This window comes from Ambystoma mexicanum, chromosome 2q (assembly GCF_040938575.1).
Source record: "Ambystoma mexicanum isolate Mex_15411 chromosome 2q, UKY_AmexF1_1, whole genome shotgun sequence".
Taxonomy (NCBI): Eukaryota; Metazoa; Chordata; class Amphibia; order Caudata; family Ambystomatidae; genus Ambystoma; species Ambystoma mexicanum.
Genome location: NC_090924.1, coordinates 498,302,050 through 498,878,765, shown reverse-complemented (window position 1 = coordinate 498,878,765; position 576,716 = coordinate 498,302,050). Strand labels below are relative to the sequence as shown.

The 576,716-nt window shown below is 46.3% G+C and overlaps 3 protein-coding genes across 5 annotated transcripts in view; 1 reads left to right on the top strand and 2 right to left on the bottom strand.

Moving 5' to 3' along the window:
- MAD1L1 (mitotic arrest deficient 1 like 1) overlaps nucleotides 1-107,150 on the bottom strand; it is a 3,106,940-nt gene extending 2,999,790 nt beyond the window's left edge. Inside the window, exons 1-5 of one of the 3 annotated variants that reach the window (XM_069647622.1) lie at nucleotides 106,857-107,150; nucleotides 87,511-87,682; nucleotides 61,322-61,462; nucleotides 54,445-54,624; nucleotides 5,186-5,310 (exon numbers count right to left, since the gene is read on the bottom strand). In XM_069647622.1, the coding sequence (XP_069503723.1) occupies nucleotides 5,186-5,310; nucleotides 54,445-54,624; nucleotides 61,322-61,462; nucleotides 87,511-87,660 (596 nt within the window). In that variant the 5' untranslated portion in view covers nucleotides 87,661-87,682; nucleotides 106,857-107,150. The remainder of the gene's footprint in view (nucleotides 1-5,185; nucleotides 5,311-54,444; nucleotides 54,625-61,321; nucleotides 61,463-87,510; nucleotides 87,683-106,856) is intronic. The other 2 variants (XM_069647623.1, XM_069647624.1) reach the window with 2 other exon arrangements.
- A 138,217-nt stretch (nucleotides 107,151-245,367) lies between these two features.
- MRM2 (mitochondrial rRNA methyltransferase 2) lies at nucleotides 245,368-386,814 on the bottom strand. The gene is made up of 3 exons (XM_069647620.1): nucleotides 386,619-386,814; nucleotides 356,783-357,072; nucleotides 245,368-245,977 (listed from the first exon to the last, which is right to left on the bottom strand). Exons 1-3 carry the CDS (start codon nucleotides 386,639-386,641, stop codon nucleotides 245,535-245,537), a joined length of 756 nt encoding a protein of 251 aa, XP_069503721.1. The 5' UTR covers nucleotides 386,642-386,814; the 3' UTR covers nucleotides 245,368-245,534.
- Nucleotides 386,815-386,847: 33 nt separating this feature from the next.
- On the top strand, nucleotides 386,848-546,838 carry NUDT1 (nudix hydrolase 1). The gene is made up of 4 exons (XM_069647621.1): nucleotides 386,848-386,989; nucleotides 444,246-444,411; nucleotides 449,570-449,715; nucleotides 546,075-546,838. Exons 2-4 carry the CDS (start codon nucleotides 444,254-444,256, stop codon nucleotides 546,266-546,268), a joined length of 498 nt encoding a protein of 165 aa, XP_069503722.1. The 5' UTR covers nucleotides 386,848-386,989; nucleotides 444,246-444,253; the 3' UTR covers nucleotides 546,269-546,838.
- Nucleotides 546,839-576,716: the final 29,878 nt, after the last annotated feature.

Below are 576,716 nucleotides of genomic sequence, written 5' to 3'. Positions count from 1 at the left end.
AGTAGAGAATATTTATGGGCTTGCTTAATGCAGCATGGACAGCAATTGCCAAAAATTGGAACAAGCGTGACCCACCACTAATCTTCACATGGCTCCAGAAGGTATGGTCTCAAATGGCAATGGAAAAGCTAACGCACACAATTCAAGGCGCAGGCGGATCATTCACAAAGGAATGGGCCAAGACTACCTGCAGTCAGACTACATGGAGCAATGGTGCCCCCACAAAATCAAAATTTCAGAAATCTTCAGTGCATAATGTTCCCTCTTACAGAAAGACTCCTAGATCCTTCCGGGACAGGGGGGTGTGGGGGATATGGAGTTGGGGTCGGGTTTGTTTGATGTTGAGTATCCTGTCTACATTTGAAAAATGTATTTAAAAAAAATAAAAAAAAAAAAGTATAAGAATGAGGTGCTCCCCCCGCTGCTAGCAATGTTGAACGAGGCGTTCGAAATGGGTATGCTACCACAATCCCTGAGGGAGGAGATTATTATCCCACTCCCTAAACCTAACAAACCAGGCGTGGAGTGCGGATCATATAGACCACTGTTGATGCTAAATCAAGACAGCAAAATACTGACTGCGGTGCTGGCCAACAGAATGAAGCGAGTCATTGGCAGCATGATACATCCCGACCAAACGGGTTATGTCCCGAACAGGAGCATATCAGACAACTTGAGACGGCTCCACCGGGTCTTGGAACACACGAAAGGAGATCTGAGAGAGATTGCTATTGTATCACTTGATGCAGTCAAAGTCTTTGACTCCATCAGCTGGCCCTGGCTGATGGCGTCCCTGAGCAAATACGGGATGGGACAAGGATACCTTAGATGGGTGAAATTACTATATAGCACGCCGTTGGCCAGGGTCAAGACGGGGGTGTGTATCTCGGAGAAATGGAAACTCGGCAGGGGCACCAGGCAGGGATGCCCATGGTCGCCAATGCTGTACATACCAGCATTGGAGCCACTGGCGATATATCGAAGAAAACAATACGGAATAATTGTGATCCACACAAACGGGAAACCGCACCTAATCTCATATGCAGACGATATGCTGCTGTACCTGCAATACCGGGAGGAAAACCTCCAATACATAATGGAAATCATGGAGCGATTTGCCTCATTATCAGGCATCGCTGTTAACCCTAAGAAATCATGTATATTCCCATTGGGGAGGTACATAGTGGTCCCAAAGGAACAAATGCCAGTCCTGCAAATACCATGGGAGACCGACACATTCAGATATTTGGGGATAGACTTATCACGCGGTGGAGAAGGAACAAAGGCATAATACTGAGAAAGCGGTAGTAAGCATAGAAAATAGTATGAAATTCTGGACGAAAATACCCCTGGCTATAATGGGAAGGGGGGCATTACTGAAAATGGTCATACTGCCTAGGTTGTTGCATTATTTCGGGAACATACCGTACATGATACCAAAACGTTTTTTTGCCAAACTTCAGACCATATGTAGGGGGTTCCTCTGGCATGGCACTAGGAATGGAATTGCCCTGTGGAAATGGCAAAACATGTACGACAGAGGGGGTATTAAGCTGCCAAATTTTGAGACCTATTACCTAGCAAGCCAATTGAAACATGTGGTAAAATGGTTATCTGAGGACCCTACGGCAGGGTCCAGACTGTTGAGCTCAGAGTGTGGCCCGTAATTCCTCAAAGAGATTATATGGCTCCCTAAGCCGGAGTTGAAAGTGTGTCCGGGGATGCTGTAGTTGGGATGGAAGATATGGGGTAAAGCATGCCAGATTATGAAGAGCCCAACCCCATGCTCTCCGTAAGTGCCGTTAGTGGCACCCACTGAAGGGGACGAACAACTGAGGAGCATGATCTGTGGGAGATGGGAATCAGTGGGGGTAGCAACAGTCGGAGACATGTGGCAAGAGGGGAAGATAAAAAGTTTGGGGTGCTGGTGAAGGAAACTGGCCTACATGTGGGGCAATACATCACTTACACTATAATGGTAAGGCGGATCAAAAAGACATGGTCAGAAATAACGCTAGAAGAACAACCTAATGAAGCCATAGAAATGATGCAGGACATGGCTGATGGGGGACATGATATTTTCAGAATCTACGAGCTCTTAATGTCCAAGATTGGGGAAGAAGTGACCCAATTAAGACTAGATTGGGAAGAAGAGGCTGGGGAACTTATGAGTGATGGTCAATGGGAAAGAGCCCAAGGGTACCACAAAAAGGTGTCCAGAAACGCAAGACTGCAGCAAGCACAACTATATGTAACCCACAGGGCATACGAGACTCCCCAACGGATAGCTAGATTCGAGAAAGCTGAACGACAAACATGCCCTAGATGCAGAGAAATTAATGCTGGAATGATACGTATGTTTTGGGCATGTCCGGAAGTTGCGAAGTTCTGGGGAGAGATAGCTCATCGGTTAAAGGAGAAAGGGATAAAAATAAATGTGGAATCAGTATGGATATGCATGTTAGGGGGGTTCCCTAGACCGCATCAACTGAGACATGTAAGTAAGCTGAAGGACCTGACATACATACTTGCCAAATGGAGAATATTGCCATGGGATGGAAGGCAAGCTACAGACCCAGAGTAGAGGCATGGTGGAGGGACCTACAGAAATGGACAGAAGCTGAAACAGCGGTGTGGCAAGAGGCGAGCAACAGGGGGGAGGGAGGGAGGGAGGAGGAGGAAGCAGGATCCATGATGGCATGGAGACAACTGACAGCTACATTATATGAGCCCACCCAGGATAGTCCCAATGAGAATGAACTTGTTGAGGAGGAGGTTGCAGGAATGCCGCGAAATGAAGGACTGGCATAAAGCGAGGTGGAGTAGGCTCGAGTTGCCGGGTGAAAGGAGGGGGTGGGGGATGAGTAAACAGCAGAGCCTAAATGTAAAATAACAGATGTTGTAGACTCATGATGTATACTGCTGGTTTGTTGAATGATTATAGTTTGTGAAAATCAATAAAAATTGTTTTAAAATAAATTGAGATACAGAATTTGTCTAGATCATTAACCTCTTAAGTGCCATTGAGGTTCCCCCCCCCAGTGCCAATGTTTTTTTTTTTTTAAATCGCGGTATTCACCGCCCAAACCCGCCAACATTTCCCCCTTAAGTGCCACCGACGAGCCGGCTCGTCGGTGGCAACCTGGAACGGTTTTTACCGACGAGCCGGCTCGTCGCTGGCATTTAAAGGGTTAAGCTGCATGTGTTTATCAATATAGTACTTCATACAAATCAATGTTCCATCCTTTTAGAAACAGAGTGTGTGATTCATCAACACATGAAACTGGACCTTGTCGGCACATGGTTGACAAGAGTTCATATTCTAGCAATTTAGACTAGAATTCATACCACACACCTACTTAGGAGATTGTTTGGAGGGATTTGCTCACACAGACAGGATTCAGTTAATTGGCTTTAATTCCTAATTCCTTTTCCTGTTGGGACACACCTTTACTTGTTATTTTTCCCAGTCCCAGACAGAGTAGGGAATCTCCCTTCAGTTTATTTATCCAGAAACTGCCCTGTACAGCCTTCACTGGTCTCCTGCCTTGCCAATCCACAGCATCACAATTGTGGATATGATTTTTATGTTTTACTGGACCACACACATTGATTGATTTTAGGTAGTGTTACCCTTTTATATGTGAATATAAGAGTAGGCTACTTTATTGTTAATATTAGGAACTATATATTGTTGGACTATTCTGTTTTTAACGCTCATATATCATAAACCAATGCTAAACAAGATTGAGAGCATTCCTAATGTGTTTCTATTCAGGAGTAAAAAGGACACTATATTAGAAGTACAAATACTTGTTGGTTTAGTGATAAAACTGTAGGGAAGATATTGATAGCATGTCATGTTTATCATACACACAAAGGTAATACATATTGATATATATTCCCCCAAAAGATAGACCCATGACAATATTGCTGTCTAATAATAAACCAGTCAGGTGCTCAGCGGCAGTACGTTTTTTCTTTTCACTAAAGCCCAACACAACTTTCTCCACAGCCTTGCATAGGATACATCACTATTCTCTGCCATAAAACATATATCATAGCCCCAACTCGGCATTTAGACCACCTTTAGGCTAGAGATTAGGCTCAGACATGCAGGGTTTGATGTAAGTCATGGCCGAAACATGGTGGCTTTATGCTCTAAGGTCTCAGCCCTGAGCAAATGTCAAGCACTGGATCCCCTCTCAGTAGAACTCCAAAATGGTGAATTCATCAATAATGGTGTACCCTCTCATTTATCTCCAGAGTCAGTCTTCTGCACTGGACACTTCCAACCAAGTGCTTTACATAATAGACTATTCAGTTTATATGTTTTAAAAAGACACACACCTAATACAATGTCCCGCCTTCTGTCGGCAGGCCACCTTCCACATCCGTGGGATGATGGCAAACCTTTTTTTAGCGCTTTAATCTGAAGAACTTTACATAGGACATATTTACATACATTACTATTATTACTCATTTATGGACCTCGGAAGGATGAAAGGCTGAGTAGGGCTTGCTGGGATTTAAACATGCGACCGGCAGATCAAAGCCATGAGCGTTTAAAAGGACATACTGCAGCAAATCATTTAGGCATACACCAATCGACTTATCCCAGCGAAATGCACATACCTGTAGTTCAACATTCACCATCATTCTCAGAGCTGCAAACAGGTCCACAAAGTGACTTCGCGATTCGCAACAAAGACTATAGCACTGACTTACACTGAAAGCGACTCTAAAGCCTGTGAGGTATTTAACATGGCCTGCTAGTAGAACAAATGCCTCTTGGTAGCTGGTGCAAGCCAATGACACAGCCAGCAGTTGACATGAGGATGTCAGTCAGCCAGCCCTTTGCCTCCAACATTAAATGTATAGTCTCCAGAATTCCAGATCCTGGCAAGCTATTTTTAGTAAATTTGCACATGCTGGTTGCACATCCTGTGGCATAAGAAATATTGCACTTTATGCAGGCTTTTTCGCCCCCATCCTTAATTTTATAAAGCATTACAAATAGCTGCATTCCATTTACGGCTTATGGATTTCGACTTACTATTTGATAATCCGCAAGAGAGAGTGAAGACCTAATAAGTCAGTAGAATGTCTGGGATCTGCCAAACAAGACTTTTCCTCTCAGCTCCCTTCTACTCTCCACATTGGAGTGCACTTCAACAAGACTCACCTATGAAGCATGTTCAGCTGCTCCTTTAGCTCCTGCTTCTCGGTCTCTGAGGTCTTGGTTTGCATTACCTGGCTCATGCTCTTCCATTCCAGAGCAGACATTTTATCCCGTAACTCGATGAACATCTGGAGTTTTGGGGGAAGAGAGAAAGGTTTTAGCAGAGAAGATACTTGTGGAACGTCCAGCAGATGGTGGTGGATAGTCATGTAATATTAAAGCAGGGCGAATGTCAAAAGATCAGACCAGTTGACTAGCCTCCTCTGCAGCACAAGGAACCTCTTTGAGAGCATTAAAAAAAATAAAAAAGGAAACAGCTGTGCACCTTTAAGATTTCAGTCAATTTTACTGCGCCTTAGAAAATAACTGAAGAGAGGAGCGAAAAACGAGAGGGGAAGAGAAACAAGAGGGTAGAGGGAGAGAAGGGAGACACCTAGATTCTTGGCTTTAAAGAAAGCCAACAAAAGGTGTTAGAAAGCACCAACTGCAACACTTCAGGACCCTTCTGACAGTGACCAGAATTAGCACAACTAAAATCATTCCCAGATGAGGATTTTTGATCAAACCCTACCTGAGGTGCATTTCACCTGGATGTGAAAACCTTGGAAACAATGCACCAAATTGCCCAGGTTTACAATTCACTTGTTTCTCCATGAATTCAAAGACACCATGTCATTCCAAAAGGTTCAAGGAATAGAAATATGCATGGCTTTTAAATCCCATAATGCAGGTAACAAAACAATACAATAAAAAATGTAATTTATTTAATGTCTTCCAGTTTACAAATGTAAACATTTCACATGGTTACACAAGAACAGATCCAACTTGATTTAAATAATTTAAATTAAACAGTACTTGATTGAAAACCCATCAACAACTGCAAAATCCATTCTTCTTGTAGTTTTAGTACGCACCTTGATAAAACAATTTTAAAAAGTCAGCAAAATAGATCTATAAATAAATAAAGTTCCACCTATTCAAATAGTATTATCTCGTGCCTACCAGAAGAGCGGCTAAGAGTGAGGCTTGGCAGGACGGAGTGTGACCCTGGAGGTGATCGAGGGACTCTTCAACCCCCCCACCCCCAAACAACATCACTTAAGCATGGCCCTTCCTCAATTTGGCGCAGGACCACCCCCATCAGGAGAAACTAGGGTATCTACATCTGGGAGACGGTGTATTATAAGCTGCTTGACACTCCACACCTTGCCCCACAGGAAATAAGGGCCCATATCCCTTGGCATCAGCCCAAGATGTTCGCTTAAGCAAGCCCTACCCGTGTCATTGTGCGAATCCAGATCACCCCCCAAAGACTCATGGGGTATCCCAATTCCTTGTGGAAGGCTTGCTTGACAGAGGAGGGAGACTAGGACAGACCAATCCACAAAAGCATTCAAGGGATAGCCTTCCTCAGGTGGAGTAGTCCCTCCACCTCAGATAAAAGTCTCAGGCTCCCTATGAGTTGGTCATCCACACTCCAAAAGTACCAATACAGATCCAAAGTCAAACGGGCACAAGTACCCCCGCCCCTCACTTTGCCCCCGATCATGGAGGAATCTCAATCCATGAACAAAAACATTGCAGCATTACTTGAGGAAATAAGGGGTTTCAGAGCAGACATCAGAAAAAGGCTTGATAAGAAAGTGGACGACACGGATGACATGATGATTCAGGGCTTGGAGGCAAATCAATCCTCGACTGACTTTTAGAAACCTAAATTGACATGAGAATTTCAGAGCTGGAAATGAGGGAAGAGTGCATGGACGATTTTGAGAAGCGCGAATGCTGTTGTAACTTAAGAATCTTCGGTTTTCCAGAAAGAGATGGTGAAATGCAAAGTGACAATTAAATCAATAAACGACGCGATTAGACAATACGACCGTGACCACCATCCACAGAGCACACAGAGCGTGAGGGGGGTCCAGAGGTCCACAGTCAGTGCTTGCTAAACTCCACTACTACAATGTTTGTTTATTTATTTGTATAGCGCTCCTGACCCAGGGGTATATGGGCGCTTAAGCATCTGGTTACAGGCAAGGTAAGGAACATTAGTATAGTTGTACAGCATATGTAAAGGTGGCAAAAAAGCAGTCATTACAGATATAGTAGCAAGCAGACATAATAAAGGATACATTCATATATTAGGCATACATACATAGCTGGTTATTTATTGAGTAACCAAGTGATAACCTTAGTTCTGAATGGTTGGAAGGTGGGGGTGCATTTGATAACGAGTGGAATGTTGTTCTATAGTTGAGAGGCTTGAACTGGGAAGCTGGATTCACCGGCTCTTTTAAAGGGAATATTTGGGCACCGTCAGTTGTAATGTATTAGAGGATCTAGTGGTTCTAGTAGTCTGTCTAAATGTGAATTTATTTGTTAGATAAGGTGGGGCTAGGTGGTTGAGAGCTTTGTAGGTGAGGCAGATGGTTTTTAGGTCTATTTTTTGTTGGATGGAGAGCAATTTGCATGAAATTCTTGTGGCCGATGTATGTTCTCTTCTGGGAATATTTAGGGCGGCACGGAGTGCATTGTTTTGTAGAACTTGCAATTTATTGATTACCGTTTTGTTGGCACCTACATGAAGGCGGTTACAGTAATCCAGTTTGGATTGAATAAGTGCTCTGGCTAGAGTGAGGCAGTTGTTGGGGGAGATCAGAGGTCTGCAGGCCCTAATTAATTAGCCCGTGTAGGCAGTGGCTGAGGCGGTCATATTAATTTGTTTGGCGAGGTTGGTATTCGTGTCTAGGTAGAAGCCAAGGGTTTTTACACTTTTGACGATGGGAATAGTGTTCCCGTCGATGGTGACGCCAAGTTTCCGGATGGCATTAGGTGAGCCGACAATGAGTAGTTCGGTCTTGTCATCATTCAGGCAGAGGCCATGTGTGGTTATCCAAGCCTGAATGATGGAGAAGACAATTGATCCTGTTGGCGTCCACGTTGTAATTACCGGATAAGGTGAGGAGTATCTGAGTGTCATTTGCGTAATTAGTGTAGGTGACAACGAGATGGTCCAGTTTGTCAAATAAGGGCTTTGTAAATATATTATACAAAGTGCGTGAGACACAAGAACCTTGTGGGACACCGCAAGTAATGGGATAGGGTCGGCCGCTGGTAGGAGTGAGAAGACCTGCATGGTCCTATTGTCCAGGAAGGATTGGATCCATGTGACCGCAGAGTGGGAGAAGTGTGCTGCCGATGACAAGTGGTTGCACAGAATTTTGTGGTGAACCCAGTCAACGGCAGCGGATAGGTCGAGAAGAAGAAGAATGGCAGCCCTACCTTTGTCTTTGAGTTCGTCTATCTGGCATTTGAGATCAACAAGGGCCGTTTCTGTCCCATGTTGAGGGCGAAATCCAGATTGGTGAGATCCTAGTAATTGGTAACTCTCAAGGTAATCCTGAATTTGTAAATAGGCCACTCTGTCAAGTATTTTTAGTAAAAATGGGACAGTGGTAATGGGTCTATAGTTCGTGGGTATATCTGGGTCAAGAGTTTGTTTTTTTAGCAGTGGTAGGACGCAGGATTGTTTCAGATTACTTGGGACCGTATTATTGGCGAATGACAGGTTTATTAATTTGGTAATGAAGGGGGAAAGATCCCTGGCTGCATCTTTTATGATCTGTGCGGGGCAACTGTCCCCCTTACAGTTCGAGGGTTTCAAAGATGCTATGATTTTTTGTACTTCAGGTATGGTTACTTTTTTTGAAGGCGAAGCCCGAGCTAGTGGCGGTAGGTGAGGGAAGGGAGGAGCTGGAGGTAGGACCATGAGTGAGCTGTTGTCATTTGTTTTTAATTTTAGTTTGGAGCCCGGAACTTTTATTAGCAAGGGCATTCTGGATCTCTGTGCACCATGGTTTATCCTTAGTGCATGCGTCTGTGGGAGGAATCGGTTTTGTAACTCCTTTAGGATGTTGAAGAGCTTCTTAGTAGAGAGTTGAGATATTGGTAAGGTTAGTTCTGTTAACTACTGAGGGCACTGATTTCCATAGCGATTCAAGTGTACTTTTTTGTTGTCAGAGAAGTTTGAACTCTGGGGTGTCCATGGTATTCAGGTGCACTTTTGTTTCCCTTTGCGCATTTTTAGTGGGGCAATGATGTCAATGGCTTTAGCCATGGAATCATTGTAGACGTTGACCAGCAGGTTCAAAACATTGACAAAAAGAAAATATTAGACATGGCAAGAAGAAGGGACCCATGGAATGGGAATCATCCCAATCGCAATATACCAAAACTTTATCAGCTTTTTCCCTAACCAGAAGGAGGCTCTGTGGCCCCCTGACAAAATGCCTCAACTCCAAGGGAGTGAGATATAGAATGGGTTTTCCCTTCTCGCTGGCCTTCAAATTTGACGGGTACAAATATAGACTTATAACGGAAGACGACATTAACAGTTACACTGGAGATTCTTGGGGAGGTGGCTTCAGGGCACTCGCAGAGCACCCATGAGGAAACTGAGCAGAACTTTGAAGATCAAAGATCTGGGGCAGATAGACGCAGAGTCACAGGTCTACACAAATTCAAGAAACTGTATCCGGAATCCCCCCCCCGTCCCCCCAAGTAATCAGGAGGGGAAAAGAGTTGTCACTGCCAGCACAGTCAAGCGGTACTGGGACGTGCTTGCCTGTCCGATTTGGTGTGCAGCAAAGGTCTTGGTCACTTCTTGCAGCAAGAGCCAAATATGGCCCTATTGGTTACATAAGGTGGAGGGGTCGCTCCGGCCTCTTACGTGTGATTGGTTCTTTTTTTATTGTTTTTTGTTTTGCCTATGGGCAACACAAAATAAGTTGGATGCTTATGTTACCCTGTGCAAACAACAGGGGGGGTTGGGGGGTCAATGGATCAAGGGGGCCCATGGGGCTTGGCAAGGCGGGAGCTCAGCAGTCTCCTTATGAACGGAAGCTCGGTGGGGAGTTGGTGGTTTGGCCCAGCAATGTTTCTAATGTCACCAGGAGTCCAGACGCCTGGGTGTGGAGGGTACGGGGAGGTATTGGGAGTTGTGGGATGTTTATCCAGCGAGTACAGGTTTCTTCATATGACATTGGCAGAGGGGAACCAACTCTGAAGGCGAGGCCGATTGATAAGGTATACTTTGCTTCAAACCCCTCAAAAAACAAGGTGTGGCAACCCTAATGGCTAGTAAATAGAATTATGTGTTTGAGGCTGAGAGAGTAGAGCCTGGAGGACAGTTTGTGATGTTAAAAGAGTCAATCAAGGGGAATATGATAAAGTTGGTTTTGGTGTATTGCCCTAATGAGGGTCAGGAACGATTCTGGGATGGAGTGAAGAGTCCGATTCACGTTTTTGTAGAGGGTCCCTTGTTCATAGGGGGAGATTTTAAACATATGTTTTTAGATCGGGATTGGGACAGGCAAAGAATGCCCCCTCCCCATAAGGTGTCCCAAGGGGAATGCAAGAGGGCTCTCAGTTGTCAACAAACCAATATGGAACTAGGTGTGTTGGACTCATTCACAATGGTTCAGGGTTGTGATGACCCGTTTATCTACTACGAGAGTTCATGTCAGGACCACTACCCTTCACCATAGCAGTCAGGCCACGGTGTCTCATGGCCCCAAGGGCCCAGTCAAGTCCCGAAAGACTCTCTTGGAGTCACTCCTGGCGCCTTTGGCGCCAGATTCATATGGCAGAAAGGGGAGCTGGAGCTCTCAATGGCAATGCCACAACATGGATGCCCCCACATGGTTCAGTTCCAGAACTGAACCATGCGGTCTAGCATTTTAGGGTGTGGTCTGGCCTGGAGGCACCTGTGATACCTGCAGGCTATTTAAGACACGCCCAAGCTGAAGGAAACGATCCACGTTGCTCTGCTCTCGCAGCGTGGCATTCACCACGACCTGTCAGGTCTTCTTCAGCATTCCGGGCCGACACCTGCAAGAAGATCATCAGTAGTACTCTTACCCGTTAGCGAGCCAGCTCCTGTCATCCGCTCCAATGTCCAGAACATCCTGCTTCTCGGCGAACGCTAGCTCTCTTCCTTGGAAGCCGCAACCTGGGAAAATAGAAAAGCAGCATTAGTAAGCATTTATTCTTCACATTTACCAGTTGAACTTGCTTCTGGTTCAAGACCACGTCGGTCTTCCGTCTACCTGCAAGAGAAAAGGCAAGACTGATAACACGCATAAATACCCCCGAGGGATTTCGAACAACATCTACCTCACCGCTCCGCATCTTCAGCAGCCATCATCCGGAACATCACAGCGGCCTACAAGAAAGGGACAACACAGGTCAGCACACAGAAAGAAAAGCTTTCAAATTAACAGACTTACCTGAGAAAACGAGTTGCAGCAGGACTGGACTCACAGGGCCTGCACCAGTGAAGCAACTCGGTTGCAGCACGCCCATTCCGACGCACCCCTGCACAGAACAGCAGGACGGAGAGCGCATCATATCGAAAACCAAGGTGAGGAAAACACTAAGGGGGTCATTGGGTCCACAAGGGAGGTGGGCTTAAGGGAAGAGAGAGCAAGCTAAAATCAGTACTCCGTATTCCAGACAAGGTGCTCGGCAAAACAAGAACCTGAGGGAGTGGGTCCAGGCCGGAAGCAGTCCAGCCAGATCGGGTGGCGTCCCTGTGGATAGCAGGTGAGCGTTACAGTTCATGATGCTTTTTTAAGAATAGACCATCTCTTCATTGAAAGTCACTTAAGTGTAGAGTCCACCACGCTAGCTGTGCCGCGGTTAGACCATGACCGGGTAGTAGTTCAACTAGAAGACTGGTTCACGGAAAATAATAAGAGTAATAATAAGAGTAGATGGTCCTGTAATGACCCATTGTTGAAAGACAAGGAACCTGTTTTAACTCTGCTGGGGTCAATCAGAGAATTCTTTCAACTGAATGATTACGGCGAAGTTGGGTACCTGACCAATTGGGAAGCCTTCAAGGCAACGGGTCTTAGTAGGAATGGGAACCGGAAGGAAAAGAAGAGCAGGGACCAAGAGTCGGAACTCGGGGGTAGAATAGAATTCCTTCAAATGGGGAAGTAAGGGGGGAGGAATTGAAGACCCATATGTTTGCAGGGAACCTAGAAAAACTCTGGAAATACAAAGCAGACTAAAGGTCCTTCTGATTCACTAAACTGATTCACTAAACAGGGAAAACTAGCCTTTCGAAAAACAAAATTATATGGAGAAGGGAGAGAAAGCAGATTCTAGCCTAGAGACTGAGGGAACAGGAACTCTAGAATAGTAGCGATTCACCCGACGGGAGGAATTAAACAATTTGATGATGCTCGGATAGCAGATCTCTGAAGGAAAGAGGTCTCATATTGAGGAGTTCCTGAACTCGCTCCCAGTCCTGCATATTTCCCATGATAAAAATTGAGGTTGTTCTGGAGGCCCCTTCACTGTAGATGAAATATATGCCACGATTGGTAAGCCAATCATACTGCCCTATTTCTCTGTTAAATACTGCTGTTAAGATCTTGGCGAAAGTGTTCACCAATAGACTCCATCCGCTGATGCCCTCCTTAATTCACGGAGATCAGGTGGGAATTATCCCTGCCACCAAGGTTCTGATAACATAAGAAAAATGATTGACTTAATGCAAGAGGCAAAACACCAGGGCCTGAATGCATACCTGGTTTCCATAGACTACGAGAAAGCATCCGACCGGTGGAGTGGGCATATATGGGCAGGGTGTTGCAAAAGATGGGGTTGGGACAATTTCAGGAAATGGATCTCTGCCCTGTATAATGGACCAATGGCGAGGGTTGCAGTGAATGGGGTAGTCTCGGCTCCTTTTCATCTCTCTAGAGGAACAAGGCAGGGTTGTCCAAACCCCCCCCCATCCTATAGACAATGACGATGGAACCGCTGGCTATCACAATTAGGGAAAATTCAGCGATTATGGGAATCCAATGTGGGGTCATCAATTTCAAACTCTCCCCATTTGCGGATGACATACTATTCTACTTAACAGACGTGGAAAAATCCCTACCAGAGTTTCTTATACAAATTAAGGTGTTTGGTCATTTCTCAGGTCTGAAAATAAATGTATTGAAATCAAACTTAATGCTGATTGTGGGGCGGGGGGCAGCTGGGAACCCAGATGTAAGAGCCACTTCTGTGGGATAAGAGTTGAGAACCCACCCACAGCGTACTTCGGAGTACCCTGCCCAGAAATCTTTCGAAGTTGGTGGAGATGAACTTCAACCCCATGGTGGAGAGAATTATTGCAGACCTCTTAAGATGGGCCCCCTTAAAACTCTCGTGGTTTGGACGAATGGTGTTAGTGAAAATGAATCAGCTTCCACAGTTACTTTACTTATTCACAGCTCTCCCTATTGCTCTCCCAGAAGGGTGATGGGTCAGAGCCAAAATGGCACACAAAAGTCTTGCATCCCTTTACCCCTATTTGAACAAGTTATTACGGAGCTGCCACTAGAAAGGGAGTGCTTTCTAAGTTATAGAAGGTGATGGGAATGTCAGACTTTGAGGGGCAACAGCCTCAGAGAGCAGCAGACAGGCAACATCTGGGTTAGATACCAATAGGTCTGGTAGCGTCCACTGGACAGCTCACAACTCCTTACCCAGTGTCCCTTCACCACCCGGGTCCAGGGCCCAAATCTGGCCCATGCTTTCTCATGTGGGGAGGGATGTGATTCTGGGGTAGTGGGCGACTGAGTCTTGGTGCTTAGCTTCAAGCAAGGACACCTTGCTCTATGCGCCAAGCCCACTCCCTAACTTTGTAAGACTGCTCACACAAGGAAGTATCAAAGTCTTCAATGTGGTGTTCAATGGCATCCACTCGCTTTTCGGTCCCTGCATTTTTACCCAACATCTCCACCAGGCTGCCCTGGATATCAGACTTCATTTTTGTCAGCCACGACTGAAGGGCTGTTTTCGTGGCACACTGACACTGTGGGCGAGAGATTTTCACTGTGGACCTGCGCAACAGTGGTCTGGTCCTTTTTCCCCTGTGTGCAGAAGTGAGGCGATGTCCCCCAGCTTCTGCCACGTCCCTCATTTTGCCATGTCGAGGGTATGATGAGCAGGGGCCACTAGATGTGTGCACTTATTTTTATTTATTTTATTGTGCATTTGTAAAGCGCTTATACATAAAGTACATTTTGGTTGAAAGCGCCAACAGGGCAACAGGGAGGGGGCATGGGGGTGAACAACAAATACAACAATGAAAGATAGAGGGGGACCTACTAGGCCTTGTGAGTATTCAGAACGTGCAAGTGCAGAAAGAAGGTATGAGGGAGTGAGGGGGGTGGCAAGTGCTAGGTATATCAAGACCTAGGGAGTAAGCAGCTTTAAGTGCCTAGGTGAAATGGTCAACCGCCAATACAGCAAGTGCAGGCCAGTGGGTGCCAAGGCAAAGTGCTGGTGGGTGGTGGTGGATGTTGGCGATTGTGTATGGGAGTCCAGGACCCGGGAGGACACATAAGGGCCCTGGTCACCAATTACAGCAACTGTAGGATTTAACAGAGGGAGGTGTGGGTTGGGGGGTAGAGAGAGGTGAAAAGGAAACGTCCTGCAGAGCTTCCGGAATTTGAGGAGATCCGGCTCCAGAGTGGTATCAGCCACCAGGTCACTATTTAGCCAAGCACTTAACACAGAGTTGGTAACGGAGGACCAAAGATCTGGAGGGAGAGTATTTAGTGAGAGCTACTTGTATATAGAGTGGTCCCTGGCCCCACATAGCACTGTGGATGATGCATAGGGATTTGAATGTGATCCTTGCTGCAACCGGGAGCCAGTGGAAAATGTTTAGGGCTGGAGAGATGCGGTCCCTGGGCTTAAAGCCACAGATAAATCTTGCAGCCCTAGTCTGGATTAGCTGGAGGGGTCGTAGAGAAGAAGAGGGTAGATTAAGGAAAAGGCTATTGCAGTAGTCTAGCCTAGAGAGAACCAGAGCTCTAGAGAAAAATGAGGAAAGGAAGAATTCCTTTGAGGAGGTGTAGTTGAAAGTGGGACTTCTTGTGAAGGTCTTGAATGTGAGGGATGAAGGAAAGGAGTCAAAGAGGACTCCAAGGTTTTTGGCTTCAGGTGAGGGAGAAGGGGGAGCTCATAGAACCTGGCAAGAGTGCAGAACAGAAAGAGCAGGAGTCCAAAAAGGAAGGATCACAGTCTTGTTGGTGTGGAGGCAGAGGTCATTGAAGTACACCAGAACTGGATGGCAGATGGGCAATCGGGAATGATGGTGGAAGTGACAGAAGGATCAGAGGAAAGTTTGAAGAGCTGTGGATCATCTGCATAACACTGGAAGTTTGGGGAGAAAGTGGAAATGAGGTGTGCAAGCGGAGCAAAGTAGTAGTTAAAGAGCCAGAGAGAAAGGACAGCCACTGAGGAAGGAGGTCAGGAAGTCCAGTGCCCGCTCCGAGACACATAGGGTATTGTGTAGTTGTTTTATGAGGATGGAGTAGTTGACCATATCAAATGCAAGAGCGAGTTCAAGTAGAATGAGAACAGCTGGAGAGTTGGAATCAAGAGAGGAGAGTAGTTCCTCACGGGTGTTCAGAAGAGTAGTTTCCGTGCCTCTGGATGCACGGAATCCAGACTGATGGTCGTGGAGGCAACCAACAAGTTCAGTGTACTGGGTCAATTGGGGGAAGACCAGCTTCTTCAGGAGTTTCCCCAAGGAAGAGGGTGATGGATATGAGGTGGTAGTTGGCTGGACAAGTCAGGTCTGCAGAAAGTTTTTTCAGGAGGGGGCACACAAGGAAGTGCTTGAGGGAGGAAGGGACGATACAGTAGCAAAAGATTACTTGCAGAAATCAGCGAGTGGAGGGGCAAGGGTCCCAATATTGTCCTTAATGGTTCGGGAGGAACAGGGGAAAACCTGTTTTGAGAGGACCTTCATGGAGCGGACAACTCTGGTGACCTCATCAGGTCTGATAGGAGAGAAGGAGGAGAGAAAGGCAGGAGGATGAAGTGTGTGGCTAGTGCGTTGCAGAGGACCTGGGAGGGAAGAGGAGAATGGAAGGGTTGGCTAGTAGTTCCCAGCAGATTTTAAAGAGTTCAGCCGTGTTGTTCGATGCACTAGAGACACAGGCCTGGATGTGGGTCCTTTTCTTGGTGCGGATGGAGTGTATGTATTGCCTTTGGAGTAGACGACAGGCCAGTTTGTCAGAGAATGAGCCTGAGATCTGCCACTTCCGTTCCGTAGCTCTGCACTTGCGTTTTAGGGCTGCAAGTTCAGAGTCGTACAGAGGCATGTTTCCGGCAGATCCCAGATCCCTGCTTAACCTCAAAGCGGACTCCAGAAGTGGCACACCCTCACTGGGTAATGCAGAGTTCAGTGAAAGCAAATGACTGTGCGGCAGGGGAGGGGGAGGCGCAAAGGATCCACCGCTATCCCAGGCTCTGAGGTCCTCTTCTGATGTCAGAGCTTGGCAAGAGTCCAGGTCTAGGGAGCCCAGACCCTTCGGTGCAGGTCCTGCCGTATAGCTCGCTGGGCTCCCGCAGATGCACGATCCTTGTTGCAAACCTCTTTTGGGCAGAACCCCCGCCATGCGGGTAAGGACACAGGAGCAGGGAAGACGCCACCAAACTACGTGGCAAGGTACTAGGGATTCTCACTAAGGGTCCGCAATGGGACCATCAATGTTGCTATCAAAATGGGCTTCTGGCCCCAGGCAGGCCTACAAAGGTCTGGGAACTGCATCACTCACCACAGGCTCCAGGTTTTGCTTGCTATAGGGGCCCAGCAGGGTGCTCAGAATATGTGCATTCCACCTCAGGCTCCATTAATGCTCAACAATGCACCCCCCTCTACGGTGAGAGCCACATACATCCAGGTCCACAGGGTGTAGTTCCAACCAAGTAACCCAGTAATGGTGGCTGGTAGGGAGGAGCTCCTCTTCAAGGCCTCCTCGGCTGATAGTTACAATTGCAGTGCAGGCCGGTAGGGAGCACTCCGTGAGCCAGCCGCATCATGCCTCCAATATTCGCGATGGTAACATGAATTGAAGGCAGACGCAGTGAGAAACACTCAATCAAAGCCTATACGCTTCGACAAATACAAACGCACAAGAGCAGGGGGTTCCAGCTTCCCAGTCACTGCAGTCAAGCTATGAACTCCCTGCCGCTCACCCTTCGCACTGACCCCCCCTTATTGGACCTTCTGAAAACATGTTAAAATGTGGCTACTTATCTAAGCAATCTGTCATTTTTTGTCACTTGACCTTCCTCATCTTGACCATGCATGTCTATTGTAACCGGCACCTAGATGCCCATGGGTTCAGCACACTATTTATAAATCCAAAAATAAAAAACATTTTAACCATGTAACGAATAAGCTATAACGTCGGGCAAAAACATGCCTTATGATTTTCACAAATACAACCAGTTTTAAAACTTACTGGTTATAAAATAATAAGAACAGCGTCAATGTTTTATGCAGCTCAGGATGCAATGCTTACTGGGGAGACAGTAGGAAGCATCAGCTCATGAAAGAAAACCCATTGAGATTCATAATGTTTTCGCTCCAGAAAAGACACATTGAAGAAAGAAAACTGACATGCTTGCTTAAAGTGTACTTTAGGATTCTTCATACAGGGTCTGTACTAGGATTCCTTTCCGAGACTAAAGTACAAAAGTATATCTAGTCTGGAATAAACTGGGGACATTCGAACACCATCCGTGGTGAACTGGATGCAGTACAAGTTGTGAATTAAGCCTGTACTTCACAGATGAGATGGCTGATGCAATATACAAAAGAACAAAGGATGTTGTGTGGGCTGCTTACAATGAAGATGGAGAAAAAAAAACGAGAAAAAAAAACCCACAAACAGGGCATGTATTAGGGACAAAACAGAAAATGTATATGTATACAAGAAAACCGGTGAATTACAAAAGGGAGCAAGTGCTTTAAACTACAGGAGCAGTAGTATAAAAATATACATAATTACATTAAGCATCACTGAAGGGAGTGGTGGGGTCAGATAGAGCGACAAAAGACAGCAGGGTGAACTCTATCTTTAGTAATTTAGAGACGTTTAAGCAGAGCTTTAAACAGATCCACAGAACAGATGGCCTGGCTTTGATTGGGATGGGTAGTAGGTTCCATTAGAACCAGTTGAGTAGGGAGAAAGGAAGCAAGGAGGCGGCACACAGAGGGCATGGGACTGAGATTGATCGCAAAGGAGGATCGGAGGAAACAAGATGGTGAGTAAACAGATACAATCTGACAGGGACAGGGGAGTAAAACCATGGACAGCTTTGTAGAAAAGGAGAACGAACTTGAATACCTGTGGTTGTAGAGCCAACCAGCATGTGGCCAGTGAGAAGTGGAGGAGGGTGGGTTATAGAAAGTGCGGGTAGCAAAGTTGAGGACTTGTCTAGTTGGAGAAAGCAGTAGAGATGAAGGTCAAGGAGTAGGCTTGAGCAGCAGTGAACTTAGCAGAGCACGAGAAGATTAGCATATTTGTATAGTGGTCAATAAGAAAATTACACATTTTCAGAATGTTGAGGTTTATACGAACAGCAGATTCAGTGATGAATTGCTGCATTTAGGGAGTGGGGGGGGGGGTGTTAGAGCAGGGACGTCATTTCACCAAAATGCCAAGGGTAGCGGTAGTGACATCACACGACCCTTGGCCCCCGATGTCATCACAGGAAGTGATATCATTTGACCCCACCCCGAAGTGATATCCCGTGAAGAGATGGAACACGACCTTTCACCCGTTGACAAAACAGAAAGTGCCATCACATAGCATTGTACACTACGAAAAATATGGTTACGATATCACTTAATGTGATGTACATTTCATACAAGAATGGATCGCCATATGGATCGTTAAGATCAGTGTGTATAGACCCATATTACCAAATTACTGTGAATGCAAGCAGACGTCCATGACCAAATGATAATGATGTGGTGTTATATAGCACTAACGCTTAAGCGCTTTATATAGAAAAAAAATAGACACCCAATATCACCCAATCTGTGTTGTTACTCATTTATCGACCTCAGAAGGATGAGAGGCTGAGTTGAGGTGTTTAAGAACAGACTAAATCAGTGACTCTCCCCCTGAAGTGTGCCTGAAATAAACCTTTAATGAGTCTAGCAATAATGGCATAGAATTCCAGAAAGGCACATCATTTGGTGTTCCTATTTGGGGTCAGTGCTGAAAGTGTTAGACTTGTGCCATGTTTCTTCTTTTTTTTTTTTAAGGGGCCTGAAAAAGAAGATCAGCCACGCCAGAAGTAAAGAGCCACATGGTGCTGGTCACAGCCTAGGAGCTTGCATAAAAAAATAAAAACATTTTTTAAAAAGTTCTTTTTTTTTTTTTTTTTTTAGAGGTCACAAGAGAGTCCACAGAGGTCGCAAGGGAGACCTCAGAGGTCGCAGTTGCGACCTCTGGCGACCCCCAAATGACATCCCTGTGTTAGAGGACATGAAGGTAGAGTGGGAAAGATTGCATTGGAAGACAGGAGAAAGAACTTGTTTTTGAAGAGTTCAGCATGACACAGCAGAGAACCATCCAGTGACAAATTTCAGTGAGACAGTTCATAATCTGTTCCAAGATGGCTTGGGAGAAGGAGGGAAAGAAGAGAAAGATTGGAGTGTCAGCAGCAAAAAGGTGATTGTGAAAGCCAAAGGACGAGATAAGTCTTCTTAGGGCAGAGGGAGAACAGTGGAGTTCAAAGAACTGACCTTTGTGAGAGACCACCACGAATAGCAGTGGGGTCAGATGTTTGTTAGTTCAAGCAGATTTTAAAGGATTGACCTTCCAGGTAGGAGGCGACCCAGGTGAGAGCAAATGGGTCACAGAAATGCACAACTCAAATATTTATCATTACCCCTAGAATCCAATTTATTTCTCCAGAACCTCAGTAGGTGTAAGAAGCTTCCCACTTCTCAGACACAAACTTGCCTGAAGCTTGCAGACTGCATAAAGCAGCTCATTCCGGGGTCTCAAGACAGAATATTTCCCTTGAGAAGCTCGCTGATTGACTCACAATTTACCTTATTTCAGGGTAGTGGTGGGCAACTTGCAGTCCTCAAGATGTTTTAGCCGACAACTATAATCCGCTCTAGCCAACAGAGTCAATTGTGGGCGATCACAAGACCCGTTGGTCAAACATATGGAGGGTCACAAGTTGCCCTCTGCTGCCCTAAATGATCATCCAGCAATTTATCTGAACCCGACGTTTATATGTGAAAACGTCCACAAGAAAATGTAGTTCGCTAAAAGTCGTTAAAAAAAATGTAAAGGAGCTTGTCTGGCATTACAGCAGGCTGCCGGGACTTCTACTGCACTTAGCAAAGAGAAGGGCAGCAATGGTCTGGGGTCAGCCTCCAGACCTTGAACAGTGGAAAACAGACAGATTCTTCATTGCCATGATACTGAAGTTGAATATTGCACCACCCTGCACCCTAGTGCAAGACCCCAGAACATTTGGCCTCCTTACAAACCATGCTTATTATCAAAGGCACGAGAGGGTTAACGCTGTCTGAGGACCATATTTAGTAATTTGACTAAAGGTGGGCTATGTGCTTTATGTTTACATGCTGTTGTGAGTAGAACACAGTTTTATTTTTGTGTTCTGTAAAAGAAGAGAATTATATTTTCTTTTTTAAAGTAGTCATTCAATACAAGCAATGCAAAGTGTGAAAAAGTTGCCAGTAATAAGATAACATAAAAAACTATTTTTAAATACACTAAAGTACAAGGCTGCAACCCTAAATATGTCCCAAACCTCTAACAAAACCTCCAAAATCACCCGAACGCCATGCCTAAACCTTCTCCTAACTTGATTACAAATCTTACAGAATACTAACCCTTCATCGCTTAAGCATTTTATTTGCGTGAGGCCCAATACAAAATAAATAAAAAATGAACAGTGAACCGATCTCCAACCCCATCACCAGCTCGCCATAAAAGTACATAGCCCTTGCCTTAATCCAAACCCTCACACTGATACCAATCGTAGCCTTACCCCAACTGCAACTCTACCACTTACCCCAATGCTTACTTTACCCAATCCACTAGGTTTAGCCTAACTGCTATCCTACGCCAACATCACTAGCCTTCTCCAACCTCCCTACCTTTAACTTTTATCCAAACCATTACTTTATTAGCCCTATCCTTACAACAACCCCTACCCTAACACGAAGTCACTTAATCTACCCTAATGACTAACCAAACGAGAACCTTTTACTCCAACCCCTCTCATTATCCTAACCCCTTTCCTAGGGCTAAAGCAGGCAATCAAACCCACTAAACCCTCCTTAACCCCAACGATTACCCTAGCAGAACTAAATATTTGGCTACTTTTTAGCTGCATTTTAACCACAACATTTTCACAGACTACATCTTTGTTGGCTACATTTTCACTGGCTACCAACCAAACATGCATTCTCAGAACATTTGCATTCCTGTTCAGAAATGGCCACCAACTCAAGTACACCCATTGCCCACTGATATAGCCACCCACTGCCTCGTGTAAGCGTAGGAATCCCAACACTGTCTGCTACTGAGAAAGCTCCAAAGCTAATCTAGAAGAGGTGGTATGCAGACTGATGTGGCACAGGAGGTGGAGGAAAGACCTTGAGGAAAGGCTGCCTCCCACGACTTTCAGTACAACAAGTGTGTAGAAGCACCCTGCCAATCACAGCAACTGGCATTCAGCTCCCTTTTCCTTGAAATGAGACAAGAAGCCCAGACAGTCAGATCTGAAAAACAACAACTCGGAAATCTACTTTGGCAGGTCCATAATTCAACTGACAATGTGGAGCACACATTGCAGTTTGGGTCAACACATTCACAAAGGGCATTATTAATTCAAAGAATACTTAGCGACTATCCTTACAACTGTTGCATAGCACATAAAGATCACGTGCCGGTCACCACAGAACAAGAATAGGAACCAGTGCAGGTATATATTTTTCTGGGTCTCAGTTTGAATGTTTAAAGCAAGGCACCCTACGGCAAACAGTGAGAGTGCTCACATTGGAAGCTTTGGCCACAAGTTTGGTAAACTGGTACTTTGAGGTATTAAATCAGCCTATTACGTTTGTAGATTTAGGCTCGCTGTGCCATACTCCCTTATTGTAACTGTGGGGGCATCAATTGAGTGGGTCTCTCTCCGGCACGGGTGTCATCTGTGTCTGTTCCGTAATGAGTAGGTGGTTTAAGTGCCTTTTCCTCCGGATCGGTGCGATTTTACCGAACCCAAAAGGTTCAACTCCCAAAAGTTTGTTTTTTTAAAAATGTCTTTTATTTTCCACAAATTTATAACTGAGGGGAGACCCCCCCACGTGTGTCCCCCACCTTACCCCTATACATTCTATATACACTTTACCCCCCACATATATGTATGTACGAAAAAATTGGGGGGGGTCTGACTTTTGGGAGTCAAACTTTTGGTATTCTGTCCTTTTGTGCAATACCCTTTCTTCCATAATTGCTGAGAGTATTTTACCTTCTACCTCGGTACACTGTTGTGCGCCTCTTGACTCCATTGTGCCCAGAAATGTAAAGGCCCATTGAAATGCAATACATGTTTCCAAAACCTCAAAGCTAAAGTCCACAAGTGGAGCCCAGGTCAACAAAGGACTAAGGCTCAAACTGCACAGCAGCTCAGTAATGGTTTATTATGCTGACTTGTTGCCATAATTTTGGTTTCAGCAGCTAAATAACTATCTTTATTTTGATTAATTGCAGCAATCACTCATTACCCAGGTTCTTAATAAATGGTCAGAACAGCTAGTTAATTAGGTCATCATTAGCTTGGTGACTAAAGCATGAATTGATTGTAGCCGTTAATTAGTTGGTCTCTTATGCCCATCAACTGTCCCATCGTAAAGCATTTCAAGATGCTCATTAACTAAAGATCGCTTTTTTATTTTCAATAAAATATTCACCATTATTTTTCAAGCAGCTCTAAACGATGGCAAAGGCATGTACTCCAGTAATTGGAGGCTGCTACTATAAAACCTGCTACAAGAACCAGGAAGCGAGTGAGCAGCCAGGGTCACAGCCATCCTTCAATTAACTCTCACATTTGTTGTGGGAATGCATCAGAGAGCTAACCCTTTTCTGAATGCTACTCTTGCAATTGGATACAGGTTCTCCAATGAAATCTGGCAGGGCCATCACAGCAAAATCAGCCATTGGGCACAAGCTGTGCCAGTCAACACGGATATGGCCTCGCAGGTAAAAGTGTGAGGTTGTGTGGGTCTACCTGTGGGCATTGCCATCAGGCATGGGCAAACAAGCCCTGGTGCTGTAGTTCTGTGGCCATGGAAGGTGTTTGGGACTACATATCCCATGATCCCCTACGGCCCAATGCATTATGCAGGTGCCGTCGAGTCTTGAAAAGCATTGCACCCGCCTGTGCTCAATGCAGATTGTTTTGGCTATTGGAGGCACAGGCAAGGTGTGATATGCGGAGCAGGGAAGCCAGCATTACGGTAGTATGAGAAGCGGCTGAGGAAAAGCCTACATCCGGTGTAGCAGTGGTGAAGTGCTCCTTCTGTTCTTTGCGGTTTTCGTCACTTTCCCCCTACCCATCCACCACCTCTCCCTAAGCCTCTTCCAACACCCACCCCCATTGGCTGCTGCGTGGTAATCTGTATTGTAAACATCAGGGACCTTTGCCAACCAAGGTGGGTGGGGAAGGGGTCGTACTCCCTTCAGCTTCCGTGGTTAGGGAGGGGATGCAGATACTCTTCTGGGTGTGACAAAAAGGTGGGCTAAGGGAGTCACTCAATCTTCGACAAAGTCTTGAAGGGGAGATGTTTATGCAGCCATCCGCTGCTGTTCGTGCTCCCCCCGAGTGATGTAGCTACAAAGGTAAAACTGCTACTGCCAATTGCTGGAAGATTGTCCTTTTGGTTCAGAGATGGGGTATGTGCTTTCCCACCTCAGAGCTCCCAGGCTCCTGTGCCAAATTCACCACCACCAAGCACTGCAGTACCATGTTTGGTAGCTAATGGTACTAAAAGTAACTGCACATTAAACCATGCTTCGGTTGGGTGCCAGGGCACTTCCCGGTTCACCCCTCTTCCCACTAAAATCATCTTAAACATGCTCTACTACATAGACTGTGCTCTTTTAAAGACATTTTAATGCACACACTGATGTGTCTTCAAAGGCTTTGCTTTAAGGGAAGGAGTAGGCTGCATCAGCGGACACTTAAGGCGTACCTCATGGCAATATTTTAAATGTACTAGAGGGGCCAAGTGTAAGGATTAAGATGTATGTAGCACACAGTTACAAACTTAAGCCACTAGATGTGTCACAGTGTTCTCCAACAAGACTTATTTTCAAAGTTTTAAGAGATTACCACAAGACACCCTTTCCCTAAAAGAAACTCCTAAATCGTATACTACAGTATAAATCTCCTTAAATACAGAGAAGCATTGCAGGATGTGTTATCTTAACAAGGGGGATGAACTTGAAGTGGGCATCCCATGTTAGGAGGTGCCTTGGGTCTCGGTTATTGGAGTGACCCACATTTTATTACCACCGATTCTAAAACTAGGGTTAAAACCGCTACTTTAGCTAAGATACAGCAGGATTTATTGGTCAAAGCCTTATTATCTGAGTCCTTAGCATGTTATTTTGCCATCAAGAACAAGGGGGGTTAGTTGGATTATATTAACCCCAAGTTTGAACGGTCCCTGTATGTACAATTTCGAATTGGGATTTTGCCTACAGCAGCGCTGATGCATAGTTGGGACAACAATGTTTCACCAAATGCATGTTATGTAGGAATGTAACAGAGGATCTGATAATGTCCTGCTCCGTGGCATTGCCCCTGAGGAGGCGTTACTTAAAACCTTGTTTTCCCGGGAGCGTCGATGTAGACCCATGGGTGGGGCGATGGCAATCTGCTCAAATTCAGCCGACACGCCGGTAGTGTTTGCGATTAGTCAATACCTGAAGTGGGTCTGGAGAATATGCATGAGAAAACAGTATGGAATGCATTAATAACCAATTCTGAATTTGACTTTGTATCTTATTCTCATTATGATGTTCTTTGGGCCTCATTACGAGTTTGGAGGTAGCCATGGTGCGGGTAGTCGGCATGGGGACTTACCGGGTCATTCCTACCTTGGAGGACCCGGTAAATCCCCATTCTGAAAACCATTCCCATTTGAGCCCCCACAGGGCTCAATGGGAATGGGGAAGGAGCTAATAACGGGCCCGGAAATAGCAGGCCCGATATTAGCGCCCTTGTCCCTTAGCGGCTCCCGCTAAGGGATCTCGGAATGTGGCAGTAGGGGGGTTAACGGCACCGCCATCCTTACCGGTGCCGTTAACCCCCTACTGCTGTACTCTTAATGAGGCCCTATGTCTTAAGTATTTTATGATGTGTGTAGGTATGTACACTTTTATGACATGCCTGTCGAATTTTTTTTTAATATATATATTATATATATGTATATATATATATATATATATATATATATATATAGTGAAAAAATGTGTTAAAAAGGGACGTTATGGTTACAAGTAAAACCGAAAAACCACTGAAATTTGCTAGGTATGCTAAGCTAAGCAACCATAACTCGCCCCACGATTGTGCAAAGCTAATACTAACACCCAGAACATCAAAGATGACATCACAAATGTCATTGATGACATAACATGTGCATTTACTTTTCATGAAGTCTGTACAAGGGATTCTTATTGTAATGTTGATAAAGTGTCAAGGATCATTGGAATAAATGTCATGAGGTACGTAGTGCACTAAGCAATGCATTGATACAAATAGCATTCTATTATGAAGTTCTTTCCAGTATACTAAGCTACTCATGTAGAAACGTAGGCACTGTGTGCAGCATACATGGAGGTGCAATATTAATAATCTTGCCATGTTGAATAGTAAAATGATAAATGCTTTATTAGAGTTTTGCGTACTGTGAAACATTTAATAAGTATATAATAAAACCCAATTAATACATAATTGCATTATTGCAAACAAAACACAGACAACACCACATACAAATATGAGCATATACAGGGAGAATGAAGTAAACATCAAAACATCAGTATTACCAGACCATCTTCATTACCCAACTGATTATCTTCATGCACCTAAATTATTGTGTGCTTCAAAGCTACTACTTCCCTATGTATAACTATCACATAATGTGACTAGACCCTAAGGAAAGTAGTGCGAGTACAATGTATACAAATATGAGCATATCCAGGGAAAGTATAGTAATCAAAAAACAGCAGAACTATTAAAAAAAAAAAAAGTGTTCATAAACTTATTGATCATCTCCATACATAGAAAGCATTGCTGTCTTCCAAGTCTGTGGTTTCCCCTATGTATATGTTTCATATGCTATGCGTGAACTCTAAGTGAATTACTGTAAGAACATATTTGATGTATAAGTCTATAAATATAGTACTTTTTGAATTTTTAGTTCCCGACTGTTACTGGCCTACATATGTGAGTAAAGGAAAAAAAGAGGGAGCCAGACGTGATGTCATCAATGACATTTGTGATGTCATCTTGGATGTCCTGGGTGTTAGTATTAGCAGTGCACAGTGGTGGCGCGAGTTACGGTTGCTTAGCTTACTATAACTGGCGAATTTCATGGGGTTTTCGGTTTTACTTGTAACCATAACGTCCCTTTAACAAAGTTGTTTCACTGAATTTCATAGGTTTTTAGTAGCACAACTTAACCATAACGTTCCTGTAACAACGTTTTTTCACTGAATATACTTATATAGATAATGTAAATTTAATAAATGTTTACTAGGATGCCCTTAGTTTATATACATATAACATACAACATACTGAACCCCCTACCTGCGCTAGTGGGTCTGATGTCTGGGGACCATGCACCTGTTCGCGGACGGACTCGGACAACATCAACACTATACAAACACTCAGGGGGTATCTTACATTGTTCTATTATCCACAAAAAAAAAAACACACGAAACATGTTCAAAAACCAGCACATAAATTACATTCAATGATAAATAAGAAGTGAAACTGTGTATATAAGACAGTAACAGTCCAATTACATAGCATATGCAACATAGTGGAATATAAGAACACACAATAAATATGCCTCCAACAGAAGTAGCTCAAAGAAATTCCACAGCACAAATCAACAAGACACCTACGCAGCAGTAACAGCAAAATTTAGCAAGAAACTAGTGAGTACACTATATTTATTGTATACATTTATGAACTTTCTGTATTATCACGTACACTATTTTTTTTAACACAGAAATGTCTAGTACGTTGGAATGGCTGGAAGAAAATTTCTCGGGAGGAAATCAGTGAAGACAGTGATACTAATGGTAGACACTACATTTCTCTATATAAGCCAATTAATAACCATTACTTTGTGTACTTAACACTTTAACAGACCATACAGACATTAAACTTAATATACCAAGAGAGACATTAGAAGATCCTCTGAAACGAACAGAGCTAAAAATGGATCTGTTAATGAAAAATGTCATTATTGTAAAACACTGTGGAAGATTGTATAAGAGAAAAAATTCAATATCACTGTCCCACATGTACCCCCTCTCCATGTCCCATGGGGTAAAAAAATTAAGTGCATTAGTATATTCCTCTGTGTCAGTTAAGCTATCCGCAGACAGCGTCACTGTCTGGCATGTACTTTATTAACCAAAATGGGGGTGTCCTCAATCAAGATGGAAGTGTCAGCAGAACACTAAAGCAGTCCGCATGTTTTTAGCTATGCAAAATAAAATGTGTCCTAAGAACATTCCCCCTGTTCGTTCTGGTATTAAACAATGCAAATATGTCCATAGAACACAGCCCGTCCGCAAAGTTGTGATGCACCTTTGTTTTCTTTGGGTACCTGAACACTGTCCGTAGAACACCAGCGTCCATGCGTAGCACACCCTTGCCCCTACGAACATCGTGCCTGACCGCTGCACGTGTGTCGCATTTTTTATTAGTTCAGGGACTGGAACACTGTTCGTAGAGCACCCGCACATTTGGTGTCCTACGGACAGCCGTCACATTCGCCAACGTGTCCTCGACGTCATGTGACCACACCCTGTCATGGCCACAGGCCCCAGACCACAAACCACACGATCTAGTGATGGGGGCAATGGGTCACTTGACTCACTTATGTCCCTTTGGGACCTATAAACACAAGGGCCCTAGCTGGACTCAGTCCTGGCGCCTTTGGCGCCAGGCTCATATAGAGATGTGAGTAGGAACACTTTATTTCAGTGCAGGAGTGCTTTTATTTTACAAGAACTTTGCAGGAGCTGAAAGCCTTTATTCCAGAGAACATCCTCATGTGGAGGCAGCCTGAACCTAGTGGGCCTGACTTCAGAAGCTCAGCTATATAAGCTGCTCCATCCTTAAGCCCGGTGCTTCGCGTTACTGTGCACTCACGTGCAACGTGACGCTCACCGCCGCTTGGACCAGTTTATACTTACCTTTCAAACCAGGCATTCTCCTGCATACTCAACTCCAGGAAACCGGTGCTTCATCTGAAGACTCATTCCTGAGATTCAGTGATCTTGATCCCGACGCCGCAGCACCACACTCCGCATCCACGAACTCGGACCCTGTGAAGAAGAAGAAAGACAAGGTCAGAATATCTGTCCTAGGGCCGCGCGCCACTAGTTAACAATTTACCAGCTACTGCACCATTGCAGCTTCGTTCCTCATTCCCTCCGGCTGTCACCTCGAGCTCTGCAGCTTCTACCGGGCGGGCAACATCACCTGCAAGGGAAGAAAGCAAAAAAGCAAACATCAAAAGTGGAACGGAAAGCAATACAAGACAACGAACTTTACAATACAACAAAAACGGACGAGGAAATAAAGGCAAACAGGAACACTTACCTGACATATAGTGGCTTAGTCGCAGCAGGATTGGACTACCACGTGCAAGGGACCAGATCATACAAGCGCCCTCTCCATGAAGCAGCAGGACGGAGTGCTCGACAAAACTAACCAACAGGTGAGCTTTCCAGGGACAGCGCATTCCACGGGTACCACGGTTTGGGAGAAGGGGTCTGGAAGAGGATCCGGCGCAAAAGCTGGCATACTCACGCTCCCTATTGTCCACGCAGGAGCAGTCCCGAGCAGCATCACCTATTTCCACCAGTCACCACATAAGCGCAGAGGACAAAGTCGGACCCCGAGCGACCTCACCCCCGGGAGGGCTGCAACCGTGCCCCAATGCCTCCGCAGAGACCAGGTGAGCGCAACACACCCACGCTAAGTGTAACAAACACTGTCCGGGCCCCCGGACACTAAAGTGTTTTTTCAGCAATCCGAGGCATTTTCCTGGGAAAGTTCACCCTTGCAAATGTCCCACACTATGTCCCTGGAGATCTGCATACTTTATGGAATTTTTTGAGCCCTTTCTTGGTGTTCGAAGTTTCCTGGGACAGCGTGGGTGTCCGCAGACATCAAAAAATTCTGAGCGTGGGGAATGAAAATTTAAATGGTGTGCCCCATTTCCCCTTTGAGGTTGGCTCTGAAAAGAGCCTTTTTGGGGGGTTTCTGCAGATGCTTCAGAAACAACTTTTTTTGGGGGGGGGTTCTTCCTTATTTTCCTCCAAAAATCTTCACATTAGCTTCTCCAAAGAAACCTTTAGGCTCCAAAACAGCATGGCATTTCCCAAAAAAGATAACGAATGCCATCTTCCTTAAAGTAATCAACATTACCAGAGTCAATGTCATTGTTGCAAAAGAACATCCCAGCTCTAGTCATGAAAGCAAACATGCCTCGGTTGATTAAGCACCTAGCAACATTTTGCTGAGGACAGAAAAATGAACTATTGTCCCATATGCCCTAGGTATCAATCAAACCAGAATAAATAACCTTGGCATTTGGAAGTAGTTTCATGACTGCATGAACCAAGTTTTCCAGATCTTGCAACAAAGTAGGGGGACTGACGTAGGCCAAACGCAAAGCACCACAGTGTAGGACAACTACATGTGGACTATTAAACCTAGCCATATCCTGACAAACTACTAGAATTGCCTGCAAATTCAAATCAGGCACAGTGCTCCACAGCACCTCCACTCCTTTTACGTCAAAATTGTTAGCCACATTCCTAGATTTAGCATACTGCTCCAAACCATTCACAAACATATCTCCAAGCACCACCACCCTCACTTTCTCCACCTCTGCCATCTTCACTACACACAGCCTCTCTCAATACAATGCAGAACCAACACACAATTGTATTTCGAGGATTAGCCACTCCCATTTCATACTCAGAAGCCCTGGATGTGGCATGTCCTGTCAGCGAACAGCCGCTCTGTCCGCAGAGCGCGTAAGTAACACTAGGGCAGCCCTTCTACCCTTTCCACTTCACACACTGCACCATTCCCTCATTGGATACTGTTAAGCAGTCACACAACCATCCACCAATCGCATGCAAGACCGCTACATCCAATTCCATCATCACAATTCAGCACTTTAGATGTACTGTTGATCACTCTAAGTACAACTGCGCTGTGACTGCAAAGCACCTACTAGTAAATCCAACATTTCTACTTGCAGATTCATGCACATCCATGAACACAAAGTGCAGGTATGAATATTTTTTGCACAGTACATCATACATGCCAACATTCCGACCCACCTGGGAGGGACATTTCTACCGAAAAATCGGGAGACATTTGTGTCATAAGAATGCATTGGTCAAAGGTGTATTTTCGGCAAGAGAAAGTGAAAAATAATATTTTTCATGGAAAAACCGGGAGTCACCCACCGAAATCTAGAGGATTGGCATGTATGGTACATGTACATCTCTTGTATAAATGCATGTTAACAGAGTAACTACCACTTACCCCGTGTTGCCTGTAAAACAAGCTTACTGTCATTTCTCCCATCTGCTATGATCAAGTGTCACTTACAAAGTTGTCTGCTCTCCAATTTTTTATTTCAATGGGCAAACTGTTATTTTCTTCTTTCATTCTATTTCTAAAACCACTTAACCACATTTCAACCATGATAGCATTTAATGCATCATAGTGCACAAGATGTACATACAATTTCCTTCGATTACATTCTGCATATTTCACATACATTCTATCATTTGAACTTCCTTTACAAGTGACTATTAGTAATCAGACAACACACAACTATCTAACAAAGTGTGATGATATGTTAAAAGATGGGAGAAATAACAGTATAATTATAGAAAAAGGCTTTCTAGTGGGTTATAAAATTACTTGCAGCCAGGATGAGTACATGCATCTTTATTTATGCACACACATTGCCAATATCATTTGAAAGGCTCCAGCCTGAAACACCACCACTGCCTCTACAACTGTTCTTCCAATCTACACCGCTCTCTCATTCCAGCTGGTTGCCCATTCTGTTCTAGATTTCACAACAGCATTCAACTATGCACAGATGCAGTCATAGCTATCACATCATCTACAACTATGTACAGTGTTGTAAAGCAAGACAGAGAACACCCCCCCTTCCCTTCAGTCTGCAACACAAGCACCAGGTCCTTCCTTGCAACCCTTACTTTATTTCAGACTCTCCCATCTCCAAGCACCACAGAATCACAGAGTACTTCGTAATCACCTACTGAGTAATAAGCTGCTGACCCCATCAAATCCTTCCGATCTATTTCCCACACCTTCCCAAATACATACATTGCATTCTTTTCCATACAGTTCCTGCCATTTTCCCTGTAAAAATAGCAAACAAAGCATACGATTATTTCTTCTATCTCCTAACATCCAATAACACTGCATTACAAAGCCAAGTGTGCTCTATGCACTTACTATTGTACTCATTTCTAAAGCACATTCAACTAAAAGATTCTAAATAAAATATACAGAATGCACATAGGCAAAGAAACGTGCATGTACATGCTATGCGCAGTTATCAGAAAACGCTACTACTGCAAACATAGAAATCTATGTCTACATTAACACGCATAATTTACTAACTTCTTTCTTTCACAATTGCAGTGAAGACCACTCTCCTGAAGAGCAGCAGCGTCTGAAGTACGAACGAGAACTCAGAAGAAACCTACTGTTTCCATCCAAAAAAAGTAAGTGCAATACTGCCATAATATTCTGTCACTCCAACACTGTATAATTCTAGAACAAACAATTGTATTAACCCTGCAACATTAGATTCAGTATTAGTGCTTCCCCTCACCAGCTCCATACTTTCTATTGCAATCTGAACACCAGTATAGTAACACACCAATGGGCTCATGGGTACATGGTAACGAACAGATATGCAGGGAATTGTTCAAACCAACTTGTGATAGATATTCTGTTTAGACAAAGTCTAGTTTTAATAGCCTTACGGAAGGCTAGGTGTGATTCAATCAGTCTTAGGTGAGGTGGCAGGGCGTTCCAGTTCGTGGCTGCTTGGGTGGGGAAGCTGGAGCCTACAGCGCGCACCTTTCGTGAAGTGGGTGTGACAATCGTGTTGGCATAGCGTGATTTTAGGGGTCTGGTGGCCGTGTGCCTGATTCTGTCGGTCAGGTAAGGAGGAGGCATTTGTGGGTGAGGGCAAGTGTTTTAAAGACTATTCTCTCTTTGACAGGGAGCTAGTGGGCTTGCCTTCTGATTTCAGAGACGTGGTCTCTTCTGGTGGTACCTGTGGCTGCCCTGAGCGCCTTGTTTTGAGCTAGCTGCAATTTGGCAACGTTTTTGCTGGAGGTCCCAGCGAGGAGGGCATTGCAATAGTCTAGCCTTGACCCGATAATTGCCCTGGCAATGGTGAGGCAATTGTGGCGGGCCAGGAAGGGCCTAGCAGCTGTGAGGATTATAGAGTAATAGGCTGAGGAGGTGGCGATAGCATTGACCCGTCTGTCCATGGAGAGGTCGGAGTCAAGGTAGACTCAGAGGGTCTTAACATGGTTTGAGACCTTGATAAGAATGTTATCGATGGTGAAAGACGAGTACTGGTCTCCAAGGTTGCCCAATGTGAACGGTGATCCTATGAGGAGTTGTTCAGTTTTTTCACTATTGAGGCAGAGCCAGTTTTCTGCCATCCAGGATTGGATGGTGGAGTAGATAGTGGTGAGGGTGTTGGTGTCTGCTTGGTAGTCGCCCGAGAGTGGGATGAGTACCTGTGTGTCATCCGCGTAATTGGTGTAGGATATGCCAAGGGAATCCAAGATGCTGAACAGGGGCCTTGTGAAAAGGTTGTGGAGCGTAGGTGCTATACAGGACCCCTGGGGAACACCGCAGGTGAGGAGGCTCGGGGTGGCGGATGCAGACTCCGAGAAGACTTTCATGGCCCTTTCTTGGAGGAAGGAGGTGATCCATTGACAGGCTTTCGGGGAGAAGTTGGCTTGGGTGGCTAGATGGTGGCACAAGGTGTTGTGGTCCACGAGATCAAAGGCCGAGGATAGATCAAGGAGCAGTAGGAGAGCAGGTTTGCCTGCATCTCTAAGATCGTCTATTTGATTCTTAAGGTCTAGGAGGGCCATCTCGGTGCCGTGGGCGGAATCCAGATTGCCGCAGGCCTAGGAGCCGGTTATCCTCTAAAAACATCTGGACTTGCAGGTAAGCTGCTTTGTACACAACTTTGAGCAGGAAGGGTACAGTGGTAATAGGTCTGTAATTACCAGGGACTGTGCGGTCAAGTGAGGGTTTAAGGAGTGGGCGCACCCAAGCTTCCTTGAGTCCGGACAGGACAAGGCCCGACTAGAAGGAGGAGTTGATAAAAGCTGTAAGGAAGGGGGCTAGGATGGGTGCTGAGTCTTTAATGAGGCTAGCTGGGCAGGCGTCACCCTTGCAATTGGAGGGTTTGATGGAGTTGAGCAGGGTGATGACTTCTCGCTCAGTGACATCTTTGAATTTAAATAAAGGGGAGGCGCTGGTCTTGATGGGTGGCTCAGCATGCAATTTGGCTATGATGAGAGGGCTTTTTGGTGGCCGCAGATTTTGGTTTGGGGGGTGTTGAGCTTGTCGAGCATGGCCGACTGAATGCTATTACACTGCTTGTCATCTTTGATGATAGATGGAGGTGGGGGGGGCAGATGGTTTTTCCAGTTCCCTAAAGATGGTGAATAGTTCCTTGGACCCTGACTTGGCTTCAGCGATCCTGGTGTTAAAGGAGGCAGCCTTTGCTAAGGTAACGTTAGACTTGTAGGATTTGCAGATTGTTTTGAACTTCAATTTGGTGGCCTCAGAGGGGCTGGCTTTCCAGGCAGAGAGGGCCGTCCTTTTTTGAGCACGTTGTTCAAGAAGTTCTTTGGAGAACCATGAGTTGGCATGTTTGGCTTTTTTTGCGTTTTTTAGGGTCAATGGAGCAATGTCGTCAACGGCTGACGTGATATCCTTAAAGGTGTCAGCTAAGCTTTTGGGGTTGTTAGAGGAGGGGGCCTGGAGGGCAGGGTTGAGGAGGTAGCGTGCTAGATTCTCAACGGTGAGAAGACGAGAGCTCCTGCAGTAGGTTGCTGGGCACGGTGGGGGAGGATGGGGTGTGCGAGGGCCATTATCTTGGTTCCGAGGGTGAATTGGATGTAGTGGTGGTCCGACCAAGGGATGGGGATGTTAGCAGTGATGTGAAGGGAGCAGTTGTGATGACTGATCCAGTCGAGGGTGCGCCCTTTTATATGAGTGGGCTCGGAGATGGAGTGTGTGAAGCCGAGGTTGGACAGGGCTTTGAGGGATTTCGCAGGGGGGGTCCTTGGGGTCGTTCAGCCCTAGGTTGAGGTCACCCAGAAGTAAGACCTGTGATGGGTTTTTTTATGTTGTTGGACAGTGCGTGGATAAGGGTGTCATGGAAGTCAGAGGATGAGCCTGGGGGTCTATATACAATGTGCAAGGTTATGGTGCAGTTGGGAGAAATGTCAATTTTTAGAGGGAGGTAGTCGCTGTTGGTGTCAAGCAGGCCTTCAACTTCTCTAATGGCAATGGCTTCCCTGGCGATGAGAGCAACGCCTCCACCTTTCTGCGAGGTGCGGTCTTTCCTAAGTATGGAATACCCAGGTGGGATGGCAAGGGATAGGGCTAGGCCTGACGTTACATTGAGCCAAGTTTCAGTAAGGATGAGGCGGTCGAGGTCGTCCTTGATGAGCAGGTCGTTGACGTCAAGGGCGTGTGTCGGTATTGATCAGTGCACACCTGAGTGTGTAGGCAGAGAGAGGTGTGGAGGTGGGCGGGTTAGCCGGAGTGGAGAGTGGCTCGGAAATAAAGAGTGGGGTGGAGTCAAGGGTGGCCATGGGGGCAGCATCAGCATGGGCAGTAGGCATAGGAATAGCATTAGGCAACATAGTACAATGATTGGCCATGGGGGCGGCATCAGCATGGGCAGTAGGCACAGCATTAGGCAACATAGTACAGTGATTGCCCACGGGGGCGGCATCAGCATGGGCAGTAGGCATAGCATTAGGAAACATAGTACAGCGATTGCCCATGAGGGTGGCATCAGCATGGGCAGTGGGCATGGGAGAGCCAGTAGGTTTGGGCAATAGCGGAGGTGCAAAGTAAATGTTAATAGAGGTACTTTTGTTTGTGGCAGCCATGAGGTCTTGTTTGGTGGTATGGACAATGAAAGTCTGTCGTAGCGTTGCCACTGAATGAGTGGCATTAAAAGGGCTGGGGTTGTTCTTAGTGAAGCAGCGCGAGATGCTTGGAGGCTGGCTTCTCACGCCAACCCTTGCATTCCGGTACCCTATATTGGGTGTGTAAGTGAGGGGAATAGTAGGCAGGGTGCGTGACCGTAGTCGTGCATTCCTGTAGGGACAATGCGTGGTGCGCATGGCAGTGACCTGGGTAAGTACACGCAAGGGGTGTGACTGGTAGGCGAGGAGACTGGAGGCCTTGCCTTGTGTGAGCTTGAGCGAGCGTGTAGGCGCCGTCGAGCAGCGGAGAGCTGCAGAGAGTGAGCTTGGCCTTTTCTCCTGGCCTTCGCTCCTCTGCGGCTTCGCCTGCCGGTGAGCCCCCCCTTCCATTAGAGGCAGGAGGGGAGCACGAGCAGGAGCAGGGGACCAATTGCGGGCCTCGGCGGAGGCTTGGCGATTGCTTGTTTTGGCAACCACGGCGGCGGCCATCTTGGCCTCTCCGTGTATCTCGTGGCCTGTTGTGGCCGTGCGGGGCATAATTAAGCACTCTGGTGCTGCGGCGGCATGATTACCAGCTGATGCTGATGTCGAACGTTGCTGCAAGACTGGCAGCATTTCTGGGCACTCCTGTGCGACGGCTGCACACGACACGGTCATCCTCCTGGAATCAGCTGATGGATGGGGGGAGGAAATCACCTGGAGGATCACTCGCAGCCACAAATACAAGAATAGCCTTCCCAACCTGATGTAGCAGCCCATTGCACAATCACACCTCCACATACATCCTTATCATTCTGAGATACTCGTCCACAAAGCACACACACTGCACAAGATCCCAACCCACACTTTTTTCTCCAACAGACCCCAAATAATGCCTACAAAAAAGCAACTCTGTAGAAAGCATTGCAAAAGTAAACGAAATCAAACTAGCTCTCTCCAAAATAAGCATCCACCTCTAGCATAATTTGTACAAAAATTTCAAACAAAACAGCTAATACAGTCATTAAGCGAAACAAAACAAGATTCCAGTAGAGAAACTTTGCCTCCTCTTTCAAAACGTAAAACGAAACAGAAAGTGTTTAACAAGACTGCAGCTGCCACTAGTGCCAACAATGCACCTATAAATCTTGATGTACAGGCAAGTAAGCATACCAAATAAAATCTTTTACAAAATGTTTTCCGCCACAGAGTCCTTCAGAACCTTATAAAAACAGAACAGAAATCACACACAACCCTTAAAACCTACCGTAGATAACGAATCCTAGAAGCTCTCAGACAGTGCAATCCTTCTCAAAAGGAAATTATTTATTTTAGTTTTAAACAGAATGAAATCACTAACAAAACTAAGTACTAAACTACAAAAAAGACTTCTCAATAAACGGAATATCAACAAAGATATCTTCACAAACATCTGCAGGTGAATGGATTCACACCACGAGCACAGAACCATATTTCAATGAAGCATACAAATAAAAGCAAATGAACTCAATTGCCATACATAGCAGTGGACGAGATTATGAAAAACTAACATTATGGAACAAGAAACGCTGCTCACACAAATATCCCCAGCCAACTCAGTAACACCTCTCCATTCCACTGAACCAATACGTCCAGTCTACAATGGCCGTGCACATCAATGTGTAACATTGCCAAAAAATCTTTCAAATCTTTACACCAGTTCCTCAATCAGTATGTGAAAGGCAAAGACAAATTCAAAATGAAAACTACCACAAAATATGGACCCCTGTCCAGTAAGCAAATACACAAGGACATTCATTAGGCTGCATTTCTGGACCTATCTGCAAAAGCACCTTCCACCACATCAAAATGATATTAACACACCATACAACTATAAGAAATCTGGTCCATAAACTGTACTATGCCAAACGTCCTGCTTTAGCACTATCCAATTTACATAATCTTCGACATGGTACAGCCAAACTACTACTCGAAGAAGAGCATATCCAGAGAAAATAGTTTGGAATTGGAAGCCACTTAAAAAATGCAATAGATTTACAACAGACTACCAACAACTGTACAGATGGCAACCTTCGATTACACACATACAAAAAAGAAATACTAATGTTTAAAAGTACATATGCTGAAGTACCCAACCATTTGTGTGTATGTTGCTGCAGTACTTTTTATAAAAATAGCACAAATACTGTAGACACAACGTACAAAATAGAAGACAATGAAAATCCCAAATGGTTCCAATTAGTTCTCCATTTTATAGCAGAAAACAAATACGAAATTACTGACCCCTTAACACTTTGCAGTTACTGCACTGCAAAACTTGACAACCACCAAACACCATCATGTGCTATTGTCATGATCTCTGCTTCCAAAAGGTCAGGGTTTTCCCAACTCCCTTGGAAGCAGATCCATAACCCAGGTTCCGAGTGCCAACCAGTCCCAATTGGGACCTTTTGGACCCAGTCCTGGCGCCAGTGGCACCAGGCTCATAAATATGCCCAGTCCCAGCGCTGGAAGCGCCGGGCTCATAATGCTTGGGTGGACTTACCTGCAGCAGACCATGCTGCTTACTTGCCTGCCAGTTGAGCCTCTGATCCTCTTCTGTTTGGAACTACTTTTCCTGTTGGGTGGGGCAGGAGCCACTCCCTAGATTCAGAACACTGGAACTCTTCTGGAAAGCAGGAACTCTTTTCTTACCTAGGCGTGGCTGTGGAAGGAGACACCTAAGCACTACAGGAGGCTATTTAAACCACACCCGATGGATGAATCTTGCTTTGCGTTATTCTGCATCCTCTGCAGCAGAACGCTCATCGTGTCTTCTGCATCTGATCCTGGGCCTAAGGAAAAAGGCTTACCATCCTGAATCCAGTCTTCAGCAACACCTATAAAGACAAGAAAGAACACGTTAGCATTACGGTCTTCAGTGACAGCTCTTCACTTACCTGGTCCATCGGCTGTCACCAACGCCTCGCGCTGCATTCCGGCATCTGAAAGACAAAGGCTTACCTACTCTTCGTGCGCTCCGGAGGTCTTCACACTGCATTCCGGCATCTGAAAGACAAAAGCTTACCAACTCTTCGCACGCTCCGGAGGCCTTCGGCGCTGCATCCCGCATCTGAAAGACAAAACAAGGTGCGTTTAAAGACATTGGGGAACTTTAATACTCACGTGCCATTACTCCTTTCCACATCTAACCCAGTGGGTATTCCGGCACCCTGCAGCCGCTCCGAACTTGTACCTGCAAAATAAAAAGACAGTTAGAGCGCATCGTGAAGCAGGCAACAAGCGCTTACTTACGTGCTTCCAGGCGCTTCTATTCATCACACGGGCTCCATCTTCAACTCACTTCAGCCCGTCATCCGCCATCGCCGGAACCCTGCAAAACAAGAAACATCATTACTAAAGACTTTAAAGACATTAGAATTACTCGAAACTTACCGTTCGTGCAGTAAACGACGGACAGCAGTCCTCTGAAGTCAAGAGGCCTGCTCCCCTTATCCAGTGAAGAAACTGGTTACAGCACCCTGCCCCGAGGCAGATGGAGAGCACAGCGTTCACTTACCTAAGGTGAGAGCTTTAACCTTTGGGCTTCTACAGGAGAAGAGAAAGGGAAGAAGAGAGAGACATTCAATAACCCAGTTCCATAATCCCATATTTTCTATCTGCGGACATCTTACCCTTCAAGTCAGACATACAGTGCACAGAGGTCCAGCCCAAAGAGCCAGCCGTGTGTTACACATCACCTTTGCAGATACGGTATACGCCCAGTCAAGACCGGCGCCTCTACGGGAATCAGGTGAGCGTTACAGCTATCACAAATAACTTGGAATTATTCTCATTACCAAAACCCTTGCAACAACTCAACTTATATGAGAGCATCCTAATTCAAACATTGCACCCATTTCAAGCAAAAATACGCCTTCAACCAAAAACAGCAAAACTACCTCCCTCTGAATTAGTGAAAGGCATTCGTGGCAAAGTAGTTTAGTTGCCATTAGATCTCAAAGAAAATGTACACACTCTGGGAGTGCAACGTTCAATAGATCAATCTTTATCTTCGTAAATGGCGTACCTACAAAAAGACAAAAGAATTTGGCAACAACTCGTGACTTGCATAACGTTAGACAAGCCCTGCAATATCTAAAAGACAATTAATACTACAGTGAAATTAATATTGAAGAAAACCTGAGGAAATCCACTAAAAAAATAATTCAAGAGTCATCAGAAACTGGTCAATTTGAACTTCTAGATCCTGCTACAGAATCCAATATTTTAGACCATTATACAATTCACCCATTACACTCTAAAGACGCCATAGATGATGCACTGGAAACGTACCAAATGTGACAAGCCAAAGGATCTCCAATCAGCATATGGGAAAAATGTATAGAAGCACCTGCCTTTCCTCTACTCTCTCCTACTGGCAAAGGAGGAAGGTACGATGATAGACCCACACAAATAGCATCATAATACAGCTCTTTACGAATGTACTCCAAAGACCCCAGATTCTGACAAAACATGCAATACATATTCCACCTTCTCTTTGAAAGTGAACTAGCAACTCTATGCTACGAGCAACTCTATGCTACGAGTTGCACACACATTTTCAAAATATGTCAGCTACGGAATTACTACAAAAACTGCAAGAAAAAGATCAGATTTTACAGTCAATTATTACAAATTTTTTAGCAAACATGCGTGGTACAAACAAATACTGGTTCCGAAGTCACAGAGATGTATGTTGTATCATAAGAAACCTTGGCCCCACCCACTTGGTTTGTGACATTAAGTTGTGCACAATATGCATGGGAAGATTTACACGATTTCCTACGCATAGCAAACAAAAACAAACGGATATAAAAACACCAGGAGAACTCTGCTCTCTAGATCCTGTGAATGTATCGAGATATTTCCATCATTGCTATGCTACACTTAATTTCAAATAAAACTGTTCATCCACTCAGAGAAGTGCAACATTTCTTTTGGAGAAAAGAATACCAAGCCAGAGGAGCACCACACATCCACATGCTCTTGTGGATTAAAGATGCTCATAAATTTGGTCAGGACAGTGATGCCACTGTTTTGCAGTTCATCCAAAAATATGTCACTTGTGAAATCCCTTCACAAACACACAGTGACATTCATGCACAAATTTTACAATTTCAAAGACACACAAGTGGGAAATATTGTTGAAAATATAAAAACAAAAAGGGAAATACTACACCAAATGCCGCTTTGGTTTCCCTAGACCAGTTGCAACAACAGGTCAAGTAAACAACTTCATGTCTTCAGTTAGACATACTGTCAAAGGTAAATCACCTAAAAATACATATTACATAAAAAAGAACAGAAGAATCAAAATACATCAATGATTACAATGCAATCATTGCCCTCCTATGGAATGCAAACATAGAAGTGCAGTACATTGCAGACAATTGCACGATATGTCACAGCCTACTTAAACAAAGCAGAGAAAACAGAGCTTCAAGACCTCTGGGATGACATATCTGACAAAACACTAACAGAAATTGTACAGCTTAGGCATAAAAATGCCATCTCGGAGAATGTGGCTGCTATGAAGCTGCAGACCGTTTAACCGATACTGCCTTGTATGGGAAATCTGACAATATAATGTGGCTAAGTCTTGGTCCTGCTAAATCTAGAAAAAGTTCTCAAATCATATGAGGACATAGAAACAATTGCCAAAAATGATCCCAACAGCAAAGACATTTTGAAAAACAATTTACTAGGCACATACTACCCAAACAGGAGTACCACTTTGGAAATCATGGGTCTATACCACGTAGCCCAAAACTTCACATACAACAATAATATTAAACCAGATGAAAAGAATGGTAGACACAGGAGTAAATTGTGAAGGCAGCTTAGTGAAACTTACCAAATGCCCTATCCAACTAGGGCTTCGCGCAATCTATATCTGACCCTACTCACCTTAAAGGGCGCACCCTCGCACATCACAATTGTTCCCTACTCATCATCGCCAACACCCCCATCCCTTGGTCTAACCACCACTACATCCAATTCAACCTTAGCACCAAGAAAGGGGCCCTTTCACCTCCGCCTCCCCCGTGCCCGGCCACCTTCGTTAGGAGCTCACGCCTACTCACAGTTGAGAACTTAGCACCCTGCCTTCTCAACCCAGCCCTGCAGGCCCCGTCCTCCAACAACCCTGAAACTTTAGCTAAGACCTTCAAGGATGTCATCACCTCAGCTGTGGATGCCATCGCTCCACTGACCCTTAAAAAAGCCAAGGCGGCATGGGTTCGCCAAAGAACTTCTTGACCAACGTGCGCAAAAGAGGATTGCCCTCTCCGCATGGAAAGCCAACCCATGTGAAGCCACCAAAAAGTTGTTCAAAGCCATCTCCAAATCTTACAAAACCAACATCACCATAGCCAAAGCTGCCTCCTTCAAAACTAGGATTAATGACGCCAAATCTGGGTCTAAGGCGCTATTCACCATCTTTAGCGAATTAGAAAAACCATCTGCTTTCTCCCCCTCCATCATCAAAGATGACAAGTGGTGTAATAGTATTCAATCTGCCATGCTAGAACACTCTCCAAACCAAAATTTGCGGCCACCAAAAAGCCCTCTCCAACCTTAGATCTAACCTGGACGCTGAACCACCCCCAAGACCATCTCCTCCCCACTATTTGACTTCAAAGATATCACTGAGCTAGCGGTCATCGCCCTGCTCAACTCCATCAAACCCTCTAACTGTAAGGGTGATGCCTGCCCAGCTAGCCTCATCAAAGACTCAGCACCTATCCTAGCCCCCCTTCCTAACAGCATTTATTAACTTCTTCCAGTCAGGCCATGTTCCGACTGGACTCAAGGAGGCATGGTACGCCTACTCCTCAAAAAACCCTTCCTTGACCCAACGGTCCCGGGGAACTATAGGCCCATCACCACTGTACCATTCCTGCTCAAAATCTTGGAAAAAGCAGCCTACCTGCAAGTCCAAAAGTTCCTGGAAGAAAACCGTCTCCTCGCCTGCGGCAATCTGGCTTCCGCTCACGACACGGCATCAAAACGGCTCTCCTAGACTTAAAGAACCAAATGGACGATCTTGGAGACCAGGCAAACCTGCTCTCCTATTGCTCCTGGATATATCCACTGCCTTTGACTTGGTTGACCACAACACCCTGTGTCAGCACGTAGCCACCCGAGCCAACTTCTCCACCAAAACCTGTCAATGGATCACTTCCTTTCTCCAAAAAAGGGCCATGAAAGTCTTTTCTGACTCAGCCTGCGCCACATCACCTGCAGTGTTCCACACAGGGCTCCTGTATCGCGCCCATGCTTTACAACCGCTTCACGAGGCCCCTGTTCAGCTCGATTCCCTGGGCATCTCATATACAAACTATGCGGATGACACACAGGTACTCATCCCACTTACGGGTGATTACCTAGTAGATACCAAAACCCTCACCACAATCTACTCCACTATCCAATCATGGATGGCAGAGAACTGACTCTGCCTCAACAGTGAAAAAACTGAACTCCTCCTCATAGGGTCATCCTGCACACTGGGTAACCTCGTAGATCAGTGCGCCTCCTTCACTATTGACAACATTCCCATAAATGTCTCCAATCACGTGAACACACCGAGTCTGCTTGGACTCCCGACTTGTCCATGGACAGACAGGTCAATGCTATCGCCGCCTCCTCACCTTAAACTCCTCAAAGCCGCCAGGCACTTCCTGTCGCACCAAAACTGCCTCACCATTGCCAGGGCAATAAATCGGGTCAAGGCTAGACTACTGCAATGCCCTTCTCATTGGAACCTCCAACAAAAACATTGCCAAATTGCAACTAGTCCAAAATAACGCACTGAGGGCAACCACAGGTACCGCAAGAAGAGACCATATCTCCGAAATCAGAAGACAGGCACACTGGCTCTCTGTCAAAGAGAGAATTGTCTTCAAAACACTCGCCCTCACCCACAAATGCCTACATGAACTTGCTCCTCCCTATCTGACACATAGAATCACCAAGCACACTGCCACAAGACCCTTAAGAACGTGCTACGCCAACATGATTGTCACGCCCAAAACGCAAAAGGTGCATGCTGGTGGCTCCAGCTTCCCCGCCTAGGCAGCCACACACTGCCACCTCACTTGATTCATCGAGTCACACCACGCCTTCCGCAAAGCTATCAAAACCAGGCTCTTTGGTATAAATTGCATCTCACATCACTACAAATCTGTACAAGTCATTTCTTGCATATCTGCCTGTATCTGTGTAACCATGAGACCTCTGGTCACCTGTATATAAATCATAAATCCATCATCTTCTTGCAACAGCGCCTCGATGCCTTGTGGACTACAAGTGTGCTATACGAATGCAAATAAATAAAATAAAATTAATGAATCATATCAAATGGCCATTAAAAACTCCTCAACATAAAGAACTGTATTACAAGTCCCTGCTACAACTTTTTAAACCATGGAGAAAAGAAGAAGAGTTACTAGATACGTAGGACTCCTATGAAGACACTTTCAAAGCAAATGAAAGCAGTATAACAGACGTAAACTTTACATATTACCAAACAATGTTGCACAATGAACAGCAACACAAAGAACTACTCCAGGCCCAACTAGATGTGGAAACTCTTGACAGTAGTCAACCTTCTGTAACAGGAAGCCAAGAAACACGTGGACAGCCACTAATAGCAAATGAGGCAGAATTAACCATGACAGAAGTAGAAAACACCTTGTGTCAGTATGAGCAATCTACAGAAAACTTTGCTGTACTGAAATCACAACTAAACAATGTGCAGCATAGCATTTTCCAAGAAGTAACAAAACAAATTGGACATGATGTGCAACATGAAAATAAAAACTACCTGCCAAGATTACAAACCTATACTGCTATACGCGAGTGGTAAAGCTGGTTCAGGCAAAACATTCAAAACATTCTTAATCAAAATCATCAGCAAGTTCCTCCAACAATTGACAAACACCAAACTGTCAGCTGTTGTAACTGCCCCCACAGGTTTAGCTGCCTACAACATAGGTGGTGTCACTTTACACCAATTACTACTCCTTCCATTAGAACATCAAAACAAATTAGATTACAAACTTTCTACAGAAGCTGCAATGGAACTACACAGAGTTTTCAAACAAATGAAAATGCTGCCAATAGTGTTGAGCATGGTCTCCAACCTAATGTTGGCTTTGATTCACCTCAGACTACAAGAGGTCCTCAAAACAGACTACAAAGAGCTCTTTGGAAGAAAAAGCATTGTTTTTGGAGATCATCTTCAATTAACACCAGTGAAAGCTGAACCTATTTTTAAAACCTTAGGACACAAACTGTGCCGTAAAACTCTTGGCAGCATAGGAAATGTCAACCTCAGAGAATTAACTGAAAATATGCGTCAGTCTGCAGACCTCGCATACACCAATATTTTAAAAAGTATTAGCGTTGGTGTACTATCGAAAAGAAGCACAATCTATATTATAAACCAGGCACATCCATGCACTCTATGGCAATACCTCATTTGCTACTAATGTCATGGAACAATTAGCACACAAAAATGTCAATTTTATGTCCTTGATGCTAACTCTTGCAAGTTGTTAAAAAATGAATGAAACCATGTTAAAAAAAGAAACGCAACCAATAGTTCAAATTGCCTCCACAGAAAAACTGGATGTACATGGTATGACACTACCCACGAGTCAACAAGGCTACACACCTTGGAAAACTCCATCTCTAACACAGCTGGTTTGGAGAAAATATTAATATTATCTTTAAACTGTAGAGTAATGCTCAAACCTAACTTTGACTTGGAGCAAGGACTAGTTAATGGAGCACTTGGTACATTTGCTGGCTTTGAAACATGCCCACGTAACATTCAGTTTGTCAATATTCTCTTTGACAAACTATCCGAAGCTAAAAGGATAGGACGCTCAACAGCCCGCTTCCTTCTTTTCAGAGCCATGTATGTACGCAGAGAACAATTTTCTCTAGCTCTAGCATACGCAGTCACCATTCACAAATCACAAGGTCTTAACCTAGATAAAGCATTGATAGATATTGGTAGCACAGTGTTTAAAGAAGGCATGAGCTATGTAGCACTATCACACTTACATACACTTGACAGACTATTTCTAATCAACTTTGATGCAAGTAAACTATATTTATATGATATTTCTTGCATTCTAGAATACAATAGACTGTGTTCACTCTATACCCCCCCCACCTAAAAATCTATCCTGTTCCGCAAAAAGCAAAATGTTGTAAAGAAAATTACTTCAGACTCAATCTATGCAGGATATCCTAGCAATTCCTCCAAAGAAAGTAAAAGAAGCTAATACTTCATCAAGGACCACAACCAAAGAAGAATCTACTGCTCAAAATAACTCAACTACCTCTTCAAAGAAGCAACGCACACTGCCAACAAATGATTTGGACAGAACTGTCAAGTCCATTCAAATTTTCAAATATAACTGCGTGAATTGCTACCCAAATGTAGCAATACATTTTCTATTCCAATTGTCACCAATTATTGACATTTACTTACACGGTACAGACCAATTGTTTTTGCAAATGTTAGTCCTTCATAGAAATGCAACCAACAATCCTGACAACAGTTAGTGTTTCTGGAATAAGGCAGGAATTGGACTACTGTGCTGGAATGGTCAAATTCACTATAAACTTACAAGAGGATCCACAAGAATGTACTGGCTACAAGACCTAGCAAACAAAAACATACCTATAAATGAAATCTTCCAGATTTCATACATGGGGAAACATGCATGCAATCTTTGCAGGCATGTAGTACAAGACGACGTTCCTAATGAACGCTTTGTGTATGTATCCATACCTAACTGTGAATCCATTCCATTTCAGCAACTTGTACAAAATGCAAACCATGGCAGATTATGTACTACCTGCAATTCCAATAATCGTTCTACCTTACAAATACAGACACATAGTAAATGCGTAATAGTAATGCTTTTACATTATAATGCAGATGGTACCAAAAACAACTGCAAGCTGACTGGATTCACACATGGACAAGTATCACTTGGTAAGAAAACCTTCACAATAGGTATAATCTACCACGCAGGAGCCACAACCAATGCAGGTCACTACAGTGCATATATAAAAAAAGAATTGTGGATGGTTCGACTATAATGATACTACCATTACTCTAAAACAGATTACCAGCAAATCTTGTAAACGCTTACTTAATATTCTTAAAACCAAAATGTAATAACTAATCTGTGTATGAACAAACAAAACTTGAACTTCAAAACTATAACCAGTTAGAATACGCCAACAGGTATCTAACTGCCCCAAGATTCTGCAACAAACAGATAAATTAATACCACTAAAATGGAAAAAGAAATAAACAAATAAAATACACCAACTGTTATCTAATTGCAACAGTACTACCACCACTTCCAAATCAAAAACCATACACCTATTCAATTCCTCCTATAGAAATCAATGAAATAATAAATATGTTGTACCACAACGTAGAAAGTTTTTTTTTTTTTTTTTATCCAGCATGGATTTTTTTCCCACAGACCCAATGATTTAATGAACACAGAGGAACTGAGCAAATTGCACAGTAGACTGGTTTGAACTATAGTACTTCTAAAATACTAACTATGAGGGTCGACAAAATACAGAGATGTCTACTATGCAATGCAATACTTTTTATAAACTATCTACACTAACATGTGATTTTTTTTCTTTCATCAGTGATTGAAAAAGAATGTCTGCTCCAACTACACATGTCATGAAAAAAATGCATACAACCACAAAAAGTCAAACAGTAAGTATGTAACGATTGAACTCACAAACACCACAGCATAACACACCCATTCAAGCAAACACCGGACCATAAACCACTTTCCAAAAGGTTTGCTTCCATGGGTATCATATGCTGCCCCGCTTGTTGCCAAACACTACAATCTGGACTGCATGGCCTGGCAAAAACTCTTCATACAGCCTCAACAAAGGAAACACCAAGTATAAATTAAACTCACAAACACCACAACATAGCACAGCCATGCAAACGAAAACCTCACCAATAAATAAAACCCAAAATGCCTAGTCTGCAATACCAACAATTTGAACACAATCCAAACACACACATCTCGCTATCCTATAAACACTATTACACTACTACCAATCAGCATATTCCCTAAGCAGCCCACATACCACAATCAAAATGTTTGGTAGCATTGTAGAGTTACGCTGCAGTGGTTGTGGCCAGGGCCTAGCGTCTCGGGAGCATGGCCTACATTTTGGTTGTTTAAAGCTACTGGACGGATTTACACCGAATTAACAAAAGCACGCTTTCGGGACCAAGCCGCCGCAAATAAATCTGGTGAAAATTGGTCCGCGGTTTGGGCTGTAGGCGCGACAGACATTTTTTCCCCCCATTAGGTCTATGGGGAAAAAAATAAATTTTAGGACCCCCTCTAGACCAAACCTCACTTTGCAAAAATGTTCAGAGTGGGCCATATACTTTTTTTGCAAAGTTTGGTGAGGATTCGTCCAGGGTGAGCGAAGTTATAAAACGCCCAAAAAGTGCTCTTCCTATGGGTTTAGCAACTTAAGCATAACTACATGGCCGCTACCGCAGGCCGTAAAATAAAAATATATATATATATATATATGTAGAAAAAAGGACTGGAAACCAATCCGGGTTACATCGGCACTCCGGCTGTGATCAAAGCGAAAGGCTGGATGTCGTCAATAAATCCACACACAGACTTGTATTCCGTGCAGTCAGAGTGTCCTTTATTGTTTAAGATACATGGACAAAGGAGGCAGCAACGGTCTTAGGTGCAAGAAAGGAACGACACGTTTCACCCTACTCGGGCTTCGTCAGGTAAGTGACATAGAGAGAGGACTGTGGTATTATATAGACAAGTGTATGAGTCCTTTTTCAATGTTTTGCACTAAAATAAGGTAACAAGTGGTAGGCAAAAATGCAGCCATGTTGGAACCTACATAACACATTTCAGTGCATTTATAAGAGACACGGCATTTTCATAGACAGTGTAGCGGTTCGAAACATGTTTGTTTGATCAAACCAAATGTCCCAGGTGGGTAAGGGATGGACAGAAAGCCGGAGATTACTGATATTGAATCACTGATATTAAATCATGTGGTTTCATCTTGGTATTTGCCAATGTCAATAAAATTAGGTAAGACGATCATACACCGTTTTCTATTGTGCTGGGTATGTTGAATTCGGCCCAAGTGGGCCGACACATTGTCTCAACATGGACTGAAGTGTGCTCTCAAAAAATTGTTTTACAACATATATGTTGCAGGCATCAAAATTGAGATATGCAGGTGTTTTATAGGTAATAAAGTGCTGCATGCTTTGTAAACATTGAAAAACGGTTGTTTGATAAAGTGCTGAGTGCTATCAATAAAGTGCATAGTATAAAGTGCATATTGCAAAATCGCAAGTGATTGGGAATTAAATCTAGAGGCGGTACTTAACCCTTGCGGGTGCCTCTAATATGTATCCCATCCCACTCAGATCTCTGTATATCATAAGTTTCAAAAATGTTGATATTAATGGGCAGTGTGTTACCCTCGCGGGCGCCCAGATGCTGTGACATGAGGCTGTATATGACCCTTGCGGGTGCCTCACATATTGATCGATTCCACTATGCATAACTATACTTAGAAGAGACATACGATCCATGATATATATTATGAATATTCATAATAAAACATATAGGTGGTCTAATATGTACACATAGGCAGTGTGTTACCCTTGCGGGCGCCTATATATTGTGACTGTACCAACCTGTATATTTAGCACGGTAGTAAAAAGTATTTAATGCAAATGCAAGAATAAATATTGCCTTCTAAAATTGTTGTACGGACATATGAAAAAAAAAAAATTTAAAAAGAGTTAAGTTGCTTGATGTTATATGTTGAAATTACTCCTTACAATTCAAGTGCAAACGATTTAAGGTGCATAGTGCTGGATGTCACATTCATGTGTTGGTGTTTTATGCTAGAAAGTTTTTATAGTGGATATGGGGCATGAGGCATAATATTTTTAACATTTAAATTATTGCCTTCTCCCATACTTCAAATCCATCGTTTACATTTAAAACAATTCTGCGGTTAATGCACATTGTTTTGAGGGAACTTGCAATACATTTGACAACTAAATGATAAAGGCACTTTACATATTGATAAAAACAGCACTAGATAGAGCTAAAGATAAAACATCCTCTCCCTAAACTAAGTTGCTAATTTAAAATGATTGGTGATATAAAACAACACACAATCAAAATGAAAAACTGCTTGCATGAAAAACCGTGTAGGGATGCATAGGCGTCCAAATTAGACTCAATTTTCTAAAAACCTTACTTCATTGTACATATCCACCAAATAGACAAGATATACAAAAAATGCAAATAATATATATAGAATTTTCAGAAATGCAGAAAAATTGGAAAAATTCCGAAGGGCTCAGGTCTATGAATGATTGAGATTTGAAGTCTATAAATGTTTAGGATCCCAAAAATGCATATAGTTCTTCGTCACGATTGTGACCTCCTGGATACTTGGTGTTAAAATCTACTATATATCTGGATTCCATTTGTCTGAGTGTTCGTAGTCTGTCCCCTCCTCTTGGGTGAATTGTGGCTGAGTCAATAATGAAATACTTGAAAGAACTGGTGTCATTTTGATGTACTTCTTTAAAATGTTTAGCAAGTGGGTAAGACATATCATGATTTTTGATTGCACGTAGATGTTGCATTATTCTTAGCCTAGCTTCTAGTTTGGTGCTACCTACATACCATAAATTGCAGGAACAAATAATCACATAGATGGCAAATTGTGTAAAACATCTCAGATCTTGTTTGATTTTAACTTCTTTCTTGGTCCGAGGATGTAGGAATATTTTCATGTTTATTCCATGACGACATGCTTTACATTTAGCACAAGTAAAAAAAAAACGATATTTCGGTGGGTAGCCAGGTGTTAGTACTTTGTTTGGGCGATCGGAACATACTCGGTGATAGTTTACTTTGTATCGAAGGTGGTTTTCTGTAGGTCATAGTGGCATGTGTTGGCAAGTATGGAGTAATGTCCTGGTCTCTTTTCAAGAGATGCCAGTGTTTCTTTAAGATTTGTTTGATTTCTTTTGCTCCAGAATTGAAAGTATCATATATATATTCCATCATCCCAGGCTGCTCATAATAAGCAGAGTTCAAAATATACACAACTTGCAATCTTCACTAGGGCCTCAGTCTCGCTTTTTCAATGGAAGATACTGAAGATCCCATGGATATTCTAAGAAAGCTCAAAACATGAATTGTTCTAGATTTGCCATTTGGGAATAGGGATCTCCAGGTTTCCCTAGGTAAATTAGGATTAATTTGGGAGATCCCGCCTGATCCATTAATAAAGGTAAGTCCTGACTAAAGAAACTTAAGACAACGCAAGAAAAGGCAGAGTAAAGAGCAGGACAAGCTGCTGCAGAGTACAGCCAGCACCGTAGAGAAGATAAGGGCTGCAGGGAGCCTGCAGCATTGAAGAGACAAGACAGGGCAGCAGTGGTGCCTGCAGCAGAAAACGTAACCGGCTCGGTAAAAGAGCCGGAGTGGAGACAGCCCAGCTCAGAGTCCTGTGCGCTCGTGAGCACTGGAGGCGAAAAAGCAAGAAAAAACAGAGTAAAGAGCTGAACAAGCTGTTACAGCAGACAGTCGGCGCCGGAGAGAAGACAAAGACTGGGGGGAGCCTGCAGTGCCGAAGAGACAGTGTGGATGCGGACGTGCCTGCAGCAGACAACAGTGCAAGCCTGCTGAAAGTGAAGCCGGAGCAGAGGCAACCTATTTCGCCTCCCCCGTGCGCGAGAACACTGGAGGTGGGGCACCGCAGCGAATGGTGAGGCGTCTCTTCCAATTTCTTCTTCGGATTCCTTCATCCAATGGTTGACTCTGCCTTTCAAGCCAAAAAGCCTCGCCTTTTACACAGGTTTCTCCCATTCATTCCAGCCTAGCTGTCAATCCCACAGCAGGGTGGCTGTCCTCCCAGGACAGCAAGCCAGCCAATCACCTTCGGGTGCATTCCTGTAACCAAGGGGATTAAGCACAGGGAGTTTTGGGCCCCTCCCTCACATCCTGCCCCTGCCCCTGCCAGACATAGTGGAGCCAGAGGCGGGCTTCACTCGTGAATCCCACCAAAGACAAAATGAACAAAGAGACCAAACCTGGATTGGCGCGCAGAGTAAATCTCAAGGACCTTTCCATCAAGAAATGGCGAAAAAAAAAGACGGGCCATTTTCACAAAATGGGCAGCCATGGGTGCCTTGCTGTAGGTGTGAACGCAGCCCGTGGTAAAGACACACAATGGTAGTAAAATGTAAACAACTCCCAGCAGCCATTATTTGTAGAAAGGGTATCATAAAAAAATGTTACATGAGAAACTAGACAAAGGGGATACTAAGTAACGCCGCCAGCATCCTATTGTAAGAGAAGGGTGTGCTGGGTCTAGAAAGTTACAAAATGTAAGTAAATTCAATTTCACTCGACTGCTCTTGGAAACAGTAGTTTCACCAAGAAAAGGTATTTAAACCTTTGGGAAATCCAAGAGACTTCCCTGTGCCACTGCACTGAAGGTGCTGTATGTCAATGTAAAGATGATGCCTATGGAGTTTGTCAGACTCTAAAATCAAAAGAAACAGAGTCCAAATCACAGAAAAATACATGAGTGGGAAAAAAGGCCTCACTCTCTCCAGGTTAGAAATGATAAGTCCTAAAGTCCAGCAAAAGAGGTTGGGGTCTCTAAGGCAGAAGGGAATTAGCACATTTCTGAGACTTCTCCCCAACAAGGTGGGAGAAGTGTTTTTGATAGATTGCAGGGTGAAAAAACAATCTGAACCCTAAAAATGCTGCTTTGTCAAACTCTGATGTACAAGAGCCTAACAGGAAGACATGCCACATGTGGTGACTTAAATTCAGTGAAGTCAACACTCAAACATGAACATCCACCTCAGGTTGCTGTTGGCCTCTGATGTGTGTTATTTATATAGCACCTTCGCCCATGAACAGTACATAAACAAATTAACAGACAATTATCATTCAACAGAAGTAGGTACTCATTTATCAACCTCAGAAGGATGAAAGGCTGAGTTGTCCTTGCCAAGAATCTAACCTGTGACCTGCAGATCTCACACAGATAGCGAGTGCTAACCCACTGAGCTATTGTCCCAGTAATAAACATTCTAAAACTTGCAGCAAATTCTTAGTGGAGATTATCGAGGAACCCAAGCTATGCATAGAATATATAAGGTTCCCCGGCTCGAGACAGCTTTAGGCAAAGGCGCTCTAAGCCACATGGAAGAAAATGTAGGAGTAGATGACCACAACTTGTGAAAGGGAAGTACATGCACTGTGCTGAAGATAATTCCGATTCCTTGAGAAAACACAAGATGGCAAGGGAATCCTTCAGGCATCTATGACGATTTCTTAAGCTATGTTATTAGGCATTTACCATGGCTCTCAGCGTTTACCAGAATATAATACGAAAGATGCCTGGCTCAAAAAAATGCTTCAGCATGCAAAGGAGCAAAACAAGGCTTGTAGTGGTGTGGCGTGCAGAATTGGCAACGTTACATTAGGACTGTATTAATGGTACACACGAAGAGGTAGAGACAATTCTATTTCTTTATGCCATGCAAGCCACAGAAAGGGAGTCTTAATTTGTGCCTACTTCAAAAAACATTAACAATAGATATTTCTAGGAGTTTGCTCCTGCATTTAAAGTCTTCTCTTGATCAGAGCGTGCTGATACTCAGTCGTGGAAATGTAAAATACCATACTGTAAAGAATTCACTGCAGCAACTAAAGACAACCTTTGGCAATTGCCAAGTTGATCTGCGCAGAACGAAAATTGCAGAGGTTTTCTAACCAACAGACAAGCTCGGAAAAGGTTATTGCCTACAAAAAGTGCCCTTGCACTGCGATAAAGAAAGTAAACTACCAGGTCCTGATCTGGAACCAAGTTGACCAATCAGGGCCATGATGTTACATCTGCCATTGGAAATAGATGAAACATGAATGTCAGAGAAACGGCTTCAGTTTTCTGTTAAAAGCCATGTGCTCTAGACTTTGCAGTAGTTAAGATGTTCTTGTGTGAAGAAAAGATGCAGTCATTCATGTAAATGTTTAGCAAACAACGTATGTGATAACTATCACCACACTGGACCATCCTGACAGTTAAGTAGATTTCAGAAAAGAGTATTATGATCACAACTGGTGACCTAGTAAAGGAAGCTAAATGTGTTATCTAAGGGTTACTAAGTTCCAGAGTCTATGAAAAGAATGATATATTTCACAAACTAAAATGAAGTAGCAATTTATCAAAATTCATATGGATAGATTTTATTTCTGGTGGAACATGCAATTAAAATTACAGGCGAGGTTTCAGAATAGGATCATGGACCTTATTAGACACCGCAAATCTCATGGTAATTTGACAGGACCACTTTTTTAGTCCTCAAAATCTTTTTCAAATGAGACAATATAAAATTTTAAATATGTCTTTCAAAAACAGAAATATTGAAGATTATGAATTTGATATGCAGCCATTTTAATGATGTTATCAATCATACCCAACAGATACCAAATACACATATCGTGGGCATGGTTAATCCATTGGTACTTTCTGAAAACCAATCAGTCCCCCACCTTCTCCTTCACTCAAACTGCCCCTAACCTCTGAATGCTCTTACTTTGGAACGCAGAGCTAAAACCACCAAACAAGCACTCTAGAAAGCTGAATTGAACATATGCACCAGTTAAGAAGCTTTACCTTATTTGCCTCAGACAATTTTTTCTCTTTCTCAGCCAGCTTCTTGCTCTGAGCTTCCATGCTCTGTTTAAAGGTTTTGTTCAGCTCAATCTCCTCCGCCAACTTAGTTTTGACTTCAGTCTCCCTATCCTGAAGTTGCTTTATGCGATTAAGGAGATCTTGGTTACGGTCAGCCTCTCGCTGAAAAGAACAAACAAAAAAAGAAAACTAAGTCGGTATGAAGCTTCACACTGGGATCAAAAATCAAACTGCCTTCAGATCCCAATCTGGCAACAGGGCGCATCTTTGGGTGGTCACACAACAAGTTTTCATGCTATTTATTTAAATTGGGTGTGGAGAAGTGGAGATGGGGGAGGAAGGTGAAGCCTTGCCCTTACTTTTTAGAAGCTGAAGCAGTTCCGAAGGGAGACTGCCACGATCAGAAAAAAGTCCAGCATGACAGCGCGTCACCCAATTGTATCCCAATGTAATCGTCATCTAAAATGAACCCATTACCAATGTATTGGTCTCCTGGTGCAAAGGCACGTCTTCGAGGACAGGGCACATTCGTGCAAAGGAGGTAGTTGCTGAAGTATACGCCAGAAAGGGTACATCAGGTTCGAGTGGGTGATAGTAGTGGTCTGTGTGGTGTTTGGGTATCCATGTAAGAGTTAGGGGAGGTTGACCCTGGGCATTGTTTGCCTATGCAATGTATTGATGGCAGCCATGCAGCTGGTGATTTATGTAAAATTAGTGTGGAGAAGGGGACTTTTTCGAACAGCTATAATGGTCTAAACAGTATTATATAAAATGGGACACATTTTTATATATGAGGAGAAAAACAAAAACAAAATAAAGGGAAGGGGCAATTTTGTAGAAATGCATTACAGTGAAAATCATCATTTTTTTTATCTTTGCTAATTTGAAGGGAACATGTTATACTGCCTGCTTAAAGCAGGACTACATATTCATTGGGGAAGAGACATAGCATCATTGCAAACAAAAAAAAAAAAACTGCTAGATATTCCACAAACCAACTGGACAATGAGAATGGCTATGAAAAGCAGCATGCAATTGAACTTCAAAGAGGGAGTGCACTTGTAGCCTGTTTTGGAGTTCGATTACAATCTAAAATGGTGAGAGTTTGGGATTCCACTACGTCCACAAGTGCTGCTACTTTGTTGTACCGTGGAATCCATCTGATCAAATATTGTTGAAGACTTAGTTTTATTCAACCTGTTGCTATAAACATGCCCTTCCAGGTCTCCTACAAGTTATGAAGAAAAAGAACCAATGCAAAAGTACTTTTCTACATAATCCTTAAAATGTATAACAATCAACCAGAGAATCCCCACACATCTCTTGGTCATAATTCAATGTAATTGGCTGAAGCAAACACAATTATGCTCTTACTATGAACACATACATTGCCAGTCACTTTGCAACTTTGCTATTTAGCATGTGTTAATTGCTAAGATTGAGAAGTATTCTTGAATAAAAAAAATAGAGATGCTTATAGGACATCTTACACTGTATGTTATATTTTAATCTTATCTATGCGTCAATAGCACCTACACTACAGACCATTTCCCACTGTCTGGCCTTAAGCTTGTGGACCATTTTACGAAGTGTAGAATCCCTTCAAATCTAAGCACCACACCCTTTGTCTTAACTTGGTCTCGGGTGGATAGCTCAGGGGCAACGTGCTCATCTTGGAAGCAAAGCGAAGCGGAGCAATGCAAGTTCGATCCCCAGGTCCGCGGTTAGAAACCTCTGGGTATCAAGCACATTATAAATAACACATTACAATTACATTACAACTTATCCAGATTCTCTTACCCTTTTAAGACTGTTATGCCTTGACCAATCACCTTCCTACTGCAGTGCAAAGATGTGGATGGTAGGGTCTTTGATGTTAAATTCATCCCTAGCCATTGCACAGCGTTTATCGCTACGCACCTCCAGACAAGGATCTAGCCTTTCACCAAGTACATCACCATTCCGATGAAAGGGAAAACGGATGGGAGGTTAGTAAGGCCATGTGCTTTGTTCTACTGACTTAATTGCCTGTGTAAAGCGCGATTCCTGCCCCGACCCTACACCGCAGTTGAGGCTGTGTGAAGTGGGCATGGAAAAAGAAGTCCTATTTTATGATAAGGGGTGCCCCAGGAGGTCAGCCTACGCTTGAGACAATTTTCCTGAGTGTTCCAGCCCCTTGACATTATTAACAAAAATACAGCCAGGAAATTGTGTGAAGTTCTTTTGGACTCAAGAGGCACCGTTCTGAAGCATTACTCAGAAATATGAAGCCGACACGGAGGATAGCAGGTTAATACATTTTTAATATCGCAGCTATATCCTACAAGCTCTAATTTGCATTGCACAAGCTATAACAAATACAACTATAACATAGCATATTACCATACATATGAAAAGAAATAGTGTATGCTAGGATCATGGTTTACATTGATAGAGAAAAGAACAAGTCATCATTTTAGTTCAGCAGCTTTGAGTGTCATGGGATTTATAGTATCCTGATCTATGCTAGGGTATGTTATGGTGTAACATACTGATCTGTAACATACCAAACGCCTGTAGTCTCAAGATACATACAGCAAGACTTCCCATTCAACTCACGCGTTACAGCACGATGTGCAGCACACGTCCAGAACACGGCTTCCTGTCCATTGGGTCTGCTCTCGCCAATGCTCTGGGACCGGCAATGGATGCATCTTCCAAGCTCCCACGGCTCAAATTCTCCTGGTTGCGCTGCGAACCACGACCCCTTCTGCCCAGTCAGCCTGTGCTTTTTATATTAAGACGGAACTTGGTCTGCCTATCATGTGTGCGTCATTTCTGCCACCTGGAAGGTTAACCTAGAGCTTAAGACTGTTACTTCGCTTTGTTTTGAACACACGATATACCTATACGCAAACTCAAGAGACAGGCATTGTCCGTCTCTACCATAGTAATTGGGCTTCCGTTTATTGACAAGGCAAAGCATGTGAATTGCTTCCACACTGCTTCAACTCCATTATACTAAGTGGGCTTCTGCAGAGGTAAAGCACATCACTTGCCTCCACACAACTGTCCGCGTGTAATTTTGGTGTCACGCTTCCCGTCCTTGGCTTCTCATCAGATATGACTGGTGCGAAACGCATCTCTTGAATTTGCTACAAACCCAAAGTGGCCACTTGTGGTTGGGTTTCCATGCTAGAAAGGGAAGCTGATCATCTTTCGCTGAAACCAGATGGCAAGTGTCTGTGTGTGTTTCTGTTTTACAAGCGCGTACATTCATCTAGTCAAGGAACTTATATTATCAGAGGCTAGTGTGTTTTTGATCCTTGTAAAAAAGCTGTACATTGGCCAGTATGTGCATTTTTATCAAGCAGTATGTGTAGCACTCTTTCCTCTGCAAAGTGAAAAGGCGCCTGATGGGAGCCAAATCGTCTTCCCAGACTCATGCATTATTCTTCCACTAGCACTTCTTGACTATTTCACAAGAAATGACGTCTCCTGCCCATACGATTTGTCTCCGTTCACAATCTCTGCTGCCCCTACCATGTCCTTTTGGCTGTTCTAACCATGCTGGTTTTCCTTATAATGCTCGTATTCCTATTTGTTCTATCGCTCAAGTGAAGATTTTGGTCGGCACCCAAACTTCGCTCGTCATTGGGGCAAAAACTTTCCTGTCTTGGAGTTATGGTTTAGTGATTTCTAGCTCTAACTCTTGCAGATTTTGGGTGAAGCACATCATGGGCCAGTGCTCATTTTTCTACTCCTACATCGAGATCAGAGCTTACCCACCAATCTGTCACTTGCAACTAGGTTAGAGATGAGTCCCCACAGTTGCAAGATGCTTTGCGTTAAAAATTATTTTTTGTTCCACTCCTAGATCAGTGTATATGTTCTTCCCTGACAAGGTTACATATTGATTAGACCTGGCATTTGTTCAACAACACTCTCACGGAAGAGAACCCTAGACAAGGTTGGTCACTGGCTCCTACACACCTGGTATGCCCTAGGTGGGAGAGTTTACCCCCTGTAATCATTAATGTTATAATCTATTTAAGTCTACCTTCACCACCGCTTTCTCTGAACTTAAAAACAACCCACCCAAATGAATTAATGCTCCACCCAGTACAGAACTCATGGCAACAATAAAGACAGACACAAGTGATCACAGTTCAAGGGTGTTTATTAACTGAATGCTGGTTGAAAAAACACCTCATCTAAACTTAAATCTAAGACGAGTGCAAGCGTGGACCATCAAATGAAAATAAGGCAGTCCTAGTGGTGTCATGTCAAATAAAAACAGGCTATACTAAGAAACCTATTGCCAAACCAAACAACTAATAGAAATAGGGGTGTAGGATAGTTTTCAAGAAAAGAAAGAAGTGTTCACAAATAATAAGTCAGGATACGGCAGCTTGGGTCTCCCCCACATTTTGAGCACGGGACAAGGTGGAATCCTGGAGCACAGTACACTCTCAAGATTCCCCAGCACGTGACAGCAGTTCCACTTGCTGCTATCGGGGCCTTCGATGGCCAACTCTCGTTTCTCTTGAAAGTATCTTGCCTTCAAAGACCTTACGTATTCAAATAAGAAAAACAAAAGTTCCTTAAACAAAAATGAAAGTTTGTTTCCAGGTTGAGGATTCTTGGCCCCTGGATCCCCCTCTTACGGGTGCTGACACCCCCCCTAACCCCTGGCTCCTTTTCACCAGGTTCACTATGGCTTTTCCTTCCTTCACAAATCTAAATGTCTTTTTAAACAGTTCCAGCGTACATCCCTCTTCCGGGCTCACACTTGTTTTCAATGCTTGCAGAATTCACTTACCTTGTTTTCTCACAGTTCTTAGGTCAAAGGCTTTCAACTGTACCGGGATTTTGCTTGACCGCCTGTATGACCACTTTGAACTATCTTGGCGGCTCTCCTATGGCCTTCTGGTATCTGTAAATTCATTCAGGTAGGGATTAACCAGAGTTCCAAGGAGCAGCACCAGCGTGGTGCCGGCCCTCATTTGCAGCTGGTCTCCCCTTTACAAGGTTACAGTTCTTTAAGCTTTTCTCACTTGGCCACTCATTTACCACAGCCCGGTTCTTATCGGCTGTGATGAACCACTTGGCATTCCTCCCAACTGAAGTCAAGGCCGGTACCACGGAAGCAGGAGTCTCCCTGGCTCCGGCTCGTCAGCGTGGATACGCTCCTTGTACCGTTGACATCTGCTGCAGCACACTTGGGCTATTGTCTTTCGGCCTTACGATTCTTTCAGCCGAGGGTTCGCAGGGTTTTGTCGACGGGGGCAAGGTTGTGTCTCTCCTCGTCAGCCTCTCTAGGTTTGCCACCTTTCTCCTCTTGAACTTGCAGGTCTAGATAGCCGTCACGTGGTGTGGTCTGCCTTGCGCGTATTGTGCTCTCTTGCTCCACCTTTTATCCCGGGGGGGAGGGTTAGGGTTGGAGGGCCGTCAGGTGTGTGGGATTCTTATCAATTGCCGGTCTTTGCCTGACCGTTGTATTGGGACATGTCGGGTAAACGGCTCTGGCGTTCGTCCCTTCTCTGGTGTGTCATGCAAAAGTGTTTGTGTCGGAAAGGGGAGGGGGGGGGGGGGCAGCAGTGGTTTTGAATGTCCTATGTGGTAGGATGGGGAAAAGGTGTTGAACGAAGTGAGATACCGCATCTCACCCGTCAGTATCCCACTCCCATGAGGACCCCCCACACCATCCAGGTGATCCTCACTGTTCCACCCCCAGGAACTGGATCCAATAGTGATGGCCGTGTCCTGGCCACCTGGATGACAGACACCTTCAGGTTTCTCACAATCCCCATCCTCTGCGATTCCTTTGGAATTTCCATCCACCTGTTTTCACTATGCTGCAAATTCTCCCTTTGGGTCCCAGAATATGTTGCTTATAAACTCTGCATTCAAAAACCAACCGGATAGAAGAAACAGGGGTATTTGAAGTTTGGCAGAGCAGTTTTTCCAATAAATGCAGGGAGCCTGCAAAAAATGTTTCCTTGTTCCTTAAGGCAACAATAATAAGATTGTTTAAACAAGTCGACCATTTGACGAAAACATCCTTAATCCAATAGATGCTCTTTTTCCAAGACCATTAGTTGGGAAAACTATTCAATCCCAGAGAGTAGAACAATAAAGCAGCGGCTCCCTTTGAATATATAGGGAGAGTAATTTAGTAAACATTTCCTCTTTACTTTCAGGCATTGTGCTTGGGGGTGGAGAGGTGGGGAGTGACTAGAGGCAGTGGTACAAAAGGAGTGGCAAAACTAAAGGGACACTCGAACGAAGGAACTATGGCTGTAGTGGTCTGCAACCAAGTTAGGGGAATAGGAGCTACACAAACAGCACTCCTGGCTACTTCCGTCAGGTCCTCCATAAGTCCTAGGACTTGTGCTGGCCTCGATGGAAGATGAAGGATTGTAGATTACAGCTAAAAGTGACATTTCCACAAAACGCACTCTGGTGGCAGGACTTGGCCCAGATGTGGCTCCAGGGTTTACTGTGCCTGTAGTCCCAAGTCACATGTTACTCATTATGCCTAGTGAGAACAAAACTTGTCAGGGGTTGCTTGGGTTCTTGTGCCAAAGCGCGGTGAACTAGCAGCTCATGCTGAGCAGTCGCCCTTTTGGGGGTGGGACCAATCTGGATATGCATATACTTTATCCCCTTCTCCGATGGCATAGTAGGCTGAAATGCAATTGACTGGAAGGCTGCCTTTTATCATACATACTTTTACTTACAAAAATACAATAAAACAAAATAAATCCATGCATAACAGATCGAGTGGTCATGCCCGTTTTCAGAGAAGAATGATTAGAAATACAGAAGAAAGGTCCAGAATGAGTCTGCTGTTGCATATCTGCGCATATGCACTTACCTCATAATCACGGGCACTGCTGGTAGCAGCCTTCTCAAGCTCAATACGTGCACGTTTGTGGCTTAGTTCCATCTGCAGCTTCTCTCTTTCAACTTGTAAAAGAGAAGACCGGGAACGGATCTGCTCAGCTTGCTCCTCCAGCTAGATCAGAGTGATGCACAGGGGAAAGTAGGAGTACAGAAAATAAGTCAAACATTAGCATCGTAAAAGGCATCACAAATCTCACAAAAACCTGCTGCAGGGAACCAGAAGGATCATTACATCCTGGCACAGTCCTTCAAACTTAAAAAAGCACTTTATGGGACACATGCCAAAGCACACCCTCCCATCAAAATTAAAAGAGGTCTTTAGCAGCACAAGGGCACATTATAGGATTGAAAGGCATGCACCCACTTACAACTTTAACTGACAGGTTTACAGCCACACAGCTGTCTGCAGTGGAGTAACGTTGCTGAAAATGTTGAGGGGGGGTGGGGGGGGAAGATGCACGTCATCTGAAAAAAAATGCCCCATTCAAATGAATGGGGTCAAAATTGTGTGCCAAGAAAGATGGGGGGTGGGACAAACACCCCTGTCCCCCCCTAAAATTACACCCATGGCTGTCTGGAACAAAGACACACACCAAGGCCATAGATTTAAGTTCACGCTAGTTTAATGGAGCAGGAATAAGAAAAGGAGCAGAAAAACACAGGATCTTCCCAAATACAAACCGTCAGAATGGTTCTTCTCCTTGCGTTAGGGAGTTTCGCAAAAGTCCACCTTAGATAGGACTTTAGAAGATTCCCACTTGGGACACCCAACTCTTAACATAGGCCTGAACCACACAAGTATGTTGGTAGCTAGTAATGGGTGAGCAGCCAGGCTTACCTCAGGAGGGAGTACGTGCTGTAGGAGGTGCACAGAACCTAGAGCATACAAATAGACCAAAGAAACACTGACACACTAAATGTTACAAACAAATAATGGTTTCTTGTACATATACACTAAGGTAAATGAAATTCTTTAGAAAGGTTAAGTACTATAAACACACAAATAATTTAGAAAAACCAATGCAAAAGTCAAAGTAAATCACTTGTGTACTACTTGTAGAATGGCAGTATGCAATTCAAAAAGTAACACTTTGGTAACAACTTTCACAATATCTTTTTCAGGTAAAAACGAGAAGAAAAGAAAAAAATAAATAAAATAAAAAAATAAAAGCAGGGAAATACTTGTAAGGATTTCACAGAGTCCTGTCTCAAGAGTCAGACTGGACAGCAAAACGGTTAAGGCACAAGCTGTAGAAAGTGCAAAGGTTTCAGAGCAAGTCTTCAGAAGCAAGTACGTAAACTGTGCTGGGGAAAAAGAGTCGGACTTCGGTGAAGGATCCATGTACGCACACAGATCTTCAGCTTGGACGAATTTGTATGGGCGAACTCCCAAACACATGAATCAGCACTCCAGCAACACAGGAGCAGCAAACCAACTCCATGTATGTTTTGCCAAGAGTCTCACAGTACCTTGGACATGAAGAGGATGCAGCACGATGCCCCCACAATACAGCAGCAGACCCAGTCACCAGATTCTCGGTCAGGAAGAGAGAGAAGTGACACTGGAATCCATGTCACAGTAGCAGTCGAGTGAAGAGGCTCTCAGCAAAGGATTCTCAGTGGTTGTGATTTTGGCCCCCTTTTCAAAGCACCATTGAAGAATGGTTACCCCCTGGTCGATTCATCTCACTTTCTCGGTACAGCACTGCGTTTTGAGGGGACTCCAAGGACTGGAATCCTGCCCCTGGAGGCCCGGAAGGAGTCCATCAAAGTTTTGGTAGGATTCAATCTTCAGAAGGCGATGCACTGCACAATGGCCACAGGTTCCAGGGTATTGCGGTTTGCAGTACATGAAGTTCACAGTTCGTCATGGGATGGCTCGAATTGCAGGTTGTCCGAAGTCGGATTGGTCTCACCAGTTTAAAAGGAGAGAGTCCTCCGAGTTCTCCTGATGCTTTGAAGGAGCGGGGAGTTTGGAGGGGGGGGGGGGGAAATTGTTAGGAGGGAAGGGGGAGAGTCAATCAGCAGCGATTAGACCGAAGGATCTGCGGTAGACTGAAAGGGCTGCAGAGGTGCCTCTTCATCGTTTCTTCAGTTCCAGTGGTCAGCTTTCCTTCAACCTCAAAATCCATGCCTCTTATGCAGGAGGCCAGCCAATCAGCACCCATGCACCATTCAAACCCTGGGTGGTGGCTGGTTTTGGGAAGGCACAGCAGAATTCAAAGAACAGCAAAGTTAGGTAGCCCTCACACTCACAAGAGTCAAACGAGGACCTCCCCCATCCTGCATGGCAGAAGGACCAGGAAGGAACAAGGTATCTTAAAATGGCAAAAAAAAAAGAACATCCTCCAGTTTCTTCCTCTAATCCTTGCTGGCCAACTCTCGGTTTTCCTCCAATCCCTTGCTTGGTCCTGCCTAGGACCAACATGGCCTCCAAGACCCTTTATCTCCTCCACAGTCCTACCTCTGTCAACTGACAGCCCCACATGCTCTTCTTCGGAGGTTACCGGTTCCTCCTCTTGTTCCCCTCCTTCACCACCAGATATTAACACCCCAAACCTATCACCTAGCGTTACCACCCGGCATTACCACCTCAGGGCTACCAAATTATTTTGTTATGTTATCAGCTCCAGATTACTACCTGCTGTTATGATATGAAATGATATATGATAAGTCATTTATAACGCACCTGTACACAAGTGTTTCTAGGCACAACAAGACAAACTATCTTACTAAGCCTTGTGTCATTCAAATCGTGCGAGAGCGAGAAGTGCAAGGGAAAAGGGGTGGGGGAGGGAAAACAGGGCAACAATGCTCAGAATAAGTGCAAGGAGAACAACGGACTGTAGGGTTAAAGTTACACTCCCCAAGTGTGTGGTAGGCCCGGAGGCAGTGCAAGGGTGACTATGTCACGCCTCTTAGGAAGCGCTGGTCCCTCTGGCATCGGTGGACTCAATGCTATGCAGCTTCCATTTTTTTCTCCCAAGATGGCGGCTCGGTCTGCGTGCAGAGGTCTAGATGTTCGACTCACGAAATGCAGGATCTCACGGCCTGGGAGAGGAGTTCCAGGGGGATTCCTATAGCATCGGTTCTCCGACAACTCTGACACAGACGCCTCTTGGAATCCACTCCGAAGGGGAGTTCTTGAAAAAAGGTCCAATCCCTGCCATTTCTTTATATTGTTAAGAGCCAAAACTATCGAATTTGTTACAGACTGATCAAGAAAGGAGAGGGAGAGGGAAAGGGAGAGGGATTTTGCAGGATTTGTTTTGGCAGTAAGGATGAGAAGAGTGACAATCAATGGAGCGGAAGCTGCTCAATCAATGGTATGTTTGGGAGTGGGGAGGTTTTGCCCGATATGTACTCTGAAGTTGTAGTCCATGAGAAGTTGGATTCCACAGCAGATGATGGTTTGGAAGGTATGGGTGGTGGTTTGGAGAGGGATTTGACAAGGTTGACTAGTTTGTGCACAATTGGTGGCAGATTTTAGTTCTTGGAGGCGCGGTTTTGTATTGGTTATAGCACTGTTTGACTGGTGTTCTGTTTGAGGGGCATGGTTCTTTTGGCAGGCGCTTTCTATATATGACCCTCAAACAGAACACCAGTCAAACAGTGCTATAACAAATACAAAACCGCGCCTCCAAGAACTAAAATCTGCCACCAATTGTACACAAACTAGTCAAAAAAATAATATATATATATATATATATATATATATATATACACACACAAAATTGCAAAGAGGTTTGCCAATTACACCCACATTAGATTTTCCAGTCATGATTTTTGCTAGAAATCAAAAGATCCATGGTGTTTCCAGCTGGGTGTGTGGGGTAGACTAATTGTATGTTGTCAGAGGGATGGAGTGGAATCAGGATAGTATAGGATGGCTGTCTTGATGGGAAGTAACTTGTTTGAAGTCGCCAAGCTAGATCTTGATGTAGGGGGAGCGGTGCGTTTTAGTTGAGACGTCAGTCTAGTCAGTGTGGAAGTTGGGATTGTGTGTTGGCAGTGTTAAATGAGGTGCATAAAGGAGGGGAGGAAGTGAGAGAGGGCATCAAAAAATGTGGTATTTGGGGTTGGGGGGGAGAAGGGGGAGTGGGAGATTGCTGAGTGCAACTACTATATAGGAGCAAGGCCACCACATTGCTTGTGTGGGTGTCCCTATGGTGTATGAGATAGTGTGGAGGGGAGCATGTCTGGGATAATAGGTGGGTGGTGGGGTTTAAACCATTTTTCTGGAGTATGCAGTAATGATTTCATGTGTGTGAGCCGGTGCGAGTGGCAGTTGAGCAGAATGCAGGTATATGCAATTAGTAGTTTCATTTGAGTGGTCTGGTGCCTCCTTAGAACTGGAGCATTCTTTGTTTTCCTGGATTGCTGCAATTTCTGGTCCTTACTGGTCAAAACGAAAGAAGACCCATCTACTGTCTCAAACCGTTTGCATGAAGTAGAATTCTCCCATAAGAATCTCTTGATGGCTCCCAGAGAGGGCTTAGGTTTGTGAATCTTTTTTTAAAAATGGGAATGCTACCGCATAGGTAGTGCACAACATATAAACACTCCCTCATCTCCAGATGTTTCCCCATCTATGGCCGATCTGAAGGTTCATTTATTTCACCTAAATTTTATCGATGCCATTTTTTTTGTTTTATTTTCTTTTAATATCACCTTCGCCTTAAATTAAGCTGTGAACTGGAATAATTAAGGATCAAATTATAAAAAAAATAAAAGAAGACATCCTCCAATACAATGGCTATTCAACAAATGACTGGGCTGGTCTCCAAGTCGGCCTTCATGAAAAAGAAATTCCTACTGCCATTAACTACACATTCTGGTGGTAACTAACCGAACAGGTACAAGGACTAGACTAGCATTCCATTTTTCTTTCTAGCAAGACTGATTGAACAATAGCAAAAAACATGAATGTATATTGTTAAATGTCACCAATTTAAGTTGTATGCGTTTCTATACTCCCAAAACATTTTACCAAGGATGAAGGCAGTAAAGAGAGTGAGACCAGGGTAGTAAACCTGAGTATTTTGTGCATTCAGGGGCAATCTTGGCAAACTGAACACAAAACTTAGTTACATTGAAAAACAGTATGCCACCACAAAGAGCTTGCCAAATATGTATGGTGGCTGTCGCATTAGACAGTAAACCCCATACTAAATAAAAAAGGTATTGCGAACCCAGGGGAAACATGGAAACTAAGGTATTCATTAGTTGCTACACAGAAAAGGAGGCAGAAATGAACCGATCACAGATACATACAATCCAACTATATCAATTGAGCCTTGTTCGGGATGAAGTAAAACATGATTTGCCTAAATGCAAATAGTGTCTCTGGTGCAGATTGACTATCTTTAGCTAATTACACCACAGAGTTCTTTACTTTCAATTAAATAAGATACCAGCACGTATTACTAGACCATGAGCCAGAGTAATTTATTAGTAGTTGGCCTTGTGCAGCGCCTCGTGCCTGCGAATATGTTTGAGGAGTGAGGCATGTGTCCCATCTGTGTTTGTTGATAATGAAGAAGTCTTCCATAATGGGTCATGTGCCACGAGATTGCGTTTTGAATCCTTACACCCTGTATTTATTCTGATTTTAGCTAAAATGAGTGCAAGTGTTAGGGGTCCTTTTACCACTGGGGACACTTAATTATGGGGTGGTCTTAGGTTTCTGATCACTCACAATGGTCCGTTGTAATCTTACAAACTTTAGACACGGAGTATTCTTATGTCCTAGGAACTACTAACTCATGCCTTTTCTGCAGCGTTCTGACACTCCCCAATTTCTCAGTAACCTTGGCTCAGATTACAAGCTACTATGGTGTGGCTTCCATTTTGGAAAATATGGCTGCCCATTACTGTTTTGTTTCTATGTGAGTGAGCTATATTCGCATGTTGTTCATGTTGCTTTCAGCTTATACAATCGCTTATGTTAGTATTCTTCATATCTTTATGGATGCCATGTTAATATTCTTCATGCATAAATGCATATATTTGACCTAGTATGCAGTTTCTTCATGGTGCGTGCAAATTTGTTTTGTATCCAATGCATGCACATGTAATGTTGAAAGTTAGCTTGGTTTTGCTTGTGCCACTTTCCAATGTAAATGTGTCCATCTCCTGCTATACCTGCCTGGGATATGGACGGTATGGTTGGTTTATGAACGCTTCTCACCTGTGGGATATTGGGCCGGGAGAAGGGCAGCAGCTATGGACGATGTGTTCATCTGCCTCTAACTTTGGTGTTAATATGAAGGGGCCTGGGACGCCCAGCTGCCCAGAACAAGGAACCATGTAATCAGAGTTTGGAACTGCAACTTAGTCAGACCCAATTCACACGACAAAAACTACCACTGCACCCACGACTACTGGGGTAAGTTAATGGATCAATGATAGGCATTGGCCCAGCAAATGTAGGAGCACTAGGGGTGGTTGCTAGTGGAATTAGAGCAACAAAGACAAGCCTGCATAGCCGTTTCCACCACCCTCTTCTGCCATGACTGGTCGTTAACCATGAATTACTGGCCAAGGATCCCCCCCCCCACAAACCCCCCCTGGCATAACCTAGAGGTGGGACTGGGAGTGGACCACTGATATTTTGTGGTTACTTTTGTTCTTTCAACGGTAAAACATGTCACTCAGTTAGCTTTGCAACTACTCGTTCGTTTCTACACTTCTAAAGGCTCCAGACTTCCTTAAAGTTCAGTTTCCTTCTTGGGACTCTTAACGGCACTAGGCCTACTCACCCTCGCAATGAAGGATGTTTGAAGTACTAGGGGCCTTACTTTTGTCAATATATGTGTATTGCGTGTTCTTTTTTATTTTTAATAACACCTCCATATTAGTAATGTTGTAGTTCCCTAGACAGGCTAGGTTGGAAATAGCGACATGGATATAAATAGGTGTAATGGAGACCATCTAGTGTTTGATTCTTGCAAAGTGTAGGGTTTTTTGCTTTTAAGTGCTATTGTGTCTTGCATGTTGTTCATAGACAGAATCCATTAGTATTTGATATCTTTGCCTTTCCATGGAGACCTGAAACATTGAGGAACTAGAGGAAAGAATTCAGTATAGTTTTCATTTAGGAAATTATCCTAGATTACGGAACAATCATGACTTTTATTGTGGATGTTTAGCATACAGTGTTCTAGATGGAATATATAGGAGAGGGCTTCAGCTCATGTAGAGACTTAGCGCCACTTCATTAACAGCAATGCCAATTAAGGAGGGGTTACTGCTAACAGGAAGGGGCCAGGGGGTAGGGGACTTCCTGGTCAGTACCCCTGCAGAGCCCGAAGAAAGGTGTGACATTTTCCACTGATGAAGAGGGAGGTTCTATGATTAAAATATAATCTACGATCAACACCCAGGGGGCGCAGAGATGTGCTAGCACATCTGCATCATTCCCCTCTAGAGCAAGGCATTAACAGGAAGTAGAGCTCCCCCCCACCCATCAAGTTGCCCACAGAATGTTGTGCCAACCCCCTGACCCCCGACCTAGCCAAGGTCCAGAACACCATGGGGTAAAAGAACAGACTATGCAACCACGGATTAGCTGAGAAAAGCCACCGTAAAGAGGAGGCAGTGACAACAGTTCCGAGCCGCCCTGCGGCTCCTGCCGATTTCGACGAAAGCCCGAGGAGTGCAGGCAGCGCCAAAGGAGGTGAAACACACTAAGCCAGTCTCCGCACCCCAGAGGAAGGCACACGACAGGCTGGCCGGAAACCCCCAACCCGGAGTAGTCAGCAAGCACGAGGGAAGCAGAGGAGAGGGCACCCAGGACCCACATCGCCGGTGAAAGGGGTGAGCACAACTCCCCCTGCCAATAACGCATTGGTGCAGCCAAAGGCGCGGAGCATGGCTTAGATAGCCTGCGTCCCACACACCCGCTCAGAGATCTAGGCGGGCTGAGACGGGGGATAATTAAGTGCAGCACCCAGCGGTCCGCGCCCCCGGACACTTGGTGGGGAGGCCAACACTGCCCGCCCCACACCACCTTCTACGCAGACCGGAGGCCCCAGCCAAAGGAGGACACCTGTACCTTGCCCTAGGTGGGGCCGGACCATATTGGGAGCCAGAGGGCATTCCCAGGAGGAGAGCACAAGGCTGCCCCCCCCCATCCCCTATGAAGGTACAGCTAAGCAGCAAATCTCCGGGTGGGCATCGGCCCTAACCAGAGAGTGCAGAGAAGGCCCAGGATGGTGAAGAGGCCCGCATAGGGTACAACCACCTCACTGTGGCACCCGTGATATATATGGCATTTATAAAGTGCCTATACACAATTCGGACTCCAGCAGCAGAACGGTAGACCCCAACGAGGGAGAGCGGTAGTGTTCCCCAACACCCCAAACTCATCCAAGGATAAGAGGACCTAGAAGAGGAGAAGTCCACGGGGACCGAGATTGTATGCTCAGTAGATCAGCCAACAGCCAGCTAACCCAGAGGAAAATATCTTCACATACATGAGCTGGGTGGCAATTCAACTATAAGAACAGCCGCCCGCCAAATCCAGCTATGGCAGATGATGCAACATCTATGAGCAAAGATATGGCAGCGATCTTGGAGGAACTGAAAGGTTTTAGATCCGACAACACACCTGGACTAGTCAAAAAAGTGGTTGATATGGATGACTGATGAAGGACTAGAGTCCAACCAATCGTCAGTAGATGTCCTGGAAATCCGAGTTGGAAAGAAGGGAAGAGTAATGTGCCCTAAAAATTGATGATTTTGAGAGCAGGGAGCGGTGAAACAATCTCTGCTTTTTTTTGGGTTTCATGAAAAAGAAGAGGTAGCGCAAAGAGACATCGTCCAGGCAATTAATGGCACCATCAAAAAGTTGTTTAACAATGAAAACACCATGGAACCCACCTTTGACAGAGCTCAGAGCAGGAGGAGGTACCCAAAACCCCTGTTCCATACTGGCGAGGTTTCATCACTACTTAGAGAAAACAAATTCTAGAAAAGGCCAAGGCGGTTGGCCCAATACAATGGGGAGAATATAGGGTCAGCATTCACCCGGACCTGCCTTCCTTCACTGTGCCCAGGCAACATCTCTGTGGCCCCTTGACGAAATGGCTCAATGCAAAAGGAACCCGTTACAGATGGGGATTTCCCTTCTCCCTAAACTTCGAAGGGTTACAAATACAATTTGATAACCGAAGATGACATTGGCAGGTTTTCAAAGGAACTACTGGGACAATCCCATCAGAACGAGAATTCCTTGGAAGCGAGGGAGATACAGGGGAAACACCCAAGGACTGGGAAATCCAACGACAGATGACGAATCAGGGGATACCGTAAAATCAAGAACTTTAATCCACCTTCCTTAACACAGACCTGAAACGGAATCTGAGAAACCAAAATAAGTCGGCCCTGTGGGAGTCCTGCTACACACAGATCCAATCAATTCAAGGTGGCAGGGGACTATACACAGACTCCTAGATCGTTCCACCTCCCTGAGTGAGAGGCTGGATCCTGAGGGAGATGACTGAGATCTGACACAATAAGCCTCAGTCAGTCGCTCGGGGGAGAAGGGGGTGTGTAAAAGGCAAAAGTTCTATGAGCTAGTTTTGAGGGCTGGGGCTGAAAGGAACGATAGTGGGAAAAAGCATGCCTGGAGAAGGAGGGGAGTCCGATGGTCTGGACCATTGATGGCGTACATCTCATCCGTGGCTCAGACGTGATAAAAAAAAAAATAATAAAATAAATAAATAAAAAGAGGGGGTGGAGGGGGAGTTTAAGTTTTGGGGGTTGTTCGCGTGGGGGTTTGGGAGGGGTGCACAAGTAACGCAACACAGGGAGTGCACCAAATACAAATATCAGGAATAGGGAAAATACCAGGTGGTTCAGCATACAGGAACCCACAGGGCCAGAGATTTATACAGAGACTCTACGGCATACCGCATGCATGACCCGATCTCCGAGAGGTCTTTAGGCTTGCTGAACATTAGGGGTCTTAACTCCCCAATGAAGAGATCCATAGCGATCTGGGAATTTAACCATTTGAAGCTGGATGTTATGTTCGTACAATAGACCCATTGGAAGAGGGGACAGGAACCAGCCATGAAAGCAAGGGTCATTGAAAAATATGTATCAGGCCTCATGTGAATCCAAAAAGAGGGGTAGCGGTGGGAATTGCGAATAGACTGGGCTTCACAGAACTCTCCACTCTTAGAGACCCAGAAGGACGCTATATATTAGTCAAGGGGCTCCTTAATTTCAACCTATAGCCCAAATAAAGGCACTAAAACCTAAGGGAATGCTAAAATCACAAATATCCCCTGATAACTTGGCAAAAGTACAAAAATACAGAACACAGTGAAGGATCTCTTGCTGTATCAAACAGAGAAAACTAGCCTTTCTCAAGCAAATATATATGGAAAAGGGAGACCGCGCAGTCAAAATACTAGACTGGAAACTGCGTGCTCAGAGAAAGACCAAGAGAATATGTTCCATCCACCAAACAGTCTCAAAAAGGTTATATAAAAGACCAACAAATAGAGGAGTTCTGTAAATACTAGGAGACCTATTCGACTGAATACATGGGGGAAGGAGCTTGGATAGAGAAATTCCTCAAAGCTCTCCAGATACCTGGCTTCCCCCTAGAACAGGCAGACACACTAGAGGCCCCATTCATAGCCGACGGAATTAGCTCGTCCATAGGGAAGATGACATCAGGAGCTTCTCCAGGGCAGGATAGCTTCTCGGTCTGTTTCTTCAAGACATTGGGCTCCGCTCTAGCACCCTTCCTGGCTAAACTGATGAACAAGGTACTGGAATGAGGGTTCTTTCTAGACTCCCTATTAAGGGCTCGGATAGTGGTTCTCCCCAAAGAAAGTAGGGACCCAACTTAATGGCAATCATACAGGCCTAGCTCCCCGTTAAATGCAGGTGCAAACATTTTTGCAAAAACATTAAGTGTCACACTGGAATCGCTCATGCCCTCGTTAGTCCATGGAGACCAACTCTGCTTTATTATGGGATGGCAGGGCGCAGATAATATCCGTAAAACAATTGATTTAATGCACCTTGCTCAAGAGCAGAATCTGGACGGATTCCTGGTCTCGACTCTGAAAAAGCTTTCGATAAGGTGTAGTGGGGGTATATGTGGATCACCACACTATACACAGATCTGGCGTTAATGGTACAATATCACAACCCCTTCTCTTAACCAGGGGGGGGAACTAGACAGGGATATCCTTTGTCCCCCCCTCTTATATGCTCTCTCCACAGAACCCCTGGCAATAGGGATTAGGAACAATCCAGACATCAGATGGATAGGGTGCAGCATAGCAGACAATATCCTATGCTACCTATCGAATGTGCATCAATTCCTCCCCAACCTACTAGACCAAATTAACACCTTTGGGGCATTCTAGGGCCTAGAAATTAATAACAAAGTCTAGTGTCATGCCACTATAGCTGGCACACACTCAACGGATAGCCCAGGAAACACTAAGAGGGATGAGGCTGGAAAACAAAGAAATAAGATACCTAGGAATATGTCTACCCTGCGACCTGACTCGCCTGATTGAACTACCACCGCCCTGACCCAATTTGGTGCAGACCTTTCTCGCTGGGCCCCCTTGACTCTTTCATGGTATGGCAGGACGACCAATCAAAATTACAATCCTCCCGCGACTACTATATTTATTCATAGCGATCCCCACTCACCTCCCAGACACGGTTTGAGAGACTTAACTCTATGATCTCCTGATTCATATGGTAATGAAAGAGACCCAGAATCAAACAAACCACCCTTACCCTCCCCAGAGACTGGAGGCTTTGCCTTGCCGGACTTCTACTACAAAGCAGTTCAACTGCGCATTTTCCTAGAACACACAAGGGATGAGATGGGCACTTCTTGTCTTATCCGGAGGACAGGTATGCATCCCACAGGAAAGTTAGAGACCTGCTGTGGACCAGGACCAAGTCAGCACAAATGAGCCTCAGAGAGCACAGAGTGCTAGAGGTAATATGGACATTGTGGAAGAATGTGGCCCTTTCCTCCTGGCTTTGCCCTGCAAGCTCAATATGGTGTCCACCAACAGAGTTAGAAAAAAGAGGATTTAAAAATGCTCATATGTGGTCAGACAAGGGTCTGCAGAGGGCAGGACAACTTTTCCAAGAGGGATGGTCCAACAACCTTGAGATGCGGAGGCTGGTGTTGGGGGAAGAGGGGGTGTCAGTGTGCGATTATTTAAGGCTGAAGGGCATTTGTATAGACCCTAGGGTCGTACCAAAACTCTCCAGTCCATTAATAGTCTTTGAACGAGTCATCAGTGAGACTACCACCACGAGGGGGGAATTGTGTCCAAACAATATAGAGTACTGGTTACAGCAAGCCTGGAAGGGAGACAACATTTCAAGCGTGGGAGGTGAAGACTGGGAGGGGAAATAGCCGAAGAAACGTGGAACCAGGTATATCGAATTATGTTCTACAGGCATCTGTTCACGCCGACAATGGAGCATAACTTACATGGCTGGCACCTAGCCCCCAGGAAATTTCTAAAATGTTCGCCGGGGTCTAACCCCTCTCCCACAGGGAATGTGGACAGCGGGGCACATCATATCACATGTGGTGGACATGTCCCAAAATCCAGGTATAAGGGACTGAAGTCCTTAGTTGGATGAAAGAGGTGGCAGGCATAGCCTTCACCCTTGACCCACGGCAAATGCTACTGGGGTAGCAGAGAGGGCCAGAGACAAAAGCAGGCTTCCACAAATATGTGAGGCAATGCTGAGAGCGGCCCGGGTAGCAATAGTGCAAAAGTGGAAGAGCTCAGCCACCCCCTCTAAAGAGAACTGGTCCCTTAAACTCCAGGACATATTAGTTTGGAAAAACTCACTGCAATGGTAAACAATAAGATGGAATCTCACATGTAGTGGGGAATGCTCATACCGCATTGGGGTAACATCAGTCCATGTCATCATAACCATCCACAAGGCTCGATTGGCCACTCAGGTTGAGAACAATGAGCACATGCCCAGGATCTCGCAGGGGCGAGTCTCCCCTTAAGAACGCAAGGGGAACTTAGAGAGCCTAAATGACTGCACAATTAAGGTGCCCTGAATTCCTGCTTTAATGCCGTAAGAAAGGTCAACTTGAAGAAGCATATGTTGTAACAGAGTGTTGTTTAAGTTGGTTTGCAGGGGGCGTGAGGCAGGGGAGGGGAAGGGAGGTTATGGGAACAAAATGCTATACCGACAACATGCTTATTATTGTAACTGTTCCTCATGCAATAAGTTCAATAAATACAAAGTTTAAAATATATAGTCTACTTATCAACTGCCAGAAAGGGGCACCACTGAGACTCCAGCATTTTTAACAGAAATGGCAATCTAAGTCCTCCTCGTCTTCACGCGTTATGAGCCCTTGTGCAATGTTGGTACTGGAACTATTAATCAATGTTTGCATAGTAACCTGGTGATGTCAGAGGGAAAGGTGTCCTTTAACAAGCCAGATTTAACCAGTTTAAGTCAAGGGGTTATGGGCAACAAAAGTTGATAGACATGCTAGAATTCAAGGAAATATTTTACAGTCTTGATTTATGAGAAAAATTGGGGCCATCATTTGATACTAATATAGGGACTTTGTTTAGGAGTAACAATGGTCACAGCATCTCCAAGGATGCCAGTAATTTAAACAGTTTGTTATGTGGTGGAAAGGTTAATTGGGGGAGGGGGGGTTAAGAATCTTGGAACGTAGCTTAAATTCTGCGGCAATGCCATTACGCCCTGGTTCTTTGCACAATTGAATTTAGTGGATAGCATTTGGAGTTCATTTAACTAGATTGGGCATCTATGAAGAGAGATGCTTTTTCACTGTGTGGGGAGATTCAAACTTTGAGAGCTTGAAATTGCGAAGTATTTTTTTCTATTTTGTTCAGGTGTTGATCGGCCCTATAAAGATTTAGAAAAATCTAGGAAACCCTTTACACTCAGGTTTAATGGTGGTTGGTCTCCTACTATTCTCTTCATTACTTGGATTTGTACTTTGTCGGCCTTTGTTTTAAAAGTTACCCAGTAAATGTTTTGCCCACCTTTTTCATTTCCACATTTCATTTTGCATTGCGATCTCGGACCACAATATCTGCTTTTCTAGTGTGTTATGTTCATCTTTAAATTTGTTGATATACTAATTTTAGAGTTTATAAATAGGTGCTCTGTCATGGTAATCTCTTTGAGAAGTTGTAATTATGCATTTGTTTAATTGATTAAGAAGGTGAGAGAGGGTTATCAAATCCAGGCATTAAATCCATTCCAATTATTATTGAGCGAGTGGTCTACCGGATTGTTAAGATAGAAAAAATTAGAGATTGCTTCTGTACAGTGTAAGGCTTTCTTGAACTAGTACAAGCAAAGTATAGAGGCACCATAAGCAATTCTTAGTGACTGTCAGCTGCAGTAAAGATCAGTGAAATGGCTGCTTGAACTGAGATGCACCCTGATAGTTAATATGTTTAACCAAATTCCTGGAGATTAAATAATCAAGTCTAGATTGTAAGCTATGTAGGGAGGAGTGAAGGGTGAATTCTTTGTTAGCAGGGATCGAAAATTCTCAGTGAATCACATTTTGTCAAGTTTAAAAAAAGCTCGATAGGTTGCGTTCAAAATATAGCGACAGAGTGTCTTAATTTAAAGCGAGATAGCCAGTCCAGAAGAGGGCCAACTATGATGTTTAGGTCTGCCCCAAGGATAATCTTTTTCCCCACCCAATTATTATGCTCCTGGCTTTAAATTCTTCCCGAGAGTAAAGTTACCTGCAGTGGGGACATACGTGGACTAAAAAGGTTTATTTGCAAGCCCAGCAGGTTTACTTTTACATTGGCAACTCTTCCTTGGTTCTAATGAGATAAATTGAGGTCTACTGTATTGCAAACCTTTTAAATTTTACATTTCCATCAAAGGGTCATAAAATACATTACAAATCAACACTTGGCCCAAGCAGGACAATACTACAAACTTCTCCAAATTGCAGCATTCAATTACATTTAACCCTTAAATATGTATTACACACATTTTATAACTGCAAGGACCAAACTTAATTTATCTCCAATTAAAAGCATATCCCACCACTCGTGGGCAGACAGGGTCTGCTTCACAAAAAAATCTAAATAGCGTGTACTGACCTCTGTTAAAGCTCTACAAACAACCACAAAATGATTGAATGATTCAGTAACGCCCTTTTCTCCACAATATCTGCAGTTAGAGTCCATCTCGGATATCTGGCCCCAAGAGAGTTGTACCTCTCTGGTTCGTAAAGCTATTTAGCCGGAATCTCAAGAACAGATCACGGTAATGAGCCGACACATTTTTGTTTGAGAAGAGGCCAATTGATGAATCGCTCTCCTTTCTTGAACAAACCTTGACAACTTGTATTTACTTCTTGACTCCTGTGTGGCAATCCAATCTAGGACCTGCAATCTTACCTTGGCCCTCACTGGGTTAGCAATTAGCATATCAGTTGTTATATCGCAGGACTCTAGATAGCCCACACATTTCCTTTCCCAAGTATCCAACACCCAGTCTGATTTATTCGAGTCAAAAGGAGGTACATTGTCAGATACAATACATTTTCAAAAACATTTTTTTTTAAATAAATGTTTTCCACACTACAATTGACTCCGTAGACTGCAGGCCCAGTTCATATCTAATGGAGGAGACTGGCAATGAATTGGGCAGCCTCAAATTTCTTTGCCAAAAATAACCCTCCAAGATCACTTCCATGTTCTCTAGGATAAGTCCAGCATCGATTCTGCCACATGTGTCAGTTTCTGGACCACTTTTTGCTTGTAAAAGGATGTAATGGGTAATGTTGTATTACTATTGAGGGCTGTCCCGTTGGACTCCAGCCTCTTCGACTTTGATCGGAACATCATGTAACAAGCCCCTTCGTCCAAATTCTTATTCACCAGTAGTCCCAAATAGGTAATTGTGTCAACCATTGCCAGTATTTCCTGTCCCACAACCCAAGAGTATACCCCCTTGTGCTTCCTAGATGCTGATGACAGGGTGAGAACTTTGGACTTTTTAGCATTCACTTGCAGGTAATTGTTAGAGATAGGCAAGAAAATGATTCAACCTACGTTGAAGTCCCACCGAAGTTTGGCCTATAATCACCAAATCATCAGCATATAGGATCCATGGTATATGAAATTCATAGACGTGGGGGGGTGGAAGAGCCTCACACCGTCTTCCTTTGTTTTCATGAGAAAAATAGAAACATTTTGTATTTAACATTTTTGCAAGACGTATATTATTACCATTCTTCCGGCTTATAGCCGGCGAGGTCAGTTTAACATCAATCCACTTGGCCTGGAGTCTAGTAATATCATGTGCGCCAAAATGGGTCTATTGAAATAAAATAATGCGTGTGTTGTGCCTCTTACAATAATCTACTTTTTCTAGGCGTCTGTGGATATTTGCATTTAAGGAGCCAATCCCAAGATCTTTTTTGGAGTTCATGGCCAATGCATGTGATAGTGTGGGAGAGAAAGAGGTGAAAGTGAGTTAGGGTTAGTTTATGGCTACTACTGCCATCGGTGTGGCTTGTGATTGGCTTGCAATCAGCTTTACTGCCCATGCTTAGTGAGACAGTTTTCTCAAGTTGGTGGTGCGCGGGATGAGCAAGAGACTTACCAACTGAAATTGAAAACAAAGGAGAGTGATGTCAAATAAATTGAGGATATCAATAACATTGAACGGGAGACAGTGACTAGGAGCCGATAGTATGATCAAAGGTCCTTGATTCTCCCGCACCGGGGCTAGGTCACGTAGTTGGCTATGAAACCACATTCAAATTTTGCAGGGAGTTGGTCCTTACTATGCTTCTGAATTAGAAGAACATGGTTCTAAAGGAGGTGGTCCGATGTTTGTTAACAGATCAGATTAACAGACATAAGAAGAAAAAAGGGTTTACAGCTGCAATGGGATCTAGATTAGCCAGCCATCCAATATCAATGTAATAATCCAAACAGTGGCGGCAGGTCTAACACCTGTGACTTCCTGGCAGAGAGGAAGTGATCACGACTATGTTTCTCATTAAGGTTTGTATCAGGAGTGCTTTATATTGAGTAAGACTGAGCCATCATTGTGTCCCAACTGCCCATTGAGTAGTAACACATGCTGGCAGTAATGTGAATGCAAAGAGTAATAGTCAGCATTATATAGTAATGAGTGGCAGGGATTAAAACATGCCTAAATATGATTTAGAGAATTATGAGAAAACAGCGATGCATTAAATATATAGCAAAGACTCCAGCCTCATTACAAGTATGATCATGAACTAGTTCTGATTAACAGAACATAACTGAGAGGTCATCACACTTTTGCGGTCGTGCCGATTTCTGTGCAGGTGGGGCTGAATCAATGAGATGACTAGAAACATGGCAGTCCTATTCATCATGCCAGTCACAATCATTGTGTTACACATGTGAAAAGTTGGGACGATGTGGGACAGTCAAAAGCAGACCAACCATATTTACAATATAAAAGTATAGTTAGCATTAATCATAGATTACTGTATTAACAATTACCTTTAGAGGACGTTGTGAACATTAAGATAAACTGTGCACATATCGAAAGCCAATAAACAGAAACAATCTAACATTTTATATAGCATCAAACTGTATAAAAGTAATTGGCAAAAAGATTCAACATTGTTATTTGGTTGGAGAAATCAACTTCTACCCCAGGGCTGTACTGTTGTGCAAAATATTTCTGATGATGGGGGAGGAAGTCTGCTTAGGCATGAAAAGTGAATACCAATTAGGGGGAACAGATCCAAGTGTGGTTTACAGGCCTGGTCACTCTGTTCCTAGTAGTTGTTTCGTTTGGGGGAGGAGGCTATTGTGAATGGTGCGACTGACCCTTGATAGACTTGCAATGAGGTGGGTGCATGTAGCGGGTTTGTAATAAAATACAATATGGTAGTTAATGTTGCACAATGGAAGGCGAGGTGTGGGCCTAAATGCTGTGGATGGGACAGTTTATCTATGAAGATCTGAATACATAATTCCGGAGCAATCGTTTACCAAACATGTCTTGGGATTTTAAAACTTCCAAGCTAGACTAGGTCATGTCAAACTTGGTGATGTCAGACCATGCTTAATTGATGGGGTTCTTGAAGACAATCAAGAAATAAGAGGTTACTTTGAGTGAGGTTAGCGCGGTGGTGGGACTTCGTGTATTGCAGGTGCATCTCTTCTAAATAGCTACACTGCCTTGCAGGGGTGTTGAAGAATCGTGAGGTGTCTTGAACAAGAAACTTGAAGATCGGAGGGTCCAGTCTGTGTTTCAAGATGAGGTGAGGGCGTATGTTCAGGAATAACATATACATCTTAAACAGTTCCCTTCACAAAATTCTGTTAATAAAGACTTTAGAGCCATTTGTTATTTGGGGATTTCTATGAGCACTTTTCTAAGTGGAAAAAGACGATTGTATTGGAGAACGTTAAAAATAATGTGTTAGGTGGCTTGGATAGAATTTGGGTAATGATGGAATTCTATGTGACTTGTCCACCTCAAAAAGCTGGCAGGAATGGTATCTTTAATTTGGGGTGATGTGTGGTCTGCAGTCCGTTGCCTCCTATCCTGTTAAATAGATGCAGGTTGCATTTTTCCAGTTTGGCAAGTGCCACCTCTGGAGTAACGGTCTGTAGCCCTCTCTGCATATGTTAATTTCCACATCAGTTGCCCGTAAGCATAAGTGTGATAATTCCTTACTTAGGGCAGAAGCATCAGCTTGAATTGATTCAGTATTCATTCAGGTGGTCTAGACATCCTCAAAGAGTACATCGTAGACTGACTTCCATCACAGTCACTTTGGTTTTTGCAGGTGGCGGCCTTTCTTTTTTTTTGTTTTTTTTTTTTAATTTGTTTTTTTTTTTTGCTCATGGATTTGATTATTTTGCTGTGGTCATTGTAGTCCTGGTAAAGATTGATCTAAGCAATGGTGACAGTTTTCCTCTGTATAATGTTTAAAACAATGTAATTAACTGTTGAGTTTGCAATTTAACTAGATATCAATATTAACAGGTAATTTAGCGCTAAATGTATGTATGCATGTATGTATGCATGTATGTATGTATGTAAAGGTGCCGGGCAAGCCAATAAGACTACTATTCGTCAACAATTGATGCAGTGAATCAATGCTATACGGATCAGTTCTGGTGAGTTTCCTACACATATAGGCATAGAAATGGCAAAGTCGACAGCGAAGTTCAGTTCAGCTGTCACAGTTTGCGGCTCACATAGTGTTAGGTTGCTGTGTGTGGGCAGCTGCTGACTATGGGAGCAAAGCAAAGGACGGTTACAGTCCAAGACATCATATTATCCACACTGTTACAATTGTTAGCAATAGCACATTAAATGACTTCTCAGCCTGCTACTCCTTTCTAGAATTTCCTTTTTCTAAAGTCCTCTACTGGGGAGTATTCACTTAACCTTACTTATAGTCTCCACACTTGCTCTGTAATATGTTCAGTCTAGCACTATTCTAAGCAGTACTTCTGTAAACACATTGATGCAAACGTAGTAAAAATGTACTTATTCGGAATAAAAAAAAAACATGAACATGTGCAAAGTTAAAATCCATAACAAAAACAGTAAAATTAAAACAGCATAAACAGTCAAAATATATAACATTAGTCCAGCAGTGCTACATCCAAACAAGTCATTTTCAGACAATTGCCTTTGCAATTTAAGAGCATTGTCAACGTAAAAATAAGCACATTGCGCAGCAAACTGATCTTGAACTGATAAGAAACCTAATAGCTGTTTGTACATGTGTTACTCCATGAGCCTTCAATAAAAGGTAGGATTTTCTTCCTTAAAGTCATAAAGGCAGAACAAAAGAGCATAAACTGTTGTAAATCATCTACCTTATTCCTTGAACATAAACATATCTTCTTTTCCACACTATTACCCCCCACTGTAATTTACAAATAATACGTTTGTTCTAAAGCAAAGAACAATTGCTCTCTTCCTTGGCACTGTGAACCAATGTGCTTAACACGTTATATTGGCGATGCCAGTGACATTTATGTGGTCAAATTGAACACTTCGCTTTTTAAGGAGAAGTGGATGGGTTGACAAAACCTTGTTCGTTGGTGGCGCTGGCAAGGGGTTGGTAGTTATTTCACAATTCAGTCCTTAGTTTAGGTTGTGCAGTGAAATTTATTGATTCAAGTGCAACATGACACATCAGGCACAATGTACCAGGTCGGTGAACTGCAAAAACACAGCCGACACGCGTTTCAACCAAAGTCTTTCTCAAGGCAATTAGGTTGGGGTGTGGGCTCACGATAGAGCATGTAGAGAAGAACCCTGTATAGGGTACTGGCCGGTTGCTGGATAGCTGATCTGAAGAGGAGGTCCGTATGCTTCCGAGTGGTCCCAGTTTTTGTTTTTGTGGTTCAGCAACCTGGTACATTGTGCCTCATGTGTCATGTTGCACTTGAATCAAATCTCACTGCACAACCTAAATTCAGGACTGAATTGTGAAATAACTACCAACAGTACTGGAGCACCAACCCCTTGCCAGCGCCACCAACGAACAAGGTTTTGTCAACCCATCCACTTCTCCTTAAAACCTTTCCGGGAACCATGGAGTTTGGTTCCCTGACAAAACCATGTGCTAGGCTGCAGGCTTAACCTTGAACACAGACGATCAGTTGCATAGGGGACCTTGCTGTCCAGACACCAAACTCCTCACCCCTTGCAATCACTTTGCTTTTTACCCTCTATTACGACCGGATGTATGCCCTTGGTTTCAGAAAGTCGCTCACCAGCTTCCCTCTTTCAAAATTGCCAACCACTAGTTCTTTACTGAGGAGTTGGTTGTAGCCAAGTGTATGCAGAGCTCAATTAATCTAATTTAACCATAAGGATGAACACTTGAATACAACAAATCCTCCACCAAGCTTTTTGTGAGCAGCAAATGGGGATCTCCCCACAAACAGCCAATATATTAATGGTTGCACAGCTATAGCATCTTCAATATGGGTCATGCACATTCCTCATGCAACAAATACGTGGTGGACACCCGTAGTTTTCAGTAACCTGGGCCACATTCGTGTCTTTGCACCACCATATGCAGCTCCATACTTTGGAACGGCTGCTGATTTAGCAGAATAAATCTTCCGAATATGGTCCAATGGTAGGCCACCTAGATTCCCGCCATATCTAAAAATGGAACCATTAATTTGGGAAGCCTTTACTGTTGGCTGTTGCGTGTGTGACCCACTGTAAGTCGTTAGATGTTCACCCACGCCAATCTTTCCTCGTTAACTATTATATTCCCTAATGATTTACTATTGCCATCACTTTTGACTTCCCAATGTTCATTTTCAGATCTTTTTGTTCCATGCAATCTTTGAATCCAGTTACTAGTATTTGAAGAGCATGCTTTGTTTTGGCTAACAAGACTGCGTCATCGGCAAATAAAAAGGTATATACGTCTTTTGGCCTGCCATTTTAGAGACGTCACTTGTCAGAGCAGCTAATGTAGTTGGCAGAGAATTAATATAGAGGTTTAAGAGTAGCAGTGCTATTACGCACCCCTGCCTTGCTTGAGAAATCTGGAATGCTTGTACAATTTTACCTTGCTTCCCCCATCCTTACTCTGGACAATAATTTTGAGTGCAATTCGACTAGCATCTGTAGGATCTCACTTGGCATGCCCAGCCCATGTAGAGTTTCCCCAAAGCTTCCTGTGGTTAATGTATGTCTATAAACCCCAAATATACAGTGGTTTAGTAATCACAGACAGGTTTGTCTAGGACTAGGCTTCGGTTTAACAGCTGGTCTGTGGTGCCCATTCCTTCCAGGAAACCATATTGATATTTTGTAAGAATCGGATTTCCCAGTTACCAATCCATAATCTTTCTACAGAGCACCCGTCCAAAGAATTTAGTAGTAGTATCAATTAAGGAGATTGGGTGGTAAGCTGTGGGGTCCCCTTTTAAAAATGGTAACTATAATTGCCTCTTTCAATGTGGCCAGTACTGCCTTTTGGTATAAGATCACATTACATATTAAGGTTACTATATGTACCCACACCACCATCTCAGGTTTCAAAAACTCAATTGAGTTTGGTCCCGCTGATTTACCATTTGCCATCCCCATTAGGGCTTTAAAACATTGTCATGGAGAACGACAAGCTGGATCCGCAGCTCTGCCTGGAATATCGGCCAAGGGAATCCAACTCTTTATCATCCAATCACTATTATACAGAGTGAAAAGTGCTTTATTCATCTGGGCTCACCCACCCTGATCACTACAGTCGTCCAATAATTAATTGCTTGTTTTAAGAGCAGCTGCAATCATCCTCCAATATGCTCTCAAGTCTCCCGTAGATGCTGTCCTTTCCAGTTCTTGCCATGAATGCTCCGCTAGTGCCATTTTCCTTATTTTTAAATTAATTTTATACAGAGTGCTCGCTGACACCATTGCCTCCCGTTTCTGGGTTTTCTCTCGCAACACAGACCGGCGCGGTCGCTTCGCCAGCCTACATTTTGTATCGAACCATGAGGATCCCTCCATTTTTTTTGTTTAGTCTCTTGACCTTTCTTCTGTAAGCCTGGAAGGGGACTTATTTTCCCCAGGCCGTATATTTAACCTTCATGGGAGTAGCTAAACGAAGGCATGTAGCAAGCTTGTTAATGATCACATGTATAACCTTGGCCATTATTGAGTCCTGGTCTGCATATTCTCGGCATATTTTTTTAAAAATATGCTTCCCAATAAACCCCATCTCTTCCTGACTGAACAGTTCCTCATTGACCCTTAGTGTGATGACAAGGGGGGGTCATGATAGCTTTCAACGCTTGAGATTACTTCATAATCAGATTCCAATCTTCTACAGCTAGTATGAAATAATCGATCAAGCGAAGTCTAGTTTTTACAAAAGTACATTTGCCTGGATTATCAGACTTGTCTTCCATGTGTGGCTCTCAGCCCCAGTTCAATGAGAACATCCACACATCTCACACCTTTTTTTTTTTTTTTTAATCAGTGCTAGGGTCCATCAAAAAAGGAGATAAATCCTCTTCAACTGTATCATCTGTGACACCATCATATGCTCCCATTTTTAAATTAAAATCTCTGCCCACAAAAAAAAATAGGTATCAGCACAATCTGACAGCATGCATCATGTCAACCAGCTCCAGAAGAGGCCCACCTTTACCTGTGGCAGAAAGTAAATTACAAAAATGTGCAACACGCCACATGTGACCATTTCCCAATTCTAGAGCTATAATTAATGTTGGTGAGCTCTGAAATAATCATCTCTTTTTGATGTTAAAAGCATTTGATACCTAACGTATATTGCAAGGCCACCACAGTTTCTGCCCCTCTTGGCTGGTGGTGCACTTCCGCAAAATGCCTCAAAACATTCTATGTCAATTTTGTCAATGGCCCAGGTTTCTTGAAACAACAAAATGTCTGTTTCAGAACGCAAGATCTGGATCTACCAATCTGGCTCCATGTCCGACAATGTTCATGCATTGATTATGATCGTTGTATTTGTTAGGGTTTAGACGGATTGACACGAGCTATGCAACCACAGAATTGGTCCTTTGACCTGTTCGCGAGTACAGACCTAGAGGATTGGGCCAGCACATTCTCCAATGCAGCTTGAAGTCCATCATGTTCACTTGAAACTCAGGGTCATTAGCATTGATGTGCCCAGATTTATCAGATCCCAGCAAATATGTTGGGGGTGAGGGGATGGGAGTGGGTGATGTGGGGGTGTCGGGAGTGTCGGGGACTGCTGAGCAGCAGACGCAGAATTACGGCGCTACGCAAGGCCATATACATCCTGCATAAAATCCTGACTTGCTTAAGATCCAAAATCTGCAGTGTTTTGGCGGAAGGTGCCGGCGACAGCCTGCAGCAATCTGGGAACGACTGGTAGCCGAGAAGCAAAGGAAAGAGGCAGTCGCCATCCCGGCTGGCCGGGACCGTGTTGGTGCGGCCGCCCTATTGTTTGCATACAGAGCAAGGAGAGACCGCTGGACACTTTTGTCACCCCTCAGAGCACTGGTGCGCTGACAGCAGGGGAGGAGATTGCGGGCCGCTTGCCAGCGGTAAACAGTGTCAACTGCTGGAAGCGGAACGGAGCGGCGGGGAGGGAGTGCCCTGCAGCTCAGCCCTGCAGTGGTGTGACAGCCGGAGATCCGGCAGACATGTAGCAAGAAGCAATTCTGCCGCATATGGAACGGGGCTGTCCTAGGGGATTCTTCCCCTCTCAGAAAGAATTGGGTCGCCCAGGCCGGGGAAAGACCAGAGTGCAGGAAGCGGCATCCCCTGTTGAGTGGCGAGCCCTCGAATCACTCCCCCGAAGCAGGTGTCAGGGCAGAATACCAACAGGCACATAACCTGTGCATAGAGGCAGGAGCCTCATCAATTAAAGACATCAGGCACGTTTGGCGTGGAAGTGTAGGACTGTGGGTGCCAGAGCAGACATCTGTGGAAACATTCTAGGGGAACCCCTGGATATCCACAGGAGGGGTGTGTGAGAGCCACAAATTGCTCACCTGGCTTAAACTGGGGGTACAGTAGTGAAGCATGGAAGCAAGGGCCTGGTAGTGTGGGGGTGAGATGCAGGCTCAGAGCTCTACCCCTTATAGGAGGGTGAGGGGGGGGAGGGGGGAAGTCACTCAGCGTGGGTCAAGATATGGAAGTGGAACTTCAGGGGCAGGCCAGGCACCATGGGGATTGCTACTGTGTGGTGCGAGGTGGACTGGCGAGTGCTCTGATGTGGCTGACATCCCCAAACCACAAAATGGCAACGGAGAAGAGTAAAAAGGCTGCACAGCAAAGCAAAGATTGAGCAATTTGTGGTTTCTAGCCCTGCCGCGGTGCAGCCCACCACAAAGTGCACCTCTGGCATGGAACAACTGACTCAGGAACCAGCAAGTCTGTGGGGTGGTGATGTGGACAGGAGAGAATGTACAGAAGCCAGATGTCTGTATGTAAAATAAAATTGTGAGCGCTCTAGTAACTGGGGATATAAGAATAACTAAGGGAGTGACTTCAGAGTAATAATAGTACTATGGTCAAACACTTCTGAGAATGTAAAGGAAGTGTGTATGTATCTGATCTGCCGTGCAGAATTCTGCCCCAGCCAAAGACTTGGCAAGCTCTCGCTCATTCTACTGAATGCCCATCACCCATCTGCTGTACCAGCAGGGAATTGGGCTGTCCCGTTTTTTGGGTCAGCAGGATTTCCACACTCCTTTTCAGCGATGCTTGAATGTGTAGACAGGGAACGACAGAGGAACACTTTCTAAGTGGGGTTATCTCACTTCTCCAGAAATAATTTTTGGTCTCCATCTTAACAGGGTTCCACAGAGATATTCTGCAAGGTCTTCAATAAAGCACTGCTTTTTGAGTATATTCTTACATTCCAGCACTCATCTCTCCTACGTCAGAACTGTTGGCCCCTCGACTCCTTTTGTTACCAGCTGCTCGGGGTGCCCCAGTCACAGGAGGAGGCCAGTTGTTTAATTTCCATCAGTGCTGCCATACCAGGTCCTTTCAGCGAAGAAAATGCTGCTGTGGCCAAACCCACTCAGCTGCTGTGAGTCGAAGACACCATCTTGCCAGCACCAGTGCATACATACCACATGGGCGCTATTCCCCAAAGCATGCACAAAGAACACATTAGGCAAGTGTGGAAAAAAGGCTGCAAGTCCCAGGTGCCATCAAGGTTGTTCATACACTCCGTTATTCCCAAAGATGTACGTATTGCGTGTTGTCAACCTGTCACAGCTTTTCCAGGCTCTGCTGATCCAACTCTTGTCAGAGGCTCCTTTCTCACTTAAAGGATTGCTTCAGCCACTTTTCAGACCAGTTTCTTTGGTACCAAACGTGGCTACTAGACTCTAGGATTCGCATTCCAGAAGTTTGCGCTCAAAATATGTACATGGGTAAAAAAAAAAAAATATATATAATAATAACTCTTCTTACAGGAAAGTCACATTTGAGGTTCGATAAACTATTAAAAGGTGATGTACATGCTTCAATATAATACTTCCTACTACCAATTAAGTGTATATCCTTGCAAAAATGCCAACATAATAAAAACATTTCTAAGATTTTACATTACAGACCATTTAAAAAGTTCAATCGAGAACCAACCCGAGTACTCTGTTCATACTGCAGCTGCAGAAAGCCAAAGGAACTGCCACCGACCAGACTTGTGGGGGATTCCTCCGACCTCTGAGAAAGGAAGTTATTGAAAGATCGCAGGGTGGAAAAGACAGTGGTGTTTTCATCCAGATCGTCCATGGTGTTGTCTGGTCTCTCAGACCTGAAACACAAAATGCTCCACGATTACTGCGCATCAGAGTTCCAGTTTGATATGTACAAATGGGGGCAGTAAGCCTGCTGCACACGTCATTGATATAGACCATTCCAATATTACGTGTATACCTTTCTGGGGCCATCTGGCAACAATGTAGGTCCTTTCTTCCCTTCGCCATACATTCACCTAGTCACATTTACATCTCCATACCTTTACCTCTCCTGCGTTTCACTGGCCCTGGCATTTACTTCATCATTACAGGGAAAAGCCCCTGTACTACCCTTTTTTAACCCCATATTCAACCCCTTTCACCCCAACCTTTAGCTAACCTCAACCACATTCATTACCACCTTGACAATGTACTCAATATTCTTATTTTCATAATAACAAGTAAGAACATAACAGTGTTAATCAATTAAATATACACTTAGCCACTCAAAGTCAAAACATTAAATAATTCATCACAAACTAGTTCTAAATAACTAATAGAAGAAAAAGAATAGAAGTGTATTAGGGAGGAAAAAGAAAAGAAAGCATTGAAGCCAAGGACTAAAATATTACATTTGAAATTAATTTTGCAGCAGACACAAAAATATCACAAAACCATTGTATAAAATGATAATTATACCCAACAGTAATTTTCAAAGTAGAGACGTATTTTACCAAATTAAATTCCTGTTTCATCCATAGACATCAGGAAAACTGCTCCATATGTAAATTTCATCTGTGTTTTGTAGATGGCTTTTTCATATGTTGAAACAGTAAGAAGCTATTAAAAGAATTACTTGATAGATTTCCAGGACCTCATTATCAATTTTTTAGCAATCATGCATGCACGCAGCAACCATACTTTCCTGCCAAAGGCGATTTCATCCAGCAAAGATAGATCACCTATAACCAACAAAGAAGCATTCATGGGGATCACAATGTTTAAGACTAAACTTAATCTTTCACATACTCTTTCCCAGAACTGCATTGTTTTTGGACAAGACCAAATCAAGTGACTGAGGGAACCTATTGAGCACTTACACGTCCAGCAGAGATCGCAGTCCAAATGTTGCCTTCTGAACAACTTTTCAGGTGTCCAATAGGCTCTACATAGTAATTTAGTTTGAAAAGCTCTAAGGCCCCAATCCAAACTCACCAGACGAGTGTTTTCACAGCACCTCCGCCAACATCTCATGGCAAAGTCCCCCCCCCCCCCCCATCTCCTCTGCCCAAATTGCTGGCAACCTTAGATCTCCTTTTCAATGAGCTTTTACGATTCCGTACATGGTAGATGCACGGTGTGATGCACTCAACCATATCTCTAAAGCTGCCCAGGCTGTACTCTGAATAGCCAACTGCGGCACATCAACACAAGCAGAAATAATAATCTTCAGTTTCCTGTATTCAACAAATCAACAGTCTGCCATCTCATATCTGGCCAAGTTGAGTGTACGGTATCCAATTGCCTCCCCTCAAACAAATCTTTAATGTATTTTATACCAACCACAAACCATTCTGTCCAAAAGAGGGTCCTTCCTTGGTATTTCAATGCTGGGTTATTCCATATGGATGTATCTGGGTGCAAATGGGGGGGGGGGGGGGGAATCAGCACTCATACGACTTGAGAGTTCACACCAGCAGTCTTGCAAGAATGAAATTAGTGGGCTGGTCCTTCTTGATTTACTTTTCTTAGTAGTCAGCAGGGCTTTAGGGTCCAGTTGGGAAACGCACCACACTCCCATGATAAGAATTCAGTTTGTTCATTGTTGTAGTCAGCAACCCTGCACAGGCGGCGAGTGGAGAATGATAAATGGTAGTCTAAGAAGTTAGGCAAGTTCATTCCCCCCAGGTTTTAATGGGAGTTGAAGTTTCCAAATTGCGAGCCTTGGAGGTTTCCCATTCCAAATAAAGTTTTGCATAATTCCATTGATCTCTTTAAAAAAATGTTTCTTGGTACCTTTTGGGAGCTTGGATAAGATGTAATGTATCCATGGTGCCAGATTCATTTTTATACAGTTTATTTTGCCCCAGGTTGACACAGCGGGCATCGAGGCGCCGTTACAGGAATTGTGTTTTTTTTTTTTTTTTATTTAGTTGCGCAATTGGTCTTTCATCTTAGTTGCGCATTTATAACGCGCTTAAATACCCAGGAGGTTTCTAAGCGCAGACCCGGGGATCGAACCTGTGTTGCTTCGTGTCGTCTTGCTTCCAAGGCGAGCACATTGTCGCTGAGCCATCCTCCCGCGTTATTCAAATCTCTGACTGCAGTAATAAAGCGATCGCTTTCAGTTATCTTTAGCCTATGTGCTCGCAATTTTCCTGCTTTCTCACCACTCTCGAAGTGATTAGTTTTTTTGCCTGAATAGGGCATAGTCAGCCTGGCTGGAAATGAGTTTGTTAAGTTCATATTTAGCTTTTCTCAGCTCAGACTTTGTCACCTTTGCTTGTCACAAATAGATTATCTAGGTGCTTTGCTTCAGAAGAGTTTTTGCATTTCTTTGGCTCTCAGTTCTCTCTTTTCCAGTTTTTGAAATAAGCACTCCACGAACAAAGCATTTCAGTGCTTCCCAAACTGTCGAGATTTTGACGTCAGCAGTTTTATTGATTTGGATGAAGCTTTCAATTTCCTCTACCACCTCTTTCCTGATTTGGTCATTTTTTAGAATATAGAGTTCATTCTCCACCTTAAGGACTTAACCAGAGAGTGCTGTATTGATAAGCGCAATGACACAGGTGGATGATCTGACAGGGCAATGAGCCCAATGGCTGTATCACAGCAACTTGACGTTAATCGTCCAGAAGTCGAGAAGAAATCAATCCGAGAATATGTATCATGACACTGAGAATGAAAACTATAATCACTGTCTGACGGATGTTCCAGTCGCCAGATGTCTGACTCTCCAAAAATCGTTTACATTTTTTTTGGAGTTCTAGTATAATCCCCATTTGATTGGTGCAAAGCCGAGTCCATCACCTGATTGAAATCACCTCCTACCACAATTGAGTCCACGATGAAGTAACTGTGCCACCTCGTGAAAGAATATAGGCTCATCCAAATTTGGTGCATATATTGCACAGGAGAATGTCCACATCTTGAATTTTTACCAATACACAAATAACTCTTCCTTAGTTATCTCCTTTGCTTGCGATGATTCATATAGGCAGATTTTATTTTTTTTAATAAGCATCGAAACGCCTCTTTTGCTGGATGAACGAGTCGAGAAGAAATGTAAAGATTAAGTAAATGCACGAAGAAGCAAATGTATGACAAAGTAAATGTCTGGCCAAGTGAAGGTAGACTCAATATGTTTAAGAGACGTTTTCTAGGCAAAGTAAAGGGGAATACCATCTGGGGACAATGAAAAGTTAATAACACAACAAATATATTGAAGGAGTAAACTATGGCTTCATAGACAGGGACTAAAAGCAGATCCAAGGTACCAGACATCACCAAGGAAACAGGAACCATCTCTGGGGACCAATGAGCTAGTACACAGAAAGATAAAGTCTAATGTAAACATAAAATGCCACGGCTAACATTTTGTCATTGTTATACGAGCCATTATATTTTAGATCTAACGCCTTGCCTTCACACACCTTTCCAAACACACTGAGCTGGTATATCATGGTATTTGTATAGGGCACCAGTTGTCCTTTGGAGCCAAAAGTAGCTGTTGATGTCAAGCCGACCTGGCTCTTCTAGTCTACAAGCTATAGCTCCCAGCAATTTCGAACCCTGCACATGGTGGAGCAGACCATGGAAAAGGATCTGTTTTTTCCAATTACCAAATGTATAGGCATGTGAAAGAACAAGGAGGATGAGAATACATTTTCAGTTACAACACAAACAGCACTTATGTGGGTGGTGGGGCGGAGTCCTAACAGGGCAAGATTAAGGACAAATTCACAAAAGTGAATGTTATGGGGCTAATGCTAATCGTGTGTTAGAAGGCTATTAGCCATAGATCTGAAATCTATCACGTTCACACAAACAAGGGATTGAGACATGCAAACAGCATGTTCATCAAAAAAACAGGTAATTCATCTTGCTTCGATAATCGTTTTGGACAGAGAAAAGGTGCAGTGGGTTAGGGCGCTTGATGGAGAAATGCGTTTGCAAAGCGCGAGTGATAGGTTCGATTCTCGGCTGCTTATCCTCCAATGGTTAACTCTGAACATCAGGCTTTGGCACCTTCTCTCAGGGTTAGTGTTTTAACAGAAGACATATGGGCCTGTCAAACGAGGTGCCACACAATCCAGTAGAGGTACATTTGGCTTGTTCAGTGGGCTACAAAATGCAATTACACTGCACTCTGGAAGAAGAAGCTGAGTGGAGCTAAAGTGGGAGAAACAATATAAATGAAATACGACGAAGTACCCTGCCTTATTTTGAGACATCGTGTGGGGTGTTACAGAAGCCAGTACCCTCCCCGAGCTAGTGGATTATGAGCCTGGGGTTGCTATGGGGAGGATCCCCGGCTCACAGCTCTTTCAGTCTGACAGTGGACAGGGGAAGGCCACATGTAGTTTAACAGTACTGGCCATTAAAGAGGTGGGCATCCGTTTCTGAAAGGTCAGGAAGCCCCTCCCCATCCCATTGTAGTCTGTTAACATCCCGTCACACGGCCACAGATGGAGAAAGACAAGTTTCAGGACAGCATCTTTCATGCAAAGAGTTCTGCGCCAACACTTACGTGCTTAAAGAAGCAGACACAGCTTAGCACACAGAACCAAAAACACACACTGTCCCCATTACAATTAATGACAGAGAATCCAAATCCTGCACAATCAGACACTTCCCAGCCAGGGGACTGGGGGTATTTTCAAGCCATGGATCCCTCACCAAATCCTTACCTAAAGTCTCCTCCCAGGTGGCAAGGGAAAGGCAGATGCTTCCCGATCCTGACCTTGAGGGGGTGTGCTCTGCAGGAGGATCACCTCGGAGGAGAAAAGACTCAGGGAGGTGAGAGGAATCAATGGGGTGAGACACTGTATTTAACTTCCCCTAAAGAAGAGATATTACAAAAGCCAAAACACCTAATCGCTTGTTGCCATAATAATCCAACTGTCCACTTGTTGAACACCTAAATGTGGGTAAAATCAGCCAACGCTCCTGTGGTATAAAACCCATTCTCAAGCCCATAGAGCTAAACGCTTACCCAACTCAAAAAGGGACAATGGAAAGAAGTCTGGAACCGCCAAAAAATCTAGAAAGCCGTATTCCCCTTTTCAAACAAGACTGGTAACTGATTTGTAGGATATTCCTTTAATGAATGTTGTAGAAAATAGAAGGCAAATCAGTAAAGCAGAAAGAAATAGAAAAACTTACTCTGTTGCCCGGGCAAGTCCCATAATTCCCTCAGTACTGTGATGAGGAAAAGGGATGCAGAGAAACACTACCGTGGGAGCGATGAATTAATGTAGATTACCTACACCTGAAGGGGAGCGAGAGGCTTCATAAGCCCCCTCAGGTGTAGCCATGAGGAGAAGGAGTAAAGCAGCGCAAGAGGAAGAAGCAGCGTGGGCCGTGGTTGCCGCTGACAGGCAAGTTGGAGGTGAGAGAAGACACCAGGACCACTAATGCCTGAAGCGGTTGCAGGTTCTGAGAGTCTTTTCCTTGACCTCTCCCTTTTGCAGAGTTGGTGCAGCGGGAAGCAACAATAGCAAGGGAAGTGTGTCTGGGTTGCACCCGACCTTCTGCAGAGCAGAAGAAACGCCATTTCACAGTGGCGTGAGCGGAGGAGGGCCAGAGTAGGCTGTCCGCAGACCACAAGGCAAGACCTGAAAACACCCAGCAGAGCGCAATCGATCGACTTACCTGTTGAATTCACAGCTTGGAAGTGACTCCAGAGCACTATAACGCTGTCCACGCGTTCATGGCAAGCAGTTTCACTCGCATGCCAATGACAACAGCAGCAACGGTATTTTAATACCGAACTATACGAAACCAACAAAAGTTATATCTGTTGAATCAAAGTGACTGTGCAAATAAGCATACAAGATTGGGAAAGCCCGAAAACCCAGAGGGGAAGTCAAGAGGGGAATATTGGGAGGCTTGATGGTTTTAAGACTTGCTGCTTATTTGCTATGACACAGATAATCAGGTGATAGAAAAGAAAAATTAGACTGTCTTTTGAACCCTATTTGGGTTGTTGGGTCAGAGGGGAAAAGAAAGGCGGGAAACAAACTGCCCTTCTGGTGAAGGTTATCCAGCGGGAGTGAAGCATAACTTCTAAGGAGTCTTAAAGAGCACTAATGGGGTTCCTTGCTTTCCCGAAACTTGTGTAAAGTTTGATGCTAAATAACTCTTTTATGTTGTTATTCTAAGTTGGGAGCACCACTGAAGCACTTTTCTGTTCTTTTTGGTGAAGAACTAGACGGGCAGGCAAGTTTCCCCATATGGCAAGAAGTTGTTGCCTAAAAAGACCTGGCAAAAGGATAAAGCAGGTAGTAGTTGATGCAAGTGCACAACTGTGGTTCTAACAGAAACAACTCATGTTAACTTGTCAGATTTGAAGAATTCTGAAAACTTGAGGAAAAGTTACAATTCTGGCCAACCATCCTGAAAAAGACTGTTGTTCATTTAAAGACTATAGAGGCGAAGCCTGTTCCTGCTCCAGGAGGAATTGAAATAGACTTTCTTTCTGAAACCAAAGTTGTGGCAAATTATCCTGGCGAAGTCAATTGTTTTTGCTTACTTGAAGGAGACAAATGTGAGACAGTTCTTATTCCAGAAGTGCTTTATTTGTTGTAAAACTGTGAGGGACTTTTGTTTTTCCTTTAGTTTATGTTGGGCAAGGAAATCCTTGTCAGGGTAGGCATAGTGAGGCTTTTATCCAACCAGTTTATTTAATAAAACGGGCAAAAGTTGAACATTTTACAAAGTTGTCCGCTTCACATTTCCGACCCCTCACAGTAATCAGGGTAGCGGCATTAGAGCGGCGTTGACATTTGAAGGTATTCACGAGCAGAGTTGACGATTCAGGCAAAGTCAAAGAAGGTAGCTGGTGAAGAAGAAGAAGAAGGCACCTTGAGACACTAGGGGGAGAAAGAACATCAGGACGTGGTAGGAGTAGGCTGAGCATCCAGTGCTGGGGAGCTACTATACAGTGAAAGCAGGAAGACAGAGTTCAAACATCATCCAAGGGATGGGGCATGGAGAGACCCCAATCAGAAGGACTGGAACCCACTTTGGGATGAGGAACCAGCATGTGGACCGACATAGAGAAGGTCATGCACCAGAATAAGAGCGGAGAGGAGGTACCCAAGTTAGAAATCAGGAGCCCCACAGAATGGGGTGATGCTCCATATAGGAACTGCAATACGCAAACACAGCTGGCTCTGTCTACCAGAAAAAGCAAAGCGCTAGCGGTTTCTACAGTAGGAATCGGAGAAGGATCAGCAAAAGGTCTTTTGGGAGGAACAGTCACAGAGACTGAGTCAATGAGATTCTCAGGATTTTTGAGAACTCGAGTAGGAGACTTTTTTTTAATTAAACAGTTATATGGTTATACAAGAACCTTAAACCAAAAAGAAACATTCATCATCCATTAACACAAAAAGTCTCAATATGCAATGTCAATTAGTTCATCTAAACATTTTAAAAATATTATATTAAAATTTTCAAATTTATCATAAAATTAGCTTTACCAACAATCCCCCTGTTATCACTCCAATTTCAATTAATTTAAAAAACTTGCGACTGCCAGCAGAAGAGAGGTGGTGCTGCCAGCAAGACAGAAATACCACAAAGATTCATGAACACCCAAATCTAAAAGGTTAAAGTATAGTTCTTGCTTCCCAGGAAAGGCAGGGCCTACGATAACAAGGTGCTCAAGAGTCAACCGTATTGTCAAAATTACAGAAACATGTGGCTAGGTTATTAGATGTTTTGCCATATCATACCAACACATCTCTGGTTGGGGCTAAGTTCCACCTAAATATTGCAAAATGTCAGACAATCCAGTCTGGATAAATCGAAAAATATGAAGCAAGTACACCCCCTGGTTTATAATCAAATTTTAGATGTTTTAGGCACACATACGAATGAAGGAAGTTAATTGTGGATGACCAATCATGATTAAAACAGGGCCTTTTATACGTTTGCCAAATTACTGACCAAGTCATTGATTGACAGCTCAATACTGGAAAGGATCACATTACAGAAATCTGAAGTATGCAAAATGTGTTGCCCTGACACACAGTATTGCATTTAAATCAGCAAAGACGCTAAACTCATTTACTAGGGATACAATCTTATAATTAGTATTAAACAGTTGGCAGAAGCCAGCTTGTAATACAACAAAATCACACACAAAATCAAATTCCAAAGTAAAATCCACGTATAACACTTCAGCAAGAAAATAAACTGTGGGCAAATGACATGTAATCTCAAGTAGGAGTCACTATACATGTACAGGATAGTTTGAGCGATAACCAACACCATCTGTTCATGGCAATGTTTGTTTGTTTATTTATTTATTTGATAATGCGTACCAAGGGCACAAGAATACTCGGAGCTTAGTTACAGTGTTACATAGTTGGTACGTGCATAAATTACATAGATTACGTAGATTACATTGCAGTATGGGAGACAAATACAGTGCAAGATTAGTGGCAGCTATTCTTAATGATAGCGTATACTACAGAAAATGAAGTGAAATACAAGATGGGTGGCCTATGGTTGCACTTGGGAGAGCAGGAAAGTGTGTCATAAGAGTTTGGGTTGTGCAAGTCAGGAAAGAGATGTTATAGGTCATTCAAGGGAAGCCATTTGAGGGCGTTAATTCTGAAACTGGTGTACGGAAGAGGGCATCCAAGGTCAGTAGGGAGTGACAGTAAATAGTAAGGTCAATATATCCAATATGATCACGATCTTATGCCAAAGGATGGTGAAAAATAAAACGCACGCTTCCCGATCTCCCCTCATAAACATGGTCCGCATGGCATCCGCCAAAGACATCCCCAGTAGGCCCGTTGCTTTTAAAGCAGTGGCCCATAGGTTCTGAAGAGAAAGGCAATTAGGCAAGAGGTGCCCAACAAACGCCAAACACCCATCCCCACATAATCAACATTGCCTGCTCTCCCTCTGTATATTAGTCCAGGCCCCCACTATCTTTAGTCTAGTTTAATCCCAAGCAAGACTATTTCACACAAAGCTTTGAATATATTCTGCTTCCCGAGCCTACATGTATTCCATAAATTGCGCTACATGTTTTTTTTGTTGCTAGATTAACAATTAGTTGTTCCTGGCTCTACTCAACTAATATATTTTCTTATTTATTAAGCGGCCAACCCAATGCATGCTCTGGTGCCATGGGAAGCCATTTAGCAGCTATTGACCAGATTTTCACTATGTTGCTTGATGGCATACTTTTAGCTTTGGGCCGGATTACTTCGTATAGTAAGCCCATCAAGGTATCAGCTGGAGTCTTTACCAGTTTCCAAAATAAAGTCAAACAGCCAAGGGGTATCTTTACATGTATAGGCGCCAAGTCAAATTCCAAGTAGATCATTTTGGTCGCTGTATTGGGGGCGCGGGGGTGTCAATCTCAGTAATCTCTGTGAGAAACCTGAAGGTGTCTCACTTACTAGTCCCCGGAGATACGTCATCCAGGTGGCCAGGACACGGCCATCGCCATTGGATCCATTTCCTGGGGGTGGACCGGTGCGGGAGTGGATGAGGAGTCCTTGGGGAGTGGAGGTGGGACACCACCATGTGAGATGCGGTATATTCCTTCTTATAACACCTTTTCCCCTTCCCACCACATAGGATACTCAGACACTCTACTCTACTCCCCCTTTTCCGACAAACACCTTCTTACACCACGAAAGACAACAGACTAACACTAAAGACGTTTACCCGACATGTCCCAACACAAGGGTCAGGCAAAGTCAGGCAATTGACCAGAACCACACACACACCTGGTGGCCCTTTCCCTTCCCCACAGGGATAAATGGTGGAGCACAAGAGCACACTGCACGGCAAGACAACTATCCCAAGGTGGCAGTTCAAGAGGAGGAGAAAAGCAGCGAGAGCCGAAGGGGCGTAAGGAGAGAAAGCAGCTTGTCCTTTTCGACCCAGACCTATGAGGCCTCTGAGAAAGGAATCCTAAGACCGCGAATAGCCAGAGTGTGTTGCAGAAGGTGTCAACGGTACACAGATCCCCTCCTACACTGATAATCAGGGCAGGGAGCAACGCTTGCTACCGTTGTTGTGTCCTTTACTTCGGAGACTAGAAAGGCCAAGCGGTTCATCACAGCAGGTGAGTGGAAGTGAGGACTGATAAGAAACTGAACTGTGTTGAAAGAAAGTTGCAGATGGCAAATTAAGGGGAAAACAAGCTGCAAAGGGGTCTGGCACCACATGGGTGCTCACTCGGCTCTGGTTGATACCCCTATTGTTGAAACTACCAATACCAGAAGGCCCTAGGAGAGCCACAAGAAAAAGGCCAAAATGGTCATCCAGGGGTCTGGCAAAACCCCATGTACAGTCGAAAGTCTGACCGTCACGTAATTGGAAAGCTAAGGGAGATGAATCCTGCATAGTGAGAAAGGAGAAGGAGCTGTGTGGTTGGCAAGAGTGAGCCAGACAGAGGGATACCGACAGAAAGGGGCAAAGCATGTTGCCCCAATGAACATTGTGTTGACAAGAGTGGACCCGACAGAGGGATGTCCACAGTGGATTGTTTAAAAAGACTTGTGAATGCGAAAGGAGAAATCTTTCGGAAATAAAAGTTGTAGTGAACCCAACACAGGAAGGCTAACACTCAAGAAGGGTCTGAGCCTGGAAGAGGGAGATCCAGGGGTGAAAGGCCATCACCTACCGTGCACACAGAAAGGAACATGTTTTGAACCCATCCGATCCTCACAGGTAAGTGGCTTTCTTGTAGAACAGAATATATATATTTTTTTTTGTTTTTTTTTTTTTTTTTAAATACATAAAAAGTATATTGTCTACCCTACAGGGTCCACAGAAATGCCCTGACAAGGCGAGCCGGAATAAAAATAATTGCGCCGAAACGTGCCAGATCAGGGATTTCTCGGAACCAAATCGAGACTACCCTGCAAAAGATTATTTCGATGTTAGCAACATGTTAGCAGTCCCTTAACCTAAGAAACTGGAGTGCATGACCTTGATGTCTTCAGTTTAGGTAGACTCTACCATAGGCGAACAAACTTTCGAATATTTAATCAGCAGACCTACATTGAGCGTCAACCACAGATTGAGTTGTTCATCTACGTATTTGTTTTTTAAACTTACGAAAAGTATTTTCTTTCACTGCGTTTGTGTTGCACTTTGTGGATACACTATCCATTTCTATGCAATACTACGATTTTATTCAAAGCATTGTTCTAAAAAAAATCTATATGCTGTATATAGACATTAACTGTTTTTCATTTATAAATGGTCTGGTTAGATGTTGTAAACATTACATACACTATTTGTATTTCTTTTTTGACTAAATAAATAACGGTCCTTCTTTTACTTCTTTGAAGTAATTACTTTTTTTCTCAATTTATCAGTTCTTTAGATCACCAGACTTGGAGAACTCCACAGTATATACGGCAGGGATGCCTGTACCCATGAATTCTAATTCATAAATAAGCTATTGTGATTAAAGGCCCATGGTGGAATTCATATTTGTAAGTGTGAGCAGTGTCCATATCACCAACTTTAGGTTCAATTCTCTTGCTAATTAGAGAAGTGGCACCAAAATCAGAAAAAGGATTGCGAGAAGCAATTGTTACAGGGTGTCATGCTTCCCACTCGTCCACAGAAGGTGCACTAATCAATGGGTTCAGATGGCTGCCGAAGTTGTGGCTGCTTTGAAAGCAATGACAATCCTCAGCTGTGTGTTAGTCTGAGCTGGTTGAACAGTTTTTACATTAGAGCTCAAGCAAAAAGCATCCGCAACCTGATATGCTTGGAGGTTTACTTAGTCGGTTTGCAATAATTTCTCTTCAAAATTCCATCAGTTAAAAGTTGTTCACCTTTGCCAAGAGCCTGAACGGTAGCAACAGTTGTACCCTCTGTTTGCGAATGTATCACCATAAGAGTTGCACCATCAAGATTAATGGCATTTGAGGGGCTATACACACTAGTCAAATCTACTCGATCAGGGGCAGGCATAGAGGATGGAGAATGGTTTATGGTATTACTAAATAATTTCAACAATGCAATCATCCACTAAAGCAAAAGCAGCAAAAGCCGGAATGGGAACAGAGGGAAGATTGAATAGAGTCACCTTCACAAACGCTTGGGGATGAACACACCAAGGTTTCAATTTACCACCTTTTTAGTCGTTGCCTCAAAGCTCTCCACCCGGCCTTTGATTAAAAGAAAAAACCTTTTACAAAACTATGGAACTTTACATTCTGAAACGTAAATAATAATTCTAACAGGGCCGAGTGAGACTTTGTCTCGGTCTTGATCCCTTCGTGAAACCAGCACACAAATTGATCTCAGTCAAAACCTCAGCATTCAATGTCTATGTGCATGGATTTCATTGTTTAAGAGCCGCAGAAAGTCTCCTTGGTGGCAGAAATGCAGGAGAAGAGTTATAGGATGAGAATGGATCAGTGTCTAAAGGGTCTGCCGACTGTTTCCGGAGGAGTATTGGGCAAACAAATAGAGTCATCCGCCTCAAATGCCACAGCTGACGTTGCCAGAGAAACAGATAGTCCAGAAGCAGCGCAGCGCTTGCACCGCCGTCTCACAGAAATTAGCTGTTTTGCTCAAGATTGGAAAAATCGCCATCTTTTTATCCTATGTGGGATTGGGTCACTGGCATGAACAGTGATGGCATTGCACCACACAAGCAGGGAGAATTAGAAAAAGCTGTGACAGGACTTACCATTTCAGTACATTAGCTACGTTACTACCTTCCCGTGGTGACGGAGGTACATGCAGTGAAACTGCTAACAACATTTCCTGGTCTGAAATAGGGGTCGAATTAACACCAGTCAGCAGGGCAGACCCCCCCCTCCACTCCTCAAGTCATAAAAGATCGAAATGCAAATGAATCCAAAAATTGGTCCAGCAGTACTTATGGAGTTGAAAAATGTGGATAACAAAGGAAAGAAGCTCCCCGGTGTGTTATTCTTCTCCCACGGCACACCGTAGAACTGCAAAAATGGTACACAGCGTGCGTACCACACCGGGTGCAAGTTTAAAAGATAGTCATGCCTCCGAAGCGGTAGAAACAGCAAGCAGACTGCAAGCAGCAAATGAATCCTCCAGCTACTCTACGCAAAACTAAAACTGCACACTTTTGAAGTGGTAAAAATGTGATGCAATTGGGAACCACACAGACTCGGGTAAGTACAAACAGAAAATGTACTTTATTAAAATCAAAAGGTGGAAGTTATACAGGAGATAAGGGTATTAACATCCTTCCAGTCTGGGTTCTCTCTCCAGTCCTTCCAACAGTCCACTACAGAATCCCCAGCCCCCACCATTCCACTGACAGCTAGAGGTGCATTTGTATCATGCAAGTATGCAAGACAACACATACCTCCCTCCCTAAAGGAACAAAAGATCAAACCTGACATCCAAACAAAACCAACCACTCAGAATCAATACCTACAAAACACAAACGCACAACAGGAAACTTGCAATAAAAATTTTAAAAAACACCACCTCCTCCTGCACTGGGCTGCCACCACAGGGCCTCAGGCCTGCCACACCCGAGCGCAAACTGCTCACAAGAGAACACCAACCTGCTTGCACGGAAGCAGTGAAACATACTATACCCAAAACCATCACAAACAAATCCACCTTCTGCCAGGGTCTGCTACACTACAGCTTCAGGTCTGCCACACCCGAGCACAAAATCATGGAACACACCAGAGCAGCAACTGCCAACTGTAACCTGTCGTGCCACCAACAACTGAATGAGAACACTACCACAGCCCTACACACAACCTCCAAAAAGGCCAAAAAAAACAAAGCCACAACTCTAAGAAACAAATAAAGGATGAAACGATAGAAAAGCCACCGACAAAGATCACAAAAACACAAACATAACTGCAAGTGAGCAGCACATTGAAACCACCGAAAATAGGCAATGCTCGCGTGGAAACTACACCTCCCACCTAGACACAGGTTAGTCACACCCAATATACTTATATTAAAACATTAGCAAGATTGTTAACGATTTTGTGTATAATAAAACCTGTTTTACCCAGTCTATTTTCTGTCGTTACTCTTTTGTGGACCTCACTAGGTTAGACAGAAGGTATCATTCTATTGAAGGATCTTAATTTACCTGGACTCCCAATATCTGTTGACCAAAATTATTATTCCATATTTCCCCTAAACAGCATGTATAAATACTTTGAGGGACACCAACTGTGTTCATGTATCATCTGTATATATTTTACAGATGTAATCAATACCAGTGGATGACACCAAAAGGGTTGTCGGAACAGCTCGCAGACCCATGGGAACTGTTCTCTATGCACTTTCTGCAGTAAGTGGGACCAATAACATCATTCTTTTAGTAACAGCCTGGAGAATGTGGTACACTGTTCAGAAAGTTAGAAGGCAGAGCAGTCCCAAGAGGTCCAGAAGATGGGTATAGTGGAGGATCATGAAAATAAGAGGAGAGAGCTGGTTGGAGAAAAAGAAAGGGATTCCCCACACAAATCCTGTGTATTCCAGGTAAGAAAGAAGGACGATTTAAGTGAAATCCCCTCTGCCTGTTCCCGATCCCAGCCCATCAGATTCCTCATCAGCAATCCAGATGCGGCCGAGACTTTCCCAATGTAACTGACAGCTGTTTGGCTTAGAGCCCTCCAGAAGTTTGCAATGAGACTAGTTTCCTTTCTTAACCGGAGAGAAAACTTCAATGCGATAGTAAAGCAAACTTCAGTCTGTAACCATTATCTTTTCCCTATGAATGTTAATGCATAATTAAATATAATCTCCCTCAGAGAAATTAAGTACAGTTCATGTATGAAGGAGTAGACAAGTATAATACAAACTGTATAGACAAAAACAAAGAAGCAATAAAACCTTTCTTCGTTATAGTCCTCGAGTAAATTTATTGCATTTTTTTCTGTATTGAGTGTAGTAGAAACATACAAACCCCAGAGTATGGAGAGATGCAATGACAACAAGTATCTTCAAGGGTCCCAATGGGACAGATGATGGCAATATAGCAAGAAGCCTGCGTGTTAGGGAGAATTTTCATTTCTGTGCCAATTCCCTTTAACCTTAGAGACCCCAAGCTCTTTTGCTCAAATCATGGCTTTTTAACTCCCGAGTGAGTGGGACTTTCTCACTCATGTGTTTTTTCTGACTAGGATTTGTGGGTGACTTGCTGTTTTCTGGAGTCTGGTAAACTCCATAGGCATCCGCTTTTTGCATTGTGACACACAGCACCTTTTGTGCAGTGCCACTGAAGTCCATTGGACTTCTATGTTTAACTACATTTTCTTTGGTGAACTACTGTTCCCAAGAATAGTAAGGTGACTCCTGTCTTACTTACTTTTCCGTGCGTGGGTCCAGCACACACCACCCTATGTGGAGTGCTGGGGGGTTACATAGTAACTCCTTAATCCCACTTCTCATGTAGCATTCTGTTACACTAACTTGAATGGCTGGTGGCAGTGGTTTCTTTATTACTACCTTGTGCTATGTAGTTGCAGACTGATTTCTCAGCAGCAGTACGGTACCAAAGGGTGACCATTTTCCCAGAATGGCCCCCATCTTCTGTTTTTGCCATTTCTTGTCAGTTAGTTCCTTCTGAGACTTTACTTTGTTTGAATCGGGTTTGAGTCCTTAGTGCATTTTGCCTTTGCAGGCTTCAGCCGTGGAGCCTGCCCAGGCTCCAGAGTGCCTGGAAAGGCAGGAAGTGACTAAGGATCCCGAAACGTCCCCGTCTTTTGTCTCTAGGTGTTCTGATTGGCCGGTTGGCTGTCCAGAAGGACAGCCACCCTGGTGGGCGATTGATGGCCTAGGGCTGTGAATTAATGGGAACTTGCTAAAAGGCAAGGTTTTTGGGACTGGAGGCAGAGTTGACCACTGGAGGTCATGGAGGTCAACATCTGACGATGTGAAGAGACGCCTGCAGCACCCTCCTGGACCGCAAAGTGCCCGCTAAAGCCCTGCAGCTGTGCCAAGTCAGTTTTCGTTTCGACTGGCAAGACCCATACTGGACAACTCCCTACCCTTGGGCTGATGGCACCAACTAGCCTTAAGACCACATTCATTTTGGCGCAACCCCCAACTTGCTGCGACTTTCCAAGGCTGCAGGATCCCAATTCCTGGGGACCCTTGGCCATCATCGAGTGCATTGCCTTTGGAAGTGCAAATCCGTCCAAAACTTCGTGGGCATCCAAAAGGACACTACGGAAGCAGGAAACTTCATCCAGAGTCCCCTCACCAGGTTCCAGGACCGAGGGATCAAGTAACTTCTAACCAGAGCTGTTTGTTCTTCTTTGGCGCAGAGAAAAAGGTGCCAAAACCACTAAAAGCCATGCTGCAGAGCCCCTCTCTAGTGCTACCGCAGAAGCCCGCCAGACATCCTCCCTTTCATCACCACAACCACGGACGAGGAACAAAGGTCTGCTACACTGCAACAAGAAGGCATCCAGCTGGAACTAATTCTTTAGTTCACAAGTACATTTACCTTTTGCCAATTGTGGCGGCTTCCTAGCTTGGGGAGTACTATATTAAAACCTTTTGAGTTGCCCTCAACTCACTTGCACTGGCCTTCCAGCACGTGCTTCTTCAAGTTGGCTCCTCTTGAACTACTGATATTTACAACAAATATTCTAAAAAAAGAGCATCAGAACTTTTAACTAGTCCATTGGCTTTGGCTGTCCTGGCTCCTTAAAGGCCCCCTTCTGAACCTATTGGCTTCAGCAGTGCTTGTTCCCTTACAGGTTTTAATTGTTGAACACAATTATTGCTGGGATAAAGGACTGCCTACATCCCTCTGGGAGAATCTGTTTGTCCAAGTATAAAGTATGTTCTGACTATACATTTTCCCTCCTTATAACTCAATACTGCAATGGTGATCACAGATAAGTGTTATTACTTACCTCAAATAACGTCACTCAATGTGCTAGAAAATGTATAAAATAGGAAAGTTTACTCACCTGCTTTATTGCTCGTTGAATTGAATCCCAACTTTGGGATTAATGTTACTATTGCTGCTTTTTAAAAGATTGTCTAATTATCTGTGTGTGTGTGTGTGTGTGTGTAATATATCTATAATTATAACTAAGTGTGTAAGTGCAAGTGTTTACTTGGATACCCGCATTTACTAATTTCATTGGACAGCTCTACAGCTCACATTACCCCTCTTAAAATAAGCCTGGCTGCCCAGTCACTCTACCAACTTGTGTACTACAGGCCTATATTAAAAAGGTGGGTTACCTAATAACAAGAGATAAGTCTTGTAAAGTCCCACACCAGTTGGACTCAACAAATTCTTACCTAACCCTGAGCAACGCACACAACGGCAGGGGTCTGCAACCTGTGGCTCACCAGATGTTTTAGACTATGACTCCCATCTCTCACCATTCACTATGCTGTCTAAGGCTGATGGTGTACGTAGTCCAAAACATGTTGAGAGCGAAAGGTTTTAGACCAATGAATTTGAGTCACAACGGGTCGAATAACGAACTATCATACAGATAAACCAAATGTATAAAGAATGAACTGCACAAGCAGTACCCCAATTAGCAAAACATGCAGCACCATAGTAGGAAAAATAGGTTGGACATACATTGTCAAACATGAAGGTAGATTAATTTTTATCTGACACTGAATGTTTGCAGCAAATGTCGTCAGGGGCGGGGGCGGGCTCTGTGGCCAGGCAGTGCCCTCTAAACCATTTTCAAAACTAAAGCAAGTTTTGTTCATTAGGGTGTTGAAAATCTAAGCATCGTTAGATAGGAGTCTTGCTGCCGTTGTGTTGACCCAATGAGCATTAATTGCCATCTCAATACATGGCTATTTTGTACTTCGATTATTGAAGGTTTGTCATCGTCCATTTTAGGTACTATGTCTTGAAACTGATTTTAGAGTATTGTGCGTGTTTCAAAATTAACTAAATTACAGCAATTAATGTTTGGAGTGGATACTGCTTGCAAGAGGCAGGGTGCAAAAACAATAGAATGCATCTCACTGAGCTATCCCATTGTTTAGATATATTAAAAAGTCATGGATTTCAAGACGTTCTGTCACATATAGTGTGGGGGTTGTAATCCTACAGGGGACATGCCAAAACTTAATTAGGAGGAAGACAACTGCATTTTCAGACAAACGTGTTGCTTCTCCCCCTCTTCCCCAATAGATTTTTATTTTCTGCCTCATAAAATGTCCCTCGCCCAAACAATAGGCAAATTCAATTCACCCACATTCTGTCTCAAAATCTCCCCACTGCGAGATCTGAAATGATAGCATAACATGGGGTAGAGAGTATTGGTCGTTTCTGCAGGGGAGGTTGAACCATAAACTATTATTAGGGAGGGTGTGCCGCTGACCGAACCAAAAACACTGTGGGCTAGTGGGGGCCAGTTTTTTGGGTCCAAGCGTGCCACTTATTTGCCACATGTGGACCAGTTTGATCAGTTACTTCGCCATACAGCTAGTAGTTTTGACCAGAGCTACTGAATAAATATTCTTTAAAATGCACAATTTCCATCACATTTTATCAAAAACCTCCCCGCTGGTTACAACTCAAACAGTCTGTCACAAAAGGAATGAATTGTCATTTGCAACTGTGGGAGACTTTTTCATTGGTGCCCGAGACAGTTTTATACCCCAGTCCGACCCTGTGAACAGGGGTAACAGAGCCTGCAGCGACAGACCATTGAGGTTTCCATATGGGACACTGCGCCAACGCAGAGGTAGATATAACTATACGGGATGCATGGGCAATGGTAGCTCGTGTGCAAGGAGAGGCAGATCCCTGAGGCTTTGAATGGTGAGGAGTGGACAAGCCTGAAGCCTCCAGAAGTGGCACTGCGAGCGATAGAATAAGCGTACGAGTGTATGGGGGGTTGGGGAGGAGAGATGTGGGTTGCGGCTAACACAGGCTATTCACGGCGAGATTACAGGTTCAAAATAAGGTGTTGCTTTAAAGATCCATTTCCACGTACAGTTGTGGGAAGCCAAAGGACAACACAATTTTCCAGTTTTAATAAACGAACTTAATACAAGAGATGACAATACCTAAGATTACGGAACACCGCCTCACCACTACAGTCTCCCCACACACGGGTTCCTGATGCACTCAGATAGCAGTTTCTGAATTAGACAGTAGCTCCCGCGTCTCTAGCCTCCTCTTACTGCACATGCGCTGGTTCAGACATCAAAGCCTATCGTCCGGAAATTCACCGACACTAGACTGCTTTTCCGGCGAACCAGATAAAACGAACAGATCTGTCACCGAATCTGTAACAGAGAAGTCCACAGCTCCTCATCATCGAAAAGTTCAGTTCGCAGCTTTACCGAAAAACTTTTGCTCAATTAGCTTTCCCGGGCTGCAGCAGTACAAAATAAAGAGAACAGGACTACAGTAGCAATACACGTGCTACATCCTAGCAAACCGGCCATCTTTAAATGGTGCTTCTGTATCATTTGACAGCCAGATGTTAAAAAAAGTACATTCAAAATTGTGAAATGACTATTCTGCATGTTTTCTCTCACGTAATCCTTTAATGTATATGTCCAGTTGGAAAAATACACAAAGATATGTGTTTAGCATATTTAAACATTACTTCGTGCTTTCTATAAGGTAATTTTACATTACTCTGACGTCTAAGGATTGAAATAAAACGGTGTTTTTGTGAAAGTTCAAAGAGTATTTCTTGAAGTTAAATATAGACGTTCAAAAATGGCGTTTACGTTTAAACTGTTTTCAGGACCATTTCTGAACAAGCGCACTTCGAAGATAGCATTTCTGGAAAATAGCGGCCATCTTGAATTGTTATTTTTGAGTTTTGGTTAGACAACCGGCAGTTTACCTAAATAGTAGTCACCCAAGTTCCAAATATTAGCAAAATCAGGATTTTGGTAAACATTTCTTTTTGCTTATGTTTATTGACAGCAGCACTTTAAAATAAAAAAATCTAAAGGTGGAGGAATTTAGAACTTGGAAGGCCCTGAGCACAATATTAGCATGCTGCTGGTGCTGGCCTGGGCACGTGAACACCCCTCACCCCACAGAGGCACACACACACACAATGCCATAGCTTTCAACCATTTGTGTTGCAAAGGTGGGTAAAATCACCCGATTTTGTTTTTGGCGGGTGAGACGCCCATTGGAATGAATGGGCATGCAGGAGCCAAGGCGGGTGACACCCGCCAAAAGCGTGTGAGTTGAGAGCTATGCAACGCTCTTCGTTCGGGCGTGCACCAGCGCAGGCAAGGGAATCGCCCCATTTATTATGGTGCAGTGGAATTACATCACTCCATTGCGCCCACTCATGATGAACTCCTCTCCCGGCACTGGCTTGAACTGGGATACCAAGCACTGACAGATCTATTTCCCGAGGGGAAGTTTATGACTCCACAGACACTGGATCGGTGTCGCGAGATCTGAGGTCCACGTAGATTAATATACCTCTGTCCCCAAGCACCAGTCCGAGAATTAGTAACCACTCGCTGACCGGTTATTGAGGCCATAGGTGGTGGCTGGAACATACAACACCGGATCCTGGATAGCTGCAAAGAAAAGCACGAGGTTAGGTTGCAATGCACAAGGTTTAGTGACAATAACAGAATATAAGGAGTTGCTTGGCGCCGTCAGAACAGCTGAGAACAGCGAGTAAAGGATTCAGGCTTCTTTTATACATAACTTCCTGGTCACGTGATTGTTGTTTCGGGTCACGTGATCGGCCTACTTGCATCATGTGACCAACGCGCCAGCGCTTTCTCCTCTGTAGTATGCTGCGCGAACGGTCACGTGAGTGCCCGAAATGCCACCTTGCCAATAAGCGCCATGGCTGCCCCAGGATGCACGAGAACAGAGAAGCCAGGGACGCTGCCAAATGCGAGAACCCATGAAGCGCCGCAGAGGCGCGGTGAGTATGGGCAAGCACGTACAGCGGGCCAACGCGGGGCCCAATGGCAGTGTCCTCTGTGGCTGCCGAGCCGAATCCCCAGTAGGACGCTGGACCACAAGAGAGGTAGGGGAATGCGTGACATGGTGTATGACAGAGCCCCTCCTTAAGGGCCCATGTCCACGTGGGCTGTGAGGATTTTCCCTGTGAAATCGAGATATCAAGAGTGGAGCATGAACCTCGCTAGCTGGCTCCCAGGACCTCTCTTCCGGACCGTATCCCAACCAGTCCACTAGGTAGTACCGACGTTCCTTATAGGCACGGGACCCCATTATCCCACTAACTTCGTATTCCACAGAGGAACCCTTCATCACAGGTGTGGGGGGTAGACGATACGCATGGAGGGAGGGCAAGGTTTCAAGAGGGAAGTGTGGAAGACAGGATGGATGCGCCATGCATTAGGTAGGGAGACACCATAGGTCACCGGATTGATGAGCTTTGTTACTCGATACGGACCAACAAAGCGAGGTAATAGTTTTCGGCAGCCTGATATTGGTAAGTGTCTTCTAGAGAGCCATACTCTATGTCCCACAGTGTATACAGGGGCTGCAGTACGTTTCTTGTCCGCCTTCTGGCGCATGGTTTCTTGAGCCTCTCTAAGGTGCATTAACGTCTGATTGTGGATTTCTTTCATGTTCTTGATACAAGCGGTAAGGGCGGGCAGATGGTTGGGTGTGTTTTCCGGAAAGTGTAGGACACAGGGATGTTGACTATATAGGGAGTAGAATGGTGAAGAACCCGTGGAGGTATGAGGACCATTGTTATAAGCAAACTCAGCTAGGTGTAATACTTGGTGCCATGACTGTTGATGTTGCAAAAAGAGACAGCGCAGATACTGTTCCATGGTCTGATTGACCCATTCGGTCTGCCCGTCTGTTTCAGGATGATATGATGAGGAATAGTGGGAGTCAATGCCTAACACCTTAGTGAGTGACTGCTAGAAACGAGATGTAAACTGTGACCCCCCGATCGGAAACCACAATAGAGGGCACTCCGAAAAGACAGAACACATGGCGTAAAAACAGATCCGCCAATACAGTTACGGTGGGGATACCGGTACAAGGGACAAAACGTGCCATCTTAGTGAAAGAGTCCACCACTACCCAGATAGTATCAAACCCCTTTACCCTGGGCATATCTGTTACAAAATCCATAAATATGGTGTGCATTGGTCTGGTTGGGAGCGGCAGGGGTTGCAGTAAACCAAGGGGTCGGCCTTTCCTGTTCTTGCACTGTGCACACACGGAGCAATAAGCAACATAAGATGTTGTATCCTTATACATGGAAGGCCTCCAGCACCAGGGACGAAGTAGAGCTACAGTCCGAGCCTGACCGGGATGCCCGTTGACTAATGCATCATGGGACCAATCTAGTTCTATGGCACATGTATCGGGTGTGGGCAGATAGAGCTTGTTATGTATGAAGGGTAAACCATGGTGTATATTTATGTCCCACTCCCTTAATTGTTCGGAGTGAGTGGTGACCCATTGGCGTAACAGGGACAGGAGGTCAAGAGATGGCGTACATAAACAGATCACATGTTTGTTCCCCAGTATAGTTTCAGGATAGACAGGTAGGAATACCCCCCCCCGGGCATAAGGGAAAGGGCGTCTGCTTTTCCGTGTGTGATGCCCGAACGATGCTTTATGACAAGGTCGTAGGCCGAAAAAAACAGGTGTCATCGAACCTGTCAGCTGTTGGTACATTTAAATGTAGCCAAATCTTGAAGGTTACGATGGTCTGTATACACTACCACTTGATGTTTAGCCCACAGTAAATGATGCCTCCACACCTGAAAGGTGTCCTTCACCGCCCTGAGCTCCTTTTCAGTGACAGTGTAATGTGACTCTGTTGAAGTGAATTTACATGAATGAAAAGCAACCGGATGCAACAAACCCGTAGATGGACAAGACTGTGACAAAACGTCCCTTAGAGTGTACAACGACGCATCAGCCTCTACCACATAGGGAAGGTCAGGATTTGGGTGTTGCAAGATTGGGGCAGTGGTGAATGCCGTCTTGAGAGCCACAAAGGCTTCTTGTTGTGACGGTGTCCAGACAAACGGAACATGGGGACTCGTAAATTGTGTCAAGGGTGCTGTTATGGTAGAAAACCCAGCTATAAATCGCCTGTAGAAATTGGCGAATCCCAAAAAGGATTGTAGTTCTTTGATGGTTTTGGGAACAGGCCAATCTAAAATGGCACGTAACTTGGTTTTATTCATCGTTTGACCCCCAGAAGTGATATGAAACCCTAGGAAGTCTACTTCCTGGGTATGAAACAGACACTTCTCGGGCTTAGCGAAAAGATGATGAGCATGAAGCCGAGTAAAACCTCTCGCACATGCATGATATGTTCCTGTAGCGTTTGCGAGAATACCAAGATGTCATTCATGAACCTTTGGAAAGTAGCCGGGGCGTTGCATAAGCCGAATGGTATGACGGTATATTCATAGAGGCCGTAACTGGTACAAAAGGCTGTTTTCCACTCATCACCCTTTCGAATGCGAATCAAATTATACGCACCTCTTAAATCAAGTTTAGTGAATATCGTGGCATGAGTTAGGCGATCCAGTAAAGGCATGATGAGTGGAATAGGGTAACGGGTCTTGATTGTAACCTGATTGAGCCGACGGTAGTCTATGCAAGGACGGAGATCCCCTTCCCTCTTAGGCACAAAAAATATTGGACTGGCAGCAGGGGATTGAGATGATCTTATGTGACCCAGCTGGAGAGAGTGTTTCAGGTATTCTTTTAATATCAAGTCTTCCGATGGGGATAAAGAGTATATGCGCCCGCATGGTATTTCAGCCCCTGGGATTAAATGTTACGCTCACCTGGACCCCACAGGGGTGTCGATCGGACCCGGACAGCTGCGGTCTCATTCAACGTGATGCGTAGTGCAGAGATGACTGTCTGGACTGGCCCGCCTAGTCTTGTCTGCTGGCCCCGAAGAAGTATTTTCCTTATGTTCGTAAAAGATGAGCTCTCCATTATGCATGTCTTGCAGGGGCGCGTAGATACCAGTTACTTCACTGGTTTGAAGGCGTTGGGAGAGTTCCGGTAAGTATTGACTCTGAAGTCCCTGGCGGGATTGGTAAGTATCAAGTTCAAAGAGTTCAATGTGCCCGATGTTCACTCTTGTCCCCTTCCTTCCTTAAGTTGCTACTGAGTTTGTGAGAAGAAGGTCTCGTAGCTGCTGCTGGCGTTCAGGTAAGAGTCTGTGTTACCCAACGCTGTCCGGTAAGTATTGCATGCGTTAACGTTTTGTTTTTCTCCCTCTTTACAGATGCGGCATATTAAAATGTGGAGAGTTATGGAATAATACCGCCGGTGGTAAGTCTATGGTGGTAAGAGGTTGTATTTGTTGATTCTCTTGGCTCACCTTGTTTTTTCTTGTGCCCCGTAGGTGCCGGATTACGGCGCAGAAATGATGGAGACAGTGCCAGATCGAAAGATGCTGTGAGAACTGCTGAGTATGGCGCTGTGCTGGAGCTGGCGAAGCGACGCGTGCAGGACTGATGTACTTTCCAGGTCCGGAGATGAAACGGTTCCGGAATTAGGTGAGGAATTTGAAATAAGTTTGTTTTCTAACCTTGTCCTTTTCTTCTTCTTCATTCTAGGAGCTCCGGATTCGAGGCAGGCGTGGCAGAAGACTGGATGCTGGCTGCAGGCACGCGGGCGTGGCAGAAGACTGGATGCTGACTGCAGGCACGGTGAGCGTCACGCTGCTGGATGCAGAATAACGCGAAGCATGTGCTGCTGTTCGGGTGTGGTTTAAATTGCCTCCAAAGTAGTTCCAGGTAAGAAGTTCCCTAGAGCCACGCCTGAGTAAAAAATAGACCCTGTAACAAAATAGTCCCATCCAGGCCTCATGTAGGCTTGGACTCTTTTGCAGCATGGTCTGCATCAGGTAAGTAAAGTCTATGAGCCTGGCGCCTATGGCGCCAGGACTGATTTCTATGATGTGCCTGGCGCCTAAGGCGCCAGGACTGAACCCAGACAGCCCCTAGCTGGGGCTGCTGAGGTTTAAACAAATGTCTGGAGGCCTGCACCCGGAGCTGAGGGCCTTGGTCCTGAAGCCCGGGGGTAACCATCATGACAGCACTCCCCCCCAAAGCCCCTCCTAAAGTTGTTCTTCCCCCTGGCCCCGGTTTGTCTGGGAAGTTCCGATGGAATCTTTTCACCAACCGAGGTGCATGAACGTGGTCGCTAGGCTCCCATGATCTTTCTTGTGGTCCATAGCCCTTCCAATCGATCAAATAAAAAAGTTTTGATTTAATCATCTTGGAGTCCAGGATATTTTTTACCTCAAATTCAGGTTCTCCATTTATCAAGATGGGGTCAGGTGGTTTGGTTAATCTTGTCCCTGGTTGAACTGGTTTTAGAAGTGAAACATGAAAGACAGGATGAATTCGCATATTAGAGGGTAATTCCAATTTGACGGCCACTGGGTTGATAATGGCCTTAATGGTGTAAGGTCTCAAATATCTAGGATTAAAAGTCTGAGTTCCTTTCAGAGGTATATGTTTTGTAGCCAGCCAAACTTGATCCCCAATCTGGTATTGTGGCGTTTCACTTCTATGTTGATCAGCATTTTTCTTGCATTTCTCTTTTGCTTGTTTCAAATGTTCTGTGGCTTCCTTAAAGACTTGTGTAATACTAACTGCAGGCATTTCTAAGTGCTGAGGTGAATCGAGTTCTGAGGTTCGAGGTTGATGTCCATATATGGTATAAAAAGGCCTTTGTCCGGTTCCTGAATGTACAGAGTTATTGTATGCGTACTCGGAAATCCATAAAATATCTTTCCAATTGCTTTCGGTCTGGTGTAGCATGCAGCGTAGGTACTGTTCAAGGGTCTGGTTGGTCCTTTCCGTCGGACCATCGGTCTGGGGATGGTGACTTGTTGATAGCCTCAAGTCGATTTGTGCCAGTTGACAACATTTCTTCCAAAAATGCGAGATAAATTGACTACCTCGGTCAGAAACCAATACAGAAGGGAATCCGTGTAATCGAACAATGTTTTCGAGGAACTCCTTGGCCAGTATTGAAGCAGAAGGTAACCCCTTTAAAGGATTAAAGTGGGCCATCTTTGAAAAAAGATCCACAATAACTAGGATGGTGTTCAATCCATTACATGGAGATATATCTGTAATAAAGTCTAAAGACAAGGTGTGCCATGGTGTAGGTGGAATATCCAAAGGTTGTAAAAGGCCAGCAGGTTTTTTTTTCTGGCTTTTGTTTTGGGCGCAAATGCCACAAGACATCACAAATTACTTTACATCTTTTCGCCAACTGGGCCACCAGAACTGTCTCTTAACTTTCGCTTCAGTTTTTGTGATACCTGGGTGCCCTTCCATCAGGGTGTCATGGTAATTGGAGATGACTAGTTCTTGTATTTCCTTGTGTGGTAGAAATAGTCATCCTTGATAGTAAGGTAGGTCATTGACGACTGAGTAGTCCGGGCCTTTCTTCACCCAGTCCTGCAGGGTTGCTGGATCGAAGAGTTGTTGGATTTTTGAATGAATTTCTTCTAGTGTCTGTAGAGTAGTTATGCCAAGAATTCTTTGCTCGGGAATTATTGGCACAGATTCCGGGTTTGCATATGCTTCTCCCATCCCTATTCGGGATAAGGCATCTGCTTTGCCATTTTTGCAGCCTGGTCGATAAGTGATCACAAAATCGAATTCGGCAAAGAACAATGCCCATCGAAGTTGTCGCGATGATTGGGCTTTGGCTGTTTTTAAATACTGCAGGTTCCGGTGATCGGTGATTACGGTAATAGTATACCTGGCACCAAGAAGATAGTGCCGCCAAGCCTTAAAGGCGGATTTGATGGCGAATAGCTCTTTATCGGTAACCGCATAGTTTAACTCAGGTGCTGAGAACTTTCTGGACCAAAACGCTACTGGGTGAAGTTGACCGGTTTCAGGATCCTTCTGGGACAGAACAGCTCCCATGGCTAAACTGGATGCATCAGTTTCTACTATGTATGGAAGCTCAGGGCGTGGATGCTTTAAGACAGGTACTGATGTGAATTTCGCTTTCAGCTTGTCAGAGAGCACCACAGTATTAACTGAAAAGGATACAGTACTTAAAAGGATAGTGGTGGTAGGGTCTTCCGGATCCCTGTTCACGCGTTTGATAGTTGTGAAGTCAAGTTAAGACCTTCCAAATGATACAACTCTCTGACTGGTAAAACAGGCAGAGTGATGGATCACTGGAAAGGGCGTGGGTAAGGTATAGGAAGTCAACCTAGAACAAAATAAAGTATCATGAATAACTGCCCCAACCTGGGTATGATGGAATAGAGAATGTCATGAATGCACACACTGACCTTGAGTCTAGGGCAGATGAATCCAGCAGAGTCTCTTGAGGAATCCAAGGTAGAACAAACGACAAGGAAGGGAAGATTAGTAAGGGAGACTTATCCCGAACGGAACGAGGCTCACGCTAGATACCGGGTTGATGCACCACAGGATAGCGTCCAAAGTACTGTTCACTGTCACCTTCCCGTTATCCTTGAAAAGCTTCCTTCCCACGTAGAGTAAAGTATAGAAATGAATCAATCCCCCTGTTAATATCACAGGTGCAGGAGTTGGAAATAGCGCTCCCTTTAAGGTATAAACAAGTGCACGCGGTTCTGTACAGCCGCGAAGAAAAGAGCGTGTGCGTGTGGATTTACACGCGAGCAGGATTCACGCAGTCCAGGCCAGCAGCGCTTGAAGATAGCGTGCGCGTGTGGATTTACACGCGAACAGGATTCACGCAGCCCAGACCAGCAGCGCTTGAAGATAGCGTGCGCGTGTGGATTTACACGCGAGCAGGATTCACGCAGTCCAGGCCAGCAGCGTTTGAAGATATTGTGCGCGTGTGGATTTACACGTGAGCAGGATTCACGCAGTCCAGGCCAGCAGCGTTTGAAGATATTGTGCGCGTGTGGATTTACACGCGAGCAGGATTCACGCAGTCCAGGCCAGCAGCGCTTGAAGATAGCGTGCGCGTGTGGATTTACACGCGAGCAGGATTCACGCAGTCCAGGCCAGCAGCGCTTGAAGATATTGTGCGCGTGTGGATTTACACGCGAGCAGGATTCACGCAGTCCAGGCCAGCAGCGCTTGAAGATAGCGTGCGCGTGTGGATTTACACGCGAGCAGGATTCACGCAGTCCAGGCCAGCAGCGCTTGAAGATAGCATGCGCGTGTGGATTTACACGCGAACAGGATTCACGCAGCCCAGACCAGCAGCGCTTGAAGATAGCGTGCGCGTGTGGATTTACACGTGAACAGGATTCACGCAGCCCAGACCAGCAGCGCTTGAAGATAGCGTGCGCGTGTGGATTTACACGCGAGCAGGATTCACGCAGTCCAGGCCAGCAGCGTTTGAAGACAACGTGCGCGTGTGGATTTACACGCGACCAAACAGCTCCAGGAATCAGCGTGTGGCGGAAAACACGCTATAGAAGGCCCAAAAAGTAGCTTTAGTAACCTGCAAGGATGCAGACCGGAGGTTCAGCTACACAACGCCAAATGATTCGATCAGAAGCAGCGAGTGAAGTTTCCACGCTGCTTAAATACGTAATGCCGTAGTTCACGTGACGAAGCAGAATACATGTGAAGTTAGCGACGTGAAAAGTGCAAACGTCGTTTTCCCGGCAACGTATCGAACAACCGCCATTTGGAATAGAACGGTCTAGCTGTTCTACGAGCGTAGGAGGTAGGACCACGTCCAGCATGCATGACAGTGCCATCCCCCAAAGGCAGGAGCATGAATATTAGAAAGAGGTTCCCAGGACCTATCTTCGGGCCCATAACCCTTCCAGTCCACCAGATAAAATGGCCTACCAGAACGTAGTCTCATATCCAGTATGTCCTGTACCTCGTATTCATCTGAACCCCGCACAGAAATAGCAACAGGCCGTACAGGCAATCTAGTAGCTTCAGAACATGGCTTAATGAGTGACACGTGGAATACGGGATGCACTCGCCATCGTTGTGGCAAAGCCAGACGGACAGCAGCCGGATTAATTACTTGGAGCACTACATACGGACCAATGTATTTAGGCAATAATTTCTTTTTGCCTGGAATTCTCAAGTTCTTAGTGGACAGCCATACTTTCATACCAGCCTTGTAGACGGGTGCGGGTGTTCTATGAGCATCAGCATAGAACTTGTCGCGTCTTTTAGCCTGCTCTAATTGCTGCTTCACTTTCCTCTGTAATTTCTTCAGATCACGAAAGGTACGGCCTGCGGCAGGAGTATCCAAAGACAAGCTGGAATCCAAAGGTATAGTCCGGGGGTGCTGTCCCTAAAGTGCATAGAACGGTGAAGTGCCTATGGCACTATGATAGGAGTTGTTATAGGCGAATTCAGCTGCCGACAGGACCGTGAGCCAATCCGATTGGTACTGCAGACACAGACACCGCAGATATTGTTCCATAGTGCAGTTGACTCTTTCGGTCTGTCCATCAGTTTGAGGGTGGTAAGCACTGGACATTCTATCATCAATCAGTAATGCAGAGGTCAGTGCTCTCCAAAAGCGTGACGCAAACTGTGAGCCCCTGTCCGTAATGATTTCTGACGGTAGACCAAAGAAACGAAATACATGGTGGATGAATAGGTCGGCCAGAACAGCAGCGGTTGGTAAACCGATACAGGGAATATAAAGAGCCAATTTAGTGAAATAATCCACTACAACCCATATGGTATCGTACTCCTGGTTTGGTGGGAGTTCTACCACAAAGTCCATAGATATCATGTCCCATGGTTTGTTAGGGACAGGTAGGGACTGGAGTAAGCTCACTGGTTTACCAGGGGTGTTTTTACATTGGATGCATACAGAACAAGTTGATACATGATCTATGACATCTTTTGACATGGACGGCCACCAGCACCATCTTTTGAGTAGTTCTAGTGTTTTCTTCCGTCCAGGATGGGCTGCGATCAAGGAATCGTGATTCCACTTGAGGGCTTTATTCCGCGTTGAAGACGTCGGTAGGTAGAGCACTCCTTGTGTGAATGGTAAACCGTTATGTCCGTCCAGATTCATATCCTGGATAGCTTGTGGATGATTTTTCACCCACTCTTGTACTTCGGTTTTTAAGGATGGTTGAACAGAACAACTACATATTGCATGATCTGCCAACAACTGATTCTGTACTTGTGCTTCTTCCTTCGCCTCTTCACTCATACGGGACAACGCGTCCGACTTAACGTGTTCTCTGGCAGGACGGTATGTGACCCGGAAATCGTATTGGGCAAAAAAGACATGCCATCTGGCCTGTCGGGCCGTAAGGCATTTCATGGATTTGAATGCTTGAAGATTTCTATGGTCAGAGTACACTAACACCTGATGTTTGGCCCCAAGAAGATGATGACGCCATTCTCGGAAGGCATCCTTGATAGCTAGCAGTTCCCGCTCAGTGACGGTGTAGTTACGTTCATATGGGGTGAGTTTGCGAGAGAAGAAATCCACTGGGTGCTCCTCCTTGGTTTCTGTGCAAACTTGTGAGAGTACCGCTCCAGTAGCGACACTGGATGCATCCGCTTCAACGATAAACTGGCGATCTGGATCTGGATGTTGAAGCACGGGTGCAGTGGTAAATGCTTCTTTCAACTTTTCGAATGATGCTTGGGCATTTGGGTTCCAACAGAAAGGAACTTTAGAACTAGTTAAGGCCGTCAAAGGAGCTACTGTTTTGGAGAAGGAATGAATAAATCTGCGATAAAAATTCGCAAAGCCTAAGAAAGACTGTAATGACTTGACATTGTGCGGAATCGGCCAATTCAATATGGCCTTCACCTTGGAACGGCTCATTCGAGCACCTAGATTGGTAATGTCATAGCCCAGGAATTCCACTTCCTGTGAATGAAAGACGCATTTCTCGGCTTTCACATAAAGAAGGTTCTCCCTGAGTCTTTGTAGGACTGTAGAAACGTGTTTGACGTGTTCCGAAAAAGATGATGAATAGATCAGAAAGTCATCCAGATAAATCACCACAAACTGGTCCATTATGTCCCTGAATATATCATTCATGAAGAATTGAAAAGTGGCGGGAGCGTTGCACAGACCAAAAGGCATCACCAAATACTCGTAAAGACCAAACCGTGTCTTGAAAGCGGTCTTCCATTCGTCGCCTTCACGAATGCGAACTAAATTGTATGCTCCTCGCAAGTCCAATTTGGTGAAGTAACTGGAAGTACCTAATTGATCCAATAGAACGTTTATCAGTGGTAAAGGGTATTGGTTTTTTATGGTGATGTCGTTAAGTGCCCTGTAATCAATACAAGGCCTTAGATCTCCCTCTTTCTTCGGAACAAAGAATAGAGGAGACGCAGCAGGTGATTGTGATGGCCGTATGAAACCCATCGCTAAAGCTTTGTCAATGTATTCTTTCAACACAACGTCTTCTTTTGGGGTTAGTGAATATAAACGCCCTGTAGGGATTTTGGCACCAGGAATCAATTCAATAGGACAGTCGTACTGTCGATGGGGAGGCAATCGTTCTGCCTGGCCCTTGTCAAAGACATCAGCATACTCATTGTATTCGCATGGTATGGTAGTTTTGCTTTGATGTACCACGCTGATAGTTGAAGCTACTACCATAGAGGCCAATATGTGTTGCTTGTTTGACACCTCCTGACTGGTAAAGCAATGTTCATTGCAATGAATCGAAGGATACTGGAGCAATCCCGAAACCCAGTCAACGGCGGGATTATGAAGGGTTAACCATGCAAGACCAAGTATGATCTCGTACTGCGGAGCAGCTATGACATCGAAGATGATTTCTTCCGAATGATTATTCGATAATGTCATCTGAACAGATACCGTCTCCTGGGTTACCATACCAGAAGTCAAAACAGATCCGTCCACTGTATTAACCGTTTCAGGTTTGTTTTTGTTTACAAGGGGTATGGAACAATTCTTGGCATATGTGATGTCTATGTAATTGTTGGTGGCTCCGGAATCAACCATGGCCTTGGAAACCAATTCTCGTTCACCACAACGTAACGTCACCTCAACAATTACGGGTGCGTGTTTAGGAATGGTACTGGAGTCCGATGAAACACTCGACATAGGGACTCCTGCTATTGTCGAGTTTTGGCGTTTCCCGAACGCTTGATAGGTCTTTTAGGACATGTCGCCGATAAATGCTCGGATGAACCGCAATACATACATAAATGGTTCTTTCTTCGGTTCTCTTGTTCTGCATTGGACAACCGGCCTCTCACAACGCCAATCTGCATGGGTTCGGGGTCGTTCGAGAGGACTGCTGGTGTCTCTGAACGCCCCGAGGCTTGCATGAAAGGCTTTTTCTCTCCTTTCAGAGCATTCCTTCAGGCATCGATTTGTAAAACCAAATCGAGCAACTCTGTGAATCCCGTAGGAACCACCGGAACTGTAGATAAGGCATCTTTCAGTTCTTCTGAAAGACCCTTGTAGAAAACAGCCGTTTTCTTGCCATCAGGCCATTGAGTTTCGGCTGTTAGTTGATTGAACCGGGCAATGTAAGGCAAAAGAGGCTGATTGCCTTGTTGTAGATTAAGTAACTCCAGATCCATGGCTTGAGTAGCATAACGCATGTCAAAGACTACTCATAGCAGCCAAGAGATCGTCACAGTCGTACAACAAAGGGCTATTTGTTTCCAACAAAGGGTTAGCCCAAGCAGCAGCTGTACCCACTAAATGGGAAAGCACGAATGCTGCTTTTGTGGTTAGGTCAGGAAAAGATGTAGGACGGCAAAGAAAATGGAGTCGGCACTGATTAACGAATGTTCTATAGGTTTTGGGATCACCAGTGAACCGTTCCGGAGGGGCCAAGGGAAACTGAGTGGGCATAACCACATTAATAGTTTCCTGTGGGGGTGTCATAGTCCCAGATCCAGATGCAGTGGCCATTGGAACCTGTGCTCCCTGAGGACTACCGTGCATGGCGTCTTGCATAACGTCCATACGATGCCGTAACATGTCCTGTGCCGTAACCATTTCATTTCTCAAATCGCTGATCAACTGAGTCAAAACAGCTAAAGGATCCGTACCCTCCATGGCTTCTGATTCTGTCAGAGAGCACCACAGTATTAACTGAAAAGGATACGGTACTTAAAAGGATACAGGTGGTAGGGTCTTCCGGATCCCTGTTCACGCATTTTGATAGTTGTGAAGTCAAGTTAAGACCTTCCAAATGATACAACTCTCTGACTGGTAAAACAGGCAGAGTGATGGATCACTGGAAAGGGCGTGGGTAAGGTATAGGAAGTCAACCTAGAACAAAATAAAGTATCATGAATAACTGCCCAACCTGGGTACGATGGAATAGAGAATGTCATGAATGCACACACTGACCTTGAGTCTAGGGCAGATGAATCCAGCAGAGTCTCTTGAGGAATCCAAGGTAGAACAAACGACAAGGAAGGGAAGATTAGTAAGGGAGACTTATCCCGAACGGAACGAGGCTCACGCTAGATACCGGGTTGATGCACCACAGGATAGCGTCCAAAGTACTGTTCACTGTCACCTTCCCGTTATCCTTGAAAAGCTTCCTTCCCACGTAGAGTAAAGTATAGAAATGAATCAATCCCCCTGTTAATATCACAGGTGCAGGAGTTGGAAATAGCGCTCCCTTTAAGGTATAAACAAGTACACGCGGTTCTGTACAGCCGCGAAGAAAAGAGCGTGTGCATGTGGATTTACACGCGAGCAGGATTCACGCAGTCCAGGCCAGCAGCGCTTGAAGATAGCGTGCGCGTGTGGATTTACACGCGAACAGGATTCACGCAGCCCAGACCAGCAGCGCTTGAAGATAGCGTGCGCGTGTGGATTTACACGCGAGCAGGATTCACGCAGTCCAGGCCAGCAGCGTTTGAAGATATTGTGCGCGTGTGGATTTACACGCGAGCAGGATTCACGCAGTCCAGGCCAGCAGCGTTTGAAGATATTGTGCGCGTGTGGATTTACACGCGAGCAGGATTCACGCAGTCCAGGCCAGCAGCGCTTGAAGATAGCGTGCGCGTGTGGATTTACACGCGAGCAGGATTCACGCAGTCCAGGCCCGCAGCGCTTGAAGATATTGTGCGCGTGTGGATTTACACGCGAGCAGGATTCACGCAGTCCAGGCCAGCAGCGCTTGAAGATAGCGTGCGCGTGTGGATTTACACGCGAACAGGATTCACGCAGCCCAGGTCAGCAGCGCTTGAAGATAGCGTGCGCGTATGGATTTACACGCGAGCAGGATTCACGCAGTCCAGGCCAGCAGCGCTTGATGATAGCGTGCGCGTGTGGATTTACACGCGAACAGGATTCACGCAGCCCAGACCAGCAGCGCTTGAAGATAGCGTGCGCGTGTGGATTTACACGCGAACAGGATTCACGCAGCCCAGACCAGCAGCGCTTGAAGATAGCGTGCGCGTGTGGATTTACACGCGAGCAGGATTCACGCAGTCCAGGCCAGCAGCGTTTGAAGACAACGTGCGCGTGTGGATTTACACGCGACCAAACAGCTCCAGGAATCAGCGTGTGGCGGAAAACACACTATAGAAGGCCCAAAAAGTAGCTTTAGTAACCTGCAAGGATGCAGACCGGAGGTTCAGCTACACAACGCCAAATGATTCGATCAGAAGCAGCGAGTGAAGTTTCCACGCTGCTTAAATACGTAATGCCGTAGTTCAGGTGACGAAGCAGAATACACGTGAAGTTAGCGACGTGAAAAGTGCAAACGTCGTTTTCCCGGCAACGTATCGAACAACCGCCATTTGGAATAGAACGGTCTAGCTGTTCTACGAGCATAGGAGGTAGGACCACGTCCAGCATGCATGACACAGCTCTTGGAAGGCCTTTTCAGCCTCTTCGGTCCATAAGGAGCATTTGTTTTTTCGCAAAAGTGCTGTGATGGGGTGTACACCATGGGAGAAGTCTGGAATGAATCTGCGGTAGAAATTAGCAAATCCGAGCATGCTTTGTACCCCTTTGACTGAACTGGGTGATGGCCACTTGAGAATTGCGTCCACCTTTCGAGAGTCCATTCAGACTCCTTTTGGAGTCAGGATAAATCCAAGAAATTCAACTTCCGTAGCATGAAAAACACATTTTTCCAATTTTGCATATAACTTGTGCTGGCGTAGTTTCTCAAGGACTGCACGCACGTGCTTAACATGGTCTGATTCTGAGGAGGAGTACACTAGAATATCATCTATGTATACGACGACACAGACGTCAATGAGTTCACGAAGGACATCGTTCATAAAATACTGGAAGGCTGCTGGTGCATTGCACAACCCGAAGGGCATCACCTGATATTCGAATAATCCGTACTTGGTGCGAAAGGCAGTCTTCCATTCGTCGCCTTTCTTGACATGTACCAGATGATATGCCCCTCGGAGATCTAACTTAGTGTAGATACAAGCATCCTTTACTTGGTCTAGTAATTCGGGGATCAGAGGCAATGGGTATCGGTTTTTTACCGTAATCTGATTTAATGCGCGGTAATCTATGCACGTTCTAAGGTCAACTTCCTTTTTTGGCATGAAGAATAAAGCTGAGGATGCAGGAGACTTGGAAGGAAGAATAAAGCCATTAGCAAGGTATTGGTCCAAGTATTGCCGTAGGTGATGATTTTCAGGTTCCGTGAGGGCGTAGATTCTACTGCATGGGAGTTGTGCACTGGGTAGGTGTCAGGGATGGCACTCTATTAAGAGTGGCACAGGACACCCAGAAAGGGTTTGGGTGGTTGTGCCAAAATAAAGTGGACAGATAAGTACACACACAGCTGAAAGGAAAGAGAACGAAGAGTAGGCAAGAGTAGCAAGGAAAAAGGTACAGAATGAATTCCCTCTTGGGGTGTATGCAGATATAGGAAAAGAGTATTCCACGAACCTTAGGAAAAACTCTAGCCTTCTGCACAGTTTGCTATAACAGAGGCCCACGCTGTTTGCTCATGGCTTGGAACAGCAGCTATGGGTGTCTGTAATGTAGAAACGAGACAAGGGAAGGGGCAGAGGTTGACTGATGGGAACCAACAGACAAGCTCTGTACAAAAGGGTCTACAAACAGTACAAGAGAAGATACTTACAGACAAATCCAGGAAAAGGAGGTTGATAGCAAACTAGCAGAAGGAAATGAAGGGAAAGTCGTGTAACAGGATTGGATAGCAGAGGACAGTAAGGAACAAGGTTGAGAGCTCAGAGGAGCAGGAAAGCAATGAGCAAGCCCACAGGAGAAGGGCTGTAGGGTAGAGAGCCCAGAGGGAAAGGGCTTAGGGCAGCAGAGTAAAGCAAGCTGCACGGCAAGGAACCCAGAAGGGCCGGGCAGCAAGGAGTGAGCCCTGAGGGGCAGGGCCGCTGACCGTAGAAGGTTGCAGAGGACTGTAGAGGGCTGCTAGGCCGAGAACCCAGCGGAAAAAGGTAGGTAGTAGGCAGCGGAGCGTGATAAGCTGCAAAGTAGGAAGCCCAGAGGACAAGGGCTGTAGGCAGCCGGAGTGAGGCAGGCTGCAGAGCAAGGAGCCCAGAGGACAAGGGCTGAGGCTAGAAAGCAGCAGAGCGTGATCAGCTGCAATGTAGAGAGCCCGACAGGGCAAAGGCGGAGGCTGGAAGGCAGCAGAGCTTGATCAGCTGCAAGGCAGGAGCCTGGAAGAGCAGGGCTGAGGCAGGGAGCCCAAAAGGCTAAGGCTGTAGGCAGCAGGGTGTAGCAGGCTGCAAGGCAGGACGCCCAGAGGAGCAGGGCTGAGGCAGGGAGCCCAAAAGGCTACGGCTGTAGGCAGCAGGGTGTAGCAGACTGCAAGGCAGGAGCCCACCAGGGCACTGGAACAAAACGCAGGTGAAAGCAGGAAACAACATACAAAGTTTGTAGCTCGAAGCAAAAAGGTGCCGGAAGGACTCTCAATGCAAGAGACTGAGCTCTCACAGGCAGCAGCCTTTATACTGCCCAGCCCAGCACAGAGGCAGGCTAATTGGTTGCACCTGGCTCAGCACACCTGCAGACAATCGGCCACCTCCCTCTCTGTTCCTGACCTGGAGGAAGCAGAGCAAATCCCTAGGGCTTCTGGGGATTGTAGTTCTGATGAAGAAAAATAGGAATAGCCAGGAATAGATGGTTATAGCCAAGTGCATTATGGTAAGTGTAGTTTTCTGGGAAAAATAAAAAAGCACCAAAGTCTTGCAAATGGGAAATAAAGTCCAAATAGTGAATAGCGGTTGATCCAAGAGTTTTCTGTAGATAAATGAATAACAATTTGTCCATATTGATCGCCAATGTATGCGCCCATGGCGCAGGCATGACAGTACGAGGTCGATTTGACAATCGTATGATCTGTGAGGAGGTAATGTATTGGCCTGTCCTTTTTGAAAAACATCCTGAAATTCTTGGTATTCCTGAGGTAACTGCACGATTGGGTTAACGACTGTAGCCATGCCTTTGTTCAAAGTTTTCTCTGGGTAACCGGTGTGTGCACAATCCGGGAAGGTTATTCTCTTCTCTTGCCAATCTATACAAGGATTATGTGTTTTCAACCATGGCATCCCCAGTATTATCTGGAACTGTGGGGCTTTGATTAGATCAAACACACTAGTCTCTCGATGCCCATCTTGACTCAACAGTGTCATCTCTGTAGTGGAATGAGTTACAGGCCCAAGGCAATCTCAGTTCCATCAACTGTGGTGATGACATCCAAAGTGGTCTTTTTGCAAAAAGGTAGATTCATCTTTGACACCAATTTGTGGTCCATATAGTTTCCTACGGCCCCGCTATCTATGTATTCCCTTACTGCGTGCATACGTGATGGCTGCCTGGGATCAAGTAGGACCATTGGGATGATCAGATGCGAGGTCTGAGTGTCCTTCTTTAAGCTCGGCAAGCGGACCTCTACGCTTGTCGGGCGTGGTCATTTCCCGAATCAGGCTCTATGTGGCTTTTATCAGCAACTCCTACCACCTTCTTGGGTGGTTTTGTAGGGCAATCCCGTAGAACATGTCCTGAGGTTCCACAGTACAGACACAACTGCATCTGTCGTCTTCTTTCTCTTTCCTTTTGAGTAAAGGATCCTTTAACCCCCCCGAACTGCATAGGTTCAGATGCATCTGTTCCTTTGGGGGCAACGTTGGGTTTAACCAATACCCGGTTCTCGAACTTAGCTCGATCAGTCTTTCAGTTCTGAAGTCGGTGGTCTAGCTGGACCACTAAGTCTATAAATTCTGTGCAATCCTGAGGTGGGTTCACAACTTGAGCCAAGACATCTTTGAGTTCTCCCCGAAGTCCACGATGAAACAATGTAATTCGTTTTTCCTCCGTCCACCCGGTTTCCACCACCAACCTATTGAAAGTTGCAATATAGGTTAGCAGATCCTGGTTACCTTGTCGTAAGGATAAAAGTTTGTTGTCCAGGGCTTGACCCTGTGAGTGTCTGGCGAATAGTTTTTCCATGCTCCTTTGAAAACCCTGAAAATCCCAGAGAAGAGGATCATCCTGGTTGACTAATGGAATGGACCAACCCGCTGTGCTGCCACTAAGATATGACAATACAAAGGCTACTTTGGCATGGTCGTTTGGAAATGCTCTCGGTCTGCATAAAAAGTGCAAGCGACATTGGGCAATAAACACGGCAAACCTTTTGGGGTCCCCAGCAAAGCGTTCGGGTGGAGCTAACGGAATATTTCCTGGTAAAACCACTTGCACTGGATTGCTTGATGAAACAGGGGTTGGGTTTCCCCCATATCCAGGTAGGGGCGCTTGCCCAGCTTGATTTTGCAGTAGTTGCCTAGTCAGATCATCCGTGCGCTCCTTTGAGACAATCAGTTCTCTCCTGAGGGCATTAGTCTCTTGGCGAGCGGCATGTACTTCTGCCCTGAATTCCCCCAATAATTGGGCCAGTTGGTCGGTTTCCGAGGTTTGCATAACACCCGGGTGGGTATTTGTAGAGAGGCTTTGCGTTCTGTTACGCTCACGTGGACCCCACAGGGGTGTCGATCGGACCCAGACAGCTGCGGTCTCCTTGAACGTGATGCGTTGTGCAGAGATGACTGTCTGGACTGGCCCGCCTCGTCTTGTCTGCTGGACCCGAAGAAGTATTTTTCTTATGTTCGTAAAAGATGAGCTCTCCATCCTGCGTGTCTTGCAGGGGTGCGTAGATACCAGTTACTTCACTGGTTTGAAGGCGTTGGGACGGTACCGGTAAGTATTGACTCTGAAGTCCCTGGTGGGATTGGTAAGTATCAAGTTCAAAGAGTTCAATGTGCCCGATGTTCACTCTTGTCCCCTTCCTTCCTTAAGTTGCTACTGAGTTTGTGAGAAGAAGGTCTCGTAGCTGCTGCTGGCGTTCAGGTAAGAATCTGTGTTACCCAACGCTGTGCGGTAACTATTGCATGCATTAACGTGTTGTTTTTCTCCCTCTTTACACATGCGGCATATGAAAATGTGGAGAGTTATGGAATAATACCGCCGGTGGTAAGTCTATGGTGGTAAGAGGTTGTATTTGTTGATCCCTTGGCTCACCTTGTTTTTTCTTGTGTCCCCTAGGTGCCGGATTACGGCGAAGAAATGATGGAGACAGTGCCAGATCGAAAGATGCTGTGAGAACTGGTGAGTATGGCGCCGTGCTGGAGCTGGCGAAGCGACGCATGCAGGACTGATGTACTTTCCAGGTCCGGAGATGAAATGGTTCCGGAATTAGGTGAGGAATTTGAAATAAGTTTGTTTTCTAACCTTGTCCTTTTCTTCTTCTTTATTCTAGAAGCTCCGGATTTGAGGCGGGCGTGGCAGAAGACTGGATGCTGGCTGCAGGCACGCGGGCGTGGCAGAAGACTGGATGCTGGCTGCAGGCACGCTGACCGTCACGCTGCTGGATGCAGAATAACGCAAAGCATGTTCTGCTGTTCGGGTGTGGTTTAAATAGCCTCCAAAGTAGTTCCAGGTAAGAAGTTCCCTAGAGCCACGCCTGAGTAAAAAATAGTCCCTGTAACAAAATAGTCCCATCCAGGCCTCATGTAGGCTTGGACTCTTTTGCAGCATGGTCTGCATCAGGCAAGTAAAGTCTATGAGCCTGGCGCCTATGGCGCCAGGACTGATTTCTATGATGAGCCTGGCGCCAAAGGCGCCAGGACTGAACCCAGACAGCCCCTAGCCGGGGCTGCTGAGGTTTAAACAAATGTCTGGATGCCTGCTCCCGGAGCTGAGGGCCTTGGTCCTGATGCCCGGGTGTAGGCATCATGACATTAAATCAATGGGGCAATCGTAGGGGCAGTGTGGTGGTAAGTGCTCTGCAGACCCCTTGTCAAAGACTTCCGCAAAGTTGCGATATTGAAAGGGTAACTCAGTAGTAATGAGACCCACCACATGTCCGGGGCGGTCTATGTCCATGGTTGATGGTTCATGTATTGACAACCGAGCCAAGGCCCCCAGAGCTTGAGCAGGTGTATTAGCTATTTCAGGGGCTACAAGACAATGTTCCTGACAAAACAGCGAGTCAAAGATGATTGATCCTTTAACCCAATCTACCACTGGATTATGGCTTCGTAACCATGGGATGCCGAGGATAAGGCCATATTGAGGGGTAATGATCAAATCGAAGGAGATAGACTCATGATGCACGTCCTGGAGAATCATGGTTAAAGGGGCAGTTGGTTGTCTAATAGGACCAGAGACCAACAGTGAACCATCCACGGCCTGTACCAGTTCGGGACATCTCTTATTTTGTACTGGTAAATTCAGAGAGGCGGCCAGATATATGTCTATGTAATTTCCTGTTGCGCCGGAATCAATAACGAGTTGTACCTGGTGTTTAAAATTGTCATTGGAAAACAAGAGCGCTTGTAAGTACAAAGGCCGGGCCATCTCAGGTAATGTGGGGGGATCAGGGGAATGTGCAGAGTGGCTCGTCCGTCCCGCCTGTTCTAGGGACGAGCCTTCTGAAAACCTGGGGACTTCAACTTGGGTCTTCTGGAACATTCCTTAACAAAGTGACCTGATATCCCACAGTAGAAACAAGCATTTTTTTGCCTTCTCGTTCTGTGAGTGAGATGGTACTGCGGATGCCCCCAATGTGCCTGGGCTCGCTGGGTGCAGTGGATGAGGAACCCGTTGAAAACAAGGGAGTTACTTTCTTGTTTTCTGTCTTTCATTCAGTGTGTCTGGCATCGACCTGGAGTGCTAAATCCACTAATTCAGGATACTGGTTAGGTAGTGATGGGACAACGGCAAGGGCATGTGGTTAGGTAGTGATGTTTCAACTGACAACCGATTAAAGCGTGTTATGTATTCGATTAACGTGTTTTTCCCTTGTGTTAACTCGAGGAGTTCTAAATCACGGGTTTGGGCCTTATGACGTGTGTCAAAGACTTTAGTCATCTCGTCTACCAGCTGATCAAAGTCGTAAAGAACAGGACTGTCTCCCTCTAACAATGGATTGGCCCAAGTAGCTGCGATACCACTTAGATGAGATAAGGTGAAGGCAGCCTTGGTGGTGGAATCAGGGAATGCCTGTGGACGACACAAGAAATGTAACTTACACTGATTTAAAAATGTACAAAATTTACGTGGGTCACCATGGAACATCTCTGGTGACTCTAAAGGGAACTGAGTGGGTACATATACTGGGGCTGGAGTTGCCGTCACAGCAGGTGTTTCTGGTTGGCCAGGGACATCCCCGAATTCCTCATCAGGTGGCAACGCATGCCTTTCACTTTGTATGGTATCTAGGCGTTGGTGAATGGCCGCTGTGGCGGCAGCCATGTCAGCACTAAGGACAGTTATTGCTTGTACCAGTGCAGCCACCGGGTCCCCGGTGGAGGTATCCATAATCCCATGGAAAGGCTTCTCAGTCTGTCACGAGATCTGAGGTCCACGTAGATTTGTATACCTCCGTCCCCAAGCACCGGTCAGAGAATTAGTAACCACTCGCTGAGCGGTTATTGAGGCCACAGGTGGTGGCTGGAACATAGAACACCAGATCCCGGATAGCTGCAAAGGAAAGCATGAAGTTAGGTTGCAATGCACAAGGTTTAGTGAAAATAACGGAATATAAGGAGACAAGAGCACCTACCCGTAGGATGATCGGTGACTGTGTTTTACCTAAATGTTCCCCCTGTGGCTGATAGAAAGGCAGGAATAGAGGGGATGGAATACCTCAATATACACAGGGTCCACCACTTGAGTCCAAACAAGAAGAGACAGAAGACTTGGTTCCTGTATTTGTATTTGTATTTGTATTTGTATTTTATTTATTTGTAATGCGCACCTAACCCAAGGGTAGCCAGGCGCAAAGGCAGCAAGAGGGTTGCAAAGCTTCGTTACATACAGTGCGGTGAGGTCCAGCTAGGGTTACATTGCCGGACGTATCCTGGTATCAAAATTGTGAGGAAAGAGCAATCCGTGTACACAAAGTCCAAAGTTAGAATAGTTCCAAAAGGCAGTTCGATATCAACAAGTCCAAAGGGTATCCAACGACAATCCAAGTTTCGAAAATCCAATGGTCAAAACAGGAGGGATCAGGATGCAGGAGTCGTTTGGCGCCATCAGAATAGCTGAGAAGCAGTGAGTAAAGGATTGAGGCTTCTTTTATGCGTAACTTCCTGGTCACGTGTGTCAGGAGTATGGGGTGGAATAGGTGGAGAAGGTTCCATGGATTGCGGAAAGTCTAGAAACTGCTATACGTGGCATAAACTACAATTCCCAGCCGTCTTTGGGACACCTGGTAGTTATTTGCCGTGTGCACGTGTGGCCAGCTGACTCTAATTACTAACAGTTTATTAGAAGCCAACGGCGCACGGTAGGTGTGGCTTATTTTGTTTTCGGGACAAAGTCATGCCGGAGTAGGAAAGACGCCCGCGTTCGTGTTTGTCTTTCCATGAGCGGGCAGACGAAACCTTGAAGCGGTGGAAGGAGGACACGCCCGCTGCTAGGGCTCCACAAGATTACATCCGGGAAGGCTTGCGAGCTTCCCGGATGAAAGATAAGTGCGGGAGGAGCTTTATTGATCGCAATGTTGTGCGGGCTAAACGCTGGTGATATTTCTATCAAGTTGCAATCGCTAATGGAACCAAACTGTTGAATGTGTTCTTGTGAACTCAGAGTACTAGCAGTTACTAGCAAAACTGCTCAGAGTGGAAACGTTTTCTCTCGCCGCATGTGTTTATACTCGAGGATCAGTGATGTTAATTAGAATACTTGGGGATGTGACAGGAAACAACACAGGAGTTGTGTATGCTCTCTGTTGTATGTTCTATGTTTTACGTTTGTAACTGTAGCTAATGCTTGCCCATAGGGCCATGTGTCATGCTCTTCATGGTGGGAAAATATCCCATGTGTTTGTTTCATTTTGCTTGCCTTATATGTAATCCATGTCATTGTGTGGCAACATGTGCCTGTATCAAGTGGTGCTATTGGTGTAATTAATAAAGGTAGAAACACCAGGTGCCTGTAACAAGGGGTACTGCTGGTGTGTTCAAGTAAGGGTTCATGGTATATGTTATTTTCTGAGGTATTAGGCAGAGTAGGTTTTTTCCCTGTTACTTCCCCAGTCCTATCCAACATAGGTATTCCCTAACCCTCTACCCGGTGTTCATAATCTTCCCCCTCCCATCCACAACCTCTCCCTAACCCTCTTCCCCCCACTGGCTGCCACGTGGTATCCTGTTGGTTATATATCAGGTACCTGTGCCAACCACAGGTGGAGGGTCGACTTCATTCGGCTTCTGTGGTTCGGGGAGAGTGCCGACACACCTTCCCCCATTATTGGGTACTGTCTTGACAACGTGATTGTTGTTTCGTGTCACGCGATCGGCCTACTTGCATCACGTGACCGACGCGCGAGCGCTTTCTACTCTGTAGTATGCTGCGCGAACTGTCACGTGAGCACCCGGAATGCCACCTTGCCAATAAGCACTATGGCTGCCCCCATGATGCACGAGGACAGAGATGCCAGGGACGCCACCAAATGCGCGAACCCATGAAGTGCTGCAGAGGCGCGGTGAGTATGGGCAAGCGCGTACTGCGGGCCGACCCGGGGCCCAATGGCAGTGTCCTCCGTGGCGCCGGGCCGAATCCCCAGTAGGACGCTGGACCACAAGAGAGGTAGGGGAATGCGTGACATGGTGTATGACAATCGGCATTGGAAATGCTGCAGTATTACAGACTGAGGGCTGCAGTCCGCACCATGTGGCCATCATACCCAGACAAGAAATTCAATACATAGCCAATTCCAGCAATATCCAGGTGGTAGTTTAATCTCTGCATAAAATACTGCTGGCAAAGTCCCCAGACCAACCCCCCAAGGTGCGTAATGCATGGGCTGCAGAGCTTAACCTCGAGATTACATACGGAGTGTGGAGGAAAATGTGCTCACATACACGCAGAGTCTCACTCAATTTTAGATACCGCTGTATGCAGTACAAACTACTAAACAGACTATATTACACCCCACATAAAGTAACCAGTTTTGCCCGGAACCAGACACACATTTGTCCTGGATACCGCTCTGAGAACCCTGATCACATACACATGTTTGGGTCATGTAATGCACTCAAAACATTCTGGGGTGAAGTTCTCGGGACCCTTACTGAGATAGTGGGAACTACAGTTGATCCAGATCCCATTGGTGTGCTGTTTGGATGTGGAGCTGGGATCAGGTAAACAAAATGTCTAAGTTTAAGAATGTAAGCATCATGGTGGCCAAGAAATGTAAACTGCAATGTTGGAAATGTCCCAGCCCTCCTACATTTGATAAGTGGCTGAATGCACTCACTTGGACGCAGACCTGCAAAGAGGAATACATTAAATCCCTCCCTTCGCATTCTCACCCTAAAAATGTTTGGACTGCATTTGTAACCGATCTGTAACTGATCTGGAACCGGAATCTCCTGAACCACCGCCCACACAGGGCTGATTCGATCCATGGAGTCAGCAAACTATGATGTGCTTAGTAATCGCAGCTACATGTACTATTCAATATTATGAATGTCCTATAACTGTGTAAGAAAATGTAATTGCTTGCAATGTGTGCTTGCTACGTATGTTTGCCTATAAATAAAAGTTTAAAAAGTGTTGGGTGGAAGGTTTCAAATTAATCTGAATCACTGGCATAGCTCTGGGCAACCTTCCACACCGCCGTTTTTTAGCCCGCCTGTGCCATTGCAAAAGGGGTCCAGCCATATGCAAATCAGTCAGTTACTGCCATGGCGGCCGGTGACACCCCGAAGCGGAGTTATTTGTACTGATACAAACCCTTGTGCATCGTGAATGTGGTTATGTATTGAGACTCAGGGTGGAGGACCACTTGGTGGTAGCCAGCCCTAATGTCTAATTTTGAGAATACTCGGGTGCCTTGGAGTTCTCCCACAATGTCGTCAATAGTGGGGGTTAAGTGGTGCTCGCACTTAATGGCCCTATTTGGTAGGCGCATGTCTATGCAAATGCCCGCCGAGTCTGGTTGTTTCGGCTTTCTTGCCACAACAATAGGGGACACCCACGAGGCGGGACCCTCTACCTTTTCAATGATGTTAAGTCCAGTTCTTTCTCCCCTTGTGACCTGACATGGAATGGTAGCCTGCGGTGCTTCAACACCACTGGGCGAATGGACTGGTCTATGTGTAGCTTGATTGGTTCTTGGTATACCAAATAAAGCAAACACTACAGTGTTGAAATACAGTGCTTACACTAACCTGGATCAGAAGCTGCAGGTAGCTGAACTTGAGAAGTATCCCCCTAAGCCGTAGATCCCCCTCCGCTGGATGACAGCGAAAGGAAACCCAGAACCCACAGGGAAACCCTCCTGGGGAAGAAAACCCTGGATGTCGTCGGTCTTTGGTTAAGATGTATCAGTTGTGGTGAGGTACGCCTCGCTGGAAAGTGTCCATAAAGTAGGCTTCAAAATGGACTGCCTATTAGATAGAAAGGTGGGAGTAAGTGGAGAGTTGGAATTTTCGAGTGGTAAGAGCAAGATTGAATCTACCTTATTACCTAGACTGATGCAGTAGGTTTCCTTATGGTATATGAAATAGGATGCAGATTAATGAGGATGAATTGCGGGAAGGACTAACAGGGGTTAATTCACCTTGCTTTCTAGTCTGTGCGTAAGGAAAGAAGACAGAAAAGAGAAGGTTTCCTAGCTCTGTATTACGACAGGAGTCTTAGCCCTGCGTGAAGTGATCTGGTGTACCACACCTCCCACAGGTGCTCCCCTTCACTGGGCATTCCCCGGGATGCAGGGTATAGTACCCACATCGGGGGGCATGGTGTCAGTGACTCCTGCCCTCTCTCCTTCCTGGGGGACCATCTCTTTTTTACAGTACTCCTGTCTTGGGGGCGACCCACTGTACGCACCTCATCAATTTTGAGCATGCGTATCGCCACGTCCATTTTTGACTCCCGCAGATCGGCTAGTTCATATGAGCCTCCCATTTCGAGGGCCGACATCTTTGCTTCATCATTTACCTCACCGGTAGCTCTGAAGAACATTTGTAGCCGCTCAATCCATAAGTTCCACTTTGGTGCCAGGCTGGACGATGGCCCTGTTTTATCAAATTCCGTCATGGGTGCTAGGGGCCCTTGTAGTCTGGGCCCTTGACCACCTGCAACTGCTCCCGCTGCTGCTGGGGCATTTCCTGCTGCCACTGCTTGGGCGTCGTCTTGGTCTGCCTCCATAACATCACACCAGTGTCACAGCATATGTTGGACCCCGCCTGAGCGCACAGGCACTCCCACGTTGACGGGTGCCGCAACACGGGTGTCGATGCTTTCTGTGCAGGGGAAATCCGCTCTTCTGTACCTCCCCACTGAAATGGTGCAAGGCCTTCCACTCAGATGTTGGCCCCACTGTCTCAGTAAGGCAGGCTAAATGCCTCTATTCTGTGGTGTTAGAGGTCAAATGTTCTTTTACCTGTACACAACCATCTTTCTGTCCCTTCAAGATATTAATATTCGTATGCGCCTGTGGGGCACTTCCCTAAATTCCCCAGGAGGCGCACAAGCACTCTACATGAGAGCTGCAACCTTCCGGGGCATGTGTGAATGAGGTATGCCTTACCACAATGCCAGCGCTCGGCGAGTTTATGAGAGAGCGTTCATCCAAGGCATCTGCCACGCAATATGCCGAAATGGCCCGTCTTCGCCCGAGCACCTTGGTTCTCCTAGGCAACCTCCCTCGTTGCCATAATTAGCGTGCTGCTAGCGCCGACCTGGGCATGTGAACACCTCCACACCCCCACAGAGGGACACACACACAATTTGTTTGGGCTCTGGGATCACACTAGCACGGGCACAGGAAAACACTACACACAACTCCTATTTATCATTTTTTTGCATGAGAATGTTGACAAAAACGAGATTCAAAAATAGAAGTTAATAGGAGTAAGAAAAGAAAGCCAACATCACCATTGACATATCTCTCCAACTTTTGAGTTTGCAGGGCATTTGAAAAAAGAGGATTTCTTTTTTGGTGAGTGGTGTGAGGGAGGCACAGTATCACAAGAAGACATTAACACAAGAGCTGAATGTTTCAAAACCTTTATTGATGGTTTAAAAAGGGTTGAAAAAACTCCTATCTTGCTCTACAACCAAGATGGGAGTATTCTCGAACTCAAACAAAAATTAAGTACAGTCCTAGTCAGTCCTTACTCAAAATAAAATGGCCTATACTAATAGGTCTAATGCCTGCCCTCTTTTTAATACAATAAATGTGTAAAGGGAATGTGTAATGCAAAAAGTAAAATCAGCATTCAAAAGAAATGTCAGTATGGCTGAGTAAACTCCTTTCCCCATGTTTTGTAGCACTGGGTAAGATGGCATACTTGGACCTTGCAACACACTTTGGCTTCGGACACAAGGATGCAGTTTGTTTCGTGGACGAGGGCCCACTTGGCTTTCCACGAAAAGTCACGAGTTTCTTGTAATACAGTTCAACAAAAGTTTGTTTCCTTCTGGTTACCACAATTGAATGCAGGTTTCCCTCCGCTGGGCTCAAACCTTTTAATCACAATTTGTGGGGGTACCCTTCGCCAAGCTTCAATCACACCTTCAACAGCTTCCCTCTGTCAGGCTCAAGACTCCTTTCACCTTTCTTCTGCTGTCGAAGACTTTCAAAACTGTGAGGCTTTTGCTCTTACCTGGGCATGACCACTTCGACCTTCTTTCCTCAAACGTCACTTTTTCTCTCCTACACCAAGGCATCTTGGTGTATGTAGTTTCGAGCACAGTACTTATTTCAAAGTTCAAAGATATCTCTCACATCGAGGTTTCCCTCTGCCGGGATCAAACCTAACAGTTCAAAGACATCTCTCACATCCAGGTTTCCCTCTGCCGGGAACACACCCAACAGTTTAAAGACATCTTGCACATACCGTTTCCCTCTTTCCCGGGATCAAACCTAACAACAGTTCAAATATTGCATCTCATTTTCTTCCTCTCTTTCTGCCACTTCTACGGCATCAGACATTTCACAAAGACTCTCGATTGGGCAATCTTCTTTCGCCAGACCACTCTCTTACTTTGTATCTTTAATTTACAGTTCTTTACAATGCTTTGCTTTCTCTCACGTCTTATCGGCACACGCGCAACCTTCATTCGTCGTATTCTGTTGCTGTCAAGTTTCATTTAACACAAACTGGACTTTCATTGCTTTCATGATCTCATCGGCTGTGTTCATTCATTTTCGCCTTTTGCAGCTTTGATCCTGAAGTTTAGGCTGATACCACAACTGCTGCTGCATCTCCCCAACTCTGCCGTTCATCCAGGAGGGTTGCTGGTATCGGTATCCTTGAAACATAAAAGAGGGTTGTCTCTTCTCTCCAACAGGGTTTTCTTGCGCAACCTTCAAGGCCCTTCAGAGGTAACGATCTCTCGTCGGGGTGTGCAAGGTTTCTCTGTACCTTGGTTCTATCCCTAGGCCTGTTGCTCTCCTCCGCCTGGTTCGCCGTTGCCCTGGAAGAACTGCTCCTTCTCGTGCATTGCCTTGCTCAGAGTGTGTCTCAGTGTTCTATCTTTTAATCATGTGGAGAGAGCTAATACGGACCAGGTGTTTGTAGTTAAGATTAAGTGCCTGACCCTTCCTGATCTTATTAGTGGGACATGTCCAATGTATTGCATGGGTGGTACTCCCTTCAGCCAGCCTCAGGCCTCCTCGGCTCAGTGTTTGTGTAGGATTTGATGTGAAAACCTGAAGGTGTCTCACCTGCTAGTCCCCGGGGATCTGTCATCCAGGTGGCCAGGACACGGCCATCACTTTTCTATCTAGTTCCTGGGGGTGGACCAGTGCGGGTGGATCACCTGGGTGAGGGGTCTTCGGGGATTGGGAATGGGACACCAGATGGCGAGACGCGGTATCACTTGCCTGTGACACATTTATCCCATCCTATCAGGTTGGATACTTAGGAACTCAACCCCCCACTCCTTCAAACACAAACACTTTTTCACAGACAGCTTGCTATGAAAGGAAACAGACTAACACCTGAGCCTTATACTTGACACGTCCCAATATGATAAGCATGGTCAGGCAATTACAGACCATCACACACACACTCATTATATTTCCCCACACGGATAAAAGGCGGAGCACAAGAGCACACTCTGAGCGAGGCAAAGCACACAAGGAAGCAGCAGTTCCAAGATGGCAGTTTAACACGAGACGGAAGAAAGCAAAACAGAAGGGGATCGCAAGGAGGGAAGTGCCCTTGACCTTTTCAACAAGGAATAATTACTTTTATAAAACCTTGAGAATAGAAAGCGTAATAGCAGGAAACCAGGCTGAAGAATCCTGCATTGTGTGTCAGAGGAACTCGGGGCTCTCCCGTGTTGACTAATCAAGGCGGGGAGATTGCATGCTGCTGTGGTAAGTGTCCTTGGATCCTACAACAAAGCAGCGCCAGTGAAATCAACACAGCCGAGTAGATGGGGAGGCCGATACCAGACCAGTCTGTGTTGAAGCCAAGGTTGCAAGCAACAACATTGTTTGGTGAACGCTGAAGCAAACAGTGTATGAAGCGCATGTGATAATCAACGCGAGGAAAATTGGACAACATATGAATGACTATACTTTTAAACCAAGATACGATATCTTAGACAGAGTGGTCCGGCACTGCGTGCGTTCTCATTCGAAGGTCTCTGTAAGGTATCCAACTGAGAGGTGAATAGTGAATCATCTTAGAAATTGAGTATGTGTGAAATCTTGAGAGGAAAATAACATATTGTTTGTTTGTTGCGAAAGGCCCTCTGAAAGAAGAAACTTTTAAAGGCAAAGAGACTTGGGCACGGAAGCCCTGATGCTAATGTTGGAACTGCACCCTAGTGCTAGAGAAGTCAGAGACTGTGCTGAGCTCGAGTGTGTCGCCTTGTCCTGTGCTGTAAACGTGGGCAAGAGAGGCCAATGGTCTGACTATCCTGACTTAGCATTTCTTGGACACTTCTTTCTTTTACATAACATTGTTTCCCACACTATTTGTATTTAGAGGTAAGCATTGGCAATGGGTTTATTAGTATACGCCCTTTTATTTTTACAAGACACCACTATGGCTGCGTTATTATCATTTGATGGTCATAGCTTGCTCCCATCTGTAGATTTAGGATTAGATAGGTGTTTTTAAAACCCAATTGAAGTTCAATAAACACCATTGAACTGTGTTCAATTGTGTCTGTCTTACTGTTGATGCCATGCCTTCCTTACATTAGAATGGGGATACCATGTCCCCCCACCAGGTGTTCCTCCCTCACTCCCAGAGGACCCCTCACACAGGTCATCCTCCCGCACTTGTCAACCCCCAGGGTTTGAATCCAAAGGCGATAGTCATGCCCTGGCCACCTGAGTAAGGGATCCCGGGTCTAGGCAGTGGAACACTCTCTGGCCTTTCACAGTGAGATCCCATTGAAAGTCATGGACGGTTAAGCGCAGGATCTTCTTCCAAGACAAACGTGTTGCCACTGAGTTATCCCCCCTCACCATTTGATTCGTGGATCTTGCACCTCCCTTTTTCAAATGTATCTGAAAATCCAATAAACATGCTTTAAAAAAAAATAATTTGTTCACCCCCAAACCTCCTACCTATCTATTAATTTCCGTCTAGGGTTAGGATCCGAAAACAAGCCTTCTCTGCCTACACCCCAAGACTATGGAACCTCCCCCTGTCATCATTAGACACACACCCACGCTCCTATAATTCAAGACCCATTTCTTCAAGGAATCTCTCAGCTTCAACACCTAGGCCCTCACACGGCCCCTCACGCCACCTGACTCGCTAGACACCACACCCCTCTGCTCCCTGGCACCCATTACAGCTGTACCCATCCTCTGTGCCCCTGTGTATCCCACTCCCCACTGTATGTCTGCATAAGTTCCAACATTCTTGACCACCTGTGAGGGAGATTTTGCCCCAGAAAGCAGGAGAAAGGAATTTCCCCCATAGGATTGCATTGAGGATTTAATTATTTTAGGTACGAGTAAGAAAAAGATAGCAATATTTTTAATCGAAAAATTGGGACACATCTAAATCTGGAGGGTTAGCATGTATGTATCTGTTCTGTTGTTCCGTCTGAAAATCGCTCCATTATGCACCTGTACTGTTGTATACCTCTGTAAAGCTCTCTGTTGTTTCTCAAAGCTAGGTCCACGCTCAATAAATACCATAATAATAATAATAATACATTTCAATGGGCTTTGTGAGGGGTCATAAATGTGAGACGGAAACAAAGATATAGTTTTCTCAACGTTTGCCATTTATTAAAATAAAAAGGGGTGAGATAAATGCCTATTTTTCCCTATCCTAACGAGAATTTCCCTACCTAGCAAACTAAAACTAAAGAAGGATGACCTGGTGTCCAAAAAGCATCTGACTGTCATGACCCCTATCCCTGACCCCCTCAGTTGCAACAGCTCCCTGACAGCAGTGAGGTTACAGCCCCCCACAGTGACTCCAAGGGGCTTAAGAACTCATCAACAGCAGACATGGAGACCAAGAATAAGGCAAGCCCACTTGGGTCCTTAATCCAACATGGAGGCCCTTCGTGCAGCTCAGTTCCATGAACTGAAGCATGCAGGCTAGTGTTTTGGGTGCGGTCGAATCTTCAGGTGTGGCTGGCTATATAAGCCACGCCCGAACTGGGATTCACGCTTCGTGTTATTCTGCACTCCTGCAGCGTAACGCTCACTGTGTCCAGCTACAGCTCATCTGCTTCTCCAGTGGCTTCAATCTGCAGCATCACCCCTGGATTCCACCGGCAACCTGCAAGAACAAGAACAGCATTATCAAGAAACACTTACCTGTGCGTAGCAGCTCCAACATCCATCCGCGCATCAGTCCGCGCTCGGTGGCTCACCCATCTCCGGAGCGCTATGCGGCCTGCAAGAACAAGAACAGCATTAGCGAGGAACAATTACCTGTGAGTAACAGCTTCTTCATCCGTCCGCACTCGGTGGCTTCACCATCTCCGGAGTGCTCTGCAACCTGCAAAGTAAAGGACAACATTAACAGTGGGTTCTAACACCGTGCTACGCACGCAAAACACCATTAACCACTTACCTGCATACCCAGTCACTGAACTAATTGCATTCCGGATCATTAGCGCACTGTCTCCTGCGTGAAGGAGAGAAAGGAATACAGGTTAGCAAACTGGCTCACGTTGTGCAGCGCCGAGATTCGCGCTAAACTACTTACCTCAGCCTTAACCATCTAGCACTGCGGCTCCGCAACAGCAACAATCTCTGTGAAGACAGAAAGAGACATTAAGAGCAAAGAAGGGAAAAGAACACCGAAAAGCACAGGGAATGAAAAGAAGACAGGAGAGGGAACAAAGACTAAAAACACTCACCTGAGTACATTAAACTAGTCGGTGTCACAGCCGGACTGGACCCGACACAAGGGCACAGGACCAGTGAATTAACTAGGCCCTCAGAACGCCCTCAACTAACACACGCCCCTGCATTGAGACACAGGACAGAGAGCATCACGCACAAGAAAATAAGGTGATGCATAACCCTAAGGGAAGGGACTTGGTCAGTGGGAGGTGGGAACCCCCATCAGTATCTAAACCCCCATTCTCCTGTCATAGGACCTGTCCACCAGCCAGCATAGAACCAAGCAGAAAGGGGTCCAGAACAGCGCACAGCCTCCATCCAGCATCGTATGACATCCGCGTGGATATCAGGTGAGCGTTACACTGACCCTCACACTAATACATATAACAAAAGTGTACAAGGAATAATTGGCTGTCTTCAGTTTAACAAACCAGTGCAAAGGTTTCACCTCCTTGTGACCGGTCTTGGGCTCCCTTGCCCTAGATCAATTCAAGAATACCCTTAGGAAAGTTCTTTTTCAACACAGTTCTGTTAGGTTCAACACAAACTATCTTTTCCATCTACTGCGACTTCCTACTTGGTCTCTTTCAAACAATTGGCTTCTTTCACAGAATTCCACCTGGTAAGGCAGAGATTAGTATCACAGCTATTCTTTCAATGGAAGACTTTGGTCAGGATAGCAGAGCAACTAATTCTGATGATGCAACAGTTTGTCAGCATGATAAAAGTTACCAATGTCTTTCCACAATGCCTTCGTATCACAACCACATTTCGTGAAAGCAACTATTTCTTTCCTGGTATACTTGCCTGCCAGACTAACTACAATGATCCCTTTCCTAGATCACTCTCCTGCCAGGAATAAAACTCCTACTGCTACAGTTGACCTCTGGCAATATGGGTTACAGATTTTCCCCAAACTGGTGTCTCAGAAAAAGGAGAATTGCACCCTTGTTGCCTTTCTACCTCTTCTTTATGACCTCTTGGCGGCTGGCAATGTGGGTTACAGGTTTCCCTAGTTGACATCTCAAAAATGGAAAATTGTGCCCTTTGTGCCCACTTACTTCTTCTGGATAGCCTCTTGGCTGTTGGCAATGCGGGTTACACATTTCCCCAAGTTAAGTTAATGTTTCATAGATGGAGAATTTGTCACACCACTTCCTAGACCACGGACACACCTCCCCACTCGCCCCTCCTTGTCTACCCATTCCCGCACTCCCCGACACTCGTGCATCATGCCCCCCCACTCACGTCGCACACATCAGGGCACGGCATGGCATGTTTGGGGGAGCGGGTGTTTATCGCCCTTCACGGCGGTGGCAGATCAACTGGAAGCTCCGTCACTTCAGGAACTCACATCCTTTGCGGAGACCGGCGCTTCCCGGCGCTTCACGGATCACGTGACTTTGGTTACCTAGCAGCATTGCAACGCTTTCGGTTCACATCACACGTGACTATACGTGCGTCCCTTCCGAGGATAAAAGGAGTCGGTGAACCGAAGGCGTTGCTTCACAGCTGTTTAGTTTTGGATCACGTGACGTTCTCTCTTCGTTCAAGGACCTGCTCTGATTCTGACCTCGGCTTGCTCCACGGATTCCTCTTGCTTAACCCTTCAAGTACTTTTTGGATTTGCCTGTTACCGACTCACGCCTGCTCCACGGATTCCTCTTGCTTAACCCTTCAAGTACTTTTGGATTTGCCTGTTACCGACTCACGCCTGCTCCACGGACTCCTCTTGCTTAACCCTTCAAGTACTTTTGGATTTACCTGTTACCTACCCACGCTTGCTCCACGGATTGCTCTTGCTTTAGCACTTCATTGGCTAGGACCTCGGTCCTACAAATAGGTGGTTGCCTGTTCTACCCTACAGCACGTTTCCAGCCTAAGCTAGGAGACCCACGCCTTGACCCAAGTTCTCACAGGTATTCTGGTAATTTTGGGGTTTATGTACATGGAGGTATTCGGGCCCTGTTTCTTTGCTTAACCACTGTATCTTGCTTTGCAGCGCTCAAGGGGTTCTTCCGGCTGTTCCCGCGTCCTGGTTTTCCGGACTTCCACCTGTGGCCTTAATATTCACACTGACCATATAACTAAATCGGTCAGGGTGTTTCTTGGGGACAGAGGGGTTGTCCATACTCTACACGACCAACGAACTTCGTAACAGACTGTGAAGCCTATTTTTTTTGGTCGTCCAGAGTATGAATCCCTCCGCCGGGGATCCAGTGACCACCTTGTTACAAGCAGTAGCGGCTCTTAGGACTGACATGACAGCAATACACCACCGTCTGGATGCCCTACAAAGCACACGTTTTCCGTTACCCACGGATGCGGAATTCGGTGACACAGTCCCCTCAGACCAACCAGCCCCAGCCATGGCCCCTGCACCCACTCCTATACTGCTTCCTACGCCTGTTCCCCTTGCTGCCCCCGAACGATATCAGGGGGATCCTCGGAAGTATCGCACTTTCATTAATCAATGTAGGTTACATTTTTTGTGCAGACCCCTAGCGTTCCCCGACTCTTGTACTAAGGCTGCGTTTCTTCTATCCCATTTGTCCGGGGTAGCGGCCACCTGGGCCAACCCGATGTTAGAGAATGACCATCCTGCTCTCTATGACTTCGATCTTCTTGTATCAGAAATGGCCAAAGTCTTTGATACACGACATAAAGCCCATTCTAGAGATCTCGAACTCCTGGATCTAACACAAGGCAAACAAACTTTGATAGAATATATCACTAAGTACAACCAACTCGCTGCTGAGACCTCCTGGCCTGAGGAGAAAAAAGCAATCGTATTCTATCGTGGTCTATGCAACTCCATGAAAGATGCCCTCTCAGTAGTTCCTGCCCTTCCTTCAGGGTTCTCAGATTTGGTGGATCTTGCTTTACAAGCAGACGCAAGGAGATCCGAGAGAAGGGCCGAAACATCCTTCTCTATTCACTCTGGACCTTCCGTATCCACCACCCCTGTTGAACCCATGCAAATAGGAGGTATCCGTAGCCCGATAACCCCATTAGAACGAGAACGCCGGAGAAACGACAATGCCTGTTTCTATTGTGGGTTAAATGGACACTTTGTAAGGGAATGCCCCCGAAGTCCCAAGAATAAAACACCGGGTTTTCCGAAGGCTCGCCCATGATACAGGGGGCACCGGCGAGCCTGTCTTCGACCCCCTCCGAACCTGCCTTTGGCCCTATTAGACCGATAGTGGTCCATGCTCTGTTAAAACCTGCTGGAGAGATCAAACACACAGTCCATATTGTGATCGATTCCGGGGCCACTGGTTGTTTCATCGATATTTCCCTGGCCCGTCGCCTCAATCTGCCCTTGGTTAGGAAAGAACATCCGGAACCAGTACATGCTGTAGACGGTACTTCACTATCTTCCGGTCCGATTAGGTTCCAAACTGCTCCTATGGAAGTGGTGATTCAAAACATCCATAGAGAAACCCTGGCATTTGATTTGATTAATACACCACTGTTCGCCATCATACTGGGAATACCATGGTTACGACAACATAACCCATTGATCAACTGGGGCAACGGACAGGTCACGTTTGAGTCGGATGTGTGTCAACATTTCTGTCTCATCGACACTGATTCCTTGTCCACTCCTGCCACGATTCTTGGTGCCATGGCTGCCACCCATGTCAACGATAATGTTTCGGACCCGGTGCCTTCACACACTGTGGGGGCTGTCACAGCCAACATCCCTGCGGCCTATCACGATTTCCACATGGTGTTCGATAAGGCCACTGCTGAGGGTCTCCCCCCTCATAGACCGTACGATTGTCTGATTGACCTGGTCCCAGACACTCCTGTACCCAGGGGTAGGGTTTATTCATTGTCACGGTCAGAGGAGCAAGCCCTTAAGGATTACATACAAAAAGCTCTGGAGTTGGGTCATATACGTCCTTCTTGTTCTCCAGCTGCTAGTCCGATTTTCTTTTTGCCGAAAAAGGAGGGCGATCTCCGTCCATGTGTGGACTACAGACGGTTAAATGCCATTACCATTAAAAACAGGTACCCTCTTCCGCTCATATCCACGCTACTAGACAGGTTGACTAAAGCATCTGTTTTTACCAAGCTGGACCTCAGGGGGGCGTACAATCTGATTCGTATGCGGCTTGGGGATGAGTGGAAGACGGCGTTTTGCTCCCGACAGGGGTTATATGAATACACGGTAATGCCCTTCGGACTTTGTAATGCCCCTGCCACGTTCCAACGTTTTGTCAACGAAGTGTTCTCAGACATCCTGGACACGTTCGTGGTGGTATATCTGGACGATATTCTGATCTATTCGTCCTCCCTGGAGGAACATGTCGGGCATGTTAGGGAACTGCTCTCTCGCCTTAAGGCCAACGCCTTGTTTGCCAAACCTGAAAAATGTCTATTTCATTCCAAGGAAGTGGAGTTTCTGGGTTTTCGGATATCCCCTGGAGGCCTGTCCATGAATTTATCTAAGGTCCATGCCGTCACTGAATGGCCGACTCCTGTTACTCTGAAACAACTTCAATCTTTTCTCGGCTTTGCAAATTTCTATCGGCGATTCATCGCCGGCTTCTCTTCTATTGTTGCTCCACTGACCGCCCTGACCAGCCCCCTTGTCCCGTTCACTTGGACCTCCGCTCATCAGAAGGCTTTTGAGGAACTCAAGGCCAGGTTCGTGTCCGCCCCTGTTTTGCAGCATCCTGATCCAGATCTCCCCTACATTCTGGAGGCAGATGCCTCCTCATTTGCTCTAGGCGCAGTATTGTCTCAACCATGCCCAACCACGGGTTGTCTACATCCAGTGGCCTATCACTCACGAAAGTTTTCGGTGGCTGAATCACACTATACAGTAACCGAAAAGGAATTATTGGCCATCAAGGATGCTTTACAAACGTGGCGTCATCACCTCATGGGTGCGAAACATCAGACAGTGGTGTATACAGACCACAAAAACCTACAGGACCTGGCCTCATTAAAATGTGCTAACAGCAGACAGGTGCGTTGGCATTTATTTTTTGCCGCGTTTGATTTTGTGGTCAAACACAGACCAGGTCGCATTCATGGCAAAGCTGATGCCTTGTCCCGTTCTCCCGGAGGGGAGTCCTTGTCCGTGTACCCCGACACACTGCTAGGAAAGGGCCATGTCATCTGTACTTGTACTCCATCCCCCACCATGCTTATTGACATCAGGCGTTGGGTTTCCCAGAATCCTCAGGCACTCAACGAATGGGACATTGCTCTTCACGAGGGGTTGCCTTTTATCCACAACAAACTGTTCCTTCCCACGTGTGACGTCCGCAACCAGGCGTTAGCATGGTCACACGATGCTGCTGTAAACGGCCATCCCGGGCAACAGCGTACCCTTGACCTGTTGCAACGCTGGTGCTGGTGGCCTTCCATGAGAAAAGATGTTGAACATTATTTTAACACTTGTTCCATATGTGCCCAATGCAAAACACGCAAAGGACGGCCTTTAGGGCTGCTCTTACCTCTTCCCGTACCTCCCAGACCTTGGCACACCGTCTCGATGGATCTCATCACTGACCTACCCCGCAAACAGGGCTATGACACCATATGGGTTATTGTCGATTCATACACCAAAATGGCCCGCTTTATCCCCTGTACTGGTATACCCTCTGCTCCAACTCTGGCTCGCTTATTTTTCAGATCTGTCTTCTGCCTCTTTGGTTTACCACAGGTCATCATATCAGACCGTGGGTCTCAATTCACGTCCTGTTTCTGGCGCGCTCTCACCGGACTCCTGGGGATCGATGCTCGCTTCTCTTCGGTTTATCACCCCGAGAGTGACGGGCAGACCGAGCGGGTAAACCAGGCTCTGGAGCAGTACTTGCGGTGTTTGTCCCTCCAGTACCAGGACTCATGGGCCAATCTGCTATATATTGCTGAATTTGCGTATAATAACTCCCGTCATTCGACCACAGGTTTCTCCCCCTTTTATGCTTTATACGGGCAGCACCCACGTGCCCTTCCACTTCCTGATTTCCCCTCTACTACTCCCGCTGCTAATGCCAGTGTTCGTGATCTGGCCGGTGTCCATGCCCAGACCTTGGTCCATCTCCGTGAGGCCCAGACAGTTATGAAGACTAAAGCGGACCGCAAACGGGCCGCAGCCCCGGAGTATCGGGTGGGCGATCGGGTGTGGCTTTCGACCAGGCATTTGCGGATCCCTGGCTGTCGCAAGTTGTTGCCTCGTTTTGTGGGCCCTTATAGGATCTCCAGGGTTTTGAATCCCGTGGCCCTCAAGCTTTCGGTTCCCCTTTCTTGGAGGATTCACCCGGTCTTCCATGCTTCTCTCTTGAAACCTTACCTGGCTCCTACCCGTGTCCTGGTCCTGCCCGCTCCTGTCTCGGTGGATTCACAGGATGTTTATGAGGTCAGTGCCATCCTTGGGTCCCGTTTCCATCGGGGTCGGCTTCAATACCTGGTGGATTGGCTGGGCTATGGTCCCGAGGATCGCTCTTGGGTTCCCACCCGGGATGTCCATGCCCCGCTTTTGGTTTCCCGCTTTCATAGGGACAATCCTGCTAGCCCACGGGGTCGTGGGCCTTTGAGGGGGGATTCTGTCACACCACTTCCTAGACCACGGACACACCTCCCCACTCGCCCCTCCTTGTCTACCCATTCCCGCACTCCCCGACACTCGTGCATCATGCCCCCCACTCACGTCGCACACATCAGGGCACGGCATGGCATGTTTGGGGGAGCGGGTGTTTATCGCCCTTCACGGCGGTGGCAGATCAACTGGAAGCTCCGTCACTTCAGGAACTCACATCCTTTGCGGAGACCGGCGCTTCCCGGCGCTTCACGGATCACGTGACTTTGGTTACCTAACAGCATTGCAACGCTTTCGGTTCACATCACACGTGACTATACATGCGTCCCTTCCGAGGATAAAAGGAGTCGGTGAACCGAAGGCGTTGCTTCACAGCTGTTTAGTTTTGGATCACGTGACGTTCTCTCTTCGTTCAAGGACCTGCTCTGATTCTGACCTCGGCTTGCTCCACGGATTCCTCTTGCTTAACCCTTCAAGTACTTTTTGGATTTGCCTGTTACCGACTCACGCCTGCTCCACGGATTCCTCTTGCTTAACCCTTCAAGTACTTTTGGATTTGCCTGTTACCGACTCACGCCTGCTCCACGGACTCCTCTTGCTTAACCCTTCAAGTACTTTTGGATTTACCTGTTACCTACCCACGCTTGCTCCACGGATTGCTCTTGCTTTAGCACTTCATTGGCTAGGACCTCGGTCCTACAAATAGGTGGTTGCCTGTTCTACCCTACAGCACGTTTCCAGCCTAAGCTAGGAGACCCACGCCTTGACCCAAGTTCTCACAGGTATTCTGGTAATTTTGGGGTTTATGTGCATGGAGGTATTCGGGCCCTGTTTCTTTGCTTAACCACTGTATCCTGCTTTGCAGCGCTCAAGGGGTTCTTCCGGCTGTTCCCGCGTCCTGGTTTTCCGGACTTCCACCTGTGGCCTTAATATTCACACTGACCATATAACTAAATCGGTCAGGGTGTTTCTTGGGGACAGAGGGGTTGTCCATACTCTACACGACCAACGAACTTCGTAACAGAATTGCACCCCTTTGCCCTCTTATATTTAGCCAAATAAGGGGTTTAGGTCGGCATTCATTCAACTCTCCTTGCCTCCCCCACCATATTTCACTTTGCTTTTAAACCCCCGTGACACAATTGCAGGAGCGGCAAATAGTATGAAGCGCCCCAGTGCCCTGTATCTCATATGAGGCTCACTGGTTACTGTTGGCAGCTTTGGTGTCCTCTTCATGTGCTGCACGGCCCAGCGGTTCTTCTCTTTGGCATCTCAGGTACATCTTCGGTTCTCTCGCGTCTGGGTCTCTCTCTCTGAGAGCCTCTGCTGCTCCACTTTCAGCGACCACGGCTCTCCCAATCTGCTGTCCTCCTCGCAAACACCACCAAGTCTGCCTCCTCGCCTTTCTGCAGATGAGCTGTCCCGTACACAATCCAACCTCAAGCCACAGCTTGGGCGAGTGAAGTCTCTTCTTGCTTCACCTGCAGCCTCAACCACTTCAGAATCTTCACAGACAACTTCTGCCTCTGCAGCTGCTTCCCTTCCTCTTCAAATTCCACCTTTGCGCAGCTGTGTTGCATTTTCATGTCCTGCTGAGTTACCTTGCCCCCAAACAACTAGACCGCATAGTCTATTCAGCAGCACTTTTGATCCTCATTGACTCTGGGTCCGTCTTCCTCATCCCAGTACCACAGGCATTATGGATCTTGTAGTCCATAATGAATTTAAGTCTTTTAGGTCTACTCATTTCTGTTTGATTGTTGAACTGGATGTTATTAAAGTTAGGAGATAGCATATGCATAGCAGTTACTTTGATTTGCTCTACTTTACAATATGCCATCAATGCTTCAGAGAGAATGGGGAAATCATGAATTAAAGAGCTCGCCAATTCCCCCTTTAGGACTCTCCTCCCATGTGATCCTTCCTCATAATAGCGCCCCCAGTGTCAGGATCAGGTAGAGCCTGCCTTCCCCATGCAACAATATGAGGAAGCCCCCACTGTGGTTTAGGGATAATCTCACTAGATTCATCACAGCTTTCACCCACCCAAAACAAAATTCTACTTTTTTTTAACCTACCCTCTGGAATTTGAAGGTTGGGAGATTTGTAAGGTGCACAGCCACCAGGTTTCCCAGTTCCATGAGCGACTCTTTCAGCCAGTCCTGTTATTATACTGGGAATTGTAGGCCCATTCTTACAATGGGAAAAATGAAACTACAAGTTACAGCATGCACTTGGAAGCAAAAACCAGGACTGGCTAGAGGTGTCACACATGCAACTGGGAATCTTGGTAGGTAGGGACTTGGTGGGTGAGTGAACTGACTCCATGGCGGGTGACAAATTCCAAAAGCGTATGACATGAGAGGTATGCATTTGTTTCATTTGAGGCGGCTGAAATAAACCTCCCAACCACAGTCAGAATAATTGTCCAACATGTTTATTCAAAAAATATATTGTGCTGAATTCGACCATCCGCACTGTTGGGTGTGTGCTCCCCTGGGCTTTTTTTGAAATTTTTAATTAAATGGAATGATGGTAGACCAACCTCAGGAAAATGTGTGGGGCTGATCCACACACATATTCCTATGCTCAAATCTTGACAAAGCATAGACCTGTGTACTCTAGCTGGATAATGCCAACAGGCACCCTCCACCCGGTCACATTTAGTTGGAATGTGACAGCCGAGGAATGCAAAAAGTAATCTCCAGGAAGGGGTAGGGACAACTTCCCCCCTGCCATGGTCAGCCTATTAACTGACAAAGGCTCCATGGATCCGCTATGCTCTTTTGTTAGGCCCTGCAACTGGTGGCAGCGATTATCATACCAACAGGGGGTATTTCAAAAAGATCTACACAGGGCTCGGCTGCAGAGGATAACAATGGAGGCAGGACACCCAACAACCTTTCATATGCAACTGTGTCAACCTGAAGCCAGCTCCCGCCTCTCAGTATCAATGACACTAAACTGTCATGTCTGGGTCTATTGTTTACAGTAGGCCACCCCGCTAGGGGGACCCCATTCATAAGGTATGAGAATGTGATTTGCAGGAGCCAGAGAGTCTGGTCTCGCTGCAGCTTCAAGGGAGACCTGCCGCTTTAATCAGGAACCACAGAGAGATCCATTAACCAGAGAGACACTTTGATTACAACAGACGGAATGATGGGTGGGACTTAGTATCACAAGGGAGTGTGGCTAGAGCTCTTTCTGTTGAGAGAAGGTTTCAGACATTTTAGTTCTGGGGCACACATTGTTCCTGTTTTCACCCCTTTACCTGTTGCAAAGCTTTCTGGTCCTGACCTCACTCATATAGAAGATTGTTGGTAGGGACCCCAGGATTGGATCATTAAGGTAGGCTTAGCCTACACCACTCACTGTGGCCCACTTGGCTTTCGAAGAGGGCAGAGCCCCTCTTTTGGCAGATCATCTGATGACTTCATCAGAAGTAACAAAAAATAACTCAACCTTGGACCCTAGCTGAAGCTACAGTCTGCTTTACATCTTCCGTCCGTGAAGGAAGGCCAGGATTTCCAAAGAGGGAAGCAAGATCCCTCTCCTAAACATCTCCCAGGGAACAGAGGAAGAAGAAAGAACTCAGAGGACCCTCCAGCAACCACAGAACCGGTACCCATTGTGAAGGCATCATGAAGGAGACACAGACAACAGGTTCAAGATAGGTTCTCAATATTTCTATTAACTTACAAGGCAGGATGGAGTAAGGCCTAACTTGCCCGATGCTAAATTGGGATTTCCCTACTTAAAGAAAACTAAGGATAGACAGTGTCAGGAAGTTCAAACCAAATGTCTGTCTGTTTCCAAAACCTATTCATGTCCTCAAAACTAACTGTATACAATGTGTAGGGATGTCCGCATCAAAATGAATAGTGTTCAAAATAAAGTTCAGAGCTTCTTCCAGCTCTTGGCTTGTAATCAGCTTCCCCAAGTACAAACAGTTCATACCATATCAGGGTTCACTTGCCCAAGAGTTTAAATCTTCCAGATTTTCAAAACAACAACATTCTTTGGGACACTTCCATGCTCTTTTGAGATCAGTACTTTTCATTGGTACACATAGGTAGTTCTGCTTCTTGACTTCAAAGTCACATATGAGGTTGTTGCAGAACACAAGCTTCTTTATGGATACTTTCAATGGCTTTTCCACAAAGGGGGACCCTTTGTCCATCAGCAATTGGTCACTGCTTTCTTTTGGCAGTGAGGTTTGGTTCTTTCATCAAGGTCACACTCTTCTTTTTTTTTCACTTTGCATTTATTGGATTTATTCATTAACAACAGCGACATATACTCAACTCAAGAACAAGTCCAAACCGGACCATAGAAAACACACCAACCCGCCCCACCCACCCCCCAAACAATGAGCTACACAGGGTTCCCAGACAAAAGAAGAAGAGGCACCTCATGGTTGGGAGCACGACTTGGCACAATTAATGGCTGTCTGACCGGTTAGCTCTATCTGCAAGGTCCCCGACAAAACTCATACATCGGGTGCTTTTGTTCAGTAGCCGATCTGTTCCCATCCTCCCCCCATCATCCAGCTCCGGACATGATCACAGACCTCAGAGTCTGAGTGCAGCACAGTCTGTATTCAAAAGCACTATAGTCCAATCCTGCAAAAAAAGAAGGCATGTCGTCATGTACAATAGCTGTAAGCTTTTCATAAGTGAAAATTGTTAAAAGTTTATGAAACCAATCTGTCTTCGTTGTGCTCTGAGACCCTTTCCACTTCTGGGCCAGAGCCATTCTTCCTGCCCTCAGCATCGCAACGATTACCCTGGGGAAGGGGCCTTCCCACATTCAGGCCTAGGGGCACCAAGTAAAATCTCCATGGGGTGAAGGGCAGGACAGGTTCCCAGAATACCTTTAATCCAACTGAGTAACTCAGCCCAGTAGACTTGAATAACCGGACACTCCCACCACATATGGAAACAAGTTCCTCTACCGGCACACCGAGGACATTTAGGGAGACTCCGGGAAACATTTTAGACAAAGAGGCGGGCGAACGGTGCCAAGAGTGGAGAATTTTAAAGTTATGCTCCATGGCTGCAGTATAAAGCTTCCCCCTAAAGACGGCCCGGAGAACGGAGTCCCAATCCCGCTCCTCTAATGCTATGCCAATTCTCTCCTTCCATACACTCCTGAACGCCTGCCTCCCTTCTAGATCTGCCGTAATTAACACATTATACATTTTCGACAGGGATCCCTTTCTGGAGCTGGCCTCCACAAAAATCTTTTCAAAGGCGGTCAGTTTACGGGAAAGGGAGGCCACCCAACCTGCCTGCGTAAGAATGCCCTTGAGTCGCAGGAAATCAAAAATGGAGGAAGGCTTTTCCGGAAGTAGCTCCAACAGCTGGGGAAATTCAATAAAGCCTCCCCGGTCAAAAAGCTGCACAGCCCTCTCCATCCCCTGGTCCGACCACATCTGCGTCCCTCGGAACCCCCTAGCCCCCAAATCAAGCGGCGGTCCCCACAGGGAAGACAAGGGAGAGGGCCATGATGATAGTAATTTGTTATCCCTACAAGGCCTCCACACCCGCCAAAGAACCGCTAGAATTGGGTGGGACCGAGCTACAGCTGGCAGCACGCGAGGAGGGGCCCAGAGCAAGTCCCTAACCTTGTGGGGATGAACATGCACATCTTCAATGTAAGTCCAATATGTCCTAAGGTCATCTCGCAGGTGCTCCAACATGACTCGCAACTGGGCCGCTTTGTAGTACAGCTTAAAGTCAGGAAGATCAAATCCCCCAACGCCTTTGGGAGTGTTAATGTACTCAACTTTATTCGAGCTCTCTTACCACCCCACACAAAGCAAAGGAGTCTCGCCCGAAGCGAAAGAAAGAAGGAGTCCGGGACAGCACAAGGCAGAGAATAGAAAAGATAGAGAAGCCCAGGCAGCACGTTCATCTTCACAGAAACCATTCACCCCAAACCAAGAGAGCGTCAGTGGAGCCCACATATCCAAGTCACGACAAACTTTGGCCACCAACGGGGGAAAGTTCAACTCAAACACCTTACTTAGGTCCCTCGGAATTACCACCCCAAGATACCTGGTACTGACTTTCTCTATTCGCATCCCACACAACTCCACTCTACCCTCAATATCTTCGTCACACCCTCCCACGGGCATAATACAGGATTTAGAAACATTGATTTTGAGACCGGAGAACTTTCCAAAACCACGTATCAACTCTAACAACCGGGGCAGCGAGTCGTTAATTCCAGACAGATACACCAGGATGTCGTCTGCAAAAAGAGACAGCTTAAAATCGAACTCCCCACATCGCACTCCTGTAATCGCCTCTTCCCGTCTAACCGAGATGGCAAAGGGCTCCATAGCTAGAGCATACAAAAGAGGAGAAAGAGGGCAGCCCTGGCGAGTTCCTCTAAAAAGTGAAAAGCTCGGGGACGTAAAGCCATTGACCAGAACCCGCGCAGATGGAGCATTATATAGTGCCGCGACCCACCCACAGAACCTGTCACCAATACCCATCTTTCGAAGCACCTTCATCATGTAAGACCATTCAACGCGGTCAAAGGCCTTTTCAGAATCTAGCGAGAGGAGATAAGCCTCAGACTCATTCTTGGACACTTCATATATTAAATCCAATGTTTTCTGCACATTATCAGATCCCTGCCGCCCTGGAATGAAGCCCACCTGATCCCCGTGAACCAAAGAGGGAATAAGTCTAGACAACCTGGTCGCCAGGATTCTGGCCAATAGCTTCACGTCAACATTTAGGAGCGAAATGGGCCTCTATGATTGACATAAGGAGGGATCTTTCCCCTCCTTCGGGATGACCACAATGAGAGCCGACATCATGGAGGGAGGAAGAGACCCCGTCTCCAGGGCCAAATTATACACCTTAGACAAATGCGGAGCCAATGTGGAGCGAAATGTCTTGTAAAAGCGGACGGTGAATCTGTCGTCTCCCGGCGCAGTGCCGTTCTTCAAAGACGCAATAGCATCAACAACCTCCTGGGGAGATATCGGGAGTTCAAAAGAGGCAGAGCGCTCCTGCGGCAGACAAGGGATGGGAAGCGACACAAAGAACCGATCCACATCTGACCCATCACCAAAATATTCAGAAGTATAAAGGGTTTCAAAATATGACTTAAATTGTTCCGCAATTTGGTCATCCCCCAGCCACGTTTCACCCCTGATATGCAATTGACTCGTCAACTGTTACGGAGTTCCCTGAGTCTCCAAGCCAATATCTTGTCCGCCTTTTCCCCCTTCTCCATATACCGCTGTTTCAGAAACGCAAGCTTCTTCTCCGTCTGCCCCACAAGCAAGGCAGACAGTTTAGCTCTCAGCTGTTGGAACTTAGCCCGCTTGTCCGGATCTATCTGCGTCTTCAGCTTCCCCCCTGGCTGGATAGCAAGAATCTGCTCCCTCAGTTTGCTCTCTTCCCTAGCCTTTTCCCTCTTCCTCCTAGCTCCCATTTCCATCAAAACACCTCTGATCGTAGCTTTAAATGCATCCCACACCCCTCCAATCCCTACCTCTCCAGTGTCATTTAAGGTGAAAAATTCAACTATCGAGTCTAGTAGGGACTGCCTTAGCGCACTATCCTGCAGGAGCGAATCATTACATATCCACCGCGATTTATCCCTGACCCCGGGGGAATCCCCAAACTAACACAAATCATATCATGATCGGACCATGGGATGGACTCCACCTTGAAGTCGGAGATATATTCATGGACCAAGGAATCAACCAGCACATAGTCAATCCTAGAGAATGATTGATGTACCAAGGAGAAATATGTAAATAGGGGATCGTGATTACCAACATCAGGGTGAGCATCTAAAAGTTGTAGGTCCAAATTTACCTTCCCAAACAAATCTGCCATCCTCCTCTGGGATCTAAGATCAGGACACGGGTTAGAGGATTTCCTGTCTTTATCTGGATTCAAAACCATATTGAAGTCTCTCCCTATAATGATTGCTCCCTCTGCAAAATCCCTGATTTTCCTGTTCATCCCCTGCCAAAACACATCCTGATCCTCATTCGAACCGTACACTCCCACCAAGGTAAACAACCTGCCCCTTACCTCCCCCTTGACCATAATAAAACGCCCCTCTGGATCCACTTTATGCACTCTGGGAGAGAACTGCGCGTCTGGGGAAACCATGAGCCCGACCCCCCGTCTTTTCACCCCATATGATGATCGAAATAGGTATTGAATAGCCCTGGATTTGAAGGCGGGTTCTCTCCCCTTAACCCAATGGGATTCCTGTACAAAGAGAAAGTCCAATTTTAACCGCCGGAACTCCCTGAGAACCAGCAACCTCTTAGTCGGAGAGTTCAGGCCTCGCGCATTTAGAGACCCCACAGAAAGAGAATAAGGAAACTCATTCATAAGGACAGACGTAAAACCACATGAGAGCGCCGCCCCCGAACCAAGGTGCCCACCAAAAAACCAAAACATACATGTTGAACCCGACAATCATGGTAGCTCCTAACTCCCCCTTCTGTCTCACCCAACCCCACCCCTCCCCCCCACCCAACTTCTGAGTGTCTGTCTGAAAGGACTGCATCATCCTACAGTCAAGCCTTCAGACCACCAAGGCTCGCCTCCACCAGGGCGAACAAGCTCACACAAAACACAACAGTTTTCGGGCCCCGCAGACCCAAAGAACGAAAGAGAGGAAAGAAAAGACAGCATCCGGCATCCCCCCACCACCAGCCAGACCATGAAGCGATCTAGGTCGGCGCTTGTCCTGGGGACGGCGGCGCTATCTTCCTGTATTTCCTGTGTCCCCAAACGCGCCGTCATCCCAGGGACACCGGAGAATCCCCGCGGGGACCCCCAGCGAGAACGTCATCTAACTTGACCTGCTCCCGAAGGGAGTCACTCAACAGCTCTGTCATTGCTCTCCCGATGTCGCACTCCGAGGTAAGAACATGTCTCTCTCCGTCGAGTTCAAAGGTGAGAGAAAATGGGTGCCCCCATGTATACCGCACTCCCTTCGAGTGCAACCATCTCGTTAATGGCCCACAGAGACTCCGGCGAGCCAATGTGAGTGCAGAAAGATCCTGGTAAATGGAGATCTTGGCACCATTCCACTCGATCACACCTTTTTTACGAGCGAGTTCCAATATCTTGGTCTTCTCTCTATAGTAGTGGAACTTCACTAAAACGGAGCAAGGGCCTCCTGCACGACCACCTGCTCTATGAGCTCTGTCAATGGTAGGAACATTAGTATTCTCTCCTTCAAAGACAAGGCTTATGACTTCTTTGACCTTTCGCTCCAGGTCAACTTGTGTCTCTCCCTCCTTCTCCGGAATGTTAAGGAACCTCAAATTAGAGCGTCTCTCTCGATTTTCCAAGTCGTCAAGTTTGAGGGCAATATTTTCCTCCTTTCTCTCAAGCTCCGCCAGCCGCAGGTCAAACTGAGTCTCAAGGAAATCCACGGAAGATTGATTGGCCCCAAGGGCCTGAACCCTATCCTCCACATCGTCCACCTTCTTATCCAGGGAGTCAAGTCTCTTCCCTATGTCTGCCCTAAACCCTCGGATCTCCTCAAGAAGAGCTGCCATACTGCGGCCCATATCCTGGGTATCAACATCTTCTTTTTGGCCGGAGACCTGCATATTGATGTCCTCTCTTGAACCCTGGGGCGACCTCCGAAATCGGTGGAGAGCCCTCACTCCCTGCATCCGCACTCCAGTCTCCCTGTAGGCCGGTGTTCAGATCGATTCCCGACAGGAGGAGCATCAACAGACAACAGGACCAAGGAGGGCCTTCAACAAGCTCTGAGAGAGCGCCCCTCCAGAGCGCACCCAGAGACCACGTAGAAACCGAAGAAGCGAAGAGAAGCAAGAAGAATCTGGGCTCCCCTCCAGCCGTTAGGCAGCATCCACTCCTCCCACGCCTGCTTCCAGAACAGTACAGGAGAGAGACAGACACCGCCGGAACTCAGGCAGGGTCCACAAGCTCCACAGTGTCTGCAAACGTCGCTACTACAAAGGCCAAGACTCCCACACAGCTGCCACCTCCAGCCAACAACAGCTTCTGGGTCCTTTTTCAGACAGCCTTAGTCTCTCCTTGCCGCCACCTCTCAGCAGGCTATTTCGACAGGGTATGTGGGGGGACGGGCTATAACACCCCCTTTCCCATCACCGGGCTTCGCACATCTCGCGACTCCCCTGCCGCGCTCCAGGCACGGTGCAGACCCCTTCCTCACAGGTCTGATCAGACCGGACCCACGCAGCACACCGGCACCTCGCGCCACTCCCCTCCGGTCACTGTACCGAAGGCGGATGTTGAGCAGGCCGGGGGGGACGTCGCTTCAGTCACTGGGCCGCTTGGAACCTCCTTGTTTCACCTCCACCGGCAAGCCACTCCGTTCTGCGCAGGTCCTCTGCCGGGGCTCACCGCAGTATACGTGCTCCACGCTCCGTCTCCTCCGCAAGACCAGGGGCCTCTCCTCACTCCGCCCGGGACGCAGGCAAGCGATCACCGCACCTCGCTCCCCCAGAATACAGGCCCACAGCCCCATCCCGTGGGAACCGCCACACAACAGTCGCCACAGAAGGGGGGGCCACGGGCCAGCAGCACGGCTGTGAGGGGGTGCCTGTCTGGTCGCTGGAGCCTCCGCCCCTCCCCCACCGCCAGCGAGACAGTGCCGCACGGTTCTCCTTGGTGGGGCCGCACTCCCGGCTTTGTTCGGCTCGCCACCCGGGAGGCTGCAAACTCCACGCTCCCGGCACCTCCCGACACTGGGAGTTCACTCGTCTTGGTCCTGGAGCTATAAGCCAGCCCCAGGGGGGGGTCAGCACACAGCTACAATGGGGCTGGGGGGCCCAAATCAAGAAAAAGGCCACCCTGGGGAGGAGGTCAGCCGAGAAGCTTCAGCACATCTCGGCGCCCCCTCGTGGCTCCCCAAGGTCACACTCTTCTAACACTTTCCCGTGGCTTGGTTGGCCAACATGCACACTGTTATATCTTTCTATATTCTTCTGGCTCTTGCCAATACAGGTTTCCTCTTAGCCTGCAGTTCATTGAACCCTTTATTCTTTGGCCAATATCTGGTTTCTCATTTCATACCCTTCTTGGTATTCTTGTGGCTTTGCCCATACTTGTGCCTCAGGCAATACATTATGTGGTATCTGCTGCATGAACCACCTTTCTTTTACTCCATTCACGAGTTCTCATAACTTGCTTTTGCTCTGTGCAGCATTCAAAGGTTTTGGTATAAAGCGCTATATAAGATGAATAAATACAAATACAAATAAATACAAAAGTGCTTTAATGACCTACAGTGCGTTCAATATTCAAAAGTACTTATTTCGCCATTCAAAAGTACTTGAAATAACTTTCAGTTTGTTCAGTATACAAAAGTACTTGTTTCAGCATTCAAAAGTACTTGCAATAACTTTCAGTTAGTTTGGCGTTGAAATGTACTTGTTTCAAGTTCTCAGAGCACCACGGCATGAGTGTTTCCCTGGTTTCCACTGACCGGTTGCACACAGCAGCTCCTTGCTTCTCCTTCTGCTTCCGACTTTCACAAGCCTCGCCTTTCCTCCACGGCAGACAAAGAGAGCACCACTCACTCCTCTGGTTCCCCGCGGCAGCTGGGATTCTCTGGCCTAGCACAGCTCCTGCTGTGCATAGTCGATCGGGAGGATTACAAGACTTCCAGACCCTCTCACGGCCTCCTTAGCGTCTCTCTCTCCTGCTCGACACAGCTCCCGGGTTCTGTGTTTCCAGCTATTTCTCGCCAGCCCGTTCAACCATCCGTCGTGCTGCAAACATTTTTATATGCTTTATGTGTGTGTTATTAACCAACTAAGAGGATGTGTCCTCTTAGTTGGTCTCTTCTTCATCCCAGTATTAAAGTGGTAATTCTGGGTGACATTTTGGAAGGATGAAAAGGGAAGGGGCTGACAATAGCCTACAAAGGCTTGAGGGATAGAACAATCATTATGAAAATGGAATGGGGGATACCATGTCTGACTTAAGGACGTCCTCTCCCCACTCCCCAAGTTCCCTCCACCGAGGTGATCCTTTCTCGCATATCCACCCCCAGGGTCAGGATCCAAAAGTGATGGCCTTTCCCTGGCCACCGGAGAGGAGGATCCACACGGAAAATAAGTGAGGACGCCCTCAAGTTCCTCATACCAGCCAGCACAGAGCATGCCCTGCTAGGCTCTGCAGCAAGCTTCCTGGATGGGAAGTGCCAAAAGGTCTCTGAACCTGCAACCAAGGAAAAGGCAACTGCATGCAACACACTCCCCAGCTTGGGGCAGTCTGCTTTAGAGGATGACGCAACCCCATTGAAGAAACTGGGACAAGTGCCTCGACGAGCATCTACCAACGTCCACCTTAAAGGACATTTTTGAGCCAATCGAGTTCCTCGAGCTGCAACCAACTACAACACTGACTGACATCCAAGACGTCCCAACCAGTGCTTCAGACCTACCGAAAAGCATTGACACAACTTTTCCTGACCCTGAGCCGCTTTGCTCACCAAACTGTCTTGCTGCCTGTTACCCGCAGCTGACTCCCATCTTGACCTCTGTCACAGAAGCCTGCAAAGTGTTCTGAATCTGACTCGACCCCATCGAGCACCAAAAACACCTACAGCACAGGGCAAAGATTGCAGGTCTTTTTTCTATAAAGAAAATTGACACCCCAGCCATCGAGGTGGAATGTCGAAAAAAAGCTTTTTCCAAAGCATCATCTGTGCATTCCTTTCGTATAAGTTCTTCCTGTGCCTTTTGTAGATAAATCCGGCCATGGGGAATTTGGAGATCAGGTACTAAATCAATAAGATAATCATGCGGGAGATCTGGTGGCAGTTGTTCAGCTTCAGTGGAAGAGAAAGTATCTCCATAGTTGTGATCATTTAGAGGTAATTGATGAAGGGCTGGTAACTGGTGCCCAAAAGTAGCTCCCAGAAGAGGCATGTGGTGTCAATATCTTTTTGTGCAACAAACCTCTAAGAAGTATTCTGAATTGAGGTGCACCTGCCACAAAGGCAAATTGATGGCTTGGTTATGTTGAGTAAACATGGCCATCCCCAGCTTCACTTTCAACTGAGACGCGTGAATTAACTAAATAAAATGTATTCTTGATGATCACATAGTCTCATTCACATTGCCACAGTAGCATGCTAAAGACTTGAATAGAGCACTGTCTACTGAATGTAGAGACTCTGGGAAAGCCATCAGGAACATGGGGATGGAAAACTGCTGGGCAAAGCCTAGATCCATATAATTGCCATAGGTGCCGGAGTCCATCAGTGGCTCCACCTACAATGGATCTCCTGTGGCCAAGAAACTTTGCTGTAATATAGACGTGCTGGTTCTGTTGTTGAATTATCATGGAGCATGATTGTCCTGATCTACACTCAAAAAAAGCTCTCCTTCACTTTTGAGCCTGACCATTTCCTGACGTGGTTAGTGGATAATCACTTATGAAGTGGCCTCAATTTCCTTTGGTGCATGCTGTAAGGGTGCATAACTACGAGTCTGACAAAGTGGTGGCATGTTTGTTGGCAAAGAATGTTATTTGTAAAATAAAATGAACGGAAAACCATGCCCTAGTTCTATGAGGGGTTGCCCTACCTCAACAAAAATACCAAGAACTCTGTCAGGATGTCCAGTAAAGCAAAATGTCCACCGTCCTGTGTCAAAACCTATTTTTACACTCTAGACTAACTAAGGAAACCTGGGTGTCTTCTTAATCCAGAAGGAGGCCCCTCTTGTTTCTGGATATTGACACAAGAGCTCAATTCTTGCTATTGAGAGCAAATCTTTTACTTAAAAGTTATTTTCTTAAATGTTAGTTCCAACATATAGAAAACACAGTTCCTGGACAAAAGGGGGAACTTCTTTCTCTGTCATTGCTTCAGCTTATAAACGTAACATCAGGTCTGGCTCACTATCTTGCCAGGCCTGACTGTAGAATTCTGTTCGCAAAAACACAACGTCCGAAATATCTCCTGGTCACCAATGCACCAATGTAGCATCAAGTCTGGTTCACTATCCTGCCAGACTTGATTGCCCATTTTAAAGTTCCAATAAGTGTTTCTTTTGTTGGAAAAGGGCCCCAAGCCCATCTTCTGGTTTCTTGCTGTTCTTTTACTCTCTTGCTTTGGCCCCAGATCCCTCTGGGCTGTGTCTATCGCTAATGTGTTGTACTGTTTGCTTCTCTTTTCTCTGAGTTTCAGGCCGCTCTATTTTCTCTCAGGGTCCCTCTGACTTACGCCTTGTTCCCTTGTTTATATGCGTCTCTGTGCTGGTGTGGGTCTTTGACCCCTGTGTACTTCTGTGGCGGGCTTTGCCTGTTTCCATATGGGTCCCAGTCTCTGATGTGCACTGGCGGGGCTTCCCCGCTTTCATATGGGTCCCAGACTATCGTATCCTGTTTCTGTGGGACCTCGGATCCTGGTTCACCTAATGTCCAATTAAAAAGAACTGGTGTACTCTCCTGCTAGGTACTGTTCCACATATACTTCTTCACACAGTTGGAAGGTTGAGGATGTACTTTCACCAAGGCATCTAATAAAGCATATTTGTATCTATGTTGAAATACCACATGTGGTACATCCTCGGACTACTGGACTTCAAGTTTCTGGAAAGTGTGCCATGTAAGTAATCATGTAAGTAATCAAGTCATGAGACCCTTTTCTCAGAGTGAACACCTCTACCACTTTAGCCTGCACACTATGACGGTGGCAAACATTTTCTTAAATGTAGCTGTAAACTAAGTGTAATTGAGCAACATAGTTTTTTTGGAACCAGGCATGCCATTGCCTAACCACCCACATTTGGTATGATACATTTCACTTTGGCTTGATCTGTTGGGAAATGGTTTGTACAATGCATTGGGTCTGAAAAGCTCAAACTTATTCAGGGTCCTATGTAAAATGTCTGGTGTTGGGGGTCGCCTGCCATGGACATCCGGCAGGCGCCCCCTGGGTGCTGTTTCCGTCAGCACACCACAGGTCCAGTGCCTGTGGGGGTTGGGGCCTGCCCTGGACATCCGGCAGGCCCCTCTGGCGCTATGAGACATCAGCGCCATCAGGGTGGGATCACATCCTGCAAGGCTCCTGACCATGCGGACCTCTGCCACTGTCCTGGCACGAGGGTCCCATGGCACCAGGGCCTGCAGGCCGGTGCCGCCACGTTTAGGCCTGGGGCCTACATCATTAATGAGACACGGACTCAGACCAACCTCTTATGGATTCTGCAGCCGTTCTGTCTCACGTGCCTGCAGGGGCTCCTTTTATTAGCTTGGGCCATGACACAGTCATGGCCCATGTTAAAAGGGCAATACAGGGAGATAGGTCACCTCCCCTTAAAGGGGCAACACGGTTGGGAGGGTCACACTCCACACTCCTCCTTTTTCATAACAAACCAACAAACGTTACTAAAATCTACATGATCCCCCCCTTACAAAACAACACTATTTGGGCTATGTCAAAATTATAGGAACAACAACCACTAGGATACGCCCCTTGCTACACACCTGGGGCTCACACAGTTATAAGCACACAAACATATCAACACACTCTACATATTCCCCGCAGGTGACAGTCACAGTTGGCGAACCACAGATGGAATGTTGGCAGTTCAACCACATGTTACACAACCCTTTATTAACCTGGGGTCAGTGGAACTTCCACCACTGAATAACGCCATTGATAACGGCTGGCACCATTCAGCGCACCCCTACAAACTGCGGGATCACAGCTCCCCATACCTGTTCTTTACTGATACCAATTTACGCAAGTAACTACTATGCAGGCTGACCACATCAAAACAAGTGTTCACTGAGTCCTCTTTATGCAATTGCCGGACTGCCAGAGGCCAGTTCACCTTCCACCAGTGTCCGTACAGGATGGTCACTTCCACAGGTTCAGATCCCTTGATGGTACAGTCCAAACGCCGGCAAAGCCGCACCTGGCGGACGTCAGGGGCCACATCGGCTCTGTCCCTTGTTATTGGGGTCAGATAACGAGACCCAGATGGTAGGGTGTCCAATCTCCACCGGGGCTCAGTCCCTTGAGGTTGTGCCACCAGCGTCACGTGGGCAGCAGGGTGCCTAGGCTGCGCCCCATGCTGCTGACCGGGTAGGTGGGTATCATCCTCCTCAATCCCGTCTTCCCTGGCCATGGTCCCCAAAGCAGGAGTGTCTCTTCCCTGTCGTGGGAAAGGAGGGAGCACCAGCACTCGTACTGAGCTGCACCCTCTGTTCCGCCTAGCACTACTTCTGGGTGCGGGCTTGAGGTCTGCCTTTGCCGGACACAGATGACAGGGTGAGCCAAGGCGACTTGGCTACTCATGGTCCTCCCCCAGGCAGGAGTCACTGCTCATTCCTATGCTTGTACAATGGAGCTGGCCTGCCACCTTTAGTACATGCCCTGTGGTATGGTCTTTAGCTGGCCTATAAAGGCAGTGGTCATCGTGGCATGTGTGGAAACCTGGGGCACTGGGCACATATCTCTACAATGCACCTGGTTGTTTGAATGAACAGTCACTTGAAATGTTCTGGCCCTGCTACTGCAAGCAGATGGATTCTGGCCCTGCTCCCTCATTCAGTCTGGTGGCTGAACTGTAGTCATGTCCCTCTTTACAACGTACAAACCAGTTGACTCAAACGTGCAGGGCCCGCATTGGGAGCAAGGCGTCATTTCCTTCAATTGCTTTGCCTTCCGCCTGATCAGTTTCCTTGCAGACCCATAGTTGGCCGGACCTCACATGCAGATAACGTGGCAGTCCATTTACAGTTCATTGGAGCACACCGGTACCTAACCTCGCAGTGAGGTCACTCTTGTCTCCACTCCTCATTTTACCACTTCTTTCCACTCTGACCAGTACGGGATGGCAATCCGTCCATTCAGCCCAGTTCTACCAAAAGATATGTATAAGGGGGGCAGTGGAGAGGGCAGACGTAGAAGAACAAACAGTCCTAGGCAGCATAGTACCCGTCCCCTTCACAGCCCAGGCCCTTTCCGATGGCAGGATTCTCAGAGCATCATCTTGAGCATGGGCCTCTCCTTCTTCCTCCTTCACTTGTTGTTTCAGCTGAGGAATGGTGAACCAACGTGTCCCAAAGCAAACTCACAACCCACTGCTGATCTCTGACCCTGAGAGACGCATGCTGAACTGACTTTGCTGCACTCATTTGATCTAAGCCAGCTCGCTGTTTTCTAGTTTACAAAGAGGGGTGACACGGGAACGAGAAATGCTGATGTCACAATCTCTGTATGGGTGTTCCCCCATGTTATGTGTAGTCCTTCCAGTTTGCATCTTTCCATGGGTTTACGCCAGGGTGGGATGCAGGTGTTCATGCCCACCCTTCTGTGCTCCTGTGGTCACCACGGGCAGCCCAATATTAGTGGAGGTCCATCCACCTGGCTTGCCGACGTGCAGTGTTTCCTTTTCCACTATTAGCGTGCCGACATGCTGCGCAACCTCTTAGTACAGCCACAGCCTCACCTCCTCGTTGGAACACAGCCTCCGGCATGGAGCATCCTGACCTTCACTGCCAAGTGCCCCCTTTTGTTCTATAGCTACAATGGAGTGCTACATTGTTCCCTTGCTCTGATGCCAGGAACACCCACACAGCAGCGCTGGAGGACCGTGACCCTTTCGTCATCTCTCTGACATGGAGCGCACTACATTACACCCCGCGGCCGCCTGGGAACGCTGGTGGGGCTGGAGGCCTCTCCTGTGTTATCACCTCTAACAGGGCCAGACATCGTCCTTGCACCCACCTGGACATGGAACCTCCTTGTCTCTCGCCCGACAGGTAGCTTGGTCTGATGGAACACCACCAACAGAGTGCACTGCAAGATTGCTACCAGTGCCGGGAACACGGACATAGCATAGCGCTGGCATGCTGCATTCCAGTCTCTTTTTTTTTTGTTGACACAGGCACGCCAATGCCTACCACCGGCAGTGTTCGGGATCACTATGTGGGCTGCAGGCAGAGTAAGATTGTAATAGTGTGTCACTGTGTTGTTGAGCTTCCGTCCTCCAACTCGGAGCTCCTTATTCTTCACTGCACACCCACGACCAGGACCAATCATCTATGACTGAGGGGCAGCCACGCTTGGTAACCAAATGTCTATGTTTTCTGCATGCACCTTATCCCACATGTTTCTACGCCCTCCCCTTAAGGCATCCTCTCTTCTCGTACACAACATGCTATCTGTCCAGCATTTAAATTATCTGCATTGCGCTGGAACTCAGACCGCGAACTAGAACAAAGCAGGGATGCTGGGCATTCTTGGTGATATACTGGGCTGCCTCTAAGCCTCTGGGGCGTTGTGCTGTGATCGGCAACATGGAGCAACTCCAATTAAGCAGCTCTTTGGCCCAAGGATCTTCACTCGGCAGGCTGCCTCTGTTTTCAGAACTCTGCTGCTGGAGCACATCTCCACTTCCAGCGCCCGCTGCCGCTTCTTATATGAGGGGGGGCCGGGCCAGTCACTCGCTGTCCTTCTTTCTCCTTTTTTATTTCGCTGCTCCGACGTGAAGCTCTCCTGGGCTCCTGACTGGCAACACCAGGCGGCCCGGGAACGTTGGTGGAGGTGGCTGACAGCCGCGCCCCACACCAGCTCTGAAGAGAGAAGCGCAGGTCACTTCCTCGCTGGGCCGGGCATCCTCCATAGGCGAGCTCACCTTTCTTCACTAGCGGGATGCCGCACACCCACTTCAGCCCCTGGAGGGGCGGGTGCACATCTCTCCGGCTTCACCGGAGACTTCCTTGTTTAGCATGCGGGGGAGCCTGCAGGCGAAACTCACACCCGGGCCGCACGAGCACCCTCCACAGGGCTGCGGCCCAGGGAGTACTCGCCGGCAAGGCTCCCCACATTTCCTTTGTCTTCGCTCCCCCTCCTTCATGAGCGGCAATGGACGCCGCACACATCTCACTAACCTCACTTCCCCAGTGGCCACAGCCACTTCATATCGACTTTGTTGGGGACAGGCACACACCTCTTATTTTACAGTGGATTGCCGCGGGCGCCTCTTCTCTCCCTCCATTTCGGCATACCGCCGCGGGCACACTTCACCATATGGTGGCCCGGTTCCACTGTGTAGCGCAGGCGGCGAGGCACAAGCCAATCCAGGCCCGTGGTGGGGTTGGGCACTCGTTCCTTCGCTTTCCTTCCTTTTCTCTCTCAACACACATGAGAGATGGGCATGGGCTCATCATCATATTCTCTCCGTTTTCTTTGAAAGGAGAGTCCGACTTCCTCGTCGCCATTGTTGTGGGTCGCCTGCCATGGACATCCGGCAGGCGCCCCCTGGGTGCTGTTTCCATCAGCACACCACAGGCCCAGTGCCTGTGGGGGTTGGGGCCTGCCCTGGACATCCGGCGCGCCCCTCTGGCGCTATGGGACATCAGCGCCATCAGGGTGGGGGCACATCCTGCCAGGCTCCTGACCATGCAGACCTCTGCCACCATCCTGGCACGAGGGTCCCATGGCACCAGGCCGGTGCCGCCACTTGTAGGCCTGCGGCCTACATCATTAATGAGACACGGACTCAGACCAACCTTGTATGGAGTCTGCAGCCGTTCTGTCTCACGTGCCTGCAGGGGCTCCTTTTATTAGCTTGGGCCGTGACACAGTCATGGCCCATGTTAAAAAGGCAATACAGGGAGGAGGGACACCTCCCCTTAAAGGGGCAAAACAGTTGGGAGGGTCACACTCCACATCTGGTACCTGCATACTGAAGGGGGAATCTTGCGAAACTGACATAGGAACTGAATCTAGAGGTAAGAGTTGATTATGTGGAGATGGGACACTTGGACTAACTGGACGTGGACCCCCCCCCCCCATAGCTTGTACATCCCTCACTGAAGCCAGGACAGCTGTGGTTTCTTGACGCTTAGTGGCAAGCTTAATTCTGACCTCCACCATCTGGGCACCCAGTTGCTGTAAAATGGCATTGTAGTCCATCATCCCAGGTGTATTTTTTGTATTTATTGTGCATTTGTAAGGCGCTTATCCATCAAGTAAATCGTGTTTTATAGCGCTCACAGGGCAACGGGGAGGGAACATGGGAATTAAAGGCAAATACAATAACAATGAAGAGAACGAAAGAGGCAGTCCGACTAGGCCTTGTGAGCATTCAGAATGTGTAAGTGCAGAGAGAGAGAAGGGACAAGGAAGTGGGGGTAAGTGCTAGGTGTTCCACGCAGGAAAGTCCTAGGGAGTAGGTTGCAAGCAGATGTTAAGTGCCTGACAGAGACCACTTGGTGAGAGTGGTCAACTGCCAAAACAATAAGTGCAGGCCTGTGAGATAGCACAGGCCAGTGGGTGCCCGAAGGCAAGTGCTGGGGGTGGGCAGAGGTTAAAGGTGTAAATTGGAAGTGTTTATTGTGACTAGTCCATAGGTGAGGATTGGAATAGGATGACCATTACGTAAGAAACCCATTATAAGAGCTACTAAATCTGAAACAGAAGAGTAATAGTGACCAGTTTGGTCAGTAGATTTTTAGGATGTCCCTACTCTTTGTTGTGTGGTATGGTGGGGATGGGCCTGGGGCCTTTGTCTAAACACAGATCCTTAAAAGTAAATGACAATTTAAAGGTAGATGTATCTCTAATTTGCAATACTTAAATGTGTGAAATATATGTTCAAATATGTGCAATATATATTCATGTGTGTATGGTATTTTGCAGAAACACGCTTAATGATGTATTCTAATTTAAAAAAAGAAATTAGTTATGTTAACAACCTAGACAACGCTCAGGAGGGTGAAACATTGACACGTGCTGTCCAATGAGTTATTGATGGGTTTGCTTTACTCAGAGGTACCTAATCTGTGGGTTTGCTTTACTCAGAGGAATCTAATCTGTTTGAATGCTTGGTTCTTATTTATGAGGGTATCCTACCAGATGTGGGGGTCTATCTTGTGCCAATGAATGGCTTTTGATTATGGTTCTTTTTGGATTAATGTACATCTTAATTTAGCATTACTATGAAATTGTTGCACGGTAAGTGTATTTCATGAACACATGATTGTCAATTTATAAAAAAAAACAATCCACAGCGCATAAGTGTCTGGCCTTTCTTTTACTTGGAAGTTAATGGTGATGGGGGGAGGGGGAGGTGCAGGACCCAGAAGGGCCCTGGTCACCAATCTCAGGGACTATGCGGTTGAGCAAGGGAGGGAGAGGGAGAAGGAGGAGGTGAAAAGCAAAGTCTTGAGGAGCTTCCGGAACTTGCAGATCTGGCTCAAGGTGGAGAGGAAGGGGGAGGTTGTTTCAGAGGAGGGAGCCAGCTGAGGAACAAGATCAGCCACAAGCTCACTGTTTAGAAAAAACGCTTGACACACAGAGAGTTGGCGCAGGAGGAGCAGAGAGATCTAGAGGGAGAGTATTTGGTGAGAGCTAGCTGTAGGTAATGTGGTCCCTGGTCCCAGACAGCCTTATGGATGATGCAGAAGGATTTGAACTTGATCCTTGCAGCAACCGGGAGCCAGTGGAGAGATTTTAGGGCTGGAGAGATGCGGTCCCTGGGCTTGAGGCCAAGGATAAGTCTTGCAGCCCTATTCTGGATAAGGGGACGTAGAGAGGAAGAGGGTAGATTAAGGAAGAGGCTGTTCCAGTAGTCCAGCCTAGAGAGTACCAGAGCTCTAGAGACATTGAGCTTCTGGGGGAAAGTAAGGAAAGGACTGATTCCTTTGAGGAGGTAGAGTTGAAAATGGGCCTTCTTGGTAAGGTCCTGGATGTGAGTTAGTAAGGAAAGAGAGGAGTCGAAGATGACTCCAAGGTTTCTGGCTTCAGATGAGGAGAAGGGGGAGAGCCCATTGAGGGTGGCCAGAGTGAAGGGAAGAAATAGGGAGAAGGAGTCCCAATGGCAATGATCTCAGTCTTGCTGGCATTGAGGCAGAGATTATTGGAGGCACACCAGAACTGCATGGCCGATAGGCAGTCAGGAATGATGGAAGAAGTAAGGAGAGGATCAGAGGGAAGCTTGAAGAAGAGTTGTGTGTTGAAGTATGTGTGTACTCAACACGCAAGTAGGTTTGAGTATTTTATGTGTTTAAAGAGTCTTAAGTCTACGAAAGCAGGGGGCCGTGGGTAAGTGGCCATGTTGTAGGACGTGGTTTCCAGTGCTCCTGCTGATCCGAGATGATCCTAGGCGAGACCAAGTGTTAGGGAGAATTCTCATTCTATGGCTAATTTCCCTCATCTAGTGAGTCCCCCCGCAACTTTGCTGGATTTCTGGAGTTTACTTTTTCCACTTGGTAAGAGTGTGCCTCTTTCCCACTCTTACCTGTGTTTTGTCATGTGCATTTCTACTTGTTGTGTGGTCTTGGACTCTGGAGCACACCACTCCATGAGCCCAACTTGTTGTGTGTGTTACACAGCACCTTCAGTGCGGTAACACAGGGTTGTCTCTAAGACTTCCCAATGACTCCTTTTTCTGGGGCTGACTACTGTCCCCCAGAAACAGGTAAAGTTGCCATTAACTTTACGCGCAGAGTTCGGGCAGAGTTCAGTCTGCGGCAGACTCTGGTGGAGTGTGGAGTGAGGAGCTGCAGCGACTGCAACGTGTTTTCTACTGACTGTTTCCTTCTCAGTGTGTGGCTGGCGTGTGTTCTACACCTTTAAGGAAATCAAGCCCAACCGGCCTTAAAAACCTGCCTGGAGCGCGGAGCGCGCACGGAGCTCGGGCAGAGTTCAGTCTGCGGCAGTCCGCGGCTGAACAGAGGCTGTCTCCTGTCTCCAACGCCAACTCCAATTCATCTGGTTGTCGGCCCAGGCCATCGACCTTGTGAAGGTAAGAAAAGTAGCTTTGTACCTTGTTTTGGATGGCCGAAAATGGGCCGTTGACTCGAGCTATGGCAAGGCAAATGTTACAACAAAGAGACAATTCGGTTAATGTGACTCTCGCTGAGTTGTCTGGAAAGACCGGAGCCGGTATATTAGCCTTTCCGGAGCGTGAACTAAATATTGTAAATACTGTAACTGTTACACAAGGGTGCTCGCTCCCGACTCTGGCCTCATTGAGGGGCTATGATTGGGGAAAACCGAGCGAGCCCTGTACGCAAGATTACCCTTTGCCCTCGGACATAGTTGAAAATGCCTCGCCGATAAAATCTTTAGTGGTGAAAGAACTCTCGGACCAATCTTTGAGCAAATCCCTGAATTTTAACCTGAGCCAGTCACCGTCACCAGCAGGATATATCATGGACGGTTCCATTCAGACAGTGGCTGGTTTGGGGCTTGCTCAGTGTACGGACTTATACTTGCCCACAATGGAAACTACTGCAACTATCGTTCGGAGTCCCTTGCCTGACTCGTTGCCATCAATTCTAGCAAGTGAAACGAAGCATGCGAGTATGGGAGGGTCGGCGGGGAGCTCCCTGGAGGTGGAAAGCTTTCCCCTGGCCCCCAGTGCATCAAGGGAGTTTGTGAATCACAATATTCTCATTGCAAATGGCGTCCCACAGCTTAAAACAGACTTAAATAACGCTGTGGGCAACTTATTATTTGATGTCACAGATACTGAACTGCTTGAGTTTGAGATCCGGTCCACGCAGAAAGGCCATGAGACATCTAAATCGAAGTACTTAGGCCAAAAGCACGATGTTACACAAGCGGCGGTGGACCTGCAAACTGGGACAATGGAAGCTGTAACCTATGGTGGGCAAGTGAGTGCACATTTTCAACAGAAAAATGCTGCCTTAGGTCAGAGATACTCGCCCTCAAGCACCGAAGTTGAGACTGACAAATTGAGTTTGACAAATGAGCCATCTACTCCACTGGTAGCGTTGGGCGAGGTTACAATGCTGCCTTCAACAGCAGAGTGTGGCATTCATGCAAATAACATTCCACCACAGCCTTGTTTAAATGATGCGCTACATTTGTTGGATTTGGCTGGGCGAGAGGCAAGACTGACTCAACGACTGAAGGCTGATTTCGAGCAAATTAAGGTTCGGCTGTCGATCAATTCAAGACCTGAATTAGTGTCTGTTGATGCGTGCACACCTAACTCTTTTTTGTAAACCAAGAAAAGGTCGGCGTTGCTCATGCACATATAACAGCCGGACCAGTAGTACAAGAAATGTTGGACAGCTCTTTTGGTACCCCATATCTCCCTCATAGTGGTCCATTACGGACCGGGGGTAGAGGCGGGTCCCTCATGTTGAGTAAACCGCAAAAGACTACTCCGAGAATGGCTATTCAATGTTCCACTCCAAAGGTGCTGGCGGCATCGCTCGCCTTGCCTAAAAAGCTGGTGGATAGTGAGGTTGCCGGTGAATCTGCAAATAAGGACAAGAGAAAACAAAAACTGATAAATGAATCGACGAAAGAGGCTGCGGCAGCCCTTAAATCAAATCTGTCTGCTGCTGCAGCTTTACAAATACATAATAATGTGATGGCCGCGACATCAGTTGCTCTCATTCCATTCACCAAATTATATGAGAGCATAAATGATTCAGTGCAATCAAATGGTGGTCGACTTGAACACATTATGGAACGGCTAGTAAAGCAAGACCACATCATATCACTGCTTCAACACAATCTTGAAAGTGAAAGATCTTCATCTCTTTCCCTGCAAGTTAGTGAATGATTTGACAACAAATGAGATCAATGAAAAGAAAGAATTGATGACAGCTTTCTCGTCTTGCTTAAAGCAAACAATCCTGATGATGAGTCAGATGTTCCCCAAAGCTAACAGCATTGATGTTCTACCACAGGTGGCGGATGAACCTGTGGCGGAAATCACAAGCGACCTGTCAAGGCCAATTTCAACAGCCACCGCAGGTGATATAAAACCAAATGAAAATGGCGAAGCATGTCTACCGGTGGCTGACAAGTCTTCAAAATTGTTGGTGTTGCCATTGGAAGCTACTGTTGTTCAACCTGTTGATGTTGTTGAAAAGCTTCCAACTTCTTCTATTGAACTTGAGAAAGTAGAATTGACGATTGAACAAGAAAAGGAAACATTAACGCCGTTGCCTTGTGTCAGTTCAGGAGCAACTTTTGGCATTTTTAGTGGGTTGGCAAAAAACCTAAACATGGAGAAAGATAACACCACGCAAGCTAAATCCAAGCAATTGACAAAGGCCCCCACGAAAAAAAGGAACGAAAAGTTGAAGCATTGCGAAGCCCGAAAAATGACTGGCAAATCAAAGAAATGTATACGTAATTTAACGACACCAGCCAAATCAACCCCCTTCTTTAGACTCTCTAAAGATAAATTGCCACAGCCCATTAAAGGGACCAAAAGGGCCGTCGTGGAGGGGCCGGCGAATGCGGGTGAAATGGCCAACCCTAAAAAACGACAAAGACTTGACTCAGATGATCTGATAAGTGTGGCTGGGACCACATCCATTGACTTATGTGATTTATCTACGTACTCTAACGATGAGGAGCTTGGAGACCCTAAGACATGTACCTTGAATAGCTCAGTGAGTACTCTCGACTCAACCGAGTCAAATGAGCCCGAGGTAATACGGCAGATAAATCCCTGGGTTCTAAATAAAAAGGCATGTCACAAACAAATTGCCTTACAGAGTAAAAACAGCCGGTCTATTCAATCCGCGCCCATGACATCCAAGTGTAATGCTGGGCTACCAAATAAAGAGGCAAGTACTGGTGGGACCTCTTTGACTCAACATGGTAGCACAAAGAAAACGATGAGTTTGAATCCGAAGTTAACAGCTGGTCAGCGACTGAAGGAGTCACTAAAACACAATTCTGAAGTGCAAGAGATCGATGTTCGAATCGCAATTGTGAACATTCTGAAAGATGATCGTGATGTGAATATGAATAGAAGAAATGTACTGTGTTTATTACACTCAGTTCCTGCCCTAAGAACGGTGACCTCTGATGATATCGCAATTATTGAATACATGTCGGAAGACTATGCAGACCAGGTGTACCTTCATATAAAATCTTATGCAGTAAGAAAGGTCATCTTGGCATCCAAAGTCGAATTATTGCAACTTGGATTCGACGTTAGTGAGCACAAATCTGTTCCTCCAACGGCATGTAAACCTTTGAGTGACTTGGAAAACAGAATGGCACTTCATGAACAAAGAAAAAATAATATAAGAGATCAACTGCGAACAGCACCAAACGTAAAGTCAATTCCGAAGAGAAACAAGCATGGTGACCGGATCTATTAGCTGGGGGTAGTGAAGGACAAAAATGCGGTCTCTTTGGTCTCATGGAATACAAGAGGGTTCTCTCATCTGTTTGAGGAATTTCCAATTGATTTAGAGAATAACTTCGTAATCTGCCTACAGGAGACGTGGCTAAGGACCTTGCCTATTAAAGATGGATATGTCACCCTGTTAAACCCAGCTGGCAAAAATGTACATGGACGACCTTTTTCTGGCCTATTATCCATGATTAAAATTGGGCTAGGATGGACGGTGCTTAAAAGTGTAAATCCTAACATCTTTATACAAAGTACACTACTCCAGTGCAAACCAACTGGCCTTGGCTTACATCAACACATTCTATTATTAAATGTGTATTGGAACCCAGTGATGATAACAACGAAGAACTTCATAGCTGCGGTAACTACAATCCTAGATAAAAATTTGCAAGCCAGAAGTAATATTATGATTATTATAATTGGCGACATGAACTTAACATGGTTCGACATAAATGGTAATAGGTTGCTCAGTAAGGGAGGGAATGGATCTTTACATCATGACAGACGTAAGCATTGGGATAACATCATGAAGACCGACGACTGTGTCATGGTGAATGGGCAAATCGATGGAGACATGCCGCCAAATACTACATTGCATAACATGGGCCATGCAAAGATAATAGATAATAGATTATATCTGGGTGTCCAAGCACTCTTGGGATACAATCAGAAAAATGAATGAAATGAGGGCAACAAAAAGTGATCACGAGATGATGGTGATGGGCATGAACATAAGTACAAACTTGGAAATGCAGACCATTGAACAAGCCCTGGAAGTAAATAACGGGAAAAACAGGCTGCAACTATTTTCCCAGTTTATCTAAGGACATGGATGACGACAAGATCTCCACTTATGATAATGTAGATTATGTGTCGTTTCTACCCCAGCAACATGGCCTCGCATTATGGAAGAAAAACACCAAGAAGCTGTATCTGCATGGCTGGAGTATGAGGGTTAATGAAAAAAAAAAGATGCTTCAAACTGAGATACGTAAACTGAAACTACAAGGGGGAATTAACAACACCTGTATGATAAAAAAAAAGAGGCAGGCTTACCGCAACCGGGTTAAAGCATACAGGTATCATCGTGACCAAGAACGTGGTGAACAAATGTTAGGCCTGATGAAATCCAACAAATGTAGAGACATATGGCACATATTAAATAGGTGTACAACTAATCAAGCGACTAAGATGGCCAATGTGGTATCGGAATTTGAGTGGAACCAGCATTTTACAAAAGTATTTTCAGGTGATGTTGAAATCGAAGCAAACCAAGTGGAAGCAACGAAAGGAAATTGGGACTGCATTGAATCTGTCGATGATATCCTTCTTGCAATCGAATCCCTGAATAATTTCACGTGCGGCCGGTCCCAATGGCATCTCTAATGTGATGCTTAAACAAAATAAATCTGAATGAGCGGAATTTATTGCAAAATTATTCACAAAGATTGCAACATCGAAGAAAATCCCTTCAAATTGGACATCTGCTATTATTGTGCCGATATTCAAGAAGGGCGACCGAGCAAATCCAGCCAACTACCGCCCGATCACCTTGTTGGACACAATTGGCAAAGTGTTTGCAAATTTTCTACAAAAAAAAATAACGAAGTGGGCCATCTCGACTAATATTGTAGACTGTCGCCAAACCGGGTTCACAAAGGGTGTTGGCACAGAGAACAATCTGACGTTGCTCAACATCCTGAAACCGACAGCTCTGGCGAGTAAAACGAAGTTATTCATAGCTTTCATCGATCTTCACCAAGCATTTGACTGCATAGATCGGAAATTGCTATGGGCTAAACTAAAAAAATGGAATTGTCCCCAGGATTTATTGCAGCCAATAATTGCACTACATACCTCAACCACAATCCAAATAAGGTTAACTGAAGCAGGACTCTTGTCCAACAACATGAGGACGCAAAGAGGTGTGAAGCAAGGTTGCCCTATTGCTGCATGTCTATTTAAGTTATTCATCACTGATATTCCATCTGCTTTGTGTAATGTCCGTTGTTTTCCCCCAAAGATAAATGGTTCTCAAATAAACTGCATGACATATGCGGACAACATCGTGTTAGTTGATACCACGCAGATTGGTCTTCAGCGCCTCTTGTAAAAGTTACAATTGTATATGAACCAAAGTCATTTAAAAATAAACACGTCAAAAACAAAAATTATGAAGATCGGAACACAAAGTGGTACCAGGTCAAGATCCTTTAAGTGGAGACTTGGAAACATGATCTTAGAAGAAGTCACCGAAATGAGATACCTAGGAATCATGTTTAGTCCCTCAATCTGCAAGCGGAACTGGGTCCAAGATGTCGAGTCCTGGATGAACACTCTGGCAGTTCAAGGAGCTCGGTTTCACTACTTCTTTGGCAAGTTCTCCCTTTCTCCGCTTCGGCTATTTTATCTTCAAAAAGTAATTCTGTCAATTACTTACGGAGCAGAGGCTGGCTGGAACCTTGATTACACAATCTGGGCAAAATTAGAAGGCCAATTTTGGAAACGTGTTTTAAGATTACCAAAATGTGTTTCAATAATGGTTATAAGGCAGGAGTTAGCACTAGATGACCTATATATAACTGTTATTTGGAAATCGCTAGCATTAATGCGTAAGATGTTAATAATAAAGAAAGAACCACCGTACGAAATCCTGGCGGTGAAAGAGGCAAAACATGCAGGTGGAATTCTTGCGAAATGGTTGGAAAAGGCTAATGATATCATGACTGCCGCTGATATAAGCAATGAAATGCTAATAAAGTGGCCACAACTAGCTAAAAGGAAACTAAAAGAATGGTCCTGGGCATGTAACATGGACAACTTGGAAGGACTAACAACTGCTCCGAAACTTGGACCAACAGCAAACAAACTGAATAACCTACCCGGCTACCTTCTTCAATTTCCATCGAGGCACCATCGTGATCGATTTCTTAGACTACGTTTGAATGCCCTAAGAACAAGAGAAGTTTTGTTTATAAGAAAAGACGTAGAGACAAGCGATAATTTGTGTAGATTTTGTCGAAAGGAAATTGAGACAGTAAGACATTTGATAGCTGCCTGCCCTAAACTCCACTCCTTAAGATCTGTACATCTCATGAAGTTCGCACCACTAAATGAGAACATGGACGATTGGTGGTATCGAATATTGAGTGGAAGTTCTATCATTCTGACTTGTGCAGTGATTAACTTTACTGATGCCCTAAATGTTTGATAACTTATGTGGGCCGAGGGTTAGGCATAAGGACTATGTAAGGATCTGTGCAAGGACTTGTGTTATAACAAAAAGTTTATAATAAACTATGTTTAAATAAAAAAATAAAAAGAAATTAACTTTACATTGTCACTTTAAAACTACAGACCCAGTACAACCCATCTTACATGGAGTACTGAAAAGAGTTAAATCCTACCCCTTGTTGTCTGTGCCTCTCTGAGCTTTGTTTTGCTCTTTTAACATTTAGACTTGGCTGGTGGCAGTGGTATCTACCCTAAACTTTCTACCGCGGTTATACTATATAAACGTGGTATTGTGTTTAGCCTCGAACATAAACCCGCTTGACCAAATACTCTTTCGTTTTGCTCCGGTCGGGTTTAGTCGCCATTTCTTTTTGTTAAAGTCCTTCTTGTGTTTTACTTTGCACGGCAAACCAGGTTTGCCTTCTTTGTTTACCGTCTTTTGGCGGGCTTCTGGCAAGAAGCCCTCCCCTAGGCGCCTGGGTGTCTGCGTGGGCTGAATGTGAGGGAGGGGTGTAGTCACCCCCTGCACAGGGTATCCTAGGAAACCCAAGTCGCACTTTGCCATGATTGGCTGAGGTGGTTGTCCGAGCCGGACAACATCCTGCTGCGTGATTGACAGCCAGGCTGTGTGAATGGGGGATTTTCGCATAAAAGGCAGGACTCTTGGGCTGGAAGTCAGAGTCGCCACTGGAACTACAAGGAACCAAAGAGAAGCGAAGAAGAAGACATCTGCTGCAGCTACCCCGTCCTGGTGAAGCCCTGCTGCAGTCCTGAGCTACCTACCCTTCGACGACCAGAGAAGATCCAGTCCAGAGTCTTCTTCTCGAGAGCCTGTTGAGGTCAACCAGCTCATCTTCCACAGCCAAAGGAGCCTCTTTGTGGTCGAAATCACTGCACCCTGCTGTAGTGGTCCGGATAGCCAACTGAAGAGCCTCTCCTCTTTTAAAGGAGCGCACCTTTTATTCACCGTCGCTGCTGCTGGCCTCATCCCAGAGTAGTGCAGATCCCTCCAGACGTCCTCCTTCTCGTCGACCACGACCGAAGCTCCAGGAACCGTGGGTCTGCAGGAAACTACCAGGAACAACTGCCGTGGCACCAGCTTCTTCATTGAATAAGGTACTGTGTCCTACTTCGAGGAACTTGGGTGAATCACTTTTCTCCTCATCCAAGGCTTGCCCTCGTCTTCCTTCCCTCTTATAACTTTTGCTTCCTCTGTTGACAATATCCAAGTACTCCTGGCAACGTTGAATCTTGAACTGTCTGACTGTGTGATCCTCGACAACAGGAACCCGGTTCCACTTGACACTGGCTCCGGCATATTGACTTTTATATTTTTGTCAGCGAGTGTTCTCTAATTCTGTATGCCTTGACAAAAGTATTGCCTATGATTTTTGCCCCCAACTCTCTCTGGTTATCCCAGGTGCTAAGTGTGTTTTGCCCCGATAACATTTCTTGCCGCAGATACGTGTATCTTTAGTAAGACCGAACTGTCAAAAAGTGATCGCATACGTATTCCCGGTAACATCTTTTGTTTCACAACACCGGTCTGCCAAAACAGAAGGTACTTACCTTGAGTTGTTCTGTGCCAAGAGAATCGGTTGTGTGTAGTGTATTTTACGTGTGGATTTGAATTTATAGAAGTGTTGTATTTTATAACAGACGGTCTAAAAATAAATGTACTTATATTTTTTACCTAAAACCTTAAGTCAGTGTTTGATTGAGTCACAGTAATGGTGGTCCTTTGTGTAATCTCTACTACTGCTCATTTACTCTTGAGATAAGTCTGGCTGCTCCGCTACTACTACCACTTTAACAGTGTAGTACAGGCTTGTACCAAAGGTGAACTTGTATTACCACTTGTAGTCTTAATTGTGTGTAGTGGTCCCTAAGGGCACTGCACAGGAGTCTGCCTAATAGCATGGATCAGACTGAATGATAGTTTGCAGTAATTGAACATTCAGGCATGTGAAGAAGTCGTGCTTCACTGTGGATAAACGCGAGATTAATAGCTGCAGTGACAGCTGAGTACTCGATCCGAACGGCTGACCAGGCGTGAGGAGGAGCTGGCAAGATGGCGAGCGCTGAGAACAAAGGACAAGTTGCAACTGTTCGCCAAGTCACAGTGTAACAGTGTTGTGACCAGGGAGGTTGGCAATATTCACACCAGGGACTGGAAAGAGGACCGGCGTAAACGGCACTATTGGCCTGTTCGAAGCCACGGGCCAATAAAGGAACATAGGACAGCTGATGAAATTGTGCCCATAATGACACCGTTGGGTGCCCGAAGAACGGGGTGAGGGCTGGCCTCCCTTTGAAGAGCAGCATTGGTGAATAGGCGCTGCGTGACTGCCCGTGAAGCCCGGGGTTCCCACTGGAAGCGCTGATGAGGGATGGCGCCGGCGATGTGAGGGATAGATGTGCAGCTGTGTGGAGTCACGTGCGGAATACATAGATTCCGGCGCTGGACACATCGGAACGGACACATTGGAACTGCTGAAGAGTGCCAGACAAAGAGGGGGCTAGCACGCAAGAACTGGGGATGCTGCAGGCTCTCTCACGGTGTGAGCGAGGTCCAGCACAATAGCGCAGAGCCTGCCCCTGCCAGCCGGCGCCCTGCACATCTATAGGGCTGTCGAGAGAAGAGCAGAAGGCCACCCTGGGATATAAATGAGCGGGGACAACAGCGCCCGAAAAGTTCGTAGAAGTACAGTTCAAGGGCCATGGGATGGCAGGCTGAAACAAGCACCCCATGGCCGGATGGCATAATATCAGGGCATGATTGTAGGGCACTGCAGCGTTGGTAGGCTGCGTCGTATAAAACAATAGCCTGCCCACACTGAACCTTTGCTAAACCCACGTGGGATGTACAGTTGGATACAAGGAGACGGTCATCTGGTCTGACGCACAAAGGCAAAGTGTGCTCAGGCCTGCAGCCAAGGCAGCATGGTGGGAGTGCTTTAGACTCACCGACCGGCCAGTGCTCACCTTTGAAAGACCGAGTAGTGTTAAGAATTGAAGTCCAGACCAAAGATGGGCACATTGATACTTTACTAAGTATCTGTCTGTGACAGCAGGCACTGCCTCCAGCCCTGCACCAACTGCTCTCATACAGAACGCCGTCAAAGCATAACACTCTGAAAGGAATTCATTACCTCATAATGGCATGGATAGGCAATGAAGCAGAGTACAAACATACTGTATGAACACCCAACACATTCTGAATCTAACCTTGAATAAATCAATACAAGCAATAACTGAATAAGTCAATACAAGTAATATCCCAACACATCTCCTCCCTTACAATGTTGAATTCAATTAAGATAATAATCTCTTAACCAGATAGGTTTACTCCTCACTCTCTCCAAATTCACCTTTACATTGCTATCTTTTAATGCATTATTGTTCACACTCATGTTTGCATTTGAACTCGATAACATATTATCATCATTGTCACTCTCAGTGCCTTCACAATCTTCAACTGGCTCATTGTTGTTACATTTCACCAACCTAGACATGGACCAGCATTCACCTCCCTCCATGATGGCTACATTTCCTCTCACTACAGAAATTCTTTTGGGCCCAATGAATTTGCTCTCAATGCACTTAGGAGACATTCTCGGGTTTTTAATGTAAACCATGTCTCCTTTTTTCCAAGCTATTGTTTTGGACTTCCTTTCAGCATTCACCCTCTCTATATACTCCTCCTGAGCCTCTCTTATGAGTGACATAACTCTGGTCCTGTCCACATAAGTGCTCTTTGCCAAATCCAACCATCCCGGACACAATTTGGTCCCTGGTTGCCTACCCTTGAGAGACATAAATGGGGAAACCCTGGTAACTGAATGTGGGGTGGTGCAGTAATTCCACACCATCTCCCGTAACACAATTTGCCAATTTAGACCTGACACCATAGCTAACTGTAGCCCTCCTTTTATAAATCGGTTTGCTCTCTCTACCAAACCATTTGCCCTAGGCTGATAGAGAGCGGTTCTGTAATGTTTGATACCAAACTTTTTAAAGAACTCCACCATTCTGTCAGAGCAGAACTGAACGCCATTGTCTGATACAATCTCTGTTGGAAATCCCTCTCTATAAAATACCTCTTCAAAAAATGTTATCATTTGAGCAGTGTTAGCCTCTCTTATCGCCTTACACTCTACCCATTTAGAATGGTAATCCACAAGGACAATCAAGTATTTAAAATCATTTCCCAAATCTTGCAAAGGCCCCATCAAATCTACCGCAACCTTTTTCCATGGCTCACTTGGAACGCTTACAGGTCTTATGGGAGCCTCCCTAATAACCTTACTCTTATCACTCTTTTCACATTCTCTACAACCTCTCACGCATTTCTCGACCTCACTATCAATTCCTGGCCACCAGAATGATTGCCTGATATGTCTTTTAGTGCCCCCCAAGCCTAAATGACCTTGATGCGCAATGTTAACTAACTTGGACCTAACATTACAAGGGGGAACTACCCTTAGTCCCTTCCTGAGCTGAAAACCATCTTCTGATAAATTCAATTCTTCTTTTATGCCATAGTAACCTTCATATTTCTTTTTAATGAGATCTTTCCTGGGCCAACCTGTTTTGGTCCACCTCTTTACTTGTTTTATTATTTCATCCATATCATCAGCATCTTTCCACTCATCTCTCCCTATGGCTTCATATTCTACTTCATAAATGCTCAGACCTTGTTCAACACTCACTTCCTTAGAGTCGTTGTCTTGCACAGGCAACCTTGACAAACAATCTGCCACTACGTTGTCTTTCCCAGGTATATATATATAGCCCTAAAATCATAAGCTAGTAAATCTACCATCCATCTGGATATTCTAGGGGAACCTTTGGCCCAGTCCACACTTCCCAACAATTGAACCAATGGCTTATGATCCGTTCTTACGGTGAAAAATTGACCCCAGAGATAAAACTTGAAATGTTCAACAGCCCACGATACAGCTAGAGCTTCCCTTTCTACAACAGAATAATTTTCTTCAGCACCCCTCAAAGGTCGAGAAGCAAAAGCTATGATGTGTTCTACTTTGCCAGCATCAAACTGAGAAAGGGCGGCACCCAAACCCAGAGTACTCGCATCCACTGCTAACACAGTTTTCCTATTGGCAACAAACCCTCCCAAAGAGGGTGCAATCACAATACCATCTTTGATTTTAAGGAAAGCACTTTGACACTCATCAGTCCATATATACTTTGCATTTTTCTTTAGCAATTCCCTCAGAGGCGAAGACATGGTGGCAAAGCCGTCAACAAACTTGTGATAGTACTCGGCCAACCCCATGAAAGAGCGTAACTGCTCTTTGTCTTGTGGTTGAGGAGCACTTCTAATACTGTCCACAAGGGATATCTTGGGTGAAATTCCCTCACAAGAGATCCTGTGACCCAAATAATCCACCTCCTTCACGGCAATTTTACATTTTTCCCTCTGCACAGTCAAACCAGCTTCCCTGAGTCTAATCAACACTGCTCTCAACGTTTCATCATGTTCAAGCTCAGTCTCTGCAAAGATAAGAATGTCATCTTGAAAAACTGTGACCTTTTTCAAAGCCCTGAGTACTTCTTCCATCACCCTCTGAAAAACAGAAGCCGCGGAGGCCAACCCAAAAGGCATGCGGTTATACTTAAACACCCCCTCGGGTGTGATGAAAGAGGTGAGGTGTTGGCATTCCTTGGATAATGGAACTTGATGATATGCTGACGAAAGATCAATGACGGAAAACCACTTCGGCTCACCCAACGTTGACAGAGTCTCAGAAATATTTGGCAGTGGATGTCTCTCAACAAAGATGTTCTGGTTCAGGGTGCGAAGGTCAACACACAGTCTCAGTTTCCCATTTGCTTTAGCTACTAATACAATGGGCGATAACCATTCAGTGGCCGTAACTGGCTCAATGACACGCTTGTGGACCAAATCTTTCAGTTCTTCCTTGAGTTGATCTCTCACTTTCAATGGCACTCGCCGCACCTTGTGTACCACAGGCTGTGCATTGCTTTTGAGCTTTATATGGTGTTCAAATTTCTTCAGCTTGCCTAATTTTTCCGAAAACACTTCTGGGAAATCCTTGGTCCAGATATCTTCTACTTCCGCTATGGTCACAGGATTGGGAGCACTGGCCTGAACTCGCACTCCTAAGCTCCTCTGCTCCTCCCAACCCAACAGCGAGGTACCTTTCCTCGCTACTAATACAATAGCTTGACAATTTCTTTCTTTATACTGTATCCTTGCTGGAAATTCCCCCAGAATGTCTATAGCCGATTCCGCATATCCGCAAGCTCTGACACTGGTGGGTCGAATTATGTCCTCACTTTTTCTTAAAACACTGACTAGGGTGTCTCGGGATATAATAGTCCAAGGCGAGCATGTGTCTACCTTCATTACTAGCTCACACCCATCAACAAGAAATGTGTCCACCGGGCCCTTCGTCTCCCCAGATAAGGCTGATATCTCAAAAATATGCTTGTTGATTGATTCTCTCGCATCCGCCACTTCCTGTATGTCATATCCCCTCCTAACATTTTCTTCTTTATAATCTTCTGCTCTGTGTTCCACATAACTAACAGCAGCGACTTTGCAGACATTCGCAAAATGTCCCTTGCCCCTGCATTTGAAGCATTCACCAAACTTAGCGGGACATGATGGAAAGTTTGCGCCGTGTCTGGAACTCCCACATCGAGGACAAGAACTTCTCATGTTCCCGTTTCCTTTCTTTCCACTGAAAGAATTAGGTTTCTTTCTTTGATCCAGGGCACACACAGCTACTGATGGTGTAATTGATTTGTCTATCCTGAGCTCTTTGACATACTGTGTAGTTTGCTCAATGCCCCTGGCCAGATCCACTGACTCATCCAGACTCATGTCTTTGGCAAGGAGTTTTTCTTGAACTCTGACATTGTTGGTGCACCTTATTAGCTGGTCTCTGATTAATGAGTCACTCAATTGTCCAAATTCACAGGAGTAGCTCAGGGACCTCAAACATGCAATGTAAGATTCTACGGGTTCTGACTTTTCTTGTATTCTCTGGAAAAACTTGTGCCTCTCAAAACTGACATTTTTCTTTGGTTCGAAATGATCTTGCAGGCGACCAAGAGCTAACTCATACTCATCCATGTCGCCAGATCCTGACACTTGGTTTCCAGTAAGGCCATCAAAAATTCTTCGCCCTTCTACTCCTAAATTATGTATCAGCAGAGCTTTTTTGCGTATAGGTGAGAATCTGTCCCCCCCATAGCCACCAAATAGTTCTCAAAGGCATCCTTCCATTTATCCCACCTGACTGCAGGCCGGCCTGGTTCATTCAGCAAAGAGAGAGGGGGTGGAATGGACGCAGCCATGACTGTCAGTAGCACTGTGGTTGTGATGCTAGCTCTTCCTTTAGAGTCCTCTTGAATGTATGCAGGCAGGCAGATTATTTGATTCTGAGGCAGTTCCCAACTATGATCATACAGACCAACTTTTATGCATCTCCAGCTGTAAATCCATATGATACATCCCAATACCATAGTTCAAATCGCTACTCCTGAAGCGATATCAATGTAAAGTCCAAAGGGGCGGGGTCAATGGTGCGGGGGCGGAGTTTGCACACAGTACTGTTCAGGCTTTCGAACAGCGGTGCCTTCTCCCTCACTGTGAGCACCGGCTGATCTGGTGCTCATGCTGCGGGGACAGAGCTTGCCACACTGTTCAGTCTTACGAGCCGCAGCGCCTGCTCAGCCGCTCTCTGAATGTGCGCGTAGACTGACACGGCGCTCGCCCTCCACTCGCGCGAGCGCTCCACTGCCTGCTCACACAACGCGTTGGGGGGGCTCGCCGGTGCCCGCGCGCGCTCTTCCAAAAGAGGCACCCCTTTCCACACAGGCTCCACACCGCACGGCTGACCTGCCTCAGCTGGGTACGTTGTCTCGTGTTCTCCTTTGATGTCCGTAGCGGCACTCACTTCTTCTGCCTGCTGTCACGGCCGCAGGTAATTCAGGGAACAACAGCAACACGAAATGCGCCGGGGTCGTCGCACAGAAGGTTCAGAGAATCCTCGTCGCCAATGTTAAGAATTGAAGTCCAGACCAAAGATGGGCACATTGATACTTTATTAAGTATCTGTCTGTGACAGCAGGCACTGCCTCCAGCCCTGCACCAACTGCTCTCATACAGAACGCCGTCAAAGCATAACACTCTGAAAGGAATTCATTACCTCATAATGGCATGGATAGGCAATGAAGCAGAGTACAAACATACTGTATGAACACCCAACACATTCTGAATCTAACCTTGAATAAATCAATACAAGCAATAACTGAATAAGTCAATACAAGTAATATCCCAACAAGTAGCATGATGTCCCTAATGCGGGGAGGCAGCGAAGACCAGTGAGCCACCGATAGGGGTGGGGGGGCCCAGTGAGGGGGTCCGCAGCGCCGAGTGAACAAGGTGAGCTGGGTGCACAAAACACTAGGTGGAGGTGAACGGTCTGTTGTGTGCAGGGCTCCAGAGGAGGTGCGCAGGCCCAGGAAGCTGGAATGGGAGGCCAATACAGCCGGGTGGCAGCGAGATCCCCCTGAAGCAGGACTGCCCCGAACCCAGGGGTACTGACATTTTTGGCCATTAGCACATAACCCCTAAGATATCAGTGGGGGGGGGCACTGGACATTGTGCGAGTAGCCCAGCTGGTGGCCAGTCATATAGTTTGGAGCGCACAAACACCACTAGATTGGCAGCGGTCTCCCAGATGGGGCGAGAATTAGAGCTGTAAGATTGGCGGCGCAAAGAGGGACCCAGGGATGGCAATAGAAGCCCAGAAGGAATGACAAGGCCTGTGTCCCATAGACTCCTGGAGAGAAGAATAATGGACCGGTATCTGAGCGATTAGACAACTAAGAGGTGCATGAACCCACAGAACTATGCTACCGGCCCCACCACACGCCACAAAAGAGAAGGGAAATATTTTGACGATGTAGCACAAGGTAAAGCTGTAAAGAGGGCACTAAGGGTGCTTCAACATGCATACCAAGATACAGAGGCAATAAATGATGGACAGCACATTTTAAAGGCCAATGGCCACCGCAAGAGAGACGAAGGACACCAATCAGTGAAGTAGCACGAAATACGCTCAAACAGAGAGAAATAATCCCAGAGGGCAAGATAGTGCTCAGAGCCGCTGAGAGGTCTAGGAGGGCAGTGACACTGTCCAAGACAGCCATAGCATCTAAAGCCAACAAAAGCAAGGGGAAACTATTCTCCATTACACGTTTGCTAAACCCGCTCAAGCAGTGGTCGAAGTGAGCGGGAGCGGTCGGGAGCAGTGCTCCTCTACTTTTCTAAATTTTGTTTTACAGCTCCTATACTTTTATTTTAAAAAGAAACCGTTCCGGAATGGTTTCGTTTTAAAATAAAAGTGTAGGAAGACGTTGCAGCTTGCACTTTCAGTGCACTGCCCTGAACATTCCCTTAAACAGCAGGTGCAAGAGTTTGGGGGTTTGTATTGTGTATGGGAGGGGCGTGGTTATGCAGTTTGTGGGAGTGGTTGCAGGCCAGCAGGGAACATAGTTCCACTACTTCTTTTTTGTACACTTCGACCCCTGCGCTCAAGTACTGCAAAGCATGAAGACGACAACCCCAGAGACCCAAGGTGCGGATACCAGAAAACTTTGGATGCCATAGCAGCTTTAAAGGCCTCGCTGGAATTCAAGATAGGTGCAATCAGCATTGACGTGAATCTCCTGAGACAAGATGTGAGGTTGTTGGAAGAACTCACGGGCACGTTGGAAATGGAGATGCAAGTGAATAAGATTAATTGCAATGAAAACACCAAGGAAGTTTCTGTGTTGCAACAACAAATACGGAACCTGGAAAGTAGAGCGGAGGAAGCAGAAGAACGTGCCAGGAGGAACAACTTGAAGATTATTGGACTCCCGGAAGGAGAGGAGGGCGCAAACCCAATGGACTTCATTGAGACTATGCTGCTGCAAGAAATAGGCCCGTAGGCCCTCACTCAAGGCTTCTTGGTGGAGCAAGCGCACAGAGCTCTAAAAAGGAGACCGCCGCATGGGGCTCAACCGAGTCCGATTATAGCCCGGATACTCAACTACAAAGATGGAGAGAAAATCCTCGAACATTTTCGCAAGGGTGGCACGATCCGGGGGGCATCAGCTAACATCACGGCGTACCCGGACTATACATTCTTGGTGCAAAAACAGATAATGAACTACACGGCAGTCAATACGAGGTTGCGAGATGCGAACATTAAATACATGCTGCTGTACCCAGCCAAATTGAAAGTTTTGTACAAAAGCTGAGCTATCTTCTTTCGAGGCTCCAGAAGAGGCAAATAAATGGATGGATGAAGCGAACCTGATAGACGAGTCAGATGATCAGCCGAGAGACGCGAATGACAAACGAGATGGCAGCGCCTAACCAATGTATAATTGTGCGGACATACGTCCATAAGACACTATTAAGCACGTTTGTAAAAACTGAAAGACACAAATGCCCTTACAAGAATGTTTAATAAGCAGGAAGCACTAGTGTCGAGCCTCACGTGGACCGCACTAGGAGGAATCAGCCTACACCCCATATTAGATTAGATTAGTTAGGATACTAGCAGTTACATATCCTCCTGCTGCACCCCGAATACCAGCACTGGTGCCTGGGATAAGGTTGAGAAGCGGGGATACCCGAGTACCGCATATGGAGCTGAGCAATGGTTGGGAAGGGGGCGGCAAGGGAGTTGGGGTAGTTAGTAGGAAGTTGGCCTACAGATACACACAGGGGTGGGATTGCGAATGCAACTTGTGGAGAATGGGAGCGGGGACCACTAGATGGGATGGGGGAAATTAAAGTAGTAACCTGGATCGTAAGGGCCTGAACCGCTATATTAAAAGAAACAGGATAATGGCATACTTGAGACACCAGAAAATAGATATAGCTCTTCTACAAGAAACTCATCTGACTAAGGAAAGACAAGATACCCTGGCACGGAAGTGGGGAGGAGTGACCGTGGGCGCAACATATTGGGCATATGCCAGAGGGGTCCTAATATGGGTGGCACCTACAGTCCCAGTCAAGGTCCTCCAGACCTTCCTGGACAAGTATGGGAGGATGATAGTACTATGGGGAATGGTGGAAAATAGGGAAATATGTGTTATTAATACGTATGCTTCAAATCACGATACTGCAGCTTATTTTAGATCCCTATACCCCAAGATAGGCTTGTACAGGGATTGTGCTTTGATATGGGGAGGTGATTTTAACTGCACGCTGGACCCGGCACAGGATAGATCGGACGGCAGGTTGACTCATCCAGCCCCTTCAGCTAAAGCTGTAAACACGCTGTTACACGCATTTAAGGTGATGTATGGAGGACAAGGTACCCGCAAAGCAGAGAATACTCTCATTATACGGCTCCCAAGAACCTATACACAAGATTTGATAATGTGTTTGTGGGAGAAGAAGTTCTGGGAGAGTTCATAAGGGCTGAATATAAAGCAAGTCCTCTCGGACCATGCCCCTCTGCTGGTTACGTGGCAGTGCCTTTTTTCCCGAGCTAGGATCCCGACGTGGAGACTCAGGGTCGAGGTACTTAGGAATGTAGGGTTTTCGGGAAGACCTAAGGAAAGAGGCGAAGGAATATTTTGAGTACAATACAGGCAGTGTGGGATCTGCAGGTACACTGTGGGAGGCCTTTAAAGTAGTTGTGAGAGGGTTAGCAATAGCGTAGTCGAAAGGGATGCAAGACGTCATTACACAGGATCTACAAAATGCAGAAGACAGACTAGAAGCCTTAGAGCAGTCAGGAGATGGGACTCTAGAGGAGGCTAAGGAGGTGTTCTGCCTGTAGCAAGAATTTCGGGAACACTGGAACAGGCTAAGCAAGCTGAGTTACAGGAAGTATGTGTCGAGACAGCATGCAGAAGGGGGCTAGCCTGGCTCTATAGAAATGAGAGTAAACGGGAGACAATTAGAGCGATTGTGGGAAGTGATTGATGGGGAATTGTGCGAGACACAGGACGGGGCGAACAAATGTTTCCATGATTATTATAAGCAGTTGTATGAGGACACCTCAGAGTGCCACATGTCAGAAATAGAAGAAGCATTGTCAGAGATTAGTCTCCCCAGGATAAACGCGGATGAGAAAGGCTGGAAATCCCCATCAGTATAGAAGAACTGGAGTATGTGATAAAAGAACTACTGACAGGCAAAGCCCCAGGGTCGGACGGGCTTCCCAGTGAATTTTTATAAAGAATACAGAGCGGAAGTCCTAGCTCCCTTTCTAGCAATGCTGAATGAGGTGCCGGACACGGGAAGGTTGCCAAGGTCGTTGAGAGAGTTGATCATTGTTTTCCTTCTTAAACTAAACAAGTCGGTTACAAACTGTGGCTCATATAGGCCCCTTTCATTATTGAATCAAGATGGGAAGATTCTTACAGCTTTAATGGCAAATAGGCTTAAGCCGGCCATTGCCAAGCTTATACATCCGGACCAAACGGGATATGTCCCACACAGAAATATTACGAATAACCTGAGAAGATTACATCACATAATAGATTGTACCCATTGAGATATCCAACAATTGGCAGTGGCATCACTGGATGCAGTCAAGGCGTTCGACTCAGTCAGATGGCCGTGGCTGTTAGCGATGTTAGAGAGGTTTGGTATTGGACCCACGTACATAAAATGGGTGTGGTTGCTATATAATCAACCAATAGCAAGGGTTAAAACGGGCACAGTCATTTCAGAACAATGGCAGTTAGGCTAGGGCACAAGGCAGGGATGTCCGTGGTCCCTGATGCATTTCATCTTAGCGTTGGAGCCATTAGCAGTCTATTTACAGGAAGAATATGGGGAGGCTGACATAGCTACAGCGGGAGGGCGGCAACTTATTTCATTGTATGCGGATACCATGCTCCTGTACTTGTAGCATCATGAGACGAATTTGCAATACATCCTGGATGTGATGGAGAATTATGCGGCCTTCTCAGGCATAACCATCAACGCACGGAAGTGAAGTCTGTTCCCTTTGGGGGAATATGTTGGGAGGCCCGTGCACTTCTTGCTGGTGCTGCCAATTAAATGGGAGATATACACATTTAGGTACCTGGGTGTGGACATTTATCATGATCCTAAGAAGGAACATGCACAGAACACAGCGAGGGAAGTAGAAAAAATAGAGAATTCGATGTCTTTCTGGTGCAGATTACCATTGTCCAAGATGGGGCGAGCAGCATGCTTAAAATGGTGGTGCTGCCAAGACTCCTTCATTATTTTGCGAATGTCCCATTTGCGATAACGAAAATGTTTTTTAAGTGACTAAATGGTGTATGTCGGAGCTTCCTATGGCATAATTTGAGGTGCAGGGTGGCATTGTGGAAGCTTCAAAATTCATACGCCCAATTTTGAAGTATAATTTGCTGCTAGCCAGTTGCAATTTATGGCCAAATGGCTGTCTGATGAGCAAACACCAGAATCACGGTTACTGCATGCAGGGAGCGCTCTGTTCTTTCTGAAAGAAATGATATGGATAACCGACCCTCGTGCAACTAACCTGCCCTTGCTGTTGAAGCTGGGGTGCGTAATCTGGCGTGGGCCTGCTTGTTGCTCGGGAACACTACACCGTATTCCCCACAGATCCCGCTTGTTGCGCTGGAAGGGGAGGATAAGCAATTGAGGTTAAATGTAAGAAAGTATTGGGAACCTAAGGGAGTGGCGATGGTGGGAGATGTGCTAAAGGAAGGGTTACCCAAGGATTTTAGTGAACTGACAGAAGACACCGCGGTACATCGGGAGCAACACCTCACGTATTTCTGCCTTCTAAGGAATCTTAGACGCAGATGGCCGGTGACTGAGGCGTCCTTGCAGGTAGACGAGACGATAGAGAAATGTTATGATGTATCAGAGGGAGGGCACAAAGTCTCAAGAATATATGAGCTATTGATGTCCAAGGTGTTAGATGTGTTAGTGCAGATGAGGCAAAGCTGGGAGGCAGACTTGCAGGAACACGTGCCAGAAGCAATGTGGATTAGAGCTATGGCATACCACAAAAAGATGTCTAGAAATGCACGATTACAATTGATTCAATTATACGTGACCCATAGAGCATATCTGACCCCAAACAGAATGGCTAAATTCAACCAGGCAGCACCACAATCATGCCCGAAGCACGGAGAGATTAACGCAAATCTGGTTCATATGTTCTGGGCCTGCACAGAGATTAAGAGATTCTGGGGAGAGGTGGCCCAGGCGTTAGCAAGGCCGGATATCACCCTGTATATTGGATCCCCTCTAGCTTGTTTGCTGGGGGGTTCTGCAAGGCCCAAGTGAGCAAGATATATAAGTAAGCTTAAAGATCTGGCATACTACTGGCAAAACGCAGGATAGTGCTGGGATGGAAAGCAAACATGAGACCAATAGTGCAGGTGTGGTGGATGGACCTGTTAAAATGGGCAAATGCATAGACCATGGTATGGCAAAAAGCAGTGGGTCGGAATACGGCCCAAGTCGATGGGGGGGTGGATGCTTGGAAGCAGTTGATAGCGGATTTGGCCACCTCTGAGCAGGGTGCTATAAACTTGTAGGATTAAACCTGCACAATAAGAGACCGATGCCACGGCGTTCGCTAAGGAACATAGTTGTGGGTGATGGAACTATTGTGTGCGATGTAGGCCAGGGAGCGGTGGAGGGTATTGGGGAGAATATGGGGAGCTAACAGTCTTGACTTGAAGTGAAATATGATGTATATGTCTATGCAAGTCTGTAAGTTACTATGTTTATATAAAAATAATAAAAACATTTTTAAAAAGTCTACATAAGTAATGAAGCCCACGGACACCACTCCAGCAGCCTCAGCCCGCAGCGGAAACAACTGCTCACTTAACGGCTCTTTGAAACATAACATTTCAACCCACAATGCATGACCTCATACACACACCCACATTCTATGCCTGCTGCATGTATGTCAGCTGGCTCAGCTAACAACCACTACACATCCCCCCAAAAACAATAAAAACATATAGTAATAACATAAAATATAACAGAACAATCAGTTATAGATAACAACACAGGCATATAATCTGCCTGTCTGAACACAAGATTATTTTTTGTGCACAACAAACTCTTTGAACTTTTTTTGGTAAACTCTTAATCCTCACTCTCACACTCATCCTCACTTCCTCAACTCCAACATCACTTCATCCGTTGAACAGTTTGCATCTTAAGCTTACACCATCACCATTAGTATTACTTCTATTAACATCACTTTCTTTCCACAATTCATAATTCCAAGAATTCTATGTACCTCATTACCTTTTGATACTGCCTCACCCCTCCTGCATTCAACAACCCTACTAAGGTTCCAAACCATACCATCCTCCACCTTAAGTGCATTTCTAAAACGCTGATCACCCCCATGGGGCCAGAGAACTTAGATAAACCCTTTCTACATTCTCTGCCCTTTTTCACCATGATAAAATCACCAACGAACACTGTTTCCATCACTTTATCTGTCTTGTTGAAAATACCTTGGAATTTTCTGTTGTGATACTCCTTGTTTTTCCTCTTCATTTTCCCAATTTTTTCCACCACAAAAGCTTCATTTATTCTCTTGATACCCAATCTCCCATTCATCCATGAAGGCAATAACTTACTATTGGGTTCCTTACCTCTCATAAGTCGGAAAGGTGGCACACCAGTAGCACTATGGGGTGTCACCCGCATACTCCATAACAAGTCACTTAAACAATCCTTCTAGTTAAAACCAATAGCCAAGACCAACTGTATACATTCACTTACCACCCCTTCCAGCCTTTTTACAAGCCGTTAGTTTCTGGGTGATAAATATATGAATGTTTCCAACAGAAACCCATCTTAGCAGCAAACTCCCTTATTTCTTTAGAATCAAATTGAGGACCAATGTCACTCAAAATTTCTTTAGGTACTCCTTCCGTTTAAAAAATCTTCTCCAGATCACACAGCGTCATTTTGTTTATTTCCAGCAGTGGAGTGATTCCACTATACATGTTTTCATGCAGAAGTTGATTACAGCGAGCATGCTGACAGTAGAACAAGATATTACTGTCAGAAATTAAAATGGACAGCGGGTAAAACACAAACCTTGAATGGTTTGTTTACAAAAGGAACAAAGAAGCAGATAATGAAAACACAATGAGATTGATTCAGCTTCTATTCAGAAGAAGTTGTACCACCCACACCTCCAAGTAATTAACGATTTGAGTGTGGTAACTGTTAAGTATATGACAGAAAATACCCAGTGAAGAGTGATCAGGAGCACGAACCAAAGCTGGAAAGGTGGATGTAAATAAACACATGTTTAGGACACATTGAATGCTTAGTTATTTTGTCCCCTGACAAATTTCCCTATAGTATGCCATAATCATTTGGGACTCATTACTGTGATATTGTTCACACAGTTATACTAAGGCACTTGGAGCTAAGCGACTGAGTTGAAATTAAGAACCCAGTAATCAGTTGAAAGGGTTCAACACTAGACACGAATATACTACACAGTGGAAAGTGCTATCCACAGTGTGGACTATATAATTGTGTGTTTTTTCACCGCCTGGTAAATAATGAAGGCTATGATGGTTGATAGGACTGAAATAATCTTTTGCTACCTTCATTAATATGCTCTTTATTTGTCACTATGTATGGAAACATGAGGAACCAAGTAGCATGTATTTAAAAACGTTGAAATAATTAAAGAGAATGGAAGAGAAGGGCAAATAAATTCCCACTCCCATATCCAATTTTACAAAAGATAAAATTATTATTTCTTTCTTTTTATGTTTAAATTGTGAACCCCTATCAAAAAATGAGTGCACAGTGCAAGCATACAGAATAGAACAGTTACAACACCTTTTGCTATAATATGGTGCCAACAAGGAGGCTATTACAATAATGCACTTTTGAAATAACAGTTGCTGTGGCAATCAAGGCACTATTGTTTTCTGAAAGAAACAGACGTATTTGACATAGCAGGTGTGTCATGTAAGCACGGGAGGTGCTTAGATATGAGACATGCTTCTTAAAAGCTAGTTGGGAGTCAAAAAAGACTCCAAGTGTTTTTACACACTCTGACACCTAAATGGTGTTATCTGCAATAGAAAAATAACTATACTGAGGACCTAGGTTCTTCAATTTTGTACTTGTACCCATGATCATAATTTTGGTATCTTTATCATTATGGGCAAGGGAATTCATCGCCATCCTAGATTGTATGGCCTCAAAAACATCACTTACTTGAATCATCAGCATACGACCCAGTTAGTTCCAGGATGATCTGGTTATCATCAGCATAATTAGTGAATATCACCCCCAAATCATCCAGGAGGTCGAATAATGTTCTAGAGTAAATGTTAAACAAGGGTGAGAAGCAGTATCCCAGAGGTACCCCACAGACCATGGGGACCTGCTTCGACTGGAAGTCTTCCTTTACTACTCTTGCAAATCTGGGCCCAAGAAATTATTGAATCCATTGAACGGCCATGTTGGAGCATTTCCCAATCTCAGGCAAGCACTCAGCCAGTAGTCCATGATCAACCAAATCAAAAGCGGCCGAGAGAGTGAGTAGTAGCAGCAGAACCAGGACACCCTTATGAATGATTTTAGTTACATTAGATTTCATGTCTAGGAGCGCTGTTTCGGTGCTGTGCATCTAGCAAAAAACCTGATTGACCAGAGGCGAGAATTCCTTCCTGTTCAACAAACTCCTGATACTGATTGCAGGCTAATGTATCCATGATTTTCAATAAAAAAGGAACATTTGTAATTGGTCTATAATTTACTGGATACGATATATGATAGTTTATGTATAAAGCGCCTATACACAATGTGTTTCAAAGCGCTTCAAGGCAAGGGAGGGAACAAGGGAAAATACAAATTTCTGATGGGCCATGACCAGTAAGGATGTGAAATTAACTATTGTACTCGGCCGGAAGACATTTCAGATAATGCAAGAGCTAAGACAAGGAAGGGACGGAGGGGGATAGTGGGAAGGAAATGGAAACTGACAGGTGACTACCGTACTAGGCCCGACTATATTTCTGGTAGAACCGAGGAAAACAAAAGGTGAGGGAGAGGGGTGCAGAAAGAGAGGGCAGGAACAAAACAAGCGATAGTCGTACTAGGCCTGACAACATTTCAGATAGTGCTGGAGGGGGGCCAGAAGGGGAGAGGAAAAAACAAGTAAGGAGTGAGGGGAGGAGACAGACGAGGTTGCTATCGTACTAAATCCAGGGACAATTCTGATAGAGCAAGTGCATAGAAGAAAGGGGAGGAGATAGGAAAAGGGAGAAAGGGAGAGGAGGAGAGAACAGAGAGTAAGCAGTCAAAAAGAGTGGAGAAGCAAGAGGGGAGAGCAAATACAATTGCAGAAATCAGTAGCAACACAATGTTGCAAGCCTGGATACGAGATGACGATGGGAACAGCATGATTCAGGGCCACCATGAGAAAGGGTGACGCACCGTGAATCAATGAAATCCATAAAAGTCAAATCCAGCATTGGCTACAAGACAGTGATGGTGAAACCAGAATGTATCAGGACAGACTCATGCAGGAGTAGGCTGGGGGAGGGGGAGCAGGGTAGAGCAATCAAGCAAAACAGGCAACACCTGTGTACAAGAAGGGGGGGCACAAGGGAACAACACGGGGGACCAGAGGGATGGGGATGGCCTGTGGGGACTGAGGGGGTAAACACATGTTGGTGCATGCTTACCTGCTGTCTGAGCAGGAGGTCGGGCCATGGGTCCTCCTGGTCCAAACAGAAATTGCCCTTTTCTTCAACAGCCCTTCGCCTCAGACACCCTTTATCTAAGAGTTAAGAGCAGGAAGGAAGAGGCAGGACTAAGAAGGTGGGCGAGGCTTAGGCCAGGTGACCAGGATCCACTTGCACCTCCTCCCCATCATCGGGATCAAGATTTTCTTTTTTCAGAAATGGAGATATCCATGCTTCCTTAAGCTTTTCAGGGACAAGACCCTCCATAAAAGAACGATTTATAAAACTGGTAACATGGGGAACTCTTTTAAAAGAGGAGGCTGGAAACATTTCTCCTTTACAAGAAGTCAGCTTCATTCTTTTTACAGTGTCTAGAACAGTCACAACAGATATTTCTTTAAATGAAAAAGAAGTAGATGAGTCAGAGTTTAACATTGATTGTATAAGATCTTCTTTTCTATAATCAGGAGCTCGTTTACCCTATCCATGATGGAAGCTTGATGCTGAACAATTTTCTGTATAAAGCCATCATGGATTTTTGACAGCAGTCATTATCTAATTTTTTTTTTTTTTTAAATTTCTTTTTATTATAAGTGAGGCAGCAAAACACAGGCGAACAGTGTCAGGCAGTAGCAATGTGAAAAAGCAGCGTACATAGCGTAGGTATGCAGCGGTTACTACACATGATGAAACATTCAAAGAACAAAATACAGTCACATCGTAGAAAAGGATATCAGGAAACTATGTCAGGGGTGAGACCCCGAGCTGGTGGGGGGAAGCGGGGGGGAGGAGGTGTCCTGAGTCTCGGCTAGGTCAGACATATAGGAGCGGAACCTGAGCCAGATGTTTCTAGGTCTGGAGTGAGTGGGTTGTAGGCGGGACCAGGCTTCCTCAGAGTCAGAGGCCCACGTGACCGCTCTCAGCCATTGGGCATGTGTGGGAGGCCAGGGGCGAAGCCAAAACAGCAGGATGGAGCGCACCGCGAGAAGCAGGCAGAGACCGGCTAGTTTGTTGGAGTCCCGAGTGAGGCCTGGGAGATCATGAAAGAGGCATACCAGCGGAGAGAGAACAATGGGGTGGTCAGTTACAGCGGACACTGTCGAACAAACAGCCTCCCAGAATTGTGCGAGGCGGGGGCAGGACCAGATCATATGGATGTAGTCGGCATCATCCTGGCCGCATCTGGGGCAGCTGGCAGGGTGGTCGACGGACATACGGTGTAGTCTGATCGGGGTGTGATGAAACCTGTGAAGCACTTTGAATTGGATAAGTTTAAACCGGGAGTTGAAGGAAACCCGTTGCGTGCGTTCGCATAGGTGGGCCCAGCGATCATCAGACATCTCAACACTGAGGTCCGCCTCCCAAGCACATCTCAGTTTGGCAAAGTCTGGGAGCGATCTGGATTGTAGCATGGTATATAACCTAGAGATCTTACCCCTCCTAGGGCCGGGGGAAGTGAGCTCCTCAATGGCAGGGTCGTCAGGTGGCATTGCAGGGAATGTTTGGTAATGTCGCTTAAGAGTCCTGCGAAGGGATGCATACTGAAGCCATACACTCCGGTCTCCTCTCAGTGGAAGGTCGGACCACTCGACGAATATTCCCTGGACAAACACATCGCGCAACAGCTCGAAGCCCGCGTCCGCCCATCGGCGAACCGTACCCGGTGGAACCCGTGGGACCCCAGGGAGAAAATTCCAAAGAGGGAGATTGCCATGGAAGGCATAGGCAGTCCCCGTCAGCTTCCACATCTTTGCCAGTGCAACGGCTGTGCAGGCAACCGGATTCTGTGAGTCCCGTGTCAAGGGGGCGGGTTGCAACACCAGGGAGCGGATGTCCCGGTCGATCACCGCAAGCTTCTCAAGTCGGACGTGCGGGGGAGGATCTGTAGTATTAAACCAATAAGTGTATTGGATTTGTGACGCCAGCCAGTATTTAAGAAAGTTAGGTGCTCCAAAGCCCCCGTTAGACATGGGAGTGGAAAGGGTCCCGATTTTAAGGCGGACCGCCCCCGAGTGCCAAAGAAAGGAGTTCTCGGTGCGAGTCAAGTCACGAAAAAAGCCCACCCCCGGCCACAAGGGAATGTTAGCGAACCTGTAGAGCAGCTGGGGCAACACCACCATTTTCAGCAGACCTATCCTGCCAGCCAGAGAAATCGGGAGTTTGTCCCAGACCTGGATCTTAGCTGTCAAGTGTGTGAGATACTCCTGGTAATTTTCATGGAAAGTCAGCTCACGCTGGCGAGTCACCACCGTCCCCAGGTAGGTAAATGTGGATTGTGCCCATGTGAAACCGAGGGTGTCGAGGGGGGGAGAGGTACATTCCGTGAGCGGAAAAAGAATGGATTTCGAGCAATTCACTTTAAGGCCCGAGACCCGACCAAAACGGATAATGTCCGCAAGTATAGGGGGTAGGTTGGTGGAAGGAGAGCGCACAAACAGCAACGCGTCATCCGCATAGAGGGACACTATGTCCGTCTGCCCCGCGGAGCGAAGGCCTCTGTGAGCATGGAGTTGGCGGAGCATGTCGGCGAAAGGCTCGATTGCTATCGCAAAGACCAGGGGAGAGAAGGGACACCCCTGTCTCGTCCCCCTGGCGATCTTGAAAAGGGGGGAATAACGGTCGCCAGTGCTGACCCTTGCAACCGGCTCGGAATAAAGCAATCTGACCCAGGAAAGAAAAGAGGGGCCGAATTTACAGCACTCGAGGACCCGCCACAGGTACCTCCATGAAACCGAATCGAATGCCTTTTGCATGTCAAGGGCAGCAGCCACAGCGTGTGTCTCGGGGCTGATTCTGTCAATAATGTTGAATAGGCGCCTCAGGTTCAGGGAGGTGGAGCGACCCGGGATAAAACCGGCCTGGTCCGGGTGGATAATAGATGGCAAGAAGGGAGCCAGCCGGAGAGCCAGAGCCTTGGCAAATATCTTGACATCGCAGTTTATGAGAGAGAGTGGGCGATACGAACCGCACTGCGAAGGGGGTTTACCGGATTTAAGAAGTACTGTAATTGTGGCCTCACGGAGAGATGGGGGGAGCACCCCGGCCTCCACAGACTCCTCCCAGAGAGCCAGCAAATGAGGGAGCAGTTGTGGCTTGAAACGTTTATAGAACTCGACCGGGACACCGTCCGAGCCAGGGGTGCGACCCGACGATAGGGAATCGATAGCAACCGACAGCTCCTCCCGCGTGAGAGGGGAGTCAAGGGAGCCCGCGGTCTCCGGAGACAGAGTTGACAGAGGGAGGGTGTCGAGAAAGGAGTCGATCTCCGCCAGCGATACCTCATCGGCATTGGAGTACAGGGATTCGTAGAAGGTGAAAAATTCCCTGTTAACCTCCTGTGAGGAGACTGCTATAGAGCCATCAGCTCTCTCAACCCCGAGGATGTGCGGGGACCCCGTCTCGTGTCGGATCAACCGAGCCAGAAAGCGGCCGGGGCGCTCTCCCTCCCCATACCTCCTTGCCATGCCAGGGTTATCAAGGAACCTCTGCTCACGGTCCGCAAGAGAACGGAACTTGTCCAGTTCCTCACCAATGTCAGCCAGGTTACCCGGGGTGGAGTGAAGCGAGCATGTAGCCTCCAGAGACGAAAGTCTAGATTCACTGGTGGCAAGGTCTCTACGGATCGACTTAAGGGCCCAATTCTCCTTGGACAGCGCAACCCCTCTAATATAAACCTTGAATGACTCCCATAAGGTGGCCTGGGACGTTACCGAGCCCGTGTTGGTCTCGAAGAACTCTTCGATCGACAACTCAAGCTCCGAGCAGAACTCCGGGTCAAGTAGGGAAAGGGGTTTCAATTTCCAGTGTCGGAAGCGGGCGGGATCGGGGCCCCAATCTACGGTAATGGTGACAGGAGAGTGGTCAGATAGGGTTCTCGGAAGGATCATTAGTTGTGTTACGCTCCTAACCAATACGTTGGAGATCACCCACCTATCAATGCGAGAGTAGGAGTCGTGAACAGAGGAGTAGAAAGAGTAGATGCGAGAATCCGGGTAGAAGAACCTCCATGCATCCACCATGGCCAGACGGGGAAGGGGAGACAGTGCAGCGTAAGCCGCCCTGGAGAGGTGACGTGGCCTGGAGCTTGATCTATCCAGAGCTATTTCAAAGATCGTGTTGAAGTCCCCACCCCAAAGGATTGGAACAAGGGGGAAGCCATCGAGAAGGGAGGTGACCTGCACATACAAATCCGGGTCATCGATGTTTGGGCCATAGATGTTCAGAAGAATCACTTCCTTGTGGTGCAGCATGGCGTGGAGCAATACATATCTACCCTGGGGGTCAATTGTCGAGGAGATGAGGGTAAAATGGAGGCTCCTGTGAATGAGGGTCATGACTCCCCGGCTTTGAGAGGAGTAATCGGTGAAAAACCTATGGGGACCCCAGGACTTGGCAAAACGCATGCAGTGTACAGAGCGGGCATGAGTCTCTTGAAGAAAGAGAATCTTTGATCCATGGCGCTCGGCCTGCAACTGAAGTTGTCTCATCTTTCTATAATTCCCTAGTCCCCGTACGTTCCAGCTCATAAAGGTCAGGGCACTCTCAATCACAGTGTGACGGTGTTTGGGATTAAGTAGAATGTCAGTGACCTAAGGGTCGGGTCCACGGTCCTACGACGCCAGTTCCAGAGTGCCTCAGCACAGTCCGCCTTCACTGCCAGCGCTAATTTTCCAATAACAAAAACCCCAACATAACCCACCCCCGCCCACACCCCCACCCCCAAACAGAGGGATGATACGCCCATCCCCTTGCAAACAAAACCAAAACAAAGGCATCAGCGCCTGGGGGTCTGAAGGCCTGACTGGCCGTATCGCTCCGGGTTGCAGCAGAGCAAGTAAATCATGAGATGCCCACAATGGAGGTGAAATGTAGATTGGACAAAGTTCTCGCACATAGCGATCCGGGCGGGCCCTGCAATTGGACTGAGCAAACAGGCTACGGGATGAAGGATCAACGTGGCCCCGGTACAGGAGGGCGGGGAGACCCATGCACCCCCCGTCGGGGACCTAGGATAACTGCTGAACCGAGGTCAGGGGAGAGGGATCAGCCAGGGAAGTGTTCATCAATGAATTTGGAGGCCTCTTCTGGGATCGTGAAGAACAACACCTGGTTGGCGTGCTCTATGCGGAGCTTGGCGGGATAGAGCATAGCATATTTGATTGAGTGGTCTCGTAGCCTGCGTTTCACCGCCTGGAAGGTCTTGCGCTCCCGCTGGACAGCCGTTGAGAAGTCAGGGTAAAGATGGATCCTTGCACCGCCCAGTAATAGCTCACCTTTGAGTCTTGCGGCCCTGAGGAGGGCGTCACGGTCACGGTAGTTCAATACACGAGCTATGATGGGCCGAGGTGGGGCACCGGGCCTAGGTTTGGCCACCAGAGCGCGGTGTGCCCGCTCAATTGCGAAGTGTGGAGAAAGCTCGGGCTCATCAAGGAGCGACAGAAGTGTGCGCTGAACAAAGTCCTCCATTGGCTCGTGGATTTCATCCTCAGGGACCCCGATAATGCGGAGATTATTGCGCCTCGAGCGAGATTCCAAATCTTCATTTTTCTTTTCCACCTCGAGGACCCGGTTGGAAAGAGCGACAACCTCGGTGCGCAGGGCACCCAGCGCGTCCTCAGCGGAACCGACCCGCGTCTCGACCTCCAATACACGGCTGTCAGTCCTCTCATTGTGGGCCTTAATCGAAGATATGGTGCCGTACATATCATCTAGCTTTGAGTGCAGGGCAGTGAAACCCTCTCGCATAAAATCCATCATATTCTGGGACTCCGGGGCTGCGTCAGGCGGGGCGGTAGAGGCCTGCTCAGCAGCCTCCCCAGGTGGTCTCCCCGCAGCCTTCGCGAACATATTGATGGAGCTCTGCTTCCTCGCACCCCCTTTGGTCATCCTGGCTGTTACGTAGATCGAGGACAAGGAAGGGGGAGAAGTGAGAACCAAATGCAAGTGTCGAGGCAAGTCCTCCAGGTCGCCGGGACCGATGCGAATACCGGATCAATGTAGGCGGGGAGCAACCAGTGAGCACACCCGGAGTCCAGGGGGTGAAGAGAAGGAGAGGCTATGACCCCTCTGAGGCTGGTGGGCGGGTGTCGCCGAGATTGGTGACTAAGAGGATGCAGCAGTCCCAAGCGCGCCCAGGCGGTGTAGGACACAATGACAGGTGCAGAACTCCAGAGAAGCCCTTGGGGGCAACAGCGTAGATTGTTCCCTGGCTCCGCAGCCCCAAAACATCGGCAGCACCAGGGTAGATTGGACGTGGAGAGTGCGCCGCGGCCCGGCGGGTCACGGTGTCCAGGGCGACCCAGGCAGGAGTCGGGAGAGAGGCAGGGGGGTCCGCGCCGCCAAGGGCCAAGCAGCCGCGCCGGCCCAGGTGCAGGGGGACCACTCGCAGGGTACAGCAGGAGCGAGTGACCAATCCGGGGCCGCGGCAGCCAGGCGCAGCCCCCCCCCACACACCCCCTACCTCTCGGGCGCTCTGGTATCGATGGGGCCCCTCGGGGCCCGGCCCGAGGCCGGACAGCGCCGGCGGGCCAAGCCGAAATGGAGGAGGGGCCGGCAGTCGCCGACGATCCCGGTCGGGAGATGTAGTGGAGTGAGGAGAGGCCTGGCCGGCCGCGATGATCCGGAGCGCCTCGCCGGGCGGACGCCCCTCCCCCAGAGCGGCCCGCAGCGCCGCGGCCTCAAGTCAGAGGAGGGCCGATGCCGCCGGAGCCGCGGGGCGGGGAGAGCGGGAGGTCGCAGCCGCTGATGGAACGGGAAGGCGCAGCCCCGTCCTCGGGACTCGCAGCGGCTCCAGGCTGCACCCAGCCGCAGCGGCAGGACTCCCGAAGGATCGGGTGAAGTCCAGCAGGATCTCTGACAGCGTCGGGCAGAGCGGGACAGGATCGATCGCTCTGCTGCTCCGGAGCTCGATGTTCAAGCGGCCATCTTGGTTGCCGCGCAACAGAGCCCCCCTGTCATTATCTAAATTAACATGTAGCTCTTATGATGGATCTTTAAGTTCTTGTAAAATGACAAACAGTTCCCTTGAATTTGTGGCGGCTGTCATGAGGCGCTCATTTAGTTGGGCCTCTTTGGCCTTGAAAATAGTAGTCTTGAGGCTTTTTACTACTGCTTTGTAAATTTCAAGCGTACAGGCCAAAGGATGCTTTCTCCAACTATGTCCGGCTATACGTTTGGTTTTCTTATCCGCCAGAAACTCTGACGCGAATCATGCATTAATTTTAGTTCTTGTTAACAGTGCTAGGGTGTTAAAGGCATTATTGGTTGTCTTCTTAAAATGAGCAGTAAAGTCTTCTAGAGATAAGTTATCTTCTAGAGGCAAAAGATTGGGAGTAACCAGTGCTTCGAAAGCCTCACGCGTGACCTTCCGGTTATTTCTAGTTGGAATTAATTTTGGGCATCATATTTTATCTTTAATAATATTCCATGAAAAAAATACTAATCGTCTAACTGGATGCAGAAATGATCTGACTAAACACTATTGTATGTCTTTATAGGTGAGATATCTTGATTTCTTTTTCACAACCCAGTCCAGGGAATTTCCCCCCCTACTTGAGGATGTGTTCACGTGCGGTTTACAGCCCAGACCATTTAGGATATTCAAAAGAGAGGATGCGGCTTGATCAGATGCATCAGTGACCCATAGGTTAAAATCTCTGAGAATAAAAAAAAAAGGCAAAGGTTTTAGAGTCGGTCCAAGAAAGGTTAATAATGGTTCCTCAAATAGAGGTGTCAATTTAGGGGGATTATATAGTACCAGAATGTTAAAGGAATGGTTCGGTCAAAAAATATTATTGTCCCTATCGGTCGGCCATGTGCTTTTAATCATAATTCGATCGTTCGTACAAACATTTTCTATGCACCTTACCAGAGTTTTCGTCTGTTGAACACAAGCAAAATCGGGCAGCAGGGCGCGGCCATTTTGTGATAATCTTATCATTTGCCGCATCGCCCTGCGTGACCTGCGTTTGCGGCGCTAAATCATACCCCCTGCCCCTGAGCCTGACATCACTAGACACATACCGCCCATTTCACGTCTCGTGTCAACATTCTCTGCGCCTCAGCTAATGACGTGTCGCCATGGAAACGGCAGGAAGCCTCTTTCCTCGACAAGTATAAACAGAGCGTTTCACAACACACAACAGCAGATTTTCTTTTCCATTCCTCTCGTATTTCTTTGAGTATTCCGTGACTCGTTTCTGTGCTCTGGTCAGCTACCTTTGTTGCTTGTAGCCCGTGTGAACAGTTACCAGTACGACCGCTATACATTATTTTTGTTTCTTTACCACACAATGGCAACAATAATGCCCTACCTGTATGAGCTCGAGTATTCCGAGGAGGAATTACTGGAAAGAGCAAGCTCTGTAGACGATGGGGATTTGGACAACAGTTGGGCGGACGTTTCAAAGATGAAGAGCCTGGGCCTAGTAGCATGGACGGCGTTTCCACCTGGTGTACCTGCAATCGGTGCACGCTAATGCCAACAGAGGTGGAGAACTGCTGCTGCCAAGAAAACTCTGGATGCTTGTCCTACATATCGCAAGGCGATCCACAGCCGCAATGCGTTACCAAGCTTCCAGACTTCACGGCAGTCGGTCTCACACGGTCCGTGTTGAGGATTTTGATGGTGCTTATGCACGAACTTCGCGCAACAGTTCACCCTCGTAATCCAAGTAACGAGTAAGTGTAGTCTGGTTGTGATGTCAGTTAGGCCACTACTATTTCACGGTTGTCCCCTATATTCTCGCAACTTCAAGATATCATTGTCATATCCGTTTAGTCTTGCATTTCTCTAGTAATAGTCGCATAAAAGTCGTTCAATATTGTGCAGTGTCTAGTTAGCATTTGTCAGCGTAAAAATGCCATTGCATACAAGAATTGTCATTGACAACCAAGGTTTAATACACTTATCTTGGTCATTTAAAAACAGATTGTATCTTTCTCTTTCATAGGTGGTACCGGCTGGTGGCCTATCGTTCGTACACATGGTGGTTACATGGGAGGCTTGGACACCGCGTTCGACGAGTAATACCCGCCTGTGTCGTTGGCGCCATTACACAAACTTTCCCCAGCGACAGTGGTCAGTACAGGGGATTTTCCCTCGTCGAGCTGCAACCAGACCTTTACAATGTGTAGTATTTTTGTGCCATCAAAATAAGACATCAAATAAAACACAACATATTTTTTATCAATGGTTGTTTCAGTTATTAAGTGAATCAAGTGTGTTTCCATTCAGCAGTGTTCCGGTGCCTTGCCTGCACGCCTCCCGGCCCATCCATCCCACCCCCCACTATCAAAGGCAGTTTGCACTAGTGGATGTGCACTGTCAGGGGCGCAAAAGGCCAAGGTGCCAAACAACATGTACACTTCAAAGGTATCCCACGCCCAGTGGCCATTGCTCACATGGCCTCTTCAGACCCCGTGTCTCCAGGCAGGCCTCCCCCGAAGCAGACCGCGCCCCTGCAATGTACATAATGCCGCGACATATACACATCATTCATTCACAAACACACCCCTTTTTGTTATTCTTTATAAACCACTGGATATTTACCATGAGAACATCCTTGAGCACTGCAAGTCAACTCGTGAACATGCTACTCTGTGACCGCTTTGAGTGAACTTGTCAGTGAACCTGTGAACATCTCCCTGTTCTCTTGCCACTAATTACTCTGCTTGCTGAATTCAACTGTTTGTTGGTCAAGGTAAGGACATGTATCCTAATCATATCTCCTTCATTTGTAAATTTATATCTATTCCGAAGTTATTGAACTCTGTAGTGTTATGTTAATTTGTATCATTGCTATTGACTTGAGTTTCTTTTGTTATGTTATCGGTATATCAATTTTTATCATTGTCAATTGGCATCGTATTGCATCCTTCGCGGACCGTGCCTATAGTATAAGCATGTTTCATATTCGTGCATGATAGAACATTCAAGGGACGAGTAACATGTTCTGATTTTCAACACATCAATGAATCGTTTGTGAAATTTATCCTAGAATACAGCTGCACACGCTGCACTGGTTTTGCTGTGGTGCCCAAAAGAAAGCGTGCATCGAACAATGTATGGTCCAATTCATTCTTTCGCACATGCTTATGCAAAATAATTTTCTAATAATGTTGACCTTTATTGCAGAATTTAAAACAATGCCTGCATGTTCTATTTTCGGTTGCCCTTCGAAGACCCATGACAAATCCGAAGGCATTACAATGCATGTATTCCCTAAGACTGTTGATCGAATAAGAGAATGGGTCAGACGTTGCAGATATCCACTGGAAGACCTTGAAAGTAGAGTCAACCAAGTCTTGGAGGACAAGAGGGGTCGTGGACAGTAACATTGAATAAAAGAAAGTCGGTCTAATTAGATGTGTAATGCCAATGACTTATTTTAAATGGATACTATTTTTCGTAGGGATGTATACAAGATCCGTACATTGAACCGGAGGAACGTGTATCAGAGTCGGTCCACCAGTTTGCTGATGTTAGAGTAAAGAAGGTTTCAAAGAAAAGAAATAAAAATAAGTTTAGTTATAAACACTTTCTATTGTTGGCAAAAGGTTTGTGTCAAGGCCTTCATTATATGCTTTTTTAATGTCATGTGTACAACACTGTATGTTGGATTTACACTGAACATCCCTTCTCCTATCTGTTCTGTAGTTGCCCAATCGAGTACGGACTATGCAGACACAGACAGCGATACAAATGACAGATGCTGTCTGCCAAACTGTTTTCACCATGGAGGAACTATTCATTGAGGCGCGTCGTGTTCACACTTGAGATGCCTATGTCCAATGGCCAGAAAATGTATTTAATAAGACCGACGATTCCAGCAAAGTGTTCTTGGACCATTGCTACAATGCGCCCGCTCCGCCGGAGGAAGGTGCAATTGAATTTATAGAAAATAGTTTTACATTACTCGATGAGCTCTTGACACAATCGACACCTGCCAAAAAAATGCCCCCCAAAAAACAGTCCACATTGATGTTTTCTCCTATCCATCATCAAGTAACAGATGTTGAAATGACAGAAACTGAAGCATCAACACTATTGACCGACGAAACAGACAAAGATATCGACTATAGTATGTCCCGTTTTGCTGATATGTCAACCACAGGTCAGTCCGAAACAGCAATGTTGTCTGATGACAGTATTAGAAAAGAGGCCAAATACATAGTATTCGACAGCAGCTTGATGGAGATTATAAAGATAGTGAAATGTGTGCATTCAGTGGGAGGGGAAGTATGTGGAAAGCCATTGGTGAGCGTGACTAGTCTAACACAAGGCATAACCTGAAAATACATGCCACCTGTGAAAAGTCACAAAGCATTTTCATGGTCTGCTCAACCGATGCTGGGGAAACTGCCAGCTGGCAATCTACTGTGTGCATCAGCTTTACTTTTCAGTGGCTCTAGTTTCACGAAGTTATACAGTTTCTTTCAGTTTGTGGGACTCCATTTCATTTCCAAAACACAATACTACAAATACCAACGTGATTATCTATTCCCTGCCATCAGTGATGTTTGGAAAATTGAACAATTGGCTATTGAAAGTACATTCCCTGACAAACGGTTCAGGCTAGCCGGCAATGGACAGTGTGACAGCCCCGGATTTTCTGCTAAGTACTGCACCTACCATCTTCAGGACATGGAAAGTAAGAAAATTGTGAGTTTTGTGGTTGTGCAGGTGTCCCAATGTAAATCCTTGGTGGCCATGGAGAAACTTGGTTTTATAAAAATCACTGGAAGATCTACAATCGAGGGGAATGCAAATCGAACTCATAGCCACAGACAGACACGTTTCAATAGCCAAGACAATGAGAGAACAGTATCCAAATATTAAACATCAGTTTGATGTATGGCATGTTGGCAAATCAATTAATAAAAAAATCTTAGCTGCAGGGAAAAAAAAAGGTTTTGAAAGTATTTCGCAATGGTCCCAGTCTTTCAGCAACCATCTTTGGTGGGGCTCCAAAACATGTGATGGGTCTGTGGAAATTCTACTGGAAAAATGGCGCTCACTGATGCACCACTGTTCCAGCGTTCACCAAAGGACAGAAAACCAACATTTCCACCAATGTGAACATGGCTTTTTGTCCCCACAGCAGGCATGGAAGATGAAGTGGTTGATACCATCTTCAGCTCCACACAAAGCCCTTGAGAAGTTGTGTTTGATAAACTCTATCAAGAGATCTGAAGGGACTCTCAGAATTCTGTCACACAGGAGATTTGGAGGTGTTCCACAATATGTGCCTAAAGTACAGGCCAAAGAGATTGCATTTTGGCATCCAGGGGATGAAATGTAGGACTTTATGTAACGCTCACCAGGTATCCACGGGGACGTCACTCAGCCTGTTCTGACCTCTTACAACCTCGAACCCTTCCCTGGAGGCTACTCGACTGGAGACTGGGCCTTGGTTTCTTGGATAGTGTGCTCTCTGCCCTGATTTCAGCGCAGGGGCGCGTTGATTGATGCGGGCTCGTTGCTGCCTAGTTACTTCACTGGCAAGAGTCCGACAGGTAAGTATAATGAGTCTTTTGAACAGTTCTCTAACTTTGTTCCTTTCCTTCCTTAGATGATGGCCGGCGTCCGGGGATGGCGGCGTGCTGCTGAGATGAGTAGCGCTGAAGGTGAGAGAGCGCGATGCACGATGCACCCCTTTCGTATTTGTATTGAACTGAGTTCTTTTTCTGTCTCTTTTAGGTGCCGTGACGTTTTCAGCGTGGATGCCGGTTATAAAGAACAAATGCGGTGAGTAAGCGCGGTATGCAGCGCCTCTAGATGTTTCCACGCTAACCTGGAGTGTCTTTTCCCTCTTACAGATGGATGAGAAGTTCCGGAGACAGAGTTCCCACAGAGCGGCTGGGATTCAGGTAAGCGTTTGAAGCTTGTACAGTCTTTAAAAATAAGCGAAGATTTGCAGAATGCTTACTAATACCTTTTTTCTGTTCTTTTCCCTTTTCCTTAGGAAGCGGTGTGCCGGTTGGGAATGACACCGCCGAAGATGCCCGCAGAACAGAAAGAGCGATGAATGATGGGCAGAAGCGCTGCAAGGTAAGGCTGTTCCAAACGGTGTTCTTGCAGAAGAAAGATGCAGGCCTACTTCCTCACAATCTAACGCCGTCCCGAGCGGAGCAGGAGCTCCCTCTCCACTGCTGGAGCAGTGGCCGTACCAGCGGCGAAAAACGCTGGAAGCTTGCAAGGTATGCCTCCGGAGTATACCCCCTGCGCATAACCACACTTCCTGAAACACAGAAGATGTCTGAATGGTGATCTATTTGTGCCCGTATCAAATACCTGCACACGGATGTCCCCGTAACCCAACAAATCTACCGAACCGCATCATTGTAGAAGTCGATGCCTTCAGTTTCCATTGCCATACACGAGGACGACTCCAACTTCAAGATGGCCACCCTTTTTTCATCTGCCTGATCCAGCTTGGCAAAACCCCCTCTTGGAAGTCGCCGACCTGGATTGGCTGGGGCAGCCACTATAGTGGCCAATAGCACGCCGGCAAGGCGTAAGCCGGCCCACAGGAGCAAGGACCACAGGGATAAGGACAACGGCCTGTCCGTCCCTGTCGCCCTTCCTCACAATCTAACGCCGTCCCGAGCGGAGCAGGAGCTCCCTCTCCACTGCTGGAGCAGTGGCCGTACCAGCGGCGAAAAACGCTGGAAGCTTGCAAGGTATGCCTCCGGAGTATACCCCCTGCGCATAACCACACTTCCTGAAACACAGAAGATGTCTGAATGGTGATCTATTTGTGCCCGTATCAAATACCTGCACACGGATGCCCCCGTAACCCAACAAATCTACCGAACCGCATCATTGCAGAAGTCGATGCCTTCAGTTTCCATTGCCATACACGAGGACGACTCCAACTTCAAGATGGCCACCCTTTTTTCATCTGCCTGATCCAGCTTGGCAAAACCCCCTCTTGGAAGTCGCCGACCTGGATTGGCTGGGGCAGCCACTATAGTGGCCAATAGCACGCCGGCAAGGCGTAAGCCGGCCCACAGGAGCAAGGACCACAGGGATAAGGACAACGGCCTGTCCGTCCCTGTCGCCCTTCCTCACAATCTAACGCCGTCCCGAGCGGAGCAGGAGCTCCCTCTCCACTGCTGGAGCAGTGGCCGTACCAGCGGCGAAAAACGCTGGAAGCTTGCAAGGTATGCCTCCGGAGTATACCCCCTGCGCATAACCACACTTCCTGAAACACAGAAGATGTCTGAATGGTGATCTATTTGTGCCCGTATCAAATACCTGCACACGGATGCCCCCGTAACCCAACAAATCTACCGAACCGCATCATTGCAGAAGTCGATGCCTTCAGTTTCCATTGCCATACACGAGGACGACTCCAACTTCAAGATGGCCACCCTTTTTTCATCTGCCTGATCCAGCTTGGCAAAACCCCCTCTTGGAAGTCGCCGACCTGGATTGGCTGCGGCAGCCACTATAGTGGCCAATAGCACGCCGGCAAGGCGTAAGCCGGCCCACAGGAGCAAGGACCACAGGGATAAGGACAACGGCCTGTCCGTCCCTGTCGCCCTTCCTCACAATCTAACGCCGTCCCGAGCGGAGCAGGAGCTCCCTCTCCACTGCTGGAGCAGTGGCCGTACCAGCGGCGAAAAACGCTGGAAGCTTGCAAGGTATGCCTCCGGAGAATACCCCCTGCGCATAACCACACTTCCTGAAACACAGAAGATGTCTGAATGGTGATCTATTTGTGCCCGTATCAAATACCTGCACACGGATGCCCCCGTAACCCAACAAATCTACCGAACCGCATCATTGCAGAAGTCGATGCCTTCAGTTTCCATTGCCATACACGAGGACGACTCCAACTTCAAGATGGCCACCCTTTTTTCATCTGCCTGATCCAGCTTGGCAAAACCCCCTCTTGGAAGTCGCCGACCTGGATTGGCTGGGGCAGCCACTATAGTGGCCAATAGCACGCCGGCAAGGCGTAAGCCGGCCCACAGGAGCAAGGACCACAGGGATAAGGACAACGGCCTGTCCGTCCCTGTCGCCCTTCCTCACAATCTAACGCCGTCCCGAGCGGAGCAGGAGCTCCCTCTCCACTGCTGGAGCAGTGGCCGTACCAGCGGCGAAAAACGCTGGAAGCTTGCAAGGTATGCCTCCGGAGTATACCCCCTGCGCATAACCACACTTCCTGAAACACAGAAGATGTCTGAATGGTGATCTATTTGTGCCCGTATCAAATACCTGCACACGGATGCCCCCGTAACCCAACAAATCTACCGAACCGCATCATTGCAGAAGTCGATGCCTTCAGTTTCCATTGCCATACACGAGGACGACTCCAACTTCAAGATGGCCACCCTTTTTTCATCTGCCTGATCCAGCTTGGCAAAACCCCCTCTTGGAAGTCGCCGACCTGGATTGGCTGCGGCAGCCACTATAGTGGCCAATAGCACGCCGGCAAGGCGTAAGCCGGCCCACAGGAGCAAGGACCACAGGGATAAGGACAACGGCCTGTCCGTCCCTGTCGCCCTTCCTCACAATCTAACGCCGTCCCGAGCGGAGCAGGAGCTCCCTCTCCACTGCTGGAGCAGTGGCCGTACCAGCGGCGAAAAACGCTGGAAGCTTGCAAGGTATGCCTCCGGAGAATACCCCCTGCGCATAACCACACTTCCTGAAACACAGAAGATGTCTGAATGGTGATCTATTTGTGCCCGTATCAAATACCTGCACACGGATGCCCCCGTAACCCAACAAATCTACCGAACCGCATCATTGCAGAAGTCGATGCCTTCAGTTTCCATTGCCATACACGAGGACGACTCCAACTTCAAGATGGCCACCCTTTTTTCATCTGCCTGATCCAGCTTGGCAAAACCCCCTCTTGGAAGTCGCCGACCTGGATTGGCTGGGGCAGCCACTATAGTGGCCAATAGCACGCCGGCAAGGCGTAAGCCGGCCCACAGGAGCAAGGACCACAGGGATAAGGACAACGGCCTGTCCGTCCCTGTCGCCCTTCCTCACAATCTAACGCCGTCCCGAGCGGAGCAGGAGCTCCCTCTCCACTGCTGGAGCAGTGGCCGTACCAGCGGCGAAAAACGCTGGAAGCTTGCAAGGTATGCCTCCGGAGAATACCCCCTGCGCATAACCACACTTCCTGAAACACAGAAGATGTCTGAATGGTGATCTATTTGTGCCCGTATCAAATACCTGCACACGGATGCCCCCGTAACCCAACAAATCTACCGAACCGCATCATTGCAGAAGTCGATGCCTTCAGTTTCCATTGCCATACACGAGGACGACTCCAACTTCAAGATGGCCACCCTTTTTTCATCTGCCTGATCCAGCTTGGCAAAACCCCCTCTTGGAAGTCGCCGACCTGGATTGGCTGGGGCAGCCACTATAGTGGCCAATAGCACGCCGGCAAGGCGTAAGCCGGCCCACAGGAGCAAGGACCACAGGGATAAGGACAACGGCCTGTCCGTCCCTGTCCAGCCCTTCCAACCGCCAATGCCGCAGAGCCCGTGCCGCTTGCCGTGACGGTTATGGGTAAGTGGTTACTCTATGATTAAAATACCCAGTGGAAGTTGCATTGAACTCACTTAACCGATAACGAAAACAGTGTCTCCCAAGTGAACTTATCCACGGCCAGCCTTGAATTTGCCCCACTATGGTATAAAGGCACACAAGTGCTCCGAGTTGCCCCATAAAGGCCTAGGCAACATGCACATGCATGCGCCTTACATTCGCCTGTAACAATCAAGGCCCGTCAGCCTCTGTATCACTCTCATGCTCATTGCCTTACTCTGCACCCACCTTGCCACCCTCTTACCCTCCACATCCAGCCTCGTACTCAAATACTTTGATGTACTCCAGCCAACATACAACCCCATTGTATATGAGCTGTGTTGTGCCCTTGGATGCCCCCAGACTACATTCGAACTGTGTTGTGCACTATGGTCGCCCATGACCACATTTGAACTGTGTTGTGCCCTATGGTCGCCCCCAGACTACATTTGAACTGTGTTGTGCCCTATGGTCGCCCCAGACCACATTTTGAACTGTGTTGTGCCCTTTGGTCGCCCCAGACCACATTTGAACTGTGTTGTGCCCTATGGTCGCCCCCAGACCACATCTGAACTGTGTTACGCCTTATGGTCACCCCAGACCACACTCGAACTGTGTTGTGCCCTATGGTCGCCCCAGACCACATTTGAACTGTGTTGTGCCTTTTGGTCGCCCCAGACCACATTTGAACTGTGTTGTGCCCTATGGTCGCCCCAGACCACATCTGAACTGTGTTGTGCCCCTAGACCACATCTGACCTGTGTTATGCCCTATGGTCGCCCCAGACCACACTCGATCTGTGTTGTGCCTTATGGTCGCCCCCAGACCACATTAGAACTGTTGTGCCTTACGGTCGCCCCCAGACCACATTGCACTTAGCCTGTCTCTGACTGCATTTAACCTGTCTCTGATTGCATTTAGCCTACATATGATTGCTCCGTCTAGCCTAGAGGTACCCGACTCTTGCAAACCAACTGCTCGCGCCTAAAACCAGGTCACAATGATACTAACTTTTATTTACCTGTCAGCCTTTTGGACCACAATGCCTAAAGTAAACCACTATCCGAGGCCTACACAACAGGGCACACCGCCTGTGGATGAAGGACTCTTAACTCCCCCCCTAGAGCCTAGCCATCAACCTTCACACTCACTTATTACCCACCAACCGCTAACATACCTTCCCTGTGACATTGCAAATAGAAACGCAAAACTACGTTCAAGACTACCTAAAATTTACGAACCATTAGCTAGACTCAATACCTCTTGCAATAGAAGTAACACTAACATCCGAAACACTCCCTCTGTAAAAATTGACCTCCATCGCAACAACCGCCCAAATAAGCAGCCCAATGCTAATAATAGCATACCTAAAAAGAAAAGCAATACCACCCAGGCCACAGCAAAGCCGAACATCCAACTGAAATGCGCCCTTATTAATGCCAAGTCACTAATAGCACACGCTACCGAAATTGCGGATCTCATTCAAATAGGAGACTATGACATCTTCGCCATAACAGAAACTTGGCTGCACCAAGCTGCAGGACCTGCCCTAATGCTTGCCTTACCCCATAATTACACCATACTTAGAGAAGACAGAGTCAACTCTCGAGGAGGTGGCCTCGCTATTATTGCTAAAAATAATCTCACCCTAAAAACTGAATCAAGTTCAACGACTAACTCCTGCGAATCATTAACTGCTAAACTCCTCGCATCTCCCTCTCAAACTATTACTATTCACCTTATCTATAGACCACCAGGCCCTATTGGCACATTCGAGGAGGACATTTCCACAATCCTCTCAAACAACCTAAAAACTTCATCCCAAGCTATCCTTCTGGGAGACCTAAACCTAGGCTACAATGACCCTAAAGACCTGCAAGCAACTAATATCACCAATGTCATCTCAGAACTAGGCTTCTCCCAAAAAATCCTACAACCCACACACGAAAAAGGCCGCATACTTGACTGGGTTGCTGACTATAATTGCAATACAACGATTGTCGATATCACCTCACAAATCTGGACTGATCATGCATTGATAACTTTCCTCCTAAATGTTAACCTGGCCCTACCTGTTGAAACTGCTCTGGCTCCCCCCTTGCCAACCAGAAACAAAAAACTTATAACTACAGAAAAACTGCTACCACTCATCCTAGAAAACCCTATTCCTGTCCAGGATAACTGTGACAAAAATAAAACATGGTGCTCGAACATCCAAAAAGCACTAAATGACAAAATTGCCACACTCCAAACAAAAATTGAGATAAAGAAACAGAATATTCCACCCTCAACTAACCCAAGAGGCAAACCACCAATCAGCACTAATCTAGACCATACATTTAACTTCTCGAAAGTAACTATACTTGAAACCGAAAAGATAATACTTTCACTCAAGCCATCCAATTGCCGAGGCGACCTATGCCCAGCCCAACTAATTAAAGACGCGGCCAGAGACCTCTCCCCATTCATTGCTAAGCTTATTAATGCCTCCTTTGCTTCAGGCACTATACCAGATAACCTCAAGCAATCTTGGGTCCTCCCCCTCCTAAAAAAACAAACACTGGACCCATCCATCCCGACTATCTACAGGCCTATCACAACGGTACCCTTCCTGTTAAAAATCCTAGACAGGGTAGCCTACCTGCAGATCCAAAAACATCTGGAGCTGCACCACCTTTTAGGCACAAGACAATCAGGCTTCAGACCCCAGCACGGAACTGAAACCGCGCTCATCGATCTTAAAACTCAGGTTGATGAGCTGAGAGACTCTGGAAAGATGGCCCTACTCCTCTTACTGGACCTCTCTGCAGCCTTCGACCTGGTGGATCATGATGTGCTCTGCACACACCTAGAAACAGCTGCCCATTTCTCCACACATGCCATTGCATGGATCAAATCATTCCTAACCGGTAGAACTATGAGAGTCTTCTCTACTTCTGCTGCTGCTGACCCTGTATCCATTACATGTGGAGTCCCACAAGGTTCCTGTGTCTCCCCCACTATGTACAACATCTTCACGAAGCCCTTGTTCGATGATCTAGATAATCTGGGTGTTACCTAAACTAACTATGCGGATGACACTCAGATTCTCATACCACTTTCAGGGGATTATGAACAAGATTTGGCCTTGGTGAACAAGATTTATCTCATCATTCAGGCATGGATGGCCACCCATGGGCTATGCCTGAATGATGACAAAACGGAACTTATCATACTGGGGAACACACAAAACATCAATAGATTAAAAGAAGAATACTCCTCCTTCGTCATAGACGGCAACACTATCAAGGTGGCAAAAGAGGTAAAAACATTAGGGTTTTACCTTGATTCCCACCTCTCCCTAACCAAACAGGTGAGCGCAATGGCATCCAGCACCGCATATACCTGCAAGCTGATTAGAGCCGCAAAACCATACCTATCCACTGCCAACTGCCTAACCCTTGCTCGAGCATTAGTGCTGTCGAAATTGGACTACTGCAACGCACTATACTTAGGGGCCAATAAACATACGTTGCAAAAGATTCAAACACTACAGAACAATGCTCTTAGAGCTGCCTTAGGAATTCCAAGAAGGGAGCATATTTCAGAGGCTAGAAGACAATCCAATTGGCTCTCCACAGCGGACAAAATCAAACTCAAGACAGCTTCTCTTACCTTCAAAAGTATCAACCATCTAGCACCCAAATACCTAGCTGCTAGATTCAACAGAAAAATCTCCACTAGACCCACCAGAGAAGCATACTCCAACCAGTTAGTGATACCCCCATTTAAACTAAGTACGGCCGGAGGAAACAGCTTCCCGGTCAAAGCTGCCCAGCTTTGGAACTCCCTCCCGCCCGGCCTGAGATCTACCCAATCCTACGCTCTCTTCAGATCCAACTGTATTAACTGGGTCAAAGAAAATGACCAATAGTCCTGCCCTACACCAACACAACTACTGTTCTACCGACGTACTATGCACATAATTATATACTCTCCATCTCCTACTGCATATTTCCTGTATATATTATGTTATATGCTTATACTATACTCAATGTATATTCTCCCTACTGTCCTGCATTATGTAATTTCTACGTTGTACCACTTGTAAGCATGCGTAACCTGTAAAGTTTAAAGTATCCTTGAACATCGCGCCCGGTTACCCTCGGGTTTGGTGCGCGCTATAAATAATAAACAAACAAACAAACTGTAGACCGATCCGAACACAGTGAGTGTCACGCTGCAGGTGCAGAAAACGCAAAGCATGTTTCTCAGCCTGGGAGTGGCTTAAATAGTCTCAGGGTATCCCAGGTGTCTCTGGGCTGAACCACACCCAAAAGACTAGATTGCACATGCAGTTCTGGGAACCGAAATATGTGGAGGCATCCATCTTGTCCCCATCAATGTACTACAAGTCCAATCCCCAATGTTATCCTATGGGAGTGAGTGAGTCTGGTGCCACAAGCGCCAAGTCTGACTCGAAGTGGGTCTTTGGAGGGATGGAGAGGCCCTCGAGATCCATGTAGGTGATCGTGGGCTGGCTCCAGCCTGACATCTTGGAGGGCTGGGGACATGAGGGGCAGAAATCATGACACTTTATTAGCGGTATTAGCAGATAACGAGAATGTGGGCCGTGAACAATCTAGGACAGCTGGAAACTTAGGGATGCTTTGCTACAATATGGCCTTTACAAAAAGAAGCAAAAATGGGTGGTCAAGCGAGTATATGATGAAATGGAATTCGATTTTGTGAAAGATCTCATTGTTAATGTCGTCGAGATGCATAGTCATGGAATCGCACACAAATCTGTTCAGAGCACACATACATTGCCACAAAACATTGCCAGCGTTCCATGTCCACCTAAAGCAGAGCTTGTAAAATCGTTCTAATCCCAGTTGAAATGATGACCGTCTGTTTTTATTTTTGCAAAACATGTTTCTATAATCTGTATAAAGTATACATTTTGTCTTTTGAAATCTATCCTCTTAGTTCTTTTTCTTAAAAATATATTACAATTATTACGATTTGCTTTCACATTTCACAGTTTAGTTGAGATACTGTGGGACCTTCATTTTTTTGTGTTAATGAACAATGGGTAACAGTGTGCAAGAATATTTGGGTTTTGGCAGTTGACTTGCAATAAAGTTCAACAAAAAGCTGAATAACTGCTGGACCTCCAAAAGGGATTAGACGTAGGCCACAAAACATTCTAGGCACGCAAGAAGTACCGACTGTGAAAACATGCCATGGGGTAGGAGGCCATGAGATAAGCAGAGGTGGCCCTATAGGCAAATTTCACCTTCAGCTGAGCAGCGCCATGAACAACGAGCGGACCCCTATTTCCTGAGCCCGTGTTTCAAAATTAATGTTCTCATGGATGCGTTGACATGGGATGTTGCAAAGCAAGAATGTACGTTCATTTTGAGTGAAGGTCACCAGCTTTGAATTTCGGCTTGGGAGCTGTGAGGCCCCACGCGTCCCTCGCACAGTATAAGGTTCTATTGTTTTTTTACCTTGAGAGGCAAGGACCATTCCGAAAGGGATTGAATTGAGGGGGTGGGGGGGTGGAATAACGTATGATCTGATAAGGTTGCCCATTCCGAAACTGCGCCTAGTTACATATAAGTTCAGTTTTTGAGAAAACGTTGACATGAATGGAGGATTCTGCATCACGGTCTGCATTACGCCTAGAGAATGGAAATTGCGAATATAATGTACATTTCTCTTTAGACGATTTCATACCATAACTAATCGAAATAGGAATAGCTGACCGTTACTGATGGGTGACATTGTACTTGTTCGTTCTGTTTGGCATAGTAGTTCTATCTACCGGGCAACAGGCAGAGGCATAGAAAGGGTAGGGCCTGAGGGGCAAGGCCCACCCAAAATTTCTAGACATTCACTCAGCAGCACTGTGTAGGAATTTACAGATGTTAATGTCACTGTGATGGGCCCAACTACATTAGTTTCAGGCCCCACTTGTTAGACAATCCTGGCCACGCCTCTGGCAACAGGGGCAGGCCAGCATCGAGACGCATGTAGACCACCACTCGTTTCTCCCTGGCTCTATGCTAATAAATCATTACATTGTTTTTGCACCTCGAATTCTTGCCCCAGTTTACGCATTACGGTTAGTGCTCAACATTCTCATTCGCACTATCCGCGGAAGCAAATAGCAGAGTACTTTGATATTCCACGTTGTATTCTCTAGGTTCACATTGTGTCACCTCTGCGCGAATAAAGCAAATAAATAATTGTAATAAAGATCTGCTACTGAGAGACTTTTCGATTTTTATCTTTTGCAAACAGGTACATTGTGCCGTTCTGCGATTGTCATCTATTCCAGACCCCGACCGATGGCTTCTTCAACCGCCAGCTGCAGCTACATGTCAATCGCTGGATCTACTTGACCGTATTTTGGGATGACAGACAAGGTCCAATCTGTCCGTACACGGTACCGGCAGCTAGGAGCAACATAACAACCTTTACAGTGCTCTAGTGCCAAATTGAAGCACCAGCCTTGCAATTCACTGTGCGACTAATTGATTAGGTCACATGCCGATTGTTATCGAAACATTTAATGTGAAATAAATGTACTTTACCAATTGTACAGTCTTGTTGTCTCCTCTTATAGTACAGTTTCATATTCCCAATTGTGATGCACCACGCTGTGAGATGATGTGTGTTGTTTTCCAGGTTCCGCGTCTAGCCGCGTAGGTGACGACTGGGCGCGTTTGGCCATGCTGCCCATCAACGTCACGGAGAACGGCGGGGAATATAAATGATTTGGTGATGCCAGGTTCAGGGGCGGGGGATATGATTTAGTGCCGCAAACGCAGGTCACCCATGGCAATGCGGCAAGTGATAAGATTATCACAAGATGGCCGCGCCCTGCTGCCTGATTTTGCTTGTGTTCAACAGTTCGAAAACTCGGGTAAGGTGCATAGGAAATGTTTGTACAATCGATCGAATTATGGTTAAAACCACATGGCCAAACCATAGGGACAATAATATTTCTGACCGAACCATTCCTTTAAGTGTTGTTGTAGGAGTCAGAACCAGTTTAAGTAGCATGGAATCACAAGCATCTGATTCTGATATTGCCAAAATTAAAATATGCCAATATTTTTTTATAAATTATGGCCCCACAACCTCACGATCTGAGTGCAAGATACTATAACCATCAGGGGTTGCTAATTTAGCATCATGTATGGAAGCTTTCTGAAGCCAAGTGTCCATAATCACCATGATGTCTATATTAGTTTCAACTATATATAGTATATTATATATAATTCAAGGTTCCAACCGATAAGCCATTCGTGGACTTGGACAATGTGCTGAGGGCGCTTCAAGATCACAAATTCCAGGATGGACTGGGGAGCAGAGATTGAGACAGAGCACCTGACAGAGGGAGAAGCACCTCAGGCAAACAAATGCAGTTATGGAACCTGGGCACTGTGAAAAAATCCCATGCCTCGAACTCCGTAGAGAAGATGGGGTTGCACAGAAAATGGGTACTGCTCTCCGTTACATGATGTTGGATCCAGAGTGGTGTGGGAAGGGTCCCCTGGCCACCCAACCATGCTTTGGCCGTTGCAGCAACTTCTCACATTGGTACACCCAATGGCAGAAATCCCTTTAACATGACAGTCATCAATCAACCTAAAAATCTGTTGTCCCATTAACTCCAGAGTCTTCCACTTAGAGCTGTAACACGACTCCCATCTCGCACGATGCACGACAACAGAAGAGTGTATAACACAGAAGGTACAACATGAGGGTGCTGAGAAAGAAGGGTTTAGTATTTCCATATTATGAAGAAAAGTTTTCCTGAACATCCCCAGAACAAGAGAACCACCTGATATGCATCTCACCACACATCTGCAGCCGGTGCAGGTGACTATGCACTGGGAAACTGACATTTTAGTTCAGTGTGGATGGCTGCTTTATGCAGAGTTGACATGTGGAACTCTGTAAAAGCAATCCTGCTTCAGATCATGAAGGAATGCAGATCCAAGACAGCAGCTGAAGCCAATAATTGGCTTTCCAGGGCAAGGCCTGTAGGAGTGGCAGAGACCCTGAAACCCAGAGCAATTCAGCCAGTCAGTGTCAGGACAATTAACACTGGAGTATGGTTAGATTAGGGCTGCCCCAGGGGTATGGTCAGGTCCCTGTATACCCTGTTAGCAGAAAGAACAGTATGTATGATTTTAGAAGGCGAGCAATCGCTGGATATAGTTGCTGCGGAACAGAAGATTAGGAATAGGTGGAGCTGGAAAGGGGAAGCTGGACCAAAGTGGTCAGAAGGAGGAAGAGGAGGAGTGGGGAGGAGGAATTAAACAAATATAAGGAAGGAGGTAGTAGGAGGAAGAACTACAGGAGGAGTCTCTTGGAGCGGCAGACAATTGAAGTAATGGAAGAGGGGTTCTTCTTCCAAGTAGCATGCAGGACACCAGGTAGGTCATTGTCAAGCTTTATTTTGCCCAGTTGTACATGTATGTCCAGGTGTAGTACCGGATGAAACAATGAACATCCACACACCAGCTCAGCTCACTCCAACTGTCATCACAGACCCCTGCCCTCAAACAGTACCAACATTCCAACCCAAAGCACTCCCTAACCAACACAGCTCATTGCTACAAAGATCCTAAGGTGGTGGCTGGAAGTTACAGCAGGTGGGAGGAAGGAAATGGACAGCATTTAGGAGGGAAGATGCCCATGATGGAGCTAAACACAGTATGTATATATGAGGAAAAAGGTAGAGAGAAAGTGAAGAGGACACTAGAGAATTAGAGGAACAAGAAAGGGCACACATCAGCCTGTGAACGTGGGCTGAGGAGAGGTGGCAGTATGAGCATGTGGTAAAGCGACAAGGATGCACTGGAGGAGGTGAAGGTGAGGCAGTGACTCAAAAAGGAAGTAGACAATGGCTGGGTTTTGGGGATTAGAGCTAAGACCATGAGCCAGAGAAAAGAGAATACCAACAGCAATACATGCAGTGAAGCATAACTGGACAGCCGCTTCATGAAAAAATAACTTCTGGGGCTGGTCTATACTATCTAGCAATGACACCTGCCTCCACCCCAGGATAACATGCGAGTGCACTGAAAGCCCCGAGCCCCAGGAGACTGGCCTACCGGTGTCGCAGATGGTTTACAGAACAGTCCAACTTCCAGAAAAGGTTCAAGGGTTTTTATTGGCCCGGCACTAGGGCCATCCCTCCTCCTCTTGTCTAGTTGTAACATTTTCCACCCTAGCCCAGGCATCCTTAGTGCCCAAGTTGGTATATAGTGATTATTAACCCATACTGTCTAATCACTTGTTAGCTGTTAATGAGGACCTAAAGGCAATCACCTTCTCTATCTAGGTCCCCTCTGGGATTTTTTCTAAACTGGTCCTACACTATAGATGTTAACAACTAAAGAGATTATAGGGTTGCTCCTTTCAGACATGCAGCCCGACTCAGCCTCTTGCCTAATGTCTGCATCTCCTTCTACTACCTGCATGCACCCTTCAATGTTACTACTCTCTCCCCCACACTATCACCACTCAACCCCACCTCCTTCCCAGTCACCCTCATTTCACTCCAACCCTCTCTAACTTATCTTGCATGCACACCTATCACACACTACCACTTGCAACTACAAACCAGTACCTCACATTTTCTCCAATTCAATGCCACACTCCCATTTTACCGGCCTTCCTCCTGCTGGTCTCTTGAGCTGTACCTTCTCGAACTTCACCCGAACATACATACATACATACCTCTCTCACACTTTCTCAAGAAAGAGAAAAACTATCCGGCATTGCAATCTACTGGCAGGAACACAGCCCATTTACTTGTTCTTGGGTGGACTTTAGTCTTTAGCTCACTGTCCCTTTCACAGAGGAGGAATATCCGTGCATATCGGTCCAGGGGCAGTCCACTCCAGCACCGAAATTCTAGGCAATTCTCCTCTGAACAAGAGTACCAACAGCAACCCCAGACACGTGTTTTGGCCTCGTCGGGCCTCATCAGTGAGGCAGAGCTGTGCCTCTCTAAGAACAGTGAGCAAGGGGTCCACGTCTGGATTCCCCTGGTAACCTAGGGTGAGACCCAATGTTACTTAATATGCAAAACAAAGGGGGGTCTGGAGTCTGGTTCTGGAGTCTGGCAGGGGACAGGAACTGTTGCCCTCTCAACTGCCACCCTTAACCCCCGGAGTAGGACTGGTTCTGGTTTCCACCCTGCGAAACCTCTGACCAAAGGCTGAAAGGGGTTTCTATCCTCTTATGACAAGCTCAGATTACTGAACTTGTCACACTCAGAAGACCTCAACGAGAAGCTGAGGCACTGAGGCACATGGAAGAGGAGTCAAGAATGAAGTGCAGAGATACTGAGACCCCTTGGACATAGTATTTGAGAGACTTGCCGGGGAAAGGGACGCCAGATCGAGAACTGGAAACCCAAAATGTTTGTTGACTCATGGAAAAGACAATCCCATTGTTACCCTTGTTGGGAAGGGCCTGGGAGTGTGCAATAAGGGCCTGTGAGAAACCTGAAGGTGTTTCATCCGCCAGTACCCGGGAATCGCTCTCCCAGGTGGCCAGGGCAATGGCCTTTGGATCCAGACCTGGACCAGTGCGGGAGGATCAACTGGGTGAGGGGTCTTCAGGGAGGGGGGCACCTGATGGCAAGACGCAGTATCCCCCCTCCCTGTAATACATTTACCTCAACCTACCCAGTAGGATATTTAGGAACTCTTACCCTCCCCCCTTTTCCTACATGAACACTTTCACAAAGGACAACTAGCTCTGGGAGATAACAGACTCACGCTCGAGCATTGTACTCGACATGTAATAGTACCATGGTCAGGCAATAAATGATAATCACTCACACCTGACTTCCATTAAACTTCCCCACACGGATAAAAGGCTGAGCACAAGAGCACACACTGAGTGAGGCAAAGAACACAAAGGAACAGTGCTTTCGAGATTGCAACTGAACAAAGGGAGAAAGACGGCAAATCAAGAAGGGTGTACCAGAAGGCCGATACCCTTGACCTTTCTGATAGAAACCAGTTTACTTTCCAGAGTCCTTAGGATTGAACAGGGGCAGGAAACAAGGGCAGGAAACAAGACTGAAGAATCCTGCATTGTGTGTCGGAGATACCCAGGGCCCTCCTACATGGCTGATCAAGTCGGGGAGGAACAGAAGCTGGTTCCATGTGTTAATATCCCCGCAAAAATATTGCGATACAAAATTATCAACATATTTTTGTGGCGATATTGAGCCATGGACCGTGCGGGGGACACCCCCTCATCCCCTGCATTATTTATAAATGTGCGGGGGACACCCCTGCAATCCTGCTCCCACAAATTATCCCCCCCAGAAATATCGAGACAAACAACCATATGCATGGCGATATTTTTGGTGGGGATAATATGTCGGGATACACAATAGCCGCTGTGGTATTGTCCTTGGCTCCAAGTTTAAAAGCAGCGCCAGAAAGATCAACACAGCCAGTGAGTTGAGGAGATAGATGCAAGACCGGTCTGTGATGAAGTCAAGGTTGCAAGCGGCAACATTGTATAAAGAGTGTAAGAAGCAAGATTTATAAAGTATGTGAAGAAAAAAAACGCGAGGCAAGCTGAATTGCTGATGGATATTTGAACAAAGAGAGGAAAGATACAACACCTGTGACAGAGTGGTCCGGCGCCGCAAGTGTGTTCAGTGGAAGGTCTCTGTAAGGTGTCCAGCTAAGTGATAAAAATGAAAAGTAGAAAACGAGAATGAGAATGAAGTGAATTGAAGTGGTCCTGCAACGGTTTAAGCAAAATCCATTGCACAATCGAATGTTTTGATTTTTGACACAGTCCGAGCCCGAACAAGGGAGACCATTTGAGAACATTGTGTTTAAGGGGTCTGAGCCTGAATGAGGGAGATCCATGGTCCGAGCTCGATTGAGGGAGGCCAATCGTGAATTCTGTGCAAAAGAGGGTCTGAACATAAAGGAGAGAGACCCATGGTGAATAGTGAATCCGAGAACTTGTGAATGCGAAAAACCTGATAAGAAAGGAACATCAGTGCTTGTTTGTTACATCAAGCCCTCTGCAATAAGAGTTTTTATGGTAGAGACACTTTGGTACAGAAGGCCCTGATATCTATGCTTTGAACTGTATCCTCGTGGCAGAGAAGCCAGTGTTTGCGAAGCTCGAACGTGCCGTCTTGTCCCATGCTGAAAACGTGGGGAAGGGAAGCCAACTGCTCAACTATCCTGACATATTCTTGAACACTTTTCTTTTTGCATACATTGAATGTCCCACAGCATTTGTATTTATAATTAAGGACTGGCAATAGGTTTATTAGTATAGGCCCTTTTATTTTGACAGAGACTCCACTAGGACAGCGTTATTTATTATTTGATGGTTGTAGCTTGCTCCCATCCTTAGATATAGGATTAGATGGGCATTTAACTAACCCATTGAAGTTCAATAAACACCCTTGAGCTGTGATCACTTGTGTCTGTCTTCACTGTTTTCATACAATGCCTTCCTTACATGTGGTGTCAGGAATGGGCTGCGACTCTATTGAGGCAAATTGGGGGACCCTATAATTCCAGAAACTTAATCACAGAACCTCAGATCCCTCTACCGCCAGGTAAGAATCCATAGGCTTTGACATTTGTAGCAGTAGAAATGCTACTATCCCTCCAAGGGAAAGAGGAATGATTCCCACAGACTTGGTCCTAATACCCCCAGAGGATTGTTATACAAGATTGGCCCCAAAATCTGGCCTAGCCTGGAAGTTTGGTCTGGTTATCCTAGCAGGCGTCATAGATCCTGACTTCTGGGGAGACAAAGGTTCTCCTACAGAATCATGGCGATACTCAATATGAAATACATCATGGGGGGATTCCAAGATGGCCGCTGTGATCATAACACCGTGAGGAGCGCACTCCCACCCGGCGATCCCTAAGAAAGGTGCAAAAAGAGACTGGAGTTCCCTTTTCAGGTTGCTACTGTTGTGCGACCCCCTGGGTGAAGGTCTACCACCCTGATAGCAAACAGCTGAGCAAACACACCGCAAAACTAAAGAGGTGCACGGAATGGGTGTAGAACGTCCCCTGGGCACCAAGGTGAGGGACGAGATGGCCCGGTGCCCAGCTTTATATGGAGCAGTAACAAGATCCTTCCAGACTCTAGCACAACACCGGAGGACACCAGGAAGGGATTGCCAATTAGCCGTACCCGCTTTGAGGTGCAGGACCTAGGCATAGCGAAGGAGCTCCAATCAGCATCCAGCAGGGCCCGGGCCCTGGTGGTGGGCAGACCCGGGGCCTCAGTATGGGGGCACCCCATATCATATGGGCCGGCGAATGGACGCAACCCGGCCGAAGAATTGCCCAATGCACCAGAATTGCACAAGTAAGGAGGGGAACAAGCTCCCGCTTTGGGAGTCGTTGGGGTCCGCAACGGCACAGATAAGCGCTCCCTGCCTCAGATCCCCTGAAAGGAATACCGACCGCACAGTCCATCGGGAGGCGGTGCCCGCGCTACCTCAGTTTACTCCCTGTTTCTTCCAGACATCTTGCAGTCAAGTAAACACAGAGTAACCAGCACGTTTCCCACAACAAACAGTACTCTTCATTTGACAACCTTTGGAGCGGTGACAGCGGCATATCACCCCTTCTTGTGACTGGAATAGCAGTGCGACCAGGGAAGGCAAAATCGCAGGATCTGTGAAGAGGACAGTTTGGATCCAAAGACATCTGATGGTCATTCAGTGCAAACTATCAAAGCATGCTGCAATGTACTGGTTGTGGCTAGTGTGGGTCCGGAAAAGTTGGGGCAGTGGAGTAAGGGACAAGAACATCGGCTTCGGGGCCCATACATGACCAGTAGCTCAGAGGAGCGCCCGCCGCCTGTCACAGGGTCTGATTGCTCCTTTATCATAAGAACATCGGCAAAACCTCTTGGCCCGGAAAGTAACATTGCACACCCCCTGCGATCGCTGCCTATTGCAAATTGCAAACAGACTCTTCTACTGGGAATGGGTAAGTGCTGCAGTGCGAACAGCAGACATAACGCACAGGCACTTAGAAACCAGTAGCAGGGAAGGAGGGCCCCCACATGACAGTGGAATAGCGAGATAGGGAGCTGAGTGGGCCACCTGCCTCCAGAGATAGGGGGAGCGATTAAGACCCCGCCGTGGTGGCGGGAGGAACAGCTTAAGGGCCATCAAGGGAGAAGCGGTCTGGGGCAGGATACCAACTAGGTACACCCCACCAATGTCGGAGAATAAACCCAAGGAACTTAAAGAAGGGGCCCTTATGGCCAAGATGTCGAAAAAAACAGGACGGAACCCTCCAGAAATTATGGTGGAAAGGTGAAATATCGATGGAGGCTGATCAGACCCAGACCGATCAACCAGGGCAGGTGGGCTCCCCAATGCAATCAAAAGGGCAGGTGGTCATGAGTGAAGTGTTTCAACAATGCTTCAAAGTCTTTAGTGACCAAATGACAGAAACGTTACAAACGCAGCTGAGCCTAATAAGAACAGAACTAGGCCCAATCCTTGCAGAAGTCAAGGGGTATATCGCAGAATTAGGAGACAGAGTTGATTGAACTGAAAACGCCATCCAAGAATTAACCGAAGATAGACCAGATTGACGCACTGGCAGATCAGTTAGGAATCGCTACACATAATCTCAAGCTCCAAACCGAGGACCTTGAGAATCGCTTACGGAGGGCGAACATTAGGGTCAAGGGATTACCTGAAAGCGTGAACGACTGTGACCTCCGAGAGACAATGCAACAAGTGTTCATAGACCTGCTGCACCTAGAGGCAGGGGCCAAGGGGGAAGATTCCCGTGGACAGGATACATCGGGTGGGCCTAGTAAGAGCTGAACCAGGTGCCATACTGAGAGAAGTGGTAATGGCGCTGCAAAGATACAATGAAAAGGAGGGGCTCTTATAAGCGGCAAGGAAAGCAACCCCTATGAAAGTAAATGGCACCGAAATAAAGCTATTCCAAGACCTGGCCAAAACTACGCTGGCGAAGAGGAGGCAGATGGGCTGGTGGCTAGGGCATTGTCCGGAGCCCAGATTAGATCTAGATGGACCTTTCCATTTGGGATGGTCTTCATGTGGGAGGGGCACCAACATTGTTATCACCACACTGGAGGAAGGGCTCAGTATCCTGAACATTGAGGCAGAGTCTCTTGGAGGGTGACCCAGGAGGGCCCAACACGAACAGCTGCAAGAGAAGCCCTTGGAATGGAGGAGAGAATGAGAATCTAAGGCAAAAAGAAAGTCTCCACGTGGTCCTGAAGGTTAACTGTCCAAGTCTCCATTCCAAATGAAAGATTAAGTATAAAGGCAGGATCCGGGGGAACTTGTTACGGAAGTGGGTAACCCAGGGGAGGTGATCGGCATCCATTTTGAGGGAGACTCCTAGTTAATGGGGGGATCGACCAGGGTGGTGGCAGGGATGGTCACGGTACTTGGAACTGGGGGAGGGCATGGGACATGCTCGACCCGCACTGTTGTTCTCTGGGTGTTAAACAAGACTCCGTCCCCATGGCTGAGACCATGGGATGAGGAAGGTGAGCCGAGTTTAGCCAGAGGGCTAGGGGAGCATAGGGGAGCGAGGGGGACTTGAGAGGGAGGGGAACATCGCTGCATCTCAGAAGCACAGAGGGCAAAAATTGGAATGGGTAGCAAACGGGACTCACTTGCTTTCACTGAATGTCAGCAGGTTGAATACACCTACTAAAAGACAGAAGGTAGAGGGTCTCTTGCAAAAAGCGAAACCGGAAATAGTGACTGTCCAGGAACCCACATCTGTTTAAAAGACAAGAACAAACTGAGGATAAGAAGTTACCCTCATGTGCTGCAGGCGAATAATAGGGGTAAAATGCGAGGGTTCCTCTTAGCGCTCAGGGACTTAGCTGATTTGAGAACAAAAGGGACGATGGCAGATAAAGAAGGTAGATTCCTTTTTGCTCAGGTTCAATGGGGAGGCAAATCACTTACAATTGCCATGGTGTACGCACTTAACACGGGACACGACGGGTTCTTACAGGGGGTGTTGAAGAAGCTGGAGAAATATATGGCGGCACAGCTCATAGTAACAGGGGACTTTAACATGGCATGGTACCCAAAGGCAGATAGAAGCGCTGGCATGACCTCCACAACCAAGGGCCAAACTCAAAGCCTGTGTGCCAGCATGAACCGGTAAACACTGGTCGACGCCTAGCATGCTTCGCAAGGGGGGGCTAAAGGGTATACATTTTATTCCCCATGTACACAGAATGTTCTCAAGGATTGATTATATCTGGCTATCCGTCAAGCTGCTGGGTCAGACACGGAATATGGAACTGGGGCCCATAACTTTGTCGGATCACGCTCCTGTACTGCTGGAATTTCAATGGGGGGGGGGAGGGAGGGTCAGGCATATGGCAGTGGCCCTTTGACACCTGTTACCGGACAGGGTGATTTGTAACGAACTGCAGGATACCATTCACAAATTATTTCTGATAAACAAGACCCTGGCACTGCAGGAACAGGTAGTATGGGACTCTTTTAAAGCAACTATATGGGGGGAACTTATAGCAAAGAAAGCACTGAGACACGAGCAGTAAACGGCTCTACAACAACGCTTAATGGGGGTGATGGCTAGAATGGAAACGGACAAAGGGGTATCAATCAGGAAGAATATAGGCATCTCAAAGGTCAAATTAATACCCTACAGACAAACCAGGTGGAAAGATTGCTACAGTTTCTGAGGCAGCAACATTTTGTACAGGCTCTTAGCGCAGTAAGTAAGGAAAAAAGAGGCAGCTACAGCGATCCTCCGCATTCAAACATCTAGGGGAAATGTCACCTCTGTATCGGAGGAGATCCTTCAGGCCTTTACGGAGTACTACTCAGATTTGTACCCCTCGGAATCCCCAAACAAGGAATACCAAGAGGCCTACCTGAGATCATGCCCACTGTAGAGATTAGATCAAAGTGAAAGGAAGAGCCTGGAGGGAGAGATCACAGAGGATGAGATTCGGGCTGCGATCCGATCCCTACCGCTGAATAAGGCCCGATGACATCTCTATTTAACTCCTTTTCCAGCTCGCAGCATATCTCCCAGACCATAGAAGAGGCAAAAGTGGTTCTACTCCCCAAACCTAATAAGGACAAAACTTAGTGTGGGTCACGTCTCCCAGTGCACGCATTGGTAAACAATCCACAATTACACAGATCAGCCCGTACCTACTTGGCACGCCAGTCACCTCTCATCATGGCGCAAAGAAACGGCATTCCGCTCGACAACGGAGAACGCTGACTGCCACTCCGGTAGTTTTTCGACCCTCAGTGCCGTGGCAACTTGCATGGAAACTTCTGCATTACCGCCGAGGAACCCAGAGATTCACGCGTCACGTGAGGTGAATGACTACCAATAACATTCATCATCTGTTAGCATGCGATTTTCCTTACGCTTCTGTGATGCGCATCATGTGACTGTTGTGAGCAGTTAAAAGCATCGGAAGCCACGAAGTCAGTGCTTCTCACCTGCCTCTTAAGGACTGCTTGGCGTTTCGAATCTCATTGGATATTTAGGCACTATGACAATGGACTGCTTCACGGATTTGTCTTCGTCCTTCTCCTTGCATCTGTTACCATTGCCCTGGATCTGTTTCTACTGGTATTGACCCCGGACACTCAACGGAGTGCATAACGGACTGCCATTTGCCTGGAACTTTTTGGCCTTGTAACCACTGGTTTTTGATCTCGTTTTTGGATTCTGAACTCTTGTGCAGATTCATCTTGACCCAGGTGTTGAACTGTCATCCAAGCCTCACTGGACACCGACCCATTGACTCTGCTGTTGATCCATCCCAACCTTTGCGGCCTTGTTTACATTACACTTAGCGCTCAGGGGGTCCTTCCGGCGTTCCTGGTTCCAGATTGATGGCTCACTTCACCTGTGGCCTCAAAGATTGCACAGGCAGTGATTGGCCATTCTGGTACTTGGGGACGGAGGTATTCATTAATCTGCACAACCATCAAGATCAGAACAGACTGAGAAGCCTACTGGTCGTCCTGATTATGAATCCCTCCACCGGGGACCCTGTGACCGCCTTAATACAGGCAGTTGCGGACCTTAGGACCGACATGGCCGCAGCTATCACGGGTATCCACCACCGTCTCGATGCCTTACAAAGCTCACGCCACCCCTTACCCGCTGATGCCGAGTTCGGAGACATCACTCCTCCAGCCCAGCCTCCTCCCGCTCCACCCATGACTCCTTTGGTACTCCCAACCTCATTTCCTCTTGCTGCCCCAGAAAGATTTCAGGGTGATCCCAGAAAGTACCGCACATTCTTGAATCAGTGTAAACTGCACTTTTTATGTCAACCCCAGGCTTTCCCCGATTCCGTCACCAAGGCTGCTTTTCTTCTTTACCATTTATCAGGTGTGGCAGCTATCTGGGCGAATCCATTATTGGAAAATGACCATCCGGCCTTATATGACTTTGATCTTCTAGTAACAGAAATGGCTAAGGTATTTGATACTAGGTATAAGGCACAATCTCGAGGCCTGGAACTATTAGATCTCGCAGAAGGCAGGCAAACGATTATCGAATATATAACTCGCTTCAACCAACTTGCTGCAGAGACCTCATGGCCATGAGAGAAAAAGGCCATTGTGTTTTACAGAGGTCTATCTAATGCTATGAAAGATGCCACCTCAGTAGTTCCGGCCCTTCCCTCTGTTTTTTCAGATCTAGTGGACGTCACGCTGCAGTTAGATGCTCGCCAATCTGAGCTTAAGGCAGAATCGGGTTTTTCCAGTCAGTCATCCCCATCTTTGGCGACCACTAATCCTGAACCCACGCAAATCGGTGGGATTCGGAGTCCCATCACTCAGGCCGAACGGGAACGCAGAAGAACAGATAATGCCTGTTATTACTGTGGTATCAATGTACATTATGTGGAAGAAAGCCCCCGTCGCCCAAAGAACAAGAATTCGGGTTTTCAGAAGGCTCGCCCTTGAGATCGGGGGTACGGGCGAGCACTTCCATGACCCCCACAGAACCCGTCTTCGGTCCCATCAGACCTATTGAGGTCCAGGCCTCATTGAGACCTACTAGGGAGCTTACACACCCTGTACACATAGTGATTGATTCCGGAGCTACTGGCCGCTTCATCGACATTAAGTTAGCCCAAGATCTCAACTTACCCTTGATTATGAAGGAACACCCAGAACCGGTACAGGCAGTTGATGGCACTTCCCTTGCTTCTGGCCCCATCATGCATCAAACTGCCCTTATGGAGGTGGTAATCCAGGACACTCATAAGGAAACCATGTCGTTTGATCGTATCACCACCCCGCAATTCGGTATCATTCTGGGCATCCCTTGGTTGAGACAACATAACCCTTTGATCAATTGGGGAACTGGTCAGGTCACTTTTGAATCCGAGATGTGCCAACATTTCTGCCTGACGGAACCTGATACTCTCTCCTCTCCTGCCAGTATTCTTGGGGCCCTGGCCTTTTCCCATTTGGAAGAATCAGTCTCAACTGTTACCACCACTCATACTGTGGGGGCTATAATGGCTGGTGTCCCCAATGTATATCATGACTTCCTCACCGTTTTTGATAAGGCCACAGCAGAAGGTTTACCACTGCATAGACCTTACGACTGCCCCATCAATCTAGTCCCTGATGCAGTGATACCCAAGGGCAGGATATATTCTTTATCCCAATCAGAGGAACAGGCCTTAAAGGATTACATCCAAGAAGCCTTACGATTAGGCCATATACGACCCTCCTGTTCTCCGGCTGCTAGTCCCATCTTTTTTGTGCCGAAAAAAGAAGGAGATTTACGTCCTTGTGTGGACTACAGACGACTGAATGCTATTACCATAAAGAACAGGTATCCCATTCCACTAATCTCCACATTACTAGACAGATTGACGCGCCCATCCATATTTACCAAATTAGATCTTCGGGGCGCGTACAATCTGGTCCGCATGCGCCGCGGAGACGAGTGGAAAACGGCATTCTGCACCAGACAAGGCCTGTTTGCGTATACTGTGATGCCCTTCGGCTTATGCAACGCCCCTGCCACATTCCAACGCTTCATCAATGAAGTGTTCAGTGACGTTCTTGATATAAACGTAGTGGTTTACTTGGACGACATCCTGATATTCTCATCCTCCTTGGAGGAACATATTGTCCATGTTAAAGAAGTATTGTCCCGCCTCAAGAAAAATGCCTTGTTCGCGAAACCTGAAAATGCTTTTTTCACACTAAGGAGGTGGATTTTCTAGGTTTCCACATAACACCTGGAGGCCTATCCATGAATCAGTCAAAAGTCCCTGCTATCAGAGTGGCCTGCTCCGATCAACCTCAAACAGTTACAATCTTTTCTTGGTTTTGCTCATATTTACCGGCGTTTTATCACTGGTTTTTCTTCCATTGTGTGCCCACTAACTGCCCTGACCAGTCCTCTTGTCCCTTTTTGTTGGACGGTGGAGCATCAAAAAGCCTTTGAAGCCCTTAAATCCAGATTCATCACCACCCCTGTACTTCAACACCCTGATCCGGAACTTCCGTTTGTCCTAGAAGCAGATGCCTCTTCCTTTGCACTAGGGGCAGTGCTTTCTCAACCCTGTTCAGCCACAGGACAGCTGCATCCTGTAGCATATCACTCACGAAAGTTCACATCATCAGAAATGCACTACACGGTTACTGAAAAATAATTACTGGCCATTAAAGATGCATTACAGACATGGCGACACCATTTTATGGGGGCAAAACATCAAACCGTGGTGTATACAGACCACAAGAACCTACAAGACTTGGCCTCCCTTAAATGCGTAAATAGCAGACAGGTACGCTGGCATCTCTTCTTTGCAGCGTATGATTTTGTGGTGAAGCACAGGCCGGGTACAACCCACGGCAAGGCGGATGCGCTTTCTCGTTCTCCTACGGGGGAATCCTTATCTTTGTTTCCTGATACTTTATTAGGTGAAGGTCATGTCATTTGTATATGCACTCCATCCTTACCCATGCTTTCTACCATCAGGCAGTGGGTTTCACGACATCCACACTCATTGGCAGAATGGGACTTGGTACTTCAGGAGGGACTGCCATTCATTCAAGGAAAACTTTTTCTCCCCACGAGTGATGTACGCAATCAGGTGCTTGCTTGGTCACATGACGCCGTCATCAATGGACACCCTGGACAGCTACGCACCCTGGAGTTATTGCAACGTTGGTGCTGGTGTCCATTGATGCGGCGTGACGTGGAGGCCTACGTAAACACCTGCTCTATATGTGCCCAGTGCAAATCACGCCGGGGCCATCCGCTAGGTCTACTCCAGCCTTTGCCTATGCCTCCCAGACCTTGGCATACTGTTTTTATGGATCTAGTCACGGATCTACCCCTCAGACAGGGTTACGTCACAATCTGGGTAGTCGTTGACTCCTACACCAAGATGGCCCGTTTTATACCCTGTACCAGTATACCCTCTGCCCCTACACTGGCCCAGTTGTTCTTTAAGTCCGTTCTTTGTCTTTTTGTTTTACCACAGGTCATAGTATCAGATCGCGGCTCACAATTCACGTCACGTTTTTGGCAAGCCCTTACTAAACTTCTTGGTATTGATGCCCGCATCTCCTCCGCATACCACCCGGAGAGCGATGGGCAGACGGAAAGGGTGAACCAGGCCCTAGAGCAATACTTGCGTTACCTGACCCTTCAGTTTCAAGACACCTGGCTGAATTTACTCCATCTTGCCGACATTCTTCCACAGGCTTTTCCCCTTTCATTCCATTATACGGACAACATCCCTGAACCCTTCCTTTCCCTGATTTCGATTCATCTGCTGCTCCTGCTGCTAATGCTTGTGCCCGCAACCTTGTCTCGGTTCATGCCCAAACCCTTGTCCATTTACGTGAGGCACAAGTGTCTATGAAGGCGAAAGCGGACAGGAAACAGTTGGCAGCCCCTATCATGTGGGTGACTGCGTTTGGTTATCGACTCTCCATTTGCATATCCCTATCTGCCGCAAGTTGCTTCCTCGATTTATTGGCCCTTACAGGGTTGCCAAGGTCCTGAACCCTGTGGCCCTACGCCTCTCAACTCCCTCTGCATGGCGTATACACCCTGTTTTCCATGTCTCCATGCTCAAGCCTCATCTTGCCGCTACTCGTGTCATCTCACCCCTTGCCCCTGTCTCGATCTCCTCTCCAGATGTCTTGGAGGTCAGTGCCATTCTGGGGTCTCGTTTTTGTAGGGGTCAACTACAGTACCTCGTGGACTAGTTGGGTTACGGTCCTGAGGAGCGCTCTTGGGTCCCTTCCCAGGATGTTCATGCTCCGCGCCTAGTTGCTCGTTTCCATCGGGACCATCCTTCCTGCCCACGGGGTCGTGGGCCTTTAGGGGGAGGCTCTGTCACGTCTCCCAGTCCACGCATTGTTAAACAATCCACAATTACACAGATCAGCCCGTACCTACCTGGCACGACAGTCACCTCTCATCATGGTGCAAAGAAACGGCATTCCGCTCGACAACGGAGAGCGCTGATTGGCACTCCGGGAGTTTTTCGACCCTCAGTGCTGTGGAAACTTCCATGGAAACTTCCGCATTACCGCCGAGGAACACAGAGATTCACGCGTCACATGAGGTGAATGACTACCAATCACATTCATAATCTGTTAGCACGTGATTTTCCTCACGCTTCCTTGATGCGCATCATGTGACTGTTTTTAGCAGTTAAAAGCATCGGAAGCCACAAAGTCAGTGCTTCTCACCTGCCTCTTAAGGACTGTTTGGCGTTTTGAATCTCATTGGATATTTAGGCACTACGAGCACGGACTGTTTCACGGATTTGTCTTCGTCCTTCTCCTTGCATCTGTTACCATTGCCCTGGATCTGTTTCTACTGGTATTGACCCCGGACACTCTCAACGGACTGCATAACGGACTGCCATTTGCCTGGAACTTTTTGGCCTTGTAACCACTGGTTTTTTATCTCGTTTTTGGATTCTGGACACTTGTGTAGATTCATCTTGACCCAGGTGTTGAACTGTCATCCAAGCCTCACTGGATACCGACCCATTGACTCTGCTGTTGATCCCTTGATACATCCCATCCTTTGAGGCCTTGTTTACATTACACTTAGCGCTCAGAGGGTCCTTCCGGCGTTCCTGGTTCCAGATTGACGGCTCACTTCACCTGTGGTCTCAAAGATTGCACAGGCAGTGATTGGCCATTCTGCCTGTGTGGTACTTGGGGACGGAGGTATTCATTAATCTGCACGACCATCAAGATCAGAACAGAGTGGCTCGTATCGCCCTATTGCACTAATAAATTTAGACACGAAAATCTTCACTGAAATACTAGCGTCCGGGTTGGACAAAATAATCCCGGGGTTGATCCACCCAGATCAAGCAGGCGTTATCAGGGGGGAGACAAATATTTGATAACACATGGCGAATATGCCACCGGATAGAAAAAGTAAATAAGACCAGCCTCTCCATGTGGGTATTGGTCCTGGACGCGGAGAAGGTCTTTGATTGTGTAGAATGGTAATTCTTGATACTCACCATGGAGGCTATGGGGTTCTGTCCGGGTTTTCTCCGCTTGATCAAAGCCAGATAGGGGTCACCAGTGATAAGGCTAACCATAAATGGGCACATTTCCCCAGACGATATGGGTGTCCAGGGGTACCAAACAGAGTTGCCCTCTATCCCCGGAGTTGTATGCAGTATATCTAGAACCTTTGTTCGCTAAAATCAGACAAGAGGCTGGGATAAAAGGGGTTATGTTCGGGGGGGAAGAACACAAGGTGATGCCCTTTGCGGATAACCTACTGGTGATGCCGACAGACTTGAATTCCTCACTCCCGGCGTTGCTGACATATTTGGGGGAATTGGGCAAAGTGGCGGGTCTGAAGATCAACAATCAAAAATCCAAACTAATGGTCCTACAGGGGGAAGGGGCATCAATTTCTGATTCATTAGATACCGGACAGTTTGTGCGATCAGATGGAGGTCTCCGATACTTGGAGGTATCGATTACTAAGTTCCTAGACAATATGTATCAAATAAATTACCCTCCTCTGCTAGATTTGATAAAGACATGGCTGAAGGAGCGTGGCCCTATTAATATCTCATGGATGGGCCAGATCAATGTTATCAAAATCATAGTCCTGCCCAGAGTATTGTACTACTTTCAAGCCCTTCCCCTAGCTGTCCCTCAGAAATGTTTTAGGACCCTGAATAAACTGGTGGGAAATTTCATCTGGCAAGTGAAGAGGCCACGGGTGGCATGGAAAGTCCCGACTGCTCCATCAGGGTACGGGGGGCTGGGAGCTCCAAAGTTCCAAACAGATTTCCAAGCAGCCCAGTTAAGGGTTATACGAGAGTGGCTTAGTGGGAACCCTGACAGGATTTGGCAACAGATGGACAGAGCAGTGGTGGGCAGACCCCTCAAAGTCTGTGGGACCCAGAAACGGATAGACCCCACCACCCCCATTATGTATAGAAGCCAGATAATGGCTCTCGTAGGTGACACATGGGATGTCGTGGTCAAGAAGACTGGTATTACAACTTTCCCTTCCCAGTTTGCTCCCTTGCTGCGCAATCCAATTTAACCCAGGGTTGGAGAAAGGTGCGTTCTCCAGTGGGAAGACGCAGGCTGTCTGCGAGCGAGGGATATGATAAGAGCGGGAGGACATGTCATGACACCAATGCAAACAATCCATCGGGTTGCGGGAGGAGGACATGCTTCGATAAGCACAGCTGAGGCCTTGGTTACTAGACCCGGGCATGAAACAATCTATAACTAGGGAACTCACACCACTAGAAAAATACTTACAAACTCGGGAGATCGCCAGATGATAAGCAAGCTGTATAAAATGTTCTCCCTCCCAGCGGCCCAGACACAATGGACCTACATGAAACAATGGGCAAACGTATTACCCGTTCCAATCTCTGAGGAGCAATGGTGGGAAGTTTAGCAGAGGATCCCAAAGTTAATGAGGGGGTTACAGATCTGGGAAATATGGATGAGGGTTCTAGTGCAGTGGGATTTACCACTGGAGAAATTGGATACATTCTATCCCTCGACATCCCAGGCTTGTTGGCGAGGCTACAAGGAGGTTGGCACATGGGTGCATATTTGGTGGACATGCCCAGGGGCGTTGCTAGGGGCGGGGGCTAAGGGGGCTATAGCCCCTGATCCTTTGGTTGTAGCCCCGGATAGGATCTCGGGAGCTACAGCAAAAAGACTAGCTAGCCCTCAGGCCCAACAGTTCCGACATCAGCTTAGCCCCGGGTCTTTTCCAGACCTAGCAACTCCCCTGGACATGCCCAGTCCTAAAACCGTTCTGGGATTGTTAATGGTGCAATGATATTCATCTTTGGCTGCCAAATCCGAAGAGAGTGTGGGGAAGCTATGTTGGGCCTGGGTGATGTGTTGGATATACTTCTGTCTAAACCTCAGAAGAAAGCGTACATGCATGATTTCGAGTGTCGCCGCTCTCTCCTTGATATTGCAAAAATGGAAACAAGCTGTGGTCCCCACTAAACAAGAATGGATAGCAAAAATGTGGCATTACACTTCATTAGAATGGGTAACATACACTATATTCAGGGTGATTATGCCAAATTTAAGGACGATTTGGATATGGTTTTGGACTTTCTTCATAAGGACTATCGCGAACAATGGTGCCCTCAAAGAATCCGCCTGGTGGATGTATTGTAGACTTTGGTCCTTATGTGTAGTTTACTTTGAGACATTTGACAATATATTCTGCAGTGACTCAGGGGAGGGGAGTGATGGGGGGCTTGAGGGGTGGGGGACAGACGGACAGGGGTGCAGAAGGGTGGGGATTGTTACTGTTCAAAAATGCTGAAATGCAAATAAAAACAAGTTTAAAAAAAAAAAGAAAAACATTATGTGGACAAAATTGCACAGGGAATTCTTGAGAAGGCTCCATTTCCCTGATTTAAGGAAGAAAGTGAACCAGAAGCAACAGAGAGGTTCTTAGGCTTTGGAGAGGCTGATGAACCACCCATCACTAAGGCAAAGGCAAAGAGGGCAGAAGAAACTACCATCCTTCCCGATCTAGCCTTTTCACCCAGCAAAATGATTCAGCACTCGCAGAGGCTTTCGTACAAATGATTTCTGAAGAAGGACGAGACAAGGGGAGCCCCTTTTTCTTTCTGACACAGGGATTACTGTATAGACAGGAAACATCCAGAGAAGGCCCAAGTAAAGTTCAATTAGTAATGCCCAAAACCCATTGTAAAATCCTGCTAGAAATTGCACATTCTCATTTGACAGGGGGACATTTAGGACAATGTACGACCCAAGTTCACATCAGTGGGAAATTCTACTGCCTGGTATCCAAGCTGACAAAGAACTTCATCCAGACATGTGAAATATGCCAGAAAACCAGTATACATATTCCCTTACCTGCCCCTTTAAACTGGGGATGATGTCAGAAGAGTGGACCTGGGCTAAACTCTGTCGGGCTATATTTCCGGGTACTTTGTACACCTCGGCTATGTTACATAACTTCAAGGTTCTCCACGCATGGCACCTCTCTCTGGATAGGTTGTCTAAAATGTTTTCCGGAGTATCTTCTTTCTGACCTAGGCAGTGTGGTCAAAGGGGAACCTAGTATCATCTGTGGTGGAAATACTGTCTGTCCAGATTTATTGGTCTGAGTTCTTGAGTTGGATTAAGGACATAATGGCCATAACCCTTGATTTGCACCCCCTTGAGCTTCTCTTTGGTATCCCCTCCCATGAATCTGATTCAAGTTGCTTCCCTAAAGTGGTCCAGGGCATGTTGAGAGCTGGGAGACTTGCCCTGGCCCAAAAATTGAAAGAAAACTTGGTACCATCCAAGTCAGAGTGGCTTACTAAACTGTGGGCCATCTTTACCTATGAGAAATTATCAGCACTGGCCCACGACACAATGGAATCCTTCTTACTGGATTGGATGATGGTGCTCCTTCACAAGGACTGTGGTGCACTGAGACTTTGATCATTTCCCCTCTGTAAGGCCCCATCCCCTTGTTTGGCCCGAATAATGGTCTCTGCCACCTACGCTTTCTGTACCATTTGAACCCATCGTGTCAGATTAATCTCGAAGCATGAGCCGCAATTTGTGTTTGTGCTTGTCCCAAACCTCTGGTTGAGCTCGGTAGTGTTTATGCGGGGGATGGCAAAGGGAGGGAGGGGGTTATTTCAGAAGTCCTTACTGTTGATTTACTGCTAGGTATTGCAAACTGTTCATTCTGTCTTGTGTAAAATGTTCAATAAAAACTAAATGGAAAAAAAAAAAATATATATATATATATATATATATATATATATATATATATGACAATGCATTACTTACCGTAAAAGCATTTCTGATGATTGTATCTGCTTAGATTCACATGCTGTGCATAGGTCCGACATCCAGTGGTCACTGCGGAGTATTGCATCTTGTTTTTCGTAGTCGAAAAGGGACGTCGACCGGGCGTGTCTGAAATACTATCCCTATAGTGACGTGTGTTGTACCCACAATCCCTCACGCGTCGAGGTCCCTCTGTTTGTATTTTTCTGCCCTGAGGGAGCCTTCTAGACGTGAGTGAGTACAGAAAAGAGAGATATAAAAGGAAGTCTATATTCCTTCCATCCGAGCGGGGAGGAAGGGTGGGCGCATGTGAATCTAAGCAGATACAATCATCAGAAATGCTTTTACGGTAAGTAATGCATTGTCTTCTGATGCTTGTTAATCTGCTTAGAATCACATGCTGTGCATAGACTAGCGAGCAGTACCCGGAGTTGGCGGTGGGTTATGAGAAGGAACAGTAGAGAAAAGATGTCTTAGTACTGCCTGACCCACCAGGGAGTCAGATCTCGAGTGTGCATCTAGACAGTAGTGTTTTGTAAAGGTGTGCACAGAACTCCAGGTAGCCGCTTTGCAGATGGACACAAGGGGAACATTTGCAATGAATGCTATGGACGCCCCCGTGCCTCGAGTAGAGTGTGCTCTAGGCTTAAAGGGCAGTTCGCTCTTAGCAAGAGTATAGCAGAGAGTGATGCATTGAACAATCCATCTAGAAATAGTGGACTTTGAAACTGCATCCCCTTCTCTTCCTGCTGCCACCGAGACGAAGAACTGATTAGTCTTCCTCAGTGGTCTGGTTCTTTCCATGTAGAACATGACCGCTCTGCGCACATCTAGTGTATGCAGAGTTTTTTCTCCCGAGTTGGAAGGATTTTGAAAGAACGTTGGCAGTTCTATAGACTGGTTTACGTGGAATTTCGATATGAACTTCGGAGCAAACCTTGGGTGCGTGCGTAGAACCACCTTATCTCTGTGAACTGTAACGAAGGGGTCTAGAACAGAAAGAGCCTGTAGTTCACTTACCCTCCTGATGGAGGTGATAGCTATTAAAAAAGCAGTCTTAAGAGTGAGGTCTTTAAGAGATGCTTTGTGCATGGGTTCGAAAGGTGAGCCCATGAGTCTGGTAAGTACCATGTTAAGGTCCCATCCAGGAGCTGGGTCAGCTATCGGGGGGTGTATTCTCTTTATTCCCTCCATGAAGGCCTTTATAACAGGGATCTTCCACCACGACACCTTGAGTTGGGAAGTGGTGTATGCAGAAAGTGCCGCTAGGTGGACTTTAATGGAATTGAACACTAGACCTGAATCCAACAAGTGGGTCAGGTATAAAACAATATGTGTGGGAGAGCAGTCAATTGGGTTGATGCCTTCCCCTCTGCACCAGATGACAAATCTCCTCCACTTGCTAGAGTAGCAGTGGCGAGTGTTAGGTTTTCTGGCTTCCCTGAGAATGTCCATACATCTCTGCGGGAGCAGTAGATGTCCGAATTCTATGATCTCAGGAGCCAAGCTGCTAAGTTCATGTTCTGGGGGCATGGATGCAGAGTCCTGCCCTTGTCTTGTGACAGCATGTTGTACGGGCAGGGGAGTTTCACTGGGGGAGATAGAGACATCTCCATCAAGTGAGCGAACCATGGCTGTCAGGCCCACATTGGGGCCACCAGTATCATGGTTACTTGTTCCTGGTGCATCTTGTGCACCACCTTGTTGAGAAGGGGAGTCGGGGGGAAAAGCGTAAACAAATTTCCCTGACCATTGCATCGACAGATCGTTCCCCTTGGATTGGTTCTGGGGGTACCTGGAGGCGTAACTTAGGCATTGTGAGTTCTCCAGGGTTGCGAATAGGTCTATTTCTGGGAATCCCCATTGTGTGAAGACGTCGAAGACGATGTCTTCGTGTAGTCGCCATTCGTACTCTTCGGGCAGGGGGAAATCTCTGCTGAGTTTGTCTGCCAGCAGATTGAGTTCCCCTGGTACATGTTCTGACAGTAGGAACATGTTTTGTTTGAGAGCCCACTTCCCTATATTTTGGGCCAGTTTGGACAGTCCTGGAGAGTGGGTGCCCCCCCGCTTGTTGATGTAGTACATGGCTGTGGTGCTGTCTGTAAGGACCAACACCGTTTTGCCCTGTAGGTGTTCCTGGAAGGCTTTTAGCGCCTTGAACACAGCTAGTAGCTCCAGTAGATTTATGTGTTTGGATGCTACATTCGGAGTCCACACTCCGTGAGCAGTCTGATGGGATAGGTGAGCCCCCCATCCTGTTAGGGATGCGTCTGTGGTTAGAGTGGCTTCTGCCGCGGGTGTGACAAAAGGTTTCCCTTTTTCCAGGTTTTCTTTTGTCCACCATCGTAGCGAGAGAACTAAGGCCTGCGAGACCACCACTGGATCGTCCCATAATCCGCTGGCCTGACACCACTGGCTGTTGAGCCACTCTTGCATAGGGCGCATGCGCAGGCACGTGTGAGGTACCAAATAAATATACGACGCCATCATGCCTAGCAAGCGCATTGCTTTGCGTACCGTCACCTCTCGACCGGGCACATATTGAGGGATCTGAAACAGCATGTTTTGGACCCTCTCGTTGGAGGGGAAGACGAGGCCGTCCTTTGTTTGAATTAGAGCCCCTAGGAATTGTTTGATTTGGCTGGGGTCTAAGCTGGACTTCTTTTCGTTTATGGAGAAGCCCAACAAAAGGTCTACAGTCTTTTGGGTATTGGAGAAGCATGTTTCGTAAGAATCCCCTGTTATGAGCCAGTCGTCGAGGTAAGGGTAAACTGGGATGGACAACCTGCGCAGGTGGGCCGCTGCCACTGCCAGTACCTTCGTGAATACCCTTGGTGCTGATGCTATGCCGAAGGGTAGCACTCTGAACTGGTAGTGTTTGCCCTCTATCATAAACCTGAGGTATCTTCTTTGCGCTGGCAACATCAAAATATGAAAGTATGCATCTTTCATGTCCAATGTTGTCATGTAATCTCCCTGTGATAGCAGTGGGATCACTTCCTGTAAGGTTACCATACGAAACTTCTGGGGTTTGATAAACTTGTTCGCTGGGCGCAGATCTAATACAGGGCGCATGGTTAGATCCTTTTTGGGTACAAGGAAGTACACTGAATAAATACCTTCCGTTACCTGAGATAGAGGCACGACCTCTATGGCTCCTTTTCCCAGCAGTTGTTGTACTTCTTGGAGAAGGATGGCAAGGTGTTCCGGTGTCATGTGTCGTCCCCTCGGGGGTCTGTATGTTGGGGAACTGTTGAATTCGATGCAGTATCCGTGGGCTACAGTGGAAAGTACCCAGCGGTCTGACGTTATTCCCTCCCATGCTGGAAGAAAGGATGTTATCCGGCCCCCGACCGGTGTTGCATGGGAGGGGACGCGAATCTTCGCGTCACTTGGTGTTGTTGGGGGCTTGGGAGCCTCTGAGGGTGGACCCCCGCCCTCTCCCCTTGCCCCTGCGCTGTCCTCTTTGGCTGTACTGCCCACTATTGGTCTGGTAACTGGTGGCAGGGTACTGTTGCTGCTGATTCTGCTTTTGGCGTTGGCCACGAAAAAAGCGTGTGTTGCCATAGCCGCGTCTGGTAGTGGGCTTAGAGATCTGGTCAAGAGTTTTGATAGTATCAAACTCTTTTTTTAGCCATTTCCAGAGCCTCATCCACCGCCTTCCCGAAGAGGTTTGCGTCCTCAACAGGTTTATTTATTAAAGACGCCTGTGTCTCCGGTTTGAACCCTGAGTTGCGCAGCCATACATGGCGTTTTAGGAGTATTCCCTGAACCAGGGAACGTCCCGCTGTCTCAGCAGCATCCAGAGAGTTCTTTACAATACTCTGGTTGACCTGGGTTCCTTCGCCAATAGTTGAAAGCAGGCGTGTACGTAATGGTTCCGGCGCTTCTTCGGCGTCCTTGCGCAGTTTGGCCCACTGCGCGTCCGCGTAGCTAGCTAGCAAAGAATTGTTGTTCGCAATTCTTGCCGAAAAGGCAGCCGAGGATGTGACTCTTTTAGCAAGGGCATATAACCTCTTGCCCTCCTTGTCAGGTGGTGCCTCACTGGTGGACAGCGGCACCCCTGCCCTCTTCCTTGCATTAGATACCCGAATATCCTGATGGGGATTGCCAGGGATGAGAAGGTCCTTCTTCTGGATTTTCTCCGAAGCCTTCTCCTACCATGTCTGGGCTGTCTTCCAGACATTCCTCTTGGTTCTGTCCTTCATTGTCCACAAAATCATCCTCCTCTTCTAAGTATTGTTCCTCACCAGTGAGGTCATACACATTATGGATGTCTAAGGCTGTATCCTGCCTCGGGTATTTGGCCCTGGGGTCCTCCTGAGGCCGTTTCTCTTGTTCTCTTGGGAGTGGGAGGGTTCTGGGTGTTCATAAACCTCTCCATTCTCTCCATGCAGAGATGGAGCCTTTCCATGGTTTCATGGGGTACCCCTGAGCGGTCTAGCGGGGGAAAATTAGTGTTTTCTTGCTGAAAACGGCTCGACCTCTCCCACAACGTCGAGGAAAGTGTCCCGTCGCCCTCCGAAAAGCCTTCCGGTGTGCTGGGGGTCCCCCCGACTGAAGGGGGTGTCTTTCGGCGTACGCTTCTGGGCGTCGGCTACAACGATCCTCGCCAAGCTCTCTGTGACTCGTTTGTCAGCGGAGGGCTGTGGTTTGGACGTTACGGGTGTCGAACGTTCTACGGCGGCGTGCGCTCTCTGCTGGTGCGCGCCGGCCGATGGTTTGGGGGCGGCGCCCTTATTTGCCGAAAGCCCAGTCGCTGGTCGCGGCTGCGGTTGCGAGAGGGGCTTCGAACCCGAACGGTCCGAGGAGGCCGCCGGTGTAACCTGCGTCTCCTTGGGCGCTGATGCTTTCTTCGTCTTTGACGAAGAAGAGCTATGGGTCATGTGCTTATGTGATGTATTGTGTGCGTCCGTGTCGCCGGGGTGTTCATCCCCATAAGCAGGGCGTGAGCCGAGCCCGTCGGGGCCGGGGACAGACGACGAAGAGCGCGAGCGCTTTTTAGAGGGGTGTACGACTTCAGTAGCGGAGGTCGTGTTATCACGTTCCTCGTCACTGTCGGTGGTAGCAGCGGCGGGTGAAGACCCGGCCTTCGACATAGCGTAGGCCGCCCACCTCTTGACCCTACGGTCTTTTAGAGTCTTTGGCTTTAGAAGCCGACAAGCCGAGCAACCCTCCTCTACGTGATCGAGGGGCAAGCAGCGGTTACACCGTGAATGCTTGTCCTTCCAAGTAAACTTGCCCTTACAAAGTGGGCAAAACCTAAAGGGTGTCCTCTCCATAGCCGAGGCAATAAAGCGTGATAACTACCCCAAGGGAAAGGAAGGGGAAAAGGAAAGGCATTCTCAGAAAAAGAATCAGAGATGTCCCACGACCCCTCTCCCTACTGTATTTGGCCTGCGAAGCCAGGCCACGTGTTCGGCAACGCCGACGGATCTCCTCCGCTCGTCCCCTCCGTCGAAGATCTTGCTCGGCGGAGACAGCATCACCACTGCGTCGAGGGAGGGATCGATATATTAAATCTTTAAACGGGAAAAGACGACCAAAGGTCGAGGAGATGGAATGTGCAATGTCTCTCGAGTAGCTCCGCGTAAAGGCGACCAGTAGCTGGGCGGAAAAAAACAATCTGAGGGACCTCGACGCGTGAGGGATTGTGGGTACAACACACGTCACTATAGGGATAGTATTTCAGACACGCCCGGTCGACGTCCCTTTTCGACTACGAAAAAACAAGATGCAATACTCCGCAGTGACCACTAGATGTCGGACCTATGCACAGCATGTGATTCTAAGCAGATTAACAAGCATCAGAAATATATATATGGGTTAAAACCAACAGCTGTTATCTAAAGTATCATGTATCATTGCTGCGTGGCCTGTGAATTGCATCCTCACCTAGCTGAGATAACAGAGCACAACCATGAACCAACTACACACGTAATGGTGTTGGAGATGATTCCACAACACGTGCCACCTATGGGGCAGTGTACACACACACACACTAAACAGAGGCACAAGTGTTGGGGAAGGTGTAAGCTCTGATCACCTACATCGACCCCCCCACCCCACGAAGGTCCTACTGTTACAACATATTGGTAGAATGCAAAGACATAAGTAAATTGTATGCCTTCTGGTGGTACTTATCTTGGAGCCATCAGTCTTCAACAACTGCTCCTAACATCATTGCATTACAACTGACAACCAGCATACGTCACCAATGAACCCAAGTCAGCCATCACCGGAAAGAGATTGTATATTTGACACACGCTGTGAATTATAAATTTAGCATAACCAAAAAAGCAGTTTATGTACAACAAAGAAAGCCATTACATGAAATGTATCTTTGATTCAATGTGCAGCAAAGTCAATCATGTCAACTATTGTATAAAGGAAAATTGCCATTTAATTTTCCAAATATTTCTTGTTTTCTTTATAACTTTTTGCTAGGAAGAATGTCTCTGCAGATTCTTTCCGGCTGGCTTGTGGTTTCAATGTCCTTACACTGCTGAAGCACTGAGCCAGTCTCTTTTGCAGCATTTGGCTTTCACTACCATCCCAAAGTTTACACAAGACTGTACCACCCGGGCGCAAGATGCTCTGTGCTAGGTCAAGGAGGGACAGGCACACAGCAACAATCCTCCTGTGGTCCAGGTCTCGGATTCCAGTAGCATTCGGAGCCATGTCACTCAAGATAACGTCTGCCATCCCTCCTGGAAGGATATTTTTTATTTTATATTGGGTGTCCAGATCTGTGATGTCAGCATTTGACAGGAAGATGGCTCCATTCAAAGGAGACAAATGTTGAAGATCCACTCCGACTACAAACCCAACACTAGCCTTCGGATCTGCAACAAAAAAAACATGGCATTTTTTAGTTACTGCTCAAAAACGCAGGCAAATGTTCAGCTTCTGAAACTATTTGATGGCGCAGACAACATAGGAAGCACATTTATTTTTGAACAAAACATTTTCTGACAAGACTGCTCCAGCGCAGGCATACCGAAACCTGACAATTGCAAACAAATACATTTTCAAGTATTGAAAAAGGTTTGAGCAGCAGTTGCTAAAGACAGCTTCTGGGTATTGTGCATCACGATGTGAGAAGAATCTACATCTGTGGAATTAAGACCTAGTAGATGGGGTGCTACAAATCTAACTTTCACATTACATGCAAAACTACACCATTTGTTCGTTCTTCTCTAAATATGTTATAGATTTGCCCCAATGCCCATGTATAATCCTTTCAAAAACACACATATTGAATGTCCCATATTTATCAATGTATGGCGCCATGAGGCCTGGGAGTCAAAAGTGGCTCCCGATGAACCAATTACTTAGCCGTGGTAATGTTCTTTCTGATGGATGTTCCTCCCATGGATTCCTCATTTTAGATATGCGTTTCCTGCCTTGCAGTTCTCTCGAAACTATTTCAACAGCAGGGGACGCCATGCAGCATCGGCATTGATGTCCCTCGATGGTTTCCATTACCGCTTCCGGACAAGACGTTGACGATGGTATAAATAGCATGCACTGTGCCCAGTTACCTCATTTCCTAATTTTTTCTTCTCCCCGTGCCCAGCCGTCTTGTGGAGAGTAATGTAACCCGGTATGGGGATTGAAAGAGAGAAGAAATGAGAATTTTCTCGTAGTCAGAGGGGTAGGCTAGGAGGGTGATGAGGATTCTGATGAAGGAACATCCATCAGAAAGAACATCACATGGGGTAAGTCATTTGTTCTTCTATTGGATTGTGTCCTCCCATGGATTCCTCATTTTAGAAAGACTCTGATAGCAGTTTTACAGATCATGGTGGGGTAAGCAGACTCTTATGATTGTTTAATTAGTACATAATGTTGTGCAGAGCCACTCATCGAAATTGAACATCCTGACCAGACAGGGTATCTAAGCAATAGTGTTTTGAAAATGCATGATGGGAGGACCACGGTGCAGCACTGGCTCACCTTGTTGCAAAGCCAAAGTAATCGCCACTCCCCTGGTGGAATGGGCTCTTAAATTATAAAGGGACCTCCTTGCCAGCAATGGTGAAGCATTCCGAATTGCATAGGACAATATATCTTGAAAGAGTCTGCTTGGTCACACCATTGCCTAGTTTGTGACCAGAGTAGCCAATTAATAGCTGATCATCTTCTCTAATATTTTCCATTGTTGTGATGTAAAAGTTAAGAGCTCTTTTTGGGTCAAGACTGTGGAATTGCTCTTCATCCTTAGACGGGTGAGCAGGGGGTAAATAAAGTAGTGTAAGGAACTCATGGTGACAACAGTAAAGACAGACACGAGATCATTGTTCAAGGGTGCTTATTAAACTGTAAAAGCAGGGTGGAAAAACACCTAAGCGAAATCTAAATATAAGATGGGAGCAAGCGTAGAAAATCAAATGAAAAAAAAGGCAGTCCTTGTGGCATCTTGTCAAAGTAAAAGGCCTATAGTAAAATAATATATTGCCAATTCCTTACAGCAAATTTACAAAAGGAATGTGGGATAGGATTTCAATAAAGAAAGAAGTGTTCACAAATAATAAGTCAGGATGTGATTGACAGGGTTCTCCCATCCCCACGTTTTGAGCACGGGACAAGGCGGATTTCCTGATTACAGACCACACTCTAGCTTTCCCAGCACAAGCCACCCATTCAGCACCAGCTATCAGGTTATTCAATGGTTAAGTCTCTTTTCAATAAAAGTATCTTGCCTTCGAGGTCTGATGTTCTCAACAAACAAACACAAAGTTCAGAGGTTGGGCCGCAAGGAGTTTTTATTAGGCGCATGCGAGGAAGGGTAATGGTCATTGAGAACCCACAAGACCGTTATTAAACATGCATGCACACAGAATTCATTAATTCATTCATTTTTATGCAGCATGAGAACCATAAAAGTACATCACAACAAACTGTAAAAATGCAGATTAAAAATGATAAAAAGGGAATTCTACGTTCATTGTAAAAAAATACAAGTATACAAATACAGTAGTATACATTATAACCAAGATTTAAACATTGCACTTTTACTTTCTATGATGTCTCAACCTTTGTCCTCAAGATAGGAAGACAGGGGAGAGTATTTACGCGCAGCCCCTAAAAATAATTATATTTTTGTAATGTGGGGTTCTAATCCTCATGCAAGTTTAACCACTGTCCACAATAGGGCCTCACAAACAGCATAACCCCATTGTTTACAAGACAACTTAAGGAGAGCATAGATACACACATGTTGCTTATATGCTTGCTTTCTTTTTTGAGCTTTCTATCCATGCTCAATGGATATATTTGGAAACTCTAAAGACTGTCCATATATCATCCACACTTTTACACATGTCTAGAGTTTTAGGTATGGTACGCATTCTTGCTGTTCTTAAATTAGGTTTAAGAATGTTCCCAGTCCCTGAGTCGCTGTACATAAAAATATAAAAATGGGCTACCATCTCCTCACAAGTACTACAATGTGTGCAAAGTCATGAGTTCCCTTCAACACAGTAAACGTGTCCAACTTCAGCGTGCTGAGGCGTAAGCTAATATACAATGCACGTGCATATGGCGGTTTAATAAAGTTAAGATATTTCTCAAAAATGAATTCTCTTTTCATCCTCGAGTAACTCTAAGCAGATTTCAATTTACTATAGCATTCCATCATGTTCTCCCTGTGGTAGTCGACACAAAGCTTGTTTTTTATTATATTAGGACCGTTTATTGATCTGGGCAGGACCTAACCACAATCCCTTCTCATTCAAATCTCTCAGGCCTTTTTTAACTTGGACAATCCATGGCAGATTCATGCTACCTTCCAAGCTCAATAGTTATGTTAAATCATTCCGAAAGTCCTCACAAGCTGGTGCCTGCCACAGCTGCAACCAACATAGTATCGGCTTTGTTGCAGCAGTTACATTAATGGGGCACAGATTAATTTCCAGGTGTAGCAGGTCATTCGACGTGCCCTGTGGTAACAAAAGGAGTGACTTTACATTTGTAACCCCCATACCTCCACCCCAGAAAGTTCAGCTGATGTAGCCTGCTATGCATATAAATCCAGGGCTGGTTTTATTGCCCCTGTGCCATGTCTATTTAAAAGAGTCTGAATCGCGCCACTGTATTTCTCTACGGTGGCCGATGATTTTGCCACCTGGCTGGTCCAATTACCATTTTCGTGGAAATGGATCCCAAGATAATCGTACATTGCCGCTTGCTCTAGAGCAATAGCCTCTACCATGGCTACTCATTTTTGGTGCTTCCCAAATTTGGGCTTAAAAACCAGGGTCTTGGTTTTTTCTGTATTCAATATAAAACTCATCTCCCTGCCTTCCGCAAGGAGAGGGTTGATGACCTCTATACAGATGCAAAATAAGAGGTGCCAAAACACACCCCTGGCAGACTCCTTTGGTCACATCAAACTGGGCAGTGATTTCTCCTCCCAGGCCAACTCGTACCACTGGCCTATTATTCCGATATAAGGACTGCACAGTACTAACCAAGATTTTAGGCATATTTCTTTTAGCAAGTACTTGCCAAAGGAGATTTTGTGATACACAATCAAAAGCTGTACTTAAGTCCAAAAAGGTGGCAACACTCATGTTTTTGACAGAGCTCCTAACGTTAAGAGGTAAGAATGGGGTTCAAGTACCTCAGCGCTCTGGGAGACGAACTGATTCTCCAGGCTTCTCTAGAAATGGCACGCCAAGTAGTGCACAATGCCATGGATAGAGAGAATTCCAAAACAAGCCCGACAGACACCACTAGACCGCCAGCACACTGCGATCAAGCAGATCGAGCACATAAGGCAAAGGTAGGAAAATACACCAAACCAATCAAGGTAAAATCTGAAGGCAAGACAAGAAAAATGAAAGTCTGCCTGCTCAACAAGCATGCACAAGATGTACATGACTTAATTACAGAGGAGGACATCGATATAGCCTGTATCACAGAAACATGTTTGCAGGATCCTGTAGGACCAACATGTGCCACAGCAGTTCCAGAGGGTTATGTGATGCATCATAAAGAAAGGGAAATTGGCATGGGAGGGGGAGTTGCCATAATCACCAGAAACTCGATTCAAATGTTTCCAGCAACCACCTCAAGTAATGGCTGCGAAATACTCCATCTCAAATACACCCCAACAGACAACCACTGTTTGAACATCATCCTCTTACAGAGACCACCATCCCCGATTTCGGAGTTTAATGAAGACATAACAGCAATTAAACTCCTTGAAGGGCCCCAACACCGCAACACTGGTCTTGGGGGACTTTGGTACATGAACCCCAAGGATAAAGACGCCATCGACTTAGAGAAAATCTTTAACAACATCGACTTTAGAGTTAGAAACACAGAACCTACCATTGAAAATGTTAACCAACTCGATTGGCTAATCACCAACTATTTGGAGACAAGTCACTTTCAAACCAAACCATGTATTTGGTCAGACCACTCCATCATCCTCTTCTCGTTGACACTAAACATGCCTATGAGAAATAACCAAGAGAACGTACCGATCAAAATTAAAAACCGGAATTACAAAAACATCGAGCCAGCAATATACTTAATGCATTAAAAGACTAATGACGAGGATTCCTGCGACAAATTGATCGCAAACTTTTCACGTCACGCAAACTTAATGATGGATCAAATAGCCCATCTAAGAACAAAAACAGTTAGACCAAATGGCAACCGCCAGAAACGGTTTAATAGCACCCTAACCGTCATAAAAAAAGAAAAGAGGAGAAGGGAGGACAGATGGAGGAAAAATCCCTCCCAAGAAAATAAGGACTGGTGGAAAGTGATAAAACATACAAAAAAAGCATATGTGACGCCAAAAGAAATTTCTACAATGAGCAAATAAATAAAGCTGGTAATTCCATGAGCAAGTTTTTCCAAATACTAAAATCAATAGAAAAACCCAAGGCATTATTCCACCCTTTACTCCATCTAAGATGGACTGTGACAATGCACAATCAGCCTTCACTGCCAAAGTCAACAGAGCCAGGACCCTGCTTCGGAAGGCTCAAAAACAGCCATTGGATCAAACGGATCACTCAATAGGAGCATCAATCACATGCCAGCAGGGACCTTTCCAATTTAAAAATGTCACCACAGAAGAATTACGGAGAACCCCAACTTCAATGAGACCTACCACATGTGCAGAAAATGCTATTCCCCCAAAACTTATCTTGCAAAACACCAACATCTTTGCGCCACTCCTATCTAAAATAGTGAATGCATCCTTCTGTGATGGACATGTCCCAGAAAGCATTAAATCTGTCACTGTCACGCCTTTAGCAAAGAAACCGTATTCAGATCAAAGACACCCCGGCAATCAGAGACCGATAACAAATTGCAATTTCTTGCTAAAAGTACTTGACAGGATAGCAACTGTCCAACCTCAAACGTATGTGGAATCCAGTAATCCGGATTTCGCACAGCTCATAGTACCGAGACCGCAATGGTGGACCTGCAGTCACACATGCTAAGCATCATGGAAAAGGGGAACACTGGTCTCCTCATGCTGCTAGACCTTAGCACGGCCTTCGATCTCTTAGACCATAACCAACTCAAATTGGCTCTAGCAAAGGTCGCTAATTGCTCCCCAGAAGCAATTAGCTGGTTAGCCTCTTTCTTGTCAGACACAAAATTCAGGGTGCACTTGGGTAACAACTTTTCATTTGTGGAGACAATTAACTGCGGCGTGCCTCAAGGAGCTAGCCTGTCTCCACTACTCTTTAATCTGTACATAAGATTCTTATGTCTGGTCCTTGACAAATTGGGTGCCTTTTTCACCAACTACGCCGACGACACTCAGCTGGTGGTGGAATTCAGCAGGCACTACAAACAGGATAGTGCAAGGGTGGAAGAAGTCTACAAATCCATTGAGAAATGGATGAATAACAACTGGCTATGTCTAAATGCAAATAAGACAGAGCTAATGGGCTTCGGTCCAAGCCATGCCAGAGTCAAACTCAACAGCTCATATCAATCATTCTGCATAAACAACATCCAAATCAAGGTGGGAGACAGAGTAAAAACATTAGAGATATACATGGATTCGTCCACGAGTGCCGAAACCCATGTTCTCCAATTAAATAAGAACGGTGCATACCACCTTCGTCTCCAAGTCAATCCGCTCCTAACTGAGCGAAGACAATTGTTCAACAATAGCCAAAGCCACCATCCTCAACTGCCTCATGTTGGGAGCAAATAAGGGCCATATTGGCAAATGCCAAACTATCCAAAATAATGCGGAAAGGATTATAAAAAGGAAGTCCAAAAAGGAACACATAAGCGAGGATAGAAGGTATCTACACTGGTTAGCCGTTGAGGAAAGTATTGCATTTAAGGCTATGATGCTGACACACAGATTCATCCAGGGGACTGCCCCGTCGTACCTGAAAAGCAAACTGGTCACAAACGTACCAAGATGGGCACTCAGGTCAGACTCAAAAGGTCAAATCAAAATGGCCAGATTCAAAAAGGCTAACGGACTTGAGAAAGCCTTCAAAGCAGCCACAATGTGGAACAACCTTCCCATCTCTAAGACTAGAACAGAAATACACAAGCTTCCGGAGAAAACGCAAGACACATTTTTTCAAATGATAAACCGGTTTTAAAGTGGAGTGAAAGTGATCTCCGGTGCTGAGGAGACCCGCTGCAGTGTTTTTTCCACGCTCATTCCTGGAGGTGTGGCGACTGCGACTGAGCCCTATGCTCAAGTATTCTAATGTTCCATTCAGAAAAGTGGAGTGAAAGTGATCTCCAGTAATCTCGGAACTCGAGGGAGACGAGTGCCGAAGTATTGTGCCTTTTTGAGCTAATTATTTGTCACCTTTCATCGGTTATCTCCCGCAGTCCGCTCAACTAGAGTGCATGGACTACAGACTTTGTCATGGACCCAGTCACCCTGAAAAATTGCAACCTGAGCGATGACGCCGATGTTCGCCACCTGAGAAGCTTTCGTGGGGACCACAACAGTACTTCTCCAATGCGTGGGTTTAAACGCCCGACTGCTACGGACAATGCTCCCACCGCTCTACCTGTCTCGGTGACTTTGTCCTTGCAGCATCAGCACAGCCAGGACCAGATCAACAACAGAGACACACCCCATCAAACTGAAGGTGAGGTAGAGGGAGCAGGTGATTCCGCATTGAACGCCTGCATCATATCAACTAAATTTACAACTGATGCGGTGAAAATTCTTTCTACCAGCAAAATTCAGGACGAGCAGCCTGAGCTCACACCTTCCCCGGTTCTGGCAATCAACATTGAAGAACTGGCACCATTGAGTGGCTTTGAGGCACAGCAAGCAGGATATTCTTTAAAAGCGGCGGCCGACACCTCGTCTTGTATAGGTTGCAATACAGACCCGGCAGAAGACGTTGACCGCGGTAGGACTGACCCGGCCCGTGAGCTGGGCGGGTCTACACTGAGGACAGATCAACCAGGGGACCCCGCCGATCTATCTAAAGCGGGAGATCCTCATTTCCCCAGCGAAATCCTGTTTCAGACAGTAGAAGTGGAGGGAATACTGGGTCAACCCCCTCCCCAGACATCTGTTCTTTGCCTTACGACACAAGCTCTAGTTCACGCAGAAATGGAGGGAGACCTGGTGGCTGACCCCACGTGTCAGGCGAGTCTGAGCCAGAACCAGGATGCCAGGAGGCAGACTTAGTTAGTGAAACCTCGTCCACTGCAAACCAAAACCAGGAAAGTCATGTTTCAGATATGGGGAGTCCCGAGTGTTCTATGAAATCCCTCCCTCTTCGAAAGCCACGGAAGAAAGGTCTACTAACGAAGAAGGGCAAAGAAAAAGTACACCGCCCGCTCTTAAAGAGTAAGCCAGGCAGTCGACCCTGAAATGAAAAAAACAAAAGTAAAGAAATTGTCGCCAAGTAAAACTGGTGTGCACCGCAAAAAGATCTTGCCAAGTCCTCTGCTGTCAAGCGCTCCAATGAAAATCCTCAAAAAGCAGTGCAAAAGAAAACTGGACTAATCTGCTGAATTGTCTGATGCAGACATTTTGGAGGCAGTACAGGAATTTCCTGCAACCAAAGCACGTAAACTGGAACTGCAAATGATGAACAAAGAGCACGTACCTTCATTGTTTGTTTATTTATATAGCGCTCCGGACACGGGAGTAAAAGGGCGCTTAACCCCATCCTCCCACCGTCCGCCCAAGGCATCAAGTGAAAAAGGACAAATTGCAATAACGCCAAAGCTGCTTGATAGGGGGATTGGAGACAACACCCTGGTCGACATACATCATGGAGAGAGTCCCAGTACACAGCCCACGACGCTGGGCCTGCAAGTGGACCAAGATCAGCAGCTGGCCTTCCCTGTGGCACAGAAGTCACCTCTAGCAAAAAGCATGGAGTTGAAAGAAGATCAAGGCCCAGAGGCCTCAACGTTGTCGCCTTCAGGCCGACACAGCGACCTATCCCTTAATTTAGCTTGGGCCCACCAAAGAGACTTACCTATGGAGCAATGCCCACTCAAGGAAAAACCTGTGGAGGTGCCAAACATCCCATCGCCTCAGTCTTTGCAAAGAGACAAAGCCTTACCCACGACGATGCCGACTGCTGGAAAGACAAAGTTCCGAGATCCTTCGATCATCACTCTCAGTCCTGTCCGACGCAGAAATCCATTGGTGTGCACTCCAGTTAGCAATCGACGACCAAGTGAAATTCCTAGTACAGCACCGAAGGACACTCCCTCAGAGAAACCAGATCTGCTGACTATTATGTTAACTGTGACAATCGCACTGACCCGGTTTAGCAAGCTTTACGAGGCGATAAACGACCCTGAAGGACCAGACTACTATCATCGCGATAATGCACTCAAAGCTCATCTTCCTTGAAGGTTATATAACTGCCATGGAGCAAAAATTGGTTGAGCACCAGCTGTCATTGGAAACCAAATTTCTATCCTACCAGGCTTCAGTGACCTCACAGCTTCCAGTGCGATCAGAAAGATCTCAAACAGCAGAGACCGCAACTCAAACATCCCCCGTACCATCCGGGGCAAGACTTTCCTCCCCCCACCGGAGTCTGGTGAACAGAGCCACTCAGTCCAATTCAAACTCAATGGACCAACGGACAAGTGACCAGGCTGATTCCATCTCAGAGAAACCGCTGTGCCACCTACATAAGGGTTCAGTACCCCAGACACCGAAGCTGAAACCAGTCAACCAAGAGCAAATAGTCGTAGTCGAAGAGCTTCCAGATTCCCCACCTAAAACACAGGATCCTGTTGACGCAACCAAAGGCTTCATTTTTTGAAGATATGAAAATAAAGGCCAAAATGGATAACGCCAAAAAGCGACAAGTGACGCTACGTTTAGCAACAAAGGCTCTTCCAGCTGCAGGCCACAACATGCTTGAACAGAGGTCCAGCACTCCGAGTACCTGTAAGGCGTCCTCCAAACTGAAAGCTTGAAAAGGCAACCCTACGCCAGGGGTCGGGTGGTGGACCTGGCGAAGTCACCTGTTACAGACGACACATTTTTGGCAGACCAAGGTCTTATGGACCTAACACATCTTTCCGATGACCAAGACCTCATACCAGCGGAGGCCTCTTCTCAGGTGGTGAGTGAAACGAACAGCTCCCGTCAGACCATGAAAGCGGCGAAACTTCGAGAAAAAGATAAAGCAAACTGTGAAGTGCCCTATAAGACACTTGAGGCCAAATGTAAAGAACTAGGTCACCCAGTTGACTGGTCTTCAATGCCGGACCAACCCTGTAAGTCTCACAAAAAAAACTGTCTCGACGATTCAGTCCAAAGACCAAACCTCTGCAAAAAGGAATGGAACTAGAGACGATTCCAGGCAAACTACAACTGATTCTGCTGGTGGCTCTTGGTTGAGGATCCATCAAAAACGAGATAAAGAGCCGGATAGGCACAAGCCCTGCTGTTAAGACTTGATGGTCGTGTAGATGATGAAACCTCGGTCCCCAAGTACCACACGGGCAAATAAGAAATCACTGCCTGCGCAATCTTTGAGGCCACAAGTGAAGAGTACCGTCAGCCTGGGAACAGGAATTCCGGAAGGACTCCCCTGACCACTGCAAGGCAAGCAATGAAGTTAGGCAATGGAAAGCGATTCTAATCAGACCAATGAAAAAAAGCACACAAGAAAGCTTACCCGAATGCAGGTGGTAGGATGCCCTGGGTGTAGCAAATGGGTAGGGGTCTGTAGTGGCCGGCGGCAGTAGGCGACAGATGGTAATTAAATGGCACTCTAGGTAGATGGTGCACACCTGAATCAGCAGAGAAGCATGAGCATGGTACAATGGCAGGAAAATCCTTAATCAGTCCAGTACACAATCCGAGGTCAAAAACCAGGAGGTAGCGTCTATTGCAGAGGAAATCCAAGAATCAATCCAGAAGACAAGCCAAGGTCAAGAGTTCCAGGTAAGGCAAAAAAATGCAGAAGTACCAAGGAGAGACAAGGAGCGGTCCGTGGAAGCAGTCCATGATCGATTGAGCCAAAGGAACGATAACAATGAAGACGCCAAACAGTACCTGCCGAGAGCAGCTGTGAAGCGCTGTCTGTAGTCCGCTCTATCCATTTGAAATGGTAGCGTGGTCACATGGTCGGATCACGTGACACGTGATCAGCGTCCCTCCTTCCTCTCCTGAGTTACTTCCTGGTCACGTGCCGATGCACGCGACGAGCCCCCAAGCAACGCCGAAAACCATGGTGCAGCGTGGACAGACGCCACGGCACTCGCCACTGGAGGAAAGGAGTCCGCACCGGGCACCGGATCCCCCTATGCCTGCACCGGGAACTGTCGCACAACTGCTGTCGCTGGGTGTGTGGAGGCAAGTGGAAAGCCGGGGGGGGGGGGGGGGGGGGGGGTTGGTTCGTGACTGAGCGTGTGACAGGGGACGTGACACCTGCTCACAAGCCAAAGTCTGTTACACACCCTCTAAAGATACCCACATTTTTTTATTAGAACAAACATCGCGCAATAATGAAGATATGGTTCTAAACAGAAGAACAGGGTTACATCTACTCTTGAATGTTAGAACATTGAGAACCTTGAAAATGGAAGATTTCACACTGATAGAACAGTATCACAGGGAACGGAAAGCAAAGGCGTACTTGCACATAACACCTGTGCGGTGCAGGCCCTTCCATCAGACGCCTATAGCGAGCTTCAGCAGATGGGATTTTGGCTTACTGAAATCAAACGGGCTCAACCGAGAAACTTCTCTGGACCGAGTAGAAAATGGACCGGAGCAAAAAACGTTCGATACACATCTAAAACTGAAGATTTATACAAAGCCTCTAGACTGGGCAAGCAGCCTCAACCACCTGTGGACCAAAAACATAGTCCAATTCACCAACAATCAAAAAGATCAGACTGAGACAACCACACTCAAGCTCAAAAGGAGTAGAATAGAGCACTCCACGAACAGAGTAGAGAGGAGGTCTGAACGGGCCTTTGAAAAGAAGCTTTCTGGAAGACACCCTCTGACTTCCGAAACAAAAATCAGAGAACCTGAGCCCAAGATCCAAGAAAGTGACCCAATGAGAAAAGATGACAAGGAAAAGGCGAAGAAAGGAATATGGGCGTGCTACCTAAACCCCTTGCAAATAAATCCTTGAGATAGCAACCATCCGATTCATCACAGAGGAGCTGGGAAATTACTTTTTATGGCCCAACCTCGTCAGATCATCATCTTCACTGAGAATGGGATCTTGGAATACTAGAAGTCCTATGCACTTAACCCAACTAGGAGGCACCGATTTAGGAGCCTTTGACATCCTTTGCCTGCAGGAGACCTGACTGGAAGAAAAACCTGCACTTGATGGCTTCACGGTCGTAATCTCACCCGCCACTAAGGGTCTACTAGGCTGCCCATCATCTGGTCTCCTTCTGGCGGTGCGTGCTGGCTCAGGGATTAATATTACGAAAAAGATATCTGAGTCTTACGGACAGCTGGTAACGCTTTTAACCTGGGAACACCGTAGAACATCGACTACGAAGTTGGAATTGACTCAGTTGGCCATCATCACTCTCTATTAGAATCCTCAGAGAACAATGAACACACATTTCTGCACGTCAGTGGCAGAAGCTATAGACGAGTTACTTGTAGACTACCAGGTTTCAGACATAATTATCAGCAGAGATTTAAACGCCAAATGTCATAATCCTAGAATGGCCACAGTATCGGAAAACAACGGGTCCCTCGCTGAGGAGAGAGATGTCGTGTGGACTGAATTAATGAATTCACAGAATTTTCACAACACGGCAGCAATTTACGACGATGGCCCACAGATTCCAACGTGGGAAAGAGACACTGCGTTTGCAACTCTATTTCATCTCACATGCACTGCTGCAGTTAATTTCATCCTTCAAGGTTCAAAGAACTGAAGAAAGTGACCACAACTTGCTTATGGCCTGGAGCTCTAGGTGCCCTCAATATCCTTCTTATAAGCCGAACATCGAGGTTAACCAGCAACAGACCTGATTGCGGCTCACGGCCAGCAATATTGCTGACTTAACAAAAAAGTACAGTCTACAATCCCCGAGGAGGGAAGACTGTAGAACAACATCAGCAGTTAATTACCAACCTTTACTACTCACATATAGAATGGGCCAGATTTCCAGACCAAATTCAAGTTTACCAAGAAATCATGGATAAAACAAAGCCTTGATCGATAGAAGGAGGACTCTAAAAGAAAATAAAAAGAATGGCAACAAAGCAAAACACGCCCCAATCTAGAGCGAATTTAGATGCGTAAAGAACTATAAATCGTGGCTGAACAGCCACCGGATCAGTCTCTACTAACACGACTCTGACAAAATGCAAGAAATTGTGAGCAAAAAGAACACCAGAGAATTCTCGACTTTAATAAAAAACCCAGATTCCAGAACAAATGAGACTCTCACAAACTTGGTAGGCGAAATTAAATGAGTGAACTACTTTACGGCCCTCTTTGCACTTACAACAGGACCCTCGCAGACTCTGAAAACTAACATAAGCGCCGCATGGGGAGACAAAGGCGACATCAAAAGAGTCATTCTGAAATTGATATCATCCAGAGCACCGGGTCCTGATGGTCTGACGAACATAGATTTAATATGCTTCCCGGAGGAGTGGACAACTCTCATCAGTCAGATCTTTAGTCGGTGCAATGAACTAAATACAATTCCGACATTGTGGACCTCGGCAGTGGTGGTACCAATTTTTAAGAAGAGTACTAGGGGGGACCCGAGCAACTACCGCCCTATTACCCTGCTAGACATCATCGGCAAGGTTTTCGCATCTCTCCTCCTTGTAATATTTGAAGCATGGGCCAGATTCTCCCCTTGTGCTGACCCCTTGCAAACGGGTTTCCTGAAAAAACGCGAGCACATCGGTGAATATTATGCTGTTAAACATCATCAAAAGCAAGATCAGAGCTGGCGCCCGAGAGTGTTCTTAGCTTTTATCTATTTAACCCAGTCGTTCGACTGAGTGGACCGGGAGAAACTCTGCCAGAAGCGCGTAGCTTGGAAGTGCCCACCATCCATCTTGGGCCCCTTAATCGCGCTACACACCAATACAAAAATGTGAGTTTGGCTTAGTCAACAAGGCCTTTTGTCAGCCGAAATTCCCTCGAACAGGGGGGTGAAACAGGGTTGCCCCTTGGCTCCCGCCCTGTTTATTGATGTTATGGGGGACTACAAAGACTCAGCGTCAACAGTTCGCTCATTTCCACCACCAAATTGTAAATTCCAGTGTCTCATGGCTGCTCTACGCCAACGATTTGATACTGTTGGATCAAACACCTATTGGGCTCCAAAGGCAACTGAACAACCTGGCGAGTTACATTGAACAAAATAACTTCGAAATAAACAAGAGCAAGATGAAAATCCTGACCTTGGAGAAATTTACAAAACGAGGTGATAAACCGAGCTGGTTTTTGGGCGGTTCTAAAATCGAATCGGTCTTCCACTTCAAATATTTAGGAGTTACGATCGATTGCTCCAAATCGGACACTCACATGCAAGAAGTCCTTTGGGACAAAATGCGCAACCTCACTGTGCAAGCTAGAGCAATCAAACAATTTGGAAGGTTCTGCCTGCTGCCCGCAATTCAATTCTATAAAACCAAAGTGGTACCATCGATTGTCTACGGGATGGACGCATGTCCTGCCATCCCAACAACAATATGGCCCAAGTTAGAAGGTCAACATCCGTCACAGCTATCAGGTGCGAATTAGGCTCATCTCCCTGTCAGCTATGGTCGATCATAACAGTTTGCAGCTATACAGAAACATTTTGATGTCGGACAGCCCGCCAATTTACCGACTGATTGCCAAAGAGGCAAAAAAAGGAATCTGTCGGATGTTAAACACCTGGGTAACTATGAAAAAGCAACAGCTAGAGACTAACCTGGACTGAAGAAGTCCTAGTATCTAACCCCCAGAGTGTGAAAAGAAAATGGACGATCTAGATTAGATCAACACTCAAGAAAGAGCAACAAGTAACAAACTGTTAAGACACCTACCTCCAGCCACTAGAAACTCAAAGGAAACTATGGCTTACTGTTACGCCCACCTGGCTCCCACAGAGGCGTCAATCGGAACTGGACAGCTGCGGTCTCCACCAATGTGACGCGTAGGGCCGAGATGACGGACTGGACTGGCCCACCTAGCCCACCCAGCTTGGCCCGTAGGAATATTCTTCTGCAAATGGAGAAAGGGAATTAACCACCCGTGGAGTAGAGCGTAAATCCCCCAACCCCCCCTGTTCTCCCCACAGATCGCCTTTGATGTCCCTTCTTATAGTCTCACCTGACGGTTTGAAAAGATGAGCTCTCCATCCTGCATTGAGCGCAGGGGTGCGTTGATAACCAGTTGCTTCACTGGATCGAAGGAATTGGTGAGTTCCAGAACAATATTGACTCCGAGATTCCCGGCAAGATGCCGTAAGTATAAATTCGTAAGAGTTCAAATGCCTGACTTTCACTCTTGTCCGATTCCTTGCAGGTTGCAGCTTGACCCTAATGAAGAGTTCCTTGTGGCAACAGGTAGTATTCTGGTAAGGATTTGTATTTTCCAACACAGTTCGATAAAATAATGTCAATATGTAACCTGTTGCTTTCTCCCTTATTCAGGCGCTGAGAGAAAGTGGTGGAATGTGAAGATGCTGCGAAGGCCGGTGAGTTCAGTGCGGCGCTGCAGCAGGAGAGGCGACGCACATAAAATAACTTCTTTCTTCCAGCTCAAAGGCGCGATGGATCGAGAATTCAGGTAAGGATTAAAAGGTATTGCTCTTGTTCTAACCTTTTCTTCTTTCTCCCTTTTTCTAGGACCTCCAAACTCGAGGCGGGTGTGGAAGAAGGCTGGATGCAGACTTGCAGGCACGGTGAGCGTTACGCTGCTGGATGCAAAATAACGCGAAGCGTGTGCTGCTCTTCAGGCGTGGTTTAAATAGTCCCCAAAGTAGTCCAAGGTAATTATTCCTCCCCAGCCCCGCCCGAGTAAAAAAATAGTCCCTAAATAAAGTAGTCCCTTCCAAGCCTCTTTTGGCTTGGAGCTCTTGCAGCATGGTCTGCATCAGGTAAGTTTTAATCTATGAGGACTGACCCTCCATATGAGCCTGGCGCCATAGGCGCCAGGACTGAACCCAAATAGCCCCTAGCAGGGGTTGTTGGGCTTGCTTAGGATAACTTGATGCTTGCTTCCGGGGTTGCTGGACGTGGTCTGGGTCCCCGGGGGTAGGCATCATGACACTTACATCAGCAAATTCCCAGACAAAAGGCAAAGGGGCATTTTTATGAGAGCCCGATTGAACCTCCTTTTGACACATGAAATCCTGGAGATAAGATCACTGTCAAATTCAAATGATTGCAGACTATGCCTAGAGAAACATCATACGGAAACTGTAAGAAATCTATTGATGTCCTGTCTGGCCACACAAGGAGCTAGCGTCGCATATCTCCAACCTTTGTTCGCGGACTCTAACCTTTGAGAAGAAGAGACCTGGTGGGTCCGCCTAATTTCCGTCAAAAAGACCAAATGGACCATCGTGGCAGCAAAGATCTTAAAAGTCGCCATGGAGAAAATAGAAGCTTTATGAATTTTATTAGAAGGAAAACCTTCATGGACCTAATATTTCATAATTCCTTGTAAACAATTGACTACACACAAGTAAATAAATAAAATAAAATTTAAAAAAATAAACCGGTCCTAAGAAACTGATACCCCGAATGACTTACTGAGTGCCTTGTGCTGTGATTTTATGTGTTTTGTCCCTATGTTTAAATGTCAGCGCCCTGATGCTTGAGAGCTGCTGACACTATATAAACAAACAAATAAAACAAATGAAATAAACATATTTCTGTATGAGAACAAAAAGGTGGAACACTGGTCAGTTGTTCCCTTGCCAGATTGAAAGTCCGCCTGTAGTGTACTAATGATCTTATTTTCCCTGGCCCAAGCCTGTATATGCTCCAGAATCACTTTAGCAAAATATTTCCCTGAACTATCCAGCAGAGATATGCTCCATCCCCTTTTTTATTTTTTTTAATAGATGAACAACATCTATACTAGACACCAGGAGTCTGGGACATAATTGAGTTTAATGCATGCTTTAAAGAGTCTCCAGAGGAGAAGTGCCCAGACCAATAGTTGTTCTCTATAAATGTCTATTGGCACCATATCAGGTCCTGCTGCCTTTCCAGCCTTCTGTGTTCTAATGGGCACTTCCACATTTGCAGTATTAAACAGAGGCCCATTATGTACAGCCTGAGGTGAGGGGTACATTAATCCCTGTATTTCTGTAATGTAGAAAAGGGATTTATTCAGGCCCCAGGCTATAATGCTACATTGTATACTAACATCCCCTTTGACCTAACTGCCTGACAACTTCCAGAAAGTAACACTATCTCTACTTTCCAAAGCTGCTGCTATGCGGTCCCATATAAACTTAAGATGGCGTTTATTTTTTTTATCCTCTTATATTGGGACCTCTTTGTACAGAGTAGGTCCCTATCAATTAAGGGTCCTTGTTCCAATACAGCTACCAGGGATTCGTTTGCAACAGCAATACATTCTTGGTCTTACCATTCAACCTTGATCAGTGCCCTATGCTCGACTTGGTTACTGGAGTAGGTGACAAAGGGAGTAATATGCTCAGATATTTCCCGATACTGATGGAGTCCCCATCTTGAGCTCCCTCCTCACAAAAGTTCTCAATGTGGTGCAGTATTGCATCACAGAAGCAAGGTCTAAAGTCACTTTGATCCAGTTTTTCCCATCTGATGCCCCTATGTGCATGTCCAGTAACGGATGAGGCCTGGTTTGGTGCAACCAGTCATGAGACCAACAGTCAAGGTCCTGTAGTTGCATCTATGCTTTTCCAGGATTTTGAACTTAGTTATTTTCTCCCAAGCCCCAGCGGTTAAAATCAATTAATGTTGAACCCCTAAATCCAATAACTGTATTGTTTGCTGGTTGATTGTTTGCAAGACGCCCATTACATGCTCTTAGCTCGAGATCGTACAGGATTCTGATGGTATCAATTGCTAATTTATGCATGTTCTTAGGCTGGGAAGCTACTAGGGGCAGGATCTTCCAGGCCTCATCTTGGTGTTCCCATATCGTCTCAAGCTCCCGTAGTGGTTACAATTGTATGTTGAAATCCCCTGTAACTAGAACAAGGGCATTCTTTGATTTGGGATTTTGCCTCTGTTAACACAAGGTCATGGATTCCCCTCATTACTGAGATGGTATTATATATGTTAAATATTGAAATACTTTGTCCATCTGGAGTGGTAGCTAAAAGATGTTGGAGGTCACTGCTGTTAGTTGCACTAGGGTCTATCTTCCAATTAAGGGCTGAATCAATCCAGATAAGCAACCCACCACTAGGGCGTCCGCTAGAACCTTTTTGGGCAGGTTTGTGGAAAACCTGAAAACCTTGCAGTTCTACCATTTCCATAGCCAATGTTTCCTGAAGGAGTATAAGCTGGTACTGTCTGATAAAACTAATCCAAGACGGTGAGGACATATGCTATAAAAGGCTCGCTATGTTCCAGGAGAGAACTCCAACAGGATGTGGTTGGTCATTCATCATAACACACAATGTATGTCAGTCTATACCCTCACACCCTTCACCCTCTGTGGCCAGACTGGCATTTCTTGTTTTGGCGCTATTCAACATAGTTGGTTTGGTGGGAGACCCTTTTCTACCTTCTCGTTTGTCCTCGATATCCCCTGCTTGGCCACGGGCTGGAAGGTATGCCCTCAGGAAAATAGCAGAGCCCCTTGGTTGATATGTTCTATAGTCAATAAACAGTAATCCTTCAGTCAAACGGCTATTAGAGGAAAAAATGTGAATACAATCAGAAGAACAATCCATCCCTCGTTTGAATACACATTTAACTATATGTTCCAGTATTAGGGAAGCACACCTTTTTACACTTCTAATCCAGTGTATGCATTTATTTGTCAGGGATGCTTGGCTTTCGCAGGAGTCCACAGGTAGCCTAGGAACATTATGCATAACCACAAATGGATGGCCCATGGTAGATTGGATGGTACCCGTTCATGCTGCCTCCCCAGCTGTATTCACCTCAATCTCATCACGATTCTGCTGGCCAGATCTTTGGATGTACTGGGCCACATGGGAATCTTTTGCATCAATGATCGGCCTCAAATGGTTAAGAGATGGCACAAAGCCATTAAGCAGGGGGCCGGTCTGGCCTATTCGGCCTGTCCGACCGTCTAGTTGGGTTTGGCACATTAGATATGGTGTTGGGTTTTAGACCTTGTGGCTGCAGGTTATTTGGAGTCTGGGTTTGTCCACAGGTGATACTTTCCCCTACATCATTAGTGCTTGCCCTGAGGTTCTTTTTCTTGGTGGTTTTGGCAGTTGGAATTCCTGCAACTGCGTTAATTTAGGCCTTTTGAAGACTATTAATAGCAGCTTTCCACCCTCGTTTCTTTTGGCCCTGAAGGCTGCTGCCTTGCGCAATAGTAGTACCCTGGGATTTCAGTAGTGGGGGCACACTAACACTTGGGACGCCATTATCAACTATGCTAAACTCCTCTACTGGCTGATTTTGTATTCCGTGGGAGCCCAGTGGCGAAAATCTATTAGACAGTGTGATGTTCGGGTCTATTTCAATGGTCCCTAATGGATCCTGCAGTACATTGTTTATGCGACTGTTGACTCACACGCAATTCAATTTAGCAGCTCCATCTATACCAGCAGCTGCAGCAACCATCACGCAACCATCACCGCAACATGCTGCAAGTGCACTTCTATAATGATACAATCAGTTAGCCCTGTGTGCACAGAGATGTTAACGGGCAACAAAAAATTCCTACTGCCCTCCTGGCAATCCTTTTTTATCAATCTCGAAGGGCTTTGGTGGGTCCTTAGCCTCTTTTGACAGTCTACTTCTTCCTAACATTAATATTGTTGAGGCTGCCCATTGGGTGTAACTGAGGGGTAAGGGCACAAGCTATTATTTCTATCTCAGCCCCATCCACAAAACAATTTGAGACGTTATTGCCCAAGTTAATATTAGCTTTTCCAACGGTCCTTGCCACACCCCTTCCATTAGTGTCTAAACAACTAATGTCTTGTATGAGGTCCTTCATTTCTGTCATCAATACATTGACGTCTTTTATGGGGCCAAACATTTTTGAGATCTTTATCTTTCTGTTTTCGGGCGAGACAGAGGAAGTTGCTGTCCTCTATTCTGCGATGGGAAATGCAAATCCCAATGCCCAACACCTAATACCAAAACCAAGTTACAAAGTGCAAGTGCAGCTGCCAAATACCAAGTACCAGGTACAAAGTGCAAAGTGCAATAAATAAGGAAAAATGAGGAAGCACAAAGATACATTAAAATGTTTGCTACAATTACACAATGTTATGTTTAAAAATGGTTGCACTATAACAATTTAAAAACACTCAAACTTGAAACTAAAATGATGTATTTTAATAGCAAAGTGACAAGTCCAAGAAAAAGACAGAATATCCGTTGGATGATAGCAGCCAGAACAGCTAAGGCGGTCTTAACAATTATTAGTCCCAGTCGCCCGTGGGTAAGGAAATTCGGGCGGCCTAGCTAACAGATGCAGAGAGTTATGGAACAAAGTGGTGCACAAGCAGGGGACACCCGACTAACTTAAGTGGCTACCCTAGTCCGTCTGATCGCCCTCCTCCATGCTCGCCACAAAGCTGTGAACCAGACCGATCGCGGTTTGATTTACCAGGTGGTAACACAATCAGTTGGTCAATCAAATATATGCACAATTATGGCTGGTGCTATCCACCGTCTTTACAGATTGTATGACATGTATATAGTTCTGGCATTTAGTAGACATAAAGAGCAATAGGCAAGTTCTAAACTTAATACTATGGCTCTAAAAACAATAAAACCAGCCTCTGCTGCAATACAATGCTACAATACTCCACAGCAGAGCCTGCACAGCCGTGAGCCGTAGCAATGCATATAGACAATTCGAAGGAGAGGCAGGGAGGATAGTATTCTCTGTATTCCCTGTGTGTTATTAGAGTGCCAGTAATTTTGTCCTTGCGCCACCAATCTCCCTACTCCTCACAATCCTCGCAATAAATTATCTTTCAATTTCACAATTAGTGTTCACAGACCTACCTGTCTGCCTGCTGCTCCTGCCACACACCCAAGCGCTTCAGCTCGCTAGTTTGTTTTCTAGTGATTGTGTTCATCCTTGCTCAGTAAATCACAGTCAGAAAAAAAAGCAAAAACTCCCTGGCAGCCTACCGGCCAGCCTACCGGTCAGCCAGTGCTCCTGATAAGATTTTGAGGTGGGAGTATTTTACGCATGATTTTTCAAATTAGAGCGTAAATGCAATTTCAAGAGAGTAAAAATGAGTTTTCTCCTCTGCAAGAGAGTAAAACGTATCCAACATACACCCAATGCATACGTAAAATCAGACCCGTAGCCCAAAAGAGTTGTAGATCAAAGTTGTCTGGCTTGGCTTGAACGATTTTATTACACTTGTGGAAAATATTCTGCCATAAAATAACTTACAAGTACCTGGTACTTACACAGCTTCATTTCCAAAATTCTAGAGCCTAGAAACTCTGTTAAGAACTACTATAGATTTAGACTGATGTATTGCCTGCAGAGGGAGTGCGAGTAAGCAATTGTTGGCATATGATTTACTTACAGGAACTTACACACATAATCTTAGCAAAAATCACAAACTGCTAATCTACCTTTCCCGCTGTCTGCTGCAGGAAATTAATGTGGATCGCCAGACACTAGTCAGCAATATCACTTCAAATAACCAAAAAGTGCATGCAAGCTGAATTGCATTATGGTAGGCATATTTATATAGTTTTACTGGATTATTGTTTGTGTACAAAGCCAAAAAACATAATTCTGGCAATTACAGTTAGGAAGAAATGCAGGCAAGTGCATAAGGTGAAGACTGGTCCCAAAGCCCCACTTCAACACTAAAGTGTGTGATCCTGGACAAATACTTTTGCCACTGTGCCTTTTTAGCAAAAATAGAAATTGCTACTACAAGTGATTTATTTCCAACTAGTGCATGGGAGACGGCAGAGGGATCTGGCCATTTGGGGTTGACCAGCAATAAACATGAGGTGAAGTGACACTTGAGGCGAAAGTGACCGATGATCCCTGTGCTTCGACGGTTTCCTCAGGATGTGGCCAAAGGCTGTGCATGCTGAATTGGTAGTCGTATAAATTAGAATGTTCCAATGACGCTAGTAAGCCGGGGTAAATTACATGGCTATCGACAGTTCAAATGGAACCGGTTTATTCTGCTCTCACTCATGTTGTTAAAGTATGCATGCGAACCATATGTAATTACGCTCAGGGTCAAAGGGCTCAGGCCAGCTGTGACTTGTAATGAATGTCTGTATACAAATGTTTAACTGTGTGATGATGTTATGACCTAGCAGGGACAAATCACAAGAAGAGGCGTGCTACGAATAAAATCTGAAGATGGTAGTTAAGATAACAAGTGGCCAATGAGAATAGGAGAAAGATGGGATTTCTTTGTATAGGTTTTGTCCAATCACATGTGGGGATTAGGGGGGATAGTAATAAAATATATGGGAGTGTTCCAACTGTTGCCAAAATGTATATAATGTCTCAACTTTTGTGGTTCGGTGAGACTCTGGTTAGTTTGACTCAGCAGGGTCATCTAGCCCCTCCCCGGACGATTGTACAATAAACTTGCTTTATGTACAGACGTGCACTCATTCCTTAAGTGGTGGGCCTGCTTTAGGTTAAGGTGATTAGGGGCAAACCCATACATTTGACGAGCCAGGTAGGAGCTCAGGCTTTCCAAGATGTTGGGGGTCTCCTGTCCACAAAACTCGGCTGCAGCGCTTCTCTGAGGGGTCCAGTCTTCCGTACACAGTGAAAAAGAGAGGCTTTACAGGCGCCATATTGGTTAAAGGCCTGTTTGTTCCCTGGAGGCGTGGTAACCAATTGACGGGGCACCACATAGGAGCGCTTCAGGTTCAGGTGAGTGCACTTTTGGGGGATAAAGCAACAGGGGACATAGGCAGAAAAGAGGGTTTTTCTTTGATTTAAGGAGTGTATGTGTGGAGTTAGCTGAGGTTACGAGGATTGAAAGGGTGAATGCTTTGAAGGAGTGAGTGAACTGTTTTTTTTTTGCAAGTCCTTTGTATATATTTTTACCTAGTTTGTTATTTTATAGATGTGAGGTAGTATCCTACCCAGCACGTCCATTATGAGCTTTGTTCTGATACACTTCAGTTTGCTTGTCCGGTTGGCCGGAGCCCTCATCTTACTTTTCATGGTTAGTCGAAGTAGTGAAGGGGTATCTTCCTGTAGTCAGGAAACTATGGCGTTGTATTAGAGAAGACCGTACTAGTAATGAAGAGTGCGAGAGCAGTGGTGTTGTAGTGAAAAACATTGCGCTCCTTCTATGCTCAAGTGAAGAAAATATAGGAGATGTTGGCTGGCGTGTGTTTTTTGATAAAATGCAGTCTTTAGTGGAAGTCTGAGATGTAAAATTAAAGCAAGTAGCCAAGCGAGGTGATTGCGGTAAGAGCGAGTAAGGCAAGCGATTGTGGGGAAAAGATTAAGAAATCAGGAAGGGTAAAAAAGGGGGGTTCTTTGGGTGGAGGTTTTGTGACGCATGTTCGCGTTTGGTGTTAATTTTTGGGCGCATTGGGTTGGAGTATGGTGACGCAGCTGAATCATTTGTGTCAGGTACTTCCTGGCTATAAGGCAAAGATTCAAAAATACCATTGTGAATGGCTGTGGAAAACGCTCAATTCTTGGCCTATCAAGGGGATCTAGGATTGGAGACCTACAAAATTGACAAGGCACAAGGGTTCAAAGTTAAAGAAGCAGTTAAACATCTTCGAGCTATGGAGGATGTATGAAAAAGGCGGCAAGGGCCATAATGTTAAAATCTCAGAAGAGGGGACGAAAAGGAGAAATGAGTTACTGTAAAGTTCTTTCTATAGATTCTTCTGCCGCAGATTCCTCATCAGATAGATATTCATTCCAACATCAGATGCTTGGTAAACAATTTGACCAGGGACGTATGAGTGCTATCCTTTATCGCCCGTAGAATGCTATACAGACCCCGTGTTTGAACCTCCATTTTTCCCAGTGGCCACTTCAGTGGATGCGAGAAGGACACAGGTAACTCCTCCATTAGCTACAATTTCTAGAAATTGTGACATTGAGGAAAGTGGAAGGGTAACTCCTTCAATGATCAGGGTTGTAGAAGGGTTGAGCACGGAGAGGAGAAAGGGAATAACTCCCCTGACTGCTATGTTAGCAGAGAGATTAAGGGTGGAAGAGCGAGAGAGAGTGAGGCTCGCAGCTAGAAGAGCAGATGATGGGTTGAAAATGAGGGAGAACTAGGAGATTATGCCTTTTTCTGCTCGCAGAGAGGATAGGTTGCGAAATGTAGTAGCGACACAGGAGCAGGACAAATGGAAGAAGCACTGAGGCTAGCAGAGGAAGAGGTAATGCTGTTATGGCAACAGAGAAATGAAGAGCAGGAAGAAGTGACTAGAGAGGCAAAGATTGTAGAGGGAGGAAGGTGGAGGGCATGTACAGGTTCTTGTTAGGTTGGATAAACAGACTGTCAAAGAGGTCCGATGTGGAGAATAGGAATATTTACATGGGTACAGGATTCGAGCGGGAAGAACAAGAGCCGGAACGCTACGGTAGTGCCAAGTATGCTTCTGTGCCTGTAGAAGTGTCAGGGCATGTGATAACAGGTTTAGGAGACGAAGGGGAATGGGAATCTGATGTCGAGCAGGGAGAGCAGAGTGTTGCAGCCCCACCTCCCACACCAGTAGCAGCGGCAGAGTACGCCATGGGGTCCTAGGACATGCCATGGTACTCGCATGGCCATTTTAAGTAGCAGGGGAGAGATGGGGGAAGCCCCAATAAAAGCAGGTGCAACTGTTTTTGTTTCTCCAGAAGGGTCTGAGAAAGGTGTATTATGTCCCAAGGTCACACATGGACTGGACTCATTTGATGAAGGCACTCCCTTCGCTCACTACAGGGGCGGGGAAGTGGTTTTTTGCATTCGAGAAATACACTGCCAGTGTCATGTTGGCCATGGGGGACATTAAAATCTTATTCATGGCTCTGAGGGAGCGGTCAGATGAACTTTGGAGGAAAGAGGGGTATCCAGGAGTTAAGTTGGATACAATGCCCATTATGGAGCAGCCCAACAATTCAAGGGCGCAGCTGCGTGGGCCTCTGCGGATTATGTATCCTGATATACTGGACATAAATTCTATTTGAGCAAAAACAATGAAGTTGGATGATCCTGCCGCACACATCCAGTTAATTTAGGAGATGTGGAGGCAGAGATGGGAGAAGCATGGGACAAAAATGTGGTGATTTTTTTGACCAGATGCTAAAAAAGTCTCCCCAAGGAAGTCCAGCACGATCTAGATAAAGTGGTAGGGATGGAGGCTAAGAGTTGACCAGAAATTCAGGCACATATTGTGCATTTTTGTAAAAGGAGGGAAGCGAAGGACAAGGAAAGTATAGAGCAGGCACAAAAGGCAGAAGCTGAGCTAGTTCAGAAAAGGCTTGTGAAAATGTGTTTGGAATGGGCAGTGATTACCAGCTCTATGGACGGACAGCAGGGACAATTGGGACAACAGGGACACAGTGAATCAGGTATGATACAAGGGTAGATGGACAGGTATGCCCCCAGTCCAAGGCAAATGAGGGGGTTTCCGAAGGGTAGCAGAGTATTTTCAAGAGGAAGTGGTCATTTGGCAGGTTTGGAGGAATGGGAGCCCAGCTTAATGGGCATGAACTCAGACTAATTTTAAGACAGCTTTTCATATCTTATACGACCTGTAACCATGAAAGGTGTTCTTTAAAGATACACCACACATTAACATCGAATTTAATGATGCATATACCGTGTGCAATACTTGAGGAACAAGTGTTCATAGGGTCTGCAAGATGATCCAAGACCAGAAAATTGTGCTTTCCTGTTCTGGCAGATCGGCCGACCACAAATGTCAGCTAGCAGCCTTTTTGACTTCACACCATTAGGTGTTATCTGAGAGCAGCCTTTTAACCTCACACACAAAAGTGTTATATCTGATAAGGATTCAAGAATAAGAAATTGACAGACGCGAACAGAAGCATCTTGCACATTTGCAAGGCCCACAGGGTTCAATGTAAAAAAAAAAGTTAACAAGTAAGAAAGTTATCCCTCGATAACAGACAGCCGTCTAAGATAGCATTGCGATGCTGCGATGTTGCAGAACTTCACAAATGCCAGAATACAGTAAAGGCATTTACTAAACGAGTACAGAGATCTCACTTTGATGTGCAAAAGCCCATCTAACGTAGTTTCAGATAGGAGTTCTACCTCGAACGATAGCGTATAGTATGGTGTAGCGTAACTTAATGAGAGATATAGGTTACCCATGCTGTTAAATTAAAACCACCACTTGTTCTAGTAATTACACATTCAAATATTCTCTTTGCCCACATGGCAATCTTGTTCATAGGTGTGATGTTATGTTATATCTACTTTTACATTAGCTTGTTTAATGAGAATAAAAATCCTCAGAAGATAGGGGGCCATATTCAATGCATTAACACGATAACTCCTGTGTCAAGTGCAATTCATAGCAAAGTGTCAGAGTGGTATCTCTTTGAGTCTAAGAACTTTAGAATGTGTGGCTGTATATGTTTAATCATGTTGATGAGAGCACATGAACCTAGGCATACCTGTCTTTTAGTGCTGGGACACAGCCTAGGGTGAGGTTTGACATGAGTGACTGATGACCAGGCGTCTGTTTTCACAGCCTCAAAAGAGGTGGAATTAAGAGGCTCATGGTCACGTATAATCCTAGACAATCAAGACAGGTGGCACTACAGATGGGACTTCTTAGAGATGACCGTGCATTGCTAATAATAAACTCATGCCCCAGTCACGATAAACGGACCGGGCAAAAATATTTTTCTAAAAAGCTTTTTAAAAAATAAAAGAGGTTAGATGGGTACAGAAGAAGGCCCATCAGGAAATCAATATTCCCATCCATTGCAGAACGGCAGTTTTTTAAAACTGAGGGGAAATTTGAGAAAAAAACACACTGCAGCCCTGCAGGTGTTACAGAATGCAGAGTCCACCAACTCATCGAATCATTCCAAAGACTAAGCGACACACTTCCTGGATAGAGGTCCTGTAAGACTCTGGGTCTGATATTTCCATATTTGAATAAAGATACACGGCACTGCTGGAGCATGCAAAGGCACACAGAAATGCACAAATATAAATACACCCATTGGGCAGACATTAGCAAATAATGAAGTGTATTTTATAACCATCCGGCTGGAAGGTGAATATCCCAAAGAGATTGAAGCACTGTTTTGGCCACAGTTACATATCCAATATAAAGGACTTTTTAGCATTTCAAGATTGCCCACCATTCTATGTGACAACTAAACAAAGGGTGTACCCTTTCTACTTCTGTTTGGAACCACAGAGATTTAGGGTAGACAAATACTTTAGTCTCTAGAACTGTCCACTAATATATTTACAAAGAAATTAGGTTTCTTTTTTGTTGAAATCCTATGGATGAATCAGCCGCTGAGTGCAGATTACCACCCACTTAATTAATGTACAGGGTGCTTCTAAAACATATATTCGTTTTATTACTTGAAAATAAAGAATAAATATCTAAGCAGAAAGAAACTTTAGATCAACAAGGAATTGTGAAAAAGTGCAATCATATATTTTCAACAATTGGTATAACAAAAAAATCAACATAGTGCATATAGTTGGGTACAGTTTACAATGATGAACATGTATGTGACACAAGAACCAAGAAGTGAAGAAGTAGTGATGCCTGCCTTTTCAAATGAAGTGAGTGGGGAACTACTACAAAAATATGCGCAAGACTGGGCAGCAGTGCAGCTGTTTAAAAACCATGAGGGGCATGATCTGGAATGCCCAGTGCATGTAATTGCAGTGCTGAAACCACCCCACCACAGAGGCAGTATCCAGTCAAGCCACATGCAACTGCCCACATGCAAACCATAGTGGAGCAACTAATGAACCAGGGGGTAATTATAAAGCAAGCCCACATAACAGTCTGGTGCTGCCCGTTTTAAAACCTATGGTACTTTCGTTTTATTGTGGACTTCAGAATTTTTAATGCACATTGTAAGACAGAGGCAGTCCAAAACCAACGCAGTTCTGGACTTCTAGCCAATTTACATAGATACTATAAAACAAACCTTGATCAAGGCGATGGGTATTTCACACAACCTTTAAGTGTAGAAAGCCAGAAATAATCTGCATCCACTTTTAAGGGAACACATTTCCAATTCACTAGAATAATGCAGCGGCATAAGAATTAGTCCAGCACATTCTCAAGTAGAACACAGAGTTTGCTGGCAGACATTCCCACCTGTTGGCAATATGTAGATGACATTTACATCATCCATGAGAATCTCAATGAACACTTGCAACAAGAAGACGTAGTCATTCACACATGAGGGTACCTGATTAACTTCAAGAAATCAAGAATAGCTCATCGTGAGGTTACCTTGTTAGGATTCACTCTTACAGATGAGGGCAGAGACTGGTCAGCAGATGTTCTTGAGAAACGTGCTAGGATACGACCACCTAACATACTTAGGCAATTGCAGGCCATCTTAGGGCTTTTGAATTTTGGCAGATCTTATGTGTCCAATTTTGCCAAGCTAGTGAAACCATTGTATGCTTTGATCAAACCAAATTTTAAAGCAGCTCATTGGTTGCCAGAGCACACTCACATTCTGCACCATGTGTACTCATTAATGACTCAAACTGGTCCTTTGCAAGAAAGAAATACAGAAAAAGACTCTGAAATAAGACTGCATAATCTAGGGGAGACTAAATCAAATGCATATAAGATCACATGTATATTGCACACCTGAACTAAGTTTTACACCTGAGGAAAATATTATTTCTTCAGTTCAGATGATCATTCAGAAAGAAAGGCCGTTGGCAGTGAATATAACTATACACATACATACACCTTTAGCTCAATTTGAGGCAGCCACAAAAGCTAGCGTGCCCAATGCAAAGGCATTAGATACTAGATGGATTCAATGGTCAGCATCTCAACATGCTCCAGATGTAAAGTATGATTAGATTATAAAGCAGAATTGTAAAGAATGAAATGAGTGGATTGACTTGGACAATAGATACAGAACCAGAGGCCTCGCTGCCTGACATGCCATTGTTCGATTTTTTCCAAATAATTTACTGGGAGGCTCTGCCATACCAGCGGTTGGAACATGTTCCAAACATGCATCTGCATTTGCAGCAGTGGTAGCACATTTTACACATGAAGAGGCATTTATACATACTGATGTTGCAACAAAGCATCTGGGAGACATGTCTGCCTAGACTGCTGAATTGCATGGATTGTTGCTTGCAATGCGCAAAGCAGGCTCAGTGAAGCCCACACTAGTAGTCTCCGATTCAGATTACGTCGTCAGTGCTTAGAACACTGATTTGCCTTGGTGGATTCAAAATTACTTTAGAGACATTAGGCCTAAAACTATTGCTTCCAGGCAACTCCGGAAACAAGTGTGGGACCTTAAACAGACTTACCCTTTGTCATGGGTGTTGCACACAAGAATACATACCAAAGGGCACATTCATAGCATTGGCAATGCATTAGCAGATAAATATGCCAAAGAGCACATAGTGAGAAAAACAGTATCAGACATAACTCGCTCAGCAACTGCAATGGATGAGGAAATAAAAGAAGCTTGTTTGGGTATTATACCCAGGCCAAAAGGTTTCCCCAAGTAATTATATTTATGACATTGAGAATAATAAAACAGTAGTCACAATTTCTATGAAAAAGGGATCCTATTCAAAGATTAATCCCTAATAGAGCACACAGGGAAAAGCTACACATACTGGACTACCCATTTTGGGGTTACTGCAACGCCACAGCTGCTCCTTGACAGGTACTGGTGGCCAGGATTAAGGCAACAGGTTGAAGTATACATAACAACCTGTGACACATGTCTGAAGACAACTGTGGACCACAGCAAAAAACCTAAAGAGGCTCCTTTACGAAAGGCAACCTCACCTTTTGAGATTCAATATATGGATCTTATAGGCCCACTACCAGCAATAAATAAGTACAAATATATTCTAGTAATAATGGATTCTTGCACTAGGGTCACCTGGATGATTCCTCAAAAGAGAGCAGACTGCATATCAGTCATACAGGTACTCAGGGGTGTAGTAGCCATGACAGCAACTCAAATGCTCCATGCTGATAAGGGTCCAGCTTTCGCAGGGCGGGCCCTGAGAAGGGCATTAGAGGATCAGAGCTGCACCTTTCTAAACCTGTCTCATCCAGAGGTGAAATGGACTGATAGGAAGGGCAAACCACTCAATGCTGTGCCTGACTAAATGCATCCTTTCGATGGGGGTAACTGGGTAGATCATGTGCATCAGAAGTTTAAATCATTTACCATGCCAGTCTCTATGCAATGGTAAGACTCAATTTGAACTCTTGTGTAGGAGAAAGATGGTTATGCCTGCTCCGTACACTCTCCCCAGCCCCCAGATCTGACAAATGATGATTATTGGCGTGCAAAATGAGGAAGAATATGCCACTCTGGACTACAACTCCATAATTCAGGGAAGAACTTCAGGTCTGTCAATCTGGAAACAGCAAGCCTTTCTGGTTGCTAACGTAATGAAATAATTATTTAGATAGACTTTCTGAAACAGTGTTATATAATGCTGGCAGTATACTTCCTTCTACTGTGGCTGATCCTCACTGCGTTTCTCATCTCGCTGACTTCGGGGCGTTTTTTGATCAAGGTTTCCACTCCACCTGCATGCAAATAAGTTGTTCTAAAGCCTTTAAGTTCTTCACACATGTTAGAGAAAAGAGAGCTTCAAGAGCCAGGAACACCAGCCTCAAAACAAATGTTTCCTCTAACCATGGGCCATGTATGGATGCCATCATTTAAGACGTTTAATGGCCCAGCCAAGCAGCTGCAAGTTCACACTTTCTTTTTTTTTAAAGATTTTATTTATTCATTTAATATCTTAAATAAACAATAACACATAATACAATAATACAAATGTACAGAGCGATACTTATTCAAATACAACAAAATAGCCCAATCATTAAAAGAATAACAGAGAAAGATAGAAAGCAAGGGGGAAAAAAGTAAATACATTTTAAAAAAAAAAAATTAAAAAAGGCCTCAGAGGAAAAACAATAGAGAACGAAAGGAACAAATAAAACAGGAGAGCAAAATTACAAAACAAACAGAATCCCAGAATGCAAATAAATAGCTAAGCATAAAGACCATTAAATGCACCCCAAATCCTCGCATACTTATCAAGTTGATCCTTTGCGTTAAAGGATACTCTCTCTCTCCTACACTGAAAAGAAACTCTGCCGTCGATCATCAACATTTGGGTAAGTGTCACTTTTCCAAAATTTCAGAATTTGCTTCTAAGCTAGCAGAAGGGCTCTATATGCCTAATACATCTTACTGTTGGACAATCCAATATTTAAGGGAATTAAACCCAACACCCTAAAACGAGGATCTCTAGGTATAGATAAATCCATAACTAGTTCCATTCTCCGAAAAACACCATCCCAGAATAATTGCATCTTATCAAACAACCACAACATATGGCGCGTGGTGCCCACCTATCTTTTACAATTCCAGCAAACATCCGCACTACACAGCTTGCACAATCTCATCTTCCTTGGAGACCAGTATAGATAATGATTAAATCTTTGATGCGTATACCTAAAGTCTAAATCCACTTTGTACTTAATCGGACCTGTGCATATGCGGTTCCATTATATATCTGACAATGAGCAACCCAGATCCAAATCCCAATTCCCTCTACCACATTGTGGCGTCAACTGTGATGCAGGCGGTGTAATCAATTTATACAAAGTAGATGCAGACACAAGAAAAAGTGTAGGTGGAGCATGTATTGTAGTGTTCAATGATGAAAAAAGCACACCAAAAAGATCTTGAAAAGCATTACAACGACAAATCTCAGTTGCTCTCAGCTTATATTTAAAGCGCAAGAACTCAAAATCAACCATATTCTGACCGTCATAGACCTGTCCAATTCTCCAAATACCAGCTCTTTGCCATGAAGCCCATGGCAAAACATAGTTATTCTGTTTCACAGCCTAGTTCTTCCATAGACTACAATCTGCACTCAATAAATACTTCTCATCCCGAATCTCGTTACATTTACGCCATTCCTTTACAACATGTTTTATAAAAGGTGGAGTTGTTCCCCCTGGCAACCTTTTATCCATGAACAAAAGAGCATCGAGGGGGGTGGCCGAAATGGACTCTCAGTTTTAATCCAACTTGCACAGTTAGTTTGGTCAGCCGTCAGCCAATGGTGTAATGTGCGTAGCTTGAATGCAGCCTGATAACGTTTAATGTCGTGATCCAAAGCCAACCAGATGCACTGATCTATGAAGGACATCTTTTGGGATTCGCGCCCGGTTTCCTTCTCCCCACATAAACCTATTCATGGACTTATTAATACTCAATAAGACTTATTAATACTCAATAATAGATTATTTGAAAGAGGCATTTCCCTACCTACATCAAACTACCCCCTATGAAATGAAATGGAAATCGGAAAAATCAGCATCCTTGCAACATTAACTTTACAATTGGAGAATCTACCAAATTCCTGTAGCGTCAGCAGAAGCTCTGGGTATGATTGCTCTGGGTTTGAGATTAGAACCAAGAGTTAATCTGCATATAAGAGAACTTTTGACACACAGTCTCCAAATGGAATTCCCATTATATCTGGATGATTTCTAAGCATAATGGCGAGAGGCTCAATAAATAAATCAAACAATAGCGGGGGACAATGGACAACCCTGCCTAGTCCCTTTTAGAATCCGAAAACACTCTGAATGACTGCCATTGACAGCTATGGTCGCCTTTGCACCGCCATATAAGGCTCTAAAAAGTTTAAGAAACAGTGGCCCACAATTTACTTTAAACAAAACCTGACGTAAAAAAAAAAAAAAAAAAAAAAAAAAAAAAAAAAAAAAAACACAACTTACCCTGTCAAAAGCCTTTTCTGCATCTTTCTTTACTGATTGCTGCATACACCTCTGCAGAGTATCTTTTTAGGTAAACAACATCAAGTAATCCTCGCAAGTTATCATTACTATTTGTTCCACTTACAAAGCCAGTTTGATTTTTATGAACTCATTTCGGAAGTAGGCCATTTAATCTTCTAGTGAATATTTTCGCCAGGAGTTTCACATCAACATTTAATAGCGAAATAGGCCGGTAATTTTCACATAGTGAAGGATTTTTATCTGGTTTAGGAATTACCGTTATTAATGCCGTCTGCATTGATTCTGCAACCACCTCTTTATCCAGAATTTATGCATATAGTTTTACAAGAAAAGGTGACAGTACCGGACTAAAGGTCTTATCGAATTCTATTGGAAAGCCATCAGGGCCAGGACATTTACCGCTTGCCGATGTATTTGAGTTCTCAATTTCCTCTACCGTTATTGGCGCATCTAGACCCAATCTCTCTTGTTCATTTAGGCTTGGCATTTCTAAACTAATGAGAAAAGTATCAATTTCGGATGAATCCAGACTGTTGGCACCTAATAATCCTGTGTCCAGAACATATAGAGAACTGTTAAGAACTAGACTCCAAACATTTGCACAAAATGAATTGTTTGATGCTTTTGAGGATCTCCATGAGATGGGGTCGCATGTGTGTTGTTATGTGCGATATTGCAATGCCTTTTTTATGGTCAAACGTGAGCCATTCCTGTGTCCCAAATACACTTGGTTAGAGCACTGTGCAGTGCCTTTCCAAACCGATAGTCCTGAATTCCAAGCACAGTTCCCATATATGTCACTGAGACCATACCAAGCAGGGGATTACATGTTTGAAAATAAGTATAAGTTCCCTCCAGAGCTGAAGGGTGCACAGCACATGTATGTTGCAGATGCAGTTGTTTTTGACAGAGAATACTTTTCAAACATGACTGAACAAACATGGCGTAAACCTGTCCCTCTGTGGTCTACTTGGGGTCAGGAGATACGGTAAATCAAAGGGGTTCACACATTAAACATGGTAGGTAAATTCCCACATTTGACGTATTTCTTGAATAATATGCAGTTCCAGACCACTTGCAGCAATAGGAACTTGAGCTTCTACCCTGACTGGAAGAGGGAAGGTGGTGAGTTCTGGAGTGCGTTGTATCAAGGAGAAAAAGAACGCAATGGCACCAAGCATATTACCTATGGATCAGGGAGTCCAGTATTATGGGTGGTGTAATAAAAAAAATGCAAAAAAAGAAAAGCAGGAACCAGTGTGGGCCCATACAGGGCTTGGAATTCCCATAGCACTTCCCTGACACAAGCTATATCCATAGGTAAGCTGTGCCAAGGAATGCTTTTGCAGTATCACCCGAGTGAGGTGATACAATCTCTAGATAACGTCATAAAAGAAGAGAATTGGACAGCCATCATGCAGGCAGTTGCTGTTCTTCAGTTGCTCTGGGTGTGTCAGGAGATCAGCTACCTGCACCACCTCCAACCCTAGAGTAACTTGTGAGGTGGGACAAGCATCAATAACAGGTAATACTTACACTTGGCCACAAGCAATAATGCAAATCCTGCAGACTGAAAGTGAGGCAGTGCGATTAGGATTTCATGCATCAGATTCTAGTGATGAAGTGCTAGAGCAGGGCTTATATGCGCTAAAAGATGTCATTGCAGATGTAGTGGGATTGGTTCAGAGTGACCGGTCTAGGATTAGAAGCGACCAAGAAGCTGCAATAAGTCTTTCTGAAGTAACAGATTTTCTGGACACTCTTAGCAGAGTCGTCCCAGATTGGAATGTCATTTCATGACCATAACAAATAAATGCACTTAATTTGTCCAAGGTTGCAATGCGCCAGACAATGTCACGATCTTCGTTCTTTTTTACTTGGTGTAATTACAAAAAGGTTTGCAGCATCATCTGCCTGGGTACCAGGATTGACTAATTGGATTTTGCATGGTGTTTAAAATATTCCCCTTCAGACGACACCTTCCATGGTATGTCAGGAACTGCACTCCTGGGGTAATGTGCATTTGGTAACTGACACTTGAATCAGTGAAGACTATGTATTGCTTTATTCACATGCATGTGTGTCATCTTCAAGTCCTGAAATAACACTGTACTCATTAAGTGAATGCAAAGGGTCCACTTGAATGGTCTGTGCGCTTGCAGAGCCAGTGAATTACTGTGAAAGTAACACTAAATGCGCACTTCATGTTACACCAATTGCATTTTCTTTTACAGTCAAGTACACAGCTTATCTAATGGCTCATATCTAATTCAATCAGTCCTGTTGTCATGTTGCAATTGGGTTTCCAACCGTGGTTACTGTGAGTACACAAGATAAGTGCTGTGGGTTTCTTCTGAATCCACCTAGGCCATCACAATTCAAATTCCTACTCTGGCCGAGTTAAGATACTTAAAATTTCCAAAATTGAGCTTGCATATGGCAGGTCTGCAAAACATGCATCCAAGAGTGTTCAGCAGTGAAGAGTCTTATCTTTAAGTACACTCCGCAGTGGTGAAACAGATTGCATCGCTACTAGCCTCTGAAGATACAATGGAAGAGGCCATGCACTGTTCAATCGACAGCTCCCAGTTAACTGGTATGAATACTGGTTTTTCTGTGGTTACGATGGCTGCCACAAAGGCTCATCAAAAAGGGCAGTCCACACTGGACACATTCATTAAAACACTGACTTATTCACCAAGTGCTTTGTTGTGTGGACTGGTGCTTATACTTGGGACTTTCTCGGTTATGCTGCTCTAGACACTGATTTATGAATGTTCACAAGATGAAGCGCCTCAAAGCAACTCGTTTCATTGATCAGGAAGAAGTCGACGGTATCAGCTATTGCTGGATGTGTGGTGTGTGCCAAGGAATCGCTTCTTGCCAAGAATGTGGGGGTCAGAGTCTCATCGTCCAGATGTCGCCTGTAAGAACACCACATCAGCCAGTGAAACAATTAAGCATCCAGTCACAAAGCCTGATTCATGCCAGACACAAGATGACACATTCCTACTCTCAAACCCTGGGCCCCTGGAAGCCACCACATTCGAGACAAGTGGTGGATATCTCTGGTTCCAGGAGTGCATGGCAAAACAAACCAATGCCCATGTCCTTGCAGAAATCTGACATGCACATTTTGTTTCCTTACGCACTTTGCTTCCTGACGCATATCAAAAGAAGATTGGCAGCAAACCCGGAGTTCTGAAAGCCTGAAGTTTTACGGACTCTGCCACTACTGGCATCACAATCAGGGTCCACAGAACTGAAAATATACCACATTACACATCAAGGTACACCTTTGTGCACAAATCATACTTAAGTAATGGAAGACCTCCACTTGCAAATCACTAACAGAGGCCCTCACATTTTGGTCTACCTCAAGGAGCACCTATTTAAACTGTAGACGGTTTATACATGTGGTCATAAGCTCAAGATCACACGTTTTAAAAGCGTATTGGGTCAGAAAGTCAGGTGCCAAGTTAGGCTGGTTGTTAATTTCTAATAGGTTCTCAAAGTAGCCTGCGTCTTACCTTGAAACTATTGAAAGTAAGGAGTTTGGATTAACCTAAATATCTCACATTAAATACATGCATTCATTCATTCATTCATGTATTCTTAGCTATTTCCAGTAACAGAATATTGGACTTAACCTGAATACCTCACTGTTCATTTATGCTTGTGTTATCCATAACCGCCAACTGCTTCAAAGTGTGATGCATTAATTCATTTGACTTTTCCTAGCACCTACAACATGTATCTAGGAGCTCATGTATTCACCAAGCAACTCATTTACTTTTGCATGCAGTATTCATTACTCAAGATTGCTAGGCCGTGTACGATTTATTTTTGTCACCGCCATAGGGGGCCTGTTTTGCAAATATAGCCCCTAGAAGTTGTTAATGATGGCTTCACAGTGCTACAAATCTCTGATCTATGACGTCTTGAGGGGGTGACATGAACCTAGACTAATTTAAGACAGCTTTTCAGATTTTATATGACCTGTAGCCATGAAAGGTGTTCTTGAAACATACACCACACTTTAATATAGAATGTAATGATGCATATACTGTGATCGACACTTGATGAACAAATCATAAGCTCTGCAAGATGAGTGAAGACCAGGAAATGGTGCTTTCCTGTTCTGGCCGATCGGCCAACCACAAATGTCAGCTAGCAGCCTGTTTGACTTCACACCATTATGTGTTATCTGAGAGCAGCCTTTTAACCTTACACGGATAAGTGTTATATCTGATAAGGATTCAAGAACAGGAAATTGACAGACACGAACAGAAGCATCTTGTACATTCACAAAGTCAAGCCCCATAGGGTTCCATGGAAAGAAATAGGTAGAAGTAAGAAGGTTGGGAAATAACTATGGAGGGTGCTGTGGGATTTGGTTGTGTGGAAGGATAGGACACCGGTCACAGTACTTTCACATGGGAGCCCAGCAAAAGCAACCCCCAACCCTGCCATATGCCCCAGGCTCTGTGCAGTTGCAACAGGTACATTGAATAGAACCCAGCGACTGGGACTTACAGGTACATTGAATAGAACCCAGTGACTGGGACTGGGGCTGCACAGACCTGTGGGATCTCACCGACCATGCCAGCACAGGCACCGGTCTATACAAATTAGGTACTTCCTACTTGTTTGATTTCGGGGGACCAGTTTTGAGTCAGGAAGAACAAGCACAAAATATAATGGGAAACTGGTTATGCCTCCCTTTACTTCTTACACAGTTTGTATTTACACCACTTTTATGCTTCAATTGCTTTCAGCATTTTGTCAACAGAAGGTTTGTTTAAAAAAAAATAGATAATTTCATTCATTGGTGTTAAATGTTTGTTATTTATAATACAGTTCACGTTTTAAAACCATTATACAAATTCTACTTATTTAATATACTTTTTCAGGCAGACAACAATCTAAAAAACTTCCTAAAGCAGTTGTGCATTGGGTAAAGTGTGACTTACTTCAGTATAAAACACCACGTCTACAGTATATTTTTCAGGTCTAATCAATGGTCCCACTTTTAAACCTGGGGAACAGTGTTGACCATTTCAAAAGCCTTTACTTTGGATGTTCTATAGTCGTTAAGTTGTGATGGTGCTAAGACAGAGATATTCATATCCTGTATGATGATGCAAGCGACTGACCTTATTTTTAAAGTGCAAGTCTCGATTACATTTCTTCTGTGAGAGGGTAGGCAATGGCTTTCTTCCGCTTTCCTAAATGGAACACAGACCCTTAGTCATATTGCCTTTTGCGTCATCTTTCCACATATTCTTGATTTTCAGTTACTGACCTTACAGTGGAGGAACCTCTCCTATAGACATTTAGGCCGACTAGCAAGTTATTCTTCAGATTCAGCGGGTGAAAATAGTCATATTTTAGCAAGGTGTTTTTAGCCCTTGTTTTTCTAAACAACGTAGTGTTGAGAGTACCTTGAGCTTATTTCTGAATCATCAAGTCTAAGAAAGACATGTTAGACAGGCCCTTACTGCATGTACTTAAGGAAGCGTAGAAGGTGAAGAGTCTGATGGAGTGGTCTGAAGAAATGGGGACTTGCTTTCGGGAACTCAAGGCTGTGATCAGTAATGCTCTGGTCTTGGCGACCCCGAAATACAAGAAACCATTTTATTTATTTGTTTTCTCACTCGAACGGGCAGGTGATGACAGCTGTCCTGACCCAGCAAACATTGCTAGGCCATGAACCTCTAGCATACTACAGTAGACCTGTAGACCCAGTGATGCAGGGACAGTTAGTTACCTTGTGAGCAAGCTCTGGCGGTAGCGACTTTTGCAATTCAAAAGTCTTCAAGCATTGCTATGGGTTGGCTGGTGACATTGTACGTGGAGCATTCGATCTTTGCGATCATAGAGACATTCAAGCCGACTTTGGAGACCTAAAGAGTCTCGGTTACAAGGTTATTTTATCAAATGCTTCCATACATCCAGTACGGCGTCACCTAGTCAACCCAGCAACATTTGTAGCCGAGCTAGTGAAACCCAACAACATTGTCAATGATTGGGTAACTTAAGGGGGAGAAGAGGAAGAGAGGATGAGTGTTAAGGAGGTTGCTTTGGAGGCAGGTGAGGTGCTTTTTGTTGATGGCTCCTCGACAATTAATCAGGACACCAGTAAGAGGCACAAGGGTGCAGCCGTTGTGGATGGGGAATACCAAGTCCGACTGAAGAAACCCTTGCCTCCACATTACTCTGCGATAGCGGCGGAACTGGTGGCACTTAGAGGCGCTAGAAATTAGCAAGGGGAAGGTAATCATTATTTATTCTGACTCTCCGTATGCAACCTCCACTGTGCAGTCAGGGTTATCAAGGTGGCAGAGAAGACTGTTTAGGAGATCTGACGGGACTCCTGTCCAGCATGCTGCGCGGTTATCTAGACTATTCGAAGCGCTAACCCTGTCCACAGAGGGGCGCATAGTAAAATGCGCTGTACACACTAATCGTACTAACTTAATAGCACTCAGGAATGCGGCAGCAGACAGGGCTGCAAATGAAACTGCATATTTGCCATTTACAGATTCCCATAAAGTGGAAAGCGTGTCCCTGCAGATACAGTTGACAGCCCCATATACTGCAGTCCAGTGTTTCAAATCATAGAAATGCAAGGAACAGCACCTAGAGAAGAACAGGAGCTTTGGGAAAAGTGATATATGATATGATATTTTATTTCTATCGCGCTCGTATACAGGTGTTTCAGAGCGTGACAAGGCAAGGGAGGGAACAAGGGAGAACAAAAACAACACTTTTACTAGGCCCAGTGACATTGAGAACGCGCAAGTGCACTGGAAAGGGAGAGGGGGAAAAGTGCATGGAAGGGGGGAGAAGTGGAATGTGCGAGAAAGGAGAAAACCAGATAAATATTAATAAATAAATAATAGCGGCAACAAACAGTGGTAGTGCAGCCAGCAAGTGGGAAGTGCTGGGTTTAAGGCAGCAGACACGGTATGTCTGATAAGTGCAGGAAGAAAAGGTGGGGGGACTGTATGGGTACAGATACAGACCCCAGTGCAAGGGGTGGCCCGGACCGAGTGCGTTAGGGTGGCAGGATAAGCAGGTACCTGGGCCCGGAGGACAGAGGGTGGCCAGGAGCACGGTGCCGAGAGAAAACAGATCAGCAGGGGGTGGGGGGGGGGGGGGCAAAGAGGAAGGTCTCGAGGTGCTTCCGGAACCAGAGATTGTTCTCCTCAAGTTTTAGAGTGGCAGGGAGGCTGTTCCAGAGGGAGGCCCCAGCCGAGGACAGAGATCTACCCCCAGCTCGTTTCTTTGAAAAACGACTAACCCTGAGGGAGTTAGAGGAGCGAAGAGCATGAGAGGGGAGGTATTTTCAGAGGGATAGCTGAAGGTATTTTGGACCCAAGCCCCAGAAAGCCTTGTGGACAATGCAAAGGGTTTTTAATTTAATCCTTGCATCCACTGGGAGCCAATGGAGCGATTTCAGAGCTGGAGAGATACGATCCCAGGGCTTGAGGCCACAGACAAGTCTTGCAGTTCTGTCCTGGATTAGTTGCAGAGGGCGGAGAGTAGAGGCAGGTAGATTTAGAAAGAGGCTCTTACAGTAGTCCAACCTAGAGAGAACCAGAGCTTGGGAGACACTGAGCTTCTGGGGGAAGGAGAGGAACGGCCGAGTACCTCTGAGGAGGTGCAGTAGGAAGTTTAACTTTTTAGAGACATCAGAGATGTGGGCAGAGAAGGAAAGTGTGGAGTCAAAGATGAACCTGAGGTTCATAGCCTCGCAGGTGGGGGTAGGAGGAGGGCCAAGGGAGGCCAACCAGAGTGAGGGGGAAAGGATTGTGAAGGTGTGCCGATGAGGGGGATCTCATCTAGATGTCATTCAGACAAAGATTGTTGGCGGCACACCAATCTTGAATGGCAGTTAGGCAACCAGAGATGAAAGAAGGAGGGGAGATGGCAGAGGGCAGCCTGAAAATTTGGGCAAAGAATGGCAATGCAGTGGGCGAGAGTTGCCAGGTATTGGTTGAAAAGCCAGGGCGAGAGGTTAGACCCCTGGGAAACACCACAGGTAGAGAGGAAGATAGATGATGGGAAGGACCCAAGTTGGATCTGGAAGGGTCAATAAGAGAGGAAAGGGGTCAGCCAGGCCAGAGCCTGATCAGTGATACCCATGTTATCACAGAGATGGTTGAGCAGGATGGTATGGTTGACTGTGTCGAAGGCCGAAGATAGAGTAGGATGAGGACAGAGGGAATGTTGGAGTCAAGGTTGGAGAGCAGGTCTTCACGGATGTTCAGGAGAGCAGTTTCCATGCTTCTGGCAGCTCTGAAGCCAGACTGGTGGTCATGGAGACAGCCAACAGAGTCGAATGGAGGTTGAGCTGAGAGATAGCCAGAGTTTGCCCATGAAGGGAGTAATGGAAATTGGGCGATAGTTAGCCGGGCAAGATAGATCAGCTGTGGGTTTCTTGAGAAGAGGATGCACAAGGGAGTGCTTCAGGGGGCAGTGGAAGGGCTCTGAGGCAAAGGAGAGGTAGCAAAAACTGGCAAGGACCGGAGCGAGAGTATAAATGTGCTCCTTGATGGTTTTAGAGGAACAAGGACGAACCTGTTTTGACGAGGCTTTCATAGATCGGGTCTTGTCTAGCGACCTCATCAGGGGAGTAAAGAGGAAAGGAGGAGAAAGAGGGTGGGGAGGTAGCTGAAGAAGGGTCAACAAGCACAGACGGAGAGTGGATAGGAGGAGGGGAGGAGAGGGTGGACAGGATGTCTTGGGTGTTTGAGATAAAGTGAGAGGCAAGGGCAATGCAAAGAGCCTTTGGGAAAAGAGAGGATGTGCCCTCTCACCCACGGATTTGCTGTGGAAACAGGAGCTAACGGTGAAGATAGTAATGTATGCAGAACTGCTCCTAGTTGTTTTAGATCAACTACATTTCCTGCTGCACACCTAGACGACATATTGAAGCAGAGGTCCAGGGGGAATGATTTATACCGAACCTCCAGGAACAGGTAGGTAGATTTGTAGGAAACGGCGTAGTTTGTAAATAATTAAATCCTGGAAACACCATGAGGTCAGTAAAGGGAGTTTTGCCTAGCGCCTCATGCCATTTAGTTAACACCATATAGATTTTGTGGACATACTAATGAAAAGTAATAACTACTGGTACCTTATTGTCATAGTTTGTCCATTCTCCCGGTAGCTTGAGGTTGATCCCTGTGTACACCCTGATACTAAATCAGCAGCAACATTTCTGGTGAGAGAGGTATTTCCACGGTGGGGAATTTGTGAGGTTTTCAAGTCTGACAATGGAACCCAATTTTTTAATGCCTGGTTCTCAGAAATGACTTCGCTCTCATGAGATCGTGACAGAGCATAGATTACACACACTGCCCTCACCTGCACGCACTGCATCAGATGCACATAAGGCCGAAGAGGCTGGTAGGTGAGGAGTTTAGGGAGTACCTTAGGGCTTTAACCAAAAGTTTCAATATTATATCTTCACAGGTTGTGTCTTCTTACCAACAGTCTACAGGAGGAAGCAGCAAGGAATCCGACGATCTGCACCAGCCATCGCTGCTCCCTGGAGACTGGATCTATTTCCAGACCTTCGTACGCCACTGGAATGAGTGGCGTTTCCATGGGCTGCACCAAGTGATGTACGCGACTGACTGCTTTGAAGGTGGAGGGCAACAAGAGCTGGGTGCACATTAGCGATATATAAAGAGATACCGTTGCCCCTCCACGGGCACAGGAGCAGAAGCAAGCTCAAAGTTAAGTATGCCCTAAGGATTCGCAGTTCATTCCAGTGAAAAGGGGGGGGGGGTGCGGATAGAAGTCAGAGTTGAATTGTGTTTCAAAAGGTAGAAGAACATTTTTAATTTAGAATGTATATTAGAATAATTGTGTATGTTTCTTGTGGTTCTCTTGATATGTTCAGAGATGGCAAACAAAGTTGATGTGAATAGTTTACATTTGTCCAGTTTTAAGAAATTTGAGGATGTAATGTTAAGATCAAGAAGAAATATTGATGTTGATTTCATGAATAATAAGGATGATGAAGATATAGAGCCAATAGTAAATGTACAGGATTTTGTAGCAGATAATGTATGGTACAGCCACCTGAGGAGGGTTGGGATAGAGAGATCTGTAGGATGTTGCTATATTACTCTCTCATCCCCAATGCTTCTGGTGTCCCGAGGTTGTTCATCCTGAATGAAGTAGATGCACTGTGTCTAGTGCATCTAGGTCTGTGCAGGGTTTGAGGGCAGTTCAAAGGGCAATTAATCACAGCATCCATTTTACCTGTTGACGAAGACGGTTCAGCTATAGATCGTAAAGAGCAGAAGAATGTTTGGTGTACTTAAGAGTCCAACTGAGTATAGAAGGGGCTATTTCCTCCCATAAACAATGGTAGCAAGGGGTGAAGAGTTGCAGAGGTGGAGAAATGAGGGAATACCCAGAGGAAGGGGTGGCACGGGTGAATCAAGAATGTGGAAATGAGTGGCTAGACTATCTGCAACATCTGACATGGCTCAAGGAGCCAGGAAAACCTGTTAAGATGCAGACATTTGCCTATTTTTCTCTGTGTTTTAAGGGCGATGGCACAGTGCCTGTTGGCACAGATTGGAACTGCAGCTGCACGCTTCGCTGACCTGGCTGGAGGTGCAGTTGCTCTTCTGAGTATTTTTTGGACTTGCAGATTGTACGCATAGAGGCAGTTGCCTCCAGCCTGGCGAGGTGTGTGCAGTTTCACCACATTACATGTGCCAGTCCTTGTTATTCCGAAAGGAACATTTAGTTCTGTCCCGCCCGATGCCCAAAATCACATTTGTGCCCCTTGCTTCCCCCGAGTCACTACGCATGGACATACCAATGACTATCTTACAATGGAAAGCAGGAACTATTGCAACAGGTCAAGCATTCCAATTACCTTTTAGCGACATCATCAAAAGCCTTAATGGATATCCCTCAGCAGTACTGACTGTTTAGTCCCACTGATACGTTCTTTACAGGTCTCCTGGAATCCAAGCCGCGGGAAATGCCAAGTAGCTCCAGGTGACCCAGTGTGAAATTTTACTGTAGCTCCAGGTGACCCGGGATGAAATTTTACTGTTTGTCAAATCATCCGAATCAACATTCAGTGCCATCAAAGAAGAACTGCGGACGCTGAGGCTTATAACCTTACAAAATAAGTATATCATTGACCTCCTAACAGTCATGGAGGCAGAGGTTTGCCAGAAGATAGGAAGCACCTGCTGCACGTTTGTGCCTCCCAACGATTCGGAGAATGGATCCCGGACTCAGACTATTGCTGCCTTGCACAAGCTCAGAGTGATTATGGAATCCAAGGCAGGAATCACAAATGACTGGTGGCTAGACTTTTTTTTGTAATGGGTGCTGTCTTGGATGAGCCTTGCTGTAAATATTCTCCTACCTAATTTTGTCTTTTTTCATATTATTTTTTGCTTGTCAACTGCTCTTACGATGCGGTTCTGCCCAGGTACTGAAAGCAGCTGCCATGATAACTGTGACCCTGTCCAAAGCTAGAACTACTACCAATTCCTATCACATTGGTACTCGGACTGACGCGGTCTTATGTCCTCCACAGAGTTGTGATGATAGTGTGAAGCAGAGGGTAGATTGCGGAAATGGTGGGGGGGATGAGTTGGGTTTGTCCAGCGAAGGAGTATGTCCATGTCCAGACCAATGTGAGGGATGATTGTAAGGTTTTTCCCCAGGAAGATGGTTTTAAAGAACAGAAATATGATTTATTAGTTAAAGTATTAACTAAAAGGGGGCATGTTAGCTGGTCATTAAAAGGTCCCAATGACGAAGAGAGGGTCATTTTGCACGCGCCATATTTGTGACAGGGGGTGCGTCAAAGTAGACGCGATGTTACAATTTCATATGTATCCAGTGCAGTTAAATGTGAATGGGATAGGCTACTTTCAGGGTTACTTTGTGTTCAAGAATGATACATATTAGATTTTCACGCGCGTAGGGTTTCACAATATACATTTTAAGTGATCTGATAAAAACTGGTTTTGCAGAGTTTGAGGCCAGAGGAAGGGTAAATGAGTAACCACAACTTTAGCAGATTATCAGTTCAGCTCACAGTGTGTATGGCCTGGTAGCTTCGCGAAAAGCAGATATCCCTTACATTGGAGCCGACAGAGGGTCCAGCCATTTGGGGTTGACCAGCAATAAACAAGGAGTGAAGTGACGCTTGAGGGAAAAGTGACCGATACTCCCTCTGTTTTGATCGTTTCCTCAGGATGTGGCCAAAGGCAGTGCATGTTGAATTGGTAGTCGTAAAAATGTGAATGTTCCAATGACACCAGCTAGCCGGGTTGAATGAGATGGCTATCGACAGTTCAAAGGGAACCTGTTTATTCTGCTCTCTCTCATGTTGTTGAAGTATCCATGTGAACCATGTGTAATTCTGCTCAGGGTCAAAGGGCTCAGGCCAGCTGTGACTTGTAATGGATGTTTGCATACAAATGTTTAACTGTGTGATGTCGTCATGACCTACCACTGACGTATATCCTAATGAGGGGCGCGCTACGACTGCGATCTGAAGATGATAGTTCAGGTAACAAGTGGCCAATGAGACTGGGAGAACTGGAGAAAGATGGGATTTCTTTGTATAGGTTTTGTCCAATTACATGTGCAGGGGTGGAAATAAAATATATGGGAGTGTTTCAAGTGTTGCAAAATATATATAATTTGTCAACTTCTGTGGATCGGTGAGACTCGGGTTGGTTTGACTCAAAAGGGTTATTTAGCTCCTCCATGGATGATTGTACAATAAACTTGCTTTACGTACAAACGTGCACTCGTTCCTTAAGTGGTAGGCATGCTTTGGGTTAAAATAACCCATACATTTTCCTGGAGTACCGAAACTGACGCAGTTACGGAAAACAGTGGAAAATGTTACGAACACTCCATGTCACGGCTGGAAGAGCCGCCAAGAGTATGAGAGTTTAAGCAACTTTACCGGGCATACCGCCCCACGAAAACAGCGGAGAACAGTACAAGCATTGCTTGTCACGCCTGGAAGAGCCACAAAGAGTGAAAGCAGTTGAGAAAGCTTATTAGCCCATGAAAACAGAGTGAAAGAGATTGAACATTGTATGCCAAGGCTGGAATATCTGATTAGGCTAGGGAATATTGCAATCATAAAATAAAGACCTCCATGAGAGAACCACAGGAGTGTGGGGAATCCCAATACCCAAAGATGGGAGACAGAGTCTTGCCAAGTAATCCTGAATGGACACGTACAACTGAAAATAAAGCACGAGAACATCATCGGAAGAAAAGGGGGAACGTCAAACCCATTATTAAAGAACATTATTATTTCTACTAAGAGACTATCTGAAGATTGTGAGGAGTCAGGATTTGTACACTAAATAACTTTGCCACTGTGAGCAAATCTACTACCAATGGGTCAGGCAGAAGCCCACACCAAGGTTGTTGTGCTAGTCTCCTTTTTTCTTTTAGTTAGGTATTTTCAAAAAAGTGCTAGGGCCAATTAGGGATTATGTTTCAGGCAGAAGACTTTTATTTTGGACTTCACGTGCACCCTTAGTTTTTGCTTTGCAAGGTGGGAACTTCCCTCATAGTGTTTGGGCTGGTTAGGTGTTTTTATTTTAATATGAATAAAACCCATTACACATGTCCATAACTTGTCCAACTCCTTCTGGTTTGCCACACTATCCAGGCTCTTCTAGTATACATGCAGGAACATAATCGCTCCCAGATCCCAACAATTTCAAACTCTGTTAATTAGGTCATACAGGATAATTATGAATAATATATGGATCTTGTAGCCAGTTACACATATATGGGTGGTCTTGTGATGCATATAACTGCACAACTGGGAGGTTCATAGTTCCACATTTACTAAGTACGTGTTCTATTTTAACAGATTTAGAAGCTATAAAGAAAGAGTCGGACACAGTCCATAGCTTGCTGGGAATCTATGAGATGGTTACCACCATTCTTACAATGTCCTCAGCTTTCCTGCACCACCATGAGTCATTAAACCATGTGGCAAGCCAGATCCTCACAACTCTTCTCTTTGATCATGCCAATAGCAAGGCAACAAGGCAAGCAATTATTTTGGCACCAGAAGTTAAATACCCAATATGCACAAGTCAAGTGATAAGTCTACACCCTCATTAATGATCAGCCAAGGAGTTGAACACACGTTGCTCCAAAATCTAGCAAGCCCATAGCACACCCACATCATGTGACCACATTCAGCGGTAGTTCTACCACATATAGAGGAGCAGGGCAGCATGGAACAGTTTTTTTCAAATCATAATTTTGTTATATTTTTTTCCAAGAAAAGAAAATCAACATACACAAATGTAACTCCAGTCTAAATCTCCCTCGTTAACCTCCAAAACAACCCATCCCCTCCCGAATAACCTGGCCATACTCTCTCAAATAAAATACCTTCTTCCACATCCCTTATAGCTGGATTCTTTCTCTAATCCATAAACCTAAAACAGACATCGGTCCAATTTGATCACTCACAGGGCCCATTAAATCCTGTAACACTGTATACACCTTTAACTCTTAATCCCGAGTTACTAAGACAAGTTCCTATAGCCAAGTTCCCTTTCTTAGTACATAAAGCAATCAGTGGAAAAATAATATTTTCCATAGAGGTTTGCAATGGATCCTTGATGCTACTTATTGGGGCATTTCCATAAGGTTACCTTTCTTCTCAAATTTCCTTCCACCACCGTCCCATTGCTGGAGAACATTTAGGGCAGTTCATTCTTACACGTTCCACTAACACTTGTTTAGTCCTTTTGCTTTTGATATTTGACCAATAACTGGTACCATTCTAGTTCCAGATTTTCTAGTCAATTCTTTCAACTATAGAGCTAGACCCGCCATTTAAAAAATGTCACAGGCCTTAAACAACCAACCATTCCCGTTGTGTTGGAAGATGGGGTCTTTTCCAAACCAAGACCAGGTATTCATGAGCAGTCATTAAATGATTATGCCCATATTAGGTAGTGAATGGGGACCCATTTTGTGTGAAAGAAGACCAAAGATATCACACGTGCTTCTAACTGCCTTACGGTATCCCCTCCAGCTCTCCTATCCAATAGATTATTGCCTTCTAATATGCCTGTATGTGTTTACAACCTCCACTAGCCATGCCTCCCCAGCAAAGGGAACATCTAGGAACATCTGGCTCAGAATCCATGGTGGTTATTACATCAGTGTAGTAATTTGATTCGGTATATTTTATACTGACATGTAATGGGAAATTTATAAGACGTCACACATAGTAACTTATATAATTCATTTCCCTACCTAAATCCATCTCCCACTGAGACCTCACCCTCAACTCATCTGGTTTTCCCACCAATATCATTTCTTTATATCATTGCGATATCAATCTTTGGCATCCTCGTAGAGAGACCAGAACCCTTTCAAAATGGGGTATCGTCTCTGCTTACATCCTTTCCCAATTTGGGTTCTGCGATTGCCCCCATGTATGTGAGCTCATGGTGATGGGTTCGGTGACATAATGCATCTATGGGGGTGTTTGGATGAATGGAGTGTGGATATATGCATATAGGGAATTTATCTGCGAGGGTAAGGTGAGGCCAGATGATAGGAGTTGTATACAATGTCTGAGCTGTCAGATTTTGTCAATATTGCTGATCCTGCATCATAGCATTATGGCTAATTAGGGCCGATGGTCTTTGTTGATAATACCAAATGAATTAAATATTTCTAATCTCCTGCCCATTTTCATCTTTGCTAATACCTCCTGAGGGCAATATTGTTAATCCCTACCTGTTGTCACTATTGCAAATTCTGCTTGACAACACTTATTCGCTATTCTGCCTGATGGCCTTGTTGATCCTGTATTACATTATTATTGCCCTGGAAGCAATGTTTTAGGTCTTTTGGGTAATGCACTTGAGAAATGTGTACTTGAAATAAAGTGCTTGGTAAGAGATTTGGGTGGAACCACCATTAACATGGTTATGGTCGATTGCATAGTGACCCCACACTGAAGTCACAAAGTGGGAAATATTTCAGTGATCCATAGATTGTGGGAAATATTTTGTATCGCAGAAGATATTGCAGGGCTGTGAATATGGAGTCTGAACCACGTTATTTTCCAATTTGCTCTTTACTAATGAACAGGTCACCTCGCCATAGCTTGTTCTACTCTTCCAAGGCCAACCTCGACACCCCCCCGAAACCTCAAAGGTTTTTGAATGTCCTCACAGATCGGGGATTACCTTTGACTGCTCAGTGGCAACAGCCATTACAAGAGACCCTTGATATTAGAGTGTTCCATCCACAACTCCCATCAGACCTCCAATACTGGATGTTGGTGGATTATCCCAGGCAGTGTCTTTGCAGGGTACCGAAACCATTTACTTGCATTCACCCGCTTGAAGACGTCATTTTCAATTATTACTCACCGTCCTTCCTCGTTAGTCCAAAGATGGCCTTCCAGCACACCCAGTTGTGCTGCGTGAAAATACTCTTCTAGATGTGGCAAGCCCAACCCGCTCCCTACCCCTCTTGGACAGTACCAATGTTGTATATGAAACAGCCAGCCCCCTATCCTGCAAGAAAAAGTGCCGCAATGTTGCATTTGGTTCAATAAAAATGCCCTATGGTAACCAAATGGGGCATTATTTTTGATTGTTGTTAACCTACCCATCCAGGAGAATGTTTTCCCTAGAAGGAAGTATATAGCTATATATAACACCTAACAAATTTGTTACATGGATTCCCAAAACATAAAACACTTTACGTGGGAATCTGGAAAGGGAAAGATGCAAGTTGAGCCTGTAACTCTGAATTCACCCGCTCAAATTTAGTCAAGTTACCCTTAAATCCCAAGAGGATTTTAGAACACCCCATCTCATATAAAATAAGTGATATGGAAGCCATGGGTTCTGAGACACAAATCAACATATCAAATCAATATATGATCTGTGGACAGACTAAGTTTATATTCCCTGGTTCCCACTGTAAGCAACAGTCATCGCAACACTTCTTTGCAGCATTGACACTAGAAGTTGCATCACTGAAGCAAAGAGTAGGGGTGATAAAGAGTATCACGGCCTTGTACCCCTACTTAGCTGATCTGTAGAGAAAGACACCCCCATTAACCATCACTGAAGGAGTTTATTACAGTGATTGTATCCACTGCATCAGGCCTTCCCCAACCCCTTTTCACACAACACTTCTCTCAAGAACAGCCAGTTGACCTGGTTGAAAAAACGCCTTTTCTGAATCCTGTGATAAAACTGGGTCAACTACAGCATCCTTTTGTGAAGCCATGAGAGGACCACCAATCTTTATCTGGATGTGAATTCACATTAAAATCTTTCCTGCAAATTAACAGGTCCAGCCTAAAATAAATTCACAAACGTACTTAAAAAGGCTGCCTTGCGCTGATGCACAGAAAACTGCCCGTAAAGTAAACACGGTCATTCGCATACGCCCCATTACCATACATAACCAACCCAACAACGATCTATTGACTGCTAGAATCTTGAACCAAAAGGATTTATGAATCAAGAGTGACACCCCTTTTTAAAAATCTGCAGATGCCCACAGTGCATGCCCTATATTGCTCATTCTTACGATATGTGGTTTTCTGTAAAATAGACATCAACAATGCAGAGGCTCTTCCTAGCGCTTGGCTCCGACTTAAAAGCAACGCACACAATCTGGTGTTACTCTACCTGGCACTTCAGTTCCAGCAGCAGTAAAATTACAACCAGCTCCAAGAGGAAGTCCAGACGGGCTTACTTTGGAGTCGATTGGTCCCACCAACTAAAATGGGAGAAGTCGTCCTTGCCGGGCTTGTCTAGTGGAGGCGAATTCCGAGCTTCAGCACAGCAGCAGGGCTTCACCGGGCAAGCCAATGGTCCAGGAGTTGCAGCAGGCGTCTCTTCCAAGTTCTTCGCTCTTCGGAGTCCTTCTTTCAGTGGTTGACTCCGCCTTCCAAACCAAAAAGCCTCACATTTTATGCAGGCTTCTCCCATTCATTGCATCCTAGCTGTCAATTACACAGCAACAGCCAGCCAAGCAGCCAATCACCTTTGGGTGCATTCCTGTAACAAAGGGGATTAAACGCACAGAGTTTCGGGCACCTCCCTCACTTCCTGCCCGTGCCAGACATACTGTAGCCAGAGGCGGGCTTCACTCGTGAATCCCGCCAAAGACAAAAAGAACAAAGGGACCAAACCTGGTTTGGTGCGCAGAATAAATCACAAGAAGGACCTGTCCAGCAAGAAATGGTGAAAAAAGAAGACCGGGGATATTTTAACGAAATGGGCACCCATGGGTGCCTTAATGCAGCTGCAAACGCAGCACGCTGTAAAAACACACAATGGAAGTAAAAAGTAAACAACTGCCACTAGCCATTAATTGCGGAAAGGGCAACATAAAAATGTTACATGAGAAACTAGACAAAGGGGATACTAAGTAACCCCTCCAGCACCCTTTGGTAAAATAGTGTGTGCCCGGGTCTAGAAAGTTACAAAACGTAAGTAAAGTCCATTTCACTTTACTGCTCTTGTAAACAGTTTCACCAAGAGAAGGTATTTAAACCTTTGGCAAATCTAAGAGACTTCCCTGTACCACTGCACTGAAGGTGCTGTGTGTCAATGTAAAAGATGATGCCTATGGAGTTTGTCAGACTACCAAAGTTAAAAGAAACAGAGTCCAAATCACAATAAAAATACATGAGAGTGTGAGAAAAAGGGTTCACTCTGTCCAGGTTAGAGAAGGGAATTAGCACATTTTTGAGAATTCTCCCCAACATTGACATAAGAGGAGCCGGCAGCAGAAGATCTCTTCAGCAGAGCCGTAGTGACAGGATGCGAGAACAGCTGACCGGAGGAAGTCGTAGCAGCAGGAAGCCCCCGGGCAGAGAAAAGGAGCCAGAGCAGAGGATTTGAACGCCTGGTGAGGGAAGGGTGACAGATGCAGGAGGAATCTCTCCGCACAGGAGGGCAGGCAATTAAGGACAAACTGGTCCCCTGGAGTACCCAGTGCTAAAGGAGTTCAATAGTGAGAGGGCCCAAGACCTTGCAGGTAAGAAAGGTGTGGAGTGGGCAGCAGGTCCACTGACAGGCACACAAAGAAACGGGAGGCAAGAGAGTGAGGCCTGAGGAGGCAAGTGTGCAACAGAAATACAAGTCCCTTCAAGGAGACAATACACAGGGGAGTGTCACTGGAATTATTGGAAGGGAATAAGTGGGAAGCAATAAATCCATGGAGGAGGCACGAAGGCACGTGGAGGCGGTAGTTGGAAGGGCTTACAGAGGGTAGGGACCAAGCACCATCGGAGAGCCAACTGCAAAGAAAAGCAGAGGCGAAAGTGTGTGACTTGATATACGTAAATGCCATGTTTCTACTTCCCGAACAGTGTGGCTGCGCTTTACATATTGGTGGTGAAGGGACACTCAGATGCCAGGAGTGAAATGGAAGTGTACGAAGGGCACTCAGGCCAGAAGGAGGCATCTCCCAGGGGCTCAAGAAAGACAATTAGAGCGCTGTTGGAGACAGAGTGATGGGAGCAAATTAGTAAAGAAAGGAGATACAGAGGAGCAGAAAGGGGACCTCCAAGAATCAGTGGAGATGGCTTTCAGCAAAAAGATCTCAAGGAATGCCTGAAGGATATGGAGGGGAGAATGACCAACACATTCCAAGAGCAGTTTGCAGCATTGCGAGATGAATTGAGAACCTCTCTGACTGAGGGTCAAGGGTGAAGTGAAGACACTAGGAGAAAGAATAGATGTGACTGAGCATGGTCTGGAAGAGATTTCGGAGGAGGTACGGCAAAATAGTGAACTGTTTCACAAATTGGCTACGGTCTCCAACAATATGGAACTGCAGGCAGAAGACCTGGAGAACAGGTCAGGTCGGTCCAATATATGCCTGAAAGGCTCGAGTGAAACAATCCTGGACAGATTTGAAAAACCCAATGCAACAATGTTTCGGGATCTTGCCGACGGATGTGCAACCGGAAACGGTTGGGATTGATCGAATACATAGAGTGGGGACCAGGAGAAGGGAGCTGGGAGCAAGGTCTATAGATGTACAGGTTGCCCTTACCTTATGTGGTATGAAAGAGAATATTCTGAGAGCAACAAGAACTGAAGTGAACGTCACAGTGAATGGGACACAAATACAGCTGTTCCAGGATCTGGCCTTGGTACCACTACAAAAGTGGAGAGCTATGGGTCAAGTGACGTGGGCCCTCTTTACGAAAAGCATTACATACAAGTGGACTTTTCCGTTTGTACTGCTGTTCAGTCTGGAAGGAGTGCAACATCAAATTACGTGTGCAGAAGGCCCGACATTGCTGAATTTGGAAGAAGAAGATTTCCAGGGAGAGAGACGACCAAGGCCCTCTTTCCAGCGAGGCCAGAGACAGTGGGACTGGTCCACAGTACAGAGGAGGATGCGTGTAAGATGGGCAAGATTGAAGGATCTGGGACTGGGAAGTCAGGGGGAAGGAGCGGAGGGGGGCCACGGATAGAGTTAGCTGAAGGCAAAGGATATACTCATTGCCTGAGGCGGGGTAGGGGAGTTTGAAGGTGAGGATATAGACTACTGGCATGTTCTATTTTGGAATCTGTGAGAGGTGGTAGGCTACTTCTCGATGGGATTACCTCAGGTAATTACATGGACCAAGGCTTGGCTTTGGGGTGGGTCCCAAGGGTATTTTAGGATCTTAAGTCTGGGTTTGAGAAGGTTTGTTGTGGAGGGTGGGGAGGGGGGGGGTTTGGTTGCAAAGTGGCAGAAGCAGGGGGAAGGTGAAAATATCTGGAAATTGGGGTACAACAAAGGAGGATATGGATACTATCAATATGTCTAATATTCAAAGTCTTATCGCTTAATGTGAGGGGATTAAACTTCCCAGTGAAACGTTAAAAAAGTGGACGCATTAATGAGAAGGGAGGGGGTGGATGTTATACTACAAAAAACGCATATAAAGAAGACAGACAAATCTGTTATTAGATGGGGCAATTCTCCGAATGTACCACTCCGATGCGGCGGGGAAGACCTCAGGGTTCTTGATGGGGTTCAGAGATACGCTTGGGGCTAAGGTGGTGAGGGTCTAGGAGGATGGGGAGGGCAGGTATCCATTTGTAACTTTGCAATTGAAGTATGAACAAGTTACCATGGCAGCAGTCTATACACCCAATTCAGGACAGGATAGCCTTTTGAAGGAGGTGGCAGAGAAATTGGAGCTGTTTGCAGAGGGAGAGATTTTACTCTCAGGCGATTTTAATTTGGCAGGGGATCCCAAGAAGGATAGAAGTACGGGGGCGGGGAAGGGATCACCACCTCCATCACGTGCATTGAAGGAACGCTTCGACCACATGACCTTACGAGATGTATGGCAGACAAGTAGGGGGTATGAGAATGTGTACATGTGTTTCTCGCATATTTACCAATCTCTGTCAAGAATAGATTACGTGTGGGCAACAACTAAGTTGATGGATGAAGTAAAGGAAATAGAACTCGGGGGAATCTCACCGTCGGATCATGCCCCACTATTGGTACTGATTAAGGAATGTGGGCAGCGAAGCGGGTTGTGGGTTTGGTTATTTCATGGGGAATTGGTGAAGGATGAAGGGGTGGCAGAGATGACTGGGGACAAAATAGACTAGCATTTTCAAGCCAATGATAATATAGACGTCTTGCCCGATGGGATTTGGGATGCTTTTGAGGCAGTGATGCGTGGGGATCTCACTGCTTTCGGAGCTCAGAGAGAGAAAGAGACAATAGCAATGGAGAAGGATTTAGAGACCCAATTAAGGGATATCCCAGCATGCTATAGTGAAGCGCCGAACGCAATTATTACACAAGAGGCTAAAGGAACTGCAGAGCCAATTGGAACTGCTGCGTACCGGTAGGGTAGAAAGATTATTGTTAGCGACTAAGCAGAAATATTACATTCGGGTTAACAAAGCAGACAAGTTGCTAGCTCAGCAGTTGAAGGTGTCAGGAGGCTAGAATGGTCCAGCAAAATGCACAACCTGATGGATCAATAGTCACGGATTCAGAGACCATTTTAAAGGTTTGATTTGCAAGGCTGGCGTTAACATGCGCATTAAAGGAGTTTCACCATTAGCAATGGGACGGTTATTTAGGATTTGCGCCACATCCAAAACACGCTCACGCTACCCTTTCAGGGTGCCTTCACCAGTTTTGCGCAACTGTTCTTTCAATAATCCATTCATTCTCTCAATTAACCCTGAAGCTTCAGGGTGATATGAGACATAAAAGATCCATTCAATGCCTTTCTCCTGGCAATAATCCAAAACCAACTTTCCCTTGAAATGTGACCCATTGTTACTCTGAATCTGTGAAGGGACCCCATAATAAACAGCCACTTGATTCAACAATGTAATCGTATTGAATTGTGTCTCTCTTTTGCATGGCAACACCATCTAATAACTGGAATACATGTCCACAATGGTCAGGAAGTGGACCGATATAATTGATCTGCCAAATCTGTCCGGTCAACTTACCCTGTTACAATGTACCTTGAATTACATGGGGAATAGGTCTCTGCTTCTGATGCATTGTAAAACCACTATTTTCACAATCTCTAATGGAAGGCTAATTCTTCTATCTTGTGTCCACCTGATAGTAGCCTTTTCTCCAAGATGCCCACTCTTCTGGTGGGCCCACTTAGCAATCCCCTCCAGATCACCTTCTTCAGGCCTCGCATCCATGACCAAAATGTTGGCATGTACATCTTCAACAGAATTGAACCCTTGTTCCGATTAATCTGTTGCGCAATGGGCATCTACATGATACACAGTTACTGCGGTATGCATCAGCATTTCAGCAATATCCTGCCATAGTTCCTTACCCCATACTTCTTTGGCATGAATCTTCCATCCATTCTGCTGCCATGTAGGCAGCCAGACAGCCAGCCCATTCGCAACGGACCATGAGGCTGTATAGATATAGCAACAATCAGGCAACTCCTGCTTCAAAGCCTAATACACAACATGTCATTCCGTGAACTGGCTACTTTTCTCTTTTCCCGAGGTTGTTAACACTTTCTTTAATTTAGTATTATACGCCATTGCTTTCCAGTGTCACTCGGTCCCCAAACATGTGGCTGAACCATCAGTGAACCAAGCATGTTTAACTTGTTCACTTGTTAATTCTCCATACAGGATTCCCCATTTTACTGGAGACTCACTGATTTCCCTCCCTCTCACAGGCTCCAGATCTACTAACAGAGCCCCTGCCGCTTGCTCATGTAACTTCGCAACCCCACCCTGTCTTGGGCACGATCTTGAATGTAGCACTTTCATTTGATGATACTGGCGTCTTGTGCATGCTCTATCCGATGTGTCTTAGGAGAGCTCAGTACCCACTGCATGATCGGAATTGCCGGTCCGATCAATACATCATGGCCCGCTGTCATTTGTTCGGTATCCACGAGTGCCCAATAGCAGGCTAACAGCTGCTTTTCAAAGGGAGTGTATCGGTCACCAGCCTCGGGCAACTTACCACTCCAAAATCCTAAAGGCACCTGCTTCCGGTCCTGTTTTTGCCACAAACTTCAGTTGGCATAATTATCTTGTACGGACACATTCAACTCCACCTCCCCTTACCTTAAGGGCCATAAATCAAGCACTCTCTGTATGGTATCTTTCACTAACGAACGCTTTCTCTTGCTCCTCACCCGAGTCAAAATGAAATTTCTTATGTGTCACTCTGTAAAGGGGAACCAAAATCTGCCCCAAATGTGGTATAGGCCATCCCCAAAATCCAAACAACCCGATAAATTGCTGGGCTTGTTTCTTGTTCATCGGGGTGGAAAACTCAAGAATCTTTTGCTTAGCTTTTGGCACCATTTCACGATGCCCATTATGGCACTGAATGCCCAGAAAAATCACTCTCTGCTGGACCCTGGGTTTTGGCCTCATTAATTTCCCATCCCTCCTTTCGTAATCCTTCCATAAGATTTAGGTGCATTCGCATGCAATGCTCATCCTTTCCCTGTATCAATAGGTCATCAATGAAATGCACAATTTGCACATCTGGCTTACACAGACTTTTGCCAGACGTTTTAACGTGTATTACCTCCCATTCCAGAAAATGCAAACTGTTCCTGACATTCTTCGTCAATCAGTATGGTAAAGAAGGCATTGGCCAAATCTAATACTGCATATACCTAGTTCCCTCAAACTTCTGCACATTTTCAATCAGAGTGACAGCTTCAGGGACTACAGTCATCCTGTAACTTCCGTCTGGCTTCTTAACCGGCCAGACTGGATTGTTCCAAGCCATGATTACAGAGTGCAATGCACCAGCTTCCACATTTCCTTTGATGGTATCTGAAATCTCTTTTGGCCCCCTGGAATCCGATATTGTTTCATAGATACTAATTTTGTGGCTAACAGAACCTGCACCGGGCGCAACTTCAATTTCCCTACAATAGCAGGGGTACAGGCAGCCCTCCACATAAATTGCATATCGTGCCTTTTTACGCATGTAATTATGGCCAATACGGATGATTACATTTTCTCCTGCATCTGTATTTATTCATTAAAGAAACATACTTTCCATCACTAGATTGCACTGTAGCATTTCTTTTGTCAGCAGCACAGCCTTTCTTATGCATGTTGATGAATTTCCAACTGAAAGTCCACGAGTCCCCTTGCAAATCTTTGACAGTTAAGCGAGCAACACAATAAAGCATGCACCCTTTTAAAATGTGCATAACGTCTAAGTAACCGTAATGTCTGCTATCCATTATGGATAACTCGACCCATTGCTGATGCCTCCGGTGCACCATTCGGCTTTCAGTGGGAGAGATTATTGGGCAAGGATGAGCTAACCAAGCCTGTATCGGAAAAATGTGAACTGTCGAAAGTAACAGTGTTACTGCTGCCACAATAACGGATGGCGTGTGGCTTTTTACAATTGCTTGTTTGACACGAAAGCCTGTGTACATGGCTGATTGAAGCCATGAAGCTATCCGATGGTGCTTCCCTTTCCCCCACATATATTGAAGAGGCTGCCCCGTGCCTTTTCCTATGAGTACATGTCCTGTGTTTTAGACCACAGCAGCTTCCTTTGACAATGCATCAGATGCAAGTGTGTAAAGAAAGTACACGCTGCTTGATTATGAATTATTTTATTGTTAATTTGTAAGACGACACAACGTGCTTCTTGTCCCATCAAAAGGGTTGTGGGGACGTAGTGTAACATAGCCATTCAATGGCATTAAAGCTTACGAGATCAGTCACGTGCCAAAGAGAAGGGTGCTCTTGGAGCAAGTGAAAAGACTCCTTCAATAAGCGTATGGCTTTGAACCATAAAAACACAGCCAGGACATCTCCCACAAGAGTAAGAATACTTGTTTTTATTATATGGGATATATTTTCCACGACGGTATCCAATCCCCCTATTGCAGGCAATTCACAAAGATATTCTGAGATGCTATAGTTGAGTGCCTTCATAATGTCACTGAACTGTGATTTGACATGCCAGATGCCTTCTGTTTTGTGTTTTAGGTCTTCTGGTATATGGTGTCCTGCTGCAACTTTTTCTCTAGCTTCGTAATATGGCAGATGTTCCTAGTTTGGGAGGGTGGAGCTAGGCACAGTCATTGCTTGCTCACCACTTGCCTTTACTTTTGGGCAGAGACAAGCTGTCCAGATGAATTCCCAATGTTCGAACAAGCTTCACATCCATCACTTTCTTGTGAAAGTAACACAGATGCAAACATACTGCAGTCATAGAAGGCGTCTGCCCTGGAACGCTTTTATATGCAAATCACATATTTTAGTACCAGTAAAACAGCTTAATGTGCCTGCAGTAGGGCTGTGTGGTAACCTACAAAGACCCCTCCTCCGACAAGTCAACATACTTGGCCAAATAGTGATGGAGCGAAAAATCCCTCTTTAAATACTCCTTTTCCCAGATCTGCTATCATTTGTGGTGCCCCTAGAAACAAGTTATATTTTGGCAGTAAGGACTAGCAACAAAATGAACTGGGCTCCATCATGGGGGGCAGAGATGTTTTTATGGGCGGGCAAAAGGGGCACTTGCCCAGGGCCCCCACCTAGGAGGGGGCCTCACAAGGGTAGCTGATCTGAAGAAGTAAGATTCCATTGTTCACCAGTCTTAAATAGCACTATCAGGATATTTTATGGGGTGCTGCTGAGGCTCTAAACTCATTGCCCTTCTGTTTTGGCAAGCAAGTGCATTCTGCCTTATCAATTCATCATGTATTGCTTTCTGTGTTCACTGTGGTGTTCCTCATGGCACAACTCTGTAGCATTCTTTCCTTCCTGAGGGAATTATGTTGATCATGTGCAATAGGCAATGGTGAAGTGCATATTGATAAATTGAGTGCCACAATGGTTCAGAAGTTAGCTCAGTGTGTGAAGCACCCATTGCAGAGATATGTGTTCATATGCAAAATTAGATTATCACATTCCAGCAAGGCTGGCTGGCTGAGCCTTTCCTATGTCTGACGTTTCTAAATCTGCCTTCATATGTACTTGGTTTTGCAGAACAACATCTGCTAGAACAACATCTGCTATTATCAACATTGTACCTCTACCAGATAGGGTTGCTATACAAATTAAGTTATCATCTGTATGGTGAAGGTCTAGAAATTGGTTTGATCAGATGGGGTGTTGTAAAACCTAGGCAATTGCCTCCAACAATGGTCTAAACTGTTAGTCCAAGAGGTGAATAAGTATCCAAATTCAAGACTATGGAACGACAGCGTTCATGTTTGTATCCTGGATTTGCCAGCAGATGATACAGTGATCCTGGCCAAATCATCTAATATATATGTTACATTACTGTGCTGTCTTCTGTGAGGTTTGCCTTCTGACATGCTGCTGTTATCTATCGTTTAGCCCATTACTTGATCTTTCTTCTTATGCAGGTCATTTGGGTGGAAGGGTTGGTAGAAGAGAGCGGACCATATGACGCAGGCCTCAGACAAGAATATTTTAAGGTTTGCTTGTTTGACAAAATAAAACGGTTTGCTTTTTGGTAAAGGTCAAAGGTGTTTATACATGAAAATGTGACAAGCCATTGTTTTGGAAGTATTTAAAGCTTTAAAATACAAAAGACAAACCAAGATTAAATTTGTTAAATCACATCGATTGGTATGCTGGTTCTTATATACTTCCCTTGATGATGGAGAGGAATTAAGCTAGAATCATTCCCATTTTGCACAACACCCTTCTATAATATTTTGTTTTAAAGTGGTCATGTTTGGTAATGTGATTTGTGTACTTTCCAAGTCCTGTTTTTCTTTATAAAATAAGATTGTTTTAGTTCATGATAAGAACTGGAAAAGAAAGTTTTCAAATGCATAAATTGCAGAGTTGGCACAAATCCTAGCTTCACCCTTTAACCAATGTGTGATCCTGGACATCTCATTTAATCTTGTATTGCCTAACCTCTCAATATTGCCAGTCCCTAAACCTTTCCAAATTGTCAGCCCTTCCAAGTGATTTTCTTCTCATGGTATGATCTTCATAAAAGCCTTCTTCATGGTTTCACTGTGTTAATAGTGAGCATATTTATATCGCACACCACAGAAATTTGTTCCTTTGATATCTAATGGCAACACTATTTGAAAACGATATCCCACTTCTAATCTCAGTCTGTCTGGATGAAGATACATTCCTGTTAGCTTCTAATGTGCTTCCACTAGCCATGCTATGGTATGTGTAGTGTTCTCCTTCCTTCCAATTGGTGGTCTCTATCCATGCACGAACACGTTTGCATTCTGTGAGTCAGCTAATGTGAGTTCTCTGTCTATTAGGGGTTACATATACCTTTTACATACAGCCCTGCATTAATACTACATCTACCTTCCTGGATGTTATTGATAAAAAGAATCCTGTATTATTTTCTGAAGTGGTCCCTACCCACAACTTAATTCCCGCCCCTTTCGCCCCCCAAAATGTAGGTTTTGTTGCACCCCTGCATGGGTGGGAGGTCAGGTAGGTCGGCTTACTCTCACAAGCCACCCCCACCTCTCCCCTCAAAGTGCTGAAATAAAGGGGCGGGAGCCAACACATCTGCAATCATTCCTTTACTTGCTCCACCATGGCACGTTGCAAACCTGCTCTGTAATGTATCATTTATAAAGTTATGCTGGCTGTAGTAAGACGTGCGCTTGCTTTTGGGCTATACCACGAGGGATGGGCCATTACCCCATGTAGGGATGAACGGTTCCATTAGCCTGAACTGAATATATTTGTCAATAGCACATGCAAGGAGGCCATGTGCCACTGGCGCATGCAGAAAAGAGATGCTCAGTTAGCATGCGCAGAGAGGAGATGTGCTGCTGCGTGTGTACGGAGGCTATGCCAATAACATGTGAAAAGGGAGTATGTGTCCTTATATAGTGCTTTTACCCAAATTCCTTCAGCTTTTAAGCACTGTGGTAACAGTCATCCCATTTCGAATGGTGCTTGATTTATTACAGCAAAACCGAGCAGAATGCCGGGGAGTGCTGTTGGGCATTGTGGTGGGGACTGGCGAGGACATGTTCGAGTCAGGCTGAATAAGGAAAGGGGAGGGGAAAAAAAATAAAAATAAAAAAAATAAAAAAATCGGGTACATTTGTCCCCAGTACATTTTGTCCATTTCCAGCACTGATAGTAACTTGTGTGAACGGTCATTCTTCATTATTGCATTTCTTGTAAGAAAGAAGCAACTCCTCGGCGCCACACCCATCAAGGCTGCGTCACGTAATTGGAACTTGAGAAGTGCAGCCCGCCCTTCTGCCCGGTAGATCTCCACCCTTTCTTTGGATACAACGTTAGCATGTGCTTTGCCAACATTAGCCTGTGCAGAAGGGAGCCCTGCCATTAAGACTGGCAGAGAGGAGATGTGCCTTTATAGCATGGGAAAGAGCCGAGATGTGCCGTTAGCATGTGCAGAGACAGGATGTGGATTTTCACATGCTAACGGCACATCCCGTCGCTGCACAGGATGTGCAGTTGGTACATGCAGGGATGGGATGCGCACTTAGCATGTGCAGAGAGGGTATGTCCCATTAGCATGTGTGTAGAGAAGGCGTGTCGTTAGAATGCACATCTCCTCTGTGCACATGCACGCAGTTAGCACGCATGTACAGAGAGCTGTCCCACTAGTATGTGCGCAGAGAAGATGCACCGTTAGCAGACGAGAAGAGATATGCCAATCGCATGCGCAGAGAAGAGATTTGAGGTCACTATGGGTAGAGATATGTCCTGTCAAAGTGTGCAAATATCAGGCTGGCTAAACAGAACGTGTTCTATCAATACGTGAAAACAATGTCTGCCATTAGCATATGCGTAGAGATGTGCTGTTAGCATGCGCACGGTGTAAAGGTGCAATTTACACATGCTAATGACACACATTTGCTCTTCAAATGCTAACAGCACATCTCTGAAAATGCTGAAAGGAGATGTGCCTTTACCATGTGCACAGAGTAGGTGTCCTACTTGTTAGTATGTGTCAAGAGGAGATGCGTAGCTAGCATGTTCAGGGAGGATATATGCCATTTTCAAGTGGAGTGATGTGCTGTTAATATGTGCTCAGACGGGATGTGCCGTTTGCATGTGGAGTGAAGGGCTCTGCACAGGCCAGACAACTTTGATCCACAACACTTTTGGTCTACAAGTCTGATTTTACGTATGCATTGGGTGTATGTGTTAGATACGTTTTACTCTCTTGCAGAGGAGAAAACTCATTTTTACTCTCTTGAAATTGCATTTACTCTCTAATTTGAAAAATCATGCGCAAAATACTCCCACCTCAAAATCTTATCTGGAGCACTGGGTACAGGTCAATGCACTCACCCCAAACTGACAGTTTACCTCCCAAACCGAGAGTGAAACCCTCCAGAATGTCAAATCCAATGATATATTCAGGTATCAGAACAATTAACACTTGATAAGTATCACTCTTTAAAATTACCAATTTTCAAATCGATTTTGGTCTGAACTGCAGGGGTCTCTCACCCTCACCCCCCAAACCCTGTGATCGCAAAATGACATCCATTAAACCGCCAAGGATTCCCATGGATCAATGAGGCCTCCGCCCCGGTTTCAATTAAGGTGCGGACCTCTTGTATATTTCCTGATTGCCAAAATAACTTCACATTCACATGAGGCCGTCCGTCTACCTTAATTCAGGCAGTTTTCACCAGTGTTTGACCACAATTCTATTTGTACTTTGAATACGTGTATTTGGACTCCATTTCTACCATCGCACTCACCATTTTTCCCAAATCTGCTTAAGTCGGTTGGAATTGTGGGGACGTACCCAGGGACTATTTGTCCACTTCCTCTGCGGGTGGCATGGAAGGCATTTGATCCCTACTGGGCCTTTGTACCGCCTGCCATTTCACTTGCTTGCACTGCTCCTTACCTTCCAGCTCTTGCTTCTTATATAATTGAGGATACATGTTCTGTTTCTCAATCCCATCAATGTTCCCGTGGCACCCCATCTTTTAATAGTCCCAAAACCATATCCTTCCAAGAGTCTCTGCTGTCAAACTTCTTCCCAGGGGTACGTCTTTCACTCCGCCCCTCTCTCTCGTTCTCAGGGACTTTCCTCAGCCTTTTCCCCATTCCCATAGATCTGCCAATTGCCTGATTGCATCCACCACCTCATCTGTCATTCTACCGGTCATTCCCCCCACCACGGTCATAATGAAATTATGTGCTGGCGACGAGGTTCGAATTATGGCATTTCTAGCTGAGATTGATAACGCTACCACTCCCATATGTTGGGGGTATCTATTGCTTCTTTCATGGCATGTTCCCTCACTCTTTGTATGGCCTCTCTCAAGGTGTACCACTTCTCCTCGTTAGGCTAATCTGATACGAACAAGGTACTTGCGGTTACACCCTTGAGCCGCTAGCTGTAATAAAGACATTTGAACCTCTCCCCGTCATCCTCATAGGGATTTTTAGGGGGAATCTTCAGAAATGTGCCAATTCTCTCCACCTTAGAGACCCCCAGCAACTTTGCTGGATTTTGACGACTTGATTTTTTTTTTTTTACCTGGAGAGAGCGAGACCCTTTTTCCCCACTCTCTCATGTATTTTAATGTGATTTTGAACACTGTTTCTTTTGGTTGTGGAGTCTGACAAACTCCATAGGAATCATATTTTACATTGTGGCACACAGCACCTTCAGTGCAGTGAAACAGGGAAGTCTTTCAGATTTCCCAAAGGTTTAAATACCTGATCTTGGATAAACTACTGTTTCCAAGAGCAGTAAGGTGAAATTGACTTTACTTGCATATATAACTTTCTAGACCTAGCACACACTATTTTACAATATGGTGCTGGAGGGGTTTCCTAGTATCCCCTTTGTCGAGCTTCTCATGTAACATTTCTATGTTACCCTTTCCTCACCGAATGGCTGGTGGCAGTGGTTTCGTTTTACCTACCGTGGTGTGCATTTACCGCAGGCTGCGTTCACCGCTGCAGTAAAGCACCCAAGGGTGAAATTCTTGTCAAAATGGCCCCAGTCTTTTTTCGCCATTTCTTTGTGGAAAGGTCCTTCTTGACTTTGGCTTAGCCTCTTGTACTGAATGCCTCTTCTTGGGGATACGGAAGCATTTGCCTGCTTAAGAATATTTGTGGTCTCTTGTTGTTCTAATAATCTCTTCCTTTTACCAACTTCTAAGAGTATTTTAAATGCAAACAGTAAGATATTAATGTCCTGAGCACCCTAGTTATTGAAGTCACCTGAGGGTGTAGGTTCTCTCTGTGGGCCATCCCAAAAGGGTCTTTACTGATTTACACTTAAGAGTGTACAGTACTGAAGTGTATTTGTGTGTTGCTATTATATTGCTCCCTTCTGAAGAAGGCTTAGTCTAACTGACTGATAAATAAATTAATTGTTTATTCAAGAAACCTTGTATGTAAGAGTTTATTTGAATGCTTGTCACTGTGAATCTCTGGGTAACTCCCCTACAGCTCACATTGATCCCTCTTGAGATAAGCCTGGCTGTTCAACACACTACCAAAACTGTGTAGTACAACCTTATACCAAAGGTTGGGTTTCTTATACCTGTATTGTGTGTAGTGCATCCAAAGGGTACTGCATACAAACGTTACCCTACAGGGAGCACCTACACGTAACATTTCCTGAATATGTGTTTCCTGCGACAATAGCAGAAAATCGGGCGCTGTCCGTTTCATCTACCCATAGACCCGCTGCCCCTCCGTCAAATAATATAACCATCCAAGTTAATAAAGACTCACCAGCCCTTTGCTTCAATTGGCTAATGATTTCTGCGACCTCTTGCTGGGAATAATCCTCCAACGTTGTCAAATCGACCAAACCGCCTACGGGATTGTTTGGATTGGGACCAGCTCGCCTGCGCATCACTGGTTTAGCGGTTACCTCCTTCCGACCAGACTCTGGCCTGGACAATACCTCCTGCCCTGAAGCATTCTCAGTGCTGGTACTGTCAAATACATCTCCATCCCAATGGTCGGGGTCCCAATCAACCCCTGCGGAAGCAATCATGGTCGCTACCTTACGGGAATGCACCCTGCCTTTTCTCTTTCGATATTTATACACAGCAATCCTTACAGCAGCTCACTCGGCTACCGCGTGATGAACATCATGCGGTACAAGCAAGTGAAACGGCAGGAGGGACAGAAAGCCCAGTAGGGATCAGATACCTTCCGTGCCAACCGCGGAGGAAGTGGACGAAGAGCAAAACATTTGGAGCTGTGTCACAGCACACCCACTTTCCTCGTCAAATATTCACCAAAAACTTGCCTCTCTGATTCCAACGCTTCAACATTATTAAATTGGCAGGTTTCTTTGGCATCAACGTCAGCACAAAGACCCTGCTCACAGCTTCAAATGTTTTGCTTTTTCGGCCACGCACAGGGGCCTTAGACTCCCGCATCCTGTTACACAGACCCAAAAAGTTCTTGCACTCAGGGAAGAAATAAATCACACTTAGACCATTAGTTAGAATAAAATAAATGGCTCGTTATAGGCCCTTTATTCACACCCAATACACATACACAACTAAAACATAACATATAGTCGATTATACATAAACATAGAAAAAGAGCATCACCGTTAGTATGGTTGCAGAAGACACCTTCATCTCGGCCACCACAACACTGCTTAGTCCCAGAGCAGGTAGGCAGAGAGATCACTCATGCTAAAGGGGTCTGCAGCAGAGCATCCTCCCTCTCAGTGAGACTCCATCCCCAGGGGTCCAACTCGCTCTGCTTTCCATGAGGAATACCTCTTCTCTTTATCCCCGCCCATTCATGGTTACCAGACTGCCCACAGTCGAAGGGCAGACAGCAAGCAGTGGGAGCAAAGAATGGAAAAATCCAGCTAGAAGTGGAAAACTCAAGCTTCTCTCCCTCGCCTTTGTTTCCCAGCACCCCTCATCACTGCACCTGCAAAGCTCTTGACTCCCTTTTTTGGCTCGTCCTTCAGTGGACAATACAACAATCCTCCACAGTTATCTCATCTGGACATCATTATGTGACCTCAAAACTGTTGCAAAATTCACATCTGCTTACTAAGCCCACGAAAACGTAGGCTTTCATTGCGGTAATGGAAGTGAATGTCCAAAATGGCCGTGCACTAGCGCCAGGTTATTTAGCTCATTTTCGCACACGCACTACAGAAAGCAAAAGCACCACAAGGCTGGTAGCTATTATTTAATTCAATTGCAGCTAAAGGGGGAGTAGTGGCAACTATGACAGGGGCAAAAGTGGTGGTATTCGGGAAACCGGATAAGGATCTAACCAAATGTGGGTCGTATCGACCTATAGCCTTGATGAATATAGACGCTAAAGTGTAAAAGGGTGTGTTGGCGAGATTAGCACCTCTCCTTACACATTTAATATGGACCAATCTGGGTTTATTAGGGGGAAGACACGCATGGGATAACACAAGGAGTCATCTGCTTGATAGAGAAGGTTAAAACAAAGCGAATCCATGCGGTGCTGGTGTCTTTAGATGTAGAAAAGGCGTTTGATCAGGAGGAGTGGCCTTTTCTGTTGGCTACAATCAAACGTATGGGGACAACATTTATATAGATGGTAGAGGCAAATTATAAGGCTCCCATAATGAGTCTATTGATTAAAACACAAATATCTGATAGAATAGAAATAGGACGAGGAACAAGGCAGGCATGCCCATCGTCACCACTGCTTTACGCAATATACTGAGAGCCCCTCTTGGGTGAACTTCGGCAGAAGGCGGAAATAAGTGGAATCCCATTTGGGGGAAAGGAGCATAGAGTTGAAGCCTTCGCGGACGACATGTTGTTGACCTTACTACACCCAGAGACATCAATACCGGAATTGACATCGGAACGGGCAGAAATAGTATTGGTGGGGGTCTCAAGGTAAATATGGGGAAATCAGAGTTGTTGCCATTGGGACTCTCGTAGACACAGAAGGACGCCTTACCTCAATACTCTCCGTTTGCATTGGCCAAGGATAGTATAAGATATTTAGGGGTTAATGTGGCTAAAGCAATATCGCAGCTCTATGCAAGCAATTACCAGAGACTTCTCAAGCAGGTGAAGGCAGACTTGGGGAAATGAACCCACTTCGAATATCACAGATGGGGAGGGTGGCCACTATAAAAATTGTGATACTCACGAGGGTGCTCTTTTATTTCCAGGCTCTCCCAATACCAATCCTGCATAGCCTGAACAAAATGGTCACAAGGTTTATATGGCGTAATGAAACTTAGGGTAGCATTGCGCACCTTAATGGCATCTAGGGATAATGGAGGGCTGGGACTCCCCAACTTTATAAAATATTTTCAGGTCGCACAGCTTAGGGTGCTGAGGGAATGGCTAACGGGGGAACTATTGAAACCCTGGACTAAGATGGATAGAGCTACATAGGAGAGATAGACCTCAGAATACACAAATTAGCCAGGTACCGCAGTGGTGTCTGATATTTGGGACCGCCTACTTGAAAAGGGTTTTACATCTACTCGGCCATCCCCTTCACTCCGTTGTTTGGGAACCCACAATTTCAACCGGGGACTATTCAGAGAGTGTTTAGACAATGGCGAAAGGTGGGGTGTACAAATATGCAGGATATGATACAGGGGACCGACATCGGCACCTTTATGGAATGCAAGTAGGATTTGGAACTATTGAAAACGGATATAATGGAATATTACCAACTGCGACACTGGATAGCCAGCTCGGGGGGGGGGGGGCAAGGGGGAGAAGAGAAGCAGCGGGAAGAGATCTTACTAGGTTTGGAAAATGTATTACCACACACACACACTGGTAACAAACAAATTAGTGTCAAAACTATACTCCATTTTACTGAGAGAGGACAGACCAAATTTGGGGATATGTGCATAGATAGGAAAAGACATTGGGGATTGATATACCAAGGGATCATTGGCCACTTTTGTGGTCAAATATCCCTAAACTGACAAGGTTGATCCAGGTCAGAGAAGCTTGGAATAAAATCATGGTTCAATGGCACTATACACCAGAGAAGTTACATAAAATATACCCGGCGAGTACGGATCAGAGTTGGAGGGAATGCAGCAGGGGACTGAAAACACACACGGTGGGAGTGTCCGGTAATTTAGAAATTTTGGGAAGAGCTTACCGCCTAGATAAAGACAATAGTGGACGTAGCATGGACTCAGAGGGAATAGATGTGTGTGTTATTTGATCCAGGGGTCGCCTTCCCTTCTAGTGCACATAGCAAAGTTGTAAAGTTGATGATTATAGCGGCATGGTTGGTTATTGCGAAACATTGGAAACAAAGAAAATAGCCAACGTCAAGCGATTGGCTGTTTAAATTGTGGGGCTTTAGGTCAATGGAATGGATGACTTATTACATGCAAGGGGAAATAAGTAAATTTCAAATTGAATGGTCAATGCTTTTGGACTTCAAGAGAAGGGACTATGTACATCAATGGTGCCCACACAATCTAAACATTTTGGACATTATGTAATAGAATGCACCCCGAAATCTTCCAGAATGGTAAAATGGAACAAGACTCTTGCTTCTGTCAGGGGTGGGGAGAGTTGAAAATGTTTATTTCTTAAATGGCAATAAAAATCCGTAAAAAAATAAAAGACAACAGGACAAACTTTTGATGGGATAAAGAAATCCAAGATGCATTCAACAGCCTCAAAGCTGTATGCATCATAGATCTGATGTTATGACCTCCTGAAACCAGTCTTCCATACGTATTTGAAGCAGAAGCATCCAGCTGTGCACTGGGGGTCCTGTGAATGCAGATAGACCCATCAACATCTGCACTTCTGTGACGATCTTTCAGATGGCGTCACTTATCCCCACGCTCCATGAGGCTAGGGAGGTTATGCCACTAACCAATAGTCTCTCTAGGGGTGGTAATATGCAGAAGGTTCTCATGGTGGTGGACGGGGGAGGGGGGATTACTCTCCTGGGGATGAGGACACGATTGCAAAGCGCAAACCTTTTAAACCCCAACCTGGTAGGACCTGAACCTTGTGAGTCTAAACTCATGTCTAACACCAGGTGTTACAGTGAAACATCCAACTACCCTGACTATTTGGGTACGGAGACGAAGAAGCTCCCGAGAACGGTACAAGTGAGCGGGAAAAACAGAGCAGATGTAGTCAGTGGAATGGACGTTACATCAGGGTGGACCCTACTATATCAGGGTGTTGTGAGGAGTCAGGAATGAGACGTGGACACAGAGGACTCATAGTGGTTGGCTTACATTTATTCAATGATAAAGGGGTTGGAAAATGCCTCACTGTCCCGAATCTACAAGGTATTTCCCTACCTCAACCAAAAACTAATGGCGTGTCCTGTGTCAAGATTTCCAAAGCAAAAAATGGCCTGTGTCTGAAATCCTATCCAAGTCCTAGCACTCTAAAAGTAACTCTAACTTGCTAAGGGTAATGTCTCTGGCTTGGCACATTTTCAAGTTAAAACAAAAAGATATAAATAAAACAAAAGTTCCAAATGAATAATGTTAACAGTTCCAGGGAATTACTCCCCTTTCCCCAGGTTTCTCTCCACCAAAACAAAAATTCAAAAGAAAAACCAAGTTATTTATAGATACTCCCCTTCTCTTGGTGTTGCAATTCAATACAGGGAAAATGACTTCAACGTAATCCAAAAAAGCCTATGGGTATGATTCTTCCTTCGGATTCTTTGACTCACAAAAACACCACCTGGTATACTCCCCTGTTAGATTCTTTCATATAGTTCCTTGTCACAATTTGGGTGCAGGTCCCAGACTCGCAAAACACCTGGTATACTCTCCTGCTAGGCTCCTTTCCACATTTACTGCCAGTGCTCCAGATAAGATTGTGAGGTGGGAGTATTTTACTCCCTATTTTTAAACTTTGCAATTAATGTGATTTCAAGAGAGTAAAAATTAGTTTTTCCTTTGCAAGAGAGTAAAATGTATGCGACATCCAGCCAACGTGTTCAAAAACTGTATGGAAATCATTACTATGCGGCAGCTTTCTGCATTGTGACAGAATACACCTTTCATTATTTCTGTAAGGTCTGGCCATTTGATCTCGTGTGTATATATTTAAATGTTGGAAACACAAAAACCTAGCCAATTACATAGTAAAGCAAACATGAATTATATTGTGTGTTTTGAGGGTCGATAGCAGAATTCTCTTTTGATGTTTAATGAAAGTCCTCATTTCCTGAAACTATTACTACCTAATGGTATGCCAACATTATGATACAACATAGCAGAGAGGCAAGGACTCCATGCTAAATTCTATATCTAATCTAATGGTCAACTGGTTATTTATATAGCGCTTTTGGCAAACCGCTGTACATAGAACATATTTATCACAATTATCACCAAACCAAAGTCGGTACTCCTTTATCGACCTCGAAAGCATGAAAGGCTGAGTTGGCCTTGCCAGGATTTGAACCTGCAACCTACAGATCACACACAGATTGCAGCAATGAGTGCTCAACCGGCTGAGCTATCTTATTGGCTAACATCCCACAGAGGTTGGTAAACTGAGTATCAACTGAGGTATAATCACAGTACCTAGATGTTGGACGAACCATGTACGAAGTGCCACATACATTTTAATACCCATCTGGATTATCACAGGGACAGGTTTTGCCGAGTTTCTATTTCAATTACCAATGTAACTTTCATTTGTTTGTTTTTGAAGAGCGCTTGCACTTCCTGGAGAGTCAGATTTGGGATGTTTTAATTGTAGTCTTGAATATTTGAGAGGCTAGAACACCTGGGATGGTGTAATGGCAATCACTCACCCTTGAGCAAAGACTCTGCTGCTACTCACCATTTATAGTAATGTACCCCCATTGATTGCAAGGTTGAATGGATGTAAACTAGACTGTGTATAGTCATCATTTTACACACTGCTTTTATAATTAGAGTGCAAGTTAAATTAAAAGTGGAAAAATGATGCGCCTCCGCATGATTATGCACACAGCACCGGAACTCGGAAAAATACAATTGTGCAATACAGGTTTGCTTTCACTGGGGGGAAAAAAAGCATCATTTGTTACAAAATAGTAATTCTCCATTGCAACTTAGTTTTCTATCTTATTAATTATACAATCCTAAGATTCTAGGAAAATAAACATGCACAGTACTTCTGTTTGCTCCATGAGCATCAACACAGCAGAAGCTGAATGGAAAGCCTCCACCCACGTGGTGCGTAGTGCAGCGATGACTGACTGGATCTGCCCTCCTAATCTTGTCTGCTTGACCCGTAGAAATATTCTCCTACAAGTAGAGAGATGGATTTAGCCACTTGTGGATTCAAGTGATAACACCCCCACAGTCCTCCCCACTAATCACCTGTGTGCCCTCTCTGCAATCTCACCTTACATTCTTGAAGGATGAGCCCTTCATCCTGCGAAGCACGTTGATGACCAGTTACTTCACTGGCCTGAAGATACTGGAAGAGTTGTAGACGAATCCGGACTCCAAAAGGTCCTGGCAAAGAGCCGTAAGTATATAGTTCGTAAGAGTTCAAAATGTCTGGAATTCACTCCTGCCCAATACCTCTTTTATCTTGCAACTTTGACAGATTGACTGCTGAAAGCACTCGGGTAAAAGTCTGTGTTACCCAACACTGTCCGGTAAATAATGCCAAGGGTTAAACTTGCTGCTTTCTCCTTTTCTTACAGGTGCAGCATAAGAAGATATGGCGTGCTGATGAATAATACCTCCGGCGGTAAAATCAGGTAAGCATATGGCGGCTAAAGAGATTGTCTCCGTCTGTTCTCTCTACTCACCTTGTTGTTTCTTGTTAGGTGCCGGGATTCGGCGATGTAAAGATGGAGACAGCGCCGGATCGAAGAAATGCTGCGTGGAACAGTGAGTATGGCGCGGCGCTGCTGCGGAGATCCGACGTGTTTAAAAACAAAGTCTTTCCTGTGGTTTGAAGATGCGATGAATCCAGAATCAGGTAAGAAATCAGGTAATACTCTTGTTCTAACCTTTGCTTCTTTCTAGGTGCTCCAGGTTCGAGGCAGGCGTGGCAGAAGGCTGGATGCTGCTGCTGGCACGGTGAACGTTACGCTGCTGGATGCAGAATAACGCGAAGCGTGTGCTGCTCTTCGGGCGTGGTTTAAATAGCCTCCAAAGTAGTCCCAGGTAGGTATTCCTCCCCGACCACCTCCGAGTAACAAAATAGTCTCCCTAAGGTAAAGTAGTCCCTTCCAGGCCTCACATGGGTTTGGATCTTCTTGCAGCATGGTCTGCATCAGGTAAGTGTGCACCTATGAGCCTGGCGCCATAGGCGCCAGGACTGATGTCCCATATGAGCCTGGCACCATAGGCGCCAGGACTGAACCCAGACAGCCCCTAACAGGGGTTGCTGGGTTTTCTCAATGCAGCATGATGCCTGCTCCCGGGGCTGATAGACGTGGTCTGGATGCCCGGGGGTATGCATCATGACAGCACTCCCCCTCAAGGCCCCTCCTAAAGTCGCTCCTCCCCTTGATCCTGGTTTGTCTGGAAAGTCCCGGTGGAATCTCTTCACTAATCGTGGTGCATGAATGTGGTCACTAGGCTCCCATGACCTTTCCTGTGGCCCGTAACCTTTACAATCGATTAAGTAAAAAAGTTTTGATTTAACCACCTTGGAGTCCAGGATGTTTTTCACCTCGAATTCAGGTTCTCCATCTATCTTGTTCCTGGTTGTACTGGTTTTAAAAGTGAAACATGAAAGACAGGATGAATTCGCATATTGGAGGGTAATTCCAGTTTGATGGCCACCAGGTTGATAATGGCCTTAACGGTGTAAGGTCCCAAATATCTAGGATTATAAGTCCGAGTTCCTTTTTGAGGTATGCGTTTTGTAGCTAGCCAAACCTGATCTCCAATTTGGTACTGTGGAGTTTCACTTCTATGTAGATCAGCATTTTTCTTGTATTTCTCTTTTGCTTGCTTTAAATGTTCTGTTGCTTTCTTGAAGGCTTGTGTAATAGTAGAATGTAAATGACTAACTGCAGGCATTTCTAAGTGCTGAGGCGAATCGAGTTCTGAGGTTCGATGGTGGTGTCCAAATATGGTGTAAAAGGGGCTTTGTCCGGTTCCTGAATGTACAGAGTTATTGTATGCATATTCGGAAATCCATAAAATATCTTTCCAATTACTTTCGGTCTGGTGAAGCATGCAACGTAGGTACTGTTCAAGGGTCTGGTTGGTCCTTTCCGTCCGACTATCGGTCTGGGGATAATGACTGGTTGATAACCTTACGTCGATTTGCGCCAATTGGCAATATTTCTTCCAAAAATGTGAAATTAATTGACTACCTCGGTGAGAGACCAATACGGAAGGAAACCCGTGTATTTGAACCATGTTTTCGAGGAACTCCTTGGCCAGAATTGAAGCAGAAGGTAAATCCTTCAAAGGAATAAAGTGGGCCATCTTGGAAAAAAGATCCACGATAACTAGAATGGTGTTAAATCCATTACATGGAGGCAGATCAGTAATAAAGTCTAAAGATAAGGTGTGCCATGGTGTAGGTGGAATATCCAAAGGTTGTAAAAGGCCAGCTGGTTTTTTCTTTTGACTTTTGTTTTGGGCGCAAATGCCGCAAGACATCACAAATGACTTTATATCTTTTCGCCAGGTGGGCCACCAGAATTGTCTTTTAATTTTAGCTTCGGTTTTTGCGGTACCTGGGTGACCTTAGGGTATCATGATAATTGGAGATGACAAGTTCCTGTAATTCCTTGTGTGGTAGAAATAGTCGTCCTTGATAGTAGGGTAGATTATTGATGACTGAGTAATCCGGGCCTTTCTTTACCCAGTCCTGCAGGGCTGCTGGATCGAAGAGTTGTTGGATTTTTAAATGAATTTCTTCTAGTGTCTGTAAAGTAGTTATGTCAAGAATTCTTTGTTCAGAAATTATAGGCACCGGCTCCGGGTTCGCATATGCTTCTTTCCATTCCTATTCGGGATAAGGCATCTGCCTTGCCATTTTTACAGCCTGGTCGATAAGTAATCACAAAATCGAATTCGGCAAAGAACAATGCCCATCAAAGTTGGCGCGATGACTGGGCTTTGGCTGTTTTTAGATACTTCAAGTTCCGGTGATCAGTGATTACAGTAATGGTATGCCTGGCACCGAGAAGATAGTGTCGCCAAGCCTTAAAGGCAGATTTGATGGCTAATAACTCTTTATCGGTAACCGCATAGTTTAACTATGGTGGCGAGAACTTTCTGGACCAAAATGCCACTGGGTGAAGTTGACCAGTTTCAGGATCCTTCTGGGACAGGACAGCTCCCATGGCTAAACTGGATGCATCAGTTTCCACTATGTATGGAAGCTCTGGGCGTGGATGCTTTAAGACAGGCGCAGACGTGAATTTCACTTTCAGCTCTTGGAAGGCCTTTTCAGCCTCTTCGGTCCACAAGAAACGTTTGTTCTTTTGCAAAAGTGCTGTGATGGGATGTACAACATGTGAGAAGTCTGGAATGAATCTGCGGTAGAAATTGGCAAATCCGAGCATGCTTTGTACCCCTTTAACTGAACTAGGTGATGGCCACTTGAGAATTGCGTCCACCTTTCGCGAGTCCATTCGGACTCCTTTTTAAATCCAAGGAATTCAACTTCCGTAACATGAAAAACACATTTTTCCAATTTTGCATATAACGTGTGCTGGCATAGTTTTTCAAGGACTGCACCTACGTGCTTAACATGGTCTGATTCTGTGGAGGAGTACACAAGGATATCATCTATGTATACGACAACACAGATGTCAATGAGTTCACGAAAGACATCGTTCATAAAATACTGGAAGGCTGCTGGTGCATTGCACAACCCAAGGGCATCACCTGACACTCGAATAATCCATACTTCGTGCGAAAGGGCGTCTTCCATTCGTCGCCTTTCTTTAGATGATATGCCCCTCGGAGATCTAACTTAGTGTAGATACAAGCATCCTTTGCTTGGTCTAGTAATTCGAGGATCAGAGGCAATAGGTACCGTTTTTTACCATAATCTGATTTAGTGCGCAGTAGTCTATGCACGTTCTAAGGTCACCTTCCTTTTTTGGCACGAAGAATAAAGCTGAGGAAACAGGGGACTTGGATGGATGAATGAAACCATTAGCAAGGTATTGGTCTAAATATTGTCGTAGGTGCAGGTTTTCGGGTTCCGTGAGGGCGTAGATTTTGCTGCATGGGGGTTGTGCACCGGGGATGAGGTCGATTTGACAATCATATGATCTGTGTGGCGGTAAGGTATTTGCCTGTTCTTTTTGGAAAACGTCCTGGAATTCTTGGTATTCCTGAGGTAACTACACGACTGGAGTAGTGACTGTGGCCAGGCCTTTGTTCAAGGGTTTTTCCGGGTAGCAGGTGTGTGCACAATCCGGGAAGGTTATTCTCTTCTCTCGCCAATCAATACAAGGATTATGTGTTTCTAACCAAGGTATCCACAGTATTATTTGGAACTGTGGGGCTTTGATTAAGTCAAACACAATAGTCTCTCGATGCCTGTCCTGACCCAGCAATGTCATCTCTGTAGTGGAATGAGTTACAGGCCCAGAGGCAATTTCAGTTCCATCGACTGTGGTGACGACATCCGAAGCGGGCTTTTTGCAGAGAGATAGATTCATCCTAGAAGCCAATTTATGGTCCATATAGTTTCCTACGGCCCCGCTATCGATATATGCCCTTGCTGCGTGCATACGTGATGGGAGTCTTGGATCAATGAGGACCATTGGTATGATTAGATGCGAGGTCTGAGTGTCCTTCTTCAAGCTCGGCAAGCGAACCTCTACGCTTGTCGGGCGTGGTCGTTTCCCGATTCAGGATCTGTTTGATTTCAAACAGCTACTCCGGCTACTTTCTAGGATGGTTTAATAGGGCAATCCCTTAGAAAATGTCCTGAAGCCCCACAATAAAGGCACAATTGCATTTGTCGTCTTCTTTCTCTCTCTTTTTGCGTTAAGGGTCCTTAACCCCCCCCCCCCGATCTGCATGGGTTCTGATGTGTCAGTTCCTTTGGAGGTAACATGTGGTTTGACCAGTACTCGATTCTCGAATTTAGCTCGATTAGCCATTCGATTCTGGAGTCGGTGGTCTAACTGGACTACTAAGTCTATATATTCTGTGCAATCTTGGGCCAAAACATCTATGAGTTCAACCCGAAGCCCACGATGAAATAAAGTAATTCTTTTCTCCTCTGGCCAGCCGGTTTCCACCGCTAACCTGTTGAAGGTTACAATATAGGTTAGCAGATCCTGAGTGCCATGTCGTAGGGATAAAAGTTTGTTATCCAGGGCCTGACCCTGCGAATATCTGGCAAATAGTTTTTCCATGCTCAATTGAAAACCTTGAACATCCCGAAGAAGAGGGTCATCCTGGTTGACCAGCGGGATTGACCAATCTGCTGCGCTGCCACTAAGGTACGATAGTACAAAGGCTACTTTGGCTTAGTCGTTTGGGAAAGCTCCTGGTCTGGTTCATGAACACGGCAATCCTTTTCGGGTCCCTAGCAAAACATTCAGGTGGAGCTAAAGGAATGCTCCCTGGTAGAACCACTTGCACAGGATTGCTCGAAGAGACAGGAGTTGGATTCCCTCCGAGTCCAGGTAGTGGTGTTTGGCCGGCTTCGCTTTGCAGCAGTTGTCTAGCAAGATCATCAGTGCGCTCCTTTGACAAAATAATTTCTCTCCTGAGGGCATTAGTCTCTTGGCGTGCAGAGTGCACCTCTGCCCTAAGTTCCCCTAACAGTTGGGCTAGTTGATCGGTTTCAGAGGTTTCCATAACGCCCAGGTGTTTTTTTTTTTTAGGTAGGCTTCGCGTTCTGTTACGCTCACCTGGCTCCCCCAGGGGCGTCGGTCGGACCCGGACTGCTGCGGCCTCCACCCACGTGATTCTTTCTAGGTGCTGCAGGTTCGAGGCGGGCGTGGCAGAAGGCTGGATGCTGCTGCTGGCACGGTGAACTTTACGCTGCTGGATGCAGTATAACGCGAAGTGTGTGCTGCTCTTTGGGCGTGGTTTAAATAGCCTCCAAAGTAGTCCCAGGTAGGTATTCCTCCCCGACCACACCCGAGTAACAAAATAGTCCCTAAGGTAAAGTAGTCCCTTCCAGGCCTCACATGGGTTTGGATCTTCTTGCAGCATGGTCTGCATCAGGTAAGTGTGCACCTATGAGCCTGGCGCCATAGGCTGAACCCAGACAGCCCCCAACAGGGGTTGCTGTGTTTTCTCAAGGCAACATGGTGCCTGCTCCCGGGGCTGATGGACATGGTCTGGATGCGTGGGGGTATGCATCATGACAAAAACATTAATTTTATCACTGTGTGCAGTTTCTATTTTTGAAAGGCTTCAGAGAAATACAATCCGTTTCAGAGGCTTTTATCCATGGCTTGCAATTACATCCATGTAGATTAAAAATCAAAAGAAGCCTTTGGGTTTCGGTCATGTAACCTGACCTTTGCCCTGCCCTCTGCCGTAAAAGTGTGTGTAAATGTACACAGAAAAATAATAAAGCTGGCATATTTACAATATTTTCATGCATAAAAAGGCCTCGTACGCACCTTATCTGGAGGCCTGGTTGTCCCCATGCCTTTCTTTTTTTAAACATATTTTTATTGACATTTTCAATCGTATAACAAATAACATCTTCCTCCCCACACCCATCCCACCCCCGAAGAGCTGCCACCATTGTCAATATCAAGTCCTTTGAAATCCAGTCCTCTTGTTGATTCAGCAAATTAAATCCAAAACTTGTATTCTTTGCGGGCACAAATTCTCTCGAAAATCTTTATGGAGATAGTCCAACACCAAATCCAAGTCCCCCTTAAACTTCTTTTGTACCATGTATGTAACCCATTCCAAAGAGACATATTGCCAAATGTTCATTAACCAATCCTGCTTGGCAGGGGCCATGGGTTGTTTCCATTTTTGAGCAATGAGTGACACACCGCGGCTACGCTTAGAATTATAAGCTTTCCTTTGACTCTTTGCAGAGAGAACCTCCATTATATCCCCCAGACCCAACATTGCTTCCCCCCCATGCCTCTACGTATGTGGGGACTAAAAACCTCTTTCATTGCCATCAATTTGGGACACTCCCACCATATAAGACCCCATGTTCCTAATGCCTTACATCCCCGCCAACATTCCCCTGAAACATTTGAGTAGAACTTATGCATTTTCTCCGGGGTGAGATGCCATAGCACCATTACCTTGACCCACATTTCATGCATTTTAAGTGCCTGCATTAATTTCGGAATTCGCTTCCAAACCGCCAACCATTGACTCTCCGTAATAGAAGTGCCTGTGACTTTCTCCCATAACTTTATATATCACCATTCCACTTGACTGGGATTATCTCTAATGATCTTATACAGCACACCCACCACATGCCAGTCACCTGGGTCTGTGGTGATTTATTTCTTGAATGGGGTAAGATCCCTTATTATAAAGCGTTTAACTCCCATTAACCAGTGTCGGTACTGAGCACACCTCAATCTTTCTTTTTCGTTTAGAGAGAATGCTTGCTTACTTTGTTGGAAGGACCCAATCTCTGGACCCTCCACCATATCACCCATCTTTAAACATTCCGCTTCCTCCCATATCTTGAATGCGCTCTGTTCTAGTCCCGGGGTTAACTAGTGATTGCGGAAAAGAGGTGTAAAAAGAGAGGGAAACTTGGTAATACCTGCCTGCATAACCAAAGTATCCTATACCTGTACCATCAGAGCTGTGATTTTACTTATGTACATATTAATGGGACGACATTGTTTTTGACACCAAAGGACTTCCTGAAGGGGCCTACCCACCACTGCTCTGTCCATCCGCACCCACATTTTCCTCATGTCTCCTTTAAATCACTCCCTGATCATTCTCAGCTGGGTCGCCTGACAGTATATTTTAAACTCTGACCCCCCATACATCCTTTAAGGACTGATGCCATTAGTGTCTTGCATGCTACCCTTGATTTCTTGCCTTTCCAGATACATTCCCTTATTATCTTATTGAGTACCTTAAAACATTTCTGGGGGACCATTATTGGCAGCACCTGGAAATAATAGAATACTTTTGGGAGAACTATAATTTGAACTACATTTATTCTCCCTGTCCATGAAGTGGTCAGGAAGTTGTGTAACTTGAGCCACTGTTTAATTGACTCCAATAAAGGGAGATATTAGCTCGATACACTGAATCCAGAGAATCTGTTATCTGGACTCCCAGGTATCTTATGCCCTTTTCAGTTATCACAAGCTGATTCTCATCGCCATCACCCGTCCCGGATATTTTTCCTTTCTGAAATCTCATCACCGATTTATGTATATTTATTTTCAGGCCTGCCACCTCTCCGAATTGTATCAGTTCTGTGGTTAGGGCCGGCCAAGAAGTTGTTACATCTGACACCATCAATAATAAATCGTCTGCAAAGGCCATCACTTGATTCTTCTCTCCCCCAAATTGAATACCCCCGATTTTATCCTCCTCCCTAGTTCTGGACAATAATGGCCCACAGTGGAGCGCATATAGTACCGGAGATAACGGGCACCCCCGTTTGGTCCCCCTTGCAAAAGATCTCCATTGATAGCGAGACGCAAGATTGGGGATCGATCATTTGCCCTGACCATTTGCAAAAATCTGGGACCAAATCCCACAGCCTCTAATGTGAAGAAGAACTAGGACCACTCCACTGGATCAAACGCCATCTCAGCATCTAGCGTTATTACACCTGCTGATAGTCCTGCTTTGTTTAATTTCTCGATCAGATGGCTCACCTGTCTTATATTGTCGAATGTTTGCATACCCACAAAAAACCCTGATCTGGGTGAAATAATTTTGTTACTAGTCTAGATGCTAATACTTAAAGCTTGGCGTCAATATTTATAAGAGCTATAGTTCTGTATGACCCACACTAGGTTTTATCCTTGCCTGGTTTAGGAAAGAGCACCACCTTTGCTTCTTCCATCGAAGATGTGCGCTCCCCACTGAAGGAATTAAAAAGAGAAGTCAACACCGGGTCAAGACCTCTTTATAAATCTTATAAAATAGTGCTGCAAAACCATCTGGGCCTGGGGCCTTGTTAAGTGGTAAGGTCCTCATCACTTCTCGTACTTCCTCTGGAATGATCTCCCACTCCAGCTCCTCCCTGTCGCCTGCTTCCAATCAATTCAAACGGCATTGTTTCAAATATGTCTTTTGTGCTTGGGGATCTAGGGAGTGAAGAGTATAGGGCTGAGTAATACTCGGTAAATTTCTTTAGAGGGTGAGCTAATTATGTCTTGCCCAGTTACTTTGCCACGAATAGTCCTCGCCTTTTCCTTCATCCGGACTTGCCGTGCCAACAGGCGATCAGCCTTATTGGCTTTGATGTAATAACTTGGTCTTAAATACAGCAGGGCTTTCTCTGCACGCCTAGTCTGTAGCAGATGTAATTGCCCCCTTATATACCTACATTTTTTCCGTATTGCTAACCCCCTGTTCGTTTCCATCTCCCTCATAACTATTTTCAATTGCTATTGCAAATCTTTTTGTGCCGATATTAATTGGTTTTCTCAGAAGGCTTTTGCCATCAGTTCTCCAGCCATGGTCACTTTAAAAGGCATCCCAAACCCACCTTTCTGGTGTTCTCCGAGTTCCATTTAGTTCAAAATATTCCCTAATGTTGACCCACATTTCTTCACACAATACCAGATCTCTTAATATGTGTTCTGGAAATTTCCACCACCATGATCCTGACCCTTCGATATCCTGGACAAGTTCTAACGTTAACGGTACATGATCGGACAAATTTATAGGACCCAGGTCCATTTTCCGTATTGATCCTAGCAAGGAGGTGAAGACCCACATGTAAGCCATCCATCCTCGAGAATGACTGATGGACATATGAATAAATATATTTCCTGCTGTGTTTCTTTCCAGGCATCAATTAGAAATAAATGGGTCATGCTAGATTTTAATTTTTGAGTGGGGGATCGATGCGATGGCTGTCCTGCCCCACTCCTGTCAACTTGTGGATCCCAGATCATATTAAAATCTCCCGTCAGGATTATTTGACCCTCAGCAAAATGTTCAAGTTTACCCAAGACCCTTTAGAGCAAACCATCTTGCCCCGAGTTTGGAGCATACAATGTAGCAATGGTATAGTGCAGTTTCCCTATTTGAATTCGGGCAAAAATAAATCTTCCCTCCTTGTTCCTAGTCTATGGCTAGTATGTTCTGTCCCACCTGTCCTTTCAAATCTTTAAGGACTCCGCCAGTCTTCACCTTGTTTTTCCGATTGTAAAATATATGGATATCCAGCTAGCTTTAATTTATAACTATCTTTCCTACAAATGTGAGTCTCTTGTAGTGTCACCACATCGGGCTTCTCGCAATTTAGGAATTATCCCACCATACGCCTTTTGACAGGCACATTTAAACCCCTTACGTTTAGGGTCAAGATATGGATTCCTTTCCTACTTTCCAACTACGTTTATGTACACTGTTTCATTGGCAGCTGATCCCCCCCCTTGAACTTTTTACCCCCTTAATCCTTGCATTCCCCTATCCCCCCTTCACCTCCCCGGTCAAGCCCAACCTATTCCCCCTCCTCCCATTAAGCCATGGAGATTGAGTTCTACTACACTCCAGGGGATAATCTGTGCGTGTCTACCCGGACCCAACTCTCCCCTGATTAAAAATGCCGGGATCTTCCCCCACCTCCCCCGCTGCATCATTCACTCCAAATTCCTGCCCCCGCAAATAATAACAATTGACCATATATATCCCCTAAAGTCCCAAACTTCCTAAACTTAAAGATAAGAACCTTTTACCCTCTATGGTGGGCGTAATTGTCCATACGCCTACCGATACCTCCCGGGAGTGTGAGAAACCTGAATGTGTCTCCCTGTTTAGTCCATGGGGATCCGTCATCCAGTTGGCCAGAACACGGTCATCGTTTTTATATCCAGTTCCTGGGGGTGGACCAGTGCGGGAGGATCACCTGGAAGGGAGGTCCAGGTCCTTGGGGAGTGGGACACCGATGGGTGAGATGTGGTATACCTCTCCCTTTAACACCTTTTCCCCATCCTACTATGTAGGGTATTTCAAAACACTGCCCCCCTTTTTTTTCCCCCGCACAACGTGAAAGACAACAGACTAACGCCAGAGCCGTTTACCGGACATGTCCCAATACGAGGGTCAGGCAAAGTCAGGCAATTGACCAGAATTACACACACAGACGCCCCTTTCCGTTCCCTATAGGGATAAAAGGTGGACCACAAGAGCACAGTACAAGCATGGCAGATAGCACGACGAGACGGCTAACCAGGCACGGCAGTTCAAGATTGATTGATTATTTATTATGCGCTTATACAGACGCGTTTCAAAGTGCAACCATGCATGAGAGGGAAAGACATGAGAAGGACAAGACAAACGATCTTACTATGCATGGAACATTCAGATTAGGCAGTGCACAGAACAGGAAGTGCCTGGAGGGGCAATAGGGACCAAGTGCACCCAGTCCCGTCAGAACATGGGTTAAGTGCAGAGAGATACCACTCTCTAAGGTCGTTAAGTGCAGTAATGCATGCGGCAAGCACACGGCCCAGGGGCAGTACAGGAGACTGGCGAGGAAAACTTGGGACCTGTGAGGCTCTTAAGGTACACCAGGCAGCCAGTCAGCGAACCTGAGCAAAAGTAGAGGAAAGAGAGCGAGAGAGCAGAAAGAGGTGGTTAGCATGGGAGACAGGGAGGGATGGAGGAGGCGAAGAGGAAAGTCTTGAGGAGTTTCTGGAATTTAAGGAGATCGAGGTGTTTCCGGAATTTAAGGAGATCCGGTTTAAGACGGAGAAAGGTTGGGAGACTGTTCTAGAGGGCGGCACCTGGAGAAAGGCAGTGGGAATTGAGAGGGAGGCGAGGAGAGAAGAGAAGCGACCTTGCCCTTTTCATCCCAGGCCTGCAGATCCTTCGAGGAATAGAGCATAAGACTGCGAACAATAGCGCAACGGTAAACGGGCAAGCCTACGCCGATAAGCAGGAGTGAGGGAAGCTCCCGCGACCATGGTACCGGCCTGGACTCCAGTGAAGAGAAAAGCCAAGCGGTTCATCACAGCCATTGAGTCGAAGGGAGAACAGATAAGAACCGGGCTGTGTTGAATGAAAGTCGCAAAGTGGCAATTTAAAGGAAGTTCAAAGAACTGTGAGAATGTGTAAGGGAAGACCAGTTACAGAGGGAACCGGCACCAAGTGGGTGCTAACTTGAGACACCCTGGTCAACCCAATCTTGAGTGAAACTACAAATACCAGAAGGCCGCAGGAGAGCTGCCAAAATAGGTCAAAGTGGTCATACAGGAGGTCAAGCAAAATCCCTGTACAATCGAAAGACTGATCTACCAACAGTAAAGAAAAGCAAGGGAAGTGAATCCAGCATCGAGGGAAAGCAAGGGAAGTGAATCCTGCATCAAGAGAAAGCAAGGGAAGTGAATCCCGATTGTCATTTGGGGAGTCAGCGCCCAGAAGAGGGGAACCCAAAGGGGTGAAGCCATCACCCAAAGCATTTGTAGAACAGAACTACGTGTTTGTTTTTTGGAACTATCAGGCCCTTGAGGGCAAGAGACTTTATTGGAAAGAGACTTTTTAGCAATCGGAGCGGATAGCTGGAGCGGAACTGTCGGCTCGTGCGGAGGAAAGCTCGAGTCTGTGCTGTGCTCAGGAGACGCAGCTTGTCCCGTGCAAAAAACGTAGGGAAGGGAGACCCCTGGCAATCACATCCTGACTTATGATTTGAGAACACTTCTTTCTTTATTTGAAACCCTATTGCTTCTTTTGTATTTAGAGTAAGGATTGGCAATAGGTTTTTCTTAGTATTGGCCCTTTTATTTTGACACAACGCCACTAGGACTGTCTTATTTTCATTTGATGGTCGACGCTTGCTCCCATCTTAGATTTAGGTTAGGCATTTTTTCCACCCTGCATTTTTTGTTCAATAAACACCCTTGAAATGTGATCACTTGTGTCTGTCTTTACAGTTGCCACCATGAGTTCCTTACAGGAAGCATTCCTTCGTTGACTTTCCTCGTGATGTCTTGGTCCATTCCCATCTTTTGTACTTCCCAGTGTCTCGAGAGTTGCCAGCGTCTATTTCCAAATCCCTGCTTGTTCCTCGATCTTTAAAATCCACAGTCCATCATATGTGGTAATTCGGTGTTGTTGCCACTACCACCTCTCGAGGTGTAGCTCCTGGATCCTTGCGTTTCAGCCAACCATGTGCATTCGATCGAATGGAACTTCTTCCCCCCCCGTGTCCAAGTCTATAAGATCGGAAAACACTTGTCACATATTTCCTCTTAAATATGTGATCCTCAATCGTTCCTGGGAGGGCTTTGACCCTGATGTTGGATCTCCTTGATCGATTTTTGAGATCCTCCATTTGAATTTCCACATTGTGGGTTGCCACTGCCAACATGTCAACTTTACATGTGTCCTCTGTAAGGTCTTGTATCGCAGTTTCATTGATATCTACTCTCTCAGCCAGATCCTTGATGTCACCCTTCACCTCCTGTAAGGATGGAGAAAATTCAGTTTTTATAAGCGCCAATTGTGCCTGAAGAGTATTGGTCATTTGATCTTTGAAGTCCTTAAAGCATTGTTGTATCACTTCTTTAGTGGACTCTCCTGATCTGCCATCTTTGACGGTGATGCCGCCCTGGGGTCTTGATGTGGGATTGGCCCTTCATCAGTTGTCATCTCATCCCCTTCTTTACTCCATAGCTTCGAGCGCGCAGCCCTCCTGTTTCTTCTTTGATATTTTGGGAGTGGGTCTTTAGGCCTAACTGGTGGACATATGTGCAAAGTATCGATGGCAGTTCAATTGTAGACTCACAATTCTCCCCTTCTTATTATTGAAATGATTGTCTCAATGCTTTTTGGCCCCAACTTGACGTGACCTGTTTCTTACTGAATCCCAGGTTGCGCCTTAGTTATTCTCAACAGATGAGGGTTTATGATGGCAAACTAGAAGGGGCCTCCTTCATAGGTACCTCGGAGTACACTGAACTGAAACTGGGGGTCGAATCCGCCTCACTGCTTATCCTCTGCCCTTGCAATTCCGGCGCACCCACTCTGCCTTTCCCAAATGGGGCGGACCTCTCCTCATCTTTCTTCTTGAGGTTCCCTTCTCCTCCCCCTCCAATTTCGTGGAGTCTCGGTAGTTCTTTTGAAGTGTTGTACCAATCTCGACCCCCCCCCTCTCTAGCTCCGGTTCCTATGCGAGAAGTGCCACACCCCAGCAAACGCCTCAATACGATTGCGGTAGAGTACAATGAAAACCCACCAACATCGATATTGCAAACTGCTCTCCCCTCCTCCTGGGGGTCCTGGTCATCTCTCCCAAGTGACTCTAGTTAGTTGGCAGAGACTCCTTTGCTGAAACTGGAGGCGGCAGATGGGAGCCCTCTCCACACAGTGTTGATGTCTCTGCGGCCATCTTGGAATCCCCATGCCTTTCTTAAAGCCTGCTTGCACATGTCAGGTTTTTTGCTCACCTTTGTGGAAGATGAGGAGACTAGTCTCTGACGATGTTTTCTGGCGAAGATTATGGTCCTGAAGAAATGTGCGTCACTTGAAATCCTATTTTCATTATATTGACGATATTTTGGGCATTTGGACAGGCACCACACAAGAACTTGAGGAATTCTTCACTTTTGTGAATCAAATAACTCCCAGGATCAAGTTTACCAATAAAGAAAGTCTTTCCAGACCACAATCTACTCTAAAATATACAGAAAAGAACAGAATTTTCTTAGCTTCAAGCTTTCACCCCAAAACCACCATCGAAAGCATTCTGTTTAGTCAATTTTTAAGATATCGACGGGTAATCTTGAATAATCAGCACTTTGTTAAAAAATCCTGCAAACTATCTTATCATTTTCCAGAAGAGAGGTTACTCCTCTCTTCCCCCCCTCCTCCTCCTCCTCCTCCTCCTCCTCCCCCCCTAGGGCTCTTTCTCCTCCGCAGGGCGTACCTCTGATCTGTACCCCTCCCCGGAAGGACTTTAAGGCTGGCAACCTTCTTCATATTGCCACTCTCAACTCTTGCTCTGCTGTCAAATACTCCTCTGACATCTGCCACCTCCTTGAAGAAGTAGACCTTGATGTCCTTGGTCTTACTGAGACATGGTTCACAGCCAGCTCTGTCACAAGCTTTAACACTCTCCTTCCTGATGGCTACAAGATCCTCTCAGCACCCAGATCCTCCCAGTCCGGTTGGGGCGGGGGGTAGCCCTGATCTGTCCTGTGGATTCCTGCCTCCATCATTCCCACTCAGACCTACTCCTCTTTTGAATGCCTTGTCTGTAGGTTTTCTCTCTCGCCTACCTATTCTCTTACTATGGTTACCATGTACTGGCCTCCTGGTCGAATCACCTCCTTTCTCTCTGGAGTGGGCAGACCTCTCCTCCTCCCTCCTGGCCTCTACCACTCAACTCCTCCTCCTCGGTGACCTCAATATACATTTAGACTCTCCTTGCTCCTTCTCTGTACTCTTCCGTGACCTCTGCAACTCCCTCTCCCTGCCCATCCTCCCCTCTGGCCCGACTCACACTGCAGGGCACACACTTGATGTCTTGATCTCTGCCGACCTCCCCCTCTCCATCCCTCTGACAACTTCTCTCTCCTGGAGCGATCACTCCCTCCTGTCCTCTCATCTCATCTCTCCCTCCCTCATTCCCTCCCTGCCACCCCCGCAAGCCTACCCCAACACTGCCACCTACCTTCTCGGACATTCGCCCCATGAAGCGTGTGTCAGTTGAGGCTTTTGCCACCACTTTCTCTCCCCCGACTGCACCTTTGGCTGTCTGACATCCTGACGCAGCACTGTCTCTGCTCTACTCTTAAATTTCTGATACTCTTGATGCTCTTGCCCCTGTCATGAGGATCAGTTTGAAGTCCAAAGCCAAGTGCAATTCCTGGTATGACTCTGAACTAGCTATACTTAAATGTAAGTTTAGGACGGCTGAGAGGAAATGGAGGACTTCCTGTTCATCCTTTTACAAACTGGCCTGTCGCCCGTTACAAAGGCAATACCGACTCGCTGTCCTCACCAAGAAGAGGGTCCACATTCAAGCTTGTGTGTCTGCGGCATCTAAGAACTCGGTTGAACGCTTTAAAATCTGCAAGGAGCTTGCCAACCCTGCTGCAGTCTCTACCCCTCCTGTTGCCTCCCAGGCTCGTTGCAATGCCCTTGCCTCTCACTTCATTTCAAAAACCCAGGACATCCTGTCCACTCTCTCCACCCACACCCCTCCACTCCCCTCCCCTCTCCTTCTGTGCTTGCTGACCTTCCTTTAGCCACCACCCCCCCCCCATCCTTCTCATCCTTTCCTCTTTTCTCCACTGACGAGGTCGCTAGACAAGTCCGATCTATGAAAGCCTCGCCAAAACAGGCTCATCCCTGTTCCTCTAAAACCATCAAGGACCACATTGACACCCTCGCTCCGGCCCTTGCTGATTTTTGCAACCACTCCTTTGCCTCGGGATCCTTACCCTCCCCTCTGAAGCACTCCTTTGTGTATCCTCTTCTCAGAAACCCCCAGCTGACCCTTCTTGTCCAGCTAACTATCGCCCAATTTCCATTACTCCCTTTCTGGGCAAACTCCTGGAAAAGTTGGCCATCTCTCAGCTTAACCTTTCTTTCCAATTCTGTTGGCTGTCTCCATGACCACCAGTCGGGCTTCAGAGCTGCCAGAAGCACGGAAACTGCTCTCCTGAACATCCGTGAAGATCTGCTCTCCAACCTTAACTCTAACATTCCCTCTGTCCTCATCCTCCTCGATCTATCTTCTGCCTTCGACACGGCCAACCATGCCATCCTGCTCAACCATCTCTGTGAAAACCTGGGTATCACTGATCAGGCTCTGGCCTGGCTGACCTCTTTCCTCCCAGGTCCTTCCTTTCATCCATCTTCCTCTCTACCTGTGGTGTTCCCCAGGGGGTCTAACCTCTCACCCTGGCTTTTCAACCAATACTTGGCAACTCTGGCCCACTGCATTGCCACTTTCGGCTCAAATTTCCACTGCTATGCTGACGACACTCAACCCATTTTCAGGCTGCCCTCTGCCACCTACTCTCCCTCTCTCATCTCTTATTGCCTAACTGTCATTCAAGATTGGTGTGCTGCCAATGATCTTTGTCTGAATGCCAGCAAGACAGAAATCCTCCTCATCGGCACACCTTCACCATTCTTTCCCTTCACTCTCTGGCCGGCCTCCCTTGGCCCTCCTCCTACCCCCACATGCGAGGCTAAGAACCTCAGGGTCATCTTTTCAAATTTGACTCCACCCTTTCCTTCTCCGCCCATATCTCAGAGGTCTCTAAAAAGTCACATTTCCTACTGCACCTCTTCAGAGGTTCTCTGCCTTTCCTCTCCTTCCCACAGAAGCTCATGGTATCCCAAGCTCTGGTTCTCTCGAACGTGGACTATTGTAACAGCCTCTTTCTAAATCTACCTGCCTCTACTCTCCGCCCTCTGCCACAAATCCAGAACAGGACTGCAAGACTTGTCCTTGGCCTCAAGCCCTGGGATCGTATCTCTCCAGCTCTGAAATCTCTCCATTGGCTCCCAGTGGATGCAAGGATTAAATTCAAAAGCCTCTGCATTGTCCACAAGGCTTTCTGGGGCCTGGGTCCAAAATATCTTCAGCTATCCCTCCGCAAATACCTCCCCTCTCGAGCTCTTCGCTCCTCTACCTCCATCTCCCTTCAGGGCGAGTCGTTTTTCAAAGAAATGAGCTGGGGGTAGATCTCAGTCTTCGGCTGGGGCCTCCCTCTGGAACAGCCTCCCTGCCACTCTAAAACTTGAGGAGAATCATCTCCGGTTTCGGAAGCACCTCAAGACCTTCCTCTTTTCTTCAGCCTTCGCTCCCCCTCTCCTCTGCTGATCGATTCTCTCTTGGCACTGTGCACCTTGCCACCCTCTGTCCTCCGGGCCCAGGTACCTGCTCACCCTGCCACCCTCCCGCACTGCCTCCGGGCTACCCCTTGCACTGGGGTCTGTATCTGTACCCATACAACCCCCCCTTTTGTTCCTGAACTTATCAGACCTACCCTGTCTGCTGCCTTAAACCTAGCACTTGCAAATCGCTGGCTGCACTACCACTGTTTGTTGTCTTTATTATTTATAGTTATTTATCGGTTTCTCCTCTGCTTCGCACTTTCCACTTCTCCCCCTTTCATGCACTTTTCCCCCCTCGCCCTCTCCCATGCACTTGCGCATTCTCAATGTCACTGGGCCTAGTAAGATCGCCGATAGAAATAAAATATCAATATCAATACTTCACAAAGACTATTCAGAAAGCTGTGCAAAAAGTCAATGAAATCCCAAGGACACAGTCTATTACAAAAGGAAAAAGACACTTCTCCAAAACGTGTATATGTGACTACTTCTTCACATCAAAGTCCACAAATTAAACGCATTCTTAAATCTAATTGGAATATACTACATCTTGATCCTACACTAGTAAAAGGTATTCCCCTCTGTACCTACCTCGGCTTCCAAAAAAAGTCAATCCCTTAGAGATTTAGTAGTAAGAGCAGCTATCAGTGTCACTAAAACAAAACCACCACCCTATAGAGGGACATCACCATGCATGAAGTGCCGAACATTGCAAAACTATTATAAAAAGGACAGTCTTTAAACCATCCATACGTAGGGAAACCAATACTACTAAAACGTACTTCAACATGCGCCTCAACAAATGTAGTATATGGAATCAGATGCCCCTGCAGCATCTACTATGTGGGAATCACGACAAGGAAAGCAAATATTTCTCGGAAGGAACACAAGTCCAAAATCCGTACCATTTCAGAAAGATCTCCAGTAACACAACATTAAGGATTTTCACCACACTATCACAAATGCAATTTGTGATTTTGGAACAATTGAAACAACCACACAGGGGAGGGGAATTTAGTAAAATCATTACTTCAGAAGGAAATCATCTGTATTGTTCGTCTGGAAGCACTGACACCCAGAGGAATGAACACTGATTATGATTCATCTTGTTTTCTTTAGTTCCTTCAAAATTGTGATGACATTACACCCAAATGTTGTCCATCAGCCATGAACATATTGATGTGCTATCTTGTTAGAATCCACTTGTGGTCGATTGATGCAATCTCCGCCACACCACAGCTTAATACAAGAAATTCCTTGATAGAGTGACCCACTACCTTTTCACAATTACCCTAAAGACATCACTAATTAGTAACATATCAGTATTGTTCTTTAATACAGTTACAATAAAGGGAATTTTAACTATCACGATACATTAAGGATGTCGAGACATACGTTGCAGTGTATGTACTCCATTTCATATGGACTTGAACCTAAATCATTTCCTAAACGTGCTGGATAGGACGGATATAAATATGCGATTTGTGCAATGTTGGTTGATATTTCTATAACAATTAATTCTATGGAACAGATGTTCTTTTTGCAGTCCACATTGAGTCCATGGTTGAGTGTATTTGACTGTACCACTATATTTCATGTTGACTTGTGAGCAATGGACATGTTCTAGACACAATGGAAACAATTGTCTTACAATTACTTGATTGCTCGGTCAGTCTGTTTTCGGGGGACCTCATAACCCTGTGAGATCCCATATCTAATGTATGCAGTGGACTTAGTTCCACGAGTTAGCATTTAAACTACATGTATGGAGATTGAGATGGATAAATTCCGGGCCTCATTTATATCCTCCAACACCAGCCAATGACATGGTTGATCCTTAATATCACGTTACCAGATAAACACATACTTTGACGATAACATCTTTACTTTGGTTCATTGAACCCTGTTGTCACCGTAACCGTGGTGATAACCACATTATTGGCAAATGTTATAGCTTCCTTCAGCTGATTTTAGCTTTTGTTGACAAATACAATTACCCGCGATCACGTGACCGGAGTGGCCCGCGTCGCCGCGTGCACATGTGACGCGATTCACATATTATATGGTGATCGCGGGCCGGAGGCCGCTTGTTTGCTGCCTTGCCCGCCTGCACTTTGCTGACTAAACCTGGTTTAATTGATACGATAAAGGTATGTTACTGTCCCTTACTTGAGGAGAATGAGACTGAACATTTATGGATATTTCTTTAGAACACTGAGTGAATTTTACTGTTCACCTTACAGGAACCGAGAGACGGTATCTTATCCATTCAGACCACACACAAGTGTTTGAGATCTCTCTTAATCACAAGTAAGTTTACTCGAATCTATCAACAGACAGATTGAAGTTTCTAGATCTTCAACCTAGGGGCACGTGGAAACATTCTCATTCACAAAGTATTTTCACTTCGACAGGTAGATCACCAGAGAGCAGTCCAGAACGAATATCCCCGATTGGTTCATCCTTCGACCAGGGATATCATTTCTTTAATTGATGTGCACCTCCTTTCATAGGAACAAAATGTCAGTCGCAATCTTCTACCCAGCCGTGCAGCTGATATTGATCATTAAGCACAGTAGTCACTTAAGCTTTTTTTTTTACGATTATAGAATTAAACTCAAGAACTTTGTTTTTTCACTTTCAGATACTTATTTGAGTTCTTTACACCTGAAGAAGAGTTATAGTCTCAAAACGCATAGTGACAGTACAGCTTTCAACAGAACCTCACGAGTCAGGACAATCTATGAAACACATTGCTATATAGGACTCAAATCAACTCTAGAAGTTTCCTTTTAACCGCAAAACAAATTGTTAGAGGTTGTTTTATGTGAATTTCATACATTATGTGAAAACAACATAATCTGTATGAATTCATCAAATGAACTGTTATGACATTGTGTTACATTAGGCGAAATATGCACAAACACAAAGATTACCTTTTGTATGAGTTATTATATTTTATTTCATTCTGAACCCGGATACCATTAATTAAATCAATTATACTGTACACTACAATTCAGAAATTGGGTCTTTTAATATTCACTGAGGGATACACCTTTTCCCCTTTGTTGAGTGCACTGCGATTTATCCGATTCATTTCAGATGACATTTCCCGTTTGCCACTTTATCCCTTTAGCCAGGGATAACTTTAGCAGTCGAACCTTAAACTTAACGGAATAAGTTCTCTAAAACGTTGTCGATAGAAGAATATCGAGTGTGTCCCTCCACATCTTTTTGTGCTTCATCGTTTTTCTCCGGACGCAACTCTGACCAGTAACTGAATCCCGGACCGTGCGACACCCGGAGTAGGACTCTGTAGAAAGTGGGAGGAAAAAAAAAACCTTCTCGGGGGGAAAAAAAAAACAATGTTGTTGTGTAACTGCCAAATCCTGGAAAGAGTGCTACTTATGGTCGAATCCAAGTTGTTTTCAATAGCCAGGTTACAAGCAATAGAAACGCCAAGTCCAAAAGCTAACGGGCAGTGTGGTAGCAGGGATCCAGAGGATCGCAAAGGATGCATGATTGGAGCAGGAGTCTGTAGAAGGTAAGACACAGCCGAAAGGGAGTCTTGCAACCGAGATGAAAGGTAATAAGGCGCAGGACTGCAAGGACAGAGCAAGGAATCCAGGAAGAAGACTAGGTAAAGCGAAAGGCACAGAAGGACAGGAAAAGCAGGAAAGCTACGGGAGTACTGAGCTACTGTTAGGCAGTGTTACCTTAGCATTGAGACACGCTGCAAGCTCGGTGGCAGTATGTTTTGAAGCCGGAACACACACACGCTGCCATGGGAATTCAGGATCCCAAGAGTACCGGAACTGCAGCAGGACGACAATGGCAAGCCCAGATTGCCATGCACAGCGACGGCCATCTTAACGGGGAGTAGGTGAGACGACCCAATAGATGGAAAACGCCATCTGTTCTACACAGACCAAGAGGGTCGAACCATGACAGCGCACCCAAAATAATATGATTATCATCTACCAAATTCTGTAAGAGACCCAAATGAATCTTGCCATAAATAGGTCTATATTTCACTGGTAAAAGACCATCTTCTTAAAAATGTATGCAATTTCCACCCGGTTCCAGCTTGCAGGACTGGATCCACATTTATTAATCATATTAAAAAACAAAAGCCATCTATGGCTCCCATATTTGGGATTCATTTTTAAGCAGTGTGGTAGGTCAGACACAGGAGGCGTACACGGAGGCATAGTTGAACCACAGGGTGGAGTCAATGGAAAATCACTTGATTACTTAGACCAATCAGTGATGTTAATAATCTGATTATTGAGATCAAGGATCAACTTTTTGACCTTGAGGGAACCAAGGTTGGGGGCTCTCGGGAACCCCGGTAAATAGGGTATAACCATATACAGCCCTGCACCTCCAGCAAATGCCACTTTGAAACCGCACTTAAACCAGGCCAAAAAGGAGGAAGAAACTTTACCTTCGGCATCACGTATTCTATTTTGGATAAAGGACTGAACAATCCTATTATCATTGAACCCCCTGTGCGTGTAAATCTTCTCTCCCCGAGAGAAATGGGCAGGGCTGCGACAAAAGTACAGCTGCACCACCCAAGTCACCTTAACGCAGGACATTGCCCCTGGGGGCATGTGTTTTCTACCTGCGCCCTCCCCACAAGCAACACCTGCACTGCCAGTATTGCCTACACTCCCCCTAACAACCGTTTTCTACCTTTATCTGAAGATACAGTTGGCAGGGATCACTTACCTTTGAACATATCTGAAAACAAAGTTGGTGGTGAATGGAAAACTTTTGGCCGTAAGAGAAGGGGCAATGTGACTAGGATTACAAAAGTGCCACGTAAAAAACAAGTGGAGGGCCCTGTAACAGTTACAGAACTGGGTCCACTCAGTTGGGATCCGCCAAGACATTCCAAAAAATTGGAACTCAAACAAGTCCCCTGAACAACGGTCCCTCACGGCTGGGATCTCATGAAAACAAAGGAACCAGTGTGGCATTGGAAGAGTCCCTGGCTGGTTTTAAAGAATTGATCACGCACCTTATTAACTCATGGCGGGTAGATCTATTGGGAGAACTTAAGAATATTAAAGAAAAGGTTGACACTATAATCCAACTAACGAAGGATGGAAATCTGTCCTCTGTGGATCAAGTTGGTCTAAGAGTGGGCCAAGTAAAACATCTAAGAGGAAATGCTTTAACTGATTTGAACCCGTCAACCCCCTGCTTAACTCAATATTCAGTGAATCAGGGAAGAGCGGATACCGGAAACTCCCACTTCGGTCCGAACTTCTATCCGTACCCTCCCGTCCCTCGCCCAGGGGGGAAATCCCGCAGCCGGTGGGCATTTTGCCCTGGAGGGTGGGAGCCAATGCTCTGCCATTGAGAGGTTTTCCAATGTTTAAATCTAGTAGAAATGGAATCCCTTTGAACGTTATGGCGGGAGATCCTAGACCGTCTGTGGTCATGATTAACGTACCCAAACTACCCTCGTATGCTTTTGAGAACCAGGGAATCTTTGAAAATATATGTACTCACTGGATCGGTCATAGAAAGGCATGCTTATCAGTGATCATATCCTGTATTGTACTAGGGTCTCACTGCCTGGTGCTAAAATGCTCTATGTACAGGTCTTTCTTTCCTCGTGGCTGTTGGTGGAGGGTTCGTTTCGTATCGACCGCAGATCACTTCCCTTTAATTTAGTGTGAATCCAACAGAGATTGACCGAAACGTTCTTTGGGCTCAATGGCCAAACTGCGGGCTGTGACCCCAGTGGGAAACAGCCCCCCCCCGCCCCTCACAGAGTATTGGCAGTAGCAGGGGCAGGGGGATCATCATGTAGTAGACAGGTGGTAAATCAAATAGATCTAGAAGGAGTCGATTGACTGGGGGGGTGTGAGGAAGCACAATGTGAGTGAAAAAGGCCCTATAAAGCTCCTGTCCTGGAATACTGCTCGTGTCAATAGGTTGTTGGACATTCCTTACTAGTGTGCTTACATCTGCACATTTCAAATTGTTATGTTGCAGGAGACTTGGGCAGTTTACCCCCCGTTTTTCCGGGGTTATCAATCCTTTGCCATTCCAGCAATTAAGGGTCCTAAAGGGTCGCCCTAGTGGTAGTTTATTGGCCTGGTTCGATACATCAGTCGATTGGAGGACTGAACAGCTCCACTCGGGGTCCCGGGATCTCCAAGCCCCATCAATCAGGTTTGGTGCTAAAGAAAAGCCCTGATTATATAACATCTATAACAGACCTGCTGATACCTGGGGCAAAGCTACATCGGAGGCTTTGGCCGAACACATGACATCACACCCCCCCTAGCAGTCCCCATTAACTGTAAGGTTGTAGCGGGTGGCCACAATCTACAGCTTGAGCCCCTTAAAGAACTATCAGAGCTATGGACAACCAGGACCAGGCCTGGGACGTCCCGGCCCTGATAGCAAGTCACCCTAGGAGACAACACCATCAGGCATTGGAATTGGCATGCATAATCTCAAATTTAAATTTCAGAGCATGCAATAGCAGATTCATAAGGGACCAACCAGCAAAAATGACCTCCGAGGGGCACAAGGGGAGCTCCCTAATTGATTACATCCTTGTTTTTGGGCCCGAGTGGGATAGAGTGGCAGATTTGGAGGCTGGGGTCAGGAGAGAAAGTGATAATTTCACTCTTACCGTAAATCTCTTAGGGAATACCATCAACCAGTTTGATCGTGTAGCACCAGCTAATTTACATCCAGAGGAAATTATTGGTAGTGCCAGGAGGACAGTCATTTGGTCCAAATTAATGAATCAAGATTCGAAGCCTTGTGTATATAAATAAGATTCTTGGAAACTTCCAAGCAATCTGCCTTGAACCCATGGATGCAGAATCAATCCTCAGTGAATATGAGTCACTAACTGCCAATCTTATACCTTTTATCTCGGTCTCCACCAAGACTGTGAAAAGATTGGCTAGAACGAGACCGGGGTGGTATGACAGGGATTGCCACATTGCAAAAGTTAAAATTATAGATTGCATTAAAAGGGAAAGGAGGTTTGATAAGTCTGAAATGAGAGCATTACTTGTGGAATATAAGAACATGCTCAGTTTAAAAAGGTCAAGGTTTTACACAGAGAAATGGTCATCCCTCCTAAATGCCCAACAAGCAAGGGATGTGTCTTATTCTGGAAATTGGTGGCCGATAGAGCCCCGGAGGGAGACCGTGCAATATAGTGTTGCATAAGTGAGGGCAATTGGTGGTCGTACATCTCAAGTCTTTATAATACAGCAACGGCACAGATTAGTACATATCCTGCTGCCTTAGTTAGTGCGAGGGGCCCGCCATGGTGGTGACCATCGAGGAGGTGGCCACAGCCATAAACTCATTTAAATCAGGACAGGCCAAAGGCCAGGACCTCATTCCCATTGATTTGTTGAAATCAGCAATGGTTATATGGGCCCCAGCCCTCTCCAAGGTATTTAAGTCTGTTCTGTCGAGTGGGGTTATCCCACCCTCATGGCAACAGGCTGTGATCTTTCCAATTTATAAGGGCAGAAAAGATCAACCGGAAAATTATCACCCAATCTCACTCCTGGATAGTATAGGGAAAGTGTTTGGCAAGGTAATATTGAGGCATATACAGGGTGTATTCAGGGCAAATCGGGGCACCATCGACCGGTGTTTCATGTTTTCACTTTTTATTCAGAAATATATAATCATGAGGAAAATGTATTTATGCGTATCCTTCTTAGATCTCAGAACAGCTTTTGACTCTGTTCGCAAGAAAACACTATGGCAAATACTAATGGCCCGTAAAGGCCCCCAGAGATTGATGTATATTATCTCCCAGTTGTACACTTGCAATGATGCAAGGATTAGATATGGATTTGGGAGGCAATTTATCCCACCAATTTGATGTAGTGAGGGGGGTCAGACAAGGGTGCGCTTTGGCCCCACTCTTGTTCAACATACATATTCAGGAAATTATCGATATGTTGATTAATGAATGCCAAGATTGTCCTAAATTGGCCTACAAGAGCTACCCAGCGTTGTTCTATGCAGATTACATTGTTGTTACTTCCACAGACCCTCAAGGTTTAAAATAAATCACACTATTTTCCTGAATAAATGTGAACAACTGGGCCTTTCATTAAATGTGGATAAATTGAAGGACATGGCGTTAAAACCACCCCACGCTAAAGGTTAATGTCTGAGCTTGGAACTCAGTGGGGAGAAACTGGAACAAGTTAAACACTATGATTACTTAGGCCTCAGATTCCAGGAGACCTGTGGTTGGACATCTCAAATTTTAAAGGCTTCTATTACCTTTGAAAAAATGGGAGGAGCCATTCTGTCCTTTTATGTAAAACATGGGGGTGGAAAACAGGCCCTTCCTGCAGCCCTATATGGCGCCGAACATTGGGTATATGGGGACATTTCAAGAAGTTTTTTTTTTAAACTACTGGTGTTGCTGGTCAGTTCGCCTACAGCTTTGGTTTATCTTGAACTTGATTTGATCCCAGCCCAGGCTCACATACGGTCCCGGAAAGTCTTTTTTTGGCTAAGGATCTGGAAGCAACGTGATCTGGAAACCCACAGGGCTGCACGGTCATCATTTTTAGCCCTTAATGGTGGCAAATGTACTCCATGGGCTCGACATGTTAAGGCAACTTGTCAGGATTTGGACGTATTATCGTTTGATACCTGTAACGGCCCAGTCACTGGTTATGAAAGCCAGTCTAGATTAAGGACTAGCAAGGCCTTGGCGGTAAATGCTGCCAAACAGAAATTGGGCCCGGGATATCTGGAGGCTCGGACACTCCCGGGTTTTAAGGAATACCTTGATATTGTCACCCCTGCATTTGAAAGATCTTTATACACAAGGTTTAGACTGGGCATATTTACCCATCGCCTCCTTTACCAAATGTTGGCATTCGGCCAACAGTAGTGAATGCCCACTATGTAGGGCCACTAACGAAACAATCAGCCACTTTTTGTTGATTCGTCCGAGAACAATGAAAGAAGAATGTATTTAAGGCAGATCTTGAGGGACATAGGGATTCTCCAGATAGAATTGGCTGTTAAATATTTAAGACTATACAATGATTTGTATGTAGTTTTTGGTACAGCGCCTTATATACACAGAGCTTGGCTGCTAAGATGCAAGAGTATGCGATCAATAATGAACTAGCTTTGGAATGGCCAATGTGGATGAAGCTGACAGAGTCCTCTCTTAATTCCACAGTGGTCCGTTTTATGCTTCATGCCCTATCCGTTTTTTAAAATCTAACTAAACTAGTATTATATTTGAGATATTTTACTGATCGCAACAGTACCTTGAGGATTTAACTGTTATTCGTGAATGTGATTTCTTTTTTTTTATTGTACGTTTGCACATTTATGGCTTCACAGCTGAAAGATTTTATGATGATTACTTTATCAATAAAAGTAAAGGAAACCTTCTCTAATTCCTACCATCAAGATGGGTTCCCTACGCTATAAAAGCAATAAACGGATAAACGGGCCCTCTTCAGGATGTCTCCCAAAATAAGTTAAGTCCTCTGTCCCGAAACCATTGCTAACCTATGACTATCCGAATTCTATTGGAAAGATAGAAAACAGGATCCTAAGCTAGTGCTTAGTCCAGAGTTACTTCAACCCAGGAATTAGTGTTGACTGGTTACTGACCTCCACCCAATAACTCATGGAGTCTCTTGTAGTTCAAAATAAAAGAGTAGCAGTCTCTGCAGCTACTTTCTACCTGCTCTTTGACTGTAGTCTATTTCCTGTGTCTACTAGTGCTGGGGGAGGAGCACAGTTCGAAAACACCTGAGCGGCCGCGTAGTAGCGGCAGAGCAGCAGTCTTGGCAGTCTATAGCCGCTATGGCCGACGCCAAAGATCCTGCTTCTCTCTGCCCTAGCCTGGAGGAAGAAGGCTGTCGCCTCTGCAGCTCGCGTATGCGGCGAGAGGAGAAAATTGACAAAACCGAGTCAGGCCTGCCTACAAGCATCTCTCCCTGCCAAACTTGCAAAAACCTCTGGGGGAACTCCCCCCTTGCACATCATCTTCGGCGGTCATCCCTCCAGCTAAACCTGAAGCCGGAGCCTGGGAGGGAAGAGACTCCCCGCAATCTCCTCACCAACTTTCCACAGCCGACTCGCAGCCCTTTCGGGATGGGAGCAGTGAGACTGCAACCAGGCGAAACACTCGGCGTTTGAAGAACATCGTTTGCAAAACAAAATCTGGAGCAGCCCAAATTTGTCTACGGCCTCTACTACACCTACAAACCACACCAAAGTGGCCCTTTCCAGAGCTCCTTCTGAACCCCCCCCGGCCCGCCCTGCCCCACTTCCTTACCTGGAAGCGGTGAGGTTGTTTCTCCTGTAGCAGGAGAGATGGAATCGATCGCTGCTGGTGACGAAAACACAACTTCTGTACAGTCTCTGTTCTTACCCGAAGCCAGGTAGCATTTTGGAAAGTCTGTGGCGCCGCACAGGGCACCAACCAAAAATCTGGTGCCAGTGACTCAGAATATCGTCGACGAAGTTACACAAAATAGTGGCGGGGTGGCAACCTCCCTGGATAAAACACTTCTACAGATTTCAGGGTCACCAGATGTCCCAATTAAAACACACCGGCTAGACAAACTTTTGCCTAGCCAAGAAAAACCCAAAAGGCTTCAAGCTATGGATAAGACATGTCCCTGGCCCTCTATTTCCCCCGCTCGAGAGCCCAACTTAGAAAACGAGTTGGCACCCTCTCCAGTCGACTTGGACTCGGAAAATGTAAGCAAAGTCCAAGTGGTCCCCCTAAAGAGAGACAAAGCCATCCAAACCCAAACTCTACATCTGCCTCCACTAAAAGACAAAACGCTGTTAAAAACTTTGCCCCCACGAAGGGATTTACCACCATCATTGCCTTTTTCGCCCCCTAGAAACAGAAGATCAAGCGAATTGCCACATACCTTACCAAAAGACACACCATAAAAAAAAATGATATATTTTCAGTAATGTCAGCAGTAACTATAGCTCTCGTCCCCTTTAGCAAACTCTATGAGTCAATCAACGACACAGTTAAAGATCACAGCACGATCTCATTCATGATGCACTCGAAACCAATATACCTCAAAGGATACATTACTGCCAGGGAACAAAGACTCAAAGCACAAGCCACTTCAGACTCAGGTTGCACAAATTCCCAGCAAATTGAGGTGAGTACCACAACGCCGATGATGGCACCTTTAACTCTAGTCGAGACGGGCTCCTAGACCGCAAAGGTCCCCTTTCAAGACTTCCAAAAGGAAAACACAAAACTATCAAACACGAGAGCACAGCAACCCTGCCCCGAGCAGCACAGACTTCAGCAAAGAAAAGGGAAGGTGCAAAACAACAAAAATCAAGACGAAATCCAAAGAAAAAGGACCATCGGCACAAAACAAAGAAAGACCTGCATTGAACAACTATGTAATTGAAGAGGACGTGATTATACTTTCTCAAGAGAGACTTCGCAATCTTTGAACATTCAAAGCCCAGACTAAAGGAAAATTTGATAAACAAAAAACAACTCGCGTTTTGCCTACACCCCCTCGGAGGGGTCAGGGGCTGCTGTGGCGGGTGGACAAAAACTCGACAACCAACACCTGCCCCGAGAACCACCTTACAAAACCACGTTACTAAAGGAAAAGACGCGGCTACACTCAGCACCCAAAAACACATTACAGCCTTGTACTTCTACAAAAACAGTGGAAGATTTCATGGCGGTCGAAGAACTGATGGATCTTACCGAACCTCCATTGGATGAGCAGGTAGATTCACCCCTGGAAAAAACCTTGCCCTAGCAACCTTCTAGCCCTAAGAAGGCAAACACTCAGTACACACACCTTGGACCTGGAGGACCCTGTAAACTTTCTGACGTTGGAAGAGCGCTGTAAAAAATTAACCACCAAAACAAATTGGGGTCTGAAAGCAGAAACACGACTCCAGCCCAGAAAGGAAGAGAAAGGCAACTCTAAGCACCACCGTACTAGGGCGAGAGACTCCTCAACTGGAAGAAAGCCCCAACCCAGCCCCTAAGGAAACAATGTGACTTTTCTGAGACTCGGGCTCCCCGCAAACCACAAACACCCGACGGAGAGCAAAGAAAGATGCAAAACAAAAGATTGGGTTTGTGGACAGAAAAGTAAATCATCCTTCAAGTTGGAGCAACTCTTGGACATTGTCCTAAATAGAAGAACTGTCCTAAAATGATTTCATTACGTCCCAAATCTGCGCCTAAGAATAGAAGACTTAAAAATCCTTGAGCCAGGCCACAAAGGGCAAAAAGCTATGACCCACTCGCATATAGTTTCTCCAATTGTGGAAAACATAAGAGACTCATCTGAAAACCTACTAAGGCTAGGATATGACCTAGTAGAAGAAACAGAAAACTCACACGCCCAGTCATTCCTAGATAAACAAAGGCTCTACACAGTCGTCAAAAATCCCCAAACGTAAAACAAACCACACGGTAAAAACAGAAGATCATTTCAAACAATGTGGTTCAAAGCATTACACTGAGGGCAACCCCACCCCGGTAAAAAAACGATGTGAAACTAACAACCAGAAAAATGGAAAGACCTGAAAACAGACCTTCTAGACCTCGGGACAGATCCAGTCCTGAGAAAAAATACTTTAATCTTTAAAAAGAACTCCCTTGAGAGCGGAAGATTTCCAAGTGGTCCATTGACAAAAATAAAAAGGACAATCGTCCAGGACCCTTCTCTACAAAGTGTAAACACCCAGGTAAAAGAAAAAATGGTTCCTTTCCAACATCTTTGGGCATGGATTCCAAAGGCTCCATCGACTCGCTTAAGACAATAGCAACCCCCAAGTCCAAAACACCAAGACCTGAGGCCAGGGACTCCACTGCATGAAACGCCAATTCCTACGGCCCTGAGGTTGGATTCTTGGAACACGCGAGGCTTTCAACACGAGACGGTCCCTGGAGACATAGACCTGGGTTTGTTCAACATTCTCTGTGTCCAGGAAACTTGGTTGGTTGAAAAACCAAGTTTGGATGGCTTTGCTTTAGCGACTTCATCTGCCAAAAAAGGGGGCCAAGGACTCCTCAGGACTATTACTGGCAATTCGCTCAGGCAGCGGTATACACCTGCAAAAGTCTTGACAGCAAACCTATACCTTCTGGTAGCTTTAGTGACCTGGGAACATCTCAATAAAGAAACTGAGGAAAACTCCTCCATTCCAGTGATAATCATGAACACATACTGAAAACCTCAGGCAATGTCCAACAACAGCTTACTTAGTATGATGGAAAATGCAATTGACAACACATATGTAGAACACCAAGCGTCGCATTTATTTATCTGTGGAGACTTAAATGCAATTTGCAGAAACCAAGGGGCAAAGAAGACACTGGAAGCCCACAGATCGCCAGCAGAGGAGAGGGGCAATGCCTGGTTAAACCTAATGGCCTCAAGAAAACTCCGACTTGGCCACTGTGTTCAGCTGCCCCAACCGAACTCCAACTTGGGAAAGAGGAAAATCTTTCGCAACAATTTATTACATCTTTGTATCAAGCCCAATTATTCTAGTGAGAACTTCCTCCGAGGTCACAAAAACAAACTCGAGTGATCATAACTTGTTCACCACAGTTTGGACCTCGACTTGCACAAAAAAGCTGAAATCATCCACGGAACTCGAGATCAACACGCAGGCAACCGCTTCAAGCTGAGGGCCAGAAACATTGCCGTCAAAAAGAAGAGACCTGCAAAAACTAAAGAATGGCAACGTGCCAAAACACCAGACTTAACAGAGACACTGCATCTGAAGCAAAAAGGATATAGACTCTCTTTATACCAACAGGACTCGAAATGCAAGGAAACATTGAGACAGGTGAGAGGTTATAACCTGCGTGAATTTTAGTCTTTGATAAGATCTACAGAACGATCAACCAATGACGTACTCTTAAATAGCATCGGAGAAGGCACCTGGGTGAAACATTACAAAAATCTATTGGACACCCCATCAACAGTTATGTTTCCTATACAGAGCGTGGAAAAAACACACTGGGTTGACCTCTACGACAGAGAGTCCCATTGTAGACATAATTCGCAAGTTGAAAAACTCAAGAGTTCCCAGCCCGGACGGGATTACTAACATTCCTTCGAAGAACCACCCAGCGGAATGGGTAACTTTCATCAGCCTGCTCTTCAAAAGATGTACTAATCTAAGAAAATACCAACATCCTGGACTTCGTCAATAGTAGTTCCGATCTTTAAAAAGGGCAGCAAAGAGGATCCAAGAAATGTCCGTCCCATTGCATTATTATATGTAATTGGGAAGTTGTACGGCTCCCTACTACAAAGCCAATTTCAAGCCTGGGCAAGCCAAGCCCTGTGCGCAGACCCTTGCCAGACAGGCTTCAAGAAAACATAGGAACCAGCTTAAACAGCATGCTATTGAGTAAGAGTAAGATCATGGCCTCAGGTCTTCCTCGCATTTATTGACCTGATCGAATGCTTGAGTTAGGTCAATATAGAGAAACTGTGGAACAAACTGTCATCATGGAAATGTCCCGGAGAAATCTTGGGTCCAATAATGGCTCTACACACAAACACCAGAATGCAAGTATGCCTAAGACACCAGGGCTTACTATCAGAAGAAATACCAACACCACAAGGGGTAAAGTAAGGCTGCCCCCTTGCTCCTGCTTTCTTTCTTGCCTACTTGGGAGACTACAAAAACGTACAAGAAAGTGTAAGATCATTCCCACCAACAATTGGCCAAGGAAAGACATCTCGACTACTGTATGCAGACAACATGATTTTGTTAGTTCACACTGCTATTGGACTACAGAGACAGTCTGACAATTTCAAAATACATTGACTCCAATGATTTGGAAAAGGGAAGACCAAAATCATGTTAGAAAAACGAAGCAGGAAAGCAGAAAAATTAAAACGGTATCTTGAAGGATCCAAAATTGAAAAAGTGACAAAGTTCAAATACCTTGGAGTGACACTGGACAGTTCAAAAACAGAAACATCTATGCAGCGTGTTTTACATGAGAAAATGAGAACACTAACATCGCAAGCCAAATCGGTCGACAAAAAGTACGGCCGATTCTCACTACTACCTGTCATCATATTCTACAGAGCAAAAGTTGGACCATCCATATCTCACGGAGCTGATGCAATGCCATATATACCAAAAATAATCTAGTTGACATTGGAAATCTACTTCTGTAGATCGGTCCTCAATCTGCCCAAATCAACCCCAATGGTCCGGATCAGACGTGAACTAAGCCAACTATCCTTGCAGGCAATCACTGAACGAAATAGCATGATGCTTTAAAAAAATAAAAATTACAAAAAAAAAAAATTACTGCACAACCGCCCCAGGATATTTACCCTGATAAACATGGAACTAACAGGAGGACGTTGCAAAATGCTTACCAAGTGGGAGAAAAAAGGAAAAACTGTCGGTGATCCATAGATCTGAAGAGGAATTCACCCAGAATCCAACAAAGCTCAAAAGGAAAATGGATGAATTAGACTGGATTTACACCTTAGACACAGCGCTAAAATACAAACTCCCTTTCCATCTCCCACCGCAGATGAGGAAGCTTAACCAGCCAAGAATTTATGAAAAATATCTTAACAGAACGCTAAGGAACATCTTCATAGGAGCACGTTTGAATCTTCTGCCAACAAACGAAATCCTGGCGATCGGAGTCCTATCAATATCAAACAAGTACAGATTCTGCGAGAATCAAGAGCAGACAGAAACAAAAAGGCACCTCCTGCGGTCATGTCCCGGAACGCAAAACATCAGAGCACCGTACTTGAACAATCTATTGGTCTCATCATCTATCTATGAGGAAGATTTTTGGTGGGCCCGCCTGATCAGTGGGGAAAAGACCTCATGGGTCACACCGACGGCGTAAATTATGGAACTGACATTATTAGACAAGGAAGAGTGAAAAATTGACAACTGCAAAAAAAAGAAAAGAAAAAAAAAAACACTTTCCTATTGATTTGCCATAGAGAAGAGGTCAGAAACTCAAAATAAACTAACCAAACTGTCTTTCATCAATTTTACACATATCCACGCTGTACTCTTTGTACTACTAGCGCTCACCTTGTAAAAATTGCAATTGTGATTCAAACTAATTATTTAAAAAAAGAAAATTTAGAAAATAAATAAATAAATAAATTGTTCCGCCAAGAGAAACATTTTCTCAAAGTTCCTTCTTGTATCCAGGTAATATCCTAGTAAGGTATTCAGGTTTTATTTAGTCTCTGGGAAAATGTAAACTTGAGTCGGGATGGTAGCTAGTCCCAAGTCCAACAATGTTCGTTCTTGGGCCCTCCTGCGCTTTGTCTCCTGTGGGCCTTTGTAAGGGTGCCAAAGTACAAGTCTGATACAGAGGTGGCATATTGGTTGGCATAAAGTTTATTTACAACACCAACAGGAAAATAAAAGCTCATCTTGCCCTACTTACTGTGATGGGTTTCCATACCTCAACAAAGATACTAAGGACCCAATCAGGAGGTCCGTACAGTAAAATGTCACCCTGAATCAAAACCCATTTCCGTCCCTTACACTTTCAACTAACTAATGAAAACTGGATGTCTTATTCACCACCCAGAAGGAAGCCCCTCTCACTCTACATGTAGGCTCCAAGGCACAGTTCTTGCACAAAGAATCTATGGTTAGAAATGCAATGCTTGCATGTTCAGACCAACGAACAAAAAACACTGTTCCTCAACTGTTGGCAGGAAGCCCCTTTTTGGATTTTGCTTCCGCTTGTGAACATAATACAGTTCCTCAAATTTTATGGAGGAATCTTTTCCTCTGTTCGTTTAAACAAAATAAACCTTTCCAGTATTTTATCAGGTCTAGTTCACCAACCTGCAAGACTGGACTTCACAACTCCTTAGTCCTAAAACTACCCTCGTATGTTTGCTTTGTTGCTGGTTTCCGGTTTGATTTCTCCATTTCTAGTCGAGGTCTCCCCAACTGCTTCTGGGCTCCAGCCCACTGGTTGTAGTTAACTCTGCATGGATGAGGACCTTCATGGAGGTCCCAGACCCTGCTGCACGCGCTGGCGAGGCTTCCACTCTTTCATGTAGGTCCCAGACTCTGTTGCTCTGCTTTTGTGGGATCTCCTTTACCTAGTATCCACATCGCCAGACTTGGTACACTCTCCTCCCAGGCACTATCCAACATAGGTGTATTCCTAATGTTATCAGCTCGAGTACTCTCTCTGTTATCCCTTTGTAATCTTTGGGATGTGTTTATCTGCTTTACAAAAGTTCTTATCACTCTTTGAAATTCTGCTTTCATCCCCTTGATCTCGCTGGGAATTGTTTGCGTGGTTTACAAAACGTAATGCCACTTGTATTCCCTTGTGCTCTGCGGGATGTGTTTGATTGAGTTTTCAGCCCCGCCGGCTCCCTCAAAGCCTTATCCACCGGTATGACCCTTTCTCTACCCATGGGAAGCCTCAGAGCTGTCTATGGTCTCTTCGAGTGGTGGAGGTTTGGTGTTGCTGCCGCGTTCGTCATTCTCCTTCTCCTCGCAGTTCTGCAGCTCTGGATTCTCCATCACTTCTCCGCCTGCCCCAGTCTTCTTGCTCTTCTTCTGCTAGTCTGGCTGCCTTCCTTGCAGCCACCGATCTTCTCTGGTTGCCACGACTCTCCGGGTCCTGGCTCTCAGCCTTCGGGTCCCCCGCCAAAGAATAAGGGTCTCATTTCGTGCTCCTCCAGGGCTGGTTCGATGGACCACGGAGTCCTTCTTTCCTTTTATGATTGGGCCTGCCTCTTGGAGAGCTGGACCACGTGTGTTAGTTCCGCAGTGAGCATGTGCCCCTTTGCTCAATCTTCTTCATCTTAGTATTCTTTTGCATCAAGCTTGGGTAAGTCTCCCTCATCCCAGTCTTGTCAACTTTACTAGAACATTTAGTGGTATGGGGGATGAAAGGGACCTGACTGCGGGATGAGGCGATTGGGGACACTAAAGTGGTAAATAGATACTGCATTCTTCCAGGGCCATTGTCACCGGTTCCAATTAGGATTTCCAACACTATGAGATCCACCCGCTAAGTACCACCCCCAGGGGGCGTATCGGGAAGCAGCCTCACCTCCATGGCCCCATGGGAAGGCGCTTCCTCCATGGAAGCATTGTCAATACCGTGGGATTCGTCACACCTTGTATAGGTGCCAGGCTTCCTGGACCCTGCTTGATCTTTCTCTCGCTTTTCATGGGGTGGTCCCCCTCTCGACCCCAGGTAGACTACTGGCGTCTTTAGCCTAATTGGATTCTCGGTTTGGCTCACCCCTTTGTGGGGCAATTCTTCAGTTGGCCCCTTGCAGGTCACAAGATTCTCCATCGGATGCTAGGTTTTGTTCACCCCTTCCTGGGGTAGTAATTCAGTTAGCCCCTGGTGGGCTATGGGCTTCTCCGATCCCATCGGTTGCTCTGTTTTGTTCAGCCCTCCCTGGGGTAGTCCTTTGTTTAGCACCTCGCGGGCTATGGGCTTCTCTAGTCCTTTCGGTACTGCATACTCTACTCTCTTCAAGTGGACGTGGACTGCGGCTGCCAGTGGTTTTCTCATGCTGGGAGCCTCGGTAACGGTGTTCCGAGACGTTGGTACCTCATGGCCTCGGTGGTGGTGCTTCCTGCCTCAGCAGCCCCTCGCTTGTTGGGGGCTCCACCTATATCTAAGCTACAGCGTTCTGTGCGCTGCATCAGGTCTCCAACCACCACAGCGTCTGTCTGGGACTCTGCTCCTCGATTGCACGGCTCTGCGAGCGCACACTCCTCACTCTACGGCAGTTGCGCTCTCTCCCTTCTGATGTCCGACAGTCTAAGTTCTTCCTTTGAACGTAAGGAGAGATTGTTGGTCTTGGCTACCACAAAGAGTTGACAACAAATGCAGGTCAGACACCAAGCCATCTCCATTAATGGGGTCTTGCACATAATTGCCCTGTTCACTTCCCATACACCCAACAAACATGTCAGACTTAGGACTGTAATCATTACTCAGGCATTCCTTGTCCCCAGGGCCGGGGTCAAACGCAGTGGGATCCCGCTTGCCCTGTCCCATAGAGGGGGCTATTGCGCAGAGGGCTCACCTGCCTAGTCCCAAAGGGGGTGGCTCCCTCTGGGGGAGAAAGGACAAATTCCTCACAACAGTCTGATGGCCATGGGTCTTGCCATTTTCTTGCACCTGTAAAGTCTTTTCTACTTCAGCCATTCTAATTGTGCTGTTAAAGCTGCAATTTGAGCTGCGTGGCAGGAGTTCTGTTGTTATGATCGAGTTTGGATCAAAGTTTACTAAAAAGACTAAAGCAAACTTACTATCTGTGCATCCCCGGTACCATTTATGGTAGTACAACTTGCTAATTATTTTGCTATTAGATTCCAAAGGTTTTTCTGACCTTTGCAGTCAAAAGTGCATTTGAGCAGTTCCCATTCCTCCTCCACTTTCCTTTTTGTCTCTCTGCTATTACATTTCTATAAACAGCTCACAAGTTACCACCTTATCATGGTTTAAGCAGTCTTTTGCAGCCAATAAACGATTCCCCCCTTTGCCTCACTGCACTTCCTATCGTAACATGAATTGGATATACACAAAGAATTTCTAACAACTCTCCTTTGCTTTACAACACAAACAGTAATTAACTGTCAAAGACCAGAATAGATCTACTCAACATTTGATCTAATGCAGTGGATCCTGCCAAAACACTCTACAAGTAATGGTAAAACTGCAGCATAAATAAGTGGACCGTGAGAGTCCATATTGAGATCGCTCCATTTAGCAATTTGCTTACAATTGACACTATTATCCTTATCATAACTGGAGGAAAATGTGTTGAATGAAGGTTAAATGACAGGCAGATGGCATCATGATCACTTTCTGCACATCCGCTAAGTCAATTAGGTGGCAGTCATTGTTGGATTCTGGATCTGGCGGTCCTGAAAAGGACAAAAGAGAATTTGAGGCTGAAAAGAGGCCGGACGTTATTGCGTGATTTAGTCACACTCGTGGAAGAGAGTCAGGGACTAGGATCTTCTCCATCACACCCGCAACTTGGACATTTATCACCCTGTGAAGCAGGCAAGGCATTAATGAACCTAACCAAAGCAAGAGCCAATTACTTAAGGCAAACAAGTATTTCATAATTGGGGGAATTAGAGAATAATTAAGAATCGCCTAATCACAGAGGGTAAAAGAAACCACTAAATTAGGGAGAGCCAATGGGAATACCGGTCAGGGACCAGGCCCCTCATAAAGGGAGGTTAAAAAGAGGTAAACATTCAGAACAGTGGAGAAATCCAGAGGAGATGGAGAAGTCTAACAAAGAATAACACTACTAATTCTAGACCCGTGCGGATACTGGCTTAGACACTGTATTTATTCTGAAAATTGTATATTGTACGCACTGCATATGTTCTGTTTATTGACCACTGTATCTATATGTATATATTATAAACCTGTATGAAGTATGCAACACAAAGATACTTCTCAACCCTGTAACCAAATTCTTAAGCGCCCTTCTACCTCTGGGTTTGGAGCGCCATATAAATAAAACAAACAAACAAACAAACAAACAAACAAACAAACAAACAAACAAACAAACAAACAAACGGTCCCTTGTTGGTGGAGAACACTTTGGAGTATGTAAACCGCCTTCAGTGATCCTTTCCTTTGTCTTGAGAACAGGAGTGACTAAAAGATACCTAGATCGCTCAATAGACATTCCAAAGAATTAAATGTATTTGGATAAAACATATCTTCATGGCATGCCCACGACAAAGTGCCAAAAGAATGTAAAGGTTTGACCAATTTCCACACTGACATTTCAATGGAGGAAACAAAATATTATGGAATGGGGGTATAGTTTGAAAATTATACCAGCTGTGCTGCAGATCGCAGGACTTTTGAAAGGATCAATACCTCAATTCAGAGTCGCTTTATTACGAGTGCCAGGAAATTAATGTTTTGCACTCTTCTCACCCATATGTACGAGTGTTATTGTGGTTGGTTCTGTATCATTATTATATTAATGCGCAGACATGGTTCCTTAACACATGGGGTGTTGCCTGCACTCAATGGAGCTCCTCGAGGGTCAGCGGCTGCCCAATGGACAAGGCGAAGGCACCATGTGCTGTTAACAAGAATCTGAACAAGATCCACACTGTGATGGTAGAACAAGGGGTGGCCAGGGAATGCAAATAAACTCAGGTGGGAATGCGCCCTAATCATTCTACGGTTCTAAAAAGCAGGTAGTGCCATCCATTTTATTCACAGAATCGCAAGACAGTTGAACAGATGAAGACAGGAACCATGAACAAAGGCAGAGAAGGGCAGTGCTAGAAAGTGGTTACAAAGTTTGCTTTATATAGTAAAAAACAGAGTTTAACTATCCATCCTCCTTGTCAGCCACCTCTTTCGTCTGCACTAAAAAATCTCATCTCTTGATCTGAAGAGCTATACCAAATTCACTTAGCAGGCATAGAATACAGCTGTGCCAGAGTACATTTTATGTAGTCCACTGCTTATATTCCCCAGATCAAATGAAAATCACTGGTGAGCAAGTTCTTCCCCATCCTCCAGGTACCCTAATCCAAGTCTTTTAGATGAGCTTGCACTTACCAGAGGCAGCTGCATTCACTCGCTGGACGGCCACCTGGCTCCATGCCCCAGGAGCGGCTCCACAATCCACCACAACATGCCCAGGGAGCAAAATCTGGTGCTTCTGGTCTATTTCCAAAAGTTTGAAGGCACTGCGGCAGCGATAATTTTGAACCTGCGCCGCTTTCACAAATGGGTCCTTGAGGTGCCTGGCTAGCCAGCGGTGTTCTGCCCCAGTTTTTGCTTTCTCACATATCGCTGTTGCGTGGAACGTTCGCAAGTGATTTAAGGCCTTCAACAACTTTCTGGCACTTAAAAAAAGGAAACAATTTTTTTTACTGAGAACAGTGAAATTATATGACAAACTAAAAGCAACATTAACAACACAACATTTGTTTTCAAGAGTTGCATAATTCAAATCATAATCACCCATGGACATTGTTTTGAATTCAGTTTTGAATTCAGTTAAGTGTTTTATTGGGCAAACATGTGGACTTGTGGCCATTTCAATATGCTTTACAGCCAGTCAGGTTGGAGGTCCAGACTTCAGGAAGATGGGTCATAGGAAGTGTGCGATTAAAGGGGAGCACTCAGTTTTCTCACATTGGCAGACTACAGGGCAAAAGCTATGACACATGTGACACAGGACATCCCTGGCAGCAATACAAAGTTGCAGTGTGATCATCTTGGTGGATTTATTTTTAAACTACTTCTTATTAGGTTTTTATCATAACAGTTCCAATTCAAACAACATAAAATAAACATATTCCCTTTACCCCCCCTTGCCCTCCCTTGATCCCCAATCCCAGGGCTGCCGCACCTCCAGTGCTTCATCACTTTATACCCAGAATTGGGCGTTTGTGGGGCCGTACGGCTCTAAAGTCATCGTGCAAGAAGTCCATAACCCCCTCCCATTCCACTGAAGACTTGGCTTGATTTTCCTGCAGAGAGTATGTGACCCCACTCCAACGACACAAAGTTCCACATCTTGGCTAGCCAGTCCTATTCCACTGGGAGAGTGGGGGGGTCTTTGGCTTTCTATTGCTGCACTAACCAACCATAGATAGTATTACGTAGGCTTTTCGTTTGTACTGTGCCCAGGAGTTGTAGCTCTGACCACCAAAACAAAGCAAGCTTTCTTTTGGGCCTCTGTGTCCCTGTTCCCAAAATAGGCAGTGCATTTTATTATTAATTACTTTCCAGAAGTCCCCCCGTTTTGGGCATCCCCACCATATGTGTAGCCAGTCTCCTATTCCGCTACATTCCCACCAGCACTGCTGGATTTTTGTTGAATAGATCTGTCGCAGGCTCTGCGGGGTGAGGTGCCACTGCGCCATTGTCTTGTACCAGAACTCCAATATTTGAAAGGCGTGGGTGAGTTTGGGAATGTCTTTCCAGAGTTATTCGTATTTCGTTTCTGGGATTGGTTCCCTCCAGTGTGTCTGCACATTTGGCCTTGTAATTTGGGTCTACGTTCTGTTCTGCTTCCATCCCCAATATGTATATGTTTGAGATGAGGTGTCTGTCCCCAGGTGCTGTGGTTGGGGAATTGCACAAATGAGGTGAGGGGGCAGGTTGCTGCCTCACGCATGGTTGGGTTCATTAGCCAATGTCAAAGCAGGGCATCCTGGCCCTCTCAGTTAGTCTGAGCGCAGTTTTACATTGGGTAGATGGTTTGATGTTTGCGCCTTGAAACATGTCTCTTATTTTTGTGCAGCCTGCTTCTTTACAGCGAGCGAAGGCTCCTTTTTCTAAAGCGGGGGTGAATTGAGGGTTACCAAACATTGTAGAGAATGGGGACGGGAAGGTGGTGATTTGCCTTTGCTTTGCCAGATAATCCCATGTGGTCTCTACCAACTTAGTGATTTCAGACATGTGCACGTTACGTGGGTGGTCTGATTTGAGTAGACATAGGACTTCGGGGGGTGCCTACCACGGCCTTGTCCATTTGGGTCCACCTTTTCTCTGAGCCTCCTGCAAACCAATCCCTGACCACCCGTATCTGGGCTGCCCAGTATTACATATGGAAATTTCGGGATGCCTAACCCATCCTTGTTGACGGGAAGCATCATTGCCCTCAGCGCTGTGCCGGGGGGTGGGGGGGTTGTTATTCCAAATGTAAGGGGTTATTAGTTTGAGCAGTGTGCGAAAGAAGGACTCCGGGACTGGGATCGGGAGGGCCTGGAAGATGTATAGGAGCTTGGAGAGCACTACCATTTTGAGAGCATTTATATGGCCTAGACAGGAAACCGAGAGAGGACCCCATTGATATAACTGTTGCTTGAGAAGTGGTAGCAGGGGTATGTAGTTCACCTGGTAAAGCCCCTGCAGTGTCTGTGTGATGGTGACCCCTAAGAGCTTAATGCCGTTTTGTACCCACCGGAATTGGGATACCTTCTTAACCTGCTTGAGTCTCCCCTGCCCCCCATCCCCCTCCTACTGAGAGCTTCAGTATTTCGGATTTCGTTATGTTTACTTTCAGTCCTGCCACTTCCCCGAACACCTATCTCCAGCCTTACCGAGCGCTCTCGTGTCCTCAGCCAACTATTTATTACCCGCAAGATGGCCACCCTGCATGTGTAGATTTGTCATATAAGCTTGCAAAGGGTGGCACATTAGGTTTAGCGCTCCAACCTTATGCAGCACAGGCACTGTGTTTATCTCAAGATGCGATTATTTTCACCCGCTAGTCGTTGCCTCTCATTATATCCTATGGGCACTTGAGTTTGCAAGTGTAGAGAGAGGTCTGTTGCGCCCTGTGTGCCAAGTGGCCATTAACTTTATCAGATAAGAAACTTTAACTGTACACTGACAGTTTGTGGTGAGCCTGTGCGGCAAGGCAGGAAATAAACCATTTCCTTGTTGTTGGCTTGGGCGTCAGACCTTACGCGTATTTTGCTAAGGCCCTGTCAACCATGTGTTTAGGTTTCAAGGACTAAGGAAATGCAATGCAAAAAGTACAGTACACATTGTCCGAATTATTTTTCGGTCCGTTGAAGGGGCTGCCCCATTAATACATTTAAGAGATACAGTTTGTCTGGGCTATGAAAACTGTTTTAAATTATTCAGGGTTCATGTCACGACTGGCAAACATGTCACCAGATGCATGATAAGATGGATCTCCGGTTCATAGGACTAACAAAGGCCAAACATGTTAAAAGAGGCAGAGACCTAAAACTTAAATCAAGACGTATTGAATCAAAATGTATTTGCAATTTACGCTGTACCTCGATGGGCCTTAATATGGAAAACGAGATGCATGTGTTCTTGTGAAATCCAACCCACTGACCAGCAGGAGCAAGGATGGCCACTGAATGTCAAATCAAATTAATATGTAATAGCATTTATCCCGAGCCGTATGTTGAATTCTTTAACAAAAATGTTTTGAATGTCTACTGTATTATCTATACAATTCATCATATTTTACATGATGTGAACTTCACTAAAGATGCATAATACTACATGTATCTCTGGCTATTTGCTGAACACTTTCTATTTCTAGTAGTTTCTATTATTATACTTGTAAAATATGGAAGCTGTCTTTAGCAGAAATAGACAGATACACTCAATATAGGATCTCGAATTGTACATCTGCTCATATTTTGAATTTCGTGAGTTATTTACAATATCACCATTCAAGCTTATTACGGTCCGTTTTGGCGCCTATAGACAATGGATACTCTTTGCTACACTTATCAAAGCGGGAATCTCTCGCACACTAAGAACACTTAGGCACATCTATAGACTTTACAAAAAGAATGACAAAGCTAATGTGCACCTAAAGCCCGGCAGAGTCGCATGCTCACTTTCACGAACAAGACGCACAAATTGAGTCATGTGCACGTTCGAGAACAGGCAACATGGCGCCCGCATGCCTGACAAGTCGCAAGGCGCCGGGGAACCTTCCCCACTTCAGGAGAGATACCCATCAAGGTAAGAATGGGGCTCTTTCACGAATTTGCTAAGGACAGTTATTTGTCTAACGTTTAAGGCATTATGCCACGATCAAGCACGACATTTAACACTTTAAGAAAAGAACGCTTTATTTTTCTGTAGTGATTTCATATTTGAGGTGGGTTCAGAGTGCAATAGAGGCAAGCGCCTCTGTATACCACATAGATGATCTGATCTTGCTAGTTACCATCTAGCAGGACATGATTACCACTAGGTCTTGGCATAAAAACAAGCAGGGCAGGCACTGTGCAATGCCATACAATATATTGAATTTATGTATTTGTATTTAATGTTTTATATAGCGCCTTAATCCAAGTCCCTTTACAGTTAACAACAAGAACACATAAACATGGAACAGTAGAAGCAAGAACAGTAAACGTGAATCAAACCAGAAAATCAGCATGTAGAACAAATGGCATGAGAAAAGGGGAAAGGAGAGGAAGGGGGTGTGGAAGGAGGGAAGAGGGAGAGAAAGTAGTGAGTAAAGTGAGTAGTAGGAGGAAGGAGAATTTAGAAGAGAAGGGGAAAGATAAAGAGAACACAATTCTGCTTTCTTGTAGGAATATATAAGGGATCCTATAAGACTACAAATCCACTGGGAGGAAAATACTACCCAGAACTGGCAGAAGATGCAATAACTGACCCACTACATTACCCACTTTTGAGGAACTAACTTGACACTTTAAATGATGAGTTGGTTACTGCCCTTTTGAAATTTTCTAAGACTCACAAGTCTAATGTAGAATATACTTACAACCAACTTTTTTCTATTTACTTCCTAATTTTGTTATAAAGAGATTCAAAGATTTTGCTCTATGGCGAGTCAACATGCTCAACTTAAAACACCTATGAAAAACATAACAGTATAGACAGAGGGACACCACATAAGGACACTGCGATAACCGGTATGGACGCTGACTGCTATTACATGGAAACAACACTTTGCCAACCTGAAACTGCCTGCCAACTCTTCAATTCACCTCCAACACCATTTTCGACTAGAGTTAATGGTAACACCAAAAACAGATGCATGAATAGCACCTAGAATGGGGATATTTGTAAGATGTGCCACAAAACTGTCAAAAGTAATTTGTCAATGCAGGACAAGAACCACTACCAGCACCAGTTGAGACATATTAACACAACCTAAAACCAGCCAAATAAGTAATTTGGGACTGCCCATTTATCGCATGCCTGATCTATGTTCCATGTTTCCTGTGTTTCCTATGCATTTTCCACCTGCACCAAAAGTACGAACATGGTATGTAACGGCAAACATATTTCTTGATTTTGGAATTGTTGATTTTGATCTTTACTTTTAAAAATACATGTTTAAACTATCTTTTTTTATTTACATTTATTTGTGTTATAATCAAAATTTGATTTTTCACAAAAAAGAAAATATTAGAAAAAAGTTAAAAAGAAGAATCTTACAATTATTAACAGAGCAATTCATACAATTCTTTTTAAGTTTAAGAAACTACAGACAGATATGTCTATATGATATTAACAATATTTTGATAAAATGAATTCCATATCTACAAGTACTCTCATTACATTTATCGTCAATGCCGTCTCTTGCCCAGTAATCAGCCTATTCCAGAACATCAATGATGAGAGACCCGTCTCTAGATCTGAATTAGAGACAACTTTGCCCAAATGTTTTTTTCTGGCATTTAGAGTGCCTTGGCAATGTCTTAAAAGATGCTCTTGCGTCTCATGTTTTAGGTCTCTGCAGCCGTGCATAAAATTCTGCCACTTTTTTCTTGACCCCCCTTATGACTTGGAACAGCTCCTCTGTGAACTAAATTGAGCCGCATTCTGATTAAATGGTGTCTTATCTTGCGATCTGGAAATTTTATGAGATATCTCGGTAAAAAAAACATTTTTTTTTCAAATAAGGATAAATAGGTTGAGGAGGATGATGCTCTTCATTTCCCTTATTGTCTTAATCCAATCTGCTGTTTCCATCTGTTTCTTTGTCTTCATTGGGTTTGACACCAAAAGATCTTCATTGCTATCGCAGTTTGGTAGGATCTCTTTTACCATGTTTTTTAGGTTGAGAAGAACTGGCGAATGCTGATCCAAGTGCTTTTTAAGGTCTTCATACAGCGAATTTTGTAAAGGATCCATAATAAGTCTGTATAAAGAAAGTAATTTCCAGTCCATTTGTGATTTTAAAGATTTTAAGCCCAACTCAAAACGAAGGCGAGAAATTGGTAGGCCTTTGGGGAAATGTAAGATTTTTTTCCAAATTGAGCCTTCAATTTTATTCCAGTCCAATGCCCAAGCCAGTCGTTTAGCCTCTATTCCATATAGAAGAGTTGGAATGATCTAAGCTTTATAATATCTCAATGCTGGGATGCAATGAGAATTTTCAGTACTGACCAACAATTCTTTGTAATTGTACTGTTAGTTGTTTTGTCGCACATGTGATATCAGATAGTATTTGTGCCCTTCTTGGAATCTACTTCCTCACTGAAATCGGCAAGATAGAAATCGAAGAGAAATGGGGCCACCATGCAGCCCTGTCTTTACTCCTCTTTTCACCTGGATTTTGTCTGACAGGAGGCCTTTGCAGTTTAGTCTTACAACAGCTGTATTATTATCATGAAGGACTGCGAAGATATTTATTAAAGGCCTAGGTGCATCCTTTCTGGTCAGCTTGAGCCAGAGTCTCTCTCTGTCGACTAAATCGAAAGCACTGGATAGATCTATAAAGGCTGCAAATGTCTTTGGTGGTTTTGATGTTTCTTTCCCGTAGCAAGTAGTTGCCAAAGTAATACCATTCAGGCCTGTTGAGTGACCCCTTCTAAAGCCAGTCTGTTTGGTATTATATTCTTCGTTTTAGCCCATTTCTCCAGTTCTTTCAGTAGTAGCCCAGCAAAAATATTGTTCTCGATATCCAGCAATGTGATGGGCCTATAACTACTAGGATCTTCTCGGTCACCCTTTTTATAAATTGGTATTATTAGAGCAGTCTTCCAAGATTGGGGAATGATTTTAGTCCTCAAAACTTCACGGAAAAGTTGACACAATATTCTCGCCCACAGTTCTTGATTTGCTTTTAAAAACCAATATGTAAGTCCACTTGGTCTTGCGGCTCTGGATGAAGATGACTTGTTGATTAGCTCGAGGACTTCCTCCTCTGTGATTTCAAATGCCCATGAGGAGTCTGAAGGGATGAACAAAGGGCCCTTATCTGATTTCGATTTTTTTTCTGAGAAATAGTTATTCCATGCAGATTCCTGCACACAGTTTGTTTGGATTGCCTCTTGATCTTGAGAATTTATCAGGGACCAGAAGTTGCGGGAGTTGTTATCTGATAATGTTCTTAACATGGATTTGCCATCTTGCTGCAGGCGATTGAAGCGCCACTGTCTGGACCAGTTTTTATACACATTTTTAATAAGTTATTTCTTTCCATAGGGTAGGGCTATCCAGAATTTCTTTCTTTGCCATTGAATGCATGTTTATGAAAATGTTGCGGGTGGAAGTTTCCTTCCCAGGACTCTGGACCCGAAGCTGTAGCAATATATATGAGTACCTCATTCAACCAATGGCCTTCATTTCTATATTTCAAAACTCTATTCTTCTGGTTGTTTACCTGTAGGCTATTATGCCATACTGCTGCTTTTTGCTTTGAATTCCAGGGGAATGAGGCCTGTAACTTGCGGTGATCACTTAAATTAGAGTCACCCACTTAAATTAGAGTCACACACTACTAGCTCATCACACAGATTAAAAAAAACTGGGAGATACAGCAATGTAATCCAGAGTGGATCTGATGTTCCCACGTGACCAGGTGTATGCTGGCGGCACATCTCCCTCTATGTTACTATTCAGTAACCTTAGGTCCCATTCTTTAAAGAAGGAGCACCATTTTTTGTTGTTGCCATTTGCACTTATTGTTCTTACTTTGTACAAATGGCACCATGGATTAAATGGGACACACTGAGAATTTAGATCCCCTGCGACCAGTATGTGTGAATCTGGGTAAATGACTTTGATATGTGTAAGAAGTTCACCCAGGGAATCTTGGTAGACCGGGAGTTCTGTACATGCAGGATTCCAGTATAGGTTAATCACCAGTAGTTCCTTTATCCCGGCGGTTGATGACACCTCCAATTTGGCAGCTAAGATACCGTCCTGATTACATGGTATTTTTAGGACTTGTTTAAAAAAAAAATCTGATCTACAGGCCATAAATAGCCCCCCTTTTGGTCTACCCTTTCCCATCGTTGTTGCTGCTTGACTCACCAATGTGAACCCTTCTAATTCTGGTGCATGCATTAACCAGGTTTCTTGAAAAAAGGATCAAGTCATTACCCCCAAATACTTCTAATTTGGTCTTCGCATTTCTGAAAGTACTTGATCGCCTTGTGTTCCAGCTTGTTATTTTAATCTGATCTTTGCTAAAGTATAGTCTGTTCTGTGCCTACCTTTCAGCAGATTTGTGTGATAATTTCAGGAATTAAAGATAGTAGGGCAGCGTGATCTAAGCCATTCTTTGGAGGGGAGTTTTGACCACCTTGCAGACATCCAACATTCCCTTGAGCTGTCTTTTCCTTAAGAGTGGGTGCTTTATCTTGTTCCTCGTTTCCGCCTGGTAGGGATTCGTGCATCAGCAGGCCGTGTTAATCCAAGAGGTCTGCTGCGGTAACAATTGCTCTGGCCGCGCTCTCGAGGTCAACCCCACTTCGACCAAATGTGTCTTACTGGGATTAGGGAACTTGATGTATTCTATATCTCTGGTCGAAAAGAGATATAGAGCTGGAACTTTTTTGATTATTGAGAGTATCTCTTCTGTTCAAGAATTTTGGATTAAATATGTGTATTTTGCAGGTGAACCATAATTTCGGAATAGCAAAGGAGTCCTGCTCCTCCTGTGTGTTATTGGGGTCTTTGTAATCTTTTGAACCGGTTGATGTTTCCTCCCGTCTATGAGTCTCTACTTTCTGGCCCAGTGTACTAATTAGCACTGGCGGAGGAGGTACGGTATTAGCTTCTATTCCAGCTACTGCCGGTCTTGCTTGGGTGTCTTCTATTGAGCAGGGCTCCGTGGACAGATTCAAAGTTTTTTTTTGAGGTTTACAGAAAATGGGTGAAATTTTTAAAGTGGGTTCTTGAACTTGAGTTGACCCTTTCGGAGATTTTTTTTTTTTTAAAAGAAAGATCGGAGCCCACTTCATTTGTTTCCCTCCATTTAATGATGTAGTGCCAGCTTCCAGAACTTGATAGATCAGTTTGTTTGCCTATAGTTATTGATGTGATTCTTAATTCTTTGCTTGGTGGTAGGAGCTTCTCCTTTGAGGCCTTTCTTTTTTCCTGTAATGTGTTTTGAGGCCCAGGTTGGCTGTCTGTAGTTGTTTGGGGGACATTTCCCTTCTCCTGGATTTGCCACTGGGTTAGTTAGGGCTTTTATGAAATGATGGTCTTACTGCTCCCCAGGTTTTCGATCTTTCCGTTTTTTTTATTTTTCCCTTTGGGATTTGGAGACTCAGATACATTATGTTTTCTTCCCCTCTTCTGTTTTCTCAATCTTCTCCTGCACTTGTAGGTTTGTTGCGAGCCATCCTTCCATTCCTCCATCTCTATATTGTCTGCAGGCCATTGTTGGATGGGAGATTCCTCTGGAGTGGAAGGTATGCTCTCTGGAATAGTGTCCGCCAACTGGGCCAGAAGGCAGAATTCGTCCAGGATTAACTGGGAAAGAGGAGTATCCTCAAATGTAGAGGGATAGTCAGTTGTTAGAGGTGAGAGGGGTATGTTGACCTCTAGCGGAATTCCTGTTGATTGCGATTCCGGTGTTATGATTTTTTTCCTTTTTTGTTCTAGAAAATCCGTAAGTAGTTGTTTAACTTCGAAACTTTCTATTTTCAAATCCCTTAGTGCGTCTTTGAGATGTTGTGTCTCTTCTCTTTGTAGTGTCATAGCTTGTGTAATGGCCTGTAATATTGGCGAAACTGTGTTGTTGATTACATTTTTCAAGGCCACGATTATTTAAACTATCAGCCTTGAAGGTGACCTGTGGCCAAAAAAACATGTCCGCGAGGTGCTGGGGTACCTTCACTACTTCAGGAGACATACCTATCAAGGAATATATAAGGGATCCTGTACTTGGACACTACAAATCCACTGGGAGAAAAAAAAACTAACCAGAACTCAAGAGAAGACCCAATAACTGACAGTCTGCATTACCCACTTTGAGGAACTAACTTGCAACTTTAGGAGATTCAAAGCTTTTGCTCTATGCCTTGAAGATGACCTGTGGTCGAAATACAGGTCAGCTGTAAACAGGCATTGGCTACAAGCAGACATTGTCATCTTACTATGAATAAACCATATTCAAGACAAACTGTGTTACTAATTGATGAATTCATGAGATTACCCAACTGTATTAATAGTGGATGATATCAAGATACTTAATACTGAACAATAGATATTTTTCTGGCCAAGCACAACTCGCCATGCAAAAACCAGAAACAATTGGCAAGTATAATGGTCTGCATGCTCGCATCTATTACCGATTTTGAATACATCTGAAAAGTGAAGCCTTTATATTAAGAAGGAGCCAGAAAACTTAGTGACATGTTCAAAGAGAGTTTTATTTAAATTAAAAGAAAACTCCTAACTTGCCCTATTGCTATGAGGGGGGTTCCCTACCTAACAAAAGTAAAACTAAGGGTGCACATCATGTCCAAAAAAAAAAGCTCTTCTGTCAAAATCCTAAGTATCTAACAGCCCCTACCACTTTAGAAAAACACCTAACTAAATGAAATGGGAGGATTGTAGAATAGCCTCGGTACGGAATTCTACCCTGCCCAGTTGAAATCGACCTGTTCTTAGCCTCAGTTCTTACGGATTTCCTTCACAGCTTTAGTATCAAATCCATTTGGAAAATTCACAAATCTTGACAGTCTGGGTTTCCCTCTCCCTTTGATAGCGAAAGAAGATTATTTTTTTTTAAATGTTCCAATCCTTCCAGGATGCCTTGAAATTTCACTTCTTCCTTTCCCACCTTATTAGTGTTGGGACTTCCCAAAGTCTGATAGTTCTGTGGTCAAGTATCTTATTTCTCAGGACAAACTTAGCTCAGGGCTTCTGCCCAGACAGGGAATACAGCTTCCGTGATTTCATGCACTTTGTGGTCAGGGTACCAGATGTTCAACTTGCCTTCAGTCTGTTTCAACATAGGCCCTGGGTCTGTGCTTCCTGGAAACTCTGGATACACTGTGTCTGTAGCTTTCCCACTCTCATTTATTGGGGCTGTGTGTCTGTCTCATTTTCTTCACTTCGCATACTTTTGGTGGCTATTCTAGCCTAGCATTAGTGTTCATTTCCCTTTTCTCAACATCAGTGGGGCCAGGTGCTGGTTACATATGTAAGTTTGGCAGCTATATTGTTCTTATCAATTTCTCTCTGGGACAGTGGGGCTGGGTGCTGTTACATTCACTTTGTCTTTCATACCCGCGTCTGTTTCGCTCCTCCTGGAAACCTCTAGTCCTACATCTCATTCACCTCCATATGTCCACAGTGTCGCTTTCCCCACCCTCAAGCAGCAGGGAAAGGCACTTGTCGACAAGAATTTGGGACCTTGGACTCCTCCCTTCTTTTGGATCTCGGCGTTTGTTGCTGGACACCAGCCACACCACTGATCTTCAGTGGTCACACCACACACAAGGACAGTTGGCTTTTTGTCGGCTTCTTCCCCTTGACAGACGCCATTTGCTTGGCCAACGTACCCACCTTTCAGCCTCCAGCTAGCGGGTTCTCGCTCGGGACATTACCACTGGCTCTGCGGCTTGATCTTCAGGACGTCGATGCTCCAGGTGCTCGCCTCTGCGTAGCACTTGCTCTCTTCCCAGCGAGGGAGATTCTTATCCATTCACAGTTCGTTCTCCTCTTATATGCATCCCGAGAATCAATTCAATTATGTCCGTCTTCCTTGATTATGGCACTCAGGCGAGGTTTACCATTACTTGAAGCCAATAGAGTCAAAGAAGAATCTGTGCATTATAGTGGTAACCTGGAATGCAACAGTTTTTCTGACACCCATATATGAGGAAAGGGTACTTTAGACAGGGAGTTAAATGCTGGAATGAGAATCCTTGTCCCCAAGTGTGGAGTTCTTGTCCCAAATATCTTCATGTTTCCAAGCAAAAAATAAAAGAAAAAGAAAAGAATAGAAAAAGGGGGGGGGGGGAGTCAATTTCCTTCCATCATGGTGCATTTATATGTATTTGTTGACAATTGTTAATGAAGAAGGTGTATAACTAATGAAACCATCACTCTCTGCCCACATCAAAAAGAGAACAATGTCGTCATTCACAGAGAAAGGCAACTCGTTTATCTGTGAGATTCAATGCATTCTCAACCGTGCATTTGGCTTGCCTCGGTTTCTGTGCATGATTACCGCTTTCTTCTGCTTGAAGGACTAATGGCCATGATATCCATTAGGAAGAATTTTCAGTTACTGTGCTAATTGCCTTTAGCCTTAGATACTACCAGCTCTTGTGCTGGAATCTGGGAACTTTTTCATTTTTAACCTCCTGAGGGAGTGGAGCTTTTTGCCACACATGTATTTTTCTATGACTTGGATTTTTTAACTGTTTCACGGAGTTTGGTAAACTCCATAGGCATCAGCTTTTTACATGGTGACACAGCACCCTCTGTGCAATGCCACTGAGAAGTCTCTTGGACTTTTCATAATGTTTAAATACATTTTCTGTGTGAACTACACTTCCCAAGAATAGTGAGATACTTACCTTTTCCTTTCTGTGGGTCTAGCACACACCACCCTATTTTGAGTGATGGTGGGTTACACAGCAACTCCTTATCACTCTTCTCATGTAATGTTTTGTTACACTAACTAACTGAATGGCTGGTGGCAGTGGTTACTTTTTACTACCTTTTGTGCAGGATACTTGCAGGCTGATTTCTTAGCTGCAGTACAGCACCCATGGGTGACCATTTTTTTCAAAATGGCCCCAGTCTTCTTTTTTTGCTATTTCTAGTTTGTTAGTTCCTTCTGGACTTTTACTCTGTTGTTTAAACTATGTTTGAGTCCTTGTTTTGCCTTTGACAGGCTTCAGCCCTCAAGCCCACCCAGGCTCCAGTGTGTCTGGGAAGGCAGGAAGTGAGTGAGGAGCCTGAAACTTCACCAGTCTTTGTGTGTAGGCATGCCTGGCTGAAACCAGTTCCTAGAGGACGACCTCCCCCTGAGTGATTGACAGCTGTGTGGGATTTCACATAAAAGGTGAGGCTTTTAGGACTACAGGCATAGCCAACCACTTAACAAGACATCCGATGAAGAGGACGAGCATAGAGGCCAGCAGCACCTTCCTGGACCGCAGAAGTGCCAGTGAAGCCTTGCAGCTGTGCTGTCCCAGTTTTTGTTTCAATAAGGAAGATCCTTGCAGGATGACTTGCTCCCTTGGGCTGGTGGGGCCAACTAGCCCCAGGACCTGCTTCATTTTGGCTCATTTCCAGACCTACATCAACTTTCCTAGGCTGCAGAATCCCAATGCCTGGGCACCCCTGACCATCATCGAGTGCATGGTCTTCCAGAGAACGAATCCGGACAAAACCTTGTTGGCATTCCTGTGGACCTTCAGGGAATCCTCGTCTAGAGTCCCCTCACCAGAGTCCAGGACCAAAGAAAATCCAACCAGAGGTATTCGTTCTTTCTTGGCGCTGAGAAAAATTTGCCAAAACCACAAAAAGCTGCTGAAACGCATGGAATCTTTGCTGCGGAGTCCCTCTCCAGAGTGCTGCCGCAGAAACCTGCCAGACATCCTCCCTTTCGTCACCAGGAACAGGGTCTGAATCACTGCATCAGGAAGGAATCCAGCTGGAACCTATTCTTCAAATCTAAGGTACTTTGGGGCTTGGCGTATCACTACCTTTTGCCAATTGTAGTGCTTCCTGGGTTGGGAAGTATTATTTTCTCCCATCTAGAGTTGACATCAACCCACCTGTTCAGGCCTTCCAGCTTGTGCTCCAACAGGGAGGCTCCTCTTGAGCTCCTGTGATTTTTCAAAGACCCACTAACGATTTGATTAACATTTTCTAAGAAAAGTTGCATCAGAACTGAACGGTCCCATTGAGTGTGGCTGTCCTGGTTTCCTAAAAGCTCCTCTTCTGAAACCCTACTGGCTTTAGCAGTGCTTGTTCCCTTGCAGGTTTTAATTGTTGACACTATTATTGCCGGGATAAAAGACTGCCTCCATCCCTCTGGGAGAAACTACCTATTGAACCAGTTGATACAGTGTGTTCTACTTTGACTCTAACCCTTTTCCCTCCCCATCTCAATTTTGTAATGGTGAAAAGGAATAAGTGCCAATACTGACCTTTATGGATGTCATTCAGTGTGCTGGAAAATGTTTAGCATAGAAAGAAACTACTTACCTGCATTATTGGTTCTTGTATTAATTAATTCTTTCATCCATTGAATGTTACTACTAGTTGCTTCGTTTTAAAGTTTGCTTGATTTACACCTTGTGTAAATACATAATTTAATATAACTGTAAGTGTGTAAGAGTTTACTTGGAGCCTTGTGCTTACTGATTTCATTGTGCTACTCTACAACTCACATTACCCCCCCCCCCCCCCTAAAATAAGCCTGGCTGCTCAGCCACTCTACTAACTTGTGTAGTACAGGTCTATATTAAAGAGTTGGGTCCCTAATAGCAAGAGAGAAGTCTTGTGACGTCCCACACCAGTTGGACTTTACAGAATCATAACTAACAATATCTCATTCCTTTATGCTGGTCTTCATTGTAATTATCAGTCTGATGTGCTTCTAGTGAATATCTCAAGTGCTTATGCTTGATTGCTCTGAAATGTTCCAGCAGTCTAGCCTTCATGATTTTTATTATATTTCCAACATATCCGTTTCCATGGTTACATTTGATGACAAACGCAAAAAGATGTTTACAATTCATAAAATCTGAAATCCTAAATTTTAATGATGCTGGCATCTTCACCAGATTAGTTTCCTTGGTAGCATAATAGAAATCCTCCAGTTTCCAATTTTGGTACTTTTGGGACTCCTGTTTCAGTGTTTGTAGATGGCTAGGGCTCACCATTTGCTTGCTATTTCATGCCCTGGTTAACATCATATTTGGGTGTCATCCAAGTAATCAGATAACTCTTATTTAACAGTGGCAGATCACAGTGCTTTTTATTAAGCCTCTTATCATTTGTATGTATTTTCTCAGATGTATGTGTTTTTCTTTCTGACTTTATCTTTATGTCCCTGCTCTTGGGAGAGAAAAAGGCAGAGACTGACCAAGAGAACCAGCTGAGGCTCAGGGAAAATGGAAGCCAGAGGAGAGGATAAAAGGGGACTGGAGGAAGGAGGCCAGAGTGGGTTGTTCGGTTGAGATCAAGGAAGGAGAAGGTGGACCGAGAGACCAAGCCCAGACTTCCACGTTTGAGCGTGGAAGAGAATTAAATGGGGCCTGTGCAAGGTGATGTATTGATTGGTGAGCAAAAATGGCATTTGGGTGGAAATGTGTGTCAGGATACTGGAGAAAGTGACTGAGGTTAAGTGTAAGGGTAGGGGGAGTTAGTGAGAGTGCGACGAAGGTGAATTGGAGGGAGAGTGTGCAGTGATGTGTGGGATGAGAGTATAGAAGACCGAAGTGGGGGTAGAGCGGAGAAGAGTGTAGTGGGAGTAGAGGGGAGAATAGACAAAGGATTGGAGATTTAGAGTAGTAAAGGGAGAGGGAGAGAGGGAGTAGTGAATATTGGAGGTACAGGAAGGGGGGAAAAGAGAAATTAACTCAGAGAAAGAGGTGAGTTTGGGGAATCGAGGAGACTAGAAGGAAGGGAAAATAAGGAAATAACACAAGAGCGAAGAATAGGAGTGTGTGAGAGGTAAGGATTGAGTGGGACCTTGGTGGTTGGAAGGCACTACTTGATATCATTCTTCTTGTGGAACCCCTCGTTAAAATCCACCTAGAAAATGTCTCAGAGAGTAAGACAGATAAGGCCTTTAGGCCATCACTCCTAGACAGCCAGAATTTTGAAAGAAGGAGTTACTGATCTCGAATAACCAACTTGGGTTTAGGGAAGTCTGGGCTAGGGTGGAGGGCGACCCGGTGAAGACAAGAGACAGAGAAATGACCCTTAGTTGGACCCTCACCCCCTTTGAGAGTTGGTGTATTAAGGCCATTTCTGATAATACCAAATTAATTTCTATTCATATGTAAAACAAATTCCATCAGATCTTGAACTGAACCATCCTAGGTCATAAAGATATCTCATATGCATCTCAGGATTTGTTGACCAGTAGCAAAAATCAGCTACTGGGTATCTGGCACCACTCATTGGGCAGGAGCTACCTCTATGGAACCAGGAGCCAGCGCACAGAGCACACAAAATCCAACATGTGTGCAAGGTGTCAAATCTAACTTTGTGTCCATTAAATATTATACAATATCCTTTAATTGTCCCTTGGTTGTGTTCTTTATTCACATTTGAACATATTTCAAAATCTACACAATTAATATCACATAGCTATGTTTGTATGGCACTACTTGCCTGGGGAGTCAAAAGTAGCTCCTGGTAGCTGTTGGTTTTCAAGCTAACCAGGCTCCACTTGGGTATAAACAAGAGCTACACATCTCCAAGCTCCTGGCAATTTCGAACCCTCCGTGATGACATGTTTTACGAGTTATTTTAGTGACTGTATTCTGGATATGCATGCTCTCAAAACAAGACATGAATAAGTTAGTGTGAGGGATCAGAAATTAGAGGCAGACTCAAAGTTGTAATGTTTTCAACATCAGTCATCTTTAGTCAATTTAAGGGGTTGGATAAAGGCCTTTCTGTCCCTATCCTAAAGAGAGATCCCCTACATAGGAAACTAAAGCTATGGATTCAGTCTGTGTCTTGCCGTCACAATTATGCAAACAGTCCTCGATTCCAAACCATATTTGCCCCTCACATTTAAATAAACAATTAAAGGCGCAAAGTAAAGGTTTCCGATTCTGGTTTTGCAAAAAGTGTACAGAAATCAAGCATGAAAATTCAGCAAATAATCCTCGAATCCAGGAGGGTGTTCTCTTGCCGTGGATTATTTCAGGTAGGATAACAAAAGTGTTCTTTTCAAAGCCGGAGTCTTTAAGAGTAGCTGAAATGTCTAAAACACTTTAAGGATAGGAAACAGTGTCTTTTCCAAACAATGATTCCTCCAAAGTATTAGAAATGTCTTTTCATACAACACTGTTGGAGGATAGCAAAAAGTCTATTCTACTTTCAAGGATGGAAACATGTCTATTTTACACAACTGTCCGAGGACGGTTTCCTAGTATACTCCCCTGCCAATTCTTTAGAACCCCTGGTGTACTATCCTGCCAGGTATTGTTCACTATGTCTATTCCTTTCACATGTTTTATAATTACCATATATGCCCCCTGCCAGAAACCCCCCCCCTGAATCGCCTTCTGGACTCTGACATCATCACCCTCAAATGCAAGTGCAGGGTGGCTGCGAGGAAGTGGAGGGGATCAGGCGCACCCTCTGGCAAACTGGCCTGTCCCTCTAACGGCAATACAGACTCTCTGTCGCCGTGAAGAAGAGAGCCCACATCCAAGCACGCGTCTCTGTGGCTGAGTTGCATCTAACAACTCGGCCAAACTCTTCATAACTTGTAAGGAGCTGGCCAATCCTGCTGCAGTCCGAAATGAATTCCATCAAAAGTTTTGCAACAAGAATTTTACCACCGGATGTACGTTTGTGTGGGTTTAAGGGTTAATTTTGTTTGGAGGTGGGTTTGTAATGGTAAAAACCGGGGGGTTGTGGTGGTGACCCCCACCCCCAAAAAAGAAAATGCATTTGATGGTAAAAATTTCGATGCATTTTCTTTTCCTGGCAAAGTTTTCAATGAAAAGGCCATAAACCGGCTGTTCAAGCAATGCCTGGCACCTCTTGCTCACTGCATCACTTCCTTCTGCTCCAACTTTCAGTATTATGCAAACCGGCTGTTCAAGGAATGCCTGGCACCTCTTGCTCACTGCATCACTTCCTTCTGCTCCAACTTTCAGTATTATGCAGATGTCACCCAGCTTTCCTTCAGACTACCTCACTGCATCACTTCCTTCTGCTGCAACTTTCAGTATTATGCAGATGTCACCCAGCTTTCCTTCAGACTACCCTCAGCCGCCTCTTCTCCTCTCATTCCAGACTGCCTGACCACAATTCATGAATGGTGTGCTGCCAATGATCTGTGCCTTAATGCCAGTAAAACCGAGATCCTCCTCATCGGTACACCAGCTCCCTCCTTTCCTCTCTCTTTGGCTGCCCACTCTGGGCTATCTTCCTGCTGCTACCTGTGAGGCTAAGAACCTTGGGGTCATTTTCGACTCCACCCTCTCCTCACACCTCTGACGTCTCCAAGCAGTCAAACTATCAACTGCACCTACTCAGAGGTATTCTTCCTTTCATCACTTTCCCCCAGAAGCTCACTGTCTCCAGAGCTCTGATCCTCTCTAGGCTGGACTACTACAACAGCCTTTTCTTGAATCTTCCTGGCTCTAGTCTCTGACCTCTTCAACTTATCCAGAGCAGGACTGCAAGACTTGTACTTGGCCTCAAGCCCAGGGATTGCAGCTCTCCAGCTCTGAAATCTCTTCATTGGCTCCCAGTGGCGCAAGGGATCAAATTCAAGACTCGCTGCATCGTCCATGAGGCATTCTGGGGCCTGGGACCACAATACCTGCAACTTGCTCTCCCTAAACATTTCCCTTCTCAAGTTCTCCGCTCATCCACTTCCAGCTCTCGGAGGGTCAGTTGCAAGCAGAGAGTTGGGGGCAGATCGCTATCCTTGGCTGGGGCCTCCCTCTGTAACAGCCTCCCTGCCTCTCTCAAACTTGAGCAGAACCATCTCTGGTTCCTGAAACAACTCAAGAACTTCCTATTCGCTTCTGCTTTCTCTCGTGCCCAGGCTCCTGCATGTCCAGATGCACCTCACACTGCCTCCCGGCTCCCCTAGCACTTGTGGTCTGCATCTACAACCCTACAATCCCTTCTCTCTGCACTTATGAGCCACCCAATGGCTTCACTTCTTGATTTACCTGCACTTCTCCCTCAACACCCCCCCCCACCCCCACGGCACTTCTCCCTTTCCTCTTCCATGCTCTTGCGCTATCTGAATGACACAGAACCTAGTAAGATCGTTGTTTTGTCCTCCCTATGTTTCCCCTCCTTGTCTTGTCGTGCCTAGAAACACTTGGGTACAGGCTAGTTATCAATGCCATATCATACCTCGGTATACTCTCCTGCTAGTTATCTTTCTTCAAAAAGGGTTCACTGCCCGATGTGCTTCTTTCACCAGGATTACCTACAGAGTTCATTTTCTTTCCAAGTGTATCACAGTTGTACTCCTTCACGGTTTATACCTCATTGATTTGAGGTACTACTTGTTCCAACTTCCCCCGTATCGACATCTCATAAATGGAGACTTGTTCCAAGTTTTGTTTGTCAACCTATTCCTTAGTATTTCTTTGCTTGTGGTAATGCTAGTTTCAATTTTCCCCAAATTGAAATTTCATATAAGGTGACATTGCCTTTTCAATTAATTTGGTCAGTATTTGAAATAATTATTCAATTGTTCGTAAGTCTGTCGGAACTCCCCAGGGTCCCTATGGGCTGACAGTGTTTGATGGCGTTTCTGGATCGTACCATGTAGCTGCTGTTATGTTTTTTCTCTAGGAAGGCTTCCCCTGCTTTGTAGACCCTCATTCGGTTTCTGTGTCGGCTTCGCATTCACTTGTCAATGGAACTGAGGTAGCCCCAAAGGAACACGTCTCCCACATCCTTGCGGCGGTTAGCTGCCTTCCAGCGGTCCCTCCCAGGTATGCACTGCACTTTCACCAGTTTACCATCTTTCCAGTAAAGTGAGCTCCCAAGCGGTTGCCAGTAAGCACCTGGCCCTCCCAGCACAGGTCGTCTGGTTCGGATGTTGGTTCAGCTTCCTGCTTTGTCCACTCTATAGGTCTCTTCTCTGTTCCTGAATTGGAGGTGTTCAGGTTTAAATGTCCCGGGAAGCTGATTGATAGTATAACTGGTCTACATATTTAACTTGATGTTTCCTTCATTCCACAGTGACTCCTTCCTCCTCATCCTCGTCTCAGCACTTGAGGCTTTATGGGAGTTGAGTCCATAGGAGTTTTAAACCTTTTAAGGCTACATCGCTTTAAATCTTTGTTCAAATCAAAAACATCAGAAGATGTTAAGTGGGAGTCATGTACATACGAGGTGTGACTGGTATGCTGCCTAGGATGTCCTCTCCAATTACAGACCCATCTCCAAAATCCCATAGCCAGCTAAACTGCTCGAAACATTCATGTACAGAACAACCCAAGAATTCATAGAAGAGCACCACGTACTAGACCAAGCACAAGTAGGTTTCAGACCAATGAGCGGAACGGAATTAGCACTCCTCTCAATATGGGATGACCTAAAGGCAAACGCAGATTCAGACAACAGTACCGTGCCGCCTTGATACTTCTAGACCTCTCTGTGGCATTCGACACAGTTAACCATGACATCCTCATCACGAGATTGGAAGAATTTGGAATCACTGACTGAGCCCTACTATGGATCAAATCCTTCCTAACAAACAGAACAGAGACCATATAGATAAAACCTTTCAAATCCAAACCGAGACAATCCTCATGTGGAGTACCAAAAGGATCATCCTTCTCCCCGTTATTATTCAACATCTACCTGTCTCATCTAATCAAGATAAAAAATACAGCCTCACCTGCTACAACTACACCGACGATACACAAATAGTATACGAAATTCAAGACATTCAAGAAGAAAACACAACAGAACTGCCTCCGTTAACTGGATGAACTACCTACCTCAAACTCAACCCAGGCAAAACAGAAATAATGATAGTCACAAAAAACAGAAGAGACAACTACTACATCCCTTGACCAAGGGAACTCGGTACATCCCCAGCCCAATCATCAATTGTAAAAAACCCGGGAGTCCTAATGGACAACAAACTTACTCTAGAGCCACAAGTCAACGCTTTAATCAAGAAATGCTTCTTTCTGCTGCAAGCGGTAAAAAGGATCCTACAATTCCTGTCATTCGCCAACAAAACACCCACTGTCATCGCTCTCGGCATGTACAGAGTAGACTACGCCAATAGCCTATATCTGGGCATGCCTGAACAGCTTCTAAAAAAATTACAACGCATACAAACTGCGGCAGTCAGACTGCTCCTCAAATTGCCCTCAAGAGAACACATCACATTAAGTGCTGAAAACACTACATTGGCTACCAATAAAACAACAAATCAAGTTCAAATCATTGTGCATTCCGCACAGGGCAATCCACCACCAAGAGCAGACTTCCTAAGAGACAAATTAAGCCTACATTACCCAGCAAGGACACAGAGATCGAGCAGCGACATCCATCTGGATCCAAAACCCTACAACAAAAGAAAATTCGGAGGATCGTCATTCTCTCACCTCGCCCCAAAAACTAGGAACAAGCTCCCTAAGAACATACGTAACACAAGAAATTACCTACTATTCAGGAAACTCCTCAAATCATGGCTCTTCACACCATAATTAGAAGAAGACCTACGGGGGCATATACACATCTGAAACAATGCTGAGCAAAGAAACCAACCCTCCCGATTCCCCCTATAAACAAAAGTTAAGGAAGAACTATCTACGGCATATCATCTTACCAACTGAGAGCGAATTCTGATAGTATGATACCATAGATAGATCAGGATGGAAGGGCAAGAACTTCTCATTTACAGCACCAGTACGGGGAACAAGACACGCCCCGTCCCATTAAGTTCAAATACAATACAGCTGAACACGCGCCACGCCATCACCGACAACAATTAGACAGGAAAGGAAAGTGGAAATATGCCTACCTATAGGACAACGGATACATAGAACAAGACTTATATGGATTAAGATATATAACCTACTAACCTTATGTTCAAATCTCTGCATACCTAATTCACACAAAAATCCACACAGCCATCTTCCCAGTCAGAACCGCACGCACTTCAGCACACTGCAACAACACATAAACCCGCACCAACAGCACACAAGGTCTCACACCGATCAGATACTCATACGAAAGCTCAGCGCACAGTGAAAAACGAACTGAACCTGCCAACAGCACACCACTTCTCTCATTTTTCTACTCCCTCGTCAACCGACTAACCCACCCTGTCTTCCTGTTTGCAGATCGGCCCGAGGACCAACTCCGTTGGTGACGGTGCGCGGTATAAATACCTTTAACAATAACATTAACATCATTCAGACAAATAAAAGTTACATAACAAGAACCAAAATAACTAAACTCAAACAGCAGGAATCTATATATATGAAGCCCACAGATGCACGCTTGGGATCACACTGCTCAGGCGTCACACAAAATCCTCAGCACAATTGCCGTATGGAAATAAAAAGCACAGAGGAAGGTAAATTATTCCCAAAAACAATTTAATCCATGTCACAAGTGGAAAGCAATAACGCGATACAAAACGTTTCACAACCCCCCTCGCCCCCGGCTGCTTGCTCACGTAAAACACTAAAGTGCAAGGGACACTCTTAAAAATATAACAATGACTATGATTTCCTTGTTTTGGTCCTTTTTCCGCTTGCCATGGCAGATTACAGGCAGACAATCTGATCGTATCAAACTCATGTCGGCCATATTAAAACTGATTTCAAATCATTCTAAGAATCAGAAAAAATAAGTACAGTAGTTTAGGATGACCAAAAGTACAAAACGAACATAAGCAAACATTTTATTTATACACACAACAGTGCTGGCGGTATAGGGGTATGCCTGCACAGACACTCAGTAGTACCGGTATGCAAAAACATAGGATACCCTAAATGTCATTCTCATGACTGGTTGTTCCTACATGTGATGCCAGAAATTATAATATATGTCTAAAAACAATGTTATGACATGATACAATAAAGTGCACAGTGCACTGCTGTTTCTCCTGAACTACCTGTATGGTATGAGCAAAGTGTTTACACTTAGCCATTGCACCCGCTACTTGTTGATTACGATTTAGATAATGCTATACTGCTGCACTGTATGTCTGGCCAGGCAATGTGGTAAGGCACAACAACTCATGCTTTTACCCATCATCGGCGAATGACCAAGTAGCAAATCTAACAGATGGATAGAAACGATGCGTTGACAATCTATACACATTCCTGCCCACCATTTTAAGAGTCACTCCCAAATTTGTCGCCCATCGTCCACTTTTCACAGGACAGCCCTTTCCCAAATATCCATCCATTCCCCTTCTGCACGGATACAAATACCAATTACTGCCATGACCATTGACTGTCCTATTTCGTTCAAGGGCTCCATCATCCGAGGGGCAAAACAATGCACGAGGAGGTTCCAGGCATCCATGTTATTTGTAATTTCTCTGAAACCTCTCTGGAGTGCTCTATATCATTTAACAGTTTCAGCTGTGCACCACCTTTTCATATCCTCTCATCAAAGTGCAAACGTCAGACCAGCCATCCTTTTCCATGTCATAGCTATCCTACGTTTTGCCAATATACAAGCCAGGTCCATTAACTTCACCTAATGTTTGTCTTTCCTAGATAGTTTATTTAGAATATATATAATGCTTTCACCAAAGTGCTGAACATGAGGTGTCATTTGTGGCACGGCTGGCACCTTTATCCATAATGGCAGAACAACAACATATCGTGCAGATGTGGGGGTCTAAGATTAGGGTAAAACCATACTGGGGAACACAGCACCAACATGTTTGAAGGTGCACACTGCGATTGACCATATTTTTTACTTCCCTTCAGTGTGCTGGCTCGACCCCCCAGACTGGGTTTGGAACAGCAAGGCCGGTCTCCCTGGCAACTGATCAGCATTTACTCATATTTTAACTCCTGCAGTACGGAGCAGGACACATCTTAACATTCCTGGTTACCGAGATTGCTTACTGTTTGTCAGCCATCCTTCCAGCTTTTTCTGCCTGGCATCCCTCGTTTAGTCTTTTGTTTTTTGGCCTTGTGTCTCCTTCTCTAGTTTCGGAAGCCGGCTGGAAGTAACAGGAATGTGCACATTCACCTGAGAAGGTCAGGGTTCTTGCTCTCCAATCAATGTTTGGATTGTGGGATTCTAACCACGGCATCCCTAGAATTATTTGGAACTGCGCTGTGCTGATGAGGTCAAACGCTATGCGTACTCGATGTCCATCAAGGCAGAGTAGCACAACTTCTTCTGTGCATTAGGTCACCAGCTCAGAGGTCAACTGTGTGCCGTCCACGGCCACCACATCATCCACTGTGGCTTTGGACACCCATTTGACTGGCTATTGTGAAGTCCATATAATTGCACACAGCCCCGCACTCCAAATACGCTTCTACAGCATGCAACTTCTGGGATTGTCGAGGATAGATGAGCACCATGGGTATAATCAAACGCGAGACCAGAGACACCCTTTCTTTGCTCGACAAGTGGGCCTCTACACTTGCCAGGCAAAGGGGTTGTCTGGAAGTCCTGTATTTGAGGGTGCAGCGTCTATCGCGCCTACGGTCTTCTGAGGCATTCTGGCAGTGCATTCTCACAAGAAGTGTTTGGCTTGCCACAGTATAAACATAGCTGTTGCGGTCTTCGTCTATCCCGTTCTTCCTTTGTTAGTGGTCACCGAATACTGCCCGATTGCATAGGTTCTGGTGCGTTCTCTGTGTTGCGTGTTCGACTGTCCCTGGGGCGGACGTACAGTGGGTGACTTTACGAGCAGGAGTGATCAGCCTTACGCTCCTGTAAACTAAACGGTGGTCTAGCTGGATGACCAGGTCTATATAGTCTTGGCAATGGTCAGGTGGATTTACCACTTGGGCCCACACATTCTTGAGCTCCCCACGTAGTCCCCTGTGTAAGAGCGTGGGCCTTTTATCCTCCGGCCAGTTTGTTTCAGCCACTAGCCTGTAAACGGTAGCTATGTAGGCTAGTGGGTCTTGTGATCCTTGTCGTAGAGATAGCAACTCGTTATCAAGGGCTTGTCCCCGAGTCTTTCGGGTGAAAAGCTTTTCTAATTCCTGTTGTAAACCCGGGAAGTTGCACAACACTGAATCATCCCTTTCGACTAAAGGGATAGACCAACTGGCTGCATGTCCCACTAAGTACGATAATATAAAAGCCACTTTAGTTTGGTCATCTGGCAAGGCCCCTGACCTACATAGGAAATTGAGTTTGTATTGATTCAGGAATATTGCAAATGTGTGAGGATCTCCAGTAAAGCGCTCTGGAGGGGCCAGAGGAACGGACACTCGGCAATGACTTGGGTGACTGCCGGCTGAGGAGCTGCTTGGGCAGCTGGCCCTGGCAGCGGGGACTGCCCTGCCTGTGACTGTGTAAAGAGCCTAGCCAATTTGTCGGTGCAATCTCTGTTCAGGATTAACTCATGCCGCAGGGTGTCTGTCTCAGTGCGGGCAGCATGTAGTTTAGCCAAAGGTTCCTCCAAAACGGTGGCTAAATGGTCTATCCCAGAGGATTCCATGGTGCTCAGACAAGGATGTTGCTGTGGGCTTCAAGTTCTGCAATGCTTACCTGATGCCTTGCAGGAGTGTCTGGAATCCCTGCTGAGTGTCCTGCACCTCTCACCACCACAAGCACTTGCAGCAGTGACCAATGAGGTACTGCCGTGTTTAGGATAGAAGGGGTTCGGGATTATAGGGCGAGTCTTGCCCGTAATAGTGCAGTGTTTTCTTGGGAAAGCTGGATCACCCACCTACAACCAGAATACAGCTGTTTACAGCAGGGTTTTTCTCATATACACCCCCTCCCACAAGTTCCCAAGTCTTGTGGGGCTAGTGGCAAGAGGGAGGCTGGACCCACCTTGGGCTCTCTATTGGCGGGACTGCACCGACTCAAGTAACACTGGCTCTCAGTTGCTTCACTGGTTGCAGCGCACAAGGCCTGCTGTAGTGTGAGATATGGCACTTGAGGCCTAGCCCTTTTGCTTTCCTTTGTGTCTTTTTGTGAAAAGTCTGTCGTGGCTAATGTCCTCTTCCTCTCTGTTCTTCTTGTTCCCATTTCTTCTCTTGTTGCACTTAGTGTCCTTCTTTTATCGCCTTCCTTGCCTCTAAACACTTATTCTATGTAGCTTCCTTTTCAGCAGCGCTGTGATAGTACGCTGTAGGACTGACTGTTCTTGCAATTCTCTTCTTACAACAGGGAACAGAGGCTTTTGCGGCGTGATGCAGTGCTCAACAGTGCTACCTGGGTGAAGGAGCCAATGCGATAAGTAGGTGGTTTCTTGTGCTCGTTTCAGATTCAACAGGTTAAGGCCTTGTCTTTGTCAGTTGAGCAAATTAATGCTCCTTTGTCTTTGCAGGTGCGGGTTGACTGCTCCAGACCAGGGGAAACACGGTAAGCGTCCTGCTGCCTTCCTGACAGGAACAACATCAAGCAAAGGGTGTGAGCCCAGGGCGTGGTTTAAATATCCCTGGGTCCATGCTCTGATAAGCTGGAACTCTTGGAGCAGTACAAAAAAGGGAAATGTGGTGGCCATGTTGGATGACTGGCAAGGCCTTAACATGGGGGCCATCTTGATGTGTCTTCCCATGCCTCTGCTGCTTGGTGCAAGCGCCAGCATTGTACAAGTGTAGCCCAGCCTTCTACAGCCCATGGGTTATTTCTGAGGGCAAACGTGGCACGGACCATAAGCATACCCAATGGGGCTGTTTTGACCCTGGGGCCCATCCCCCCTGACACGGACCACCACCCACAGTCGATAGGTGCCTGCACCCTGCTCCCCAGGCTCTCCGACTGGTGTTGGATTCCATTGTTAGATCAGGGGAGACATTGAAGATCGCCCTCCCATTGCATGCTTCCATGGGATGAAGCAACCAGGAGAGCTCCGTCCTTGCTTCCTACAACAGAGGGACTTGCCGGTTGTATGAGAGGCCTTGACACAGGTGTTGGATCTACAGGCATTGAAAAGTTCAGGAATTAAACTCGCCTGCAAATATTGCCTTGATCAAGGATGCCAACTTTCCCACGATCCGGGCCAACTCCCTACGGGACATATACTCCATGGAAATGATCAAAGGTCTCTTTCTCTTGATCGGTAAAACCTTGGCCAGCGGAAGACAGAGTGCTTTTTAACAAGTCCACCAGGAACCGTACGAACTCTAGTCTCCATGAAGGAATCGACTCCGATTTTCCCCAATTCACTGGGAATTCTAGCTCCTGCAGCAAGTCCGCCACTTTCATTATCTGAAATAGCAGGAGAACTCCTGAAACATAAAGAACATGTCTAGGAAAACTATCATCCTGACACCTGGTTCAAGAAGTCTGCTCAGTAATGGAGTGGACGAAAGACAGAAAGGGAGGGAAGAAAAGTCCCATAGCTGGCCCAACCATTAAAACCTGAGGAGTCATCTCCGATCTCTGTGAATGGGCACTCAGAGATAGGTATCTTGCAAGTCCAGCTGCTCCAGCCAGCCTACCGTTGGGAGCATATGTCACAGAAGGTGAATTCCTTCAATTTTAAAGCTAAACCACAAAAGCATTGAGCGCTCTGATATTGATTGATAACTGCCCTTACTTTTTGCTTTATCTTTACCAGGAAGGGGTTGCCTATGAAATTGAGTGGACTCCAAATAGCCAGAGCTATGGTGTGCTTTCATGCCAGCTCTTGAACTTCCCATGTCATGATAATTTGTTCCTCCTCCGAAAAAGAAATCAGAGAGGGACGTTGCTCTGGATAGGGAACTCTGCTGAACTCTAGACAGCAACTCTGGACCATCTCGTGGACCCATGCATTGGCAGAGATTGTATGACAAGGTTGTTAACATCCGTCCTGGGCACAGCAGCTTGCGCTACCACCGGCACTAGAGGGTTATTGTCTGGGACCACCTCTTGCTGGTCTTGGAAATGGGCTCTACTGCCCTGGAACCTTCTTTCGAAACACCAAATGAAAGAGCGGACAAACTTCCCCATAAATAGTTTTGGTGGTCCATTTTCGGCATCTCCACCACTCTTACCTCTATCTTGGATCACTCCGTTTCTTTTGTTCATGGCGCCGGTGAGAATCGCTGTTCTCAGATTCAGATTGGGTTCCTCCTCCAACTGTCTGAATAGGACGGCTCACCCCAGTTAATCGATGGTAGCTGACTGTGCTTGAGAGTGCTTACGGCATTCCCTTGTTGAACCGGGGCGGGAGGTTACAACAGTCTTGTCCTTGTCTATGAGCTGCCTCAGTTCGTCTCGCTTCCCTAGACGTGCTGGGTTCGCTTGCCCGGTTTCTGATGTTTCCCAAGATGCCCTTAGAGAGAGCCATGCAGTACCACATGGAGGTTAGCATTTTATGAAGAGGTCCCAAGCCTCTGATGCCTGTTTTGCGGACCATAAGATCGAGCGAAGACCCCAACATCCTTTCTCTATCAGAGGCTTCGTCCTCTGATCATTCCTTTTGCATCCCGTTTGGTTAGAGGAGGAAGCGCTCAGTGAGCCTACACAGGTTAACGGCACACTTCCAGGATGATTCTTTGGCCAGGGAGTGGTAAATACATTCTGCAGAGTCTCTTTTCGCATGCTTGGAGCGAGATATGCTGTCATTATGACAGGTGTCTGGGTGGATCACTGGCAGAGTATTCTCTGTATGCCGAAGATTGTAATGTTAGCAGCCAAACAAGATTTGAATGAGAGGATGGGTGCCAGAGAGGTGATTTGCATTCCAGTCTATAGGTGGAGAGTTCTCAAATGCATCCCATGCATCATAGGGTATGACCTTAATTTTCGTACCAGTGTTTTTGTGAAGTGGATGCAGTGAACAAGACCAGAGAAGTAGTATTATGCATCAGACAATGTGCAGGCTTCAGGAGTCTGCACCAGTTTACTTATCCCCTGAAGTCGGGAATGCCGAGCAAGCACTTCTATATCTCCAAAGACAGGGTGGAGACGGCAACTGCCCCAAACCTTGTTTCTCCATTACTCCCCATACATCAGTTAGGCATTGAACAAGACCCACTAAAGCAGCACTGTTTGCGCACTAAAGGAAATCTGTCCTAAAAGAACTGTATATATCGCTTGCTCTTCCCTCAGGAAATGCAGCTATTTTTAGTTTGCGCTATTGGGTGGTGCTTGCGCCACATACAAGCCGAAACTATTGCATTAGAGTACAAATAAGAAGGAATGGCATATGAGGAGATACACACAGGTTGCGTCATTTGGTTATGTGCCCACCCATTGACTGCCCACGGCGATGCTAATCCATATAGCCATTTCCACCCAGTTTCTGCTCCTTCCCGCCAAAAACACATTGTCCTGGGAGGTCTTTGAATTTGCTTCAATCAAGCCTTACCCTCAAGCTTTGCACTGGAAGTGATCGTGTTTTTACAAAGCAGTCTTCTGCACATCAGATCTGCCTTCGGCCGCTCAATGTATAAGCACTATCCATGTCCATCACTGGAATCCTGTTAAAAACATGCATTGGCAAAGGCAACAATTTTGGCTATTGTATAACTATTAAGCATTTGCAAGTGCCTTTCCCATGCTTACACAAAAGCCCAATACTTGTTTGCTAATTTTATTGTGCACATGTTGTTGCTGCCCGAGTAGAGAAAGAATAATACAAGCCTTCGATCTTGAGACAGAATTATAATTCGCACCCATGGCATCTCCTCCCCATCTCCACTCAACCAGAAGAATACATTATTTCCATTTCGAATACAAGTAATTGAACAGCTAGCAGCCCCAGGAATCATCATACACTTTACAACAAAAGCCTGTGGATTTCTGGCTTTGGGATTAAACATTTGGAGGAGCTGGGATTCAAAATTTACAATCTACCAAAAAGTATGTGCTTACTCCGCTCTAGGGTCAATCTTTTACGCAATTATATGCTCACCAGTTCTGTGATAAACCGGCCATTGGCTGCACTCCTTCAATCTCACTAAGCACTCTACCGACTATCTGCAGTACGGATCCCCCATACACAAAGAATTCGAGTCCAACAGGCGACTTTTCATTGAGTTCCACGAGACCTTGAAATCAAGAATCATGACAGAAAACAGGGCAAGTTTAGTTCCAATCCAAGAAACGGACCCTAGAAACGCCCGGTCTCCTCTTCATCACGTGGGTTGCACGTTCGGGCGCGTCGGAGAAGTCACGTGCCAAAGGTTGCTCTTTTCATCATCTTGTCAGCTTTTTAAGGCACAGCGCGTAGTTTAAACCAGCACTGTTACTGAAAGCCCCGTTACTAAGCGAATTCGGTTTACAGTAAGTCTTAAAGCTATCGGGTAATTGGTTATTTTAGTGATGCGGGCCGCTTATGCCTGCCCGGAGGAGGGGGGTCTTTCGGTGATTCCTTATGTGCAAGGGGGTGTTTTTTGTGAAGTGGGTTTGAGCACGCCCGTTCCCAAGCGAATCTCCAGTACTCGAGTTTACAGTTACACTTATGCGGATAGTTTTTTTTTTTTTCGTGGAGTGTCATTTGTTGTTCTGCCCGCTGGAGAGGGGTATTTTGATGATTTGTTACGTGCACTGTGATGTGGCCTCTTTAACATAAAATGTGTTGCCCGTTTAAAGGCATCAGTCATGAACTCTTCATGACACACGTTCATAAAAGGGGCCTCGCACGTGCAGCCAGAGACTGTCCATCTTGTGTCCGTGTGTGCTGGGTGAGCTGTATGACCATTGTGATGTTGACCTGCAGGCCTCTGCAGGGAGGCCAGCTGGGAGGCGCGGCCTGCGCGCGGGGGCCTGTTGCGAGTCGCGATGCGCGGGGGCGGCGCAGCAATAATTCACACGACTACCTCTGTGGTTGCGTAAACCCGGACTGGCGTTTAGACGCCAGTTCCGGTGATACCTTTATTAATCACTTCCGGCGGTGGCATGTCACGTGACCCTGCTTTCGGGACACGTGACATCACATTCCTCCCCAAGTTAGAGGCAAAATGTCCCCCCCCCTCCATTTTAGTCCCAGCTATTTTACTTTGAGTCTTACTTCTGAATGTGTGGGAATCCCAGTCTTTGCGGCCGTCTTCCTTGGTGTATCTCATTCACGACATATCCTTGAAGGCGGGAGGACGGTCTGGGTCTGTCTCTCAGGCAGTAACGGGTGCTCCTTTCTGGTGGCGCGTCTCCTGTGGCGGCTTCTTCTGCATCGTTAGTTTCTTCCGGTGCTTCTGTGGTCTGCTGTGGCGTGTGCGCTTGGGGTGAACGCGCCACTTCACATCTCTGGGGCGATTGTTGTTCTTCCCATAGTTCTTGAGGTACTTTCCTGAAGTGGGAGATATTTCTGGTCACCGTCTCTTTCCCTCGGGTTGCTGTGATCATGCTGTGGTTGGTGGTCGTGACGGTCCACGGGCGGGCTTCGAAATTTAAGGACATCTTCTTCGGTGTTGCCCGGTTCCTGACGAGGACCGTGTCTCCCGGGTTTATTTCTCTGTGTTGTGCTCGTCGAGCAATGCTTTCACGCTCATTGTGTCTTTCTCGTCTTGCTTCCATCTCAGTGATGTCCGGGTCAGGCGCTGCCCAGTCTGGGTGTATCGGGAGCTCTGCCTGGATTGGAACTCCAAACATGAGGGCCGCTGGGCTGACTCCTGTGGCTGAGTGAGGGGTTTGACGGTGTGTCCTCAGAAACCGGAATACAGCTTTCAGCCAGGGGTGTCCTTGATTCTTGGCGATCCTGATGATCTTGTTCAGTGATCCCATAAAGCGCTCTGCGTCACCGTTTGCCTGAGGCCATCTCGGGGTGATGCGTTGGTGTTTGACATTGACCTCTTTGAAAAATTCTTTTAGTTCTTGACTGGCAAACGACGGGCCGTTGTCACTTTTGATTTTCTTGGGAATGCCGTGAGTTGCGAATATTTTCTCCAGTGTGAGAATGGTGGTTTCGGTGTTTGTCGATGCTACATGCTCGACTTCTGGGTATCTGCTGAATTCGTCTATTACTACTAGCAGGTATCCTTCCCCGGCGATGGTGCAGTGGTCCATACTGACTGCCTCCCATCGTTTTGTGCTTCGGGGGGCGCAGCTGAGGGGTTCGGGGTTTTCTGGTCTCTGTGATGCTTGGCATGCTGTGCAGGATTCTACGATTTCTGCGATTCTCTGGTGCATGTTCGGCATCCACATCCGGGATTTTAAGTAGGCGGTTGACTTGACGATCCCCTGGTGTCCACTGTGGGCCAGTTTGAGTGCTCTGGCCTCGAGGGATTCTGGCAATATGATCCTGTGTCCTTTCAGTATTACGCCTTCGGGTGCTACGGATAGTTCATGCCTGATGCCGAACAAAGCCCTGAGTTTGGCTTGGGCTGCGGTTGTTCGGTGAGACATTGACATGAGGTATGTTTTCCAGTTGCCCGACTGAATAGCCGCTGTCGTATGCTTCAGGACTGTGTCTCCTGCAGTTTCTTGTACTACTTCTTGTAGTGTCATTGCTCGTGGTCGGGCGCACGCTATCACGTGGCAGACGTGTTCGTCTGTTTTTGTTGCGTGGTGCTGTTCCTTGTCAGTGGCTGGCCGCGGATGGCGGGACAGGTAGTCTGCCGGGTTGTCTGATCCTGGGCGGTACTCTACTGCGATGTTGTAGGGTTGCAGCTGCAACATCCACTTTTCAATGCGGGCGGGAGGGTGTGGTGCGGAGCCTCGGAATATCGGGACCAGAGGCTTGTGGTCGGTGAAGACTTTAGCTTGCTTCCCTAGTAGGTAGACTTTAAAATGGCGACATCCCCACAGAATGGCCAACGCTTCCTTCTCGATGTGTGCGTAGTTTAATTCCGGTTTGGTGAGAGCTCTGCTGGCAAACGCGATTGGAAATACCGTGCCGTCTTTGTCTGTTTGGGTCAGCACGGCCCCCAGGCCAACTGGGCTGGCGTCGACAAGGAGTTCGGTCTGTCGGTCCACGTTGAAAAACGCCATGGTGGTGGAGGCGGATAGGGAGTCTTTTATCAGTTGAAAGGCTTGTTGGTGGACTTCCGTCCACTCCCACTGTCGATCTTTCTTGGTTAGGTCCCTGAGTGGATTGGCGATGCTTGCGAGATCAGGGATGAACCGGGCACAGTAGGTGGCCATCCCCATAAAACTTCTCACCTCCGAGGCTGACTTTGGTGGTTCGAATTCTTTTATGTCTTGTACTTTTGATGGGTCTGGGGATACTCCTGCTGCGCTGAAAATGTATCCGAAGAAACAGAGTTCCTTTTTGTTGAATTCGCACTTGTCTGCGTTGAGGGTCAGTCCGGCATCCTCGAGTCTCCTTAGGACTGCTGCGAGGCGTTGGTGATGGTCGTCCTTGTTCGATGCATATACGAGGATGTCGTCACTGATGTTAGTGGTTCCTTCGAGGCCTGTAATGACTTTCCTGATCTCATGCTGGAATACTTCTGCCGCTGATGATATTCCAAAATTGAGTCTTTTGTATCGCATCAGGCCAAGATGGGATGAAAATGTCGTGATATATCTGGATTCTTTTGATAGTTTTAGTTGATGATAGCCGGACCGGAGGTCGAGCTTGCTAAAGATTGTCGCGCCCGTTAGGTCTACAATGAGTTCGTCAATGGTGGGAGTGACATGGCGCTCACGGCCGATGGCTATGTTGGGGAGACGCATGTCGATACATATCCTTACGGCGCCCGGTTGTTTTGGCTTCTGGGCTACTACCATCGGTGAAACCCACGGGGTTGGTCCAGACGTCTTTTCGATGATCCCTGCGTCTTCGAGTTTGAGTAACTCCTTCTCCACGGCCTCTCTCAGGTGGAAAGGTATTCGCCTGTGCCGTACTGCTTTGGGTTCGATGGTCGGGTCTATGTGTAGCTTAACTGTTCTCCCTTTTAGGCGTCCGATGCCTTGGAAAAGCTTTTTGTGTCGCCCCAACAGGTCGTGTAGTTCATCGTGTTGTGTATTGAATGCGAAGTGAATCAGTTCTAACTTTTCGGCTGTCTTGCAGCTAAGGAGAGTCTCACACCCGGCATCTACTACGTATATACGGGCTCTGCAGCTGGTGTTATTGTGGGCAAAGTCGGATTTGAATGATCCTCGCACAGGCAGGGGTTTCTTTGATCCATAGGCGTATAGCCTGACTTTCCTCTTGAGGAGTGTTGGCTTGGGGTTGAGACTGTTGAATTCTGTCACGGGCATGACATTTACTGTGGCTCCGGTGTCGATGATAACTTTCAGTGGGCTTCCGTCAGAGAGGATGGTGCATGTTGGTCTCCTCTTTCGTCGTGCTTTCCGTGGGTCCACTGCCGATATTAAGTGCACTCGGTGTGTGCGTCTTTTCCCTTTCTTCCTCCTTTCTTTGCCTTGTCTTTCGGGGGATGAGTCGCTGTCGCTTTCGTCGCTATCACTCGTGGTCTGGGATCTTTGTGATTCGTCGACTGCTCTGGCTTTTCCTCTCCGCGGTGTTTGGCGTGTTTCATTGGGTGCGAATCTCCTGCGTGGTTCTTGAGATGGCCGCGGGTCTGCATCACGGTCATTTTTGTTCGGTGGGTTTAGGCAGACCGCCGCGTAGTGATTCAGGCGGTTGCATTTCTTGCACGTTGATCCCCATGCAGGGCAGGAGTCTCCTTTATGCCATGGGCCTCCGCACCACTTGCACGATTGGTCACGCCTTTGTGGTGGTTGCCCTCTCGGGTTCTGCTTCGGGCGGGTGCCCTGGTGTCGGGAAATTGCTGCTATGTCTTCTGTTGGTCCTGTGTTGTCTATCGGAAGCCTCTGGATGGCGGCTTCCATGACTGCCACTTGTTCTTCTGTTTGCTCGCGGAGTCTTGCCATCTCGAGGATGCGTGATAGTCTTACATTCTTCTCTGATAATATTGCTCTCCTCAGTTTCTCAGAGGAGATGCCGTTAATGATTTGGAGGCGTATGGCGAACTCCTCGTCCGGAAATTCGCATCCTACGGCCATTTCGCGGAGGCGAGCGTGAAACTTGTCCACTGTCTCTTTCTCCCGTTGTCTCGCCATGCAGAAATGGAACCGCTCGTAGTCGGGGTTGAGGTCTGGTTTGAACATGTTAGAAAGGGCGGCTTTTGCTGCTGTGTAGTTGGCGTCGCCGCCTCTGTTCGGTGTGGCGTTGAACAGGCGCAGGGCGGCAGATCCTATGTTGAGGAGGAGGAAGGTGCGCATTTTCTTGGGCGTAATGATGTCTCTCGCGTCGAGGTGCATCTCGAATTGTTGTATCCAAATTTCCCACCTGATGGCCGCTCCGTTGGTGAACGGGTCAAAGGGTGGCATGAACGTGGTAAGCGAGGGGTCTGAACGGTCTTCGGTGAGGCTCCTCCTCGACGTGGACCTAGCGCCGGACTCGGACGGGCTGAATGTCGGGTCGGACATGTTGTGTTCCGCGGCGTTGCGGCGTTGAGTTTCAGCTTACTGTCTGGTGGTGGTTGGGCCTGCGAGGGCCTGCAGCGTGCGGTCGCACGTGTGGCGCTTTGGTTCGGCAGGCCTGCGTCCCTGCTTCTCTCCTGTCGTGAGGTCGTGATCTGATGCTGGGCGTAGCTGCCAGGAATAGGGAGGCTGTTCCCCCGGGTTGTAGTTGAGTTGGGCGAGATAGAGAAGAAGAAAAAAAAAATTGTTTTTTTTTTTTTTTTCTTTTTTTTTTTGTAGGGGCCCCGGGGTGCTGGGGCCGCTTTCCGCTGCTGCCGGGGCCGCTTTCCAGATCGTGGGCGGGGCCGGCGTTGTTATCTTGCCGGCTCCGCGAGTATGTAAGCGCGGGTCCGTGGGCGCGAAAACCGCCGTTGTTTTCGGGGCTCGCGATCCACTTTCCGCCTCGTCGCCAGTGTGATGTTGACCTGCAGGCCTCTGCAGGGAGGCCAGCTGGGAGGCGCGGCCTGCGCGCGGGGGCCTGTTGCGAGTCGCGATGCGCGGGGGCGGCGCAGCAATAATTCACACGACTACCTCTGTGGTTGCGTAAACCCGGACTGGCGTTTAGACGCCAGTTCCGGTGATACCTTTATTAATCACTTCCGGCGGTGGCATGTCACGTGACCCTGCTTTCGGGACACGTGACATCACAACCATGGCCTTTGAGTGAGCCTTTGCTTGTGTGCCCACTGCCAAGTGTGCTGGGTGCCCCCAGTGCCTGGACCCCTTCTGGTGATCCTGACTGTCGTAGGGTGCTGCGCTACCCTGACTGGAGCTGCGTGAATGGAGCAGACCTGACCCTGCTGGGTGTCACCCAGTAGTTGCGTATTTGGCCCGCGTGCCCCCGAGCCGGACACAACATTGGCGACGATGATATCCGTGCCCCCCCCCAGTGATATGATAATACACTGTCGGCCACCAAGTAGAAGTATATGATAGTTTTAATATGATATATATGATATGATAGTTTATTTATATAGCGCCTATAAACAATGTGTTTCAAAGTGCTTGGGCCCTGCTGGGCTGTTGGTCGCCCTTGGAGAAGAAGCTAGTGAAGCGGTGCTGTAATTCTATTGTGCTCCTGTCCTGCGGGCTATGTATGCCTGCTGGTGAGGGATATTATTGGCAGCTCAGGAGAATGTTCAGTGAGTGTCCTGAGTGAGTGTTCCATGTGTGTCAGTTGGGGGGCTTGAGCTGGTGTTGTGAGGATGGCCGGTGGGTGTCTTGTGACTGTGTCCTTTACTATAGCCACAAATAGCTGGATCTGTACAAATGTACTTATGTATAATAAAGCCTTTCTGGACGTATCTATGGAGCTCCACAACTGGTCTGTGTACTAACCCTTGAGCCCTAACACAACCACAACAAATGGCGATGAGAAAGGAACTAGAAATGCCCACGCCAAGTGAAAGGAAAAGTCGCAGGACAGCAGCAGGAGTACGCTGGCGAACAAGCAAAAAGTAAAAGAGTAAGCAGAGCTGTGGGGGGAAGCAGCTATAAAGAGTCACCTATTGTTCCCCCATCGACCCCAGAATTCCATCCTCACCCAGCATATTGAACTGAAAATGACACAGTAAATAATACTGTGGGTCAAGCTGGATGTGCGATCTGGCATTATGAAGTATGATGCTTCTGACCATATTCCATATCTAACCATCGTTGAATTACCGCCAATTGATGTGGGGACATGGTGATTAATTGATGCAGCGCCCCAATGGAGAATTAAGAGCGCGTTTCCAGATTGCCACGCAGCACGCTCGCATTGATATGCGACCGCTGAAGTTTAATCGGTCGTGTGCATTGACCAGCGCCCTGCAGCAAGGTTGGAGCAATGTGGCAGGACTCCCCAGAGAATAGCACCGGCAGCGCTGGGTTCGGCTGGCAGTTGGTTGAGGCCGCTCTGTAGATGCTGCCTCTCCGACGCCTGCAGGCAAATGATGTTGCCTGCAGCTTCAATGATGCTGCATTACTGTCGCCATGGCAACACCAGCGCATTAGAGAAAAGGCTGCAAGAATGTTGCTGGAAGCCGACATGAAGGGTGTTTTGTTTTGTCTTATTTTTAATCTGCTCCAAGTGTGTACTGCATCTGCCGACGACCTTGCAAGCTTAATTAAATGAATGGTGTGAGCAAACATCAGAATCGGAGCAGATCTCCAAGGACCAATCAACAGAGATATTGTTTTCTTCTCTGGGAAATGGCGCGCAGACACTGGAAATAGGTGAACTAATGAGTTTATGACCTGTTTCACAAGCGGAATGTTTAGGGTGAAGTCTTAGTTACTCACCTGTAACTATTTCTCCAGCATTGGTATCTTTCATAGATTCACATGCTTGAATATTCCCCGTCAGATGGGGAATCCTCAGTGATTTAAAATTAAATATATACATTAATTCCATAGAAAAAATAAATGTAGATTGTCCATTATGCCCAATGAGGCATTCACTTGTGTAGTCCCTCCACCTCGCTTTGCTTTAGACATGTGGTTCATGAATATTCGGGAGCACGATAAACTGCGAGAGTGACATTTCTGACAGAACCTTGGGTAGGAATTTAGGATGTGTTTTAAGGATGACGCGATCCCTATGGAACATGGTGAATAGAGGTTCTGATGAAGGGGCTTTCAGCTCGCTGATCCTCTTGGCTGATGTGATGGCTACTAGGAAGGCAGCTTTCCAGGATAGAAATGTCATGTCATACCTATGAATGGGTTCATATGGAGATTCCATGAGTGCCACCAGGACTGTGTTCAGGCTCCAAGAAGGAACCGGCGCAGTAGGCAGCAATCCTTTAAGAAATATTTGGATAGCTGGGTTGGTGAGTAAAGATGGTTGATTTGGATTTGTCATGTAGGCCGATGTAGCGGATAAATGCACGTTAATGGAAGCCAGGGAGAGCCCCCTTTTAGATAGGTGTAAGAGGTATGGTAGCACTTATTAGACTGACGTAGTGAGTGAGTTCACCAGTGAGGTCTCGCACCATTTGGTGAAACAAGTCCATTTCCGGATGTATGTGGTCCATGTGGACGGAGCCCTAGAGACCTTGATTATGTCCCAGCATTTTGGAGGAAGAGTAAAATAGCTAGTTTTCCCTTGTCAGGAACCATGCCTTGAGTGACAGACTTGCTGGGTCGTGGTGGAGAACCTCGTGATTCTGCTGTGTCAAAAGGTTCTGGTGAGCTCTGAGGTGAATTGGGGGACACAAGTGCCAGAGGGTTGGGTACCAAACTTGACGTGCCCATTCCGCTGCTATTGGTATCATTTTGCATGTTTGTTCCTTCAATCTGCGAAGTACTCGCGCTATCGGAGGAATCGGCGGAAAAGCATACAGAAACTTGCCTGTCCATTTTACTGAGAAGGCATCCCCTAGGGACAGATGTTCTGGACATTTCTTGTTGCACTTGGTGGCAAAGAGGTTGATCTCCGGAAGCACCCACTCGTGCAATATCCGTTGAGCTTCTGCTTCGTCCAGTTCCCATTCGTGGGGTGTTGTGTAGTCTCTGCTCAGCTTGTTTGCTAAGACGTTGTCCACTCCCGGTCGATGTTCTACTTTGATCTGGACTTTGTGCTGTAGTGCCCAGGTCCATAGCCTCTGCGCTTCCTGGGACAACATCTCTGATCTCGTGCCTCCCTGCTTGTTGTTATAATGCATGGAGGTTGTGTTGTCCGTCTGCATCGTTACTACCTGCCCTGCTAGAGCAGGAAGGCTTTCAGTGCTCAGCGTATTGCTGAGTTCGGGAACATTGATATGTAGTTCGCTTACCTGGCCTGACCACGTGCCCTTTGTTTGCAGATCTGCCAGGTGTGCCCCCCAGCCTGATAGCGATGCATCTGTTCTGTGGAGAAACATTGATGTCGGAGTTTGGAAAGGCATTCCCTGCAACAGATTTTGAGGTGTGCTCCACCATTGGAGTTCTTTGTGGAAAGGTTGCTGGACGCTAGATATCTTTGCATGACCCGAGTGCTTGTCTCCATTGGGGGTCCAGGGTCTCTTGTATTGGCCTCCTGCAAGCCTGCAATTTGGTATGAGAAATATACATGGGACATCATGCCCAGGAGTGATTTGAAAGAGCGTACCGTGGCTGTTACGTTGTTGCGGAACGATGAAGTCAGTTGAAGTATTGCCGATATTCTGTCTGCTGAAGGCCGTACCCTGGGTATGCTGGTGTTGAGTTCTGCTCCCAGGAAGAGCACTGTCTTGTCGGTTATTGGACAGGATTTGGTTTAGTTTATTGAGAAACCTAATCCCTTCAGAAGGTGCATTGTTTTTATGGCTGCTGAGGTTACAAGTTTGAATGAACTTGCCCTTCTTAACCAGTCGTCCAGGTATGGATAAACCTCAGCTCCTGTTCTTCTGAGTTTTGCTGCCACTGGTGCCAGGCACTTGGTAAAGACTGTTGGTGCTGACCTTAGCCCTGGAGAACACAGAATTGAAAATGTGACACCCCTATTGCAAATCTGAGGAACCTTTTCTGAGCGGGGTGGATGGGAATATGAAAGTAGGCGTCTTCCAAGTCCAGAGTGGCTAGGAAGTCATGTTTGTTTAACCTTGGGAGGACGTTTTGTAGTGATGCCATATTGTATTTGATGTGCTTGATGAATTTGTTGAGCACCGCCCTTCAATCCGATATTGGTATCCACTGGCCATTCTTTTTTCTCACAAGGAAAAAATGGGAGTAGAAGCCTCTTTCACATTTTGTTTTTCTGGAACCGGTTCTATGGCTGCTTTTTGAAGCAACTTGCGGATTTCCTTTTTTATGTGTTTCATGAAGTGTACTTTGCGTGGAATGGGAGCAAGGGATGGGGGTTGGTCCAGAAATTCGATAGTTTGACCCTTGCGAAACACTTTCAACACCCACTTTTCCGATGTTATCGTCTGCCAGTGTTGGTAATAGTGGCTTATTCCCCCCCCCCCCCCACCGTGGTGTGTCGTGGGTGGGCAAGATATGAGTTGTCAGTTTGTTTATTTTGGCCTGGCTAGAGCCATGTCTCACCCTTTGGTTGTACCTGGCCATCGACTGATGGTATCTGTTACCTTGAAAGGTATTGCCCTGTGTCTTTTGACTATAGGATGGACAGGGCAAAACCTCTGTACTTGGAGGATGTTCCTTGAAAGGATCTGCGTTCCTTGTCCTTATCCTTAAGAGAGCTGATAGCTTGAACTGTATCAGTGTCCATTTTAATTCCTTCGAGATGGCCATCGATCTTCTTGCCAAAAAGATCGTATCCATCGACGGGCATATCCAGTATTTGAGCTTAGACCTCTGGCATGAAGTTTGTTGCTTTCATCCAGGCTTGTCTTCTTAGGACTGTACCATGGGCCATTTGACGAAAACCTGATTTTGCTACGTCTACCCCAGCGTCAATCATATGATCGGATGTAGCTTCACCATCCGATATGATTGCCCTAGCCTCTTCTTGAAATTCCGCTGGTAGGTGTTTGGAGGTGTTTGGATAGCTTAGACATGCAAAGCATAGTTCACGCTCATGGCTAGAGTGTTGGCCGCCCTGATATTAAGGGAAGCTGACGAGGATACTTTCCTGTCCATAGCTTCAAATATTTGCCTTTCTTTGTCAGGAGGGGCTGACAAAGGAGATGACGTGGCCGCCAACTTCTGTCTGGCTGCCACTGTAATTAAGGAATCTGGCTTTGTATGCTCTTTTAGGCATAGTGGCGCGGTGTCCGGGGCTTTGTATTTCTTTTCTGGCCACAAGAAGAGAGCAGGTGTGAACAGAGGTGTAGCTAATATATTTGCTCCTGTGTCCCATATGGTATCTAAAGAGGGATAGTGGTGATCGTTCTTCTATGTTTATCCCTATGTTCATATAAAACTGACTCCTTTTCTTCTGACGTAACATATAACTTGAAATCTGCCGCATTGCCGATAATTGTATGGTACGATACCAAATCGTCATGTGGCAGTCTCTCCTGGAGAATCCTTTTTCCTGGGTTTCTCTATTACGTAATCGTTCCATTCAATTTGTATATCTGGTTCGTGAGTAATCTCCCCTTCTTCAGGGTCTGAGAAGTCTCTAAAAGGGCCCTTGTGCCAGTCTGAGACCAAAGCGGTTGATGGCACTACCGTAGGATCCCTTGTAGGTGAGCGTGGTCTTGGCCTAGTCGAAGACCTTGGTGGAAAGACTTTTGTCGGTGAAGCACTGCGTGTCTTGCTCCTAGATCTGAGGAGGTCTTTTTTGAAGTCTGCTCCTGGGAGGAGAGCTTTTCAGCGTACTATGATGAGGCGATTAGTCTCTGAGGAGATCTTGTGTCCCTTGGGGTGGAAGACCAATTCCTCTGTCTCTGGCGCCTGTTGAATCCGTCAATAATTCTTTGCATTGACTCCATGAGTTGCTGAGTCGTATGGATCTGTGGGCTCCTTCATAGTGGGCTGCCAGGGTGGACTGTTCTTCTTCTGGGTGAGAATAGGTTGTTAAAGTATGAATTCGGTGTCAGAAAAATCTTCCTGTAAAATATCTAGCAGCTCTGCCATCTCTCTCTTAAGGGAGACAACTGTGTTACTAATGGTTCCTCGTGAACCTCTGGAGTGTAAGGGATCATACCCATTGGTTTATCTGTTATCGTCATTGGACGGTATAACTGGGATGTCCGTGGACGCATCTCAAGCTTGTTTTCATCTGTTGACGTGGGAGTTATAGTTTCGTCGACTTCGCGGACTGCTTCGCGGACGGCTTTGTCGACCAGGCTGATTGAGTTATGAACCGTTTGCTCTGTCGACGAGAGCTTCATGGACTAATGAGTTTCCTTCGACGATTGCTTAGTGGATGACGATTTTCGACGACGAGGACTTAATCGTCGATGACAAGGTTTGAAGAGTCATTGTGGACACCTTCGGCTTCGCTGACTGTCTAGTCGTCGACGAGCCCTTATCACTGGTGCCGCTCGTAGACAGCAGTTTCGTGGACGATTGCCCTCCCCCCGATGTGTTTTTAGAAACTACCTCCTTACCTTTTAGAGGTAGTTATTTCTGCTCCCCAGAGCTCAAAGAATCTGTGAGGGAAGTCATCTTCACCTTTTATGAGATGGGGAAGTGCTATTTTCCACAGTCTCTTTGAAGTTTGCCTCTCAGATGGTTTTATAGATGGAACAGGGGCTGTCTTGAAAGATTCTAATCAGAAGAGTGGCGTTTAGACTCGAGGTGTAGTAAGAGTCTCCTGTGCCTGTCCTGCAAGGTTTTGTTGGTGAAGGTCTTGCAAATGTCGCAATTGTGGATCTCATGAGGGTATAGGCAGTAGATGCACTGCTCATGAGGGTCCCTCATATAAACCAGTTTCTTCTTTTATCTGGTGCAGTCCCTCAACAGGGAAGGCTTTTTGGCAGTTGGTATCTCCTCAGCCATGTTGTGAAGTGTTCTTTCACTCGACAAAAATAGGTCAAAATATTGCTGTTTTCTAGTCACAGAAATACGCAATCAGTAGAACTTGACCAGGAGATCAAAATAGGATATATTTTGAAAAAAAGTTGGAAACAGTTAAGATTAGAAAAAACGAAAAGCTCAGAGAGCTGGAGGATTCCCTCTGTCTGTTAGACTGCGGTGAAAAATCTGAAGATGGCTGCCTGGGGTGGAGCTTAAGCCCAGCCACATCATTGGTTAGGGTCATAAAGGACCAAAGTGAGGTGGCGGGAACGACACAAGTGGATGCCTCATTGGGCATAATGGACAATCTACATTCATTTTTTCTATGGAAATAATGTATATATTTAATTATTTCAAATCACTGAGGATTGCCGGTCTGACGACAGGGAATATTCAAGCATCTGAATCTATGAAAGATCCATTGCTGGAGAACTAAAAGTTCAGGACATTAGAATAAAGTGCTCGCAGGGACAGAAGGAAGAGGAATTGGAAGAGGAATAATTGTTCAACGATGAGGGTTGCGTCCCGTTCTGAGTTCATGATCGAATTTTTGATTAACTGCACTGCCTCACAAAAAGGAAAAGGGAAATGTGAGCAGCTGCTATGGAACTTGTAAAAATGTTGACTGCCCTCTCTAGGACATGATTGGGCATGTGTAGTAACACAGTTTGGGAATGTCCTACCCAAAGTAGTTAATGTAGGAAACTGAAAGAAGGACTTTAATTTAGATGCATCTGAGACATGGGTATATGTTGGCCAACCGGTTATTAGTTTTAACGTATAGTGTTATTGATAACATTCTTAGTGTGATAGAAGTTTCTTAGTGTGATAGAAGTTTCTAAGTTTTGCTTAATATTATTGTGCTGCCAGGAGCACCTCAAAAGGGGAATTTGTTATGCTTCGTTGTTTTCTGTTGCATGCGTGGGATGATATGCAGTACGTATGCTGTCTTACCCCGGTATGGTTACTGTGCAGTGTGAACCTGGTGCAGTATGGTGACAACCCAGTTTCTGGAGCATTTTTGCGCGATTTACAATCTGTATGGGATGTGCTTACAGGGTCATGAGTGGAAGTGATTGTTAGTGCTTGAGTTGTGGTGTGTCAGGGTGGAAGTTGGCAGATACCTTCCCCTCCTGTGTTGCTGCTCCAGCTTATTGGTAGCACCACTCTCTCTGTGTTAGTGTGAGGACGCAGGCGCTGCAACCGCGAGCAGTGATGTACCCTGGTCTGGTAGCTGGGTGATCCGTGATTCCCTCCCCTGTATCTGGGCGTGGCAGTTGTGGATGGAAGGTGTTTTGTTCTGTGTTTGGAGCTAGACTGTGACTGTGCAACTGAGAGCATGTTGCGGAGTGACTGAAGCATACATGTTGCTTTCTGTGGGTTTGACTTTGTGTATGGAGGGAGACTTTGTAATCTAGTCTGGTAATGTTCTGCTGGCCATGTAAGCATGCTGGTAGAATGTTGGTGAGTGATATGATTGTCCGCTCAAGAGAATTTGAGTGAGTGTTCCATGTGTATCAGTTGGTGGCCGGAGCTGGTGTTTTGAGGATGGCCGGTAGGTGTCTCTGTGCCTAGGTGTCCTGTACTATAACAAGTAACTGGATCTGTACAAATGTACTGATGTATAATTGTCAGAATCCATCAGCTCTTTGGACCGTAGTTAGCCGAAGAATTCTTCAAGGCAATGTCACTCTGTGAATGATATAATAGAAACGCCCACTGAGAGCAATTCACTAGAAGAGGGACACGAGAAGACCACTTCGGCGAGCTGTGACTGCGTGTGGAGAATCCTAGATGCACAGGTAGTATCTGGACGTCTTCCTGTAGAGTAGAAGCGCAAGGTATCAGGCTAGTTCTCAAGAACAATGAATGCTACTCGGAAAAGACTAAGGAACTGACCTGCATGACTAGGCAGACGGAATAGAGTTGTGTGTATTGGAATTCTCAATCCTTGTAGAGGGTGTTCCCTGCAAGGCAAACAGGTAGAAATGGTAAGGAGAGTATAGAAGAGGAAGACCAGAAACGGAGTTACCCAGAGTAGCGAGTAAGGCTTACCGTAAAACTAGGTTGTGGGTTCGTGATTTGAAGACTGTAAATTGAAGTGCTGGTGATGGTCTCCAAGGGTGGTATCAGGAGCAGCTATCCCGACCGCACAAGGACACCTAAGAACTGGACTGGCCAGTCTCTAGTCCCAAATAGCCACCGGACCCGACGACACGTGGAACGCCTAAACCAACTGTCCGAGCACTTGTAGAACAGTCCTGGGATTATGAGGTAGGAAGAAAACAAGATGCGTTGTGTATAGAATTCCTGGAAAAAATAAAACCAGCAAAAGGGCACAGCAAAGAAGTCTGAGAGATCCTAGTTCAGTATCCAGACGAGCAGCGTAGTACCAGGGGTCCGGCAAAGAAGTCCTTAGTGTAGATTCCGAGGTCCGTTCAGCGTGCAAGCAAAGTATTACAAAGGAGGAGGCATGACCAGTTCCAGGGGACGTAGCAAGAAGTCAGAAGGCCAAGGCGGAAACAGAATCAATAAAGGGGGCAAGGCAGGCAGTCCAACAGGCAGGGGTAAAAAAACGGGCAAAATCACAAGGGAGAATGCACTTCCAACGAGAGCTCAATCAGAAGCAGCGTTCGTTTGGAGCCGCTTAAGAAGCCTGAGTCACGTGACATGGAACACTGCCTCACGTGACCAAACGTGTAAAGAGGCCTCCAGCGTTTCCACAGCAACTGCCATCAGCCCGATACTTGGAACCGTGCCGGCGCAGAAAGCTGAAAAGAAATGGGCTGGGAATGACGCCGGATGACCCTGGAGGAAACCATTTGAAACAGAGCCTGAACGCATGGCGCACCTCCCGAATGTAAGTGTTTTTTGGCGAGCTTGTTAGTAATGCCATGACTCCGTTTCCTGACAATAATAAAGCCTTCCTGGACTTTGGGCTCCACAGCTAGTCTGTGTACTAACCCTTGAGCCTTAACGCAACCACAACAAGCGGCATCTGCCGCCATTTAGGAGCGGCCTGACTGCCATTTTCTGAGTCGCTTTGCTTGCAGGCCCCGAGGTTCCTGATCCCACTGGCAGTGCTTGAGAAGGTGCTCTGCCTCGGAGCTGGTAGCTGCAGGCAATTGCACCTGCGCAGATTGGAGACCACCTCGCGCTCCTCCTCCATACCCGGCTGCCCAGTGGTGAAAGTGAATGCGCTTCGTGTCAGAGCAACAAAGAAGGTGAGAAAAGCCCCCGTGCAAATTCCAGGGACAGCGGTGGTGAGGAAAGAAGAAAAAAAAAAACACACACATAGTTCGATGAACAATCACTGCAAGCAGTGTTCAGGGTAATGTGCAGGGACTGCCACAGGATTATCTGCATGAATAGCTTCAAATAACACTGCTCTCGGCCGGTAGATAGTGTGATGCTCACAGGACAAAACAATAGACTGTCTCCATGGAACATTAACGTTGGGTTTGGTGGGGTATTGGTAGACACGGAGGAAAGTGCAATAAAGTTTTCTGCAGAACACGTGGTCTGTGTCCCCTGTGGCGACTGACTGGACACATTGGAAGAGCACAAGGGTCCTGTGGCCTGCTGGGGGAGGGAAACAATTTACATTTTTATTTGGCTGGTCGCAGTGAAAACACCTGAGGGTTGTGGCTCCTAGTGAGTGCTTGTGCGCCCTCTCGCTGATAAACCATCTGAGTACCGGTAACACGCCCCTGGGCCCTTGCCACACAAACCAATACGCCATGGGTGATGATGGAGATGGTGCCCAGGCAGCTGGTCGGGCATACAGTCAACATGGACAGCTAGCGGTTTTGTTGTGGTGGAAGCACATGCCAGTCTTGGACCCCTGATTAACAGCATAGGTGTAAAACCTTGAACTGTATTTTGAGGCTGTGGCATGCAATGAAAGAGCGAAAAGGCCAACTCTACTATATTCAGCTGGCCTGCTGTTCAAAAGTTGTTCAAAACCCTGTGGGCCAGAGATCCATCCTATGCTGCTGCCGGTGCAGCACTAAATGTAAACTTTATGCCCATGATTAACCGGGATTATGAAAGCTTCTGGATGAGACCTGCGAGACTGGAGGAAGGAGAGAGCCTAGACGCATTTTGTGGCAAGCTTTGGAACATTGCGCTTTCCTGTGCATTGGGCAACTTCAAGGGCGAGATTTGGGCCCAAATAATCCACGGCTGCAGTTCGGTCAAACGCACAAAGTGGATCCTTGTGGAGCTGGGGCTTAACCTGGAAGGATCCTAGAATTGGGGCCATCCCAAGCGCTAGCAGAGGTACGAGCATCCGCCATCTTTGTCTCCAGGCAGCAGTTCAAGCTACAGACCCCCATGCAGCGGGTGAAACTAGAAGAGGTGTGTGTCGTTGGCAAATGGCAAGGGAGTATGCCGGCATGGAAAGGGGAGTGGCCACTGAAGGATACAGGCGCAACGCTATGCCCACAGTGTGGATGGAGCCTGCCACACGCACATGAGTGCCCAGCCAAAGGACACGTGCGGTAGGTGTGGGAAAGAAGACCATTTTGCAAGGGTTTTCCCAGCCCTATCGCCAGCCAGCCCAACTGCGTAATGCGGGCCATTGAGAAAATTCCTGATTCCCGTGCTTTTCTAAATCCTTTTCTAGCCTCTTAAATAAAGGGGGTGGGAATTAGCCGCAAATAACCCTTTAGGTGAGGCCGTGATCCGAACTTCCACATATTCAATGGATGTGGTATGCACCGGAGTGGCCAAAGAAATAGAAAAGAGCTAATGTCCTGTTGAGATAGACCCACCCCCCCCCCAATGCCACTGATTTTGCCATAATTTATTTTAAAACCTGCTGCTTAGCCAAAGAACTGAAGTTCTTGAAGGGCCCCCTGGAGAGAGGGTCGATTGTTAGTTATCAGGAGTAACACCTCGTCTGCGTAAAGAGATACCTTGTGTGGAGAGCCCTGAACCATGACCCCTTGAATCGCTGAATTGCTGCGTATACTATGAGCCAGAGCCTCCATAATCTGAGCAAACGAGGGTAGGGAAAGGAGGCATCCCTGTCGTGTCCCACTTGTGAGAGGAATTGGGGATAGATTGATCCCGGTTTACCCAGAGTAATGTGTTCGGGGAGATGTAGTTAGCTGACACCATTTTGTGAAAATGGGGCCCAAAATGGAACGCTTCAAGGGTTGAATGTATAAAAGGCCAATCCACCTTATCAAATGCCTTAGTGGCATTTAATGCCAAGAGGGCCAATTTACCATGGTTCATAGTAGTGGTCTCTATCAAATTCAGCGCTTGCCTGATATTATCCCCAGTTTTCCTCCCCAGAATGTACCCTGTTTGATCCAAATCAATCAAAGCTGGAAGAAGCAGAGCCAGGCGATTAGCCAGAACCTTTGAATATGTGTTTGCATCAAGGTTTAGCAACGAAATCGGCTTATATGATGCACAGTCCTCAGGATCTTTCCCAGGCTTCAGAAGCAAAACAGTGGTGGAGGTTTGCATAGAGGGGCTTATAGTCCCTGTTTCTCTGAAAGAGTCAGAGAGCCGTTTGAGGGGGCAACAACTGGCCTCTAAGAAGTTTATAAAAATTAACTGAAAACCCATTGGGGCCTGGAGCTCTCGCCTTCAAGGATTTAATGACAGCATCTACTTCTTCCAGCTGTTTTGGGGCTTCCAAGGCTGCTATGTCTTCCCTGGAAAGGTATGGCAAAGCAGCTCCCTCCAATGTATCGTTTTTGGGCCTGAGGCAACTGGGCCGCTGCTGTCATTGTTTCCAACAAATGCGCCCTTGCTAGCTGCAGTTTTATTGTACCGCCCCCTGCTGGTCCCTAAGGCCTAGGATAGTGTTGCGGTTTTTATTTTGGGCTAATTTCCTCACTAAAAGACGTTTGGCTTTGTTATTTTTGGCATGATTGGCTTGTTTTGTTAGTAGCAGGGACTGAGCCGTCTCTTCAGCATAAAGTGCCTCCAGCTTATTCAGGGCAATTTGGAGACCTAAGTACTGACCCTGCTTAAATCTTCCTTCAATCTCAGCAATGTCTCGTTCCAACTGGATTCGGGTCTGCTGTTTCCATTTGATAGTCCGCTGTGTGAGCTATTAACCCCCCCCCCCCCTAATTACTGCTTCCATGGCATCCCATGTTGTAGCCGGGGATGTGAGATCTGAAGGATTTCCCAGAAGTAGTGCTGTATCGCTTTTGCTACCCGATTTCTTAGGGCCAGATTGTTTAAAATTGGGTCATATAATCGCCATTGAGGTCTGGAGGGGGGCAGGGTGCCAAATCCTTATCTTAAGGAGGACTGGGGCATGATCAGAGAGAACCCTGGGAACAATAGAGACCCTATCAATGAATGGCATGAGTTGGGGGTGGGGGGAACCAAGATTAGGTCTATACGTGACAAAGAGCAGTGGACATGGTAGAAGAAAGTAAAGTCGCGCTCCTCTGGATGCAACACTCTCCAAGAGTCCACTACCCCTAGGGATTTGAAAAAACTGAGGATACCGTGAGAAGGAAGCTCTCGCTGCAGCACTGAAACCTATGGAAAATACGGCGATTATGATCCAGGCCAGGCAGGAGGGGGTTAATCCAGTGAACCAGCATGAAAATCACCTGGAAAGGGAGGGACGGATGGACTGACTGAAACAAACCATCCAGGGCCGGGATGCCCGAGCCACAGTGCTAAACCAACACATAGGCATACTACATGTCCCAGACAACCCCACGAGAAACAGAATCAGGGAGTGGGGAAAAGATAACAGTAATATGAGAAAACAATGTAGGCGGAAAAAAGCCCTACCATATCCTTGCGAGCCCTCGCTTAGAAAAATCAAGGGGGGATTAGATACAGGGCAGCCGGGGCGAAAGGGAGGATGGAAACTGCTTGCAGGTGCGGGGAAACGGTTGCTGGACAGGTGGATGTTAATTGGAGGGGCGGAGAAGGGGAATAAGATTGAGCCCCGGTATTCAGGAGGGGTCTCATTACAGGAGCGGAACGTGCCCAAATCCACAGAGGAGGAATGGAGTGAAACCCGAGGAGAGTTTCACTGGGCGTACTAGAAGACAGCGGAGCAGACCCCTTTCGTACCCCTAGACCCTGCCTGACTAAAAGGGAAGCCTGGCTGCAGGAAGGCATCAAGAGGCGGGAGGACCGGATACCGAAGGGTCCGCGTTTGTATGTTTCCAACGGACGGCCGGCTGGCTCCAGGAGTGAAAGTCAGCAGCTGCGACCACCTTCCGTTTGTTTATTTTGCATTTTGTCCAAAGCTTGCTGCGCAAGTACCAGCAGGACACATTCCCGTCCTGAACTGAACGGAATTATCCTCCAGAGAGAAGGGTGCTAGGTTATTTTTGTTTTGTTTGTTGGATTTATTAAGATGTGCCGAGTGATGAGAGCAGAATAATAAAAAAGGTAATCATTCAATCATCACCTGTCTCCAGCCGACTACTTTATAGTGGTGGCAGCGGTGGGATCAATGATAAAAGATGTGTTGAAAGCACTTGCCGAAGGGCAACAGCAGCTACAACTGGTACAAGGGCATCGGGCACAGGCCGACCGGCAATCCCTGCAACAAGCCCTACAAGTACAGACTGCGGCCCAAGAACAAGGTAGGGAAGCCTTGAGAATATTGGGAGAAGCTGTGGCTACAAATCGGGCACATCCAGCCATTTCACTCACGGTTCTACAAAAATTCCAGGTGGGGGATGCATCCCAGTTTTTTTTAATTTTATTCATTTTTTTTTTTTTTTTTGTGAATTTTGAAAGAATAGCCCGAGCAGCACAAATGGCCACAGGACAGATGGGCTTTCTATCTAGCACCGCTGCTTATGGGGGTAATACAGGGAGACTATGAAGATGCCAACCCCACAGGGGACACACCGTATTCAGAAATCAAGAAAACTGTGTTGGAAAGGCTGGGAATGGACGAGGAATCCTATAGACTCAAGTTTCGCGAGACCCGTCTCAAACCAGACGAAAGTCCAAGATAATTGTTCTACCGAGTGCAAGATCTGGCAGAAAAACAGCTGCAGACCAACACGGCTACGATGGGGCAAATTAAGGACAAAGTAATGTTGGAAATATTTATTGACGCCTTACCTGGATCCATACAAAGATGGGTGAGGCAGCATCACCACTGTCCCTGGCTGAGGCCATAGATGTGGTCATGGCCTACCAGAAGGCAGGGGCGCCCCATACCTTCACGGCTTTTGCAGGGAGGTGAAGCAGTGAAGCTCCTACACTATGCAGCAGCAACTACTGGGGGTCAGCCCCAGAAAACCGGAACAAAGCAGAACCAAGGCCAAATAATGGAGCGGGCATGCTTAAGGGTCAGGCACCCCCAATGCTTCGAATGTGGGGAATGGGGCCATATAGCCCAGTTCTGTTCCGGAAAAACAAAACTAGAGCCAATAGAAATCGGAACGTTACAAATGCAAGAATATCGGAAGAAATGATTGCCCTACGTGATAGAGGTCACGGTGGATGGCCATCCCAGACAAGCCATGATGGACAGCGGTAGCAGACGGACGGCAATACAGCCTCATGTTAGCGAGCAGGACCACGACCAGGTGAGAACCATTGACATAAAGTGAGTGCATGGGGATGTAAAAGGGTATCCAACTAAAGACATTGTGTTGGGACTACAAGGGCACAAGGTACCAATTAAAGCAGCAATTATTCCTACCCTACCCACACCGGTACTGATAGGAACAGACCTACCTGAATTTGACAAAGGGTTAAGAGAGCCCCCCTTTTCAAAAGTGGTTCTCGTAGTGCCAGGTCGAAGGGGAAAACTGTCCAAGACCCAGAAACGGAAAACTAGAGAGAATAGGGGAAAAGATACAGACATTGCCCTTATAGACTGGCGAGTGGGCGATCTTCCATCCTTCCGGACCGAGACTGGGCTGGATGAAACACTAAAAAGGGCCAGAGAACAAGCTAGAGACCCGCGGGACAGCAACAACCATGCCATACTTCAAGGATTAATATGTAGGGTAACGCGAGGCACTGATAGCCAAGAGAAGGAGCAATTGTTGGTTCCCCAGTCACACCGAAAGAGTCTGATCCAGTTGGCATATGATCACACAACCGGGGGACACTTAGCGGAAAACATGACGGTGAAAAGAGTGTTACAGAATTTCTACTGGCCAGGTGTATACGCTGAGATAGCCAACTATTGCCAAGAGTGCACCATATGTCATAAAACGAGCTCCCATATACCGGCAAGAGTACCCCTCCAACGGATGCCCCTGATTAAGGAACCGTTTCAGAGAATAGGAATGGACATTGTGGGGCCTTTAGAGCCCACTAGTCGAGGATATCGTTTTTTATTAGTGGTAGTGGACTATGCCACCCGGTATCCCGAAGCATTTCCTTTAAGAGGAACCTCTGCAAAACAAGTCTGTGATGTACTCCTGCCCTACTTTGCTCGGGTAGGAATTCCACTAGAGATCGTAACAGACCAAGGGAGTAATTTTATGTCTGTGGTTATGAATGAGGTGTGCAAAACTCTAGGAATTGGCCATTTAAAAACATCAGTATACCATCCACAAACTGATGGGCTGGTGGTAAAATACAATAAAATAAACAATCAAGCAGATAAGGAGAGCTACCAGTCCCACTAGGTTGGGGTGGGATCGGGTTCTGTCATGGGGGTTGACGATTGTGGGGTGTCCCTTTTAGGATACTCCCCGTTTGAGTTATTATTCGGAACAGCCCAAGTCCATACTGGGTTTACTGAAAGACACCTGGGAACACCAAGAGGAAACAACCCTCACTGAATATGTTAGCGATTTAAGGGAACACCTGGGAAGCTTCAAGACTATGCAAAAGAGAACCTGGGTCGGGCACAAGAAAGACCAGAGAAATATTATCAAGGAAGCAGACCTCGAACCCTTAATGTAGGGGACAAGGTGCTGGTATTGCTACCCACCCACACAATGCTGGTCCAATGGAAAGGTCCGTATCGTATATCAAAAATCTTAGGCCGGTTAATTATGAAGTGGAACAACCAGATCGACAAAGCAAACGCCAGAACTATCACATCAACCTTCTCAAATTGTGAAGAGAAGGAACCCCGGCAGTATTGTGAATCTCTTTCGGATATGTCCGTACCGGAACAAATGGTCCTGAATGGGCATAGTTGCCTACAAGATGTGATATTTGGGAACAATTGAGCGAAAACCAAAAAAGAGAGCTATTTTCTACCCTAGAACCCATAAGGGAGACGTTCTCAGGACTGCGAGGGCGAACCCATATGGCTACGCACTACATTCCCACAGAAGCGGGCAAGATTGTACACCTCAGACCTTACAGGATTCTGGAATCAAAACGTGGGGAAATCGCCAAAGAAATAGAAAAAATACTGGAGCTGGTTACCATTGTTCCATCAGTGTGTGGTGTTCACCTGTGGTACTGGTGCTCAAACCAGATGGCACCACCAGGTTCTGTATGGACTCTAGGCAACTGAACGCCATCTCCCGCTATGAAGCCTACCCAATGCCTAGAATAGATGAACTGATAGACTGGGTTCAGCATCTTTTTTTGAGTACCTTGGATTTAACCAAATGATATTGCCAGAAACCGCTCAACCCGGCGGATCAAGAGAAAACCGCTTTTTCAACACCCCAAGGCCTGTTTCAGTTTACTGTATTTCCATTTGGGTTGCATGGGGCTCCAGCCACGTTCCAGTCATTGATGGACAGAATCCTAAAACCCCATGAACCATATGCCGCAGCTTATTTGGATGACATAGTCATTTTCAGCCCTACCTGGGAGGACCACCTATCGCATCTGACAAAAGTGGTTCAGGCCTTACAGGAAGCCGGGCTACATATCAACCTCAAAAAGACGAAATTGGCTGCCACGACAACCAAATACCTAGGTTATGCAGTTGCGGGTGGAATAATCACCCCGCTAGTGGACAAAATTCAGGCCTTGCAGAAACTACGCATTCCTGAAACCCGGAAAGAGTTCAGAACTTTCCTGGGGTTTGTTGGGTATTACAGGAGGTTCCTGCCGCACTTCTCAACCATAGTAGCACCACTCACGGACGCACTGAAGACCAACTGTCCACTTAAGATCACCACAGACGCAGTTCAAGCTTTTCACAGTTTGATGCAGATGACTCAACCAGTTTTCCATTGCCCAGACTTCTCAAAGGACTTCTATTTGCAGGCCGATGCGTCCGGCTGTGGTCTGGGAGCAGTGCTATCCCAAGCAACGGAACAAAATCTTTGCCCGTTAGCCTTCATCAGTAGGAAATTACTTCCACGTGAGATACCGTACTCCACTCTGGAGAAAGAATGTCTGGCTATAAAATGGGCAGTTGAATCTCTCCGTTATTACCTACTGGGCCGGCGGTTTACTATTTTCACCGATCATGCACCTCTAAGATGGTTGGCCACCCAGAAGGATTTGAATCATAGGGTGCTGCGATGGTTCTTGACACTACAGCCTTATCATTTTGTAACGGTGCATAAACCAGGAAAATATCAGCTGGTAGCAGATTACTTGTCCCGGGCCATGGACCAGCCCGAACGGCATGGTCCCTTAGGGGGAGTATGTGAGAAGGAAGCTGTTGCTGCAGCACTGAAACCTGTGGAAAATACGGTGATTACGATCCAGGTCAGGCAGGAGTGGGTTAATCCAGCGAACCAGCAGGAGAATCACCTGGCAGCACCTGGAAAGGGAGGGACAGACTGACTGCAACAAACCATCCAGGGCCAGGATGCCAGAGCCACAGTGCTTAACCAACGCATAGGCATACTACATGTCCCAGACAACCCCACGAGAAACAGAATCAGGGATGGGGGGGGGAGATATCAGGAATATGAGAAAACAATGTAGGATGAAAACAGCCCTACCATATCCTTGCGAGCCCTCACTTAGAAAAATCAAGGAAGGATTAGAAACGGGGCAGCCGGGACGAAAGGGAGGCGGGGAAACTACTTGCAGGTGCGGAGAAACAGTTGCTGGGACGGGTAGATGTTAATTGGAGGGGAGGTGCAAAGAAGAGGCTTAAGATCGAGCCCCGGTATTGAGGGGGGGGGGGGTCTCATTACAGGAGCGGAACGTGCCCGAATCCACAGAGGGGGAACAGAGTGAAACCTGAGGAGAGTTTCACTGGGCGTACTAGAAGACAGCGGAGCAGGCACCGAGGTTCCATACCCCCTTTTGTACCCCAAGACCCAGCCTGGCTAAAAGGGAAGCCTGGCTGCAGGAAGGCATCAAGAGGCGGGAGGACTGGATACCGAAGGGTCAACATTTTTATATTTCCAACTGACGGCCGGCTGGCTCTAGGAGTGAAGTCAGCTGCTGGGACCACCTTCCGTTTTGTTTATTTTGCATTTTGTTCAAAGCTTGCTGTGGAAGTACCGGCAGGGCACGTTCCTGTCCTGAACTGAACTGAATTATCCTCCGTAGAGAAGAATACTGTGGTTTAGATTTATTGAGATGTGGCGAGTGATAAGAGCGGAATAATAAAAAGGTAATAATTCAACCATCACCTGTCTCCAGCCGACTACTTTACAGATACTCAAGACCATCTTAAAATTCTTAGTGGAGGGGTCATGTGTTTGGTCTTTGATGGGGTCCGGGACCCCGTTAAAGTCACCCCCAAGAATAATCTGGCCCTCCAAAAAGGGGAGAAGCATAGCCTCCAGTTCCTCTAAGAATCTGATTTGTCCTTCGTTGGGAGCATAAATCGAGACCAGGGAGTATAACTGTCCCAACAACATTCCTTTTATTCCAATGTCTCAGCTTCCCAGGTCTCATATAATGTCCAGTTCCTCAAAGTGGATGTCTTTCGCCAGCAGGATCGCAGTCCACCCCCCGCACCCCCTCCTATAGTGCCGCTATAGAGATCAGAGATTGTTTAGGGAAGTCTCTATTCCGCAAGCAAATATAATCCACAGGATGAAGATGAGTGTCTCGAGCAGAAAGATTACGGAACCATATAAATCCTCCAGCCTACGCAGACAGACTTTCGTTTCTCTAGGGGCGGGGGGGGGGGGGGTTCTAGCCCTTCCCGTTCAGTGACGCAACGCCCAAGTTCTGATGAGGTAATAAAGAGTCACTTGTAATATCTTCACCCATAGCAGGATGTGGGGTTAGATGACATTCAGTCGCCATCCTGAATCAAAGCTTGTCCACAACCCTGTTCCAACCAGGGTTTAACTGAACCAATCAACTGAAACAAAAATGGAGACATAACAAAAAGCAAAGGGCATATCGCCCCAACGATCCTCAAGTGACTTGTCACTTGAGGTTGGGCAAGTACCGCATATTGCCCATTGCCAATGCAAAATATGACGCTTCTACGATATTGGGGACAAGAATGCCTCGCGTGTTGGGAAGCATCCTGATAGTGGAGGCCCTTGTTCAAGTTTGCAGTGGGAGCTTTCCTGTGTTGCGACCTTTATGGACCTTCGACCAAGCGGACCGCTGCATTTTTGGCTTGATGCTTTCGCCATCTTCTGTGGTTTCAGGCACGGAGCCCTCCTCTCTATCCGGAGAAGAGTAACTCTGGATCTCTTTTGCAGCTTCCAAGCAAGAGATAGTACGGAGAGACCCTTTAAACCTAAACTATAACGCAGTAGGAAACAACCAATTATATATTATGTTCCGATCCCGTAAAAATAGTTACTGGCTATAGCACTCTTCGTCTTTGAATTGTGGCAGTAGCAAGATCTTGTCTGTCGAGGGGAGCCTTGACACGTTAGTTTATCTTGGGTGCGGGCTACTGCCATCATTTCTTCTTTTGTCGTATAGAAAGTGACCCTTGTGATGACATCAGGGAAGGTATCCGAAGTTGCTCCTGTGTGAGGGCGCACTGTGTGTGATCAAGTAGGAGCATAGATTTGTCGAGATGCAGCAAAAGGGTGTGAAGAAAATCGCTCGCATATTCTCCCAATGCTTGGTCCGAGACCGATGAAGGCACGAATGCGCAAGTTGTTCCTACGGGCCCGGTTTTCCATATCCTCCTGCTTATGTTCCAGCATGTCACTTCTCCTTTCTAAGCTCCGGAACTTTTGCTGAATGTCCGTCAGTGTGGTTGAATGCTCCAGGACTGTGTCCTCCTGTTTCCCCCACTCTTTGCTCCACTTCCACAACTCTATGATCTAACTTCTCCAGTTTGGTGTCTATCTCGGACATACAATTCCGGAACTCAGACTTGATATCCAGCATAAAGGCTTGGATGTCTTCTTTGGCGGCTAGCTGGTCAGCAAGACGCTTGCGTGGCTGAGCTGGAGATTTCCCCCGGGTCTGCTTTCTTTCCTTTATCCAGAGGTACAAGTATCGTGGAGATGTCTGCGTTCCTTTGTGTTTTTGAGTGCTTGGACATTGTAGTTCCCACCAAAAAAAAGGTGAGGCGGGGTGGAAGAGGGTCCCCCGCCTGGCTGATGTCAAATCCAAATGAACGTGTACAGGCCACAGTAGATTACCACCAGCCAGGTATTGCCCAAAAGAGTTCTTGGGTCCCTCAGGCTGTAGGGTCTAGCGCTATAGTGCGAATCCCAAGGAAAAATGCCCCCAGCAGGGAAATTTGCATTTGCCAGCAGGCACCCTCTGTAACCCACCCCTCCTCTCAGCCCCCTCCCCGGCCTCCTCCAGTGTGGAGGTAGCAGAGTCCACTGTTAGTGGGATGGGGTGGGGGAAAACAGCTTCATAACTGTAGCCCAACAAGCACTCTCAGCAACAGCAAGCTTTGTGGTTAAGTTCAAGACGCTCTGCATTGTTCACTAGGCCTTCTGGGGCCTGGGTCCTCAATATCTCAAACGCTTGCTTCGAAAATACCTTCCTACTCGAGCTCTTCACTGCTCCACCTCCAACTCCCTCAGGATCAGTCGCTTTACCAAGTAACGAGTTGGTGGTAGATTTCTTTCTTTGGCTGGGGCCTCCCTCTGGAACAGCCTCTCTGAAACTTGAGGAGAACCATCTCCAGTTCCGGAAGCACCTCCAAGACCTTCCCCTTTGCTTCTGCCTTCTCTCTTCCTTTGCCCTGCTGATTTCCTGTCTAATACTGCACTGGTCACCTGGCTACCCTCTGATTTCGGGCCCAGGTCCCTGCCCGCCCAGTTGTACACCCGCACTGCCTCCCAGCAACCCTTGCACTTGGGTCTGTATCTGTAACCCTACAGTCCCCCTACCTGCCCTTTTGGACACCTGCTGTCTGCACTTCTTGTTATTGTTTTGATCCCATGTACAGAACTGCCCCCTCCCCTTTCCCCTGGCACTTTTCCCTTCGCACCTCGGCTGCACTTGCGCAATCTCAATTTCACTTGGCCTAGTAAGATAGTTGTCTCTGTCCTCCCTCTGTTCCCCCCTTCCTTGCCTCGTCGTGCCATGAAACACTTGTGTATAGGCGCATTACAAATGCCATATCATATCACTCAGGTTTCCCCCATCTCAGGCCCAAGGTAGTAAGTGAGCACTGTTATTTCATCAAGGATGTCGGGCTGAGGAGGAGCCAGCGCTTGGTGCGGGCTGTCTTCCTTCCCGATGCAGCGCACAGCCGCTGGTAATGCAGCTGAAGTGATGTGAGGCCCCTACGGGGGTGGAAGAGGAGGAAGTCTGAGTCTGAGAAGAGAGGAGAGGGCTTACCACTCACCAATGCGTGGTCCCAGTGTTTTATGTGGGCACTTGCAGCCATAGGACGCCGTGTCTAGCCGGGGCACACTAGCGCCATTTCAGATCTCTCCTCATCGCGGCCCGGGTCCCTGCGTGGCTCCGGTGCTCACCCTTCACCCGCTGCGACTGCAGCATCAGCATCACTCTAGGCATCCGTCAGGCTCTCCCCTGCATGATTCTGGCCAGAGAAGTGAGATCGGGGGAGAGAAGCGCCACAGTATCTGTTATCCCGCCTTGGCCCTTTTCCCAGATGGTTCACTCCTGAGTTAAAAACCACTAAACGGCATTACAAATACCTTGAACGCAATTGGCGCTAAGAGAAAACCCAAGAGAGCAAGACCACCTTGGCCCGACAATTGTATCAGTACAAGGCCGAAATCCGGAAAGCAAAAAAAGCCCACTACAACACCCGAATCCTAAACTCCAAAAACCCAAGCAAAGAACTCCACAAAATCATCTCCGAATTCACCAATCCAGCCTGTAACACAACCATCCCGACCCCGTCACAATCACTGTGTGATTCACTCTCCCTCCATTTTTACACCACGGCTACTGAAAGGACTAAAACTCTAAACACCAAATTGGCTCTCCTACAACCAATTGACACTCCGCCGCCCGCACCGGCCAGCCCCTCACCTGCGACCTCAACGCAACCAACGTTCGAATCCTTTAGTCCATTATCACCAGAGCAATTTCTCAAACTTCTATCTGCCCGCAAACCATCTGGATCACCACTAGACCCTTGCCCAGCCAAAACTCTCAAAGGAATTTTTGCCTCCACCTGCGCAGGAGAGCACGCAAGATCTATCATAAACGACTCCCTTTCCTCCGGTATATTTCCCGAGGCATTCAAAATGGTATACGTCAAACCTCTAATAAAAAAAATCTTCGCTCGACCCTCTCGAGGTCAAAAACTACCGCCCAATCTCAAACACCAGGTTCCTTGCCAAACTCATTGACCGAACCGTCTACTCCCAACTAAATGCCTTTGTTGAAGCCAATAACCTCCTAGACCCTGCTCAATCAGGTTTCAGATCACGTCACGGAACCGAAACCACCCTAACGTCGATCTGGGACGACCTCAAAATGACAGCAGACGCCGCAGGATGCGCAGCACTAATCCTCCTTGACCTATCCGCTGCCTTTGACACGATCAATCACTCAATCCTCCTAGACCGCCTCCACTCCCTAGGAATCCGTGGAACCGCTCTTAAATGGATAGCCTCTTTCCTCAAAGACAGGCACCAAATAACTACACTCTCCGGCCTTACCTCCCAAGCTCGACCAGTCGACACGGGAGTCCCTCAAGGAGCATGTCTATCTGCCCTGCTGTTCAATCTCTACCTGATCACCCTCCCGCCAATAATTCGCTCACACAACATCATATGTTACAACTACGCCGACGACACCCAACTAATCTTAAAATTCCTGAACTCGAAACCCAACTCCCGACCCGACCTGGCAGCCTGCCTCCTTAACATTAACCGCTGGATGACCCAAAGCCACCTCCTGCTAAACCCCGCCAAAACAGAAATCATGGTGTGCGGCAACTCTGATCTTTTTCCGCACCCTCTTCCCTGGCCACCCGCCATGGGCAACTCACCGACACCCTCCAACACAGTGAAAAATCTTGGATGCACCCTAGACTCCGGCCTAACACTCTCGCGCCAAGTCAACAATGTCTCAAAGTCCTGCCACTACCACCTTAAAACCCTCAGGCGCATCTTTCCATACCTCTCATTTCCGAACAGAGTCTCTGCCGTCCAATCAATCGTTATATCCAGACTGGACTACGGAAACCCCCTATACCTCGGAATCCATGCCTACCAGCTGAATAAACTCCAAAGAGCACAAAACGCGGCGGCCAAAACGCTACTTGCGCTAGGTCCAAGAGACCACGTATCCCCAGCCCTCAAGACACTGCACTGGCTTCCAGTAGCCCGTAGGGTGGCTTTCAAAACCTTATGCCTCACCCATCGAGCACTGCATAAAACTGGACCTCAATATCTTCAAGAAAAACTAATACCATATCATCCCTCTCGCACCCTAAGATCAAGCTCAGCTGGCCTCCTAACAATTCCTAAGACAAACTCAATCGGGATAGGCGGAACATCATTCTCAGCCCAAGCTCCAACCCTGTGGAACTCGCTCCCACCCCACATCCGCCTAACTGAGGACTTAACGTCCTTCCGCAAACTACTGAAAACCTGGCTCTTCCCCTAAAACCAACCGGCTTCCAAACTAGCACCATCACACCGACCTATCAATAAATGACTAAAGTAGATCAAATACGGGGAAGCAGATATTACGAATAAATCAATGAGAAACTAAGGAGATCTGAACCGATGAAATGCACATAGCAGTATGTAAAAGCTAATATGGATAAATAATTCAATGAGAAACTAAGGAGATCTGAACCGATGAAATGCACATAGCAGTATGTAAAAGCTAATATGAACGCAAATACAGAGAAGCGAACAGAACTAAGGAGCACGTAGAACTGATGAGGGCGTATAAAATTAACTTTACTGAACCAACAAACGTATAGACTAGGTGAACGCGTGGCCAGACGATCGTATACAAGCGAACGAGCATATAGAGAGGATGACCGTCGAGAGCGGATGTGTGTTGAGGGCGGATGTGTGTTGAGGGCGGATGTGTGTTGAGGGCGGATGTGTGTCGGGGGCAGATGAGTGTCGAGGGCGGATGAGTGTCGAGGGCGGATGAGTGTCGAGGGCGGATGAGTGTCGAGGGCGGATGAGTGTCGAGGGCGGATGAGTGTCGAGGGCGGATGAGTGTCGAGGGCGGATGAGTGTCGAGGGCGGATGAGTGTCGGGAGCGGATGAGTGTCGGGAGCGGATGAGTGTCGGGAGCGGGAGCGGATGAGTGTCGGGAGCGCATGAGTATTGAGGGCGGATCAGTGTGGAGGGCGGCCGGGTGTGGAGGGCGGCCGGGTGTGGAGGGCGGCCGGGTGTGGAGGGCGGCCGGGTGTCCAGGGCGGCCGGGTGTAGAGAGCAGCCTGGTATGGAGGGCGGCCGGGTGTAGTGAGTGAAAACATGTGTGGAGAGAAGACGTGTGTGGAGTGAAGACGTGTGTGGAGTGAAGACTTGTGTGGAGTGAAGACGTGTGTGGAGAGAAGACGTGTGTGACGAGAGAAAACGTGCTTGGCGAGAGGACATGTTGTGGCAAGAGGACATGTTGTGGCGAGAGGACGTGTGTGGCGAGAGGACGTGTGTGGCGAGAGGATGTGTGTGGCGAGAGGATGTGTGTGGCGAGAGGACATGTGTGGCGAGAGGACGCGTTGTGGCGAGAGGACGCGTTGTGGCGAGAGGACATGTGTGGCGAGAGGACGTGTGTGGCGAGAGGACGTGTGTGGCGAGAGGACGTGTGTGGCGAGAGGACGTGTGTGGCGAGAGGACATGTTGTGGCGAGAGGACGCGTTGTGGCGAGATGACATGTGTGGCGAGAGGACATGTGTGGCGAGAGGACATGTGTGGCGAAAGGACGTGTTGTGGCGAGAGGACGTGTTGTGGCGAGAGGACGTGTTGTGGCGAGAGGACGTGTTGTGGCGAGAGGACATGTGTAGCGAGAGGACGTGTGTGGCGAGAGGACGTGTGGAGGGCCGACGAATGTGCAGAACGGGCGAATTGCTTAACTGCATGACGTCCATATTATACCTAGAATGCATGGATCCTTTAAAAGATCATACCTCATATCACACCCCACGCTTACTCTCTCCTTACACCACCATCCAACTAGAACACAGAGATACTATGACACCATTCGGTATAACTGTTCTCATATCAACATATGACGCCGCTCACTCCACATCACTCTATGTAATCACTGCTGGTCTCGCACCCCCAGCCAGGCGTTCTCCTCAGGCCTTACGCTGCCACTCTCGGTCTGGATAATTCCTGCCAGATTTGAACACATACTCCTGACCTCTCAGCCACCACACCTACCGCTATGAAGCAGCTTCCACAGGAATTTTCGCACCAGCTGCACACATACCAGTTGCGCACTCGCACCTTTTGGACCCTCTCTCCTCCCTCTACTGACAAGAACTTCGGTTCCCAAGGGCGTTCAACCTACCAGCGCCTTCAGACCATACCAATGGTATATAAGTGCAAAATAACATAACATAACATATGAGTAGGAAGCAGAGGCCATCAGCATAGCGTCCACATCGACGGCACCGCTGGCCACACCCCGTCTCTCCGTCAAAGGTATTATTGATTTTGCACTAATGCAACACAAAATCAAATGCAGAATCATTTCCATGCACATGAACTATCAGTCGACTTTATTTAGGCCCAGCTAGAGTTATCAGTTGCTACCCCTGGCAATCTCCTTGCTACCCCCCGCAGTGCCTCTGCTACCCATGGACAAAGAGGCACTGCCAGTGGCAGTTAGATATGTTTGACTCACTTAGGAATCCTTTTGAATGTAGACCAAAACGAGTAAAAAGCAACACATGCATTGCATGAAATATTAAATGCTGCTTCGTTCAAAGTATGTAATTTTTAAGGATGCACATTCGCAGACATCTTGAGTGTGGAGTAGAATGAATATCTATGACTGCACATTTTAACCAGAACTTCATTTTTGTTTCAGCAGGATGATGGGATAATCTTTATTTTCATACTAATTAGATTAACAAAATACACCAAGTGAAGGACTTCACCATTCAAGTACAGAAATGTGGAGAATGCTTTTACAGATCATGACAAAGGAATTTCCTATTTCCCTTGCGCTGCTACTTGTTTGCATTCTAGCACTTTTATTTGTGCCCTTATCTAGAAAATACAATAACCTGTAATAGACTGCACAAAATGAAATGAGGGCTCGATACGGTATTCATACCCAAGGGACAACTTGAGATACGTGACATTTTGTCCTATTGAATATTAATTTAGTAATTGTGTATGACCCCAAAAAAGAGAATTTTCTTTTCTTCAAATATCTTTTGATTCAGATTTGCACATTGCCACATACATAATCATTGCATGTAATGACGATTTTCCAGAATAACTTTTAGAAACGTCTTGATTCTATTAAAGCCATGGAGGCAAGCATTTTGCTTCTCTTTCTTTATTAGAAACTCAAAGCAGCAAGTTTTAAGCCAAGCATAAACTCCTAAAATGACTCCTTAGCAGGCTTGGCTGATAAAATCTTTAACAACTCTAAACCGTCATGAACAGAAAACTTGCAAAACTCCAATTGAACAGAAAACTTGCAAAACTCCAATGTATTAAACCAAACTCCATTTCCCAACTCTTTGTCATCACTGAAACACGTGACCCGAACAACCAATCCAGACGGGTCAGCCCTTCAAGAACAAGTGCCCTCTTCCTGCTTCCTCTTTGGAATCTGCAAGACCAACTTTGTACTTTAATCTGTACGAACGTTCCGCTCACAATCGCTTTCGCCTCTACTGACCTCCTCCTCCATGTCCCTCAGCTGGGCTTACCTGTTCCTCTTAACGACAGAACAGCATTTGGGAGAGAGTCCCTCGACCAGCTCTCACAAATTTGTCATCAATAACAGTAGCATCAGGGGAGAGAATAATTCAATCGCTCAAAAGACCAAACTGTAGTACCACACACCAGCATAAACCAAACCGTAATTATTAAATCGGGTGGGGATAATGCTTGCCTCTGTGTCTTTAATGGAATCAAGACTTTTGTAAGTTAATCTGGAAAATGTTCATTCTATGTCCAGACCAGAGGCGAGCATTATGCTTGTTTAAAGCTCACCACTTGCGATGATGGCTGCTCAATAGGCCTGAGATAACACTCCTTGAAACTGACTCACTTGACCAGTCTGCCATTTTTATGATATCATCCAGCCGAACTCCGACCTGAGTCTGTAGAGGCCATGTCCCCACTGACTGAGTGAGCTCCAAACTGGGATGGAGAATCAAATGAAATTTGCAGGAGAGCTGGATACCAGCCTTGCAAGGTCCAGACGGGGGCTACTAGAACCATTTCCACCTGCTCCTGACGGGCCTTCACCGGGGTCTATGATGAGATCTGTCGTCGACCCAAATATCACCCTTCCGTTTCAGGCTTCCATGTGGGTCAGGCGCCAGTGCAACTCTGTTCTCGCCTCGGGGGACAAGACCACTTGCTGTGTGTATGAGCGGCTGAGTGCTGGCCTTTGAGTCTCTGCAGCCCCCGATAGTGTAACGGCCCAGGAAATATGTCTTGAATGGAAAAGGAGAGAAAGTCTAGCACCCTGGCCAGCTCTCTCAAAGATATCGTACCCCTCCTTAGCAACACACATTTTGCTTCGTTAGAGTGTATATTGGCCATGGGGAGCCAGAGAAGACACTCCTTTGTGTCTACTATGAACCTGAAAAATTCTAGCCGTCGAGAGGGGGTCAGTTCTGACTTTTCCCAATTTATGAGGAACCCCAAGCTGTGTAACGGAGCTATGGTCTCCTGTGCTTGCTCTCTGAGCCCGGCTACGCTTTGGGACATGAGAATTATAACGTTGATATTAAGTCTGATCCCTTACTCTGTGAGAAATGTTACGATGGGTCTCATCAGCTTGGTAAATGCCCAAGGTGCGAAGGGCAGGCACGAAAACTCCCAGTCGAGCCACCTCCACCTGAAGCGCAGAAATCATCAGTGCTGTGCGCAGACAGGGACTGCTAGATAAGTGTCTTTGAGATCGAGACGGACCAGCCAATCCCTTAGAAGGAGGATGTCTCGGAGCATGTGAATGCCCTCAATCTTGAAGTGTTGAGAGCGTACATTTGTTCAGGCGGAGCAGGTTTTACTGGTCTGACTTTCTCCTTCTTCCTCACTAAAAACAGGGCGCTGAAGAAACCCTCATGGTGATCTATGCACTGCTGAATCGTGCACCTTTCTGCTCTAGCTTGCATACTTCTGCATCTAGCGCTTCTCTGTCCACTGCTGACATGATAATTGGACGCGGCTGCTGCGCTTGCAAAGGCTCGGTTAAGTCTATATGAAAGCCTCTCACGGTTTCCCTGATCCATGCATCATCTGATGGCGCATCCCAAGCCTGCGCAAAGCGTGCTGTCCTACCTCCTACTGGAACACTTGGCGCAGTGCAGCTGGGACCCACCTGTTGCTTGGGCCGATTATGTTGCTGGACGCCTCCAGTTCCTCATTGTGCATTTGCCTCTCGTAGGGAAAAATGCATCTGTTCCTGCCAGTACTTGCTCGACACATGCCCTTGCTGGGACTTTCTTTCCAAGGTGAAGTGGCCAGAGGAGCGGCCCGGCCCCTGCCTCGTCCGGCCTTTGCAAAAACCTTAGTTGAGAAACCACTCTTCATTATGGCTTGGGTTTTGTCCAGCGTGCTGAAAGTGCTGACCAACATTGTCATTTCTTTGGCAAAAGGGTCGGCAAACAAATGTCCTTGCACAGTAGGACCCTACTCTGATGTAGAAAGCTTCCCTAACTTTGGGTCTATCTTGATGAGGACTCATTTACACCATTCAGCAGAGATGGCACAATTGGTGTTGCCCAATAGTCATAGCACCCTCTGGGTCCAGCCCGCTAGAGTCTATGGCTTTCCATTTTCTATCGCTTCCTCTGACAGGTCCAGAATTTTCGCCAGGGGGACAGCAATTTCCAATAGCTTATCCTGACACGATTTCCAGGTTCGATCTATCCCCTTTCAGGGGTCTTTTGTGTTCTTACCCACGGAGGTAATCATTCTGGCATCCAGCTCTGGTGTAAGAGCCACCTTACCATCTCTGGCCTCAGGCACTCCGCCTTAAGCTTGGCCCTCACTTCTTTATCGAGCACCTTACAGAGTCTGGTCCTAATGTACTCTGCTGCCCTCTTGAGCGGGACCAGTCCGAGGATCTAGGGTTGGACAAGGTCTTCAGGAATGAATACTTGATCCGATCCTATCCCTCCTGTCTCTTACAGCGTGGTGCTTGTGCGCTGATGCTCACTGGGTTTAACATCATCCGAAGCCTCAGAGGACATAACTTGCGGACTCTCGACCTCTGCCTCGTCCTCATCCCTTGTTTTTGACAAGATATCTTTGTCGGTGCTGTGGTAGACCTCTTCTGGGCTAGAGGGTCCACCACCCTGTTTAACTACATTCGGGCTAGAGCATCCAAAACTGCAAGGGCCTCTCTTCCTTTCCAAGAATGCCTTCTTGAGCCTCCCACGGGCACCTGAAAGGGCTTTCGTGGCTAGCTCTGGTTGGCTCAGTGGGGATGGAGGTGAACCAGAGGGGCACCCACCCTTGTCATTCAGGCGCAGTCCATAGGTATCAATATATCTGTGACTGCACCTTTGATGGTGTGCTCCATGAAAGAGCCCAGGACTCTTTAAAACTGGCTTCCTGCTTTGGGCAGGCTTCTTCATCCGACCATTCCTTGTCTGCCAGAGGCGCCTTCTGTGCCATAGCCCTTCTACATCTTGCTCGAGATTTATGAATTCAATTTGTTTTCTTTTCGTGGGTTTACTCCTAATTTTAAAAAAAATTCACTATTTTATTTACATTTTTTTCATAGTAGGCCTGTGAAATTCGAACAAGTGACTGTGCTCTATGCACTACCGTTCCTTTCTGCAGCTTGGCCGCATCGCCTTCTCTTCCTAGCAGGAGGTGGAAATGCATCACTGTGCGACAGGAGAGAGAAGCAGTGGAAAGGACCTGAGGTTTGCTAGCATCTAACCATCTGCTGGTGTGAGTGGCCTACCTGCTCCTGGGTACTTTTGCGCACCCGCACCCACTATTCTCGTGCTACTCTTGGTGTGACGGGCTGCCATAGCGCACCTTCTTCCTGGAGTGAAGGTGACTGGTGTGCCTGTATGCCTGCAATGCGTGTACAACGAGATCGCTGCACCTCTGACTATACTGCTCCCCAGGAAGCGGTGAGAGCTTTCACCCTCGGAGTTCCAAGAATGCTTGCTCGCCCATATGTCGGGCTGTAATCAAGCTAAAAACGCAGATGCAAGCACATATAACAGCAATTCATGCATTGCAAGGATTACAAATAAATGGTATTTCTCTCGCTGCTCGAGCAGCAAAGAAAGTGGAATCGGGAAGAGGGCACCAGGTTCTTGAAGGGTTGCCTGCTTCTGGATTGGTTTTTCGGGTCACGCGTTTCAGTGACAACAGTTCCAATCTTGCAGACTGTTGGGAAATGGAGTTTAGTGTTGTTCATTGGAGTTTTGCTAGTTTTCTGTTCATGACAGTTCAGAGTTGTTAAAAATGTAAGCAATCAAGCATGTTGTGTGATTTTTAGGAGCCTATGCCCAGCTTACATCTTGCTGAATTGAGCTTCCAATGAAGAAAGAGAAGCATAATGCTCGCCTCCGTTCTTGACATGGAATTGCACCAATTGGGTAACTGAAGGAAAGAACATACAATATCTGTTAATTAACAGTTTTGCCCCTACTTCCAGTGATTAACAAAATAACTCTTCCAGCCTCCATTCCCCTTGTTCCCCCTCGCCATTCCACCTCTTCCCCCCGATCCCTCCAACCCAAAAGAAACAGCTCTTTCCACCACTAGGAACTCTTGAGTGCGATCACCCTGTTCTTTCCTTAACACCCTCTTTCTATTCTCTTCTCTTAGGTGTTTGTCAATGAAGTCCATTCCTTAGGGCGCTCATGTAACATGTCTGTCAAATTTTCCATCTCATATATTTCCTTCATATATTCCCCCCCTCCCCCCCCCCCCCCCCCCCCTCATTCCCTGTACATGGGCCACCATGGTCTTGTCCAATGTATTTTGCAGCACACTGTGGCTGCAAGCATCACATTTTTAGGCATATACCACATCCCATTCAAGTGGTTTGCATCCACTTCCATCCCAAACAGTACCAGTATGGGCTCCAGAGTCCTCTCCACTCCATTTAGAGTGTTTCTCCTTTCATGCCTAATGCCTATATACATTAAACACCAGCCTCTTTATTGTGGTCTGCTTGTCTAGTACTTGTTCAAAGCTGCTTCTCTAGTACTTGTTCAAAGCTAGTGAGTGGCCTCCCTAAGTTCCTCTCCCAATTAGGGTCTGATGACACTCCCTTTTATTGCATAAACCTAAATGGTGACGGTCTTGTTATACCCAACATGATTTCCAATTGATCTGTCGCTATGAAATGCCCTCCCTTCCACATTTGGCCTGCCATCACCAAACCATGTTCATCCCCTAATTGGAAGCACCAAGGGTTCCTGTGATGGATCGGGGATGCTCACTCTCTGCGGTTTCCAAATATCCCAAAAACCACCAGCACTGAATGGTTACGTATCTGCCGGGGGAGTGCGTGCTTGGCACCCATAGCCTTTCCCTAACCGATTTTCATTTTCCAATACTACCCATTGCTTCTCTGTATTATAACGAAGATGGTGCTGCTCTATATTATTATATTCCTAAGGTGGTCGACTAGCACTCGTAATTGAGCCGCTTTATAGTAGCTTTTCATGCACAGAAAGCCTGCTCCTCCCTCCTCTTTGGTACAAGTCAAGGTATTGTGTGCTACCCTCGCTCTTTTCCCTTGCCGTCAATTACCTCCTGACCTCATCAAAAGCAGGTAGACGGCGCCTTAACCGGCAGCATCTGAAACGAGAACAATGTCCTTGGGATTAGGCTAATTTTTATAGTTGTAAGCCTACCTCCCCAGGACAGAATCAGTTACTCCCATCTCTTTAAGTCTTCTCTAATTCTTGTCCATAGGACTGGATAATTTGCTCCATATAACTCCTCTGTAGATTTTGTGATGTTAATCCCCAGGTATTTAATGCTTCTCTCGCACACATGTATCTGTGACTCTCTCAACTCAAGCAAGGCTTCCTCTGAAAATTCTTTGAGGGGTAAGGCTACAGATTTCTGCAGGTTTATTTTGAATCCAGAGAGCTATCTGTACGAAGCTAACAACTCCAGTAGCTTAGGTAACGATTCCCTCTGGTTTACCAAATATGTCAAGCTATCATCTGCAAATAATGCTACTTTATATGTCCTTCCCCCAATTGTGAATCCCCTAATCCCTTCGCCCCCCCCTGAGTTTTATGGCCAATCTGTCCATCGATGGGGCAAACTGTAGTCAAGAAAGCGAACATCCCTGCCTCGTCCCCCTACTCTGCTACAATGTTTCTGATGCCATTCCATTCACTGATAAAAATGCAATAGACCGATGATACAATGCCTGCGTTCCTAGCATCCATCTCTGTCCAAATCCCATTTGTCCTAGCATGGCGAACAAGCGCCCACACTCCACTCAGTCGAATGCCTTTTCGGCTACCAAGGATCGGCGCATTCGGTCCGTTTCATCCCCTTGCAAGGAGGCTGTCAAGTCTAGGGGTGTTCTTATGCTGTCTGCCCCAAGCCTTTCACACACAAACCCCACCTAATCTGTATGAATCACCTTTGGCAGGATACCGCTCAATCTTTTCACTAGGATACTAGTAAATATTTTTGCATCTCCATTCAGTAGGGAAATTGGTCTATATGAACCACAGTCCTCTCGATCTCTCCCTTCTTTGTGGAGCACAACTACCGAGCTTCCAGCAAAGATTTGGGTGCTTCCGCCCCTCCATAAGGGAACTGAATATCCTTTGTTGGAAGGGTGCCAATAACTCAAAGTATCTTTTATAAAATCTGGATGTGAATCCGTCTGAACCTGGGGTTTTCCCCATTTACATTGAGGTGATCGCTTGGGATACTTCAAGCAGCGTTGTAGGATTTTCCAATGTCACCAGGTCTTCTGTGCATAACTTCGGCACTTCTGTCCTAGCTAGGTTGGCCCAGTCGTCGCCCACATCCACTCCTTTGTTTGCACTGCACAACGCCCTATAGAACCTGCCATAGCTACCCGATCTTTCTGTTGGGTGTGTCACCAGCCCTCTATTTTCATCTTTTATGCGCCTCATCCCTCTTTCTTCTTGCTGCCTCCTCAGTCTATTTGCCAACATTGTGTTCAGTTTATATCCCCTTTTGTAAAAAGCTTGCGTACAAAATCTAAGCTTAGCAAGGGCCTTGTCTGACCACATATCTTTCAGGGCCTTCCATTTGTCCGGCCTTTCCTGAGCTAGGCAGTCTCCCTCTGTCTCACATCTCCTTAAAGACCCCTCCAGCGCACTGATCTCTTCTTCATTTCTGTTTCATCAGAGCATGTTCCCTTTTCTTTGCCGATCCTCCAATTCTCAGTCCACTTAGGGTGGGCTTCCCCACCTCCCACACCACGTTTAACCCCAATTTACCTGTTTCTTGAGAGAGTCAGTTTTTTTTTTTTAATTTATTTTTTTAATATGTCCCTCATCTCAAGACCCCCTCTCAAAGACCCTATCCTAGAACAATGTATCGTTACAAATCCACTTCCTCTCCCACTTATCCCCCAAATGGCAATACTGTAAACGCCATATCATGTTCTCACGATCACACTGCGAGAAAAGAGGCCTTCTTTTATCATATATTCCCTTGCAGCTATCATGAAAATGTGGTCCATATGTGTGGGATTGAATAAAACGTACACCCCTCTCCCATGGGATTTGCCACCCTCCAGGTATCCCTAAGAAATGGTACTGTGTCAGTTTAGCTAGTGTACCACGCGGCCTGGCCTCCACCCGACATGCCCCCTCCTTGACAGAGCACCAGTCTTTAGATGGGTCCATCACCATATTGAAATGCCCCTCCACCCCCTCAAGGTCCAGGAGTTCAAGGAGGTGGTAGATGTCAGAGAAGAGCTTCAGAGCGGAGCAAGAGTTGAGCGTGGCAACATGGAGCATATTGCCACCTTTGAAGGACTTGCAGGGTGGGGTGCAGGGGGACAGTGGTCCCCCCCGCCCCCACCCATAAGCGGCGAGTGCATGGCAGCAATCCTTCCTTCCATCTTATTACATTTTAGAGAGTGGCTGTATAAGACCCTACTGTATTGGGGGTGTAAATAGCACATAGCATCAATGCCCAATTTCCCCCTCCTACACTTCGCTGACACCCATCTGCCCCCATTTACTTTTGGACCTCCAGCACTGCCAATCCCAGGGACTTTGTATATAAAATACCAACCCCACCCCTTTTTTGTGGGCCCCGATGCCCATATCTCCTCCCCAAATTGACATCCTTTAAGGCAAATTACCCTCCACCCCCCCTTCTTGTACCTTGTTTCTTGCAGAAATAACATATCAATTCTTTCTTGCTTAAATAATCCTACTGCCATAACCCTCTTCCCTGTTGAATTCAGGCCATTCACATTGACAGTGCCCAGCCTCACTTAACATTCAGATTTTGTTTGTCTCTTAATGTGAGCTTCGGGCAGACCCTCAAGGATAATTTAGCAGTCCCATCAAACATTTTAATGGTTGTTTTCTCCCCCTCCTCCTCGCCTCCCTTTTCATCACCCTCCCTTCCCAACCCCCTGACCAACAGCCAGGGTCACTCAGGAGAAAGTCCTGTCACCCTTCTCCCCCTTTAATGTTACCTCTCCATAACCAGCTGACTTGCTTTTCCATCTGCCCCTCCACCCCCCCCAATGAGCCTGCTTTCCCACATTAACATTGCGTATTATCACTCTCACCCGTTTTCTGACCTGACTAATACTATTTTTCCCTACCCATCGTATCGCCCCCCCCCCCACTAAATAATATGCATCAGGTTTTCATTGAAGGTGTATTGAGCTCTCTACATTTTTGACCTCGTCTCATTTTCCCCAGGGACTTGTGTACTGTTCTCGACTTGATGCCAGCTCTTGTTCATTCTCATTTAAGTGACCCAAAGAACCTTATGCCTCTTATTTGGTTGTAATGCAAAAGTCATCTTTTCCCACCTCGAATGTCAGAGAAAGGGAACCCCCATCAATGTCATCTCTCGCGCTCTCAGCCATTGGGTCAGGGCCCTGCAGTCTCTTCTCCTCGTTGGGGGGGGGGGAAAGGAAGAGAATTCCAGGTATATGCAGATCTTTAAACCCTTAAAGGTCTGATTCGGCTGTTTCCTGGCCCTTTTTAAATATGGCCACTGTATCCCTAATAGTAATGGAGCATGGGCCACCTGGCGATCCCTCTGCTCGATGGACTCTGTCAAAGCTGAAATCCTGGTTGTCCTTTATTTCCTCTGCAAATCTGTTTGACTTTCTGCTCTAACTTTGCAAACTCTCACTTTCTTCCACTTGGACGCCCAATGTTGCGTATATTGGCTCTCCTTTCTTTGATTTCCAGGTTGTCCACCTTCAAGGATAGGTCCTACTCTAACTTCCAAATCCTTAATCTTTGCATCCATTCTAATCTCCAGCACATCCATGGACAAATTGGTTATCCTCCAGCACCTCAATCTTCTCCTCCACTTTTGCAACCCTGCCTCTCAAGACGCCCATCGATCATGAATGTCTTAGCGCATGAATTTGATCTCACCTAGCAGGGTTTTAATGTCTGCCTTAGTTGCGGTTGTGTCCCTTGTTGGTAGAAAAGGTTGTGACCCCAATGTTGATTCCATGGTTTCTCTCTCTCTTAAATCTTTGGAGCTGCGGTACTTACTGATACCAACGACCACCCACTTTCCTCCCTTCTCTCTTTCATCTGCAGCCCTATGGCAAGTCCTTTTCTTTGACAACCAGCACCGTCACTCAGGCGTTTCCCCCCTGCCAATTCCACGTTGGTATATTTTTCTGTGTGTTCCAAAAACTCCGTTCTACATCCCAACTTCAGTCTTCATAGATCAGCCCACAAATATTCCACTTCCCTGGAAAAATCGCTGCAACCCCTTCTGGACCTGCAGTTCCGGCCCCCGCTCACTCGTTCTACACATCTCTGTGATATGAGCGGGATTTATGAGGGCAGCCACACGCGTAGTGATGCAGCTGCTAATATGCACAAGGAAGAAGACCCGGGCACACTGCTGTTGAGTCAGAACCGGAACTGCTGTACGGCGGGCTCCGTGCTTATCTTTATTTAGAATTTCACATCGCGTGCCACGTGTACGGTCACGTGTACATCACATTCCTTACCAACTTTTTTAGATCACAGATCAAACAATAATAAAGATTAACATTCAAACAAAATTACTTGATACTAAGAAAACGTTTAGAGGACTTATTCTGGACTACAACATTTGTATTTACGTCCGGCATTTATGATACAATAATATAGTCTTTGGCTTCAGTTGTCCTCAATGTTTTCTTCTTCAATTACCACTGTGACCCCATGTGAATGCTATTAAGGACATAGTCTTTCAGTCTTGTCAATGGTGGTGGTTGTCTCCTTAGTGTATACCGTTCATTCCTCTCTCGCATAGGAGTGTGAGGCATATTTTCATGGTTTTCTTCATTTCTCAAACAGACTGGAGAATTATTGCTCATCCTGTCACTTTGTTCTTCCTGCGGGCTATTGGTCGACTTTCAGTGACATTACTTTCTTTTTTTCTTTCCTCCCAGAGGATTGGTGTTTTTTGGAAATGGGAAGCATTTCTTGACCCTGACTCCTGTCCCCGCGTAGCTGACACAAGGCCATGTCACCGTTGAGTTACTGTCCATGGTTCTGATTCATATGGTACTGACCTTTTTCCTTTTCTATTTCGGGTTTTCACTAGCACAGTGTCGCCAACTTGTATTTTACTGTCCTTCGCTCTCCTGGTCAAGTCTTCTTTTGCATTATGTAACCGCCTTCTTGACTCAATGTCCAAGTCAACTGAAGGTGGTTTCCAAGAGTAATGTAAAGGCAAACCTCCTTGGATGGGAACTTGAAACATCGGGTCTGCTGGACTGACGTGTGTGGAAGAATGTGGCATGAGACGATACATGCGTAGAAATCTGTAAAGTTCAGGAAGCCACTTACGGCCTTTGTCTTTTGCAATTCGGACAACTTTATTGACGGATGCCACAAACGTTCTACATCTCCATTTGCTTGAGGCCAGTATGGCGTAATGTGATGATGGCGTATTCCTGTTTCCTTTACAAAGCGGTGAAATTCTTTACTTGTAAATGGTGGCCCATTGTCACTTCTAGTCGTTGAAGGAATTCCATGTGTTAACATTTTTTCTAGAGCTGTGGTGACTTCTTCCGTTTCTGTGGAGTGAACCAGTTCTATTTCAGGATATCTAGTGTGCTCATCAATTGCCACTAATAAGTAGGCTTCATTAGCAACCGTGTAAAAATCAATACCGATGGACTCCCACCTGCGAGTGCTTCTTTGTAGATTTTTCATGGGTTCTGGCGGTCCTGAGCGACAAGAAGATCGGCAGGCACTACAAGACTCTACAAGGGCTACTACTTTTTATTGCATATGAGGCAGCCAGATACGTGACTTTAAGTGTGCTAGCGTTTTGACGACTCCTTGGTGTCGTTCATGTGCTAGTTGGACTCCTCTATCATGTAGTGATAACGGTAACACAATTCTATGCCCTTTTAGAATTAGACCTTCTGCTGATAGAGATAACTCATGGTGTATTCCAAATAGTGCCTGTAGGAATTCTTTTGCTAACTGTGTTCTTCCAGCAACTGCTGATAGAAATGTTTTCCATTCTCCTGTTAAAATGGCAGTTTTCACAAGCTGTAGACAGGGATCAGCTTCTGTTTCAGACTTCGAGTGTCATGGTTTTTTGGTCTAGCAAGTTTAAATGATTTGGCAGACATGTTCTTCAGTAATTTTTGCTGATTCTCGTTCAAACGCTGTGGCTGCTCAAGGGTGGCGTGATAAGTAATCTGCCGGGTTGTCAGCTCCTGCCCGATACTGTACATTCAGATCAAATTGTTGCACTTGCAATAACCACCATTCAATCCTTGCCGGTGGGTGTGGAGCTGTGCCTCCGAAAATAGGGACGAGTGGTTTATGATCAGTGAGCACAGTTACTGGGTGCCCTAGGATATATACTTGGAAATGCTTACTTCCCCAGACAATAGCTAGTGCTTCCTTTTTCTATTTGAGCATAGTTTTTCTCGGCTTGTGTGAGTGCTCTACTTGCATATGCATACTTGGAAATGCTTACTTCCCCAGACAATAGCTAGTGCTTCTTTTTCTATTTGAGCATAGTTTTTCTCGGCTTGTGTGAGTGCTCTACTCGCATATGCAATAAAATGGACTGTTCCATTTTGCGTCAGCACTGCTCCCAATCCTACTGGACTCGCATCCACAAGCAGTTCTGTCTTACGATTGATGTCAAAAAATGCCATTGTTGTATCACTAGAGAGTGATTCTTTTATTTTCTGAAATGCTTGCTCCTCTCCGATGTCCCATTGCCAAACATTTTTTGTTTTTGTAAGTTCTCGTAGAGGAGCAGCAATGGTGGCAAGATCTGGAATGAAACAGCCGCAATACGTTGCCATGCCTAAGAAGCTTCTTACCTCTGATACGTTTAACGGTGCATTGTATTTTTAATGTCATTTACTTTACTGGGATCTGGTGAGACGCCATTCTCATTGAATACATATCCAAAAATGTTCAATGATTTTTTTTTTTTCCAAACTCACATTTTTCAGCATGGAGTGTGAGCCCTGAATCTTCCAGTCGTTGCAAAGTTGCCGCTAGCCGTGTTGTATGTTCTTTCTGTTTTTCCACAGACTAGAATATCATCACTAATGTTAGTGACACCTGGTAGATCCTGGAGCACTCATCGAATCGCATTCTGAAAAATCTCTGCCGCTGATGATATTCCAAAGTTGTGGCGACGGTATCGACGAAGACCTAAATGCGATGAAAACGTTGTGATATAACGTAATTCTTTGGCCAAACGGATCTGATGATAGCCAGACCGAAGATCAAGTTTGCTAAACAGTTACGGCAGTGAGGTCTACGATCAGTTCATCAATCGTAGGCATAATGTTGTTCTCGTCCAATAGCTGCATTTGGCAGACGCATATCAATACAGATGCGTACAGCATTTGGTTGTTTTGGTTTTGGTGTGACTACGATGGGTGAGCCCCATTGCGTAGCTTCTGTCATTTTCTCGATGATTTTCATATCTTCTAATTTATTCAGTTCTGCTTCCACGGCAGCTCTCATGTGAAAAGGGTCCCTCCTGTGTCTCACTGCTTTAGGTTCAATTGTTGGGTCAATATGTAGCTTTACTGACCGGTTTTTCAGGCACCCAATGCCCTTGAAAAGTTTTCTGTTTCTTTAGAAGGGTCTCGATGTTCTCGGGCTGTATTGCAAGATTGAATTGTATTACGTCTAGACGTTCAGCCGTAGAGCAACTGAGTAAAGTTTCAATACCAGGATCTACCACATGGATTCGAGTTTTGCAACTGGCCCCACGATGTGAAAGTGTTGTTTTGAAATATCCTGTTACTGGAAGAGGTTTCTTACAACCATAAGCATACAACAAAACTGAACGTCGTCTGAGTTTCAGCTGTGGTTTTAGTTTCTCGAATCTGGAAACGGACATAACATTTACAGTGGCTCCAGTATCTATCATCATGGTAACTGGAATATCTTCCACTAATATTGTACATCGTCGTGACTTGGTACCACTCTATTGTTTCCTGGTTTCACAGCTGATATCATATGTGCTTTCTCCCTTCTCTGATGGTAATTCCATTTGGAGTTTCCGGGGGATGTCTCTCTGCTAGATGGACTTTCTTCACTGCTACTAGCACTGTCAGACTCCTCACCTCCAATTGCACGTGCGTGTCCACTTTTGTTTGGCCGGGTCTTTTCTTTTTGTCTATTCCAACAGTGTTGCAGCTTCTCTTGATGCATTGTAGGACCTCGAGTACCTACACCATCTGTGTCGTGGGGGTTCTCCCCCGATTAGTAGTGTCACTAGTCGACTTTGAACTTAAGCATACTGACGCGTAGTGATTCTCCTTCCCACACTTGAGGCATGTGGCTTCTGATGTCTCGGGGCATTCACGGTTGGGGAGTTGTCCTTTGTCAGATCAGCATCTAATGGTAGACGGCTTATAATCTGTTCCATCTCTGTCGCGTGTTCCTCAGTCCTTTCACGTAGTCGACCCATTGTCAGAATAGTGTCAATCGGGAGATCTTCTTCAGCTAGGACTGCACGTCTTAGCTTCTCTGAAGACAGCCCATGTATGACTTGTTGTCGGACTGCAAACTCCTCATCTGGGAAGTCCCATGACAATGCCATCTCTCTCGGCCGACTGTGAAAATCATCTATGCTTTCTTGTGGGCGTTGTCTGGCTTGACTCATCTTGAATCTCTCAAAATCATGACTGGCTTTTGGTTTAAATTTCTTCGTGAGGACATCTCTAGCAGTAGCATAGTCCTCATCTGTACCCCGGTTTGGTAGAGCATTGAAGATGCGAAGGGCCATTGTGACTAAGTTAAGCATTAACGCCCTCTTCATCCTCAATTTTGCGTGTTTGAAGGGAGAGTTCAAACTGTTGCAACCACAGTTCCCACCTTAGACCAATGCGGGTCCCAAATGGTTGAAAAGGTTGCATAAAAGTGCCCTGTGCTGTGTCTAACCATGTGCTGGTGTCCGGCTTTGGTTTTGCAACCTCTGTGGTGTTGTGATATCTGCCATTATTTACACTTATCAAACGTAATTTTGTTGTGAATAAGTCTGAGAAGTTGAACTATGTATGTTGTTTTCTGACATGCTCTTCACATAAATAGTGTCTCCTTTGGTACATGTCTGTGCTTCAGTTTTCTTTTGACTCTGTAATACTGATAAAATGACAAAAACCCACTAGATACTCGGCATCTGCGTATGTTGTGGTGTTTCAGTTGGTGGCAATGGGCTTTGTGCTCTTTTGCTGTATTACTGTTTCTGTATGTGCTCAATCCAGTTTTTGCTATACTGCTACTAATGTTTTGTTATTGTCTTTACTGAAGCAATATTTCTTAGTTTGTGGATTAATTTTCAGTAATCCATGGAAGGGACCCCTTCCTCACATATCTGTTCTTTCCTTTACTTCATGTGAGATATTTATTTTTTAAAACGCCCACGCGTGGTGACGCAGCTGCTAATACGCCCAAGTAAGAAGACACAGGCACACTGCTGTTGAGTCAGAACTGGAACTACCGTACGGCGGGCTCCGTGCTTATGTTTATTTCGAATCTCACATCACGTGACACGTGTACGGTCACGTGTACATCAGTCTCCACCCTGTAGCTGCCGCATCTTTTGTGGGTTACCCTCTGAGCTGGTCACTCTTTCAATCATCTCAAACCTTGCCAATCGGCCTCTTCCTTCATCTCCGGGTCGTTACCGCCACCCTCCACCACCGTTGCAGGCCACGAGTGGGTTTTTCCTGCATTCTCCATCGGCTTCACCAGCCCACTTCTAGGTCTCCCTTCACAATACTGGCTTTTTCGATGCGGGTTCCGCACGCCAAAGGCACATCTGTGTGATCTGCTTACCTGGAGCAAACAGGGTTGACACAACAGCCTCTGTAGTATCCTTTTACGCCCTCCCCACTGGCGTGTGTCGCCGCCACACCTCTATTCCTGGGACCTGTGCCGATGTGCCCAGCTGGCTTTCCTCTGCGACTCATGGTGAATTAGCCTGCGCTGTCACCCACTACATGCTGCTTCAAGTACTGCCTGGTATCGCGGGTTCTCCTGGTTGTTTGGAAGGGGGTAGGAGGGTCCCTCTCTTTTCTCTCGAAGTCAGCCTTTTTTTCTATATTTCAGGGCTACTTGGAGGAGCACGACTTTTAGGCAGCCATCTTGCCTGCACCCACTTGTGGTCTCAAATATATTTTTAAGAGGTTACATTAACACTTTTTTTTTTAATTGTTTTTTTTTTTAACTCTTTTTTTTTATTGGATTTTACAACAAGTCAAAATTAAAAAAGGCATTCCCTCCCCCCTCCATTCCACCCCCCCCCAAACAATTAACGACGAGCATTCAAAATAAATCTTCTTATGACTGGACAGTTCCTCCACCTCATTGTAACTCCAACAGTCTGAGGCGTTGCGGGCACCACATCACTCTATAGTCATCTTTAAGAAAAGCCATAATCTCCCCCCAGTCCGCAGCAAAGTTCTGCACTTTATCCTCCATAGCATAAGACGCCCATTCCATTGCAGCGATCTCCCAAATTTTACGGAACCAATCCTGACTCGTAGGAATATCGGGACTTTTCCACCTCTGGGATATTAACATCATAGCTGCGAGGATCAGGATCACTTTTGCTTTCTCCCTTCCTCTGATTCCCCCTCCCTCCAATGGCTCCCGAAGGCCCAAGAGGATCTGTACTGGAGTTCGTTCATCTCCCGTGCCAAACACCTGACTTTGCGCCCTTTGAACCTCCCTCCAAAAGGGCTCGACTTTGGGGCACTTCCACCAGATATGTTCCGCGGTTCCTACCAGGCCACAGCCCCTCCAACAACTACCCGATCTTGTGGGAAACATCCTGTGGAGCCGGGCAGGGGTATAATGCCACCCGACTAGAATCTTAAACCATGCTTCCCGTAGTTGGGTCGCTTTTGCCAGTTTAGGTATCCTCCTCCACAATCTCCCCCCATTCATCCTTACTAATGTCTCTACCAAGAATCTGTTCCCATTTATGCATATAGGACCAATGGGGATCAGTGTGAGAACCATTCAAGATCTTGTAAATATTAGAAATGAGGCCCTTCGTTCCACCGTTAGAAAGTATAAAAGCCTCAAACTGCGTTGGTTCTCTAGTGGCTGCCCTCTTAACTTCTGGCTGAAGTGCCCAGTGCCTCAGCTGTGCATATCTCAGCCTTTCCTTCTCTTGTATAGCGAACTCCTGTTTACATTCTATAAAGGACAGCAGATCCCCGCCTCGAAACAAGTCACATAGCTTCCCACAGCCTCCCTCCTGCCAGCTCCTAAACGCTCCTTTCTCCAAGTCCGGAGTGAAATCCCCATTATCAAAGAGGGGGGTGAATGGGGATGGGTACCTAGTGATACCCTTGGAGCCCACCATCTTGTCCCAGGTATCTGCCATTAGCTTGGTTATTGTGCTCTCATACAGGTGCCGTGGCCTATGCTCTTTAGGCAACCAAAGCACTTCTGACAAATTGCGATGGGCTACCGCCCTGTCCATTCTCACCCAAAGTTTATTTTGTTGAGTATCTTCAGCCTTCAGCCATTCCCTGATGATTCAAAGCTGAGTGGGCTCATAATACCATCTAAAGTTTGGTAGCGCTAAACCTCCTTCACTCTTGGGGGCCATCATTAAGCCACCGCTCACCCTAGGCCTCTTGCCTTCCCATACGAATTCCTTGGTGAAGATCTCCAATTCCTTAAAAAAGCTAGCAGGAACAGACTGCGGGATCGCCTGAAAGAGGTACAGCAGACGCGGAAGCACCACCATCTTGACCGCTGCGATCCGCCCAAACATGACAGCCGCAAGAACCCTCCACCTTTGATAATCCCTCTTAATTATTTTAAGAAGCGGGGGGAAGTTTGCTGCATACCATCCCTCCAGCTTTGCTGTGATGCGTACCCCCCAAGTATCTTATCCCTCCTGGGCTCCAGAGAAGGCGAGTGCCCCCTTGCAGTTCATCCCGCTCCCTTCCCCTTAATGTTAGATTTAAGACTTCCGACTTGTTAGTGTTAATTTTTAACCCTGATGCCTCCACAAATTGTTCCAACAAGGACATGCTAGCTTGGAGCGATTCTCTCGGCGCCGCCAGCATTAGCAGCATGTCATCCAAAAAAAGCTGCAACCTTCTGCTCCCCCCCCCCCCAAACGGGATGCCCCGAATCCCCTCTGCTTCTCTTTGCTTGCAGCAAAGGTTCTAAGTAAATCGCATAAAGGATTGGGGACAACGGGCAGCCCTGTTTTGTCCCCCTCTGTAAGATTACCCTTCTGGAAGCTAACCCATTTACCATTATTCTAACTGATGGATCTCGGTAATTAGCCTGCACCATAGTCAGGAATTCCCCCCCCCCCCGTATGCCCATCTTCTCCATAACCTGGATCAAAAAGGACCACTCCACGCGGTCAAATGCTTTTTCAGCATCAAGCACATTAACACAGGGTGCAGAATTTGCACTCGCCACTGGCTAGTGAGTTGAATGATTGTCTCGTAGATAGGATGTCCACAACCTCCAGACATATGATGGAACCTTAGATCTTCATCATTCTTTTGATAATTTGAATTTAGTTAAATTGTGTACCAGTGACCACTAATACTACTGTGTATAGGAGGGTACTCCAATATACAGTATTATATAGAAATGGGCATTGTATTTAGTAAGTTGGAAAGTCTGTGGCATATGTTAAACTTTCTGGCAACATGATTAGCTGAACGTTTTACTCGCCCCCTGAACATCCTGACACTGATGCCCAACCTCTTAAAATAAGGCCTTTAGGTGCTGGTTGTGCTGTAGATCTGCAGAGTAAGCACACTTGGTATATGACGGTAGTACCTTGCATTGGAGGTTGTAACCTACAAATGAATACTATATAACTTTTGTGAGAGGCGAGCATAAGAATGGAAGCTGCCCCTCACCTATGATGGTTCTCCTGCGTTTGCCATTTCCATATCGTAACTGTGCCAGTGTCGCATCATGGGAGTGCCTTTTTTAAAATATGATTGGTAACTGCTTTAGAAACCATTTTGTTTTTTTTGTGCTCATATTGTAGATTTTCTACAACAGTGATAACACTTCAAATTATATCCTAAAGGTCATTGCCAGGCACTTCCTGTGATGCAATTGAGGTTAAAGGAAATTAATTACTCAACATCCTTTGTGGTTTCTTTCAATTGTTCAAATACTCCCTGGAACGTGATCACACTAATTCCGACACTATATACACCAAGAAGATTTAGTGCCTGTCACAGATGTAGTCCTGTGAGCTCCCTAAATTCAGAGGTCACGAAGATGGAAGGAAGCACCTCTTCAAATTTAATGGGCTCCTCAAATATGTCTCAATGTTTGAGAAACATCTGAGGGACGGGAGCATTTGCTTTGTAATGCAACAGAATGTCATGGTCTGCTCGGGTAATCGAGGGTTCTCATTTTTAATAATTTTGTACTGTACTCTTTCCCCTTGTATTATTTAAAGTTCGAATACAGGTACGCCTAGATTTAGCTTTCATTTTATGGATTAGACATTTGTTCACCTTATTGCACTTTTCACAAAATGAGCACTTTGCTTTTGAGAGTGCTTATTTGTTCTATAACTCATTTGGACTGTACCTGTCGCCTTGTATTGGGTTTCTAATGAACGTAATTCATTGTTTAGGCAATCTACTTCTAGACACAAAAACTTCATTCTAGTAAGCCATTGTTGCCATTAGCAGTCTATCTAAACATACATACTCACCACCCTTCTATAATTTTTAACGTTCCGTCTCTTATTATTCCCATCTATCAGCCAATATCTCTGTAATCTTTCTATCGGTTTATTCTAAAGTCCTCAGACCCATTTAGCTACTCACTCCTTCCACCATGTCCTTTATGCATTTCAAATGTCGTTGTTTCCAGTCCAGTTTTCGTTAGCAAGCATGCAATAAGTGGTCTGGCTGCTTTTTTTATTTGTATTCATCAAAATCTTTTTATTCAGAGAAATTAATATGGTGGACATATAACACACTACACACATCATATTATTCTAATCCTCTTGCCTTGTGAAGGATCCAGAGTATGCCATCCCGTTAATTCAAAAGATATCCACTTGTAAAACAGCGCCATGTTTTAATTTGCTCCTTATCCTATCTCCATTCTAATTTTGTAATAGATCTGCGATCCAGAGTTAATGAGAGGTTGGAGTAGAGGAAAGGGGAAGAAATCCAGCGGTGCTGCAGCAAATCCATTTAAATAAAACTTACAAAAACCACAATGTTCTAGTTTTGATTTCAGCCCTTTCACTTGTTCGTGTGCCTCTCCCCAGCTGCCGTTCCCTACTCTATGCATGTAGTCCCTGTTGAGCACACCCCACAGCGCCATTTCATTGGTTTGCTTGGCCATTGTTCCTTCTGTTGCCACACATGTGCGACTTCTTTGCCGTTTTGAGTGCTGGCAGTGTTCCTGTCCACAGAAGCTGAACTGGAATGATCTTGCCCGCTGTGATCTTCATTTCAGCAGGATGCTTTCCTCGGGTGCAAGATGGTTGTTTCCATTAGAGCCTCTTGCTAGCTTGAAAAACCTTTAATTTCAGACCTTTCCTGCCATCGGTGGAGCCCTCCGCACTGTGGGACGTGACTCATTTCAAATCACCCGAATTACAAACTGCTCTGAGCCGTCTGCTACCTCACAAAAGGACACCAGGACCTACACTCTACAGATGTTGCTACAACCCTCCATGACATCTACTCTTCCCCCTTGTCACAGTTTATCAATTTCTACAGTGCAATGAAGAGAAGCATATCCCACAGAACTGTGTGAAGACTGACCGGGTGTCCTCCTCCCCTCCCATCTCAGGTTTTTCATTTTAGTATTCTGCAGAAAAGGGACTTCTTTCTAATGCACAAGCATTGCTGCTTCATCAAGAGGGCTGCAGCTGTATCTCCTGTACTCTGAACTAGATGCTGCTTTGGAGGTCAGATGCATTGAACATAACTTTGACACAAAGATCTGCGTCTTTCACATGCAGGGATCCTAATTCCTACAGGGAAGAAGGTAAGCTAACCATCATCTTAGTTGCCCCCTTTCCATCCTGCTGGAGTTGCCGCAGTGCCACAAATACGTGGATTCATCTGTGGCACTTCATTTTATTTGACAATGGTTTTGCACAGTTCTTTACACACTGCCCATACATGGTTGAGCTTGCGACTTATCGGCTCCCAATAAGGCTTGGAGCCCTGCAGCTTTGGTTCCATCTTGGCCTTTCCATCATTAGGGTCAGGGCACATGGTCCTCTCAGGATTTCTCAGCCTGAAAAGCACTTTGCTGCTGGTATCAAGTAGCCACTGCGTCAGCATCATTTGTCCACCCGGATCTGTACCAGTCTGCTTCATCAGCCTCCTTGCAAATTCAACATGCCATACCCTCTCTGATGCAGTGCAACACATATGATAATGGTGGTTATGTCCTACCAGGCTCATGGCTACCTTCAGTGCAACCACCTTCATTAAACAGTCTTCAAAGGTATATAAGGAAAGTGTGTGAAACCAATAAAGGTATCCTTTTTTAAAAGACTGTTAAATGCTACATGTGAAAAAGAAACGCAATTTGTGTTTTTTTTTTTTTTGGTCAAACCTAGCAGGGGGACCAAAGTAATCATTGTACTGCCTGAAGGATATTGGTTAACTAAATCCTCTTCATGTTTGTAAATAAGAGGGCATCTCCTCTTTCACTGTACGAGTGAGCAGCAGTTATGACTTTATTGTATCCTAGCTCTCAAAAACAACTTTGTAGGATTTAGACCAATGAGAGTTGGCTGCGCTAAACTGGAAGCTACTGTGCCAATCTAAAAGAAGGCTCTGACCCTGCAAATTTTCACCACGGTAGAACATGAAAATAGCTCTTGTTATATTAATGGTTTATTCATTGCATATACTCCTAAAGTGGCATTTGGCACTTTCTCAAAGATGCCAAATTCGGCAGCTAATTCCAAGAAGAATACTGATGAGTTAGAGGATCCCCCCCCCCCCCCGACTCCCTTCAACCACTCTCTCCCACACACACTCCTGTATGAGGGAAGTGAGACACGGGATAGGGTCACACACGGGATAGGGTCAACTCAGCCATTGTCATGTTTGGCCGCATAGGGGGATTGGAAAGCTCCTCATTGGATCCTGGTTCCCACCTCCTCCCTTAGACAAAGGGTGCTCCATTTATTTCCTGAGCCCATGCCTTTGTATTCAGCCGCAGCGACCACTACAGAGGACTACATTGCAGAGCGTCCCACCAACTGGGGAAGAAGATGTGCTTACCCCATGCTTTCGGTACAGGATTGCGTACGCTTGACTCCCCACAGGTCCCAGGGAGAGGTGGTACCTTTCTTCCCAGGGTTAACGAACATGTCACTCAATTCCAGAACTTCAGTGCTCAGAAAACTGCATGTGGGAACAAAGTGGTGCATGGATTGTATCAACAAACCTCCTTGGATAGGGAAACTAACAGAATATCCCCCAACTCACTCTAGGCAACACCAAAATGGTGCTGTACGCTGTGGGTGTATCTAAAATCTTAAAATTTCAATTAAACCCTCCATATGAACCTTTATCCCATGAACTGATCATTGACCTGACCTAAACTAATCGCATAATGTAGTGAAGAAGGACTCTGAAGAGGAATAGCCACTCTCGATAGAATATACAAGCACGGGGAAGAGCCAGTCAGTCAGCGTTGGAAAATGCTCCACATCTTCATGGGTATAAAGGGGGCTTGAAAAGTTCATTTAGTGTAGTGGACACAGAGGGAGCAGACAAACTTGCTCCCTTGATACAAAGGGAGGCTGCTGGAGAGGGAGGCTGGAAGAAAAGGTGAGAGCTGCTTTGCCCTGGGAGCCCTATAAGAGGAAGGCTGGCCAGCAGACACTAGCACTCTTAAACCAGTTCAGGGTTTTCAAAGCTACAGTTTACCACCCTGAACTCCTAGGGATGTACTGAGGCCTGTGGCCGGAGAGTCAGTCAGAGAATCGCAACTGCCTGAAAGGGGCCCTTAATAAGGGGGGAGAAATAACCATTAAAGCCAAATTTCAGGAGGCACCTGTTGCAGAGCCTGAAACTGGGGTTCAGGGGGAACCTGTTGCCAAAGCCTAAAACCGAGGTCCAGGCGACAGCTGTTTCAGATATTTTAGGGATGCACTTCTGAAGAAGATGTTAAACTTGTGTTGATCCGATCTCGGACATTTGCTTACATCTAGGGTAGCCTGAATGCTAAGACTCATTAAGATTACGGTTTGGAACTTGTTGTTGGATACTGGCGTCTGGATATTATTTGTATATTAGGGTGCCCCAGGACGGGCACAGACTCTCAAGACTAGGTGCTTGGGTTATGATTTAAAACCTGAACTTGCTAAGGTATCGAATAATGGGAAAACCTCACTTAATGTTGTCCGATCCTAACACTGTTTCATTTAGAAGTCACTCTTCAGTATTTTCCCCTAGTCCCTTTGGGCATTTATTTATGCATAACCTTGAACTTTCTAATATTAAAAATAAACAGGTGTTCAAGCGCCTATATATGATGTGTATCATTGTTTTCAATATCCCCCGTCAAGCGATCGCTTGGGGGATTGGATTAAAATGTAGGTTACTCAAGAACACAGTTGCCATTTTACTACTAATCAACATGTTCTCATACAAAGTAGAGGTCTGCAGAGAAAACCATGTTTCTCAGCAGGCTGTTAGTTCTGAAACGTTTGTTTAACTGGGTCTGAGCTATATATTTACATGTGCGTGACTGCTCTACACACCGAGATGTCCTGGGGGTAATGGTCTTTCCGCTTTGTCATGTTAGCCTCTGCCCAAAAGAGTGAAGGCCAGTGGCAGTGGCCAGTTGAACAGACCTGACGTCCTATGCTGTTTAGGAAGTTACATATGTAACATTATCTTTGTGCTAACATGTAGCACCAGCTATAACCCTACAACAGTTGTGCTCCTCAATGGAGTACATGGAGCAGGTGGGAATGCCCTAGCATATAATGCTAATATTTGGCAATATCTGGCAAATGATATGTGCATCTGGGAAAACGATTGCTGTAACAGGCCAGTGGTATGTGTATCTGGGCCGATGACGCCATACTTAGCATATCGTTTGAGTTGCTGGCCACACAATGGCAATACTTAGCAGTTAGTAACCTTAACATATAATGGCATTGGCTGGCAAAAAATGTAAGTAGCTTTGAACATGTCAATAGCTGGTAAATGGTGTTGGCACTTGGATATGTGATGGTAAATAGTGACAGTACTTGGCCATGTGCGTGCAAAACCTGGCAGTGGTGTGGGTACTCGACCATATGACCATACTGGTTAGAAATAACTGCCATTTGATGCAAGACCATGGGACAATGACAGTACCTGACAAATTACGCTAGCAAATGTGCATGCGATATTAGCAATAACTGCAAATGTTATGTTCAGATGGCAACACTGGAACCCTTCTCAGTGTGCAAAATCCAAAGCCATGGCTTTCTTAGTCCTTGATATGTAGGGTGCCATGTACATGACTGCTGCTGTTTGCCGGCATCAATTTGTGAGGGTGAACATGCTTTCTTTCAGCAGTTCTGGTGTTCGGTTAAGTTTGGAAAAGATTAACGCTTTGGTTGAGCAAATACCACGCTATGTACTAATGCCATCTCAGCTACTGTATTGCTTTTTATGTACAAGCTCTGTAAAGCAAGACTGATTCATTGCTCTCCTTTCGAGTCAATGAAATGTTTTGCAACCTGCCTTCAATAATCATATTTTATTTTCTTTCTTTTTTAATTTGCAGCAAGGAAAATGAGCTTGTTTACTACCAAACTGTTTACACTAGTCCTGGTGGTACAACCCAAGCAAGTACTCTTGGGAATGAAGAAACGTGGATTTGGGGCTGGAAGATGGAATGGCTTTGGTGGGAAAGTACAAAAGGGCGAAACCATAGAACAGGCTGCCAGGAGGTAACATTCAAAGCCAATTTTGTCAGTTTTAGTTGTCTTTGTTTGTGGATATGACCTTTTTGATCCAGATTTGAATGTGCAAACAAATGACAATGGCTTTCCCCTGCTATATGACGCTTCAGTAGACTTGGACAGCAGATTCATTGTACCTTTGTAAGTCTGTTGAAGTACTGTTTTGTCGTCTTGATCTAGTGCTAAACTAATGTGTGTGGAAGTAAATTGCAAAAGGCGAAGAGATCTGTCTCAGAAGTGCCGCCTGGATGTTTAAAAACATTCCAGACATGACCCTATTACCAGGCCTATTATATACGATGAGTTTGCTCCCAATAGAGATCCTCCCCCCCCCCCAAGATTTGCAAATCCTTTCAGAAAGACCTAACTACCTTTTATATGGCACAAACGAAAAGCTAGAATACAACGGGAAATACTAAAAAGTCCTCCATGCTTGGGTGGTTTGGGGGTCCCTGATGTGGAGAGATATGCCCTGGCCGAGCAAATGGCACCAATGTTGGCCTGGGGGGGAGGGGACAACGCAAAAGGATGGGTGGGAATAGAGCAAGCTGTGACGACGATTCCTCTGCAGGTACTTCACGGGTAAAGGCGGGAGATAGGGAAATAGAGGGTGGCCTGCTTGAAGCAACCAAGATCACATTGAGAGGCTGGGACCGAGCACTAAAAAAAATGTAATATTGCCCCGGTACTGGGCCCATTCACTCCAATGGCCCATAATCAAAACTTCACTCCAGGCAGATGGCCTAACTTCTGTAAGAACTGGGGACAGGAACAAATACTATATTTGAAAGACTTCTTTCGGGAGAGAAAACCATTGCAATTTGAAGTGTGAAAACAAAAGTTTGGGATAGGGGAAGCTGACAGATACACCTATATCCAGGTACGCCATTGGATCACGCACAAAGAAATAAAGAAGGCAGCCACTAGCGCGCCAATAGGACTGGAATTACTGCTTCATGAAAGGGATGAGGTTAAGGTGGTCCCCAAAATATACAAGTTGTTGGATAGGGCACAAGCAAGGGATATAGGGGCCCCTATCACTGAGGAGGAGTGGGCTCAAATTTGGAGGAGAACACAGGGATCTTCTAGATGCACGGCCATTAGAGAGTCAGCACACACAATCTGCTTTAAGTGGTATTTAACTCCCCTGCGATTGCACAAAATGAACTCTAATTTTTCACTTATGTGCTGGAGAAATTGCGGAAATAAAGTTGACTTATTTCATATGTGGTGGTCTTGTCCTAAAGCGACTATCTACTGGAAAGAAATCCTAGGGTATATAAAAGAAATTACAGGTAAACGGCTACCAGCAGAGACAAAGGTTATACTTCTGGGCACAACGGTTGAAGATATATATGCAGCAACTGGCAACAACGCAACGCTTATTACTCTAATGGCAGCAAAGATGACGCTGGCACAAGCGTGGAAAAACCCAGAAGGACCGATAACAGCGTGGTGGTGGGTGAAAACATGGAATGTGATGGCTATGGAGAAGGTGGGGTCCTTGAAAGAGGGCAAGTACTTGAAATTCCGAGCAATCTTGGACCCCTTCTTTGACTATGTCAGAGACAGGGAAGCATATTATTTTTAGACCAAATCTGTTGAGAACCCTTCAGCTCTGAACACTAATAATTTAAGCGAGACAACTTTGACTTAATGCAGAACCCATCTATTCGGAACGTATGGTCCATGCCACTGGGGTGCTGGGAGGGGGGAAGGGGTTAGGGGAAAGTTTGTTGAATGGTTATAGTTAATATTAATCCTATGCTTAAATCGGATCTAACAATTGCTAAACCAAAGATAACAGATGGCCTTGATAAATGTTATGGGTTAAATCATTGAAATCTTGGGCCAACGCACCTGAACATGATGTTTTTGAATAAATAAAGTTGGTTAAAAAAAAAAAACATTCCAGATATCAGTTGGGGAAAAGGAAAGACTGCCTTGTAGGTGGAGAGTGACCGGTTGGTAGTTGTACCCGTCATTCAAAAGTCTTTGTGAAAGTCACCACAGAAATAAGCTTGTCTGCATAGCCATCAATTGAAATGAGGAAAGAGACAAAGTAATGTCCTGACTTTTTAATATTCGCACCACTTTATTTAGTCTGAAAATATTTTTTTTTGGTGGATTTATCATAATAGTACTGTTCATGCTGGTTCGTGCCTACTGAGCTGCAATTCTTTGGAAAACAGAACAGAGTCCTTTTACCCTTGCGTTTTTCATTTGCAGTGCAAATTTGCACACCTGCTTTCTTTTCTAATCTGCTTTTGTGTACCCGCTACTTCTTGTGTAGCAGCTGGACCATTGCACGATTACTTGGCAGGGTGGTTCACTGTTTCTTTTACTTGTTTTCTCCTCCTTTGTCATCCTTCAGCTGGACCACGACTCGCATGGAGACCTCTTTCGTCACCCAAACTCATTGGTGCATGGAGGACTGGTGTACACATGACACAGATGATGCAGTCCTTTAGTTTCCTGCCTTTTTCCAGGCGTCCGTTTATACTTAAGTTGCCTACAGAGGTTCCAGTGGCATTTTTAATTCATTGTGAAACATTAGCAGTAGGGTTCTCCTTATGTTTTTTGTTTTCAATTTAAATGTGGGAGTACAATGTTTTCTTGTTTTATTGATACCTTGGGCGGGTGCGGCAGGCAACCAATAGGTTTGTGACAAACTCAAGCTAAATTGAAAGATACAAGCTATGCGCATCCTAGCCCATTACCAGCTGCACAGCCTTTTGAAAAGGTGCCTATTGCTTAAAGAAACCCTTAGTTTAAGGACTTGTAGTGGGTTTAAAAGTTGTTTAAGAAACTCCGAAATGTAAAAAAAATGCATTGCAAATACTGAATCAGAATCCTGTGAAACCATGTACTTTCTTTAACAAACTAATGCAGGCGGCGGTTTGTTGAATCCTGTGGGGTTATCACTGATCCCCAGCCTGGAGTCTCCTTCCATGTGGCCAGGGGAAGACCGCTGCTCCTAATCCTGACCCTGGAGGATGTATTCTGAGGTTGAATCACATGGAAAGAGATGGCTGTCTGGGAGAAGTGGTGATTCCAACACGGGAGACGCAGTAGTCTTCTCTATTCCGGGATGAAGACTCTTTAATTCCAGCGTTCCTGATGACATGCTGTCATTATTTAGAACCCTTCAGTGTTAAAACCCTGATAATCCCCCTTGTTAAACTTTCCAAACATAACTTTATTTACTCTTCAGATGTACATAATGCCTCTAAAACACATTTAAGATTGAATGTTTATGCTGGTTTTTAATTAAACAGGACACAATATAGCATAAAACAGTCTAGAATTCTTTTGGACTCCAAGTCTTAGAAAGCCCCAAGTACTGGGACGAAGGAGAGTAGCAAGGAGTCAATATGCAATGAAAGTAATACCAAGTACAAAGTGCAGTCTAGTTGTCCGGTTCACAATCAGCTCAGCGGGACATTTTAAACTTGAAAATCACAGCAAGCAAGGCGGAGAGGAGATCTGCAGAGAGTGCGGTGCAGGAAGCGCAAACAGAGGCAGATTACAGAGATGCGCCATGCAGGAAGAAGAAAACACTTGCAGGCAACGTCTTGGAGGTATATCATACCGGAGGAGAGGAACTCCGGTAAAGTCATAGCGGGTGCCCTGTAGGGACATTTGCCGCAGACCAGAGGAGACGCGGTCTTGTGGAGTGGCATTGATTCCATTGGTGGAAGGTGAAAAGCCCACGCAGGAACCAATAAAGACTCTACCTGACAGGAGAAGCCACCCTAACAAAAACCCTTTGCCGCAGCTGCATGTTACACCGGTGAGTCAATCCAGAAGAGTTGTGCGCCCCAGGATGTGCCAACAGGTTAATTAACAATTGGGGAATTACTTTGACTATCAATAAAGTAGAATTGAAGGGCAAGTGCAAAAGTTGTACAATTCTCCTTATGTGAGATGTCAAATTTGGGGAAACCTGGAACAAGCAGTGCCGAAAGACACTAAGCAAGAAGTTGACGGACAGAACTTTAAACCTTTTAGACCTGGTGAAAGATGAGCATCAGGCAGTGAGCCCTTTTAGGAAAGTGATACGTGGTAGGAGAGTACACCAGGGGATCTGCGAAAACCAGTTGGTGGCGCTTCATGGCAGGTGAGTACATCCGGAATCCATAAGGTAGAAGAAAGGAAAATATACAATGAAAGATGCCTGGAGTACACCAGAATATCTAGAGGAGGTTCAGTTGAGAAATTCCTGGCAGGAGAATATACCAGGAAATCATATTTTTGAACAATTGTGTGAAAGAGATACTTTATCATTTGAAGCAGTGGTTGAAGTTAAACAGATTTGCCATCCTGTGCAAAGTGTCTATGGAATAGACATTTTCTTTGCCAACCTGAGGAAAGAATTTTGTGAAATATACATTTTCATTAACTTGAACAGAACATTTTTGGGACAAAAAACTTTCAATAGTTCTTCTGCAATTGTTCAGGCAAAGGGGGATCAACCCCTCGGCACAAGGATTGCTTTGTTGGAATTACACATTTGGATTTGTTCACATTTTGTGGTGTTGGAAAGAGAAACATTTACCTTGCACCTTTTTATTGTGTATGTAAGTGTGAGGGTCAGATATATTTTGGACACAAGGTCAGCTTGTTTTAGTTTCATAAGCAGGGACACTTATTAGCAAAGGGACAAGTAGACCTTTATCCAAACGCCTTTTTATTTTTAATAGAAATGGCGAATGTTAAAAACATCACAACTTTGTGTCTGCCTCTTATTTCTGACTCCTCACAGTGGTTCATCGGTTATCCAGCTGCCACAAGAGGAATACATTGCTCAGTGGTTGGGTAATATAGTCATTTGATTTCCAGGATCATCAAAAGTCCATAGGTTTACGGTACAATGTACATCTGTATCCCTTTTTTAAAGAATTAAAGATAAAGCAGGCATTGTCAATAGTATGGTGCAAGCCTCCTCACTTCTGGTGCCCCCGCACTCGCTGAAGTATGATTTTAATTGCTGTCAGAATACCTTCCACCCTTCCTTGAAATTGTGGTCCTGGAAGGTGTATGGTGTCTTTTTGTCAAAAATTGTTATAATCTTACACATTCGAAAGTTAAACACTTGCTTCAAATGTCATGTTCTTCCATTTTACTTTGTGTTTTGTGCTTGCAGGGAGTTGTTTGAGGAGAGTGGCTTAACTGTGGATGAGCTTCACAAGATTGGTAACATCAAGTTTGAATTTGTTGGCAACTCAGAGCTGATGGATGTCCATGTTTTTCGAGCAGACAGCTACTGCGGTGAACCAACAGAAAGTGATGGTACAGTATGAGAACTAGTCGTAAAAATTGATGGCAGCTCAGCACTGAAAATCTCAAGGCCTTCACCTCCACCCACAACTTGCAGAAAAAATATTTACCGTAATGATCAAAACAAACTCTGCAAAGATACTTCTGCACCCCCTCTTTTGCCACTTCTACATCATTCTCTTTAGCCCTCCTGCTTTTATGAAGTTGGAATGTCATGAATCTGATGTCATCCCTTCTTTCCCATGGGTAACTTTTCCCCCATGTGATCAAGGGACGGCAACTGCTGCCTGAAACTGACCATGTATGGGTTACATAGGGGTGGGGGAGGACCTTTTTGGGGGGAGGCAACCATTGGGGGGGGGGCAAGGGAATGCATAATCAGATGAGACATGGTCTCCCCCTTCTGGGGAGCCCCTCTATTCTACAGGCCTTGATGGCTTATTGTGCTGATTCCCTTCAATCATCGACAAGACCTATTGGCAGGCCTCCAGATAAAGTGCATACTAGGCCTTTTTACACATGAAAATCTTGTAAATCCGACAGCTTTATTCTTTTCCTTTGTACATTTGCACACGGGTTTAGGTAAGAGGGCAGTGCAAAGGTCAGGTTACTTGACAGAAACCCGAAGACTCCTTTTGATTTTGATATACATGGATGTAATTGCAAGCCACCTCTGAAACGGAATGTATTTCTCTGAAGCATTTCAAAAAAAGAAACGGCACACTGTGATAAAAGGAATGGTTTCTTTCCATTCAGCTTCTGTGTTGTGTGTCTTTCATCCTTTCGAGGTCGATAAAGGAGTACCGACTTTGGTTTGGTGATAATTGTGATAAATATGTTGCATGTACAGCGCTTTGCCAAAACCGCTATATAAATAACCATTTGACCATTAGATTAGATATAGAATTTAGCATGGAGTCCTTGCCTCTGAACTTTTGCATCATAACATTGGCATACCAGTAGGTAGTAAAAGCTCCAGGAAATGAGGACTTTAATTAAGCATCAAAAGACAATAATGCTATCGAACCCCAAAACATACAATACAATTCAATGTTTGCTTTACTATGTAATTGGCTATGTTTGTGTGATTTTTAACATTTAAAATCTATACAGGAGAGATCAAATGGCCAGACCTTGGAGAAATAATGAAAGGTGTATTCTGTCACAATGTGGAAAGCTGCCGCATAGTAATGATTTCCATACAGTTTTTTCACAGGTCAGGTGGATGTCGCATACATTTTACTCTTGCAAAGGAGAAAAGTCATTTTTACTCTCTTAAAATCACATTTACTCTCAAAGTTTAAAAAATCTTATCTGGAGCAATGCCTACAGGTAACTCCTTCCAATACTCTACACATAAAATGCAAAACTGCTTACAACGCTCGTACATCTAGAAGTACTGGAACGAGGAGGCTGAATGGAGTAATGTAGATAACCAGGGACGAGAAGGACTGGATACGCTCTAGTGGTTGTGAGCGTATGATAGGTGACGGGGCATTTAAAAACTTTACCCAGCATGAAGTGGGAGAGCGCTACCTGGGAAAGCTGAGCCCTCTCTGTGTTGACCGAGGGACTGTGAGGACGTCGAGACGAATGTGGAGCTGGCAGGCTCGACAAGAAGGCAGGAGATGGAGGACTGCAGAGGGCCGTTTCACTGTGTAGCGAGAGGGAAGGACAGAAAAACGTGCTAGTGGCCACGGGAACCTGGAAGCTGCCTCACCGCCACCCTAACACGGTGCGAGAGCCCAGAGTAAATTGGGAGCTGCGAAGGGCGTGGAAGCTGTTCGTTGAAGCAGTGGAGCCCGCGAGATGGAAGGGGGTGCGGGAGAATCTGAGTGCTGCCTCCCATCTACCGCGAGGGTACCGAAGGATGCCACAAGAAACCTGAGAGTCCTAGAGAGCGACAGACACCGGGACGCTTCAGCAATGAAGCCAAAGCAAGCCAAAAGTGTATGACGCGAATTAGGAATATGAAATCCAATATTACCCAAAAAGGGTTTACAGAGGAATGTGAGAGAAAAGCAAGTTTTGCAATTGTATAAAGTAAATCTGATGAAAAGCCCTGGCAGGAAAGTAAACCAGGCGAAAGCAAGTTTGCAATTGTATAATGTCAAGTTTGCCATTGTATATAATCACATGAAAAGCCCTGGCAGGAAAGTATACCAGGCAAAGTCAAGTGTGCAAAATAAATTGCATAAAGAAGTCCTGATGGGGGAATATACCAGGCAAAGTCAAGTCTGAAAACAAAGTGGAAAAGAACCTAGCAGGGAGTACACCAGGTAAACTGCAAGGTTGGAACTTGCATCCAAGATGTTTTTTGTATACAAATATTTTGCTAAACAAAGAGCCCTAAGGAAGATTCATGCCCTTAGGAATTTGAATTGTCTTGAAGAGAAACCTAGGGGAAAGTAGTTGTCCCCAGAAGCTGTGGCCTTTAATCATTGGGAACTTTTGGATTAGGATTTATAGTGCTAAAATGTCCCTTTTATTCAATAAAATAACATTAAAAGAAACACAAGTCAGCATGGACTTACAAATTGTTGCTTGGCTCCAAAGCTGTAGTGTTAGCGCCACGCGTTCCGTCCCAACCTGGGGACTTCTTCAGGCTAAATTTACAGCTAAGGCTTCTGAAGTAAAACCAACTCTTTCACGATCATGTTATCAATCTATGTTGGTCTTTGTAGATACTAATAAAAAGGCAGTCATGTTGGACTAGTCAAATTATATAGGTTTGTACTATTTTTAGTTCAATAATTGTTCAAATAAAACATTTGTTACTCAATTGTTTAGTGTCAGATTACATTCCCAGATCTCTTCTTTTTTTTTTTAAACAATTTATTAAATTCCACATAGAACACATAAATCATCAAAGTAACAATGTCTCACATTAACCAGAAAGAACAAAATTAACATAATAACATAAGCATTATAAAGAGTTCATACCAACTAATTAACACCAGTAGTGAAACATCTTCAACACATTGATCTGAATATACCAAAGACAACACAAACACAAATGACAACAAACGATACCACAAACTAAAAGGAGAGAGATGAGAAAGAAACAGAGAAAGAAAAGAGAAAAAGAAGAAAACAAAGGAAGGAAACCCATTAACCTCACCCTGAATACCCTCTTTAACAAAGTAACCCAACATACGCATCAATCATAGAGAGCCATAAACTGACCCCATAGCTGCATGTAATCTTCCTCCTTATCCTTATTATGAAATGAAACCTTATCATAGCTTGCCATCATGCAACTCCGTCAACCAATCGTCAACATTTGGCTTTTTCCTTGTTTTCCAAATCCTGAGTATCAATTTAATCGCTTTCATTTGTAGCTCTTTCAATCCAACAAGAATGTCTCCTAGCGCTACCACATCTATTTTTTACTGGAAAGCAAAATTATATTCTCTGCAGATCTCTGCAAAACAATACCAAAAATCAAATCAATCCTATCAATTACCTCCTTCCAAAACGCCCGCACTCTTGGACTATCCCACAGTGAATGCAATAGAGTTCCCCTATGAACATCACAACACCAACACAAATCATTAGGTTGTAACCCCAGCTTAAACATCTTAACCGGTGTCCAATACAACCTCCCTACAACTTTTTGTCTAATTAAACGTAAACCCATATCGGGTCCCAAGTTCAAAGTAACCTTTAGAACATTCCTCCAATCCACTTCAGAAATGTCATCCTGAACCTCTTCAGACCAAATTTCTCTCAATCTAGACCATGCAAATTGTAGTTTCTTATCAATAGGCATAAATTGCATGTAAGTACTCGCACAGTATTCCTGGCCCTCTAACAACTTACTGATCTCTGGCTTCTTTCCAATAGGACCATCCGCCATATCCATCCTACTATTCAACATAGAAACCAAAGCCAAGTATCTATTCCTCTCCCTCAGCCTCAATCCGTATCTATCTTGTAATTCCACAAAAGTCAACAACCGGTCACCATCCATCACATCCCCCAGCCTCAGAACGCCCTTATTTATTCAACTTATCCAATTCAAACATCTATCTGTATAACCTCATTAAACCATATAGAAGCCTCAGGGCTGAAACCATAACTCTGATCGTTTTCCTTAAACCATTCCCTGATCACCTTCCTTGTCGCCACAATCGGAATAAACTTCAATCTCTTATTTGGTAGTTTAGCATACTGTATACATTTCCTAGTTCAAATGGCGCACAAACGTCCCTTTCCATGCGCACCCAAAGTGGTTCTTTTGCATTCCGTTCCCTAAAGTAATATGAGCTTTTTTTTAGCAAAAAGACTTTGTTAAATCAGGGAATCCAAACCCCTCCCCCCCCTCCCCCCCGCCCCCATCCGCAACCTTTTGTACCAATATATATTTTGGAACCCTTGGCCTCTTTCCCGGACACCACAAAAAAGAAGAGAAGAACTTCTCCAGTGGGATTAACTGCTTCTTACATAACAACAACGGAACCGATTGAATAATATATAAAATCTTTGGCAAGAGGACCATTTTGATTGCATTAATCTTTGCCCATAAATTCAACTGCAACCTCTCCCATCTCTTAGTCAATAATGACATATTTGTGACTACCAAGTCCAAATTAAATTGCAGCAATTTCTTCAAATCTCTGATGATATGCATACCTAAATATTTGACACCCCTCGGAGACCACTTACAATGCCACGAACGCAAAACATTACAATCACATCGGCTAGACAATGGAAAAATCTCTGTTTTGTCCCAATTCACTCTATGTCCCAACAGCTCTCCCACTTCCTGAAACATGTTTTTTATTAAATCTCCAACCCCGTTTTTATTTTGAAAAATTGTTTATAGCCAAAACCATGAGCTCACTGTGTCCTCGTCTCATGTCTGGCTTCTCACAGAATGTTTTTCCTGTGGCACATAAATTACTCCATTCCTTGGTAAACTTTGGTAGATAACCCTCAGGACTGCTCCACGGTGTTTAATTGGAATTTGTGATTAACTTGTGCCTGCAGCTCTCCTGGCATGTTAGCATCACCTCCAGTGAATGTGACCCAATGTCTCTACACCTAGTTAATGGGTGTTCGGGTAGTGGTGTTCACCTTTTGGATGATCAGTTTGGTCACAGGGCCACAAGAGTGTACTATAGAAAAGGGAAATAAACTGCTTCCCAGCATTGATTTGTAGATAATGGCATTCGATTTCTGCTCCTGAAATGGCCCGGGTGGTTCACAGCCATGCCCTGTGCACCTCTATTGGTGAAGGAGCATCAAAATGAAGCCTACCATGATGAGCATGTCACTTTATTTGGAATCCTGTCTTGTTTATGCCAGCAGTTCAATTATTATTTATTTATTATTATTTTTTTTTAAAGTCTTTATTTTTGTTCTACAATCTAACCCCTCTCTCCCCCATCACCCCCTCCCGTCCCCGTATCAAATGCAAACACAATAATTATTGACTTCATCTAAAGATTTACTTTCTACCCAGGATACGCAGTTTATGTGGTCGCATGGACTCCCTGTAGTCATTATGTAAAAAGGACAGCACCATTCCCCAATCTTTACTAAAGTAGCTTGCTCTCCCTGAACAGAGTATGTCAGCCACTCCATCGATACAAAATGCCATAGCTTCTTGTTCCACTGGCATGTTCGGTTGTTTCCATCTTTGTGCCATCACTAATAGCACCACCAGGGACCGTATACATAAGCCTTGCTTTGGCTTCTGCTCATGGCTCTCTGAACTTGACCCTTAAGACCTGCAGCACTTGTTCCGTGTCTCCACCCCCCTGCATACCAAACCTTTCCCCCAGATTGCTATTCACCTCCCCCAGAATTGCTTCAATTTTGGGCAAGACCACCAGATACGGCCCCAACCTCCCAACCCTCTGCATCCCCTACATCATAATTCAGAGGCATTAGAGTACATTATTTTCATTTTAGCTGGGGTATAGTGCCACATAGCCATGATTTATATCCACCTCTCCCGGATCTGGAACACTCTCGTCAATTTGGGGATGTCGGCCCATAGATTCTTCCATTGTTCTGGCTCCCTGGAGTCAAAGGGTCCACCAATAACAATTTATAGAGATCCGATACTATCTTTCTATAACGCCTGTGTTAGTGACGTTATATTTTTCAAACAGTGTGAATTGTCTCATTGCCGCTGCATTCACCTGCGGGTTAACCAGCCAGTGACAAAAGTTGTTGATATCAGAGTCTTTTTCTTGTACCCCAAAGTATTTGTATTGGTCGAATGACTTGATGTCTAGGCCCTGGAGTAGTGGTGTAAATGGTGATAGAAATGTGGGGATCCCTTTCTGTATAATCTATTCATCTCATATTTCCTCCAACAGGGCAGCGAGTGCACTTTTGTGCATTTTCTTAGGCATTTCTGCTTAAGGCAGCCGTAGTACCGCATCCAAGGATTTCCCCACTATCGCCCTGTCCACTCTGCTCCAGATCCTCTCGGAGTTCCCCTTTAGCCATTCTTGTATAACTCTAAGCTGTGATGCCTCGTAGTAAGTGTGGAAATTCGGGAGGGCCAGTCCTCCTGATCACATGCGTCCATCATCACTTTCATTGAGATCCGGGGTTTCTTTGTACCCCATATAAATGCTGATATTGGTTTATGGAGGGATTTGAAGAAAGCCTGCAGGGGCTTGACCGCCAGTGCCTGAAACGCATACATTATTTTTGGGAGGCTCACCATTTTGATCATATTAACTCTACCCAACCATGATCCCTTCATGGGCCCCATTTGCCCAACATTTGTCTCGCACTCGCCAGGAGGGGAACATAGTTTGCCACGTACACTGATGTTATGGATGTGGTGATTTGGATGCCTAGGTATATAAATCAGTTGTCTACCATAGTGAATGGGGCGCTACTTTGAAGTGTGGTCACCCGAGCGGCACTCTGGGATAGGTTTAGCATTTCTGATTTCTTAGTATTAACTTTTAGGCCCACTACTTACCCAAACAATTATAGTTCTTGGGATATCCCAAGTATGGACCTGTCTGGGTCCGTAATTGTAAGAATCGAGTCATCTGCAAACGCCATGATTTTATATTCCTTCCCCCCGAACAGGATACTCTTGATTTGTCCCGTCATTTGAATTTTTGTCAGCCGCAGCTCCAAATAAATTGCATACAACAGTGGGCAACTCTGTTTTGTTCTCTTCTAATGGTGATCGGGTGAGAAGGGGAGTCATTTATTGACATCCTTATTTTTGGATCCACATAATTAGCCTGGACCATGCTAATAAAGCCAGGACCGAAGCCCACGAGTTCCCTTGTTAGAAACAGGAAGGACCATTACACGCGATCAAACGCTTTCTTGGCGTCGAACGCTAGCAGACTGGACGGTAGTTTAGTCTTGAATACCTTTTATATCAAATGGCAGACTCTTCTAATGTTATCAAAGGTCTGTCTGTTTTTTATAAATCCCGACTGATCTGGCATGGTCAGCTCTGAGAGTATGGTTTCCATTTGGTTCGCCAATATCTTTGTATGTATGTTTACGCCCAGATTAATCAATGCGATCTGTCAGTAAGACCCTCATTGTGTGGTATCTTTGTTCATTCTTGGGAATAACACCATATTAGCCACTTTCATTTTGCCCATATCCCGAGTTAGTTGTAGAGGATTGTCAATCTCTGGGCTTGTGTAGCCTGGAACATTTTGTAGAAGACTGCACTATAGCCATCTGGCTTTGGTGCTTTTGTTAAGCGGCAGTTCCTTGGTGGCCTGGGTTACTTCTTCCTGTTATCTGACTCTAGGCATTCTCTAATTAGCTGCAATATCTTATGGAGGGGTAGTGAATGCAGATAAATGCTTTCTCGTGGCTTGGGGAATCTGATGAGTATAGCTTGGAGTAGAACTCCTTAAATTGTTTTATTAGGTCTCGGGTGTTCGTGATTAACTCACCTTGTTGTTTTTTTTATTTGGAGTATAGTCTCTTGGCCCTTTTCCCTCAAAGATATCTGGCCAGTAGGCTGTCTGCTTTGTTTGCCTTTAGGTAATATTTTTGTCTGGCATAGAGGAGGACTCTCTCCGCTCTCCTTGAATATAATATATCCAATTGCCCTCGCACACTTCATATTCTCGTTTAATTGCCCTGCTTTGGTGCTGTGCCATCCGTGTCAAGATCTTTTAGTTTGGCCTCTAATCCCTCCTCCAATATCATCAGCCGTTTGTCCCTTGTCGCCGTTATTGCAAAGAGGTTCCTCTGCATGACAGCCTTAAAGGCATCCCACACTGTAGCTCCGGCCATGTCTGGAGTGTAATTGTTAATGAAATATTCTCTAATTTGCGGGGCGTGGCCAAGCAGCCATGGAGTAGGCTGCAATTCCTTGGAGCTCCGTGATCTGACTTATTGATTCGAAGCAAAACGCATGTGTTGACGGCTGATTCCAGCGACAAAAGATACTGTATCTGGGTGAATATCTCAGGCAGCAGATGAGCGTATCGGCGAGAGAAAGTGGACACAGCAGATTGAATTAGGCCACTTTGAGTCCTGATCCGAGAGCGGCGGAATGGATACTAAGATGGCGGCTTGCCAACACAAAAGGACCCCCGGCGGCACTTGAAATCGGGTGCCAGGCGGGAAGTGAACGGACTGCATGCGTGCAGCGCGGATGGGACAGTGAGTGGCCGACTACCGGAGAGAAGCCCACGAATAACCCGCGAGGATGTACACCGCGTGGGGCCACTGGGCCATGGGATGTGCGGCACGTCCTTGGTGCTACCACTAGACCTGGACGATACACGAAACGTACAAGAAGGACGGCGTTCACACAATAAGGTGGAAGCGTCGAGCACGTAGGGATTACATCCCGAAGCCGCACCGAGGAGTGGATGAGCAAATACGGACACAATAAGTGGCGCCGAGATCTGTACGCCCGAAACAAAATGGCGACCGATCCTGAACAAAGGGGACGCAGCGAATGGGTATATGCATCTTGTAGGTACCATCGGCCTTTGCAAGGTTGCATCATGTCGGTGAAAAGTCTGAGAACCAAGACCAGACAACCCACAATGGAGGTCTTCGCGAAAGCGCAGAGGACCCCCACAACATCGGAGCAGAGCGCGTCCACGACTACTGCCGAAGAAGCCCCAGGAGGAGATGAGCACCAAATCCTGGAGGCTATATCGGAGATGAGCACCAAGTGGGGGGCAGCAATGGCGGACTTACGGACAGCCCTGGAGGGCAAAATCGATGCGGTTGGGACTGAACTTGCCCTGTTACGGCAAGATGTCAGGAGATAGGCAGAGAGAACAAGTGGGCTGGAGAGTGCAGTAAAGACCAATACTGATGTCAGCACAACTAATGCAAAGGAAGTTCATGTGCTCAAACAGCAGGTTGCTAACCTCGAAAATCGGGTGGAAGAAGTGGAGGGAAGTGCGAGGAGAAATAACATACGGGTGGTCGGCCTGCCGGAGAGGGATGAGGGTCAAGATCCTACAAACTACGTTAAAAACATGATCCTACAAGAAATAGGAGCAGATAAGCTTTCGCAGGGATTCACGGTGGAGTGGGCGCACCGGGCCTTGATGAGGAAACCGCGACCTGGGGCTCCGCTGCGACCTATCATAGCAAGGACCTTGAACTATAGAGATAAGGAGAAGATCCTGGAATATTTTCGTAAACGTGGGACAATACGGAGAGCATCCGCCAACATTACAGCATACCCAGATTATACGTTGCTGGTGCAGAGACTGAGATACAGCTACGTGGCAGTCAAGAGGAGGCTGCGAGCAGCAGGCATCAAGTACATGCTCCTGTACCCGGCAAAGCTGAAGGTACAACATAACAGCAGAGCGCTCTTTTTTTTTTTGACACTCCCGAGGAGGTGGTAACGTGGTTGGATCTGCAGGGCTGCCCGGAACAAGAAGTGGACCGTGACCGGCAGGAACAGGATGGCTGAAAAACTGGTGCCACTGACATTGGGGGTACCGGATTATACCGGGAAGCGAGACTGGTCGAACACTGGATAGCATTTGGCCCTGGTGCCCGTCATGGACTGGAATATAGTAGGTAAATTGCAATTGGAAGCTGCATAGGGTTGACACAATGCGTAATACATTTGTTAATGGGAGCAATAGGATGGAGGCAACCCACCCCCAAAATACTAATAAGTGGCCATTAGGGCGACTTTACCCTACTGAACCCTGAGCATAAAGTTTGTGCTGGACGGGGCTAGACGTGGGGGTGCCTGAGATCCAGGGATGGAGCTAGGCAACAGTTGGAGGGGGCGTTTTTGGGAAGGGGTTGGGTGGGGGGAGGGAAGGGAGGTGGGAAGTTTGGGGTGTACATAGTTTTGGGGGGGGGGTTTAAGTTTGATCATGATGCCTACATGGAAGAGTTGGAGGGTTGTATCTGCATAGCATGACCGGGAGGGTTCGGTTGGAAATGAGGGAGGAAGATATCAAAGCGCTATGGGAGATCTCAGGATAGTGACGTGGAATGTCAGGGGACTTAACAGTTATATGAAGAGGAATAAGGTCATGCTGTATTTGAAAAGGCAAAAGATAGATGTTGCATTGTTACAGGAGACGCATTTGACGCGGGAGAAGCGGGAGCTAGTTTGGGGGAAAAAATGGAAAGGGATTGTGGTGGGTTCGTCGTACTCTGCTTACGCTAGGGGAGTGCTTGTCTGTGTGGTACCTCGTGTCCCGTTTCAGCTACTGCAGGAAATGGCGGAAACTGACGGGAGGATGGTTATATTGAGAGGGCTGTTGGAGAATAAAGAGGTATGCATCGTGAATAGGTATGCTCCTAACCATAACACGGCGGCATACTTCAGGACTCTGTGCACCAGTCTTAGTATGTGTGTGGGAAGCGTGGTTATTTGGGGCGGGGATTTCAATTGTGTAATGAACCCCAAGGTGGATAGATGTGACAGCAGGATTGATAGGCCCACCCCAGCGGTCAAAGCATTGCAGGTGTTACTAGATGATTTCGGCTTGGTAGATGTATGGAGAGCAAAACATCCCAATGATGAGCAATATTCACATTATTCTGCCCCGCAGCAGCTACACACAAGATTGGACTATGTCTTTGCCACGCCGGATGTGGTGGCAGAGAGCACTCAAATAGAACACAAGGCGAGGGTCCTCTCGAATCACTCGCCCCTGATTCTTGGGTGGAAATACTGCCCCCCGAGGGCGCGGATCCCGACGTGGCGCCTCTGAGCGGAGGCACTCAAAGATCCGGTCTTTCGTGAGGACATAAGAGATGAGATCATTAACTATTTTGAAACGAATACTGGTAGTGTTGACTCAGCGGGTACACTATGGGAAGCTTTTAAGGTGGTGATGCGGGGGGCAGCCACAGCGAAGTCAAAGGGCCTGCAAGGTGGGGTTCTGGCTGACCTACAAATAGTTGAAGATGAACTAGAAAACATTAGGAAGTGACAGTGTGGACACTGAGCTAGTACTTAAACTATAACAGCAATGCGCGGAACATTGGGAAAGGCTCTGTAACCTCAATTATAAAAAGTATGTAGAAAGACAGCACGCGGGAGGAGATAAAACGGGTAGGCTTTTAGCATGGCTGTACAAGAGTGAGACCCCTAGACCCCCGATTAGGACAAGAACTAGAGAAGATGGCGATGTAGTAGACGCTCAAGAAGGAGTCAACAAGGAATTTGCTGATTATTATAGGGTGTTATATGGGGACAAGGAGGGATGTAGTCAAGAGGAAATAACCGAAACACTAGAAGATATAGGATTACCTAAGATAAGTGATGAGAAGAGCTTGATGCACCAATCACCCTGGAGGAGTTGAAGGAGGTTGTGAAGCAGTTGCCCACCATTCGCTAGGGAACCCCCAGGAGCAGATTGATTCCCTAGCGAATTTTACGAAGTATATAGAGAAGTACTACCCCCCAATGCTAGACATGCTTAACGAAGCGTTTGAGATGGGAAGGTTGCCGGAGTCACTCAGAGAAGCGATCATACTACTGCTTCCTAAACCCAACAAACCGGGGTATAGTTGTAGCTCCTACAGGCCTTTATCGATGCTGAACCAGGACAGCAAGATACTGACGGCTGTCCTGGCAAACAGATTGCGAAAAGTAATTGGTAAATTTAATCCACCCGGATCAAACGGCTATGTTCCGAACAGGAATATTACCCATAATCCTAGGAGACTCCACCGTGTGATCGATTGGGCGGATAGAAATGAAGGCGAAATGGCGATTGTATCCCTAGACGCAGTAAAAGCTTTTGACTCCGTTAAGTTGCCATGGCTGCTGGCGGCCCTGGGAGGTTACGGAGTAGGGCCGGGGTATATCAGGTTGGCGAAAATGCTATACAGTGAGCCGTTAGCCAGAGTTCAAACGGGATCAGTGATATCCGAGAGATGGCAGCTTAGTAGAGGTACCAGGCAGGGGTGCCCCTGGTTCCCGATGCTTTACATTCTAGCCCTGGAGCCCCTAGCGATATACCTCAGGCAACAGTACGATACAATAGGTATTGAGGTTGGGGGGGAGCGGCATCTAATATCCTTCTATGCGGATGATTTATTACTGTACCTGAAATACCCGGAAGAGAATCTTCAATATATCCTTGAAGTGATGGAGAAATACGCAGGGTTGTCCGGCATTGCGGTGAACCCTCAAAAATCCAGTATATTCCCCCTAGGTAGCTATAAGGGTAGCCCGAAGGAAAGGTTGCCAGTGTTACAGATACCATGGGTGCCTGGTTCTTTCCTTGGCATAGATGTGTATCACACCACAGAAGAGGAGCATAAGCACAACACCGTGGTAGCTGTTGAGAAAACCTGGAAATGCATGAAGTTTTGGGAGAAGTTGCCCCTAGCCATGATGGGACGGGGGGCAATGCTTAGGAGCTAGGCTTTTACATTATTTTAATAATACCCCAAATATGATACCCAAGAAGTTCTTCACTGAATTGAATAGTATATGCAGGGACTTCCTATGGCATGGTACCCGGAATAGAGTAGCGCTATGGAAGTTGCAGAACTTCTACGAAAAGGGAGGTATCGGGCTGCCCAATTTTGAGGTCTACTATATAGCAAGTCAATTACAATATGTAGCCAATTGGCTCTCCGACGAAGTGACCCCTGAACATAGGTTGTTTGGGCGGGTTTGCACCCCATTTTACTTAAGAGAAATGATATGGTTGCCTGAGACAGATATGAAGGAGCGCCCTAAAATGATGATGATGGGGTGGAAAATGTGGCGTCGAGCGTGTCGGATGATGGAGGACCCATTCCCGTGCTCCCCGCAAGTACCGCTGGTCGCATTAGCGGCAGGGGACGAGCAGCTGAGGGTGATTATCAGAACCTACTGGGAATCGGTGGGGCTGCTAACGTTAGGGGACATCTGGCAAGAGGGGACCATTAGAGATTTCGAAGAACTTGGGGCGGAGGTGGGATTACACACTGGCCAATATGTTACATACCATAGGATGGTTCAGAAAATTTGGAAAACGTGGCCTGAAACAGTGTTGGCGGAGGAACCAGATGCTACTGTGGGGGTAATATATGACATATCGCAAGGGGGGCATTAGATTTCTAGATTGTATGAGATGGTGATGACCAAGGTGGGGAAGGAATTGACACATCTGAGACTTGATTGGGAGGAGGAGGTGGGGGCCCCGATGGGAGATGGGATGTGGGAACGCGCCCTGGGATATCACAAAAAAGTGTCAAACGCTAGACTTAAAAAAAAAATACAGCTGTACATAACGCATAGAGCATACATGACCCCTCTGAGGTCATGCCCAGTAATCGAAAGTTTCTGAGGCGAAGTGGCACAAAAATTAGCGACAAAAGTTGAGAAACTGAGAAACTTGGCATATGTGCTAGCAAAACAGAGGATCGCCATGGGATGGAAGAAATGCCACAAGCCACGGGTGGAGGTATGGTGGAAGGAGTTACAGAAATGGGCGGAGGCTGAAACGGTAATATGGCAGGAGGCGAGCAGCATGAGTGGGGAGGAAGAAGTGGGTACCTTGATGGCATGGAAATTATTAATAGCGGAACTGTTCGGATCTATATCGGACCCGACGGAATCCGAAGATGGTGAGACCCGGCCACATGTAGCAGATGCTGAGCGCGAAGCACAAATAGGCTCATGATGGAGGGTGGGACTTGGGGAGCAGTGGCAAAATAGAAAAATACAAATGGTATCTAATGGAATTGTTGTAAATTACACTGCGTGTTGGATTTGTTTGCATTATTGTTTGGTTTGAATAAAATTAATAAAATATATATTTTTTTAAAATATATTCTCTAATTTTATCCCCCATATTTTTAGTATCTCTGTAAGGACCAGCTCCAAAGCTAATTGGGTCGACCCTGACGTTGCATGGATGCTACTAGCGGAGCATAGGCCCAACCTCCATCTGCCTGATCTTACCTTTTACAGTGGCAGAGGCCCAAATGCCAAATGTAAATGTGAGTAGTATGTGTATCCATCCGTGTCTCAGTTGAGAGTTCTTCAGACATCTTTTAGTGCCAAGCGGTCTATTCTCCACTTCATGGCATTCGTGGGGGTCACCTGGCCATGATATTTCTTTGCGCTGCAATCCTTATGTGGGTCCCATGCAATCTGCACATCGCCCATTACAATTATTTCCCCTGAGCAAAGATCTCAAGTGTGGCCAGTGTAGATCTAAGATCCCGTTTCGGGGCTTATATTGAGGCTATTGTCATAATCTGTGCCCCCATCTTGAATTTAACAAATTGGTATCTGCCTCCCTTATCTACCTTAGTATCCATAATCGTGAGGTCATGTATTTGTCTAAATGCTACGAGGGTTCCTTTCATTATCCTCTCCGCATTGGCTTGATACAGAGTGGGGTATCCTCCTAATTTGAGGCTTAGCCTGTCCCCCTTAAAGATTTGGGTTTCTTGGAGAGCTAGTACCTCTGGGCGTTCTTACCCCAGTTATTATTCTAATTTCTTCCTCTTGACCGGGGTGTTTAGGCCCCGCATGTTATATGTTGGAAGCTTAAAGTGCGCTCCCATATCACGTCCCACCCCCTGAGATCTGATTTTGTCTGCCCCATTGTGTTTCAATGCATCACTCCTGTGTATTGGGATCTGGGGTCCCCCTCACCCTGGCCACCTTTGTCGTACATTTGGGTGCCTGTGGATCCGATTTTACCCCCCACTCCCCCTGTTTCCTCAAACCACGCCCTCTGCCTCCTTCCCATATCCCTCCCTCCAACCCCTCCCTCCTCTGGTGCGAGCCAAAGTTCCTAACGGGTCAGGGGGGTATCAACTCGCCTGTTGAACCCAGAAATATTGTAGGGAACAACTACCCCTGCTACAAACCCAGTGGCGCCCCTCCATTCCCCCCGTGTGCCCTTCACTGCTGCAGTCTGGGTCATGTCAGTATGTATATTGGCCATCTGTCAAATTTGTGGGTTCATACTCTGTGGTTCCTTGTGCTTGTAGTGCATTTTTTCTCTTCTGTGTGTCTGTTACTTCACGGGGAGGGTCCCAGCCTTTTCCCTACTGAGGCTTCATTTCCATTGAGTACTTCTGAAACTTGATAAGGAATTCTTGTCTGGTCTGTTCGCTCTTGTCTTTTCCGAGTACCTTTATCCATTCCCCTGGTTTCTTCCTTAGTGAGGCTCACTCGCTTGATGCAGCTCCTTGCTTGGCCTCTTCTTCCAATTGTAGTATGGATCATCCCCTCCTCGCAGATCGTAACTTTTTTGTGGAAGAGCCCTTGTCATTGGGCACATTGCCTGACGTTTGCTCAATGTAGATTTTGCCATGTCATGGAAGAGGAGGATCTCTGCCCAGTTCATCTGCACCAGCTGTTCGCGCGGCATAACGGATTTGTTCTTTCTGGTTGGTTGAAATACGTCAATGCTGCTAGCACGTCTCGCTCTGTCGCCTGGTTCGTTCCGCTAGGCGCCCACCCTGTGTATTCGGTTAATTGGGATTGGCACTACCGGGCCTCCTGCTCCTAGGATTTCCCCAAGGATGTCTTGCACCGACTTCAAGTCCTTAGCCTTTGTTTTCTGGAAGGTTCTTAATTCGAATATTTGACCTGCGGGAGCGATTCTCAAGGTCCTCTACATTGTGTTTCTAAATTGTGTGGCACTCTCGACAGGTTCTCCAGCAGTTAGTAATTCTTCCTTGAATCTTACACCAGTTCTTGTATAGCATTTTCATTGGCAATTTTACGAGCTCCCAAGTTCGCTACGTCCCTTCTCATTTCCTGCATGGTCTGTTTCATATTGGCCTTCATATCCGCAAATTGCACTTGCAGGGAATCTCGGTTTGGTTTCAGTGTCATGGAAGCATTGCAGCATCTCCTCCCTGCTCATTGCCATGTCCTGGGAGCTGTCTGGTCTTGCCTGTATTTCCTGTCTCCCTTATGGTGGTTTGGTGATTCCTTCTGCTCTCCTGTTCCCAGCACCGTTCTAAGCTTCCCTCCTATTGTCGGTGCTGCGTTTTTATGTCGGCCTCACCGGTCTTTGCAGTTGTCTCTTGGACCATGCAGTATTTTACAGTATTTTCCCACAGTGGTGGTGTCAGTGGTATCGGCCTCAAGTTACCTCTCCACCCCGGAGGTATTTTGACACTACAGCCGTGAGAAGCCTTGTTTGCCCCTATGTTACAGCTACCACGTTTGTGCTATCTAGGCAGCTCCCTCTCACTGCTGCTGCCTATGTGGTCTTGGGGTCACTGTGCAGTCCTATATGGAGGCTCAGCTCTCTCCACTTGCGGGCACCCTGCTGTGTTCACCTTACCTGCCGGTTCCAATAACTGCCAATCCGCTCCCCTCCACAGCTTATACAAATATGCTCATCAATGCCTGCAAACCCTTCCTCTCGCCTTCCAGCTGCATTACACTAGCCAGAGCGCTAGTGCTCTCCAAAATTGACTACTGCAACACTCTCTTCCTTGGCACCTCAGAACGTAATTTGAACAAACTGACTGCACGAGCTGCAGAATAATGCCTTCAGAGCGGCCCGGAGTATCCCGCGGCATTCACACATCTCTGGCTTCAGACAAGATGCCCACTGGCTCCCTGTACGAGACAGAATCACCCTTAGATCTCTCGTCATCGTCCACAAATGCCTCTCCAATGACGCCCCCAAATTCTTGGCAGACCAGTTCAACAAACACGCTTCAACCGGAACGTTGTACTCTCACTGCCTCTCCATTCCCAAAATCTCCCTTAAAAAAACGAAGGACAAAAACGAAGTCCTGGCTCGCCAACAAGAACTCCACCACTGCCTGACACACTAATCATTGTACTTTTATCCTATGTCCGCCTTTCGACCACCATGTAACCCGGTCATCTGCCCTTACTGTTATTATCTTGTATGTCTATATCCTGTTGTAACCGCCTCCAAGTCTCAGGCGCCCAGTTACCTCAGGGTTCGGCGCATGGTATAAATAAAGAAACTAAACCTCTGCTGTCCCCTTGTTGCCCCCAAGCACTCTGACCGGGTGATTCTGCCGGTTCTTGCTGCACTTCGCTTTGTCTGCAGCCGTCGTTGGAGCTCCCTGCTGGGTGTGCCTCTCTCTCCTGGGCCTGACCTTCGTTGGTGCCAGCTGCCTTTCCCGGCTCCCAACCCCTGCCGGAGCTGCTGGCAACGTGCTGGCGTTCCCAGCTTGCCGCCTCATTATGATGCGGTTGGCCACACTCATCTGAGCCCGCGACCCTGCTACACTGTCGCTTCCCGGTGGGCCCGGGTGTACCTCACGCCACATGTGGGTACCTGCGCTGGGGATCACTGCTATTTCAGGCCCGCTCTGCTTTCCCGCGCTGCTGTGTCTCAGCGACTGGGGCAGCAATGTTGCCGGACTTGTTCACTTTCTCCGGCACTTTGCCACGGCTTAGCAGCAAGCCACGTGCACCTTATGTCTTGATACTCAGAATGGGGCACCTTTGTCACTAGACACCTTATCTTAAAAGCAAGGAAATCGTTGTGTACCATTGTTCAACTCTACCCTATGTCTAGTATGGGTATGGCAGATGGGACAATTGGGATACACCCACACTGCTCTATGCAGCAGTAAAAACAGTTTTGTGGTACTGCCAGTTCGTAATTGACAGAATATCTCTTTGATCAAAGAACACTTAATGTTCATTTGTTTTACCAAAAGAAATGACCTTTGCTAGTGTATGGGTGGAGCCTTTTATCAGTCAACAGTTTCTTGAAGTTTGTATGGTCTGATTTGAAATCCCATTACTTTTAACGACTAGTCATAAAACCATGTGAACCACAGTGATCTTGTAAAAACATGGATAAGAATGAAATCCTTTTATTTAAAGTCAGATTTAAAAAAAAAAAACTGCTTCTCAGTGAGCTCTTTTTAGCACACAAAATAACATAGCACTCACCAGACCGATGTCATCGGAGCAATCTCTAACCTTTTGGAATGAGTACTGTGCTTTTTCTTTTTGTCCACCCCTAAATCTTGTTTGTGTAAGGGAAAGTTTGGAATTGAAAGTATGTAACTTTTTCTTTTATTTCACCAGAACAGTGTGTGCGTTACCTAATTATGCAGAAATGTTATGTCTCTTGCTGACATGCAAAGTTTAAGCATACATTAAAATGGCACTGGCGGGGGGCGTGGCCTGGAGTGCCAGTGATGTGGCTCCTCCATTAATGGCCTCTGCATGGACCCGCAGCGATCTCATAAAATACGTCGGTTCCCGTGATGGCCAGTACCCCAAGGCTGCTGATTTGGGTGGCGGAATCTGGGGTGCCCTAATTCCTGCATTCTGAGCACAAATCGCTCTGGGGATCATTGAAAACGCTGCCGCGTAACATCCAACGGCGGCTGCAAACGAAAACAAAATGGCGGGCGCACTATTCCGACCCACTCTGCAGACCCACTTTGCAGCCCTCAGGGGCTCTCCCTAGTCCACCTGCCTGTAACGCATGACGGCTCTGCCGAACGACCAGTGTAAGCTCCGGTCGGGGGCCCGACTTGGACCAGAGACCCGCACCGTCATCGCCTGCACCGCCGGAGCGGCTGCCTGCAAGCTTCCTTCTCCAACCTCCTGATCCTGGGCTTGCTGGCATCTCACGCCCCACCCGCTGGTCTCCGCTTAGGCCCAACTGCCCTGCCGGAGACCCACCTGCGGCGCTTGAGGATCCGCAGAGTCTGTTTTCCGCTGCCCTGGACCCCGGCATGCAGCCTGGTTCACCGGGGGCGTTGAGAGGAGAAAGTCCTCACAACAAGAATTCCCTGCTTGCGGCGGGACATCTGCCCCATTGCCGCCGGGGGCAGCGTCCTGGGGTCCGGGCATGCAGTCGGCGGGCGTGCCCTGCTGCATCCTCACCTCTGGCAGGCTGGTATCAGCCGCCGGAGGCACTAGCCTGTCCTCGCTGCTCTGGGCTGGTCCGGACTGCAGCTGTGGGTGCCCCCACGGGCCCCACATTGCATCCACACACCTAGGGGGCACGGAGCGCCTCACACAGGGAGGACCCCCCCCAATCTCAGCCCCCCCACGTGGTGAGAAGCTATTAGGTGACTATGAGCACCCACCGACCAAATGAACTAGGAGGGGCCCCACCGTTACCTGAAGCCAGAGCCTCCCCATTGCATCTCAACGCAGGGGTTGTGGAGTGAGCTTAAAAGGACCACCAGATCTGCTTCCCTCTTCACCCCCCCCCCCACAGCCCAAGCAGCTCCTCCGCACCTCTCTCGGCCCTCCCAGCCTTAGCGGATCACGACATCCCACCTCATCTTCCTGGGGCGACCCTGCCCAACTCCTACTAATTGCCCAGAGGGGCCCCAGGATCAGCGGGCCTCCTGGGGGGGCCCGGCGGGTGCCTAGCAGCAGATTCACCGCCACCAGAGGCATAGGCCCCGCTGCCCACTCTCTCCACACCTCTGCAGAGAAGCAGGAAATATCACAGTATCAGCCGCCTCCCAGGGTTGTTTGGACCCACTAACCAGGACAGCGCAGACATCCGGCCGGCACCCTGCTGAGACCTCCCCCCCCCCCCCACGGACCGACTGGCACCTCACCCACCAGCTGACGACCGTCTTCTTCCCTCACTTTCACTGGTCTCCCCACTCACCAACACCATGGCCAAGTCTTTGAAAACCCCCAAATCGGCGGACATATCCACCATGCTTCTACCAGCCGAAAAGGGGAAGAGGACGGATCCCGTCCAACTCACGCCCCCAAAAGCGTCAGAGGAGAAAGGCTCCCTCGCCACTAAGTAGGACCTCCAAGCCTTAATGTCCGACATCAAAGCAGAATTTGGGTCCTGCATGTCGGAGCTCATTGCAAAGCTCGAACAAACGGAGCAAAGGATCAGCGCAGCTGAACACCGGATGGGGGAATCAGAAGACCTGGCCCAAGAACACTCCAACGCGCTGGCAGAAATACAACGCACCGTCAGGTCCCTACTGGACAGAACCGAGATTCTTGAGCACAAGCAGGAGGATCTGGAAAATCGCTCCCGCCGCAATAACCTGCGTATCCGAGGTGTGCCCACTTCCATCCCTGACAAGGACCTCCCCGACTACGTGAGCAACTTCCAGACGCTGCTCCCGAACCTAGAGGAATCCCAACTACTACTTGACCGCACTCGTAGACTGCGCCCATGTCGAGGCACCGACTCGGACCGCACGCCCCCCCCAGATATTATCACAAGGGTTCACTTCTACACTACCAAAGAGGCCATCTCTGAAATAGGCCGTTCACCTGACGAACTATCATTCCAGGGTGCCCCTCTCCAAATTTTCCAGGCGATCTCTCCCCTGACCCTGCAGAAGCGTAGAACGCTGCACCCACTCTCGCTCTTTCTCCGAGACCAACAGATCCGCTACCGTGGCTGTTCCCGACAGCCCTACAATTCTCATACAAGGGCACCACACGGACCATCAGCTACCTAGATGATGCAGCGCCAATCTTACGCCCGGGCTCCCTCGGGCACCCGGGATCATCCTCTCCAGGCCGAAAGAGTCCTGATCTCGGCACAGCCTCCCCTAAGCCTGGATGCGCCCCCTGGATGAGGGTCCAGAGAAGCCGTAAACCCAGATGAAGGTCAGGAAAAACCCCAAGGAATACTTAGCGATGGAACCATGCTTAGAAACGCCTGCTGCGGTATCCATGCAGTCCATACCCTCCTCCAAGGTGGATGTCATCACTTTACCCTTGGAGCGTACCTCAACATGGGCTGGTGTCAGCCCGGGTGGCTAGGGGAGCCACAGACAGTTCAAATTCGGTCCCCCTGGTCACAGTTTGGGCCCCCTGTTGGAGGCCGATGTTCAAAGTTTGTGGCTCCCGTTGGAGTCCAGTTAAAAAACCTCAGCCACAGAAGTACCCAAAGCAGTTAGCCTCTTACGGCTATGGCTGATGTGAGCCCCCCCTTACCCTCCACGCGCAAGAGAGCTCGGAGAGCCAGCCCCCGCACCAGAAGCTAAAATTCACCACCCTGAATGTTGGGGGCCTAAACTCCCCACCGAAAAGGAAATCCATCCTGCAAAGGCTACTAGACCATGGTACCTCAGTTGCCTTCTTACAAGAAACCCATCTAATTCCGGCAGACGCCCCCAGGCCCCCCCCCCCCCCCGGTTTGCGAAGCAGACTTTTTCCCCCCTACAACTTCTGCCGTCCAATGGCACCAAGAAAGGAGGCACTGCTATTTTCTTCGCAAAAGACCTACATCCCCAGGTCCTGGATACGCTGAGATGCCAGGAGGGTCGCTTCATAGCGGTCAAATGAGTCATTCTTGGCCAACTTTATACCCTCATCTCAGCCTATACACCGAACGAGCACCAGGAAGGGTTCTACCAAGATCTAGAAGAGTCCCTTCTACCATTTGAGGGGCAAGTCGTTATTGGAGGAGATTTTAACGGAGCCCCAGGCCCCTAGAAAGATAGCTCGCACCCTCCAACATCCAGGGACCTGAAGCTGGCAAAGGCCTTGCTCCAGCTCTTCCGTACTCTGAACGTTGTAGATACCTGGAGAGTGGTATCTCCGGAAGAGAAAGACTTCACCTTCTACTCGTATGTGCACCGCACCTTCTCTAGAATGGACTTGTTGTTGGCCTTTCCTCAGATATTGACATTTACCAATGTCATCATTGGCCCCCGGATCTTCTCTGACCACGCTCCAGTCTCACTCATCCTGCGTTCTCACAACCCAGATCCTCCCCTTCTCCGCAGTTGGATGTTATATGACCCTATCCTGGGGGACATGGCAGTAAGAGACTCCATCGCCAGAACAATAAACGTTTTCGCCGAAAACCGCGACGAGGATACCTCCTCAGCCAACACCTGCGATGCCATGAAAGCGGTGCTTAGAGGGTAACTGATCACCCAAGGCACGGCCTTCCACAAACAAAAGCAGGCGACCCGTGCTATTCTGGAAGCAGAAGTCTGTGAGGTGGAGGCCAATCACAAACGAAAGGGCTGGTCACCGAAATCCTATAGGGCCCTACAGATGGCAAGAAAGAGGCTCGAAGCGCACTATGCTGACGCCACAGCAAACCTATTGACCAGAACGAAACAATGGTATTACGTCAATAGCAACAAAGCTAACGAGCTCCTGGTAAATAAACTGGCCAAAGAGAAGAAGAAGAACACCATCCTAGGTCTCCGTGACCCACAGGGGGTGGTCCACTATGCAGAGCATGAGAAGTTACGCCTAGCGGTAGCCCAACAGGCAGAGATAATGACGGCAGTCCCGAGGGACCTAAATGAACAACGTTACTACATCCAAGAGGCGGCTCTCCCATCTCTTACACCCAAGGCAAGAGAGGAACTCTAATCACCTATCACACAGGAGGAAGTGGAGGCGGCCATAAAAACCTTCAAACCCAGAGCTCCAGGTCCAGATGGGTTCTCCACCCGATTTTATTAAATCTTCTGCCCGCAATTAGGGGCCCCCTTAACTTGTCTTTTCAACTCATTTGCGGCCACTGGAAGTATCACTCTATCTATGCAGGAGTCCATCACAGTCCTCATCCTCAAGCCCGGAAAGAATCTCCAAGATAACCGCTTGTACAGACCCATATCCTTATTGAACCTGGATGCCAATATATACTCTAAAATCCTGGCCAATCGGCTTGCGCCAATTCTTCCGAGCATCATAGACCCGGATCAAACTGGGTTCCTAAACCACAGGCCGACAAAAGACAACATCCGCAGAGCACTAGACCTAATAAAGGTAGCTAGCCAGAACGCCCAACAACTTGCCCTGCTGGCACTTGATGCAACCAAAGCCTTCGACAAAGTGGACTGGACTTATTTACATCTCACTCTTGAAGGTTTTAGCTTCGGCCCCACCTTCACGAAAATGGTTCTAGCTAAATATCAAGCCCCGAAGACCCGGCTGAGAGTCAACGACTGCCTATCGGACCCAATCCCTCTCACGTGCGGAACCAGACAGGGATGCCCACTCTCCCCCCTGTTGTTTGCCTTGGCCATGGAACGTCTAGCCCAACGAATCCGCCGGAACCCACGCATTACCGGCCCGCAGATAGGCCCCGCCCAACATAAAATCGCTCTCTATGCAGATGACGTGCTCTTAACTATCACAAACATTAAAGCTTTCATGAGCCTTGACCGAAATCCACGGATTCGGGAGTGTAGCAGGATTTGCCATTTACTTCCAAAAATCAATGGCCCTCGGAGTGGGTCTGACCCCAGGTGAGAAGGAAGTCTTGGAGAAGCAAAGCCTGTTCCAATGGAGCACCCAATCTATCCCATACCTGGGGGGGGGGGGGGGGGGGGGGTATTCAGATCCCCTCCCAGCCTGCAAAAAATTACCAGGCAACCCCCCCACACCCCTCCCTCTTCGAGGAATTGGAAAAGGACCTTACTTGTTGACATTCGCAGGAGATCTCACTGTTGGGCCGCATTACAACATGCAAAATGAACCGCCTCCCTCGGTTCCTTTACGCCTGCTCCTCCCTCCCAACCTCACTCCCACTCCCCCCTCTACAGCGGCTCCAAAGGAAAATGATTGACTTCATCTGGAAGGGAAAGAAAGCGAGGATACCCTGAAGAACCATGATGGCCAGCACGAAACTGGGAGGACTGGGGTGCCGGTCCTCCGGCGGACCTCCGCAAATATGACATAACAGCGCAGCTGGCCACTTCCAGGCATGGGGAATCGCCATAGGACGCCCGAAATGGGTAGAGATCGAACAATCCTGCCTTCCCCTCCCCCTCTGCTTCCTTCCATTTATTCCCACCGCACTATGACGGGCTTGGCCTGCATTGTTGACTTCTACGAAACAATCGCTAAGGGCCTGGGAGTGGGCCCGCAGATAGATAGGTATCACAGGGGACCGGAGTACATTCTCTCCAATCTTTCTTAACCCAGCTTTCTCCCCAGGTGCCCACCCAACGAATTTCAGGAACTGGGTAGTGGGAGGCCTTGAATCACTGGGACAACTCTTCGGGGGGGCGACTCCCCGCTCACTTTCGAACAATGCAAGGCGACCTTACATTTAGCAGAAACAGACAGATTTACTTAGACCAATTGAGGCATTGGTGCTCCCACCCCCGGACCCGAGCGGCAGCAACACGAGCTCCTGCCCCACTAGAGCTCACAGTAACTGATCTGCCAGCCTGGGGGAAAATCCCGGCCCTCTACAAACTAATGCAAGAAGACCCTTTCCATACCAGGCCGTCCTATGACTCATTGGGAGACGGATCTAGGTCATGCCATAGAGGACCGCACATGGGTGGACATCTGGACAAGAACGCGCACAGCATCCCGTTGTGTCACTAATCGGGAATGTGCCCACAAACTGCTGTTGCGTTGGGATTACTGCCCCCCCACACCCCCTACGCCTTCACCACTTCCAACCGACACTGAACCCTCACTGTTGGCATCTCTGCGGTCTTCCAGGATCCTATTTCCATGTGTGGTGGACATGCCCTAAGGTAAGAGTTCTCGACCCACTGCCTGGCCACGATTAAGGACATCACCCATGTAGAAATACCGCTAGCCCCCGAACAGATCCTTTGGGGATTCCGCTCCCAGACTCCTACCCACGAACAGGAAAGAGGGCAGCGTTAGTATCTCAATTCTTGCCGGCAGCTAAAATTACAGTGGCCCGCACCTGGAAATCCGTGGAAGGGCCCCTGATGACCCTCTGGTGGGTTAAACTCGGATATCTTAATAGCCGAAAAGGTCACGGCAGCTAAAGCGGGGCTGCTCCACCGATTTACAAACATTTGGGCACCACTGCTAGACTATGACCAGAACTACCCAGCTCTGACTCACAAGCCTCGCCAGATAGCGAGAGCCCTCCACTTTACCAGAGCATCCTCGCCGCTTGGCCCGGCCGACTGAGGGCCCAGACCAAAACTCAACCCAGGACCTCGGGGGCGGGATGAAGGGACACTTTGTCATATGCATATTGAGGGGTACAAGTAAATGTTACGGTTTATATTCTCCTGTGCACTGAGTTATAAATAAATTTTTTTTAAAAAGGGGCACTGGCGGTGATGGATTTTATAGGTTTGTTTAGTCAACATCAATAGCAGAGATGAAATGAAATAAGCTAGTATAGTATAAACTGTATCGCTGACATTTAAAAAAAAATTAAAAAAATAAAATTGACCTACACAACTTTTAACCTTCATAAGCGTTAACCATTGAAATGGTTTGAAACCTAGCGTCTTCCTTCCTTTTGTACAGTTAGGAGTATCGAGTATTACATGCATTTACAGTTGCCTATACACAAAAACCTGAATATGATCCACAAAAGGCCTGGTCCGCTCTCAATTCAACAGGATTCAAAGCTACTATTAGATGAGCCTTGTTACACATAATATAATGGTTAGGTGCAACAGCAGGCGCATCTTCTGACTGCCTTTTCCAGCTTGCCTTGGCTTTTTTTTCTTTCCTGTGCAGTACATCACTTTGTTCTGATTTATTTATTTTTCCCCCTTAGCACTCTGCTGGAAGGCATCCCTATAAATTAAGTTTAGCTTTATTTGCAACCCGAGTGGAACTTTAGAATCCTGAGAACCAATCGAGATCTATCACCTAAGATTGATTTGAAGATATGGAACAAGTTACTTACCTGTAACTTGTTCTCCAGCATGGGTCTGGCATGGATTGACATGCTCATGAATATTCCCCGTCATCAGGCTGGGAATCCTCGGTAAAGAAAAAAATCGGTATCAGTTTCGCTTCTGATCTGTCTTTCTTGGTAGTAACCAATCACTGGTCTCTGGGTCATACTGCCCCCAGCCAATGATTGCCCTCTCCCTAAGCCCCTCCCTGGCAGCCATCCTCAGATTTGGTAGCACGTAAAGTGGCAGTAGGACCAAGTGAAGAGCCGCAGAGGGGAAGGAGGGAGGGTTCGCATGTGAATCCATACCAGACCCATGCTGGAGAACAACAGTTACAGGCAGGTAAGTAACTTGTGTTAGGGAGAATTCTCTTAAGGCTAATTTCCCAAACCTAGTGAGTCCCCCAACAGCTTTCCTGATAAGAGTGAGACTCTTTTTATTCCCACTCTTAGACATGATTTGAGGTATGTCTTTGACTTGTTATGTGCTATGGGGTTTCTTTTTACTCCATAGGGTATCATCTGTTTTTCTGTATGTGTGGTACACAGCACCCTTAGTGCAGTACCGCAGGGGTGTCACAGTGACCCCCAAACATAGACTCCATACCCTGGGACTGACTACTGTCTCCCAGGGCATGTAATGTCACCATTGGCTTTACTAGTCCAACATTGTGAACAGAACCAGTACAAACCATCATATTGTGGAAGTACTGGAAAGGGGTAATTCGATTGCCCCTGGGTCTGTTTTCGAGGGAGCAGTGTCCCGTCCCCACTCGTCGAGTTTCTGGCTGGTGGCAGTGGTTACCATGCGAAATATTCCACCGGAATATTCTCTATGGGATTTTCCCATTGATTTTAAACGCACCACTTTTTGGTGCAATGTTAAAGATACCGCCGGTTTATTTATTTAATATTAAATCGCTGGTTGGGTCTTTTTGCCAGAACTCTATTCTAAAATTGCGTTTTCCGTCTCTGTAACTCTGACCAAGGTCGAGCCCTTTGTTCCACTATTTTGGCGGGCTTCTCCACAGAAGCCCTCCAAATGGTGCCACTCTGTCTGGGTTCCACGGGAAGGGTGGAGCGGGGGAATTAGCACCCTGGACTGCGTTGCCTTAGCAACCCAAGTCGCACTCTACTCTGATTGGCCCAGTGGTGAGCCGCCCCCGGTTCACCACTTAGCATGTGTGATTAACAGCTAGGCTGATGAATGGGGATTTTTCTGCATAAAAGCAGGGTCTTTGGGACTGGAACGTCAGAAGTCACCACAGGACCTAAGAATCCGAAGAGGGAAGAAGCTGAGCCATCTGCAATGGCGACACCACCGGTGAAGCCCTGCTGCAACTACCTCACCACTTTCCCGACGACAAGAGAAGATCTTCTGCAGGACGAGTCTTCTTCCCCTGACCTATGGGGTCAACCAGTTTGCCCTTTATGCCTTCCAAAGACGTCTCTTGGTTGAATCGCCCGTGCCAAGCACCTCGGCGGCCGGATAGCCAAGCTCGCCACTTTTGACCGCGAATAAAAGGACTGCACCTTTTAATCGGGAACTCCGCGGCTGGTTTCATCACTGTGCAGTGCAACAACTCCACGTTCCCTCCTTGACCAGATCTTCTCTTCCCCCTGGTCGGAACCACGAACTTCAACCACTGCCAGGAACAACTGCCCCCGCTGGAGCTTTCTTTCTCTTTAAGGTACTGTGTCTTGCCTGGCCTCCCTTTCTACAGATTGCTAAAGGTGACCCTTAAATCCTTGGCTTCTAAACTGGGTTGGCCCCAGGCCTTCTAACTATATCTTTTGAATCACCCCAACCTCTTTTGAACACTCTGCAAAGACTTTCAGTGCACTTCAAACCGTGTGATCCTGGGCACATTTTGCTTTGCTCCATTTAAAGTGGGCCTGGCCTATGAACTTTGGCTCTACAGTATAACCTGCCTTTCTCCCCTTCCCTGAACTCTTAAAAGTGTTGGGAACTGTTTTATTCTTATGCTCTGCCTTTTTCTCTCCCTTGAACTACATTATCAGAGTGCCATTTTGGTTAAGCGCTCACATCTGTTCTAACAAATAGTGTTTTAACCCTGACTTGTCTGATAACTATTAGGGGAGGTGTGTATACTTTACCTGACTGTGTTTTAATTTGCTTTTGATTGAGAGTGCTAGTATATGCCATAAAGTGTGTTTTAAATAATTATATACTTTTATACAAAGCTTTGGTCAGTGTTTGTTTGCTGTACTGCGTTTTGGCCCTATTGTGTATACTCTACATACTGCCCTACTCTTCTTGAGAGAAGTCTGACTGCTAAGCCACAGCTACCAGGTAAATCTGGGTGGTGCGGACTGCTACCAATTAGGTTTACTGCTTGCTCCTGTAGTCTTAATCTTTTTGCAGTGTTCCCCAAGGGAACTGCATAGGATTCCACCTAACAACTTGTTCCTTCTCCAGCATGGGGTCTGGCATGGATTCACATGCTCATGAGTATAAAAATACATGGCAGAGGTGGCAAGGCTCAACATTAAGCATTACATCAACTCAACATTAAGCATCTCTTACCTCCTCACCAGGCCCACCTTTAGGCGAACAGGTTGCGCAGCACTGCCTGGACGACCCTGGACTCCTCCCTGGAATCCCGGTCGACGCAGTAGAATCTCGTGAAGGCGTGCGTCGACCTCCACGTAGCAGCCCTGCAGATGTCCAGTAGGGGCACACCAGATAGGAACGCGGTGGTAGCAGCGATCGCTCTGGTCGAATGGGCTCTCGGACGGCCGGGCAACAGTCAGTTTGCCAACCGGTGACAGTGCATGATGCAGCCGGAGAGCCATCTGGAAATGGAAGCCTCCGAGAGAGCCTTCCCTGGGTTCACAGGTCCAAAGTTCACAAACAGCTGTGATGTCTTCCGAAAACTCTTTGTGCGGTCTACATAGAACTTCAGCGCTCTAGCTACATCCAGTGAGTGCAAAGCCCTCTCGGCCGGCGACGAAGGCGACGGGAAGAAAACTGGTAACACCAAGGGCTCATTGAGATGGAAGTCCGACGGCACCTTGGGCATGAAGGAGGGGTGCGTCCTCAGCACTACCCTCGTCTTGTGGAAAGTAAAGTACGGAGGCTTGCAGGAGAGGGCCTGGATCTCTCCCACTCGTCTTGTGGAGGTGATGGCCACAAGAAACGCTGTCTTCCACGATACGTACTTCAACTGGGCCGAATGCAGAGGCTCGAATGGCGGCCCCATGAGCCTGCTCAGCACCATGTTGAGGTCCTACGCCGGGGCCGGAGCCTTCACCGGCAGGAATGAACGGAACAATCCTTTCATAAACTCCTTCACCAGGTGATGGGACCACAGAGATGATCGCCCAGGAGTTCTGGTGTAGTGGGCAATCGGTGCTAGATGTATCTTGATGGAGGCATGAGCTAGCCCCGCCTTGGCAACTCTAGTGCTGCAGGAGCCAGGCCTGCAAGTTCAGCGACCCTGGGTCGTGATCGAGGATGGTGCCTCCTTCTCTGGAGAGAAGATCCGCGTCTGTCGACAGTTTGACTGGGGGGGGGGGGGGATGCTGACAAGTCCAGAAGGTCCGGGAACCAGATCTGCCTCGGCCACGCCGGTGCGACGAGGATCATCCTGCATCGGGACCTCTTGAGTTGGTTGAACAGGCGGTCCCAGGGAAACGAGAAAGCATCACCCATGATCCTCGGCTGGGGAAACCTGCTGGCGAACCTCTGGTACTTGGAGTTTGTTGCCGTCGCAAACAGGCCGATCTGGGGTTTGCTCCATCGTTGGAAGAGTCGATCCGCTTGATCCTGATGCAGCTCCCACTCGTGGCACGAGCGTAGCTCCCTGCTGAGTGAGTCCGCGATGGTGTCCTTTATTCCTGCCAGATGGAAGGGCACCAGAAACATCCCCTGGGCGACGGCCCAGAGCCACAGATCCTGGGCCTCCTTGGATAGGGCTGGAGATCTGGTGCCTCCCTACTTCCGGATGTAGAACATTGTGGTGGTGTTGTCGGTGGAGACTCTCACCATCTTGCCCTTGAGGGACGGAAGAAACGACCTGAGGGCCCAGAACACGGCTCGGAGCTCCAGGATGTTGATGGGAGTGACCTCTGCTCCGGGAGCCAAAGGCCTCTTGCGTGGAGATCTCCGGTGTGCGCTCCCCATCCCTCCAGGGAGGCGTCTGTCGTCGCCATCTCCTGATGTGCCGGGGTCTGAAAGTCTGTGCCCGCCGCGAGATGCGCGCGGGTACCCCACCACCGAAACGCTTGGTGGAAGGCCTCATTGAGCAGGATCCTTTCTTCGAAGCTGCCCGCCGCATGTATCCAACGGGCGTCGAGGAACTCTTGTAGAGGACGCATCCACAGGCGCACCAGGTAGATGCATGAGGACATCATTACGAGCAGGGACTTGATGGATCTCACCCTGGTCACATCCCTGGCCAGCAGGCGCTGCACCTTGCCCAAGATGGCCTTCGTCCTCTCCTCCAATGGAGAAGCCAAATCGCGCCACTGTGACGAGCTTGGCTCCCAGAAACAGTGCTACCTGCGACGGAACCAGGCGGGATTTCGAGTAGTTGATTGAGAATCCCAGATCCGTGAGCAGTTGGATGGTCTTCGCTGTGTGTTCGACGGCAAGTTCTCTTGTCCCTGCACGGATGAGCCAATCGTCCAGGTAGGGGTAAACGTGGATCCCCCGCAGGCGCAGCCGCGCCGCCACTGGTGCTAGGCACTTGGTGAATACCCTGGGCGCCGACTTCAAACCAAAGGGAAGGGCCTTGAACTGGTAGTGCCGTCCCTGGACCACGAATCTGAGAAACGTTTGTTGTCTTTTTAGAATGGGGATGTGAAAGTAAGCATCCTCCAAATCCAACGACGACGGGAAGTCACCCTCCTCCAGCTGTCCCAGCACGTGCTGGAGGGAGACCACTTTGGAACTTTTGGGCCTTGATGTACCTGTTTAACCGACGCAGGCCCAGGATGGGTCGCCAACCGCCTGTCTTCTTTCTGACGAGGAAGTATCGGGAGTACACTCTGGAGCCCCGGAGCCTCTTTGGGACGAGCTCAATGGCTCCTTTCTTCAGCATCGCCCTTGCTTCCAACAGCAGTTGAGGGATGTGGTTCTCCTTCCTGGCCACGGGAGGAATTGGGGGCACTTCTTTAGAAATTCGAGAGTGTGCCCTTGGGCCAGGGCATCCAGCACCCAACGCTGGGTGGAGATGCACTCCCACATGCTGTCTAACCTAGCCAGCCGGTCTCCCACCGGGGTGCTCAGGTGGGGGCCAGACGCTATGGCCGGTTCAGTCCTGTATCAGGGATTAGTGACTGGCCTGCTGTAGTGCCCGCTGGGTCTGTAATGTCCTCCTCCTCACTTGATAAGAAAGGTTCCCCCTGAGTACCGTCCTCCTCCTCACCTGATGCTGAAGAGTAGTGGGTTCTCCTTCGACGTGGTTTCTCCCTTTGCAACCTCTTCTTTGAGAGCAGATACGGTCTGCCTCGAAAAGAAGCCACCGTGAATCTTAACAGAGAAAACTCACGATGACCCCCTCCCGCGGCAGCCAGTTGTTATTGGGGGAAAATGCCTCCGAGGCCCAAAAAACCCCCACCAGATGAAGGAAGACTCCTGAAGGTTCGTAGAAGCGTGGAGTACTTGAAGCAGGATCCAGGGAAATCGGCTCCAGGCATAAGCAATAGATCACAAGAAGGAAATGCCGCAGCGTGAATGAGCGCCACAGAGGAGAGAACACACGGGAAACTTACAGGAGAAACGGCCAGCGGGGGGGAACCCCAATGGAGGTTGGAAGCGAGGGAAAAGGGGGGTGAGCAAGCGAGAGAGAGAGAGCAGGAATGGGGGTGGAAGAACGCTAAAAGGAAATAACGCTACTGAGCGCTCGCAACGAATGGGAAAGCAAGTTGCAACGCGCCGACCCGCCGAGATTCGAATGGTGAAATACTCGGCGGGCGGCCATGTTGGAGAAACACTAGACCGCGCCGTACGTTGAAACAAAAAACGTGACGGAACCGTCTAATGGCGACGGAACTTCCACTTCCGCCACACCCTCCAAGCGCCAATGGTCGTGACATCCTGCTTGGCAGCGGACTTGTCGCCTTGTCCTCATTGGCGGCGACAGCGAGATCCTGCTAACTTGTCTCATCCTCTATAGGCCTCTTGCGACGAGGAGCGAGCCGCCTGGCAGTACGTCGAGGAGCCACCGCCGAATCCTTTGGAGGCACCTTGCTTACCTCCGGAGTTCTGAAAGGGCGGCCATCGTTGCTGCAAAACTCCCAAGGCCCAAGCCGTCTCCGTGTCGGTCTGGCCTTGTAGAGATTCGTCTGTCTTTCCAAACAGGTTGTTCCCGTTGAAGGGCATGTCCAAGACTTTGGTCTGTACATCCTGATGCAATCAGTCGCTTTGAGCCACCCCAGTCGCCGAAGGCAAACACTGTTGCCCAACTGGCGGAAACCGGTGTCGGCAATGTCCATGGCCACCTTTATGGCGTGGTCCGACGCCACCTCACCTTCCTGCAAGATCTCCAGGGCCTCCGCCCTCTTGTCGTCCGGGAGGAAGTCCAGCAGGGGAGCGATCTTAAACCATAACTCCCTGTCCTAGCGGGCCGCAATCGCTAGGGCGTTGGCTGCCTCAATTGTCGCCGCCGACGAGATGATTCGTCGTCCCATGGCGTCCTCAAGTAACGGGACCGAGAGGACAGTCTTCCTCTTGGCCTCACGCCGTTGATAGAGGAAGCCTTCCTTCTTCTGTTCTTCGGGGCAGAACTGGAAAAGCTTGGATGCCCTGGCAATCATGGCGTGGAAAGAGCCAATTTCGTCGGGCAGGGAGGCCCTAGGGGGTGGTGATGGCAGGCCCATCCCGTCGTCATCAGTCCCCGACGTGGCCGTATCCGTTCCCATTTCCTCCCTAGGATCAGGGGAAGGCGATGAAGTGATGACTTCTCCGTCGGTCCCGGTTCTGCTGGGTCGTCCGTCGGGGGTAAGGGTAACCTCGTCCTTATCTCTGTACATAAGGCTTGGATTGGCATCAAGATTGCCCCCGAGTTGTCCTGAGACTCGGGCACCGGCTGCGATGGGCGCGACGGTTGGGGGGTGGAGTCCTCATCCTCCATGGGCTTGTCAGCGCCACCGTTGCTCTCTTCGTCCGCCTCATCGGGATTCCTCCCGTGGGAACGGACCTTCTCGAACCTCTTGCTGAGGACCTTCACGACTCCAACCAGCTCCTCTTCAGAGGCTGAATCCGTGTCCGTGATGGCCACCACCCCCACCCCTCTCTTTTTCCACCCGGGTCCTCACGGGGGTCTTATCGATGGGCTGAAAACAGGATTCCCTCCGCGGTGGCAGGGAAACTCGGGGCCCTGAGGTCGCCTCCACTGGGGTAGCCTCCACAGGCTTTGCCAGGGCTGTCACGACTCCCTCGATAGAGGCCTGAGCCCGGTGAATCAAGGCCTTCACCACCTTGGGCGCACTTGAGGCCTTCACCCTGGGGGGGGGGGTCACCGCCTCGCTCCCCCTCGGCTGACTCCTTCGAGATCGACCGGCGCCTCTCCAGAAGCTTACCCGTGTTCTCGGATTTTCTCTTCCCCGAGCCAGAGCGTTGGCTCGTGGTTGATGGCGTCGGTGAAAGTACACCCTGCCTGGCAGCCGAGGAGCCCGATGCTCCCGGTGTCGGCGGACTCGTGGTGCTTTGCCTTCTGTTGGGCCCCCGTCGCCGGGGCGTCCTCACAGGACTTAGAAGACAGCTCGGACTTCTTCTTCTCACCTGCTGGGCCCTTCTCCAGCCAGCTGGCGAGGCGGATCCGACGTTCCCTCATAGTATAGTCCGTTCCGACAAATTCTTGCAAAATGCACAGTCCTTCTCCACGTGCATTTTGTCTTCGTGAAGGCAGTAGAGACATCTCGAATGCTCATCCTCCTTGAAAACATTTTGTACTCCGCATCCAGGGCAGTTCCTGAACAGCTTGGATCCGGGCGTCGAGCTTCCCTTGTCCTGGGCCATGTCCACGAGGTAGGCCTCAGATCTTTTGGAATCCTCCAAGAAGTGTAACCCGACAAAACTTCACCCTTGAGGGGCGTAGAAAATTCCGAAACGGGTCCCCGTTGCTCGCAAGTAGAAACGTTGGAGCTTGAGGCTCGATTGACTGAAAAAATTAGATTAAACTCTTTGAAAAAACGCAAAACGCAGTAAAAGCTCGAGAGCTATAGCACGAGGACTCCCAACACTTGAACGTGCGGTAAAGATCTGAGGATGGCTGCCAGGGGAGGGGCTTAGTGAGAGGGCAGTCATTGGCTGGGGGCAGTATGACCCAGAAACCAGTGATTGGTTACTACTAAGAGACCGATCAGAAACGAAACTGATACTGAATTTTTTTTTCTTCTATACTGAGGATTCCCAGCCTGACTACGGGGAATATTCATGCGCATGTGAATCCATGCCAGACCCCATGCAGTGTGAGGTGGTAATACCAAATAAACAATCGTAACTAACTCCTTTTTATAGTTCACTCAAACATTCTTTGCACCATGTGCTCTTATCCTCTTGTTTATATAGGCAGTGGAATGCATATCTGATTGATCAGACTATACTTAATAATATGTCAATAAGCACCATTTAGCTATACATTATTTTTGACAAACAAATTGCTCATTAAATTAACACTGGCTTAGGAATTACTCATTGATTTGTTTAAAATGTTTCTTTAAAAATATATTTTGGTTCAGCTAAGCATCTACGTGTGAGCTTTCTTACTCACTAAATATAATTTCATTGAAAACATTGGTGAATGAATTATTTGATTGCCACAAAAAGGTTTTTATCAATTCGCAATAACTCAAAAAAAAATCAGCATTGGTTTAAGGATTCCAAAACACTACTGTCTCAATTGTTGGCAATTCATTTCAAGCTCTATCATCCTGCCAACATACTGGTTGTATATGTGTTCGAACAAATTGTAATTGCAAAATATGCATAATCCACTATCGGAAAAGCAGCATTGTTCTGTTAACGCTGTCAAAAATGCTTTTGAAATATATCGGTTTAAGGCTGTGTATAAGCTCTGCAATTTTCTTTTTTTTTTGTGTTTACTTTTTTTTTTAAAAACATCTTTTTATTAGTATGTCAACAAATAAATTACAGAATAATCAAATACAGAAATGAATAGTAGACCAGTTAACACAAATCAAAATCATTCAACTAAATTACATGTCAATAGACAAACAGCATAATCAAGTAACCCCCCGACATACTAAGAAACTTTCAATTTATGCAAACAATAAAAGAGCAAAATACAACAGTCAATGAAAACATCCAACATCGGACACACACACAATCGCCAACAACACGCAAACACCAGACTAAACCCCCCAAAAAAGTATAACGGTGAATAACATAGAAAATAAGAAAGAAGAAAAAGGAAAAAAAAGTGTATTTTTTTATCCACTCCTCACACTAATCCACAGCCTATTTAGTCAATCATACAAGGCGTTGAATGCACCCCAAAATAGATTGTACACCTCTTCTTTGTCTTTCACTTTAAATGAGAGCTTTTCAGAATTCGATAAGGTGCATAAATCAACCAACCAGTCTTCAACTGTTGGCTTCTTCCTAGCTTTCCAAACTCTAAGGATCAGTTTCATGGCCATCAGTTTCATGGCCATCAATAAAGCCTTATCTATCCAATTACTATATTTCAAAGAACGTCTACACCTACCTCGATGTAGAAGTAAGATAATGTTCCCACCCGATCTCTGTAAAACTACATCCAAAATCAGATTAATCCTATCAATCACATCGGTCCAAAAATTCCGAACTCTTGAGCAATCCCAGAGAAGGTGCATAAGGGTACCAATGTCATTTCCACATCCCCAACATAAATTATCAGATTGTAACCCCAGTTTATACATTTGAACTGGTGTCCAGTACACTCTACCTACTACTTTCTGTCTAATCAGACGCAAGTTCAAATCCGTACCCACATTGGCACTTACCCTAAGAATATCCTTCCATTCCCTGTCTGTAAAATTCACATTTAGATCATCCGACCACACCGTTCTCAATTTATCCCATGCCACAACATGTTTATTTTCCAATGGTATAAAATTCATGTATGTGCGCACAGAATATTCCTGTCCCGTAAGCAATTGACATAATGCGGGTTTGGTTCCTAATGAGTTACCAATCATACTTTTCCTGAGATGAATCAGGGAGCTCAGTTCTTCATATTTTCGTCTTTCGATTGTGTCCTCACACGTATTCCACATCTTGTGAAAATCCGTTATCGCCAGCTTCGCTGCTTTGGAATTTTATTTTTGGCAGAGGGCGCTGTGCTCAAGGTCGTGGCGTCGACTGTCCCTCGACGGGCTCCGTACCATGTCAACGTCACTAATGGTATAAGTAGCTCGAGCCACGCCCGCTGGCTTCAGTTCCGTTTTTCCGATTTGCTTCGCTCACGTGAACGGCGCGCTTTGAGATTTTCTGTCAAGAAATTGTCGTCTTCATCAACCGCTTCGACTCCCAAAACTGGGTTTGAGGAGTGTATCGACTGCGGGTTGAAGGTGTCTTATCACCCATCCTCACCGTATTTGTCTTTGGTGTCTGGGCTCAGATCATCGAACCGGCGACTGTGGCTCCTGTCAGTCAATGACGGAGAAGGCCCTCCGTGAGAGGAAAAGTAAGTTAGCGGTGGGGCGGGAGGCGTCGAAGGGCTCTTCGAAAGCCTTGTAAAAAAAAACATAAGAAATCGTCCGATTCAAAAGAATCGGAACGTCATAAAAAACATTCGAAGAGATCCCGATCTCGTAGCAGGTCGAGTCCTTCTTCTTCTTCTTCTAAAAAGCTAAAAAGGAGACCTAGATCTCCATCGTCATCATCCAATACATCGACGGAATTAGTTGATGCCCAACAAGATCGGATTCCCCTTCAAAATGGGAGAGCTTTAGAAGAAAAATGATGCAGGTTTTTGAGAATGTGGCCTCGACCCCCTCAAAGAAACCTCAGAAAAGCCAGACCCGGTTGCTCCACAGGACGACACAGGGAAGTCAGGATCTTCAGCTGTAAAACCCAGTAGTACCCATAAAACTTGAGTCGACAAATCGGCGAGAGATCCTCAAGGATCGAGTGTTTCTCCGATCCCTCATAAAAGGCAGAAATTGTTGAAGTCTAGTGCAACTTTGTCGACGCCCTCGTCGCCGACAGCTTTGACAACGAAGCCTATATTATCCTCAACGCCTATATTATCCTCAACGCCTTTATCGAAGGCTTCCTCGAATGTGTCGAAGGTTCCTTCGACCCCTTTGAAGAAAAGGCCTATTCCTTCAACGAAAAATCAGGAGGAAGAGAGAAGGTTTACACCTTTGCCCAAATCGGATTTTTTTAGGTCCATGTCTTCAATTTTTGAAGAATCTGGCTCTGAGGAGGAAGATGTCACTCCTTTTGGAGTACAATATGGCACTAGACAAGTCCCAGAGGAACTTATAAACCCTGAAACAAAAATGAGAGACCTATGTGAAACTCTGCATTCTGCTAGTGGTGTGGACACATCACCTGAATTGGAGTTTGCTGCACCTAATCCTGCAGAACACACAGACTCGGGGTATAGGAACTTGATGAGTAGGGTGATTGAATATATGGGTTGGGGAAGAGCCTCCCTTACTTTTGAGCAAGACGATATGACGGACATAGTCTGGGGACCCCGGAAAGACCCAGTTCTCCCTTTCCATAGGGCGCTCCAAAGGACAGTTGAAAGGAACTGGGAAAAACCTGATAGCATTGCTGTAGTAGGCGGCAATCTTCCAAAGAAGTACAGAACTTCTACTTCTGATCCAGAATACCTGAATAGACACCCTACGCCAGAAAGTCTGGTTATTCAGGCTGCTACTACTTCCAGGAAGACAGCATACCCAACCATACCTCCGGACAGGGAGGATAAAAAGGTTGATGCTTGGGCTCGTGAAGTTTTTACTTCGGGTAGCATGGCCTTGAAATTGACCAATGTCACCTGTACCCTGTCCAGGTTCACACATACCCTGTGGGAATGCATTTCAGCGGCGGCTGAACATATTCCGGAAGGCGAGGAAAGTGAAGGCTTCCTGAATATAGTCAATGACGGAGGAAGGAGGCAATGGGGGATTGTCTCCAGTCTGGACTGGATACTGCTGATAGTATTAGCAGGTCCATGGCATCAAGCGCAGTGCTACGCAGATTTGCGTGGTTGACGGGGTTTGCACCAGATGTGCAGACCAGACTTCTCACCATGCCTTTTGATGGCTCGAGGCTGTTTGGTAGTAAGGCTGACGAGAGCCTAGAGAAACTACAGACCTCGAAAGCAGCTGCTAAATCCCTTAGTGCTTCCATGCGACAGCCTCAGAAACCCTATTCGGGCTCATTTTCCTGGAGGGGTCGTCCTTTTCAATACTACTCCTCTGTTGGTAGAGGAAGAGGACAGGCTTTTCAAAGGGGCAAAAGAAATGTCACTCGTGGTGGACGAGGAAAGACTACAAAGCCATCTTCAGGAACGGCATCTATGCCCTCAGCCGCTCCTGCAGCCGCTTCCAAATCTCTGAGGTCTTATCATACAAAACACCAGTAGGAGGCAGAATCTCTCAGCATCTGAAAGAATGGTGAGTCATTACTTCAGATGCTGTGGCACAAGGTTACTGCCTTCCCTTCCTAAAAAGACCTCACGATCATCCACCAGGAGCCAGCTCTACCAAAATTCCAGACCCGCTCCTTTGGCAGGAAATTATAACCCTGCTAGAGAAAGGTGCAATAGAACGTATCCTGTAGCGGAGAGGAACAAGGGCTGGTACCCTCCCCCCCTATTTTCTCATCCCCAAAAAGGACGGAGGATTGAGACCCATCTTGGACTTGAGAAATTTGAACAAATTCCTCAGAAAGGACAAGTTCAAGATGGTAACCCTTTCGCAGATCCTTCAGGCTCTCCAACCCCAAGACTGGTTGGTATCATTGGACCTTCAGGATGCTTATTTTAATGTGCCAATCCATCCCAAGCACAGAAAATACCTGAGGTTCGCAGTTGGTGGTTCTCACTATCAGTTTCGAGTTCTGCCATTCGGGCTGACCTCTGCTCCGAGGATTTTCACCAAACTGATGGCGGTAGTGGCAGTGAGTCTCCGGAGAGGGGGGGATTCACGTCTACCCTTACCTGGACGACTGGCTAATCAGAGCATGTTCTCCCGAACAAGCTCAGAAACATCTGTCGATCACCTGTCACTTCCTTCACAACCTGGGCTTCTCCCTCAATTTCAAGAAGTCCCACATGATACCATCCGAACAACTCCAGTTTATCGGAGCAGTCTTGGACACTTCCTCGGGCAAAGCCTCGCCGCCCGAGGTGAGAGCTCTCCACATCCAGTAGATGGTAACAAAATTCCAGAAAACCCAGCATCTGCCGGCCTTCGATTTCCTGAGGTTGCTCGTACTCATGGCATCCTGCATTGATTTTGGTGCCAGAGGCCAGACTGAGAATGAGATCCCTCCAATGGGCCCTCCGAACTCAGTGGTCCCAATTCTCGAGGAATAGGTCAGATCTTCTTCAAGTCCCGAGCACAGTTGCTCAGGATCTATCATGGTGGACTTGCATCGACAACATCCTCAAGGGAGAATCTATTTGGCAACCATGGCTGGAGATAACAGTAGTGACGGACGCCTCACTCACGGGGTGGGGAGCTCACACCAACGATCTGACAATCAGTGGACGTTGGTCTCCATCGGACTCTACACTACACATCAACCTATTGGAGCTGAGAGCAATCAGACTAGCGCTGAAGGCCTTCCTGCCCACTGTACAGAGAAAGAATGTCCTGATAATGACAGACAACACAGTCGTCATGTACTACTGAAAGGGGCCCCTAGGGGTCCCTCGCGTTATGGAAACAAGGCCAGTCACCACACATGATAGATACGCCAGACACGAGGTTGTATTCCCAAAGCCAGGGTTTATTGCAAAGCAAATAGTCTCAGTTGGCCAACTCGGGTCTCACGCCCCACGACGTGTATCTCTAGACCTCGAGTGACGCAAGAGAGTGAATTTTGTACATCAGTTACATATATACAAAATGCATATCATACAATCAGCTGTGACATGTTTAACACCCCCCTTTATTGGGTTTCTTTGAACTCGGTTTGATGATGGACAATCTCGACGAATATGACACCTTCAAATATCTATTCTAGCAACAGTATGCAACCTTGCAAGTGTGGAGACATCTTTTCGTTGTTGAACAGAACACAGTGCTTCTGTTCTTGTAAGTGAGCTACATACGGCGGAAGAGTCACATTCCAGACCTTGCTATCTATGAGGTGCTATTCGTGTCCTGGGAGCCGACACGCTCAACAGGGCTTGAAAAAGGGGGGGGGGCCATAAGAAGAGCATAAATCGAGCTTTTAGCTGCTTTATTCTAACATATTCTACCATATAACGAGACTGGCTGGCAGCTGTGAAATGATTAAATGCCCTGCGGCTCTGCTTCAAGGCTACATTCGGGAGGGAGCCGGGCATTCCTCTCTGGAGCTGCCTACGTTGTGCTTGAATGAACTCTTATTAGCCTCGCGGCCTTGTCCTTTCACGTTCAGACAACAATGTTAACAGTCGAGCAGTGTAAGCAGAAATGTGCTGCGAAGCAATTTGAACAGAAAGCAATGAGCAATAGTTAGAAAACAAAATGGCGATCCTTGTCACATCAAAATGGCTGTTCACTGGTCAAACTCGGAAACCTGTATTTCTATCGTTACGTACATGAGACGGTTGGCCTTCGGCCACCAAAATACGTTTGCCGTCAATCGTGCGAGGTGTCCATTTTTCCTAGACCGACAAACCCTCCTTTTGGCCGTATGCCAAACGTCTCATTCATTCGTTGTATCCTCCTCTGATGACGATAAGTCAGAAGTACTTATGTCTGAATTTTGCATGCTATTATAAGCATCATCATAGTCATTAATATCTATAGCCATTAATTCTTTCACTGTTTTCATTTCATTTGTGTCTCTGTCATCCCGGCCATAAGTTTTTCTTTTTGTTATCATATGCATACATCCCTTAGTTTGCACTGAAATAACTGAGGGATGTACTATCGGTAGGCAGCGTATGCAACAACAGCACGTTATGAATATTCCAAACACTACTACTAATATCGCAATCAACTTCCATCCCCAAGAACGCAGTATTCCCCAAAACCAGGACCCTATTCCCCAGCCCCCTTCTCCAGTAGGGAGTTCGGAGCTTAGGACATGCATTTTTTTTTTTATTGCTTCAAAAATTGTAGGGGAGTAGTCACGCAGCACGCTGATCCCACAATGTTGCAAATTCCCCCACGATCAACCAGGATTACATCGAGAGCCATTCTTTTTTGCAGCGTCATTAACCTAATTCCTTTTTCTTCCAACGTCATGTTAAATAGTATATCTGTCGTTGTGTTTATGGTATCTTTTAGTATTCTGGACAGCTGCCTTATGTTATAGGAGTTCACTATCTGGGACAAGAATGGTATGAATGATTTTGCTACGTCCTTCGCTATCCAAACACCTTCGCTAATCCTTTGGGTTCTAGATCTGGACAGCCTGGTTATGTCTGCTGTTTCCAAGAGGAACACTCCCGGGAACAGTAGACCTAAGTAACATGTACCTCCCCAGTTTCTGGGCAACCAAGGATATGCTTTTTCTCCACATATAAAATAGACTGGATCTCCCACATATACTGGTTCTATTTCCCATTTTAGTACCGCTGTATTCATGCATCCAGTAAATGTTCCTACTGAATAGGATCCTTTCTTTTTTAGACAAAAAGGGACAGTTCTCGGGTTGTAATTCACTGTGTAAGGAGGGGGAATTGCATCTTTGTTCCCGTCTGTTCTTACACGAAACGTCATCACAGATGTTTTAACTGGCGGGGACAATCTATCTTGTCGTGTTATTTTTCGCACACTTCTAAACGTAGGTTCTGGGGTCATCAATTGCGCTTTATGGAATACGGAACAACCCACAGGCCTCATAATTATTTCCTCAAACTCATTCATGTTTATTCTATCTAATTGACCCGTACTACACTTATTCCACTTCCCATTAAACATTGCACTTAAAGATGCACTGCATGCAGAACCTAATGGTAATGGTTGTACATACTAGCCTATTCCTTTCCCCGCATGCTGCGGTAAATGGGCGCATACCCAACAATTATCTTTCTTTAGAATTGCATGTGTTATGTTCATGATGAGTAATGGCGTATATTGTTCCCATACCCTTCTCTGTGTCTCTCTTCCATTGGGGACAAGGTATAAGTAATCACCTAAACTGGGCTTTCAGTAGCGAATATATTAACTATTGGTAAAAACATTCCCAATGGGTGTACAGACGCCACATACCATAACACAAAGGCTGTCGTTATTGGTGCTACCACACTCATGAAGCACATGATTATTGTCAAAGCCAGCACACCATATTTATTTATTTTTTACCATGCGTTTTCCCTAAGTGTACAGTCTTTATAACTAACTCATTCTCAGCAGTGGTGCAGGAGGAGGCTGAAACCGGTCCCAACATTTTTCTCACTGTCCTTCTTCCTGTCAAAGTTTGTCGTGGATATCTCTCTTCGTCGCGCTTGTCCGGATTTCAATAAGTACAAAGGAATTTTCAACAGTTTAGTCTGCCAGCCCTTTGCAGCCTGGTTTGCTTATTTGTTCTAGGCAAGATCACCTTTCCTCTCTCATACTGCTCAGAGGACTTCTGAACAGTTCTCTATTGCCTTTGTACCATGTGCGCCCAGCTTGTCCGCTCTGGTTCAGGACACATGTACTTTTTATGATCGCAGCGAGGAGCCGCGAGTCTTGAATTGTGCAACTTGCACAACTCTCACGCTTCTCTCCTCTACACCTCTAGTTCCTTCTCCGTCCATGAGCGGAACCAGAGGTTAGCATAAACGCCAAAGAACTGTGGATCACTCTGTCTTTCGAGGCCGCAAATCATATCGCCTCACTCCTGGTATTGTGTGATCCGTGAACAGTGCGGGTGCACTTCCAGATCCAGGCTCAGAGTCAGCCTGTGGCGCAATGGCAGATGCTGGTGTGCGCCGCGACAGTGATGCGGATTCGGTCTTTGGCTCTGGCGCAATGGCAAGTGCTGGTGGGCGCCAAACGGGGACACGTTTAGTATCCGTCGTTATTTGCAATGCAGATTTCGTGTCGGCCAACAGTGATGTAGGTTTTGCTGGGCAAGGTTGGGGCACTCTTTGCCCTTCCCCCTTTTTGGCAATCTTTTCAGGATTTGTTTCTAGTTTCACTTCTTGCTCGGACAGATTTAGCGGCGGTGGACAGGCAGGAGTTTCTTTCGTTTCTGGCACCGCTGTCTCTTTCCGGTCGTCCGGATTGGGCAAGTCTTTCAGTGAAGATGGGATCTTTTTGGCATGGGTGGCATGGATCCACGACTTCCTCCCATCCACCCGTACTGCCGTCTGCGTTGCCAGAAGCACTTGATAGGGGCCGCGCCACCTGGGTGCTAACGACGATTTTCTCTCAAAGTTCTTAAGCAGCACCCAGTCTCCTGACTCCAGTGCGTGCCCCGGACCAGCATATCTTACGGGTAGAGCCTCCTGCACCTGCTGATGAATCAAAGGCAATTTCTACATTAAAAGGCCAAGATAAGACCCAAGTACAGGATGTTCCACTTCACTCAGTCGTTTTGGCTGAGGTGCGCACCAAACATTCACCGGCCTCCCCATCACAATCTCATACGGGAAGAGCCCAGTTATAGCCTGTACAGAAGTACGCATGCACAATAGCGCTATCGGTAATGCATCCACTCAACTTGCTTCCTGCACATATCTTGCTAATTTTTGACTTGAGGATTCTGTTGTGCCTCTCAACAAGACCGGCCGAACTCAGATGCCTCGAACTATGAAATCTCTTATCAATCTGAAGACCTGCACATATCTGTAATACCACTGCACCCACAAAATGTGGACCGTTATCTGACCATATGACACGGGGCAAGCCAAAACGGGAAAAGTATTCTTTAAGCATTACTTTGGCCGTACTCATTGCTGTGCAGTCTTTTAAGGGATATGCCTCCACCCACTTGCTGAATGCACAGCTCACCACTAAGACATATTTCAAGTTTTGGCACCTCTCCATCCCTATAAAATCAAAATGGATTACCTCAAAAGGCATAGAGGGCAGGCCAAAACTGCCTATTGGAGTCACTGTTCCCTTTCCTACATTGTGTTGTAAACATGTAATGCAGTTCTGCACCAACCTCTCTGCATTCTTCTTTGTTTACATTCTGCCATACCGTTGATAGGTGCTGTATTTTTTTTGCACAGATGTGGGTAGGGCTGTGAGCCATTGTGACCATTGCAGTTACATAAGAATTTGGCAACATCCAGTTTTTAGTTCCCTTGTCCACCCAACAACCCTCTAAATCTAACTCAGCAGAGCCCTCTGCCCACCCTTGTATCTCATCGGCCGTGGCTTCGGCCTGCAGCTCTTTGACAGTGGCAATTCCATCTTCTATCATACAGGGTACTTCCTCAGTCTGGACTGTCGTCATTTTATTATTCAAATCAGTGGCAGTTTGTTTCGCAATTCTGTCTGCAAATGTGTTTCCCTCTCCCACTTTGCATGTTACCCTTTTATGTGCCTCGCATTTCACTATTGCTAGGCGCTTTGGAAACGTGAGTGCAGACAGCAATCGTACAATCAAAGGGCCATGTTGAATTCTGGCCCCATGCGATGTCAAGAAACCCCTCTCAGCCCAGAGTCGACCAAAGTTATGAACCACCCCAAAAGCATACTGACCATCAGTATAGATATTCACGTTCAAATTTTCAGAAATCTCACAGGCTCTGGTCAATGCTATTATTTCTGCGGCTTGTGCCGAGTTGTAGGGAATTATTTTGCTTTCTACAACGCTCTCTAGGGTAGTAATAGCGTAAGCGGCAGTTGACGTGCCATCAGGTAGTTTAAAACAAGAGCCGTCACAAAATAACTCTCCATCTGGCTCCTTTTGTGGGATGTCACTTAAATCAACTCTCCTCTTTGTTTCTTCCTCAGTGACCATTAAGCAATCATGGGGCGGTGATTCGTTGTCACCAATTTCTTTTATGGGCAGTGGCTTTAATTCTGCAGGATTCAAAGCGCTACATCTCATAATTTGGATATGGGGCGCGAATAAGATAATTTCATATCTTGTCAGTCTAGCAGAGGTGAGGTGTTGCGTCTGTGTCCTATTTAATAGACAATCTATAGCATGTGGCACCATCAGAATTAAAGTATGCCCCAATACCATCCCTTCCCTTTGTTTCATCGATGCAGCAGCAGCCGCCGCTACGGATCGCAAACTTCGTGGTAGTGCGCGCGCTACAGGGTCCAGCGCAGAACAAAAATAGCCGCACGGCCGATTTCTTCCACCTTGTTCCTGTGTCAAAACAGCTAATGCACATCCTTTATTCTCGCATACACATAATCTAAAAACTTTTTCATAATTTGGTGTGCCCAAAACTGGAGCAGAACATAATGCAGTTTTCAATTGATCAAACGCTCTGACATTCTTCATTCCACTGCAAAGGCATCACCGCATCCTTCTTAGTTAATAACACCATTGGCTTCACAACCCAAAATTACTGATCCACTGTCGGCAATAAGACGCCATGCCTATTATGGCTCTGACTCCTTTCTGTGTCTTTGGAATAGGCATACAAGAAATACTTTCTATGCGTTCTGGCGTTAGCCTTCTCCCTTCTTTCGAAAGTAGGTAGCCCAAAAAGGCTACCTCCTTTTGATTATATTGAAACTTCTTCAAACTAGATTTATGGCCATGTGCCGCTAGGTGTGACAGTAGTAATATGGTGCTCTTTTTACAAATGTCTTCTGTATCAGCAGCGATCAACAGATCTATGTATTGCAATAGTACACACCCCACTGGTAATTCTAGCATGTCTAGCTGCTCTTTTAACGCTCTACTCTAAATACTCTGACTTTCCGTATATCCTTGTGGAATGCGCGTGAATGTAAATGATCATCCCCCTAATGTGAACACGAACAAATATCTACTGTCCTTGTCCACCGAAATGCTAAACAAAGCGTTTTTTAGATCAATTACGCTAAAGTATTCTGCTGAGGCAGGTTTCATTGTCAATATTGTAGTGACGTCTGGGACCAAAGGAAATTGTGGATCTACTACTTGTTTAGCGCGCGCAAATCAATTATGAAACTATATGGTACTTCATTGCCTCCTTTCTTAAACACTGGAAGAATCGGGCTGTTACATGTACTGCCTGTAATTTCTTCAATTGCCCTTAACTTCACCAAATCTGAAACCATACTTTTCATTCCTTTCTCTGTTTGCCGAAATTTTATCCTGGGGAATTCTTGGCAGTGTAACTCCTTCTTTCAAAATGATCCTTACTGGCTCTTTCTTCAAGCATCCTACATCGTTGTCATGCATCGCCCATATACAGGTTGGCACTTTTCTTAACTCTCCTGGCAAGGTTTCAGACATGAATTCTGACACAGGGGCATCTTGTGGCCAAATCGTCAAACACCCCGTCTGACGTACAATGTATAATCGCACCTAGCTTTTTCAACAAGTTCAATCCCAACAAGTTCTCCCCACAATTTTCTGTTAGGAGAAAGGGACAATGTTCAGTGAATTGTCCTATAGTAACTGGGACTGGTTGGGACACTGGGTTTATGACTGGTGTACCTGCGAACCCTACGGAAACATTATTTTGCCCTGACAGTGGTATATCCGGAACCAAGTGATGGTCTATTGAACACTTTTGCGCTCCTGTATCTACAAGGAAGCGGTGCTCCTCATTCCCGACTCTCATTTCTATGTAGGGTACTCTCTGATTCAAGGGAATAGACACTGGTTCCGACCCCTGCCCTATTGGGGAAATAACACATCATCCGATGTGTAGTCACTATTACTGTAATACGTATTTGGCTGCGTATTGAAAATGTTCCCATTCTTTCCTCTATTTCCCCCACTCTGATTCCCATACTGTTGGTTTTGCTGACCCTGATTCTGGTTAGGAGCACTTTGCTTTTGGGCTTGGTTTTGATTACCTTCATTATTGTGGTGCTGCTGCATACTATTCCTATTTGGTCCATTTGCTCCTTGGTGCCCTCTGTGCTGTCTTCTCTGACCAGGTCCATTTCTATTCTGTAAATGTGGACATTGCGCTCGACAGTGTCCTTCCTCCTTACAGTATGCACACCGATTTGGTCCCAATGGCCCCCCATGCATATTCGAATTACTCCTCCCATGTGGGATTTACTCTATCTTTCAGATTTACTCTATCTTTCTCCTCCTGGTCCTTTCCCGCATTCACTCTCGTCTCATAATATTGGGCCATGTGCAGTACTTCACCCAGTGTTTTTGCTTGCCAGGCACTTTCTGATGTCATTGTTAGGTTCTGAATTGGAAGTCTCAACCCCCTCACATATTTATCAACAAATAGTCTCTTCCCCGCTTCCGAGCTCACATCCTGCCCACTGAAGTCTGCGAATACTTCTTTCGAATTTATTGAAATAATCTGTTGCTAACTCATCCTTGCCTTGCACACATGCAGTCAACTTGTCCCATTGAATTCTTTTCTCTGGGACAATTTCTTTTAATTTCTGTATTATGCGTGCTGGTAATGCTACCATGTTCGCTCCTGGTGTCCCTCCAACCGCTTTATTCCTGTCTTCTATTACCAAGTCCGCCCAGGTGGCGCCATAGGCCGTTACATCATCCACCTTTCTTATATGCTTCCATATGTATGTTAGCAGGATCACTGGGAATATTGGGTCTATGTCACCCATGGTAAGCACGGATGATTGCAGGCAGGACTCTAATTCCTTGTAAAATCCTGCAGGATTCTTTCTTATATTGGCAATCGTCTGCTTTATGTTGTTCACCTCCTGTCTGAAAAAGGGGACATGTACATACTTGGCGGTATAATGGGCTGGTGTTACCTGCGCCGCTACGGTGCCCGTTGTGGGAACCTCTGTTTTTGGCACAAAGGTAGGTGGGACCTCCCTCATAGGGAATGCCCCGCTTACTCTCCCTCCCCCTTCTCTCATGTGTAATAATATTCCCAGATCAAGCGATAGGGCGGTTTCTCCTGTCCCTCGTTCTAGTGCTCTTTTTTATACTGCCATTGTATCGGGTGGACTGGCCTTGCCGTTTTTTATATCTTTGTCTATTAAATGTTCAGCCATCGACTGCATTTCTTTTCATGGGCATTGAATATTCATCAAATATCTCATGTATCTCCATTGTGGGGATACTGGGATCCGACATGCATCTGAACGCCTCTCGTATACATACTTTCAATTTGTTGCCCCTCTGTACTGACGACATTGAATGTCGTCGCTCTATATATGGCTCTACCGCTTCCTTCCCATCTCTCCCGATATCCTTACGCCTGTACCCAGGTGCAGTAAACATTTCAGCATAATCATTATCCAATTCATTTTTAAGCTCAAAAAGTCCATACACATGTTCCCTCACTTCTTCATCTCTTTGTCTACAGCGTGCTAATGCATTCAAGTCTAGCAATCGCTGCAGTGGTAATTTCCCAATTAACTGTTTCCATCTCTCCACCAAATATTCACCCATGCATTCCAACACTACCTGTCTTTCGTTGCTTCTTCGGAAGTCGTACATCGAAGCCAATGCTGCCGTCCCATCATTCCCATCTATATACATTTCTGCCTGTTGCTGCAATTCCACCTTCCTTTCTTTGCTGATCGCACTGCGAGTTGCCCTCGTGCATCCACTTTGTTCAGTCCCGCCTCTTGCACCCGTGGTTTCAACTTCAACCCCTAGAGGAACGGACGGTACCGAGTCTGCATCTAAGGCGGGAGGTGCGGATGGGACAATCGGAACGGGGAGTGTCTGCTGTGGGCCTGGTTGGCTAATAGGAAGTGTTACGTGCGCGGTTTGTGGCTGTGGGAGGGCTTGAGCTACGGGAGGGAGAGTTTGAGCTACGGGAGGGGCTTGAGCAATAGTTACTGACGTGTTTTGGCCTCGCTTCTGATCTTGGGCCTTGTTTTGTATGGATCAATAAGTTTTCCATAACTTCATCTGCTATGTTCAATTCTCGTTGTGGGTATATTTTTTTTTTCTATATTCAACTGGTCACGTCTACCTGACCTCCTTAGACTCTCAGTCCACTCCTCCTCTTCCCTTTCTTCCGCTACCTCACCCTTCGATTTATGCCTGCGCGCATGCTTCGCTCTACTTCTAAATCGGAGCATTGCTTCCCTTCTCCAGTCCTTAACGATATCAAATGCTGCGGGACGCGCTTTCTTTCTTATCGGCACCCTTTCCAAATGATCTATTCCCGCTATCTCAAAACTACCATTTATCGGCCACTGATGGTCTTGTTGCTTTCTGGTTTGCCTATGCCAAGTCTCACAGAATATTATCGCTCCCACACCATACTTCACATACATCTCATACGCCGGCGTTCCCCCAGGTGGTGCAATTTGGCCATCTTCCAAAGATTGTCTACCGCAGCGAAAAAACCCAGCTAGGGTGGACAATACCCCAGGCATGTTTCAACCTCCCCTTGGTTAATCGACCTTACCTAGGGTGTTTGATTTTGCAAAGTCCACTCTCAACCAATATCAGGATTATTTTGAATCGGGGTATGACTCACCTGATAAATCAATTTGTCCTCCAGGACACAATTTGTCTGTATACTGACGCAACCAATGACGTCGTGTCTGCATTTCTTGGCTTCTGCCTCGTTTCGGGATCCTTGCCTCCTTGTTCTCTGGCCAGATACGTCGATCAGGGATCAGATGTGTGCAGATCTGCAAAGGAATCTCTCATCACTTCTACAGGGCACCCCGAACACCTCTTGATCCCGACTCGATTGTCCCATCCTCGTCGTTCTCCGCCTTTACTCAATTACAACGTACACGATGGAACAAGTGGGGAAGGGTCCCTATTTGGGTGCCATCTTGAAAGGGGCCCCTAGGGGTCCCCTCGCGTTATGGAAACAAGGCAAGTCACCACACACGATAGATACGCCAGACACGAGGTTGTATTCCCAAAGCTAGGGTTTATTGCAAAGCAAATAGTCTCAGTTGGCCAACTCGGTCTCACGCCCCGCGACGTGTATCTCTAGACCTCGAGGGACACAAGAGAGTGAATTACGTACATCAGTTACATATATACAAAATGCATATCATACAATCAGTTGTGACATGTTTAACACCCCCCTTTATTGGGTTTCTTTGAACTCGGTTTGATGATGGACAATTTCGATGAATATGACACCTTCAAATATCTATTCTAGCAACAGTATGCAACCTTGCAAGTGTGGAGACATCTTTTCGTTGTTGAACATAACACAGTGCTTCTGTTCTTGTAAGTGAGCTACATAAGGGGGAAGAGTCACATTCCAGACCTTGCTATCTATGAGGTGCTATTCGTGTCCTGGGAGCCGACACGCTCTACAGGGCTCGGAAAAGTGGGGCCGTAAGAAGGGCATAATTCAAGCCTTTAGCTGCTTTATTCTAACATATTCTACCATATAACGAGACTGGCTGGCAGCTGTGAAATGATTAAATGCCCTGCGGCTCTGCTCCAAGGCTACATTCGGGAGGGAGCCGGGCATTCCTCTCTGGAGGTGCCTACGTTGTGTTTCAACAAACTCTTATTAGCCTCGCGGCCTTGTCCTTTCACGTTCAGACAACAATGTTAACAGTCCAGCAGTGTAAGCAGAAATGTGCTGCGAAGCAATTTGAACAGAAAGCAATGAGCAATCTTTAGAAAACAAAATGGCGATCCTTGTTACATCAAAATGGCCGTTCATTGGTCAAACTCGGAAACCTGTATTTCTATTGTTACGTACATGAGACGGTTGGCCTTCGGCCACCAAAATACGTTTGCCGTCAATCGTGAGAGGTGTCAATTTTTCCTAGACCGACAACAACATCAACAAAAGAGGAGGCGTAGGATCACTACCTCTGTGCAGAGAGGCAATGCAGCTCTGGTTCTTGGCGATACAAGAAGGAATCTCTCTATCGGCAGTTCACCTAGCCGGAGAGCAGAACACGGCGGCAGATGCTCTGAGCAGGCGGAGCACAGTCTCCCACGAGTGGGAGTTAGCTCAGAAAGTCCTTCTGGAGATCTTCGCCATTTGGGGAACCCCTCAAGTGGATCTGTTCGCAACCACGGTAAACTGGAAGTGCGATCAGTATTGCTTAAGGGAATTTCCCTCTAGAGGAGCTCTAGGAGACGTGTTCGTAGTGGATTGGGATTTTCCCCTGCTGTACGCGTTTCCTCCAGTCCCTGTGATTCCTCAAGTAATCAGAAGGTAGAGAAAGTTCAGGAAAACCATGATCCTAATAGCCCCGGACTGGGCCAGGAGGACGTGGTACCCGGACCTTCTGGACATGTCCATCTGCCCTCCAGTATGTCTTCCACAAAGAGAGGATCTTCTCTCGCAAGAGGAAGGTCGGGTTCTCCATCCAGAGGTCAACACACTCAACCTTCATGCATGGTTTCTGAGAGGTTGAGATGCAAGGATTGGGATCTTCTGGATGACGTAATGTGGATTTTGCTTTCGGCCAGGTCAGCAACAAAATCCTTGTACCGGTGTCGACCCTTTTCAATGTAGCACACCAATGGTGCTTTCTTTTCTATTACATCTGGCCAATCTGGGGCTCCAAATCAGTACAATCAAAGGATATCTTGCTGCGCTGTCCATTTTCAAGTGCTCCTCGGAAGAAGTTTCTTACTTTAAAATACCATTAATAATACAGTTCCTGAAAGGACTTACAAATGTATATCCACCAATACCATTTCATGCTCCAACTTGGGATTTAAATTTAGTTCTTAAATGCCTAACATGTATACCATTTGAGCCTCTGCACTCCTGTCCATTGAGGCTTTTAACACTAAAGACTGTTCTTCTTGTGGCATTAACATCAGCCCGCAGGGGTAGTGAACTATAGGCTCTCTTATGTAAACCTCCATATACCACATTTTACAAGGACAAGGTAGTTCTGAAAGTTAAACCATCTTTCTTACCGAAAGTAGTTTCCGACTTCCATTTGTCACAGAAAATTGTTTTACCAACATTCTATCCTCTCCTCTTCTTTTCCCAAAAGAGGAGGAGATTACATAGACTGGACCCCAAGAGGGCCCTCAGCTTTTACATTTCAAGAATGACAAAATTACATCAAGACGATAAACCCTTTGTGGGTTACACAGGTCGTAAATTTGGGTTAGCGGTGACAAAACAAACTATATCCTGCTGGATCATTCTAGCTATATTGGAATGCTACAGATTAGCAGGAAAAGAACCACCAGATGGGCTATGTGCTCACTCCACTAGGGGAATGGCTACTTCTGCGTCTTTGAAGAGGGGAGTCCCTGCAAAAGATATTTGCTCGGCTGCAACATGGGCATCAATGCATACTTTTATCGAGCATTACTGCTTAGATGCCTCCTCCAATGATGGGCTATTTGGCAGAGCGGTACTCCCACCTCCAAATTGATCACTGCTATGGGAGTCTATCACAAGATGAGGAATACGTGGGAGGACACAATCCATTCGAAGAACAAGTTACTTACCAACTGTAACGTTCTTTTGACTGGATGTTCCTCCCACGTATTCCTCATCGACCCTCCCAGCCTACCTCGCAGTACAGTTTGTCTTTTCTTACAATTTCCGCTCACAATGGGCCTATCGGTCACAGCATACGCCTGGATGTTCCACGAGTATTTCCTCTCAAAAACAGAACTGAAGCCAACGGGCGTGGCTCGAGCTACTTATACCATCAGTGACGTCGACACAGTACGGAGTCCGTCGGGACAGTCGACGCCACGACCTCGAGCACAGCGCCCTCTGCCGAAACAAATAAAATAAAAAATAAAAATAAAAATTCCGAAGCAGCAAAGCTGGCGATAACGAATTATCACAAGATGAGGAATACGTTGGAGGAACATCCAGTCGAAATAACGTTACAGTTGGTAAGTAACTTGTTCTTCTCTTTGATGCAGCCCAAATTTCCTCTGTCCTCCAAATGTCAAAAGACGATCTCCATCTAATACATCACCTAGTGTCAAAATCCCCTTTCGAACCCAATTCTGCCAAATCAAACATCTATTGTTTAATTGTAATAGCTCATTATGCCAGGGAGAAGCATCTTCGCTAAAGCCATATGACTGACTATTCTCTCCAAACCACAACCGCAAGGTCTGTCTGGTTGCCACTGTAGACTTTATCTTTAATCTACTGGCCGACATATTACCCATGGTATAAAGGTTATTTAAACGATGCGGATTGCAAACCCCTCTCTCCATGCGCAGCCAGATAACACCTATGGAGTTATCATTTGTATCATAATAAGTTCCCTTCTTGAGCAGAAATGCCTTACAGTACTTATATAAATCAGGATAAGCAAAACCTCCTTCTTCCACACTTTGCATCAACATAATCTTGGAATCCGCTGTCTTTTACCCAACCCCCAAAAGAAACATTGAAACATTTTATCTATTTGCAAAATCTGCTTTTTGGAAATTAATAATGGAATGGAATAGAATGAATTATATATAACTTTTGGTAATAAAATCATCTTTATCACATGTATTGTTTCCCATAATGATAAATGAAGTCCTTCCCATCTTCTTATTGGATACACAATGTTATCCATGAGTTTATCAAGATTATATTGCATAATTCTCTTCAAATCACCAATTATATATGTGTGTATATATATATATATATATATATATATATATATATATATACACACCAAGATATTTAACACACTCAGGGGACCATTTGCATTTCCATGCCTTTAGAATAGCCCTACTACATTCTTTAGACAGTGGGAATATCTCAGTATTGTCCCAGTTTATTTTATGACCAGAATTTTCACCCACTTCTTCAAACATCCATCTCAGAACCAATCCACATTGTTCAGGGTTAGATAGCAGGACCAACATTTCATCCGCATAAGACAAAACTTTACCTTCCACACCTCCAACACATAAGCCTTTGATTTCTCCACATTGCCTAATATAAGCAGCCAACGGTTCAAGTGCTAAATCAAACAAAAAAGGCGACAGAGGGCACCCTTGTCTCGTGCCTTTGGACAAAGAAAAAGACTCCGATACTAAACCATTCACAGTCACCCTTGCTTTAACCTCATAATGAATACACTTAATCATTTTCATAAAGGTTGGTCCAAATCCCATTTTTAATGAAGTGTATTCCAAAAATCTCCAATTCACTCTGTCAAACGCTTTCTCCGCATCAAAAAACCCAATGACCCCCTTTGATTTTTTATTATGATGCATTCCAATGACATTTAAAACAGTCATGATGTTATCATATCCATATATACTTTGGATAAAACCCACTGAGACTCATCCACCAGATCTCCCATATTAACCATAAGAGTATTTGGCCATATTTTCGTAAATTCTTGAAGTCCACATTCAACAGTGAAATAGGTCTATAATTACTGCACTTTCTGTGATCTTTATCAGGCTTAGGAATGACAATAATCATTGCATCCGTCATTGATTTACATACTGTTCCCGACTCTAAAAATTCATTAAAGAGAACACATAAAATAGGTGATATTTGCTCAACAATTTTTTTTTTAGTTTATAAAATTCTGAAACAATCCCATCCGGCCCTGGCGATTTTCCATCTTTTCAATTGCAATATTGCATTAGTAACCTCCGCCACATCTATCGTAGAATCAAGAATCAATTTTTTGTAGTCCTGAAAGGTGAACTTTATCAAAAAAAAGACTGCAAATCCGTTTCAGTAGGATGTAACTGCTCCTTATACAACTCTAGTCTAAACTCTTCACAATTATCTTCACTCCTATGAAATACTTCACCTTCTTCATTTTCAATAGATGAAATACACTTGTCTGTCACCAGACCATTAAGCTTATTTGCCAGAAGTGTACCATTTGTCTCCAAATTCCCAAAAAATGCTGTTTTGTATAAAACAAGCTCTTCCCCCGCTTGTGAATGCAAAAGCATCTTTAATTCCTCTTCCAATTGGTTTCATGCAATTCTTTCCTACTTGCGCATAACTCCTTTATAAATCCACAATCTCCTTCTATAACCTTTCAATCTTTTCATTATTTCTATTTTTGGCATGTGAAGTTCTACAAATCCAATTCACCCCGCAAAACGTCTGCCGATCCCTTATTTTCCTCAAAATATTTCTGAACAAAGTCATCTAGTCCCTCATTAATTAGCAGGTCATTAAGGGGATTGTCTTACATTCTCCATCTTTCTAAGAGACAAAATATGTTCCAAAATCTACTTGTAACTTATTGTGTTAAAAAACGCACGCTATACTGATTTAAGGGGCTGTTTAAATATGAGGTATATATTGTTTATCAGAAACCTCTGTGCGTCTCAGCGATAACTACTGACCCAAGATCAGTAGAATGAACATGTTGCATCCCTACAAAAAAAACAAAATATTGGTTCAACAATATTGTGCAGATGTTTGTGCCGCATTAGTTATTCTGGCTTAAAATACTGGTTCTGGATTCTGTCATGCATCCCATGTCCTAGTTTTCTCAACTTCCTCTGCTGGGCTTAATGGGCTCAATCCCATCGCAACCTTGTACAACCCAGCATGTTTATCTTATGGACCTGCTCCTTCTACCAGGGTTTATAAAATTTTGTGTTGCTCCCAGCTTTTCTTCTCAAATATATAACCAATTTTGGGATTTATCCCAACCACAGACTTGGCCTTTTTTCAGACAGTCTAATGTTCAGATGTGCTGCTGTGAACTACAGTTTCCAGCTTTTATGCCCAGGAACCAATTTGAACCCTTCAGCTACACTTTATTTATTTACTGTGCATTAAGTTTATAAAACCTCCAGTGGATAATCGAATGGCGTTTAATGCCATGTTGCGTAAAGCAGAACAACATTTCAAGATCGCCACCGATGAAGCTGTTACTGAGGCTGACTTTGTAGAGGACATTCCTAAAGAAAAACCACCGGCCAGCCAGGCTATTCCTCTTCTAAACTCAATTAAAAAGCGTCTGCTCCCTGTGATGCTGGAAATGCATCGGAGGGACAGGGCCTCCGTATCCTTGTCCTTTACTGCTTTTTATTGTGTGTTTTGTCTTGTTTTCCGTGCAGGAGTTCATGTGGGACTCCTGGCGGTGCAGCGGTGCAGCTATCTCCTTTGGTTTTGGTGAACAGACCCAGGGGATACCCTTATGGCACTCATGGGTAGGGGTGCAACCCTGTGCCCCTAGTGTATGCTTTTGGGCACCTGAGTGTGACCCACAGAGCAGGGTACAGGCTGGTGGCAGCTCCATGCTGAATTGACTGGTGCCCTGAGCATCCGCCATTTTTGGGATGCCCAGGCCCTGTCATTGGAATCGGTAGATTCCTGATGGAGACAAAATGTCCCCCATGGCCTCTTGCCTTCCATCGCCTGTTACCTTGATCTTCCCGAAGTCCCGGGAAGCCCTGACTCTGTCCCTTCACCCTGACTGGCTGTTGGGTGGAAGTTACATATATGGTAGTGTGGGGAAGTGCTGACCAGACTGGCTGGAGCCTTCTCAACAACCGTATGTTGTGGGTACGCCTGTGGGTGGGACCTGGGTGAATGGAGTGTGTGACGAATACGCATTCTGTGTTGCGGGTGTCTAGTATCTAGTGGTTGACACAATGACTGAGACAGCCCTGCCTGAAACCAGTATGAATGCAGTGTGCAGTGTTGAATGGCTTGGTACTTGTCCCAATACCCATAACTTGTTGCGAGTCTCTGGAGAGAAGTGAATGGCATGAATGCACCGTGTGCCTGATTGGCTGCCTGCCTGCATGAATGCCCTTAGTCGTGATTGGATGCTTGAGTGTGACCCAGCGGAATGAATGGGATATCAACAGTATATCTGGGGACCTCTCACTGCTAGGAATCGTGTTCAGAAGCTGAAGTCTACTATGATGAGTAACTGGAGTGAAGCTTGACCTTGAAGCCCTGCTGGATGAGAAGAATTGCTGTTGCTCTCCTTCACAATCTGAAAGCTGCTGTGTCTACAAGGACTGACCCAGAGAGGACCTGGTAAGGCGCCCTCTTCCCGAGCTACGAGGGACCATTGTGCACAAGCTGATCTTTGCCAAAGCTCCCTGGTAGACAGACCTTCGACAGGCTGCCAACCCGGGACGCGGACTGCCGTGGAATCACAAAGAGAAGTGCCCGGACTGTTGTCCGCCACTGTCGACGACCGCCGACTGGAGCCGCCATGCTCCCGATTTGCCTAAGAACTTCATTGATCCAAGGACGCTTTCGTTCGCATCATCGCCGCTATATCCTGCTGAAAAAAGGCCTGACCGTCGACGTGCCGAGGAGCATCCGCCGGTGGGTTTCCCACCTCCTAAGGACCACAGAGACGCTGACGACTCGACGCCCTTGCTGGGCCACAGTTATTGAAACTCTTTGCGGTCCAGAACTATCGACACCGAGGTGCCCCGCACGCCTCTTCCTTGCAGGACGTTTACGCTTACCCGTCAATGAGCACCGCTAGGAACGATGCGGTCACTTCAATGTCGTAGCTCGACCTGTTCTCCGTCGGACGTTCGACCCGTGACCCCTGCCTGAAAGGGAGGACACTCAAGAAGGGCAGTCGATTCCCCGACGAGAAACGCTACAACGCCAAGGTACTTTGGGGTTGCAGAACTATTGGAAAGTCTAGTGGGAACAAGGGCTCATTTTATGTCCACGGTAACAGAGGGCAGACAAGTAAACCAAAGTATACTTAAGAACACTTTGGAGTCCGCTGAGACAGCAGGTCGATCTTTGGCCAGAGCACCCGCCTAAAGAGACTCTGGGTTCAAGCCAGAAACTCAAGTGTCACTTATTAATAAACGGTTGGAAGAATCCAACCTATTTGGAAGAGCAGACGACGAAGCTCTCGAGACTGCAATAAAGGAGCACAACACCCTTAAGACGCTAGATCAAATTACACAAAAGCCCTCCACAAGGCGAGGAACTGGGTCCAGATGCCTTTTTCGTGGCCAACGCTTCCCTCAAAACCAGTACTCCATGGGAAATAATTGGTCCTCTCCACAAAGACCTAGCGGATACACCACCCCATATCCCCAAAGGGGTCAGTGTTGTGGGAAAGGAAGGGGCCGGAACTCTACCCCCAGATGCTCCCCGGCCTCGGGTGTAAAATGACCTGAAGATATGGGTCCCCTCCATCCCTCCCCGGTTGGGGGCCGGCTAACATTTCTTTGGCATGGGAGGGAATAACTACAGACCAGTGGGTACTGAAGACCGTGGCCCACGGGTACAGTATAGAGTTCTGCCGGTCCCCAAAGTTCAAACCTCCACGAGCAAGACGACTGATGCCAACGATCTGCGTATCCTCCTTCAGGAAGTCGAGACACTACAAGAAAAGGGAGCCATAGAAGTCGCCTCTTTTTCGCAGGTAAACAAAGGTATTTATTCAGTGTACTTCCTTGTACCCAAAAAGGATCTCACCGTGCGCCCTGTATTAGATCTGCGCCAGCGAACACATTTGTAAAGCCACAAGTTCTGCATGGTCACTCTGCAGGAAGTAATTCCCCTGCTCTCACAGGGGGATTACAGGGCAACACTGGACATGAAAGATGCATACTTCATATTTCAGTGTTGCCGGCGCAACGAAAATACCTCAGATTCATGATACAAGACAAACCCTATCAATTCAAGGTACTACCCTTTGGCATAGCCTCCGCACCAAGCGTATTTACAAAGGTACTAGCAGTGGCAGCAGCACACCTGCACAGGCAATACATCCCGGTTTATCCTTAGCTCGATGACTGCCTCATAACCGGGGACTCCTACAAAACCTCTCTGTCAAATACCCAAAGAACAATAGATTTTTTATTCAATCTAGGATTCTCCATCAACAAGAAGAAATCGAGCCTAGACCCCAGTCAGGTCAAGCAGTTCCTAGGGGCTCTAATTCGAACAAAGGACGGCCTTGTCTTCCCCTCCAACGAGAGGGTCCCAAACATGCTGTTTCAAATCCCTTAATATGTAGCCAGTCAAAAGGTGACGGTATGCCAAGCTATGCGACTGTTGGGAATGATGGCGTCCTGTATTTATTTGGTTCCTCATGCGTGCCTGTGCATGCGTCCAATGCAGGAGTGGCTCAACAGCCAGTGGTGTCAGGACAATGGGAGAATCTAGTGGTTGTCTCGCCAGCCCTCATTCTCTTGCTGTGATGGTGGTCGAGGGAGAACCTCTTGAAAGGGAAATCCTTCACCACCCCGGCAGTGGAGGCCACTCTAACTACAGACGTTATCTCTCACAGGGTGGGGAGCTCACCTACTTAAACAAACAGCGCACAGAGTTTGGTCGTCGGACATAGCATCCAACCACATAAACCTCTTGGAACTGTTAGCGGTTTTCAAAGCGCTGAAAGACTTTCAAACTCAACTGCAGGGAAAGACAGTCCTGATCTTCACAGACCGCACCATGGCCATGTACTATCTGAACAGACAAGGGAACACTCACTCTCCAGGGCTGTTCAAACTGTCCAAGAACATTTGGAAGTGGGCTCTCAAGCACATGATGTTCCTGTTGTCACAACATGCTCCAGAGGAACTCAGTCTTTTGGCAGACGTATTCGGCAGAGATTTCCCACTACCAATAGAGTACGAATGGCGATTACACGAAGACATTGTCTCCAACGTTTTCGCGGAATGGGGTTCTCCAGAGATCGACTTGTTTGCAACTCTGTAGAATGCTCAATGCCAGGATTACGCCTCCAGGTACCCCCAGAACCGTTCCAAGGGCAATGGACTCTGGATAACATGGTCAGGGAAATTTGTTCACGCCCCCAACCCTTCCCCCCCCCCCCGACTCCCCTACTCAACAAGATGAACCAGTTACAATGATATTGGTGACCCCCATGTGGGCCCGCCAACCCTGGTTCGCTCATCTGATGGAGATGTCTCTATCTCCTCCAATGAAACTGCCTTGCATGTAAAACATGCTGTCGCAGGACAAGGGGGAAACACTTCACCCATGCCCGCAGAAATTGGACTTAGCGGCCTGGCTCCTGAGGTCATAGTTTGGGCACCTACAACTCCCTCAGAGATGTATGGGCATACTCGGTTGCACCAGATGGCAAAACGCTTCCACTTACTAGAATAGCGATATCGAATGTTAGGTTTTCTTGCCTCCCTAAGACCATCAACCCCATTGATTGCTCTCCTACACATATTGTTTTGTATCTCACTCCTTTACTTGACTCAGGCCTGGTATTTAACTCTTTAAAAGTTTACTTAGCTGCTCTTTCAGCCTACGCCACATCACAACAGAAGGTGTTGTGGTGGAAGATACCCGTTATTAAGGCTTTCATGGAAGGAGTGAAGAGAATTCACCCTCCCATTTCTAACCCAGCTCCCGATGGGACCTGAACGTGGTGTTGACTAGACTTATGGGGTCTCCTTTTGAGCCCATGCATAAAGCAAGTCTCAAACATCTCGCCTACAAGACTGCCTTTTTAATAGCTATTACTTCCGTTAGGAGAGTAAGTGAACTACAAGCGCTCTCAGTTCTAGACCTCTTTGTAACAGTTCATAGAGGTAAGTTGGTTCTGCGCACTCACCCTAGGTTTGCACCTAAATTCATTTCAAAGTTCCATGTGAACCAATCCATAGAACTACCAACGTTCTTTCAGAACCCCTCAAACATGGGAGAAAGAAGCCTGCACACACTTGATGTACGCAGAGCAGTCATGTTTTACATGGAAAGATCTCGACCACTAAGAAAGACAAATCAGTTTTTCGTTTCAGTGGCAGCAGGTAGGGAAGGAGACCCAGTCTCCAAATCTACTACCTCTAGGTGAATTGTCAAATGCATCACATTCTGTTACACTCTTGCTAAGAGCGAACTGCCCTTCAAACCTAGAGCGCATTATACTTGAGACACTGGGGCTTCCATAGCATTCATTGCAAATGTTCCCCTCGAGTCCATTTGCAAAGCGGCAACATGGAGTTCTGTACACACCTTTACAAAACACTATTGCCTTGACACTCATTCTAGGTCTGATTCTCAGGTGGGACAAGCAGTGCTAAGACATCTTTTCACTACTGTTGCTTCTCACAACATCCCACGTCCAACTTCGGGTACCGCTCGCTAGTCTATGCACAGCATGTGATTTTAAGCAGATTAACAAGCATCAGAAGACATGCATTACTTACTGTAAAAGCATTTCTGATGATTGTATCTGCTTAGATTCACATGCGCCCACCCTTCCTCCCTGCTCGGATGGAAGGAACATAGACGTCTTACTACTTTCTCTCTTTTTTGTACTCACTCACGATGGTTATAGGCTCCCTCACAGCAGAAAAAATACAATCAGAGGGACCTCGATGCGTGAGGGATTTTGGGTACACTACACGTCACGTTAGGGATAGTGTTATAGGCACGCCCATGTCGACGCCTCCTTTTGATTCTCGAAAGACAAGATGCAATACTCTGCAGTGACCACTGGATGCCGGACTATATGCACAGCATGTGAATCTAAGCAGCTACAATCATCAGAAATGCTTTTTCGGTAAGTAATGCATGTCTTTTCATTAAAACACCTTACCACAGAGATATAATAAACAAAGAGAAATTCAATAAAAATGAAACGTACACCATCAAACCTTCATCACCATTGTTTCAATTTGTGCCATAAACATGGCTAACCGTTTTTTCTTTTTTTGGGTCCATACTACAAATCAACTTGATAATAGACAAATATTGAAACAAGGACTTACTCAGCTGGTACGGCATCCTAGACCAGCACAAGTCCCAAATGACTTTCCCTGTATTATGACAATACAAATCTGTAACTTTCCTCAAGCAGGCTATACGTTGACTTGTTAGCGCTTCACAATACCGTAGCAAATGCTGAAGAGATTCACTATCTTCTGAGCAGGATCTTCATCTGACATTCTTTGTCCTTCCATTTAAAACGATTAACCATAGTTGGCAGAATATCAAGCCTGAACCTCAATAAGGTATAATCAGTTTTCCATGAGGGGAATTTGCAAAGACATTGCATGCAAACTCCCTGTTTTTTTATGACCCAGTGTGTCAAGTTCGAATAAGTTTCATATCCGAACACTTTGGCTCTGATTCATATAATTGTGTGCAGAAAAGGAACAAGCACCGCGTGCTGAGAAGGAGCGTGCGCCAGCCGTGGCGCAGAGAAACAATTGCGCGGTACGCTTATTCATGGATTTCCCGAGGCATCCGTAGCTGTGGCGCAAGGAACACCAAGCTGCGCCAGTAACGCCCCCAACATGCTCCCATGCGCAGTAAAAAGATAGTGAAATGCCTCAAACGGTGCAAGCCCCCACACCATCCCATGACCAGCATGCAACCCCTTCAGCGAAATTGTGTGAAAACTCTGCATGTACCCTGGACGCACTCCAGTCAAATCTCGTATAAACTCTGCGCGCACCCCATCCAAATCATGTGAAAACTCTGCGTGTACACCGCCCGCTCCCCAGCAAATTGCGTGACAACTCTACGCATACCCCACCAAATCACGCGAAAACTCATTGTATACCCCACCCGACCCTAGCCAAATCGCGTAAAAACTCAGCGCAACACAGCTTGCACCCAACAGTAATGGTGCGAAAACACCTTGCATTCCCTGGCTGCATCCCAGCCAAATTGCATGAAAACTCGGCAAGTACCCTGGTCGCTCCCCAGCGTAATCGTCTGATAACTCAGCGTGTACCCCGATTGCACCCCAGCGTAATCGCGTGAAAACTCGGCGCATACCCCGGTCACAGAACGTACCCCGGTCGCACCCCAGCCAAATCGAGGTAAAACTCGGCGCATACCCCGGTCGCACCCCAGCGTAATCGCATGAAAACACCCTGCGATCACCGGCAGCACCACAGCAAAATAGTGTGTCTGCACCTGCCAATCCTCTGTAAGCAGACCCCTCCTCACGGGGCACCCACACCCCAGCCCCCATCACCTGTGACGCCAACCTGCAGGCAGCCCCGACCAAATGGGACACCCAGCCCATCACGCCAACCTGCAGGCAGCCCCCACCAAATGGGACACCCCAGCCCCCATCACCCGTGATGCCACCCTCTCCACATGGGACACCCCAGCCCTATCACCTGTGACGCCAGCCTGCAGGCAGCCCCAACCACAAGGGACACTCCAGCCCCCATCACCCATAAAGCCACCCTGCAGGCAGCTCCCACCACATGGGACACCCCAGCCCCATCACCCGTGATGCCACCCTCTCCACATGGCCCCATCACCTGTGACGCCAGCCTGCAGGCAGCCCAACCACATGCCCCATCACCCGTGATGCCACCCTCTCCACATGGCCCCATCACCTGTGACGCCAGCCTGCAGGCAGCCCCAACCACATGGGACACCCCATCACCCATGATGCCACCCTGCAGGCAGCCCTCTCCACATGGGACATCTGTGACGCCACCCTGCAGGCACCCCTCTCCACATGGGACACCCCAGCCCTCATCACCTGTGACCCCTACCTGCAGGCAGCCCTCTCCAGACAGGGCATCACCTGCATGGCGACATAGTGACACATCATCAGTCCATCGATGGTGTGTCGTGCACCTTGACTGCCGTGTTCTGACACCACCCTGAATGTACACTGGTACATGCATCCTGCAAAATAAATGCATACACCTCGGCCACATCCATGAGCGTGGCAGCTTCCCAAACTGAATTGCCGTTCGCAGCCATCTCACAACATACCAATGTAACAAGCCAATGTCAAATGGAGGTTCTGCTGTCCACTTGACAATGTCATGTTAAGAATCGCCTGGGACAAATATTCCTACAATGACAAATGAGGTGTCCCACAGCCTGAATGAGGGGTCATTACTAGAATAGATAACCAAAGAAACACATCACTTTTTTTCCCACGCACCGAGACAGCTGCATAGGTCAGCCAATGTGTAAATACAAAGAAATGGCAATACTGTATGCCAGTGCAAGAGGCCGAACACCAGAGCCAATGTTCACAGCAGAAACACATGCTGGTGAAGGGGAAAGCAGTAGATGTGTGTTACACAGCATCAAGGAAATGACCAAGTGTCAATATTGTGAAAATGCAACACTCCCACAGTCCCCCACCACACTCACAAACATTGTGAGGGCCAATACACAGTGATGCTGCACATGTCAAACAAAATGCCCTTTGACCGTGCACACCCAAACTCACATTACATACATCGCCACCGATCTGCCACATATATATACTCACCCTTCAAAAGCACAACAAACCTCACACGTGCATGTAAAGAACCATACACATGACTAACAACGGTCAGAATCAGGGCTTCTAAAAGGAACACCAAACCGGCACACAGCTAAAAAAAACTGTGACAATGAGTATGAGATAAAAATATATTGAACAGTATTATTAGCTTCATACATACTGCAAATGAAATGTCAATCCTGTACATGTGAAAAATAATAAACCTGATAATATCCATGTGTAAGAAAACATGTACAATACAATAAGAAAAATAAATAAAATTACACATGGAACACGGGATCTGCAACGCACACACCAAAAAAATTGACTAATGTCCACAAACTCCAAACAAAAAAAAATCAACGAAAATAAATATACTGTGTAGAAAAGCAGCCTGCTCAGTGTCTGTCCCTTAGGCCATCCATGGCTCACTCACAAGCCTCCTTTTGGAGACGGGCCATTGCCTGGCCCTGGATGGCTTGCAGGCTGTCCTTCATCCTCCTCTCCAGCATCCCTGCAAGCCTCTTCCAGGACCTGGACTCGCCTCTGTGCCTTCCTCTCCACCGCCTCGGCCCTGGTCCTGGCAACCTGTGCCTCCCAAGCCTGCTCCCTCTCTGCAACCAGCAGCATGGACATTTCCACTTGGACATACACCATGTCCCTTGAGCGGCGGTGCTCCTCCTGCCTGGTCACCGTTGCCCTGTGTGCCTCCTTGATGGATAATGGCCCTTGAAAGAGTGGGCCTGACCGCTGCCATACTGCATACGCCTGTCCCAGTGTGCCCTGCACATGCACCAGCGCCATCTTGACATTGGTCGATGGGTGGAGTACGGTGCTAGCACTGTCCTGCTGTGTCAGTTGCCCCACCGATGCCTGGTCCTGTGTAGGAGCCTGGTCTGGTACAGCAACCACCTCAAATTGTACTCCCTTGGACCTCCACCTCAGGCAGGGACGTTGCAACCACATGACAGGGCTCAGTGTGCACGACAGGAGTAGAGTGGGCTGGATTGAAACCTGCAAGCAAGGCCCACTGGATGATGACTGGGGAACAGAGGTGGCAGTGGAGGAGTGGGCAGCAAAATGTGCCAGTGCACACAGACCACCCAAGAGCAGTGCACGTGCCAGATGTGACAAGGAGTTGCTAATTGATCTGTGATGATGTGAGAGGACTCATGTATTGCCCTCGCATCATCACGGATCACGCCCACCCGCCTCGCAATCCCAGCCAGCAGGGCGTGCCTGGGGTGGCCATCATGGACCCAAAGGAGGGCCTGGCCTGGCTGGAGACATCCACAAGTTTGATCGGTGCTGCCTCACATGGATCAGGGACAAGAGGTTGGTCAGTGCCTTCCATGGTGCACTGCACAGCCTCCTGTCTCTGTTTCAGGGGTGCAGCCTGAAGCCCCTCCTGGATGTCTCCACCCAACCCTGTGCGCTGACCTTCATCTTCTTCCTCCTCCTCCACCCCCTCCTCCATCTCCTTTGATGGTTCCAGGAGCGTTCCTCCATGAATGGCCCCTTCGTCCGTGCACCTTGGACTATAGCAACTGGGCAGTCCCCTTCTACACCAACCTCATGGGATGTACCACCAGAAGGTGTGCTCGATGGACCAAGCAAACCTCAGCCGACTCACCCTCAGATGAGGTCAAGTTGTCTCTTCTGGGTTATGCGCTTACGCCTGCTGGTCATGTCCCTGCCATGTTGCTCCCCAACAACGCCTCCGCCCTCTCCATGAGCTGCAGCAACTGTGGAAACATAGGAGAGAAAACATTGACCTCAGTAATGGGTGCCGATTGATGTCTGGCATACAACAAACATGGCAAGTCAGTCATGTCGCATCCATGAACTGATTCACACGCAATGCACACACACGCAGGCATCAGAGAACCTGTGTCACATCACATGTGCCTGCATGCATGCACTGCCAGTCCTACCACACATGCACTAGCTTATAATGCATGTAACTTGCATGCACACAACCCATCCAGTCCACATCTGTCACATCCAAGCTACTACATCCCACACACACCCTGCATGTGCCCAACAACAAGCCATAGCTGCACCATCCAGCAGTCGACAGCAAATTGCTGCCATACAATGTCATACACAACTAATGTTGACCCTAGCCAGGAGACGCCAATCAGCTGCAACTCACAACACACACAAGACACAAAAGGCCTTGCACTTGCAAACGTGCATGCCACACATAAGCTGTAGGACATAATCCCACATGGGTATTCGCCTGCGTCATCCAGACGTCTCTTCCAGGGAGTGGAGTTCCGGGTAGAACCTCTCAAGTGCCCACAGCTGTGTCCGGTGTAAACGGTGCCAGCCTGCACGGTGCACCTCCACAGTGGGTACCGTCCAGAGGGCTGCCCACACCTTGGTATGGCTGCGGGTATTGAGGTTGTCCCAACGTTTCCTCACCCTGTTCTTGGTGCGGACTGCCACCCACTTCGCGTAGATGGCAGTCGTGATCTCATCCCAGCTCCTCAGCCTTGCGTCGCAGCCCAACTGCGTCCCTGGGTTGTAGAGGGCATCGTAGGCGTCCATGACCCGATCCACCAAGATCTCAACTTCAATGTCTGTGAAGTTGGGTGCCCTCTGCTGCGATGTGGGTGTGCTGCCCTCACCAGATGATGGGGCAGACATGGCACCCCCTTGGCCACCCAGGTCCTGGATTAGTGCTGTGTAGCAACAGTGGTCCTTGCAGAGGTTTAAGTCCCTGGAAGTACAGTGGAGGTGTTTGCAGGGACAATACAAGATTGCAGGCAAAAGTGTGGCAGCTGGCACAAGAAGACAGTGCAGGTTGCAGGCAGGTACTCAGACCCGAGCATGCAGCAGCACTGTAGTGGTGAATGGGGCAAAGAAGGGCCAGGAGAGTAAAGACCAGCAGTAGTGTGTGCAGGAGGAACCGTGTTGTGCGTCACACAACCACAGGTTCCGCCAGCACAGTAAAGGCCCTTGTCGCGTGCTGGGATTAAACATACTTTAGGTACAGCGAATGTATAATGTGCACACCTAGGCATTACCCCTACGCATTCACGTTATTAACGAATCCATGAAAGTCACGCGACACGCATAGTTTTGCGTACCCATGCATACGCGCATGTAGCCTCTACTTTTTGACATACGCAAACATTGAGGCGCGTATGCATTAATCCTACTCTGGGTGCACCTGTGTACCGCATACCCCCATATGTAACATTACAGTAGCTCATGTGTGCTTTGCAGATGCATTCTTTGTGTTGCTGGGTGCCACAGCGTATTGCGTAACATTTTTTCTTTTCATGTGAGCTACCGAAGGGACACGTACACGTATTTCTTTTTTGGGGTGCCTGTGCGTTACGCGTCACGTTTATTTCCCCAGGGGTTACATTGAGGCTTGCTGGCGCACACTGGTACGTTTTAACATCACGTACACTGCCCAATCACTGAAATTGTGCAGGGCACTTGATAGTGGTGCCTCCCATTGCACCAATCCATCAGTGCCATGAGTTGGAGGGCAACAAGTGGGAAGGGTGGCAGAGGTTTCTGAGGTGGTGGAGTTGGCCGAGGTGCCCGACGTACCCGGGGCCGTGCAGGGAGAGACATGCACCCCACCCAACAGGGTCAGGGAGATGCAGCTCATGCTGACGTCCCCAGGGTCCGGGAGCAGCAGGGTCATCGGCAGTCCCCATCACCTGGGTTCCTGGAGCAGCAGGGTCATCTGCTGTCCACACCAGCCAGGGTCAGGAAGCTGCAGGGGCAGCTGCAGCACCCACCACCCACCACCCAGGCTCAGGGTCCCCCAGCCAGGCCTGTAGTGGTCATGGCCCTCGTCCACAGGGACGCAGGGACAGATGTTGTGTCCAAGGGGAAGAGACGTGCAGTGAAATGGCCTGGCACCAACACCCAGGTACGGCTACCTGCAACGATACCTACTGCCCCAGCATCATTTTTTTTTTTTTTAATTTTTTTTATTGATTTTTCAACACAACCAACAATACAAACCAAACCGCAGTGCAATTAGCATTATTACATTTTACATTCAACCATCAGTACGCACTGCTTCCCTGATCCCTCCCCCCTCGCGAGCTGGTTTCCATGTCGTTTCCTGTATCTGGCGCACATGAGCGGGCATCGTTATCATCCGATTCTTCCGAATCCACCCCTGTCCCAAATATGCAGGATATCAATGTCTTCCATGCCATCAGAGAGCCCAGTTCCTCCTCCCAAGACATACAACTTGCCTCCTGCCACACCGCTGTCTCAGCCTCCGCCCATTTCTGCAGGTCATTCCACCACACCCCAACCCGTGGCTTGTGACATTTCTTCCAGCCCATGGCTATTCTTCGTTTGGCCAGCACATACGCTAAATCTTTTAATTTACTAACATGTTTCTGCTTCCGGGGTCTGGAGAACCCACCCAGCAGGCATGCCCAGGCAGTGTCTACAGCAAGCGTGACCCCTCTCTCTTCTAGCTTGCGCGCCACCTCCCTCCAGAACCCCTCAATCACTGGGCACGCCCAGAACATATGCGTCATGTCCGCATTCTCTTCGTCACATTTGGGGCATGCCTGTCTGCCTGCGTTCCGGAATTTGGATATCCTCAACGGGGTCATATACGCCCTATGGGTGACATACAACTGTATTTGTTGTAACCTAGCATTCCGAGACACCCTCCTATGATATCCTAGAGCCTGCTCCCACATCTCATCTCCCATCTGGGTCCCCACCTCGCTCTCCCATTCTGATCGTAGATATGTCAGTTCCTTCCCAACCTTTGACATCACCATCTCATATAGCCTAGAGATTTCATGTCCCCCTTCCGTTGTATCATATATCCCTTCCATAGTAACATTCAGTTCATCTGCCAAGGTAGTCTCAGGCCATAGTTCCCGAATTCTCTTCCCCAATCTATGATATGTGACAAATTGACCTCCATGTAAACCAACCTCCTCGCTAAGTTCTTCAAACCCCTTTATGGCGCTCTCCTGCCACACGTCACCCAATGTCACCAACCCCACCGGCTCCCAGTGGGTCCTGACAATCCCCCTCAGCTGACCATCTACCCCCGCCAGGGCAATTAGTGGCACCTGCGGAGAACGCGGGAGTGGGTCTCCCATCATTTTGCATGCACGTCTCCACATCTTCCACCCCAGCCTCACCATCGCCGGATTCTTCCGCGTGACAGCCTCAGGCAACCAGATGACTTCCTTTAGAAAAAACGGGGCACAATCTTGCCCAAACAGTCTAAGTTCTGGGGTCTCTTCGTCGGAAAGCCATTTGGACACAAACTGTAATTGGCTCGCTATATAATAAGCCTCAAAGTTTGGGAGTCTGACTCCCCCCTTTTCATGAAAGTTCTGTAACTTCCAAAGCGCTATTCTGTTTCGAGTACCATGCCACAAGAACTCTCTGCAAACCCCATTTATTTTGGCAAAGAAACTCTTAGGGATCATATATGGGATGTTGCTAAAGTAATGTAGCAGCCTAGGCAGAACCACCATTTTAATCATTGCTCCACGCCCCATCATCGCTAGGGGCAACTTTTTCCAAAAACTCATGCATGCTCGTATTTTCTCAACAGCCATCTCAGTGTTACACTTATGTTCTTTCTCAACCGTGTGGCAGACATCTATCCCCAGGTAACGAAATGTGTCAACTGACCAGGGCACCTGTAACACCGGCAGCCTTTCTATGGGAACACCCCTATAGTCACCCAACCGGAATATGCACGATTTCTGGGGGTTAACCGCTATGCCTGACAACCTCGCGTACCTCTCCATCACGTCCAGGATATGCTGTAAATTCTCTTCCGGATGACTCAAGTACAATAACAAGTCGTCCGCATACAGGGATATCAGATGCTTTTCCCCCCCAACCTCAATACCCACAATATCATACTGCTGACGCAGGTACAGTGCCAGAGGTTCCAGGGCTAAGATGTACAACATCGGGGACCAGGGACACCCCTGCCTAGTGCCTCTGCTAAGTTGCCATCTCTCGGATATGATTGTGCCCGTCCGGACTCTGGCCAGAGGAGCACTATATAGCAATTCCGCCCATCTGATGTATCCCGGTCCCAGTCCATATTCTCCTAAGGCCGCCAGCAGCCACCCCCAATTAACCGAATCGAAGGCTTTTACAGCGTCCAACGACACTATCGCCATTTCCCCTTCAGTGTTGCATCCCATTTCGATCACTCGATGGAGTCGCCTGTGGTTTTGGGTGATGTTTCTATCCGGGACATACCCCGTTTGGTCTGGGTGTACCAGATTGCTTATCACCCTCCGCAGTCTGTTTGCCAGGACAGCCGTTAGTATCTTGCTGTCCTGATTCAGCATAGATAGTGGCCTGTACGACCCACAGTTATGCCCAGGTTTATTGGGCTTAGGGAGCGGTACGATGACCGCCTCCCTGAGCGATTCCGGCAGCCTCCCCGTCTCAAATGCCTCATTAAGCATGTCAAGCATCGGGGGGAGAACCTCCGCCCCAAAGGTTTTATAAAATTCGCTGGGCAGGCCGTCCGTTCCCGGGGTCTTGCAAGTGGGTAACTGCCGGACGACCGCCTCCAACTCTCCCAGTGTTATCGGGGCATCTAGTTCCTCTCTCTCTGCCGTGCTTATCTTGGGCAGCCCTATATCCTGCAGGGTCTCTAACACTTCCTCCCGGTCACCACCGCCTGGATCCGCGTATAATTCCCTGTAGTAATTCACAAATTCCTCATTTACGCCCTCTTGGGTGTCTATCTGCTTTCCATCCTCTCTAGTTATCGTCCTAATCGGGGGTCTCGGAGTTTCCCTTTTATACAACCATGCCAGAAGACGGCCCGTTTTATCTCCTCCCGCGTGTTGTCTCTCAACATACTTTTTGTAATTTAGGTTGCAGAGCCTCCCCCAATATTCCGTACACTGCTGTTGTAGTTTAAGCACCAGCTCGTTGTCTATGTGCTCGCTTTTCAACACCCGTTCCAGCTCACTTTCTGCTCTCTGTAAATCAGCCAGGACCCCATTTTGCAAGCCTTTGGATTTGGCAATCGCTACCCCTCGTACCACCACCTTAAAAGCCTCCCACAGAGTTCCCGCCGAGTCAACGCTGCCAGTGTTTGTATCGAAATAGCTAACTATTTCTTCCCGCATGTCCTCTCTGAATACATGGTCTTTAAGCGCCTCTGCGCACAGGCGCCACGTCGGGATCCGCGCCCTGGGGCGGCCATATTGCCATCCCACCACCATAGGCGAGTGGTCTGATAGGACCCTCGCTTTATATTCCACACTAGACACCTCTACCAATACCTCCGACGTGGCAAAAAAATAGTCGAGCCTAGTGTGCAACTGCTGTGGGGCCGAGTAGTGAGAGTACTGTCTCTCGTTGGGGTGCCTAGCCCTCCACACATCTTCGAACTCGAAGTCCCGCAGCAGCGCCCGCAGCGCCCGGGCTGCCGGGGCGGGCCTAATCACCTTGTCGTCTGATCTGTCCAACCCCGGGTCCAACACACAATTAAAATCCCCTCCCCACAACACCGCACTCCCAACACACCAGCTCAAGTTGGTATTCATGGTCCGGAAGTACTCTGCCGTGCCCTGGTTGGGGGCATACGTATTTACTATACACATCTCTTTATTCTCAACCACCCCTCTTACCATAACCAGGCGCCCCTCAGTATCCAACATTTCCTGCCTCAGTTGGAACGGGACATGCGGCGCCACCCAGATCAGCACACCCCTAGCATAAGCTGAGTACGTGGATCCCACCACCGTTCCTCCCCACTTTTTCTTTACCAGCTCTAGTTTATCTCGGGTCAGATGCGTTTCTTGTAATAATGCGATGTCTATCTTCTGCCTTCTCAAGTATAGCATGACTTTGTTCCGTTTCAGATAACTATTTAGGCCTCTGACGTTCCATGTCAACAATTTTAGCTCCCCCATAATTCACTGGTATCCTGCCCTCTCCCCTCCGACCGTCCCCGCTCATCTATGCCGTCCAGACATCTCATCCGCAATACTACCTTAGTGCTCGCGATCAAACTCAAACTTCCCAACACTATATACACCCCAACTATCCCCACACCCCCAACTCCCCCCTCCCATCCCCCCCCACCCCCCCAACTCCCCCCCCCCAACTGTTGCCCAGCTCCATCCCTGGATCTCAGGCCCCCCCACATCTAGTTCCGGCTGTTACACCCAGAGCCCAGTAGGGTAAAGTCGCCCTAACGGCCACTTAACTAAACAACACTAAACGGGGGTGGATGGACTAGCCCCGAAAGGCTCCCTTATAAGACAACAGTTCCAGTGCAAACAGTGTACTAACCACCCAGTTCCAGGCCCGGCTTCCCCAGGCCGTAGCAATAACTATAGTCAAGTCCCATAGTCTCCAGCTGCACCCTCTCCCGTCGTCAATCACTTATCTCTCATTTCCACTTTTATCCGCCTGGACCTCCGGCTCCTGGGGGCTACCCTGCATGTCCAGCCACCCCATGGCTTCCTCGGGCGACTCGAAAAACAAGGATCTGTTGTTGTGGATCACCTTCAGTTTGGCGGGATAGAGGAGCATATATTTCTTTCCCGCCTCTCTCAGTCTTCTTTTGGCCGTCCCAAAGTTCATCCGACTCCTCTGCACCATCATGGTGTAGTCTGGGTAGGCCGTTATAGTTGCCTCCCCTCTCTTGATGGTTCCCCCTTTGCGGAAATGCTCCAAGATCCTCTCACGGTCTCGGTAATTAAGGATTTTGGCTATCATAGGCCTGGGCGGACCGCCCGGTGGAGGCCTCCTGGCCAACGCCCTATGCGCTCGCTCCACCGCAAAACCCTGCGACAGCGCACCCCCGGTGATCTCTTGAAGCAGCATATTCTCGATAAACTCCGTGGGGTTATGACCCTCCAATCCTTCCGGAATGCCCACAATACGGATATTGTTCCTCCGGGCGCGCCCTTCTGCTTCTTCGGCTCTGTTCTCCAAGTTGCGCACTTTCTGCGCCAAGACATGCAGGTCGGCCTTGTGTGAGGCACAATCCGCCGTGTTGGCGCTCCCCTCCTTTTCTAGGCTCTCCGTGCGCTCCGATAGGGTCTTCACATCCTGTCGAAGTAGATTCACCTCCTCCCGAACCTCTCCCACTTTGAGGTCGAGTACTGTTTTCAGGTCCGCCACCACCATTTCAAGCTTGGCCTCCCAGGCGGTTTTCAGATCCGCTTTCAGTTCAGCGATCGCGACTAGCACATCCTGGTTTGGACTGGCGGTGGCCATGCCACATACGGATGGCTTCTCCTTACTCCGAGCACTCTCTGGGCCCGTCGGTGTCTTAGTAAACTCATCCAACGTGGGCTGTTTCACTCTCTGTCTGATGGGCTTGTTTGACATCCCGCAGCCACTGTATGCCGTGGGCCCGTTCACTCCCACCTCACCACCACCAAGGGGAAGAGAGGCCCACTTTCCGCCCCCAATGGAGCGTGTTCTTCTTCACGCCTCAAGTGTCCCTTTGCAGCAGTCTCTCCCACCACTCATCCGGGTTTCAGATGCTAGCGATATCAGTGCAGAGGGGATTGTTACAATGTAGTTGCTCATGTAACCACTGTGAAGCTTTCCACTTGTGTAGTCCTGATCATGCATTCGGATCAAGTCGTAGCCCGGGAGCTTCCCTTCCGTCCCTGAGCTGCTTTTAACACCCGCCTCTGCGGGCTGAGGGACTCACATGCGACTTAGCGGCTCCAGCGCTGCAGTCCGCCGTCTCCAGTGCCCGCTCCGGCCCCGCGCACGCCGTCCGCCCCCGAGAAATGCAGGGCACCTCGTTGTTTTCGTTGCGAGGTCCGCCTCGCCCGCCGGCACAGTTGGGCCCTAGTGCCGGCCGCTCACCTTCACGGGCCCGCACCGGGCGACGGAGGCCACCGGAGACACGGCAACGCACCCCAGAGGTGCGCGGATGTCCCACACGGCCCGCCCCGCGGTCGTCCGCACACAGAGCGCTTTCCCCAGTTTATGGCCCTTTGTTCGGTGCAGCCGCCATTTTGTCTATGCCAATCCGCAGCTCCGGGGACTTCGCACGCTCAGATCTACCGTTCCCTGGGTTGCTCGAATCCCGTATTAGTAGCAATTAGTCCACATGCCTTCATGAGCAAATGCCTGCGTTCCTGGCGTAGGAAGGTCAGCACAAGTGCACTTTTTCCAAGGATAGATGAAGGATCTCCGGGAGCTCTTCCGAGAGCACGTCTCCTCACATGGCCATCAAGCCACGCCCCCCTACTGCCCCAGCATCATTGTGTGATGTCATAGCCCCATCCACCAGTGCTCCAGCCCCTACGAACCCAAGTGGTCCCAGCCACACATGGTCTGCATGACCTTGCAAGAAGGCGAAGCGTGCAGTAGTAGGACATGCTTAAACCCAAAGCACGGCACGGGAGACCCACATGTCGAGGAAGAGGAGCTTCAATGATGAACTCCGGATCCTTGTGGACTACGTGCGGGAACACGAACGTGACCTGCTCATCCAGGCAGGGTGCACACATACGCGTGCTCAGCGTATGGGCCACTGGCAGCATGTCATGGATAGAATCGACACCTTGGGCAATGAGAGGCGCACCGCTCCTGTGGTAGTGAAGCGTTGGAATAACCTCCGGTGCCGAGGCAAAGAGAAGCTGGCTGCCAACTTCGCCTCTACTCTGGTGACTGGAGGTGGGTCACCACAAGAGGACGATGAGCTCACTCCACATGAAGAGCTAATTAGTGGTATGATTGATGTGGAGCAGAACCAAGGCGTGGGAAACCTGCAAAATTATGAGGAAATGCCCAGTGGGTGGTGAAGCGTGTTCATCCAGGACATGTGATGGCAGATAGCCTGGGATAATCTTCCATTCCGTACTCGCCTTCTCTCCTCACATCTGACGTCTGAGAGGTCACCCTACCAGCTGCACCTCCTCTGAGGTATTCTTCCTTTCCTCTTCTTCCCCCAGCAGCTCACTGTCTCCAGAGGACTGGTCGTTCATATGCTGGCCTACTGCATCGGCCTCTACCAAGATTTCTGTGCTCGCATTATCTTCCCTCTGTAACTCATCCAGTACAGGCCTGTCAGATTGTCCTTTTGTCTTGTGTCAAAGTATTGTATCTCCCCAGGACTGTGATGATGACACTGGCTTATGTAACTACGACTGTTGAGTTCCAAACCCTGTGCATTGTCCACAAGGCCTTATGGATCCTGGGGCCACAATTCATTCAACTCTATCTTCCCAATTCGCTTCCTTCTCATGGTCGTAAATCGTCCCTCTCCTACTCTCTCTGGGTCAGTAGCTTTTCCTTGCAATTAGTTGGTGGTTAATGGCTGTGTTCGACTGGGGCCTCCCTCTGGTACAGCCTCCCTGCCTCAATGGAACTGGAGGTGAACCTTCTCTGGGTCTGTAAGCACATTTGATGCTTCCTCATGTGTTGTGCTTTTTCTCCTCCTCTCCCCTGTCCGAGTCCTGGATGACTGAGAGAATGCACTGGTCACCTGGCCAGACTCTGATCTCCGACACGCTCCTCTGAGCCACCAGTTGAACCCATGCACTGCCTCCTAGGCATTGTTGTATCCCTACAACCCACTACCAGCACTTGACACCTGATGCCTGCACTTACCCTTCCACTGCCCTACCGGCCCGCAACATTTACCTTACTGCTTACGTAGTTTATATTTTAATTTGAGGCCCTTCCCATGTACTGCACTGCCCACTCACACTTCCAACCCCAGGTCTCCCCTTCAACATGCCTATTCACTTGCGTGATATCAATGTCACCTGGCCTCATGGAATCAGTGTGCCTGGCTTCACTCTATTCCACCACCTTAGCATTGTTACACCTTGTGACACTTGTGTGTTTTGAATGTGTGAATTCCATGTAATGTCATGTCACAACCATTGTACATGGCTCTGGGACAGTAGTCATCAAGTTCCATCTCATGCTATTTGACAGTTCAGGCACGGCTATGCTACGTGGCATCTGTGTATTTGCATCAGTGATGTTGGTGACTGAACTATGCCAGTCGGGTGCTTGTGTGTGAAGCAGGTGCTATGCACGATACACTACATGTGGTGTTGAGCCCTTAAACACACATCCCTGGCTGATTTCATACTTCCCAACCTTTCCTTTTACACTGGGTATGTGCAGGAGTTTGTGACATGACATGTTAATGTGTTGCAGGACAACATTGTGATACCTATGTGCATGGACTCAGTATGTTTCCACCTCTGATGAAACCTGTGGCTCTGGTGGTGAACCGGATTTTTATTCCTCTGTGCTGTCGCAGGTGAGTGCATCTACTGTGGGTGCTGTTGTATCCCAAACGTCTGCGGGGGGGGGTGACCCCTCAAAGGGCCAGTCAGTGTTGGTACGTCTGTCTGTGATGGTTACGGGTGCAGGGTCACGCTCCACAGTATTGGCTCCTGGTCCTGGGACAGCTGATCAAGGGAGGGATGCAGTCCTGCAGCCACAGACAGCACCATCACATCAAGGGCCAGGTGTCCTTGGGCCAGGCAGGCGGGGGGCCTGCCAATGCGGTGGCCATGTGGCAGATGGCTATACTGTGTGGGAGCAGTCCATGTATACTGTTGCACAACAACAGGGTGCTTCATATGAGATGTTGGCTCAGGACATGGATAGGGTGGCCAATTCCATGATCCCTCCCACCCCCGAAAGACAGGTGGAGTTCCAGCAGCAGGTATTGCGATCCACATGACGCTCACACAGGCTGCACATGCAGGCCAGCAACAGGAGCCGACGGGCTGAACGGAAGGCTGTGTGGGCAACCATGGTTGCAGAGGGTTGGATCCACAGGGATGCCCTGAGGGAAGAGTTTAAGTGCCTCAGAATTACACTGGCTGCACTCTAGGCAGCCCGCAGTAGACGGTCAGAACAATAGATGCAACAGAGGAACTCTGTACATCTCGTGAGATGTTGCATGCGGACCTCCGAGCCATCATGTTGGCAAAGCATTCTTCTCAGTCCCACATGGCAGCTGCCATGGAGGACCAGGCCTGGGCTATGCGTGGTGAACCTCCCTTACCACTACTGCTAAACTGGAAGGTGGCGACAGCAGCGACAGCTCTCCCGATCCATGCTAGCCATGTGGCCCATGAACCCATGGAGGGGTTTTATTTTTTCTTCTCAACATCCACACATGTGGGTGTTGACCTGCACCCTGTCCCTCCACCCTCCTGGGTGCCCCCCACCCCCCGGTCCACCATGGGCATGTTTGATTTTTGTTTACTTGTTTTTCACCTTGTGAACCTTGGTGACTTTGCTGCCTATTTTACCCTGTTCATTTTGGTTGCCATTCTTGTGTCCTCACTTGTGCATATGTTAGTCCTTATTTCCAAGTTAGACTGCTGGGGTTCCCCTCAGGCAATCTCTGCACCTTCCCTTCCCTTGTCTTTCCTGTGGTCTATTGTGAATTTATGTGACGATGTGTTGTTTTGTGTGGCATCCGAGGGCATCCACTGTAGGTTCCAGCTGGACCCATACAGGCTTGTCTTGTGTTGGTACACTCCTTGTTTGTGTCTTAGGGTCCAGACACATATGCCACTCCTGCTTCCCCTTTCCATGGGCTTGCAAGGAGTGCAGTGTGTAAAGGTAACATACACAGAGGCATTGGGCTTCCATTATATCTGTGGGCAGTCTCAAGTCCGACCTGTGTATACACTCCTAGTGAGATTCATGATTGTTTGTCCAGTTTTGTTTTGACATTGAGATCCATCCTTTGTTCCTGTTACATCTTCATGTATTACCTTGCCCATCTCCAGTATTGTTTGCCTTCCTGCTGTATGAGCTTACCTGACCCTTTAGTTAGCCAAGCCACACAGAAAGGTGCTAGGGGGCACTGTGCAAGTTATGACACATTAAGGCACTTGTGCTAATATGATGAGTCACTGTCGGACTGATGCACTCTTGGGTCGCGTGTTTCTGGTATGTTGTACTGGGCAATTGATGTTCCTGTGTACATTATTATTTAGATTAGTGAGAGTGTTATTTCTGAACTAGTTAAATTGATTGTTGAGTGTTTTGTGACAGTAGTGTTGTGTTGGCCATTTCTCTCTCTTTTGACATTGCATGCCATGCCATGGCATGGCGTGGCAACCAGCTTACATGAAGTGTGAGAGTGTTTAGGTGACATACCGGCATTTAGGCATGGTGATGGTGGCATACTCCATCTTCCATGTGTTCCTTTTGTACACAACTGATTGAATTAGTTTAGGTTCTAAGGGATGCACACAATGTAGCACTTCCAAGGACAAATTCTCAGGGTGGGACAGATAATTGTCCCTTTGTCATCATTGAATGGTACATGGAATGTGCCAGGGCTGTGTGCACTCCGCAGGGGTTGGATTTGAGGTAGAAAATTGTGCCACAAGCTGGGTACGGACAGCCTTGCCACATGTCCTTTCCCCTCCCGTGTGCATGTGGTTGGGGATGTGGGGACTCCACCATGTCCACCGGTACGCCACGCCGGGTTGCAACGTTGTGCAGGACACATGCTGCCATAATGACCCTACACACTACTGGTGGTGCATATAGTAGCTCACCACCAGAGTGGTCAAGGGAGCGGAAGCATGACTTAAGCACTCTGAATGTGTGCTCCACTATGGCCCGAGTTGCAATATGGGCTGCGTAGTATCTTGGTGGTGTGCTGGGGTTCTGTATTGGCGTCATCATGTAGGTGCTCAGAGGGCAGGCCATGTTCCCTGTAGAGGTGACATGGTTTGTCAGTGGTGTGGTTTTGTGTGTGTGACATGCATGCATTTGCAGGGCAATTTGTACTCACCAATGAGCCATGTGTTGCCATTCCTTCCAGCTTCCAGGACCTGGTGTAGGGGTGACATTCTGAATATGAAACTATCATGGGTGGACCCTGTATAGTTGGCATATGCAGAGGTAATGATTCCCTTGACATCACATACAACCTGCACATTGATGGAATGCCAGTGCTTGCGATTGCGATCGATGTGCTTTGTGGCCCTAGGTGGACGTAGGTCCAGTTGGGTGCAATCGATGGCACCAAGCACTTTAGGGAAGTGAGCCACCCCATAAAAGGCCTGGACCACAGCCTGCCTTTCTGCGGGTGTTCTGGACATGTATATGTGCCTGCAGAATGAGGGGCGTGCAGTCATGATGGCCAACACCTAGTGTAGGTAGCGTGACTGCGTGGGCTGTGAAATGCCCCCAACTATGGCAGTTGTCCGCTGAAATGACCCAGTGGCCAGAGAAATGCAGTACATTGAGCACCTTTTTCAAGGGACTCCATGCTTGGGATCACAGGGTGAGTGATGTGAGGTAATCTTCCCACTCTGTGACCAGGTCTAATATGGTATGAGGTGGTAACCTATACCTGGCATAGACCTGGTCATAAGGCATCCCAAAAAGGCTGGCCCTGGGTAAATTAATGCGGGCCATGGCTATCCTCTTCCTCCTCCTGTGGTGTCCCACGATCACTGCTGCAATAAATGGTACATTTATCGTAGCTGTTTACGCACGTTAGTTTTTCGCGCATCCTTTTTATGCATCGTTTTTTGTGCACGGTGAGGCTTGTGCATGCTTTCGCGTGGTGGACGTGTTTCCAGATTTGCGTCTTTTTCCGCGCGCTGGAGAGCCCTGTTCGATTCCATGAATACGTGTTCTTCGCACGCGTATGGGTGTTGCGAGGATTTTACTGCGGTAGTTCCCACATTTCCGCTTGTTCTGCCCCATTTTTAGGAGACTGCGGAGGACATTACGCGCCTTTGCTGGAAATCTTGCGCACGGCGTTTGTGGTGTCGCAGTGACGTGTTGGAGCCGTGGGGATTCAGCGCAAGTCTCGGGTAAGCCCCGCGCATTGTGTTCCATGAATCGACAAACGGGTGCTTGCATGCAAGCACCCCTTTTTTGGCACAATTTAATTCCATGAATCGGGGCCCTTTTATCTCTTGTTCTGCACCAATCAGTACGCCATAACCTATGTTTATAGGCTCCTGGTATTTCATTAAGAAGGCCCCCTTCAAACCCTGTTGGCTCAGTCTTTCTGCAGTTCTGACTATTAAAATGTTAACTAAGCGATCCGAGTCCGCTTTGAAGTCCGCAAACAGCATGCTCGCTAATGGGACCTTACATTTTTAACACAAAATTCTCTTGCATAAAATGTGTGCTTCAAGAGATGAGTTCAATTCTGATGACACTGATTGCGATGGCCTGAGGTCATTTTAAGACTCTCTTCCAAAGGTACCCTTCTAAGTGACAGAAATCCTTCCTTGTCCAGCAAACTATGATGAATTTCATGGCCATAGATCAACATCGGCACAATTTTAGCTTTAGACACTTTTATGAGCGGGATGATTGAAAACTTTCCATATTTACAATTTTTCATTTGGGCACTTGCCTTCATGGATTTGCTATATAGACCTACCGTCCATAATATTTATTTTCCCTGGATTGCTAGATATTTCCAAACTCAAATATTTCATGTCAACTTGGGGAATTCTTTCCCCTCCAAGTCATAGGGATTCCCTCTTCTGTTTACCGCTTAATCTAACTAGCTTTGACCCAGAATGTACATTGGTCACAAAGAGTTTTAACATGGGTACTTTCGCACAAGCATGGTTCTCTTAAGTACATTAAGTTTTGGCTTGTACCCATTGAGATCTGCAAAGTTCCTCCAGCAGTGCAGTTGGTTCACGGTTAGCATTTGCCATGCTCATCTGCGAACATTGAATACTGCTATGGCTTCATCTGCTTGCAAAAAGCTGGTGTACTTGTATCCTAGTTCCTTATCTGAGGGCCATTTTCTTTTTTGGTTTACCAACTTTGCCTTCCTGCAACACACAATATATTTTGTCTCATTCTACGTGGCTTACCCATGTTTTGTTTTTCGTGCTTCTGTGCTTAAATGTAAATGCACTTGGAATTAAACAAGTGGTCTCAAATCATTGGTTATTTTCTAAATTAATGGTTCTGTCCATAATGTAATGTGTTCAATGTTCCAACATATTAACTTCAATGTGCTTTTCTTACTATAGGGTGAAAGAAGGTGGTTTTAAAAAAAAAATCCATTGCATTTTAGATGCAACATCACAAACCATGAACACGAACTTCACTGACTACCGCCCTCCCCATCCCAACGCCTTTCCTCCCAATACTTCCTCCCCATCCCCACCTCTCCCCACAAGTATCGGTCCCCATCTCTTCCCCTATCAACATCCAATGTCTCCACATGCCCCCCTGGTCACTGGCCATCCTCTTCCAGCATTTCAGTATCCTTCATATCACACCCAATTGCTTATAGCTCAGTTCACAGAAGCTTCAAGTCCTGGGTAGATGCCAATTCATCCAACAATTGCTCCCAATCTACCACCAGATCATTCTCTCCCTCTGGGTCTCTGTTGTTGTTCAGATGCTCCACCTGGGTCAGACCCCACCTGTGCACATCCTGCAGCCAGTGTCTCAATGATGGGCCACTTGGCCCTTTCCATGCGATTTGCTATTCGCCTTTGGGCTAATACCAGTGGCAATCGTGCAATTTTATTCTGTGTTTTATGCCGCTTTGTACCAGGCAGAAGACCCCACAGACACACCTCATGCATACACTCCTATCTGCCCCCAATAGATTGTTCATGCGTTTTGTTAGCACTACCCAATACCTGGCTATGACCGGACATTTCCAAACCATATGCCAGAATCCAGCATGGTCTTGTCCACACCTCGTCATCAATTGGTTTATAACATGTAATTTCTCTGGTGTCCGGTAAACCCTGTGTAAATAATTAAACTGGGTAAGCTGGAACTGCGCATTTCTAGATACCTTCCCCACTTGTGTGCCCACTTTTTTATCCGAAATGAGCGACCCCCGAATCTCTCCCACTTTTCCCTAACAGTCAACCCCTTATTCACCCTAGCAGTCTGGAGGGCCATGCACACCCTAGATATCCTCCCTCAACCTTCTCCCAGGTCCATCATCCTCTACGTGAGCTGATTAGTTTCTGGGTTCTTCGGGATGTCCTCCCACAATTCTGCCCTTCGCCTCACCACTTTGGCATTTGTGAGAAAATGGCCTCCGCCATCCTGTATGTTTGTCTCCGTTCCCCAAACGTTAACAGGTTACCCCCAACAAAGAAATCTCCACCCCCTCACCCCAATACTCATCAGAGCTGTCCTAATAGTGGCATCAAATCCAATGGGTAAGGCTCTGTATACAAACTTCTGAACTTTTAACTTCCCCAGGAGCTTTTTCCACAACCTCCTTACCACTCTAAAGACATTCTTATCCTCCCTGCCCCTATGGGGATTCCCCAGTAATTCCACGCCCTGCCTATCTTTGATGAGCTCCCTCATGCCCCCAACAGCCCTTCCAATACCCCCTACCCCTGGGGTCGCATCCCAGCGAGCTACCACTTGTAACTGTGCCGCCATAAAATAACATTTAAAATCTGGCATATTGAGACCCTCCCCCGCCCTCCTCGCACCTACGTTGCAGCGTCAGAATTGCTACTTGGCACCGTCCAGTGTTCCACAACAGTTCCCCAAGCATCTTGTCCAACATTTGAAAAAATACCTTCTTGATGATGTATGGGATGTTCGTCAAATAATACAGGATTTTCGGGAGGACCACCATTTTACACTGCACCACTCCCCCCGTAAACGAGAGTGGCAGCTTCTTTCAGAACTGCACCTCCTCCCCTATGTTTGAAAGTGCACGCCCTGTATTGTACATGAACGTGTCTTCCACTTTGTGGAAAGCCTGTGTCCCGAGGTATCTGAAGGATTCCCTTTCCCACCTGAGTGCTCATCTCTAGCTCTAAAGGCACTCCAGCAGGAACAACAATGACTTCTCTCTGTACACTTGGAATCCTGGCAACTTCTGAAAATTACTGAGATTGCCAGAATCACTGGCATGTTTTCCAGATGGTTGTCCACATATCTATTTATCAGGGCGCGTCGACAAACACCCTAAAATGAACACAGGGGCGAACTGAGAATGTTCTAGTCTGAGGAGGGCTCATTTAAACAAGTGAGTTTTCAGGAGTTTCCTGAAAGTCAAGTATTTATTCTCTAGCCGGAGGGTGAGCGGCAGCTTATTTCAGTGTTGCACTGCCTGTACTGTGAAAGATCTTCCCAATCCATTCACTCGACTGAAACGTGGCATATTTATCCTGCTCTGCTTTTTCTGATCTTGGAGACCGCGACGGGATGTATCTAGAGAAGTGCTTCTTAAGCTAAGTAGGGGCCAAACCATATCAACACCTATGGACAATGGTCATGGATTTGAATAGGATCCTGTCCTCTATCCTCAACCAACACAGAGATATCCTTCTCCAGCATGGGGTCTGGCATGGATTCACATGCTCATATTCCCCGTCGTCAGGTCGGGAATCCTCGGTATAGAAAAAAATCAGTATCAGTTTCGTTTCTGATCTGTCTTTCTTAGTAGTAACCAATCATTGGTCTCTGGGTCATACTGCCCCCAGCCAATGACTGCCCTCTCCCTAAGCCCCGCCTCTGGCAGCCATCCTCAGATTTTTACCGCACGTTCAAGTGTTGGGAGTCCTCGTGCTGTAGCTCTCGAGCTTTTGCTGCGTTTTCGCGCTTTTTCAGGAGATTTTTCTCATTTTACAGTTAAATAGAGTCTCAAGCTCCACCATTTCTACATCGATCAACAGGGATCCGTTTCAGAGTTTTCTACGCCTCTCAAGGGTGAAGATTTCGTCGTGTTACGCTTTTGGAGGATTCCAGAAGTTCCGAGGCCTACCCCGGACATGGCCCAGGAGAAAGGAAGCTCGACGCCCGGGAAGCTGTTCAGGACCTGCCCTGGATGCCAGCTTCAGAATGTTTTCAAGGAGGACGAGCATTCGTTATGCCTCACTGTCTCCATGAGGACAAGACGCACACGGAGAAGGACTGTGCATTTTGTGGGAACATGTCGGAGCGGACCATGAAGGATCGCCACCTCCGTCTCGCCAACTGGCTGGAAGGGAAGAGCCCGTCAGGCAAGAAGAAGAAAAAGAAGTCCGTGCGGTCTTCTAAGAACTGTGAGGGTGCCGCGGCGACGGGGGGCCAACAAAAGGCTAAGCACCGCTAGTCCGGTACCGCCGAATGGTCGGGCTCCTTGGCTGCCAGGGAGGGCGCATCCTCCCCGCGCCATCAACCACGAGCTCTGGCTCGGGTAAGAGGAAGTCCGAGAACTCGGCAAAGCTTCTGGAGAGGCCCCGGTCGATCTCGAAGTTTCCGGCAGAGGGGGAGCGAGGCTCGGACCCTCCCCCCCCCCCCCAAGGTGAAGGCCCCAGGCGTCCAGAAGGTGGCGATGGCCTTAATTCACCCTGCTAAGACCTTGATTGAGGATGTCGTAGCGGCCCTGGCTCAGCCTGTTGAGGCTATGCCAGTGGAGGCGACCTCAGGACCCAGTGTCTCCCTGCCACAGCGGAGGGAGTCGTATTTCAGGCCCATTGAGAAGACCCCCACGAAGTCCTCGTTGGAAAGGTGGGGGAGGGGCAGGTGGCCATCATGGATACGGACACGACCTCTGAAGAAGAGTTCAACAAAGGCGTGGAAGAGGCACAGCCCATCGGGAGGATCCCGACGAGGGCGACGACGGTGTCGCTGACTAGGTTCCTCAAGAGCCCTCGCGCCCATCGTTTCCGGCACCGCAGGACACTTCAGCGGCCATTTTGTCAGCGATTCAGTCCTTATGCTCGGAGATAAGGACAAGGTTGCCCCTCCCCCCCCCCGACGGAGGTACCTGAGCCAGACCCGACGGGGGAACCGGAGCCGGGACCTTCGGAAAGTCCACCGCATAAGAGGGGGACGACGCATCCTACGCCACCTCTCATGCCTCTGCGGCCTGCTCTGCCCTCCCCCCCGGGCTACTACCCACGGGGATGATACAGGCAAGGACACGTCTATGACAGGTACAGATGACGACGGAGGCGACGATGGGACGTGTCCCCCGTTGCCCGACGAGATTGGATCCTTTCATGCCATGATTTCCAGGGCATCCAAGCTCTTCCAGCTCTGCCCAGAAGAGAAGAAGGAAGGGTTCCTTTACCAACGGCGCGAGGCTAAAAGGAAGACGGTCCTCGCCGTACCACTTCTTGATGACATCTGGGATGAGGGGCTCGCCCTCCTCAAGAACCCTGCCACGGCGCCGGCAAAGAGGGACCGGTACGAGAAGAAGTACCGGGTACCCAGCGCTGCCCCCTTGTGCCTTTGGGCGCAACCTACCCCGGATTTGGTCGTCTCGGCGGCGGCAAAGAAGAAAGCTTGGGGGGGGGGGGCATCGGCCTTGACATCAACTTCCCCGCCGGACGGCGAGGGCAGGAAGCTGGACACGATGGGACGACGGGTCATCTCATTCGCAGCGACGACTATCAAGGCGGCCAACGCCCTGGCTATCGTAGCCCGCTATGACAGGGAGTTGTGGTTCAAAATCACCCCTCTGTTGGACTTCCTTCCGGACGCCAAAAGGGCTGAGGCCCTTGAAATCCTACAGGAAGGTGAGAATGCTTCGGACCACGCCATCACGGTGGCAACGGACATCGCCGACACCGGTTTCCGTCAGTTGGGCAACAGTGTTTGCCTGAGACGAGGATGGCTCAAGGCGATGGATTACCGCCAGGACCAACAAACCAAGGTTTTGGACATTCCCTTCGATGGGAATAAGTCCCCTCAGGCCATCAAGACAGACACGGAGACTGCCCGGGCACTGGGAGTGCTCCAACAATGACGGCCGTCATTTCGGAACTCCGGAGGCAGACAAGGTGCCTCCAAGGGATCCGGCAGTGGCTCCTCCACGTAACGCCAAGCGGCAAGATCTTCGTCCCAGGAAGCCTACAGGGGACGCGGCAAGTCAGGTGGTGCCCGTCGTCCACAGGGAGGTCAAGGAGGCAAGGCGGCCTCCAAACAAGATTGAATCGACCGTGGGGTCGGGCCCCCGCCGAAGCACCCCGTGGGAGGCCTGCTGGCGAGGTTCGTCAGCGTGTGGGAGTCAATCTCCTCCAACCATTGGGTGCTGGACGCCCTGGCCCAAGGGCACGCCCTTGAGTTTCAGAAGAAGTGCCCTCGCGTTCCACCCGTGGCCAGGAAGGACAGTCACGTCCCTCAACTACTGTTGGAAGTAAGGGCGATGATCAAGAAGGGTGCCATCAAGCTCGTCCCAAAGAGGCTTTGGGGCTCCGGAGTTTACTCAAGGTACTTCCTCGTAAAAAAGACGGGAGGATGGCGCCCCATCCTGGACCTGCGACGACTGAACAAGTACATCAAGGCACAGAAGTTCGGATGGTCGCCCTCCAGCACCTGCTGGGACAGCTAGAGGAGGGCGATTTCCTGTCGTCGTTGGACTTGGAGGATGCGTACTTCCACATCCCCATTCTAAAAAGACACGGAAAGTTCATCAGGTTCGTGGTCCAAGGGCGGTACTACCAGTTCAAGGCCCCCCGTTCGGATTGAAGTCGGCACCCAGGGTGTTCACCAAGTGCCTCGCACCGGTGGCAGCGCGGCTGCGCCTACAGGGGATCCACGTCTACCCCTACCTGGACGACTGGCTCATCCGGGCAAGGACAAGTGAGCTGGCCTCGCCGTTGGAGGAAAGGACCAGGTCCATTCTGGGCATGGTGCAGCGTCTGCTGGCCACGGACATGGCCAGGGTAAGATCTATCAAGTCCCCTCCTCGGGATGATGTCCTCCTGCATTTATCTGGTGTGCCTTTGCAGGCTTCGGATCCGCCCCTTGCAAGAGTTGCTCGACGCCCGCTGGGTCCAGTCAACGGGCAGCTTCGAGGACAGGATCCCTCTCAACGAGACGTTCCATCAGGCGATCCGGTGGTGGGGTACCCGCTCTCATCTATCGGCGGGCACGGACTGTCAGACCCCAGCTCACCAGGTGACGGTGATGACGGATGCCTCCCTGGAAGGTTGGGGAGCGCACTCCGGAGATCTTCACGCGAGAGGCCTTTGGCTCCCGGAGGAGAAGTCACTCCACATCAACATCTTGGAGCTCTGCGCAGTGTTCTGGGCCCTAGGGTCTTTTCTTCCGTCCCTCAAGGGCAAGGTGGTGAGGATCTTCACCGACAACACCACCACGATGTTCTACATCCAGAAGCGGGGTGGAACCAGATCCCCTGCCCTATCCAAGGAAGCCCAGGATCTGTGGCATTGGGCCGTCGTCCAAGGGATGTTTCTGGTGCCTCTTCAACTGGCAGGAATAAAAAACACGATCGCCGACTCACTCAGCAGAGAACTGTGCTTGTGCCACGAGTGGGAACTACGCCAGGATCAAGTGGATCGACTCTTCCGACGATGGGGCGAACCCCAAATCGATATCTTCGCGACGGCGACGAATTCCAAGTGCCGGAGGTTCACCAGCAGGTTCCCCCAGCCGAAGAGCATGGGTGATGCTTTCTCGTTCACCTGGGATGGCCTATTTCTTTATGCGTTCTCTCCGCTGCCGTTGCTGCTCCGGCACATCAACCAACTCAAGAGGTCCCGGTGCAGGATGATCCTCGTCGCACCGGCGTGGCCGAGACAGATCTGGTTCCCGGACCATCTGGACTTGTCAATGTCCACACCTGTCAAGCTGCCGACGGACGCAGATCTTCTATGCAGAGAAGGAGGCGCCATTCTTCACCACAACCCGGAGTCGCTGAACTTGCAGGCCTGGCTCCTGCAGCACTAGAGTTTGGAGGGTACGACATCCTGGCCGACTGCAGAGAGGTTCTTGCAAAGGCAAGGCGTCCTCAAATCTCAAGTGCTACGGACATAAATGGAAGAGGTTCTCTGTCTGGGGCCGTGCACAGAAGATTAACCCTCTGCGGATTACGGCCCCTCAAGTATTGCCGTACCTACTGGCATTGGCCAAGGCTGGACTAGCTCACGCTTCCATCAAGATACATCTGGCCGCCATCTCACGATACACCAGAACTATGGGACGGGCGTCCTTGTGGTCTCATCGACTGGTGAAGGAATTTATGAAAGGATTGTTCCGATCATTCCCGCTGGTGAAGGCCCCTACCACGGCGTGGGAGCTCAACATGGTGCTGACCAGGCTCATGGGGGGGGGGGCCCATTTGAGCCTATGCATTCGGCAACGTTGAAGTTTCTGTCGTGGAAGACAGCGTTTCTCGTGGCCATCACCTCTGCACGATGAGTGGGAGAGATCCAGGCCCTATCTTGCAAGCCGCCATACTTGACGTTTCACGACACGAGGGTGGTGCTGAGGACGCACCCCTCCTTCATGCCCAAGGTGCCGTCGGACTTTCACCTCAACGAACCCTTGGTGTTGCCAGTTTTCTTCCCATCTCCTTCGTTGCCGGCTAAAGGGACTCTGCACTCGCTGGACGTAGCTAGAGAGCTGAAGTTCTACGTGGACCGCACAAAGAGTTTTCGGAAGACATCACAGCTGTTTGTTCACTTTGGGACTGTGAATCAAGGGAAGGCTCTCTCGAAGACTTCCATTTCCAGATGGCTCTCCGGCTGCATCATGCACTGTAACCAGTTGGCAAACCGACCGCTGCCCGGCCGTCCGAGAGCCCATTCGACCAGAGCGATCGCTGCTACCACGGCGTTCCTGTCTGGTGTGCCCCTGCTGGACATCTGCAGGGCTGCGACGTGGAGGTCGACCCACACCTTCACAAGATTCTACTGCGTCGATCGGGGCTCCAGGGAGGAGTCCAGCGTTGGCCAAGCAGTGCTGCGCAACCTGTTCGCTTAAGGTGAGCCTGGTGAGGAGGTAAGAGATGCTTAACGTTGAGTTGTTGTATTGCTTAATGTTGAGCCTGTTGCCACCTCCCGTGGTTGTGCATGTTTGTACTGCTATGTATTCTCTTATTCATGAGCATGTGAATCCATGCCAGACCCCATGCTGGAGAAGGAACAAGTTACTTACCTGTAACTGTTGTTCTCCAGCATGGGTCTGGCATGGATTCACATGCGAACCCTCCCGCCTACCCCTCTGCGGCTCTTCACTTGGTCATACTGCCACTTTACATGCTACCAAATCTGAGGATGGCTGCCAGAGGCGGGGCTTAGGGAGAGGGCAGTCATTGGCTGGGGGCAGTATGACCCAGAGACCAGTGATTGGTTACTACTAAGAAAGACAGATCGGAAACGAAACTGATATTGACTTTTTTCTATATCGAGGATTCCCGGCCTGATGACGGGGAATATGAGCATGTGAATCCATGCCAGACCCATGATGGAGAACAACAGTTACAGGTAAGTTACTTGTTCCTTCCTGCAGTTATAGGTTCTCTGGTCTTGATCCCTTTTAATGATGCAAACAGCATTGTTCTCCATAACCTGGCAACTCTCGATCTCCTCCTTGTTCGCCCCTACCAACAACATGTTGCCATAGTCCAGGTGAGATAAAATAATGGCCCTGACGATGGTAGCCGTGAAGGGTCGGATTGCTCTCAATAGGCATAAGTAATGAGCATTATTCTAGTGTAGAAGCTTAACCTGTACATCCGACCCCCACCAATGTCGCCACCACCATCCCTAATGTTTTGACCGGAGGCATTACTGGGATGCTAGCGGCCTTGATGACAAAAGCTTTGTATTCCGCGCCTAACTTTGCTCTCGCTTGGCGTGTGCCAAATATCATCAACTCTGTTTTTGTATTGTTGAAACACATCCAATTGTGCTTCATCCATTTGTCAATAATGTAATAAACCTCTGCTATTTTGGCATTATCTATAAGATGATCGCCCACCAATGCGAATACTGAGTATCGTTGGCGTAGTTTGTAAAAAAACATGCCAACGCTTTCCAATAGGTCACAGAGACATCTCATATATAAATTGAATTGTAAAGGTGACAGACTCACTCCCTGTGGAACTCCAAAGTTAATATGAGCGGCCTCAGAGAAGGTTTCCCCCCCAGTGCACTCTTGCTTTGCGATCCGCTAGGGATGATGTCAGCCATGCAAGTGCGATGGACGAACATCCCGCCATTTTGTCCAGTGCCCTTTGCAGTAATTGGTGATCAACCAAATCGAAGCGGCACTTAGGTCTAGTACCATCAGGATCCCCACCTTGCCCCTGTCCAGGATTTCCAGCTTGCAAGACTACAGATCTATCATGGCAGTTTCTGTGCAATGAGCCGCACGGAAACCCGATTGCTGCTCATAAAGAATTCCCTGGGCTTCTATATGCTTTTGAAATTTGTTAGTTGCTATCTTGTCAAAGATTTTTAAAATTAAGTTTTAATTGGTAATAGGGTGCAGATTACCTGGATCCTTTGGGTCCAGGCCCACCTTTTTAACCAAAGGTGTGATGGTGACCTTCTTAATACACTTGGGTACTATACCCTCATGGAACGAGGCATTAACTATTCTTGTGAGTACAGGGGAGAACAATTCTTTATTGTCTATGATTATTTTGGCCGGCAGAATATTTTTCTGAACCTGACGTGGGTTTCATTTTTGCCAATACTGTGATCAGCTCTTCTTCTGAAACCGGGTGAAAGCTAAAACTTGACCTTTCACACTGTCTGAATTTTTACGACAGGTGGTGCTATTACAGTGCTTGGAGCTTCTCTAGATGCAATGATATTATCTCTAGCCTTTGGTATCTTAGCAGAGAAGGCCCTTTGCACTGCCTCACAGTCCTCCTCAGTAGTATAATAAGACATCATCTGCGTACAGTGATATACTATGGGTCACCCCACCTGCCTAGATGCCTTATTTCGGGGATGTATGTTCTAAACTATCTAGCCAGCGGCTCAAGTGCTAAGGTGAATACTTTTAGGGAAACTGGGAAGCCATGCCGTGTACCCCGCTCCAGTGTTCACCCTTGCGATAGTCCACTCACCCGTTCTGACTCTGACCATTGGGCCGTTGTACAGAAGATTTATCCACCTCTGGATCCCCACCTCCCCCGGAAGTCATAGGCCTCCAACACCCTGAACAACCTCGGCAAACGCTTTGGCTGCCTCCAAAGCTGCCCACACAATCTCCCTCTGAATGTTTAACTAAATCCATTACGTGGTGCAACTGGCGCAGATTCAAGACTGGTGTCACAGCCCCCAATAAACCCACACTATGCCGGGGGGCTACCTTGGCCAGCCTGGATGTGTCACGACCCTCACGCCGAAGCCCCCTTGGCCTACCCATGGGCCAGGGGGATCCTTGACCCCAGTCTCCACTAAATCCCAACCTAGGCCTTCTTGGGGCCAGTCCTGGCGCCTTTGGTGCCAGGCTCATACTTAATGAGCTTGTGCTTGGGAACTACTTTTTGTTACTGTCATTCAATGTGGAAGCATCCACAAAATCGGGCTTCTTGGAACCTGGCTTGCAGAAGGATGGTTTGGGTGTGGCACCTTGGAACTCTTTTACCTGGACTTGTTTCTTGAAGCTATGTAAACCACGCCCGACTGGACTGACACGCTTTGCGTTAGTTTGCAATTCTGCAACGTGATGCTCACCGCGTTCAGCTTCAGCCACGAACCTCGGATAAACAGCATCTGCAGAAAAAGAAAGAAGACATAGTTAGAAAAGGTTGCAGCTTACCTGAATTCCATCATTAGCGGTCCTCAGCTCTTCCAACTGGCATCCTGGAACCAGCGCTCCTTCGGATCGACGGACCTGCAGAAAGGGAAAGACAACTCATTAGACATTTTACACAATTAACAAACTCCGCCAAAAGGCTTACCTTCCCACTCGCACTTCATTCCGCAACATCTCTGGAATTCTACACTCTGGCGGAGCACCGCGACCTGTGAAGACAAAAGATAACAGGTTAGCAAAGGCAAGGCACCTTAGCGCTGCATTAAGCGCCAACTCGCCACGTCTAGGCGCTCTAAAAACGCTAATACTTACCAGCGAACCCCGAATCCAATCGTCGCCACGAATTGGACTTCCATGTACCTAAGGAAGAGGAAAAAAAAGACATTGTTAATTCCAGAAAGGCATGCTAGGACAGCAAAACATCATAGCAATAAGACCTACCTGAAAGACTCACGTCGGGCCAGCATCTGTGAAGTAACTCGACCGCCGTAGCCTGCAAAGCACCACGCACCCCTGCTGAGACGGCAGGACGGAGAACCCGCCAACATCAAGAACAAGGTGAGAGGAAGCCCAGAGGGACCGCAGACATACCGGGTGGTGGGAGGCTGTTAATCCCAGTTACCCGGTCCTAAACATTGTTTACCTGTATTTCTGGCAGGATTCTTCCGCAAGTCACTACTGGGCATTGCAGGGAAGGATACCTGGACACCGATTGCTGGGTGGTGCCCCCATGGAACCAGGTGAGCGTAACAGGATGCTAGCACCTTACCCAGGATATTCGCATCTACATTCAGTAAATAGATAGGCCTGTAAATGAGGCTCATTGGGTCGGGTCCTTATCCTTCTTGAGTAGCACTGTAGTCACTGCTTATTGCCTTGTTCCTGGAAGTATACCCCTTGCAATGTGTTATCATAAATCCTCTTTAGCTGGGGAACCAGAATATCCGCAAACACCTTGTTAAACTCTACAGGGAACCCGTTGCTCCCCAGAGCTTTGTTCTGCATGGCCCTAATCGTGCCTAGTAATTCCTCCTCCTCTAGTGGTGCTTCCAACCCTTTCCTAGCCTGCTCTCCCACCCTTGATATTCTCACCAGCTCCAGCAAGTCCAAAGCCTCCAGCTCCGAGTCTGTATCTTCAGTAGAATAAAGGCCCTTATAGTACCCCAGAAATCATCCCTTCCTGCGACAGCACCAAATTACCCGCCTGGTCTTGTATCTGAGTGATTGGAGCTCCTGCATGCTCCTTCCTTATGAGCCACGCCAGAAGCCGTTGTGCTGCGCCATGGAATCCTGGGCCTTCTGGTGAGCCCTCATCTTTTCTGCCAAAGCCTCCCCTACCTGCTGCCCATTCTCCAGTGCCTCCTCAAGTCGACCAATCTCCCCCTCCAAATCTTTTATAGAGTTCTCCAAGGTCCTCCTAACTCCCACCACCTGGGACATGCACACCCCCCGTGGGTAACCTTAAATGTCTCCCATTGCATCCCCATGTCATCCATGGGCCCCTCGTTTACCTCAAAGAAGGATGCAATTCCCTCTCTCAGCGCTTGCGCATTAGCTCTAATTAGGACAAAAGACGGGCTTGTCTTCCCCTTCAACGAGAGGGTTCAAAACATGCTATTCCAGATCCCTCACTATGTTGCCAATCACAAGGTGACCGTACCCAAAGCCGTGTGACTGTTAGGGATGATGGCCTCCTGCATCTACCTAGTTCCTCACGCACATCTGCACATGCTCCACATGCAAGAGTGACTCTCGAGCCAACGGTGTCAGGCCAGTGAACAATGGGATGATCTAGTGGTTGTCTCAGCAGCCCTCGTTCAGTCTCTGCAGTGGTGGTCAAGGGAAAACCCCTTGCAGAGGAAGACCTTCACCACCCCCGCAGTAGAAGCCACTCTTACCACGGACGCATCTCTGACGGGGTGGGGTGGGCTCACCTCCTTCATGAGATGGCGCATGGTGTGTGGTCGCCAGAGGTAGCAACCAACCACATGAACCTGTTGAAACTGGTAGCAGTGTTCAAAGCCCTGAAGGCATTCCAAACGGACCTCTAGGGAAGCCGGTCCTAGTCCTCACGGACAGTACCACAGTCATGTATTACCTGAACAAGCAAGGGGGCATGCACTCTCCAGGGCTATCCAAACTGTCGCAGAACATATGCAAATGGACTTTCAAACACAAGATGTTCCTCCTTTCGCAACACGTTCCAGGGAAACTAATCTTCTGGTGGACGTGCTCATCGGAGACTGCCATTCGTACTTTACGGGTAGTGGGACGTTACTCGAAGACATTGTTCTCAATGTCTTCGCAGACTGGGGCTTTGCAGAGATCGACTTGTATGCAACTCTGGAGAACTCACAATGCCCAAATTATGCCTCCAAGTACCCGCAGAATCGCTCCAAGGGCAGCGGTCTCTGGATAACATGGTCAGGGAAATTTCTCTACGCTTTTCCCCCGACTCAACAAGATAGTGCACAAGATGCACCAGGAACCAGTCACAATGATTCTGGTGGCCCCAATGCGGGCCTGCCAATCCTGGTTCTCTCACCTGATGACAATGTCAGTCGCACCTGCGAGGAAGCTGCCATGCCCCTACAACATGCTGTCACAAGACAGAGGGCGGAGACACTTCATCCATGCCTGCAAATTCTCAACTCAGCAGCCTGGTTCCTGAAGTCATAGAGTTTGGACACCTTCAACTTCCTCCAAGATGCATGGACATACTTAGAGAATTATGAAAACCTAACACTGGACATTTCTACTCCAATAAATGGAAACGTTTCGTCATCTGGTGCAATAACAAAAGCATCCATCCTATTGACTGCTCCCCAACACATATTGTCCTGTACCTGACTCACCTACTAGATTCAGGCCTGGTATTCAATTCCTTGAAGGTCCACTTAGCTGAACTTTCATTTTACACCACGTCCCAGGTTTCGTGGTGGAAAATTCCAGTGATCAAGGCTTTTATGGAAGGGGTTAAAAGACTTGATCCCCCATGGGACCTGAATGTTGTACTGATTAGACTAATGTGACCTCCCTTTGAACCTATGCATAAGGCTAGCCTTAAAGCACTGATCTACAAGACCGCCTTCCTGGTGGCAGTTACATAAATAAGGAGAGTTGGTGAACTGCAGGCCCTTTCAGTTCAGGACCCATTGGTCATGATCCACAAGGTTAAGGTGGTCCTGCACACTCACCCACATTTTGCGCTTACATTTATTTCAAATTTCCATGTGAACCAATCAATGGAACTACCCACCTTTTTCCAGAACCCCCACTAATGTGGCAGAAAAAAGCCTCCACACTTGATGTGAGGAGAGCAGTGATATATTGTCTGTAGAAAACAAAACCACTAAGAAAGACAAACCAGAGTTTTGTTTCAGTGGCAGCTGGTAGAGAGGGGGACCCTGTCTCTAAATCAGCCATTTCAAAGTGGATCGTAAACTGCATCACACTGTGCTACACTCTTGCCAAAAGATATGCCCTTCAAGCCTAGAGCACACTCTACTCTGGGCACTGGCTTTCATTGTAAATGTTCCTCTTGAGTCCATTTGTAAAGCATCAACCTGGAGTTCTGTACACACCTTTACACAACACTACTGCCTAGATACACACTTAGGTTAGACTCTCAGGTGGCGCGAAGACATCTCTTTCATACTGTTCCTGCACACATCCCACCACCATCTCTGGGTACTGCTTGATAATCTATGTACAGCATGTGATTCTTAGCAGATTAACAAGTGTCAGAAGACATGCATTACTTACCGTAATAGCATTTCTGATGATTGTATCTGCTTAGATTCACATCCCCCCCCTTCCTCCCCTCTTGGAGTAGAGGGAACATAGACATCTTACACCTCTCTTTGTACTCACGTTGGTTTTAAGGCTCCCTCATGGTAGAAAAAATACAATCGGAGGGACCTCGACGCATTAGTGATTGTGGGTACACTACACACCACGTTAGGGATAGTGTTACAGGCACGCCCATGTCGACGTCCCCTTTCGATCCTCGAAAGAATGAATCAATCAAAGCTCTGCGATTACCACTAGATGTCGGATTATATGCACAGCATGTGAATCTAAGCAGATACAATCATCAGAAATGCTATTATGGTAAGTAATGCATGTCTTCCTGCAGTTTGGCCAGCTGTATTGCATGCTGCTTCAGGTACTGCCCCACCTTTAGCCGTGCCCCCTTTGCTCCTCTGGGACCCTACCCCATAGCACTTGTATCCCAGTGCTGTCGTACCCCCCAGCCGAATAACACATTTCCCCAACAACAAACTCCCCTCTCTTATCCCACAACCTGATCCAACCGAGAGAGCTCCGCATTCTATACCTGTTTCTGGGTTCAATTAGCAGAGTCTTGGTATCAGTGGCTGGCCAGATTCTACACCTGCTCCGGCTGCCTCATCCACTGCACATCACCTTAACACGCATAATTTTACAGCCACATCTGCTAGCAGTGCTGCATTGTTAGCATGTTCTAAATGAGTCCAGCCAACTCCAGTACTGGTCCTGTTTTACCAATCGGGCATGTGCTTGATCAATCAAGAGCTTGGTAGTTTATGGTATGCAATGCAACACGTATGGCCAATTAACTTTAACATCACGATTGTCTTTGTACGTTGATCGCATTTGTGGTGTTAATCATCAGGTTATAATTTTTGTTTCCTTTAGAAATGCGTCCTCAGTGGTTTGAGCTGGATAATGTACCCTTCATGCAGATGTGGCCTGATGACATCTACTGGTTTCCCATTATGCTCCAAAAAAGGAAGTTCCTCGGCTATTTCAAGTTTCAGGGACATGACACGATTCTTGATTACACATTGGAAGAAGTAGCAGAAATCCAAGAAAATCATCTTGTCCTATAAAAGGACTGCTGCACTAAAAGAAAGGATCGGTGTATGTGAATGACTTCTACACTAGTTCCTGGAGCTACTGCATATACATGCAACAAGATTTAATTTTAAAAATGAGACTTTATTGGCAATTGTGGGCAAAGTTATGAAAGTTTTCTACATCAAAACAATACTGGCTTTCGAGTTTTAGAGAAATGTAAATTTGGGACCACTGCGTCAAAGATGTGAGTTGTTCGTACTTGAGCAAAGGCAACGTTTTTCTATTTTAAATGGATACACTTTTTTTTTTTACTTTAACTTCTTTGGTACTGAATGATATGAACTTTTATAGAGTGGTGACCATCCCAACTAAGACTGAATGCACAACATTGGTAGTGTTCTATTTTTCTGAATCAAAATTGCCATTTGAAAATGTGCTACTTCTACATCTGACTCTGTGAGCCTCCTTGAGTCGTGACTGCTATGGGGCGACTTCGGCACTACCATTTTATTGGTCTCCTCATTGAGCTACATTTGCCCAGCTACTCATGTGATTGCGTTGTTTAAAGGTCCATTTGCCACAATACAATTTGTGTAGAGTGACCCATCTGTTTCAATCCAGTTTTTAACTAATCTAAGACGGGGAAATACATTGTGCATTTAAATTGTGATGCTGCATTACAACCATGGGGCCTAGAGCTTTAGTTTATCGAGCAACATTGTAGGACATAGGGAAAGTTAAAACATTTCCTCTATAAAAGGTATCTAAGTACACTGGTCCATGGGTCCTTATGCTCCTACTTCTATTCGCTGCAGCAATTTCCCCAATCTACCTCGCACTTAGTTATCGTGTTTTCAGGCATTCTAGAAGGAAATTTTACATTAGTACTGACATCAGCTCCCTCCATGTAAACTCTTTAATAAAGACACCGAATCGTTATCATTCATCCCTACTTGTAGCGGGTGCCAGACCGTTCATTGATTTCAGAGGAAATTAAACTCTGGAGCTGCTTCTAGCATTGTCACCCTCATAAAGGTACATGAATAGTAACCTCATTAACATTGTTTGCAGCAGGCATAAGCAGTGGCGAGAACTAACGAGCCCATGCTACGGCTGAATTAGGGGCTCAGCTGAGTGGGCATGTATTGCTCTCTTGATATATTCTCATTTTAAGAGAAACAGTTACTAAGCACGTTGCCTTCTCTTTTATGTCTTGCGCCGATACACAGCCCCTTAGAGGAATGTTTATTTGGCCAGTATCCCAGCGGCAAAATGTACAGCAGGCATCTACTTGATCAGTCCATTTTGCAGCATTTCTTCTGAATTCAGGTTGCCATCTGTAAAGGCATCTGCATGCCAACACTGGTGAAGCTGGGATCTGAGTTTCATTCCAATATTTTTGTCCTTCCCCTGTGCCTGTCCCCCAGACTTATATAACAGGTATTGCAGGGTTGCATTGCAGAAGCTAATGGGGGGTGGGGGGAGTGGTACACGGGCAGAGTCGTCGTAACTGTGCGAGGTAGAAAGGCCAAGGTTACATGTACTGTAGTAACTGGTGCTGAGCCCTACAAGGAGCATAGAAAAGCCACTGGCTATCTGGCTCCACTGGTACATCGGAAGGCCAAGGTAGCGCAAGGTGGTTCGGAGGGGGCAGAGTTGCAATGCACCAGGATTCCTGGCAGTGAGGCTGTAAAGTTCTTCAGTTACTACAGCCAATTCTGGACATGCGCCAACAGTCTTTCATAGAATGACTGGTGTACTGCCGCTTGCCACCTTAAAATGGCCTTGTTCTTCAATTTCATGTAGCAACTCTTGAAAGGTCTGCAGACTAGGTGCCCTAGTGTGACTTGATATTGTAGGGAAACGCAGGAACACATAGAGTACTTCTTTGTAGGTCTGGTATTACCAGAAAGAGTTCTTCAATGTTTTTCTCAAGCAGACATAACACAGCAACAACTTATGTTGCTGCCCCGGCTCCTACAAGTACTCCCCTTCAGCTCCCAATGTCCGGGCTTCTGTGGGGGCGTCTGCTCTTAATGTATCCTTGAGTGCTGAAGGAGACGTAATGACAACAGTACTCCTAACTCGCCTTGTGCTGTGTTCTAAGGCTTTAAAACGGTGCCTAAGGCTGTTTTTATGCTGGTGTATTTCTCTCCTGCCTTTGGTATCTAGACCAATGTGAAAGGGGAAAGGTGTGCGACTGGGTAAGGGGGACTAGAGGCTACATTACCATGGACAGGAGGAAGAATGCGTTGTAATGGCATAGGTGCATATTAGTCCTTTTAGGTGGACCATAGCTATATGATTTGGAAAATCTGGTTATATCCCGAAGTGTATGGGATCAATTATAATGTGCGCCACATAGGTGACGGGGATCAACAGCCGTGCCAGACCAAAGATGAGGTTTATCCAAGATTCTATTAGGGTTATAGTGTACATAATACATACACCTACTCTTAAAGGTGGTGGATGAAAGTAGCACGAAGTCTCTCAGTGCAGAATGGGACAAGGAATTATTCCAAGGGTGAATTAAAACAATGCAGTCTGTCAGTGCACAATGGACCAAATAAATGTTCCAAGGGGTTGAGGAAAAGAGCATACAATCTCAGTCTTGATCATTCTCCCTTGGTTCTTTACTAGGTGTGGGAGTGTTAGTTCTGGTTGGGTCTAAGTTAGATGGGTTGACCCCCAGCCGATGTTAGAGGTAGGTGCTGTCAAGAAAGCCAGATCACCTCCATGTTACAAAATCTGGGTTTCTCCTGACCTTTTCATCTGGCTATACTAGTACTCTTCCTCCTTACTGCCAAGCCATGGTTGTGTTCCTCCTCCCAACAACTGTTTTAGGCTTCCTATGTTGCCTTTATGTTCTTTTCCTGGTTTCCAACAAACGTCTTGCTCTCTCCTGTGACTGCCTTATGTTCTTCTCCAGATGTCTTCTCAGTCTCTCTTAGAGTGGCTGAGAAGCAGTTGGGAGACCCCAGCAGATTCTAACAACCTTATGTTTCTCAAATGTCTGCTCAATCCCTCCTATTTTCTCTGTCTGATATAATTCCAACGTCTTCTCGCTTTCTTATAGGGCACCCTCCTGGTGCCTTTCAAACTCCTTTTCAATCTTTCAGAAGACCTCTTGATGTTTTCCAAACTGCTTCTCTTCCCACAAATATTTACCAACCTCCTCTTCAATCGCAACTTCCTCAAACTCTTGTCTCCCCTCCTTGCTCGCATACATTGACTCCACCAGACCTTTACCATCCTCCTTAAGCTGAACAATCCGTGCCCTAAAATGTTCACTTATCTCTGATCTTCAATCTCAACCACCTCCTCCTGAAATGTAACCTCTTTAAGATGTTCACTAATCACTTTAACTTCACCACCCTCCTCCAGATCCTTACCACCTGAATCTTCTTCACCAAACAACTTTCAATTGGTCACCTACTATTCTCAAATCGCCAGCAAATATTCATCAACTTGCTTCTTGCACACACTAACCACTTCCTTAACCTTCCGTCTCCTCATATTCCCCAAAAATCTCCAGAAGTTTACAACCAATCATCTTCTTAATCTTACAAAGCCTCTGCATGGTAGTCTTCCCTCTCAGACCTCCAAGCGCCTCTACTCCTTGTTCCTTCTCCAAACTATTCTGTTCGTGCTCTCTGCTCCAAACACAGTTCTCCTTTTTCTGAACTTTCACAGTAACTCACTGAGTCTTTGGAGTTTGGGTCTTGTCACTGACGTCCAGAGCCTCTCTGGTGAAAGGGGATTCTAATGTGGTAGCTGTAATAGGGATTGGTTGTCAGGCTCCATCCTTGGTATTGGACATGGGATTGGCTTGCCCTGCTACATGGATGGGCCTCTTTCCACCTGCCATATCATGCCCTATAACTTCTCTCTTGGGTAAGGAACCTTGGATGTAAGGCTTGGTATAGGGAACCTGGGAGTCTGTCTGGGTCTCCAGCATCCGCTGGATGACCGATTCAATAAATGCATCTGCTATCTTGGAGTTTCTAACTACATTTAGTGGCTGGTATAGGGTTGGCTGGTGGGGAGGGTGGTTTTCCGTTCTGATCTGGGGATGGCTGACTGCCTCCCAGATTCCCAGGCCCAGCTCTAGCTCCTGTCCCTGTATTTCTTTATGTAGCTTTAAGAGCCGTTTTTGCAGGCAAGCACGCCTGAGCTGCTGACTGCTGCTCATATATATGTCTTTAAAGGGCGCCCCATTGGTTCTGTTGAGGTACAATGGAGGATTGGAATTACCCCCCCCCCACCCCAAGGTCGATGCGGGGAGACCCTCTCGCCGGGTTGCCCTTAAATGTTCTGTGACACGCCTGGGTGCCCTGTGATTGTCCCCGCTGTAACGACCATGCAGGGGATTAAATAAACAAATCAATGGAAACAAAAAAAGGCAACACTTAATATGTGCCAAGAAGCTGCCCGGTGCTATACTGTTTTGATCGGACTCTGATGCAGCAAACGGTCTGTGTCTTAAAGCAAATGTATTATTTCATGCCTCTTCGAATATTTGTCTGTATGCTGCAGTGCAGATAGAACGAAACACATATACATTTTTCCACCCGTTTCTTTATCTCTTTCTGACGGAAATGGTTGGATGAATTCCTATTGGATGGAGTACCAACTCAAAAGAGAAATTCTAAGGCAACAGTGATCACATGCTGGAGCAAATAACAACCAGAGAATGGCCTATAGTAAGAGGACCTAATGTCCTGAGTTGATTATCCAGTTCATGTTCTAATTTGCAAGAATGCGGGGTGTTTGCAACCAGAAAAATGTCGTCCAAATTGCTTGGTCTCAGGGCTGTTTAAGTGCCACAGCACACGTCTTGATTTGTCCTTTGTAGATCTCAGCATGAAATATTCTTCTGGGATTTTGTAGGCTTTTGATGAACTCCTACTGGGGCAAGCCCTTTAGCTGTCCCCTCTTGTCCTTGGGCTCTCTTTGGTTATTTATTGAACCCATGACATGCCGCTTTCCCATCTTCTTCTGGATAGGATTTTCTTCCAGCATACCTAGTTGTTTGTCAGGGTTCAGTAATTATAACCCCCAGTGAAGGGTCCAAGGTTGCAAGCGTCTTTTATTGGCTTTGCAGTTACCACCAGTATCTCGGCTTGAACCCCCAGGCGATAACTTCCATGCTTCTTCTCAGGGTTAGGAGGCTGCTGCAAGCCTTTTGGCCGAGGCACTCTACATCCTTACATCTCAACCCGGCCCTTTTACAGTATGGTACATTTGGTTTAGCCTCCTCCTGTTATGAAGCGTTCTCATTATGTTGTCTGTTTGGCTTACTTAGAAGAAAAAAGAGGGGCCCCAAATGTAAAGAAGCTGGGGGGGGGGGGTATCTTGTGTTACTTTTATACGTACAAGGAAAATACCCTCTGTCATACACCACACCCTTCACATTTAAAAGCATGTAACCTGATCATGTTACTCATACCTAGATCGTATCATGTCACGATTTGGCTGCACAACGCTGTTGATTCTCCACTGTGATTCTTTTTGTCAATTTGCATTTTTGTGTTAATGCAGAGAACACATAATGAATGATGACAGAACAAATAGTTTCTCCACTGTAGACGCTCCCATAGTGATGTTAGAGGAATGAAACATGTAGATGTTGGAATGATAAGTGCTGCATTGGATATTTAGAACTTGTGTGTGATTCCTTATTGGAATTCATACAGTTCATGCATATTTACGGTATTTCAAAACGTTTATTCATGTGTATTGATATGCATGAATTGTATACTTATTTTTAATGATTGTATGCTATTGGTTGAAAGATAGAAGTAGTCCTATGTGCTACATTGGTTAGTATTTATATGCAAAAGAAGTGATGAGTGCATTTTGATATGGCACGCTAAGCACAATTATTGTATGAAATGACACATTGACAGTTCTTTCTTGAATAATATCGAAATTGAGTGATAGGGTAAAATCCATCTACAAGTAACCTAATGAAGTTGCTTGCCTTTAAAATTGAGGAATGTTGTGTATGACATTGGGGTCTTTTTCTTACCCGTTTGGCTAGCCTCCTCGGGTTCTAACTGTTGCTCCTGTTCCTTCTCTAACTATTCTCATACCAACCCAATGCAACATCGTCCTAACGCCTTCGGTGTGTAATTGCTTGAGTGAGTGTTAGACCGAAGGGCCCTGACCACAGGACCTTATGGAAAATCTCCCTATCTTCCTGACTCGGGTACTACTAGTGATTCCGCTGAGTCACCAGGATCTCCAAATGGTAGCCGTCATAGGAAAGCGCAGGCCTAACTCAAAAGGAGGTGGACGGATAGTTCACAGGTGCCATATGGACTTTTTGTTAGTAAAAAATAAGAGGAGGTCCACACACGGTATTCGTATCAAAAAAAATATATATATATATTTAAGAAAAAGCAAAAAGCTGGACTCCAGGGCCTGTCTTCAGCGGCCCAGGAAAACAAATAATTGGTGTCTGCACCCAAGGGCGGGGCGTGGGGTATGAATGCTGATCCCTGAAACATGTAGAGCTGCAGAGAATCAAAGAAAAAAGGGGTGGAGAGGTACATTGCCCTGGGCCTCACTGTTTTATTCTGCAGTGTCCTGGGTATACCTGTGCCATCCCTGATCTGGGTACCCCTGACGCAATGGAAAGATCGCTGATCACACTGCTCAAGCGATGAAAGAAGTGCCACGCTTTGAGTGAGACAGATGGGTGCGGCCTACATTGCTGCAGCTCTGCTGGCCAAACCCACACTGCTGGTGGCACAATTAGCATCTATGTAGAAGGGAATCTGGGATTCATCAGAAAAGCTTTCATATTTCAGGCATAAGGGTTCAATTAGGGAGACGTCTGTTTTGATGTAAGCATTGAAGAGTCGAGTGGAGCCTTGTAGTTTTACCTGTCTGACAGAGAGTGAGGGGACTGCTCTGAAGTCGAGGTTGGGGAGAAATGCTTTCTTTTGGCCTCGTTATGACAATTGTCCTGCGTCGCCAAAACATCTGCCCCATAATTCCCCGTTGAAACTTCTCTGGACTGATACATTATGGAGGCTTCTAATGGAATGGCGCCACTCATTTTCTTTGCTGATAATAGGACTGCGTTGGCTGCAGATTTAAATTCCCGCTCTCTTTAAAACCCAGGTATGGGAAAAAGGAGTTCTAGCTAATCCGATAAATTCGAGTTACTGGAGCTGCCACTCTGCTGCAAAAAAGGGACCTGCCTTCTTTTGACCTGCCACAGGCTACTGTCATGATTGTTAATTTGCTTCCATTGTAAACATTTGAGTAGTTGAACATTTTCCCCCCAAGAAGGGATAGTCTGTCAAATTATTTTGAAACTATAACGCTGATCCAAAGCTCAACTTTAGCTCCAACATACACAGAAATGTACTAGGCCCTGATGAGCGCAATGTGCGAAACACCTGTTAACTCAAGCCGTTTACTGCTCACAATCCTTCATTGGGAATCATTATTGAATGCGCATTAGCACCCGACGGGGGGGTGCCAGCCAATCGGGTGGTTAGGAACGTAGGCTTCAACCGCCGGTTTAAGCCCATGTTCCAAGCCGCCTAATGGCCAGCTCCCCCTGCTGCTATTCCCCCCCCCCACACCCTGTTCTGCTTTTTTTTATTTGTAATCCCCCTACCCCCAAACTTACCTTATTTTGGCAGCACTCGCATCCACACCTTCCTCTCTGCTGACAATGGCCGTCATGGAAAGGGAAGGGGGGCTCTGTATGGAGCCTCACCTTCCCTTTCCATGGTGGCCATGTTGGTAAAGGTGTTTCCTTCCTACAACGGGACGCAGCGCGCATCTGATTGTAGTAAGGAAAACCCTTTTTTAAAATATTTTTTTAGCACCCCGGGTTGAGGCTTTGGTAACTTGGGGTGCTAATGGCCTTAACACCTGATCCAGCCTGCCGGACCGGGTTTTGACGCCACATAACAGCCATCAAGGGAGCAATACAAGCTAGTGATGGACATTTAGGACTGCACATGCCAATTTGGAATTTCAGGGTTTACCTTCCCACATACTTGGTAGTGCACATCATTCCATCCCTATTCATGCTTATGCTTAAGCAGGACCATTACCATCAACATTACACTATCCATCAAACGATCCACAAGTAGGTCCAATTTAGTGGCTTCCTGATCACCATTGCAGATCACTTTTAGGAGTGTCCGAGAGTTCACTGTAAGCATGCCACCTTCAATTTCTTAGAGCTGTCTTGAAGTAAATATCCCAACACATGTCCTTACCAGATTCTTGCCATGAGGCGCAAGTGGTAAAATATGCTTTCTACAGAATCGCCAGTCGCTCTAGGGTTTAAGCAGCCATTGATTTGCTCCCATGTGATGCGACATATCTACCGGAGCATTACATTCACACACACTTCCTCAACAAATAGGTAAATATGTATTAAATCCAGGCATCATATGTGATGCCTGTATTTTCAGGCAAAACACCATGTCCAAGAGCTTGTAAAGAGAGATGTATGGGCAGTCTTCTCATTGATATTAAGTCATAGGTAAATGTGCATGTTGAAATCTCTGAGCACTTAATAGTTGCAAGACTGGTTCAGCCAAAAAAGAAATGTGGAGAGCTACAGAACTTGGCATGTTGGAATTAATGTTGCATGACTCGAGAGCACCACATGCCCAGTATGATTATTGCATGGTTTACATACCACACATGTGCCATCAGATGGGCTGGTATCTATGAGTTCGGATGTGCATCTGCTGTTCAGTGTCTTCCATGGCTCATGACACTATACCTGAAACAAATTACTGCATAGCCCTCAGGAGGATGCACAGTGTCAAAGATCAATGTGTTTTAATACTAAAAATCTAGCGTCATGCCTTTGGAGTTATTTGTATTTATTGTGTTTAGTTGATTTAGAACTTTTCACGAACATAAATAACACATACTATAATTTCACTTAAAACGGTTATCTAAATTATGTCATCAGAGACTCATAAAACCATTACGATAATTCAATGAAATCAAATATACGGGCTCAGAATTGCAATTATAAGGTCTAAAAGTCGAAGAAGTATATAAAACTCTCTAAGCATAAAAGACTTCACTTTTCTTATCATCATCACCGTCTTATCCTTGATTCAAGTGTCTGTCAATATGTGTCCATAATTGCAAAAATTGATATGTGCAAAGAGGTTGAGTCAGTGTGGAGACAGTAATTCCACAAGTCCCGAGATTTAATTGCTTCATAAGTATGAACACATTTGACCAAAGTACACATTCAGTAAACGCATGTTTTGCTGTTTACAGCTTGTTGGGCAACTTGCACATAAGACAAAACCTAACCTCGTGCGCCAATTTCAGCTGAGAGCTGTCTCCAATAGTGGCAGCTGATTTGTACGTTATATGTGCTTCAGCCGTCGCACTGCCGGATCGGAGCACTGGAGAAAGTAAGACTGTATCCTCCTTATAGAAATGTACTACAGCAACTTGGAGAGATGTAGTTGGTTATTGCTCCAGTCCCATCTTTCCAGACTTCTTTTAAAGGCGTCCTTCAATACTTCATAGCTTTTTCACCATTCAAATTTCGTTACCCAATTTATACTTTCAAGTAGTTCGGTATTCAGGTACATGAAACTCCTGCCCCTTAAAACCTCACAAGTTTTCCATATTTCGTAGATTTATCTGGTGATCACCTCCTATACCGACCTATTATTGTGTGTGACATGATTATGGTGCACAGTCTCCTGCACAGTATGGTTGTATGTGAGGAATGCTCCTGAATGACACACAAGAGATCTATTTGGATGAGTCCATGCATTCACCAAAAAAGACAGCAAATGACTGCAGCATTGAATAGGAGATGTGCTATCTACTTTCAAAGAAATGTGCTTCAAGGAGAAGAAATGCAAAGAAAATGGCACAGCCCGACGCCTTTAAAAAAAAAAATAGAAAAATTAATTATGTATTCAATGCTTGCATGTTTTTACTCTGCAGTATGAATAGTTCTCATGGGTAACATTGCATCACTTTCTAGGCAGTCCTTCCCTTAAACTAAACCTGTGATCATGTTCCTGTTGTTTGTGTGCTCCCCGGCTGGTCAGTAATTCAGAGGGCGATGGTTGCCCCCACCTGCACTGAGGTGAAATGTGTGGTTAGCGAGGGTGCAGCAACTCCAGGGCACCAGTGCTGTGCTCTGAAAAATGTTTCGACTCTTGGTATAGTTGAGGACTCTTGCTGGCTCACGCGCTTGCACGCCTGAGGTTACAAGTAATACATGGTATTGCTACACTATGGTTTCTTTTAATAAGATGGGTGCCAATTTTGTCGATCACAAAGGCTGTGTGTTTGGCTCAATATTGGGTAGAGCTACTTGTAGTTCTTAGTCCAATCCCGGGAAACCTGTCCTATTGCTGTTTTTTAATTGATGCTCATGTTGATCAGCTAAGGTCACACCGACACACTGCAAAAAAGTCTAGCGAATGCAAAATAGCCTCATCGGAAATTATTGGATAGTATTTATTTACCTGTAGCTAAAAAACAGTGACCACTATATTTCTAAGTTTAATACTTTGATAGCCAATGGGGTGGGATCAGCCAACTCTCCTCTCATCCTAAGAGTGAATAGTTTCATTGAGGTTTCTAAGGGATTGTGAATCTACTACTAGCAATCACTAGCAGTTTTCTCAAAATAATGCATGCATTTTTCCTGCAGCAGGATCACTAGTAAAGGCTACTTTTGGAATATGTTTCTCTCTTCTGTTTCAACATCTGGAAATCAGATTCTTTCAGCAGCCAATAAACCTAAAGAACTGTTTACAATTATAAAAAATATGGCCTCGCCTTTCTAAGCCCTCCTTGCAGCTGGTTAGTAATTTTTTATTTTTTTCTTTTATTTCCAAAGTCATGACTATTGTGACAAATCTGGAAAACTCATCCCTTCTCCCCAGAGGGGAGCCACCCCTTTGATGCTAGGAAGGTGGGCCCGCTATGCAAGACTCCCCCCTAGTAGCCTGGGCAAGTTGGACCTCAATGGGAGTGGATCCTCTTCTAGGGGACAAGGACTCCCATTCCAGCTTGGAACTCCCAGTCAAAATGACCCTTTCTGCATATATGGATCCAGAAAAACTGTTGCATTCCCTATTACAACTCTGAATCCCAAAGATCCTTCTGTGACCCCATTGGCTTCAGGTGATGGTGAGCCTCTCCAGAGTGCCATAATCATGGAAAACGGACATCATTGCATGCATTGTAATGATGTGTATAAAACCTAAGCATTTTGCGAAACGAGAGTGAACACCCATGGTTGGAGGAGAGCAAGTGCTACACAGAGGTGAGCCCCTGGAGCATCTACATCCTGGAGGGGCCAGGGGTGACTAGCAGAAAGAGATACCTGCTAGCTGGAGGCTGAACGCAGTGTGCCTTAACGGAACGAGAGGCCAGGTCAAGGTGAGATTTAGGACAGAAAGACAACCGGCTTTACAAGTGGTGTGACCACTGATGAGCAGTGGTGGGCCTGGCACCCAGCAACAAATGCTGAGACCCGAGAGGAAAGTGAAACCTAAGTTCCTGAGCTCACGCTGACAATTGTCTTTCTGGTATGAAACTCGGAACAAATGTAACAGGCACACAGCCCCATTAAAACAGAGAACAAACATTATGAACATTGTACTGAAAGGCTGGAATAGCCACCAATACTAAGAATAGTTGAGAGAACTCAACAGGCACCTGTCCCCTCTAAGCCATAGAGAAAAGGGATACAAAGAAATGTAATAAAAGGGTGGAATAGCTGACAAAGTATGCCAAGTTAAGAAAGTGAGACAGGCACACAGCCCTCACTAAATAAGAGTGGGAAACGATACAGAAATTGTATATCAGTGTTGAAGTAACCACCAAGAGGGTCCAGGAACCACAAACCGAGGTACCATGCTAAGAAAGAGTAAAAGGAAGCAGAATACTCCACAATATGAACTGCATAGTGCATACATTATGGTGAGCAGTGTAATTTGACTGGGCAAGAACCCTAAGTTAAATTGCATAGAGAGAAGACTTTTTACCACAGAGCTAACAGACTTTTGGCAATCGCCAATGCTACGCAGGTGTAAAAGAAAGTGTATTTTCAAGTTGTCCTGGAGGGATTGGACCATTATACAAATAAAACTGTTTCCTTATCAGAGGGAGAGAGAAACCCTTACAGAAGATAGTTGTTGATTTTCCAAAAGGATTTGGTACTAAAATTGTGAATGTGATCTACAAGATCTTTAAGACTGAAAACAAGTCAACTACAATTGGGCCAGGTAGTAGTCCAAACTGAAGCTATTGAACAAGCCTCGCTTTTCTTTTCAGTTAGGTATTTTTCTGAAGTGGTAGGGCCGTTAGCTACATAGGATTCGGACAGAAGACATTTTATTTGGACTTGACGAGCACCCTTCGTTTTACTTTGGTTAGGTAGGGAACTTCCCTAATATCGATAGGGTGAGTCAGGTATTTTTGTCTTCTTTTAAATAAAACTTGTGAATCATGACCACTTGTCAGAGTCCTTCTGGCTCAGCACACTATTCAAGACCATTTGAAAGAAGAACAGGCTTAATGAATTCCTATGACTAACACCAAGGAGAATTCTCCTGATTTTAATTGTGAATTTCGCAGTGTTTCACCGGAGGATGTCCGGCAGTAGTTACAGCCACTTAACCTTACCCAATTTTGCCTCATTATTTTCCAGAATATTGCAGCTCACCATTTCGTTTCAAGTCTCACTTTTATCTCTAAGATTGCTGAGCTCTTTTGTTCAAGGGATTAAGCTGAGAAATCTCAAATCAGTGGTAATCTCCCCACCATTGGAAAAAATCTAATTTGGACTCCTCTCAAATGAGCTCTTTTCGTCCCATCACCCATGCTCATTGATTAGCAATAATTCTTGAAGAATTCGTACATATTCAGCTTCAGGAATGTATCAAACAAAATAGTATTCTGGACACGTAAATCAGGTTTCTGTCCTGGATGTGGTACTGAGTCAGTATGGATTACGGTTTGGAATGACACCTCAGCAACTGCATATTCTGTTCAGTGGTCGTTCATGGTCATGCTGGATCTGTCAGTGGCTTTTGATACCGTGGACCACATAATATTACTATGTATTCTACAGAATTTATCTGGAACAATGGATTGTAACCTGGCTTGGTTCACAACATTTCTTACAGGGGAACTTCAGTTTGTGAAATTGGGTCCATATGCTTCCAACTAAGCTCTGGTTAACTGGTATACTGCAGGGCCCACCCTTGTCTCCTCTGTTGTTTAATATTTATCTGTGCCCACTTATGACTGTTCTCTGGACATTTTAGCTACACTTTCATTTGTATGCTGATACCACCCAAATATATGTTTTAGCACCTTGGTCCATGCCGGTAAAATACCGGCACCGCCTTGGTGGAAAGGGGAATTACCGCCCTATTCTAAGGTTGGTGGGGCGGTAATTCCCCCATTGCCCTTCCCCATTCCCATTTTTGCCCCATAGGGCATAATGGGAATGGGGAAGGTGCTAATTACGGCACCGCAAATTGCAGTACCGTAATTAGCTCCCTGGTCCCTTTGCGGGTTGGATTTTAACACCTGCAAAAAGCAGGCGTTAAATTCTCCAACCCGCAAAGGGACCTCGTAGTAAGGCGGAAAGGGTTTACCGGTATCGGTAAAATACTGGTAAACCCTTACCGCCTACCGTGTAATGAGGCCCAATGTATTTATGCTCCTTTATTAACAAATCGTCCTGTATGATTGTGGATTGTGACACAACTGTGGTGTACATTTCCACCAAACTAGGCAAACTGAAGTCGAAATCTTTGTCAAGTTCCTCGGACGATTGCGCTGAAGCTTTAGTCTGCGTTAGTTCAGCTGGTGTTATTAGCACAAGAATGGGAGAAACTGTCAACAACTAATGTTTATTAGGTGGACCTTTTTTTGCTGGTGTAGATGGTGTCAAGTGGTCCTCGAGGAATTGCAATGAATGTTCATTATATCCAGTTTCATCTTCATCTTGTAGAGCTCTCACATTGTAGCAATGTTCCAACAACACTTTGTTAGCTTCGCCGGTCACATTCAATTCATTTCTGGCCATTGGACATAAGCATCTCGAGTCTGCTTATTGACTGGACCACGCTGCGCCTCAAATAGTAGTTGCTCCATGGTGAAATCTGTTTGTCAAGCTGCATCTTTGGTTTCATTTGTTGTCTGTGACTTTATACTTCTTTTCCTTCTGGGCCTTTAGGAGATGGGTTGTAAAAACATGTTCAATGTGAATCAAACATACAGTAGATAGCACTTCAAATAAAAAAACATGTTATGGAGAATACACCGGGCCAAAACACTTCAAGAAAACGAAAAAAAAGTTTGTTATTTACCCTTGTTTTCTTGATTTTCTGTGAAACCGTGGTCCTATCTGTAACGACCGCACCAGCAAGCTGGTCCACCACCTCTGATCCATGTGCCTCCTCTTCTAATTCCCGTCCTTGTACACATTCCTTGAATAGAACATTGATTAAAAAAAAATCAAACGTTTTTGAAATTAAAATCTTTCATCGCACACATCGCTTACATACATAACCTTGTAAACAGTGTATGCCATTTAGTCAAAATATACTCGATCAGAGATCACTGTGCCAAACATAGTGATTCTAATGTTGCCCTCGAACATTTTGCAATGTATTCAGCATTAGGGAGAATTAGTAACGTTGGGACTGACATGATAAAAGTATGAAAGAATGCACGTTTATATCAATGTCACTGTCTGCTAGTGTTATATGTAGGATTTACTTTCTTTCATTCTTGGGAACTGTCAGTACGCATACCTTATACTCTGGACCAGCTCCAAAGGATGATGAGATTGTAGTCAAGGTATCAGCATCCCCCTGTTACACAGTACTTGTTTCAGTATGGATGAAAACTGCGAAATGGAACAGAGACAATGGGATGCAGACAATGGAACATATAAAGAGAAACACCTCAATGACACATAGGGGCTAATTCATAGAATTATTTGCGCCGAAAAATGGGGATTTGTGCGCCATTCTGCCCGCAAATCCCCATTTGTTAAACCGGGATTTGCGGGCAGAATGGCACACAAATCCCAGTTTTTCAGGGCAAATAATTCCATGAATCAGCCCCATAGTGTAAACAGCCGACCGGCTACATAAACAATTTCATATTATTTGAAATTCAAAGCATATGCATTCTCGTAATTGAAAAGTAAAAAAAAAAAATACCTGGTAGGCGCTAGAAGATGTTGTTGGCTCAAGAAATGGATGCAGTTTCTTGCTCCTTCATTTTCAGTGTATTGTCACAAAGTCGCAAAAGGGAAAATGTGATTTGCATTAGACATATGAGAAGATCCAACTCTTGATAATATGATCTCCTGCAAATCTGTAGGGCTCACCATTGGTATACTGGACATGTCGGTGTCGTCACTTGCGAGGGCCTGTGCTCCAGTCAGTATGCTTTCCAAAAAAATAAGACATGTCAAGCATGCGATTATGAAAACAGTATGCTTCTTTTGAAGGGGACTATGGCATTGATTTCTATGGTCATAATTACTTTATATAATGCTCCATAAATCAGGGACCGATGTGTAGTAAAATGTGGTATAGTTAGAAAGTAATACAATATGGCAAATATGCAGTTCATCATCTGGCACTCACCTGAGGCAGCGTGTGCACAAATAGAATTGGAATTGCATTGGGAAGCAATTTACGAGACGTTCTGAGTCAGTGCTTTTTTGTGTACTGCGATTGGTTGTACATATCCGGGGTAAAGTACGGGCTGCAGATGCGGAATCGATTGGCCCTCTTGTCTCCCAAGACATCCACAACTACTTTCAAGCTCGTCCACTGGAAATCCACAACGTCAAACCCATTCTCTTATTAAATCGATATTTGTCGGGAATTTATGCATGATAGTGCCCATAATTTTGCCATGGCTCCTAGAATCGCAACTGAAAACCATACAAGCAGGCATTCTTGGAAAATCTGTATAAAAAAAGTACACATAATTATAAAAATATTCTATAGAATACATGAGATTGATGGGATTATATCAAACTTTTCTATCGACATGGTTCGAGAAAGATGCTATTCTATCACTATTGACACTGATGAAATTTGCTATATATCGAGATCACAACACTTTAAACAGTAGACAATCGTAAAGTTATTGAGATGAATGAGCATTACACTACTAGGTACATTCGTTTGAAATAGATAGAAATATTGAGATCAGAAAGAGCTGATTAGATGACTTGCCCTTACCTTGACTAACAAACAATTAGATTCAGCAAGCTGGGTAGTTGGTAGCAGGAGAACAGGTAGCACGATCTCGAGTTGACTTCCCGTGTTCACAGATGTTCTCAGGATAACTATCAAGGGGTTTATAAAGAATTAGAAAAGTGGGTGTGTATGTGATGCAGAAAAGGGCTGTAACACTGCTAAATGGAGACACAAATATGTGGATTGCAGGGGCGCGGCCTGCTTCAGTGCAGCCTGCCCGGGGACACAGGGTCTGGGGAGGCCATGTGTGCAATGGCACCTGCGTGAAAGATACCCTTGAATTGTACTTGGTGTTTGTCACCTTGGCCGTTCCCACCCTGCCAGCCCCCTTGGGAGGGCATGGTCACAGGTGTGAACTGCCATTGATACTGGAGGGGGGATGGGGTGTGCAGAAAAGGGCATAACACTGCTGAATGGAGACACAAATATGTGGATTGCAGGGGCGTGGCCTGCGTCAGGGCAGCCGGCCCGGAGACACAGAACCTGGACCCTGCGCAGAATATACCCTTGAAGTGTACTTGGTGTTTGGCACCTTCGCCGTTCCCACTGTGTCACCCCTGCCAGGACAAGTGAGCATGTCCTTGATTCAATGAAAAATTTAAACTATTCATAAAAGATGATTTTTATTTTGTTGCTGATGTTGATGGCACAAATGTTCTATACATTGTATACTTCGGGTTGCAGCACTGTGTGGGAAAATCCCCTGTACTGACCGCTGTCACTGGGGAATTTGGCTCGAATGGCACCAACGACACAGGCGGGTATTACTTGTCGAACGCGGTATCCAAGCCTCCCATGAAGCCACCATGTAAACGCACGATAGGCCACCAGCCTGTACCACCTGTGGAAGAGAAACCTACAAACTATATTTCAATGGACATGATAAGTGTACAAACCTTAGTTGAAAATGCAATCTTGTATCCTATGGCATAGTTGCCAGTACAAATGTGACTTCATGGATCAATCGACTTGGGCTTTAAAGTTTAGACACATTACAAAAGTGAACAGCCATTCAATCTATAACGTTTGGGGGACAGAGAAATATTGTTTCATGGTTGTACGTGAAAGACACATAAAATGACCAGTATGATTTCCCCAAAATCGCGAGAGATGTACTGAGTTGCCAGACTACATTTATTTGGCAGTGATGGATCAAAGTTACGATAATATAGGAGACAAACCTGAAATGTTAGGTTTCCTAAGTTACATCAGATCTAGAGTACACTTACTCGTTTCTTGGATTGCGAGGGCAAACTGTTGCGCAAAGTTTGTAAATAAGCACCTTCCTAATCCTCAAGGCGGATCTTGTGAAGTAGGCTGCCCTGCAGTCATGCAGCTGGGTAACACATAGCGGCTGTGTCTCGTCTTCCGATATGTAGGCCAAGCATCCAGAGTTTTCTCAGCAGCAGCAGTAGTTCTCGGTGGGCATGACCTTGCACCGATTGCAGGTACACCAGATGGAGACTTCGTCCATGCGACCAGGCTCAGGCTCATGATCTGGTGATTTGTCCTCCCCACTGTCGTCTGATGCCCAACGTTTCAGCATCTTTTCTTTCATCTAATTCCACCTAGGAATACTCTGGATCGTACTGGTAGGGCTGTATTGTTTCCATTATGCGACAAAATTAAAATCGATTGTAATGCTAGTACTAGTATTGGTTCGCACAGGCTACGAGCAACAAAGATAGCTGAACAGAGCAAAAACGAGTCCCAAGGATATACAAAAAAAGACAGTGAAACGATTGAAAAAGCAACTCTGATGTTCCCTGATGAGAAGCAGTCTGTTTATACTTATTGAGGAAAGAGGCGCCCTGCCAATTCCATGGAGACGTGTCATTAGCTGGCGCACAGAGAACGTTGACACGAGAAGTGCATTGTGAAATGGGCCGTACGCGTCTAGTGATGTCAGCTTCAGGGGCGGGGGATATGATTTAGAGCCGTAAGGGCAGTTCAATTTAGGGCGATGCGGCAATGGATTAGATTAGCAGAAGATGGCCACGCCCCGCTGCCTGATTTTGCATGTGATTTTTTTTTTCCGATCGTTAACAGTTTGCTTAAAACCACATGCCCGAACGCTTTGGACAATAACATTATTGAGCGCACGATTCCTTTAACAAGGAGTCATAATCATATGTACATGTATGGAGCAAGATATCTTGTGGGTCGGTCATAACATTTCAAGAGGCAATAGAACACTGTTGCTTATTCGTATCCATACATCTGGCACAATAATGATCTACAGCCCCACCAAACAATCCCTGTAGTCCACCTAACCTGTCATTCAGGGAGGCCTCAGATCCAAGCATTCCTCCAACTTGTCCCAAACCTTGTGCCATACACTGTACCGTGAGTATAACTGCAACTTTGTTTGAAATCAATTCAATTTTTTTGAAACAGGTAATTACATTTTTGTTGGGAACTTGTAATTTGTGTAATTTGATTTATTGAGGTGTTTGAAAACAACATTATATATATTCACACAAAAAAAACTTTGTTAAGGGTACGTTATGGTTAAGTTGCGCTACTAAAAACCTGTGAAATTCACTAAAAAAACGCCCTGAAATTCGCCAGTTATGGTAGGCTAAGCAACCATAACTCCCCTGACCACTGTGCACTGCTAACACTAACACCCAGGACATGAAAGATGGCATCACAAATGTCACTGATAATATCACATGTGTAGCCCCTTTGTTTTTGTTCACTGCCATATATATATATATATATGTATATTGAGTAAAAAAAAACTTTGTTAAAGGAACATTCGCTAGTTATGGCAAGCTAAGCAACCATTATTAGTGAATTTCACAGGTTTTTAGTAGCACAATTTAACCATAACGTCCCCTTAAAGTTTTTTTTAGTGAATTTGACGGGTTTTTAGTAGGGCAACGTAACCATAACGTCCCTTTAGCACATTTTTTTTTTACTGAATTTCACAGGTTTTTAGAAGAGGAACTTAGTCATAACATCCCGTTAACAAAGTTTTTTGTAACTGAATATACACTTTCCTCATGTGATTTTGGGACATATTTACTATAATTTCCTTACTTTATATACATGTAACATAAAACATACTGAACCCCCTTGCTAATAATATTTGAAAGGCACGGACTGAGCGCCTGTCTGTGGACGGGCGGGGACTAGATCACCACTATCCAAACAGTCAGGGGGTATCTGAAATTGTACTATTGTGTTATAAGAAAAATGCACAACTTTCAATTAGAACACATAAAGACATTATAAGTGCTAATAAATAACCAATTTAACCTAAACGTTTGAAACATTATCCATGCATTTAATGACCATGTAGAATGAAATGGATTATACCATAACAAAAAACGTTTTGATGAAACATCCATCCCTTCGTCCCCTCACAACCAGCCCGTGTTAAACCCTAATTCCCCAATATTTGTTTTAGTATCTGCTTCCCCCTGTATTTCTCTTGATTGATGTGTGTGTGTGTGTGTATTGAATTTTTTTTTATGTTAGTTGTAGTGAAATGGTTTGAGGCAAAAACATTTTTTTAAAAAGAGTGAAAATGTCTGCGGACAGCGTGCCTGTTCGGGCTGGCCGTAATCAATATAGTATGGATGTTGTAGGGGAAATACACCTACCCGTAGCAATCGCAACCAATTTGGACCTAATGTTATAACGCACCAGGTGTCCAATTAGTCAGCAATTGGATACAATGGGGACGTCCTAAGGACATTAAACCTCCGTACTGGTCACATCCAACATAAAACATGTTCTTAGAACACACCAGGTGTCCGGGATATCTGTAAATGAACAAAATGTCCTAAGGACAGTATACCTATCCGTACCGTCCGCAGCCAAGATGGAAATGTCCGTAGAAAAGGCGCAGTGTCCGGCATGTCCGTAGTCAAACAAAATGGAGGTGTCCTAACAACACTGCACCTGGCCGTGCAGTCAGCAGAACATTTACGCACATGCGCACCACACCCATAAGTACTGCGAACATCGCGCCTGTCCCTAACTTTCCGTCTCACTTGTGTCGCACGTTTAATTACTTTCAGGACCCAAACACTGTCCGTAGAACTTCCGCGCGCATGTCCATTACTCTGCATTTGGTGTCCAGAGGGCAGCCATTTCCTTCGTGGATGTGTTCACGATGTCATCATGTGACCACACACACGCTGAGCATGTGGACTAATTTGCGCCGTTTGTCTGCTTCCGCAACATTTCAAAAGAACTTTTACAAACATGGGAAATTATTTTACAGTATAAAATCACCATTTCACATGTCCCATACAATGGCCCAACCGTTCAAATGATTGTTTAGAATTTTTGCAATACCTTTGAGTGATCGATATGGTCACGAGCCGCACCCTTCCACCCCTAAAAATGGCCACACCCCCAAGCTTATCTTCATTGTGCTTCTGGCTATAACAGATGGAGCTGTGCTGCCTTTGCTGCTATAGCGAACATTAGCCGAGTAATCCTTATGGCATCCATGGGTGCTGTTGCTTCATTAGCCTCAGCACCACCCCCAAACCCTCCACCACCACCACCTCCCCCAGGGCCTGCAAAGGGAAATACGGGTGAGGATGTAGACAGCGAGGAAGAAGAGAATGAGTTGGAGGAACTCCGCACTACTAGCACTCCCCAGGAGGCGTGGGTGTGGCGGTTGTTTAGCATTTTTGGGAACGTACCAAAAGCACGTGCGAACCTGGTCAAGTGTAACCAGTGCAAGTTGGTGCTGAGTCGCGGGAGACCTGGTGCGTACAGCCTTGGTACGTCAATCATGAAGCGACACCTAACGTTGTTCCACAGTGCGGACATTTGCAAGGTGGTGCCATGTGAAGAACGTAGTAGATTGAGTTCCTCCACAGCATCTTCTGTGTCCGATCCTCTCACCACAAGAGACACTCCTGTGGTGGAGCGCATCCCTCCAGCTACCTCACAAGCCATTTGCGATGCTGTTGACCCTTACTTTTCGAGGGTCACAATATTGTGTATGTACTGACACGCAGTACTCTGCAGGGGGGAGGGTCTTCGAACTGCTTTTGAGGCTACGGTCACGGAGCACTAGAAGAACTGTCCCCTACCTAAGTAAAGGCCACCCTACATATTTCTCTCTCCACCTGCCCTTTCTTATCCCCGTGGTTGGTGTCCCTTCCTTACCCTCCTTTGCCCTCCTCTCCTAGTGTGTCGTGTGCTGCAAATCAATAAACTGGAAAACAACAAAAATTACAAAAAAAGGCTCTTTTCAGAGCCACCTTTCTCAGTTTAACAATAGAACTATCAAGTGACCGGTGTAGGCCCCTGCGCATTGTTCAAAAAGTCTGCAGACAGTCGTAGGAAGCACACAAATGGAGGGTGCAAGCAGAGCAAAACCAATGCACTGGGAGTAAGTGGTGGCTCTGAAAAGAGCCTTTCGGTGGTGTTTTGTGTGTTTCAAAAACTGTGGATTTGAAAAAACGGATTGTCAAATAGATGACTATGAATCCAAAAAAGGTTGCAATGCATTTTGTACATTGCGAAGAAAAATCTGATTGCCAGCATATGTGAGATGGACTCCATCTCTGTGAAAAATGAAAGTGCTGCGAAACAAAATGTTCTCATTGTGGAATGAGGACATGCCAACATCTCTTAGAAAGGCACAAACAGCCTTATTGACATTGCGCCTCGCTTTCTCCATTTGTGTACCAAATGCAAAAGAATGCAGCTATATTTATCTTTGTGCAATACGGGAAAAAACTATTTGGTAATTTGGAAACATGTTCATGACCTTCACAAGTCCTTCCTTCATTGCAAATTGCAAAGAAATTCCAGAGACATGCCCTAAACCGTTTCCTCCACAATGAATGATAATTATATCAGGATGAAGCTGTGTGTGTAAAGTACCACAGAGAAGTACCAAGTCCAGCCACCTAATTCCACGCATGCCATTCCAGCGCACTTCCACATGAGGAAATCCAAGACCTGCAGACCGCAACTTTCCGCATGCACCTTCAACCAATGTATCCATGAGTCTCCCAAAATCCAGATAATCTGTTTTCGAGCACACAGAGCCATGGCTGTCTGGTATCCTGTCAGGGAAAAGACGTTTTGACTAAATTTCTCCGTTCAGAACACACCCACTGACCTTTACTGGCCAATCCCTACCTTCGCACATTCTCATTTGCATGTATCTCCACCCCAGAATCTCTGTTGGTAATACACGCTGCCTGCAGACTACCGCCATGTCCGCGGACATGTAGAGGATCAGAGCATGACGACTGTACGTTTAAATATTATTCCCCTTTTCCCCGTTAAGGTGGGCTCTGAAAAGAGACATTTTATTTTAGTTTTTTGAACAGATGCCTTACAGACACCTGTTATTTTGTTTTTTTTGGATATTTTTTCTTCTTACTTTGCTCCTACAATCATTACAGAACCTGCTCCAAAGCAAGCCTTACATTCCAAAAGAACATGGCATTTCCCAAAGAAGATAACGCAACACCATCTGCTTCAAAATAAGCCGCATTACTGGGAACAATGTTCTTGTGGCTGCAAAAAAACATACCAGCTCATAACATGAAAGCATGCATGCCGCGATTGATGTTACACCTCCCAATAGTTTGATCAGGACAGAAAACAGAACTGTTGTCCCATTTTCCTCTAGGGAGTAAGCCAGAAAAATGACTTTCGCACTTGGAAAGATATTAATGACTGCTTGCACCAACTGTTCCAAATCTTCCAACAAAGTTTGTGAACTCATGTAGCCCAAATGGCAAGCACCGTAGTGCAAAAGTACCACATGGGGACTGGTCATCCTAAGCATGTCTCTGCAAACTTGGAGAATTGCTGCAACATTGCGATCAGTCTCAGCGCTCCACACCACCTCCACTCCTCTCAAATCGAAATTGTGTGCCACATGCCTACTTTCGGAATAGTGCTGTAAACCATGGACAAAAATATCTCCAAGCACCAAAACCCTGACTCCCTCCACCTCTGCCATCTTCAGTACACGCACCATCTTTCGACACAAAAGAACAATGTGAACATCTGATTGGCTGATGGCTACAGTCCCCTTTCCATGCTCGATTTGCTGTAGAACCCTGTATGTGGCACGCCCTACCCGCGGACAAGCGCTGTCTACGTGCGGCACGTAACTCTTACCAGGTCCTTCTACCCTTTCCACATCACTCGCGAATCCATTCCCTGATTGGACACAGCTAAGCAGTCACACAACCATCCACCAATCACATTCAACATCTCTACATCTAACTCCGTCATCAAAATTTCGCACTTCAAATGTACTATTGATCACTCTGAATGCAAGTCGCATATCATTGCAAAGCACCTACTTCAAAAACTACTGTGCAAGTGTTGCGGATTTCTACGTACAGTTCCATGCATGCGCACATGCATCAGTATAAAGTACAGGTATGCATATTTTAATCAGAGAACATGTGCAACCCTTATGATTTCATTTAAACAAATTAATGGCATTAAATCTGCATAGCCAATACATACCAACGCTCCCCCTCTAAGTACAAGACTTCCGATTTGTCATTGACAAACCGCACTACTTCTTACTGTCTCCCGCATAACCTATACATACGTAACAACCCTCCCTATTTAGCGAGAAACTCGATTTTCCATTAGAAAATGGCGCAATTTTTGACTGTGTACCACCTACATTAATGCTACTTCCAATGTGATCGTATGAGAAAAATACACACTCCTGATTGCTGTGGTGACATCTCCCTTTGAGGGTCTCCCGATTTTTCTGATTCGTACTTATAATATGAAAGTAGTGAAATGTTTCCCATCTACTATAATGACCTATCACTTACAAACCTCGCTGGTATGGACAACCCAGCTTAAAAAAAACAATGCATTTTAATAAACTAAAAATTGTACTCATTTGCGAATCACGTTCAACTAACATACTACAAATAATATACAAAGGCAGCACATAGTGAAGTGAAATGCACACATGCACTGTGTTGAGATATCAAAGGAGAATACTCCGACGAAAGATGCTAAATTTACGTGTACAGTAACATCACTGCTTTAAACACACAAAGTTACTAACTTCTTCTTTTTACAATTGCAGTGAAGACTACTCTCCTGAAAATCAACAGCATCTACACTGCAAACGACATATCCAAAGAAACCTGGTCATTCCGCAAAAAAAAGTAAGTACAGTACTACCTTTATATTCTTACTGTTCCACAAACATACTGTGTGGATTATTTATTTAATTTGCACACCAAAACAAACATCGATTTCTGAACCATTCTACCCACAAATCCCCATTTACTAAAGAAAGAATAACAGGCAGAATGGCTCACAAATCCCTGTGTTTTTGGAACTCAAATAACATACAGAAGCCTTAGAATGTTAGCACTAGAAAACAAATAGCTGTTTCAATTGTATACCATTATGTTTACTAGTAATGCTTCTCCTCACCACTAGCTCATTTTGTACTCTCATCTGAAGCACAGTGTAGCCTTCCCAACTCATTGTAACTGTCCAATGCACATTCACACACCACCACAAAGAGCTTTCCCATCAAACTCATGCACGCATGCACACAGCACACATACATTGTACATTGAATGCCTACCAAAAAGCAAGTCCATAGAAAGGAACGCAGAAATAGAGCAAATGAAAATAAAACTGTCCAAAGCAAGTGTTACGCTAACCTGACTCCCACAGGGGCGTCGATCTGAACTGGACAGCTGCGGTCTCCACCAATGTGATGCGTAGTGCAGAGATGACAGACTGGACTGGCCCACCTAGCTTCGTTTGCTTGGCCCGTAGGAGTATTCTTCTGCAAATGGAGAAAGGGAATTAACCACCCGTGGAGTTGAGCGTTAACCCCCACCCCCGCTGTTCTCCCCACTGATCACCTTTAATGTCCCCTCTTATAGTCTCACCTGATGGTTTGGAAAGATGAGCTCTCCATCCTGCATTGAGCACAGGGGTGCGTAGATAACCAGTTGCTTCACTGGTTCGAAGGAATAGGTGAGTTCCAGAACAATATTGACTCTGAGATTTCCGGCAAGACGCCGTAGGTATATAGTTCGTAAGAGTTCAAATGTCTGACTTTCACTCTTGTCCGATTCCTTGCAGGTTGCAGCTTGACCCTAGCGAAGAGTTCCTCGAGGCAACCAGTAACTTTCAGGTAAGGATTTGTATTATCCAACACAGTTCGATAAAATTATTTCAGTATGTAACCTGTTGCTTTCTCCCTTATTCAGGTGCTGAGAGAAATTATGAACTCATGGGAATAATGCCTCCGGCGGTAAAATTAGGTAAGTCTATTGTGGTGAGGAGGATTCCCCTTGTTTGTCCCTTTGTTTCACCTTGCTGTCCTTTTGTTTCCCCTTAAGGGCCGTGGTACAGCGAAGATGCGGTGGAGGCTGCGCCGACCCGTGAAGAGGAATAGTACGTTCGGCGGTAAAATCAGGTAAGTCTATGGGGGGTAACTAATATTGCCTCTGTTTATTCCCTTGGCTCACCCTGCTGTTCTTGTGTTCCCCTTATGTGCCGGAGTGCGGCGGGAACATGCAGAAGGATGCGGTGAATAGTGAAGATGCTGTGAAGGCCGGTGAGTTCAGCGCGGCACTGCAGCAGACGAGGCGACGCGCATAAAATAACTTCTTTCTTCCAGTTTGAAGGCACAGTGGATCGGGAATTCAGCTAAGGATTAAAGGTATTGCTCTTGTTCTAACCTTTTCTCCTTCTTTCTCCCTTTTGTAGGAGCTCCAGAATCGAGGCGGGCGTGGCTGAAGACTGGATGCAGACTTGCAAGCACAATGAGCGTTACGCTGCTGGATGCAGAATAACGCGAAGCGTGTGCTGCTCTTCGGGCGTGGTTTAAATAGCCTCCAAAGTAGTCCCAGGTAAGTATTCCTCCCCGAACCCACCTGAGTAAAAAATAGTCCCTAGGTAAAGTAGTCCCTTCCAAGCCTCTTTTGGCTTGGAGCTCTGCAGCATGGTCTGCATCAGGTAAGTTTGCAGCATGGTCTGCATCAGGTAAGTTTTAATTTATGAGCCTGGTGCCTATGGCGCCAGGACTGACTCTCCATATGAGCCTGGCGCCATAGACGACAGGACTGCACCCAAATGGCCCCTAGCAGCGGTTGTTGGGCTTGCTTGGAATAACATGATGCCTGCTTCCGGGGCTGCTGGACTTGTTCTGGATCCCCGGGGTAGGCATCATGACAGCACTCCCCCCCCCCCCCCCAAATCCCCTCCTAAAGTTGTTCTTCCCCGTGGTTTTGGTTTGTCTGGGAAATCTTGGTGGAATTTTTTGCATGAACGTGGTTCCCATGACCTTTCCTGTGGTCCGTAACCTTTCCAGTCGATTAAATAAAAAAGCTTTGACTTCACCAGCTTGGAGTCCAGGATGTTCTTAACCTCAAATTCGGGTTCCCTGTCTATAAGGATGGGGTCTGGTGGCTTGGTTAGTCTTGTCCCTGGGTGCACTGGTTTCAAAAGTGAGACATGAAAGATGGGGTGAATTTGCATATTAGCAGGTAAGTCCAACTTTACGGCCACTGGGTTGATAATGGCCTTAATAGAGTAAGGTCCCAAATATCTGGGGTTAAAGGTCTGTGTTCCCTTTAGAGGTATGTGTTTTGTGGCCAACCATACTTGGTCCCCTATCTGGTATTGTGGAGTATCACTTCTATGCCGATCAGCATTTTTCTTGTATTTTTCTTTCGCTTGTTTTAAATGTGCAGTTGCTTCCTTAAAGGCTTGTGTAATCGTAGCGTGCAGATGGTCCACTGCGGGCATTTCTAAGTGTTGGAGTGAGTCAAGGTCTGAGGTTCGAGGATGGTGCCCATATAAGGTATAAAAGGGGATTTGTCCAGTTCCAGAATGTACTGAATTATTGTATGCCTATTCAGCGATCCAAAGAATGTCTTTCCAATTACTCTGTCTGATGTAACATACAACGCAGGTATTGTTCAAGAGTCTGGTTGGTCCTCTCCGTTTGACCATCGGTTTGGGGGTGGTGACTGGTCGATAACCTCACATCGATTTGCGCCAATTGACAACATTTCCTCCAAAAATGTGAAATGAATTGACTGCCCTGGTCAGAGACCAATACGGACGGAAATCCATGCATGCAAACTATGTTTTTGAGGAACTCCTTGGCCAGGATTGAAGCTGAAGGTAACCCCTTTAAAGGAATAAAGTGAGCCATCTTGGAAAAAAGATCCACAATAACTAGAATGGTGTTAAAACCATTGCATGGAGGTAGATCAGTAAGAAAGTCTAACGATAAGGTGTGCCATGGTGTAGGCGGAATGTCCAAAGGTTGTAAGAGTCCAGCTGGTTTTCTCTTCTGACTTTTGTTTTGGGCGCAAATGCCACAAGACATTACAAATGATGTAATATCCTTTCGCCAGGTGGGCCACCAGAATTGTTTCTTAATTTTAGCTTCAGTCTTTGCGATACCTGGGTGCCCCTCCATTAGGGTGTCATGATCATGGGAAATGACTAGCTCTTGTAGTTCCTTGTGTGGCAGAAATAGCCGCCCTTGGTAATAAAGCAGGTCATTGGTGACAGAGTAGTCCGGGCCTTTCTTTACCCAGTCCTACAGGGCTGTGGAATCAAAGAGTTGCTGGATCTTTACCTGAATTTCCTCTAGTGTCTGTAGAGTAGTCATGCCAAGAATCCATTGTTCGGAAACTATAGGTACTGGTTCTGGGTTCACTTCTGCCTCTCCCATCCCTATTCGGGATAAGGTGTCTGCTTTACCGTTCTTGCAACCTGGTCGATAGGTTATCACGAAATCGAACTCTGCAAAGAATAATGCCCATCGGAGTTGGCGTGACGATTGGGCCTTGGCTGTCTTTAAATACTGCAAGTTCTGGTGATCGGTGATCACAGTAATGGTATGCCTGGCACCGAGAAGATAGTGCCACCAAGCCTTGAAGGCGGATTTCATGGCTAATAACTCCTTGTCGGTAACAGCATAGTTTAACTCGGGTGCCGAGAACTTTCTGGACCAAAATGCTACTGGGTGAAGCTGGCCAGTTTCAGGGTCCTTTTGGGACAGGACAGCTCCAATGGCTTAACTGGATGCATCAGTTTCCACTATGCATGGAAGTTCAGGGCGTGGGTGCTTTAATACAGGTGCAGACGTGAATTTCACTTTCAGCTCTTGGAAGGCGTTTTCAGCTTCTTCAGTCCACATAAAGCGTTTGTTTTTTCGCAAGAGTGCTGTGATGGGATGTACAACATGTGAGAAATCCGGGATGAATCTGCGGTAGAAATTGGCAAAGCCGAGCATGCTTTGTACTCCTTTAACTGAACTCGGTGATGGCCACTTAAGAATTGTGTCCACCTTTCGTGAGTCAATTCGGACTCCTTTTGGACTCAGGATAAACCCAAGGAATTCAACTTCCGTGGCATGAAAAACGCATTTTTCCAGCTTTGCATATAGTTTGTGCTGGCGCAATTTCTCAAGGATCGCTCGGACGTGCTTCACATGGTCAGATTCTGAAGAGGAGTACACTAGAATATCATCGATATATACGACAACACAAACGTCAATGAGTTCACGAAGGACATCGTTCATGAAGTATTGGAAGGCTGCTGGTGCATTGCACAACCCGAAGGGCATCATCTGGTATTCGAATAACCCGTACTTAGTGTGAAAAGCAGTCTTCCATTCGTCACCCTCTTTCACACGTACCAGAAGGTATGCCCCCGGGGATCCAACTTAGTGTATATGCAGGCGTCCTTTACTTGGTCTAGTAGTTCGGGGATCAGAGGCAATGGGTATCGGTTCTTAACAGTGATCTGGTTCAATGCGCGGTAGTCTATGCACGTTCTGAGGTCACCTTCCTTTTTGGGCACGAAGAACAAAGCTGAAGATGCAGGGGACTTGGATGGGCGAATGAAGCCATTAGCAAGGTACTGGTCTAGGTATTGCCGTAGGTGAAGGTTCTCAGGTTCCGTAAGGGCGTAGATCCTGCTACAAGGGGGTTGTGCACCGGGTATGAGATCGATTTGACAATCGTACGATCTGTGGGGCGGTATGGTGTTTACCTGTTCTTTTTGGAAGACATCCTGGAATTCTTGATATTCTGGAGGTAATTGCACGACTGATGTGGTGACTGTGGCCAGGCCTGCGTTCAAGTTTTTCTTTGGGTAACAGGTTTGTGCACAATCCGGGAAGGTTATTCTCTTCTCTCGCCAATCAATACAAGGATTATGTGTTTCCAACCAAGGTATCCCCAGTATTATTTGGAACTGTGGGGCTTTAATTAGATCAAACACAATAGTCTCTCGATGCCCATCCTGACCCAATAGTGTCATCTCTGCGGTGGAATGAGTTACAGGCCCAGAGGCAATTTCAGTTCCATCGACTGTGGTGATGACATCTGAGGTGGTCTTTCGGCAGAGAGGTAGATTCATCCTGGAAGCCAATTCGTAGTCCACATAGTTTCCTATGGCCCCGCTATCAATGTATGCCCTTACTGCGTGCATACGTGATGGCTGCCTTGGATCTACGAGGACAATTGGTATCATGAAATGCGAGGTCTGAGTATCCTTCTTCAAGCTCGGCAAGCGGACCTCTACGCTTGTCGGGTTGGTCGTTTCCTGAGTCTGACTCCATATGGCTTTTGTCAGCAGCTCCTACTACCTTCTTGGCCTGTTTTACAGGGCAATCCCGTAGAAAATGCCCAGAAGTTCTGCAATAGAGACACAATTGCATTTGCCGTCTCCTTTCTCTTTCCTTCTGGGTCAAGGGTCCTTTAACCCCTCCGATTTGCATGGGTTCTGAAGCATCTGCTCCTTTGGGGTTAGCGTGGGTTTTGACCAACACCCGATTCTCAAACTTGGCTCGATCAGCCTTTCTGTTCTGAAGTCTGTGATCTAACTGGACCACTAAGTCTATATATTCAGCGCAGTGTTGAGGTGGGTTCACAACTTGAGCCAAGACATCTTGAGTTCTCCTCGAAGCCCTCGATGAAATAACGTGATTCGTTTTACCTCGGGCCATCCAGTTTCCACTATCAACCTATTGAAGGTTGCGATGTAGGATAGGAGGTCCTGGTTACCCTGTCGTAGGGACAAAAGTTTGTTATCCAAGGCCTGTCCTTGGGAGTGCCGGGCAAATAGTCTTTCCATGCTCATTTGAAAGCCCTGAAAATCCCAAAGAATTGGGTCATCCTGAGTAGCTAGTGGAATTGACCAATCAGCTGCACTGCCGCTGAGATATGAC

Coding starts and splice junctions, on each gene's coding strand:
- MRM2 (XM_069647620.1), bottom strand. CDS start 386,641: ATGGCCGGTTTATCACAGAACTG. Junction 357,073..386,618: donor GCCGGTTTATCACAGAACTG/GTGAGCATATAA, acceptor CCTTTTTTTAAG/TGCCAGAAAGTTGTTGAAGG. Junction 245,978..356,782: donor AGTGAATGCAGCTGCCTCTG/GTAAGTGCAAGC, acceptor TTTTTGTTGCAG/ATCCGAAGGCTAGTGTTGGG.
- NUDT1 (XM_069647621.1), top strand. CDS start 444,254: ATGAGCTTGTTTACTACCAAACTGTTTACACTAGTCCTGGTGGTACAA. Junction 444,412..449,569: donor ATAGAACAGGCTGCCAGGAG/GTAACATTCAAA, acceptor TTGTGCTTGCAG/GGAGTTGTTTGAGGAGAGTG. Junction 449,716..546,074: donor TGAACCAACAGAAAGTGATG/GTACAGTATGAG, acceptor TGTTTCCTTTAG/AAATGCGTCCTCAGTGGTTT.